This window comes from Delphinapterus leucas, chromosome 1, assembly GCF_059928025.1.
Source record: "Delphinapterus leucas isolate spDelLeu-1000000601 "Yukka" chromosome 1, BTC_Dleu_Yukka2, whole genome shotgun sequence".
Classification (NCBI taxonomy): domain Eukaryota; kingdom Metazoa; phylum Chordata; class Mammalia; order Artiodactyla; family Monodontidae; genus Delphinapterus; species Delphinapterus leucas.
The window spans coordinates 21,807,299-22,384,014 of record NC_143129.1 but is presented as its reverse complement, the minus strand read 5'-3'; the positions used below and the strand labels follow the sequence as shown (position 1 = coordinate 22,384,014).

Genomic DNA, 576,716 nt, shown 5'->3' with positions numbered 1-576,716 from the left:
ACATGAACTGCAAATGAGGGAGTGTTATTGAATTCTGTTTGTGGAAGGAGTAATAGGAAATGAGGAGAATTCGGGCCTTTCTCTTTAGTTCTGAGGATAGGGCATGAACAATAACTAGAAAAGGTGGTGAGCAAAGAGCCGCCACTGGGAAAGCCATAAACAATGCGGAAGTCCTTCAAGGAGAAATGATTAATAGTAACGCTGTGCACCTATTAAAAGAATGTGACATTTTCCATGGTGCCTGGCAAGGCGTATATTTTAAAATTTGCTTGAGTGTGGGTTTGATCTTTCAAGAAGTCTGAAGGAAGATTAACGTTTATTTACTAAATATTTCTTATAGAATTAATTTTTCAATCTCGTTCTTTATATTGCTACAGTCTGCATAACATGATTTAAAATTCTGGTCTCGTGTGGTTAGCTCCAAAGTACAGTTTTGATTAATCAGAGAATTGGTTTAATCATTTGTTGCAAGGAATAATAAATTACTGCAGCTGAAGACTTCTATGGCTGTCTCTTGAACCAGGTCTATTTTGGCCTGCTTCTAAATATTTGACATACTGTACCATGTTATCATGTTCAAATAGGATTGAATTATGCATAAGGTCTAAAATGAAAAATAGAACAATGGTATGGAGATTAGAAACAGGGAAACATATGAATTGCATTAGGTTGTTATTGTCTTGCCTAATGAAAGAAGAATAAAATGCAAAATGGTGGCAAAATGCCCACAGACTGGTTCATGTATGGGTGAAACGAAGAGATTTTAATCAAGTACAAAAGTGAGTTGTAGCAAGTTCACAAGTCATTGGTCTGTAGCTCTTCATTTTCTGAGTTTTTTATCTGTAAATATCCACTATGAAAGATAGAGGCCATTCTCCCATTCTTATCATATTCTGTCCAACAAGGTAGGTTATTAGATGTTTATTGTAGACGTACACCAACCACCATAACTATGGGTAAAGTCTGTGTCACATAGCATCAAACCAGTTAAACAGCAGCACTGAAGTGTTACCTTATAAAAATATTCATGAAACAGGTTTCATTTGTTCTAACTAAGGAAACAGCCATGTAAAACTCACCACAGTTCATGACATGCCTCTCAAGTTTCTGGGAATTCCAAAAGTGATTCAGAATTCCTGAGAAAGTGGAATAAGCAATTTTTATCTTTGAAGGGAGGTTTTACTCAAGTAAATTTCAACTGTCAGATCCTGGTGACATGCAGCAAAAATGAATACCAAACAGATGTTATAGATCATGGACCTTTTTACGAAGAATTTTGTTTCCTGTGATGGGCCAAATTAGTAGAAGGAAAGGACAGGAAATCGATGCCTCGAGGAAGAAATGAAATAAAAGTAGGTTTCATCTTAAGCATGCTGTTTCCTTCCATTTTATCTTGGCATCAATAGATTTTGTTTCTTTCTATTTCATCACTGCAACAATAGACTCCTCCCATTGCCTCTGTGCCCCAGAAATGTCCCAGCCTTGGAGGCTCTCACCAACATTCCAGAAGAATCTCTGGTTCATTTCTTTCTAGACTCACACTGAGTATTGACTAAACCTATGGTTCACATCTAGGATGGGGGTGGGGGCAACCTGCCCCCTTGGGAACGTTTTGGATGTCACAGTGATGGGCGGGAGATGCTACTAGCATGTAGTCATCTAGCTCAAGGAGGTTCGATGTAGTTTACATGGTCTGTTTACATGTTTGTCTTTTGCTTAAGTCCTTGAAATTAAAGACCCTATATTATTCATTTTTGTTCCTCCAGCACCTAGCTCAACGAATGTTCCTTGAATGAATGAGGAAACGAACGAATGAGAGAAACAAGAATTGTGTGTGAATTATAGACGGTGTTTGATGGAACTAAATTTTTTTTAATTTATTCTACTTTGTTAAATAAAAGATTTAAGGGATACTTTTGAATTTAAGATTTAGAGGGGTTACAAAAATGGGAAGGGATAAGGAACAATTTTTTTTTTTCCCAACAACCTCTCAGATTTATCTGCTTCAAGAAACGCGGAATTTTGGACAGTTTTTGTGATGGATAAAAATGGCCAAGGAAATAATTACCTAACAAAAATCAAGAGGCTCTTCAAGCCCCTTTTTAAGAAAATCTGTTTTCTTAAGTGATGACTATCAGAATTTGCTTCCATGACCCGAGACAGGAACATGTTCAGAATTATAAAAGCAACTTAAAAGAAAACCTTTCTGGAAGCCTATTTCTGTCAGAATGTTGTAATTTTCTTTAGAAACTCCAGCTGTTCCACAGCACGCAGTTAAATTAAGTGTAAACGCTGTTAAATAGGAGGTAACCATTAGAATATTAAAAAAAATATGACTAGCATCCAATGTTTTAATCAAATAATTTGCTAATCACTCAGTATGGTGTAGCCTCCCAATCAGCCCCTTGGTTAACTCCATCCTCCCTGCAGCCAGAGACTTGCTTCTGCTTCTCCTCTCCTCCTCTTCTTGCTTCTCCTCCCCTCTGCAGCCCACTGGGCCCTTATTTCTCTTTGCAATGTTCCTGGGAGCCCATTAAGGAGTGCTTTAATCCAAGAGAATGTAGATGATCAAGAAAAATTAAGCTCCTAATAAAAGCAAAATCAGAAGAAATTTGGACAAAATGACTCACCGCATCACAGATTTTGTTTGCTAGTGGGTAATTAATTCTCCACATATGTTGGGAACATCTGTCGCCATGACCTGCCGTCGGATCTGCGAAATGACTGCTGTGCCGTTTCCCCGCAGGTCATTAGCAGAACTCTGAAAGGAACCTCCTTCCCCCTGCTCTCAGCCCGGGCACCTTTTCTCTTGAGCTGGGAGGTTCTCCATGTAAGTTCCTCAGAGTGAGATGCCCTCCGCCACTTTTCCCTCTGTCACCTGGCGGGTATCTCTGGCCACCTCCCGTTTCCCCCGACTAGGTGGAAAGCAATAGGAAAGCAGCTACCTGGTGGTCATGGAGAAAAATAAACTGGTGGCCCAGGGGCTAGAGGAAGGCTTTGTGGGCTGTCAGGCTCCACAGAGGCAAACGTCTTCAAGAAGAGCTGAATGGGAGCCAGCAGAAATCTGGATGTTTCTGACTTGTAACTTCCCAGTCTAATTGGTGAGAAATTGTTCTCAGATTTCTAGGGTACCATTGCCAAGAGACCTTGTCTTAAACTAAAGATGGCAAAGCATGGTTGGGAAGAGGCTTTGGCATCTATTAAGAAATGCTATTCCTTGATTGGCATTCAAGCAATTCAAAGCAAAGGGGAGGGGAGGTTAGTGGGAAAAGGGGAGCACTTGCCCCTGGCAGTGAGGTTCTGATAAAAGGCCAGCTCTCCTCCTGGCAGCTGTAAGAGCCACCAAGTATCCTGGAAAACCAGAGATGAAGAATCACAGATAGAAATTTTAAAGTAAAATGGTGACAGGAGAAGGGACTTTATTGGCCATCGAACAACTATAGGTTATGAAATTTCCACACATTCTATGCTTCCTCAGTGCCCCAGCACTCAGTGCCCCAGACTGAGCGCACTTTCTTTTTTTTTTTTTTGCAGTACGCGGGTCTCTCACTGTTGTGGCCTCTCCCGTTGCGGAGCACAGGCTCAGCAGCCGTGGCTCACGGGCCCAGCTGCTCCGTGACATGTGGGATCTTCCCGGACCGGGGCACGAACTCGTATCCCCTGCATCGGCAGGCGGACTCTCAACCACTGCGCCACCAGGGAAGCCCTGAGCGCACTTTCTTGTTGGTTTACTTGTCTGTCCTTCACCAGTACAGGAAACTTCTTAAATCCTGGGAATCGGCCTTTCTTTTCTAGCATCTTACTACATTCCCTGTTACAGAATTGATATTCAAAAATGGACGATAGATGAAAGGGTGGATGCTATAGTCGTTCCTCATTATAATCCTGCAAAGTAGATATTATTCTTTCCATTCTTCTAATAAAGAGACTGAGGCTCAAAGGGTTCAAGGCGAGCCAGTGTCCCAACTCAGCTATGTCTGCTCCCAGCATCATCCATGAATATAGCTGTTTCCTGGGAAGGTTGGGTGATGTTCTCCCAGAAAAGAGAAAGATTTGCAACTTCTAGCTAAATTACTGAGTTAACCTTATTAAAATACTTTTTTTGAAAGGCACTTATAGTGGTGAAGAGCACAGATCTTGGAGTCACCCCTAGATTTCATTCTTGGTTCTGTTATCATCATGAGAAAGAATGGCTGGGATTTCAGTGAGGAGTATACATACAATGTATGAAAAGCCCTTAGCACAATTGCTTAATTAATTGTGCAAAAAAGAAACCCACTGCTTTCCGTCTTGCTTTTTAAAATGACACTAAACATACATCTTACACAGTTGGCATTTGTTACCTGCTTATGGTGATGGTTCTTATCCATAACTAACCCCCTTCTAGTTACTAGAATCGTGCCTAGTACATTTATAATGATGTGAGTAGTTATTTCTAAGTGTTTGTTCAATACCTGCTTTCTTTTTTAGAGTATGCAGTCCATGATGGCAGGGGCTGTTTTATATGCTGTAGTGCCTACAGTGCCTGGCTGAATTATTAGGCTTGTTGTTGAGTGAAATCAGAAATAAATAAATAAACTCAAACGGGATCTAATTGCCTCTTCAAATAACTGTTTCTTAGAGAGCCTCCTACAGAAGTTCTGCTCAGTACCTAGGACAACTTTTTTCCTAGCCAGCTTTCCAGCTAGTTTTTTGTTTCCAAATGGATATTTTTGAGCAGGGGTAGAATATGAAGTTTGGAGTATAATTTTCACTTACTTGCATGAGAACTAGACAAGAGAAATTTTGGACAGTAGAAGAATCATGAGCTCTGGAAATATAGAAAGTAACAGGGCCCTTCTCTCATACGGGGACCCCATGCTCTCTTTACCTCACTTTTAACAAAATCCAACTAAATTCCACTGCTGTCCATAGTGACTGTGGTCCACGTAGCCACTCTTTGTTAAGAAGCATAAGAAAAATGGGTTACGATGGCCAATATGATATACTTGTGTCAATTTCAGACGAGGTTGAGGGTGCACTGGAGCAATTCTATTATTTAAGGAAGCACAAGTAGATATTTTGGAAAAGTGATAGGAGCAAGGACATCTTTCCTACACAAAAACAAATGAAAAGCAAATGTAGAGTCTCCTTACTGAATAGTAAATGGAGAAGCATATTAGTATAGGTGGAAAGGACTTACTGGTCTTCTCAATTCCACTCCCATAGGCCCATCACTTTCAGAGGGATAGACTGGCTAAGCTCTTCTAATACATAGCACAGTCTGGGAACATTTTTTTTTTTTTAACAACAAATTACATATTACTATTCTCTGCATTCATACACCGCACACTATTTTTTTTTAAATTTCAAGGACATTTCGCCATAAAAAAATAACAAAAATATATTGAAACACATATAGACCCAAATAATCAAACTAACAAGGCAAACATTTATTAATGTGCACATCCTACACACTTGAAGTTCCACATCACTTGAATGTATTGTCATCTATCTTGTATATTATTATAAATTAGAAAACTTAATATGCCTTAATTTTTTTTCAAATTTGAGAACTTTATGGAGGGAATATTATGAAATACTAAGTGTACAACAGAGTGTTTGATTTTTATTGCCAAAATAATCTGTTCACTTGCTTCAAAACTGCCGATTTTCAGCTAAAGATCTTAAGGGAACTCAAGGTTGCTTTTTCTGTTATACTTTTTGTGGGGGGAAACCTTTATTTTTTAATTTTTTTTTTTTTTGCGGTACGCGGGCCTCTCACTGTTGTGGCCTCTCCCGTTGCGGAGCACAGGCTCCGGACGCGCAGGCTCAGCGGCCATGGCTCACGGGCCCAGCCGCTCCGCGGCATGTAGGATCTTCCTGGACCGGGGCACGAACCCGTGTCCCCTGCATAGGCAGGCGGACTCTCAACCACTGCACCACCAAGGAAGCCCGAAACCTTTATTTTTGAAGACGCCTATGGTTATTCCCCCAGTAGTTTGTCTATTTAATGGGTAATTATTTTGAAGACTGCAAGCTGACATTTGTTCATTTTTTTATTTGGAGTTTGTTTGGTGTTTCCTTTTACCACTGTTTTTGAGCCCTAACAACCTCTGATAAATCATTTCAATTTATTCGAATTTAACAAATACTTATCAAGTACCCACTATGTGCCAGGCATTATGCTTAGGGGAAGGGATACACAAACTCATAATACAGTCTCTGCCTTTGAAAAGTTTACCACAAATGTAGACAAAATTAAAATAATATTTTTAAGTTATTTTAAATTAAATAATTTAATTGAATGACTCAGTAAGGGAGGTTCAGAGTGCTGTTAGATCACTGACGAGGGAATTGTAAGTCTAACTCTGATTGATGGAATTGAGATACTCCATCAAAGAGGTGATATTTGAATTGAGTCTTTGAAGGATGAATAGGAGTTCACTGAGGGGCACCATGGTTAGGAGTATGGACTCTGGAGCTGCCTGGGTTCAAATTCCAGTTCTGCATGCTTAGAGCTCTCCTTAGCACACTGTGGTGTTTTAAAAGTGTTAACAAATAAGGAGAGAAAGAATAACCGATGTGAACCAAAGAGTGAAAAACTATGGAGTGTCCAGGAACCAACCACTAGTTCTATTGTGGGCAGAGTATACTTTATTTATTGGCTGATCCTTTCTGGACATCAGCTACGACATACCTAGAAAAATGACTCTCCACTGGCATTTTCTTTCCCGCATGATCTTTCTTTACTCTCACACATTGCTGATTGAGTGTCCTTATGTAGCTGCTCCAGGTGACTCCCCACATGAAGTAGCTGTTGCTTCCTATTCAGTTATACACCTGCCACTTAATCTCATTGTGTATCTTCACAGGCAGCTCAGTCATTTCTGGTGAAATTTTCATTTACTAATGGTCTCATGGGTATCTTTGTCATTCATTTTTACTCTTTTCTGACACTCTTGATTGCAGAATGTTGGGGTCATCCATGCTTGTGGAGAAAGAAGTGACAGATGGGGTTTGGCAGGCTCAGAGCTCTTTGCTCTTGACCTCCCTAACTCCATGTTTTATGCCATCACAGCCAGGGCTCTATGTTCTTCCTTTTATGTAGGGACTTACCTTGTTCTTTCATAGAGGGCAACATACTCTGGCCAAAGCTCAAGTCTTCATGCTCTCTACCACCTAGACTCATCCCCTTGGGTTTCAAACTCCAGGGTCAAACTACGGAGAGCTTTGAATGACAAACTGAGGAATTGAAATTTAATTCAACCAACTATGAAAAGCTGTTAAATATCTTTGTGTAAGAGAGTGATATAATAACCTCAACGACATGTAAGGTTGGAAAAACAGGAGAACGAACTAAGAAAGAAAGGTTTAAAAGACAGGACAAGAATGAATACATCATGGAAGACAGATAAGGAGGAATTTTAAGTGTGAAAGTATAGAAACCAGTACCAACACTATTCTGTGAAGATTACACCTGAGATTTTGAATCATGTGATAAAAGATTCTTCTCTGACCATCTTTTCAATAGAGTAGAAATGGAGGGTAGATTGTGAAGCGTTAAGAAGTTAGTGGGTATTGAGGAAGATCAGACAACACTTACAGGTAATTTGGGGAAGCATGGGGTGAAGATAATTAGACTTACTAGGTGATGGCTTAAAGACATCACCGGATTCAGGGAAAGGGCTTTCTGTCTGAGAGATGTAAGCATACTTATAGGCTGAGAGGAATGTTCTAGTACAAAAGAATGATTTAACAAGGAGGTAAGAGAAGGTATAACAGAAGGGAGATGGTCCAAGAGAAGGAAGGGCTAGTTTTAGGTGTGCAGTGATGAACGTTTCTCATGCAAGAATATGTTTTGGTGACCAAAATATTAGGATATTTAGAGAAAAAGAAAAACAACGATTCAGTCTAATACCCATTCCAATGTGTGTGTGTGGTGGGGGAATTGTCCCCACGCCCACAAGCAATTCTCTGACACGAGCTGGGTATCCTACAATTTAACTCATTTCTGGCACTATCTTCTTAGAGATAGTGTCAGATCCCACAGGTTAAGGGCTCAGTCCTACAAGACTGCCCCTTTCCCCCACCACATCCCCTACTTCAGTTTCCAATCGCAAGACCAAGTTGTCACCTGTGCTTCTGACCAAGTGACTTCAGATGGGGGGGTCCAATGACCCCCTCCTTGGGCTTGATTAATTTTCTACAGCCACTCACAGAACTCAGAGGAACATTTTACTTACTAGATACAACTATTACAGGATACAACTCAGAACAACCAGATGGAAGAGATGCATAGGGCACGTATGGGGAATGGGCACAGAGCTTCCGTGTCCTCACCAGGCACGTCACTTCCACTCTCCCCACATCTTTATGTGTTCACCAATCCAGAGGCTCTCCTGATCCTTTTGAGTTTTTATGGAAGCTTCATTACCTAGGCATGGTTGGTTAAATCATTAGCAATTGGGAATGATTCAACCTCCAGCTCCTCTCCCCTCTCTAGAGGTCAAGGGGTGGGGTTGAAAGTTCTGTCCCTCTGTAAAAAATTAATAGACAGAAACCTCAGTTAAATAGAGTGGGGAGACCGGAAAGGGGAGCTCTCATGCCTTACAATGATAGCCCAACAGGAAGAAGAAAGACTCCTCCCCTTTCCTGATAAATCCCAGCCAATGAAAATCCATAGACTCCTTGTGTGCTACAGACCTCCCGACTTCTTTTTCCCCTCTATAAAAGAGTTCTCCCCTTGTTGTGCCGGGACTTGCACGTGGCTTGCAATGGTTGCAGACCCCAAACTGAAATCCTCAGCTTATCCCAAAATAAACCCATCTTTACTGTAGAAATATCTGGCAGTCTATTTGTTTCAGGTTAAATCACATGGTTAGCTCCCCTGGCAACCAGTACCCATCCTTAAGTGGTTTCCAAAAGTCATCTCACTGACACAGTAAAAGACACCTTTATCACTTTCATCATTTAGGAAATTCCAAGGGTTTTAGGAGCTCTGTGCCAGGAACAGAGATGAAGACTAAATATATATTTCTTATTATAAATCACAATATCACAAAGATACTCTGTCGATTTATCCACAGAGATTAGCATCTTGACTCTTCAAAATACATCTAGAATACAGGTTTAAAGGGATTTTTACTTTTTATAATCCAGCCATTCTCTAGTGCCTATTTTATGCTAGTGTCTATAATTAATATCCAAATGTCTTGATGAATGTATAGAAATTGTTTAATTCACTCTTTTGTAATCATTCAGTCCGTTTTATTCTTATAATTATGAGGGACAAGATTAACTGGAAAATACTCTCCTATCAGGATTCAGCCTGAAGAAAACAAAAACACAAACATCATAGAACTAACTAAGAAGAAGCTATTTTCAGCAACTGTGGTTACTTTTGTAGTGCAAACCAAGCTCTGGAGGGAGACAAACAGTACCGGGAATGCATTGTGTCAAACAGGGTGAGGGCAAAGCCTTCCTAGTAGGAAGAATATTCTCTCTTTAATAAAAGATAAGTAAATGGATGTTTAGCTTATGCTAATTCCTTAGAATGAGTCACTGGTGGGAACGCTGAAAAGGAGTGAAGCACCTGCTGTCTGCTTGTTCCAGGACAGGGAGTCATCCTGACAGGACCCAGTGTCATCACTGCCCAGCAAAGCTAGAGGAGCTCCAATCTGTGGGATAAGGGAAGAGACTTATCCAGTGCTGATGTGCAGACGTGGAGTTCAAGGGTGTGTGACTGTGAACAATGGAAAAGGAGAAGACTGAGGAATTGGGGAGAGGGGGCTGGAAACATCTACTGTGAACCCTCTACTTTCACAATCCTGATGACCAAAGAGCCAGCTAAGTTCAACAGGGAGTCCCAGCTTCCTCTTTGTGCAGACTGAGACTTGTCCTAACCACCTTCCATCAAAGAACTTCAGAAGCCTCTATTAAACAAATGCTTTCAAGTAAAAGAATACAGTTATTATTAGAGCAACTTTGTCAACATTAACCAAAGCGTAGGATTGTGGCTAATCTTGTAGAAATAGACACAAGTTGTCAGAGAAGGTAACTAGTTGTCAATATGATTTTCAAAGGAATAAATATTCCAGATATGCCTCAAAAAAATCCAGGGGTTACACATATGACACACTGAAGAGTATAATGGTTCACGGTGAACTGCCATGTTCAAAACTAATTTTTCTTACCTTTGACAAAAAGTTTGCTCCACCAAAAATCTTATACCCTTTCTAATTAATGGCCATTCTTTTCTCCTAATTGCTCATCCTGACTCCTCTGTTTTTCTCATATTCTTCTTCCAATCAGAGATTCCATCTAACCCTCTTTTCAAAGTATATCCAAACTCCTACCACCACTTTTATTATTTCCTTAGTACAAGCACCAAGTGATCTCTTGCTAGATCTTCGTAATATCCCCCCAACCGATCTTAGTGCACATAAAACATTAGCAAATGTTTTATGTGCACTTGAAAAGGGTGGGCACTCTCTTGTTGTTGAGTGGAGTACTTTGTAACTGCCAGTTAGGTCTAGTTAGTGATAGTGTTGTTGAAGTCTCCTATATATCTAATGGTATTCTATTTCAGGGGTCAGCAAATTATATGACCTGCAAGCTAAAAAAATAGTATTTACAGGTTGAAGCATTATTTAAACTTTTACATACACACACCCACTCACACACACACACACACACAGAAATATACAATAAAGACTGAATGTGGTCTGCAAAGCCTAAAATATTTGGCTTTTTAGAGAAAGTCTGCCAACTCCTATAATCTTTCTTAATCAATTATCAAGAGAAGAATGTTGAAATTTTGAATTATAAATGAATACTTTTCATTCTCCTTTTCCCTTTCTTTCTTTTTTTCTTTCATTCATTCATTCTTTCTTTCTTTTTTTCTTTGTCATCTATTTAGGTGCATACTCATTTAGGAATGCTACTGAATTAACACTTTAGGATTAAGAAATGTTCTTATTAACCATGATAATATTCCTTTCTGGAAGATTACTTTATCTGATATTAATATCTCCACTCCAGCTACACTAATGCTTTTTCTATTCTTTTACTTTTATCCTATCTGTGTCTTTATATTTAAAGTGGGTTTCTTATAGACAACATATAGTTGAATCGTGCTTTTTTTATCTGATTGAAAATAATTGCCTTTTGATTGGAGTGTTTAGATCTTTTATATTTAATACAACATGATTGGGTTTAAGACTATAATTTGTTTTTTATTTGTCTCATATTTTCTTTGCTCTTTATTTTCTCTTTTCCTTGCTTTTTTGGGATTAAATAAGCACTGTATTTTTTTCACCATTATTGTCTCATTAGCTGAAACTCTTTTTTTTTTAATGGTTGCTCCAGGATTTACAGTGTGCATCTTTCTCTTTTCACATATTACTTTCAAATACTATTATCCTACTTAATATTTAATGTAAGAACCTAAAAATAATATAATTCAAGTTCTCTTTTATGTCATGTATGCTATTGTCATACATTATATTTTTATGTATGTTACAAACTCCACAATATATTGTATGATTTTTGTTTTAAATGATCAATTATCTTTTAAAGAAATTTTAAAATGAGAAAATTTATTTTATTATTTTCCACATATTTGCCTTTCTAGATATCTTCATTTCTTTGGTTGATATGAGCTTTCATCTGGTATAATTTCCTTCCTCCTGAAGAACTTGCCTTAATATTTCAGTAGTGCAGGTAGGTCTGTTTGTAATACATTTTCTCTGCTTTTGTTTACCTTATAATGTCTTTATTTTGCCTTCATATTTGAAAGATATTTCACTGGATATAGAATTTCAAGTGGCCCATTTTTATATTTTAGTACTTAAAAAGAATGTTCATTGTTTTCTGGCTGCAGAATAATGCTGTCATTTTTGTTATGTTCCCAATGTTCATTTTTCTCTGGCTGCTTTTATGATTATATCTTTATCACTGATTTTCAGCCATTGACCGTAACATATCTTATTGTAGTTTTATTTATATTTATCCTGCTTGGGGTTCATTCAGTTTTCTTTGACTGTGGATTGATATTTTTCATTAAATGTTGTCCATAATTTTATTTTAAAAATGTTTACCTCTTTCTTTATTATCTTTTTTTAAGCCTCTTTCTGGCACTCTGATTTCACTCATGTTAAAACACCACATATTGTCCCAAAGGTCACTAATGTTTGGGGATTTTTTTTTTTCACTTTTTCTCTCTTTGTCTCAGTTTGGCTAATTTTTATTACTATGTCTTCAAGGTAACTGATTTTATTTTCCTGCAATATCTAGTTTGCTGTTAATCTCAAAATCTTTTTTGATTTTTTAAATTTTTCCGTTCATTTGCTTTATTTTTTTATTTCTAGAAGTTCCTATTTTATCTTCCATTTCTCTCATATGTTCATGTTTTCCTTTAACTCTTCGAACATACATGTAATAGAGGATTTATTTGTCTTGCCTGCTGATTTCATTATTTCATTTCTGGTACATTACTATTGACCAATTTTTCTCCTTATTATGGATCACATAATAATCAATATAGTTTTATATACATATATATCTATTTTTTTAGTCCCTGCATGTCCCTGCTATATTATAAGCTCCACGAAGCAGAAATCTTTGTCTGTTTCATTCAGTGATGTATCCAAAGTACATAGAAAACAATCTAGCACATAGTAGTTACACAATAAATATTTGTGAATAATGAATGAATTTTCTCCATTTGTATTGCTCTTAAATTGCCTTCTATTTTCTTGATGTTTTTCTTTCTTTCCCTAATTCTGTCTTCCTTCCTCTCTTAGTAATCTCAGGGACATTTTTGTACTTGATGTCTTCTCAATGTTGGGCCTTTTTTTTCTCTTTACTTTCCATCACCCAGTCTCATATTCATGCTTCCTTATCTTAGGGAACTATTTTTTTGGTAGGAAATCTGGTGAACTTATTCTTTTTCTCTTAATTTTACAATCTTTGGGGATTTCCCCCAAGAAACACAGACATAGAAAGATAGTGAATTATTTTTTCACTATTATCAGAAACATATATGATGTTGCTCTGATAAATACTATGCAAGAAATTTATCCATAAGTGGGCCTTGCCCTCTAAATTAATAATGCATCTCACCTTTTGTGCTTGCTGTCATTTAATGCTAAAAAGGCAAGTCACCACCTTTCTATGCTTTAGTGGAAGGAAACTTTGTCTTGATGTTTATAACATTTGGGCTTTCCTACAAGTTCTGCTACTAATAAACTCTAGGATATTTAGAAAGTCATCAAGTTGTTTTCATTTCTGCTTCAACTGCAAAATAAAGGCAGTATAAAGGGGACACAGGAAACTATAAACCAATCCCTATGTTATAGCTGTCATGTATTTCTCTTTATTTCTCTTGAACACCACCAATTGAAACAGCACTGACTTAAGACCTGAGGAAGCCCTATATCCTAAAACTATTGCAGTGCTCACCTTTCCTCCTCCACTATACCACTGTGTGTAAGGTTTTGAAAATTCTGAATAACAAAGTAAGTATAATGTAGTTCAATAAAGTTTTCATGTCCTCTGCATTGTTTACTCTGAAATTTAAGTATATTTATATGTTATAGTATAAGCAATTTTCAAGAAATGTTGGTATGTACCCTACTTTGGTGGAGCCCTATGCCAAGCTTGTTTGCTTGAGAGGTTATCCAGAACACTGTGAAGTGGGCATTGCTATACCCAACTGAGATTTAGAGGGGGAAATAACTTTATCAGGGACATGCTTCTGGTGGGTGACAGAGCCTGGGTAGGGAGTCAGGCCTTTCTAATACCAAAATCCATGAATCTGTACTATCCCACTCCACTGAGGATAAAATGAGGTAGCAGGCGGCAGCATTAACTACCAACTCTATTTTGAAATGAGTATTTATGAAAGTCCACAGCATTGGATATCTTGTCACTTTTTGATGAGAGGTCATCATTGTAAATAAATCAGCATTATCAACAGTAATTACCTATGGTATTTCATCAATTCCAATAGGTACTATTTTTTTTAATATGTTAACATATGTGAAATCAAGATGTCTCTTACAATAGTGTCTTACATGTAATGAATTCTAGTAATATGTGTACGTGTGGGTGTTTGTTATGTATCAGACACTATTCTAATTGTTTTGCTTAATACTGTCATTGTTTAATATTCCCATTAACCCTACATGGTGGTGATACTATTAATCCCATTTTGCAGGTGGAGAAGGTGAGGTGTAAAAAGATTAAATAGTGGCTCAAGGTCACTAGAGCTTGTGTTCTTAACCAAAAAAGATGCATTACCACTCATCCCAGGAAAAAGGACAGACTGGGCCAAATCGTGGCTGGAAAAGAGCTGAACTCATAAAGGTTATCAAAGGTTGACTGCATTATGTGGGCATCACTTCCTTCCCTTGTTCTCACACCTTCCTTGCAAACTTCCTCCTAGCACTGTTTTTCCATCTTGGATGTTGGCTTGATTTCTGCAGTGTCAAACACTATGTGAAATAGGAAAAGAGTAGGGACAGGTGTGAGAAGAATGTAGTCCTGGAAAAGTTCTGTGTTTTGCTCCCTGAAGGCAACTTGGCAACTCACCAGTTGACTTGTGGGACATGCTCAGGTCTGACTTCTCTATAAAATAAATAAATAATAAGGACCTACTGTATAGCACAGGGAACTCTACTCAATACTCTGTAATGGCCTATATGAGAAAAGGATCTAAAAAGAGTGGATATATGTATATGTATAACTCAATCACTTTGCTGTACAGCAGAAAGTAACACAGCATTGTAAATCAACTACACTCCAGTAAAAATTTAAAAAATAAAATAAAATTCTTTTCCCTCCCGTGTTTCTCAGTCCTGAATTCAGTGGAAATTTTGTTTTCCATTTTGCACTAAAACCAGGGAAGGAGAACTGAGTAAGAGGAGGAGAGAACTGTGCCAATCATCCAACTATACCTTCCAAACTCTGGTTAAAGTGAACATTAAAAAAAAAAAAAAGCCTACACAGATGTAGTTCATATGATAAATCACTTTTTAATCAGTGATAATTTCACATTAAGTGCTGAATAAATGCCCTTTGTTTCATACTTAAACTGTCAGTGACTAACACAGGGAGGGCAGACTAGTGACTGTCATTAGAACAGAGAAAAATCAATACCATTTTTAATTAAAGGCAGGCAGAGCCAAGCTTTGAGACAAGCAAATCTCCTTGTTAGTTCATCTCCCCTTTCAACTCTTTCAGAAGTTCAGTTCAAAAGTTAAGAGACAGCCAATTGCAGGGATGGAGTGACCCAAATGCTTTGGCAGGGTGGGAATGGGGGGCGTGAGGCTGGGGGGAGGCAAGAAAATAAAGAAAACAGAGGGAAACACTGGGAAATGTATGCGTTTCCCTCAGCCAGTCCCTAAGGGACAATCTTAAGGTGTGATAAAAAGGCGGATACTGACGTACACTACCAAGATGATCTTTTTACTTGCAGACTAAAAGAGAAATAAAGGAGAGCCAGACAATTCTTGTCAGTCATACTTTATCATGGTTTAGAAGCCAGCCCATGACATTTTAAAAATGATCCCTTTTGTATTACACTTTAAGCTTTGGATATTCTCCCTTTGTAGAACAGGAGTCTAGCAAGACAGAACCTTCAGTCTTGTATAATCCAAGATAGAACTGACACTCCATCCCTTTTGCTGTATTCTGTGTGTTAGAAGCAAGTCACCAGGCTAGCCCACACTCAAGAGGGGATTACACAAGGTCGTGAAGAAAAGGAGGGGTCAATGAGGACCCTTCCCGAAAGCTGCCTACCACAGACCCTGATACAAGATGATTGTAATCTATTTGGAGAAAGAATACACATATATTGGAGCAATATGAGAAAAAGAAAAGGTAACATTTAATCAAGTCCCCAAATATGATACAGTCAATGCGTTCTAGGGATGGTCAGGAAAGATAGAAATGACATGGAAAGAATTTAATTCATGAAGGCTGATGGCACTTCGCTAAAAGTACAACGACATCCAGAATCATGTTACCCATTCCCTTCTGGATATGTCAGAATTATTCTATAAGGGACCCTCAGGAGCCTCTCCCTAGTTTCCAGAGTTTTGTTGGCTGCATATCCACTTTCTGGTTATTGCTATTTTATTCTTAGCATGAGAACTCCAGCTTGGTGTTTTTGCAATCAAGTGCTTTTACCAATGAGGGTCTCTATGATTTTAAGTAATAAAACAAATCATCTCAAACTGGATAAAAAAGAATCCAGTGGCAATGCACATAATTCAAAAGTCCAGAGGTAAGTTAAACCTCCGGTTCGGTGTGATCAAGAAACCAGCTCTTGTTTCTGGAATTTTCTGAGTTCTGCCCTCCTTACTGTGTTGGTTTCGTGTTTCGACAGCTTCATCCGGGGTCAAGACGGCTGTTGACAGCAGCCAGAGCAACATAGGTCCTCATTCACATCCAGAAATCCTTGTATTCCCTTCATCCTAACTCAATGTATTGTTTTCACATTTGCCACTAATTTCTGCCCGAATTCTAATGTTTCTGGGAAACCCAACAAAAATCGGCCCTATTTATGGGTTAAATTAACACCTTCATACAGGACAAAATCCATTATGATAACAATAAATCAATGGCGAGTTTTCTAATTGTTGCTGTTAAACCCCTTTTAAAAAGATGGTTACGAATTTCAGGTTTCCTAACTTTAGATCAAGGCAAGGGAGTCCTTGCCCCCATCTAGCCCTCCACAGCCCAACGCTTCCCCGCCCCCATTCTGGAGGCGCTTTCTTGGAAATTTCCAAGGTCTATCTCTCCTGTCTGGGACCAGGCAGGGTGCCCAGAGCCCAGGCAGGGACCCACGTGTTTCTTCTCTCTCTGGGGCGCTCTTTGATGCTCCGCCCGTGAAACTGGGCAGCCAGGATGGCGACAACATGCTGAGTGCAGTGACCCTCACTCACATAGGACAGAAGGAGGAGATAAGGGCTCTCCTCCCTGCTAAAGGACAAAGCGTCCTGTGCACCCTCTGCCTCCGGCAGTCGGGATAGTCACCCACCTCTTTACAAGCTCCGTGCCACATGCCAGGCAGTCCTGGGGTGGTCGCTGCCCAGCCAGTCCAACAGGCTCTCTCAACGGCGTGCCTTCCCGAGGTGATCTTTAAGAGAAACAGAAAACATTCCTCGTGGGCACTGGATCTCTCTTCTCGCAGCGCCCATGGGGTGCAGCAAAGAAGGAGGGCTGTGGTCAACACTGAGGGACCACATTCTAGGAAGGCAGAAATGACAGCCGAAGGTTCAAGGGCAGTCGTGATTAGATCTGTTTATGTGTAAAATTCTGACTGGTAAATTTCACATGACCAGAAAATAAAATGTTATTCACGTTTTCCTGCCCACTCTTATGTCCTGCGACTGCGGTCATCCTCAGAGAAGCATGGTAACAAGCTTTGAGAGTCACTGTTAACCGGCATTCATGGGTGACTCCATGGATGATGTGAAGAGCATTGAATAAATGATATTAGGGAACTGCAGAAGCAAAAATGATCTATATAGTTTCAATACAAACAGGTTCTGAAGAACCATGGCACTATGAGTAATAACAGCATTGCTACATTTTAGATATGAAATTAGCTTGGAATGGAGCATTTGACAATAAAAAACACAAAGTGATGGTTTCTGGGCTTGAACAGGAATTAATGATACCTGTACACTAAGGAGAATCTCCATGAGCCCTGACTGAACAGTAAGCAAATATGTAAGTGCCTCTTCCCTACCCATTATTCTAAATCTTCGTTGATAAACCACTGTATCTCACATGGGTGGCTCATGAATTTTCTAATCAAATTGTTTATATAGTCAGGAGCCCCATAAAAATATTTGTCCCAGGTTCTGCACACTCTAGGGACACCCTGTATATCAGATTGCTCACTCTGGAATGACTAGTTAAATACCATGGAATATAATGTAATATATAGTATAATATAATATAACATAATATAATATAAATTGTAGAATTTCTGAAGCCTTATCACCCAAGTTATTATGTAGCTTACTATATAAATACAGTAAAAAATATATATATATATTCTTTATAAAAAATATATATATACCTGTATATATATTCATGAGATAATTTGTCCTATGAGAAACAAATTTGTCCCAATATGGTTTACGCAGGGCCCAACCACAGAATTCTTAATGGTATTTGATAGATATTTGATAGATCCGCAAATTCTAATTCCCAGTGACTATACAATCATCAAAACTTCTTGGTGGCCTCCGTCGTCTTCCCTCAATACCAGCTTCAACTGCCCCTTCTCACTCTCTTCAAGTCACAATATTCCCTCTTTCTTATGTTATCCCTTCCCCATACCTCTATGCCATACTTTTCCTGAGCTCCCATTTTCCTACCTTATTCAAATCCTATACTCTTCCAGGGCCTGGCTCAAGTTCATCCATTTTCTGTAAAACCTTGAATTGAGAAGTTGCAGTACCCCTGAAGAGTCTAGAAATGGTGATACTGGTTCTACCAGTTCTTGGCAGATGAACCACAAAAGTGTGGCAATTCCTGTTTTGTCTTAGGATTTTCTTTAACTGTGTATGTTCTGTTCTCTTTTGTATTGCTCTTAGCAACTGCACAAAGTTGATTGTCAGTACGTTTCTATTGATCTGTAGATGAATGGATTGCCTGGAATTCCAGATGGGCCTTTGACCCAAGAGGTGATTGGATCAACTACAATTATCTTCAGAGTGGAGTGAAGGGCTGGGGGATAAAGTGATATATGTGTGTGTGAGAGTGAGAAGGGGGAGAGAGAGAAACACATGTGACCGCTGGATAATACTATATGCCATTTATTGGTTTGTGTGAAGGGTATTCCATTAATAGTTACACAGTGAAATATGACCTAAAAACAAACACACAAACCAAAAAAACCTCATCAGTGGATTTTTTTACAACCTTTCTTTTGCAATTAGAGAGTAAAACAACAAAGTAGTTCCAGCTGATGTCAGTGGTAACTAGTCCCTAATTTTTTTAATCTTAAGGTTAATTTCCATAAGTTCAATTTGGAAATACTATAGGGGTTTGATTTTCTGATGAGCACCGACTTTCCTGGGAAAGGGATTTATTGTAGAGTCTCTGGATTATTTCTCACTTGACTGAAAGTTCTTTGAGAGCACAGCCACATTATCTTACCTGTTTGTAAGTCTTTTTAAAATAGACTTTATTTTTTAAAACTGTTTTAGGTTTACAGAAAAGTTGAGAAGATAGTACAGAGCTTTCCTATATACCCAAGCACCGAGTTTCCCCTATTATTAATATCTTACATTAGGATGGTTCATTTGTGACAAATAATGGACCTATATTCATACATTATTAATAACTACAGCCTGCAAACTAAAAATTGGCACTTGCCATCTGCCTCTGCAAGGATTAAGTCACTAGCAACTGACCTTCAGCACAACCTGAAAGGAGTTCAGGGTGGAGATCAGGACGGAGGCACTCTGTGCTCTGGGAAAAACTGGCAGAACAGATCTTTAGATAGATATTTTCAGGAGAAGATTTTATGAGCCCAAATTCTTGCATCTTCTCATATCTAGAAAAGCACCAAAGTCATTAACAGAGACATCTGCCCCTCATGATTAGCAGGAACCTTCACGAGACTAGCAACAGCCTTCTGCCAAAATGTGTGCTGGATTGCATATATCCCGCTTCTCCCAAATCACATATATGTTGACCCACCTCCGCCAACCTCTAGGGAGCAGTTCCTCAGAGCTCTCTGAGATGCTGTCTCCCAGGCTACAGTCCTCATTTTGCCCCAAATAAAACTTAACTCACAACTCTCATGTCGTGCATTTTTTTTCAGTTGATAAGTCTATACCTTATTAGATTTCCTTAAATTTACCTAATGTCTTTTTTCTCTTCCAGGATCCCATCCAGGACACCATGCTTCATTTGGTCATCATGGTTCTTTAAGCTGTGACAGTTTCTCAGACTGCCTTTGTTTCCATTGACCATGACAGTTTCGAGAAGCTGTGGTCAGGAATTTTGCAGGCTGCCCATCTATTGGAATTTACCTGTTTCTCTCATGAAGAGTCTGGGGCTGTGGTTTTTAGGAGAATGATCCCAGAGTTAACGTGCCATTTTCATCACAATACATCAAGGATACATACTGTCAACATGACATCACTGTCAATGTTGACCTAGATCAACTGGCTGAGGAAGTGTTTGTCAGATTTTTCCACAGCGAAATAGGTCTTTATTCCCACTTTCCTACTCTCCTCTTTGGAAGGAAGTCACTTTAAGACCCACACTTCCCAGGTGGAGTTTATTCTCTACTTCCCTGAGGATGGAGTTTCTGCATAAATTATTTGGAATTCTGCTACACAGGATATGTGTCTCTCCTCCCCCATTTATTAATTAATATCAGTATGGACTTGTGGATATCTAGATATTTATTTTATACCTTAGGTTATAATCCTAGAGTATTTTATTTTGTTGCCCAAAGTGTTCCAGCTTTGACCATTGGGAGCTCTTTCACTTGGCTCCTGTATCCTTTTTTACCAAAAGGAAAAAGCCCCCGTTATTTTCTTATTGTTATTGTTGTTTTGTTTTGTTTTGTTGTGAGCATTTCCTTAATTTCTGGTACATGTCATTCACTTTTGCCCACCTCCAACTCCTAGTACCTCAATTAACTACTTGTTAAATAAATATAATATATATTGAATTATGGTGCAGCTTACTTTGCTGTCATAGTTATCTGAAGTTTAATTCATAATACAAAACCAAGAATGTCTCCAGCTGTAGCTTCTCTCTTGTCAAGATACACATGCCACCTATTTTTTGGCCAAATATGTTTACATTTCCCTTGCTGAACATTTCTCCTCCATTCCAGTTATTGGCAAGAAATCTAGAGACATTACAGCAACATTTTCGTGTTTTTACTTAAATAATTCTAAGGGCCTTCTGAAATGTCAAGAGTGTCAAAGCAAAACTCTCAAAGCTCAAATGACTCAAGGGCCAAGTTAGAGGTAGGGATACTGATTTCACTCTTCTCACTTTAGGCCTCGCTGCCCCATCTCCCATGACCAACATGAAACAGGACATCGACCTGGGAGTTGGAAAATCAAAGCAAAGGGCCCAGCACCAGTGTGGGTAGACGTACGAAATTTATGTCTTGGGTCAACACAAGTCATCACTGCCTTCTCCTCCCATTTCTCCTCCGCTCCCCCCCGCCTTGTCTTGCTTCACACAATGAATTTCCAGGGAGGTTTTTTGCCTTTTGAGCTCCTCGCTGATCTAATGCAATTGTCCACTGGCAGAAGCGCTGCGAGGTGCAGAATAAAGTAATGAAGCTAATTTGATTTGCACTCTACCCCACACCCTTAAGATCTGCATGTCTTTATTGTATTAGATTCCTAATGAGATTCTCAGTCTGCACTCCAGCAAGGGCCCCGGAGCACAGTGGCTGTGTGACGGGTTCCTCTCAGGAGATTTTTTTCCCCATTTACATCCCATCTTTAATGGATATGGACCTGCCTGCCCTTGAGTCAGAAGGTGACCATATTTCCCTTGCTGAGCTCTCCTGGGCAGGAAGTGGGCAAGTGGCCACTGCTACAGAGAAGAGTGGGTTTTACCTTTTCAATGCCGGGAGGGAAATCATGGTAAAAGGTTAGTACTGGGCTGAACAGCTCATGGCAAGAGCTCCAAGGAAATTTTCAGTCTCAAATCATGTTTCAGAAAGAGATTTGCTCCTGTGTGGGAAGGTCTCGCTCTTCTATGTTATCACCAGCGCTATAAACAGTGACCAACAAAAACAGCATCTCAAAGGGTCTTCCCCAGGGAACCAAATTCCCTGGACCATTCCAGTTGCCCTTGAGGTGGGTCTATTGATACCAGATGATGTCCTGGCCAAAGTCTGGCTGGCGAGGGACCATTTGAGTGAGACATAAACATGAAGTTTATTCAGGAGAACCCTGTCCCTCCTTCTCCACCAGCCATGATGAGCTTTAAACCATTTCATAAATGTCTATTTCTCTAGCCTCTTTTTGTATACACCAGGATTTTTGCAGTGTCATTGACATTACTCTTTTCCTATTCTCCAGATCCAAAACATTTGATTTACCTGTCCCAAATTATAACCTAAGCCAAGAATATAGTGTGATGTAATTTTGCTTTTTTTTTTTAGTCCAAAGGCTGCATTTGAACTGGCTGGCAACCTTGCTGGAAACTCTGATTTAATTAATAGAGCACACTCAATGATACAGTTTAGTGAATTATTTTAAGAGCCAGGCTTGGGGGACAAAGACTGGTAATTTGTAATATACAAGTTTATTGTTCCAACATAAAAGGGTTTTTGACAGTTTCAGAAAAGTGAGGGAACAAAAAGACACTGCGGTCCTACCCAAAGAATCATTTTATAAAAGCAAACATTGTTCAGTTTGTTTTAGGCCTCTCTCAGATCCCTGATATCACGGGAGGAAAGAAAAAGCAAGGTGATTGGCATCATGATGACTTTTCTTGGGGGAAAAAGGTAGTTATACCTAATCTAAGGTCTTTAAGAGGAATCTATCAGCTTTGGTTTAGCTCTCAGTGGACAGGTGTCTGTATCATAGAAGCACCATACATAATTCACCACCAGAGAGCCCCAGAACTTAGAGAGAAGGCTAAATTACCTGTCACGTCCAGAAAAGGTGTTCCCTTCAGGTCAAGGTTGAAAGCTCTGGTAAACCCGCATGAGGAAAAGCACATCAGTCCGTACTTTAATGTCAGCACCGTTTCTCAGCTGTTGGAAATGCAGGCTGGCTATTTACCCCTGAAATCTGCCTACCTCGTTTGCAGGGCCAATTAACATCTTATTCTGAAATCAGATCGGAAAGAAGGAAGTGAGGTTGCTTATTTTAATGATCAGAAACCACTTTATGTCACATCACTGGATGCTGGAGAACCGTATTCTTTTCACAGAGCGGGTGGGCAAGGGCATCCTGTCGGACGTGTGAGCCTTTACAGTTTACACTGAATACAAAAACATCTCATCATTACCCGCGGATAGAACACCGAGCCTAGTCCCAGGTAGACTCTGACTTCGGAACACAGTTCACGAAAGGCAGGTGCCATCTGGCTGTCATTAGTGGCTGATTGTGCCTCTCTCCTTGAATGACTAGTGAATTGACTCCTTGATTGGCAGGTGATGTGGAGCCGGATGGAGCCTGTATCAGGGAAGACAGGAGAGCTTGTGTTTCACCTCTGTAGTCGGGCGGGGGGAACCTGTTGGAGGTATCACACGTGGATTTCACTTCAGATTTATCACCTGTATTTCAGGAACTTTGTTTTTGTGACAATATAATACAAACAAAAAAGTAAATGAAACAGACCTATCAGACAAACTGGGGGCAGGGGGGAGGATGCTTATTTCCTTTAAGAAATATTTTCTAGGTTTAATTCTGAGGGCAGCGAGAGGAGACTAGTTGTATAGTATTTTTAACTTTTCTGTTGCTTTAAAATTTCTTTATAAAATGAGGCAAATTTGTAGTTTCAATTAAAGAATTGAGTTTTTAAAGTTCATTTCTAATAAGATAAAAATGGTGAATGCTCAAGATTTCTGAGATTTTTTTATATAGAAGAATGTTTTGTTATATTCAAACACCTTAATCAAATTAATAAAAATTGAAATTAAGCATCAACTCGGCAATACCTGAGAAATGTATTTGGTGATACAAAGGTATTGTGTTTGGTAATGCAGGAAGGAGAAAAATCACAGTCACAAAACTTTCTAAAAGCAAGAAGCAAAATGCAAGGCAACTGAATGTTAGAATTATCAGATGTTACTTGATAAATATTTGATTGCTTAATTAACTGAGAACTATTTGCCCCAACTTGGAAGAACCTTTGGTGATTAAATTCAGATGATCTCTTAGCAGAGAAAACTTTCTCAGTAAAAGATAGTGCTTTCAAATTGTGTGGGTGGAAAAAAGTGTCATTTTAATTCGGTAAGCTCAGGATAGGCAGAAATTAAAATCATTAATTAATTCAACAAAGAGTATTTCCCATGTTTTTCAGATTAATACTGAAAATGTTGACACAGATTAATACTCTCTTCAGAATATTATTTTGCGATGATATACATAAAATTAATGATTTTAAAAACTAGTTTTATAAACATACCTAATTTATAAAAATGAATTAAATATAGAAAGCTCTTGTTAACTACTGATTTGGAAGTAAAAGCTCGTTTTTCTCATTTACATATACCATTTGTGTGAATGTACACTTTATACATAGTTACACAGTAAAGATTTTGTTTATATGCCTATTCCAAGCTCTCGCTACATTTTTACTTCTAAATAATCCTATACCTAAGCAAATGAAAATGATTTTAATGAAAAACTGTCTGAAATCAAACATCCCTTCTATATATATATATATATCGCATATAGAAGCTGCAAATTCCTAGGTGACCTCACAATATAGTCACTGCTGGGTATTTGCAACCCTTTGATGCTGTTAATACAGGATATTTGCATAACAGGGATTATTACACAGGGAACATCTCCGGAAGCAGGATATGAAAGGAGAAGAAGAAGCTTCCACTGCTATCATTTCAAGGCTGATTTCTCACTTTCAGGTTAAATGTTTGGAAAAGCTGACTTCATGCTTCTTGTTGAGATTTCTGGGGGGTTGGGGGGAAGTATGTGGGAGCTTAGACCTGTGTTCTGTTTTGCAAGGGTGCCTGCCACTGCTTTGTTTGGGAAAATGATTTGAATGGGTCCCATGACTTAAAATACCATCTATGTATACTGACCACATCCACATTTATATCTCCTCCTTGGATATCTCCCCTGAACTCCAAACTCATATATCAAACTATTTACCAGACATCTCTTGGAAGTCCACATTTCAAATGCAACAAATTCAAGAACAAACTCATGTTTTGAACTCATAATTTTCTCTTCCAAACCTGTTCTTCCTACTGACTTCCCCACTATAGTTAACAGCAAATCCATCAATAGTTAACACATAATATATAACATATAATGTATAGTTAACATCAATCCAACCTTGAGTCGTCCTTGATGTCTCTCTTTTTCTCACACTCTACATCCCTTGTGTGATGAAATTCTGTTACCTTTAATTCCAGATGTATCTTGAATCCAATCACTCTTCATCAACTCTACCACTACCACCTCAGTCCAAAGCCACCCTGTCTCTTCATGGATTGTACTCACCTCCTGATTGGTTTCCCTCTTTTGTTCTACCCACCCATCCCCACCCAAACCATACATTCTATTCTCACAAGCAGCCAGACTGATCTCTTTTTTGTTACTGAGTCCCAAGCTCATACTGCTCACTGCACGACGGGCCAATAAATCAAGAGACGAGTTGTTGAGGAACTCAACAGGAATAATGACTTTATTCAGAAAACCAGCAGACTGAGAAGAAGGTGGACTAGTGTCCCAAAGAATCATCCTCCCCTTGTTAGAATTCAGGCTTCTTTTATACTAAAAGGGGAGGGGCTGTGGTTAGCTGTGGCAAACTTCTTGGTGTCAGAATCCTTTTTTCTCGCAGCTGTCCATGTAGGTCTGGTCATGATGTTCTTGTAAACCTTGTAAACAAGACATACTATTCTCTGTTCTGCAACTTTTTATCTCTATATGAATGGAAACTGTTGTACCTTTACAGGTCAGAGCCTTGAGAATGGGCTCTCGTGTATATTTTAGGCTAAAGGCAACATACTATTTTTTTAAATATTTTTGTCTTTATTGAATTTGTTACAATATTGTGTCTGTTTATTTATGTTTTGGTTTTTTGGCCAGGAGGCATGTGGGATCTTAGCTCCCAACCAGAGATCAAACCTTCACCCCCTGCATTGGAAGGTGAAGTCTTAACCGCTGGACCACCGGGAGGCAACATTCTTAACTTGCAGCAAAAACAATAGAATACAAAGGTTAAATAAAGAAATAGAGCCAACGTGGAGTCAGATTTGTTCTTCCCTATTACAGATTTCAGTGTCAGTTAAGATCATAGTGCCCCTCTACTCGAAAACCTCCGATAGCACTCCTCATGCAGAGTAAAGCCAAATCTTTACATTCGTCTAGAATCCTCACTAGCTCCCCCTTACCCCTCTGACCTCATCTCCCACTGCTCTCCCTCCCAGCCCTTCAAGCCAGCCATCCCGTCTCTCCTTGAATTGCACCAAGCACAACTCTTTCTCGGGACCTTGGGGCACTTCATTGTTGTTCTCCCACATAGCCACACGGTCATCCTCTCACCTCCTCCAAGACTCTGTTCAAATGTTACCCTCTCAGAGACAGCCTCTTCTTGCTTTCTCTTCTCTGCTTCACTTTTCTCTAAAGCACTCACCATGATCCAATAGAAGTTATTTTGCTTACTGTCCTTCCCCACTAGGATACAAGCTCCAGGAATGAAGGTGTTTTGTCTATTCACTGCTCCGCCTTCAGAACCTACCAGTGCCTGCAATACGGTAGCACTCAGTAAATCATCGTTGAATGAATAAATCCGTTTTCTTAAGCAAGTGTAAAGCTGAGACCTGATGACTCCTGTGGTGTATACTCCTCTGAATAATATTTTGAACATTTCTTTTTTAATGCACATAAAGTCAGATCTCTTCTTTACGGTGTGCAGTTTTATGCATTTGGCAAACGCATACAGTCATGTAACCCCTACCTCAATCAAAATACAGAACAATTCTACCATCCCTCAAAAAAATCCCTCATGCTTTCTCTTTCTAGTCAAATCCTTTCCTCATCTTTAACCCCTGGCAACCACTGATCTGCTCTTCATTCTACTGTTTTGCCTTTTCCAGAATGTCATATAAATGCAACTGCACTGCAGGTAGCCTTTTTGGTCTGGCTTTTTTTCAGTTAGCATAATGTATTTGAGCTTCATCCATGTCATTGTGTATATTATTAGTTTGTTCCGTTTTATTGTGAATAGTATTCTATTATGTGAATAAACCAGTTTGAATTTTATGTATTTTCATGAGACCATGAATAAAGAGAATATGCTGTTAAGTCCTGTATCACAAAACCAGGTCTCTGGGAGAAGACACATACTTTTGAAGGATTATGGAACTAAATTTAGTTGTTTGTTTTCAAACTAAGTATGGAAAAAGAGCTGAAGAAAATACACCAAAAGTATTAATAGTGATTGTCTTTGATAACTATCTTCTTTTTTCTATTTTTATTTGTCTAGTTTTTTTAATAAAAGGTACATATTTTTACAACAGAAATTTTGGAAAAGATGATGCATTTATATAGATATTAAAATATCTCGTGGTTATGATTTGTAGAAATGAAAACGTACTTTGTTTCCTTTTAAGTGGTATCAAATAATCTCAGTCAGCTATACTTTTAATGAGGAATGAGAAAAAATTGGGTTCAGCAAAAAGTTAACTTAACCTAAAGGAGGAACATGGATGTTAATTTTAAGATTATAATTTACGACTTTTTCAGTAACGATTTTATACCTTGCAATCAAGAAGCCTGCTGCTTCTTTAAGAAGGGAGGGTCTCCAAACAGTTTATGAAGTAATAGATCATATATAAATAGGTTGTTTGCTCTCGGTACAGATGCCATCATTACTAACTAGTTTCAGGATCTTTGAGAGCTAAATAATTCTGTAATGCATCATTGAACATTTAGTTGCTTCATAGCAGATGGTTTCAGGGGTCCATCTGCTCACAGCAATGTTTTCAACAAGCCCCCTTCACCTTCACCAAAAGGTTCGGAAGCATTAGAATATTCATTCTCCACTACAGGTGCATTTCCTTGGCTCCCCTGTATTAAAGAGAGGAGCCACTGTCTCTTTATTTTCCCCCACCCTGGAAAGGAGATGCTGGTCCGTGTAAGTGTCAGAAGGCTTACCGTGAGTGTCAGGGAAAAAAGTGAAAGAGTATCTTGATTTAAAGAATTTGTAAACTCACCTAAGTTATCGTGTGTGTGTGTGTGTGTGTGAAGTGATTGCTTTCCTGAACTGTGTTAAAAATGGATATTAAGCAGTCAACTTTGTTCCATTATTTCTGCCCCTTAATAAGTTCGGGAGAAGAATCAGCTTCTTTAGAGTTTTCTGGGGGGAAAAGTGCCTTCTTTCTGCCTTTGAGGCCATGGGGGAGTCCCTCAGGCAAGGTCAGGGTGAACCCAGGAAACACATGAAGGAACTACAGCTAAAACCATCTGGATTAGAGCAAACTGAATATAATACCAGAATGCTGAGGAGATCTGGGGATATGGGTTATGGGGACGCAGCTAGTTTTATTCCAGAAATCCCAAATGCCCCATTACCTATGTGATCACTGAAATTTGCAGTCAGACTGCTTGAGAAACAGAATGGTGGCATGTGATGAATAAGACGTGTGTTGTAGCTGCTCCCTAAATATGTAGACTTTTCTTTTCCAAATTGGAAAATAATAAGGAAAGACAAAGTTGGTGATGAGGAAACACAGAACATTAAGTAGAGGACTCTTAAAAGACCACCAGAAACTAACAGTCAACTTATGCCAATTGGGTCAATGGACACCCCCCGACCCAAATACAGAGAACACATGGATTCAACACCGTGAACTGCATAAATATTGAATCACTAGAGAGATGTCACTTTATCACCCATTTGTCAGCAAAGGGGAGAGTGAAGAGCTTGTTATTTCAGAGGACTGTGTAAATGCAGAGAAGCATTCAGAGACGAGAGTACTCTGTGTTGTCTGTTCAAGTGGTTGTATTTTAATGTCTCTTTCTAAAAGGGACAAATGGATTCAGCTTAGGGTATTAGAGAAAATTGCTGAAGCTCTCCAAGTCATATTTCAGAGGGCTGTTTGAAGGCAATTTAATTATCTATCTTCTTTTTTCAAGAATACAAAAATATTAGAAAAGAGTAAGAATCTTTGGCTTACTGAAAATGAATGGTACTTGGTCTGTGCAATTGTCATTGGTGGAGGTTCTAGCCTTCTATTCGTCCATGTATTGTTAACATTTATTAAGTACCTATTAGGTGCCCATAATTAGACAAGGTTTACAGTAGAGACTCTATTTTCAACCCTTTGGATCTTCCTAGTTTCTAAGCTGAAGCTCCTTTATTAAATGCTTTGTGTCAAAGGTGAAGTATTTATTACCAGCCCCAAGTCCAGAGGAGTGGATTGCATTAGAAACCAGAGTGCGAGCACACGGCTGATGTCAACATCCATGTCATCATGATTATCCTGTCAAGAATAGCCAACAAAATTGACTTTACCATCACTCCTACTTTTGCCGTGAAAGCAGAAATACTATAGACATGCTTTCTGTGTTGGTGAGAACTTTAGAATTCAGTTAATTTAATCCAATCTTTTTCAGGCATTCATTGAATACTGAAGCATGGGCAGCTCTATTAGCTCTATAAGGAACTCAAATGAAGAGAAGGACCTGTTCCATGCCCTCTAGTGGTTTATAATCTGATTGGGGAAAGAAGGTAGACCTCCCTGAAACTGGAAGAAACAATTGTAGAAAACATTAAGGACTGAGGGCATTCTAGCCAGGGAAAAGAACAAGAGTGGGGTAAATCAGAGAAGCATCCCTTTCTCATGCGGTCATGGACCCTGTCAAACATTTGACATCTCTAGAGAAGAAAGGGGGCGACAAAGAGGCTTGGGTTCACCTTAAGGAATTTTGGATTGATTTTTATAAAATATGGAAGGAGTTGTTGATCTGTGCGTTTGAACAAAGGCACAGCCCTAAGTGAATATACAAAGATAGGAATAAATGGAGTGAAATCAGTGAATACTTGGGGGTGGGGAGAGGGATTTAGCTGAGGCTAAAGGGCCATGTTTTAAAGTATTGAGAAAGAAGAGTGGTTTGATATATTGGAAACTGAGGGTGGTCGTCCTTATAACAAACCAAACATGGCACAGCTGAACACAGCACAACAGCTTGGTACAATCAAGACTGCCTGAGACTCAGATCTGTCCAGGTAGCAGCCAGAGCACCAGAGGCCCTGGTTATAATGAGTGTTTATTACATAGCTTTATAGCTTAAATAAAGAGCACCGACCAGTAAGGATCTGACATTACACTTCAGAAAACAGACTTGGTTTTAAAATATATAAACATTACTTCAAGCTTGGAAGGAGGGAAATTACCTATCAGAAAGCATTTTTAAGAAAAGGACCATCAAAATGAGCAGCGGGTTCTCAGAGCCAGGAGGTCTTTTTATTTTTCAAATCAGAAAATAAATATCCCAGCAAATGAATTTAATTCATTCAAAAGGTCTGAAGGCAGTCAAACCAGTGATATGATTAGAAGAGGCATTAATTCCTAAGTGTGGGCTTAGATTATGTCCAGACTTTCATCCAGTGACTTTAAGGGATGTTAGGAAATAGTGTGATTGCAAAAAACTACATTTTAATTAATTTTTCGATTGGTCTTTCAGCCTCCATGGCCTCCCCTTAGTTCCCTGCCCTCCACGTCTTTCCAGAAACCCTAACGCCACCCAGCAAGCACACTTGTATTTTCTCTTTATTCTCCTGTGCAATAAAGGATTATATCTTGAATCATCTCTAATAAAATAGTCAGTCCTGTACTATTGTTAGCATACAGTTTATTTGCATAGTACTTAAAAGATACAGCAAAAATGACTTTTTCTTAAGTACTCTGAAATTAATATGTTTTCCTTATAACATTTGTGTAAAACGACCCAGACATATGTATCTTCGGGTCAAAGAGAAAAACAAACATGAAAGGCGTCATTACATTTTTGTTTCTCTAACCCTTTTCATTTTAAGTAGACACAGAAACTATCTCATTAAAGGCCATTGTCTAGAAATCTTAGTGGAAGGCAAGTGTATTCATTTCCTAAGGCTGCTATAACAAAGAACCCACAAACTGGGTGGCTTGAACATCAGAAATTTATTATCTCACAGTTCCGGAAGCTAAAAGTTTGAGATCAAGATGTAAGCAGGGTTGGTTCCTTCTGTGGGCTTTGAAGAGGACTCTGTCCATGCCTCTCCCTTAGCTTCTGGTGGCAATCTTTGGCGTTTCCTTAGCTTGTAGAGGCATCATCCTGATCTCTGCCCTTCATCTTCACGTGGCATTCTCCTACATGTGTTTGTCTCTCTGTTCAAATTTCCCCCTTTTTAAGGATACAAGTCATATGGGATTAGGGCCCACCCTAATGACCTCGTCTTTTATTTAGGATAGTATTATATAAGTTTATTGTAGAATTAACTCCAAATTCGCCTAAACCATTTTAAATGTTTTTTCTTGTAATTCTATAGTATTTTAGGATACCATATATATATATATATATATATAAGTTTTTGCTACATTTTTATTGAAGTATAGTTGTTTTACAATGTTGTATTAGTTTTAAGTATACAGCAAAGTGATTCAGATGTCTGTGCACATATACACACACACACACATATACATAATCTTCTTTTTTAGATTCTTTTCCATTATAGGTTATTCCAAGATATTGAATATAGTGCCCTGTGCTATACGGTAGGTCCTTGTTGTTTATCTATTTTATATACAGTAGTGTGTATCTGTTGATCCCAAACTCCTAATTTATCCCTCCCTGCCCCACCCCTTTTCCCTTTGGTAACCATAAGTTTGTTTTCTATGTCATCTTAACTTGACTACATCTGCAATGACCCAATTTCCAAATGAGATCACATTGACAGATACTGAGGATTTCGACTTCAACGTATTTGGCGGGGGCGGGGGGACACAATTCAACCCATAAGAACAAGTTCTGTCTGTCTTACTGCTGCTCTGAACATGGATCACTATATATCCATATGCAAAGGGAAAGGCAGGTACATAGTCACATCTGGTGGGACTTCCAGTGCCTGATTCAACAACAAATAGAACGTACATGTGTTGCTAAACCAGAAAGCAGCCTCCAAAAAAACCTTTAAGGAGAGATATAATTGACCACAAAGCAGGTTAATATTAGTGGTTCGGTAAAAACAAACAGACAAAAGTACTCTTAGGGACTTTTTGGATGTCTGCATAGAGTCTACCTGATCTCATGACTATTTACATCTACAATTATGGTCTAGCACAAAGGTTATTTTTTAAAAGTCTCTATGTCTTAAGTGGAAAACTTAACGATAATGTCAGGAGTTTTCTACCAACTTCCATCTTTCCAAATACCACCGAGGGGGCTTATCCTCTCTCCTGTTAGCTACATTTGCCCTCCTCTCTGGGTACCACCCCTATCTTGCATCCCTTGATTACTGAGAGAAAACAGTGTGTCAGACACGGGGGCTGTGAACAAGAGTAAGATAAGAGGAAGCCTCATTCAGGGGACAGGCAGGTGAATGGATGATTAAGAAGAAGTGGTTGGGTTTCGCATGGACTCGTCATCTGCCTGAAGAATGCCAGGGGATTATGGAATAACAAGGTATTTAGTGGGTACTTCCCATGAACGTGGCACCATGCCATGTTCACTCTGAGGTGATAGAGAGAGGGATCATTTATTGCGCTGGGTTCAAGACACGTACATGGACTTGTGAGGCAGAAGTATAATGGGATATGAAATTAAAAAGCCCTGACTTCAAATCCTGATTTCGTCACTGAATGATTAGGTCACCATAAGCAAGTCATTCCACGTCTCTGAGTGTCAGTTCATTCTTTATTTGTAAAATGGGTACCATCTTGCTTTCCTCATGTTTGTGAGGGTCATATGGAGTGGTCGCCTCGGTGCCTATCCGGGAGCCTGCTACATTGCAGGGACTGGAAAGTGTTTTAGAAAGCTTGCCTGGGGAACGGAGACAAGTCCATACTGAGAGATACTAAACTAGCAGGAGGAAGCGTGTATTTGAATATACAGTGAGTGATATTTACTTGTTACGGAATCAGGGGAGGGAAGTCACTAGGGCTTCAATGATAAGTGGTGGCCTCACAGGACCTAGATAATGAGCTCATGAGAGAAAATATGGGGACAGCAGTGCTTATTTACCCAGAACATTCAATTAACAAAGATACCCCATGGCACTTACTGGGTTGGCTAACAGATACTGAGTTGGGAAACACTTATAAAAATGAGAAATTTAGGGGACTTCCCTGGTGGTCCAGTGGTAAAGAATCCGCCTTACAATGCAGGGGATGTGGGTTCAATCCCTGGTCAGGGAGCTAAGATCCCACATGCCGCAGGGCACCTAAGCCCACACACCACAACTACTGAGCTCGCGCGCCTCCACTAGAGAAGGGAAAACCTGCATGCCACGACTAGAGACAAACCTGTGTGCCGCAAAGAAGACCCGACGCAGCCAAAAATAAATTAAACAAATAAATAGATAGATAATAAATAAATAAATCTTTTTAAAAAATGAGAAATTTATAGAAACGAGCCCTAGAGAAGGAGGTACAAACTATCACATATAAAATAAGCTATAAGGACATATTGTGCAACAGGGGGAACATAGCCAATATTTTATAACTATAAAGGGAGCATAGACTTTAAACATTGTGAATCGCTATACAATACACCTGTAGCTTATACAACATTGTACAGCTGCTACACTTCAACTTTTTAAAACTTGTGGTGGTGGTGGTAGTATCAGAGGTAATTTTTATGACATAGTCTAGTGATAACATAAGAAAAAGAAAATCTTGGAATGAAGATAACAGATTTTCACAGTTGCCGCAAACACCTAAGTCATTTCTGTTATAACCACCACTTCATTCTCAAGTGCTAATGCAGGTACAGAGTGAGAGGACCTGATCTTAAAATCAGGCTCAGAGAACTCTCTGTAGATGGTTTTCCTCCTGCTGCATATAAGGAGACCTAATTATATATATGTGTCTTGATAATTTTGCACTTCTTTGGAATAAACTGACTGCAAATTTGAAGGTTATTAGTGAAAAAAAAATGCCCTTTAAATAAAAAAACATCTCTGCCAACAAATGGCTGAGCTACATTCACAAAATGACTAAATTACAGTGATTAAATCTGAGGCAATTTAAACATTTTGTTACAATAGGAAATTGAGCTTCTTCCCATGTTTATTTGGTGGTACAAGTTGCTCATTTTAGCTTTTGGCTGGGTCTCTTCTCTCTAAAATTAACAGCCCTTTGTTGTCTTTGAAGAAGAAACGAAAAGGATGCACACAGCTGAATTAAAACATTTTCTTCATTCAGAACAAAGTTTGATCCAATTGGATGTGAAATTCTCAAATTATGAAAGCCTATTGCCTGGCAAACCCACATTGACATCAGGTGGTCACGTTTACCATTTGGAATATTTTATTTGGGTAAGTGGAGTCACTTGTTTCCTATAATTAAGCTTTGGGTCATTCTATAACTTCTTGCAGAGCCACAGTCAAATGAACCTGCCTCTGGACCCTAAAGTAGTATTTAATCTCGGAAAACCTTCTCCCTTCTCCCTGTTGCCTTTCATTTATATATAGTGAATGTCCAATAGGCTCTGACTGATGCCGCTTTCCTTAACATTTCCAGTCTCCCAGTATTAGTGCAGACAGAATCAGAGTCATTTCCTTTTCAGTCTGCAGTGCCCCTGGTGCCAGACCAGCTGGAGAGGGTGACACGGCCGAGGTGCCTGCTAATCTCAATGGCCCTTGGGTCTTTCCTCTAAAAGACATGGCAAGCAAACATGCCAAGTACTATCTAGAAAAAGGCGCAGTGTCATTGTGGCAGAAAAGCACTCATGGTGCCGCATGTCCACCACCATGGTTTTTGAGATCATGTACTACTTGGAAAAGCACCAGTGGCAAGAACATTTGCCACTCTGAATCACAGGTCCCCTTTCTACAATACTATGGGGGAAGGGCTGCTAAAGCTTTTAACTCTCGTCTGCAAATGCGTGCAGACAGAGGTCTGAGTCGGAACCATACAAAATGTATGATCTTAATTATTGTCTAAGTAGAGACAGGCAAGTTCAGGAACAGGAGAAAGTCACTTTGGGGATGAGCGAGGACAAGCTCTCTTTCCAAAAACTGACAAAAATGAATTGTCTTCTTTATGATAAATACAATCCTTAGCTAGGTGAAGTAAATAGAAATCCTATAATTGATATGATAAAACCAAATGTGCTCTGAAAACCTCTGAATGCCATTGGTCTTCAAGGGCTATCTCTATTTTTGTTTTTTTGTTTTTATGATTGTTTCTATGAAATTAGGCTACTTTCGTTATGAAAAGTATGAAAAAGAATAGCTATGTTTTAAATATTAATCACATAGCTGTTGTAGTTATTTAACTATTCTAGGAGCTGTACCGAATCTTGTTTCAAATAAGATAAAAATAGGTGAATTCTGATGTCTCCATCAAATGAAGCATGCAAGTATATTCATGAATAACACTGTCACTCTCTCATCAAAGAATCGCTCATAAAATTGAAAGATTTTCATCTAAATGGCACCTGTTGTACTAAAAGATGGTATGAGTTTCTTTTTGCCTTCCTGGTGTATTCACAAATTATTAAAACTGAAACATCATAAATGAATTTAAAATAAAAAATCATATAAATTAAAATTTATAGTTTGGAACTATAAACTTTAAAAGGGTAATATTAGCTTTACAAAATTTTTTTTAATCTCATACAAAAAATTAACAAAAGAGAAATTGAAAAGATAAAACCTGGTTTGTATTTTTAATCATTCAAATTGTTTTTTAAATATAAAATAGTTCCTTTCTTGGATCACATGATCACTTCTAGAATTCCTGACTGTACTCACAAGAGAAGCATATTAAATTTTACCCTTACTAACTATAGCTAATTGAAATTTTGTACGATTATTTTGTGATAAATTATTATTTTGTGATCATTCAATGTGATATTACAGAACAAGATTACCAACTTCATAAAACAATTTCCTTTTCAACTGGAAATAACATAATTTTGATTTGAATAAAATTTGAAAAATATTTTACAATTAACTTTTATTATTACTGTGCCTTATACTTATTTATACAGAGTAGAATTTCCAAAAAAGGAGATGATAATCCTAAACTACAGTACTATTTCAGTTACTTGAAATATTCAGGATGTTAGCTTTAAAAAAGAGTTAAGATTACTGATGGTTTCAAACACTAAAATGATGTAAGTGTTCTTTTTTTCCTTGAATGAATGCATTTTAAAGTTTAGAATCTTTATAGTAGTAAAGAAAGGATTTATTGCCAAGATACAGATGCCGGCAGCCATTGTGGGGTGGCGGGGGGATGCGGTGGTGGTGAGGACTGAGGGAGCTCTGTTTTCATTTCCTTTTATTGCTTGTGAAATGCTGTTCACCTTTAGTAGCCATCACTTCAGGTCTTAAATAGTTTGGCCCAATAACATCTGAAACCCCATAACCTCAATTTTGAAATGGTGTGCTTCTCTGGCCTAGTTGGGCTGTGACATTATTTCCTCTGCCTTCCAAGTTAAGAAAACTACTTTGAGCAGGTCAGAGTCAAGGCGGGATTATTACATAATTGGAAGAAGCATGTTCCATTTTTCAGGAACTAGACGGTATTATCGGGGTGCGCACGTATGTGTTTTCCTTCCTCTTCCCCCATTTATACAAGTGCCCTGTGTTCCTTCTGGATAAAGGCAAGACTGGTCAGCACCCAGTTCGCCTCCCATTTAATGAAGTTGTTAAAGTAGCAAGACTGACAGGTTAATTATCCTTTATAAAAGGGGGACAAATTGAACTGTGTCTTTCCATCATTTTTTGATATATCAAGAAGCTCAGTGGTGCCCAGATGCGGCTCCGGTGAATAGAACAGCTAATCCACTCTGCAATTCTTCGTTGACCCCGCTCTCCCCACCGGGGCCTCCCTATATTGCAGTTGGTTTTTGTTTCACATTCAACAGATTCCACTTTATTATAAATTCAGAAGGATTTTTTTTTTCCTCCCCTCTCCATATGTTGGCTGACAGCTCCCCTGAAATAACTGATGGCTAAATTTAAACTCTGATGAAAATTAACCCAAGTGTTAAATGCAAACACGAGCTGCTTGGAAGAGAAAAGAGTTATAATGGTAGATGCCAAACAGTGGAAAATGTGTGTAAATTAATCGAGCCTCGCTGGTGACAAGCCGTCAGGCAGTTTGATGGCTCTTGCTAGCACTTTAGTCCCACTGAAGTTGGCCAGAGGGCAGCACGGACAAGTCCTGCTTTTCAAAAAGACCGCGGGAAGCTTGACAGTAACGCTAACTAGATCATCGAAAGTTCATGGTCAAATAAGAGATTTTTTTTTTTCTGCAGAGCTTTGCACTAAACATAGTTTGCAGACAGGAGAGCCAGAAGTGAGATATCAAATTGCAAGTGCAGCAAAATGATCGAAAGAGGAGAAGGAAACCAGGGAGAAATGATTTAAAAAACCAACTGACAAATCTGCCGCTGATTTCCAAGTTAATATGTAAAAATTGGTTTCTTTAACAATAATAAGCATTTGACATGAAGCAGTTTCTGCTTAGAAAGTAATGCTTCACTTACTTCAGGCGTTTTCACAGAAATTACATCTGTATGTCTCAATTTTTCAGATTAAAATATGTAATTTTACTGAAGCTCATTGAAAGGAAAGGGGAATCTAATCAAATAGAACTCTGTTTTGTATTATGATGTAGCTGTGACACTTATAAAAATCTAAGGAAGAAAGTTCAACTAGTCATTCATTTTTTTCCCCATGAATAAGGCAGTATTTTGCTTCTCTAAAAATATAACATTAATAATGTGCTACTTACTACAGCTTACTCTTAGCAGGATACAATGGCTAGGTCACCGAATCATGAAGCAGCAAAACTGCTTTCAGCCCAGGCTCAATATCTTAACAGTCAGTGACCTTGAACTGAGTGAATCTCAGTTTGCTCATCTGTAAAATGGGAGCAATGGTCCTAAGATCAAATGGGATTCGGAAGGTGAAAGCTAACCTTTCACCAAATGAGCCAGAGGACACTTGCATCAACCAAAGGCAACCTTCGGACACCAAGGAAGAATCCTGAGCACAGGAGAATGGAAAGGATGTGAGATTTAGAGTCAGAAAAGTAGTGGCAAGTCTAGGCTCTGTTGCTGATAGGCTGATTGCACTTGGTCAATAGCAGACAGGGATGTCTAGCTCCCTCCCAGATTATTGTGAGAGTTGAGTGTGATCAGAATGCCTTCTTTGTAAACTATAACCTTCCATACAATTTACTGCCCCTCTTTCTAAACCTGCTTATCAAAGGAAGGCAGATCTCAAAGCCCACTTTTCTCACCTCCCAGCTCTCCAAATTCCTTCATTGCGTGTGCTTTTCTTTCCCAGGGCTCAGCAGCCTGGGACTAGAGGGAGAGAATTTAGAAGATTGAAGTTTTGAAGGGTCAGCACATCAGAAAGACAATGAAGTGTGGTAAGTACAAATTCGAGTCCCCACAGCTGCTATGGGACAAGATATATATTTTTTCTATAACTGAATTCAACTAGTGTCTTGAACTCCCTATTCCGCTTTCATGGCAGGAAACCTGATATGATAATTCCAGGTAAACTCAGTCAGATTTGCTCATGTATAGATCACGGTCATTTTTGTATTGAGTATGTGCTACACTTACAGCCAATAATACATACATACTGAAACTATTCAAAAGGGTACATAAAATATTACTTACTGAAGGTTTTACCGTGTACCAGACAACGGACACATCTAACCCTCACAACAATCCTTGGAGGTAAATATTATTAGCGCCATTTTATAGATAAGGAAACTGAGACTCAGAGAAATTAAATAATCCAGTCAAAATCCTAAATGGTAAAACTCATATGCAAACTCAGATAGGCATGATCCTAAAGCCTTTAGCTGCCTTTAGTTAATTGAAAAAAAAAAAAACAAGACTAAATCTCATGTGGCAAAGCCAGCATTGTGTTTCCGTGACAGTCATCTGTGTGTGTACATGTATCTATTTAGCTATCTCCCTACATATACATGTAAATGAATGTGTTTGTGTTATATGTGTGTGTGTATTTAGGAGTTGATAATGTCTCCAAACCTACCCTGCTGCGTCTCCTTAGAAAATTCCTGTCAATCTTATATCAATATATGCTCCTCAAACACTCCAATTCCACTGGCTTTCACCCTGTGAATATTTAATCTGATCTATTTGCTTCTTCATATACTGACCCTCCATTCCAGTTTCGAGGGTTGTCCTAAGCCTCTTGTCCTGCTGTATGTATGTCCTACCCTTTTACTCTCAATAGCATCTCAGGACAACAAACTGTAGCCATTGAAGTTACCTTTCATATTTATAAGTCTACTCAGGGATCTGATGTCCCCGGGTACCTCCATGAGGATCATGTGTAGTTCATTGTGGATGGTGCCCAGCAGGTCACAGTGTGTTAGCACATAATCTGGCTCAGAGCTCCACCGAACTCCCCCGTGCCCCCATTCCCCCCCTGGGGTCGTGTGACTGCCTACACCCAGCTATGCCAAAGCGTCCCCTTGCTTAGGATGTCCACTCTCCAGGCTTCCCTGGTGGCACAGTGGTTGAGAGTCCGCCTGCCAATGCAGGGGACACGGGTTCGTGTCCCGGTCCGGGAGGATCCCACATGCCGTGGAGCGGCTGGGCCCGTGAGCCATGGCCGCTGAGCCTGCGCGTCCGGAGCCTGTGCTCCGCAACAGGAGAGGCCACAACAGTGAGAGGCCCGCGTACCGCAAAAAAAAAAAAAGAATGTCCACTCTCCTCCACCCAACCCACCCAAATTATTCCCATTTTTTTCAGATTCTGTTTCTCCTTGAACCATGTCTGAATGTTCCCAAGAGAACTCTAGCACTTTATCTGAGCGTCTACGTCCTGTTAGCTTTCTGCATGGGCCTTTCAGGATCTGTGCCTGTCTCCACCCGCCCGTGCTTTCAGGATCCACCTGTCCTCACTGCCTGCTCCCCGCTCAGAGCTTCTGTCACAGTCACACCAAACTCTCTGCAGGACTGTGAGCACACTTGGCTGCTTACGGCCCATGTACTTCTGAACACACCCTTCCTGCCCCTGAGAAAAATGTTTCCTCCTCTTCTTCATCTGAGAGAAACCTATCTTCCTTCAAGTTCAGCTCAAGCATCATTTCTCCAGGTAGTCATTTCTGGTCCTCATTTTAAGATGCCCCTTTCCCACACCCCCCCCACCCCCCGCAGCATCCGGCACACCCCGCCTCGTGGTGTACGTGGTTCTGGAATTGCCTAATGCAATTAGGCAATTCTGTCTCACTTTAGACTGTGTGTCCAGTGAGAAGCAGGATTATGGGTTCAGATTTTTAATTTTTCAGTTGCCGTCTCTTGGGCCCAGCGCAGTGCTTCACACGTAACTGTGTTGCTTACTTACTCCCTTGCCTGCTCGCTGCACTGTGAATCCACAATCGGCTCTATAGGTAAGGATGCTCTTTTAAGCCATCGTATCCCAGCACCTGGCATCGTTCCTGCAAATAGCAGATTCTCAATGCTGAATACGCTGAACATGTCATTGAAGGATGAGATCGTATAATCAAAGAATTTCTGTTACATTCAGGGAATATACATGTATTTTCTCCATTACTGCAAGCTTTTTGAGGAAGAGCTTGACTTCTGTGTCTAAAATAGTTCTGTAGACTCGCAGTGCCCAGCGTGGTGTCTTGCACACAGTAAGAAGTCAACACGTAATGGCTGGAAAAAATGATCTGAGTTCAAGTCTGTGTTCTGGTAGTTTCTAGTTGCCTGACTGATGGGAAAGGAACTCACTTGCATGTGGTCTTTTGACCCCTGTGCTGTTGCATAAGAATGTGCCTTGGACACACAACATTTCCTTACAAAGAGATAAAGAGCCCACAGGTCCTGAGCTGGCCACATCTCTTTGTTTGGGGAATATCTTTCCCTGTTCCAGACTCGATGCTCACTTCTGTGTTCTGCTTACTCATGGGTGTCATTTGGCATCTGGTCAACCTCCCTGCTCTATCTGTTCCTGGTGGGGAGGGAACAGGGTCCTCCACCTGCAGCACAAGAGGGATGTCTGCAGACCATTGCCCATGTCGGCTGCAGGGGGAGACCCAATGGCCGTGGGGGAACCAGTGCTCACTGTTGAAGCTGATCTCGCTCTGTCTCTTCTGTGAAGTGTTTTTCCATCCAGCACCTGTGTGAGTCATGTCTTTCTTGGGGACCCCAAGCCCGGCAACCCAGGTGGTGGGTTGATATCCTGGGGCTGGTCTTCCTGGTGGCAGGCATTCTTTGCTGTCCACGCAGTGGGACACCTCCTCTGGAGGAGGTAACAGGTGTCACTTGCCCTACAGTGACCTTTAGTAAGTTGCTTCCCCTTCCCTAGCCTCAGTTTCTTCATCTTTAGAGTGGGAAAATCATGCCTATCTCATATATGATGATGATAATAATAATAACTCAGTCATAAGAAAGAATGAAATAATGCCATTTGCAGCAACACGGATGCAACTAGAGATGGTCATACTGAGTGAGGTAAGTCAGAAAGAGAAAGACAAATACCACATGATATCACTTACATGTGGAATGTAAAATACAACACAAATGAACATATGTACGAAAGAAAAACAGACTCACAGACATAGAGAACAGACTTGCAGTTGCCAAGGGGGGTGGGTGGGGAGGGATGGACTTGGGGTTTGGGGTGAGCAAACTCTGCAGGAAGAAGACCAGAGCCTCCTTGTCGAAGTGTGCAGGGGCTCCGGGATACAGGGGCATGGCCGTGGTATCCCTTCAAGTCCCTCACTGCCTTAAGAGTTTATACTGGCCAGTGTAGGCCAGTGAAGATACAATTTGGCTAAAACCGTGCTACTCCAACACCCCCTTCCCTAGATCTCCACCAAGGAACTTTGGGATCTTCCCTCTTTCAAGAGTCTCCAGCACCGGGCCCTGGCCAAGAGGGCAGAAAGCCCACTTTGAAGTCATCACTGGATCCCAGAGCTCCAGGGATTCCCTGGCTGGTGGGGCTCTTTCAGAGGCTCCTTTGAGTGGGGGAAATGGGGAAAGTGTGAGTCCAATCACAGTATCTGTAATTTCCTAGGGCCGCCATAAACTGAGATGCTTAGACAACAGAAACATATTGTCTCACAGCTCTGGAGGCTAGAAGTGTGAGATCAGGGTCACGCTCCCTCTGAAGGCTCTAGGGAAGGATCTATTCTAGGCTTTTCTCCTTGTTCTGGGAGTTCCTTAGCTTGTGGTAGCATAACTCCAATCTGTACTCGGTGTTCTCCCCGTGTGATTGTTTCTGGGTCCAAATTTCCCCCTTTTCTGACGCTAACAGTCTTATTGGATTAAGAGTCCACCCTACTCCAGGATGTACCCATCTTCACTAATGACATCTGTAATGATCCTATTTCCAAATAAGGTCGCTAAGAGAGGTACTGGGGGTTAAGATTTGAACATATGAATGGGCGGGGGGGCGCATCTGGGGGAACACAGTCCAACTTGTAACAGTATCAGCAGAGGCCTGTGCCCCAAGCTCTGGGTACGGTGACAGCAGCAGGCAAGGGAGGCGGGAGGACCCTTGGGTGTTCGGGCCAGAGAGGGGTCAACTACAGAGACCTGAACATGCGGATCTGACTACTCCTTAAACCAACTGCTCCATTCTCCCAGGGACAGCAGTGTGAAAGAGAGCACAGCGATAACTAAACTTCACAAACCACCCAGGGGTGCAGCGGGGGAGAAGCTGGCGGGTAATTCACGGAACGCGGTCGTCCTTGCAGGCATCGTGGTAACGTCAGTATTGGGAAAGTGAATTAAATGAGGACTAGAATGCTAACACGTAGTTAGCTCACTGTTACAATGCGGGCTGACATTTACTTTAAAACTCCTGTGGAAGTGCTTAACAAATTCTATTACAGCATTTACAGAACTTCATGCAGCTGCTTTTCCCTGAAAGGGAGGCGCAGGGCCACTGAGCGGAGACTGGGCCCTGATGTGAAGTGCTGGCGGCCGGGGACCGTGGCTGAGAGTCCAAGTGACTTAACCTTACAGAACTTCACTGTCCCCACCTTCGAAAAGAGGACGATGGAAATTCAGTAACTCACGGCAACGTGCATTCTAGCCTACAGGGCAAAGAGCTGTGCCAAAAAAGGGGAAAATATTTAAAATCAAAAAGGTATCTAAAGCCAGATTGTTGAATTTGCAAGCTCTGGCTTTTTTCCCCTGAGCCCAGACATCTGTTGTGCCTTGGTTTCTCCTTCCCCCTGAATGTTCTGAGGATTAATAGAGACCAAAGGCCTTTCGTTTGGGGGTGGGAGATCATTTTGCAGAAACTGCGGTGTGCATATAAAGACACCAGCCACCATTTATACTTTATGTATGCTCCGAAAGGATTAAAGTAATGGGGTAATTTCTACATAGTTCTTACAAAAGACAGAATGGAGCTGATGTCTAGCAGCCTGGTCAGTTTCTCAAAGACCAGAGCCATTCAAGGCGTGTTTAGCAGACGGAAAGAACTAAGGGCACCTTAGGACTCAGCATGGATGCAGTACATTCGTGTCCACGGCTCAGGGATTGGTGACCAGGAAGGACTTTCTCACCATTTAAATGCTGGAGAGGGTGTGGAGAAAAGGGAACCCTCCTACAGAGTTGGTAGGAATGTAAATTGATACAGCCACCATGGAGAACAGTATGGAGGTTCCTTAAAAAAACTAAAAATAGAGCTACCATATGATCCTGCAATCCCACTCCTGGGCATATATCTGGAGGAAAACATGGTTCGAAAGGGTACATGCACCCCAATGTTCATTGCAGCGCTGTTCACAATAGCCAAGACGTGGAGGCAACCTAAATGTCTATCGACAGAGGAGTGGATAGAGAAGATGTGGTACATATATACAATGGAATATTACTCAGCCATTAAAAAGAATTCAATAATGCCATTTGCAGCAACATGGATGGACCTGGAGATGATCATACTAAGTGAAGTAAGTCAGACAGAGAAAGACAAATATCACATGATATCACTTATATGCAGAATCTTGGGATCTTCCCTCTTTCAAGAGTCTCCAGCACCAGGCCCTGGCCAAGAGGGCAGAAAGCCCACTTTGAAGTCATCACTGGATCCCAGAACTCCAGGGATTCCCTGGCTGGTGGGGCTCTTTCAGAGGCTCCTTTGAGTGGGAGAAATGGGGAAACTGTGGGTCCAATCATAGTATCTGTAATTTCCTAGGGCCGCTCAACTGAACTTACAAAACAGAAACTGACTCAGACTTAGAGAACGAACTTATGGTTACCAGTGGGGAGGGGTGGGGGGAAGGGATAGATTGGGAGTTTGAGATTAACCTGTGTGCTCTGTTATATTTAAAATAGATAACCAACAAGGCCGTACTGTATAGTGGCAGGGAACCCTGTTCTGTATTCTGTAATAACGTAAATGGGAAAAGAATTTGAAAAAGAATAGATACGTGTATATGTTTAACTGAATCACTTTGCTGTACACCTGAAACTAACACAACATTGTTAATCAACTATACTCCAATATAAGATAAAAATTTTTAAAAATGATCATGCCAACACAATGAGGTTGGTACACACTAACATAATAGGAAGAAAAGAAAATTTGCTGGGCCTCATGGTTTGGGGTGGGAGGGAGGAGACCAGAGAGAGACCAGCCCAGGAATGAGCAGACCCAGGAAGCCCAGCTGAGCCACTAAGGACTGGCCCTGGGCGTTTTCCATTTTATAACACTTTTGTTTTGCTCCTGGCCTTTAAAACAACCCTATTTTACAGAGGTATTGTGCGTACAAAGCAAGATAATCAAAGCAAAAGTGTTACTGTGCTTTGGGAAAGGCTCAGTGCAACGGACAGGAATGATTATGTGTCCCTGCCAAGCCCTCTCCAGGCTTTCTGTAATCAGCAGGATGATTTGAAGGCCATGATTAAATCTATGCATCAAGCCCCTCCTCCCTTTCCCTCTCCCTACTTCCCAACCACGTTGTCCCTACAGTTTGGGCTGCATTCAAGATTTTCAGGATTTTAGGTACCCATCCTGGTATAAGTTGGAGCCCAGGAATCCCATTCTGCTCCCCAGACCAGAGCGTCATTAAAATCCCCCATGAGGCCTGAGGGCCCTCTCAGAGAGTATATGGTACCAGAGACTGTGGGTGAGTAAGGTAGCCTCACCCAACCTAAAACACCCCATTAGCTAACCGTATAGGTCAAGGAGACCTGAATTAGGCTTGGTTCGTGGCCCCCATCTCCATGCCCATCTTTTCTTCTTTTTTTGTATGATAAGTCAATATCTTTGAAATACCAACCACTCTATTTTAGGGATTTTTTTCTTGTTTTCTTTTTTTTTTTTTTTGCGGTACGCGGACCTCTCACTGCTGTGGCCTCTCCCGTTGCGGAGCACAGGCTCCGGACGCGCAGGCTCAGCGGCCATGGCTCACGGGACCGGCCGCTCTGCGGCACGTGGGATCTTCCCGGACCGGGGCACGAACCCGTGTCCCCTGCATCGGCAGGCGAACTCTCAACCACTGCGCCACCAGGGAATCCCTCTTGTTTTCTTTTTTGAGTGCAGGTCTTGCTTGAACATCTGAGCAACTACAGAAGGAGCACAAATTGGGTTTCTGGCCCAGAGTAGGTGAAGATGCGCTAAGGAGACTTAGCAGGAAAGTGAAGGGTGTGTACATATTGGTGGAACCTGCCCCCTGACTTGTGCCCTTGAGGAAAAAAGTCAGGAACGGAATGATCCCTGTGAATGTGAGTGTCAAAAGCCAGAGACAGCCCATGGAGTTTCCCCAGCCTGGCACAGCCCTGGCACACTAGACCGATGGCTGTGTGTGCCAGAAGGTCCTGGGAGAAAGAAGAAGAAATGAAGCAGCCAGTGGAGGCCTCCTCAGCAGCAATCTGTATGGACCTGCGGCCAGGGGCTTAAGGGGACGATGGATGTCTCAACGGAGAGCAATGCGGACACATGACACGAGGACTAATGCCCCTCCCTTGGGACATTCTAAGTCGCCCCATACTTCAGTGAACTCCAGAGTAAGGGAGAATATTGAATGAAATAAAGTTTCCATCATTCCATAAGAGCATGACCAGAAAACAAAACTAAGTTCAGTTATAGAAAAATAAAATGTGGGCGTCTTGCAAACTTGGGTTTGCCGACTGAGATTCACTCAGGGTGAAAGAAATGGGCTTTCACTCCCCTTCCTTCCCCTTTATCTTTATCTCTATCACATTTTTGGGAAAAGGTCAATGTTGAGAACACAGACACAGAAAATGAAACCTAGGCCAAGCCCTAGACCAGAGCAGAGGAATACCGGTTGCCATGGGTACAGGATGCTGTTAGCCTGCACCCTGGGCTCCGTTTGCCCTTAAGTAGGTGGCAGTGTGTAAGGACCGTCCCGTGTGCTCCATCTGACCACCCAGGCAACTGACAAGCCACCTTTTCCCAGCCTCTCCAGCAAGTTGGGCTTCTCCATCCTGCTCCCCTCCTGGCCATCTGTTCCTGCTGTTCCAGCAGCCTCTCTGCTCTCCCCCCGCCGGGGCCTGTCTGAGTAGGAGGGTGTGAGGGCCTCTGACGAGGTGGGCCTCGGCCCCTCCGTCACTCTCAGCTGCGAGGAAAGCACCAGCTGTCTGGCTTCATTTGCATTTTTCTCTCCCAAATAATGAAATTAGCCATGAGTTTCCTGAGGTGATGCAAGACGCAAATTTAGGCGAGATGTGTCAGTGCGTGATGGAGAGGGAAAGAGAAGGTCAGGGAAGCATTTTGATAACAAATTTGCAGCCCTAAAACAGAAGGGGAAAAACGATAACAAATTTCACTGGAGACGTAACTTCAGCTCCTAGGAAAATGGACCTTTTTAGCTCCGAGGAAAGTTTGATGAGGCCTTTAAAAGGTAATTTTCCCCCTTCAGGAAGAAAGGCACAAACATTTTAGGAACAAACAGCAAAAGACGTCAGCCAAGGCTGAAGCGATTCTCAGTTACTGAACATTTCTTTGGCCACATAGAGCATCGTGTTACGATGATAACATTTGCTGAGCTGCACAGGCCCCGAAGCCAGACAGGGCTGCCGAACGCTGGTGAAGCGCAGAGGCTGTAACTGCTCCTCCCCAAACTACCATCTGCACCTTCTGATTGCAAATAAAGCAAGAGTCTCCTCATTGGCCACGAGGGCTTGGTTACCAATCTTCTGAATGATTCTTAACTTTGTCCAACTAATTAACTAGTTGTCATCCCTGAGGAAAAATACACGAATTCTTGGAGATAGGTAGATACACAGGTAGACAGATAGATAGATAGATAGAATAGGTAGATAGATAGATAGATAGATAGAATAGGTAGATAGATAGATAGAGAGATGGGTAGATAGATGGTTAGATAGATAGGTGATAGATAGAGGTAGATAGATAGATAGATAGATAGATGATAGATATAGATAGGGAGATAGATAAAGCAAGTTCACATATGAGAATCTTTTAAGATGCTATCAATAAATTCTCAGAGTTCTTCAAATGACCCTGTTCAGAGGCTGGGAAAACTGGATCACATTAACTCCACAGCTAGGTGGAGAAAGAATGAAATTCGTCACCATGGTTAGATGCCTTCACTCCTCTCACTTGAAGTGAAATTTAAATCCTCTCCAGAGTTTAAAAGCCTCTAGATAATCGGCCCCTGACATCTCTCTAGCATCCTTCTCTACTAGTTCTCTTTCCCTCCTTCCTTCATTCATTTATTCATTCAACAAATATTTTTGAGCGCCTTCTATGTTCTGGGCACCCTACTACGTACATAGGGTGTATCAATGCACAAAATAAAGATGTCGGCACTGATGGAGTTTCCGTTCTAGTGTGCAGAGGGCGGAGGGCGGGGACAGACAGACACCAGACATTATCCACAATAAGTAATTCCATTTTAGAGTACCTTAGAAGATGATGATTGCTTTTGCAGGAAGGCGGGGGTAGAGATAAAGTAGAGTAAGAGAGAAAGGAAGTGTGAAATGTGTGTGTGGGAGGGGGCATGGGGTGTTACTGACAACAGTTGAGGAGGTGACCTCTGAGCAAAGGCTTAAGGGAAATGAAGAAAGGAGCCATGAGGATATCAGACGGGAGAGTCATCTGGGCAAAGGACGCAGCCAATGCAAGAGGCTGGATGAGGCTGGAAGCAGCTAGAAGCGGGAATGGGCCTGACATATCAGAGGAGGAGTACGGAGGCCAGTGTGGCCAGAGCAGAGCGAGAAAGGGGAAATGTAGGAGGAGAGGAAACCAAAGAGGCCCTGGGGCCAGAGTTCGTAGGCTGTGTGGGCTCCTATAAGGACTCTGGCAACAGAGCTCCAATCTCTGCCTCCATCTTCACGTCATCTTTTTCTGTGTCTCTGTGTCCCCTCTTCTCATAAGGTGACCAGTCACTGGATTCAGGGTCCACCCTAATGCCACGCGCTCTCATCTCTATCCTTAACGAATTATATCTACAGAGACCCTATTTCCAAATAAGGTCACATTCTGTGGTTCCCAATGGACATGAATTCGGGGGGAAACACTATTCAGTTCACCATGGGCAGCCAACAGGGTTTCCAGACAGGACGAGTGAGCAATGTGAGAGAAGTAGAGGGATCAAAGATGATTCCCAGTTTTCTAGCCTAAACAACTGGAAGCAGGGAGTTTCCATTTACCGAGGGGGGAGGATTGTGGGAGGAACAGTTTGCAGTGGAGGTGCTGTAGGGTTTCCCTTAGGTCACAATGAGGTTAGACCCTCTAAGGGTCTAATCTTCATGCCAAGTGGAGATGTCAAGTCAGCAAATACATGTAACAGCTAGTCTTGATGCCATCATGGACGTAAGGTTTCGCGTAGAATAGATGTTTTACATTTTAAAGCTCTTATATTCCGGAAAACCAAAAATACAAGATGTCTTTGGAATGCCCTGTAAGTCATGCCAGCCTCCCACATTCACAGACTGCCCAGTTTGCCTGGGCACCTCAGGTCTATCACCCCTGGTCACTTTCAACTTCTGCCATTAACTGGCAAGTTATTAACCTTTGTCTCAGTTTCCATATCCGTAAAATGGGATGAAAAGAATACCTATCTTAGAAGAGTGTTGTAAGAATTGTAACAGATCAAATTATATCAATATGTGTAAAGTGCTAGTGGGCACTACATAAAAGGTTGCCTAGGACTACATTCTCGGACAGTAGGAAAATCTGGGCTTCTGCTGATGCCTGCAATGCTGGAGGGAAGCATGTGGACATTTTTACCTCTAGAACTTACTCCGTGTTGTAGACCTATCTGTGGAAATAGAGTAAATCTGAGGGAGATACAGGGAGGAGATGTAAACACGGAGCCCTGAATAGGCAAGGGACAGATGGTATGCCTGCCCAAGTAAGGATATTTACAAGGAGATTAATCACAGAAGTTTGATGGGTTGTGGGACCACTAGATACTGGGTTAGCCGGAGCAGTACTGTCAGCACCTCTAGTCTCACAAGGATGAGGGAAGAGAGGCGTTACTGGAAGAGTCGTATGGCGATGGTCTCCTTGACAGGAACAGTGACCTTTTGTAGAGATGACTCATGGGGAACCAGGAAAATTCTTATGGTAGCCTCATTCTCCTCCTTCCCTGGCTTCGTTCTAGGACTCTCTGTTGAGGGACACCAACTGGACGCCAAGGGCAATGGAGCCCACTGCTGAGTCCCGAGAGGTCAGAACTGTGGGACAGGAAGCAGGGTGAAGGAGCGGCCATGACTCAGTTCCCTTCTAGTGACCCCCAACCCCCTGTCCCAGGGATCCCGCATCCCCTCTCCCCTTCAAGCCTGCAGATGGTCTGGCCTAGTCGTTGTGCTCCTCCTGCACAGTGTGATTTTGGTCTTTCCTTCCTAGAATATTAACTTTAGAAACAGAGAGCAGAGGACTGAGGATTTGCACAGGTAGAAGCAGGACGCCCCCTCCCTCCTAGCCTGTCTGTCTGCCGGTTGGTCTGAGCTGTTGCTCACAATATGAAGGACCCCTGGGGGCCATGCCAGCTTTGTTCTTTTATATGCGTCTTCTGGAAAGTTCTCCTTCTGGAGAATTTTACAAATAATTTCACGTGTGTGTTCCCAATGTGCACATATCACCAAAGGCTTGAAATAAAGGGGGAAAAGTGCAATGAGCCCTCCTCAACTCCCTCCCCACCATCATCTCCCCCCTCACAGACATGCGTGCACATGCTCACACACACACACACACGCACGCAATGAAGCCTTGGTTGACTCTGCTTCTGTCATTTCCGGGTTGTTTTCATGAGAATCTGCCTCCATGGGCCCTCAGAGTTTGAGTGCCTTGATAGTTGCTTCTACTCTAGTTTCTTGGTCTTTTCAAATAGGGAGCAGATGAAAGGCATGCTAGGGATCGACTATCAGAATACACTCAAGAGATAAAACATGGCAGGGAAAGTAGAAAAGTCCTTGCTAATAACAATTTCCAGAACCCTCCTTTCCAAACCCCAGGCCTCACCTCCATCACTTAAGCTCCTAACTAGTCTTTCTCTCTCCAGGATTATCCTCTGGCAGCCTCCACACTGCCACTGGAAGAATCTCTCTGAAATAAAAACTTGATCATGTCATTCTCCCAATTTATATATTTGAATGGCCCCCTCTTGCCATATGGCAGAACCTAAACTCAAGTCCTCCCCCACGACCCCCAACGTAAAAAACAATTAGTATATGGGCTTCCCTGGTGGCACAGTGGTTGAGAGTCCAATGCAGGGGACGCGGGTTCGTGCCCCGGTCTGGGAGGATCCCACATGCCGCGGAGCGGCTGGGCCCGTGAGCCATGGCCGCTGAGCCTGTGCGTCTGGAACCTGTGCTCTGCAACGGGAGAGGCCACAACAGTGAGGGGCCCGCGTACCACAAAGAAACCCAAAACAATTAGTATCCATATATTAAAAAGCAAGTACACAAGTGTCATTGGGCCAATTACAACACCCTTCTAAGCCACAGTCTCCTCGTCTGTAAAATAGTGATAACAATGCTAATCTCACAGGATTGTGATGAGGACCGAAAGTCAGTGAGAAAGATGGTGAGCACAGGGTCTGGCTGTGGAAGAGACATCTCTGTGGAGGAGAAGTGGCAACAAGCCACTAAGCAGATGACGGTCTGGGTTCGGCTAGCATCATGATTTAACAACTGAAACCTGCTGTCCGTCAGGACACACAGCATCACAGCTCAAAAGTGAAAGGGTGAGCAGTAAAATTACCGTTTGTGGACATGTGAAGGCACCTAAAACCTTGCCAATATTAGTCGAATTAAAATACAGAATAAATGATATTTCAAAAAGAGGGTCCACTGAACAACTTCCTTCTTGGAGAAGCGATACGCCCAAATGCTAAAACAGGAGAAGCACAGACTCTGGTGCTCCTGAACCAGTCTTACATCCCAGTCCATGTTTCTGTTCAAGGCTGCAAATTTTCCTACATGATCACATGGGAAAACTTTGCTTTCAAGTTAATATTTTTCTTAGAGTTATTCTGAAATAGGGAGGTAAAATAATATTATGAGGGTATTCTATTTGACTGAGACAAACCTTAATTTCTTCCAAGTTTCATTCATGGGACGCAGACTTAACTGGATCCTTCCGATCCTTCATCCGGCACAGGTGCTGAATGTCATCATCAGACACGCAGCTGCCTGGGGTGCACCCGGCAGGTGCATCCGGCAAATATGTCGACCAGGGAGTGAGGTCCTTCTCTGGGTTTCCCTTTCTCCCCTCCCCTCTCCTCCTGCCTCACCGTCATTGCTGGCAAAGATGATTTCTTCTTGACAGCTCTTCATGCCAGTCAAAAGTCTAGGTCAGACACTTATCAATTGACCCGGCGTTAAAGGTAGACACTCATCTCAGCACCTGTCAATAGACTCTTTTGATTCACTTAGACCAGAGCCTGCATCCCTGTAGTGATTTATACTGATGCGTGCATGGACTTTTAAAGACAGGGAAACATTTCTAGAACTCTAGGAATCTGCTGGCGTGTGTACCGCTGCTTCTGTTGCTTTCAGGCAAAGAACCCTACGGAGAAGATTAGACCTGGGGAATAATAATACCTAAGACCTGTGTCTGCCTCTGAAGCCGAGCGCTCTCCAAGCCCAACGTCCATTTTTCCAATCTTGTGTGGCCTGTGGTCTAGCACGCATCGGGCTGGGAAGGCCTCTACTAAGTTAGCTGAGTTGATTCCTGAGTGACCAGGCTACAGTCGCATTTCCAAGGGGCAGAGGCCACAGTGAACCTATACACTCCCTTGGAAAGGTGCCCAAAAATAAAGGACAAAGGGGCGGTGGGTCATGTCCCCCCGGGCTAGTCCAGCTTCCTCTTCCCTCCAATCTGGCAAAGCATCAGGAGATCCTTCCCTCTTGAGCTCAGGTGTCTTTTCTCCTCATCACCCGCCCTGGTTCCTAACAGGGATAAGGCACATTTCTCTTTCCCAGGTGTTTGTCACGAAGCTGCCAATCCCTCCCTACTTGGGAGACAGGGAGAGAAATGTGAACATGTAAGAAATTCAGAGGGGCCGAGGAAATGTTCCTGACGTCCTCCTGCTGTGACACCACGGCAGTTGAAGAAGGCCTGTCATTGGGCTGTCAACCTTTAACCTCCCCCAGACGTATTTTGAAATGATGTGAGAAGTATTGCTGTGCTGTACCACCGGCTACTTCCAGCTCTGCACGTCTGTCCTTGATGTCAGTCAAAAGTAGTTAACTGGTACCCCCGGTGCCTTAAAAAAATCCATCCATGAAATATCAATGATGACTTTAGTTAGGAAGACTAGCTCTTGTCAAGTAATGGCTTTCTGACAGAAGGTATTGTTTACCTAGGCAACGTTCTCTTACTTGCATTTTAATGAGCCTAATTAATAATAAGTTAGGAGTCCTCAGCTATTTCTTCACAGCTGGACCATATGCACTAATTACACTGCACATACCAACCTAAAATAATCCATTTGGTCAGAAGAGATAGCTTAAATTTGGAGAAAGTCTTGGTTTATCTCTATTTTTGCTTCAACCCCTTAAGGATGTCGGCTGTGACATCAAAGCAATTTGCAGATAATGAAGGCACATATCACCTTGAAAAATGTAGGTTTTGTTTGTGTTGTGTCGGTGGAAGTTTTCATGGGTAGAAGTTTGGGGAGTTTGCGTGAATTGAGACACTTGCTTGGTGTCTCCTGTGTACACATTCTATGTGCAACAAACCAGAATAATTCTCAAGGGGAAGAATAAACGTCAGCGGTAGTGAATGGTAATCTGTGAGTGGAAATATTTCACTTACAGAAAATAAATAACCTCCAAGGGCCATTTTGGAGCTTAGGAAAGTCTTTTGCGTATTATATAAAGCATGTTTTTTATTGGCTTCCCTTAAATTAAGTTCCTATTTAGCTTTTGCACTTTCCTGCAAAGAATCTTAGGAACTAAAATAAGTATTTGGAATCAGGGCAAGATGACGACTCCAAAGAAGGCAAAATGCCAGGTCACTTAGATTTTCCGAGAATGACAGGACACCTCTGCTCCCCACCTCCACCTGGCTTGCAAAAGAGCAGGGTACCCCGAAGACAGCTTTCCTCGGGAACATGCAAGAAAATCTATTGTCTCAGGGAGAGTTCAGTCCCATTGGCAACCACACGCAGAGCTGTTGAAACTTCTGTGTGACTATCTGGCTCTTTGGGGCACAGTTATTGGGACTGTCACAGGGATACGATGCGCTGAGGTTCAGCTGTTAAAGGAAAGATAGGGCTTCCCTGGTGGCGCAGTGGTTGAGAGTCCGCCTGCCGATGCAGGGGACACGGGTTCGTGCCCCGGTCCGGGAAGATCCCACATGCCGCGGAGCGGCTGAGCCCGTGAGCCATGGCCGCTGAGCCTGCGCGTCCGGAGCCTGTGCTCCGCAACGGGAGAGGCCACAACAATGAGAGGCCCGCGTACCGCAAAAAAAAAAAAAGGAAAGATAAGCTGTGATATATCATTGATCACTTGAGCTCGGAGTCAGTTATTATTTTTTCCCCCAAAATAAATCACGCCTTTTAGCTCTTAGGTTGCAGAAAGATCTTGGAGGAAATGTCATGAGGAATGCTTCAGTGAAGGCGTTGCTCCGAATCCCTACAGAGACTCTTCCAGAAGTCAAACCGACAACCTAAGTACAAAGACCTCTAACTACGTTAAGTGGAAGAGACAGATTCCAGCACCAGGGCTGTATGAGGACGCCTGGTTCTCTTCGAGTGACTTTGTGACTTCACCAGGTCCCCATCCACCCATGTTTTAACAAGACGTAGTTCAAAGCAGTCAGAGACGACTCGAGCTAATTGGTTGATTCAGCAAGAAACCTGGGAAAAGCTGATGCTGAGGTTGGAAGGCATCAGGCTGGCAGGGTTAGCAGAAAGGGCCTTGGAGTGGAGGTGCACCCTGCCATGCACCATATGTGTGACGGACATGACGGTGAGCGCGGATGCCTGAGCGAAGGTGACAGACCGGCTCTCATTTGCACCGAAAGAAACTTCCCTTGGAGTAGACACAAGCGAAATAATGTCCACAAATTGGGGACATTTTTAGGCTGCTGGTCACTTGGCAGAATTTTCCCTGCTGAAACCTCCTCCTTCAAGGAGGAAAAAAAGCCTATGCTCTTCACCATGACAGGGCACCTGTCCCAATCATCCCCTGGGGCTCTCAAAGACGCAGAGGAGGAATTACAGTAAGTCCCTTACATACGAACGAGTTCCATTCTGAGAGCATGTTCATAAGTCCAATTTGTTTGTAAGTTCAGCAAAGTTAGCCTAGGTACCCAATTAACACAATCGGCTATATAGTACTGTACTGTAATAGGTTTATGATACTTTTCACCCAAATAATACATAAAAAACAAAGAAACACAAAAAATAAACATTTTAAATCTTACAGTCCAGTACCTTGAAAAGTACAGTAGTGCAGCACAACAGCTGGCATACGGGGCTGGCATCGAGTGAACAGGCAAGAAGAGTTACTGACTGGAGGAGGGAGAGGAGGTGGGAGATGGTAGAGCTGAAGGATCGTCAGTAATAGGAGACGGAGGGCAAGCTGCAGTTTCACTCACGCCTGACGTGGATGGAACGCACGTCTGCATCTTTGAAAGGTCGCAACCTGAATGTTCGTATGTAGGAGACTTACTGTACAGAATGCAGAGACACAACCACCAGGCACGTTCGCAGAGCACCTGGCAAGCACGCTCACGTGCATTCTCTCCTTGAATCCTCACAGCTTCCCAGTTGAGGTAGAGATGCCTCAGTGGGCAGAACTCAAACTCACATCTTACTGACTCCACAGCCAGTGCTGGTTTCACTCTGCCTCCTGGAGTTTAAGCCAGAGAAACTCGGGAGAACGTCATCACCAAGTGTTATGCTGGAAACTGCTCTTCCTTTCTAATGGGACAGGGGCCATTCTCTGAGGACCTTTGCTGGGTCCCAGGTACCCGCCACCAAGCTGCCCTTCCCCTGACTCTGCTGGAACATCTTTCCATCCCCACTCCTCTTGCCCAGTCTTGTCTTTGAAAATCTACTCTTTGAGACCCTACACACACACACACACACACACACACACTTAGTTCTATCTCATACAAAAGAGAAAATGCTTTAAAATCTGTCCTAGCCTTAGAAAGAAACATGTTATTTGAATGCAGGCAGGTGGATTGCGGGCAGCTATGTGGTTCTGAAGCCTGAACTCACCAAAGCACCTCCAGCAATTTGCTGGACGTGGCTTCCAAGTAGAAACGATTGTTGTCTTATTTAACCTCACCACAATCAGAATACAGTTTTCAAGCTCCTGTGTGACCGTAGAGGCAGCAGGTGGCAGAGAAGTCTCAGGACCCTAGGGGATCTCTGACTTCACATGGGATGAAATAGGCTTGCGTGGGTAGTCAGTTATCAGTCAACGAGGATGTTGCCACTGCGTCATTGTAGGTGACTGGGCATCAGAAGACCTACTGAACAATCATCTCACTGCTTGGCATTGACCTGCTCATCTAAGCTGTCCATCTCATTTAGGCTTACAAATTGCCATCCGTTCACAGATCCAAAGCCACCAACTGATTCTGAACAAGCAGAAAATGATCATTTTATTAGTTTGATTCCCCAGTGTACTTTGCAGGATAACAGAACAGTGAGAAATGAATGGGGGCTGAATATTATTTACTGAGATGAAAGTCTGGAAGTCAGAGCCCAGTTGGTACAAGTTCTAGTTAACATATTTACCAAGCTACACCAGTGCAAATCCTTTGACTTCATTTATTCATTCACTACAACATTTATTGAGCATCGATTATGTGCTATGCTATCAGTCACAGTCAACTGTCACTCCTAGACCCTCGCTGGACTAACTCTTAAAACATACAGTTGATTCTCGTTATTTGTGGTTATTGTGTTCCGACAAGTCACCAGGAGCGCTGAATTGGCAAATATGGACCCTTTGCTTCTAGGGGAAATACAGGGTTAGGCTCCTGAGAGCTTCTGGCCACAACTTTTTCATCGACGGATCAATATATAACCTTGTTTTATGTGTGTTTTGTTTAATATTGTTTAATATTATTAGTTCATGAATATTGAACTCACAGCCAACAGCACTATAGCTCATGGCTGAATGAAGCTTATCTAACACGTGTATTTTCTCCATAAGGCACATCACAGCTTTCTTGTACTTAGGACACTAGACATCAGGGCAGCACTACAATCGGGGTCCATTTTAAACAGCAAAATCATCAACAAAAAGCACAAGAATGTAAAAAAGGTGGCACCAAATGGACCATGAAAAGAACACTTGGTTATATTATATGGAACAAAAAGGCGAGCTGACACTTTGTCCAGCTTTGGGTGACCCAAATTCTTCACCACTCTGTGTGTGTCCTTAAACGATCACCAAACACCACAAGAATTGATTGGGGGGGTCACAAATAAATTTCAGGGGGTAGGTGAATTCACAAATACAGAATCCGCAGATAATGAGGACTGACTGTACTTTATATGAAAAGGTACGTTGAAAAAAAATCGAGAGGCATTGTCATTACAGGTCCTCAGAATGTTAATACTTTTTTCGGAAACAGTGGTAGAAAGCATCATTTGTGTTTATTCAAAAGGAAACTTTTTCAGAGACAGAATTAAATATGCTGGAGATTTGGGTTCAGCAATATTCACTTGGAGATCTGAGGATATTGATTTTTTTTTTTAAATTTTTGGCTGCGTTGGGTCTTTGTTGCTGAGCACGGGTCTTTTTTCTCTAGTTGTGGCGAGCGGGGGCTACTCTTCATGGCGGTACGTGGGTCTCTCACTGCGGCGGCCTCTCTAGTTGTGGAGCACAGGCTCTAGGCACACAGGCCTCAGCAGTTGCAGCGCACAGGCTCAGCAGCTGTGGCTCACGGGCTCTAGAGCGCAGGCTCAGTAGTTGTGGAGCACGGACTTAGTTGCTACGCCGCATATGGGATCTTCCTGGACCAGGGCTCGAACCCGTGCCCCCTGCATTGGCAGGCGGATTCCCAACCACTGCGCCACCAGGAAAGCCCTGAGGCTATTGATTACTTGTCTAATTCGTATCATTTCCCCTGGTTCCTTAGAAAACTTGAGCTGTTTTGCCATCTGATCTGCTCTCAATGATGCATTTTACATTCTCATCCTTTTAACCTTTCCCAATGGACAGAAGTCCCTAAGCTCACTGCAACCTGCCCTAGTTTTCTCGGAGTGGGACTGCTGGAGGAACTTGAACCCTCTGTCTGCCTCCTGCACTGCACCTTGTGGTCCTGACCTGCCTGGAACTCAGTGCTTTCCCAGCATCCGCCATGGGAGACTCATCTCCAGAGGGTGACAAGCTACAGGAGGGGGATGCATTAACCCAGCCGGTGCTGGGTTGGGCTTTTTAAGCACAACGTTAAATGATTCTATTTCTGCATCTATGAAATGAGAGTGATGGTAACCCTCTGCCCTCCTCATGGGGCTGCTCTTATTAGGCTGGGATAGGATAGAGCATATTGGGGGAACTTATAAACTCTAAATAAATATTAAGATTATTATAACTTATCTGGACCCTTTCTTTTCTTCTTCTTTTTGGTCTGTGAGGCTTTTCACCATCAGAAAAAATAGCTACAACTCTAATAACCCCATGACATTTTTTGTGAATGGTTCTAGCAAGATTGAAGTGAATATAAATCTCCTGACTAAGCCAGAGGTTTGGGGATTTTTCCCTTCCTTGTGCCCATAAGTAATGTATATTGGCTGAGTCTCGACTTCGCTTTCCTTATTTGTCAAACAAGCTTTTAGGTCTCATAAGTTAAAAGCAGTGCTCTTTTGGCAGCGACCTCTCATACAGCAACAATTCAAATGAAACATTTGTCACCAATAAGCACTTATTAAACACTGGCAGTGTGCAAGACCTATGCCTTGTGCTGCATCAGATAGAACAGAAATGTTGTCATGATCCATAACTTTGAAGACAACGTGCCAACAAAATATCTTGAGAAGAGTTGGACACACTTCTTAACGGCCAACTAATTTTATTTTTTCAAAAGTGATTTAGGCAAAGGCAGATCATTTAAGCAAAGTTTTTGGTGCCTCAGAGAACTCTTGATAACTTTTCATAGTGCATGTTCGTCAACCAGTGACCCAACAAGCACACAGTATTAGAGTCAGACAGACACGGGTGGAACCCCAAATCTCCCACTTACTTAAGTCTGAGCTCATATTAGTTACTCAACTTCTTTGAGTAACTTCCTCACATATAAGAGTGGGAATAATTATATCTCCTTCAGGAGGTTTTGTGAGAATTAGACATAATCTTGTATGCAAGCCCTCTGAGCCAAGTGACCAGCATGTAGGAGATGACCCAATAAATACAGACTCCATTCCCTCCACGAGCCTCAAATGGAACTACTTAGAGTGACTTTGTTTTCATGGCCACAATCACTCATCATAAATTTTTAGGTAACAGGCTCTCTACTAAGTCTTGGGGATAAAGATAGATTGTCTATACTTTCTGTCCTAAAGGAGTTTGCAACCTAGTGAATTGAATCAAAGGAGAAGTCATGCTATTGCAAATTGAATAAAGTTTTATTCAGAGAGGAAAATGCTTCAAAATGTCAATTTCACAATCCCTTATTTCAGTCTCTTCTCCACGGAGACAAACGGTGATGGTGGAAGTTGTGCAGTAGATTTGTTTTCCCACAGAGATCTTTTTTTAAAAAAAATCTACTGAGTTCTGCCAGAAGAAACTCATGACATGCTGGAAGTTTAATTATGTTCAATTCATTAACACAGTTGGATCTGTGAACAAATTTATTGACACAGCCAAACTCATTCTTATAGGCCTCTAAACTCTGGGAATGAGAAATGGGAAATTCATCTTTAGTTCCCTGGAACAGTTCTAAGAGATCTGACCAGAGGTTGCCACTAATAATTAATGCCAAGAATCGTTCCATTTTTAAGAATGGTTCTTGGGTCCCTTGGAACATAAATTGAATCTCCTTGAAATGCCACTTTTCATTTTAACATAATAAGTGATCCAAACGGGGGAGATTTGATGAATATGGACTTGATGTTAGTTAGCTTAACTGAGCTGGCCTCCCTTACAATCAGGAGATGAAGGCTTGCTCTTGCTTTGCTAGTGAAGGCCAAAGGGATACTGGGGGTTGAGAAGGACCTAACGATCCACCGCCTTTCCTTCTGAATTAATCCTTTCCAGCTAAATTTTTGTCTTTCCGCTGCAGTTGATTTGCACATACAAGTGGTGTAGGAGCTTGACGTACATACACGAAGCAAAATTCATAAAGAAGGATTTTACGACCGAGGATAGTTTTAAGAATTTTCCTCTGGATGAGAGTCAATGTGTCCATCTCCAGGCCAAGAATTTTTAAAGAGGCCTCAGTAAGATACTAAATTGTTGTTATTGTTGTTTACTGATGAGTTAATCAAGGAAAAACTTTTTCTTAAAAATCACGTAAAATCAGAAGTGTTTTCCCACCAGATCCATCTAATTTTCTGAACAACCTTCAGTGGGCATATGGCTGTAGGCAACTTGATGTCAAAGAAAGTTCCACACATATTATTTTTGATAGCCAAGGTTAGGGTAGATACCTCACATATACTCTACCTGGATCTACATGTACTTCCCAACTGTGGGCTTATCTGTGACAATAAAAAATAAATAGATCTACAGGTCATTTAGCCGAGTGCCTGGGTTTGAATCCCAGGCTCTGCCAACTTAGTAACTAACTAGGTGGACTTGAGAATGTTTTTAAGTGTTTCTGTGCTTCAGTTCCTGCATCTGTAAAAATGGCCATAATAATTGTGTCTCTCACCAATATTTGTTTTCAGTTTAAATGAACTATGTGGAAAAAACTTAGAATAGCAGTTGATACCTTATACTCACAAAATGGTAGCAATTATCATCATATACAGCCTCTCATCGACTGCCCCCCCCCATGGTGGGGCTTAAAATTTCAGTTGCCCCTTCCCTGGATCCTGGAACCCAGTGACCTAACAATGAACCCGGGATTCTTGTGTTACTGCCCAGGTATTCTTTGCTACTTATCAGATAAATTCTTTGCATGTACAACTAGCTTATCATCTTTGAAAAATAGGAAAATTTTAATTGCAGAAAAACCTGCATTTTATTCCCCTATTAATGCAGTTTTTAAAATTTCAGCTGACATACTGTGCATTTTCGAAAAGAGATGGGAAGTAGGATTATGGCTGGAAAGTTAGACATGTGGCCTTAGACACTCAGAGAGTCATGACCTGGAAAATGCACTAAACACTCTGTAATGGGAAGCCACATTCATAGCAGAATCTGATTTAGAAAAATACCCCACAGGAGACACCATACATGGGCAAGCAACAAGTTGTTATGTTTCAATTATAATGTTTTTTGAGTCTCACACAATGGTGGGAAGTGGATGTTCTGTGAGACAAAAATCAGCTGGCATCCTCCACATCTATACTATGTGGTACCCAGGCGAAGCTGAATGTGGAATGGGAAAGATGCGTAAAATAGTTCAGGAGCAGATAGGCACCATCTTATTAGAGAAAATTCTACCGAGATCAATAAAAATGATTAAGGGACTCAGAGAATTGATTTTTGAGAAAAGATTAAGAAAAATAAATGCGCAGTTTGACACATAGCCAGGGAGGAGTATGATAACAGAGTCGTCAAATGAAGTGTATAAGATGCTGCTGAGAAGACATTCTCTAGGAATTCCCTGTGGGCTCCAAGGATACAGCCTTCTCCAAGAAGTGGTGAGAAGCGGCGCCACTGGAGGTATGGATCACTCAAGTAGCTGGAAACTTTTTGAAGTTTCTGAATGAAACTTCAGAATAAAGTCTTTTTATTTCAGTGTGATTTTAGTACTTTCTGGGAATAAGAGTACATATGGTGGCAGAATTATAGTTTCAACCAAGCTTCTATTTTCAGGTTGGTGCCATTCAAACTCTCTCAGACCATACAGTTAGAATTAAGAAATGGGGAATTAACGGTTGTCTACAGCTTGCTGTATCTCTGCCTGTAACAGGGATGAACAAATCTGACTCCGTATTAGATCTGTTCCTTTGCCTGTGCTTAGTCATGCTGGCTCTGCACCTTTTGTAAAAGAATGTTGCCTGTAGCCTGAAATAAACAGGAGGGTTTATTCTCGGGGCTCTGACCTTTAAGAGTCCATCCATATAGAGATAAAGAGTTGCAGAACAGAGAATAAGATTTGTTTTATTGGAGGTTTATAGGAACATGGTGACCCACACCCCTCCCTCACCTTGCCTTTAAAAGTGCTCTGCTGAAACCCTTCGAGGAGTTCGGGGTTTTTTGGGGGCATTAGCCACCTGTCTCCTTGCATGGCCCTGCAATAAACTTTTCTCTGCCCCAAACTCTGATGTTTTGGTTTGCTTGGCCTCATTGTGCGTTGGACACACAAACTTGCTTTTGGTAACATGCCCTTAAAACAAATACATACGTACTATATGTGTAGGTATAAACCCATCTGTGGTATAAATATATACACACAGAACAGGCCCATGGCACACACACGCGTATAATTGTAAATACAGCAACTGGAATGTTTGTATTTAGTGAGGTACCATGATTTCCAAATTGAGTTGGATGATGATGGAGCCCCTTAGTGAATTACCTCTGTTCTTTGTTCTGTCAGTTTCCAGAAATGGCTCCCATGCCAAGTATGAATCATCTTTTTCTGGCACTGGAAAAGCTACTTTCAGCAGAGCCACATTGCAGGGTCATTATTCTTAAAGCTGCATTGTAGGGCATCAAAGGAAATGACATAATCCAACTCAATTCGTAAAGAGTAGCAAGTAGAGGCCGCTTAAGGCTACCTCGTACCACCTATACATTCTCCCTGCAAACTTCTTAACACAGTCAACGAGAGAGAAAAATCTCTAACGATAAATGGGGAAATGGCCCGAAAAATGCCCTACTGGTATAAAACTTCCTTCATGGATTTATTATAATAATAAATGTAGGGACTTCCCTGGCGGTCCAGTGGTTAAGACTTCGCCTTCCAATGCAAGGGGTGCGGGTTCGATCCCTGGTCCGGGAGCTAAGATCCCACATGCCTTGGGGCCAAAAAGCCAAAAAACAAACAACAGAAGCAACATTGTAACAAATTCAATAAAGACTTTAAAAACATGGTCCACATCAAAAATATCTTAAAAAATAATAAATGTACATAATAATATACACAAAACAGTATAACATTTATATTCTAAAAAATATTTACTCAATGTTTGGTTGCTATTTTTTTACACTTTCCACATAGTTCATGAGACCTTTAAATAACCAGCATCATAATACAATGGGTAGAGGATAAAATGACTGAAAAAGCACCAAGGAAAAACATTGACCTATGTAATTTTGACGATGGAGGCTCCCATTCACTGTAAGGCATTACTTAGATTTACTTTCCTCATTATTGAAAGGATGCAGGGGGTTAACGTGTCACCTTTTCACTGCTCAAAGACTGAAAGTGAATTTGGTTTTCCTCTCCAGGGAACCGTGTGTCGGCGTCCACCGAAGAGTTCTGCCAGCAGTCCTTTTAGCGTTCTGATGCCCTGAAGAGGGCTTAGCACCACTCAGCCTGGATGAAGAGGGGGCTACGTGGCCGTGTTGTTAGGATGCTTGTGCCAAATGTATTAAAGCCAAACTTTAACTCTGGACACACTTGTGCCGTGTTTCGCAGATTTTTCTATCACATGGCTTTTGCTGTTTCTTCAAGTGATGTTGTCACTGACTTGTTCTGCCCTGAAAAGATCTGAACATTACCGTGTGTAATTAAACAGTAACAAAACAAAAATAGCCATTCCACTCTAAAGTGTCTCGTGGGAGATAAGCATGGCAATTATTCTGTGAATAAACAGAGCTTGGGAGGTAGGTCAATGAGATCCAAAGCACCACTGTCAAAAGTTTAGAGTTCCAGAATTCAAATTTCCAGACAGCTTCTGAGCCACTCATGGTTTTTTTGACTTTCATTATGTCGATTTTTCTGAATCATATTGACATTTGAGCTATTAGGAAGAACTACCCACGGCTTGCACAGTTCTGAAAGTTTTAATTATATTTACATTCTTAATTCTTCTCTCTCTCCTCTGTTCTTCATCTTTCTTTATATTTGCTCCTCTCCTCCCTCTATAAAATCTAAAGTGAAGAACAAGTGAATATAACTAGAATAGAATCTGTAGGTTAGGGAAAACCATCTTGATTCCTTTTCCCTCTGCCTTTAATCCCTTCTGTTGTGCTTGGAAAATGAACTGTTTGTAATATCATATTACATGATTTATCTATCTATGTATGTATGCATTCATTTTAACTATTTATTTTGGAAGAATTTTTAGATTTACAGACAAGCTGCCAAGCTAGTGCAGAAAGTTCCCAAACTACCCAGCTTTCTCGAATGTTAACATCTTACATAATTGTGTGTGTTGGTCAAAACTAAGAAATTAGCACTGAAATAACACCACTGACTAAGCGGCAGACTATCTGGATTTCACCCATTTTTCCTTCCTTCCAATGTCCTTCTTCTGTTCCAGTTCAGGATACCACAGTAGTGCATTCATTTGTCATGTCTCCTTTGTCTCCTCCAGTCTGAGATAGTTTCTTAGTCTTTCTTTCTTCTTTATAACCTTGACAGTTTTAAAGGGTTCTAGTCAGGAATTTTATAGAATGTTCCTCAATTTTATTTTATAATGGGGTTAAAGGCTTGGGGAAACATACCAGTGAGGTAAAGCACACATCATAACAGGGAGTGCATGCAATCCATATAATTATCACAAGTGATGTTAATCTTATTTGGTTAAGGTGGTGCCTGCCAGTTTTCTCCACTGTAAAGTTACTTCTTTTTCCCCTTTTTCCGCTATTCTTTGGAAGTGAGTTATTAAGTCCAGCCAACACAGGGAAAGGGAAAGGGGAATTAAGCTTCATCTCCTAGAGGGGGGAATATCTACCCATATTGTTTCAGATGCTTCTATAAGGAAGATGTGTTTGCTCTTCCCCATTTACGTATTAATATCAGTATGCACTCCTGTGTAAGTATTATATCCCTTAGGTTATAGTCCAATACCATGAACTGGATGATTTTTTCCTCAAATCATTCTAGTTTTGGCACCTAGGGACTCTTTCAGGTTGACTCAAGTTCTTTTGACATGGTCCAAATTTTTTTTTTCCTCAAGCCTAGAATCAGCTATTTCTCCAAGGATACCTGGCTCCTTTTGTTTGAGAGTGGTGTTTAGAAACCAAGATCTGGACACTGGGTGTGGTCATTGCTACTGAGCTATCATTGCTTCTAGGCAGTCTCAAGAGATAGAGCTAGGATATATGTATTCATATTAATCCATGTATAAACACAGATCTCTATTTCTATATTTGTCTATTTGTACAGCTGCTAAATAAATCATACTGATATTTCCAACTCTAAGCCAACACCACAGGCATTATTCTAGTCTTTCCTCCACCTGTTTATTTGTAACTTGTTTCTCTAACATTGAGAAGGTTGGCTTCCATCATCTCCAATTCATTTATTTATTTGTTCAGCCCTCCTATACATATAGATTAGTTTCATAATTAATAATCCATACCCCTATGAGAAAAAAAAAACTTATCAACCAGAGTACCTTGTGTGTACATAGGTTTTTTTTCTTTAGCTTTACAGTGTCCAGTCAAGACACTATTTTCCCAGAGTTCCTTAGATTGGCTCCCCCTCCCCTTTTATTGTGCCATACACTTATAATAAAATTAGGTACAACCTTCAGTCCATACTGGGATTCTCAACATGTTGGTTGATTTTTTTTTTAAATTTGCATACAGAAAGACTTACTCTTTGTTACGTAGAGTTTTACACGTTTAAACAAATCCATAAAGTGATATATCACCAATACAGTACTATACAAAAGAGTTCCATAACCCTAAAAATTCCCCTGTGTGGCTGTATTATATTTAACCCTTCTTCTTCTCCTGGTCCCTGGAAACCATCCCTATATTTTCCCTTTTTTATAATGTCATATAAATGGAATTTGCATTTGGTTCTGCCTTCTTTCACTTAGCAAAATACATTTAAGATTTGTCCATGTTGTTGCGCAAATCAATTACCTTATCTTTTTTCATTGCTGACTAGTATTCCATGTAATGGACGTGCCATTTATTCACCTGTTGAAAGATATCGTGGCTATTTTCAACTCACTTGGGTGAATGTACTTACTTTAAAACAAATTCAATTGACTTGGGAATGGGATTGTTGGGTCATATGTTAAGTGTATGTTTAATTATATAAGAAACTGCTAAACTGACTCCAAGAGCTGCTGGCTGTACCATTTTGCATTCCCACCAGCCATGAATGAGAGTTCCTGTTGCTCTGCATCCTTGTCAGCATTTGCTATTGTCATTTTTGATGGTTTTAATACTTCTAATAGGTGTACAGTGGTATATCAATGTGGTTTTAATTTGCATTTACCTAATGACAAATGATGTTGGGCATCCTTTCATATACTTATTTGCCATCACTGAGTCTTCTATGGGGAAGTGTCAGACCGTATATTTTTGCCTATTTTTTTTTTTTTTTTTTTTGCTGTACGCGGGCCTCTCACTGTTGCGGCCTCTCCCGTTGCGGAGCACAGGCTCCGGACGCGCAGGCTCAGCGGCCATGGCTCACGGGCCCAGCCGCTCCACGGCATGTGGAATCTTCCCGGACCGGGGCACGAACCCGCGTCCCCTGCATCGGCAGGTGGACTCTCAACCACTGCGCCACCAGGGAAGCCCCGTAAAATTAATTTTAATTAATATTTTCAATATGGTGTTTTATGTAAACATTATAAACTTTTGCATATCTCATTCACCAATGGAAGTTATTACAGTCAATTCTTATTTATAGTGGTTACATTCCATAAAGTCATTATGGACAGAGAATTAGCTAATATTGAACCATTGCTCCTAGGGAAAATAATTACATATATATATTAAAGTGTCTTGCTTGAAGCCCTCCACTGACAGGTGCCAGAGTTGGGATTCAAACCTGGCCAACTGGCCCCAGAGCCAGAATTTCTTCTACTGCACCACTCCCTCTAGTCTTCTGTCCATCAGTCAACTCTCAGCATGAGAGATGAACCAAGGCAGAGCTTCACCCGGCTCTACCTCAGCTGGGAAGGTGCAAGTCAAGCGACCCAAACTTTTCACCCTCTGAGCACGTCTACAAATCAGAGTGAGACAGTCAGGAGTAGAAATCAATACTCAAGTCAAAATCATGGGGTTACAAATAAATTTTAGTGAGTAGGTGAATTCACAAATACAGAATTGGTGAATAAGGTGGATAGACTGTACTTGGAAGGGTTTTTGGAAAAGATGCTATAAAAGAGCAGTTTTGACTTAGAGCCTTATCTTGAATAAGGCGTCTAAATGGGGGCAAAAGAGTTAAAAATATATAACAATCCCATTCTTGTCCATCTACTTTGCCACATGGGATTCTACGTATCTTACATTACGAACTTTTTCTACATAATGAAACACTCCAGTTCACTACAATTGCATATTTAATATGAACATGTTAAAGCACTGTTTATCTAACAGGCTTCTGGTTCAATGAATCAAAGTTCACATCTTTGAAGAGTAAAGGCACTCAAAGCATTCCCCACTCCCTGCCTCTGTAATCACAGTCTTATTTTTAAAGGAATTTCCACAGCAGTGCTGCAGCTGCCAGACATACCCCCTTGGCTTTTGGAGCTAGGATGCCCCAGATCTTTTCTTTTTCCTTAAGCACCAGAACTATTAGTAGTGGAGTGACGGGGGATGACTCGAATGCAACAGAAGTTGATTGATGGAGCATGGTGCCTCTCTTAATTGAGCAGAAGCTCCTAATAAAAATGAACTTCCTGGATGATTTGTGGGGTCCCAGCCACACAGCCATATGTGCCTCGCAGCAATAGGAAACAGGAGTGGCACCCAGCTAGTACCAGCTGATAATGGAGGTCGACATTTTGTAGTAAAAGGGGGAAACTTTTGTGGCTCCTTTTGGCTTTGCAGAAGGAAAATTGAGAGCACTTGACATAACAAGTTGTTTATATTATTCGTTATCCTCTAGCCTAAGAGGAGTCGCTTAGTTTCCCTGAAGTCTGGAGAGGGGCAGGGAGAGTAAGGGACAAGAGGGTACCCCTGGTATGCACTTGCTTTGCTGCCTTTTAAAGTCTCAGCTAATGTAGTCCATGGAAAGGGCACTCTGTTTGTCCTGAGAAAATTATTATTCCAGAGAAACTCTCCAATGTGGTTAGATTGCATTAGTCTTCTCTTCTCCAAGGAGCTCCTCCAATCTTTCTTCCTCTCTAGCACCATCATAATTAAGCACCTGCCCGACACAGACACTTGCTCCTTCGACTAACACCCCGGCTGTCACCAGCACACAGTGCCAATGTCTGATGCACCGCCCTGCCCTCTACTGATTGTTCTGACTTTCTCCATTTTCACATTTGTGTGCCTATCCATTCCTAAATCAGAGGTCTTAGGCAGTAGACTCTGGGCATCCACATTTTCAGGCACACCTTCTCTGACACCCTGTGTCAAATTCCAGCCCTTCCCTTCTGCCCCTTCTTACCACTTAGCACCTTCTCACCACTTAGCACCTTCTCACACACTCTACATTTTATTTATTCTTTGTGGTCTCTCTCCCACTAAAATGTAAGCTCTGTGAGATCAGGAATTGGGGTTTACTTTTATCTCTACTCATTCCCCAGCTTATAGAACAGTGTAGTAGGCCCTCAGTACATACTCACTGAATGTAATAAATAAATGATCTTTCCAAAGGTAGAGAATATCTCTCTTTAGCTCACACTACTCAAGCCCTTGCAATAAATGGTCCTTTCATAAATGTCTCAATCCTAAACATGAGGACTTGACTTTCATTTGTAGTGGTTGCTAAATATTTAGAAGAGTAGGTCTGCTGCTCCTGGGGATGTCAGGCTGGAAAGACATTTTGTTTTGTTTCTTCTCTCCAGATCCTTTCTTTGCAGTGAAGTCTTCTGCAAAGTCCTCTATTGACTGTCGGGCAAAAAGGTACATGGAAATCAAAGCCCATCAATTTTTTTTCCAGTCTTGGGATCAGGTTATCATCTGGCTGCCCAGAACATTTGGTGTCTGGAAGAAGTCATGAGCCCGTGTTAATGTCAACATTATTTGGAATAAAACTTTCTTTTCTTTTTTCTTTTTTTTTGTATACTGGTGGCTCACAAACAATACATATTCATAAATGCTGATGAGATGGTAGGTCTGAGCTGACATGGTCTCCAAAGAGCAACGGGACCAGTGTGGGTTGGAGGATGAATGGAAGGACAGCCATGAATACCTGTGTACCTCCAATCAGGGATTACAAGTCCTGCTCTATAGGCCATTTTTTTTTTTTACAAAGGCCACCTATAGGGAAGTGTACCTGTAGTGAAGTTTCAGATATTTCTGGCTTTTGTTGGACTATTTTTACTTTTATTATTAAAAAAAATTTTTTTGCAAAGGGATTATACAACAAATGTTTCTTCAGTGTTTATTCTATAAAGGGCACTGTGTTAGGGGCCAGAAATACAGTCACGCATGTGTCTGCGCTCTCAACCAAGAATCAAGTATTGAATTTTATTTGGGGCCCAGCAAGTATTAAAGAGGGATGCTCCAAGAATACTAGCAAAATATTTAGCTTTGAGGGCCTTGTAGTCTTGGTAGGAAGCTGAGAGTTGCATTCAGGACAAGAGAACAACACAAGAAAAATCCAAATTGACTACTGCAATTGGTAGTGCTATTATTTAAAGTTCAGGGTTTGGAAAAGGAAAAGAAAGGATATACATGACACTACATAAGCAGGGCACTTCAGGAGCTTTTCAAAAGTGTACTGTATGGTCTAAGGTATTCAATACCTTATACTCTAATCTAGAAAATAAGGTGACCTAAATAGTCAAAATACTTTTGCATAATTTACTCTATAATGCAAAAATTATCAAATTACTTTTAATCCTTTTGTTCCCACTTATCTTGAAATCTTAAAAGAAGTAAAAGAAGATAGAGAAGAAAAGGGAAAATGAGTAGTGCTTCTAGACCTGAAAGGTGAGTTTACTTAGGTTACCTGGGTTAATGAGGCTAAGTAAAAAGAAAGAGAGAATAAACAACCATGAGGGAAAGATAATTGGACCAAAGTATTAAGTCAAAGCTTTTCATAGCCAGGCATGCACTTCTAGTCATCCAGACTGACTCGGGCTCTAGTTTCAAAGATGGTGTTTTCCATTTTAAACACCACTCTCTTATTTTCAACTCATTGCCCTGTCAGTTTCTGGAAAGCAGGGTCTAGAATTGACTAATCTACCCCTAGTTCTCTGAATAAGTGATTCTGTTCACAACAATCGGGGACCTACCCTTAAACACAAAGTTGATATCATTAAACTAAATCATTGGAATTTGAAAATAGGGAAGTTAGAAGTGGAACAGGCTCTAATCTCCAGGAACTGGGAAAGTGAGGCCCTGGCCACTGCAGAGGCCCACAGGAGCCTATCTGAGCAGAGGCCCACTGAGCACTGATTCCAGAAACCCTCCAAGTCTCCTTCTGTCCTTAATCTGTTTTCTCAAGTACATCTGCCATCTATTGGTCTGCAGAGCAGAGAGATTTCTCAGTATAGGTTAGGAATTTGACTTTTTGGAATAATTCTATCAAGCATGAGTCTGGGAAACATTAGCTCTGTTTCCCAAGGTGCTATAACCCCTAGATAAGCAGAACGTTGAGACTGCCAACTCCCTATGGGGCAAGTCATGGTGCGGGAGAAAAGGTCACGGTCCTTGGAGTCAGACTGACCTGACTTGAGGTCTGGTTCCACCACTAACTAGATATGGGATCTTGAACAAATTGTTTACTCTTGATCTGCAAAAATCAGTATTATGAAAATTAAAACTAAGAAAGGTAGAAAAAAACCTAATCTAAAAGCCCCTATGTTATCTCAGATAATAAAGGATGGTTTCCTTCCTATCTCAACCAAGCTAGGAAATAATATTCTGGACTTATAGGGATCGGCAAATCTTTTCTGTAAAGGGCCAGATAGTAAATGTTTTAGGCTTTGTGGGCTATACAGTCTCTGTCACAAGTACTCATCTCTGCCATTGTCCTGCAAAAGCAGCCATGGACAAGACATAATCAAAAAAGCGTGACTCGTACTACTTGACTTATAAAAACAGGCAGCTGGCCAGATTTGCAAGCAGTGCTTCTCAGACCTGAATGGGCATGTGAATCCCCCAAGGACCTTGTGAAAATGCAGAATCTGATTCTGTAGGTCTCCATGGGAACCTGATTTTGTTTCCCTAACAGTCTTCCAGGGGCACTGCTGATGCTGCTGTTAATTGGACTCAAGGGAGCACAAGGTAAGGACCACCTGGGAAACTCTTCTGATCCTCAAACCATAATATTTATTTCATTCGACCGGTTAGGTGGTGCACTGTTTTAGTCCCTCCTGGCTGCTATAACAGAAATAACATATATCGGTGACTTAAACAGCAAATATTTACTTCTCATGGTTCTGGAGGTCAAGAAGTCCAAGATCAAGGCACTGGCAGATTTAGTGTCTGCTGAGAGCTTGCTTTCTGGTTCAGAGATGTCTGTCTTCCTGCTGTGTCCTCACATGGTGGAAAGAGTAAGGGAGCTCTCTGGGGTCTCTTTTACAAGGGCACTAATCCCATTCATGAGGGCTTTCCCCTCATGGCCTAATCACCTCCCCCAAAGGCCCCATCTCCAAATACCATCGCACTGAGGAATAGGTTTCAACATATGAATTGAGGGCTGGGGGACACAAACATTCAGTCTGTAGCAGTTGCCAACTTCTCAAAATTAGTCAACTAGCTCATATTAAGAATATATTTACCATTTCTTACTCCATGCATCTTCGACGATCTGTTTGAATCCGGAACTTTAATCTTAGTGAATTTAATGCTAATTTTTACTTAGACCAAAAGCAATTCTTCCCTGGTTAGATTCCGTGTCATTCTCTCTCTTTCTCCTTTTCGTAATAAATGAGCTCTTAACATAATGGGATTGTACTAGAATTACACAAACTGTGAATTGGCCATTGCCTCTCACTTTCCAGGATGATGTTTAGTGATACACTGCCCCAGTCCACTCCCAGAGTAATGATTTCCTGTGATGGCCTCCTACACCATCTATAAAGATGCCACTCTATAAAACCAGCGAAGGAGGTACCAGTGAACAGGGAGATGAGGGCACATAGTGGATGTTAATTGGCCTTGCCCAGTGCAGAATCAAACTTACCTACGCAACCAGGTACTGAGGACCTTGCTCTTTGAGTAGAAAACCTCCTTCTCTGAAGGCATGGCAATCATGGCTTTCAAATTCATTTTGGCTTCCTTGGAACAGAAGCTTGGTCCTGCAGAGAGCTGAAATACCAGCTCAAAACATACTGTACCTCTATGTTTTAGCATTTCTCATCCCAAATAACCTCAATACAATACTCCAAAATTAATCCACCTTCAACCTCAGCTTAAACTGAAATGGGAAATGCCAACAATATGCTCTGTCTACTAAAACATTCTAGTCTGCTTTTGCAGCCTGATCTGCTGAGTTTATTTTGTATGTGGTGTAGCTTCTGAGCTTAGGAGTGTTACAAAAACCCACCCCCGCTCCGCCCTGGCATCTTTGTAAGGTCAGATCTAAACTTGAACTATCCAGAAAATAAAGGAATTCACTTTCTGATTTTTTTCTAGACGAGGAGACCCCATAAACCTTGTTAATTATTTTAGTTTTTCATGTTCTTCTTAGTTAGCAAATTGTCCTTAAATTGAACCTAAATTCTTCTTGCTGCAAAATAAACCCATCTCCCTTTCTCTTCTTATTTTAAACAGCTGCTAAACACTACTTATCCAGCAGCAATTAGCCTGAACTAATCTTCAAAATCTCCTGAGGGGCACTCATTTTCCAGAGATTTGGGTGGGGATTTTAGGCAGGGTGGAAAGGCCAGGAGGGAGTGTGTTTTGAAAAAAACACCACAGGTCTTTACAATCCGAATGCAAAGATAAAGAGAATTATTACCTAATTGTAAGAAACATACCCCCCAAAATGTGTCTTTGCTTTGTACACTGGTGTTTCTTCAACTATTTATTGAATGAGGATAGTCTTTAAAATCTTACTGCACTCGGGGCTTCCCTGGTGGCGCTGTGGTTGAGAGTCCGCCTGCCGATGCAGGGGACACGGGTTCGTGCCCCGGTCCGGGAAGATCCCACATGCCGCTGAGCGGCTGGGCCCATGAGCCACGGCCGCTGAGCCTGCGCGTCCAGAGCCTGTGCTCCGCAACGGGAGAGGCCACAACAGTGAGAGGCCCACATACCACAAAAAAAAAAAAAAGAAAAAGCTTACTGCACTGCTGTGTTGCTTAACTAAAAAATTAAATCCATGTAACCCTTTAGAGCTAGGGATTATCTTGGTCCATCTTTCCTTAGTTTATAAATGAGGGCAACTAGGCAAGGACTGAGGTCAAATGATGAACAGTAAAGGGTTAACTCATGATTGGCCGCACTTTGCACATCTCAGGAAAAGCTCTGGGTCTTTCCAGACTCCTGAGAGGTAACCTATGAGCCCATGGAATGTCCTGCCTGATGAGACTGTCCTTGGCTACTTGGGGGCCTTGGACTGTGACGGATGTGCTATGTGCTAGCATAGCATCACTACGTGAACAATGTGATTTATGTTGGAGACCTTGGACCATGTGGTATCATGTTGACCTCTGGAGGGGCTGGAAGACAGCCACATCTATGAGACTGAACCCCAGTAAAGACCCTGGACACCAAGGCTCAGGTGAGCTTCCCCAGTTGGCAATGCTTCATGCGTGTTCCCACACATCGTCACTGGGAAAAATAATTGTGGTCACCATGACCCACTGGGAAAGGATAACTAGAAGCAGCTCCCTGGTGTCCCCTGGACCCTGACCTGTGATCACTTAGAGGCAATTTCAAACCTGGAGCGTGGGGTTATATCTGTGTTAAGAGATAAGAATGTGAGGAGTTGGGCAGATTCACCAGCATGTTATAAATACAAAAGTTATCACATATATTGAGGATAAAAACGTGAACATTCTCAAATGGCTGGAGGTGGTAACAGAGGGTAAAATTCCCAGTCAGTCGGGTACAAGCATCAGAGAGAACTCCTTCACAGATGAAAAAAACAACACTATCTCAAGTATAGGGGTTGCATTAAAGGATGTGTTCTGCCAGTTAGCAGTTCGTCACCTTTCAGTCTCACCTTCCTTGACCAACCTGTGTGTTCTTAACGTAAACATTCTGCCTTCGTCAGCTGGCAGGATGTTAAATGTTGTCAGTAGAGGGCACTAGAGAGACATCGGGAGGACGGGTCTTCCTTCCTGGTTCTAGGCTCCTGCCGTGCGAGCTGATTCTCCAGCGTGGTGGCTTCTCCAGCAGCTGGCTTCTGCGACCCTCCAGCCTCAGGCTTCCACAGCACGTGACTTCTTCAGTGCCAGACTCCTGTAGTGTAGGTGACATCTTGAGCATCTGGTTCGTGCAGGATGGGCAGCTTGGCTTCAGCACTGTGTGTGTGGCTTTCCTAACGCCCAGCTCTTGCACCACAGTTTTTCCAGCGCCTGACTCTTGCCCTGTGTGGCCCAGCAGCAGCCCCAGGCCCGCCTACCCCATTCTCCCCACCAGGGCAGTTTTGTAGGCAGAGGAGCTCCAGAGAGACACCTCCTGTGAAGAGCTTTGCCCAGCACCCTAAAGGGTAGATTTACAGTGAGTTCTGCTGGTGCAGCACCACAGGAGCCAGAGTCAAGTCCTCCAAAAGTCTCGCAGGCAGGAGCTCTTCCTTAGATGCAGTTTATCAGCCGTAAGGTTAGTGGCTCCTTTTTCTGTTACTCCTATATTCTTTTATTTATTTATTTTTTTTACCATCTTTATTGGAGTATAATTGCTTTACACTGGTGTGCTAGTTTCTGCTTTATAACAAAGTGAATCAGTTATACATATACATATGTTCCCATATCTCTTCCCTCTTGCGTCTCCCTCCCTCCCACCCTCCCTATCCCACCCCTCTAGGTGGTCACAGGGCACCGAGCTGATCTCCCTGTGCTATGCGGCTGCTTCCCACTAGCTATCTATTTTACATTTGGTAGTGTATATATGTCCATGCCACTCTCTCACTTTGTCCCAGCTTACCCTTCCCCCTCCCCACGTCATCAGGTCCATTCTATACGTCTGCATATTTATTCCTGTCCTGCCCCTAGGTTCTTCAGAACCTTTTTTTTGTTTTTAGATTCCATATATATGTGTTAGCATACGGTATTTGTTTTTCTCTTTCTGACTTACTTCACTCTGTATGACAGACTGTTACTCCTATATTCTTTAGAGTTCCCTGCACTTCTTACTAGCCCACCCTTGGCACTCCAATATTATGTTAGAGTTACTAATTCTCTATGTTAAACTTTCCACGTTCAAATTACAACGTGGTTTTGTATCCTGATTGGACCCTGACTGATACATTCTGGTTTCTATGAGTCATTGCAAAGTAATTTATATCAGAGGGATTATTGCTTGCATAATTGCTTTTATTGTTTTTTCTTTCCTATGAAATAAAGTAGCCATGTAATCTGTAAATTTTGTTTCCCTCTCCAAGCCTGTTATTAAAAATGCTAGTCTCAATAATAGGTCAGATTTATTGATGTATTACCACAGAGCTCTATTCAGAAAGCTCCGTCAAATCCATGGCTTTCACCAAAGCCAAAATGACTTCACTGTACCAGCCTCTTTGGAGAGCATTATATCAGAGAGCACATAAAGCTTTGGGAAAGTGACCTCATTCCCTCTCCTTTCTCCTTTTAATCACTCTCATCTCATCAAAGTCTAAAAGAACTTTCAATGCCCTTTTCCATCTTCTGCCTCTGTGAGGCTGTCATCCTGGGCTTTTTTGAGCAAATATAGGGTGAAATAAAGGTGTTTAAATTCAATCTCTCAAAACATGACAGGGAGATCAGACGTTTGAAAAATCTTCAAATTTCCTTGACATCTGTAATAAGGTTTGAAGAAGTGGAAATAGCAGGAATGATGTGGTCACATCCCCCAAAGCATCCTATTAGTGAGCTTATAAGACCTCATGCCTTCGAGACTCACAGAGGCTGAAGTGTAGTTACATCCCAAGTAGGGAAAAACAGATGATCTCTTTCAGACCTTGGGTTAATTGGAAATCTTCTTAAATGGGTTTAAATATTGTTCACTTATAAACTGCTATGTGAATAGATAGCTTGTTTGATCAGATGCTTTCAACTACCTGAAGCCTTTTTCAGTGACGTTTAATGAGGAAAAATTAATGCCAGGTTTTGGATATATCCCATAATTTCCTCCTGTGAATTACTTTGAGCTCAATTTCTTTATTGTTAGAGGGCCCAGTGTGATAGCTAGCTCCCTCTCTTTCAGTGATCTGCATCCATGTTAGCTTAGACTGACAGTATTTCTGGTACCTAACCACGATTTGGCTGCACCTGTAATACTCAATACAGACTTGGTCAGTGCACCTCAAGGGAAACACATGATATTAATGTCCTATTGCTGCGTAACAAATTATCACGAATTTAGGGGTTTAAAAAACACCTATTAATTAGTTTGAAGTTCTGTAGGTTAAAAATCTGGTGCGGTGTGTCTGGGTTCTCTGCTCAGGGAATCACAGGCTGAAATCAAGGCATTGGCCAGGCTGAATTTTATTCTGGAGTCTCTGGAGAGGAATTTGCTTCCAAGATCATTCTTTTTGCTGGCAGGACTTAAGTTTCTTGCAGTTGTAGGACGGGGACCCTAATTTCCTTGCTGGCTGTAAATCTTGGGTCTCTCTCTGTTCCTAGAGGCCATTCACATTCCTCGCCACATGGTTCCCTCCATCTTCAAGCCAGCCACAGTGCATCAAGTTCTTCTCTGAATCTGATTTAGCTCCGTGACTAGCCAGAGAAAGCTCTGTTTGAAGGGCACATGTGATTAGGTGAGGCCAACCTGTATAATCTCCCTACGGTGCCACAGACATTACCTGAATCACCTAATTCACACTCCTGGAGATTATGCAAGGTGTAGACACCAGGGGAGCAGGACACTTTGCAGGCTATCTTAGAATTCTGCCTACCACACACATCTCAGATAGAAAACAGTTGGGCGAAGTAAAAGATTTAGAGTTGCTTCTATGCGAATTGAGGTTTTAAAAACATGGCGGTGGAGAAATATATCTGAATTAAAAAGAAATAAAAGCATGGATGTCTAATCTTATTCTAAATAAGATTAGAATTGTCCACCAAATGCTAGAACAATAGAACCAGATGACACATCCTGAAATTTAGGAAGAAAAATAAGTATAGAATACATTTATACAAGGAAAAAAATTGAAAATTCATTAAAGCAAAAAGTGGTAGAACTTGGACACAATAGGGTCAAATAAAGTAAATCAAATATTTGAATTTCTACTATATGTCAGAGCAGAAATCAACAGAAGATAAAGTAATCATAATAGTTAGCATTTATTGAGTACTTACTACGTGCTAGAGCAGCTAGATCCTATTGCAGCTGATTTACACATGAGGTATTTACATTCAATTGTCAAAACATACCTAGGGACTTTGCTCATCCTTTCTTTGTATTTGTGGAAAGCGAAGCAGAGAGAGGTTGAGTAACTTGCCCGAGATCACCTTATAAGTGGAAGAGTCAAGACTGAACCCAGGAAACTAGGCTCTAGTATATGTTTATATCTCCTGTAAGGAAGGGAATGATGGAAAGGAAAGTTGCATGGAGGAAAGATGGAGAAAGAGATGTCTAAGGGCAAAAGCAAAGGCTACATCGTTCCTATCATTCATAGGAGGAGTACTAGCAGTGTGATAACCAGGTATCGTCTCTTCTGGATAGTTTCTAGATAAGCACCATAAGCCTTTGCCTCTGTGTCTCCATGTGGGAACTAATCTGTTACATGAAGGTTAGATACATGAATACATTAAATTTCATTACAGGGCAGACTTCCTGGCCTAGGAATCATCTACCACCTCTGTATTCATTCACTTATTTATTCATTTACTCAACAAGTATTTATGAGGGCCTAGTATGTGTCAGACATTGTTTGAGGTGCTGAGACTCCATTAGTGATGAGAGACACATCTCAGTTCTTAGGAAGCACACGTTCCAAGGAAAAGCATTCCATAAACAAAGGAACATCACGTAGTAAAAAGAACTATGAGGAAAAAGCAGTGCTGAAGTAATCATGGCTGGAGGGATAGAGACGTTTGGTGATGGGGAAGGTTTATCTGATAAAAATGATATTATTATTATTTTGGGGAAGGGACTACAGGATATTTATTCAAGCCCATGCAATAACAGTGGTATATTTGTAAACTTCATGTCTTTGAAGAGTCATCTTCCCATTCATTCATTCTTGTATGCATTCATTCAGTGATTCATTTGGGTTTTTTTTTTAATATATACATTTTTGATATTTGAAATATTTACATAATGGAGCCATGTCATGGTCCAGTGTTAAGAACGGTGTTTTCAAATGTCCTCTTAAGACATAAAAAACGGGGGCTTCCCTGGTGGCGCAGTGGTTGAGAGTCCACCTGCCGATGCAGGGGACACGGGTTCGTGCCCTGGTCCGGGAAGATCCCACATGCCGCTGAGCGGCTGGGCCCGTGAGCCATGGCTGCTGGGCCTGCGCGTCAGGAGCCTGTGCTCCGCAACGGGTGAGGCCACAACAGTGAAAGACCCTAGTACCGCAAAAAAAAAAAAAAAAAGATGTAAATAAAAAAGCATAACTGAGCTTGAATTACTAAAAATGATATTTAAATTGTGACTTGAATGACTAAGATGAAGCCAGCAGGTAGCTTTGGATATTTCTGTTCTGCTCTGTGTTGGTTTTACAGTTTGTGCTATAGGGACAACATATTTCCTTTCTAATTCTTGTAGGTGAAGCACCTCTCTAAGCTCCTTGTAACACTAAGCATATCATTAGATTTGTCTTTTAAAGTGAATTTTGGATGACGAAACATCAGTGGACTTAAGGGAAGTTTGAGTGTGCTCCAACTTTTCTCTCCCAAAGTAAAAAACGCTCCTGAGACCTAATATAATATATACTATTTTTACTGGATTTATCTGCAGACAGTTTTAGACGGCTGAGGATAAATGCAAGTCACAAGCAAGCAATGATCATTTGGCCAACCACTTGAAAATGTATTAATTATTGGTTCAGTTTTGTTACTCAAAGACTATAGGATATAAATATGCTCCTTATTTTCAGAATGAACTCACTGCTTCAGTTCTTCCACATTGTTGCCTTTAATTAGAGTTTCTAATCAATCATCTCTGTGTATTGTTCCACGTCCAGAAGTCCATGTTAATAACACGTCTGCTTACTTATAAGAATTTGGTGAAAAGTTTAATTTCAGGATGTGGATCCATCTGGCCTTGCCAACTGTAGAACTACAGAGGGTAAGTTGGTGGTAAAGGGAACACCATCTGTTTCTGAGAATTTAGTTGATCTCTGCATGATGAACAGGAACTCAATTGCAAGACTGAAGAGCCAAGATGGAAAACAAAAAAGTGAAGAGTTTATTGGGTCTTCTGTCTTATCATGAGCACAATTTTCACAGGATGAATCAACATCATAACCAACGAGCAAAAGGTTTACATTATTCACCTAGTCACTGGGAAGAAATCACGTTCCACACATTTGCCTTTTCTTTCTTCCTCTTTGCTAACAACCAGTTGTTAAAAGGAGCTGTATTCTTTCTGCCTAAACATATATTTGTTCAAAAGTAATAACCCGTGGATCCATTAGTGTTGAATCAACAACTGACCAGCATTCTCTAAGTCAACAGGACTCTTTATCAAGAGTTCTTACTCACTTCACCACCAAGGCCTTCTTTTAGGCCAACCATCTGCCTGGAGTTTATTTTTAAATATTTTCACTGGAAGATTCACTTCAGTAATAGTTTTTCCATTCTTCTTAAGCTAAGGCATTTGGGCCATCATTCTAAGTAAACAAATAAACTGTTATTACAGTGAATTCTAGCCACAAGCAGAGATAGTTGATGTTTATTTAGTCTGTACCACCAGCATATATAGAATAACTAGGTCAAGTGGGGAGAAATCAAGTGCTTTGTTGTTGTTTGAAGGCAGCTTGACTATTTAAAAAATAATAATCTAACCTAACAAGTTTAATACTGATTTATCACAGATAGGCACTATATTTGCACACCCTAACTTCGTCCCAAAAACTTGTACCCAGAGAAAGAGCCACAAACTCGTCTTAATAATTATTCATCCATAAATTGCAATGGTTTCCTGGTGCTGACAGATGGAGAAATATGTGCTCTGGGTGGCCTCTCTGAAGTTTGGCAGTAGATGAGCATGATCTCATGCAACAAGGATAGAATATTCTCCAGTTCTCTTGGCAGAAGGTGACGATGACTGTAAAGGAGATTAAGCTTCTAAGCAATATTTCCTTCTGAAAACCTTCTTTAGGTATTTTTATAAAGAAATAGCACTCCTAAATGAAACCTGCTGTAAACTGAGAGCATATATTGCTGTCAAACAAGGATATTCTAGATTCTAGGTGTTAGACACAGCTGTGAAATATATGGACCTGAATAAAAATCAATAGAAAATAAGTAATCATTTCTTAAACTAAGCTAAACAAAAGTTCTGACAGAATGTTTACAGATACCACTCAGTCATTCACTTTTATTGCCTTGTTCTCTTAATAATCTAGCACTGAGGATCTTGCCAAATATGGGTATTTTGGTTCCAATGATCTGCTTAGAAACAGTTCTTTTTAATGGAATCTGCATCATCAAGGGCACAGTTGACATCCTATGTAACTCCTTAATTTAATTTGAAGGAAACACTGACATCAACCTTGGACAAGTACCCAAACTAGAGCATGTTCAAATTATTTATTTTATTTTATTTTTTAGCAGTACGCGGGCCTCTCACTGTTGTGGCCTCTCCTGTGCGGAGCACAGGCTCCGGACGCGCAGTCTCAGCGGCCATGGCTCACGGGCCCAGCCGCTCCACGGCATGTGGGATCTTCCCGGACCGGGGCACGAACCCGTGTCCCCTGCATCGGCAGGTGGACTCTCAACCACTGCGCCACCAGGGAAGGCCATGTTCAAATTATTAAAGAGCTTTAATCCACTCCCCGCCTCCATCTTCACTGAACTTTATCATATTGAAACCAAACTCCCAAGGATGGCAAGTGGGTTTCAAACTCACATTTCAATTCAAATTGAATAGTGGCTGCCTGGAGAGCCATGTGAAGGAGGATTCTGAGCTCAGATCAGTAGAAATGAAGATTGTAATTAGTAACATCTGCCTTGAAGAGGGAGTGGTAGAAACAACTAGAGGATGAAGTTCTGGAGCCTAAGGATGTTTAACAGAGAAAAGAAATCTCAGGTGAGTCATGGTCTCTTTTCCAAATGCTTGAAGGGCAGCCATGTGAAAAAGAGACTCAATTCATTCTAAAGCACCAAATCGATAGCAATAAGTGAAATCACAAACTCCATATAACAAAGGAATCTTAAATAATTTTAAAAGCCCAAAATGCAACATACTCTCTTGAGAGGGAGAGTTATTCCCAAGACTTAGGAGTGCTCAAGCAAGGGTATGGATAGCTTAGAAAGAATTCCAGCAGTTGTGAATAAAGTTAGAATAAATAATTTTTAGGGAGTCCTTGCCAAAATGAAACGTATCAAAGGCATTGGTGCCGTATAGTGGAAACCAGTTGGTTGCCCTGAAAGGTTAGTTATATGCTCAGTTAATGTCCCAACAGCAATCAGGATCTTTGCCACAGAGTGAAGGGGATGGGGAGAAAATCACATAAGACAGAGATGAAAGTTGTGTAGTCAGAAGAGAAAAGCCTTCTTGATTATGCTGTGGACTTTCTGAAGTCTTTAATTCTCCCTCTAGCCCATCTTCAAACTGGCATGTGGGACGTACTGTAGATGGATGGCAAAGCTCATCAGGAGAAGCACACACATATATCTTGTGGGTTGATTTTTTTATTTGCCAGCTCAAGAGGAGCAGGGAGATTTATTTGGAAGAATGGTAATGAAGGTGGGGAAGCTCTCGTTAGACTGCAGTTTCTGTTTCCAACATATTATTATCACTTTTTTCTCTTCTTAATGCTGAGTTGCTCTCTTTATTTCTGCTTAATTTTCTTTAAAGAGAGGATATTTGGGTATAATAAGCCAGTGACTTGAGAAAGGATGGTAGTAAAGATGTGGGACCATAGAATTTCTATGTGTAATTTTTGCTGAGATATTTCAAATGTTTTAATTATACTCCACTTTTTAAAATTATACATGCACACATTTATCTATACACAATTACACACCATTTGAAAATAAGTTGATTTCTTTATCCCCAAATGAGATTTCATGTTCCTTTTCTTGCTGTCTTGTTTTTGCTCTGCCTTATAAGAATGAAATCATTCACTAACGATGGAAAAAAAAAATCACTTTCTTCCTTCCTAGCAGTGGCACAAGGAAAAGGGCTTACTTGGCTAGACCCTAAAAAATACAGCAAAAGAGCTCACCATCACCATCCTGATCTGAGCCAAGGAATGGAATTGGTCACTAAAAGGAAGAAGTAGATTGATAAACTCTTGGCTTCCAGAATGGTGTTTCCTGCCAAGGAGACAAAGTCATGGCCTTTGGAGGACTGTTAGCCACCAGCACCAGGACCATCATTCTAATGCAGCAACTAAGAGCCTGAGCTGAAGACTCACACTAGACCTGAGTCCAATCCCAACTTAGAAAATGCTGTTTTCTATATGACATTCATTTATTTACTTATCCTGTCTTAATTTCCTCATCTGAAAATGGAGATAATAAATCCTAGCCTCACATGACTTTGGAGATATTAATTAGAATAATTATGAGCACACCACGCAAATAATGCTTAATTATAGAATATTACTGATTTTCAATGTAAATATTGAGTCAAAGGGCCATACTGATAAGTACATCCAGATGCATTTTGAATGCCGAAAATCAGTTGTAGCTGGTTGAAACTTTGTAGAACAAATTTTTGATTATATAGGTGATCGTTATTCACTTTCTGATTTACCCTTAAGTTTGACATCTCTCTGCCAAGGCTTGTCTTTTATTTTTCTTATTTCTGCAGTAGAATATTATCAAAACAGGATCAGGAATTTTGGAATGTTACTTGTGTTTGTAAAGTTTCAGTTATGAAAGCTATTAATTACCTATAGGTTTTCACTTTATGAGATCACCCTGAACGTTTTGTTTATGTACGAAATTTAAACCTTACTATTGTGGCACAAGAAGTCACATGTCAAAAGACAGGTATGTACCAAATTTTCTTTTACAGGCAGTTTGAAATCATGAATGCATATACCACTGAAAATAACTCTATATTATTTATTGTGGTTTGGTGTCCAGGTCAGTCCACAAAAAGCTATCCAACTCATATCCTACTTTCTCTAAAACAGGAATAACATTTTAGAAATAAAGGGCCACATTTCATAGTATTTCTGTGAGAAAAAAAAAGAGTGTGGAGACTCAGAGTGGGGCAATAGAAATAGATCTTCCAGCTGCCTTACTCCCATTTTCATTCTAAACAAGTGGTGGTGACTTCTGAGGCCTTTAGTAGGATGATAGCAGGAGATTTAAGACAGGAAACCAGTTAGCGGGAGAGAAGGAAGATAGGGGTGACAGGAAAATATGGGCGTGGAAAGCCGTAGCTGTATGTCTTTGTTTCAAGCTGTCACCCTTTTTTCTTTTTAGTTATCCTCAGAGAGTAGTACTCTGGCAATAAAAATAATACTAATAACAATGATCATTTATTGAGAGCTTGCTGAATTAGAGGCATAGTCTTAAGTGATTTTTAACAAGCAGTCGGTCCTCTTAATAACCCGGAGAGGAAAGTGTTATTATTCTAATCCTTATAGATGAGAAAACTGAGGCTTGGGGAGGTTAAGAAATGTTGCCAAGATCATGCACAAAGTTAAGTGACAGAGCCACCTGAAACTGCCATTAGTGACCCAAACTGCCAGCCAAAGGTAGAACCCAGCTCTGGTTGTGCTTTCGATGGTTTTCACAATGTTTTGACAATTGAAATCTTGGCCAACACCTAAAAATAGAGAATTTCAGGGAAATATTTCCAGCTTCTCTTAAAAAGTAGATAGTTTGAAGTCACTGGGTCGGCATTCTCACAGGCAGGTCAGGTGGAGTCGAGGGGTAGCCACCATCCTCAGAGAGAACAGGTGCTCTCCAGGGTTTTGGTTTTGGTTTGCCCCCCATCCCCTTTCACCCTCACTGGGCTAATTGTACACAGAGCAAAACGTACATACAGGAAGGTGCACAGTTCACGAAAAATAAAGTTCATTGAAATTCTCACAAATGAAACATGAATGCATTCATAACCTAAATCAAGAAATAGAACATAACCAGCACCTACCTCTCCAGAAGGCTCCTGTGTTCCCTCACAGTTACTACGACTTCATCCCAAATCACCAGAGATTCACTTTGTCTATTTTTTTACCTTAAATAAACGGACAGATTTATTTGTATGTATGTTGCATGTCTGGTGGGTTTTACTCAACATTGTATTTATGAGATTCTTCTATGTTGTTGAGAGTAGCAGTAGTGTTAATTTTTATATTTTATTTTATGATTATACCTCAATTTATTTATCCTTTGCACTGTTCATAGCCCTTTGGGTTGTTTCCAATTTTTTTGGCTGTTACAAACAGTGCTTTCATTGGTATCTTCTATCTATCTTTTAGTGAGTATATATATAGACATCTCTCTCAGATGTACGTAGGAGAGGAATTACCGGGTCACAGGATAGACATATGTTAAGCTTTTTTTTTTTTTTTTTGGCGGTACGCGGGCCTTTCACTGTTGTGGCCTCTCCCGTTGCGGAGCACAGGCTCTGGACGCGCAGGCTCAGCGGCCATGGCTCACGGGCCCAGCCGCTCCGCGGCATGTGGGATCCTCCCGGACCGGGGCACGAACCCGTGTCCCCTGCATCGGCAGGCGGACCCTCAACCACTGCGCCACCAGGGAAGCCCAATATGTTAAGCTTTTGTAGCCACAGCCCAATAGTTTTCCAAAGATATTGTAACAATTTATATTCCTGCCAACTTACTGGCTGAGAGCTACAGTAGAGTCATATTTTTATTTTTCTCTTTTTAGAGTCATATTTTTTGATTACCATTCTTTTAAAATTTCACTACTATAATGAGTATGTACTGGCATTTCTTTGTGTTTTTTTAAAGCAGTTTCATTGGGCTATAAATAATGTCCCATAAAATTCACTCAGTTAACATGTACAATTCAATGGTTTTGGTATATTTACAGAGCTGTTCAACCATCACCATAATGTAATTTTAGAATATTTAAAAAGAAAATTTATAAAGCAAGTTTCTCCCCAAAGAAACTCACACCCATTAGCAGTCAATCTCCATCCCCCTTCCCACCCCTAGGCAACCACTAATATTTCTGTCTCTATACATTTGCCTATTCTGAACCTTTCATATAAACGGAACCATACAACGTGTGGTCTTTCGTGAATAGCTTATTTCACTTAGTATAATGTTTTTGAGGTTCATCCAAATTGTCACGTGTATCAGTACATTATTCCTTTTTACTGCCAAACAATATTCCATTATATGGACATACCGCAATTTGTTTCTCCACTCATCAGTAGATGGACATTTGACTTGTTTCTAAACTTCAAGGCTGTACTGTGAACATTTTGTATATATCTGTTGGTGAACGTGTGTACACATTTCTTTTAGATATACGTAGGAGAGGAATTGCTGGGTCACAAAATACTCATGTGGTAAGTTTCTAGTGGCTGTATACAAACAGTTTAAGAAAGATATGGTATAAACATATATTTCTACCAATTTACCAGATGAGTTACAGTTGTGTGATATTTTGGTATTGTCATTCTTTTATTTTTTTTATAAAATTATTTTTTTAAGAGAGCAGTTTTAGCAAAATTGCAAGAAAGGTACAGAGATTTCCCGTATGCTCCCTGACCTCACACATGCACAGCCCCTCACATTATCAACTTCCCCCACCAAAGTGGTACATTTGTTATAATTGATGAACCTACATTGACATATCATAATCAACCAAAGTCCACAGTTTACATTAGGGCTCACTCTTTGTTTTGTACATTGTATGGGTTTGAACAAATTTATAATGACATGTATTCATTATTATAATGTCACACAGAGTATTTTCACTGCCCTAAAAATTCTCTGTGCTCTGCCTTTTCATCCCTCCCTCTCAGCCCTATGCTTGGCAATCACTGATTTTTTTACTGTCTCCATAATTTTGCATTTTCCAGAATGTCAAATAGTTGGAATCATATAGTACATATCCTTTTGGCTTCTTTCATTGAGTAATATGTGTTTAAGGTTCTTCACTGTGTTTTCACAGCTTGATAGCTCATTTCTTTTTTTTAGCACTGAATAATTTTCCATTGTCTTGATGTACCACAGTTTATCTCTCCAATCACCTACTGAAGGGCAACTTGGTTGCTTCCAAGTTTGGGCAATTATGAATAAAGCTGTTATAAATATCCGTGTGTAAGGTTTTGTGTAGACATAAGTTTTCAGTTCCTCTGAGTAAATACTAAGGAGCACAGTTGCCGTATTATATGGTGAGAGTATGTTTTGCAGGAAACTGCAAAACTGTCTTTCAAAGTGACTGTACCGCTTTGTATTCCCACCACCAATAAATGAGAATCCTTCTGGCTCAACAACCTCACCAGCATTTGGTGTTGTCAGAGTTTTGAATTTTGGGCATTCTAATAGGTGTGTCGTGGTACCTCATTGTTTTAATTTTTATTTCCCTGATGACATATGTGGTACATTTTTATATGCTTATTTCATATGATTCATATGTTTATTTGCCACCTGGTGAGGTGTTTGTGAAGGTCTTTGACCCATTTTTATAATTAGTTTGTTTGTTGTCTTACTGTTGAGTTTAAAAGAGTTCTTTTTAACAGTTCTTTATCAGAAGTGTCTTTTGCAAATATTTTCTCCCAGTCTGTGGCTTGTCTTCTCATTCTCTTGACATTGTCTTTCACAGGGCAGAAGTTTTAAATTTTAATGAAGTCCATCTTATCAATTATTTTTTTCATGAATTATGTCCTTGATATTGTATTTACAAAGTTATCAACATACAGAAGGTCATCTAGGTTTTCTCCTATGTTATCTTCTAGGAGTTTTATAGTTTTACATTTAGGTCTGTGATCTGTTTTAAGTTAATTTTTATGAAGGGTGTAGGTTTGTGTCTAGATTCTTTTTTTTTTTTTTTGCATGTGGATGTCTAGTTGTTCCAACACCATTTGTTGAAAACACTTTCTTTGTTCCACTGTGCTGCCTTTGTTCCTTTGTCAAAGATCAATTGATTATATTTATCTTGGTCTATTTCTGAGCTCTCTATTCTGTTACATTAATCTATTAATCTATTTTTTCACCAATACTGCACTGACTTGATTATTATAGCTTTATAGTAAGTCTTGAAGTTGGGTAATATCAGTTCTCCAACTTTGTTTTTCTCCTTCAGTATTGAGTTGGCTATTCTGAGTCTTCTGACTCTGCATATAAACTTTAGAATATGTTGATATCCACCAAATAACTTCCTGGGATTTTTTTGGTATTGAATTGAATCATAGTTCAAGTTGGGAAGAATTGACATTGGACAATATTTTCTTCATACATATGAACACAGAATATTGCTCTGCTTACTTTGATCTTTGATTTTATTCATCAGTTTTGTAATTTTCCTCACATAGATCATGTATACATTTTGTTAAATTTATACCTAAGTATTTCATTTTGTGGGGTGCTAAATGGAATTGTGTTTCTAATTTCAAATTCCAGTTGGTCATCGGTGGTTTACAGGAAAGTGATCGACTTTTGAATATTAAGCTTGTATACTACAACCTTGCTGTAATTGATTAGTTCCAGGATGTTTTGTGTTGCTGTTGTTTGCATTTTCAACATAGATAACCATGTCATCTGTGAATAAATACAGCTCTATATCTTCCTTCCAGTCTGTCTACTTTTTATTTTTTTCTTTTCTTATTGCATTAACTAGGACTTCCAGTACTATGTTGAAAAGGAGTGAGCGGGGACATCCTTGTCTTGCTCTTGATTTTAATGGGAAATCTTCTAGCTTCTGATCATTAAGTATGTTAGATGAAAGTTTTTTGTAGATATTCTTTATCAAGTTGAAGAATTTCTCCTCTAATTCTAGTCTACTGAGAGCTTTATCATAAATGGGTGTTGTGTTTTGTCAAATACTTTTTCTGAATCTAATTATATGATCGTGTGATTTTTTTTTTTTGGTCTATTGATGTTATTATGCATTACATTAATTTGTTTTCAAATGTTGAACCACCCTGGTATAACTGGGATAAATTCTACTTGGTGTGATGTATAATTCTTTCTATACATTTTTGGATTTGATTAGTTAATATTTTGTTGAGGATTTTGCATCTATGTTCATGAGAGATATTGGTTTGTAATTTTCTTTTCTTGAAATTTCTTTATTTGATTTTGCTGTTAGTGTAATGCTGGACTCAGAATAAGTTAGGAAGTATACCCTCTGCTTCTATCCTCTGGAAGAGGTTGTAGAGAATTGGTATAATTTCTCTCTTAAATATTTGATAGAATTCACCAGTGAACCCAAGTGGATCTTGTGTTTTCTCTTTCGGAAGGATATTTATTATTGATTCTATTTCTTTAAGGGACAGAGTTCTATTCAGATTATCTGTTTCTTCTTGTGTTAGTTTTGGCAAATTGTGTCATTTGAGGAATTGGTCTATTTCATCTAGGTTATCAAATGTGCAGGCACAGAGTTATTTATAATATTTTGTGATTCTTTTCAAATTGTAGAAATTATAGTATGTACTGCTGCCTTATTGCATTTTTAATTTGCATTTTTAATTGAAGTATAATTGACTTATAATATTACATTAGTTTCAGGTGTACAACACAGTGATTTGATATTTTAATACATTATGAAATGATCACTACTCTAAGTCTAGTTACCATCTGTCACCCTACAAAGTTATTACAGTATTATTGACTATATTCCCTATGCTGTATATATTCCCCCATGACATTTATTTTATAACTGGAAGTTTGTACATCTTAATCCCCTTCATCTGTTTCACTATCCCCCACTCTCTTCTCCTCTGGCAATCACTAGTTTGTTCTCTGTATCTATGAGTCTGTTTCTGTTTTGTTTCGTTTATTCATTTTGTTTTTTAGATTTCACATATAAGTGTTGTCTTTTTGATGATAGCAATTCTGACAGGTATGAGGTGATATCTCATTGTGGTTTTGATTTGCATTTCTCTGATGATTTGCATTTCTGTGATGATTCAGTGATTAATCATCTGAAAGATGATTAGTGATGTTGAACATCTTTTCATGTACCTGTTGGCCATTTGTAAGTCTTCTTGGGAAAAAATGTCTATTCAGCTCCTTTGTGCATTTTTTAATCAGATTGTTTTTTGCTATTGAGTTGTGTGAGTTCTTCATATATCTTGGATATAAACTCCTTATCTGATATATGATTTGCAAATATTTTTTCCCATTATCTTTTCATTTGGTTGATGGTTTTATTTGCTGTGCAGAAACTTTTTTGCTGTAGTACACCTGTTTATGTTTGCTTTTGTTGCCTTTGCTTTTGGAGGCAGATCCAAAACTCATCATCATACTGATGAAAAGAAGCTTACTACCTATGTTTTCTTCTAGAAGTTTTATGGCTTCTGGTCTTACATTCAAGTCATTAGTCCATTTGAGTTAATTTTTGTGTATGATGTAAGATAGTAGTCTAGTTTCATTCTTTTGCATATGGTTGTCCAGTGGTCTCAACACAATTTATTGAAGGATTATCCTTTCTTCATTGTATATTCTTGCCTTTTTTTCATAAATTAATTGTTGAGCTTGGTTTGCAATTTTGGGGAGGATTTTGCATCTATGTTCATCCATGATATTGACCTCTAATTTTCTTTCTTTGTGCTGTGTTTGTCCGGTTTTGGTATCAGGATAATACTGGCTTCATAAAATGAATTTGAAAGAATTCCTTCTTCAATTATTTGGAAGAGTTTGAGAAGGATAAGTATTAAATCTTCTTTGAGTGGTTGGTAGAATTCATCAGTGAAGCTGTCTGGTCTTGGACTTTTGTTTAAGGGGACATTTTTTGTTACTGATTCACTCTCCTAACTACTGTTCAGTCTATTCAGATTGTGTATTTTTCTTCATGGTTCAGTCTTGGAAGATTGTACATTTCTAGGAATTTATTTATTTCTTCTAGGTTTTCCAATTTGTTGTCATTTTCATAGTAGTCTCTTATGATCTTTAGTATTTCTGTAGTGTCAGCTATAACTTCTCTTTAATTTCTGATTTTATTTTTTGAGCTCTCTTTTTTCTTACATATATATATATATATATATATATATATATATATATATGTTTATTTTAAGTTGATAGCAAGTTAAGTTTGAAAATATTCTAAAACTCTACATTTTTCCTCACCCCCAACATTTTGTCTTTGGTGTGACATTTTGTACCGTTTTTGTGTCTGTATCTCTTTAGTAATTGTTATAGTTATTTTTACTACTTTTGTCTCTCAACCTTCATATTAGCTTTATAATTGATTAGTCCACTACCTTTACTATATATTTACCTTTACCAGTGAGATTTTTACTTTCTTATGTTTTCTTGCTACTAATTAGTGCCCCTGTTTTCAGCTTAATGAAGTCCTTTTAACACTTCTTCTAAGGCTGGCTTAGTGGTGGTGAACTCCTTTAATTTTTACTTGTCTGGAAAACTTTTAATCTCTCCTTCAATTCTGAATCATAGCCTTGGAAGTTTCTTGCTTTCAGCACTTTGAATATATCATGTCACTTTCTTCCATCCTGCAAAGCTTCTGCAGAAAAATCTGTTGATGATCTTATGGGGGTTCCCTTGTACATAACAAGTTATTTTTCTCTTGCTGCTTTTAAAATTCTCTATTTTTAACTTCTGATATTTTGATTATAATGTGTCTTGCTGTGGGTCTCTTTGGGTTCATCTTATTTGAACTCTCTGGGCCTCCTGGATATGGATGTCTTTTCCTTGCAGGAAGCCTAGGGAAATTTTCAGCTCTTATCTCTTCAAATAAGTTTTCTGCCTCATTTTCTCTCTCTTCTCCTTCTAGGACCTCTATAATGTGAAAGTTGTTCCACTTGATGTTGTCCCATAGGTCTCTTATCTCCACTTTTTAAAATTCTTTTTTCTTTTTGCTGCTTTATGTTTGTTCCATTGCCCTTCCTTCTAGGTCACTGATTCTTTATCTGTTTCATCTAGTCTGTTGCTGAATTTGTCTAGTATTTTTCAATTCAGTTATTCTGTTCTTTAGTCCTGTGACTTCCGTTTGGTATTTTCTTATCTTTTCTATCCCTTTGTTGACGTTCTCTCTGTGTTCATTCACTCTTTCCCTGAGATTGGTTAGCATCTTTATGACCATTACTTTGAACTCTCTATCAAGTAGATAACTCATCTCCATTTCATTAAGGTTTTTTTCCCCCCTCCTTAGGTTTTAGCTTGTTCATTTGTTTTTCATTGCATATATTCATTGTTTATGAAACATGTAATGGCTCAAGATGCTCTTTGAAAAAATTTACTTTGGCTTCTGGACAATGATTAATGGAAGTGCCAATCACCTTAACCTATTGTGTGATTAAGTTGAAGACAGGTTTCCATCTTTGTGATAATGTTATGGACTAAATGTGCCTCCCACCCCCTTCAATTCATATGCTGAAGCCCTATTCCCCCTCCCAAATGTGACTGTATTTAGAGAAGGAACCTTTAAGGAGGTAATTAAGTTTAAATGAGGTCTTAAAGATGGGGCCCTAAACCAATAGGACTGGTGTTCTTATAAGAAGAGGAAGAGATCAGGAAGTACATGCACAGAGGAAAGGCCACGTAAGGATACAGCAAGAAAGCAGTCATCTGCAAGCCAGGAAAGGATGCCTTACCAGAAACCAACCATGCTGGCCTTTTGATCCTGAACCTCCTGCCTCCAGTACTGTAAGAAGTTAAATTTCTGTTCTTGAAGCCACCCAATCTGTGGAATTCTCTTATGGCTACCTGAGCAAACTAATACAGATAATGTATTTTTTGCCTACTCTTGCACTAGGATAGCACTTCCAAGTTTCATCTGAAAATATGTTTACCAAGAGTCCTCATCCTTGGAAGACCTTGGATGTTGTTTTCTCACATAATATGGAGACTATCAAAAGCTCTGCTTAGTGTCTCAGCTTTTAGACTGCTTTTCACAAATCACAAATGGCTCAAGAAAAAAAGGTCTTGAATGTTGGGTTCATTTCTTTTCACTCTTAATTCTCTTGGATCTTGATCATTCTCAAGCCCTGGCTTCCTACATAGCCCTGAACTCCAATTTATATCTTTCTAGCCCCAGGAGACTGTACAAGGTCAGACTGTACAAGGTCAACTTCACCTCTCAGTCTTTTAGCTGCCATTTTATGCTTGGATTCTTGGTTTCTTGGTCCTGCGGTGTTTAAAAAATCAGAACTGCTCAAATAGGAGAAAGACAAATATTATATGACATCACTTATATGTGGGATCTAAGAAAATACAACAAACTAGTGAATATAACAAAAAAAGAGACAGATTCACAGATCTAGAAAACAAACTAATGGTTACCAACGGGGAGAGGGAAGAGGGGAGGGGCAATATAGGGGCAGAGGATTAAGAGGTACAAACTACTATATATGAAATAAATGCGCTACAAGGATATATTGTACAGCACAGGGAATATAGTCAATATTTTATAATAACTATAAATGGAGTATAATCTTTAAAAGTTGTGAATTGCTAGGCTGTACACCTGTAACATGTAATATTGTATATCAACCATACTTCAATAAAAAAAAAACTCCCTTCTTTAAGTTCAATTCAAATCAAACTATTTTAATCTTCTTTTGCTATTTGTCCAGTTAAGATTTTTAAAAATTTCCTTTGCATACGTCTTGATCATTTCTGTTTCTATGCTTTTGCTTATGTAATTTTCTTTGCCTGATAACCCTCTTGTTCATATTCTCAATTCAGTCAATTCAAGATCCTTATTACTATTAGGTCTTAACATTTGTCCCTTCCAAGAAAGTTTTCTTAACTATTCCCATCTCACTTTAATCCTATTTGCTTACTTTTTAGGCATGCAACAAACTTAAAAAAAAATTCTTATACTAAATAACTTTGTTTTGCTTTTAATTATTCTTCAGATTCTTCATGTCAACTGGACTTAACTCTTTAAGGGAAGTAATTTCATCTTCCATTTACTAAAGTATTTCTCTGGTCACATTACTTTTAATACAGTAATGCTCAAAGATGAAAGATTCTGTATTGAATCCTTGTTGAGCAAGGAATGAGTAAACTATCCAGGTTCCAAAAATCACAAAATGATCTTGTTGTACATATTCCTTTCTCCTAGTCAGTGATGTTATTAATTTACAATATTAAGTATGAATGAAGGACTACTTTTTAAAAACTATTTTTTAATGTTTCATTCAATTGGATTATTTTCACATGAAAAGAGGTACGAAAACTAATTTCTATTAGGTTGTTTGGAATTAAGTATGAATGCCTTGAAAATACACTAAATAGAACAGACTAATTTCCAGCTGGAAAACACGTTGACTATGGAACACTTCAAACCTACTAAATAATCATTATTAGATATCCTCACAGGAGCTTGGGCTTTACTTGCAATTCGTATGGTCTTACAATTCCCCCTACAAGGCAGCAAAGTAACTGTTCAGCTTAGCGGTAAACACACAGTGTATGCTTCCTCTCTATTTGAATCAGTGATTTATCCCTACCAGTATGTGCAATTTTGTCATTTCCTAAAATCAGGATTCTTTAATGTACTGACGTCACTTTGTGGCAAGGATTGTTTAATGCCACAGTGTGCAAATGAACTGCATCCCACATCACGAATAAGAAGCTGAGAACTATACATTGAACTCATTGTACCGATAAGTGGCTGTATCTGTTCACACTGGCCGCAAGGTCATTTCCTCATTAAGGAGTTGGAAGTATTTACAAGTGGAAGAGTGCTTAGCACTATCCTACTGGGCTCTGTGAGGGAGCCTGCTGGGGACACTGAACCCCAAAAGGAGCAAGCAAAGTACAAACCACAGATCAAGTTGGGATTTCACTCCATTCTCACAGGAAAAAGTTTGAGATTATAAAATGGGAGAGCAAGTGTTTCGGCATTGTGGGCTCTCTCGCATCAAAAATCAGTCACGTTCTCAGTCCAAATTAATGTCATTGCTCTCATTTAGAGTCTTTCATTCAGAGTGTTAAGTGAGGGAAGAGTTCATTTACTACAGAAGAGCTAGAAAGTGCATTGCTGAAGATGTAACACAAAGATGTGATGAGTTGTAGTTTTAGATGAACTTAAAGACAGGAGCTAACAGAGTTTAACTCATGGAATACAGACCAACCTAAACAACATTCTCCTGTGCTGTGCATTCATTGACTCCCTCACTCATTTTGCAATACAATTTTATTCTGATTCTTTATGTAGTGGTTTATTATAAACTGGAACTTGGACCAAGTGACTTCTATTGATCCAGCAGTGCTACTGCTTTTCAGGTATCACTATGATCTTACACAAGTTCTACAAAAAATTTTGTGATTTATTTTTTACTGTGCTTTCACTTTGTTCCTAAAGGTTTTGAGCCGCTTTACACCAGAAAAGAAAATAAAATGGAAGAGAAAATCGGGGCAAAATTAAAAGAAGAGTTGGAGGAAAAAAGAAAATGAGACTGAAGACAAGATTAGCACATAAAATGGACACCATATAGCTGTGAGAGGCCGACCATGAATGTGAGGGACCAGAGTAAAAAGGGGATACAATTGGTAACAAAATTCACAATTTCCCTGAGATAAGAATGCAATATTGACTTCACAGTCACAAAAATGTATTACCACAAATAAGGATAACTACTAAAAAATTTACGGATAAAAAAGATTACTTCCCAGAAGAAACACTTTACCCAAGTAGTGATCATAACTTGATCTCAGGATCAGCCAACTTAGTGTATATCTAAACTTATATCCAAAATCACCTATATCATAACTACAAAATAATGGGACTAGTTAGAAAATAACACTCCATAATGTGTGCATTCAAATGAGTGATGGTGTCTTTATAGGCACTTTCTTAGGAAGCTATCTATTATTTTATAGCTTCTATTTCTTGAAACATTTTTGGAACTTTCTTAACAACATTTATCCAACAGGTATTTTATTCGGTGCTTGGTGCTCTGCCTGATGTTAAATAGAGGGCATTTATCAAGAGAGACGGTATTTGCCCTCAAAGAAATTAGAGACCAGCAGAAAAGAAAGGCATTACCTGATTAACTACATGAAAGCTGATGAGTATTTTGATTTCAAAAGTACTGGAGGGTCCAGTTCTGAATACTCTCAAGGTATATGCCTTTAAACATCCACAGTGCTCTTGATGTTTTAATGGTCAATATTCATACAGAATTAGCTCATATTGGGAATGTAGGAAAGAAATTGTATGTAAGTTGATGTAGTTAAGTAGTTTTCAAGAAGCAACAGACTGCTTTCCCCATTATATTCTCTACTAAGAGCCCATATTTCATTCTTCTTTCTCCTCAATGCAAAGGCATTTTTGGCTCATCTGGATACCCTCTATAGTTATCAGGAACTTATGTGTGTGCCGGGGTGGGGGGAGGAGCAGGGAGTGTGGTGGTGAAAAACAAATACATTACACGGATTGGCTACAGAGCACCTGAGTCATGCACGAGTTTGGGTAACAGTGAGAAAGATAAAACTGGCATTCTGAATCATGAAATACTTTGCAGTTCTCAAGAATATATCAAGAGCAGGAATTACTTTTCTTGGGTGTAGTGATATAACATGAGAGAGAGAGAAAGGGAGGAGAGAGAGGAAGGTAGGTCACTACATGTGAACCTTGCAGGCTGGGGTAGGCCAATTCACAATTTTCTGTCACTCACAGTTTTGTTTCTGAACTTCCAGGACAGGTAACTTTGGAGCACTGAGACCATGCAATAGCTCATAATCTAATGCTGAAAGTTATTTTAAACGAATGAATTCCCAAAATATTGTGAGTCCTAGCAGCAGCATTAGAATAAGATTCCAGTCTCCTAAGGTTATTATTAGAAAAGAACAGGAATTATTGATTCCCTTACTATAAAGCAATACATCCTATAAAAGAAGAAAAAAATAATCGGGGAAGAGCGAAACTAGGTTTAGTAGAGTTAGAACCCGTTATAACAAGAGGCCAAGCTATATACTCCCCACTCAGCAAAAACATCATCTTGGGTTTTGTTTTTGTTTTTCATCAGTTGTTTCCAGAGTAAATGAAGTTTGAGAGTTGAACTGTCCATTTTGTCATCTGGTATAGACGCAACGAATAACGTTTCAAAGGACACTGATCTGCTCTAAATCTAGCTACTTCCACTCACCTCCTTACACTTTACAAGATAAAGTAATTCACAACTTTCTTCTGTTATTTTGTATAACATCCAATAATATTTTCCCATTCTATTTCTATTCTCCTATCCCCAAATGGCAGCAAATTCCTCCTTGCAATAAATGTTGTCTTATTTTTTTAAAAAAGTCTTTATTACTTACTTGAATTTTCTACAAACCTATACTTACTATAATTCCCAACATATTCACCAAATTGAATGAATGTTATTGAATGAATGCTCTAAATGAAGGTTAACTGTTTTTTAAAAAATAGCATTAAAGATGTTTTTAAAAATGAATCTTTTCATATAAAGCTTCACAAATCATAACCTCTCACATAATACCTCATTATACCAAAGCGTTTAAAAAATTCTAGCTTAGACTATCATAATGAGAAGGGCAAGGTTACAGACTGAATCACCGACTTGTCATGTAGTTTTGAAGTGGGCAATGTTCAGACTCTTTCTAATTCCAGTAATTGTCTTACAAGTTCATGCTAAGGTCAGAATTAACAAATACTCACCCAGCATCTTCAAAACACCTAATAGATTGTGAATCGTTGTTAAAGCTTCAAAGGGCTAGGAGGCATACTCTAAAATTTCATAATCTAATCAGACACTTGTTTTTCAATCATAAACCACTTACTAAGTGAATACAACGAGCTGGACAGACCCTGCAAGCAGATGACCTCTTTGCAGTAGAGACCTGCAAATGCCTTCTCCGTCTGAGGGTGTCTATGTTTCTGCTGCCACACTCACCGGGGTCTGTGTCTTTGTGTCTCAAGTTCAACATCCTGAGGGGGTTCGAACTGGTCTGATGAGTCACTGTTTCCCTCAGAGCAGAGCTTTCATACCATACCACTTTACCCCATTCATTCTTCAAACCATTCATCACTCATTCTTCATGCTAGCTGCCCTTCACTTGGGCTCCCAACACTGGTGTGACTAGGATGATGGGGTCAGAATATGGCCACTTCAGTGGAACCATCTGTGGCACTTTTGGTCACCAGCGGCCGTGGCTGTGACAGACATTCTCAGAGGTAAAAGACCCACTGTTCATACACACACACACCATATTTACATATATACATATATATATATTTTTTTCATACTGTAATTAATTCATGAGTAGTCAGCTGTAAAATATTAGTTTATTGAATCATAATAAGTACGGTTTAAGTGTATTTTTTGTGGGATCCTCATTTGTATTTTCCTTTTAGAACTGTAGAGTTTTTAATGAACCAGGGATGGTTCCAGTTTCTTCTTTGGACAGAAGGGGGGAGGGGGAGGAGAGAGAGATAGAGAGAGAAGGGAGGAGGGAGAGAGAACGAGAGAGAGAGAGAATAGGAAATACTTCAAATGTTGAGAGACTTGTGGCGAGGTTGTTCAGCAGCCATCAAAGTAGAATCCAGGATTCCAGGCAGTGGGGTCTTCTATTCAACACACTTCACACCATAACCTCATTTTTACATTTTGTCTCATTTTCTAAAATCAAAACCGTAAAATGAAAGGAGAAAAAGAACCCAATAACATGAGTTCTCAAATTCTCTAAATATTCCTCACTTAGAGTTAAGCTCAGTTAAGAGTCTAGGATGCTACACCCCTGATTTGACTCATTTCTATCCCTGCTGGAATTACCCTTTTCTCTGATCTCTGTCTACACTGCTGCAGGTCCTGGTCAACAACATTGCTGGTGTGTGCCACCAGACACACAGAGTGTTCAGCCAGCCTGCCTCAGTCATAAGGGAACACAGCAGAATGTCTTCCTAGAGGCAAGTGGGTTGTTATATCATCTTTAGTCAAAGGATAAAGATACTAAAGATAGGGCTTCCCTGGTGGCGCAGTGGTTGAGAATCCACCTGCCGATGCAGGGGCCACGGGTTCGTGCCCCGGTCTGGGAAGATCCCACGTGCCGCGGAGCGGCTGGGCCCGTGAGCCATGGCCGCTGAGCCTGAGCGTCCGGAGCCTGTGCTCTGCAACGGGAGAGGCCACAACAGTGAGAGGCCCGCGTACCGCAAAAAAAAAAAAAAGAAAAGATACTAAAGATATTTTGCTTTCTGTTTTGTTTCTTGCCAATTCACTACGACTAAACTGAAAAGGGTTATAAATTCACATAGTGCCAAACTGAATAACAAGGTGTAGTAATTTTTCTTGTTGAATTAAAAATGTAACCCTAACAGGCACATATGTAGCTTCTATGCCTGATTATTACTCTCCCCTCATGTATCTTCCTTTTCCTTACACAGCGGCTGAGACCATATTTCCTCTGGAAAAAGACAATGGAATTTTACCCCTTTCCCAATTCAGGTACTAACCAAACTTAATTTTCATTTTTTTTCTCGGCTACTTGAGTCATGCCTATGCCAAATTCCTATGAAAAGGGGAAGCAAGTACATTATTTTTCATGCATAACAAGTAATTCCATTAAAACTAATCATATATGGCCTCAAAACTGAACCACTTTTTAGCAGAATGAGAGCCTGGGCCAAAGCCCATCTCAAAGAAGAATGTGAAAAAAGTGAGAAGCACATAATGCAAGAAAACTCACACTGATGTTGGACTAACCAATGATTTCATCTTATGGCGCTAATTTTTCTCCATTCTAATCTTTAAAGAGACTCTTCTGTCTGGAAAGATGAATGGAGCTGAAAAGATGGCAGCGCAAGCTGACGGGATAGAGCATCCTCTGATTTAAACAAAGGTGTGTTTGGGAAACTGTCGAAGGTTACAAAAGTGAGTAGTTATACAGAAAAATTAAAGAAATTAAAAGGAATCATAGTATCCTAGTCAGGGAGTAGATTTTAAAATATGTGTGTGTTTAAAATCTAATTCACTCTGTACAATTTCAGTGGCTGAAGTCTTAGTGCATTAATCAAAATGGGTAGGTGTGGGCTCTGCTTATCCTAAACTCAGACATGCTAAAGGAAAGAAAGATTAATCTGATAAAGGTATCACTATTTCTAATTGGACTGATGGGCAAGTGTAGTGTGGGTGTATGAGGCAATGTCGGGTGAATTATAGTGAAGTGATGAACTACCTTGAAGGTGAAGCAATCAAATAGATAGCTCTAAAAATTACCACGGCATCTTTATTAAACACTTTGGTGCAAGTGTTCCTGTCTCGGCCTTCTTTACAAAGAGCAGAAGTACTGTGTTGTATTTGGTGAAATTAAATCTTAATAGGAGAGCATCAGCTAAGGCTGCTACCCTTCACTTACCAAAATTAAATGCTAGATATTAATTTACTTTCTAAGAGGAGGAGATGACATTCTGATAATACTTTCAATTCACAAAATAGTTAAACATCCAAGAGAAGAGTTAGCAAACAGTTTTTAAAAATGTCTCTCACATATTTGTATCTGTGCATTGTGCACTCTTTTTAATTAAAAGTAACGTAAAACATTTGTTACTCATCCTTGTCTTTCTTATAAATAATTTAGCAAGTCATTATTTTGTCTTCAGAAAAAAAGATAATTGTCTCTGAATTATTATGATTGAATTGAATAAAGTCAAGATGTTTTTGTAATTGGTAGAGAAGAGCAAGTAGTTCCTATTGTTTAACAAATCTGCTTTTGTCTGATTAGATAAAAATTTCAAAAAGTGAGACCATAAAGAAATATCTCCCCAAAATGTACCCCTAATCTCACTATCAAGAGATAACTACCAGTAACATTTTTGCCTTATATGAATGTATACATACATATGTAATACATAAAGACATACAAGTGTGTTTTTTATACATACATACACATTATATATATGTGTGTACACACACACACATACACACACGCACATATATACATGTTTTTTAATGGAATCAGACTACATAGTTTCCTTTGAATCCAGCTTTCTTTTCTTAGAAATATATTGGAGGCATTTTTTCAAATTAATAATAAAGATCTATGTTAACATTTTTAATGTTTTCATAGTATTGCATTTCATCTGTCTTAGCATTTATTTAACTTAACATATACTAATGAGTATTCAAGTTGTTTTCAACCTTTGGCCATTATGAACAGGATGTATCTTTGAATTAAAATCTGAAATCATACACAAATATGAAAAATTTTATTTAGACTACTTCATGCTGTGAGTCACAAATACTAGATAAATGCTCCAATGGGTAATGGTACTTATTTTATAAACCTTTGAAACTGTAATTCCACTCAGCATTATACGTATGTTTCTCCATTAACTCAGAGTATTTCATATTTCCCCTCATATATTCCTTTGAAGGAGTTAAAAGGTGGTCATTTCTATCTACATTTAACATACTGATTTCCAGTTGGAGCATCCAAAGTTATAAATGTGGGAGAGGCAATACTAACTAAATCTAAGGAACATAGTTGCTTGCATCTACTTTGTGTTCTTTCCAATGGACCAGAGCTTTCCCCTGGTTCTTGGTGTGGGAGGAGCCCTGGGGAATTAACTAGCCTGATTTCTCATTCCTGCCTCTTTTCCTTCAACTGTAGTGATCTTTTCTGTCTTCATCCAATATCTCCTTTAAATTTCGCTGATGTCAGAATACCTCCTATTAGTCTCCCTTTGATTGTAATCACTTCTCTAAAACACCTTAGCAATTAAATACAGCATTCATTGAGAGTTTATTCTGTGATCTTGAATTTTATGTGGGTATCTCTGTTCTTCTCTAGTCTGTAAACTTTGGTCATCAGAGACCCAAGATGCTATTTATTTGGAATCCACTAAAGGCACCTTGTACTTTAAGTAACACACATATTGAATATAGTATTTTAAACTATACTGTATCTATACAGTAATGAGAAATATTTTAGCTTTTGGACACCATCAATACTTTCTCATTATATTACGTAAAACTATTTATTTACTGTATTAATTAATTTAAAGAGAAAGGGTACTTCAGGTAGTTTTCAGTTCGACTTTGAGTTCATTTTGGAGAAGAGATTTGAAACACAAAATCCATGACTTTTGAATGCTGAAAACCATTAGAGTAGAATGAAAGAAATATATGGAGTTGTATTACCTATAAATATTATTATAGCATGTTTTTTTTAAATGCTTGATAGTTAAATCAATCTCATTTGATTTTTTGTTATTTACTGTAGCATTTTTGAAGTACCTTTTAGCAAAAATGCATACCTTTATACAATTTGTCCAGCTTTTGAATACAATTTTCCGTACTTTGAGAAGAGATCAAATGATGGCAATACAGTTTGGAAATCCTAGGAGGAAAAAGATCAACAATTACCAAAGAGGTCATGCTGATTTCTTATGTTATTTTTGTTATAATTTAAATTATATTAAATTGCTAGATGGATATCATTTAACTGCACTTCAAATTTCCCATCATGCCCTCAAATAAAACAAAATTAGCAGGTAAGCTTTATCAGTTGAAAGTCAGATATATGGACACTTTCTTAAACACATAGTTTTTATGAGCTGTGGATGGCCGCCTGGAGAAGCTCTGAGCAACACAATGACATAGCCACCTGTCTTCACAGAGCTCACAATCTACATGTTTCTCCTTGATTTTGATGATGGTGTATTTGGCTCCTTTTCTGACATGATTTTTCTTCTACATTTCCCCTCATTGAATCGTCTCTAGCAACAGCTCTGCTTACTGAACACTCTGCCTCTCAGTCTTTATACTTAGAGGTGCCTCCACCTAGACGGCTTTGTCTCCAGTTATTCCCATGGTTCATTCCTTCCCTTCATCACATCCCTGTTCAAAGAGATCCTCCCTTACTACCTGCACATAAAATAGTACCCCTGAAACTTTCTATCATTTTAAACGGCTCTATTTTCTTCATAGCAATTACCATTCTTTGATACTATATATTCTGTGTCCCACATGAGATGGTAAGCTTCATACAGGTAGGTACCTTGTTTTGTGCAAAATAATATTTGTTGACTAAATGAATGAAAAAGGAAAGGTGTTATACCCAAATAATTATAATAGAAGGCCACCTGTGGTAAGTATCACAGAAGTGATTCAAACAAATGCTGAAGAAGTTCAGAGGAAGAGAGGACAAATCATTTATTGTTGAGTAACCAAAGAAGCAGCATTTGACTGAGGATAGAAACGAATGCTTTTCATGCATGTGAAACAGGCAAAGTCGTTAGAGAGGTAAAGTACTAAATCGACAGTGGATACTGTAAATAAATGGTCAGACTATATAAAAGTATATGTTTCTCCTTTGTAAAGCAGGCTTATCCTCAATGGAAATGATTTTGGACATTTTTATTTTTCTTAAGAAAACCTTGGAAGGAAGGACCTCTGCCCAGGGTCAACCTCTTTAGAAGGTTCCTACCTTACAAACACACAGAAAATAAATGTATTAAAGAACATGCAGGAACCTCTGTCACTAGGGATCTGGCTCTCCACTCCAGTACAACAGAACCCCAACCCTAAATACCTGCTTTTATGAATAAGCCCAGGGCTTAATAATGAGCCTATTCAGGCCCCAGGGAAAAGCCCCACATCTGTTGCTTTGTGTTTATGAAACAAAAGTGACAAAGCCCAAGTGACGTGAAGGACAAGAGGTTGTAACAGACACTGCTTTCGAGTACACAAAGAACTTGTGCGACAAAAATGCTTAGTTAAAAGACAAATTAATTAATTCGAATAAAATCCTTCCTTTTGGATAGTATGAATGCAACAGAACTTTATATAATGAAGTATTATTTTCTTGTGGTGCTGAAATCCATATTCTGGCTTTCTTTTTATTTGAAATTGTGATTCTAGGGGTACTCAGGAATCAACATAGTGTTTGCAAGAGTGGCGCATGACATATCGGGAATATTTTGCAATAGTAAGTAATTCATATTACTCTTAAACTTGAATGTATGAAGTTAGGCGTACGTGAGAAGCATGATAGTGATTTTTTAATGTCGGCACTTGATGAACCTGAAGACTAGAACTATGGATGGTTTATGTTTTATAAATATATAACAATAATCTAGGTTTCAAAAAAGTAAATGAAAAGGTTTGTTTTGTGCAAATGATCTTAAACTTTTGATATTTTTAACTACTTTTTTTATTTTACTATAATAAATCATTTTGGATATTTAAAAAAATTTATTTCTAATTTTTTCTTCCTTTAAAAAATGAAGTATAGTTGATTTACAATATTATATTAGTTTCAGGTGTACAGCATAGTGATTCAGTATTTTTACAGACTATACTCCATTAAAAGTTATTATAAGATAATGGATATAATTCCCTGTGCTATACAATATATCCTTGTTGTTTATCTATTTTATACATAGTGGTTAGTAACTCTTAGTCCCATACCCCTAATTTGCCCCTCCCTTCTTCCCTCTCCCCTTTGGTAACCAGTAGTTTGTTTTCTATATCTGTAAGTCTGTTTCTGTTTTGCGTATACATTTGTTTGTATTATTTTTAGATTCTGCATATAAATGATACAATGTAGCATTTGCCTTTCTCTGTCTGATACACGTTAGAAATTCAGCTCTACATGAAATGAGGAACATTAGAGAAGAAATAAATGAAGGTAAAGATCTTAATTGATCTTACAGATAACAGTCTTGTTCAAAATAATAATAACAACAATATAATCAGTGATTATAGCTTATGGATAAGGTAAATAAATGACAGCAATATTATAAGGGATGGAAGGGAGGAGTTGGGAATAATCTGTTATAAGATAGTTGAACTACACATGAAACAATATAGTGTTATTTGAAAGTGGACTTGGATTAGTCAAAAAACACAAACATTAAAAGTAAGGGCATGGAGAAAGATATACTTATCTAACATTAAGCAAAAGAAAGTTAGAGTAGCTACCTTAATTTCAGATAAAACAGCCTTCAGAGTAAGGAAAATAATCTGGAATAAAGATGGGCATTACATGATAAAGGGGTCAATTCTCAAAGAAGACATAACTGTCCTTAATGTGTATGTACCTAACAACAGAGCACCAAAACACATGAAGTAAAAACTACTAGAACTGCAATGAAAGGTAGACAAATTCACTCTTGTAATTGGAGGCTTCAATACCCCTTTGTAAGTAACTGATAGATCTGGCAGGCAGAATGTCAGTAAGGATACAATTGAACTGAACAGCACTATCACTCAACTGGATCTAATTGACATTTATAGACTACTTCATCCAACAATAACCACACACTCTTCTCAAGCTCACATGGAATATGCACCAAGATAGGTCACATTCTGAGCCATAAAGTATACCTTAACAACTTCAAAAGAGTAGACATCATACAAAGTATGTGTTTAGACCACAATGGAATTAAAACTAAAAAGTAATAGCAAAAAGATAGTTTAAAATTCCTGAAATATTTGGAGATTAAACAATACCCTACTAAATAATACAGAGTCAAAGAAGAAGCATCAAGAAAAAAAATTTTTTCAACTAAATGAAAACTAAAATGCAACTTGGCAAAATTTGTGGGATGCAGCAAAAGCAGTGCCTACAGGGAAATTTATAGCATTGAATGCATATAGTAGAAAAGAAGAAAGATCTACAATCACTAATCTAAGCTTCCACTTTAGGTAACTAGAGAAAGAGCAGATTAAATCCAAAATATGCCAAAGAAAATAAAATCAGAGTAGAAATTGAAAACAGGAAATCAATAGAAAAAAAAAAATCAACAAAACCAAAAGCTGTTTCTTTGAAAAGATCAATAAAATTGATAAACACCTAACCAGACTAAGAAAAAAGAAAGAAGATACACATTACAAATATCAGAAATGAAAGATGGACCATCACTACTGATCCCATGGACATTAAAAGGATAATAAAGGAATTTTTTGAACTCTGTTCATAAATTTGATAACTTAGGTGAAATGGACTAATTTCTTAGAAGTCACAATCTATCAAAACTCAAACAAGGAGAAATAATCTAAATACGCCTATAACTATTTTAAAAATTGAATAAATAATTAGTAACCTTCCAAAACAGGCCCAGATGATTTCACTGGTGAATTATACCAAAAAAGGAAGAAATGATACCAATTCTGTATAATTTATTCCAGAAAACAGATGTACAGGAAGCACTTCCTGACTCATTCTTTTCATCGTCTATAAAATGAAGAAATCTTACAGGGTTGGTGTGAGGATTAAACAGGATAAAACATCTTAGCACTAGCTTTTTCCTCCATCTTTCCTTCAAGGGTAAAAATCTATTCATAGTCTATCCAACATGTGCTTTTAAAAGTTAAATTAAATTCCATTGACACATATGAGAGACTGATTATGGTGCAATAATGTAGTGAAACAGGACTGAAAGGATCTTGATTGTATCCTCCATCAGTAAAAATATTTTAAGCATCCTCAATATATTTTTGGTTATCTGCTTGAAATTCTATATGTGTAATACTGTGATAGTAAAATATAATGTTAAATGATATACAAATGAGGTAAAAATAAATAGAAATTATAATATTTTCTTCCCTCATTCCTTTGGATCTTCTTGTGTACTTAGTTTTGGGCTCCTCTAATATAATGAATGAAGCAACAATTAATTCTGTGTCATACTTTAACCTGTGCATTCCACTAACATTTGAGCATCTACAGTGTGTCAGCACTACGCTAGATAGCTTCCCAACTATCTAGGTAACCAAAACTTAGCTGTGTCTTCCCAGGATCCCTCACAGGCTAGTGGAAGAGTCAGAAAATAGGCATTTATAGTTGTGTAGATAAGCAAGGATTGACTCTTCAAGTACCTATACTCTACATCCCCTGACAGAAAATCTTTCACAAATCCTTTATCACTCTTATTTTATTTAAAAGCCCACTTTCTTACTTGGCCCTAGTCAACCAATAACTGTTACCTCTGGTATAGGAAGAGGTGAACACACCATTAAGACAGCTTTGGTTTTGGAAAAAATCTGATGCTGGTTCCCATTTGTTTATAATATTCCTTGGCCAACATGTTATGGGAAAAAAACAGGCCACCATGTTATGGGAAGATATTTATGAGCTCAAGAAAACCACCTGCACGATACTTGTACATTGTCACTTTTGAAATGGGGGTGGGGGTGGGGGACAGCTTTCCTGAAAAATAACCTCATCAAGAAAAAACACTGGGGATGTAATTCTAAATGCTGCCATAGCCCTTGCGTGCCAGAGCAGACAGCTTTTGCTATTAGCTTTTGACCAGCCAAACACAAATAATCCACTGCCAAAATGAGCTCCTTGGGACAATTTAGGACTCTTTGGAAGTGAATGGCTCTTTGAGCTGGAATGCAGCCCAGGTCCATTTTCAAACCCAAGTCAAAATGACAAAGAGCAAATTTCCTGGGCCACTCACCCCCTAAGTGTAGGATTACTTTAGGTTGGCAGCTGCACTGTTTAACTAGTTATTTAAGGCTTTTCATCAGATACTCATGACCAGCTTCAATGTTGGTAAGCAGGACGGAGCTGATACACTATAATGGACAAATCCTCCAAGATTAGAATGACAAGATGGAAATGAAAGGTTATGCACATATTGTTCAGCTTAAAATATTTTTTATATATTCAGCTCTAAGCTGATTAAATACAGGAAAATATTTCCTGAATGAGACCATAGTTAAGTCTGGCTAGGGCTTGGGATTTTCCATAATCTATAAACAACAGTTCATAGACAGTTTTAAAAGATCACCTGGCATTATTCCTGCGTGATCCAACTTTGCTTTCATTGCATATAGAAAATTCTGTGATGGCAAGATCATCTCCATTGTTTCGACAACAGAACATACATGCAATGGCTAAGAGCTGTAGGAGTTTTTCTCTTCTTTCTGTTCACTATGAGTTTTCAGGAAAACATTCTAAAGCATTCTCTATTATTTGTGTTCTTCTCAATTCTCTAGATTTAGGATTTACTATGTATTTTTTCAGTTAAACTATTTGTATATGTTTCTGAAGAAACAACTTTTAGCTGACATTGAGTTGACAATGCCGTGTCAGTCTGAACCTAGAAAGGAAACCAAGTTCATTTGTATATTAAATTATGTCACAGTCTCACTGAGGGTATTTGCACGGGTGGTTTGAAAACTTTATGATTTCTATTCTGAGGCAGGATGGCTTTGCAGCCAAGCTGACTGGGTGTTTGCTTCCTCTTTGAAAGACAGAGATGAGAGAGACCTTCAAGATGGCAGAGGAATAAGAAGTGGAGATCACCTTACTCCCCACAAATACATCAGAAATACATCTACAGGTGGAACAACTCCTACAGAACACCTACTGAATGCTGGCAGAAGACCTCAGACTTCCCAAAAGGCAAGAAAATCCCCACGTACCTGGGTAGGGCAAAAGAAAAAAGAAAAAACAGAGACAAAAGAATAGGGACAGGATCTGCAGCTCTGGGAGGGAGCTGTGAAGGAGGGAAAGTTTCCACACACTAGGAAGCCCCTTCACTGGCGGAGATGGAGGGTGGGCGGGGGAGAAGCTTCGGAGACATGGAGGAGGACACAGCAACAGGGGTGCGGAGGGCAAAGCGGAGAGATTCCCGCACACAGGATCGGTGCCGACCAGCACTCACCAGCCCGAGAGGCTTGTCTGCTCACCCGCTGGGGCGGGCGGGGCTGGGAGCTGAGGCTCAGGCTTCAGAGGTCAGATCTGAAGGAGAGGACTGGGGTTGGCTGCGTGAACACAGATTGAAGGGGCTAGTGCACCACAGCTGGCTCGGAGGGAGTCCGGGAAAGAGTCTGGACCTGCCTAATAGGCAAGAGACCATTGTTTCTGGGGCGCGAGGAGAGGGGATTCAGAGCACCACCTAAACGAGCTCCAGAGACGGGTGCGAGCCGTGGCTCTCAGTGTGGACACCAGAGATGGGCATGAAGTGCTAAGGCTGCTGCCGCGGCCATCAAGAAGCCTGTGTGCAAGCACAGGTCACTATCCACACCTCCCCTCCTGAGAGGCTGTGCAGCCTGCCACTGCCAGGGTCCTGTGATCCAGGGACAACTCCCCTTGGAGAACACACGGCGGCCTCAGGCTGTTGCAACGTCATGCTGGCCTCTGGTGCTGCAGGCTCACCCTGCATTCCGTCCCCCCCCGCCTGAGTGAGCCAGAGCCCCCGAATCAGCGGCTTCTTTAACCCCGTCCTGTCTGAGAGAAGAACAGATGCCCTCAGAAGACCTACATGCAGAGGTGGGGCCAAATCCAAAGCTGAACCCCAGGAGCTGTGCGAACAAAGAAGAGAAAGGGAAATCTCTCCCAGCAGCCTCAGGAGCAGCGGATTAAATCCCCACAATTAACCTGATGTACCTGCATCTGTGGGATACCTAAATAGAGAATGAATCATCCCAAAACTGAGGTGGTGGACTTTGGGAGCAACTGTAGACTTGGGGTTTGCTGTCTGCAACTGACTAGATTCTGATTTTTATGTTTATCTTAGTATAGTTTTTAGTGCTTGTTATCATTGGTGGATTTGTTTTTGGTTGCTCTCTTCTCTTTTTTTTATTACTTTTTAAATATTTTTATTTTAATAATTAAGAACATTTTTTGCTTTAATGACTTTATTTTATTATTATTTGTTCTTTCTTTCTTTCTTTTCTCCCTTTTCTTCTGAGCCATGTGGCTGACAGGGTCTTGGTGCTCCAGCTGGGTGTCAAGCCCGAGCCTCTGAAGTGGGAGAGCCGAGTTCAGGACATTGGACCACCAGAGACCTCGTGGCCTCAAGTAATATCAATCAGCGAGAGCTCTACCAGAGATGTCTGTCTCAATGCTAAGACCCAGCTCCACTCAATGACCAGCAAGCTCCAGGGCTAGACACCCCATGCCAAACAACTAGCATGACAGGAACACAACCCCACCCATTAGCAGAGAGGCTGCTTAAAATCATAGTAAACTCACAGACACCCAAAAACACACTACAGGACGCAGTCCTGCCCACCAGAAAGACATGATCCAGCTTCATCCACCAGAACACAGGCACCAGTCTCCTCTACCAGAAAGCCTACAAAACCCACTGAACAAACCTTAGCCATTGGGGGCCAATACCAAAAACAACAGGAACTATAAACCTGCAGCCTGCAAAAATGAGACCCCAAACACAGTAAGTAAAGCAAAATGAGAAAAAAGAGAAATACACAGCAGATGAAGGAGCAAAGTAAAACCCACCAGACCAAAGAAATGAAGAAGAAATAGGCAGTCTACCTGAAAAAGAATACAGAGTAATGATAGTAAACATGATCCCAAATCTTGGAAATAGAATGGAGAACATACAAGAAACATTTAAAAAGGACCTAGAAGAAATAAAGAGAAAACAAACAATGATGAACAACACAATAAATGAAATTAAAAATTCTCTAGAAGGAATCAGTAGAAGAATAACTGAGGCAGAAGAACGGATAAGTAACCTGGAAGATAAAATAGTGGAAATAACTACCACAAAGGAGAATAAAGAAAAAAGGATGAAACGAATTGAGGACAGTCTCAGAGACCTCTGGGACAACATTAAACGCACCAACATTCGAATTATAGGGGTCCCAGAAAAGAAGAGAAAAAGAAAGGGACTGAGAAAATATTTGAAGAGATTATAGTTGAAAACTTCCCTAATATGGGCAAGGAAATAGTCAGTCAAGCCCAGGACGTGCCTAGAGTCCCATACAGGATAAATCCAAGGAGAAACACACCAAGACACATATTAATCAAACTATCAAAAATTAAATACAAAGAAAAAATATTAAAGGCAGCAAGGGAAAAGCAACAAATAATATACAAGGGAATCCCCATAAGGTTAACAGCTGATCTGTCAGCAGAAACTCTGCAAGCGAGAAGGGATGGCAGGACATATATAAAGTGATGAAAGGGAAGAACCTACAACCAAGATTACTCTACCTAGTAAGGACCTCATTCAGATTTGAAGGAGAAATTAAAACCTTTACAGACAAGTAAAAGCTAAGAGAATTCAGCACCACCAAACCAGCTCTACAACAAATGCTAAAGGAACTTCTCTAGGCAGGAAACACAAGAGAAGGAAAAGACCTACAATAACAAACCCAAAACAATCAAGAAAATGGTAATAGGAACATACATATCAATAACTACCTTAAATGTACATGAATTAAATGCTCCAACCAAAAGACATAGACTGACTGAATGGATACAAAAACAAGACCCGTAAATATGCTGTCTACAAGAGACCCACTTCAGACCTAGGGACACATACAGACTGAAAGTGAGACAAGGGAAAAAGATATTGCATGCAAACGGAAATTAAAAAAAGCTGGAGTAGCAATTCTCATATCAGAACAAATAGACTTTAAAATAAAGACTATTACAAGAGACAAAGAAGGACACTACATAATGATCAAGGGATCAACCAAGAAGAAGATATAACAACTGTAAATATTTATGCACCCAACATAGGAGCACCTAAATACATGAGGCAAATGCTAATAGCCATAAAAGGGGAAATTGACAGTAACACAATAATAGTAGGGGACTTTAACACTCCACTTTCACCAATGGACAGATCATCCAAAATGAAAATAAGTAAGGAAACACATGCTTTAAATGAGACATTAGACAATTGATATTTATAGGACATTCCATCCAAAAGCAACAGAATACACTCTCTTCTCAAGTGCTCATGGAACATTCTCCAAGATAGATCATATCTCGGGTCACAAAGCAAACCTTGGTAAATTTAAGAAAACTGAAATCGTATCAAGTATGTTTTCCAACCACAACGCTATAAGACTAGACATCAATTACAGGGAAAAAACTGTAAAAATTACAAACACGTGGAGGCTAAACAGTATGCTACTAAATAAACAAGAGATCACTGAAGAAATAAAAGAGGAAATCAGAAAGTACCACGAAATAAATGACAATGAAAAGACAATGACCCAAAACCTACGGGAGGCAGCAAAAGCAGTTCTAAGAGGGAAGTTCATAGCAATACAATCCTACCTCAAGAAAAAAGAAACTTCTCAAATAAACAACCTAACCTTACACATAAAGCAAACAGAGAAAGCAGAACAAAAAAACCCCAAAGTTAGCAAAAGGAAAGAAATCATAAAGATCAGATCAGAAATAAATGAAAAAGAAAAGAAGGAAATGATAGCAAAGATCAATAAAACTAAAAGCTGGTTCTTTGAGAAGATAAGTCAAATTGATAAAACATTAGCCAGACTCATAACAAAAAAAAAGGGAGAAGGCTCAAATCAACATAATTAGAAATGAAAAAGGAGAAGTAATAACTGACACTGCAAAAATTCAAAGGATCATGAGAGATTACTACCAGCTACTATATGCCAATAAAATGGACAACCTGGAAGAAATGGACAAATTCTTAGAAAAGCACACCTTCTGAGATGGAACAAGGAAGAAATAGAAAATATGAACAGACCAATCACAAGCACTGAAATTGAACCTGTGATTAAAAATCTTCCAACAAACAAAAGCCCAGGACCAGATGGCTTCACAGGGAAATTCTATCAAACATTTAGAGAAGAGCTAACACCCATCCTTCTCAAACTCTTCCAAAATATAGCAGAGGGAGGAAAACTCTCAAACTCAGTCTACGAGACCACCATCAGCCTGATAACAAAACCTGACAAAGATGTCACAAAAAAAGAAAACTACAGGCCAATGTCACTGATGAACATAGATACAAAAATCCTCAAAAGACTAGAGAACAGAATCCAACAGCACATTAAAAGGATCATACACCATGATCAAGTGGGGTTTATCCCAGGAATGCAAGGACTCTTCAATATACGTAAATCAATCAGTGTCAAAAACCATATAAATAAATTGAAGGATAAAAACCATATGATAATCTCTATAGATGGAGAAAAAGTTTTTGAAAAATTCAACACTCATTTATGATAAAAACTCTCCAGAAAGTAGCATAGAGGGAACTTACCTCAACATAATAAGGGGCATATATGATAAATCCACAGCCAGTATCTTTCTCAGTGGTGAAAAAGTGAAAGCATTTCCTCTAAGATCAGGAACAAGACTAGGTTGCCCACTCTCACCACTATTCAACATAGTTTTGGAAGTTTTAGCTACAGCAAGCAGAGAAGAAAAAGAAATAAAAGGAATACAAATTGGAAAAGAAGAAGTAAAGCTGTCACTGTCTGCAGATGACATACTATACATAGAGAATCCTAAAGATGCCACCAGAAAACTACTAAAGCTAATCAATGAATTTGGTAAAGTAGTAGGATACAAAATTAATGCACAGAAATCTCTTGTAATTCTATACACTAAGGATGAAAAATCTGAAAGAGAAATAAAGGAAACACTCCCATTTACCATTGCAACAAAAAGAATAAAATACCTAGGAATAAACCTACCTAAGGAGACAAAAGACCTGTATGCAGAAAACTATAAGACACTGAGGAAAGAAATTAAAGATGATACAAAGATGTGCTCTTGGATTGGAAGAATCAACATTGTGAAAATGACTATACTACCCAAAGCAATCCACAGATTCAATGCAATCCCTATCAAACTACCAATGGCATTTTTCACAGAACTAGAACAAAAAATTTCACAATTTTTATGGAAACACAAAAGACCCCGAACAGCCAAAGCAATCTGGAGAAAGAAAAACAGAGCTGGAGGAATCAGGCTCCCGGACTTCAGCCTATACTACAAAGCTACAGTAATGAAGACAGTATGGTACTGGCACAAAAACAGAAATATAGATCAATGGAACAGGATAGAAAGCCCAGAGATAAACCCACGCACCTATGGTCAACTCATCTATGACAAACGAGCCAAGGATATACAATGGAGAAAAGAGAAAAGACAGTCTCTTCAATAAGTGGTGCTGGGAAAACTGGACAGCTACATGTAAAAGAATGAAACTAGAACACTCCCTAACAACATACACAAAAATAAACTCAAAATGGATTAAAGACCTAAATGTAAGTCCAGACACTATAAAACTCTTAGAGGAAAACATAGGCAGAACACTCTATGACATACATCACAGCAAGATCCTTTTTGACCCAGCTCCTAGAGATATAGAAATAAAAACAAAAATAAACAAATGGGACCTAATGAAACTTAAAAGCTTTTGCACAGCAAAGGAAACCATAAACAAGATGAAGAGACAACCCTCAGAATGGGAGAAAATATTTTCAAACGAAGCAACTGACAAAGGATTAATCTCCAAAATATACAAGCAGCTCATGCAGCTCAATATCAAAAAAACAAAGCACCCAATCCAAAAATGGGCAGAAGACCTAAGTAGACATTTCTGCAAAGAAGATATACAGATTGTCAACAAACACTTGAAAGGATGCTCAACATCACTAATTATTAGAGAAATGGAAATCAAAACTACACTGAGGTATCACCTTACACCAGTCAGAATGGCCATCATCAAAAAATCTATAAACAATAAATGCTGGGGAGGGTGTGGAGAAAAGGGAACCCTCTTGCACTGTTGGTGGGAATGTACATTGATACAGCCACTATGGGGAACAGTATGGAGGTTCCTTAAAAAACTAAAAATAGAATTAACACATGACCCAGCAATCCCACTACTGGGCATATATCCCGAGAAAACCATCGTTCAAAAATAGTCATGTACCACAGTGTTCATTGCAGCTCTATTTACAATAGCCAGGACATGGAAGCAACCGAAGTTGCTCAGATGAATGGATAAAGAAGATGTGGCACATATATACAGTGGAATATTACTCAGCCGTAGAAAGAAACGAAATTGAGTTATCTGTAGTGAGGTAGATGGACCTAGAGTCTGTCATACAAAATGAAGTAAGTCAGAAAGAGAAAAACAAATACCGTATGCTAACACATATATATGGAATCTAAAAAAAAAAAATGGTTCTGAAGAACCTAGGGGCAGGACAGGAATAAAGACACAGACGTAGAGAATGGACGTGAGGACATGGGGAGGGGAAAGTGTAAGCTGGGACGAAATAAGAGTGGCATGGACATACATACACTACCAAATATACAATAGATAGCTCGTGGGAAGAAGCTGCATAGCACAGGGAGATCAGGTCAGATCTTTGTGACCACCTAGAGGGGTAGGATAAGGAGGGTGGGAGGGAGACATAAGAGGGAGAGGTTATGGGGATACATGTATACGTACAGCTGATTCACTTTGTTACACAGAAGAAACTAACACAGCATTGTAAAGCAATTATACTCCAATAAATAAATTTAAAAAAAAAGCACCAAGAGGAAAAAAAAAAGAGATAAAATGATATAAAAATAATGACACCCTACTCACAGGTTTGTTAAAAGGATTATATGAGTTCAAACTTATAAAGCAATTAAAACAGTGTCTGGTATATAGCAAGTAGTTAGTGTCAGCTATTTTCAAATAAGAAACTTCAAAAACCCTTTACTTAAAAAAAAATAGTTGTGGATAAATAATCCTAAATAGTTGCTTATTCAAAGGTCATTTATATTTGAGTTCAGTATACATATTCCTATTTTTAGGTAGGTACATCTAAATTCAAAAGTTTTATATTTGAGTTACTATTAATTCTTTTTCCATTTTTATATATCTTTTTTTTTCTTAATAGTTTTTTTTTTTTTTTTTTTTTTTTTTTGCAGTACGCGGGCCTCTCAGTGCTGTGGCCTCTCCCGTTGCAGAGCACAGGCTCCGGACGCGCAGGCTCAGCAGCCATGGCCCACGGGCCCAGCTGCTCCGCAGCATGTGGGATCCTCCCGGACCGGGGCATAAACCCACGTCCCCTGCATTGGCAGGCGGACTCCCAACCACTGTGCCACCAGAGAAGCCCTCTTAATAGTTTTATCTTTTTCTTAGTTTGTGCTCCTCTTCCACTTTTATAGTCTTGATTATAAATGCACAAGTGGGAAATGGCAGGCCAACATGTAAACTGAAGGATGAATAATGGGGTTTCTTGTTTGACCAGTCCATTGTGTTCTGGTGTATATGGATTATGGCCATAGTAAAAGAAATACAAAGATATATAAGAAGTAATAAACCTAGATGCAGAAATATAGATGTACATATAAAATGTGGCCTTAACTGTTTAATTTTAACTAAAAACAATAAGAACGTTATCTAAATAGAAGTCACTGAAATGGAACATCCAACAAGAGACAAATGTTGTAGTTAGAATCATCTGTAGACTGTGAGTTGGTTTGATAACAAAGCTAATGATACCAGGGTAAGAGGTTCCAGTAACATGACTTTCACATACAACGGCAACCCATTTTAAGTAGAGGGAACTGGCATTAAAGGGAAAGTTTGGTCTAGTACTTGGTTAGTGTACTGGAGAATATGCTGCAAAAATGTTCCAAGATAACATCAGAATGGCTGAAGGAGAACCACTTAAGTGGGGAATACAACTGAAGCCAGAATTGTGACATTCTTAAATACTATGAGTTTCTTGTAAGAAAGAAACTGAGTGCCTCTAAGGAAACTCTCAAGAGGGGGGATAACTGCTAAAAGACAGGACACATTGTATCCTGAGTTTAGTCTGGTAAAAAGTAAGCGCTTCAAAAGTATTATTTGTCTGAAGGAATGACTGAAAAATGAATAAATAGACTTGGCCCTGGGGAAACCATAAACCTGTTCAAATTTTGAGCCTTCTGGAATAGCACATCCTTACTCTCTCCTTCAACCCCATCACTCTAGAAACCAAAAGGAGATGGCAGCTGTATGGCCTGGACTCCATCATCACGAGGGTCCTCTCAAAGCCCACTCCACACTCTGAGAACTTTCCTTTTCCAACTGGTAGATGTTATGCCCAGGTACCTCTGTAAATTAAGTAACTTGAATCTAAGTGTATTTGGAGGAGAAATAGAGAAATCAGGAGGGGGGGAGAGAATATAGTAGAGAAAAATTAAGTAACATTTATGTATGAGGTCTATGAGGAATGGAGGGGCTCAGTAAATCTTGATTGAATAGAAATATGTCTTCTTGCTGTGACCCCATTTTTCAAGGATGGTAGTACCTAGATTCATCAGTAAATAGGCTATAAAGGATGTGTTCAATGATGTCTTCTTTATAAGAACACTGTTACCATCTATCTACATTATTCAGATTCCTTATTTGCAAATTCACCTACTGAATAAAATTTATTTGTAACTCCAAAATGCATACTCACAGTGCTTTCAGTCATTCATAGATACAAGCAGAGAGGTGAAGATTTGAGTCACCCAGCACCCACACTCCCAGCCAAAGCCTGTCTTCTCATTTCAGCTCTCACACTATAAACAGGTGTCCTTTCGTGTTTATTTAGTGTCACCTGTTTCACATTTTTTTGGTGATTTCTCTTTTTAAAGTAGACCCCAAGCATACTGCTGAAGTGCTACCTAGCATTCCTAAGCACAAGAAGGTTACTGTGTGCCTTAAGGAGAAAATATGTTTATTAGATAAGCTTCATTCAAGCATAAAGTTATAGTGTTATTGGCCAGGAGTTCAATGTTAATGAATCAACAATATATATTAAATCAGGAGTCTTTCAACAGAAATACACATGAAACAATGTTATGTATTGACTGGGTGACAAAAATGTTGACCAGAGGCTCTGAGGAACCTAACCCTGCACTTCCCTTAGGAGCAATGGCTCAGTATTTGTTGATTCTGTGTTTGTAGTGACTTCACAGAACATAACTATGGCAAGTACAAGAATAGACTGTAACTCTTCAGTACAGCCAAGCTCCATCATGACATACTTACTGCTGCATGTACTTACATATTCTACCAGAATATTACAAATAGCATGCCTCGTAGAACACAAGTAACACTGAACAAACAAATGAATGAATGAGAACATGAATAAAAATATGACCTAATGGATTCAAAATATTGTTTACTATCCTTATGGGGTGGGTTGCAAATAACTCTCCATGAACATTAACCATATATAGATTATAATCTGAAATTTTAGTTTTATAAGAAATGGTTTTCATTTCAGTATAATTTCTCTGAGATTAAACATAAGGTAAAATTATAAATGAAGCTTTAGGGGAGGGCAGGACGAATTGGGAGATTAGGATAGACATATATACACTACCATGCATGAAATAGATAGCTAGTGGGAACATGCTATAAAGCACAGGAAGCTCAGCTTGGTGCTCTGTGATGACCTAGATGGGTGGGATGGGGGGGGTGGGCTGGGAGGGAGGTCCAAGAGGGAGGGGATAGATGTATACATACAGCTGGTTCACTTCATTGTACAGCAGAAACTAACACACCATTGTAAAGCAATTATACTCCAATTAAAAAAAAATTGTCAACTGAAAAAAAAATTATATGATATTCAAATATCAGTGTCCATAAAGATTTATCATAGCGTAAATATATATATATATACACACACACACATAAATGAAGCTTTAATAAACAGAATTCAAATAGCCCTCTACTAAACTTAGATTGTCATATTATCACCAGGCATTATCATGTTTGCTTAATTTCTTTCAAAAAGAATTGGTTTTTAAGCATTCATTTATTCACTCACTCACTCATCTCCTCTCTCTTTCCCTTCCTTCCTTTGTCTTCCTTCCTTCCTTCCTTCCTTTTCTTTCTTTCTTTCTTTCTCTTTCTTTCCCTCTTCCCTCTCTCCCTTCCTTTTCTTTCTTTCTTTTTTTGAAATTTTATTTATTTATTTATTTATTTTTGGCTGCGTTGGGTCTTTGTTGCTGCACTGGGACTTTCTCTAGTTGCGGCGAGCGGGGGCCACTTCATTGCGGTGCACAGGCCTCTCACTGTCGCAGCCTCTCTTGTTGCGGAGCACAGGCTCTAGACGCGCAGGCTCAGTAGTTGTGGCTCACGGGCCCGGTTGCTCTGTGGCATGTGGGATCTTCCCAGACCAGGGCTCAAACCCGTGTCCCCTGCACTGGCAGGCAGATTCTCAACCACTGCGCCACCAGGGAAGCCCCTCTTTCTTTTTCTTTCTTTTTCTTTCTTTCCCTCCCTCCCTCCCTTTACTTTCTTTCTTTCTTCCTTCCTTCTTCTTTCTTTCTTTCTTCCTTTCTTTTTCCCTCCTTCTTCCCTCCCTCCCTCCCTTGTTTCCTTCCTTCCTTCCTTTCTTCCTCAAAAAGTACCAATCAGTGCCTACTTATGCCAAGCGCTGTTCCAGGCAGTGGGGATACAGCAATGCATAAGTCAGGCAAAAACTCCTGTCTCCATGAAACTTAAAGTTCTAGCGGGCGGAGACAGATAACATGCAAATGAGTCAGGTAATAATAAGTGCTGTGAAGAAAAATAAGACGGGGTAGGAGAGAAGGGTGAGGGCATTAGGGACACTGCCTGCAATTCAAATCAGGTGGTGAGAAAGGCTGCTCTGTGGTGACACTTGAGCACTAACTCAAAGGAGGTGAGGATGTTACCATGCAAACGAAGAGCACAACTACAACCCCCAATTTTTTCACTACAACACTAGTGTCATTTCAAGCAACCAAAACCTGCTAAGCTACCTTCAAAAGATAGTTTTACCCGCTCTAAGACTTTTGGAGGAGTTTTTCCAGGGTCTGAACCCTGTTAGTGCAGAATGTAGGAAGCATCAAGCAGTAAAAAAGTACTGCCTTTTCTCTGCAGACAGCAAAAAAGGGGCGCCGTGGCCTTGTATATGAACAGAGCTCCACTAATTCACTTGAACAAGCACTGTCACATCCTAATGTTGTTGTCATACAACGTGAATGGACACCATCCCGGCCCCCAGGGATCAGGTGTGCAAGAGTCACAGTAAATGGGGCCTAGCCCATAATTTCTAATTCCCATTCGTGCATTTATATCCCTTGAGCAGCACTGCCCAAGAGAGACATTTGGAGAGATAAAGAAGACTATTAATAATGATTACCTATTTCTTTCATTGATACCACAAATGGGGTCTAATGTCAAAAAGTAATTAGCCAGGAAAAATGCACATAGAAATAGTACTTGATAACACTGTCTGGGTAAGTGACAGCTGGAGAATTTTTTTTTCAAGATGGGAATAACTAATGTTTGTCAAGGTGGGGTGCTTTTTTCTTTAATGGTGGGCCCCCGTAAGAAAAAAGTGATCCTCCTCCAAGAGAAGTACTAACAGAATATATTTTTCCTCCACTTTTCTTGAAATTGTTCACAACTAAGTTTTTGTGATGGAATTTATTACTATTTCCTGGTTAGCTGGAGGCAGAGACCTCTGCAAAACATGTGTTGTTCATTTCCTAATTACCTCCGGAAAAAGCAAACATCCTGAAACAATAGGATGGATAATTTAAAAGGCATAGCTAACTAAAATGAAGGGCAATTTTCTACGAATTTTAATGGCTTTGAAAGTACAAATCTTACCCTTGAAATCAACTAGTAATCAGATCTTAAAATAAAAAAGTAATATTGCCTTGCCTTCATAAAAGCCAGTTTATCTCCTGTATACCATTTTCATCAAATAATGTTTTCTACTTGTTGGTTTACTCTTTTACTGTGAGAATCTGTATGATAATGTGGGGTATAAAAAATCAAGAAATTAGTCTCACAGCAGGGAGTCTGCTAACCACACCATTTTCATCTTATCCTTCAAGCAGTGGCAGAAAACATATTAATTGCAATTTAATTTATGCAACAAATATTTCATTTTAATTATACTTAATTTTTTGTCAAGCTATAAAAATGTCAAGAGTTCTGATGCAGTTTTTTTCTTACAAGTTTTTTTAAATGAAAGAATTAAAATCAAGTGCTGTTTCTGAAAGAAATTATGAAAGATTTCTAATTACTGCTTATGTTCTTGAAAAATTGCTAATCTACTAGTCCCAAAATAACATCTGGGAACATGTGAACTTGAAGCTTTATTACTCAATATTTATGAGTCTTAATAATATACATGTATCATTAATATGATGAAATTCTCACAGGAAGAATTTTTTTGTAATTATAGGATATATCAATAACTGTCACTGAATGGTGAAATTTTTATGTAGAAATGTTTTTGTTAATACCTCTCAGGAAAACTAAGACGAGAATAAGAGAAATTGATTGCTGCTGATACACTGCATTGAAGTAAAGAATATTTACCATTAACAGAAGTGGAAAGAAAAATGTCACACCACCAGTATTAAAAATGTCCCTATTAATTATATTCAGCAAATATTTATTAAGCTCTTACTAGGTGCAAATCCTACCCAAACATTAAGTCTCATATAAAAATGCTACCTTCTCCTGGAAATCCTTCTCTCTCAAGATGCAAATTACATCTCCAGGCACTGAATGCTTCTGGTGCATAATTATACCTTTCTCATGGCCCTTTTATAGTCTCTGTTCTGTGACAGTAATTCCCCTCCATGTTTCTTCTCCCCACTAGATGATAAGTTTCCTGGGTGTAGGATCCAGGTCTTCTGTGTTTATATCCTCCACATATCACGTTCAAAAATACTTGAAAATGAAAACCTACCAGTATGAATAAAATGTTCTGGGTGTTAGGTTTTGGGAAGTAAAACTATTATTTCAAAAGCCTCTCTATAAAATTTGTATAAACCTGTGTTTTGAAATTATTCATTTAGATGACTTCTAGTTTTAAGATGGCAGAGTACTGAATTTCTTGCCCTATTTTATATTCTCAGAAATGGCACCCCAAACATGGAGAATTATAAAAATCTACAAAACTACATCTTCCGTGAAACCAGGAGACAGCAATGGCCTCAAATTGTAACTTGTGTTGAGAAACAGATAAAGGGTGGCAGCAGACCTAAAAGAACAGAGACACTTCCTGTCTGGAGAGGGAGATATCATTGAAATTCCATCCTATTCTTCCTCCCTAAACCCAGAACCCTCAGGCACTGAAATCTTCAGACATCTCAGAAGGCAAAGGTAAAGCACAGGGCTTGGCTGAAAGTCTCCATACAGAATACTTAACTTTTAAGATCCCTCCCCAGGTTCCTCCTAAGGAACCTCCCTCCCTTTCTCCCCACAGCCCGGTTCAGATTTGTTTTCTGAGGGAAAAAAATTAAAAAACAAAAACTGGAGCATCTAGGCTTAGTAGAAGACAAGGGTCAGGCACTATACTGAGATGTAAGTGAAAGTCTTCACACTGAATGGTGAGAATACCATTCTACTCCCCACCCTGTTCCCAACTCCCAGGATACTAGAGCACTTGGCAGGGGATTAGGGAACTTTTTGTTGGAAAAATTAAATGTCCATATGGAGTGGCCCTTCCACAGGAGGTCACCACTACAGTGAAAGCCACTTTACTGCCTCATTTTAAAAATATGAATGAACAGCCAAAGATCAACAGATGTTTGAAAAAAACCTCCAACCTAAAAGACAGAGTGATATATCAACAACAACAAAAGCAAACAATTTAGATGAACTTGAGACAATGCAAGAAGCAGAACAAAGTATTGTTAAAATCTAAAACAAACATTCTAAAAGACATTAGCAAGGATATTGCATCCACTAAGCAAGTATAGGATGCTGTTTTAACTTTTTAATTAAAAAGCCTGTAGTGAATTAATAATGTGAAAGCAGAAAAAAACAACTTGATAGAAAATATTTCAAATTTAACACCAAGAAACTCTCCCAAAAAGTAAAACAAAAGGACAATAAAATGGAAATAGGAGATACAAGATTATTTTTAAAAAGTTGAGGATCAATGTAGAGAATCTGCTCTCTGACTATAGGAGCTACAATAAAAAGAATCTGAGAAAACTAAGAGAAAATAATTGGAAAAGAATGCAGGAAAAATTCCCCAAAGCAGAATGACAGATAACAATGGCTTAAAATAAAGACACCCTTCAACTTAAAATTCTATATCTAATCAATATCAAGTATGCATGAGATGGAATTTTCAGAAATAAAAGTTATATTGAGAGGCTGTTACAGGGTATGGGTAAACTTGACAAGAGGTGTGAAGAAAATTAAGCAAATGGGGACAAAGGCAATTATTAACTCCAAGAAATACAGAAAGTTGTACAAGAAGCAAACATCATCTTAGAACTTCTTAGTTTAATAGGAAACAATATTTCCATAGTCAAAAAAAAGGTAAAGTTTGAATATCTGCTGACTCAAAACTTACAACTGTATTCCAAGAAAACATGGATATGATAGTATGAAAGAGCTAAATTCTCATCTTCCATAGTTGAAGGTCGGTGGCTATCATCTAAAACTGACAAATCAAGAGATAGTATATTATTTAGCTAGAAGATAAAAGAGTTGAAAGTGGTGATCTCTAGAAAGGAGGACTGGACATGAAGAATGGGAGGAGTGGGTCAGGAGTATGCCAGTTTACATTATAAATCTTCGAACATATTTATTTTATTGAATACTTAAACTATGTACATGTTTTACTTTGATATAAACAAAGTTAAAAATAATTAGTGCCTCAAAGTGTTTACTCTTCTCTTAGAATTAAGTTTCTTTTCTACTTGGACAATTATTTATCAACTACATTCTTCTCAGTAACTGATGCCCTATTTTTTATCATTTATATAAAATACCTAGTTACATTTACCCTAAAAACCTAAATATATGATTTCTCATATGTTATTTTTTTTTTGCCATATTGCCCTTTCTGAGCATTTTTAACAATGCTTCCCATAAGTAAGTCTATATAATAAAACATATTAAAATGCAGATGAGATAGTCAACGGAAATTAATGTATTTTATAATGCCAACTCCCTTTACAAGCTTTGGGAAAATTATATACACATTTACTAGTCTATGTACAATACTTAATGTCTATATTTGAACCAAAATTATTAAAGACAGTGATCTATTTAGCGTCCTTTTCCCCAACCTAATCAAATTAAGAAAGCAATGTGAATTTCCTCACAAGCTATTTCATACTTGGATGCCCTTGAACTTTACTGAGTCTGAACTAAAAAAACATGTGTAGGTAACATACTTTGGTATTCAAAATACCAAGAAATGTTTATTTGCTTTTGCCATACAAAGTACAGTTTATTACAGAACATTTACATATAACTCCTAATTTATAGTTTATAAGTGAAAGGCTTTCATTTATAAAATTACATATGATACATATAAGAATTTAATCTCAATATTTAACATATTTCATTATTTTTAAACAATATAAATTATTTAAAGTTTGAGAAGATATAAAAATGGAACAATTTAAATAACTATGGCCTTTGAAACCTACTGTTGGCCTAATCACACAATATAAGAGAAAAAAATCTCAAATAAAGTTAAATTCAACTGTGTATTATTGTCTTCACTTATAGCACTTCTGCAAATAAGAATTTAACAGAAACAAAGTAAAAATCAAGTATTTCTCCCCATGGCCAATATATAATAACTGTTAATTAGTTGATATCTCTTTTGAAATTGTACTTTTAAAACTAAACCATTAATATAAGTTCTATTCTTAGTAAATGAATTATATGAAGTTGATACTTACAAACACTTGAGAAACTCAGACCTGTTAAGTAGGTAACTACTCTTAAAATGTTGGTTAAATCATTATTCTATTTAACAAACCCTTTTTATAAGAAATATAAAATAGATTCAGTATAAGAAAGAATAAAACAAGTATAAAAGTAGTAAGCATACATAGCATTAAGTTTTAAGTAGTACAGATTTGGCTCTGATGTGAACAGGCTAAGACAGTTTACTGGGGTATTAACATGTTTTGTATCCATTAGCAACTTGAAGGTTAATATGAATTATTAATAGAAAACATCTCTGAATTAAGCTTGAGAGATTAAAAGAGTTCCAAACAAATCAAAATCTTCCAGAGGTAATTCATACTGTCTTTTAAACAAATAATAGGCAGAATGCTCTTGACTTTACTCAATGTTACTAAGTAAAATTTTGACAAGTATATATTCACTTTACTTAGGAAAACAAAGGAACGGCATGTAAGAATTGTTTCATATTGAAAAGCCACATTAAAACTCTACCACAAATGTAATATTAATATGTTAGACTAAAATAATTATGAGTTGTAGATTTCTTTATGCAAATAGTCTTTATTTAGCAAAGTAATTTAGAATATTAACGTATGATACTTTATATATCTTATGTCGATATATGTCTAGCTAATATAGATTATGATATAAATATTAGTCATCATTAATAATATTTCTAGAAACCTATTAGTTTCCAAGAGCTTGAAAATTAATGGTAAAGTATTTTAATTAGTTTTTTCTGCTCTCCAACCATATGGTTCAGGCCTATCCAAATTTTCAAAACTGTTAATATGATTTAGTAGGTGTTAACCTCACAATGTTCCATTAAGTTCTTATCCATCATGGGGGCTAGTTACTTAGCCTAGACAAAAAATTTCCTCTCCCAAGAAATATTATGTTTAGAGCCCTAAGAAAAACCCCTTTCCATCTCTACCATCAATAGCATGTGGAAGAATTGGCTTAGCAAGAAAATTGCAAACAAAAACTATGGTACCAATGTCTATGTTCATGCTTGGAACTGAAAGTCATCACAAAATGATCTGAGGTTCAGACAGATATACCAGCATGTCTGTTGAAGCTTTCAAATATCAGATAAATTCTCAGTCCCAGTAAATTGCTCTTGAGCTCTCCTTACTTACTTTTGACTTTACAAAAGCATTAAAGCTGGATTTCTTTGGGGGTCATTGTTTCATCAAGAGAAATGTTTATCTCTTCAAGAGAGTTCACGATAATGAATGGAGGACACAAAATTGTTGAGCTACAGAAACCAAGCTGTAGGCTAGGCTTTATACGGGTTCTGCAAAGACTCATTGCATGCAGGGCCTCTGTGCTATGTGTAAATAATTAATAAACAGAAACCTAAGTTAAAAAAATCTGAAGACAAGAAAGGGGAGCTCTCATGTCCTGCAACCACAGCTGAGCCCAACAGGAAGAAGAAAGATTCCTCCTCTTTTCTGGCAAGGACTCAGCTAATGAAAGTCATGGACTCTTTGTTTACTACAGCCCTCCCAACTTCCTTTCCCTTCTATAAAAGCGTTCTCCTTCCTGTGCCATGGGTGGACTTGCACGTGGCCCATCATGGCTGTAGACCCCAATCTGCAATTCTCTGCTGATCTCAAGTAAACCCATCTTTGTTGGAAAATATCTGGCAGGCTATTTGTTTCAGGTCAACACATGCAAAGAAGAGTGTAAGAGGCAGTACCAGCTTATAACTATAAATTTTCATCTCTTACATCAATTATTAATGTTGGAAATCTAGGAAATTGGGGCAAGTGAATTGGGATGCCTTCTAACTGAAGCCTGGAAAGAGTCCTTGATTCAAAGAGATAGAAGAACCAAATCCACCGGTTCTTTAAGTCGGTAAACAATGAATGTCTCTAGTGTTCTTCATCTAGGAGAAGGATAGGAGGGAAAAAATTACACAGGCCTATGGAAGAAAAACAAACTCACATGTTAAAGACTTGTATGAAGACCAGGCATCTGAAAGACATCAATTACAGGAACCTGAAGAAAATTTAAGTGTTGGAAAATATTTGCCAACTTCAACCAACTCCTAAAAATACAGATTCTATAAAACAGAGCCAAAGCCCGAAAGGATAAAAGAGGCTAAAATAAGAGGACTAGATACCCATAAAAACAACAAGGTCAGAGACGTTGGTGACTAGAGAAAATAAACTAAGATTACAATAGCAGAAATAAAATTCACTTTAGAGATAACAATTGGCTATTCAAAGTTGAAGGGGTGATAAAGGTTATATTTTAGAATAAAGAAAATAATTCAAAAAAAGCACTCCCTCATGCAGCGCGCTTGCGCGCGCACACACACACACACAATCAGTCTTATCTCAGATACTTCTTTTGTAACAGTAATTGATAGAAGATCACAAACTAACATCTATAGAGTTAAGAGAAAAAGGTTGTGAACCCAGTACTTATATATACACCCTAATTTTCACTTTATATATGAAAGCAATAGAAAGGCATTCTTAGATATTGTATTAATTGGGGTTAGATTCAGCTGCAACTGTTAGAAAGCCCCAATTAACAATGACTTAAACAAGAGAGAGAATTTTCTTTCTCATTTACACAAAAGTCCAGGGTTGGTGTGATACTCCACAGTGAAAGGGACCCAGGATTCCTTAATGTTATTGCTCTATCTTTCTTGGTCCACATTGATCCAAGGATTAAAATATGACTGAAGATGTCAATCAATCTCTAGCTGTCAAAACCTCCATACCAGACATCCAGAAGGAAAAAATGAGAAGAATGACACTTTTCTTTAAAAACACGATGGGAGGCAGTCTGCCATGGGGCTCTTGAGTTGTACAAATCTTGCTGAATGTGTCAAAATCACAAAGTCTTGATAATTCTTTTACCCAGTGTGAGGGTCACTTCTCAGTATTGAGAATATACAACTGCCAACCCTGAGAAGTGATGTAACACCTCACAGTATGCACCGCATAGTCTGGTAAAGCACGTACTCCCTCCGGACACAGCAGGCTTGCTAACTGCTTCCCATGAAGGTGGTGGATTTCACACATCCAGGGTTTTCCTCCTATGACACGCTAGGACGTGCAGGCACCGTGGGGCTCTCTGTATCATCTTGGGACCCGAGGCTCAGGGGACTAGCACAACTATGTTGAAACTCCTTTTCCTGCGTCTGCTGTAAGGAATAGTCTCTCACCTAGGAAGCTTGTGCCTTTTACCAGCATCTGTGGAACTTTATCAGACTAATTTACTAGGTTGCATAGTTCTTCTGATGAGAGTTCTTTTAGCTATCTTCCACACCGTCAGACTTATTTATGTAGGGAAAGTCCTGAAAAATAATTCCTAGAGGCGGAGCTCACACTTTTGCTTACTTTCCATTTTCTAGCATCTAGTGACAGGACTATAATTAGCTTTAAAAGGTGGCTGATAAATGCAGTTTTAATTTCAGGCAGTCATGTACCCAGCTATAAATCAGAGGTTCTACTAGTATAGAACAAAGGTCAGCAAACTACAGCCCACAGGCTAAAGCCAGCCTACTTCCTAATTTTTAAATAAAGTTTTATTGGAACACAGTTATGCCCATCCTTTTATGTATTGTCTATGGTTGTTTTTGTGCCTTCAAAGTCTAAAATATTTATCATCTGGCTCTTAAAGAACGTTTGTTGACCCTAGTACAGAAGAAGAGAAAACTGATATTCAGAGACAATAAACTCTCTGCCATAGATATTCAAGGTCCCAGAAAATGTACTGCCTTGCCCTCTTTTAAATAAAACCTTTGTTGTATATCCCATGAATCAAAGAAATGACTCATTTTAATATCTCAGGGAGAAGAATCAGTAATACTGATATCAGTAGTATCAATATGATCTCAAACAAAAAACATTAAGTAAGGACATAGAAGACTTGAACAATATTTAGAAACTTCAGGAGACTGGTAAATATGTAACATTGTACCCAACAATTGCAGAAAATATATCTCTTTTAATGTACTTGGAACATTTACCGAAACTGACAAGATCTTGGGCCATATAGGAACTCTCAACAAATTTCAGAAGATTAAATTCACAGATGTTTTTTGACCACAGAAAAATTAAACTAGTTAAAAAAAATACAACTAGGAAATCTCCAAATGTTAGATAATTCAAGTATATATTAATAAATAAAACATGAGTCAAAATAGAAAACATTTTGAAATTTATGATGAAAACTTGTGAGATGCCACAAAATCCATGTTTTGAAACACATAGCCTTATATGAATATATTATTTTTTATATATATTTATATATATATTTTATATATATATTTTTCCTCGTATCATTTCAAAGGACATAACCTATGAGAGTAGAACTTAATATCTCTGTTTTATTGAATTGGCTTATAAATCGGGGCAATACTCTGCACATCGTGGGTGCTCAATAGATGCTTTGATGAACTCTCAGCATTAAAAATGAGATTTAATTATTTACAAATTGCAGTCATGCCTGCAAAATAACTGATTCCCTTTTGTAGATAGGGTAAAAACCTTTAAACGAGGTTTTCTGAGTTGAAATTCAGATTTACACACAGTGATTTAACTGGGAATATAGAGATCTTTGGTTTAATGCTTCAAAATGCTTGGCTCAGTGCAAAATGTAGTCACCTTATAAAACAATGTTGGATGATAAATGGAGAGCGACCCTCCCCAACAATAAACTAACATTTACATATTAATTTCATAGAAACTCTTGGTGGAATTTTAGTTACCTAACCACCAACTATGATTTTCCTGTGTTATATTATACATACATTTGGGATAATGATATACATAGATATGATTTATTGCTACCTTCAGCAGGATTGAAACAGTACATCAAATTTTATTTTGGTGGTCCTTTTATTAGCTTCCTACCACTTGATCAGCTGATATCACTAATAATAAATTTTTTTTTATAAACTAGAGTTTGCAAGTCCTGTCCTGAGACTATAATATTTCAAAAAACAGTCTAAGCTTTAGGGAAAAAACCAATTACCGAAACAGCATTAAAAATGCCAAGCACTGGGCAGAAGCAATTCTGGATCAGTTTAAAAAAGTGATTGATGAAACCCTAATCCAAGCTGAAGGAACAGTTTCACGACAAGCTGTGACCATTCCACACACTTCATTAGCTGCCATAATTAGCCTGGTGTTTCAATTTGTTAGAACTGGTGGGGACAATTTTCCTCAGAATGAAACATCAAAATACAGGGTCCCTCAGACTTCAGAAGAGGCTGATGAGAGGCTTTTCTAGTCTCTGTTAACTAAAAGATTAATTATTGCTGATGGGAGGCTGTGCTGTGATTGTCACTCTGTCTATGTGCATTACTTTTAGCATTAGAAGAAAGATACGGTTGACACCGCACCACTCAATCAAGTAGCTTCATATTAGAGCACGAAGTCGGTTTTAATATACAGGGTACTTTTGATTGATTTTTTTTCTTCTTCCTGTTTTCTGGGTCCAAGACACACCCATTTATTTATATCAGAATTTGAAAACAGCCTCTAAAATATTGAGAATTTTGGTTAAGGTACTTTGTCTCAAGTCATGGCTTCCTTCTCTAACCACAGATCAGCTCAAGAGTGGCTTCATGTATTTGTACAGTTGTACAGTGACATCTTTTAAATATGTTTATAAATCTTCTAAGACTACACATGTTTTAAGCAACCCATAAAGCCACGTTAATTTTACCTATATTTATAAATATAGCTCTATAATCTTATCCCTGGATTAAGGAAATACACTCTGATTTCCCACAATATAAATTCATGAAATCTAATTAAGAGGGTAGTAGGAAAGGGACTCCTACTTCATTTCCATAGAACAAAAGTGATTTCTTTTGGTTTTCTGGCCATAGGCAAAGCTGATCCAAAGTCAAGAGTACATACCTACAGACAGTGCCATTAAAAATTTCACCAAAGCCTTAGTTTTTAATGTCTTGGCTTTATTATTATTTAATTATTTGCATTAAGATAATTATTTGTAAGCCCAAAATTTCCACTTCATTTACCTTTTCTAAAAAACTCACTTCTTTAACTGACCTATAATGAGTGAACTGGGAAGGGTGATTTAGTGAAATGTGGAGGAAGCAACCATAGCCAAAGAAACCGGTGGTATTTTCAAATCCACTACACCGTAGTGAAAAAGTTTTAAAGTGGAAAAGCACAATGACATCAGATAAAAATGCTTCCTTGAGTTTCCAGAACAAAATTCTCCACAGGTTCCACTAAAATCAAGTCCTTGTTACCCCAAACATTTGGTTAGCTGTATCATTTAGAGCAGTACAGTCCAACAGAATTACAATGTGGGCCACACATATAATTTTAATTTTCCACTAGCCATATTACAAATAGTAATAAGAAACAGGTGAAATTAATTGTATGGCAAGAAAATATTTAAGCTAATACGTCTAAAGTATTATTGGTGTAACTATGTCATTAATATAAAAATATGAATGTTACCTTTCTTTAGTACTATATCTTTGAAATCCAGGGTCTTTTACACTTACAGCACATCTCAAATTAGAGAAGCTATATTTCAAGTGCTCAGCAGCTGCGTGGCTATCAAATGGAACAACACAAATCTAGAGAATGTGGAGCTTGCTTTCTCAGGGAGTAGTTTTTCTGCTCTTTAGTGAACAGAGCAGTTCTGGAGTCCTGTGGAGTTACATACACAACGAGTACATCTATACGAACAGATGCAATAGCAGCTGAATCAACTCTTTACAGTCAAGAGTAAAAGTCCTTCTAACTTAATAAATGAACACTACTGAAATACATATAGATTATAAGATTCGTAACAATCAGTGAAGATAACGCAAGACTTAAGAAATCAACAGGCCATGCACACCATGGAGACTCAGAATAGCCACACACCAGGCCAGAAAGATAATGCCCATTCCTAGGGCAGTAATGTATGATTCGAACAGGATTCACACTGTAATAAGAGCTGAAATTCAGCCAGCATGCATCAGTATGGGCATATTGGTTATTAACATATTTTAGAAATGCTTTCATTATTTTCATATGTTAGTAAATGGCTACTAACCCAAGTACTACCTCAAACATCCTTCACAATCCAGCAGTTAAATAGTTACTGTGTATCCCAGCAGGGAGTCCCAGGATTATTGTCCATTCTGATTGTTGAGTATCTGTGAAGTATGGCTAGCAAAGAATTTTATTGTTACTCATGCCTACAATACATACATAATCAGCTAGGCATATTGAACACAATTATTTATACAGTAAATCTGTGGTTAATTTAGCCATATTGTTGTTTTTGATCTTCTCATCAAATTGCTTCCTTTTAAAATCTCAGAAAACATGCTCAGAAACAAAATATCTAAATTTAGTAGCTCTAAACAGTCACAAAAGCCATAAGGAAACTAATCTCAATAGAGTCTGCCAAGCCATTTGCTATTCAAAAGCTATTACAGAGATTATTTCTGTTTGGGAATTGCAGTGTGGGGAAGGTTTTAATTCCCTAATTCTACATCTCTACTATTTATCCTTGATTTAATTTTTAAACACTGGAGGATATACCCCAAATAACTCTTGTAGTTCTACATAATATTCAAAATTGTGTTGAATCATTCATCTTAATATGGTAACATAAAGAGAGAGAATCTTGAGGTTTTAGATTATAAAATAGCACAGCAAATAAACAACCTCTAGAGTAGTGAAGATGTCATCATTAAAAACATGAAGTAAATACAGCTGGAACACCTCTGCCATTTGCAAAAGTACTTCAGAGAATGGGGCTCTTTGTCACAAAAAGTGGTTTGATTTGAGAAGGTTGGAAATCAACCAAACTATGATTTGCTCTATCCAAAGACCTTCACCTAGAATCATCTCATAATGCAAACATGAAGCCACATACCACAGGGGAGAAACCATGTGGCAAGAAAATAAATGTTGTTGATTTGTGACTTAGAACATAAGGATAAAATAAAAGAAATACTGCATTCTCTCCCAAATAGTTGATATTTTCTAACATGTCATAGAGTAAACAACAGAGGCAACATTTCCTTTAGCATGACCCAGGATGTATCTGAGAGCAACCAACTGATGAATTTGGTCTGGTATGTTCCCACTGACATCATGACAGAAAAATTTCTATTTTGTGAGCCCCTTTTGGAAAGCATGTCGACTGTTTTCCTGTCTTCAAAATGATTAACATTTCTTTTGTTGAGCATAACTTCATTTGGAAGAAAAATCTGGAAACTTCATGACTAGGTATAGTATCTGCAATCTTTGGAAACACGTCTGGTTTTACTGTTTGATAAAAAAAGTTTCACGTGCCACCTTGATCACTTTCTAAATTAGCATGAGTTACTGCCAAAGATGCTGCCCCAAATCCTTAATGGAGGCATTCATACTCCTTTTCAGTAGTCAACCTCAGAATTTTCATGAGAAAATGTGAGCAGGATATGAAATACAGTGTCTGGAAGATAAGGAGTCAACTTTAAGCAGAAGTTTCAAAGTATCTGAGAGAAATAGGAAGCCATGGTTAGAGCAATAAGATAAGGAGTTCATTCAGACTGGATTACCTAGATAATTTTATTATTATTCAATGCACCACTGTCATAGTATGCATGGTGCTGAAAAGTCATGACTTCTATTGAACAAGCTCTTACTCTGGAAAATAAGATTAGAGGAAGATAATTACACCAACTCTCTAATTCTGAATGAAGTACTTTTGTAGGCTGAAGTGGAAAATGACAATTTGTTTATTTCTGTATAGGGAGAAGTCTCTGAACACCCAGGAACAATACAAATCTCTGTTGAAGTTCACTTCTGCTTCAATGTCCCTAAAATAATACATGGATTCATAACTTTCAGCTGTCACAGAGTATATCAATAAAGAAGACTTCAAAACACATAACCCTCAATGGTTTAAGGACAAAGGAAGCGAAATGATGTGAGTTCAATCTATTTTAGAGATTCTCAGAAAACTTTTATATTCCTTTACTCCAACCTTTGTTCTCTGAGAAAGCAAGTTATTAGTGTTTGGATACCATTTGACACTACGTACCTAAGTAACTTATTTTTAACATTTGTTGCCATTAGAACAAAGAATTGAAATAAATTAATGTCAAAGATAAATGCATTGCCATATTAAAAGTCTTCTCTAACATTTCAACTTTTAACTCAAGTGAAAACACAGTAGTGTTTTCATTGAAATTTACTTTTATACAATTACAGTTCTTAACTTGCAAAATTTGTATTCATTTCCACATTTTTATAAAATAGACATTTGAGAACAACAATTGTAAACAAAACTTTTGTTCTACTTGTTTTGTGAAGGAAATTAGTTTTCAATAAAACAAAATGATGGCATGCAAGTGTTGTGTGCATTGTATATTTGTACTTTTTTCTGGAGAGAAAGTCCATAGCTTCAATTAGATTCTCTAGAGTCAGAGGCCAAAAAAGGTATCAAATTACTAATTTGAAGTCTTTACATTATTTCTGAAGAAAGCAGCAGTCTCCAGAATTAAACTGAAAACTTACTTTGACACTCTATATTTTCTTTATTTAATTTTTACTGAAATACAGTTGATGTGCAGTATTATGTTAATTTCAGGTGTAGTGCATAGTGATTTGACATTTGCACACACTATTAAATAATCACCATGATAAGTCTACTAACCATCTGTCCCCATAATACAAAGTTATTACAATATTATTGACTATATTCCTTATGCTGTACATTACATCCTTGTGGCTCATTTATTTTATGACTGGAAGTTTTTATCTCTTAATCCCCATCACCTATTTCATCCTGGATCATATGGTAGTTCTATTTTTAATTTTTTACATTAAAAAATTTGTCCACAGTGACTGCACAATCTACAGTCCCACCAACAAAGGATGAGGGTCCTCTTTTCTCCACATCCTTGCCAACACTTGTTATTTGTTATCTTTTTGATGACAGCCATTCTGCCAGGTGTGAGGTGGTCTCTCATTGCGATATTAATTTGTATTTCCCTGATGACTGGCGAGCATCCTTTCATGTGCCTGTTGGCCATCTGTACACCCTCTTTGAAAAAATGTCTATTCAGGTCCTCTGCTCATTTAAAAATCAGATTATTTGTTTTTCTGATGTTGAGTTGTATGAGTTCTTTGTATGTTTTGGATATCAACCCCGTGTTGGATATATCATTTGCAAATATCTTCTCTCATTCAGTAGGCTTCCTTTTTATTTGGTTGATAGTTTTCTTCACTGTGCAAAAGCTTTTTTAGTTTTATGTAGCCCCATTTGTTTATCTTTTCATTTGTTTCCTTTGTCTGAGGAAACAGATCCAAAAAATATTGCTAAGACCGTACAAAAAGCATACATTAAAAGGACCATATGCCATGCTCAAGTAGGATTTATCCCAGGGATGTAAGGATGATTCAATATCCACAAATCAATCAGTGTGATGTACCACATCAACAAAGAGAAGAATAAAAATAATATGATTATATTGACAGAAGCACTTTTATTCAACATAGTATCTAGCCACAGCAACCAGAGAAGGAAAAGAAATAAAGGAAACCCAAATTGGAAAGGAAGAAGTAAAACTTTCACTGTTTGCAGATGACATAATACTGTATATAGAAAATTCTGAAAATTCTACCAAAATACTATTACAATTAATAAATGAATTCAGTAAGGTTGCAGGACACAAAATTAATAAACAGAAATCTGTTGCAATTCTATACACTAATAACAAACTATCAGAAAGAGAAATTAAAACAATCACATTTACATTTGCATCAAGAAGAATAAAATATTGAGAATAAATCTAACCAAAATGGTAAAAGACTTGTACTCTGAAAACTATAGGCATTGATGAAAGAAATTGGAGACGACACAAACAAGTGGAAAAATATACTGTGCTCATAGATTGGAAGAATTAATATTGTTAAAATGGCCATACTACCCAAGGCAATCTACAGATTCAATGCAATCTCTATCAAAATACCAAAGGCAGTTTTTACAAAACTAAAATAAATAATTCTAAATTTGTATGGAAACACAAAAGACCCTGAATAGCCAAAGCCATCTTAAGAACAAAGCTGGAGGTATCACACTCCCTGATTTCAAGCTATACTAAAAGCTACAGTAATCAAAACAGTATGTTATTGGCACAAAAGCAGACACACAGATAAATGGAACAGGATAATGAGCTCAGAAATAAACCCATGCCTGTATGGCTAATTAATCTATGACAAAGGAGGAAAGAATATGCAATGGGGAAAAGACAGCCTCCTCAATAAATGGTGTTGGCAAAATTGGACAGCTACCTGCAAAAGAATGAAACTTGTATTTCACACCATATGCAAAAATAAACACAAAATGTATTAAAGATTTAAATGTAAGACCAAAAACCATAAAATGTCACTCTATGTTTTAAATCAAACTTCTCACATAATAGAAGTACAAGAAATGAGATAGGCAAAATAATTTCCAACAAAGGAAAATAAAACCACATGGTTAAGTGGATAAAAGAGTGACTTGATTAGTCATCTGATGAGTACAGGTGGACAGGTCTTGAGCACAAATGGCCAAGCCAACAATCATCTAACATGCACTTGTAATGGATTCTCTGCCTTGCATCACTCTTGTTAACTGTAGAGAAAACCTTCATAGCTAGAACATCACTTCTACGTGTAAGATTCAATGTGAGAGAGATGGTTCTTCAGTTACTCCCCCTTTCCACCCCATCTAATGATGTCTTTCCTGAATGTGGCTGTGTGTTCATAGCTGTGCAGAAAAGGACTAGTGAGATCAAGGGGGCAAAGACAAACCTTGAGTACATGCCACAGACACACTTTAGTTAATGTGTTCTTAAGGTAACTAACTTTTTGACCATAACTTTAAAAATAAATAAATAAATAAAAACAAGTATACTGTCATCCCCTATATATATCTCCCATATATATATAGGAAAGACAGGAAATTTCTGAAAAGGAGCATCTTTCTTTGCTTTGGGATAATAGACTTTACTGGGGCAGTATTTTAAGCTACTCTGTACACTATAGTAGAAAGAAGCTTTCTGGAAAGTGCACTTTATTTTTATGTTAGCATGTCATCAAAAATCAGTCCTTCAATCTACCACTGATTATTTTAATGCTACTAAGATATAACTTTACATGAATACAGTAGCTACATTCAGAGGTGATTTTTCTTCATAGAACATCAAATACTTAACATTTGATATCTGGAAATCTCCCAATCTGATAAATTCATGCAACTTCAGATCCTTTATTATTGTTGGCATTTATATATATTATAGATCAGTAATATGAGAGTTAGAAAGTGGAAGCAAGGGAACTTTTATCAGTAGTGTTTTGGGGTAAAAGGAAAAAGTACATGTGTTAGCTACCAATATATCTAATATAGTTTATCAACTTTTTTCTGGGATATTTTTAGAATTTTTACTGTACTTTGAAATTTAAGTAACACTAGCCGTGAATATGGAAACTTACTTTCAAAACTAAGTATGCTAAAATTTTATGTATAGTATTTTGTACACCCTTAATTACGCTATTAGAACTAGAAAGTATATTCATACTTGCAGATTAGATTGCTTCTACCCTTTGGACATTATGTGTATTAAATATCAAAACATAAATGACAGATGCTCCTGAGTTCATTTAGAAAAACAATACGTAGTGTCTTGAAAATCAAAGCAAAGCTTCCGATTCAAACAAGCATAGTTTGAATTTAGTTTCTTTTATTTCTTTTAAAAATTATAATTCTGAAAAGATATTAAAAAATTTTTAATGGTTTATAGGCTTTAGCAATATAAATGAGTTTCTATGGAAAATGTCGACAAAATGTAAGTCATTTTCTTAAAATAGTACACACATGACATAAAGTGAAGGAAAAAGGTATACGGTTAATGCTATGTGCTCTTCATTATTTCCATAATAAATACCATCCTGATATATGGCATTAGGTTGGTGAGCTACAAGGAAACTTGGACAGACATGTCTGCAGCCCAGTCTGCTCATGACAAATAATTAGATTCATAACAAAAATATATTCAGAAAGAATATATAATAAAAATAATAAAACACTGAATACATAATAAAAATAATAAAACACTGAATACATACACAGGAATTGTATTTTATTTACCATAAGAAAACTTAATTTTGGACTAGGATGTAAGTTTTATATCTTAGTTTGTTTTTTTTGTTTTTTTTTTGGCCACGCCATGCGGCATGTGGAATCTTAGTTCCCCGACCAGGGATCAAACCCATGTCCCCTGCAGTGGAAGCATGCAGTCTTAACCACTGGACCTCCGGGGAAGTCCCATATCATGGTTTAATTTTTAAAATCCTAAACTTGCCATAATTTCACTTGGGAGAGGGGATGCAGTTAGGAAAAGCTCTCCTAAGGAAGAGAGGGAGAAAACTAGTATGTCTCCTCAGTATTTGACATAAGTGAGTGACTGCCTGGATGGAAGGAATTTAAAAGAGACCAGGTGTCAGGGAGAAGATGGAGAGCTCTGCATTGGGCATAATGAGTGTGAGCTCTGTTTGGATAAGCAAAGAAAACTGAAAGAGTAATACAGCAATATTATTTTTTCTCTAATGCTGCTTACAGGCAAGTTACATGATTAAATGAAGAAGGGAGGGAAAGCAAGACATTTATAATACAACAGACAAATGACAATGTATTGCTAGTTAGACAGAATAATAAGTACCATCTAATTTTCTCTTTAAAATCCATTTATTCTTCAAAGCCCTAGATCATCATCAAGGGACCACATTTTCCAACTGAGGAATTACAGAGGAGGAAAATTAGGTTTTTAAAAACATTCCAATTGTTGTGAGCAAACTCCTTGCAAATAGCTCTGGAATCGATTTAGTAAGAAAGTTAAGGTCAATATTTGTATACTTACAACCTCTGTGCGAAATATTTTTACTACTTTTGTACCTTTAGAGTCTTTAATTGATATCCTTAAATTCAGTTGCTGCCCAGATCATCAAGTTATCACTTTTCAGTCATCTGATATTTCACAGTTGTTAAACTTTTAACATGTTAGCAGATTTAAATTTTCCCCTAATAGTTCATAACCTTATAATAGCCACCTAAAAATTAACTTGTAAATTAATCCAGAGTTAATAATGCAATTATTAATCTGGCACTTATATATGTAACAGAAATCACAAACTGTAGCCTTCTCAAAATCAGTCTGGTAGTATGGCTTTCAGCATCTTTTTAGAATGAATGTGAATGTTTAAATAACTCCACGAAGAGAGCCTTTAGGAGAAAATATATTGCACTTAGGCATAATTTGGAAAATATGCAGTTAAGTATGTTAAACTAAATCAAATCCACAACAATAATTTTTGCAATGGAACAATTTCTTCAAGTGAACTCTCAAGCAGGAAATCTAGTCTGTGAAACCCATGAGTAGAGTGCTGAGCACTCCTTAGAGCACATTATATAAAGTGATATAAAGTGATAAGGAAACACACAATTAAGAGAAGTATTTGACTTGTCCCTTTTTTTTATGGTACGTGTTGCTGTAGGTTCCCTTTGCCTTTTCGTAAGACTTTAAAAATATTTTAAGCACCAACTTGGAAGTTTACCAAAAATTTTTTCAAAACACTATTTTTATACTGATACAAAATCAACTGGAAGATACAAAAGGATATAAAATGTGATCTATAAATTAAAATCCAACTTGAGGGCAAGCTTTTTACTTCTTTTGCCTTGGAAGTAACACAAGTTAGATGTTCAATATATTTAAATTTCATTATTCAATTTTTATAATATTAAAACATGAACTATACAGTATGGGACAAAAATTTAAATTAATAAAAAGCAAATTAATCTTTTAATCATCTAGGACTCAGTCAATTTATTAATGTGATTTTACTATTACTTTCTAAATACAAGAGTAACTCGGAGCTATCACAGGTTGGGTTCCAGACCACCACAATAAAGTGAATATTGTAATTGAGTCACACATATTTTTTTGCTCTTCCAGTGCATCTGAAAGCTATGTTTACACTATACTGTAGTCTATTAAGTGTGCAATAGCATTCTGTCTAAAAACAGAATGTAAATAGGAATGACTTCTTTGTAGCATGCAATGCTGCTTGACAGCATTTTACCCACAGTAGCAGAACTTCTTTCAAAATTGGAGTCAATCCCTTCAAACCCTGCCACTGCTTTACCAACTAAGTTTATGTCGTGTTCTACATCCTTTGTCATTTCAACAATCTATATAACATCTTCACCAGGAGCAGTTCCCATCTCAAGAAACCACTTTCTTTGCTCATCCATTAGAAGTAACTCCTTATTCATTCAAGTTTTATCATGAGATGGCAGCAATTCAGTTACATCTTCAGGCTCCACTTCTAATTCTAGTTCTCTTGCTTTCTGAAGTGACTTCCTCCACTGAAGTCTTGAAGGCATCCACGATGGTTGGAATCAATTTCTTCCTGATAATGCTGATATTTTAACCGCTTCCCATGAATTACAAATGTTCCTAATGGCTTCTAGAATGATAAATCCTTTCCAGAAAGTTTTCAATTTACATTGTCTAGATCCATCAGAGGAATCACTATCTCTGGCAACCAGGGAGAGAGTTCATTTTATTATTATTTTTATAAATAATATTCTGGTGTTCTGTATCATCTTGACACATAATCAAGATAAATTTTTTAAATGTACAAACCATTATGTATAAAGTAAGCTATAAGGCTATATTGTACAACAGAGAGAATATAGCCAATATTCTATAATAACTATAAATGGAATATAACCTTTAAAAATTGTGAATCACTATGTTGTATAACTTTAACTTATATAATACTGTACAGAAATTATACTTCAGTTTTTAAGAAAAGCCTTAAAAGCAAAACAATATATATTTAACAGAAAACATATATATATATATATATACAAAAGTTTGGTGCATGAAAGCACAGAGTTAATATAAAACAATAAAGACTATGCAAAAATCCCAAAGCATATAAAAAGGTAACTAAATGAAGTGAATAATAATAGAACCATTCCCCTTTAAAATAATCCCACAAAATTAACAATTTGTTAACTCGCAAAAATATTTCCAATATTTGAGATAAAGTGTCAGTACTTTAATTTCAGCAAACTAGAGGTTTCAAGAAGCCTATCACCTAAAAATTCTAGATAAAAGATGTTAAGATCTTTTTAATGCATAAATGACCTGGGGAAAGATTAAGAGGATTCTTTGGAAGAAAGAATTGACAAGAAAGCGCAACCCAGCAAGGTCTGTAGTCAGCACATGTCCCATGGTATATACACATCCATAGAGTCCTAACGTTTGGGTGTAACATGGCACATGGTCAAGAAAGAGACATCTGGCCCTGGGGTACAATGGGAGGTTAGACCAGAGAACATGGTATAAAACCAGCACTCCTGAAAAGTAACATTTTCAGTAGGTGAACTAGAAAAAGAAAAAGACCCTATTAGGGAGACTGAGCATACACAACCATCTCATCCTTGGATCTGAGTTGAGTGGAGAAAAGGAAAAAATTAAGTTCAGGAATCACACTGGGACTAAAAACTTTCAGAAAGAAAATTATAGAAGCAAGCTATAAAACCTCTAGCTGTCAAACAAAGATTCTGTCCTACACCACAGTGTACAGCTGCACATCTAGGGCAAACATCTTACCTGGGGTAATGTAAATTTTACAGACCTCAGAAGGAAACAGTTGCCACAGTCTCTCTAGAGCTGTACAGTGATTAATAATCTGATGGAGAGATCTCTCAATCTCAGACTTTGTTGCAGTTAGAAAATAAAGGTTTTTTAAAAAATAGGTTACCATGCTTCTTATAAAACTGTGTTCCATTATGTTTGCTCCTCACTCAAATGTAATGCTTTAGACTCAAATGCGAATTGAGCCCTTAGGTTAATAATTATACACTAATATGGTCAGTTCTGATCTACTGAAAATCTTCGATACATCACTGCACATATTATTTTTATTCACAAATTAAAATCCAAATCAGAAACTCTTGTGAACCCGTTTTTAGAACTATAATTGAAAATTACCACACAATGTAACAAACCTATCTGAAACAAAACATTGATTAAAAGCCTCAGGTAATGTAAATTTATACATCTTAACATTACACATCCAAACTATTCTATAGGTTAAACATTATTTTTTAATAAATAGTATAACACAATATTTGGCTCTGTCCTATTTTCTTAAATGCATAATAAACTAGAGTATATGCATAAATGTATACACATACAAATGCAAAATACTTTATAATAAAACATTATATAAACATATACTTTTCCTGAAGGCTACTGACCTCCAGAAGACCGATACAAGGGTAATCAGACGGGAAAACTGAAGAACTTCAGTCCCAGATATATTGTGAGAGAGACAGAAAAAGCACTTAAACTGAATATTTGATTATTGAAGGCCATCCTCATCAGCAAAATATTTTCCCTCAATTACACCTAATTATTTAATTGTTTACATTTACTAATGAAACGAAACAACATAAAACAAACAACTGTTGGGGGCTCTTTTTAGCCGGCACATAATCATCCATCACCATGTACAGAAAGATTCTTAAAATTATATGAAGCTGGTCTATTTAAAGTGAAAGGCATATTTTATCCCAATCAATGCATAAAAGTAAAATTATCCATAACTGAGGCATGTTTCTCTGCTGTACAGTTCAGCTGTAATGATCCCCACACACTGCTCTTGCACATCAATTATGATAATCATAATCACGGTCATTAAGCTGGGTGTTCATTATTATCAGGATGCTGGTGACAGCAGATTCAATCATCGGGTGCCATGGGCAAGCAGTCACAGTCCCACCCAAGTTTCTGCAGACAGCGATGTGCCACATTAAATCTATGATGTGTTCCACATCCCACTCCATTCCAAAAGCCATAGACGGTAAAGGTCAACTTTATGTTCTGTGCAATATGCTTAGGTTTTCTAAATTAATTCTATGGAGTACTAGATATTTTTATGCTTTGTAGCTTATAAAATCCTGTTTAGGACCAAAATGCATGTGAAAATAACAAAGAAGGCCTGCTCTACTGTTGTAATTCACCTATAATAAGGCGGATGAGGAGAGGCTCTGTCAACATGAACCATCTTAAAAGTCTCTGCTTGAATTTTGCAAGTAAGGAAAAACATGAAATGGTTCTATTACAATCAGTTGTCTAAAATGCACATGAAACTCATTCTAATTCAAATAAAGGCCTCAGACTATTATTTCTGCTTCAGTAAATATGAACATATGTGAATGTTTTGACAATCATAAGAATGTTTTTCGTATACGGAATTTTTTCTTTTCCAACTTCAACCTAGCCAGATAGATGAAATTAATGGTGACTGATAGAGTCTCCTTATTTAATTTCATTTCTATTTTAAACATTGAGATCAGCACAACAAAGAATTTATAAATCCAAAGTATTTACCGGAACTTAAAGTTTGACCATTTAAGACACAGACCTACATTCTAACAATTTAACTTGGGGCATTTTACAATTAAATAAAAGAAATATGAGGAAGTTATATGATACGTACATTAGTGCATCATTGATTTCCATACTTTCACAAAATGATATATAATTACAAGAGACAAAGAAGGACACTACATAATGATCAAGGTATCGATCCAAGAAGATATAACAATTGTGAATATTTATGCACCCAACATAGGAGCACCTGAATACATAAGGCAAATGCTAACAGCCGTAAAAGGGGAAATTGACAGTAACACAAACATAGTAGGGGACTATAACACCCCACTTTCACCAATGGACAGATCATCCAAAATGAAAATAAATAAGGAAACACAAGCCTTAAAAGATACATTAAACAAGATGGACTTAATTGATATTTATAGGATATTCCATCCAAAAACAACAGAATACACTTTCTTCTCAAGTGCTCATGAAACATTCTCCAAGGCAGATCATATCTTGGGTCACAAAGCAAGCCTTGGTAACTTTAAGAAAATTGAAATTGTATCAAGTACCTTTTCCAACAACAATGCTATGAGACTAGATATCAATTACAGGAAAAAATCGGAAAAAAATACAAACACATGGAGGCTAAACAATACACTGCTTAATAACCAAGAGATCACTGGAGAAATCAAAGAGGAAATCAAAAAATACCTAGAAAAAAATGACAATGAAAACACGACGACCCAAAACCTATGGAATGCAGCAAAAGCAGTTTTAAGAGGGAAGTTTATAGCAATACAATCCTACCTCAAGAAACATCTCACATAAACAACCTAACCCTATACCTAAAGCAATTAGAGAAAGAAGAACAAAAAAACCCCAAAGTTAGTAGAAGGAAAGAAATCATAAAGACCAGATATGAAATAGAAATGGAGGAAACGACAGCAAACAGCAATAAAACTAAAGGCTGGTTCTTTGAGAAGAAAAACAAAATTGATAAACCATTAGCCAGACTCATAAAGAAAAAAAGGGAGAAGACTCAAATCAATAGAATTCAAAATACAAAAGGAGAAGTAACAACTGACACTGCAAAAATTCAAAGGATCATGAGAGATTACTACAAGCAACTATATGCCAATAAAATGGACAACCTGGAAGAAATGGATAAATTCTTAGAAAAGCACAACCTTCCGAGAATGAACCAGGAAGAAATAGAAAATATAAACAGACCAATCACAAGCGCTGAAATTGAGACTATGATTAAAAATCTTCTAACAAACAAAAGCCCAGGACCAGATGGTTTCACAGGCGAATTCTCTCAAACATTTAGAGAAGAGCTAACACCTATCCTTCTCAAACTCTTCCAGAATATAGCAGAGGGAGGAACACTCCCAAACTCATTCTACAAGGCCACCATCACCCTGATACCAAAACCAGACAAAGATGTCACAAATAAATAAAACTACAGACCAATATCACTGATAAACATAGACGCAAAAATCCTCACCAAAAGACTATCAAACAGAATCCAACAGCACATTAAAAGGATCATACACCATGATCAAGTGGGGTTTATCCCAGGAATGCAAGGATTCTTCAACATATGCAAATCAATCAATGTGATAAGCCATATTAACAAATTGAAGGAGAAAAATCATATGATCATCCCAATATATGCAGAAAAAGCTTTTGACAAAATGCAACACCGTTTATGATAAAAAAAACCCTTCAGAAACTAGGCATAGAGGTAACTTAACATAATAAAGGCCATATATGACAAACCCACAGCCAATATCATTCTCAATGGTGAAAAACTGAAACCATTTCCTCTAAGATCAGAAACAAGACAAGGCTGTCCACTCTCACCACTATTATTCAACACAGTTTTGGAAGTTTTAGGCACAGCAATCACAGAAGAAAAAGAAATAAAAGGAATCCAAATTGGAAAAGTAGAAGTAAAGCTGTCACTGTCTGCAGATAACATGATATTGTACATAGAGAATCCTAAAGATGCCACCAGAAAACTACTAAAGCTAATCAATGAATTTGGTAAAGTAGTAGGATACAAAATTAATGCACAGAAATCTCTTGCATTTCTATACACTAAGGATGAAAAATCTGAAAGAGAAATAAAGGAAACACTCCCATTTACCATTGCAACAAAAAGAATAAAATACCTAGGAATAAACCTACCTAAGGAGACAAAAGACCTGTATGCAGAAAACTATAAGACACTGATGAAAGAAATTAAAGACGATACAAACACATGTTCTTGGATTGGAAGAATCAACATTGTGAAAATGACTATACTACCCAAAGCAATCCACAGATTCAATGCAATCCCTATCAAACTACCAATGGCATTTTTCACAGAACTAGAACAAAAAATTTCACAATTTGTATGAAAACATAAAAGACCCCGAACAGCCAAAGCAATCTGGAGAAAGAAAAACGGAGCTGGAGGAATCAGGCTCCCGGACTTCAGCCTATACTACAAAGCTACAGTAATCAAGACAGTATGGTACTGGCACAAAAACAGAAATATAGATCAATGGAACAGGATAGAAAGCCCAGAGATAAACCCACGCACCTATGGTCAACTCATCTATGACAAACGAGCCAAGGATATACAATGGAGAAAAGAGAAAAGACAGTCTCTTCAATAAGTGGTGCTGAGAAAACTGGACAGCTACATGTAAAAGAATGAAATTAGAACACTCCCTAACACCATACACAAAAATAAACTCAAAATGGATTAGAGACCTAAATGTAAGGCCAGACACTATAAAACTCTTAGAGGAAAACATAGGCGGAATACTCTATGACATACATCACAGCAAGATCCTTTTTGATCCACCTCCTAGAGAAATGGAAATAAAAACAAAAAAGAACAAATGGGACCTAATGAAACTTAAAAGCTTTTGCACAGCAAAGGAAACCATAAACAAGACAAAAAGACAACCCTCAGAATGGGAGAAAATATTTGCAAATGAAGCAACTGACAAAGGATTAATCTCCAAAATATACAAGCAGCTCATGCAGCTCAATATCAAAAAAACAAACAACCCAATACAAAAATGGCAGAAGACCTAAACAGACATTTCCCCAAAGAAGATATACAGATTGCCAACAAACATATTAAAGGATGCTCAACATCACTAATCATTAGAGAAATGCAAATCAAAATTACAGTGAGGTATCACCTCACACCAGTCAGTATGGCCATCATCAAAAAATCTACAAACAATAAATGCTGGGGAGTGTGTGGAGAAAAGGGAACCCTATTGCACTGTTGGTGGGAATGTAAATTGATACAGCCACTATGGAGAACAGTATGGAGGTTCCTTAAAAAACTAAAAACTACCATACAACCTAGCAATCCCACTACTGGGCATATTCCCTGAGAAAACCATAATTCAAAAAGAGTCATGTACCACAGTGTTCAGTGCAGCTCTATTTACAACAGCCAGTACATGGAAGCAACCTAAGTGTCCATCGACAGATGAATGGATTAAGATGATGTGGCACACATATACAATGGAATATTACTCAGCCTTAAGAAGAAACGAAATTGAGTTATCTGTAGTGAGGTGGATGGACCTAGAGACTGTCATACAGAGTGAAGTAAGCCAGAAAGAGAAAAATAAGTACCATATGCTAACACATACATATGGAATCTAAAAAAAAAAAAAAAAAAAATGGTTCTGAAGAACCTAGGGGCAGGACAGGAATAAAGATGCAGATGTAGAGAATGGACTTGAGGACATGGGGAGGGAGAAGGGTAAGCTGGGACGAAGTGAGAGAGTGGCATGGATATATATACACTACCAAATGTAAAATAGATAGCTAGTGGGAAGCAGCTGCCTAGCACAGGGAGATCAGCTCAGTGCTTTGTGACCACCTAGAGGGGTGGGATAGGGAGGGTGGGAGGGAGACGCAAGAGGGAGAAGTTATGGGGATATATGTATACGTATAGCTGATTCACTTTGTTATACAGCAGAAACTAACACACCATTGTAAAGCAATTATACTCCAATAAAGATGTTTAAAAAAATGATATATATATATTATTTTTCATTATTGATTTTCATAATTTTGGGAAAAAGTAATATTTGCTTGCAATCTGCTGACTTTGTGATGTCTTTGTATAGTGTTCTTCATATTAATAAAATTAAAAATAATACAAAATATTAAGTACTATTTGATTATTAATTGATGTAATGTGAATATGGTTAGAGAAAGAAAACATGATTTTTCTCTCAACTGATACCCTTTATCCCAGTTGTGTAGCAAATCATCTGGAAATTATAACCTCCATGCTTAAAGATGACAGAAGAGAAAGAAAATTCTTCAGGCAGACACTCTTAAAACATGATGGAAAGGGTGGAGATCAGGAACCAAATGTATTTAATTGAGCTGTTTCTTGGCTGAAGTGAATCTACTGCATTGAACTAAATCTTATTTGCACTTAAATATTTGTAAATAGTCCATCTTCCAATAGAAGCATAAAACTACACCAGTCTTTTCCTTCTCCAACATTTTGAACTCAACAACTCACTAAAACTATTCTTCATCTACTAATATGAGTAAGTGATGGTCTCACAACTCCAAGGTCAAGAAACAAAGTTTTATATAAAATAAAGAAAAATAAGCCTGCTTTTAGTTATTTATTGGGCACAAGTCTCAACCAAATCGCTTTCAGCAAATCAAAACATAAAATATTTTCATGTAAACAACAGAATGACTACCCTTATATTCTGTAGAATCTATTGGCAACACAGGAATAATTTGTTCATCTAATATGGTTATTTTAAGAGATCGGAAGAAGGGGGAAGAAGGATATGAGGAGGGGAGGGAGAAATTTAAATTTGTATTTAATATTTTTCTATGTGGTTTTGTGCAAGTGGATTAATGATTTATTAAGACATAAAGAATCCCTACACTTTTTCTCTTAGTTTTCAGGGTCTGCAAGAACAATTATTTGTCATTAACTTTTCAAGTATGTGTACTTTCTAAATGTATACAGAGACACACAATGATTCCTCCAAAAGAACAAAATAAACATTTTTTTTTTAGTGAGTATCCGAGAATTTCTGCAAGTTGCTTACTTCAGTTAGATAAATGCATAGTCTTAGAATATGTCAAAATATATGAATGAACCTGTTGCATAAAACCAAAAAGTACTGTATTATTTTAGGAAAGAAACATTGGCACAAGGATTTTTCTTACTCTGAAGTAGCTTGATGTCCTAAGGTAGGTAAGTCATTTAAATTTTAAAGAAATGAGAATTTCCTTGAATTAAATAGGATGGTGAGGGCATAACAGCAAAAAAAAACCCCACAAAACTTTACGTCAAATAGAAAAATGAGAGGTAGATCACATTATGTACATTCAAAATACAAAATTAAATAGTTTAAAAATCATATTAAACCTATATATTGAATGGTTGCATATTAGGTAAAAACAAATGCCTAGAATAGTCTTACCATGGATTTTTATGAAATAATATTGTTATCAACTTTTAGGTTTTTCAATCAGTGGACCAGATTGAACTACTCCTTGTATTTCTTATGCCATGGAATTACTATTTAGTGTTTTAGAAGACCATTTAAAAAAAAATAATAAAAGACTTAGTAGCTGTAAAAGAAAAAGGCACTTTCCAAAGAATCCAAGTTACTCCCCAGCATGAGCTCCCTTTGACATTCCTATATTTTAAATGTCCTTAAAAAAAGAAATTTTCTTAGAATCTGGTAGAGAAAGATCTTGTTTCCCTTAAGGGTCTAATGTATCTTTTCCTCTTGAATAGTGAGGATGCCTCTGCAACTTGTGTTCTCTGCATCTTTGCCACCCACAGGCTCAATTCCTAAGTCACTTCCCACCATACTCAGTCCCCCTTTATTTTGTGTGCACAGCCAGTCTTCTTATCTAAGATTGTTTCCCCTCATTTAAATTTCTAGAATATGACCTGTGCTGTATTTGCCATTTGATAAGGTGCCTTAAATCCTTTTGGTTGGAGACTGTGTGTAAATGAATAAATTCTCATTGACAGACTATTAATAGAAATAGGCCTGGTAGTATATGGAACTCAAGAGCCCTAACCCCCTTCCAGAAAATCACTGCCTACTTCATTTTATCTGTATAATTTTAGCATGAATAAGTTTGAGTTTCTAACTGCTAGACAATAGGTTAAACACATAGTAAGAACTTTCCTCTTTACCTCCTATAGTGTAAGACATGTGAGTGTTTTCGCAATCTAGAAATTTTTATTTAAGTGCTAGCAACTATAATTCTGGAATCAGAAAATAAATATTTATTTGCTTTTTTCTTTTCTATACCATATATATAGATAGGATATCACATATATCTCCCTCCCTCCCTCCCTTCCTTCCTCCTTTCTTTCCTCCCTCCCTCCCTCCCTTCCTTCCTTCCTTCCTTCCTACCTACCTATCTACATACACACAGAGATTGAGAGAAAGCAGGAAAGCACTGATCTCCATGCCTGAGAGTTAGCTTAACTCTATTGCACAGATTCAGACTCTGACCCTAATTGACTTTGCCAAAGCTAATGATCCATGCCATTTGATCACAGGGTAGCTGAACCATAAAACACAAGAACACAACATCAAAAAAGAAAAAACAAAACCCACGAAAAACTTAAATCTCTTATTGACATAGTAAGCAGCACTATCTTCACATAAAATAGCTATAAATAATTTTGTAACCATGGTGTTAGTCGTAATGAGAATATTTATATTTGCTATAATCAGTGTATATTTTTAGCCTTTTAAAAGAAACACTACTTTCTTTTTAATGTTGCATCAACTCACCTTGTCACAGATCCATTTCTTAGGATTTTCATCTCGGAAATGTTGACTTCCATAAGCATCAGGACCATACTTGCTTGATAAATGCATTGTCGGGATGTACTTTTTATTTTTATGGTAGGAAGAAAATGGCAAAAACCTGAAAGAACATTTAGGTAATAGTCTTAATTTTATTTCTAGAGACATTTGATTAAAAAAAATAAGAAGTAGTAAATTACAGTGAAAATAATACATGGCTTGGAATCAGAATACCAGGTTTTCACTTCAATCTCTGCCACTGACTACCTCTGTTACTAACTTCTATGAATCTTCATTTCTTATTCTGCAAGTGGAGGTACTAAAACTTCACAGAATTTTTGTGAGCCTCAAATATTTTCTAAATATAGAAAATGTTAAATAATAAATTTATTAATTAATTATGCCAAATAATTCAAACAATCATGTAAGTAAAAATGCCCTTAACTTTAAGATGGTAGTCCCCAGATGAAAAGGATGGCCAGCACTGGCAACTCTGATTGAAATGGGCTTCTTCAAATCTTAATTTACCCAAAAAATAAAGACAGTTTGGTACAGGTTATAGATAATGACCCTTTTGAGTTAGTTGGATCTATAGTCACATCTTAGCTTTGCCTTGCTACCTGTGTTCCCTCATGCAAGTTGCCTGACCTGTAAAAGATTTTACTTATAGGGAAATTGGAAAGAATGAACAGCTTAATATATACAAAACTTTACATGGAGGCTGAAAACAGTAAGTGTTCAATAAATAATGGGGGTGCTAAAGTAGAAGGAGCTTATTGTTGTAGCTCTCATTATCATCACCATCATCACCACCATCATCGTCATCATCATTATTATTACTTTTAATGTTATTTTGATCAACATAAAAAATGAAAATTTTAAACTCTCACAGAACAACTAAGATTGTGATGTGTCTTTAGTGTAACCTGATGAATTGTTTAATCCCTCACCAAAGCTTTCTGAAATAAAAGTAAAGGAATAAAAAACTTTGTAAACTCACAAGAAAGAGGACAAAAGAGAAAAAATAGAAGATGAAAATGCTAACATTTTGGCAGGTGGAAAGCAGAGAGAAAATTTAAAAACTGAAATCTAAGTTCCAGAAGAGAGAGAGGCCAAAGAGAAATGAAGCCATTAGTCCTGCAGAATCCTGGAAGAGTCTAGAAGTTACTGCAGTGGGTGACAGTGAAGAATAAGGCTGAAGACAGGTGAAAAACCTATGCCATGAATAATTAAATACCCAGGTTCCTCTCTCAATCCAAGTATCCAAAAAAATAGTGTATTCTCAGAAAACTTTATACCGGAGAGCTCTGGTCTCAGGGAAAGCAGGAACCATGGAAGGCCAGAGTGAGGCACCAAATGGAATATATGAATTTTAATTCAAAGACTACTCATTGAAATCTTCCCTTGCTCATCTCGAAGTAACCTGGGAGCTGGACTAACAGATTTCAGAAGAGTAATTATATCATCTCAAAAGATACTGAGAGCGCCCAGAGAAACAACTTCAAATATCAACATTTGGAGATCTCTTAACTAAAAGGTTATATCACAGTGCAACAAAGTTTATCAGTCAAAAAGCCACTCTCACACACAAACTTTTTAAACCGATTTTTAGAGTCTCCTTTTTAATATGAATTTAAGAATAGATTACCAATTGGGGAAACTACCAACATGAAAGAAAGACATATATCTAAACATAAAAGATAACCTAGAGGAAACATATAATATAGGAAACAGGAGCAAACGTCAGAAAATTCTAATTAATATAATCAACGGAGACATGGTGTCAATGAAATTAGAGCTAGATCCCGTTTTAAATACAAGAAACATTTAGAGGGAAACAGCAAGCTCTGGGAAATAAATAGATACAGCTAAATTAAATATTCCGCCAAGAAAAATATTTTGAAATTCAGACTTTGAAACAATAAAGTTGAGGTTCAACAAATTTATTGAGCATATGCTGATATTTTCACATATATTATCTCATTTAATTAAGACAAAGAAGGGGCCTTTTCAAAAATCTCAGTTCAATTGAAAAAGATTTTGCCATTATATTCATAAATTTGTTTAAAAAATAATAAGTTTAGGAAATGTGGTGTTATTTCATCAATTTTCACACCTCTTTACGATTTCTTTTTAATGTTTATTAAGGAACTCCTTTTAAATATTTTTCCTAAGAAAATATTCTCTAAGCCTATTTAAGATAAAAAATAAACAGAATACAGAGCTTTGAATTATACAAAATTACACAGGCATGTATTATATATGCTCTTGAGAAAAGAGCTCTCATTTAAGACAGATTATGGTCCTTCCAGTGCTAATTTGCACATGGGATGGACATCACACATACAAAAAATTAATGTGGCCCCAATGTCCCTGAGTATACAGAGGAGGTGCTGTAAGCTGGCTGCTGTACTTAAACTTTTTACCACTTCTGAATTGCATTTTAATAGTACATTTTTCTTTTGTGTCTGAACAAAATTTGCTTTCTCAAGGGACTGGATGGCTGAGAAGACAAGGCCGAAAGACTAGGTATTTCCCTGCACATGAATTAATATTAATTTCATTGAGCCATAATGTTTCATTAAGGTAACATGTAATGCATATTCTTAAGTGCACACATGTATGTGTATATATGTATATACATTGAAAAATATTTAGATGTTTTATAAATAATATTTTAAAATTTGTCTTCAAATTCAGAAGAAATTATTTAATTCTCAAATAGAATTTGCTCTATAAAAGTATAAACAGCTATGAAAACCCTAGAAATCAATTGAGTTTACAACCAAAGTTTAGATAATGGTCAATTTTACTTTTAAAATGGTATCTTTACCAGTTTTAAATATATATTCAGATGTGCTTTATGCTTGCAGTGTGTACTTTTCAATTAACTGAACATCACATTAGAGAAGATGATATGGGTTTGCCTGTTAATTTTTAAAATCTCATCAGAGATACAGATCTGGCAGAAATTCTTAAATTCAATGTGGAGATACAGTGATATATACAAACAAGTCATTACTTGAATGTCTGCAGAGTTAGAGGAGAATTGGTAGGGGTCTCAGGAAGCAAAAATTAAAATTAACCAATTAGCTTCAGGGAAAATAAGTCCACTGCAAATATAAAGTCTTTATTCTTTGAGTATTAATATACTTAATATTATTTTCCAAATAAGAAGACTAACAAATTACACTTATCTTTGTTTTCTTTATTAACTTTCATCCCCCCCTCCTTTTTGTTTATAGTCCTACTACTGTCACTCATAATTCTAGGTTTTCCTCCAACCTATTTATTTCACTGCCGGATACTTCAAATCTCCAATTATGGAACCCTATTACCTATTGATTTAAACCTATATTCTTCAGCCCAGCAGCCAGGCTTCTTAGAATGCACTGGGTCTCTTCAATCTCCTACCACTCCTTACCTGACGTCTTTTGATGCCATTCTCCTTCCTCCCTCCCTCCCTCCTTCCCTTCCTTCATTCTTTCTCTGTTTCCTTCATTCCTGTCTTTCTATCCCAGCTCTGCCTTTGTCCATCTTTCTCTTCCTGAAATACTGATCCAAGTACTACTTATCTTTCAAAATCTGGCTTAACACCCAGCTTCCTAATCGTCCTACTCCAAACCACACTTATTTCTCTACTCTTTTAATATTTATTCATTAAACAAACATTCAATGAAATGCTTTTATATACTAAACACTTTGAAAAACACTGGGATTTAATGCTGGAAGACACAGTATACCTAAAAGGAATTCACCTTATAACAGGGGGTGGAGAATGAGACAACACAGTAGAATGTGTTGGTTTTGTGATAAATACATGCACAAGAGGCAATTAGGACACAGAGGAAGGTTTATTTATATACGCATATGTGCTTGTAACATGCACATATATATGCATGTGGGGGTGGTTAGTGGCAGGGAGTTGGGGGGCGGGGCATGGAAAAGCTGTCTTCCCAGACCATGTATGTCAGAGCTGCGTACTAGACATGTAGAGTTAGTCAAGTTAAGAAGCTGGTGAAGACTATTTTAGACAGAAGAAACAACATACACAAAGATATGGAGGTGAGTTAGAGCATAAAAAGGGATGCTGAAGAAACGGAAAAGGGTTCAACATAACTAGAAAATTGAGTTCTTTATGAAGGAAGCAAAGGAGATCGTGAACAGCTTTATAGTGAAGATGAGATTGCCCATGGAAACTACGTATAGAAATATATTACCGATCTTCATAAACTGCTAAATATTTTTCTCCATATATATTATATATTGATTGCCCAATAGGGTAGTTATCCAAGCCACAATGAATTCCGACTTAGGTAAATCATTACAAACTGGACATGGAGATAACGATTCATAGATATCGAGATACATAGCTATGGAACAAGTCTCAAATACCTGTTCAGGTTTCAAACATGTCCTAGAACAGCCCTCTCTCTGTTAAAGGGCTTCTAGTGAAATATATGTATTAAGCACAAAACAGGTTATTACAAGTTAGGAATTTTACTCCAGATCACAATAAATTCTCCAATGAGTTATGCAAAGCATGCAAATAAGTCTTTTTGCCTAGGCTAGAGGCAGGAAAAAGAGCAAACTGGAGTGAGTTTGTCCCCAAATTTAAAACAGAGTGTGTAATCTACCCCTTTCAAATGTGGGGACTGCTCTCCGTTTTGCCCTGAGTCTTAACAGCCAGCAAAAATCAAAGGTATGATAAGAGATGAGACAGATGTTCCTCCGGGGAGAAGAGCCTTCCTCTTTAACCACTGGCCACAAAAGGAAAAGGTGGGACGCCTAAGGATTCTCCCCACTGAGAGCAACTCCAGGCCAGCACCTGACTACTAGTCTGAGGAGAGGTCAAGAGAAACTCTGGAGCGAGGTAGACCTCATGGAATGTGGCCCTGCATAGGATGGGTCCCCCCGAGGAGTAGCATGTTCCCTCCTTGAGCTGAAGAGGGAGTGGATGGGGGAGAAGAAGAGAACAGGGGAACCCAAGGGAGATGTCAGCTTCTCCTAGAGGCAGCTCCTTATGATAAGGAAATGTATACTCAGCTCTGGGCCTGTATCAGATAAGCAAATAGTAGGTATATAATAATCACTAGGGGACTTAATTCATAGTTAATTCAATCCACCACATATGTCTTAAATAACTATGCTCAGTAACATTGTGTTTAGACACTGCGGGTATAAAAAAGATGAATAAGCAGAAGCCTCACCCTAAGACCCTTAAAATCTAATGAGGGAAAAAGACAAATAACTACGCCAATATAAAGCAGGGGGTGTCGCAGGGTGGGGAAGCAAAGCTTTCTGATAAGGAAAAAACAAAAGAGTATGGGAACAGAAAGCACTGGGGACAATATCTAACCTGAGTTTTAACAAATGGGTCAGACTTCATTAGGCCGAAATGAAAATTGAGAAGGAAGATGTAAAAGTAGGGGACCGGTATGAGTACAGGCTGAGAGGTAAAAGCTTGGAACCCACATGTGGGGTGTCAGAAGTATGGAGCTCATTGGCCTTGAAAATGGGAAGAATGCTCTTCATAGGGTGCTTATACTGACTCCTATCAGAACAGGTAAAGAAGCTTCAGCAGTCTCAGCTTTCTTAACATCTCTGTGGAATACTATCCTCAGTCACTTTATCCTTTCCTCACAGATACTATTGCCAAACTGTAACATCACTGGGGCTCTGTGTGTCCCCCTCCCTGAGGGTGGACTTGATCATAGCATGACGAAGGCTAATAAACACTGGGGATGGAGGAAGGAGAGCCCATTACCACATTCCTCTCTCTAAAACTCTGTTGCTAAATTGGATGCCTTGTGATCCTTTGATACCAAACATGTCTGACATTTTCCATCTTTTTATTGGAAGAGGTTTCTTTTCTTACTCATGAACTCGAAAATAAATACAGGATTCTTCAACACATTCACTCTTTCCGTTTGGGGAAAAAAGAAACAAAAATAAATACTTGTCCATCATCTCAGACTGCGTATAAAATGATTTCGTCTTCAAGTTTGGAAACCTCCTACACTTCATGGACAATAAAATGTAATGAGATGACAGAAGAACAAATAAAGTCATATGAATTTTACCGTCTTCATATTTGAGTAATTGAATTTCCAATGTTCAAATTGTAGTTTACTTCTACCTTAAGAGTGACTCGAAGATGCTCTTGTTTCTTTTATTTATTTATTTATTTATTTATTTATTTATTTATTTATTTATTTATTTATTTATGGCTGCATTGGGTCTTCATTGCTGCGCGTGGGCTTTCTCTTGTTGCGGAGCACGGGCTCAGTAGTTGTGGCGTACGGGCTTAGTTGCTCCGCAGCATGTGGGATCTTCCCGGACCAGGGCTCGAACCTGTGTCCCCTGCATTGGCAGGCGGACTCCCAACCACTGCGCCACCAGGGAAGCCCCAGAAGATGCTATTGTTTCTTAACTACTGAGGCAATAAATGACCAAAGAATCTCTCCAAAAAATCAATTATCTGTTTTATTGTATATGCTACACAGAATGCAAAACATGCCAATTATTTTTTGTTGTTCTTACAGCAGAACTGTAGAACATGCTGAAGAAATAACAAGCTGCGTTAATAAAGATCTTGGGCTATGAGCAACCTGTCTCGTTCCAATCATTAACAACACTGGGAGGGCAGACACACCTAAACGGGATACAGGAGTCGGTACTGGGATTCACTCCAGGATCTCTGCTGAAAAGGTCTACCTAAAATACTTGCGGGCTTCGCTGGTGGCACAGTGGTTAAGAATCCGCCCGCCAATGCGGGGGACACGGGTTCGAGCCCTGGTCCGGGAAGATCCCACATGCCGTGGAGCAACTAAGTCCGCGAGCCACAACTACTGAAGCCCATGTGCCTAGAGCCCGTGCTCCGCAACAAAAGAAGCCACCACAATGAGAAGCCCGCGCACCGCAACAAAGAGTAGCCCCTGCTCGCCTCAACTAGAGAAAGCCCCGCAGCAACGAACACCCAATGCAGCCAAAAATAAAAATAAATAAGTTTATTAAAAAATAAAATAAAATACTTGCAAAAGGAGCAGCAAGGATTAAGAGCTTTGTAATGCTCAAAATAGAGAAGTTATTTAAATGGGGTATAAAAAAGGAGAATAGGAGGGGAAAAAAATCCACTATGGGCTAATTAAGGGAAAGCAATTCTCTTAATTCCAGAGGCAATTCCCTCTGCTCTACAAAACTTAATTCGACAAGCAAGGACACCTAGGTATAGAAGTTTGAAAAGAGTTGATGAAACAATCAGAAGAGAAAATATGAACAAAGGAAGTTGATTTAATCTACTAATCAACAAAAAATTTTCATGTTATCATAAAAGTACACCTGCTCAAAAAGTACATATTTTATTAGATTCTAATATTTTAATCATTATTATAATATAGAAAATAGTAAATTTAATGTTTTAAGGGCTGAATTAAAACCAGTTCATTTCTAGTCTCATTGTCAGATGACTTAGTTCTCATTAACCAGTTGTAGCATTTCTTTTAAGACAAAACATTTTGAAAAACCACACAACTGGCAATATACAAATTATTTGTGTTAATTATATTTGAAATAGGATGAGATATATTTTAAACTTGTAGTATAATTCATAACGAATACTGACTTAATATAATGAATTAATAATAAATATATACACAGTTCATGACATATATAAGTGAAACCATTGTGCTGGACAGTGCAATATGTCAATTATATCTCAATAAAACTGGAAAAAATAAATATTAAATAATTTTAGCCCTTCTAAAAAAAATCAGGTCAACTGTCCAATTCATTAAAACACGCCATAAAATGTTGAATTTTTTTTCCTTTTTAATACAGAATAATATGTTTTAGAATAAACTTAGCAAATAAAAAGTCTCTTTTTATTACCTTCAATATGAGAAATAAAAGGTGTTTTTGCTATATGTATTAACAATCCAAATTTCCAGATAAATCTAATATACAGCTCATTAATACCAATAGAGGGATTTCAAAACATAGTCTACTCATCTATCAAGACGTTTTATTTGAGTAGAATTTTGGTTGAAGAGATGTTCATAAAATGACAAGAAGTTGAAATGGGAATTAGACTTCATTTATGGATGAAAACAGGTTTCATTGAGATTTTCATATAAACATTGCTATAACTATTCAATATATAAAGTATTTCATACTTAGAGTAGAATTCACAGCAGAAGTTTAAAACTCATAAACTTTTTAAGCAGCAGTATCAATAACACAAACCTCTCCCCTAGGGTGGTGATATAAATATAGTATTTAAATATAAAGAATACCTATGGCAACATAATATTTAAATATTCAGAATGCAAATGACAAGACTATCTGTTCAGCTAGACAGTGAGCTTATATTACAAGCTTCTAAATTTAAATGGAAAGACAAATTTTGCCCTCCTTACATTTTTTTTAGCTTAAGAGGACTAGTATTCCCTGGATATGTTATTATTATTATTATTATTAACAATCTCCAGGCACGCTGATTCAGTAATTTCATTACAGCTGTGCAACAACTTTCCGATACATATCAGAGTTGACCTTACTTTCCTCTAGTTGATTGTGGAAAACTCACCAAAAAAAAATTTCTGCTGAAAGATACTGAATTTAAATGCCCCAGCTAAGTAGCATTCATTCAGGCTCTCCTTTTAGCAGTCCATTTACAACTTTAAATGTTTTAAGCTCAGGTATGTTAAGGACTTGTGTAATTGACATAAAGAACAAAATTAAGGAGAAAAATAAGGCTGTGGGAAACACTTGCACAAATTATTCTTAAGCAGAATGAAATAAGCTGAAACTAAAAAAAAAAAAATTGCTAAGAAAAATCAAATGTAGAGCAGCATATTCCAAACCATGGTCTGTGTGGATAAGGGGATTCCATGGCCAATCGTGCCATTAGCTCTACGATGCCAGGAAACCTTTGCAATGTTGTTCGTTGCTTTGTCCTTAGTACCTAATACAGTGCCTGGCACATATTAGGCTGTAATATTTGTTGAATAAATGAGCTTGCAAAATGCTATACGTTATATGTCCCCTTTTTGAAGGTCACACTAAATAAAAATATATTTAAGACGGAGAAGCCCTGTAAATGCCAAAATAAAAAAAGTTCAAACGTTTCAAATATAATTTTTCCCAAGTTTATTTGACAGAAACTCATTAACATCTTCCAGACTAGAGTTCAAGAGACACAGTTTGGAAAATGCTGTTCTAAGAAAAAGAAAAGAGGAGGTAAAGGCTGCCCTATTACAGGAACTGTTAGTGCGGTGTTAATAGAGATCAAAGATGGGACAAAGCCAGAGAGTGGCATGGACATATATACATTACCAAACGTAAAATAGACAGCTAGTGGGAAGCAGCCGCATAGCACAGGGAGATCAGCTCGGTGCTCTGTGAGCACCTAGAGGGGTGGGATAGGGAGGGTGGGAGGGAGGGAGATGCAAGAGGGAAGAGATATGGGGATATATGTATATGTATAACTGATTCGCTTTGTTATAAAGCAGAAACTAAAACACCACTGTAAAGCAAACTATACTACAATAAAGATGTTAAAAAAAAAGATCAAAGAGAAATCACACTTGAATTCATTTCCTCTTGCTTGATTTCTCTTGCAACAAGAATGATTTTGGTGATCAGATAGATTAAAACAAAACAAACAAAACTATTTCAAGCTCAAGCTCAATATGTAAAAAGAGCTGTTGACCGCTTACTGCTTGTCAAGTATGGTGCTAAGCATACTGCATAAATCCTGGGCTCTTCCTCGAGGAGCTTATCATCTGGAACAAGGGTCTCCAATGTCTGTGTCTGGAAAGGCCAGGCAGGTAACACATATTAAGTCAGATGTAAAAACTAAGAATGCAAGCTTTAATCAGTTTGTTGCCATAGGAGACTGGAGGCCTGCTGTTTCCAGATCTCTTAATTTTTAATATAAGCCAGAAAATCTGGATTTTTAAAAGATATAATTACCATTTTTAATGTTTTAATCAATTTTTAATTTTTCAATCAATTTAATTTTTAGAAAACTAAGGGGTCCAAATATAACATACATGGAAGCTGTATGCAACTCAGAAGCCACTAGTTTGTAACCTCTGGTTTAGAATTTATAAATGAGCGTCTACCCAATGATTTCAAGGTCTCTATAAGATGTACTGTATCTCAAATTAGATCTTTGGATGAGATCACCAAATCATCATTAGTTATTCTTAAGACCTTATGAATGTACCAAATATATACCAAAATGAGTCTAAAAGCAGAAGAATATAGATTCTGTAACATATAGGTGGCTTAATCTGATGTTAATTTCAGCAAGATTCTAAAATGGAATATTAAAATAAAATTAAATTCTAGAAAAGTGGGCCAATATATGTGTGTATATGATACTGGTACTATTTTATTTTAATATGACTATATTTTGATATTTTAAATTTTAAAATTAAATATACATTTTAAATATAAATTAAAATATTTTATATATAAATAAATACATATAAAGAAAAATATATAAACATATATCATCACCACAGGTAAAGTAAAACTTTAAACATTGTATATCTGAAGTTTGGCAAAGAATTTGACAAGCTCTCTTATGATACCCTCAAGAATGTGGGAGAAATAAGAGCTAGGTGATAAAGGAGAAAGCAAAAGCTATGGAGGAATGACTTCCCAACAGCCAAATCTGATGCATTCTTTTCAGTCCTCATTCAACTTGAACGCTGCATCAAGCAGAGTCCAGTCCTTGTAGCGAATTCTCTTCTCCCTTGATTTGCAAAATCCCTCCTGGTACTCTTCCTTGCTTTCTCAGTTTCCTGACTGACTCATCATTTTCTGCCGATACCTTGAATTAATGACTCTTATCTTAACCAGAACTGGGCATTAGAATCACTTAGGCATATACGTCAAACCCATATGCCTACTGAGTCAAAATATGTGTGGTTGAGACTAAGGAGTGCATATGTATATAATTTTAAACCTCAAGGTGATACAGATAAGCGACCTAATTAAGAACCACTGCCCTGACATTAAAGCAACTCCCAGGAATCTGTGCTTAATCTTTTCTCTCTCTAGTTTCTCCCTGGGAGATTTTTCCCCCCACCAAGCTTTTAACTATCACCTCTGATGATTTCTAAATTTTTATCTCTATATACAGTGTTATTCTTTAACTCAAGACCAGTATTTTCAAATGCTCACTAGGAATATCTACCTGGATATACAATAGGTACCTCAAATAGAGCTGCCCCCAAATTAAACTCATATCCCAAACCTCCACCCTATCAAGACAATAGTTCTTACATTTTTTTTTTTATTAAGTAAGGACATCACTATCTGACCAGTCACCTCACTCCGAAGCTGTCAAGGCACTAGAGGAACCCCTGCCTCTGCACTTCTCAATCGGAGGAAATCCTTGCTCGCTCCTGGCTATACTTTCATAAGACACTGTATGTGATATAATGTGACATACCGTCCCCTGACCACAGTTGTGATCCATTCATATGTTAACAGCACATGTCCATTAACTTAACACATATTTGTTAAGTATCAATTGTGTTTCAAGCCTACACCTTGTGTGGGCCAGTTTGATAATATAAATTGAGCAGAACAGATTCTCCTGAACTGAAAAGCAGAATTAGCTGTGGGTTCTAGAGCTGGAAGGTTACACTGAATCAGGCCTGGGGTGGCCAGGATAAGTAAGGGCAGGCTGAAGATTTATGGGCAAGAAACTGTGAGGCAGTAGATAAAGCCAGTCAGTAGAAAGAAAACAGGAAGCAGAAATACAGAGAAGAGTGGAGGTGCCACTAGTGGGAGAAAACCAGGCCTTTTCAGCCCCCAAGAGTCACCTTAGTGAAGTTTTTCTTTGGTTCCTTAGATTTCTATAAGATTCTTCAATGGATCTTTCAAACACACCCTTTACTTGAGTTACCGCGAATGGATCTTTGTTCTTAGCAATTAAGAAAGCCCTAAGATAGTGATCCTAAATGCATCTATGCCCCTGACCACCCATCCACACCACATCATGTTGGCCCCTATTTCTGGTTTAGGGTTTATAGGATTCTACCTATAAAGCAGTTTGTCAACCTTTCTCTTTCCTTCCACTACCACTATCCTTGTTCTATTGCAAGTCCTCTTTATCTCCGAACTGGACTATGGCAGCAGTACCTTAACTGCTGTGACTCCCATTTCTTTACCATGGACATAGCTAGTAGAGTGATATTTCTAAGATAACTGACCCTTTCACTCCAGTGATTAAAACTCAGTGATGGTTTTACACCATGTTTTATATGGTAAAGTCCAAACACTTTATCATGGTACATACACATGGCCCTTTATACTCTTGGGTCCACCTATACTTTCCCTCTCATCTCTGCCACTTTGCATGAGGTACCAAAGCTCTGAACTAAGCTTCGCTAGATACCTCAGAAGGCAAACTGAAACCCACATGAGCTATGCACTCGTTGACAAAGAGGTGGCTTTGTCCAGGCAACATCCTTGGTGTCACCCTCCTTGCTTCGCCTGGCAAACTTCTGTTCAGCCTTCAAGTCTCTTCTGACCCCCAACATACTTTTGAACTCTAAATTGAAACAGCGAAGACTGGGATGTATAAATGCCATACAAATAGAAGAATATGAGTATGGCACAGAATGAGCATCTTTCTTTTACAAAGGAAATTCCACAGGCCTCGTAAATGGACCAAAAGTTAACTGGCAAAACTTTACTTAGAATATGTTAGCCATTGTATTAGGAAGAATTATTAGAAAATGATAAAAGTCTAACTAAAAAGACTAACAATGTGTTTTTATGATTGTCTGATTGCATACACCAAAAGTGTGCGTAATATTTTCACAAAATCAGTAAAAGTATTCCAAGTTATCACCATTATGTCGATGTTATAAGTCTTAAACTTCATCAGACTTAGATGTCTATGAGAACAGAATTCTAGGATTCTGTTATTTAAAAAGCCATCTTTTTCAAGGAAACAGTGGACAAAAAGAGAGCACAGTTCTCACTGTAGAGCCAAAGTAATAAAGGGCTTTTTTGTAGACAAATTCTAGAAATTCTTAATTACACACAGGCTTATTATCTGTATCCCTAGTGTTATAAAGTACCAGAACTTCATTAGAAAAATTAAGCTGGAAAAATGAAGGCAGTACTTTGTAAATTTCCACTGGAAATTAGCTGGGAGAGACAGAGGAATACTGGATCAAAAGAGGGTAATCACGCGTAACTGTGCCCTAGAGCACCCGCATGTATAATACGATTTGCACAGCAACTACCTCTCCTATTACTGCTTGTTTGGAGTATTCTGTGTTAATGGGGTTAGCTAATTTAGTATTTTAACTTAAAAAGTCTCTGCTGATTAATAAATGTTACACACTGTGCTAGTAATTAAAATAAATGGAAGAGTTACAAATAAAAGTTGAATTGTTAAGAAAACATTATCTGAAAATGTATGATAATCCCTACTTATCATAATACAATAACGGTTCAGAAAATATGCAAATTGTAAAGGTCTAAAGTGTTGCAAAATCACACAAGTCCAAAAAGTTTTGAGATGTGTTAAATTTCCTTATCACTGTTCTTAGTGATAAATAATATAACCAGATCTCATCTACATATACCACGGTTTTTAAATGTCGTTTTAAAAAACAGTTTAGTTCAACTACTGTTCACCTCTCTTAATAATGAAGGTGACAAAATACGCCACCCCAAAATAGGCCACTTTGGCCAAGGATTATTTTGAGCTAAAGGCACTTATAAACAACAGGTAGAAGAAAAGCCATCTTAGTTCCCCTTTTTTTCCCCTAAAATCAGGAGATAACACTCCCATGTGAAAGATGCCTTTCCTATACCAGGAAGAAAGAAACATTCCTATCACAAGAGATGGGAAGTCACAGCATAGAGAATTCTGTACCAACAGACCTTGTTAAATAATTTTTATCTTCCTTTGGACTCCGCATATATTTTTGTTATTTTCCATAATTGTTTCTCTTTGCTCAACCCAATATATAAGCACTTAGGGTTTGCCACTTGTTTCGGTTTTCATTTCTTTATGAGGACTATTGTGTGTTGCAAAACTTATACTAAATAAATCTGTATGCTTTTAATCTGTCTTATGCCAATTTAATTCTCAGTCCCAGCTGAAGTCCCTAGGTGGGGAGAAGTAAAGTTTTGCCTCTTCTACAAAAACTATTAGAAAATTAATACCTTTTATTTTTCAAAAAGATGTAGGGATGGCTATTGTGCTGTTTGTACTCAGGTTCTTATGAAAGGCTGTACAAGTTTCAAATATAATACCCTTACAATATGATTAAATTATGAACTTAATTTCATAGGAAAGTTCAAGCCCTGGTTGTATTTTTTTTAATACTCTAAATGTCCACACCCCAAACCTGCAGAAGAATTTTGAATCCTTAGGGATCTAAGGATATCCCTCAACTTTAGCTCAGGTTTGTAATTAATCTAAACACCCAAGTCTGATCTAGCAAGCCAGCTCCTTGGTTTGAAGGACACTTGGATTAGTTTTCTATTTCTACTGTAACAAGTCATCACAGACTTAGTGGCTTCAGGAATATGAATTTACTATCTTAGAGTTCTGAAGGTCAGAAGTCTGAAATGGGTCTCACTAGGCTAAAATCAAGGCACTGGGAGGGCTGCATCCCTTCTGGAGGCTCTAGGGGAGAATCCATTTCTTTACCTTTACCTTTCCCAGCTTCTAGCGACTGCCAGCATTTCTGGGTTGTGGCCTTTCCTCCATCTTCAAAACTAGCAAAGATGAGTTTTCCTTCTCACGTTGCATCACTCTGACCTTTTATGTAAGTCAAATCTCTTTCTGCATCCCTCTTCCACTTTTAAGGACCCTTGTGATTCCATTGGGCCCGTCCAGAATCCAGGATAATCTCTCCATCTTTAAATCCTTAATCACATCTGCAAAGTCCTCTTTATCATACAAGGTGACATATGCACAGGTTCCTGAGATTAGGATGTGTCTTCTCCGCGGGGCTATTATTCTGCCTACCAGTGCAGAGATTAGCACCGACTTCCACTGCAATGTCTTAAACCACTCCATTTTGGATACGGTTACAGTCTGCATAATTACAGTCTCCTGTATTAAGCCAGGATGTTTACAATTAATAGACGGTATTAACATATAGGACCTTAGCCCCTCTCATAAGACTTTGGTGAAGCCAATATCAGCCTATATCACCGGATTTATGATCACTCCGCTCCACCTCTGCCATCTTAGTGGGTAAATTAAACATTTGCTCTGATAGCTCTGGTGCCGTGGCCTTCTGTTTCTTCCATCTCTTAATGATAATGACTTCTTTCCCCACTTCATCTAGGCAACTTGCATGGTCCCATTTTACATCTGAAAATAATTCTTAATATGCTCTCTGAAAAACCCTAAAACAAACATGTGCTGCTCTTTCCATTTTTTTAAATGTAAAGAAACAATCCTTTGTTATTTTTTTAAGTGGATTTGAGCAGAATGAGTAAACAAAGGGAGGTAGGAAACTCCTTAATGGAAGCAGAAGAGGGCATGGATATAAAGAGAAATGATAACAGCCCAGGAGCTCCAGGCGCAGAGTTTCTTAGGGAACCTGGCAGCCTATTAGCTGGAGAAATAAGCCTGGATCAGATCCTGAAGGGCCCTGAGTCTTAAAATAAAGAATTAAGATTTATCCTGTAGTTGATAAAAAGCCATGAAAAAGCATTTGGGCTGAATAACTGCTTGCTGAAATTTCTCTAGTGTGGTCATGGTAAATGCACTGAATGGGCAGACTGGATGGGATTTACAGCAATTAAAAGAAGAAATTATAAGTCCTAAACTAAATCAATAGTAGTAAGGGAAGGGGGTGGCTGAATTTGAGAGATACATGAAAGGTAGAATAGACAGGATTTGGGGGCCAATAGAATTCCAGAGAAGGATAACAGGGTAATTCACAAGTCCCTACTTGGGCAGACAGTTGGTGCTGCAATTCACACTCAAGACAAGAAGAAGCAGGCCAAAGTAGGGTCTACTGAGTTTGGGGCATCTGGCGGAGATGCAAACGAAGATGGCAGCTGAAAATATAAATCGGGAATGTAGGAGAAAGGTCTTAGAGTGGAAATCATTGTCACAGAATTGAAGTCTCTCAAACAGAAGCAATCACTCAGAAAGATTACGTATAGAAAGGAGAAGTAAAGAAAAAGTTGAATATTGAATCTTGCCCTCACCTTAGTTCTATCCCGTTACCTCTCACCGAAAGTACTGCAATATTCTCCTAATGCGTTTCCTTCCCTCCAGCATATTTCTTCTCAAATACAATCAACAAATTCATATTCTGCTTCTAACATCCTCTTACTCAGAAGCCTTAAATAGTTCTCCATTATCTACAGATAAACCCTCAAATCCTTGGCCTTGAAGCCTCCTACCACTTTTCTTTCTATTGCCTCTCACATAAAAATGAGTTTCTGTCAAATTGGTCTCCTCATTGTTCTACCATCATTTTTCCCCATACCATCAACCTATTTTTTATCTACTTTCTCTTCTTTTCTCTGTCAAAATCTTAAACATCTCTTTCCACAGAACTCAATTCAGTTCCTTTGCTGTGAAGAACACCTTCCTAGGTCATCAGAGAGCAGAGCAAACTCTACATTAAAAAAAAATTTTTTTTTCATGGCACTTACTGTCTTTAACACACGCTTGACTAGTTTCAAGTGCTTATCTGCAAATGATGCTTATTCTGAACTTCATTAGGTTTTCTGGTTCAGTTTAAAGCTAGAAGCACAGAAGTTTCATGAGGCCAGAGACTTGTCTATTTTATTCAGTGCTATATTCCGAGAGCGTAGAACTCTTCCTGACATGCAAACATTTGTTGAATCAATAAATACTCCTTTATATTTCTTATAATATCTAGCCGAGAGCTCCTCACATAAAGGTTACTGGACAATTATTTACTAACTGCTTATTTAATTTCTTGGCTTCGTAAAGATTGACATGTGAATAATGAAAATAATTTTCTTCGAGGAGGCATGAGAAAATTGAGTTTCTTTAGGAATAAGAACAGCTTTTAAACGATTTCCAAAAAACCCTCCATACTCTATATGTAAAATGTTACTGTCCCACTTCCTATACTTGTTTTAAAGAATATATTAAAGAATGTGACCTTATTTGGAAATACAGTCATTGTGGGTATTATAAGATGCAGTCATATTGGAGTAGGCTGGGCCCTTAATCTGGTCTGACTGGTGTCCTTATAAAAAGGGGAAATTTGGACAGACACACACATAGGAAGAGTATCTCTGTGAAGATGAAGGCGGAGATAGGGGTGATGCTTCTACAAGCCAAGGACCACCAAAGATTCAGCCATCATCAAAAGCTACGGGAGAGATGGAACAGAAGAAATCACCCCTGCTGAGGCCTTGATCCAGGACTTTAGCCTCCAGAACCATAAGACATTAAATTTCTGTTGTTTAAGCCATCTAGTTTATAGTACTTTGTTATGGCAGCCCTAGCAAACTAACACATTCAGAAAATCTGTCTTTCAGAACCTTAATAAGAAATCTTCTATGAGTGGCCTATGAGAGCTCTGCCTGTGGTCCTCCTTAATTTCTGGTTCCCAGGGCTAGTAGATAAAATACAGCCCACCTGTGGAATCTGTGGTTTCCTACCCACAGTTTGATGTCTTAGATGCAGAATTATTATGCTTGTAGCAGATACTAAACATGATGATAATTATCTTCTATTAAAACTCTGCTATGTTCTTGGTACTTTATACTCATTATCTCATTCAATCCTCATTACAACCTTTAAGGTAACATTCCTCTCCCCATTTTACAGACAGGGAAACAGAGGCTCAGGCTGGCTAAGTTACTTACCCAAGATTATACTGCTGTTGTGTAATGCAGTCTAGATTTGAGCTCGCACAGATCTAGTTCCAAAGCCCAACCTTCTACTATTACCACAGTGCAATTTTCATAAAGGTATGGAAACAAAATAGCTAAATGTGTCATATCCTCAGATATAAGGCCACCCTTTGAATCCTTAAGGTTAGAAATAAAAAGCTCTACCTTCCTGGCTTTAGATAGGGGGTTCCCAGTTAAGGCCCTTGGATGGCAAAGGCACTGCCCTCAATTCCTTACAGGTGAAATTGGTAACGTGGCCAAAAACGATCCTTCTCATTACTAAACCATGTATCTCTGTGACAAAAGTAGACTTTTGGCCTAATTTCTATCACAAAATTATTATCTGAAAGATATAAAACCTAAATTTCTAACATTTCTTTTGCCTCACAAATGTATCTTTGTATCACAAGATACATTTATGTTATCCAGTATATGGAAACCAAAATGGATTCAGAAGAAGCTACAAAATAATAGTTTCAGTTCTCTGAAAACGTGGATTATCCATAGGCTAGCTGTTAAAACCCATTGCTTAGCCTCCTCACTAAAAACATGATAGCTTCAAATCTGTAAGTAATTTCTTTAGCATTCCCAACTTGGTTTGCTCCTGATTGGTTGGTTATCCTAAAAGTGCTTTTCAGTTCAAGGTGAAGGGTCATCAGCAACACTGTAGAGGTTGAAGATATTTACAAGTATTCCACAGAAAGTAAAAGTTGAGCACCTTTCTTTGGGACTAACATTGATATCTGCTCTTTCGGAAAATACTAAGAAAGGATACTTCAGTATCTTTTTTTTTTTTTTTTGCGGTACGCGGGCCTCTCACTGCTGTGGCCTCTCCCGTTGTGGGGCACAGGCTCCGGACGCGCAGGCTCAGCGGCCATGGCTCACGGGCCCAGCCGCCCCGCGGCACGCGGGATCCTCCCGGACCGGGGCACGAACCCGCGTCCCCTGCATCGGCAGGCAGACTCTCAACCACTGCGCCACCAGGGAAGCCCTTCAGTATCTTTTTTTTTTTTCTTTTTTTTTTTTTGTGGTACACAGGCCTCTCACTGTTGTGGCCTCTCCCGTTGCGGAGCACAGGCTCCAGACGCGCAGGCTCAGCGGCCATGGCTCACGGGCCCCGCCACTCCACGGCACGTGGGATCTTCCCAGACCGGGGCACGAACCCGTGTCCCGTGCATCGGCAGGCGGACTCTCAACCACTGTGCCACCAGGGAAGCCCCCCTTCAGTATCTTTTATACACAGTGATTTCTGTAGCAATATCAATGTGGTCAATTATTTGAGAAGTTAATTTTGTTATTTCATAAACCTTGGCATCACTGAAAATAGAAAAATAATTCTGAATAATATAACTCTTTTGATATTCATCACTAAATTGCACATTTTGCTTGACTAAGTTGAGCAGCACTAATCTTCTATAATCTCTTTACTAAAAGAAATCTACCTCCCCAAAATAATTGGAAAAAAATGTTTCTTATTTTCTTATTCATTATGTGTTGGGTAACTCATTCAATTATTGAAAGAATATGCTGAACACTCTATAGCTAATATCTCACTTCAAGTAATTGCTATAAAATGAAAAACTTTATGAAAATTACTTGAGATACTTGCCAATTTTATCTTTCATATGAGTTTGTTCAAAAATTTTTATTTTTCAAGAGTCTCTTCAGAAATGTATGATTAAAATAAAGCATATTATATATCCCTTCTGACTGATAAAACTATCCAAAATCCACCATGCTGGATAAGAGGTAATTCTAGTTTCTTTATATAACAAAACATACTTTGTAATGTATTTTGGAATTATTATTATATAACATATGTAATATGATGATTAGTGCATAGTATATATTATATAAATAAGTAACTGCGGTTTATATGTTGTAGTTGACATATAATTATTTATAATACATAATATATTAAATTATAATAATTTAGATTAGAATAATATAATTGCCTTTTTATTATTTAGTATATATAATAGTAAATAATTATGATATATTACAAAGATAATTACAAGATATCTTATAGAATAATAATAATAATTTTTAAAAGCTTTTCTAGATTTTAAATTGTCTGTTTATAAATTGCATATAACTATTGATGACAAATGCCTGAAGAGAGAGGAAATGCCTTGGAGAAAGATGGATGAATTGAGACCCAAATCAGTGATGCTAATATAATAATTTAAAATTGCATATGCTCTTAGATTGCCCTTTATCTTTCTCAATCATGTTCCTCAGTGGTGAAGAAACTAAACTCTTTCATTGTACCTGATTTATTAAAACTACAATGCCGTATCAATGTATCCAAGTAAAATTTAGTTCACGTTAAGAACAATGTTTTTGTTCTGTTGGATCTTATTATAGAAGCATCAGAAATATGAATACTTTCACTGGATAATTAAGGAAATTATCTTCACAGATGCATGGATGGTGGTCACTTATCCCCATGAAATGCCATTCATTCTTTCCTTTTTCCCTTTGAGTAATATGTATGTATGTGTGTGTGTGTGTGTGTGTGTGTGTGCGTGTGCGTGTGTGTGTGTGTGTGTATAAAATCAATATCATCATCAATATCGACCTTATCTAAAACACTTGCATATTGAAAAATGGTTGCTTCTGAATAGGTCAGGGGTGACCTATTCTCACAAATAAAAGATTCCTTTTCTCACAAATAAAAGATTCTCTACAATACTAGGAAATAGAAAATATTAAAAATACTTCAGGCACCAAACATGGTACAGCTACTTTTTTTAAGCTAAGAACTCACATATTGTCATTCACATTTCGCGTCCATTCCTGTCTCTGGAGCTGTGCTCTGGCCTCATTTAGCCCATCCATCGGTTCAGCCACTCGCAGCGTCGGTTCCAGAGGCTTGTAGCGCTGTTCCCACACTTCAGAGACATCGCGGAAGGGTCCCTGACAAGAAAGGGTGAGGTAGATAGTTTGTGATTTATGACCAAGGCTACTGAATATCTACAAAGAATAACAAGTAGTATTTACTAGGTTATTTTTAAAGAACAACTTATTCTTCTCTGAATTAGAAAACACATGAAGTAAGAGCACCACATCTTCAAGAAACATTCACACAAGTGCAAGTGATTATACTAAAAATGTTTTAAATTAGGCAGAATTTTCCCCACTTACATCAAAAGAGTTTTCATGCTAGAACTAGTTAACTTGTAGTTATAAGAGTTGCTTTGTTTTCTAATTTTAAAAAGCACGTTTCTTATAATTTAAAAAGAATTCACTCCCATTTTGAGTAAGCAAAAATATTAGAAAAGACCCTGGGCACAGTTTTCAAATAGATAGAAATCAGACGGCAAGTTTTTTTTTCATTAAAATAAAGCTTTTAGGTGAACGCCAAATCTTACATTTAACTGGTGGCCTCCTCCAAAATATAGAAGGGCCATATTTTAAATTATTTTAAGTGTTTTTATTTAAATTCTAAATTCTATTGCTTAATAACTCTGATACAATAGCGACCATTTAATGACACAAACATATAGCAAAGTTCATAAGTTGCAATGGTGTGAAGGGGTTTACAACATATTCCACCTTTAAATTAGTAGTTACTTATATTAGTTACTAGTACCCACTGGTTATCTAGTTAGTATCGTATGAAACACAATACAAATCGGAGGTGGCTCGAGATTTTGCTGTGCCATCGATTACATTTTGTTTTTGTCACCTTTATTGTGCAGGAGAGAAGCGATATAAAATAGACAAAGATTTCTAATCATATCCCTTGTCCTTAAAGATCTCTTCTTTAAATAGGTTATCACTAACAAGACGCAGCTGGAGTTACTGCAAGCAGTGAGTGAAGACTGGGGGGCTAATAAAAAGAAATGATTCACGCCTCATTTATGTTCACTTATGTTTTACATTAATAGAAACCAATAATAGGAACCAGTTACCATAAAAGTCATGGACCGTAAATAACACAAATGGCAAATAAGTATCATCTAGTACTTTTCACAGCTGGATAGGAGGATTGCTATATTTGAAAGTAGTTAATGGATTTTTATTGGAACTTTACTTTTTAAAGATACAGTAACATGATTCCAAGTTCAGGATTAAGAAATCAAAAGAGGATATTTTCTATAGATTTTTAATCTTTCACTTTGACAAATTCTGTGGTTTGAAAAATAATATTTGGTCATGTTATTAGGGGCAAATTACTTCTCTAGACCTCTTCTCCTCGTATGTAAGATGGAATAATAACTATCTCACAAAATTGCCCTTAAGATACATAAGACAATATAAGTAACACTCTTAGCATTGTACTTAGAACCTAGTAAATATGCAAAAATTGTACTCCTAGCTTTATTATTATCTTACTACTCTTACTTTTTAGTTTCTAGAGGAGTTTGAAAAAGATTTTGAACAACAGTAGCATCAAGTATATAAACAAAAGACTAAGGCTATGACTTTGAAGGGGCCTGCATTCACAAGGAATAAAGTCTTCTTGGTGGCCAATCTCTGCCGTCTGACCTTTGTTGATGTATCAATATAACACGCACCCATTTGAGGCTTACTCCACTACTTGTTCTGGAACTTGCTATTTCCAACAAGATTAGGAAATGAAAGAGGAAGCCCTACTTAAGCAGCAAAATTTAGAATAAAATAGACCCACTCTTCTTTTTTCATTAACTATAATCTTCATGACCACAATCCTCCTTAAGAATGTCCATTTTTCTATGTGTTTCAGTACCTGATCCATACATTTATATCTTAGACAATTAATGTCTTGCCTTTGAGCTTAACAGATCACCTTCCTAGTCCGCAAACTTGGCCTCTACTGTCAAGGTTCTCTTATGCCAAAGCTTCTGTTGACTTCTATTTCTATGGATAGACTCTTAGATCTCAAGTGATCACTTATACCAATCATACCTGGAATGAGGTAGCATCCCAAATTTCACTCTGCTCATTGTACTCATTTCCAAATACTAATTCCTAGAATGTGTAGACCATTCAGGATTCAACCTGAACCTATGAGACTTCGTAGGCTCTTAGCTACAGTTCTCCAATATTTGACTTTCTTTGCCTTCAATCAAGTCCAATTATGAGTCAAATATACTTATATTCTTCTATATTTTTAATAACCCACATTAGAGTCATCTTGTATTTATAAACTTTTCTCAAAGCTTAAATAATAGTGAAAAAACTTTTAAACTTGCTATTATTGTCTCACACATTTAAGAAATTCACCTCACAAGTGCAGACAGACTGTTAGAGTATAAATAGTATCATTTGGACTGTAGTATATATAATCTCAAATGTCCCCAGTGATGTGGGTACCTTTTTATTATAGATAAGTACAGGAAATGGGGTTCAGTCAAAGAAAACCACATTAAGAGTCCCATTCTGTGAAAACAGGAAAGGAAAGAAAAAAAAAAAAAGCAGGGAAGAAAGGGAGAAAGGAAAAAGTCAAAGATGATAAGAGAGAAGGTGGGAAGAGAAGATGGGAAAGAAGGAAAAATAAGAGAAAGAAGGAAAAGAAGGATGAGAGGATATAATGGGGGTGGGGGAGGACGACCAGGGGTAAGGAGGAAGGAGATGGGGAAAGAAGGAAAGGGAAAGGAAACAATTAGCAGGGATAATTGTTTTGTGGTATGTTAGATAAATGTACCTTACGAGTATGCATGTGGGTATGTGTACCTGTATATATATATGTGTATGTATATACACACATATAAAATCTTCCATACAGATGTGTATTCCCCATACATATGAATGTATACCTTTATATAAATGTATATGTATTTTCCATGTGTCTTTATATTTACACCATTGTGGGTATAATAAGAAATATAGGGCTTCCCTGGTGGCACAGTGGTTGAGAGTCTGCCTGCCGATGCAGGGGACAAGGGTTTGCGCCCCGGTCCGGGAAGAGCCCACATGCCACGGAGCGGCTGGGCCCGTGAGCCATGGCCGCTGGGCCTGTGCATCCGGAGCCTGTGCTCCGCAAGGGGAGAGGCCACAACAGTGAGAAGCCCGCGTACCAAAAAATATATATATATATTTGGTCTTTGTCCCTGGTTCCTGGCACAGAGCTCCTAAAACCTTTGCAATTTCCCAATGCTAGGAGTATCTTTTGTTACTCATAACAAGAATACACCTGAGTTTAAGCTAATAAGGTGACTTAGGCTGGAGTCCCTAGATAGCCTCTGGGTGAGACTGGTCACCAGAAAGACCAAGTGATTAGAAGCTTGGCACTTCCCTCCTCCAGGGAGGGGAGCGCTATAGAGACTGAGGGAGGAGAGACAGAGACAGGGAAACAACCAACCATGTGAGTGACCCTACTAGAGGATCTCCCTACCCTCCTCTCCTTCCTCCACAGCTGAGCTTTTATATGAAATCACGGTCCCGGCTGACACCTTGACAGCAACTTCATGAGATCTCTTGAGTCAGAGGCACTCACCTAAGCTGTACCCACAACGCTGACCCATGGAAACTGTGAGAAAAGAAACGTGTGTTGGTTTAAGCCATCAGGCTTTATACATAAATATAATATAATTTATTATACAGCAGTAGATGCACAGAGGCAAGCCTGTGTAAGAAGCTAAGAGGCAGCAGTTCTGGGGGTGACAGAACTGCTCTCTGGGGGTGACAGAAGTGTTGCTCTCTGGAACTTTTAGGACAGTGACAATCATCACAACCCATCCCACTCCACCCTTTAGCCCTAGGAAGTCATTTGCCAATCATGCTATATTCTAATCCATAGTGAAGATTTTGTCTTTGCTTGAGTTTTGCATTGTTTTGGGCCCTCTTTAATTCTCCAGCTTATACTTTTTAAATGACTCCCATGCAAATTATGTTTACAAATGTATAGAATCATATGAACCATCAGATGAGAGGCTAAATTAAATAAATTTGATAATACATAGGATTTTTCTAGCAACAACAGGTTATAACAAGTACAGTTATTACAGTATTGTTACATAAAAAGGCTACATCCTAGCCAAAAATCCTACATGTTAATTTCACACCCAGAACAATAAAATTCAATGCCAAGGAAATATTTATTTCTTTGATATATATTTTAAATATACTTCATTTTTATTATTTAAAATTAGATTCTTGGGAATTCCCTGGCAGTCCAGTGGTTAGGACTTGGCGCTGTCACTGCCATGGACCAGATTCAATCCCTGGTCAGGGAACTAAGATCCCACAAGCTGCACAGCACAGCCAAAAAAAAAAAAAAAATTAGATTCTGTAAAAAATTAATTTTCTTTTCGTTCCACAAAGACAAAACAATAACTATTTTTAAAAAAAACAGAATACGATCGCTGACACAATTCTTATGTATGTATACATATAGCTGATTCACTTCATTGTACAGCAGAAGCTAACACAACATTGTAAAGCAACTATACTCCAATAAAAAAGAAAAAAGTGAATAATAAAAGTACGAAGACAGAAAAGTTAAACTGAAAAAAAAAAAAAAGACTAATGAGTACCTGACATCGTTTCCTATCAATGGGTGGCAGAATTCCGGACCGAGGAAAGGACCGGGCACTTGTGCAAGCCAGCCAGCTGCTAAGGCTGACGGAGTGCTTCGGCTTCACTTTAGGTCTTCGGTGTGTTAAAGGCTTTGCCTGCTGTAACCGCAACTCCCATGGATCAGGATCTTTTCTGAAAGGTGAGTTGTATATACCTGGAATCTAAAGAAGAACAACATCATTTTGATTTTTTTTTTTTTTTTTTTTGCGGTACGCGGGCCTGGGCCTCTCACTGTCGTGGCCTCTCCCGTTGCGGAGCACAGGCTCCGGATGCGCAGGCTCAGCGGCCGTGGCTCACGGGCCCAGCCGCTCCGCGGCATGTGGGATCTTCCCGGACCGGGGCACGAACCCGTGTCCCCTGCATCGTTAGGCGGACTCTCAACCACTGCCACCAGGGAAGCCCATCATTTTGATTTTTATCCTTCATTTTCACATAGAATAAAGGGAAGATAAAGTTGTACCATACAAATTTTCATATGTTTAAGGACTATGTTAAACTACAACTCTAGTTCTTAATTAGAGGACTTTAGTCTAAGGATATTACAAAATACACTTTGTCCCCAGACCAACAATTTCAGAATGATTCATGGTTGAAGACTAAACATGTTAAAAACAACTAATAGAAACTATAGTTTCTATCTGCTACACATGGCATATTTGATATAATTGTATTTGAGAAAAAAAATAACAGGACCTTAAGGCATTCATTTTGTATTCTAACCATTAACTATGTATAGGTATACTTAACCAGCTCTGTAAGTCATACGTTCACTCACACAAACTCAAATATATAATGCTTGAACCAGTTTCAGGTACAAAGTATGAACTTAATAAATATTTGATTATTTGAAAGATTATTCATTATACAGCCTAATTAATGGCCACCATTTTAAGTTCTTTAAAATAATAAACTGGTATATGTATATATATATATATTATATACAAACATACATGTGTGTATATATATGTATGTGTATACATATGTATACAATCATTCAAAATAACACCCTGTATTTAATGAGTTGCATTCACATGGTTAGGAGCATTATTTCTATATCATCACATTACCCTTGCTGTCTATCACTGACCTTGTCACACACAGCATCAAAATAGTCCAGACTTATTTAACACAGTGACTGCTATGCAATGGAGGTTCAAAAGATGTATGCAGGTTAAATGTTAAATTCAGGTTTAGCACATTCCACTCTCTGAAAATTCAATGATCTTTGAATATACAAACTGCTTAGAACTATATTTTTATTCCTTTCCTATATACAAATGCATATTCATAAAGAAAAGCTATATTTTAAACGATAGGATGACTTGTTTAGTTGCTCTGTAGACATTCTAGACTAATGTAAAGAATGTATCCATTAAACCTCTCTGGTTTTTCCTAAAAATGTGCTTTTCTCTCATGCCACCATCATATCCATAAATATTTCTGGTTGTTATACTTACCTCTTGGAATAAGCAAGTCCAAAGTATTATGACTACCTACGGTAGTTGTCTTTTAAAAACTATGCTAGGAAATTTTATATTTCTAGCCTAACTCCTCAGTAAGTATAAACCTCTAACTAATACCAACTCAGGCTAGACTCCATGTCCTATCCCCAATGCTTCCTTAATAGCCTGGGGACAACTCTATCACACTACTTATTACATTGTTTCAAAATTATCTTTGTGTGTGTCCATCTTCCCTAAGCAAGCCGCTGGAGCACAGGGACTCTATTTTAGGTATTTTTGCATCTCCAGGGCCTAGCAAAGTGCTTAACACATAGCAGACACTCAAAAAATGAATGCTAAATGCTTATGTAGAAAAACAATGCACTGTTCAGAAGGGCCCATAAAGTCTCTATTTTACTCTTACTTTCTTGAGCCGCATAAATATTTTAGTAAAATGTTTGAGTTTATTTCAAAATCTGATTGACTTCCTTCAAAGTTATAGATTAAATCCTTTTCATCTTTCTTAACACTTCAGGTTTAATTTGCTTTTGAATACATTGTGATCTAGAACTAAATTATCACAGACCCACTGAGTCATCTTCAATTCAAATTTTTCCTACGCTAAGGAAAAAGTTAATGTAAATATATTTACCTATTTAAATTTTTTCTTGAATTGGCTCTTCTTTGAGACTTTTTTCCCTATACAATTTACATAAGATAAAAGTATTGGAAACATTATAGGCATTGTATAAGCCATTTTTAATGTCATGTTAACATTCTCTTACTATAATACTAAATACAGAACAAGGTGGACACGTAAACAGATATTTTTAATGATGTTAATGTAAGAAAATTAATACACATATGTATTCAAAATAGCTTTTGGTGAACAGTAATTTTTAAGTGGATGGTAATTTTTAAAATGATTTTTAGGGTGATTTTCTAAGATGAGACTATATCAATTGTAATGAGAGAAAAACAATAAATTTTATACTAAAAAGACTATTCTAACATAAAATAGAACTAAATCTACATAGTCTATGAAAGAGATATAAGAGAATACCATTCTGTTTAGTGATGACCTAATTAACTGAAGTCTGTTAGTTTATCATTACCATAATCTTACAGATTAAAATGGTAAAATGCATACAATATAACTAGATTATAATTTACCATTTTAAAATATCTATCTACCTGAATAACTGCTACCAGCTATTAACTTTACCCCCATTAGAAATCTTCCTTGATCTCCTTCACATTTGCATGCACATGTATACATAGGCTAGATGGGAAATGCAAATAGATCAGTAGACATGATAGCTTTCTTAAATTATATTTTGCAACCTATATGGAGATCTCCTCATGTGTATTCTCTTTGCAATTTAAATCATATATAGATAGAAAATATATTTTAATTGAATGGAAAATGTATCATTTAAAATCTTCAAGGTGTCAGTATTTTAGAAATTAATTTAATACATTTGGCTAACTTTTGTCAATGAAAACGGTCCAGCCCCCTCAATCCCTACAGCAAGCAGAGACCCTATCTACTTACATTAATATAGTATCCATTTAATTATTATTTCTTTAAGTTAACAAAACAACCCGAACTATTGTCTCAATTGCTATATTTCATTAATTTGTAAGCCATTTTGTGAATAATGGTTTGCTATGGATTTTTTAAAAAGTATTACTATGAGTCACAGAAGACAAAGTTAATCCTCGGGGACTATGACATATTTTTCCGTTTTCACATTTTTCACAACTTAGAAGGGCTAATGCCAAGCTAGCTTTGGGGACTTCATTTTCAGCAATAATTTTCTAGAGTGACCAACACTATGGGGAAATCTGTGCTAACTGTTAAAAAAAAAAAAAAAAAAAGAAGAAGCCTACAACTGAGTTATTTGCAGTACTGTCATGCTAACATTCAACTCAATAAGACCCAAGAAATCTCAGGAGAGGACTCTGCTAATAGCTTCTTACTGACCTCCCTGTATCAGGCCCGGCTGCTGACTGGTGGCCCAGTGGTGAATACAGCAAATGAGGTGTGAAAGCACTGATTTTTTTTAAAGGCTATGATTCTGACTCGTCAAAATGAAAGGAAAAAAAAAAGGCAATGAGTTATATAATAGATATATATTTTTCTTGAATTTCCCCCCTTCAGACCTTCCATCATGGGAACTTAAGCATGACCTAGAATATTAATTATGCCAGGTTGAACAGCGAGCAAATGTACCATTTGTTACCCGGTCACCCTTAGCATTACATTAATATTTTGAACCATTCCATATTTCTAACAATCTATCATATCAGTTGGCTCTTTTCTTCTCAGTTTTTATTCTTCTACTGAAGGATTCTAAGGGAAAGTACTTTAAAAAATGCAGTTGACTTGAAAACAAATGGATATACTTGTTATATTTGGAGCATCTACTGCTGTATTTCATGAAGAATGTTTTTATGGTCATTTTCCACTCATACACTGACCTTTATTCTGTAATTGCCTGCGGGAAGCCAAAGTCTAATTTTTTCTCTTCTCTTTGTTATTGAGGTTTACTTTTAAAACGAGTTTCTGTAAAATAAAAAGAATTTGAAACAGGACCGGGTACGCCTATAATTCCCATAGCACGATTACTAGTGCTTCAATTTCAGCTTTTATCAGATTAGAAACAGTAATTTCTCATGATTTCAAAGTAACTGCTTATTCTAGGAATGAAGAACTCTACAGGATACGTGGGAGAATTCAAGTTTTACTTTTGCAAATCACAATTACACAGCAAAAAGTATTTTCTTCAAATACACATTACTATATATTAAATAGGTGAACAACGAGGAACTACTGTATAGCACAGGGAACTATACTCAATTTTTTAAAAAATTTTTTTATTGAAGTATAGGTGATTTACAATGTTGTGTTAGTTTCAGGTGTACAGCAAAGTGATTCAGTTATATATATATTCTTTTTCAGATTATTTTCCCTTATAAGTTATTATAAAATAATGAGTATCTTTCCCTTCAATATCTTATAATAAACTATAATGGAAAATAATATGTATAACTGAATCACTTTGTTGTACACTTGAAACTGACACAACATTGTAAATTTTACTATACTTCAATTAAAAAAAAGATTTTAAAAAAGTATTTTCTTGCCCCATGAACCATGGGGGGCTGTCTAAAATATGTTTGAGTTCTAAGTTTTAGTAAAAAATGCTTTTAAAATATAAGACACTAGGCAAGCACAGAAGAGTAGTAAAGGCCTCTAATAACTAGAAAAGTGGAAGTGGGCCAGGGAACTGCAAATGAAATATTTGCCAGGGTGGGGGCTGCCCTGGCGTTAGGAGACAGAGTGTTAACACACTGTCACAGGCCAGCGTTTAGTAAGATAGTCTACGTTCAATTACTCTTGCTGAGAACTAAAAGGAAACATGGTCATTTCTCAGATACAGACAACAGTCATGTTAACCCTCAGATACAACATCCCAGAAGGAATAATAATTTCATGGAAACATTAGGGATTCACAAAGGATATATTTGGTATGGTTCTTATCTATCTAAGGCAAGAGTGTTTTTTTTTTTTAAACTACAAATGCTTTTTCTCGTCTTTCACTCCATTAAGAAATAATATGTTTAAATGTCTTCAGTCAAATTATAGAGGGAGTACGTTAAATGCAGAGCCCCCAGATATAGCCAGCTTTATTAGGTTAACAAATGATTTTTATAAATCATTCGGATATCCTAATCATTATTATATGTTAAAATATTCTCATGAAATGTTGATTAAAATGAAGAAATTTAAATAAGATACCATTCTCCATATACTAATTTAATTCAATAAATATTGAGCATCTTCTAACTTTGAAACACTTTGCTGGATCTAAGGTGGGTACAGAGATAAATAAAAAGTGATCACTCCCATCAAGCTGTTCTCGGAGGGGGCATGGGGAGAATGATTTTATGACTGACAATAACACAAACAGCCTGTAGTAAGTGTCCTCTAATAACTGTTTAAAAGAAGTATACACCAAAAGTTATGGTAAAGGTATATACCCTTTAGAAAACCGTGTGGAAAAAGTATTTGAATTTGTTCTAAAGATGGGTAGAATTTTGGCAATAATTATCTTGCTCCAGACGCGCAGGCTCAGCGGCCGTGGTTCACAGGACCAGCTGCTCCGCGGCATGTGGGATCCTCCCGGACCAGGGCACGACCCCGTGTCCCCTGCGTCGGCAGGTGGTCTCTCAACCACTGCGCCACCAGGGAAGCCCACATTTTGGCAATAATAAAAGGAAGAAAGGTAGTCCAGGCTAAGGGAAGGGTAAAATCAAAGACATATTTGTGGGAAAACATAGGCCACTGCTCAGTGAACATCACTTTGGCCAGTTTAAGCATGAAGCTATAGTCATAAATGAGCTTGTGAAGATAAATTGAGGCCAAATTCTAGAAGGCTGCAAGATTGCACTTAATTCTACATATGATGTGGATCTGTTGATTTTCACATTCTCCTTTAGAAGGTAAAAGTCTGAAGCAGGCCCTACTAGTGCACAAAGCGTATAGAAACAGACCCAGTGGAAACCTAGGCAAAAAACACAGTTGAAAGAGACAGAGCAAGCATCAGAACTAGATTCTGATATGGCAGGGGTATTGGAATTATCAGACCAGGAATTCAAAATAACAATGATTAATAAGATAAGGCATCTAACAGATAAAGCAGACAGCATGCAAGAATGGGTGGGCAATGACAGCAGAGACATGGAAATTCTAAGTAGAAATCAAAAAGAAATGTCAGAGATCAAAAACATTGTAACAGAAATGAAGAATGTCTTTGATGGATTTATTTGGAGACCAGACATGGCTGAGGAAAGGATATATCAACAGAAATGTCCAAAATGGAAAAGCAAAGCAAAGCAAAAGAAGTCTGACAAAAATGTAACAGAATGTCCTAGAATGGTGGGACAACTACAGAAGGTCTGCCATACACATAATGGGAAAACCAGAAGAGGAAGCAAGAAAGAAAGGAATAGGAGAATTATTTGAAGTAACAATGACTGAGGATTCCCCCCAAATTAATGTCAGGCACCAAATCACAGACGCAAGAAGCTCAGAGAACACCAAGCAGGATAAATGCCAAAAAACAAAACAAAGCAAAACAAAACTAAAAAAACCCCTACACCTAGGCATATCATATTCAAACTTCAAGAAATCAAAGATAAAAAATCTTGTAAGAAGCAGAGGGGATAAACACCTCACTTATAAAGAAGGAAAGATAAGAATTACATCCAACTTTTCCTCAGAAACCATACAAGCAAGATGAGAGTAGGGTGTAATATTTCACCCAGAGTGAACCCTCATATAAACTATGGACTTTGGGTGGTAATGATGTGGGAAGGGTGTAGACAGTACAGTCGTCCCTTGGCATCCTCAGGGGATTGGTTCCAAGATCCCCCCCACCAAACCCGCAGATACCAGCATCCGAGGATGCTCAAATCCCTTATAGAAAATGGCATAGTATTTGCATATAATCTTCACACACACCCCAATACTTTAAATCATCTCTAGATTACCTATAATACCTAACGCAATGTAAATGCTGTGTAAACAGTTGCCTATGCACAGCAAATTCAAGTTTTGCTTTTTCGAACTTTCTGGGGTTTTTTTTCTTTGAATATTTGAATCCATGGTTGGTTGAATCCATGGATGCAGAATCTGAGGATATGCAGGACTGACTTTATATGGCAACTTCCCGCTCAAGTTTGCTGTGAACCTAACATTACTCAGAAAACAGCCTATCTTAAAAAAGTTAAACACATGTTTAACATATAACACAACAATCCCATTCCTGGGAATTGATACAAGAGAGATGAAAATATATGTCTACACAAAGACTTGCATGCAAATGTTTATAGTGGCATTATTCACAGATGCCAAAAATTCGATGTAATCCAAATGTTTATCAACAGGTTAATAAATTAACAGAATGCAGTTACCCATAGAGTGGAACACTATTCAACAATAAAAAGAAATGAAATACTTATATATACTATAACATGGAAGAATCTCAAAAACATTATGCTAAATAAGTTAGATGCAATACCACATATTGCATAATTCCATTTATGTAAACCGTCCAGAAGAGGCAAATCTAGATAAAGAAATGTACAGAGGCATGAGGTACATGGAAATCTCTAGACCTTCCACTCCATTTTGCTGCGAACCTAAAATTACTTATATTTAATGGTCCCCCTCCATCTGCTCTGCTTTGAACCCCTCTTACCCTCTACAGGGAAGCCAGAGTAATAACTACAAATTAAAAAATGGTTTTGGTCCCTAAAAGACTATAAATGGGGACTTCCCTGGCCGTCCGGTGGTTAAGACTTCCCCTTCCAATGCAGGGGGTGTGGGTTCGATCCCTGGTCCGGGGAGATGAGATCCCACATGCCTCACGGCCAAACAACCAATTTGTTACAATGTTACAGCATTGTAACAAATTCAATAAACACTTTAAAATTGGTCCACATCAAAAAACATCTTAAAAAGAAAAAGACTTTAATCGCTTTTCAATGTACCTAAGAAAACCTAACAAGTTCTTAACAAGGTCCTTTGTTCTGTTCCAATCTCATTTAAGCCACTCTAGCCATCCGTCACTACACACCATCCACATTGGCTTTCTTTCATTTCCTCAAAACATGCCAGGCTCTTCCATGACTCAAATTCATCAAAAATGTTTTTTCCATCTGCTTACTTGCCTGGCCAAATTATACGCATCCTTAAAACTTCACATTAAATATCACTCCTTTAGAAAGACCTTTTGCGACCCCATACACATTGTCCTACTATATTATTTCCCCCAAAGTTCCCTGTTCATTTTCTTCATGGCACTTATCACTTTAAGTTATTCACATATATGACTATTTGTTCTTTAATGTCTACCTCCCCAACTAGAATTTAAGCTCCATCAGGGTAAGAATAACACCCATTTTCCTGACGTTTATATACTTAAGTTTGTAGTTCTCAACTCTGGTTACACAGTAAGTTCATTTGGGCAACTTGAAAACTACTATGTCCAAGCTCCACCCTAGATCAACTCAGGTGGAATCTTTGAAGCACCTGTCTAGGCATTAGCTTAGTTTTGTTTTTAAAGAACAGCTGAGAACCCTGACTTATTACCCACCTCAATACCTGGCTCAGAGTAGACAATCAATCCATGTTTATCTGAATAAGTGATATAAGACCAGAAGGCTGTAAAAGGAAGCAAAGCCTGTTTATTCAGAAGTAAGAAGAAAGACCAGTGGAAATAGAAGAATGACATGGAAAGGGAGTATGTTATAGAAACAGAATCAAAAGACATGGATAATAGGTTAATCAAGATATAAGGTACACTACCAGATGTAAAATAGATCGCTAGTGGGAAGCAGCCGCATAGCACAGGGAGATCAGCTTGGTGCTTTGTGACCACCTAGAGGGGTGGGACAGGGAGGGTGGGAGGGAGACACAAGAGGGAGGAGATATGGGGATACATGTATATGTGTAGCTGATTCACTTTGTTATAAAGCAGAAACTAACACACCATTGTAAAGCAATTATACTCCAATAAAGATGTTTAAAAAAAAGAAAAAGACGAATATAAGGGAGTGTGGAGTTACAGAAAATCTTGCCTTTAGAACCCCAGCAAGAGTTCACAAGAAGAGCAGTTATGTGGGAATGTTCATCTCTGTTTGGGGGATGTTAGGACTGAGCTTCCCACAAAGCATTCAGGTTGAAAGGTCCAGTGTGGCGTTGTCGGAGCAGTCTGGAACTTAGGAAAGAGGTCATAGCTAGCAACCGGAGCGTTTTCTGAATAAAAATGGCTGAAGGTGTGAAAATGGATGGAGTCAATGAAGGGGAGACTAGGGACTGAGGGACTTTTTTCTAAGAAGTCTTAGGGATGTGTATATAGGAAGTAAGTGGGAGAAGGGAAGCTCACGAAGTGAAGGTCAATGGAAAGAGCGAACAGCGGGGTGGGGGTGGGGGCAGGACATCAGGGAGAAGGTGGTTTCATGGAGGAGGTCACCGGGGTCAGATGTCAGGGAGGGTGGAACAGCATAAGGACAGACACTGTACACATGGAATGGTAATTAGAGGGTGACAGGTGACCTCTGCAGAAGCAGATTCTGTTCTTGTGGCAGAAATCATGTTGTAATCCATTGAATGTGGGGAAGAAAAAAGAAGTGGAGGCTGGTTTGAGGCTTCCAAAATATAGCAATATCATGATGACTCAAAAAATCTTGGGACTGAAAGAATATTTTGTTGTTTTTCCCCAGTCAGGATTTCCCTTTAACCATATTGCATTTTGAAAGAATTTCTGAGAAAGATTTTATGTAAAAGATTTTCTGGGAAATCTTCCCCATTAAACAATTCCTTTCTCTCTTTATCTGTAAATGTCAGGTCAGTCTTTTACTGATCCCTGCAAGAACTGGATGCAAGTGGCTTGTTTTCCCACTTACGTAATTTCTCTAGACCTTCTCCTTTCCCCAACCTGCAGTAAACCCCATCTACCCACCACCAGTGTGGCTTCCTTTACCTTCTCTTTTGTCTGCTACCTTAGCAGTCTCTCCAGCTTTGGCTTTGCTTTCTGTCTTTCCATTTGAGTCACAGCCTTTATAAATAATTATAAAATACTGAAATTAGTGTTGACATGGAGAGATAGCCATCCTGGGAGTAGAGCATTCTGTGGGCATAAGATGTCTGGTGTTTGAGCCGGATCATGAAAGAGGAGAAGGGATTTGTTTGGTGTGTAAAGTGAGGAAAGACATTCCCAGAAAACAAGACGATGTACAAAGGAACAGAAACTTAAATAACTTTGATATTTAAAAAAACTATATATGCACTCATATGATAGAGTAAACAAGATACACAAGGATTATTGAAGAAAAGTGAGAAGAAATGACCAAAGAGTGGGAGGAAAAGCTGACTATAGTGTCACTAAGGCCAAAGAAGGTTACAAGATCACTGGTGCGCTGAGCAGTGTGCAAACCTCCGAGAGGTCCCATGAATTTATAATTCGGAGATTCCTGGGTGACCCGATCAAGAGTTATTCTCAGTAGAGCAGGGGAAGTGGAAACTCCATTCACAGTGATCTGAAAACTCCCTATTGTGATTCCTCTGATATACAATTTCCATACATTCGGAACCGGCTTATCATACACACAAAGGAAGCCTGCATCCCCTAAGGAAAATAGAAGAAACATAGTGAAGGATGTTTTTATGACCACCATCCCCCTAGAAACCTTCCATTATACACCTTTTTTCTACTCCGTCTGGAAACCTAGTATTTTCCCTTGCTTGGTTCTTCTACAGATGATTTGATATGAAAATGATTCCATAGTTTGGGTTTAAAAGATGACTTCCAAGACAATTAGCTGCTAAAAGAAAAATACTTGGCATTATAGAAACAGGCAAGTAAATGAAAATTTTCTTTTGTTAAAGCAAAGGTACCAGTGGCATGGAGCATTTGTCACACTTTATTCCCAGTGTTCTATGGGGCTCTGCAAAAAACTGCTATCCCACGAGTCTTTGAAGAAGGATTTTTTTAAGCAAACAAGAGAAAGTCATTTTAAATTGTATCGAAGTATAGGACTGACTGCCTCGTGGGCATGGAATGCTATGTTGCCTTAATCTGGTTGGCTACAGTCTTGTGTCCATATCTTAAAGACCACCGCATTTTCAGATCACTGTGCTCTCGCGTAGTTTTGTTCTGAAGACCTGTGGCTTCTCGTATGGAAACTATTAATTAGTACCTATTAGGTACAGATTATACCTGCCACTTTGTGACAACTGAACTGGGTGATTAGGATTTTTTTTACTTTTCTGTATGTTATCTCCAATAAAAATTTTATTATAACTTTTTTAGGTTATCTTTTTTGCTTTCCTATTTTGCTCTGGTCTCCTCGATGGTAGGGAGCCTGGAAAATCCCATCCAATATGCTTTACAACCCTACTATCTTTTATTACTACTTAAACTGTAAGCCCCTCCAGTGGTAACATAATTTGGCCACAAAATAATTAGCAGAAAAGTAATTTTTTCAAAAGAAGTTGGCCAATTAATATTTTGATGAAAAAAACTGATCTGGTCTAAAACGAATAATAGTCTCTAGTCTCTACTTTTATGGGTGTATTACTGGGTTGTTTTACAACTTTGTATGTGATTTTTTTTTCAAGATTTGAGGAAATAGTACTGCCCTTGTACTTTTTAATCCATAATTCACTTCCAGTCTATAATATCACTGTGCTAACTGAAATTAAAACATAAGCACAGCAACTTAAATTTCCCCATAATAGAAGATAGCTGGATCAAGCAACTATTTGTCTATTTGTTTTTTGGTCAAACTGATTATGCCCAAATAAATCTTTGCTATATTAATCACAGCTCTCCTTTACATTTTCTGGTATACTCATCCTCAAAACCCTGTTACTTTTCCCAACACTCCTGATTCCCTTGCCTATAATTCTTTCTGCCTTGCCCTGTGGATCCCGTCTCCGGTCTATGCTAACCCACTTCCCTATGCCCTCAAGCTTTTCAATAAATACATTCTCTACCTTTTTTTATTACAATTGAAGCTGCCTTCTCCTCGAGAGCACCACTTCCTTTGTTGCCTTACTGAGCAAAACATTTCAGTATTTCCCTGTATCACAGTGACCAGGGAGAGATTTGCATCATCTCATTTCTCCAATGTCACTTTCAAACCACTGTCAAATCTACCTTCTTGTGGTCCGAATATCTCTTTTTTCTCCCTCCTTATGTCCCAGACTTGCTGGTCATTCTCCCCATATTCATGATAGCCTTTGGCACCGTGGTTCAGGCTTTCCTTCGACTATGTGCTCTGGCATAATTTTAGGTGATTTCATATACAGATGGGCAACCATTCCAATAGTTTACCTTCACAGTTCTTTGACTCCTTCACCTTCACTGACCTTCACCCTTACACAGTGTTAGCCACACCCTACAAAAACCCATCGTCCAGACCTGCTCTGTGTTAATAATTTAGTAAGCTTAGACACCAATATCTCACCCTCTTAACTTTCTAGTCTACTAGTTCTCACATTCTTATTTTTACTGACCATAAGATTGATCCCCTAAAGATCTCAAGTCCAGGGATCCCACAAGTTTTTCCTAATCTATCGTCTCCTTTTTGCCCTCACTTTTTCTCCTACTAATATGAGTCACATGGTTGATTATTTTAATGACTCAAGTCCCTAACATCCACCATCCTGTCATATCTACATGTCCATGCCCCAAACCAGAATCCATTCAACTGCACAATATAACTTAGTGGTTAATTAGTTAAATCTGAATTCCCAACTCTACCTCTTATTTCCTCTGTGATCTTAGCCTATATTACTTAACCTCACAGCAACATGGGTATGTCCTCTGAAATAACAGAACTATCTCATCAGGTCATGTATAAGTTTAAACACATGAATACAGCTAAAGCACTTTGAACAGTGCCTAATACAAAGAAAGCACTCAATAAATGCTATTTTTTTTAAAAGAGGTAGTATCATGCACTCATTGTGACTATGAGTTCTGGTCTAGACCATCACATACTAACACTGACCTTGGGTCCTTACTGAATCTCTTTGTGCAGCATCAATGAATTGGGGATAATTGTCTGCCTTATAGGGTGGTATATGAGAATGAAGAGAGGTAATTCATGTAAGGGAATCAGAAGAACACTTGGCTCACAGTAAGCCTCCAATGAATGTTAGCTCTTGTTACCATTATTCTGCATGCTTACAAGCTCAGGCTACTGCTAACTGCTGGAATAAATCATATAAACCAGGCGGGCTGGAGATACTACATATTTGTGGACTTCAAATCTACCTAGCCCCTCCGAGCCCCTAAACAGCCCTCTGCCTATGCTTCTTCTCAGGTTTATTTTAGAAGATCAATCAGGACACTGAAGTCCTCAAACAGTAATTACTTCAACTTCCAACCATTGCTATACAAGTATCCATATACAATCCTACACTTGTTTTATTCCTTCCTGACTTATGAGGCAAAATTCTCCTTCTGTCTCTTTCAGCCTACACCTTTATGTTCATCATCACATCCTCTCCCACCTTTTCCAGGTCCACGTTTATTTAGTTATTTCATCTCTCGCGTCTTTTCAAGCTTTCTGCTGCAAGTCGCTCTTCTGTGAACAGGTACAAGTTTCTACTCTTATGAAAACCTTCCTCTAACCCTGCTTCCTCATCAAGCCTATAAATCTAATCTGTGGGAGTACATATTTCCTATTCCTCATGTTTCCATTGCCTCTCTTTGCCCTTCACAAGGAGTGAGCTCTCAGTCTGGCACATCAGGAAAGGAGCTGGTCCAGCCTAGTTTAGCCCCTTCCTCCCATTTCTTGAAAGTCAGCCTGTCTATGGGAAAGCACATATCCTTTACTTCCACTTGCTTTAAGATTCACAAGGATGGACTCTGTTTTCCTGCTTTGCTTATGACGGGGAAGAAGATTTAATTATAAAATTAAGTAGAAGCAAGTTTATTATTGCTTCAGATGCAAACTTCCAATACAGCTCTCATTGCTAATAAAACTAATACTGTTGATCTCCATCTATCTTTCTCTCAACTTGTTCTGAACTCGGGCAGGGAGAAGTGGGTTTAGGTATTGGGCCCTTTATCACCTCTCCCTTCCCAACCAAGTTTCTGCCCTGACTATTCCGTAGCGGTGCTTTGGCAAACATCGTGCCTCACTTTTGCCATTAACTATATTGACATCTCAGATAGTGCTGAACATACCAATAGATAAAGCTTCCGTCTTATCATCTGGGACATAACAAGCCCACTTCTTTCATTGACATGAGCATTCATTAATTGAAAGAAACATTACTAGTTAGATCAAGAGTGAGATGTCAAAGACATTTGTGTTCTTATAGCTATCTCTTGATCTCAAATAATATGATCACAAAACAATGTGTTAACTCCGTGTTGAACAGGATTCTGTTGTTTCAAAATTTCAGCTGATGCCTCACAGGTGAAAATACTTAATAGATGACAAGTACCCAGCCTGACTCCTCTCTTTTCCTAACAAGGCAAACACATTGCCTAAAAGCTGCCCAGAAGTGCCCATGAAGGCTTGCTTGCCTTCCTGTGAGAGGGTCTTGCATTTTAGACTTATGCCTTCTACCTCCTGATGTCTAAAGGAACTGATGAGCTAATTCACACAGGGATTAAAGGCTAATGATGCTGAATATGTTGTCTACTAGATACCTTCAAATAAACAGAGCTTTAAAGATATGATTTCAGCCATCATCCAGGAAAATATTCTTGAGATAGGACCTTTCTCAGGCCCCTTCGAACCATACCATAAAGAGAAAGCATGGTTTCGAAGACAGCCAGATCTGAGTTTGAATTTCAGCTCCACCCTATCTACCTGTATAACCTGGTTTGATTTGGGACATAAGGAGCCTTTAAAATTGTTAGCTTCCCCTATGCCTTGTCATTGTATATAAGATTTTTCCTTTTAAAAACAACATCAAATATATTTTAGCAATATAAAGATCAGTTACTAAAAATTATTATATCTTTAAAAAATTTTTTTAATAGTTTTTTTTAATGCAAAGAACTAGTGAATAATTGAGATTGGAATAAAAGCTTCCTTTCTTATTTTGAATCTAAAATTACTACAAATCAGAATTAGGACGTGTGTATATACCATTCATTTATTAGTCAATTGATATTACTTATGAGCCTACTTTGGTATTAGGGATATTAAAACGACATGATTGCTTTCTTTTATGAATTCACCTACATTAGGCTGAAGTAGATGTAACCATAATACCAATGGTAAATGTTATATTAAAACACAGAGGGAGAAAAAAAGGAACAACTCTGCCTTGGAAGGTCAGGGAAAGCTCAACAATAATTTTCACATTCTGATAATAGTTGACAGAGAAGTTGATTTCGGTATGGCTACATAATTAAGAATACAGGTAAGATAAATTGAATCATTTTAATGGTGTGAGTTCAAGAGTAATACAGATGATCATAAGTTAACTTATGTACATAAATATAAATAATTAATAGGAGTACAACAAAATTATATTATCCTAATGATTAGTTTATTTCAATGAGATATTAGAACTGAAATTATATGCATATGTATATATACATGGTTTAATTTAAAAGTAAATGGAAAATAAAGCCAAATAAATTTAAGAAAAAAAAATTGAAATTCAACTCATTAAGGAGACTAACAAACTAAGCATCTTGAAAACATAATTTTTCTCTAAACTAAGGAAGATTATATCCTTTTGGTGAATCTTTCCTTTCAGTACAATGATAGCTGTTAAGACATGCAGCTTATTTATTTTAGGTCCAAGAGATATTCACAGATTAAGATTTAAACATAAATTCTTTCCCTTTCCTCTCTTCTCCACACCTTCCTTCCATTTTCTCATCCTTTATTTTATTGTCTGTTGTGATACTGTGTGGATAACATAAGTCAGTTTTGACTGAAATACTTCCAACTGTCAAAAGATACAGTAGATAGAAATGGCAATTGACAAGACTATTAGTTACACAGAAAACTTGCCACTTCATACTAAACTACTTAAAATCATGCTTGCCACACCAAAAGGAAACTAATTTTACATATATTTTAAAATTAACAATTGTAATTCCTCTTTGGTTGTTTCTTTTGTGCCTATAATAAATACATAAAATATTGAGGAAAATTTCTATGTCGTTTAAAATATTTATCTAATTTATATTGCATAAAATCTTAAGGTCATAGATGATTTCTTGTGTTGGGACTATACCTTAAATTAAACTCAAAAGTTAGGAAATACTCATGCTCTTAATAGTGGTCTTAATGACCAAATCAGCTACATTAGACAATGATTCAGTATCTTAACCACTGACTTAGTTAAAAGTTCATTTTAAGGAAACATTTGAAAGTATAATTGTTCTCCCTATGTCCCTAGCTTTAATACTAATTGTGTTTGATTATAGGATGCAAGGGTTGGGAAAAGAGGTATAGAGGAAGATTAAAGGAGAAAAGAGAAAGGAAGAAAGGAGATGAATTATACCAAAGCCTGAGATTTTAAAATTTGGCCACCAGTTACTCAGTTGAAAGATTTCTGAAGTTTTCCAATCCAGAAGAGTGAATTAAATATCAAGGATATAGAGAGAGCAGGGCTTATCTATATAAAGTTATTCTTCTCAACTCACAGAAGAGCTAGGTTGAACCATGAGCTGACAAACTCCACCTCTTCATTGGGCATCAGTTATAATAGCATCTAACTTAGAATTGGTCTCAATCTAAAGTATTTCTGAAATGTCCTGAAAATAGAAAAGCAATCATAATAATAGGAATAAATCTTTAAATCTACAAAATATTACAGACCCAATTATTTCATCAGATCTAGTTAGAGCAATGGTATAACTTCCTTGTATTTCTAGGCTTTGGATTTCATTATATTATTAATAAAATTATTGATATCAAAAGGAACCCCTCAAAACTCTGTCTTCTTTAATCAATGAAGAAATTGATAGGATTGATTGCAATTAACTTACAGCAACATTAACGTATACAAAACCAATAGAAATAAGTATGTAGTAGTTAGCTGTTAATTATTTTTTGTGTAAAATGTTTATATACAATGCAATTTAAAATATTTAAATGGAGGAACATTTTACATTGAGGTAGGAAATGGGAACTACTTTTGTTATACATTTTATTCTATTTCTTTTCTGACTTGAGTTTTTTCTATTAAAACTGAATTGAATACCATTTTTAAGTAAAAAAACATATATATGTCTATGTTGTATATATAGTTATCTATAATATATATCTATATATGCATATAAAATTACTGGAAGAACATATACCAAATTTTTAACAGTGGTTATCTTTTGGATGGTCCAATATGAACAAATATTTTCTTCTGTGTTTATCTCTGTATTACCAGTTTTTGGTACTAAATACATTTTATGTTTGTAATTAGAGAATAGTCCCAATAAATATTACTTAAATGTTATTTTTAAAAAACTGTATTGGAAATTTTACACAAGGCTGCATTTGTGTGTTTATATACATACATATACATATAAACACACACATGTACATATGTGTAGGTATATACAGGTTATTTTTTAATACCTAATGAGAACAAACTCTACTCCATATCCTAATACATTAAAAATTTACCCAGTCTACTGTATGGAAGTAAAGACCCTGAGTTTATAAAATAAACTGTAAAAGAAATAAGAGAGAGAGAACTAAAGAAAACCAAGTGCTTCAATTTTAAAGATAGGACTAAAATAGTAAGGTTTATTTAAATGTCTGAATGCTGGATTTGGTATCTGATAAGCCGACGATTATTTAGAGCACATTAAAATAAAAGTCAAAACTTATCTGAGCAAATTTAACCAGAGCAGCAGGGTTTGCACATAGTACAAAAATGTAGTCCAAGAGGGAAGAGATATGGGAACATATGTATATGTATAACTGATTCACTTTGTTATAAAGCAGAAACTAACACACGATTGTAAAGCAATTATACTCCAATAAAGATGTAAATTTAAAAAATGTAGTCCAATCAGAGGTGAAATAACAGTGAAATTGATGAACTGTAACCTTTGGGCCCCTCATTTTGGTAGGCCCTTTCCAAGACACAGGGAGGGACCCTGGCAATGTGCTCACGTGGTTATGTTTTTTTTGTAAAATTTGCAAAAGTAAGATATCACTTAATTCCACTGTTTCTCTATACTCTGCCTTATCCTCTGTCATACCTGGGTTGGGTGGTATGAGAGTGGCTGTGGACATGTTGCAGATCAAGACAGGAAGAAGCAGAGGCAGCTATATATTTAATTTTAGTTGGATATATTTATGTATAGATTTATGTATACATTTATGGATTTTTTCTGGTACTTCCAAGTATACTTAAAATTTGTTAGCAAACTTCCAGGAATATTCCTGCACCCACTGTGCAGACTCACCATGAGTTACAAATAAAGGTGCAGATCTAGAGCCTGCATTGCAATACAAACATCCTAAGGGGTGTGGCTCTGGAAGTATGTGGGTAGTGGAAAAGAAACAGAGTTTGAGAGAGGGTGCAAACTGCCAGAATCTGGACTATGGAAAATCATTCCAAACTTCACACGTGTAAATTATAAATGGAGAATTTGATTCTCATCATTTCCATTACAAAATGGAAGCTCTCCCCTTTCAAAAATGAACTCAATAATACAGCATAAGCAAATAGAAATACATCATTTAACTTCTTATAGTAATGAGAAATTTAGATCAACATTCCCAGAGACAAGAGTGAATAAAATTTTCCTTCTCACTCTAGAAAATATAACAAAATTGTCAAATAAAGAAGCAATCAGAGAGTATGAAGCCAAAATATGGAGAACACGTATTATAGAGCAGTCAGGCAGTCAATAAAACTACCGTTGTATTTTTCTATTTTGAGTTCTGGTATTTTCAGACATTAACATTTGAAATGTGTTTGAAATGATTTTTTTTTATACAGCAGGTTCTTATTAGTTACCTATTTTATACATATTAGTGTATATATGTCAATCCCAATCTTGCAATTCATCCCACCACCACCACTTTCCCCCCTTGGTGTCCATAGGTTTGGTCTCTATATCTGTGTCTCTATTTCTGCCCTGCAAACCGGTTCCTCTGTACCATTTTTCTAGGTTCCACCTATATGCGTTAATATACGATATTTGTTTTTCTCTTTCTGACTTACTTCACTCTGTATGACAGTCTCCAGATCCAACCACGTCTCTACAAATGACCCAATTTCATTCCCTTTTATGGCTGAGTAATATTCCATTGTATATATGTACCACATCTTCTTTATCCATTCATCTGTCGATGGGCATTTAGGTTGCTTCCATGACCTGGCTATTGAAAATAGTGCTGCAATGAACATTGTGGTGCATGTGTCTTTCTGAATTATGGTTTTCTCAGGGTATATGCCCAGTAGTGGGATTGCTGGGTCATATGGTAACTCTGTTTCTAGTTGTTTAAGGAGCCTCCATACTGTTCTCCATAGTGGCTGTATCAATTTACATTCCCACCAACAGTGCAAGAGGCTTCCCTTTTCTCCACACCTTCTCCAGCATTTGTTGTTTGTAGATTTTCTGATGATGCCCAGTCTAACTGGTGTGAGATGATACCTCATTGTAGTTTTGATTTGCATTTCTCTAATAATTAGTGATGTTGAGCAGCTTTTCACATGCTTCTTGGCCATCTGTATGTCTTCTTTGGAGAAATGTCTATTTAGGTCTTCTGCCAATTTTTGGATTGGGTTGTTTGTCTTTCTAATATTGAGCTGCGTGAACTGTTTGTATATTTTGGAGATTAATCCTTTGTCCGTTCATTCGTTTGCAAATATTTTATCCCATTCTGAGGGTTGTCTTTTCGTCTTGTTTGTAGTTTCCTTTGCTTTGCAAAAGCTTTGAAGTTTCATTAGGTCCATTTGTTTATTTATGTTTTTATTTCCGTTTATCTAGGAGGTGGGTCAAAAAGGATCTTGCTGTGATTTATGTCAAAGAGTGTTCTTCCTATGTTTTCCTCTAAGAGTTTTATAGTGTCCGGTCTTACGTTTAGGTCTCTAATCCATTTTGAGTTTATTTTTGTGTATGGTGTTAGGGAGTATTCTAATTTCATTCTTTTACATGTAGCTGTCCAGTTTTCCCAGCACCACTTATTGAAGAGACTGTCTTTTCTCCATTGTATATCCTTGCCTCCTTTGTCATAAAAGAGTGGACCATAGGTGCATGGGTTTATCTCTGGGCATTCTATCCAGTTCCATTGATCTATATTTCTGTTTTTGTGCCAGTACCATATTGTCTTGATTACTGTAGCTTTGTAGTATAGTCTGAAGTCAGGGAGTCTGATTCCTCCAGCTCCATTTTTTTCCCTCAAGACTGCTTTGGCTATTGGGGGTCTTTTGTGTCTCCATATAAATTTTAAGATTTTTTGTTCTAGCTCTGTAAAAACTGCCACTGGTAATCTGATAGGGATTGCATTGAATCTGTAGATTCCTTTGGGTAGTATAGTCATTTTCACAATATTGATTCTTCCAATCCAAGAACATGGTATATCTCTCCATCTGTTTGTGTCATCTTTGATTTCTTTCATCAGTGTCTTATAGTTTTCTGCATACAGGCCTTTTACCTCCTTAGGTACATTTATTCCTAGGTATTTTATTCTTTTTGTTGCAATAGTAAATGGGATTGTTTCCTTAATTTCTGTTTCTGATCTTTCGTTGTTAGTGTATAGGAATGCAAGAGATTTCTGTGCATTAATTTTGTATCCTGCAACTTTACCAAATTCCTTGATTAGCTATAGTAGTTTTCTGGTGGCATCTTTAGGATTCTCTATGTATAGTATCATGTCATCTGCAGTGACAGTTTTACTTCTTCTCTTCCGATTTGTATTCCTTTTATGTCTTTTTCTTCTCTGATTGCCATGGCTAGGACTTCCAAAACTATGTTGAATAATAGTGGCGAGAGTGGACATCCTTGTCTCGTTCCTGATCTTAGAGGAAATGCTTTCAGTTTTTCACCATTGAGAATGATGTTTGCTGTGGGTTTGTCGTATATGGTCTTTATTATGTTGAGGTAGGTTCCCTCTATGCCCACTTTCTGGAGAATTTTTATCATAATGGGTGTTGAATTTTGTCAAAAGCTTTTTCGGCATCTATTGAGATGATCATATGGTTTTTATTCTTCAATTTGTTAATATGGTGTATCACATTGATTGATTTGCGTGTATTGAAGAATTCTTGCATCCCTGGGATAAATCCCACTTGATCATGGTGTATGATCCTTTTAATGTGTTGTTGGATCCTGTTTGCTAGTATTTTGTTGAGGATTTTTGCATCTATATTTATCAGTGATATTGGTCTGCAATATTCTTTTTTTGTAGTATCTTTGTCTGGTTTTGGCATCAGAGTGATGGTGGCCTCATACAATGAGTTTGGCAGTGTTCCTTCCTCTGCAATTTTTTGGAAGAGTTTGAGAAGGATGGGTGTTAGCTCTTCTCTAAATGTTTGATAGAATTCACCTGTGAAGCCATCTGGTCCTGGACTTAATTGTTGGAAAATTTTTAATCACAGTTTCAATTTCAGTGCTTGTGATTGGTCTGTTCATATTTTCTATTTCTTCCTGATCCAGTCTTGGAAGGTTGTGCTTTTCTAAGAATTTGTCCATTTCTTCCAGGTTGTCCATTTTATTTTTCTGGCATAGAATTATTTGTAGTAGTCTTTTATGATGCTTTGTATTTCTGCAGTGTCTGTTGTAACTTCTCCTTTTTCATTTCTAATTTTATTCATTTGAGTCCTCTCCCTCTTTTTCTTGATGAGTCTGGCTAAAGGTTTATCAATTTATCTTCTCAAAGAGCCAGCTTTTAGTTTTATTGATCTTTGCTATTGTTTTCTTTGTTTCTATTTCATTTATTTCTGCTCTGATCTTTATGATTTCTTTCCTTCTAATAACTTTGGGTTTTGTTTGTTCTTCTTCCTCTAATTCCTTTAGGTGTAAGGTTAGATGGTTTCTTTGAGATTTTTCTTGTTTCTTGAAGTAGGCTTGTATTGCTAGAAACTTCCCTCTTAGAACTGCTTTTCCTGCACCCCATAGGTTTTGAATCGTTGTGTTTTCGTTGTCATTTGTCTCTAGGTATGTTTTGATTTCCTCTTTGATTTCTTCAGTTATCTGTTGGTTATTTAGTAACGTATTGTTTAGCCTCCATGTGTTTGTGTTTTTTACAATTTTTTCCCTGTAATTGATTTCTAATCTCATAGCATTGCAGTTGGAAAAGATGCTTGATATGATTTCAATTTTCTTAAGTTTACCAAGGCTTGATTTGTGACCCAGGATGTGATCTATCCTGGAGAATATTTTGTGTGCATGTGAAAAAGAAAGTGTAATCTGCTGTTTTTGGGTGGAGCGTCCTATAAATATCTATTAAATCTGTCTGGTCTATTGTGTCATTTAAAGCTTGTGTTTCCTTAATTTTCTGTCTGGATGATCTGTCCACTGGTGTAAGTGAGGTGTTAAAGTCCCCCACTATTACTGTGTTACTGTCGATTTCCTCTTTTATGGCTGTTAACAGTTGCCTTATGTATTGAGGTGCTCCTATGTTGGGTGCATATATTTATAATTGTTGTATCTTCTTGGATTGATCCTTTGATCATTATGTAGTGTCCTTCCTTGTCTCTTGTAACATTCTTTATTTTAAAGTCTATTTTATCTGATATGAGTACTGCTACTTCAGCTTTCCTTTGTTTTCCATTTGCATGGAATATGTTTTTCCATCCCCTCACTTTCAGTCTATATGTGTTCCTAGGTTTGAAGTGGGTCTCTTGTAGACAGCACATATATGGGTCTTGTTTTTGTATTCATTCAGCAAGCCTGTGTCTTTTTTTTTTTTTGCGGTACGCGGGCCTCTCACTGTTGTGGCCTCTCCTGTTGCGGAGCACAGGCTCCAGATGTGCAGGCTCAGCGGCCATGGCTCATGGGCCCAGCCACTCCGTGGCATGCGGGATCTTCCTGGACCAGGGCACGAACCCGCATCCTCTGAATCAGCAGGCAGACTCCCAACCACTGCGCCACCAGGGAAGCCCGAGCCTGTGTCTTTTGGTTGGAGCATTTAATCTATTCACATTTAAGGTAATTATCGATATGTATGTTCCTATGACCATTTTCTTAATTGTTTTGGGTTTGTTTTTGTAGGTCCTTTTCTTCTCTTGTGTTTCCCACTTAGAGAAGTTCCTTTAGCATTTGTTGTAGAGCTGGTTTGGTGGTGCTGAATTCTCTTAGCTTTTGCTTGTCTGTAAAGCTTTTGATTTCTCCATCCAATCTGAATGAGATCCTTGCTGGGTAGAGTAATCTTGGTTGTAGGTTTTTCCCTTTCATCACTTTAAATATGTCATGCCGCTCCCTTGTGGCTTGTAGAGTCTCTGCTGAGAAATCAGCTCTTAACCTTATGGGAGTTCCCTTGTATGTTATTTGTCATTTTTCCCTTGTTGCTTTCAATAATTTTTCTTTGTCTTTAATTTTTGTCAGTTTGATGACTATGTGTCTTGGCATGTTTTTCCTTGGGTTTATCCTGCCTTAGACTCTCTGCGCTTCCTGGACTTGGGTGGCCATTTCCTTTCCCATGTTAGGGAAGTTTTCAACTATAATCTCTGCAAATATTTTCTCAGGTACTTTCTCTCTCTCTTCTCCTTCTGGGACCCCTATAATGTGAATGTTGTTGCATTTAATGTCCCAGAGGTCTCTTAGGCTGTCTTCATTTCTTTTTATTCTTTTTTCTTTATTCTGTTTGTGGCAGTGAATTCCACCATTCTTTCTTCCAGGTCACTTATCCGTTCTTCTGGCTCAGTTATTCTGCTATTGATTCCTTCTAGTGTAGTTTTCATTTCAGTTATTGTACTGTTCATCTCTGTTTGTTTGTTCTTTAATTCTTCTAGGTGTTTGTTCTGTAATTCTTCTACGTCTTTGTTAAATATTTCTTGCATCTTCTCGATCTTTGCCTCCATTCTTTTTCCGAGGTCCTGGATCATCTTCACTATCATTATTCTGAATTCTTTTTCTGGAAGGTTGCCTATCTCCACTTCATTTAGTTGTTTTTCTGGGGTTTTATCTTGTTCCTTCATCTGGTACATAGTCCTCTACCTTTTCATTTTGTCTGTCTTTCTGTGAATGTGGTTTTCCTTCCACAGCCTGCAGAATTGTAGTTCTTCTTGTTTCTGCTGTCTGCCCTCTCTGAAATGATTTTTGCTCATTATAAAAAATGTTCCTTTTCTTGTACTTGTAACTTTGTATACTATCTTCTTAAAGGTGGATCCCCAAATTGTATAAGCTTCAAGCCCCACAACACATGAATCGGCCCCAGGTCACATGTATAGGAGAGATTTACAGTGTGCTGGCTAAAGAAAAAAAAAATTAAATAACTTTTTAAATTTAGTATATTGAAAAGAAAAATATAAATAAGAAAAGTAGCTAGGCACTTTTCTACTTAAGTGGTCTCTCTTTTAATTAATTTTGATTTTACTTTTGCCTCTGTCTGCATTTTTCCCTCTATTTCTTTGATGCATGATTGTTAAATGATGGCAATGAGAGAAGTGTGGAAAAGGGATTCATTTTGGGGACACAACAAGATATTTTCTTTAACCAGTTCATCTGTCTCTTCAAAGAATACTGATAATGGATAATTTTATCCCTTTCATATATTACAGGATAATAAAAACTATAATGTTAAAGAGGAAAGAAATAAAATGTAAAAGTTAATAGCTAATTCACTCTACATGGTAGTTCAGTCCTTGGCCTTTTCTGAACAGAGACTGCCAATAGTAACAAATTATGTGATGATTATGTGATATGGATAGTTCACTTGGGACCAAGAACAAATGACCAGACTTCAGGACCTGCCTCTTATAAACTACAGATCCAAAGATCATAGGTCAGAACTTTATTCACTACATAATCTTCCTGAAAGAATAAATCTTCCAAGTGTTCAGAGGAAAAATGAGTACCAAACAATAGCATTTTAGTCACCAGAAAGATAACTGCTACTTTATAGAATATTGTGGGGATAAATAAAATAAAAGTGCTTTGTGCTATTCACAGGAACGCACCATAGAAATCTACATTATGTTCTGGCTTGTTTCACTCATTTATATGCAGGCCCTAGTTTTTCTCCATCTTTGTACATGAACTCACTTAGAATCAGTTTCTTATAATACTAAACCATTTCAGAGAAAGCGTAAAAAGAGAGTTCAATGAATTGCAGGTAACTCAAGGAGCAGTGCATAATCAGAATCCTGGTGCTTTCAAGAAGGATAACTGGATGGTGATAAACCGAGAGAGAGAGAGAGAGAGAGAGAGAGATCATCCTAGAAACTAGGAAGGAACAAAATTAATGTTTTGAAGTGAAAGAAGTGGTTTTATAATGATCAAGAGGTCTAAAATGAACCCAAGAGAGTCTTTATAGGGGTATGTTTTAATATCACACTTGAGTTTCCCAACCATTGCTGTGGTACACCATTGCCTAAGGACAATGCCTTATGAGAAGACTCCGCAAAGATACTTTCCAAATACACCATATATACGAAGACACATCACACACACACACAAACACACAGAGGCAGATGCACCCTGAAAGGCTGCAGTTCTGTTACTGCAGCACCTCAAATTAAAAGTGAGCAATCACATATTAAGTACTTAATATATGTAAGGCATAGGAACTTCCCACTTATGATACTGGAAAGATAGAGTTGAAAGCAATAAATGATTTGGAGGACTTACTATACTTCCTAATTTTTGCGTTTTTCCATCTTATAAGATTTATCTTGTAAAGATGTTGTCCATACCAACAGACTACCACTTAATTTTTGGTATATCAAATTTACTTTTTAAAATGAAGGGATTTTCCTTCTGTATACAAATGGGATTTCATATAATTTTCAAAACAAAGTAGCTGAAGCCATTTGTTTCTCTAAAAAATAAAGTAATTAAAAATAAAGTTTTGTCAATATTAATCAGAGTATGGAGCCTTTTTAAAGAATCATAAATAACTGAAAGTTGTTATCTCAGAGTTGATAAGAAAATTTTAACTGCCCACTAAAGGAAAAACATTAAAAATCTATTATATAAAGATGACATGAAAAATATTTCCACAAAATATGTATTTTAATTAACTATATAATTTTTCATTTTAGTTTTAATTTGAATATGTATAAACTATTAAATTCCATAACTAAAATAAAATGTACATAGTTTTAATGTACTGAGTTATAAGTATATCTTATATTTATTTATCCTTTTTATTGACATATTAAAATTTAAAAAAACAGGGTAACATTTTCACTAATCAGGAAACTATTAATGTGTGTAATTTTATATAATAACCTATATTTCTAAATATTAATTTTTCTGAATAGATCTTGAGTTTTACATTTGTATCTGCAACTTTGCTGATCTCCAAAAGGATACTTAAAAATTCTGGCAACATTTCAGAGGCAGTATCTTTTAATGAATCCAACAACAGGCCTTTGCATATATCTGCCAGTAGGTGGAGCAGACAACATAATTTACTACCCAAGAACAAGGACGAGGGAATGAAAGTCTGTTTATTTGGAATAAAACAAATCTGCAAATGAGATTTTCTTCAAAGGGAATATGTCCTATATGTGTTAGATTTAGTTTGACTGGTTACTGAATCAAAATAAATAACTATTAAATAATCAGTCTTCGCAGAAAGATAAATTAAATTTACGAACGGAAGCAGAGTTTGCATTTTACTTATTCAAATCAACTAAAATTAGCTTTGTTTTCACAAAACTTTTACAGGGACAGAGACTTTTTGAAGTGTTCATTTAATAAGGGCGCTAAACCAATCCTGTTTTACAGGTGATGGGGTGCATAACAAATAGTATTTTCTGGGAAATATAATTGACTAATCCTATCATGTCTGTAGCAACAAATTAACCTTATTACTACTAGTAAATGGTGATTGATTATTTATGCAAATAAGTTACCATGTTCAGCTTTCTGACTGAAATAAACATAAACAAAAGGTGCTTTAATATGACTTGAACTTTTTAATTAATAAAACCCTGAGGGGTCTATTAATTCACTCATTGCAATATTAGTTATTTACTTGTGTAATTCCTATTAATGCTAATACATTTGCTTGCATAAAAATGAGATAATTATTATCACTAAAAATTAGTAATAGATTTTAAGATGTACATGAGATTTATACTAAAAAAAGGCTTAAAACTGACTTTAAAACTATGCTGTCAGTATGTCAGCATATCAGCATAATCATCCTAAAATTAATACATTAAAAAACACATGACTTCATTTATTATCTGTATATGAATTCACATATTCACAATTGTAGCTTACAAAAGTCTTCACCTTTTCTTATGCATTTATTTGTCTGAATTAATGTTTTATTTCAACTCATCTAAATTAAGCTATATTAGAACTATGAAAATGTAATATGAAAATTAGTATTCTAGAAACTACATTAACATCATTCCTAAATTATTGAGATCACCAATAAAATAGTGTTTTTCTCCTGTCTAACAATGCTGTTAGAATTATTCCGCTTAAGCAGCTCAAGAAAACTTTTCTCATCCTCATCTACTTCTTATAAAAATTACTTAGGTTTGAATAGTTTTTCAGTAAATTTTAAAATATCTGCACAAATTGAGAGTTAAAACTTACACAAGCCTTTCAATATAAATCAATTCATCTTTTGCATTTATTTTGTACTTAAAGGTGTATTTAATATAATTTGAAAACAAAACTCTAAAAACAAGCAATGCAATTGATCTATAAACATGTGACTTAAGAATATTTTTAAAACTGCAGCTTCATTTCTTCTCAATAGCCAAGTCGTTCTGAAAAAATCATTAACAATACTCGAAATGAAATATGTATCTTTCATTCTCTGACTCTTGCTTAGGTTTGGAAAAGTATTTAAAGATTTTTATTAAAATAAAATAGTAAATGGAATCAGCAAAACCATAAATATAGCTTGTTAATTTCAGTGAGACTGCCTATGTAAGCTGTAACAGAAAGTTGGCAATTTCCTTCCAGCCCCCCCAAAGATTGTCTGGCATCAGACTGAAATTAGATGGAATGCTTCCTGTGGTTAAGGAGCATAATATACATTTGTATGACCTGATCCTAGTCCTAGCACAGTAGCAGAAAGATTGTAGGTACTCAAAAATATGTTATTTGGAGTAATTAACTGATGAATTTTAAAGTTAAGATTTATATTCACTCTATTTAGTAAATATCAGTGTTGCATATTTTTGTGTAGGTGAAGTTGATTTATAATTGTACCTATAATATCAGTTTTAAAATTCGACTTTTTAATTTCATGATGAAAAGCACTAATTTAAAGCTAAGTAAAGCAACTCTGGTGGATATAAGGAACAAAACATTTAAAATTTCCAGTACCATCCTGTTAGTACAAGCAATCCCCTGACCCAAGTAAACAGATGAGACCAGGATGATGCCACTATTCTACTTTATCATGAAAGAAAGAAAAGGAAGGAAGAAGGAAGGAAGGAAGGAAGGAAGGGAGGAAGGATGGAAGGGAGGGAGGGAGGGAGGGAGGGAGGGAGGGAGAAAAGAAAGAAAGGAAAAAGAAAGCCTCCCTCAGGAACAAAAGTGTGCTCATAGTTTCAAAGGGCTGTCCCTTTTATCTCTAGCTAATTGTGATCGAATATTAAAGACCACTGTGACAAAATACACCAACTTGCAAGATTCAAATGAAAACCCCTGACATTTTAATAATATTCCTCTTCAAGGGAGGTGATTTAAAAACATCATTTCCTCTGTATTGCCCTCAGGTCTGTGAAGCCAGGTGTGAAATGTAGGGTAGGCAACACCATTATGAAGATTTCTAACTAATTTTCTTTAATAACTAAAGAAAAGCAAAGAAAGGAAATGAGAAAATGAATGCGTCCAACAGCTAAGACAAATTGAAGAACACGAAAGTGTAGAATCTTAGTTTATCCTTGACAGGTTAAATTCTAATAATATGATTGTTATCATTTACTGAATGTTCTCTAAGGGCCTGGCAATATTTTAAATACATTACATTTAGTCCTCACAATGTTCTCTCAAGGTGCAGAGTGAAACAGAGGCTCAGACAATTCTAGGTAATCTCCTAATACCTTACCCTAAGTGAGAGAGCTTGCATGCCAACTTAGCTCTGACTGATGTAAATGTTCACACTCTTTCTACTGTACCATAGCGCCTCAAAAAAGAAACATTTTATTGGATGCCAGGAAGTTCTGGGGACAAGTGACCACTAAACTAAAATTTATATACACTGATATTACTAGCAGCCAACATGGGATAAACAGGAGAAAAATGAGATACTGCACTGACAGCTTGCATTGTTAATACAAACATACCTAAAACATAACGGTAATATTGCTTGAATATTCGTTAAGGTCCATGAGCCAAGTCACATGGTCAGGTTTGCGAAATAATTTGTTAAACCAGGCACTTAAATGCAAAACTGAAATGAAATCAAAATACTTTAAAAAATAATGCATATAAAATATCTATCATACTCCCTGACACATGGTAAGCACTCCGTGGATATGTGCTATTATTTTTATTAGTGAAACATCCAAGTTTTTATGGTCTTTCTAAATTATTCCACTATACACCCAATAACTAAATAACTCTGGATGAAACAGAATTAACAGATGTTTCAGTTAAATCTGATTTCACCACTTTTAGGGTTGCTTGCTCTATCACAGTACCAACCGTAAGTATAAACCACGCGATTAGAACTCAGGTTAAGTTTCAAAGTATAAAGAGAGTTCAAAGTTATCATAGAAAACACTGTCCCCAAGAATTATTACTAGGTTTAAAGAATTACAGCATATATTTATAGCCCCCCTTAGTTTCATCAAAATTGAAATTACTAGTAACTAAAGTTTGAAAAAAATGTTTTGCTAAAAAGAATCCTTGATCTGTAATTCTATATCTTTAAAATGTAGCCCACTAATCAAAGGACTAAAACATTTACATTGTTATGGATTTTATAATAAAAAGTGAAAATACTTTTACCTTTTATTTTTAAAGCTCTCTTTAAATTATTACCTAAGCATATTTAGAGTTGAAAGACCTCAGTTTGAATACCAGAGCTATTACTAGTAGTTTTGTGCCTATGACCAGTCACATAATTATCTGAGTTTCAGTTTCCCTGCCTGTTAAATAAAGACCATTCAGCTACCCAAATCCAAGTAAATATTACGATAATCATCATTATTGTCATTTCAACTACCAAATAGAAGCTAGAGGTACAGGAGGCCTGTTTTCCAAACTTACATGGCCAGCCCACTACTTAATATGGTTTCAACTTTGGATGCCTCTAAGGAAGACATTCAGTCTCAGCTCTCACCCTCTCCCACTGGGACTTCACTTGCCCCTCCCTGTCGGAAGACATCTGCATATGCGACTCAGCTAGAACTCTAAGACTGGACTTGAAGTCTAGGAGAAAGAATAAAAACCAAGAAATTGCTAGTTTCCAGCCTCAAGCTCAAGTAACAAAACACATCTCATCCCCCAAATTCATGCTTTTTTTTAATCGTATTTCTTTGTGAGCAGAATATTCGACATGCAAGTTTGTTTTTTTCTTAGCAACCATGATGAGATCTGAAGCAGTAAAATCTTCCCACGTATCAGAAAAGAAATTTCTAAGTATTCCAAATCCCACACTTATATTTCTATACGAAGATGCAACTGCTCAAGCAGTATGTTTAAAAGCTATACATGAAAACTTGCCTCGGAATTTATTAGATTAATAGAATAGAAAGGATGCAAGAATGGTTTTAATCTCAACATTCGCTCAATTAACAGAGAAAATATGAAAGTGACCTCAGCTTAATAACTTCTTAGTTCTTGATCAATTCACAACAAAACAATAAGCCACTCAGGCTGGATTTGGAAAGGAAGGTTATGCCCTTCGTGGTGGATCGCAGTGCTGACTTGGACCTTTCTGCCAGCCTCTCCCGGCTGCCTCTATGAAGCTGCTGTCAGACCAGCCGGGGTGCCTGCGTGCACCTACACAGCAGCACGGAATTGAACTCGAAGTAGTGTCTTTGTGATATCTTTTCAACAAGTCATGTCCCATTCAGCCTGCTAGTTTATCTCTGTCAGGCTGGGTGCCCAAGTGGCTTCCGCGAGCTGTCAGGGACAGGTAGACCAACCTGCTTTGTGCTGAGGAGGTAATGCATCTTTCGGGCTTGGTAATCTCTTTTCTTCTCCTCCCTTTCCAGGTCGGCCTTCTTCTCTTCCCTTTCTTTAATCTCTGCAAACTCCTCCAGAGCCTTCCTGCAGGGGTCAGTTTGCGGTTATTCATGATACGAAAAATCTGCTAACCTTTTAATTCTTTCACTGATGAGAATCAAGTAAGTTTTTGAGGGGTAACCATTGTCCACATCCATCAAAATCAGTGGTGGAATCGAGCTTACTGGCACATTCTAGGGGAATCTTTGCAATCTTTAAAAAGCATTTAAGTGATTTTTCAGTGGTGAAATTTTGAAAATCAAGTATCTACATATTATAATCAGTTCAATAGCTGAGGAACTGTATCAAATGCAAAGTAAGCTAATTACTATGCTATCATTTTCTTTGGCTATTTTGGACTTAGTTAAATATCCTAAGAAAACATCTGGGCTATTGATTTCCTTTAAATTTGGTATTTACCAAGTTCTCATTGTTTACTTTACACACTAACAGGCTAATTTAAAAAGTGTGATGGGTTTTTACACATATACTTAATTTATTCTAAGTTTACTTCAGTTAAACAGTTGAAATAATATCAACAAGATTACATATATTATCCTGTACTTGAAAGGTTGACACTTTGTTCAATCATATCAATAATTAGAATAAAAGCCAAATTGGGTGCATAAGTTCACAACTTTCTAAGTATAATAAATTCCATTAAAATAATAAAATTTTCATCACTTATGTATACGTATTTAAAAAATTTAAACAAAAAAATCACCTCTTAAAATATACTTTGTGACAAATACCTGCTAAATAGAATATTATCAAATTATGGAAGAATAAATCCTTTATTTTCATAGAACAAGTTTAACCACTCATGCTAAAATGTTTTGAAATTGTACTTTATGCTTTTAAAAAACAGATATGTAACTTAGTGTCTAGTTCTATACGTAAAATTTTAAGTAAAGCATCTGGGCACATACCTCAAAGATAGCAGGGGAAAGTAGAGGGGAGAATTCCAAAAATTAAAAAAAAAAAAAAAAAAAAAAAGATTCTCATTTCTACTTCAATGACTGGAAATATTTTTGTCGCAATTTTCTGTTAAAGGCTACTAATACAATACTTCATACAAGGTTACTTATGAAACACTCTGACGTTTAAAAATCACCATGCTCTGCTATTGCAGCAGAGCTATTTTTTCCAACATAAGATTAAATTGCAAAATAAATGAATTACTTGGAGTGGCATGGCCCTCATTTTGCCACCCTTCTCTTGAAAATTGCTTATTAATATGAAAAAAGGAGTCAGAAAATAGCCTGTTTTACTTTATGCATAGTATTTTGGGGGCTTCTGCACCCACAGAGCTGGGCTGGCTGCACATTTAGATTGTGCTGGCAGGCTGGTACAATGACCTTTCTGACCTGCATCTCAAGGCTATTATTAATCACTAAGTAACCTGGTAAAGCCAAACAAATTTGTTTCCATTGAAAGGATCTCTATCTGTGTCTGAGAATTTGTTCTGTACCAAACAAACCTCATTAACTGTGTCCATTTTTGACAAAGAACCAGGAGTTACAGGGATTGGTGACCTTTCTTTGTCCTTAGGTACAAATTTCAAGGCAGTTACATATGAACAAATGAGAATTTTTACCAGGAAAAGTAACAATCATATGTTACATAAGGAAGTAAATACGTCATTAATTTTCACCTTTACTTTTGATATTATGCAAAAAATAAATATCTCTTCTCTAATTCCTCTTATAAGTCTTTAAGATAATTTAAAATAACCAATGAACTGCCGCTATAAGGATAATTACTCAGATATGCATGTATCCAATTTTATATTACTCCAGAGATAAGGACAGGAATTTTCCGAGTAATCACAAAAATTAAAAAACACATCTACAAAGAAGTTTGTGTTCTATAAATAATTTAATGAATATGAAGAGATCTTACATAAGAAAGAAAAAAGGCCCAATAAAATTGAACACATACATGAACAGGCAAGGTACAAAGAAGTTAACTAGGACTTGGATACAAAATGAGGGTGGAAATTACTTGAAGCAGTAAAAACCGTCCATCTTCAGGATATGGAAACATAAAATTAAAACAATGTGTACTTGGGGAGCTTGACAAGGAGAGTTAAAACTGAGAGAGGTGTAAAAGAATGTCAGTTTCCAGTACATAAAGAAAACACAGAGTCAGTCTAGAAGGAACTGGGAAGCCCTACAAATAAATCCAAGAAATTTGACAAAACCCTAGAAAAACTAATCTGGGGTAATCTCAAACCACAAAAATAATTAATTTAGTCAATTCATACAATTATTGAAAAAAAATCAATCTAAAGTTCCTAGCTGATTTATTGCCCTACTTGAGAGTATACAGTTATATTGAACACCACAATTATATTTATGTTAAATATTCTTTGTTAAATAACCAAGTAGGAAGAGCTGAATAAATTATTTATCCTTGGTATACAGGTTTTTGTTATAGCAATCTAGATGAAGATATGGCTCAATGTAAAGGATGTAGTAAAAAATTATGATCCCATTAAAGATTAAAAGCTGGAAACCATTGTAACTAGGGTTCCCTGCAAAAATATAAAATTTACCTATATTTTAATCCAGCAATTTTTAAAATGCTTTTTAAACAATTAAAAATTTCTCCAAATAGTTTCAGGTTATGAATATTTTTTTTTAATTTCAGGTGTATTGACTTATTTCTATCTTCAAAAAAAATCCTGTGAAATATATGGGATAGGTATAACTAATTACCCTATTTTACAAATATGAAAACACATAAAGAGATGAAATGACCCATTCTGAATAACAAATCAGTTAATGGCAGAAATGGAATTAGAATCCCTAGATCTGCAGATTCTCTAACCACAGACCTGGCTATAGTCATCCTGATACAAGAAATACTATGCAGAAGCTACTTTTATTGAAGGAACCATGATTATTTTCTTTTATCTTATGATCCTGTTTCCTATTATATAGTTAAAGAAACCAGGATACGTCCCCAGACTTTCTGTACCAGTTTTTATATATACAAAACATTTTGTGATATTAGTTTTAAAATAAAGGCAAAAATTACTGAAACTATGTAAAGCTTTACATATTTGAATATATTTTGCTAATGCTATCTATAATGATAATAAAATATTAACATATTCTAATCGTGATAACAATAATAAAAATAAGAATAGCCACTTGGAGGCAATATAGTGGAGCAGTTAAACAACATAGACTCTGAAATTACACCTGGTTATAAAATCTCTGCTGGGCTACTTACTAGCTGTTTAATCTTTGAGCCTCAATATCCTCATCTGTAAAATGCAAATATATTATCAGTATTTGTATCTTTTTCATCAAGCTATTGTGAGGATCGAACAGATTAGTCTATGTAAAGTGCTCAGAGTAGTGGTTGGCACATGGTAAGGTGCTACATTAGAGAATGTTTCCTGTGAGCTGCGTACTAGGTTACATGCTTTATCTACATAACTGAATAGGAATCTTTTATGCTTTCTTAAATCCCGTCAATGATCTTCTCCTTTCTCTCTCCACACTAGTGTGCACTTTATGGATGACTGCACAAGGCAGAGCAAGGAATCTGGCTTCTAAGAGGCCGGAAGCATGGGGTAAACCTTGACCAGTGGGAAATAGAAGACAGAAGAGATTCATGCAAATGAATTTCCCTTTTTTACTGTCTTTCACATACTGCTTTGAGAGGTCTCCTTGCAGATTGGGAGAAAACCTATGTGGCTAACAAAAGAATGCACACCTGATCCACTAGGTTGAGTCACTCTGGAATGTGATGTGAAGCAGTGGTCCAGGGCTGCAGGAGGTCATCCTATCACATCCTCCCTGTAGGGCCAAAGCACCCAATACAGCTGCCCTGACTGTTGGTGGCTGACAGCTCAAGCTACATCCCACTGGAGAAAAAAAGCTGCCCCACCCCAGGTTTTGTCACCTTCTCCCCCATTCGGCATCCAATGACTGGTGGTTGAAGGGATACACAGGCCCAGAGCCTCTGTGCCAATCTAGCACTACTCTCAGGGCCCATCCAAAGCCCAGAGCTTCCTGAGATTGGCTGAGACTTCCGATGCGGCTCATCACCTCCGTCTGCTTTCCTTTTCCACTCCCTTAGAGACGTTATTCCCCAAATGCTCCCCAATAATACTCACGAACCAAATCACTGTCTCAGAGTCTGTTTCCATCTCTGACACTTCACTCCCCCTTCTCCCTCACCCTCGTTGTCCTGAGCTAGAACCACCCAAATAAAGGATTGGCAGTTTAATCCTTGACTTACGTTTTGTTTCCAAGAGCTTCCTGGCTAAGACATCTCCAATACCTCATTTAATCCTTTCACAGTCCTGTGATGCAGATATTACCCACACCCATTTCACAGAGGTGAGATCTCTGCCCAAACTCTCAAACTAGAAAGTGGCAGAGTTAGAATTTGAATCTAGGTCTGACACCAAAATCCATGCCTTTAAGCATGATACTATACTCATACCATACATTTTGCCCAATCTAATATTTTATTTAGATATCGATAGACCTTTTTTTTCTGTAACTTTGAATATTGTAGTATCCATATTATTTTCCCAAAGTCCTCAAAAGGGAAGAGCTGCTTTGTTTTGGAAAAGTTTAAATGAACTATCGCTACTCTTCTTCATCATCAGATCATAACATTATAACTGGGGATCTACACGTGACCTTGGAATGGACAAACTTTTGCATTTGCAGCCACACATGTCATCTCTTCTTAACACGTTTTCCACTTGCTACTTTTGAGTATATAAAGAATGCTAATGAACATCATAATGTATAAAAAGAGACAGAAACTGACAAGATCCTTAAAAGCCAATTAGCACAACCCAACTAACAAACAATAAAAACCCACAGGCCTTTCAGGATCAGCCCTGTTTATCTCTCCATCTCACTTCATACCACTCCTCCTGTGACTACTGTGCTTTGGTCAGCATGGCTTTATTTATTTCCTAGCAAACAATTTACCCAATGACCCTATTTCCTTTCCTAGAAACGGTTTACCTCAGGACCTTCACTTACACTGTATTTTCTGCCTTGAACTCCCTTCACAGCAAGCTAAGTTTTCTCCCACTGTCATTCTCGCTCATCATACCATAATTCTGTTTTTTCCTCTGTAGAACTTAACATTTATAATTATGTCTCCATGGCTGTATTTGCTTATTTAATGTATGTCTCACCCACTAGATTGCAAATTCTATAAAGACTATGTCTGTTTTATCCATGTTTATTTAAATGAATAAATAAATAGATTTTACAAAGATAGTCCTGGACAGAAGGACCATTACATTGGATATGATTACTGTCATAAAGAATTCACTCTATTGTCTCCATATACATATGGAAGTCTGCGTATATGAATGATGACAGGAACCTGAGAGAAGTGACTACAAAGACAAGTACATGATTCTGCTCAGTTCTGAGCCCAGATGAAAGCTAATGATTACTTGCTATCATGCAATAATCCATGTTTCCTTGCATTGCACAGTTTCTTTCTCTCATCACAATGACTCGTCCTTTTAAATGGTTTCTTGATTTTTGTCCAAGGTCTGAGCCAAAGAAGAAAAATAATGTACCTTCAAAAACTATTTCTTGAAGAAAATAGAGCACTCCACTCAAAACTATTTTCAGAAACAAATAATACTTATAAGATAAAAAACATCCAAATTCATAATTACAATTTGGGAATTATTCTCTTCTATATATTACTGACTAAATTATTCACAGCTCAGTATTCGTTCAGCAGACTCACCTAATACTTTATTTACCATAATAAAAATTATTAAGATGGCCGCCTATGCCATTCAGAAGCGAGCTATATATTTTGCCATTTTGTTTGATTTTCTTATTCATTTCAAAATATAGTACTAAAAAACTTGTGTATAATTTTTATCTTCTAGTGCAGCAGAATGCCAGTAACAACAATAAAGACCAGAAATCTCTACCCTTTCCTCTCAAAGGGCTTCTAGATTCCTTTAAAAAGAATTACTCTCTAGCTGTTCCTACTCTAACAATCCTTTACTCCTACTTTCTATAACAAATGATACCTGTAAACATGCACCACTTCAGCACTCCTCCTACTATGTGCTAAGGTCCTGAAGGTCAGGGTTAAGGTGTGCCCCTCTCAAAATATTTGGCCTAATATCTGGTATAAACTAGGTGCGAGCCTCCTTTTTAACTATTTCTCAGCCGACTAGTAGTGCATTTCATCACTTCTGGTGGTTTGATTAGAAGAGGGAAGAAGCCACATTGAGAAAGCCCCCCTTGGGAAGGGGACGTAGAACCCAGACTCTGGCTCTTTGCCAAGGACAGTGGTTCTCAGAGTGTGGTCCCTGAACAGCAGCATTAGCCTCATTGAGGAACTGCTAGAAACGTTGTATCTCTAACGATTGTCTACTCTCAATCTGTCCATAATAATGTAACCAAATAAGAAGATAATAAAAGGAAAAAGGGAAGGCTAAGTCTAAAATATAATTAAAATTACTAACCACAAATAAAGCAATTACATGCTTGGAGGTGATACGTGACATCCAAAAATATTTTGAGACTGATAAAACCTTAGAACAGAAGATCTGGAAGTCATTAAGATACTCAAAATATTTGTATTTGAAACAAAAGCTTCATGTTACGTCAGTCAAATCATTTAAACCACTAATTTTATCTACCTGGTTACCTAGGCCCTGGAATTGTTGGACAGGTGTTGTAAATTTCATTAGGGCAGCGCTTTCGAAAGGGAAAATACGGTTTTAAAGTAAGCACTCGGTAGTACATAGCCCTTGATACTCAAGCACTCAGGCTGTTCCTGAACATCACACCTTACTCTGAAATCTGGAGTTAAGACTTTCACATTTTGAAAACATTTAGAAAAGGGCTCTCATAAAACACTTTTCAGTAACTCTTGAAAATCCTTTGTTTGTAGTATAGATCAATTTCCCTTCCAAATGTCTAAGCTACTTTTCCAGTTAATATCATGAAGAAAATTAACACACATTTATTTATTCACTCGGGCAGTCATAAGTATGTTTAAAATATTAAAAGAAATAAAGTTGTGTAAAGTCCAGTCCCTGCCTTCAAGTAGCTTGCAAATAAAATAGCTGATAATTAACTAGCTTATAGACAGAATAAGTCTATGAAGAAACACATAAACAGTGCTTAAGTTCAGAGGGCTCCACTCTGATTAGAGGGGTCAGAAAAGGCAATGGAGGTGGGAACAGAACAATGAACAGGCTTTCACTAAAGCGAGCAAGCTGGGATGGAGGGGAGTGGTAATGAAACGAGGATGGATGATTCACAAAAAACTCCAGCTTTCTTTGGTAGACTTGATCTATCAACAGCAAGTTGGGGGCAATGCACTTTAGAGCAGAAGAAAGGCTTCCGGACCAAGGGTGAGTAGTCTCTCGAAGGGTAATGCTAGCAAATTTGTCCGCTATAGACTAGATATTTTGAGAATGAAAAAAGTGAAAAAAGAAGATAATGGTCAATGTCATAAAATTACAGTACCATGACTTCACTCTGATCGTAAAAAGGGAGCATCCAGTTGCTCCATTATTTCACTTGCGTACTTTTCATGGTTTTAAAAAGCAATAAGACCCCATTGAAAGATCATTCATGAAAATCAATTTTTTTCTTCTTCTGGCTCTTCTGAATAGACTCAGTTGAAAAGAATTTTTTGCATAGCATTCTTTCTAAACATATGCACATGTATCACTGTAAAATTATTTTCTTTTTACTACTCTGGACAACTTCTATAACAGAAAGTAAAATTTTATGTAATATATATGATGTCCAATAATTGAGAGTAACACTGAGCTAAGTACAATAATAGGCATAATAATAAAATATATTGACTCCGTGCATCATTTTCAGGGGCTCCAAATGCTTCACAGACATTAGTTCATCCTCACAACATCCCCTTGAGGTTGGTAAGGGGCAGGTATCATTAACAAGGTTCCTGTTCTTCTTTGTGAAATGAAATGACTTTACAGACGGTGACTTTGAGACACAGCATGGGGGCTTTCTTGCAAAAAGGTAGATCAAGGCACATCACATTCTCTCTCCCTTGAGAGTGTATCTTCACAGTAACTCATTCGGCTGTGGAGAATGAGGATCAAGCTACTGAAGTTTTGTTTTGGGTAGAGTTCAGAGTTGAGTAGCTAAAGTTCCCATTTCAAATGAAAAGAATTGTAAGATCTTATTTACTTTGCGTTTACTCCAAAATCACACATCGTCTCTTATTTAAAATGTGTTAACTTCACTTTAAAGCAAAAATAATTGTGGTTGCTTTTTCATGCAATCCACTCAACACAGATCAGGGACCTCTCTAAACTAATCCTGATGCTATCATAAAGCACTGACCTACCATAGGATGATGGCAACTATTTTAGAGCAGTCTATCACATGTAACTTCAATAAATGAGTTTGGGAAAACTATTTATGGACCAATTATTTTATAATTGATCTTAGATATCTCTTTCATATGAATGCTAAACAGAATCGTATCCTATGTATTCTTAGCCAGGATAAGAAAAGACTACAAAATAGTAGTAGAAAGAACAGAGAGAGAGAGAAACTGGGGTGATTTTCTCTCAGTTCTCTTCAATGTCACTCCTGAGAGAGGAAATAGACAGATTAGAAGGGAAACAAGATGGAAAAAGCTTAAAGGCATTACAAAGGGGGAACGAAAAAAGTATTTTTTAAAAAGTGATGCTTTTTAATTCACTGCTTTTGTAGTATGACACCACTGCATACCTTTCCTCTTCATCACAAAATTTCTATTTTATATATATATACACACATCTGTTAATGGTATCTCTCTCTATAAACACACACACACACACACACACACACACACACACACACACACACTCTCTCTCTCTCTCTCTTTAGGAATTCCCATTCTACAATAATATTTTAACTAAGATACCTGTTAACAATTTTTTCTCAACGATCCAAGCTTTTAAGTATTATAACTATTTAAGAATATAATGCATTACTTTGGGTTTGCTTAATTCTTATGCCAAGAAGATGCTCTCAAATATAATCCTCGTGTTTATAGTTTACATATTTCTAGGACCTCTAAGTCACCTTTTACAAGGGAAACCTTAAAAGGAAGGAAATACAACAGATTACATTAATCGGATCTGTATTTTAGAGTCATTCAGGCAGCAGAAGGAAGGACAGCTTGATGAGGAATGAGAACAGAGGGCTAGGAAAAGAAGTGATAGAGCTTGGTCATCAACAGAATGGAGAAAAGCATCTTTAGTGTGAATCCCATGTTTCTGGCTTGGGCACTGAAATGAAAAATGGTCCAATTCACCATAAGAAGAAGAGATTTGGGGAAAAAATTATTATTTCACGTATAAAGATGCTTAATTTGAGGTGTCTGTGGATGTCCAAGTGGCAGTGTTAGCAGGCATTTGAATAAATGTTTATAATAATCAGAACATTCTTGGCTGGAGAATATTCAGATTTATAAATCATCAAAACGTAAGTGGTAACAGAAGTCACTCAAGTGGAGGAGACTGTCCAGAGGATAAAGAATGAAAAGGCAAGTGCATCAAAGAGAGAATACTAATATTCAAGATCAGGCAAATAAAGGCGAGTACACGAAAGAAATGGAGAGGAAACAAGCAGAAAAGTGGAAAGGAAGCCAGGAGAGAGTGCCTTCAGAGAATCTAGGTTACAAGAGAGAGTAGAGAAGAAAGTAATCAACACTGTCATGTGCGTCAAAGAGGTCAAATAAGGCGAAGGGCAAACAGCCAGTTGGATGGTACTTTAAATAATCTTTTAGCAATGGTTACATTTTCTCAATACACTTTCACAGTAACTTAAAACGTAGCTTCAAGTGCGACTGTAAATGTGTATTATTGAGATATCAGGTACCCAAATCTGATTTCCACTACATAAATTTACTCTCAGTGAGCAATATTAAAAACAGCATTACCAATCCTTAACACAGAATTAAATAGGGAAAAAAACCACAAAAAACAACTCCCTTCCATCCACTTCCTATCAGAGGATCAGCTAGGATAAGTGAGAGATAAGAACTTCTAATCCATCCATTCCTCCAAGTTGGACAACCACGAGGCTAAGTCCACAAACCAACATATTTTAGTCCCTTGCTTTCAAATGAGTAACAGTTTATTGCTACGTTCTGGCTCTTTTTTCCCCCCAAATATCACCACAAAAAAGAGAGACTTGAAATTCAGAGAGCTTTTTTCTGTTTAAAAAAAAAAAAAAGTTACAGAAGTCATTGTTCACTACATTACTGTGTCTCCTATTGAGGATTCATATGTGAAATTTCCAGAAATTTCTAGAAAAGCTGTTTCTTGTATGTGCAGTAATGTTTTCTCCATTTTGACAATGGGACATTCTTAACTAATCACATCCCCTGATCAATCACACCATCAGAGTTATCATTCTGTATTTTCCTTTACCATGATCCTTGTTTCTTTTACTCATAAATGTCTTTTGTAAACTTCTTGAAATTCATTGTATAAAGAGTTAAATTTGAAAAAAATTAAATATATATACAGATACATATATAACAAAATTATACTCGATGTAATAAGCTTTTTCCTTCTATTAATTCTATCTCAGGAATGAAGGGATTTTTTCCTTTTTATATACTTGGCTTTAAAAATGTTTTGAAATAGCAAATTGTTAAAGGTAGTGCATTCTTGGTAAAAATAAAAATAACGTAAAAAGGCTGTGATCAAATAGTTGATATCATTCCATGTTTTAAAGTGATTATATGGATTATGTCATTAATTACTAATGATGGATAAACAATAGACTGTTTTTAAAAGAAAGATTACATGCTGTACTTTAAGTTAGACACTCTAGTATGTTTTATCTAAATTCTACTAAATTAATTGCTATAATTATTGTCTCTTCATATATAAAGTGATTCTACAGAAAGAAAGTCATGCGGACAGTTAACACTACAGACTAATTTGATCCTTGAAAACGAAAATGTTATTTTCTTTATGTCTTAGGCTAGCCCTTACGAAAAGAGCCCGTCACCTAGATACAATTCGATAAAGCCAAACTGCTATCATTTAGTTGGCTGAGATCGGAACATTATATTTTTAAAATGTGGTTTATTGAAACATTATCTTTAGGTAATCATATTTATTCTCCTTATTTTCACAATATCTATGCTGCTCCACTTATGTCCTTGAAACAGGGAACAGGGATATCCTAGTATGAAAAAGTAGCCTCGCTGCTGGAGTTCATAAATTTTGTTCAGCTTTGGATGAGTTCAAAGAATTGCCATGTAAGAAAAGCCTTACAGAGGGAATTTATCTGATTATGGCAGTAATAATTACCCAGCTGTTTATTGCAGATAGAGAAATAATTCATGTAGGCAATAGGCCGTGGTGGCAATGACACTCTGCATTTAGTAAATATGCAAACTGTTCACTTCTAATTAACCAAGCTAGAGGATGCCCTTATTAAATGTATAAACTAAAAGTGCCTTCTTGACAAGTGATGAATTGTTACATTGCACAAACTCTTGCCACAGAATTATTGGAGTGAACTTGGGGCTTAACTTCATTAAGAGATCTTGTGGGATAGTTAAATGAGGATGGACAGTATAACAAGGCGTACCTGACAGCCAATGATATGTTAGAGCCGAAAGGAACTGTACCTTTTCTTCTGTCCTACTTAACTGCTCAGATTCATGAGAGATAAACTGTGAAACTGTAGAGTTAATTTGAGTTCAAATAATAAAAATAAATGAAATAACACGACAGCCCATTTATGGAGGCTACCCGACAGTTTACCCAGCAAATGAATCTAGGAAACAGCCACTTTTTATGGGTCAAATCTCTTTCATGTATCAACAACGGAAGATCTACCACTCTTTCTGTTAACCGAAAATAACTTGTTTAATAAAAATAAATAGTTCTATTGACTAGCTTTAAAATAAAATATGTTTCAAAGAGGAAATCGATGGGTTTTATTAAAGAAAAGTAATACAGTATGGAAATTACTCTTAATATTGCTTTGCTCTGAATGGGTTTTATTTAATTTTACCAAATAATTAATTATGAGATAGTTCAGTGTCTATATTCTATGCTTACCCTTACTTTAAGGTAACCATTCTTTAGCAAACATCTATACAGATATGTCCATCCTAATTAAGAATCCTAATTAAGAAAAATAATACTTAGAGGGAAGTCCTAGACATAATGAAGTAAAACTAAAATATTTCTAGCTGAAGTGTACAATAGGTGATAACATCTACCTCACAGGTTTGTTGTGAAAATGGAAGGAGATAATGAGAATCAAGGGTTTAGCACAGCACTTGGTATACCATAAGTGCTCAATATATGTTAGCAATTTATAATGTGCTTGAGTGGCAACAGCTCTATTTGATTGAAAGATTAATCCCTAGTGTTTTCAGTGGGAGGTTCATGCTGAGGTCTGTTAAGACTCTACACTTGCTCTTTCATCTGCATCATACAGCCTCTGAGAATGTAAAATGTGTGAACTGGCATTTCAGATAATATCAGTATATTATTGTAAATGTTTGCTTAATTATATATTTATTGTAAAACATGAAACAATATATAAAAGAAGCATTACATATTTTAAGAGAATCAGACTTTGCCACTATTGAAAGTCTAATGTGGCTCCTCCAGATTTATAATATATAAGTTAACAAATTTTTATGTACTGAGGAAGAATATATGACCCCATCTTTGAAATATATATGCATTCATACAGATATTTTTTTAATGAACACTCTATGTCAAGAACTGCAACAGGAAATAGAAAAATGGTCATTATTACAAAGATAAAACTTTCGTATCTTAATGCGAGAATACTAGTATCAAGGGTTAAAATAAGACTGCTTTAATTAAGAAAGAACCATATATACGAATAATAAAAACAAAGGTTTTATAAATGCATCTATACATGCAAAACAATTTAGTCTCCACACCTTGAAGAAAGAGTAAGATGGAAAAAAGTAAAGGAATGACACTCAAAGAAAGCATAACAATAAAAGCTAATATTGAGTGCTTGTTAAAATAAGTATGTGTGGCTTTGTAGGAAAACAGTAAATGTACGCTTTTTTGCCTTTCTTAAATCAGCCAAGTGAACAAACATAAACAAAAATATATGAAAAAAAACAAGGAACAGTCACAACCCCCATCATAAACTCAAGAGAATTACTAGGAATTGAATAAATGGAGAATATCTGTCATATTCAAGTAAATTTAAAGTACAAGTTCAGGGTATCTTCCTCAATCACAAAGTCAGTGTAGTATGTGGGAAATATCAATATGTGAACAAGGTTGAAGAACCTAGTAAGTACCCTCACCAAGACAGATAAAGACAGGGGCTGACTGGGATGCAGAACTGAGGGAGAGAATTTGAGGCCAAGCAATTCCTCTTTTCATTGATCAGAACTGCTGACTGAGTTGAGACTTGATGGCAAACCTGGGCTGGAGGAGAACAGGGAAAAGTAGCCTGAGAGCCGCTGAATAAAGTGAACTGGAGAAAGAAAAGACAGCCCATAAGCTGTGGAGCTTCACACTGATCGTGCTTCATGAAATCAATTTCCACAGTGACAGGAGGTCATCAGACTTGGGAGGACAGCGGCAAGAGCACAGCTGCCCATGGCCCCAGCTCACTCTCTACCCCTGGTTAGATAGCTGAATGAATGAACGAGAAAACAAACCACCAATATCTAGCTTAAGTACTAAAAAGAAGTACAAGAATTTGAGACCCAATTAGAAATTTTAGTAAGGTATAAAATTACTCTGCCAAAAGATATTGCTTTCCTATATGTAAAAAAAGAAATAGTTAGAAAATGAAAGAAAATATACCATTAGCAAATATAATAGAAAAATATGAAATTCTTAGAAATAAAATTAGCAAGAAATAGGTAGACCCTGTATAACAAAATTTTATTAATGGACATTTTTAAAAAATCCACACAAATGAAGATATATGCCTCATTGTTTGGCAGGAAAACTCAAATTATCAAAATATCATTTTTCCCTATACTATTTACAAATTTAATTTAAACCCATTTAAAATCCCAATTTGCTATTTTTTGAAACATGCCAAAATGACTTAATATTTAGTTGGATAAAAATTAAGCAAAAAGAGCCACAGCTGAAAAATAAAAGTAATTTATAGCTACTTAAGCCAGGCAATAAATACTATACACGATTACAAAGAAAGAGAGAAATCAGATGGCATCAATAGTCAAGAAACAGGCCCAAGTACATGTGAAGACTCTTAATATGTGGTAAGATGGCACTTAACAGGGAGAGATAAGTGAATTATTGAATAAATGCTATTGGAATAACTTGTTAGCCATTTTAAAAAATCTTAAGCTGGATTTCAAATTTACTGCTTATATCAAATAGATTCCAGATGGTTTCAATATTAAAAGTTACAAAAGAAACCCTAAAATATCAAAAGAAATATGGACGACTACTTTTAAAGTCATGCAAAGAAGAAATCAAAAAAGAAGTTACTGAAAAATATAACCAGAAAAAATTGAAAGGTCAGCATATGTCAAAATCTCCATAAATATGTTGGAAAGACAAGAGCAAACAAGGGCAGATAATTGCATCACTGATGCCAAAGGGTTTGTATCCCTAGCATACACAAGGATTTTTTTACAAATCCATGTGAATAATAATTATAATAAAATGAAATAGGCAAATTGAACTAGGCAAGTCACTAAAGAATACAAATGGCCAATATAAGATATTCAAATTCCTAAAAATAAAATTAGATAAAATTTAGATGGAATTGTTCACTTTATTAAATTGGCAGTGATAAAAGTCAAAATCCAGTATTGGCAAAAGGAAACAGAAACTCCTATGCATTGTTGGTAGAAGTATAAATTGACTTTTTTAATGGAGAATTAGCTAATATGCATCGAACTATAAAATATGTTTAAACTTTTATGTAAAAGCCTTATAGAACTATGCAGAAAAAAGATAACAGTACAAATGCAAAAAGAAGTAAGCAGAGGAATGTTCTAGTAAATGTCCATCAATAAAGAAAAGATTTTCCTAAAGAAATTATGGTATAAATAGCATATACATACACACACACAATAGGCATTGGACATTTTGACACAAATTTATACCTATTGACATAGATGTTACTTGTAGTGACAGAATACTTCCCCCTCTCTTGTTTCCTTCATGAGGAGGGATGTTTGATCTGATTAGAGGATAACCCAGCCCTCCGGGAGAGCAGGTCCTACCTTAGAATGAGGAAAAAATGAGCTGCGGGGAAGGCTGGAAGAAGGGAGAGTGGCAAGTCTGTCCCTTCCAACCCCAGGGGACTGTGGAAGGAAGAAGGGCCTGTAGGAGAGAGTTCAGAATGTAGTGACCTATGCCCTGACCACTGAACTCCAGGCCAAAGTCTTGGAGGCAGAGAGGAAGGTTTGGTAGATTGAGAGGGATGCCAAAAAACAAGTATTGTTTTCCTACCTCCTGTTTGAGATCCTGGGAGGATCCCACCTGTGCAAGGCAGCCCAAGACAATATGGGATGGCTCCAGGCCAGCAAAGAGGTTCAAATAGTGTGGTCAGGTAGGAAGGGTTTGCTTAGCACCGGTAAGTCTTCCTTGGCTCCTATATTGTATACCAGGACCAGGAAGTTCATGTATATCATTTTAGGGACAAGCAAGATCTACGCTGAGAGCTAGGGGTCAAGTCACGAGGACCACAAGGGCAAAAATACAGACGACCTTGAATCAGAGTCTGCAGGGTAGCTAGCCTTGGCCAAGGCATCATTTGAAGCATATGGAAGATCTCAGAGAGACTGACAGAGACAGAAAGAGATGATGCAGGGTCTGGTCAGCTAAGCAAAACCACCAGACCTAAATCAAGCTGCAACTGGTTACATCAAATGGTGGGTTTTAGCTGCAGATGCCAGCAGAACTCCTAGTGACAAGACTGATAACCACAGAGCTGCAGACACCAGCCACTTTTTTTACCTAAATATAAGTCAGGGGTCCCTCTTAACCCCTAGGGCCACAAGGTAACGCAAGCTCCTTGTACATCCATAAAACACGTTGGAGAAGACAAGGGGGAACTCAAGGAATTATGAAAAACTGACATATTAAAAGATTCTTTAAATTACTCTATCGGGCCAAATTGGACTAATATTTATTAGTTTCTTGCCCTCTGCCATCCAAATGCTGGAAGGATGGAATGGAGTCAAAGAACTCATAGAGAATATTAAAGTTACAGGAATAAAAAGTTGTTATATATCATGATACATCTGAGTGTGATTCCATGTAAAATAAACAGTGGGTAAACTCACAATTCAAAGCATATTCGTTTATATAAATGAATTTTGCTAATCTAGATACAAATGTCTTTTTAGTAACACTTATACTCTTACATAGACTCAGTGACTATCACCAAGAGCGTTCTTTTATAATATACACATTTTAAAGCTAGATATAAATATATATACATCTAACGATGTTGATGTGTGATCATCGTAGCCTTTTCCTATCACTGGTAAGATGGGTGTTGCAGCCTCAGTCATTTTGTGCACATTCCAGGGTAAAGGGGAAAAAAATGGAAGGAGAACTAGCATATCTCATCACCCAGAACTAAGTCATCTTTCCACTCTTAGCTGAAAGAAGTTTAGAAAAGCCTAAACAATAACAGAAGTTAAGTTGCCAATGTTGGAGTGCAAAATGTTGGAGTGATCAATCTATGGAATTTTCCACAGGCCACCTCATTGCAAAGTCAACATTTGTCAGTTATCGATTTTTTGCCTCTCAGCTTGAAGTCTACAATTCTTTGCTTGTTTTGTAAAATTGGCTCTGGACCCATAAACATTTTCCCTTTGCTGGCTAGCACAGCATTAGTCTGAAAATAGAGGGTACTGGAGGGCTATTTCAAGGAAGAGCAAAGGCAGGAGTTTCTCTTCCTGGTTCCAATACGCCTGCTTCATTGTCTCCACGGCATGGCTGTCAGCTATATGCAGGGGATCCAGTGGTTGCCAACCTCTAGTGAGCTTTGCTGTCACCCCAACAGGTAAGCTATCTGTCCCTGTCCACCAGCACCCCGGTGGGCAGTTTCCTGCTCATCTCGGCTGGCACCCTGGCTGCAAAACGGCTCTGGTCCGTGACATCTCAGAAAACTCCACAATCCAGTAGGGTGCTGCCACATCCCCGCCAATGAGGTCTGAGTCTCATCGTTAATGGGTGCGGAGAGGCTCTTCCAAAAACTTTCCTTCGGGGACTTCCCTGACAGTCCAGTGGTTCAGACTCTGTGCTTCCACTGCAGGGGGTGAAGGTTCGATCCCTGGTCAGGGAATTAAGATCCCACAAGCCACGTGGTGCAGACACACAAAAAGACAAAAAACAAAACCTTTCCTCCTTTCAGTACTCTTCTTTAGGCCTAGAGGTGGTCACTTCTCTCGATATTTACTATTTCCGTATTCTTTAGAGTGCTATATTACCTCTGTTAAAGTTACTCATCTTTTATTAGTTAATAAGTCTTCATATTAAAATTATCTACTTACAACACAGCCAGCACTCAGTGGTGGAGGAGGAAGGAAATAAACACAATAGAAACTCCCCATTAGGGAAAAAAATGGGAAAGAAACAGCAGTTGCTGGTCCATAGCGAATATCAAATATGCTACACAGCTCCTGTTCGAGGTGGTTTCTTGCGGAGACAAACAGAGTACTCCTGGTCCGTCATCTTCCACGACCACGTATGAGATGTGCCTTGGACGGGATGATCTTTCTGTGCAAATTCAGGAGCCTTATGATTACCTGAGGGTAGCTACGCTGCAGCTGGCCAGGCTGGGATTTCTTTCACAACAAATACCCTTGTCAGTATAGTAGGGGTTTGGGTTTTTCACTTCTGGTCGGTTCCATGAGCAAGTAACCACAATCAAGGATCTTATCTAGACATAGTTTTCAAGCCTAGGGACATACGGTCTTAGATACCAGCTTCTATGCTCTGCTACTCAATCTTTCAACACAGTGCTTCCAGTCAGCCAAAACAATAGATTTGTGTGGGAAGATGGCAGTTCGCTAAACTGTCAAATTTTTCTAGCTTGGATTTTATTCTTTAAACATTTAGTTTGGCTGGTTTATAGTCTGGCCCTGGTAATTCTGATATATTAAGGCTTTGTGATTCTGTTTCCACTATCCTTTTTTGTTTTGTTTCGCTGCTTCTCACTCATGGTGTCTTGCTTTCCTAAATCCCTGGTACTTTCACTGTGCATGATGTTGCATTTGAAAAATGATTTGTAAGAATAATTTTAGGCCTAGAATTATGGCATCTTCTCTCTGAGAGGCTCTTCATATGCTTCTGTCAGGTTCCTGGGACACTATTAGTCTAGGAGCTCTTAAGTTCAAGTGCAAGACTTGAGGTTCCCTGAATCACTCAGATAAATGGCAGTTTGACTTCAAATTCTTGCTAGTTTATTTCCATTGTTACTTACTTCTTTTAGGGTTATAGCTTTTGGGGATTCTGGATGAAAGAACAGGGGGAAGTTAAGCAGAATTCCTACTCTTGGTGGCTCTGACTTAGAATTTGGTTTCCTCCTGATACTGCAAGACTGCCAAAAGCACAGTTCTTTTGCAGTCAGGTAGATGTTCTTTCCAATAGGCAGATGCCTTTAAGGCAAGAGCAGCTTTGAGTGCAGACTTACATCTCTGAGTTCTCATCTTCTACTATATTTTGGCCAGTAAATTATTTACCATGTTGATAGTTCTTTGATGCTTAGATGTCATCATGAGGATGGTTGGTCTGAATTAAGTTAGCCATTATCAGGCAAGATAACATCCCCAATCTGACCTTTGTCTTGGGCTCACATACTTGCCAAGGTCTGGGCTTGTCTCCAGCTAAGGCCCTAAACTTCATAGCCACTGCTTATAAACACTTCAGTTTGAGGTACAGAAGCAATTGGGTTTTTCAATACCACAAGTTTCCAAATTATAAAATTCTCATCAAATACAGACTGTACACAGAGAGCACTTCCCTTAGCAAAGCAGTATTACCTTCCATCTCTGCTTGTAGGTTGGCTACTATTAGTCCAAGTTCACCTATTTTTTTCATAGGAATTTGCTGAAAGAGGCACAGAGGGGGCACATACACCAATATTCTGAAATGTACCTACTATTTCAATTAATGTCAAAGACTCGATTGCTAATGATCTGTATCACATGGTAGAGTAGATGGGATCTGAAAAAATCTCTTACACCACATACTAATGGTTTCTAATCTGACATCAAATGGCCTCCAATAGTCAAATTCCCATTTTAAGTGGTTACTTTTAATATTTTACTTCATTGACCCTGACCAAGTCACGTGGTACCTCCACCGCAAGGAAGTCTAATAAAGTGAGTGTTTAGTTTTCTAGGCCCAACAGCAAAGAAGGCGATTTACAAGAAATTCAGAATGGGTTTTAAGTGAGCCTCCTTATGCCATATGTCACAGTTGAAATATAATTGATACAACTTGCAATAATTCAAAAGTACAAAGAGGCAGTGTATTTTGATTTAAAAAAAGGAAGACTGATTTCAAATCTCCAGACCCACCACTACTTAGGTGTGTGAACTTACCCAAGTTACTGAAACCCTGATTTTAGTTTTTCATGTTTAAAATACAATAACATATATCCCCAAAGGGGATCTGTGTGATAGATAACATATAAAACCTCACATGTACAACAGGTGCTTAGAAAACATGAGTTACTGTGATTGCAGTCTACTGAGCTGGTCATTGCTTACAATGTCTAAATTTGTCCATATAAAATTTTAGCTTTTTCATTAATTATTAGTTTTCTGATTACTACATACTGATCTTTCTCTTATTGTTATTTACTAAAAACACATAGATATGATATACGAACAGCCAGAAATCTTTGATAAATCTGTATAAAGTGTTCCTTTTGTTTATGTTTGCACCATGTAAGCAACTACTCAGTTATGATTTTTGTCCACGCTGTACCTGCGTCTAAAGAGGAAGCTATTATTATCAAGCGTGTGTTGAATATTGATGGAGTAGATATACTCCAGATTCTTAGTGTTTCCATTAGTATTTTCCCACTTAATATTAATTCTGACTTAAAAATGAAGTTGATGAAAGTTCTGGAGAATCCATATGGGACAGCAAAAGGGGGGCAAATACCAACACTACTGACTGATTTTTTCACTCTAGTGGCTCCAGCTTTGCTTTTGCGGGGCTGCGCACGCTACCAGTCTGAAAAGACATGCTGATTTCCTTCATGTTTCTATTTCTTTGTTAATTAAAGCACAATTGGAAATGTGCTGCCTAGCAAGCTTTATGTATTAAAAAGTCTTCAACTCCAAGGAAGTAGAAACCTAGTGCTGTGCTTCCCTGATGCAGAATGTTAAGCAATCTCAATGGTCTTCAATTGTGTCATCAGCCTGATGCATTTGTTGACTCTGCACGATTTCCTGCCAGAGCAAGATTACTTAAAGACAATAAGGGTGGCCATATGGAGTCTCCCAGATAACCATTATAAGGATGAGAGACTATGCTCAAATCTTCAGTTTCCTAAAAACTAGATGCGTATTTATAGAAATGACTCAAGGTTTTGTTTTTTGGCTTTATCCTTGAAAACAAATGCAAATTAGCAGGTTACGAAGACAGCATTTAACACAAATATTGAAATAAATATTTTGAAACAGCAGGCTGCTAGTTCTGGATTGCGACTATCGTCACTGGGAATAAACACTGACAGTTTAACAGGAAATACTGAGAGAGGAACTGTAAATTTTAAGACCTAAGAGAATTTCTCATAGTTGAACTGGAAGTTGTTCACACAAAAATAATAGCAAAGGACAAAGGACAGAAAGTCAGAGTTTGATATGCTCAGTTAAGCACATGGGTACATGGATTCCAGAATAACCAAGGAGACCCAAGCATGCAGCCCAGTTCATGCCAATATGGGAGAGCTGCCTAGGGCTCTTAGAAGGACTGGAGGTTGTTTGCATAAATGTGTTGCTTCGTCAGCCCTATCCAGATCAGAAAGAGCTGAAAATGCAGTTAATAGACTTTGACTTCTCCCATTGGGCATTCTGGTAAGCATGTCGATGAATACAAGGCCTCTTAAATATAATATTAAAATTGTAATAATGGTCATATTAATGATAAATACATTAGTCATCCTCCAATACTAGTGATTTGTCGGGGTGCTGCCACTCTGAGATAACCTTTTCTAACTATGGGAATACAAAACCACCTTTATGCATCAGGAGTATATACAAGGGATTTCAAAAATATCTTTTAGTATTACAAATTGTTTTTTAATGTCATAATAGTTAAATTTAGAGCACTTTTAACTTTAGATTAGATTTTTAAATACATAATTATAATGTGTATATATAAAATATTTACATGTATTATCATATCTGTCTTGGTCATGGTAAATGATATTTTAACACCATATACTTATGGAATATATATAAGGAATATGGAATATTCCTTATTCCTTATAAGATTAGTCTTCTTTAAATTTTCCTAGCGCCTTTATGGAATTCAAAGTGCTTTGAGTTTTGCGGCAAATAAATATAAAGATTTGTTTTCTTTTAAATATATTTATTACCATATGAAGCAAATGATCTCTGATTTAAAGAGAATTGGGAATCTCCTAGCTTGTCATCAAATGCAGAAATTCTTTCTACACAAAGGTCTACCTGACACTTCAGATGAATCCTTCTGTTGGAATATTTTGTAGCTCACAAGTCAGCCTATCACTGAGTAGTACTGAATTATTGGAAATATATTTTTCATGTTGAACGCAAATCTACCCATTTGCCTTAATTTTTTCCCTTTTTATAAATGTAGTGTGTGACAGTTCTTTAAAATTTGAAGACTGACATCATGCCTTCATTTAGGCTGCTGTTTTCCAGTCTCAGAATTCCAACTCTTCATGATTTCTAAGTCCCTTAAATTCCTGGTCATTTTCTGTTGGATGCAGATTTTTGAGTCAATATTCATCATAAATAGTGATATCCAGAATTTAACACTATGCATCAAACATAGTCCAACTGAGAAACTTTTATTTCCTATGATCTTTCTACCATTTCATTCATTTTGAAATGAATTAAGATAGTATTAAAAGAGTATAATATACTGGAAAGAGCACCATGTATGAGGTCATAAGATCTAGAATTCCATCTCAGTTCTGCCACAATTTAGCAATTTAACCTTGGGCTACACAGCTACAATGGCCGCACACTTTTGTGTGTTTCTTTAACACATACGTGCAGAGAATGGCGGCATCCAGGTTTTGATCACTTAGGTGAGGGGATCAAAGGTGCGTTCTCTGAAGGAACTGAGAGAAAAGGAATAGGACCCAGAGTGGAAATTTGTAGGTGTGAAGCACAATTCCCTTTTTTCACCATTCACCCAAATGCAGCTACAGCATCTTCTCCCTCAACAGAGTATCAGAAATTTCTTCTTTGGAGAAACTAAATAGCCTATAAGAAAGACTTCCACATACCGGCATTTGGGCATCCCCCCAGTGAAAGGGGCCAGCTCCCTTGTCCAATCACTTTAAAAGGAATCGAAGCCTGCCAATCAACAAAACTTGCTTATGTACATACACACCCAAACTGGCATTTCAGTTCCTCATGTGCATGTGTAAACAAACAGCTGAAGATCACCAGCTGCGTGAGGAAAGGCTCCAACTTAAAAGGGAAGGTGATAATAACCAATTGAAAAAAAAAAAAATAAAAACACCACCCTGGAGGATATCGGTATCACAGAGACTAAATGAAAGTTATCCTCTGAACTTGAATTATTATCAGTGCTGATTATTTTTCATTTGCCACACCTCCAATCCATTCTACACACTTGCACTGGGATCAAGCCCTACAAATTGTTTTACAGCTGGGTTTGGTCTAAAACAGAGCACTAGCATTCAGGAGGAAGAAGTTGGGCGTATTTCCTCCTCATTCCTCTCTCTTCTTTGATGCCACACACCTCTGGCAATAACTGAATGCCTCTACAAGTGTAGGTCACAGCCAGGGGTCAGGGGCTCTCACTTCTCCTTGGTTCTCACTATAGCCATTAATGTTATTCCTTCCCCTTAACTCTTCTACCCTAGAAATAGCAACATCGCACTGTTGCTGGTCTCTGGATGCCAAAACCTCTCTTGCTGAGCCCTTAACCCTGTGCACATCTCTGCAATTACCCTTTCATTTAACTCTCTTTATTTGAGGAATAAATCCTGAGGTGGATTCTGCTTCCTGCCAAGACCCTTTCTGCTCCAGTATTTTAGAGAAATATGAGATATTTTATTAATAGAACAGAAGGATACAAAAAAGAAATGATCAAAAGAGTAGAAATATTTCATGAAAGTTAAAAATTATTGCTAAAATAAAAATTTCAGTAGAAGGGTAGGAAGGAAGTCTCTCACAAAAGTAGAATGGGAGGATAAAGGCCCAGGATAAGGAAAGGGGCAGAAAAGTATAAGAGACTCCCCACGTAACTTCTGGAGGTCCATCATCCAGCCAATAAAAGAACAAAGAAAAGGGCTTCCCTGGTGGCGCAGTGGTTAAGAGTCCGCCTGCTGATGCAGGGGACACGGGTTCGTGCCCTGGTCCAGGAGGATCCCACATGCCACAGAGCGGCTGGGCCCGTGAGCCATGGCCGCTGAGCCTGCGTGTCCAGTGCCTGTGCTCCACAACGGGAGAGGCCACAACAGAGAGAGGCCCGCATACAGCAAAAAAAAAAAGAATAAAGAAAATAGAAACAAGGAAATTATCACAGAAATAATATAAGAAAGTACTGAAGAACTAAAGTATCCACTGATGCTCAGAACAATGGAAGCAAATAGAAGTCATAAAATTGAGAAATTTCAAAAACGTCAGGAAAAAAATTCAAAGCATCCTTTAATGACCTACAAATGTACCACTGGATCCTCCAACATGTTCATACCAAGGTCACACCTTCTCCAGGTCACTTCCAGCCAATGACTGAGAACGATGGGGTACTAAGGCAGGATCATTCTGGCAAGACAGCAGACTCCTCCAAAGGGTAACTTTGGCTTGAGGACAAGCCATCAGCCTTTCTTGAAAACGTGCTGCAATCCCAGTCTTTCCCCAATTTTTCTTCCTTCTCTCTCTTCATAGGTGTCAGACTTGTGCTACAGACTGAAGGTTTTCCCCACTTCGTCCTGCTTCTTCCCCCCAATAAACTTCTTGCACATCTAATTCCATCTTAGCATCTGTTTCTTGGTGAACTTGAATTAACACACATTGAAAAAGGAAAAAAATAGATCACTTTCAAAGAGAGGAGAAACGGAATAGTGAGTATTTAGCAATTTTGAATGTTAAAAATAAGGGAGCAACTCCTTCAAAATTCTAAGGAAAAATAATTTGCAACCTAGAATGTTATATGCAGCCAAGCTACTAATCAAATTTCAGGATAGAATAAGACATTTAAAATAAGCAAAGACTCCAAAAATTGCCTTCCATGATCATTATTATAGCAGTTGCTCCAGGAAAAACAAGGAAATAAATCGTGAAAAGGTAACACAGATCCACAGAATAGCGAGTCCAGCCCAGGAGAAAGGAAGTTAAGAAATGTCTTCTCAAGAAGACATCTTTATTGTGTCTAGAGAAAATTCAGTTTGTTTGGAGCAGGACGAAGGGGAGGCCAAACAGGGCATGCTCCAGAGGAATTAATTGGATTTCCTACTAAGATAGAATAACTGGAAAATAATTAATGGCATATATAATTTGCATATAAAAGGAAAAAATAAGGAAGATAGAAATTAACCAAAAAAGGAATAAAGTAAATATACTCATCCTACATTAATTGCTTTTGTAAAGAACCCTACTTCCATAATCACACAAATGTAAATACTGATATAGATTCATCTAAAAAGAGCAAGTGGAGGTGAGAAGTATAAGAGAGTTAAATCCTCCTCTACCATATTACATACAACTGATTTAAAAGATCTGTGGTGTAAAATCAGGCAATATCAGATCAGCATATAGTTTAGAAACATTCAGTGAGTACAAGAAGAAATAGCAGGACTTCCCTGGTGGTGCAGTGGTTAAGAATCTGCCTGCCAATGCAGAGGACACGGGTTCGAGCCCTGGTCCGGGAAAATCCCACATGCTGCAAAGCAACTAAGCCTGTGCATCACAACTACTGAGCCTGCATTCTACAGCCCGTGAGCCACAACTACTGAGCTCACATGCCTCAACTACTGAAGCCCATGAGCCTAGAGCCCGTGCTCTGCAACAAGAGAATAAGTCACCGCAATGAGAAGCCTGCACACCGCAACAAAGAGTAGCCCCCGCTCGCCACAACTAGAGAAAGCCCACATGCAGCCCAATGAAGGCCTAATACAGCCAAAAATAAATAAATTTATAAAAAAATAAAAGAAGAAGAAGAAATAGCTAAGAGAAGAAAGTGATAACCATTAGGGACTGGGTAAAATAATGTGGTAAGGCGATTCTTTTATCTAATATAAAACATTTGTTAATAGGTAATATATTTAACAATATGCATGTGTTATGTTGATATATATTCTTTACCATAAAATGGTAAAAAGAATTCTAAATTAAAAAAGAAAACTCTAATTTTCATTGATTCCCAACTTTTGTACTATGTTCTATTCTTTGCTTTTCCTTCGAGCTCTCTGAAAGACAGCTTTTAGACATGGTTTAATGTCACAAAATACTGACGACTTATATTGTACTTGGCGATTAATGTTTCTATAAACTAAAAACATATATATATACAACCTAATTCATGAAATTTTATATCTGTTTGCTTACTTTGAATTAAAAATAGCCTCATATAAAACTGAATGTTAATTCTGTAATATCACAGGGAGGTATATATTTACAAATATTGGCTCCCTTTTTCTCTATCTTGTCCTTGATAATAATAGCTGCTATTTGAAGAATGTCAATTATATGCTCAATGTTTCCTATACTGCATGCCTCACAAAAATTCTGCAAAATAAATACTGCTGCTCCAAAGTGTACAGATGAAGAACCCTAATTTCTGAAAGATTAAGTAACTATTTCAAGGTTACAAAACTAGAGAGTGGCAGAACCATGATCTTAATCCCCGTTGATCTGAGTCCAAAGTTAGTGCTCTTGACCACTCATTCTTGAATTTGTTAGCTTAAAGCTTTCATGATGTAACCAAGAGAAATAAAAACATAAGGCCACACAAAAACTTGTCCATGAGTGTTCATAGCACCATCATTCATAATAGTCAAAAAGCAGAAACAACTCAAATGTTCATCAACTGGTAAATGGATAAATAACATGCGGCTTATCCATAAAATGGAATATTAGTTGGTAGGAAAAAGGAATATAGTACTAATATATGCTACAAAATGGATAAACCTTGAAAACATCGGGCTAGGGGAAAGAAATCAGTCACAAAAGATCACATATGATAAGATTCAATTTATTTGCAACGTCCAGAATAGGCAAATCTACAGAGACAGAAAGTAGATTAGGGGTTGCCTAGGACTGGGCAGGAATGGGAAGAATGGTAGGGGTGGGGGAGTGACTGGAAAGGGTATAGGATTTCTTTTTATGATGATGAAACTGTTTTAAATTGATTGTGGCGATGGTTGTACAACTTTGTGAATATATCAATGCTAACCTCCACAGAACTGTACATTTTAAATGGATAAACTGTATGGTATGTGAATTACATCTCAATAAAGCTGTTACAGAAAAAACAAAATAAACAAATACATCCTTTAAAAAAACCTTTGCTGATGTATGCAAAGACAGGTAAAGAATTATACCCATAAAAATCTTTCTAGCCAAACCAGGGCTACACAAAATCAACATGCTGAAAAACTAATTTGCTTTGATGAATGACAAATTTACACTCAAAACAGACCTATTGTTATGCACTATTAACAACCAACAACTACACTGAAGCATTAAACTTGGGGGAATATATTACTTTTAGCTTGAATTTCTGTCCAAAAAAAAAGTCAGTTTTCTGCACTTCAAGCTAATAATGTTTTATTAAAGCTACTAATCTGTAACTCTGTAGCTATTTTTTAATTTCATTATATAATTTTCTCATTCATAACCTGGAGCAATTTTTGCATATCAAGCTAGATATTACAAAGAAACTTGTCTACCAAATGCAGACTCAGCCTTAAATTAATCAATTCCATTTAGCTTTGTCATAAGTCCACTCTTGGTTAAAGAATATATCCTTGTGTGCGTATATGTATATATATATATACATATATATATATAGTTTTTTACTATTAACTATAGAATAGATAAACTATTTCTATTAATGAAAGAGCAGATAAGCTAAAGTTAAGCCCAGTGTTGTCTGGCCTTGAATTGTGCAACACAATTCTAGTGCAAAACGTATTCTGATATAAAATATATTTTACTAATTTATTTTCTGTAAATGATTTTATCCTGTCCAAAGACAGAGGAATGCACTAGATCTTTCATATGTTCTTTGAAATCCAGAAACTACACATTTTAATGCTTGCTGGTAGAAGTAATTAGGATACATCATAATTGCTTGGATACAATATTAAAGTTTGAAACATAATCTTGAAAAGACATCACATAAAAATATTGCCTTTCTCTACATCTGCGTCTTTATGCCTGTCCTGCCCCTAGGTTCTTCAGAACCATTTTTTTTTTTTGAGGACACGGGGAGGGGGAAGGGTAAGCTGGGACGAAGTGAGAGAGTGGCATGGGGTTATAAATACTACCAAATGTAAAACAGATAGCTAGTGGGAAGCAGCCGCATAGCACAGGGAGATCAGCTCGGTGCTTAGTGACCACCTAGAGGGGTGGGATACGGAGGGTGGGAGGGAGACGCAAGAGGGAGGAGATATGGGGATATAAGTATACGTATAGCTGATTCACTTTGTTATACAGCAGAAACTAACACACCATTGTAAAGCAATCATACTCCAATAAAGATGTTAAAAAAAATTGCCTTAAGTTAATGTAAAGTAACTTTTGTCCTAGGCAAATGCTGAAAATCAACGTGCTTATTGAACAAATACTATATGCAAGTCACTGTACATGGAAAGTATCCTCTAAGGTGGCCTCCAACGATCCCCACTCCAGAAGTCATCCCCTTGTGTGATCCTCCCCTTTGAGTGTGGGATGAACCTAGTCTCTTGCTTTAAATGAATAGGATACAGCAAAAGTGATAAGATGTCACTTCTGATATTAGGTTACCAAAAGGATATGGCTTCCATCTTGGATGTTTTCTCCTGTTCTCTGGTTCAGTTGCTCTGAAGGAAGCCAATTTCCATGTTATAAGCTGTCCTATGGAGAGGTCCACGTGACAAGAAACTGAGGTATGCCAGTGGCCAATGGCCGGAGGAACTGAGGCCGATGTGAGTGAGCTTAGAAGTGGATCTTCCCCCAGTCGAGCCTCCATATGAGACGGCAGCTCTGGCTGAGAGCCAGATGGCAACCTCATGAGAGACCTTGGCCCAGGCACAGAGCAAAGCCCTCCCAGATTCCTGATAGATAAAATGATGAGATAATAAGCATGTATTGTTTTAAGCTGCTTTGGGTGGAATTTGTTATGAAGGAAAAGGTAACTAGAGTCCTGATTCCAATGATTTTCAATGGAAAATAGGATAAAGAAACATGAAGAAACAATCCAAACAGATGTGTTGCATATTCTGCCATGAGAAAGAAGAAAACACTTTATTTCAGTAAAATTAATACCCTAATAGATATTTTTTTAATGTACCAGACTATTTAAATATGACTATTATGAAAAATGCAATTGAACATGCATGCCAAAACATAGGTGTAATCATGTTGCTGCTCTCCTTAAAAAGGAAGTCCACTGCAAGCTTTAATATGGCCTAAAATGCCCTGGTATGTTATGGTCCCTGCAGGATTTATCCCTAGCCAATCCTTCCATCATGTTCCATGCACCATGTTCCTACCACCCCCAGAGCACAGCCCTAGCCCTTCCCCAACACTGTCGTTTTACAATACCCCATTCCAAGATAAAAATAACAACAATGATAATAAGAGCAAAGGAACTACAAACAGTCTAGGAATAAATACAAGAACAAAGAGGGGGTAAACAATTAGGAAATTAATCACTGATGGAGAATATACACCTGAAAAATATATGACCTCTAAGAGAGGTAGAAGTAAAAAGAATAAGTCTGTAATATGATAAAGAATACCAGGCTAAACCAAATTGTCAGCACAGATACACCAGACTCTCTAGTGGCTAGACATATTCCCAGTAAAATCAGGAACAAAACAAGGATAAATGGAAATATCTGTTGAACAGAAGAAACAGGCCTTTCTAAAACCACCTTCCACGTGTTTGTCTCTTTGAGAACCTTCTCCTATTCAGGCATAGGACTTGGATGAAGCAAGTGAGGCCTCTAAAATGTAAAATTTAAGGATACACTCTCAAGGCTGGGAAAGTGCAGGGTCGGCAGCTGCATGACCCTGGCAGTGAGCGCCTCCTTAACTTCTGTGCCTTAAGAGTCTCCCTTGCCTCACACTAGGCCCAGTCCTACTCAAATTCTCCCTCTTGCATCTTCCACTAACTCTTTCCTCCTGACAAGCTCAAGCCTGCCATTTACAGCCAGCCAGCCCATCAAGAGAACTTTGGATTTCTTAGGAAGAAAGTAAATAGCAGCCCCTGTGGCCCACATGTTTCTGAGTGTTCCAACTTTTCTCATTAACTAAATCCTATTCCAGCTTCCCCAAGTCTTCATTGCCATTTCCAAGGAAATCAACTTTACAAATTCCCCATACTCAATCTCCAAAGACCAGACTCTTTTATACACACAACATATGCGAGAAAGTTAAAAGTGGGGAAGTCAGTTTTTAGACATTTCTTATGATATATATATATATAATTTTAGGGTCTCAGACAACACCTTTGTCTTAACAACTTAATGTCGATTGTTCTCTCTAGTTCAAAAAACGTTAAGAGTAAAACGAGATAATGTATGTGAAAACTGAAAGTAAAACTATTATGTAAATGTCAACTATGATTCGTCACTATTTCCTTTTTATTGAAATCTATTATAAGCATACGTCACTTATATGTTATTGGAATGGGGCAATATTACAAGAGGAGAAGACTAGCTTTTTTTTTTTTTTTTTTTTTTTTTGCGGTACGCGGGCCTCTCACTGTTGCGGCCTCTCCCGTTGCGGAGCACAGGCTCCGGACGTGCAGGCTCAGCGGCCATGGCTCACGGTCCCAGCCGCTCCGCGGCATGTGGGATCTTCCCGGACCGGGGCACGAACCCGTGTCCCCTGCATCGGTAGGCAGACCCTCAACCACTGTGCCACCAGGGAAGCCCAAGACTAGCGATTTTTGAAGTAATATGAAAACTTAGTACATAGAGCTTTGGTAAAGCTGAATGAATAGTGCTGCAATAACTTTAAATCTACAGAAGACATCGCCCTAAGGCCTAAATCCGGGTGTTATCTTTCTATGTGTTTACAGAAATAAAAACCGACAGTAAAACAGTCCATTTTAATGTGTTCCATAATGTTTTCTTCTTTGAGAGGCAAGTTCTTGCCGATGAACATGTTCTGAGGATTGTCATACTTAAGCCTTCATCTATGTAATCCTTTTACAGATAAATCCATCTCAAAATGAGGCAATTTTACTGAAACTAAGCTATTTGCATAGTGTCAAGGTAGGCCTACTACACACATGAATAATCTAATTTACAGTCAAGAGTACAAGACATTTAAAAATACAACAGCCTCAAATTGTTAAAGAGAATCAGATATCTCTATCTTATCAATAAATTTCTGCCTAAAATATCACTTCGTTTTAGAGAGTATTCCTAAGTCTGATAATGATCAACATCTATGGAGTAACCTTTATAAAACTGTGACAAGTAGGCTAGTGACTATACTACTCACCTAACTGCATCATTGGTCTCTGAAACAGCTTTCAGGTACTCCTTCAAATAAAAATAATTAAAGCAGTATTTCCGAATCTTATAGCCTCGCCATCGCCTCTGAATCTATTGAATTAAATAAAAAGATGAAATATGCCAGTGAACATTTTTAGTGAAAACATTAATAATTCTTCAAAATCAAGGTAATGATGATGACTCCTATCAAATAAAGTCTTAGGCTTTTCCGCTAATGTAACAGTTGCAAATATAGGTTGTACTCATAGATTTATTATAAAATATTATAAAGACAAGAACATACTCTAGGTTACTATAATTTTTTATAATATTTATCATTGTTTTACAAATACTAAATGTGAAATTAACTATTGAAAGATCAAAAATTTGCTCTACCAATTCCTAACTCTTCTGCTTCCTGACCAAACAAATTTTTTGTTTTTCATAACCAACGGGCTTGAAGATTGTATTTCATCTCATTGAAATCAATGTTTTTAATGGACTTTTTTTTTTTGGCCACACCATGTGGCTTACAGGATCTTAGTTCCCTGACCAGGGATTGAACCCGGGGCCATGGCAGAGAAACCACCGAGTCCTAACCACTGGACTGCTAAGGAACTCCCTTTAATGGGCTTTTAAAATTCAGTGCTATCAAAATCTTTAAACAAAATGTTGTCTTGTACCTTCATCATGACATTTTAATACTTCTTTAATAATAACAGTAGGTAACATTTATTGAGCTCTTATTATGTGTGAGGCACTATTCTAAGGGTTTTGTTTGTATGTACGCATTTAATCATTAGAACATTTCTATGAGATATTTACAGATGAGAAAACTGCTGAAAAGAGAAGTTATTCAATTTTCCCGTAATTACTCAGCTATTAGTGATGGATTCAGGAATCAAATTAGGACTCAGGGGGCCCATTCTCTAAACCATTGCAATATAGAACTGTGAACAAAGTGAACTGCAATTTTCAATGAACAAATATTTCTGTTGAAAGTATCTTTTTTTCTCTTTTGAGATGAGAGGAGTGTTGGTGTCTAAGAAAACATACTTAAGTGGGCTACTAGATGCCTTAAAAGCCCCAGTAATCATAAGAAGAATCAATCTCTTTAAGCTCTATTTTTGCTAATACAACCTCTATTAGAAAAACTCAAAACAAAAATTATAATGTATAGATCCTAATTTTGTGGAAAACCAAAAAAAACTCGACTTCTTTAAAGGAGTAGAAGAAGAAGAAATAGAAAAAATAGAAAAAAATGGTAACTTAGCCTTGTATAAAGACTTCACTTCATTCTCTAAAATTTTCCAGCAGTTTCCATATATTTATGAATTATTCACATACTATGAACGATTCTTTTTCTGGATATGAAGTCCTTCCAATGTTTTGCAAAGTTAGCTAGGCTAGGAACACACATCTTTAAAATTTATTTTTTCACAGGAAAAAGTAATTAATAAGAGAATGAGCCTCAGTCCATTGGGTTTTATCCCAAAAGCCTATGATTTTTTTTACTAAATATGCTGAGTTTAGAATTTTTATAACCTTGAATGCTGGATCTATAAGAATAAACAGGAAAAATATTTTACTTGAATTATGAGCCCTTATTTTTCTCTGTTGTAAAATATGGCCATTTAAAAGGTATTTTACAATCTAAAATATTAAATGTGAAGACTTTGAAGAAATGTTTCAGTCAACCTCCCAATATGAGAATGACTAAAATAACTGAAGTTATGCAAAACCACTTATCTTACTGTTCTTATTATAAGAAAAATTAAATCAGAGAAATTAATTCTGCAAAGTAAAACTAAGTAGAATAACAAGCTAGTGTAACGATGTTATAGAATGTGTCTTTCTAAATATTTTTCAAATGATCTTAATTTAGAGCTTAATTATTTAAATAAAGAAAAATTAATTTTTCTAAAGTTCTATACTCAGTTTAGAAACTACCTCCCTCTAATTTGACCAAAACTGTATTATGGCTGGCAAAGAGAGAGGAGGAATTGATACAAAAACCATTTTCCTAATGAAAAAGAATAACCAATTGTACTATGTGTATATATATATATATATATATAAATTATACATGTGAATAATGACTATTTTCCTGGCTTATTTAATTTAATCATTACAGTATCATTCTGAAGTAGAGGTTATTATTAGCCTTCTTTGATAAAAGAGGAAATTGACACTTAGAGAGCTTAAATAAATGCCTTGGGTCATACAGCTGGTTGGGTGGCTTCACATGAATTTCAGCTTACTTTTATTGCGTATACAGTATTAATTGTATTAAAGACAGGGACAGTTGTAAACAAAACTACTGATAGAAAATCCATCATCGGCAATAGAAGTGACTCAGGAAGCATGGGAAAATATTAGGATATCAAATACTGTTAAGGGATGGACTACCTATTACCTGAAAACACCACTGAATTTTAAATAAAATAAGATTAAATGTGCCAGAAAACGTAAAAGATGCATGCTGAAGTACTGAGAAGGAAAGACGGAGGATGGTGGTTTATGATTAGGTCATGGCAGAGTAGTGGAGATGCCCACTTGGAGAAAAGAAGTTGAAAGGGCAAACTCTGAAACTGGCTGAAAAATCTGTGCCAGTAGGAAGGGAACTGACAGAGGCCAATGGCATGGGCTCCCTCCCACTCCACACTGAGCAACTGAAGAAACAGCACTAACCACACCCTCAGAGTCCACCATTAAGCTCTCAGACAGTCTTCTAATGCACCAACTCCTTAAACATCTACCCCAAAGCATGCTACGATTCCGTTCCAAGACAAATCCTGGTATTCACAACTGGGTATTAAAGCTCATAACAGGTTAAGGGATGGTTAAGATAACAAATTAAAACTCATCCACACTGAAGTATAACAATCAACGTTTCAATGCCTTTGTTAGAGGGGAGTGAGTGAAAACAGCTGGAAGAAGCTGCGCGTGTGAGTGGGTGAAGATGCCACCATCCAGTGAAGTAAAGAATCTAAAATTTACTGAACTCCATGAACGTGCCGGGTATTAGGCTAACTGCTTTAATCCTCATGGTAACCTTGTGAAGAGGGCATGATCTCCATGTTAACAATGAAGAAACTGAGGTTAATAACTTGATTAAGGTCACAGCAATACAAGTAAAAGAGTAAATGACAGAGCCAGGACACAAACCCAGCTCTGTCTTATTCCAAAGCCCAGGCTTTTCCCACTAAAACATCTGAGGGATGCACTGTATAAAGAGAAAGAGTGTGTGCAATGCTCTTTAATATAAAACACACGATTTTCTTACATTATAGGGAGCCCAGTTTAACCAGTATCTAATTGATATAAGATACAAATAGCTGAGATTCTACCATACTTCCTGTTATAGGAACAAACGACATCTTAAATTTTGCCTGTTTCCTGTTGATATCCCAGTACTAGTGAATAAACTTAATTTTTTTTTAGAACAAAGTACTTTCAAGAGGCAAAATGACTTTTGATAACAAAATGACTTTTGATAACTTCAAGGTGAGTGGGTTACGACTTCCAAAAAACGGGCTAGTATTCATGTCCTTCAAAGTAATTAGCAACTTTCAGAAGTGATTGGTATAAAACAATTATTGTCATTGATCAGCTCTGAATAGATAATTTTAAACAAAGTCATTGCGTGCTCAGCAGATTACAGCTTGTTAACGGGCAAGTTCTAAATGACCTCTTAAGCTAGTCAAATCAATGATGCATATTCCTCATTAAGTAACATCAAAATGTAAGCGGTCTTATAAATAATGTTTACTTTAAGCACTAAAATAAATGGCAAAACCTTGATATATCAAAAGCCATCTGTTCATAGAAAAGATTTTCTCTCCATTGGGTTTATTATTATTCCTCAAAATTCATAGTAATCTTAATGTTATCAAAAGAGAGAAAAAATGTTTTGGTACCTAAAATTAAAATTAAAACATGAAAGACAAATTCACTGATGATACCCTTCCCAGGACTAATGCTCTAAATGTATATGAGAGCATATAAATAGGACACATCATAATTATACTTTTACTTATTAGAATGTTCAACATTCTAGAAGACTATGCAGTGAGCACAGAAAAGTGGGTTTACTAAATTTTCAAAGATAGGGTGTTTAAAACTAGTAATATCAAAGTTTTCATTCTCAATGCCACTACATTATCATGTCAAAAACATACCTATATATGTTATATATGTTATATATATATATATATATTTATATGTTACTCTAGTGGTCCTCTTGTTATTGTAGTCCTTTTTTTCCTTTAAGTGAGGATTTCTATCTGAACTAAAATGTCTTAGGGCACTAATTTCAAGTTAAATCATTTAAAATAACTGCAACAATAAAGGATCAGTTGAGACACCCATGAATACCATTGAGAAAGTACATGTGATTAATCAATAACATGGACAAGGTTTCCAGGGTAAAAGAAATTCTACCTTAAACAATTAATTACATCTGCAGTTCTTTAAAACTCTCTAAGTTTTAGATTATTACCATTTTTCATTCCTCATAGCTCTTTGCAAATGAAAAGAAAAAGTCTGTTGGAACATATTTTTGAAGAGAGATCTCCAAGATACTACACGTTAGCACTTCTTGAAATCTGCATTCATATGACATTGTTCCAGTTAGGATTCTAGATGTGTGAGATGACCCAAAGGAGGCTTTTCAAAGGAATTGCAAGGAATCAGTAATGCTTAGAGAGTTTACCTTTGTTAACTTCCAAAGTCTGTGCCAGACTATATATCCTCATTAGGTTAACTTTATTGAAGACCAGTATATTCTAAGAGTTAATTTATAAAGGGAGAGATCCGCAGTTGAAAAACAGCAGTCCTAGTAACTATTTGGTGGGGCTTCTAAACTTTTAACAAAGTTAAAGTCCTCTTTTCTTTCTACTAATTTTTCAGGGTCCAAAACAGGTATGGCGGAGGTTCAAATACAACCAAATTCAAATTTTTGGATCACAAAAATCTATGTGATCTGCACCTTATACTCCATACAGGAAAGAAATGACAGATTCTCTTTCATCGTTTGCTACATCCTGTACAAAAATCCATTTAAAATTGTAGCAAGAATGGTGTTTTACCTGAGGTTATGATAGATGACAAATCCGTATGCTAACAATAGCAATATGTGAAGACCACAGCTCAAACATTCATTTATAAGGTGACGTTTTTTATCCTAAGCCCCATCCAATTCTGCCTACAAGGGAAAGCACGTGACACTGAATTGGGATGTCTCAATTTGGTTTTCAACGAATTATTACTAAATTTAGAATTCCCTGAGTGAAATGTACTACCAGTAAGAACGCTCATGAATTACCCGGGTCATGGGGTCAGGCAACCAAGAAAACCAGAGTGTAAGCAATAAAATTTCCCTAACAGGTCAGTTGAGGGTTCATATAGTTGCTCTCATCCAGATTTCTGAAGAAAGGAGAAGAAGACTAGAAGTAAAGGCAAGTCTATACATGACCAGAAATAACAGGAATGTGGGTACCAGACCTAACACTGTCACTAACACTGTCACTTACTAGCTATGTGACCTTGGGCAAGATACCTTTCTGCGATTCCATTTTCTCATCTTTCAAATTGGAATCATTATGATACCTACCTCAGAGAGTTGCTCACGTCAGACAATAGTTAAAATATTTAAAATACTTAGAATGGTGCCTGGAGAGTGGTAACTGCTATGCAATTGCTAACTGTTGTCATTATTATTTACCAACGTTCCTGACTTACCAAGATTTGGAGTTACGTGGTATTTCAATCTTGTTCTTGCATATATGCCTCAGAGACATATAGCTCTCACTGGCGGTCGGTTTGACTAAGGTATACTCAGGTATCTACCAGCTATATCCATTCAGGCTTGGGTAGTAAATATGAGAATCTGGAACCATTCTATTGGGGAAATGGGGGCCTCAAAGACACAGCTGAGGCTGAATGGACGTATCCCTAGAAATGGAAGAATTAGATATAAGACATGTGCCACTCCATACAATAGGCTTCATCCTGGATGTGGTCAGCCAGTAAACAAAAGCCATAACGAAAAAAAAATCCTAAATGTCGAGAACCATGAATCCAAGTACTGGAGAAAAGGAACAAGTAAAAGACCTTAGGATGGATGAAATAATTCCACTAAACTGCACTTTTTTTTGCTACCTGTGGATATTTATAAATGGGCTTTCTACCCATAAAGTAATTTTGCGTTTCGTCTTTATAGTATTAGAAAACTGATTCTCCAAGCCCTGTGTTTGGAGGGTCTGAAGTGACACCCAAGTGCTTAAGTAGATGCTCAGTAGCATCAGAAATGGAGGGTCAGTTCTGCGCCAGCCTGTAAAAAGATACACAATCGTACATCTAGATGGAACAGGGAGAGAAAGAAGTTGAGTAGATGAATCAACTCATGACATTTGTATAAGATACTAAAAGCTGTTCAAAGAGTGAGAACTGCAAAAAAAAACTGGGGGTCAAATTTAAACGAGATCCACAGAGCAGCAGCCAAGATGCTGGAGGAAAAGCAGAACCTAACCTGGAGTAAATTCAAATTAAAGACCAAAAAGGCAATAATGTGTCTGTCACACGGAGAAACGGGAGGAATAGGGCCCCAGGAGCTAAGATAAAAATTTACTGAGCAATTTATTGCTGTATTAATTGACTGTCACTGGCCTAGCTGCAAATGAGTTGCAGGGGTTTTGTACAGGCACACTGTGGGTTCTGACAGCAGCTGGTATCATCGCAAGCCTCCTTCAAGCTTGTACCTGTTATAGCATTTTGGCAACGTCACAAAGCTCATGAGGTCTTCCATTCACATATGAACTGCGCTGACCAAATATTACCTTCCCATGTCCAGTTTATCCACACCACCTAGCCTAGTCGGGCACTCAAAAAAGCCTTAAAGATCTACCAGCAAAGGCTTAAATAATTTCCATCAAGGCCGCCAAGGGACCTAAACAAAGAATATTTAAAACAAACAACTTTTTTACTCCTTGTTTAAAAAAGCATGAGCCAATGCTCATTGATTTATTCAGGGACATTTATTTAACAACCTAGTATAAGCCAGGAACTGTAGATACAAAGACTAAGAAGATAGGATCCGGGCCCCAAGAGACTTACAGTGTTTGGGGTGTGGGGGAGGGTGGACACAGGCATGTAAATTAGTAAGGATAATAAATTGTTACAGGTTCTACAACAGAAGTATGTTGATGGTAAAATAGGGACATTAAAAAAAGGAGAGTGATCAATTCTACACAGGTAGGAGGATGGTAAAATCTTTAGAGAAAAGGTGACCTTTTAAAAAATAAAGGCAGCAAGTCAAGATATGAGTATCTATGACATTAAATAATCACATACATATAATTTATTCTTCATTATAAAAAAAGTGACATCTATTTAGGAATGTAGCTACAAATGAAAATTTTAAATTCCTTCTCTTTTCAGAAATGCTCCACTAGCCTCTTTGACAATTGAATATAACTTGTCATGCTAGGAGTCAATAGTCAAATACATAATTTGCAAGTGACTCAGTATATGAGGCAGAGTAAGACAAAAGTTTTTTATTTTCTCCTGTATGATTTAGGTGCATATATAAAAATATATCTGTCTGAATATTAGTGGCCATATAGATTTCTGGTAGTTATCTCCTAGAAATTCTTCCACCTGTACACTCACTGCCACCCACATTTTAATCACTTAAAGGGTAGCTCTTCTTTTGAGCAAAGGGTAGCTCTTTTGAGCAAAGTTAAGCTCTTTTGAGCAAAGTTAAGCTCTTTTGAGCAAAGTTAAGCTCTTTTGAGAAAAGTTACTTCATAGCTTAAAAACTGAAAAGGCAGAGTTGTGGCTAGTAGAAGTAAAACTTCAGCTGCTGGTATCAAGCTGGGGTTGTAATCTTCAGATGTGTATGCCATGAAGGTATGTGGACCACACATTGGTCTCTTCAGCCTCTCATTCCCGCAGACAAATTTTCAGAGCACCATCTTGCAAAAAAATCCACTTACAAATAGATTTGTCCAAGTCCATTACAAATAAGTTCAGTTCCAGTCATGTGATCACTCAATGCTAAAAATTAATCTTTGTTAGGTAATCGCATCAGCCTCTGTGCCAGCAAGCCTCATTCCTGATTCCTCATTACCAAGTTACCAAATTAACTCATCCAAACCTCTGAAGGAAGTCTTTGAACATCTTTGTAGAGAAGGGTTTCTATTATAAATTTCCCACAGTAGTATTTACATCTCCACAGAGCCTCGCAAAAACTCCTGAGTGCCTTTAGGGGATCATTTCAACCTCTATGTAATGCTCAAGTCTTCCTCCCCTTTGCTTTAATGACCACTGCATTCCCACCTCTACTGTTCTCTTCTGGAATGTGTCAAATAAAAAGCAGATATGGGGCTTCCCTGGTGGCACAGTGGTTAAGAATCTGCCTGCCAATGCAGGGGACACAGGTTCCAGCCCTGGTCCAGGAAGATCCCACATGCCGCGGAGCAACTAAGCCCGTGCGCCACAACTAGTGAGCCTGCGCTCTAGAGCCCACAAGCCACAACTACTGAGCCCGCGTGCCACAGCTACTAAAGCCCGTGCTCCGCTACAAGAGAAGCCACTGCAATGAGAAGCCCGCGCACCGCAACAAGGAGTAGCCCCCGCTCGCCGCAACTAGAGAAAGCCCACGCGCAGCAACAAAGGCCCAATACAGCCATAAATAAATAAATAAATTTATTTAAAAAAAAATAATAAAAGGAAAGAAAACAAATCTGGACCTAACAAGGAGAGACTTGATTTGAAAGAATTACTGCAAGAAAGAGGGGGTGAGTGATTCCTGCAGCGATGGAGGAAGACTATTGCGATAAGGAGAATCTTTGACCATAAGATTTGCAAACATGGCGAAACTTAGGCAAAAAGAGTTTTCCTTTTAATAGGAAGGTGTGAACAAGGCTGGAAAGAACCTGATGTGGGGAAGTGGGATAAAAGGGTGGCATAATCATATAGGAGATCTGAGAATGCTTTTACCCTGAAGCCCATTCTCAAGAGGAGGTACTAAGGAGATGCCGTATGCTGGCTAAAGTTCAGGGACCTAGGGGAAGGAGAGAAGCTTAAGCACAGTTTGGTTAATAAACATGTTTTTTCCAGTTGACCAATGGAGACAATCAGTTCAGCTAATCATTTGTGAGGTTAAAGAAATGGGAATTTGGGGGACTGTGTCTGGCCTTGTCATAGGTAAACAAGGGGCCATCCACAGCTAAGTCATATGGGGAAGGGTGGGTTTCTTTGCAGTAAGCTGTTTCCAAAACACAAAAGAGTTGGGGGGGAGGGGTTTAAACTTTGCTGTTTTCTAGGATCACAGGTCTTAGGGAGAGTTCAACATTGTCCGCTGATTTTAAGCAAAGATGAGGTAACCCTGGGCAATACTATTAGGTGTGACCGAGCAGGACCCTATGGGGCCTTCCCAGAACTGACCCACACCCCGCATCCTCCATCTGCCTCTTGTCTGTAGAGAAGTTTTAGCCTCCTAGGCCTTCCCCAAGTTCCAAAGAGTAAATTTAATCAGAGAAATGAGAAAATGCAGAAAGAAAGGAAAAGAGCCAAGCAAGGCAAAATAATAATAGTTTAGCCATTAAACAAAGTTAAGGACCTTTAGTTCCTCCTCAAGGACTGTAGGTAATATTCTGAGCCGTATCCTTGAGCGGTTTTGCAGATACTGAAACCACCACCAAGCAGAAGAAGGTAACTGCATGCTGCCCGCAAGCACGGAGACCCCAGGCCGGTTGGAACCGGAAGGTTGATGATGTTGACTCCTGATGACCTCACCACCAACCAATCGGAAGAATGTTTACTAGCCGATCACACACCCCACAATGCCCCTCCCTCACCCTGTCTTTAAAAACCTTTCCCTGAAAGCCTTCAGGGAGTTCGGGCCTTTTAAGCACTAGCTACCGGAAGCCCTTGCTTGGTGCCTGAAATAAATGCTCCACTTTCCTTCACCACAACCCGGTGTCAGTAGATTGGCTTTACTGTGTATGGGCAAGAGGACCCAAGGTTGGTTCAGTAACGTTAGGAAATGTAGCTTTTAGTATGATGTTAGAATAAGTCAAAAACACTGCCTTCTCAATGGCTTGGTTTGATATGAGTTTCTTAGATATGCCCGGTCAAGGTAAAAGGAATCTTAATGATTCAAGCCAGATCAGAGTTCAATACAAAATTGGGGGCTAAATAATAAACAAGAAAATGCATTTTTCTAACCCTGACTCCTGAGCCTCTGTCTCCCTTGGTGACCTACGGTGATCTATGGGGATGTCTAAGCCTCCTGCCATCAACTGCTTTAGGGCCTCCGTCATCTATTGTTTTTTACTTTGCAGATGTATCTGACAAAGGGCATGCAGAAAAGAAAAAAAATCTAACACTGTTTTAGGCTCAGAGGTTAAGTCTTTGGCAGAGCTGTACAGAGAATCAGAATCTCCTAAATTCCCAGACTCAAGCATTCCCGTTAAAAGAGGAAAGCCACATTATTTTCTTATATTACTGAATTTCTAAGAAAGGTAAATATAGACCAGTGCATCTGGAGTATCTGCCTCTGGAAAAGAAGCAAAAAAGATCTACTTCTTTCTCTTCTTTTTTCCCCTTACACTACAGAACCACCGAGAGGCGGACAGATGCTAGAGATCTGCCCTGGGCTGGGCTCCAACACACTCACATCTGCATAGGAAGGTCCCTTCCCAAAGCAGTGTAAGTCAGCAAAATAATGTTAATTCAACTTGCCTTAGTTCAACACAGGACTTTCAGAAGGTATTTTACTATCTTTCTTCACCCAAAATAAAATCCGTTATTAGCAGAAGCAAGAATTAATAGACTAATGAGAGAGAATATAATAGGGTAACATTAAAACACAGGTTTTAAGGACGTTAATGAAATTCACTTAAGTAATTTCCCCATTTATAATAGCTTCACAATTAAGCTAAAATCATATTGTCTGATACTAAAGAAATTATACTTTTGTCGTGGCTCTTCCCCAAATCTCAGCAGAAACCAAGGAAGCCTCATAATCGCTAAATTCAGCTTCCTATTAGGCAAATAACACATAAAAGTGAACACAGAAATGATAGAAATAAAACTTCTAAGCTGGAAACTGACTTTATTACTGTGAAATCATATGAATAATTTCTAATTGATTTGTATTGGGCAGGAATCTTATATTCCAGAACCATGCTCATCTATTTATCACAATATTTTATATGACATATGGAAACTAATCCATTGCTTCATTAATATTTAGTCTTTCTCTAGTCATGGCTCAGAGATATTTAACATTCTAAAACATAAGCATTGATAATTACATGTTTTACATTTGACTCTAATTTTTAACACTGCCAAAACTATTTAGTACAACTAACTTTTTAACTATGTACTCTTTTCTCTCTTTACCATTAGCATATCAATCAAATTTGCATTATACTGGTTTGCTCATTTTATTAAAAGCGAATTCAGGGCACAATTGACTTTTCATTTGTTTAACAAGTGAAGAAATATTTACCCTGACAGCCATTGCATTGTAGAGATTCATCTTCATAGTGTAATATGCTAACTGTGAATCGAGAAAAAAAAAAAGATGGCATATATTTTAGTTTTACACAAAGACAGTGCAGCCTATTTTTACATATAAAAGATAAGAATCTTTATACATAATACATAATAAGAGTTCTATGCTTAGAAAAATGAAATCAAACTTTGTATTGAAGAGATAGGCTTCCTAATACATAATGCAGGCTTAACCAGAAAAATCTATGGTAGTCAAACTAGGAGCTAATGGAGATATATGACCATAAAATGCTCTCCGCTGAGTTTGATAATCAATGGTGCTCTACTGAGAATAAAATAACAAAGCAGAAATATTCACAAGTGCTGGTGACACGTAGTATTGTATGATTTATTCACTGGGGTTCTTTTAGCCAAAACTCACAGAAACATAAAAGGAATTCATATTTCAAGACGTCTGGTTTAATGAAAAATTCAAAGAAATGCTGTCTTCAGTCGAAATCGTTCAAGGATATGGATGCAGTGATGGAGCAAAATTGTGCCTTCCAACCATCTGTACAAAATGTTATGTACTTAGCTGCCTCCTGAGTAATCCTTGGGAATTTTGTTTCATTTAATATTCATTTTAACACCATAAAATCATAAATACAATGATATCATGTTACAGCAAATCCCCTGACATAATGAAGACTTCCTAAAGACTTGGCTTCTTTCTAGTAGAGACACATTTGTCTTTTAATGCACGAATCTCGGTGACAGTAAATAATCATTTAGCAACATAGCTTATTTCAGTGAAAATATTGCTTTAAATAAAACTTCCACATCTGCTCTTTCAATTAAAAAGACACAATTAACATAATTCATAACAATTCATGACAGTACAATAAACATTGAAATACATATTTTTTCCACACAAAATACACCTTTATCCATTTTATTCAGTCAAAACTCATCAGACTAATATAAACTTGAACTTAGGTAATAGGTGTTATGTTTCAGCAAAAATCAGAGATAAGTGCCTTAGCCTTTTATATAGGGGTTTTCTTCCTCCCTGCAACAAACAGGAATTCATATAAAAGGGTTTCACTGTAATTAGTATTGTTTGAATTGCCTGATCTGATCCACAGCAAATTGTCTGTGGAGAGCAGCAGGGCTAGATTAGTTATCAACAGTCTGAGCAGTTAGTAAACAGTTGGCTGCAATGTGTTATTTACAAATGAACACAATGATGTTACTTCATTTTAAATTCTCTTTCTTCGTTATGGCAAGCAAGGCATAATTCTTGGTGTTTGAGGTCAACTTAAAATATTTACTTAGAGTATTTCTTCAAGGCAAATATAACCAGTAAATATTTTTACACAGAAGAAACATATTGGAAATTATATATTTGAGAAAGTTGGGTTCAGAAAAAGATACTGTTTCTTATCTTTTTTCATATTGCTGTTCAGTCAGCAGCAGTGAGCATTAGCGAGCTTTCAAGCCACAGACCTGAGTTCAGGTCCTGACGTTGCTCTTATCAGCTGTGCGGCTTGAACAAGTTACTTGAAGTCTCCCAGTCTTGACTTCTAGCCTTACAAAATGGGATATCACATACTCCATGGAGTTCTTGTGAAGAATAAAATGAGATCAGGTATTTAAGGTGCTTGGGACATAGCTGATGGTCATTAGGAAAGGGATTATCACTGTTACACATTTTGCGGCTAAAAGTATGTGATTTAACTATAAGTAAAATTCCAAACGGTATAAGAGGTTAAAATTTATTCTGAACAAAGAAGAGATATAGGTTTGAGCCTAAGAATTTTGAATTTTATAGTTAAAAGGTGGGAAAGCACTTTGATTCCAGGTTATCATTCTCATGTGGAGCACAGACAGATGTTACATTGACTCTCAATTCTATAGCCCAGATCCGAAAGTACCACAGAAACATCTGAGAAAACAATGTATGATCCACTTATATGAGGTACCTGGATTAGTCGAATTCACAGAGACAAAAAGTAGAATAGTAGTTACCAGGCACTGGGGGAAAAGGAGGAGCTAGTGTTTAGTGGGTACAGAGTTTCCCTTTAAGATGATGGAAACGTTTTGGAGATTGTTAGTGGTGATACTTGCATAACAATGTGAATGTACTTAATGTCACTGAACAGTACAGTTAAAAATAGTCAAAATGATCAATTTTATGCTATATATATTTTACCACAATTTTTAAAACCACTAAAAAATAATTTGTGAATGTGAATCATGCATTTCCATAAGCTATCTATGAGACACATTAGATGCTTTGAGATTTTGTAAAATACTGTCTCTATATTTCTATTCTGAGCAATGATGATTATTTGTTATACTAATATTTGTTCTTTTGGTTACATGAGTAGTTAAATTATAATTCATACTAAAACCCTTGTTCTTAATATTATTTTCCAGGATTCTGTCCTAAAAGTTTTTTTTTTTCTTCCATTCCATGGAGTTGGATAAGCAAATATATCACAGCTACTAAATATTGATAACATATCCAAAAATGACAGACGATAGTAATTCATCAGCAGAGAAAAATCCCCAAATTTTCCTTACTATATATTAATTTCCTATTTTATCATTAAGGTACCAAGTCTATTTTAAAGAGGAAGACTAAAGATCTGGGGTGAAAATCAAGCATAAAAGATGATAGTTTCAATGTAATGAAAACATGATGTTCAATTATAGATGTTTCCCAACTATTTGTTGACTAAATGAAGGAAGGGGAAAAGAGAGGGAGGGGGAGAAAGAAAAGAGGGAGAGAAAGATAAACAGAATTGATATGTTGCATTTAGAACAGATAGAGTAGGAAGAATTACTGGGATGAAAATCGCATTTGAACACTAAATAAACCACTTGTTGGCCATATGGCCCTTGTCATGTCACCTAGCTCAATTTTCAGAAGGCTTCTGAAATTTTTTCTGGAAGTTGTATTCCTTTTAAAATCGATTTTCTCAGTGGTCAGCATCCATGTGGACCTTTTGGACAGGGCTGCTATTCAATGGGATTGAACCGTGATATCGATGGGAGCATGTCTTGTGTGTGAGTTTCCGTTTTTTCTACCAGGTGAATTACAGTGCAGGGGCAGGGGTGGGGATAGGTTAGAACCATTCTCTTAGAGGTCAAGTGATATTCAAAGCTCACTGCACCAGGTCCCAATTTTGTTCTCCGATCATCTCCCACCACGCTGCTCCTTTAAACCTCAATCTGATCAAATTATTATCTTTTCTTCTTCATGTCCGTGCTCCTACTACTCGCCTTGCCTAAAACGTCTTATCATCCTTTTCTAGCTGTCCAAATCCTCTGTGTCCTGCTGTTCTCACAAACATTTATAGGAGAAACCACCTTTTCTCCCCCAGTCTAAGCACCAGCAACTGGAAGAAGCTGCTGGCATTCTCTCAGCTCCAGTGGATACTTTCAAACCATTTCAAACCAGTAGGAAGTACTCCTTTAGAAGCAACAACAACTACCACGACAAAAACCCAAAGAACAAAAAACCTCACTGTTTACTCTCAAGCTTTTCACATTTATCACTCTCTCTCCCTTTGGTGTTGTCACCCGTCCTCAGGTCTCTAGGTACACTCTCCTTTCCCCTCCTCGCCTCCCCTGACCTACTCCAATAATATGCTCTAAGCGTTTTGGCACCAAGCTAAAGGTCTTATTCTTCACCACAGCTCCTGCCGTATCTTAAGGCTTTCCAAATTCGCATATACAACACACTCAATTACCTGCTCTCACTATTGCCTGCCTTTCCCAGTCGCGATGACATCCACTTCCCATAGCCATGTTCCAGACGCTGTGAACTATTTTCTCCTCTTAAGTCTTAAACTCAGATTGCAAATTCTTCTCCTTAAATCCCTGATAGCTTAATTTCTATTAAGGGCTTTTCCACCTAGTAGACAGATCTAGTACAGGTATGTCCTTCTCCTCAGTTTCAAGTCCTTCTTCACATATGTTTATATACAATGGCTACATTGATAGTTTGCTAATGAACATATCATAAATTAACTAATCTTTCCATTATTGTTGAGCATTTAGGTTGGAAACCAAGAAAACCTGAGTTTCAAACGGTCAATCATTTTCAAAAACAGAACATTTAAAGTAATACATATTTATAATAAATTTGAGTAATACATCTATATGAACTTGACCAGATCAACTGGCTTTATTTGCTAGACTGGGCAATACAGAGGAAATATTTGCATTAAAGTGATGACTCTGGAAACTCGAGAAGCCAGGCACATATGGATAACAGATCTGGGGAGCCTGTGCCTTTGTTATTTTCCACATCAGTGCCATCCTCATTTCATAATTTTGAGTATGATCATTAAAATGATTTAGTATCAAATAATCATGAGTATTTTGTGCATATGCTTTGCCTTGTTCGCTGGCAACTGATACCAATCTGGTCGTTATCAACAGCTGATTGTTAAAATAACCTTCCGTCTTCTACACACACACAAAATTAAAAGCCAATTACATTATTTTTCACCGTTATTATTAATGTAATCTTTAAAAGCAAGTAAACTAATTCTAAATCATATTATTATAATGAAAATGTTAGCAAAGTTTTAAATTTATATTAGAAAAGTCAGAGTCTTAAGTTATCCAGCCTTTGGTATTTATTTAAAATGTCAGATCCTGAGGGGAAAAAATAGATTATGTTTCAGTTTTCTGCTCTAACACTGAAGAGTGATAAATGTTGCCTCATTAACATATAACTGAATTGGAAGCCTTATAAAGAGATTTATAAAAAGAGTTGGGCTCATAGAAGGAACATTCATTTATCTAATGAAGAGAAATAAAAATGTCCGTACAAGCAACCATGACAATCTCATCAGTTTTAAAAATAATGACTGAAATTTTATGTATTTTTACTATCCATTCAAAGACAAACCTGCTGATATTTATCATGACAACGCAAAATGGGATTTGATAGCAGATGAGATCCTTTGTTCCACTTAAAGTTAATAGGATCTCTTTCCATTGTTACTCTTTCAAATACTAATCAAATACGAAAACTTTGTGAGAAGAGCAGTAAAATGATAAGCAGTATATAAGTACTGTGAGCCTTTTCAGCAATAAATTATTTTTATAATTTGAAGAATAACCTATTTTTAATGAATATTATCTTTATAAATTAATCAGTTCTACCAGAGGCTATTAATATACTTTAACAAAAAGTTTTAACCAAGTTCTGTTAATGTGGTGCCATATATATGTTATTCACCAAATGATCTCAATTTAAAAACATAACACTGAGCCGTTCAGAACTACAGTTACATATATTTTTTCACAATAATGCATATAGAATTAATCACATATATCAGGGTAGCTGCTCTCAGAGTGTGGTGACTAAAAATAGTGTACTTGATATTAAACATCATATAAACTATATAATGGGGAAATTGAAAAGGATAACAAGATGCATACAGCTGTCCTATTAGGTTATATTGATGAATTCACTCAGGTAACGCTCAAAGTGTTAGTTTTCCGAAAGAGGGAGATGAAATATTTGAACACTTTTCTGGTACTATTGCCTACAGAAATAACTATTTTCACTACACCATTTATGAAATAAAGCAAAAAGTGTAAGGACAAGCTATATAGAACATTATACAGTTGAAAACAAGAAGGGGACCAAAACAGTAGGACCATTTGAGTATCCAATGGGAAGCGCAGGTTTCAGTAAAATCATAGCAGGAATTCAGCAGGTCTGGGATGCACGTGCACTGAACACACACACCAGGTGACTAGAAATCCACTGTTAATAAAAAAGAAGAATCAGAGCACATCCTCACTAACAGGGAAAAGTTTTTGAGGTTGTGAATCAACAGTCCTCGGTCCCTACGACGGACAAATTTGGGTTATGTTGCCAGATACGGCAGCATTAAAGTCAGCAGGAAGACCTGAATGGATACTGAAAGTTAAAATAAACAAAAACAATAGTCATCCAGGAAGCAGAAAAGAATCAAATCAGAAAAGAAAACCGGAATGGCTCTGTTATCGTGGGTTAGTGAGGGCACCATAGTGGAGAACGCATAACACTATAGGACTGGATAAGTTGACTGGTGTTGCTGTGAGAATTATTTAAAAGCTGGATAGAAATATTCTGGTATAGTAGAATTTTGAGGGAGGCTGTCTAAAAATACAGAACTTATCTAAAGAGATCCTAGGACTTCTGACTTTCCACAGTTCCCTTTGTTTGACCTTTGCCACATGTGAGACTGTTGATAACTCCAAGTTTTCTAACAGTTTTCTCCTCTGCTTCCTGTGATACTGTGTCTCTGTTTTTCTGCTTATTATCTACCTATAACTCCCTTCCTCTGCCTAAATCCTACTAATGCATTCCACAAGCCTCAATCCTTGGCCCTCTGCTCTACTGTTCAGATACTTTTCCATCAGGTAGAAAATCCTGCCATCTTATAATGATGGCTCTAAAACCTTTATCTCTAGCTCTGACTCTTCATCTAAAAGTCCTCTTTAATAAGCTTTTGTTCAGTGCTAATTATAACGTGCCAGACACTCTTCCGAGAGATAGCAAAATCGCCGTACAAGACACCACCACATGGAGGTGTCCTAACATCATCACAAACTCAAAATCTCACAACATCTTTTTGTAAAAGCTTCACTGAGTGTCCCATTCAGAATGTTTTCTTATCAACATCCATGCTTTTGTTGTCATTACAACCATTAATCAGCTTTGCTGAGATAAAAATGCAGCTATCTTACTAGCTTATAAGACAAAAAGTTTATTTCTTACTCACATTACACGTGGGCTAAGTTTCCCTGTGGCTATGGCCCACAACACATGGCTTAGCCCAAAATCAATGAGATGGGGAGGAATCATTATTTTATGAGGAGGCGGGTAGGGAAGAGTTTTTGGCACATGTGGATACCAATCTACCAGCTAGGTTGACCATAGAGAAGTCTTCTAACTTATATCCCGGTGAGTTATTAATTTATCCAGTTAGCAAAAAATTCTACAGGCTTTCTATGTGACATTTACTGTGATCGTTTGAGATATAATAAATAGAATAGTCATTGCATCTCAGGAGCTCCCAAATAAGAGATGTAAATAAACAAATGGGTCACAGCGACACAAACACCTACAGGAGTAAAGCATGAGGAAGGCACACCTAATATCTGCAGTCTCCTACCATTCTATACTCAGCCTCAGGAGATCCGGAAGGTTAATCCGTAAGTAAAGTCTTGAAGGATGAATAGGGATTCAGACCAATGGGAGGCAGGTCAGAGTGAAGAATGGCATTCCAGGCAGAGTAAAGAGCATTTGCAAAAAACCTGTAGGGCATGGCGTATCTTGATATAGCATGGAAAGTGGTTTAACGTGTCCAGAGTATGTTTATACAGGTTTAGCAAGAAGTGAGGTTAGATAAGCAATCATGAGACTATGAAAACATGACATGTCATGTTGAAGAGTATGAATTTTGTGCTGTATGCTACAGTGAGGACGGTGGGCATGGGAGTGAAACTATCAAGTTTAGGTTGGAGTCAAGAGATTTTCTGAGGGACAATGCAAAGTATTTGATGACTGATAAGAGAGAGGGGGTGGGGAAAAGAAGGTGGTGGGGAGTCAGGGATGACTGTGGGTTTCCAGCTGAACGGTTGTACCATTTACCTGAATAAAGGAATAGAGAAGGAGGAACAGATTGGGGCTATCTGAGGGACCTCCAGAGAAGACTTTTAGTATGTACTTAGCATATGGATCTGCAGGGATCAGGAACTGAGGCCCATCATCTAATCACCCTGAGCCTCCATGTCTCCGCCTATAAAATGAAGATACAACACCTGCACGTTCGACTTGACAGACTGTTACTGTAAAATATGAAACAATGAATGTAAAACATGTGTTTAAACAAGAAAGTCCTTTAGGGCTTCCCTGGTGGTGCAGTGGTTGAGAGTCCGCCTGCCGATGCAGGGGACACGGGTTCGTGCCCTGGTCCGGGAGGATCCCACATGCCGCAGAGCGGCTGCACCCATGAGCCATGGCCGCTGAGCCTGCGCGTCTGGAGCCTGTGCTCCGCAACGGGAGAGGCCCCAACAGTGAGAGGCCCGCGTACCGCGCGCACAAAAAAAAAAAGGAAGTCCTTTAAAAATGTAGGAAGTTATTTTATTAAAGTCACATTCAGCTCCTTACCAACCTGCCGCTGCGCCTCAAATACTCTGAGCCATCTAGATCAACATCCTCACCATTTCCTGTTACACCACGCTCATTCCCAGTTTCAGACCTTCATTCACGCAGTTCCTAACCGAAATGGCCTTCCCTCTCCCCAGGCTATAGTCTACTGATGCCCTGAGGTTCAGTGCAAGTCTCACCTCTTAGACTTTTGGAGGTAACATTAACTTCTCACCTGAGCGCTTATTACTTGCCTGTGTGTGTTTGGTGGGGGTAGTGCCTTTTAAATTGACTTTCCTTTTTAGTTAATTTATTTAATAGATAATATATTCACAGTGTTTAAAATTCAAAAGCTACCAAAGAGTTTACAGTAAAAAGTCTACTTCCTACGCTTATTCCTCAAGTTCTCTTCCCCCAGGCAGTTAATAACATCAGTTTTTGGTGATCCTTCCCCAGACAAGCAAATTAAAATCAGTGGCTTTCAGATTATGCTCTGGTGGCTCAGATGACAACAGAGGCCACAGGGAAAGAGACCAAGCAGTTCTGTTTCTTCTGATTCCAAAATAGCTGCACTGTTTGTACTTATTTTACATACAGGGCTAAAAATTTTGCTATATTTTAGTAACAGCAACTGTTACTAAAGTTTTAAAATTGCTAACTATACCATTCATTTTGTAGCCTAATATATACTATATGGCATTATTATTGTATTCATATACAGCTGTTAGGCAAAAACAAAAATTTATGCAGAATAAATTTGGAAATGGTGGTTTAAATAATTGCTATAGGACTATGTGTTCTCAGCCCTAAAATCTGAGCTCTGAGAAATTACACTGAGGGTGTGTGGGGATGATAAGAGGAGAGGTGTAAGCAGAAAAAGAGAAAAAACAGAGTAAATATTCCACATGCCTGGGAAAGAGCAGGGCGTTAGCTTTTGTAATAAGAAAATACGACACTGGGCATTCTTATTGCTCCTGGGAGGTGGCTAAAACTCTAGGGATAAGCTTGGTGGCAGCTGTGGAAGAGACAGGATTCTAAGCACTAGGGAAGATATCAGCTTTGGCAAAAATTCCCTTTCCCTTTATGTGGCCCAGTAGCCATGGAATCCTCCAAGGATGAATCCTGAAGGATCAAACACACACATAAGCTCGGACAATAGACATCTTACGAATGAAGCCCCGACAAAATCTCTGCTATGTTGGCACTACTTAAGTCTCACAGGACTTCTGTATAAACCAGAGAGGGGAAATCTCCAATAATGACTGAGATTGAACTGCCTATCAAACCTATATATAAGGGTTTCGGAATCAAACCAAATTGGGTTTGAACTTTTCTCCACTTATCACTAACCGTGTATCCTTGGGGAAGTAACTATCTCTGAGCCTAAAATTCGTCATCTATTAAATGGTGATAGTATTCACAGGACCGGTATAAGACTTTAGTTGGTATATACATTAAGTATACAAAATGCTTAGTACAATATTTCACTAGTCAACCAGTAAATGTCAGCTATTTTAAACTCATTCAATAATTATGTACTGAGATCAGATTATGTTATTTATTGAATCCTTATGTGCATTCAATGGCAAAAACAGATAAATAAATAAAACAGACCTGTTCTGAAATACCTTACAGATTAATAGATTTAAAAACCATCAAGAACCAATCTAACTGAGGAAAATCTCCATTTTTAATTGTTTTCAAGAGCCCAAAGATAATCAGATGCAAATCTGGAGAATAACTTGGCGATGATGCTGAGCAATACTCTTTTTGATCAAACCTAGTTGAGACACTAAAGTAACAAACAATTTTCTTGGGTGGCTCATTACTTGAACTTTTAAAGATATTTTTTCAGCAACTCCAACACCATTAGAACAAATATAGATTCCAAAGTTGAATATTTTGACAATAGTCACTGAAATGTATACACTTTAGTATGTTTGATTAAAAGGAGGTGTCAATTCATAACCATCTGAATGGTGGCCGTGAGCAGAAATAGCAGCAATGAAAGTTAAGTCATAATGTTCATGGAATGACATATACATAAGTATACGCTCCTGTCTTGTCTACACAAAGATATAGATCTCCAACCACTAATGAATAATAATAAACAATAGGGCTAAAAATGCTCATTACTCCATAGAAAACAGCTTAATTTTTGATCATCCTATTTAATTAATCTGATTCTATTAAAAACTGACTTGAAGGAGCTCCTACTGACCAAATCTAGGAAAATTTTAGCACCAAATCAATTAGTGATAATTTATTATAACCCATTAAATAAAGTAGGAATTTATGAGTTAAAACTGATGAAAGAAAGAAAGAAAGAAAGAAAGAAAGAGAAAGGAAGGAGGAAAGAAAGGAAGGAAGAGGAAGAAAGGTTCTTTCTTATGCTAAAGTGCTAACAAGTATAAACAGAAGAAATGACAAAATTAGAAAATCACTATTTGACAAATATGATAATAATTGATTCTGGTAAGATCCATCATTAGATGCTAAACCTAGGGTAAAAATTTTTGATGAGGAAGAAGGTATATACCCAGTCTTAAAACATTGCCTCACAAGATAAAAATAGCAAGTCTACAGTGTAAGTGTGTTAAATTATCAAATTTAGCGTTAACTGCCATGCAACAAACTGACAGTATATGGTTCCTAACATGATGTATTGAGATGTATTTCTAGAAAAAAGGCATAACCTCAATCTAACAATGACGAAACATAACCAAACCAAAACTGAGAAATAATCTGAAAAATAGTCTATATTCTTCAAAAATATCAAGGTCATGAAAAGCAAAGACAGACCAAACATATTAAAGGTGACTAAAGAAAAACAACAGCTAGGTACAACGTGAAATCCTGGTTTTTACCCTGGAAAAGATGTTTTTGCTATAAATGACATTATTGGGAAAATCAGTGAAACGTGAATAGCGTCTAAAGATTAGATAATAGTATCGTACAGATGTCAGTTTCCTGATTCTGATCATTTTAATATGGTTATGTAGAAAATATCCACTGATGAATTGAGAGGAAAGAGGCACCACTTCTGCAACTTTGTCTTAAATAATTCAAAATAACCATAGAAAAAAGACCAAAAATATGTATAGAGGGGTAAAAGAAAATGATAAAGTAAATTTGTTCACTTTAGTGAAGAAATCTGCATAAAGAATATAGGGGAATTCTTTGTACTATTTTTGCAACTTTTCTGTAAATCTGAAATTATTTCGAAACTTAAAAATTACTTTTTAAGTAGTCTGAAATGTCAATGATGTAAGAGATTTGTGTTCTAGACAAGAAACCCCATGCTAACAATTAACAAAATTAATGAAAGATACTTTAAGTTTGTTGCAGACATGTAAGTGGGCTATTCAGCCAGTTAAATTAAAAGAATAAACTTTTCTTTGGTTTTGGTGGATTTTTAAAATCTTAAGTAACATATTAATTAAGTGGGAACGTATAGTATTAAAATAGGAGCTTAACTTGAGAGAATCATGTTATTTAGAGAAGTTATCACTAAAATGGGTTCCCCTGTAGGGACATCAAATCTGCTTTATAAGAGCATCACAGTGATTTTAAACCTAACTGTAAGATCCAATACTTGTAAAAAGTTTGGGCCAGCATTTTTTAAAAAATACTTTATTTATTTCATTAAATCTAAAGTATTAGGCTCTTACTCCAAGCAGTCCCTGTATTTTATTAACATGTTTTAAACTTTTCTTGCCAAAGGTGAACTCTCATCATTTAGTTGTCTACTTATATTTTTTCTTTTCCCTCTCTATATCTTTTAATTTCACTTAGATGCCTCTAATAAAGAATAAATTAAGAACAAATTTAAAGTATTATAGTAGAAAATAGTAACAAATCAGAAAACTTGTGAAGTAGGCAAAGGATTATAAACCTCCTCATTTTGTATCAAAAAATTATTTTTTTCTTAATTTCTGAAATAATTAAACTGAAGTATAAGTTGGCATGTTATCTCATACTTCTGCAAGTCTATCAGTGGATATAGATGATTGTGTTATGCTATATTTATTAAGGCAATCTTCAAAAATCCCAAGAGTCAATTATAGGAAATGGTAAGTAGCACAGAGAGAAATTATCTTACACTTTTATTTTGTAGAATTAATTTGGGGCACTTCAACCAATGTTTATTGACAGTGCAATGGGCCAGGGATTGGTCTAAATGTTGGTGGACCAAAGATGAACAAGCTACAGTGATTACTCTGAAAGAGCTCACCGTCTAGAAAATAGAGACTCTTCAACAAATAATACATACAAATGCATATGCTGTGAACGGTACTTTAACAAAAATAAAATATCTAGTATAGTTTGGGTATAAAGAAATGAGTCATCAATTCTCCATGGAAAAATCAGCAAAGGCTTCTGAGAAGAATTCTCATTCTAAAAATTAAACCCAATTTTGTTCTCACATAAATATTATCAATAACTTCAAAACTACATGTAAATGTGACTAAAGTGAATTAGTTACAACAAATTTAATAATTCAAGTGCCAACATATATAAATTTTATATTTACCTTCACAATTAGTTGATAATGTTGTCTGCCTAAGTAACCTCTCCATCGTTTCTGAATAATTGTTGCTACTCTGTGTAAGTACCTGGGTGAAAAATATGCTTATTAGTATGCTTTCACTGAAACAATGATATATCTTCAATTTTTGCTTAGAATATTCCTTTTCACAATTCAAGAAATCAAATTCAAAGCCGAGTTTACATGTACTTTTAAAGACAGTATGAAGGTTCCCAAAAAACCTAAAAATATGACCTAACTAAAAAAACTAAAAACTACTATATGATCCAGCAATCCATTCCTGGGTATATATATCCAAATAAAACAAAAACATTAATTTGAAAAGATATATGTACCCCAATATCCAATAGCAGCATTCTTTATAATTACCAAGATATGGAAGCAGCCTATATGTCCATCAACAGATGAATGGATAAAGAAGATATTTTTATATATACATATATATACACACACACATATATATATGTATATATGTATGTATACACACACACAAACACACACACAATGGGATACTGCTCAGCTACAAAAAAGAATGAAATTTTGCTATTTTCAACAACACGGGGTATTATGCCTAGGGAAATTAGTCAGACAGAGAAAGCCAAATACTATATGTTATCACTTATATGTGGAATCTAAAAAATAAAACAAACTAGTGAATATAACAAAAAAGAAGCAGACACTCAGATATAGAGAATGAACTAGTAGTTACCAGTGGGGTGATGGAAGAGGAAGGGAATAGATAGAGGTAGGGTATTAAGAGATACTACTCTGTAAAAAATAAATAAGCTAAAAGGATATATTGTACAGCACAGGGAATATAGCCAATGTTTTGTAACTATAAATGTAATATAATCTATAAAAATTTTGAATCGCTATTAATATGAAACTAATATTGTAAATTACTTCAATAAAAATAAATAAGAGAAAATTAAAAAGAAAGAAGAATGCAATGAAATATTGAAATATATTTTTTAAAAGACTATGTAAAACAGGTCATAGTGACATGTTAAGAAATAAGCCAGGCACTATTGATATGAATCGCTATAAGTACTTTGAAATAATTTGTGAGGTCAAGAAACACTTCCCTTTTTCATTCTCATATTACTCGGTCTATCTTAGCTAAAGTCATTTTAGTCTGCTGAATTAAAAAATACTCTCTGCTCCCATGTTCCTATTTGGTATAGTGGCCAAATGAGAACCGTCATCTTCATGCTTTTATTTGCATGTCTGGCTCCTACTAGTAAATATAAGGAATTATACAGTATAACCCCTAGCTGACCATCTGAGTTAATTACGGATTAGTCATATTCTTCCAGGGCAATATTTTTCAGAATTGATGAGAAACTGAGGGAAATTTGAGCACTGAAGAAAAAGTGGAAACAGTTAAGATAGGGATCAACTGCAGTCTCTGTAATCAGAATGACATCATTTTGGTGTCATTTGCCTTTATTTACCAACACGTTGGAGAGGACTGGAATAGCTTCTTTTTGTTTTGTTTTGTTTTTCTTTCTTACCAGTCAATAAGTTCATTGCTATAAAAATACAAGTCCAATAATTTGTCACATCCTATGGAACTTGAAGAAAATAATCTGATCAAGTATATTTATGACATTGAGAATTTTTAAAAGAGATATGGTCAACATCATTTGGTTTCTTTATATGTGAGAAAATATGACCAAAAAGAGTTATGTCTTTAAAGGACATCATATAATTTATTAACTTCATTACAAGTAAAATAAAAAATTATTTGCAATAAGAACCACATGAATAAATTACATTTTCTAAGGAGTATATTTTTATGATATATCTGAGGTTCCATGACAAAATCAATATACCTGATATATGCTCGAACTTGACATCCTCGAAACCAGCTCTGGATTTTAACTGCTGCATCATTCTCCTTTTTTCGAAATACATCCACAACGCTAAAAAGAAATTTTTTAAAGCATTTCATTAGTGACTAATATAATTCTAAAGCAAATCAACCTGTTAAACTTAATTTTTAATTTCTTTGAAAATGATAATTATAATTCAAATGTCATTTTACATAAAATTAAAATACTAAAGAAACTATTCCAGAAATTATAAGCTATGCTTCAAAAATTAACCTTTCTCTAAGAGGCCATGTGCTTTCAACAGCTTTACTTTTTTTAAATTTTATAATCACCTATTTGCAACTAATTAATTCACCAGTGGTTTTTATAAGGAAATTTAAAAAGCAATGTGCCATTTTGTCATTATTTTAAAAACATAATCATTTGAATTTACTGTTTAAATGCCACTACACATATTATGAAAGATTAAAATCGTTGCATATTTCACTTACTTTATCAGTTAAATGAATTGCCTCTAAGTAAAATGCATCCATCATTTTACCTGTTCTAGATAGAGTTCTTAGAACATGTATTTCAGTTAAAGGAGGCAGGGGCCAGGGCCATAGGCCTTATAAAGAGGTAAGAAATTCAGTCTTTAGATTTTACTGACTTATAGGAAGAAAAGGTTTAGTCAGGACAGATCTCCATCTTAATTTTTTCAGTCATTACAAGTCTCCCTCTCCATCCCCATCTGATAAAGTCATGTTGCTTAGGGCAATTACTGTAGACCACAGAGTAATTTCTCTCCTAGAAGGCTGGCTGGCATTTAGCACTTTATGTTTGCTGAATGAATAAAGAATTGCTAGTCACTTATTTTTTACTTTTTAAAAAATTCTCTCAAGAATTGTGTTTTCTTAGGCTATTTTTTTGTTTTCATTGTACGTTAAATATATAGATTTCATTAAATTTATATAATTAGAACAAAAATAGAATGGGAAAAATATTTCAAACAATATTATGAAGTTGGCTGAGAAAGCAAACAGGATTAGCAATTAAACTGTCAGTGACAAATAGTTAAAGAAGTAAATAGACAGATTATCTACTAGATAAGCAGGAAAGAGTTAGTTACCTAGAAAGCCTGACTGAAAAGGACCTACAAAAGCAGAGAGAGGAACAAAAATTATGCATCAAGTCAGTGACCCAGATGTGAAAAAGAGTAGTGGTGAGAAATCGCACAGATCAGTAAGGTTGCATAAAGGGTAGCAGAAGTGAAGAACAAACTGTAAAAACTACACAAGAGAATTGTCACTCACTTTACCAGATAATGGAAGGCACCATGATAAGATTATCGTATGATGCAATAAAATTAGCTGGAAATAACTGTGTGAGGACACAGTAGACAATTAGAAGAAAAGAAAGTTTCGTTATTGCTGTATGTTTGCCCTTCAGGTACAAAATAATAGCAGAAACATGTATAAACTGTATTCTTGGCTCAAATTATTAGACTGCACGTGGGAGAGACAACAGCTTAAAGTACTTTCCTCCATGGAGCCTTCCTTGAATCCCCAGAATCCATGAGGCCTTTCCATTACACACGCTCATAGCTCTTCATAACATTTAACACAATCATATGTAATTGTTTAATGAGGGTCTTTCCACTAAACATTAAGATGCAAAAGGCAGTCATCTTGTCTATTTTGTCCCACATGACTCTCTCAGTGGGTCCAGAGAGATAATGGATGTTATGCCTAACACTCAACCTTTGTCCTCCCAGAGCTGCTTCCTCTGGGGGACTGCATGTCACCTGCCACATTTAATCTCTGTGAAGAATGCCATTTGCAAGCTCCCTCACTACACCTTTCACTGCATGGACATCTCTCCCCATTTTAGGATGACAGAGTTGTTGAGAACCCAACAGGAACCCCCATGCTCTTAGTAACTTGAGTCCTGGGGTGATTATGGGTAATAGACAGGCAGATCTCTGAATGAACCTGTTGAAAGAAGTAGAGAAAAGAATAATAATATCTTAAACAAATTAATACCTTATGTGCTAGCACTGTTCCTAGCATTTACATACCACTGAGTTAACTCACATATAATCCTTTCACATCTCGATGAAGTAAATAAATATGCCCATTTGACAGCAGAAGATACTGAGGCAGACGGAAGTGTAGCTATATGCCCAAGGTCACACATTGGTGGGTGTCAGAGCGGAGATTTGATTCTAGGTAGTCTACCTCTCAAGGCTGCATTCCTAACCATCACTTCCCCCGAAGGGGAAGAGGAAGGATGAGAACAGAAGGGAGGGAAGTAAAAGGGAAGAAAAAGCAGGTAAAAAGGGCAAGAGGAAAAATGCACGTAAGCCATTTCCAAATATAATATTGAAATTGTGTGGCATAAAATAGCACCAATCTCCTAATAACAATAAATAAAGATGAAGATGTGGAAAAACATCAACATCTATAGCAAAAAACAAAAATTTCTCACTACACCGAGTACTGTGAGAATGCAGTACAATAGGCACTCGTGTATATGGCCAGAAGGAAACAATTTGGTCTTTGAACACATACAGAAAACCTTCATTTATAAGAGTTTCAAAAGTCACACAACTTCAGGAATGTTCATTAGAAGTGCATACACATGGTAGTAAAGCTATAATGGGAATGATAAAACACAAATTTCAGGACAGACGTGCAGTAAATTTCTAAGAGCTGTCATGTCTTCATAAACTAGGAATGCCATAAACGGGAAAACCAAAGACTTTGTGCTGTGGTCACTATATTTGAGGGAAAGAAAAGAAACTTTGAAAAAATTAAACAACCCAGTTGAAAAGCAGCAAAACACAGGCAATTTACAGAAAAGAAAATACAAGCAATTTACACTTCTAAAAGCCTCTGACCTGGGTTCTGGGTATATTTGCACTTTTGAGATCTATAGCAAACCATCTTGTGAGTGCCGATGTGTATTTCAGGAAAAATGACACTGAAACAAACAAGGTCCTTAAAATTTCAGAAAACAAGGCCCTTTAGTCAAGAAGCTGAAGTTAGGGATTGATGAATGGTTACCAATGTTAAATTTTACTGTCAAATGTCATCACTGTTCCAAAAAAGGTAAGCACATTTAGAATTTCGTTCTGAACAGTTAACTGATAGATGTTACTTCCACAAAATATGTGAATTTGCTGCTTCTGCAAGGCAATGTGAAAGAGGAAGTATTACCATTATGTATTCAATACATTTATTTATGGAATTTTGGTACAATGTACATTGAAAAACATGTGAAATACTGAAGAGACTAACAAATGGCATTAAAGTGTTTTTAATAAAAGATCTTTTATAAAATGTTGTTTTAAAAAAGCACCAAAAGACACTCAAGATGAGTCAGGAATTTTTTAATGATGTATCATTGTACTATTAAAGTAACAGAAACAACCTAAATAAGCAAGAGATGGACTACAGTACATCCATAAAATGGAAAACTATTTTGTCCTTACAAAAAATTAAGTGGATCAATGTCTTCACATAGACAAAACATGTTGTAATGGGAAAAAAAAGGAAGATACAGTACAATACATGATCCCATATTTATAAAAAACAATTTTAACTACATGAGTATGTGAATATAGGCACAGAAAAAGTCTTGCTTTGTACAAATAAGGTTATTAAAAGTGGTTGCCTTTAGGAAATAAAATTTGAAAGGAGAAATTTACTTTATTAACTTCTGAATTTGGCAAATTATTTTATAAGAGCTGTGTAATACGTTGTAATTAATTTTTTTAAAATTTGTAATGAATAAACTAACACAATCCCTTAGAAAAATAGAAACACATTTTCAAGTTTAAGGGAAATATTAGACTTATCTAGGCATTAAACCCTAAGGAATTTGACCATTTAATATAACATGAACTATGGCCTAACCTAGTTAAAATATTAGGATAGTGGTCAGCACTTTTGCTTTGTGGAAAGACCTTAGCTCAAATTCTAACTGTGTCACTTACTGGTTGGGTTACCTTAAGCAAGTTTTTTAATCCAAAATTCAGTTTCTTCTGTAAAATTTCAACAACAGTGTATCATGGGTATGTTTGTTGGCATATCACAAAGAAACTGGAAGACTGGTAAGTAATATGTTTTCAATAAATGATAATGATAATTACTACATTTTTACATAATGATGGGCATCTATGTAGATTGCAGGAAGAAAAAAATACCAGTCTGTCAACATCTTATTCATTAATTCAAAAAGATTTATTATATGTAAACTATGTGTTAGTACAGCATTTAATTATTATTGAATAAATCTGACATGTAACACTTTGTTAAGCTTAAGGTATACAGCTTATTACAAAGATACATTTACATATTGTAATATGATTGACAATACAGTGATATTTATCATATTACATAATTATAATACAATATTATTGTCTATATTTATTATATGAATTAGATCTCTATGGCTTATTTACTACTTATTACACATTTGTGCCCTTAAACACCATCATTCTTAGCCACCCCCCTCCTCTGGTAACCACCATTTACTCTGTTTTTTATGGGTTTAATTTTTTCAGATTCCACATATAAACGATCTAATATAGCACTTGTCTTTCTGTCTGACTTACCTCACTTAACATAATGTACTCAAGGTCCATCCATGTTGTCACAAATGGGAAGATATCTTCCTTTCTTACGGCTGAATAATATTCCATTGTGCATATGTACCACATCTTTTTTACCCATTCATCCATTTATGGGCATTTGGGTTGTTTCCAAATCTTGGCTATCATAAATAATGCTGCAGTAAATGTGGAGTGCATATATCTTGTCAAAATCCTGTACTCATTTCTTTTGGGTATATACCCAAAAGTGGAATAGCTGGATCATATGGTAGATCTATTTTTAATTTTTTGAGGCATCTTCACATTGTTTGCCATACTGGTTGGAATAATTTACATTCCCACCAACAACATACAGAGGTTCTCTTTTCACTACATCCTTGACAGAACCTGTTGTCTCTTGTCTTCTTGATGACAGCCATTTTAACAGATGGGAGATGATATCTCATGGTGGTTTTTGTTTGCATTTCCCTTATGATTAGTCATGTTGAGCATCTTTTCAATATAGTCCTTGCATCCCAGGGATAAATCCCACTTGGACATAGTGTCTAATCCTTTCAATGTGTTCTTGAATTCAGTTTACTAATATTTTGTTGAGAATTTTTCCATCTATATTCATGAGGGATATTGGTCTACAGTTTTCCTTTCTTGTATCCTTATCTAGTCTTGGTATCAAAATAATGCTGGGCTTTGTGGAATGAGTTTGGAAGTGTTCCTCAACATTTTGGAAAAATTTGAGGAGGACTGGTGTTCATACTTCTTTAAATGTTAGGTAGAATTCTCAAGTGAAACCATCTGGTCCTGGAATTTTCTGTGTTAGAAGTTTTAAAATTACCAATTCAATCTCTTTACTTGTCATTGTCTGTTCATATTTGCTATTTTTTTCTGATTTAATCTTGGCAAGTTGTTAGCTTCTAGAAATGTATCTGTTTCTTCTACGTTATATAATTTTTTGGCATAGAATTGTTCAACAGTAGTCTCTTGATTCTATGTAGTTCTGTAGCATCAGTTGTAGTATCTCCTCTTTCATTTCTAATTTTATTTATTTGAGTCGTCTTTTTGTCTTAGGCTAGCCAAAGGTTTTTCAATTTTGCTTATCTTTTCGAAGAACCAGCTCTTAGTTCTGTTGATCCTTTCTATGCTTTTGTGGTCTCTATTTCATTTATTTCCATTCTGATCCTTGTTATTTCCTTCTTTCTGCTAACTTTGAGCTTAATTTGTTCTTCTTCTAGTTCCTTGAGGAGTAAAGTTAGGTTGTTCATTTGAGATGCAATTTCTTAATAAATATATTTATTGCTGTAAACTTTCCTCTCAGAACTGCTTTTGCTGCATCCTGCAATATTTGATATGTGTTATTTTCATTTTCATTTGTTGAGACTTTTTATTTCCCTTTGATTTCTCTTTTGATCCAATGGTTGTCTAGAAATGTGTTGTTTTCACATATTTGTAGACCTTCTCTCACTTTTCCCTTATTGATTTCTAGCTTCACACGATTGTTGTCAGAGAAAATTGATAGGATTTCAATCTTTTAAATTTGCTAAGATCTTTTTTTGTGGCCTATCATACAATCTGTTCTGGAGAATGTTCTATGTGTACTTGAGAAGAATGTGCATTCTACTGCTGTTGGATGGAATGTTCTGTATATGTCTCATAAATTCTTTCCTTATAAAGTGTTGTTCAATTCCAACGTTGTTGCCTTGTTGATTTTCTGTCTGGACAATCTATCCATTACTAATAGTGGAGTATTAAATGCTCTTACATTTTTAGTGTTATTGTCTATTGCATTGCCTTTCTGAGTTTTCTTGCAGCTCACTGAATTCCCTCACAACACCTGTTTTATATTCTTTATTATTTAGATTGCAATATTCCATGTCTTTGGGTTTGACTGCTGGAAAATTGTCATTTTCTTTTTGTACTACCATATTACCATGACTGTTCATGGTGTCTGATGAAAAGTACCTCTGTTGCTGCTTTTTTTTTTTTTTTTTTGGCTGTATTTGAAGTAGCAAATGCCTTTCTTATTTGGTAAGGCTTAATTTACTTTGATTCTAACAATTCTACAGATTGATAATTAGGAGTCTTCCTTTTGTTTTCCAGAAGGTGGCGCTACAAATACAGGTTTTGTGTTCCTCTTCCTGGAGCTGACTTGCCCCTAAGGTTGGGAGCACACACACAAAAATAAAGCAAAAGTAGTGGCAAAGCCTGGAGAGGTGTGTACTTACTACTTGGGACTTTGAGTGTGTCTACAGCTTGGTAGAAAGGTTCTTAATTGGGGTGGGGGTGAGGGGCGGGGGTGTCCCAGATGTCCATGGGCAGTCCTGTTGCCTCCTGGGGCAGACAGAAGATGACTTCCTTTAGTTCTTGTGGTCTGCCTACTTCCCTGTCCTTCATCTCCCTCAGTCACTGAGTGTCCTCAGAGAGAGCAACTGGTCCCTCGAGTTGCAACACGTGTGGCTGGGCAGACCCTCACTCACCGCCTTCATCCTCCACCTCCTCTTCCAGAAAGGTTGTGCCAGCTCACTGACAGGCTGGCCTCTGCCTTCTCTGCCATCACTCTTCTGCTGCCACCATATCTGACGCCACTTCCCTCGTTCTGCTGCCTCCTCTGCCATCTAATCCATCCACTTTCAGGTGCACAAATGGATGGATATCCCAGGTGTCCTCGTATGCTGTACAGAGGTGCTTTCTTTCTTTCTTTCTCTTTCTTTCTTTCTTCCTTTCTTTCTTTCTTTTTTTTTTCTGGTTATGGATGTCTGGTTAGTTTTAAATCAAAGTGGAGAGAAAAAAGGAACAATTTATGCTGCCACGATGCTACCATCACTTTTAGCATGCCATTTAAGCCAAAGATGTATACGTGACATATTCTGTGCTCTCAAGCTTACAAACTATTGGGTGGGCCAAAATGTGCCTTCAGTTTTTTAGGTAAAAATAAAAGACACATTTTTCATTTTCACCAAGAACTTTACTGAACAACGTAGTCACCCTTTTGTTCCACTACCTTCTGCCATTTTTCAGGCAACTTCATAACTCCATCTTCCCAAAACTTTTTATCTTTTTGAGCAAAGAACTGTTCCAGGTGCCTTTTAGAGTCTTCCAGGGAATTGAAATTTTTTCCATTAAGAGAATTTTGTAAAGACCAAAATAAATGGAAATCCGAAGGTGCAATGTCTGGTGAATACGGTGGATGAGTCAGAACTTCCCAGCCAAGCTGTAACAGTTTTTGCCTGGTCATCAAAGAAACATGTGGTCTTACGTTATCCTAATGGAAGATTATGTGTTTTCTGTCGACTCATTCTGGAAGCTTTTCGTCGAGTGCCGCTCTCAGTTGGTCTAATTGGGAGCAGTACTTGTTGGAATTAATCGTTTGGCTTTCTGGAAGGAGCTCATAATAGAGGACTCCCTTCTAATCCCACCATATACACCACAACCCCATCTTTGGATGAAGACCAGCCTTTGGTGTGGTTGGTGGTGGTTCATTTTGCTTGCACCACGATCTCTTCCATTCCACAGTACTGTGTCCACTTTTCATCACCCGTCACAAATTGTTTAAAAAACGGAACGCTTTCATTACATTTCAGTAAAGAATCACGTGCGGAAATATGGTCAAGAAGGTTTTTTCACTTAACTTATGTGGAACCCAAACATCAAAGCAATTCACACAACCAAGCTGGCGCAAAAGATTTTCAACGCTTGATTTGGATATTTTGAGTATGTTGGCCATCTCCTGTGTGACATAACATTGATTGTTCTCAATTATTGTTTCAATTTGATCACTATCAACTTCAACTGTCCTACCTGACTGTGGAGCATCGTCCAGCGAGAAATCTCCAGCATGAAACTTTGCAAACCACTTTTGACACATTCGATCAGTCACAGCACCTTCTCCATACACTGCACAAATCTTTTTTTGCATTTCAGTTGCATTTTACCTTTCTTGAAATAATAAAGCATAATATACTGAAAATGTTGCTTTTTTTCTTCCATCTTCAATAATAAAATGGCTGCACAAAAATTCACCAATTTTGATGTATTTTTTTTTAAATGCATGCTGATATGACAGCTGTCACATACAATCTAACAGAATTGTTTCGAATGAAGTTAAAGACAACTAAGCGCTACTACAGCCATCTTATGGAAAAAATGAAAGAACCTTTTGGTCCACCCAATAATAAAACTGAAAAATAATAGCAACAGTAAATAAAATTATGCAAAAAGTGAAATACCGTATGAGAAAAGTAAAATACCATGTCAGAAGGAAAGATCTGGAAAATTCAGAAGTAGAAAAGTTTTTTTTCATTTGTTTTTTTAGGAAATAATGAGTAGGGAAAGATGGGAGTCAAAGGAAGCATTCTGAGTAGGTTCTCAGAGGATGGGCAACTCTCCTGATCTGTATATCTAAAACATCTTAATGCCTGTGCTGGGATATTCCTCAGGCACTTCAAATTCAACATATCTAAAATAACTCCTCTCATCCCTCATCCACACACACCCATCTTCTATTCTTCTCTCTTAGAACAGCTCTTTTCTGCAAGCCATTTCTCATGAAAAACAATATGATTCACCCAACTGCTCATATCCAAGTCTTTGCATTAGTTCATGTCTTCATATTTTTAAGATTAGTTACTTGCAAAAGCATTGTTTCCTAGACACTAGTCTTTTATTCTACTCTATCCTTCAAGCTATTGTTTGAATGGTCTTTCTAAAACAAGAATCTATCAAGTCCATTTTTTCCTAAAATCACTTCATGGCAACCCCACAAAACACCCCAAGTCTTCTGAATGAAGTCTAAAGCCCTTGAGATTTCAAAGTCCTCCCAGCTCTGGCTCAGACTTAATCTCCCATGTCTTCTTTTACCACTTCAATCCTATGATAGAGCCGTTCTACCCCTACAGTTCACAGAACAGGCCCTGTGCTCTCTTGCCCTCAAACTATCACAAAACTACGCCCTCTTCTTGAACTGACTTTAGCAACTTCCAGAGAGATGTATCTTTAGAGTACCCTGAAATTTCTTCTATATACTAATTATAACATTTATCTTCTTGAGAGGCTCACCTTTTATTCATATCTGTATCCCAACATGTACTAAAGTATCTGATACATAGGAGGAGCTAAACTAATGTTCGTGGAAGGATGGAAGAAAGAATGAAAAGAAGAAGGAAGAAAGGAAGAAAAGAAGGAAGATATGATAAGTAATAGCTGAAGCCAAGGCAGAAGGTAAAGTTCTTAACGTTTCTCAGAATTTTGTGTATAATATTAAGGAATATTAGACTCCCTGAATATCATCATTGTGGCACTGGCACCACACATCTCCAAAGTTTAACAGACTCTGGGTCAAAAAAATTTATAGTGAAAGGTGTTAAATATGGGGGGAAAAAAAAACAAAAAAAAAGGCCCAAGTATAAGAGACAAGTATTTTGCAGCTCATTAGACGTTAATGGAAAGGCATCAGGAAAGGGAGATCATGATTAAACAGTGTCAAATGCCATGAAAAAGTCATGAAAACAAGGCCACTGTTTCAAGGGGTTACAGGGTTAGAAGGAATCTTTCATTTTTCTTTTAACATTTTATCCTAGCCAATAATAAGATATTCTAATGCAGGATATAAAATGTCACTTAGGGCAAAAACAGAAAAGATAAAGCAAGGCAATGTCTAGTAGAGCAGGCAATTCAAAGAAGATAGAGTATAAAGAAGATAAGGAAAGAAACATTTATTGAAAGAGGTTGATGTAAAGTCAAATTCATGATAATGGGATAAAATGGTTTCTCATGGTTATTTAACCCTTTTTATCATTAACATTTAATATAACTATAGTAGACCTGTTTTTCAGTTTTAAATATACAGTTGACCCTTGAATAATGTGGGTGTTACGGGATTTTTACAGTCAAAAATCCATGTATAATTTTACAGTCAACCCCCATATCTGCAGTTCCACATCCATGGATTCAACCAACTGGGGATTGTGTAGCACTGCAGAATGTATTTGTTGAAAACAATCTGAGTATAAGTGGACTCAGCCAGTTTAAACCCATGTTGTTCAAGGGTCAACTATGCTCTATTTAAATTACTGAAAACATTCTTCTGTCCTTCACCAGGAGCAATCAACAGCTGACTATCTTTGCAAAGGAGGGAGAAAAAATATAGAGTATACAGATGTGCCTACTACTTCTTTTCAACTAGCGTATTAGTTTGAACTTACGCCTTACTTATAATTGTCATAAGAAATACAGAAGATAAGCAATCAAATTACCTGTCCTGAGTTTATGTTTTTTTTAACTCTCCTGGTAATAATGCTAACATATAATACCTAGTCAAAAGGAAGATTAAATAATTTCTTTTTGGAGTTATTAAAAATCTCTGGGATTTTTTTAACAGTTATATAAATAAAAGCATACTATGACACTGATAAGAACCATACATTAAATTAAAGGGACATACTTTAAAATAACTAGTAGTTAACTTACTGCTAAGTTTTAAGTTATGTGCTGAAATTTGACATCTATAAACATTTTTCTGTTGCCATTTTTTTAACTGCTTAAAAATGAAATTACAGACACTTGGGTTGCCACTGGGATGCTGCATACTCATACAATATGTCATGAACTGCTAGACATTTTATGTTTAAAATGAAAAATGTGGGTAACACTTTATTTTAATGATATATTAATTAGTTCCAAATTACAATGAAAATCCTATAGCAGTAAATAAAACATGACATCTACATGAATTTAAAATAAATTTATTATGATCAGCATTAACACAATGAATACTAAGTGAATTAATAATGATGAAAGACCAAAAGTATTACCAGGAATGTAATAAAACATCAAGAAAAAGCTGGAAGTTTCTAGTCATTTCATCATCAGCTAGAAGTATTATAACCCTGGGTAACAGTATGTGCACATATGCAATTAGTGGCCAGAAAATAACTGACAATAAATAAAAATGAAAAAATGTGTGGTTAAGTATTTTTCCAGTAATATGCAAAAAATATGCATTTTACACATCAAAATACTATGCTTAGTCTGACCTTAGCTACTAAATAAATACTAGATTAAAAACCCAATACGCTTTCCTTTTCATTATCATATAGCTTGTAGCTGTTTTAGACACTAGGAATAAAATTCCGATAGTAGCTGTCCTGTGTTATAAGACATATTGATGTGTAAAATGATTACTTTTTTCCATATCATTTCACTATTGGTCTTAAAGGATTTCAAGCTCCTTAAAGGCAGGAATTATGCTTATTTTCTACTTTGGGCTCTGATCATCACCCATGTTACTAATAAGAGGTCAATAACTACTTGATGATGAGAAATACGACATTTTAGAAGGTAGAAGCCATGCTTTGTTTTCCATTAATAGCTCTCGTTATTATTATTACTTCACAGTTCAATGAATCATGGGTTGCCAATACATAAGCATTAGGTCATAAAGTAGGGATTATCATAGTTTGTCATGTAGATTTATACTGTTAGTGTACTTTTAAAATATTTCCTATTTGCTTTCCTTCATCTTCCTTCTCACTTCTCTTCACTTCATTTCCTGAACAAGTAAGTCCTAAAGAAATCAGCAGTGGGCAAGAAAAGCAAAGATCTGTGATGGGGGGTGGGAGGATGGCAAGGACCCCATGGCTCAGCACAGGGTATAACGGCCTGTGTGGGGTAAGGTGGGCATCCACATGGCGGGGGAAAGCCCTGGGGCAGGTTGTCCCAGTCTGAGTAAGGAGAGTATTCCCATGGAGAGGCCTGGCTTTAGGGTGTTGAGGAAAGGTAAAGGAAAGGTACACATGGGAGGGCAGCCAGACAGGGAATCAGAGCCCAAGAGTGATGAAAAGAGTACCCAAGTTGGCTGGGAGGTGACAGTTCAGCACAGAGAGGAAGACCTCACACAGGATGGAAAGTGGTATACCTAAAAGAAAAAGCAGCTGTGGTGACAGGAGTTTGATTACATACAGAGGGATTGGTCAAATAAGTGAATATATCAAAAATAAAAGAAAAGGGAAAATAACTAGAATGAACTCTGTAGTGCTGGATTTGAAATAGAGTTGTCAATGTAAACTCATGGATTTCAACATCTACATGGACGGATGAATGGATAGATACATAGATAAAGTATAGATGTAAACTCTGTGCAAATGCATATATACACATATTTCCTAGCTCTGTCCACTTCAGAGGGCTTGAGAACAGCAACACCCAATGGCACAGGCAACTACTAAAAGAAACAAGAGGTCCTTGAAGAAATGGATAACTCCAGGGCTGGGGCAGAAAGAGTAAAGGCTTAGCCTCAACTTTTTTGTGTCAGAAAGCAGGAGAGTATTACCATGATCAGGATGCAGAAGGAAGCTTTTAGTGGCTTCCATTAGACAAATCTGGGACAATGCTAGCATGAAGATAAGTAAGAGCAATGGATTTTAACCCATTGACTAAAACAGGAACATATGAGTCCATAACGATATAAATAAGAAAATATTTAAATAAATTGAAAATTAGAAGAGGGACAACTTCAAACTACTTGCTTTTAAAAAACACCTGTTAGTTACAAAGGAAAAAAGAACATCACAGCGAAGAAGCCTAGCAGACATAACCTTAATGACATTATCCAAATGAACCCCACCAGTAATTGGACAAATCAAAATAATGCAGTACCTGGTAGATGTATTGAAAAGATCAGAGCATTACTTCTGTGATATTTCTGCCATAGATACATACCTTGAATCTAATAGAGGAAAAATCAGACAAACTTAAACTGAGGGAAATTCCACAAAATAACTGATCTGTGTTCTTCAAAGGAGTCAAGGTCATGAAAATTGAAGAAAATTTGAGAAAATGCTCTATATTAAAAATAACTAAAGAGACAAAACAAACAGCATTTTTTGCTATAAATAACATTATTGGTACAATTGGCAAAGGTTGGAGTCTGAAGATTAGATGGTGGAAATGTACAAATATTAATTTCTTGATTTTGATTGTTGAATTGTGGTTACGTAGAAAATGTTCTTATATGGAAAAGGAATTTGCAAGGCATCAGACTGCAACCCATCCCCATTTGGTTTTTGAAAGAAATCTCTCTGTACTGTATTGCAACTTTTATGTAAATTTGAGATTGTATACACACACACACACACACACACACACAAGAAAGAATGGCATCTCAATATTGTTTTAAATTCTTCAAACACTTTTCATAGCTTAAAATATATTATTTAAAGTAGACTTAAGAGTAAGGGAAATTATCATGCACAAAGAAAACCATCTTACAATGATAAAAATGTTAATTTATCACATCTGTTAAGCAGATATGATCATTTTAAAGGCATATGCACCTAATAATAAAGCTTCAAAATACATGAAGCAAAACCTGACAAAACTAAAAAGGAGAAATAGACAAGTCCACTATTATAGTTGGGAATTGCAACATGTCTCCCCGAATAATTGATAGGACAACTGTACAGGAAATCCATAACAATATAGAAAATGTGAATATTTATCAACCAACTTGATATAATTGATATTTATAGAACACTCTACCCAATAATATATATTTGGTATGTCTTCAAATTAATTGATCTTTTATTTGCAATATTTTAGTCTGATGTTTAGTCCATCTAGTGAATTATTTCTTTCAGATGCTGTGTTTTTTTTGTTTTGTTTTGTTTTGTTTTTTGAGGTACGCGGGCCTCTCACTGTTGTGGCCTCTCCCGTTGTGAAGCACAGGCTCCGGACGCGCAGGCTCAGAGGCCATGGCTCATGGGCCCAGCCGCTCCGTGGCATGTGGGATCTTCCTGGACCAGGGCATGAACCCGTGTCCCCTGCATCGGCAGGCGGACTCTCAACCACTGCGCCACCAGGGAAGCCCTGCTGTGTTTTTTTAATCTCTGAAAGTTTCATTTGCTTCTTCTTTATATTCCATTTAACTTCTCATTATGCTCATATTTTCCTTTAAGTCTTTAAATTCTGAGTCACTATTTAAAAATCCTTGTCTGCTAATTTTATTATCTTTGTATTTCTGGTCTGTTTCTATTAACTGATTTTTCTCCTCCTTGTTATAGGTCTTAGTTTGCTACATTTTTGTCCTACTAATAATTTAGGAACAGATCCTGGATACTATGAAGGTTATGCTGTTGAGAATTTGGATTTTGTTCAGAAATTACCTCCAGGAATAAAGAGAGGTAATTGTCTGGATAATGTAATTTGTTTCCTTTCTTTTAGAGATCCTAATCCTGCACTGTCTGTTGCATCAATGTCTAGAAATAAGTTTTCATATATTTTGTTCAGTCTTCTAATTTTTCATGGTGGGAGGGCAAGTTTTGTACCAGTTACATCTTCATGGACACTTATTTTATATATTTAATTTTACTTTTTCAAAACAAAATTTGGGGGAATTCCCTGGCAGTCCAGTGGTTAAGACTCAGTGCTTTCACTGTTGAGGGCCTGGGTTCAATCCCTGGTCGGGGAACTAAGATCCCACAAGCTGGATGTTGCAGCCAAAAGAATTAAAATTAAAATAAAAAAAAAAAAAATTTTTTGTCTTAGAACAAATTTTTACCTATTTATTTACTGTTTATTTCACAAATAATACATGAACATCCAAAGCTTAATCTAAAAATTTAAACCATATAGAAAAATAGAGAAAAAAATGATTCCATTTCAACCTACCTTATCCTCCAATTTTCAAAATCTAATCATTATTAACAGCTTGTTATATGATTCCAGATCCATATTTTTGTGTCTCTATGTATTTATACATAAAAATTTCATGCTAAATGTATTACATGCTTTCTATGACCTCTTTTTTTTACTTTGTCTCAGAGATTTTTATGTTATTATGTATAAAATTTTTCACTCTTTTAAACTGCTACTTAATATTCCATCATGTGAATATGCCTTTATTTATTTAGCCAGATTAGTTACAAATACATATAAGTCTCTTCTGTGTTTTTCCTATTAGAAATAATGCTTTAATGAATGCCTTTATACATAACACTATATATAAAATACTCTGTGCACAAATTGTGTACATATTTCTATAGGGTAAGTAGATACAGTCATATGCATTTTGATGCTATTGTAAATTATATTATTTTTGTAGTTTTGAATTATAATAGCCCACTGCTATTATATTAAAAAAATGATTTTTGTGTATTGTATCCTGCAATCTTGCTAAATTCACTTTTTATTTCTAAATCATTTTGTTTTTAGGTGGTTTAGAGTTATATATGCATAAAATTGTGTTTTCAGTGAATAAAGACAATTCTATGGAGGTTCCTCAGAAAACTAAACATAGAATTACCATATGATCCAGAAATCCCACTTCTGGGAATATACCTGGACAAAACTATAATTCATAAAGATACATGCACCCCTATGTTCATAGCTGCACTGTTCACAATAGCCAAAAAATGGAAACAACCTAAATGTTCATCAACAGATGAATGGATAAAGAAGATGTGGTACATATATACAATGGAATACTACTTGGCCATAAAAAAAGAATGAAACAATGCCATTTGCAGCAACATGGATGGACCTAGAGATTATCATACTAGGTGAAGTAAGTCAGAAAGAGAAAGACAAATACCATATAATAACACTTACATGTGGAATCTAAAATATGACACAAATGAACGTAACTACAAAACAGAAACAGGCTCATAGACCTAGAGAACAGACTTATGGTTACCAAGGGGGAGGGGGGAGGGGGAGGAATGGACTGGGAGTTTGGGATTGGTAGATGGAAACTATTACATTTAGAATGGATAAACAACAAGGTCCTAATGCACAGCACAGAGAACTAAATTCAATATCCTGTGATAAAACAAAATAGAAAAGAATATTAAAAAAAGAATGTCTATATGTGTGTAACTGAGTCACTTTGCTGTACAGCAGACTCCCAACATTGTAAACCAACTCTACTTCAATTAAAAAAAAGACAATTGTAGTTCTTCCTGTGCAATTTTAACCCCTTTTATTTATTTATCATGCAAAATTTAAAATTACTAAGGAAAGTGTGGATAGTTCAATAAATGGTGTTGAGACAACTGTATGTCTACAGAAAAAAATTAAGTTATTATCTCACACAATACATGCACAGAAATATAACTGCATAAAGAGTGAAGGAAAAATGTAATAAAACTTTAATATTATCAGTAAATACAGAAAATTTTCTCATAGTCATGGGCTGGAAAAGACTCTTCAAAAATAGGCTAAAATTCCCCAAAGCCAGAGAAATAGATTGACTAATTTGACTACATAGAAAACTGAAAGATAGTATGGTAGACATTACCATAAACCTAAAATATATGTATTGGCTTTGGGAGTAGGTGATGGGGGAGCCAGTGGAGGAGTTCTTAAGGCCACTAAAGAGACAATTTAGTCTAGAAGAGTGGAGAGGTAACAGATTAGAAGCTAGATAAAGAAATACCCGCATTATGTATTAGTGATACAATTAGCAGGACTGTTGCCTGTAACTGCTTGTTGACTGAAAATGTACTAACGACTTTTTGAGCCTGCACAAAGATGTCTAGGAAGAATACTGAAAGTGCCAACTGGATTCCTTTAACTGCGTAGAATAAGGGGTATCTCATAAATCTCAGCATCACAATGCTTATCTAAATTTAACCATAAATACTACATACAAGTATAATTGCTCATCATTGTTTCTGTTACTTCTTTTGTTCTTCCCCTATCCTCAAATCCTTGTTATGATTTAATTTTAATTTGATTACACAGAGTACTTTCTAGAGAACATTTCCTCAGGTTGGGTACATGGATGATGTAACTCTGAGTCTTTACACGTCTAAAAATATCTCATCAAAAGAATGAATAAGATCTTTGCTAGGTTTAGGATTTTTACTTGTTACCCTGAATAATCGATAATTATTGTCCTTTTCTAGGTCTCTGTGTTGCATATGAGCCATCCAATGCTGGACTCTTTCCTTAGCAAATCATTTTTCTCTTTTCTATCTATATTAGAAGCTTGTAAAAATTTTTCTGTATCCTTGGATAGATAATATCCAAGAAGTATGTCTTCCAAAAGAAAATCCTGTCTAGGACTCAGACAGTCCTTTCAATTCAAAGCCATACTCATTCTTCAGTTTAGGAACATTTTCTTCTAGTATTTCTTTATTATTAAACTATCTCCTTCCCATTCCTACTCCATATTCTGCAGTGACTATTATTCATATACTAAGTCCCATAGATATGTCTACCACATTGCTTTCCTGAAACATTTATATTTCAGTTATGACTATCCTATTTTTTAATTGACTTCTTACATTTTTAAGCTGAAAAGAATTTTAATTGGTTCCAGTAATTTTTTTCTCTCTAATTTTATTTCTGTAAAAGTTCTCATTATATTTTTACTAAAGTTTACATCTGTGTCCTCCATTAGTTCTAACTCCACAGTAGCCACCTATTCTGGCTTCTTAGCTTAATCTCCTTCCTCCAAACTAAAGTTCCCTTGTATGGCTTATGAATTTTCTCTGCCTATTTATGTTGATAGATATTCAATTGCTTGATATCTAGGCAGGACTGCCTGCTCAGGTCACTAGGGCAGTAGCGTACTGACAGGCAGTAAAAGTTACTGTAAAAACGTTCTCTGTTCAATGAGCCAGCAGTGAACATGTTGGGGAACTGAGATCTCTCTTTCGGTGCCTGAGGCATAGGTATTCGTTAGACCAGTTCCAGGTCAGGAGGATTCCAGAGCTTCCATGGTCAAAGAAAAGAAGCTATTCATTCTCAGAAGTGATTCTTCAAGCTTTTGGTAGCCGATTTTGGAGACATACCAGAGGTCCTATAGTATCTGCATCATCTGTGGACTCTACCAGATGCAGGCTTCTTTCTAAGCAGTGGGGTTCTTGGTCCTTATAGCTGTGTTTCCCTTATTTTGAAAACTGAGTTGTCTAAACACAGATGTGCAAGGGAGAAAAGAATAAGAGCTGCTGGCTTAGACTCCCATCTCTCCTTCTTCCTACTGAATTTTTGTTTTCTAGAAATTCTTCGAAATTACTGGTCTACTAATTGCATGCTTTTTTGTTCTTAAAATTTTGTACATTTAGTCTTTAAACATTTTTTTACACTTAACTGTATTTTGAATGGAATCAAAGGAGAAGTACACATAAATGCTTAGTATGTCTTCTGATCTATTCCTCATCTAGTTATTGCTGGTACCAAGAAGAGCTACTGATTTTTCTAAATTTACCTTGTAATCAGACACTTTATCAAATTCATTTTATTTCTAAGAGTTTTTAAGTAGATTATCTTGCATTTTCTCAGCTTTATAATTTCATGATCTGTAACCAACCTTTACTTCTTCCCTTCTAATATTTACTAATAAATATTTATTTTATTACAGTATTGGCTACAATTTCCAGAAAAAGATTCCAAATAGTAGAATTAATGTGTATTTTTCTCTTGTTTTTGAATTAAATGGAACTATCGATTTTGTACTTCATCAATACACATGATGTTGGCTATTGGTTTTAGAAACATATTCTTTATTATAAGCACATTTCCCTTTATTTCTCATATATAAAGATTTTTTTAACTTGAGAATTTTATCTGAATGATGGTTACGCGGGTATACACATACGTAAAAATTATTAAGCTGTACACTTATAGTTTATGTACTTCATTAAATGTACATAATATATCAAAATTTTTAAAACTTTTATAAAGAAAAGAAAAATACTCATAAATAAATAAATTTATCAACTGCCTTTCTTATATCCGATGAGTTGATCATATGCATTTTATTCTTTGCCCTCCTGTTGTGATTTCAATATTATGATTTTACTGGGTGCTAACTAACGTGACAAAAATCATTTAATTTTCTTAGCTGACATCTCAATAGGCATTATTGCCTCGCTTACAGATGAGAAAGCTGATATTTAAAGTGTTTAACTAAGGTAAGAGTATAAATTTAAGAGCTTAAGTTTAAGCCTAAAGTAACACAGAATTAGGCTTTCAACTGTTCCTGCACTCTGGCATAAATCATCATTGTATGCTTGGCAGAAGCCTTGCTAAATTTTACTGGTCAGAATTGAGTCCCACTGAACAGAAAAATCAGCAACTAATTAGAATCAGAGGAAGAGACTCGTGTCTATCCGACTAAGGGCTATTTACAATCTTTAGGCTACTAGGACCAAGATGATTGTCCAAAGTCAAGGACATCAAACCAACTAATTAAACTAAGAATACAGTCAGGAACCTTTGACTATGTTGGAGTTAGAAACAAATTAATTATGTTTATGGGAATAATGGATTCCAGAATCAGGCCAACTTAAGGAACATTATACTTTAGGTTGACAAAAGGTAATGAAGTCCAGGTAAATCGCTGGTCTTGTACTGGAGAGTACTTGCCATACCAAGTGTGTCCCTTTCCTCAACTTGACCTTAGAAAGGCAGGTTAGACCTTATGTATTTGATGTACCTAATTCCATGCAGGGACTTGATTTAAAGTCCCCATACTCCAAGCATAAGGTTTGGACTGAGATGAATCAAACTTCATTAGATCTTTGATATTTTTGAACAAGTACCTTACACTTTTAAGATCTCATTTTCCTCCATTGTAAAGTAGGAATAATAAAAACCACTTCATATGATTACTGTGAAAGTCAAAATAAAATAATATTTGTGAAAGCACTTAACAGAGTTCTCAGCACATACCAGATATTCAATTGCATTTATTTCTCTTTCTACTCCTTTCTCTCTATCCTCACGCACTCCCCATGCCCCGTTTCAGAGGGTAAGGGATCTGGAAATTTGAGTTAGCCACTTGGTCTCTACAGTGTCTCTGTAGAACTTCTAGCCCTCTTCCTGAGCAACCGCTTTCTCAATATTCCCCTACATATACCCTTCAGCTAAGTTAATTAGAAGAGATTTTGACATATATTAGGTTAATTTCTGCTTATATACCTTTAGAAAACTATATATGGTTTAAAATGATTTCAAATCTTATTTATTTTTCTCATAAAGCCAAATTTGACTTTAATTTTCTTAACAAGCAAAACAGGCCACAAAGAGTTAAACTAATAAACGATGGAATTGGAGGAGGAAAGCAGAAAAAAGAAAACAAAATCAAAATGCTCTACCAATTTCAAAATAAGTTCGGAGTTTTCTTCATTATTTATTTTTAAAGACAGAAGTCAGATCAAGTCACTCCTCTATTGAAAATCCCCTATGACTTCCTATCTTAATCAGAGTAGAATCCAATATCTTTACTATGGCTTAAAAGCTCCAAATGATCTGGCTTCCAACCCTGTCCTGCAACACATTCATGCAGGCTTCTGACAACAGGGCCATAGCACTTGATGTTACAGCTCCTGAAGGCTCATCCCTGAGATCCCTATCTAGTAGGCCTACTCATCCACTTTTATTAGGTCTCTGTTTAAATATTACCTGATCAGAGGAGCATCCTCAGACCACTCTATTTAAAACAGGATGTTTGTTCACGCTTTGCTCACCCTACCTTGCTTTATTCTTTTTGGTTACAATCACCTCAAGACAAAATATTATATGTAAGTTTATTTAAGTTCTGTCTCCCTCATGACTCTTTTGTTCACTGCTGTATCCTCAATACCTAGAACAGTCCTTAGCACATAATAGGTGCTCCATTCATATTTAATTAATCAGTGAATATTTAATTCATAAATATAGTATTGAGAATCTAAGTAGAGTGCATTAAGTTCTCATAAGAAATGTTAGAAATAAGTTCTCTTCTGAATAATATTAAAATCTAAAACAAAAAAATAAAACACAGCTTCTACATGAGAAGTCATGACAGAGAGGGACAAGAATTAAAAAGTAGCTTAACATAGGGTGAACATGTAAAATGCCTATATATCAATATGTATATGTAGAAATGAATCACTTTGCTGTACACCTGAAACTACACAACATTGTAAATCAACTCTACTCCAATATAAAATAAAAATTAAATTAAAAAAAAAGAAATGAACTTAACCCATCACAAATTTCCTGGGTTCTAATTATTTAAAACCCTAAAATGTGCTATTTGTGAAGAGAAATATACAAAAATTATATGATTAACTCAGATCAGATAAAAGAGGATCAATATTAATATTACAAGTTATATGTTACTGCATTAAATCTGTTTAAAGAAATAATAAAAACAATTTTAAAAAACTGCAAGTAGTATTCAAAGGTGAAACATTTTGCACATTCAAAAAAGACCAATATATAGCCAATAATGAAGAGACACACACCAGTACACATATATAAGCTAAATAACATGACATAAAACGATACCACACAGTGGAAACTCAGTGGAATTAAGTGGAAGACGGACATTTTGAACTCATTCCTATTAGCATTTGACAGATCAACTAGATGAAATTTAAATAAGGATATGGGGAAAATGAACAATATGATTAATGAACATATACCAAATTCTTCTTTCCACAAATAGGATAGCATAAATGACCAATAAGTCACAAAGAAATCTCAGTAATTCAGAAGAATAGAAATGAAACTAGGAAGTAATAGTGAAAGTTTAAAAAAAAAAAAAAGGCCAATACTTAGTCAAATAACAACTGTGTATTATCTTTGTGCCACCCTGTAACATCCTAGACACAATATTCAGTCTCTTTGATGAGCAGACCACCAAACATGAGTGCCCACCAAACATTTCTTGTGGGAGCAACTTCCCAAAGGGCTTGGACAGGTTTGATAATGCACAACTCTACCTATGCCCCTAGCTTTCTTATCACATCAGCTACCACCATATTTGCTCTTCACTTCTTGGAATTCCAAATCTTTCCCCTATGTTAGGCAGAGAAGCTTCTCTCTTCCTGGGTGGACACCCAGGCCCTGGAGGATTCAGGTGCTAATCTAAGCACTTAGTCATAGTATATTTTTCCCAGCAAAGTCATGTTTCAACTTCAGAGGCAATCTGGTGCCAGCTGTTAGGTAGAAACATTTTTGCCACTGTGTTGTTACCAACATAGAAGACAATAAAACAAATCAGGAAGAATTAAAATTGTTTCTTCCAACTCTGGTGCCTACATGCTAATGGAGTTGAAACAGTATGCTCATGCCATTTGGATTTCTGGATCTTGGTGCTTCCTGTCAGTTAATTCATCAAAACCAGTGTAGTGGGAAGAAAATCTTGTCTAGTATGGTAGTGAAGAGCATAAGCCTTAGAGTTGGGTTTTTTGGTTTTGAGACTTAGTAGCTGTATGACCTCATACAAATTATCAATCCATCTGAACCTTATTTTCTTTGCCTCATGTAAAGAAGGAATAAATATATAACTTGTACGGACGTTTACAAATTAAACGATAGGCCCATACACCATTTTTTTTTTCTTACAAAGTCTCCCTTTTTATGCAAAATGGGGCCTGACAGGAACTCTTGTGAGAAATGCAGATTTGCTGGCCATAACTGAGACCCACTGAATCAGAATCTGCATTTTACCAAGACCCTCAGGTGATTCTCATGTACACTGAAGTTTGCAAAAGAACTAATCTAGTCAATAACAGATGAGAAATGACAACAATTTCTTAAGGAAATTGCCCGTTTAATTTTTCATATACTAACATTTTATATGGTTTTTGCTCCTATGCTAATCAATACCCTTTTTTTTTTTTAAACTAGGCAAACGTGGAAGTTTTGATTCCTTCGTGATCTTTAGAGACTTTCCTTCATACTGAAAATATTAATAATAAATGAAATGGAAGGAATGCCAGCCTATTCTCATCATGGCCTTTGTATGGCCCTAGTTTTTTCTCCAGACCACCTCCAGCTTTGGGAAAATGTGCCCATTGTCAAAAGTCAGGAGATGGAGACAAAGATTAACACTGAAATCTTTAGAAAAAAATTATGTCTGTTTGCAGTTGCATGACACTTCACCAAGCTTTTCTAGAACACTGTTCTCAAGCTCTAAAAATATAGATTAATACATTCACTTGTAAAGTTTTGAAAACCAAATGAACACTGTATGGAAAAGTTCCTAATGCAATGCCCAGCATATAATCAGTGCTCAAGAAATGTTAGTCATTTCCCTTCCTGTTCATGCTTGCTCTGTTGTAATTATCTTTTAAATGCCTATATTCCATATTAGGCTGTGAACATCAGAGGGATGGAATTTATTTCTTTTAGATATCTAAGTCATAAATACAGGACCTTCCACATAATTTATCTATAATTATAGATAATACATAATTTCTGTCTTTAGCTATTTTTCATACATTTATGTAAACCAGGACCAATGACTGATTGAAAGATTCATTTATGGAATTATTAGACAAGTAATTATTGTGCAGCTAAGAGGGATGATACTTATATATCTCATATATTATCTCACAACAGAATGTAAAATTAAATTGTGATCAAGTGCTGTAAAAGGTACACGGTGCTCTAAGAATGTAGTAGGTGAGAAAACTGTTAGAATAAGAACAGCTCAGCAAGATTCTGTCTTCTTGGCATGTTTTCCATTGGTCTAGCATGTCACTATCTTCTACTATGGTCTGATTTACTTTTTTTGGATTTTTTCTTAAGTTGGAAAATCTTCTGAGGCACTGCTTCCAGAAGGCCAGTGTTCAAATGAACCACTAGTGAGAAGATTAGGTGCAGAGAGATGGATAAGGCCGCTAGTGTCTTCCTTAGCCCTCTTCTATTAATTAACATATTGGTACTGATTATCCTGTCAGAATAGTTTAGAGGGCTTCCCTTGTGGCGCAGTGGTTGAGAGTCCGCCTGCCGAGGCAGGGGACACGGGTTCGTGCCCCGGTCCGGGAAGATCCCACATGCCGCGGAGCGGCTGGGCCCGTGAGCCATGGCCGCTGAGCCTGCGCGTCCAGAGCCTGTGCTCCGCAACGGGAGAGGCCCCAACAGTGAGAGGCCCGCGTACAAAAAAAGAATAGTTTAGATACTGTCACTTCGGGAAGACAATTGAGTCACAGAACAGTTGAGTTCAATGATATTTGTGACATAAAGGAGGTTCAAATCCCCAGGTAGATGGGGGATACTCTGAGCTCACCCAGCTAAGGAACCTGGGCGACCCCAGTCAGGCCATTAATCCTTCCACAAGGAGGACACAGGTTTCATCACATTGCTGAGTGATTATGTCAAAAGAAAACACTTCATTTTACAATTTTAATTATACTGAAATTTTTAAAATTATCTCCAGCTGATAACCATGGCTTCCTGCATCTATAATCCCCCTGTATGCTAACACTACTTTTAAATTTGCGATTCTGTTTGCAGCCCACAAATGACGAAGAGAAGTGGGTGGTACTCAGCGAGTTAGGGAATTTGCTCATAGGAAGCTCCTGTTGAGGAATAACGGACTGGGGATGAAGCCAGGCCTTTTCGCGCTCCCCCAGTTGATGCCCTACCTGTTCCTGTAGTAGTACTGATGTGCTACAGTCGTCGACCGAGCTTGCAACCGGGCTAACGTGGCCATAGCCTCAGCGCGCCAGCTGCACCGCTGGAGTTACTCTGGGTCTCCTAGGCAACCGGGCTAAACCATTCCGCTGGTCCCGGGGGTTCAACTTTTCGTTGACTTTACATTTTCTCCCTCACACTGTTTCAGTTTCCGGAAGACTAGAAAGAAAAATTAAGAAATTTTTCTTATGAAAAATTTCAAATTATTGGCTTCTATATCTTCTGCGAGCAAAAGGAGGAGACCCTCGGAGAAGGAAGCTGGGGTGGGGGCGGGGAGGAGAACTAATGGTTGCTCCCGGCATCCGGTTTCCGCCTCCAGTCGGCTTCCGGAAGCTCAGCTCAAAATGCTGAACTGCTCCTGGGAAGCCGCTGGTGCTGTGGCAGTTGGAGTCTGTTCTCGGGCCTGAGGCTCGAGGCCAGGCTCCTGGGTGTCGTTAATGTTCGGGGCCGCCGGGCGCCAACCGATCGGAGCTCCAGCCGCCGGGAACAGCTGGTGAGGCTGGCGGCCCAGGGGATGGGAGATCTGGAAAGGGTGTGATGGCCGGAGGCCGCTGGACCTGGAATGGAAGGGGGAGGGAGTTGCGATGGATGATCTGAAGACCTTTAGGCCTTGCTCTCTCACTCGTGCCTGGGATGGACGCAATTTGAGGAAGGCGTTGAGGTGTGTGCTAAAGATTTGCGAAGGAATACAGTTAATGCTTGCTGATGGCTTGTCTACCACGCCACGATAATTTAGGCGTGAACCTTTCTGTACTCCAGGAGCAATTCATTTCCTCATTGATTGTTGACAAGACGAGGGTACAGAAGAATGTATCTTAATATAGGCCTTATTTCCTCATTTGCCTTTTTAAATTTACTAGATTATCCCAGGTGTTTTGGAAGATCAAATCCCAGAAATCTAGACTCCTGGAAGTTCAGTAGTGGAGGAGACTTCGCCCTCCTACCCCGGGTTTTTGGAGTAGGAGTAACCTACCAGTTTCTGCCCCTTGAACGTTCCATTCTAGTTCAGATAAGATGTGCATGGGGTGTCCCTTGAGCACATGTAAATATCAGGATTAAATTTGGAGTTCGACTACAGTATCATAGCACCAACGCCACTTTAGAATAATAAACTGCTTTGACTTGTCAGGGTGCTTTCACAAATACACACACTTTACCTTTATGACAGCCCTATGCTAGGAGATGATCAGAGGCACAGAATAGTTAAGTGACTTGTCCAGTGTTGCCATGCATCCTTTAGTCCTAGAGCTAGAAGCTGGGTTTTGGATTTCTAGTTGAAAGCTCTGTAATTCCGGTCTTGTTTTTCTCCCAAACCCTTTTCCTCCAAGCCTACCTAAGACTAACAGTGAAAGAAGCAAAATTTCCACTGACTGGCCTCAAACATAAAGTGTTGAACAACAGGTGAAATGCAGCTGTAATATGTCTGTCCATTCCTAGATCTGCAGCAAATGAGAATATGGGGGATTCTAGTAGCCTGTGATCTGAAGAATTTCTTTTGCATCACCTATCACTGAAAAGTTAAAAGAATATCTTGCCTAAAATGTTTTGAATGAGATCATATCATCCTGTAGTTCATTTTATAATGAATATAGACTTGTTTATGCTCCTTTTTAAAAAATTGTCTTAGTTGAAATATAGTTGATGTACAATATTGTATTAGTTTCAGGTGTCCAGCATTGTGATTCAGTATTTTTACAGATTATACTCCATTGAAAGTTATTACAAGATAATGCGGAGGGGCAAATTAGGGGCATGGGCTGAAGACATACAAACAACTATGTATAAAATAGATTAGCAACAAGGATATACTGTATAGCACAGGGAACTATAGCCATTATCTTGGTTATGCTCCTTTTAAATGCTCACATTATCCTGTGAGAAAAATAGCACTTTTTTTTTTAAATGAGCCTTTTTTTTTAAAATAGTGAAGCAATTAGCATAAAATAAAACACATAGTTCTTAAGTGTTTAGTATTTTTAGTTTTGACAGTTGTATACACTGTGTAACCACAACACAAAACAAGATATGGGACATTTCCATCACCTCGGGGTTCCCTCTCCAGGGTACCTTTCTTAATGTTTCACCATTAAGCATCTATTTAAGAGGGGGGGGAAGACAAAATGTGCTCTGTAGACTGGTCTGCTCTTGTTATAGTGATACTGATTTGTGTGATAAGTGACTATTTAATTTAAAAGTATGACTCTTTCAACTCCTTTCTCACCCTTCCACCTTCCACCCAATTCATGGTTAGGTACCTCTTTATAATATAGAGGTACTATGCCTGTGTGTTTTATGCCAGTGACGAAATATCAGTGCCACTAGGGATGCTACTACTAAGCAGTTATTTGGTGCCGGGTTTTAAGTACATGTATCATCTCTTGTAAGTTTTTTGAGGTAGGTCCTATTATTTTTTGCATTTTAGAGGTGGTGAGACAGGAGCAAATGTAGTTTAAATATACACCCAAGTATCATATTTGCAGTATGATTCCAGTATATCTAAAAAAAAAAAATTCTTAACTCTCCTAGCATACTGCCTATGTGTCCGAATGAGATTCCATATCACAAGGAGTATATAAACCGGAAAGTATATGCCCAGATTTGTTAACCAGGCTAGAATTCCTGATGTATCTAACTCCCATCTTGAGTTCAACTTTTTCTCCAATGTCCGGGATGGTTTTTCAATTTTCAGGCACCACATGGGTAAATGTAGATGATTCCTTTCTTTCTTAATAGTTTGTTAAAAGGTAGAACTGATATATTATTTTATAATTTAAAAGCCTAAGGAAGAAAAGTTTTATACAATTAAATAATAAAAATTCTATGTTTTTTGTGTGTCAGGAAATATGTTTTTTGTGCAAGTTATTATATAACTTTAGTTATTTAGTTAACTAGTTAGTATATAACTAGTTATTATATAATATAGTTCATATTATATTTTTATAAAATCTTTATAGCTGGGAATGTCTATCTTCTCTTCCTGCCACCTCATTCACATACAATTTTGAAAGTAGGGTCCAAAAAGTATCTATTTTGGTACTTAAAATGTTAACCTGCCTTTTAAAATTTGAGTCATTTAATGGACAAATCACATTTAGAATTTTGACACACTTTATTACTTTTTACTTTATTAGTGCTTTATATTTAAAGTCAATTTCTGAGGGTTTTTTCGGGGGGGGAAGATTTTGAAGGTTGAACTGAACAGATTTTTAAAATTATTTCTTGATAATGAAACTATTGAATCATTATTGATCTACTGAGCTATAGTATCTATTTATTTCACTTTATGTGGCTTTGCTTTAAAAGAAAGCCCATTACAAATAAACTATTGATTCTGGACCTTTTCTTCTACCATTTCATTTCTATTTGCTATTTTGATTTTATTTAGGTCTGGAAAACTGCATAGTGAATATGTGCTTTTTAAATAACTTTTTTTTTTTGTTTTTTGGCCTTTTGTCTTGAACTCAGTTTCATACTGTCAGGTTTGTCTGAGTCAGGTTTCTGTAATTTGAAATCTGGATTGTTCAAATTTTCAGTCAAGTCATATATTTCCTTTGTTGTTTGTTCATTCATTGTCATTGATTGGTTTGTTCATCCAGCAGACTTTTTTAAAACATCTGTTATGTGCCAAGCATTATGCTAGGTACTTGTAATTAATATTCAGTTGCCTTCATTCTCATTCCTATTCTAGGAATTCAGAATATATTCAAAAATATTGAGTAGTCACCATGTGTGAGCAATGCGTGAGACTCATTTCCTAAATATTAGAAGGTTGCCTAGATGCACTTTAATATTTGCTTGTTAACAAGAATTGTTCTGAATTATTTTTTAGGCTTTACATTATTTGTTTTAGACTTTGACTTTATTTCCTTAGACAGTTTTTTATTCAATAGTTTACTTTTAGAAAGTGTTTACAGTATAAGGAAAGAAGTTTGAATGACTCTTGAAGTTGTTAAATGAAAAAAAAATCAAAAGAATGATCTTCACATTTAAATAATGAATGAGCTGCCTTATTTGGAAAACAGAAATAGAAAATCACTGTTTGGAAAGTAGAATTAGATTTTTTTTTTGGTAAAGCCATGTATGAACTGCTTTTTGTCACATTGCTAGGGTAAGGAGGAAAGAAAGCTTTCTGGGGGTTCCCGTGGTGACAGAAGTGACAAAGTAGTGGCTGCCAGCAACACCTCTAGTTGAGTGCAAGTCAGTAGAACTTTTGCTCCCATCATGGGAAATGAGTTTATCTGTTTGGGGGCGAACGTTGTGGCTCTTAACTTGGAAGGATGATATCCTTTCATCTTTTTTTTTCTTATATCTGTATATTAATTATTAGGATAGGAGTAGGTCAAATACACAGCATTAATTTTTTTTTAACCTGAGATTTTTGGGTTTGTTTGTTTTTTAATCGATAAAAGTCTTTAAGGAAGTGCTTAAATTTCTTGAAATTCTATGAAAGATTTTTACAAATGTCTGTTTACTCCTCTCTCACCGTAATTCAGAGAGGTTCAAGAACTCAGAAAAGTTGATGGTCTTAGCTTTTATTATGACATACTCAGGATTCATAGTATACTTTGTACCTTAAAAGAAGAATGATTTGATATTTCAATAACAGTTTCCTCTTATTTGTGTGTAGAGGTTGTTGAAAGGTGAAATAACTGCTCTCACACATAAGTACCCATTCTTATCCTCACAGAATCCCTACAAGATAGTCATACACATTTTTATGATGAAGAAACAGAATCAAAAGATAAGTAATTTGTCCAAGGTCCTCTGGCTGATGACTATAGTATAATTTAGCTTCCAAATTCTTGCTTTGACTCTTAAAGCTCATGTTCCCTAGTTTCCTCCCAGCCTTTCTTTCCCCCTAGTGAATTCTATTCCATATTTATTGCCTAGTGTCAATGTAAAGTTATAATTAATCATTTGCATGTTTCAGAATAAGATAGGTTCCCCAACCCCCATGCTACTTTTTTAAAAGAGAGAGAAGATTACTTACAGTTAATGGTTTATATTGATATGTCAAGGAATTTCTAAACTAGCCCAAGTGTTACCATTTAATGTTAGAGTTATTCTTAATTTCCTATGATCTGTCCCAAAATACATAAATAGAGAAAATTGAAGATGTAATCTCTTAATAGGTTACTAGACTGAGATAAAGACTTGTTTGAACAAATAATATTACCATTAAGGAAGGAAATCTGTAAATTCCTATGAGCAGCAGAAATCTTAATCAAACTTTAGAACATTCTTATGAATCATATTTTGTTAAATTAGTCATAAAATTTAGCCCTTGATGTGGCATCTTTAAGGCTCATCATTTGCCTGTTTAGTCTCCCACGGTCATGGTCTACAGTATTATGTGTTCATTTTAATCTGTTTGGCTATTTGCTATATACTTTTAGGACCAACCAACGTTTCCTATCTTAAGTAAAAGCTAACATGAATATCAAGGCATGCTAATTCCAAAACTATTTTCTTCTTAAGCTTGTGGTAGTAATAGTATATATTCATCAGCATAGTCCTTGACTATGTACTGTTGGTTCAGTGTTTTAGCACTCACTGAATTTTTATTCATACAGAGTCTAACACGTAAATCGTTATTCCCTTAAATTTTTGAAGCCAATTGAACAGTTGTATTTATTAATAGGTACCTTTTAGCACTCCACTCCTAAAATTACTTAACTTTGTAGAAGATGTAATCTTTTACAGAGATGAAGATGTGAATTTTACCATGTACGAGGTGGTAAAGAGTTTAATTTTTTTTTCCTCAGCTAGATATGTGAAAGCTGTAGTCAATTACCCTTAAGGTATATCTGGAAGATTTTTGTTTTATAATGAACTTGGTGGGTTTATTCAGTAGACACATATGTGCATCCTCTTGTTACAGTTATTTTATCGGTATCCAGAAAAAGAAATTATTCCCTAATTTTCCTATATATGCTATATTTTTCCCTTCTAGGAATAGTAGTTATTGCCAATACGGGCTTCAAAAAAGTAATAATCATTGACAAAATGGTTAGTTGTTGGTTATTGGGAGGGAATTTGTTTTCTGGGCTTTCTTGGACTTTAACTCCTGCTATGCCTGCCTCTACATTGTTGACTCCCTTTGAGGCCCTTGGTTCTTTGGTCAACTTGTCAGTTCTCATTTAGGGCTTATTTAGGAAAATATCTTTAGGATAAAATGTTTCCGGGCAATGGTCTTCAGTAACTGCCAAGGCAAAGGAAATAAATGAGCTATTGATCATGTGATGGTCTGTTACAATGACTATTTCTGTGAAGCTTGTTGACGCCAGTTTTACCTGAAGGTGTAAGTGAAGCAGCTTGACTAGCTGTAATAGTACTGGCTCATTTACAGGGGTTTTGGTTGAGATTGACTTGCAGGACTCTGGTGAGTTGAAACTAAAGGGGAAAAAGTGATTTGAACTCTGAATGTCACTTAAATGTATTTTTTCTGTGTTTTTATAGGGATTTTTTTGAAAAGCCTTTTAAAGTAGTTTTTTTGTTGATTCATGTTTGAATCACATCATGGAATAAATTAGATTCTTCTAGTTAAAATACTTTTTATTTTCTCTTAAGAAAATCAATATAAAATCAGATAAGGCTGGCACAATTTTAATAATGTTATAAAGAAATTTTGCTTTCATTTTTAGTAATAGTATTGGTTATATTTGGTTAAACTGCATTAGTCACAGCAGTATAATGAATTAATTTAAATGAAATTAATGAATAGTATCAAATTTCAGTAGATTAAATCTGATGTGCTAAGCTTCTTCTAATGTTAGGACCATTACATTTTCTCTTCTAAAGTAAAGCACTAAAGTTTAACTTCCAAAATAACCTGCAATTTTAGTTGGAGATTATATTCATGCATTGAGTTAATTAATTTCATATTACTATTTAGAACCAGTCATTCACCCATTGATAAGAAAACTATTTCTTCAAAAAGTAAATTCCTCCAGAACCAGGTGATACTGAGTCTTCCTTTAGACAAAGGATCTTTATTGTAGTACATGTTAAACTGGCTTCCAGTGAATTTTTTTAAAGGTACAGTATTGTTTTCAGAGATAATAATTCTCAGACTACGTTTCCTCCAAAGAAGTAGTGTTAAAGGAAAAAAACAAAATATTCACTGCAATAAACGGAAAACAAAAAAGGCAAGAGATAATAATTCTCAGACTACGTTTCCTCCAAAGAAGTAGTGTTAAAGGAAAAAAACAAAATATTCACTGCAATAAACGGAAAACAAAAAAGGCAGTTATTAACATTTAGGTATTGAAATAAGATTCATTTGGCTTATCAATGTAGTTGGAATTGTAGCCCTTGTATTGGCTTAATGCTAATTCCTATGTGATGCATATTTCTCTTCATCAAATTCAGTGTTCTGAAACCCAAGTAACCTTTTAAAGGCAAAAAAAAAATTTTAGCGGCCCTCCAGAGTTCATTTATAATATATATATTTGAATCACCATGTTTTTGAAAAATGTTTGTCTATGTAGACTTTTTGTTTATTCATTCAGAATGTCTAAGGAGATAGATCTGGAAAATACAAACCCACATTAACTGAAAGACAATGTCCTATTACTTAATTGCTCACAGTGTGCATTTTACTGAGGACTACATCACTGGTTCTTTTCGACTCACTTTCACCACCCAGCTGCCCAGTGCCTTATGTTGATTCAGGTCTCCCATCCCTTTTTTCTGTTCAGAAGAATACAATGCTTAACTGTGAGTCATCAGCTTTACATAGATGCGTATTAAATCTGTCTCAACAATAAATAGTATCCCCTGCTGCTAAATCAATCATAAATAAAAATGCAAACCGGATACTGGACTTGTGTAGCTGTTCTTGGCTATAGTTGGGTGAGCATTCAGGCTCGGGAACCAGATTGCCACAGTTTGAATCCTGATTCTACCACTTCCTACATGTGTCACTTTGGGCAAGCCTACCTTAACACTCTGTTTCTGTGTATTTCTGCTACCACCTTATAGGGTTATTATGTGAAAATGAAATGAGGTAATGCATATGAAACACTTAGAAATGAGCCTGGCACATAATAAATACTCAAGTGTTGGAAGCCTTATGTGTGTTTTGTATTGTAAGTGTTAAATCCAGTTGAATCACACGTGTGTTTGTTTTCAAGTTATCATTAAAATGAAAAGATCAAGTTGAAAGTCGTTAAAGGGAACTTGTGAACACCTGAAATTATAGACTATAAAGATTGTATGTAGACCAGGGGTCAGCAAACTATGGCTGGCCATCACTTGATTTTGTAAATAAAATTTTATTAGAACATAGCCATATCCATTCATTTCCGTATTTCTTATGATTATCTTGGCTTTACCATGGGAAAAGTTGAGTAGTTGTGACAGACATCTAATGGCCTGTGGAGCCTACAATATTTTCTACTTGGTCCTTTATAGAAAATTTGCCTACCCCTGCTATAGACTCTAGAAACTATACAGTCCTTTATAATCGAGAATATTTTTATCCTAGGTGCTTCTAGAACTCAGTTTAAGAAATGATTGTTCATGATCTTCATAAGAACGGTGCATATTTGAATTACCTGTAATGTTTAAAAAATAAAATCATGTGTCTGGGCCCTGTTGGGTTTGGAAAGGACCCATATAATTTACAAAGGTTCCCAAAGAACACTAATGTTTATCCCTGCTGACTAGTGGATGATTTTCTCACATAGTTCAGTTTTTTGCTTTTTGTTTTTGTAAGGCCTAAGAGACTGCTTCAGAGTAATGGTAAGAAAAATGATGGGCCATTTTAGATCAGTGGGGCTCCAGGTTGAATACGAACAGAGTTTCCTCTGCACTCGGTTGCGAGATTAGTGTGGTCTCAATATATGCCTAGCGTTTGGTTAAATTTTCTTTTCACATATATTACAAACCTTGAATGTAGCTGCCTATCTTTCTGTCTGCCTCGCGTGTCATGGCAGTGACTGGGTAGAGCATGTGGTGAGAAAAAGTTTGTATGTTTCCTTGTTTCCTTAGAAATTAGTGTGTGTGTGTGTGTGTGTGTGTGTGTGTGTGTGGTGGAGGGGGACTGAGAAAGTTCTCTTTACTCTGTACACCTGCTCTGAAAACTGGCTTTAGGAAAAGGACAGGAGTAGACTAAGGTATGGTGATTTAAGCAGAAATAACTTTTCCATAATTAGACAGTAAAAATATAAAATCCCTGGGCTCTTTCATTGCTGATATTATGCTTACTCTATCTTGAAGTAATTCCTGTGTTTAATAAAAGCACTTATACAAGAGAAAACTTAAAAGTGAGTCAGAATATTTGGAACTGTAATATCTTAGATAGGAAAATTAAGCAGCTTTTACACAGTTCTTTATAATAACTATTCATTCTAGTCAGATTTAGAATGAGTTGTCTGCTGCAATAAACCAGGTTAATACGGTTGACCCTGACTATTTAAATTTTTTTTTCTTTCTTTAAAAAAATGTAGGCATTTCAGTCGAACCATGGAAGAACTGGTTCATGATCTTGTCTCAGCCCTGGAGGAGAGCTCGGAGCAAGCTCGAGGTGGATTTGCCGAAACTGGAGACCATTCTCGAAGTATCTCTTGCCCTCTGAAACGCCAGGCCAGGAAACGGAGAGGGAGAAAACGGAGGTCGTATAATGTTCATCACCCGTGGGAGACCGGTCACTGCTTAAGTGAAGGCTCTGATTCTAGTTTAGAAGAACCAAGCAAGGACTATAGAGAGAATCACAATAATAATAAAAAAGATCACAGTGACTCTGACGACCAAATGTTAGTGGCAAAGCGCAGGCCATCGTCGAACTTAAATAATAACGTTCGAGGGAAAAGACCTCTCTGGCATGAGTCTGATTTTGCCGTGGACAGCCTTGGGAACAGAACTCTGCGCAGGAGGAGGAAGGTCAAGCGCATGGCAGTGGACCTCCCGCAGGACAGCGCTAACAAGCGGACGGTGACCCAGCCCCTCGAAGGCTGTAGAGATCAGGACATGGACCATGACAACAGAGCTTACCAATGTCACGAGTTTACCAAGAGCAAGGTCAAGAAGAGGAAATTGAAAATAGTTAGACAAGGACCCAAAATCCAAGACGAAGGAGTAGTCTTAGAAAGTGAGGAAACGAGCCAGACCAATAAGGACAAAATGGGATACGAAGAGCAAAAAGTCTCAGACGAACTCATGAGTGAAAGGTGACTTTCCTATTCTCTAAATATAAAAATATGTCTCCACTGTTTGCCGTTGAATGTGTTTCGGATTTTAATTCTATTTTAAAATAATCATAAGTTATAATAATGGTAGTGATATTACCGTTTAACCGTGGTTATATTTACTTATAATTTATGATGTTTAGCACAAAGCAAAATTGCTTATCTGATCTATGAACAGTCTTTTTGATTGTGTTATAATGACTTAATTTTCAGCTACAAAGAGAAAAGGAAATGGATTTTCAATGGGAAAGAATGCTTTTGAATAACAGCGCATTTATAACTGTTAGAATTGCATTTATAATTATTTACTTGTTTAATTATAGAGCTCTAGCCGCCGGTGCTTTTTAGTGTCACAGTTCATCAGTTTATTCTGATTCCTGAGAATAAAAGTGTATACCACTTCACTGTGAGTGGCTAGATATTTTAAGAAGTCTGTAGACTGCTAGGAATTCTGATCACTTATGAATTGTAAAACCCAATTTATAGTCTAGAAGCTCCTGATCTTGTCATTAGACAAATGGGAGAAGCAGTAATCCTTTGGCAGTTAGTCTAATCTGTCCATTCTAGAAAAGAGGTATACCACAATGATAGCTGTTAAGGACTGTTTTGACACTTTCAAAAGGTAAGTGATCACTTTTCTTTTACACAGAACTAATGTTACCTGCAGGAATGAGAAAACGTTGACACTGTTCATCCTTTTAAGCATGTCGTTGAAATCAAATGCACAACTATGGTCAAGAAAAAAATATTCTTTAAAAATGGTCTGGGAAAGAGTATTTGATTTTTAATTGGTAAGATTGGCAACATTTTAATCATGTGGATTGTGAGCTATGGATCTCATAAGCGTATATATATATATTTTTGTCTTTCCCCTTGTAAATGTGGTTACAGGTATGCGTAGGACCTGGTATAAGTTTATAGAATGGACCTTTTATTAGAGGTGGTTTGCTATTTATGTAATTTTCCTAAAGAACTAAAATTTACATAAATGTTTCAGGGAGGTTTTGAGAAGTTTATGGTACCTGCTTTTCTTCCAAGAAAGTTGTCATTTTTATACTGGAATGAGAATTATTTGTATGCAGGTATTGGGCCATTGTGACTGAGGACCATCCAGCTTGACTTGAAAGTAATTATCTTGCTTAGTTGCTGGGAGGGAGGGTGTGTGGCAGCTGAGATAGATCCTCAATTCTGTATTATTCACAGATTACCTGCTTTCTGGATTGATTGTGTAAGCCCCTTCTCTTATTGATGTCTTCCTTTTATTGACAGACTGGACTAGAAATGAGATAAAACTCTCTTCATTTCTATTCATTGTAAAAATATTTGAGTATTAGGTGCCATCAGGCTACCCAGCAGTCAACAGGCTAAGTACAAATTTTCAAAAAGGATGTTTTCACTCTTGAATAAATTAAATTTATTTCCTCATATTTTAAACTTACCTATACAGCTATTCTTTGTGGTCACTTAAGAGTTAGGTGCATATTCCCTCTGTGGGAAGATTGCTAAATATTTAAAGTATCTTCCCAACAAGAATAAGCATTTTTTGAGACCACTTCCAAAGCTTTCCTACTATAAAAAGCTATATATTGCCTTGGAACTGATTTATAGATAAGAACGGAACTACTTCACTCTGTGTGTGTGATTTAACACACATCTGAATAACTGCTGTTTACTGTTCACCACTCATGGTCCCAAGACAAATAAGACAGCCCCGGTTCTCTTCAGCCTCATAACCTGGAATAGCCAAACAAGCAAATGATGAAAAAGAAATGTGCTGAGTGGAAGGTACTGGTGAGGGAAAACTTCCTAAAGAACTGTGACTGAAAGCCTTGTTCAGATATCGAGGAGTTAAGGCGGATCATCCCAGGTAGAGGGAATAAGTTATGCAGAGACATGGTTGTGAAGCAAGTGCTATGTATGTGGGAAAGTATAGGTAATGTAACTGCATTACATAAAGTGGGAGCGGAGGCTACAGCAATAATTGTGTTTTGAAGGCCTGTGTGCAATGGTAGTTTGGATTTCATCATATAAGTAATGGGAAGTCAGTGAAGAATTTTTAGTCAGTTAGATTTATATTTTATCAAGATACCTGACCTTGACAACAGTGGCTCGTCTAGTTTTGGCTGACCTCCAGTCCATCCTTAAGAGGGAGGTGAATTACGGCAGCAGTAGTAGAGGACAAAAAAATATATAGGAGCAGTTTTAAGAGTTGGAATAAGTGGAAGGTTGGCTGCCTATATTTTTGGGAGGATGAATGAGAAAGAGGAATCTCAGATGATGCACAGGTATCAAGAATAGAAAATATAGGAAATGAACAGATTGGGGCAGGGGATTGGGATTGGTATCCATGCATTAATTCAACAAGCATTCATGGAATATATTCTCCTCTAAATACTGTGCTATAAAAGTCATACTAAAAAACAGTGGGAAGAGGTGTCCTTGAAGATAAGCCATAATGACCCTCAGCTCCTGAAAATGGAAAGCCTTGCTTCTGTTTAAGTTCTTGTTCTGATTTATTGTACCCACTAACAACTACATGATATACTTGGAGCAACTAGCTAGATGTCAATTAGATGAAATGTAAATAAGGAAGCATGTTGTTTAAAACACGTGTAAAAACATCTCAAAGTAGGCCAAGGATCGTTAAGGGCTAAGAGCTGATCTTAGAGAGGGAATTCTGATTTTCTTGTATCTTTAAGAAGAACAGCAGAGAAGAGAGAGGAGATAGGGATACCTCTTGGAGAAAGGACATAAACAAAAGGACCAGAGATGGGGATGGGAAGAATTTAAGTGGGAGCCCATCCATGGAAAGCCTTGATGACTAAATTTAAGCCTATAAATCTGAGGAAATAATTTAAGAATATTTTTTGAATTTAATTTTTTTATACAGCAGATTCTTATTAGTTACCTATATTATACAAAAAGAATTTTAATAGACTTTTTTTTTTTTTACACACAGACATATATGCACCTGTGTGTTTTATAAACTTTCTTTTAGAATAGTTCTAGATTTACGGAAAGCTTGCAAAGATAGCACAGTTTCTGTATACCCTGTTTCCATACATCCTACACCCAGCTTCTCCTATTAGTAATATCATCCGTTTACTATGGTACATTTGTCAGAACTAATGGGCCAATGTTGACACATTAACAGAAGTCAATACTTGATTAGAATTTCTTTTGTTTTTATTTACTGTCCTTTTTGTGGTCCAGGATACCATAATATTTTTAGTCAACCAGTTATGTTTTGAAAAGATGAAGCTGGCTATGTGTAGAATAGATTAAAGGGGGTAAATCTGAACTCAGAGAGATTGGAAGACCATTGAAAAAAATAAATAAATAAAGGCACATAGATTCACAGCCCTTTATCTGCAAATCTGAATCCTGAAAGCTGTGAAAAACTAATTAATTTGTGGCCAGACCTAACTTGACCTGTATTTAACATGGATATTCCTTCATTTAATTGAAAAAATATATTAATATGTTTGATTATGAAGTGCTACCCCAGACTCCTCTTAGGCATTTTAGAATGTACCTTTCTAAAGTGTAAAAATGTATGAATTTTAAATAATTTTGCCTCGAGGGTTTCAGAAAAAGAATTTAACCCAAGGTGTGTATGTTAAGGCCCTTTATTAGAGTTGTGTTGATGAGGGCGGACCAGAAAGCACTACTCAGTCACAGAGAAAAAAAAAAATCCATAGTAGTTTGGTCAGCTAAATAGCAGAAAGATTCTGAAATGTTTTTAATAGTCTAACACCACTATGTATAGAAGAGCATACCTGTTTGTAAATAAGAAAATATGTATTGATATGATGCTTTTAAAAACTATTGTTTTCTTTCCTTAACATATGTGCAGGATAGTTTCGTACATTCACTTAATTTGAAGAAAGTTAAAGAAAAAGGTACTAATTCAGTTTCTTGGGAGAATGTGCCACCTAAATTTTTATACTTTTTGTTTATATTTATTTTTTAAAAATCAAACAATCTGAAATGATATTTTGTATTCAGAAAAAGTATGTGGATTTAGAATTTCATCTAGAATTTTAATGCTGAACTCCCAATTGAAATATTTTAAAACAGATTAGGATGCTTTTTTTTTTTTTTAAACTAAGATTACAGAATTCTCCCTGTTGATGGAAAAGTATTATAACTTAAAAATCACCTGGGGCGATTTCCTGATTGGTTAGAATTAAGAATTACAGTAAAAAGAAAGTACATGAGAATTTTTAAGAACATCACTCAATATTGTTTAAAAACTAAACCCCTTATTATCTGACCTTGTCCTTATGGTTTTTTTAACTAACTAGACTCTCATATAAGCATCGCTTCTGATAAAACTAAGTGACAGTTTAATTCATGTCAGTTGAATATTTACTATTTATTTTCATTTATATGTTAAGTTTGACTCTGTATCATACTCTCCAACTTCTGTGGAAATAATAAGAACCTGTTATTTTTGTATACTTCCTCCTTAATAATTGGTGATATTCATTTTCTGCTCAGAGAGACCTTAGCTTTGATTTAATGGATTGTTACCATTGTAAACTTCTTTCCTCCTTGCCAAATAATAGAGTTGTTGGGAATTCTTAAGTAATGTCTCTTCTGGAATATTTGCAAATATGGTTATGAAAAGTAATTCTATCCCAGGCCCTTGTATTTATTTCATGTGCTGAAGAAAGGCTGAGCCTGCTTTTGATTGGGACTTTCCCCATTTTATTGCGCAGTGGTGTTCAGGGCTCAAGCTGAATTGCCTGGAATAAGAAAGGAGCAGTAAGCATTTGATGAAAGCAGATAATAAAGTGCATCAATTGTGTCAGCACCTCGTTGCAGTCACATCTGGCTTGCTGTCAGAGTCCCATTAGATTCCTGTGGTTTTATGTGCCAAAAATAATATGCTCTGTAGTTAATGGAACCGAGATATTTGCAGTTTGATTAAAAAAAATCATCTTATTTTCTTTCAGATCTTTGTCAGGCTTAAGTTCCATCTCTGAGCTGCCATGTCTCTTTAAAATTCGACAACTGAGAGATCAATTGTTCTTTTGATCTGTTTTTTTTTTCTTTTCCCTTATTTTAGTGAATCCAGCAGTCTCAGCAGCACTGATGCTGGTTTGTTTACCAATGATGAGGGAAGACAAGGTACTGAGATGCTATTTTTTTATCTCTTTGCGAAAAATGCCTTCATTTTTAAGTTGTGCTTATTACTAGTTGTTTCATAAATTGATGACTGCAATCCATTTACCTTAGTGCAATCCACACACTGCTTAGTGGGCTGGGGTTTAATTATCTCCAAAAGCTAGTCTGTGGAGCTAATAATGTTAAGGAAGGATTATCTTCCTTGAGAAAGCTTTACATACCTCAAGTCTTTTCAATTTTGTCTCTTTTAGCAAGTTCACAAGACCCTGGTTCTCATTCTCCACCTGGTTCCAAATGTATTTAATTCTGTTTAAGCATTAATAAAGGTGGATTTGCAAGTCATTTGTCATTTTTATTCAGCTGTGACATTTATTCATCCTATCCAGTTTGTAAGTAATTAGACCATTTTCCTGAATTCAATATTGTACACTGTTAAACAGTAATGTCTTTCAACTTACATCTTTCCCATCTTTGAAATTTCCTGAAGCTTTTCACACTTTAATGTGGCATTATTTTGAAACTACCTGTCCCAGTAGAAAATATGAAAACCTTACTAAGGGGGCAGGATACATACATATGAATACTTATCATAAGTGTTTTCTTCCTTTCTTGAGACCTTTAGAGGAAAGCAGTAATTTCTAAGGGAAAAAAAAACCCACAAAAATTTTTTTTAATTATAAATAGTTTAATGATGTTATGAAAAAAGGATAAAATAATAGCTGCGCCACATTTTTTTCTTAGTCTATTCCTCCTCTTGGCAGTACAAATTAAGTAAATTAAATTATTATTCCTTTTTGCTTACTTGTAAACCATCTGTCCCTGATAAATAGATACATAATTGTTTTGAAGACCGTAGACTTCACTGAAATATGTTAGAACCTCAGGGCTAAGAGTAAGCTTGACTACCTTGATAATATACCTAAATTCTTGTTAAAACACCTATGTCTACCCAAAGTTATGTTATAAACATTGCCTTTGATAATGAAATGAAATGAAAACACTTTTTAAAAAAATAACGTTTTGACAAGCCTATCCATCTTTGAGAAGCACTGGATGGCTTAGAATAATCTGCTAGCATTTATTGTGAGCCTATCATGTTTCATATTGCTAATTGCTTTTTTACATTTAACTTACTTTAAGTTCTTGTTTGATTCTTAATACAGCCCTATGAGATCTCCCCCTCTTTTTTTTTCCAGATGATGAAACCCAGACTAATAAAGTTGAAGTAACTTCCCCAGTGTTACAAAACAGTAGAAATCTAATTGTTCTGTCTGACTTTAGAGCCCAAGTTCTTAATCTGTAGCTATTTGATTTCTGTATTAAGAATAAAGTTGTATATCACATCAAAAATAAAATAACCCCATTTTTCTATTATAATGTTGTCTAACTGGAATTAAGATCTAGGGTAGTCAGTTTCAAGTGACTCCCTTTCTTTTCTTATGCTTATACCTGACCTGTGAACTTCTACTATAACTCTCAATGAAAGTACTAATATATTTGTGCTTTGAATTCTTGTTGTTTTAAAAAAATAATTTTTATTAAATCCTCAATTGAAATAAACAGGTGACTTTGGTTTTCCAAATGGTTTAAATTTTTAACTCCCTCATAATTCTAAATACAGCCATTTCCCATAAAATCATTTTCAATGGAAGTTTAAGGGTTTTTTTAGTTTGTGTTTAAAAACATTTGTAGTAAGAGATTTTGGAAACGAAAAATCTTCTGTAAAGGGAAAAAGTTTACAGCAGTTGTGACGACCCTCTTAGAAGCTAGTAGTTTTTCTAAGAATCTTGAAGAAGACTAATGAATCTCAGATCATATTCAAAATGTTATTTGTCTCTTATTTTTAAAACCATCTGCTTTTCTGTTTTTGCTTTTTTTGAGGTTTTTTTTGTTTTGTTTTTTTGTCCCCATATACATCTCTTTATTATTCCTTTTTTAAAAAAATACAAAATACTGTTGATTTGGGGGCTTCCCTGGTGGCGCAGTGGTTGAGAGTCCACCTGCCGATGCAGGGGACGCGGGTTTGGGCCCCGGTCCGGGAAGATCCCACATGCCGCGGAGCGGCTGGGCCCGTGGGCCACGGCCTCTGAGCCTGCGCATCTGGAGCCTGTGCTCCGCAATGGGAGAGGCCACAACAGTGAGAAGCCCACGTACCGCAAAAAAAAACAACAAAAAAACAAAAATACTGTTGATTCACACCAAGGGCACATTTCAAACTGAATTTTAAATTGATTGTTACTTCATGGTTACACTCAAGGATGGTCCTAGAAGTCAGACTTACTATGAATAGGATTCTATTTTAAAAATACCTTGCTTGTAGAGGTTCAGTGTAGTTTCTCTGTAAACTCTGTAGTGTTGTCACTTTTCATTTAAAATCAACTTTTTCACAACTATTTCTTAATGAACTTAATCAGATTAATTTCATTTAGCCACATCTGTTCATGATTGTTTCCCCTTTTGCACTCCATAGAAATCATGAAATTAAGCTAATTATATACCATTATCAGCTGCAAAGAACGAGTTCTATAATTTTATACCATTTAATTCCTGGCAGGAGATTTATTTTTCCTTAATATGGAAAGGGTAGTAACTTAACTGGATTTCCCTACAGTTTTTGCCAAAGGATTAACCAGTATATTATTGGTTTTCACATTTTTAAATTGGTTCTGAAACATAACATTTTATGTTATTGTTGATGGAAGTTCTTGTTATAGTATTAAAAAAAATTTCTTAAGTGAAACCATGGTGTAGAATAAAAAGTTTTCTTTATAGATTATATAGATGATTGCCAGATAAAATACAGGATCCCCAATTAAATTTGAATTTTAGACAAATAATTATTTTTTAGTACATGTAGGACCCATTTCGTATTTGGACGTATACTAAAAATTTTGTACAAATACTATATATTTATATTAAAAATGAATCATCTAAAATTCAGATTTAATTACCATCTTGTATTTTTTAAATCTGAATCTGACAACTCGGTTTATTTGGATGTTAAAACTGAATCTCTGGGGGATTTCTTGTATTTGCACAGGTGATGATGAGCAGAGCGACTGGTTTTATGAAAAGGAATCAGGGGGAGCTTGTGGCATCACTGGAGTCATTCCCTGGTGGGAAAAGGAAGATCCTACTGATCTGGACAAAAATTTACCAGATCCTGTCTTTGAAAGTATCCTAACTGGTTCTTTCCCCCTTATGTCACATCCGGGAAGAAGAGGTCAGTAGCACTGCCTGACTGATGGATACAGGGGACATAGAGTCAGTCTAGGAATAGTCGTTGAAAGAGGAGGCGCTAAATGGAAATGAAAGACTCTAGACGCAAGATGCTATGAGGAAACATGGTGACCAGCAATTCAGCTCCCACTGAATTCTCATGCTTTCAATTTATTAGGAAGGTTGACTTGCTTTCTTGCTAGGCCCATGGTAAAAATGTTGAAATGATAGAAAGGTAAATTGGGAGGAAAGAAAAACCCTGGATAATCCTCTAATGCTTAAACAATTGGTTGTCATGTGCTGGCTGCATTAAAACCCTACTAGGCATTGGTTCGGATCTTTTAAGTGTGAATTTTGCCTCTTCCCCACTACTGTTCAATACATTTCCCCCTCCAACTGACTTTGAATTCTGAATTGATAGAATCTTATTCCATGCTCCAATGATCATAAACCCTCCTTCAAGTGAGGACTTTGATTTTCCAGGTTTCCAAGCCAGACTCAGTCGCCTTCATGGAATGCCTTCCAAGAATATTAAAAAATCGGGAGGGACCCCAACTTCAATGGTAGGCATGCTTTCTTATTTACTTCTCATGTTTGGAAATGTATCCATTTCTATGGAATAAAAAGCCACATCCTCATCCTTTATTCATATTCTAATGTTATACTTAAAAATAATCCATTTTTTTGTAGGCTACAAACTGGACCAGTGAGATTCCCCTATAAACCAAATCTTCTAATGCTAATAAATTAGTTACGTTTTGAACATCTGGGGAATGACATTCGAGGGAACCTGGCTCCTGTCCTCTTCCCCTGGAGGAATATCACTGAAGTGAGAGCCTCTTTGATGAAAAGATGGGGCTGTTTTTGCTGGAGGACTGGTATTCTTCCTTTAGTCAGAAGTGAATCTGATGGGGGAGGCTTTTAGGGATCTAGGTTGGCCCAGGGTGGATAGAAACTACTGTAAATCTTATATATTTTTCTCTTTTATGATTTTTTTTTTACATTGAAACCATTTATGTATCACTTGCTTTGCCAAAATGCTAACAAAAGCTAGAGAATTAAAAACTTCCAGATCTCACATCAGTATTCCTTAATGTTTATATTGTGACTGGATAAGAACTCATTTTTACATATCTGACTGTTGTAAATTTAAAAACATGATGCATTGACATTTATGGTTCATTTTTAGAGAAATCTTATATAGCCAACATTATTTAAAATATTTGCATTTTACTCAGGGTATTTTAACAAGGGCTAAGATGAGTAATAGGTAAGGTTGATAATCTGCTAGAGTTTGTATTTTGTTCAAGTTTGCTTTCTACTTGGATAATCTGCTCTGTATTGCAAACCCATTGTATTTTATAGTACAGTTTTTATTGTACTTGGAAAAATCTTAGTTTTAAACTAGTCACGGTGATAACTAGTCTGTGCTAGTGGAATCATTTACTCTTACCTTTTAAATTATCTTCTCTGTCTGATACCTGAAACCGTCAAAATGATCATTCTTGCTTAGAGCGTATTGAACTCATGTGAAAGCTGGTATTTCAACAAATACTGTATGACTGAATCATATTGTCATGTTTAAAAGTGAGAGCTGCTTACACATCCTTAGAATGGCAAATGTGTGTGTCACTGTGAGTGTCAAAAATACTTGCATGAGCTCATTTTCACCAAGCAGAAGGGAAAATGTAACATTTCTATTGATGGTATAATTTAGATACTATACTACATTCAGCCCAGTTCTTCAAAATGGTTATATTAAAATGATTAATATTTTTATTAAGTTCTTATAATCGATGAAAATTGTGATTTAATACATGTATTTTTATATTATTGTATGGATTAATTGTTAATTCAGCATTTAATGGCTAATTTAAATATGATGATTGGAAAAGAAACTTAAAGTTGACATTTTCTTTACCTAAAGTTACAATCTGAAAGATTCCAGCAAATGTATTAAGTAAGAATGTGTGACATCTTTTAGATTGCTTGTCTAAACTGGAGAGATTAAAAGTGATAAAGTGCAACTTTGAGTCTCTTTACCTTTGCATATTTAAAGTGATATTTTAGAGGGACATTAATATGGTATTCGGTCATTGTAAGTAAGCTTTTTTTGTGCTATGTCCTTTGGAGTGAAACTTCGTGATTTTTTTCCTGAATTTACATAAATGTTTTTATTTTGTATAACGACTGTCTTTTAGATCTGAATAAGTCACTTTAAAACCTTGGCCTATGAACTTTGCCTTACCAATCGTGAAGCTAGATGAATGCTATCTAGCTCTTGGTTCAGTTTTACCGATTTTTATTTTTGGTTCACTGCTTGCTTGAGCATAGCTGGGATTTGTAGCCCATTTTCTAGGCTTATTGCAATCTCACTGTGGTATTTTATAGAAGCTATTACAACTGATAGGCTAGCTTCATGGTATTGATGATACATGGCTTAACCATAGTAAAAGCTGCCTTCCCTCTCTCAATTGTAAAAAGGTGATTAAGTTTCACTTGATGGAGATATACTATATATGGTGTTTGTCATGGAACTAGTGCGTTAGGCCACAAACTGTTTTCCTGGTCCATGTTTTTTGTATTCAAAATTTTGCTGAAGACAATGGGCTCCTTCAGGTTTTCTTTCTTTCAATTCTGAATTGTCCTTGTTTGGAGTTTTAAGTACTGTAATCTTTTTTTTTTTTTTCCAATAAAATATCTGACTTGGGCAAGAAAGGTAAGAGTTCCAATTTGTGCTGATATTTTTAAATTCCTATGCTAAGTTTTTTGTTGTTGTTGTTGCTTGTACTGTCCCTATTACATGTAACCATCTAGTCTTAAAAATCGTAATCTCATGAAACAGTCATCTTTAAACAGTATCTCTGACATCCGGTAGTAAGAAATGAAACTTAATTCCTTAGACTTTCACATTGGAAAGCCAGATTGCTTTTAAGAGAGATGAGTTTCCTGAGCAAAGTCAGACACATGTAGCTGCAACCCATTAAATGGAATGACAGCATAGGGTTTCTTTTTCTTAAACAGATGGGTGATGACTACAAAAAATAATGATGTTCTTTGAAGGAAATGACAGAAGGAGAATCTTTTACTGAAATATTAATGTAAACATTTTTGGAGAAAAACTTTCAATCAGAGTTTTCATTATTCACCATAGTAATGTTCTATAAAGTTGCTGGCAACACTGAATTAGAGAATGCTGAACCATTGCTCCTGAGAGAAACGCAGGGTTATGTTCCTGTGAGCCTTTGGTCGTGACATTTTCATCATTCGATCAATGCATAGCCTTGTTTTATGTATGTTTTCGTTTAAAAACACCTTATTTAACATATATTGTGGATCCATTCACATTGAACTCATGACCAACAGCGTTATAGCTTGTGCCCGAACAAAGCTTATCTAATACGTGTGTTTTCTCCGTGAGGCACAGCACAGCATTCTTTGTGCTTTAGCGGCAGCAAACAGCACTGCAACCTTATGCCTGGGGACCATTTAACACAGCGAATCACCAAAGAAAGCGCGAAAAGGTGGAAAACATGGCACTAAATAAACCACAAAAAGGACACTTGTTTACGGTATTAAGAGCTGAAAACAAGAAAGCAGTGTTGCCTTGTTTGACTTCAGTAGTGCATGCACATGTGCCTCAGGTGACTCAAGTTTTTCATTGCTTTTCTCACGTCTGTGAATGACCGTGAAAGCACTATGAGTATTGATTTGGGGGTTACAAATAAATTTTAGTGGATATGCAAATTTGCATATGTAGGACCTACAAGTTGGAGTGAGGATCGACTCCAGTTAGTTTTGTAGAAGAGCAAAGTGATATTGTAGAAAATTTACAGATTTTGAAGTCAGACGTTGGTGAATCCCCACTCTGATTCTTCTTTTTACTTGTAATTACAATTTGAACCTCATTTTCTCTTTCTGGTAAATGGGGACAGTGATTACTTTGCAGAAGTGTTGTCAGGATTAAATGAGATTGTGTTTCCATAATGGGTCCAGCACCATCTTTATCACATAGTGTATATTAAATAAATGATAGTCACACATATTATTAGATATATTAAACACAGAAGCTCATGTTGCAAAGAATAGTTGGATCATGGGTCAAAGCGCAGAATTTTAGACTTTAAAACTTATCTGTTCATATTTTATATATAATATCCCTTCATGTTTAATATTTAAAGTGCTTTTGATTGCAGCCTTTTGTGTTTCTTTTGTACCTCATTCATATTTGAGCCGGCCCTTGTGTTTAATATGGTCTGTGAAGAATAATTTTGAATGAATTTTAAACTGACAGACACTGCATCGAATCTCAAAACTTAACTGCAAACTAAAAAACCTGTTCTAAATTTCTCCTCTCCACCCCACCTACCCCAATCGCCGCAATTATTAAGCTGTTTATTTGTAGAAAGACCGGCACTGTTTAGGAGGTTTTGGTCCAGAGTTATCTGATTCTTAAAAGTAATTTTGTCCATGTACATGAAGGGAGAATCCAGATAAATTCCTGAGAATTTAATGTTAAGAGGAATTAACTATTGCTGTCCTTCTGTTAGAATAAGGCGCTAGGTTATTGGAGCCCAACTAATCAGCCTCTTATATTCACCTCTTTTAGGAGAATTAAGGAAATAATAATTATGGGGCCATTATCCAGGAGATTCAGCCTGAATCTCTTGTATTTCCAGAATTTGTGCATCAGGTACAATTCAGAATGATAATCTTCAGAATAATGAACCGTCCCAGAATCAGTTTTGGGATACTGTACTGGCAAAGTGAATCCGATTAACCTGACTTAAGCATAGCATTTAAGTTAGCTGAGATGTGCTACCCCTAAGCATCCTAATTAATCAGTGTGTTCTGTGGATGAGAGATCTTGATCTTCTTTTCTTGAAATGGATGGTCTTTCCACAGTGTTACATTTATCTAAATTAGCATTCAAATTGAGTAGTCTGTTGAAAGATCAGGAAATAAATGGCTCCATTTAAAATATAGTACCTGAAATCCAACATAAATATTACATAAAGAATTGTACATAAGGGTTATAGGGTTCTGTCTTGAGATTTTATAATTGTTTCAGTCCAGTTTTTTTGTATGGTTGGAATGAGAAAAAGTATAATGGTGATGGTGGTGGTGGTTATTCTAGCAAAGAAAATGAATCTGATTTTATTGACTATTTAATACATGTTTATCAAATTTAAATATTTGAAAAAAAATGGAACATCAATCCTTAATCTAAATTGTCATGCTATACAATAAGCATATTGTTTGTATTCAACAATGCAGTAACATATCTGTTCAGACTCGAGTCAATTCTGTAAGAGAAAGGAATATTATAATATTTTTCCCTTTTATGAAGTCATAGAAGACAGGATATCATGAGTGGCATATTGATAATGATACTATAGTGATTTACTCTGTATGTCTTACTCAACTGTTGTTTTATTGTTTCTTAGGATACTAGAGTAGAAATATTTAGTCCGATTTATAGCCTTTTACAACAGGAGGCCCATTTTAAGTGGATTTGGTTTAAATAAGGGAACTACATAAACTTTTCTTTTAGCCTAGTCTAAGATAAAGGAGAAATTTTATAACAGAAAACAGACCTAAAATGATTTTTTAATATATTCCCAGCATATGTCTTCAACTGTAATTTGACCATGTGTTAACTAGTTATCTAATATTTTTCAATGGAATTCAATAACTAAATGCTTAATTATAATCTCTGTGAATTGATATTCATTTGTATCCTTTAAGCATTTTTGGATACTTTGCAGAATACAAAAAGAATACATGTTTAGAATTTTTTATATTCTAAATATACATTGTATCATGTATATTCTAATCTGTTACTATGTATGTTAATAATTTAGTTCTTAATCTTATCTCAAAGTCAACATGAGCTCCACATTTCACACTAGAAACTTATATTTTTTTCTTAGAGTTTATTTTGAGATAAAGTAGATATTATGTCATTGAAAAGTACTGCTTAATAGATTTATAATAAATATTTCTTTTACAGAAGACATTTTAACAGTTTCTCTTCTTTGAGTTAAAATTCTCTATTTCAATGTGATTATTCACAACTTTATATTTCATGTCATATAAATTTAATATCCATACTTGATATTTGAAAATATGAATCTAACAATTTTGTATTCTGTCCCATTAAAAATAGTATCTGTATTAATAATGATATTTAGTTTTATTATATTACACTTTACTAAAAGTAGAATATTTGTATAATATTTGTGTTATATTACAATAATATATATATATTTGTATATAATGCAAATATAATATTTGTATTATATTACACTTTACTAAAAGTAGAATATTTGTATAATATATACAAATTCAAATAGTACAGATATATAATAATACATTCATTCATTCAGCAGGTATTTGAATGCTTATTCTGTTCTCCATATTTAGTCTTAAAAATCCTTTAGGAAAAATTATATAAACATATGTTCAATCTTGGTATTTTAATACCGTCAAATTTGGCCACATATACTTTTTCCTCCATCTGTTTAAACTACTTATGCTTGCTTCCCTGATAACTTAGTACTAGAATTGCTTTGGCTTCATATATTGTTCTTCGGTTTGTGATGTTTCAGAAATCTGGAACCTGGCAAAGCGAATGTTAGCAATGAATGCAAGCACTTATTACAATGCTTACTATATGTCAGATACTTTTCTAAGTGCTATTTATATACTCTGATTCATTTAATCCTAAGAACATCCCTGTAATGTAGGTTAATGTTTACAACTTACACATTTAACTTTTCCTTTACCATTAGTAAACCAGAATTAATGCAGTCTGGACATTTATTCTTTTGTCATGCTACTGATAAATAAAAAATAATTTCTCTTCATAAAAAACTCTTCCTTCCTACAAAATGCTGTTGGAAGTATGAGTTCTTCTGAAATCCTTGCAGCATTCTTTGCTGTCTTGAATAGTGAGCAGTCAAGGTGTGTGCCACAATAAAAATAATCATTAAAATGTTTTACTGCTTCCATCAGGTTAACCACTGTGCACCCACATCCAACTTTCTAACCCTTTTCTTTGTTTCTCAGGTAGTTTTTGATCCCTTCTTCTTGATCTCTAGCATTAGCCGGCTCAGGCCTGCTTCCTTGCTCTCTGTTTCATCTTGTTCTCCCTGCTTTGCCCTCCGTGGTTCTTCATTATCCCTCCAATCTTGTGTAACATGCCTGGCCTCTGTCACACTTCTACTTCAGTTCAACTGTGATTGTATCCTCTGTATTTCTCTTATTCCTTTCCTCCCCTTTCTAATGGAACTTGGCAAAATTCTGGGTAGACTTCACACAGGAGGAAGATCTTTTAGCTGGGACTGCAAGTATGAGTTGGAGCTCACTAACTCATTGGGAATGGAGTTGGCAGACAGAAAAACATGAACGGGCAAGTCTAAGTTTGAAACAGCGTGGAATATTCGGGAAACTGAATCCAGTGTTGCTGAAATATAAGGTATGCTTGTGTTGAGTATACGGTAGACAGGGTTTGGTTGGCAAGGTAGGCAGGAGTTATATCATTTCAGACTTTTGCGGTCCGCGGGAATGCATGTGAACTGATGTAATATCTGGGGGGTTAAATGGATCAGATTTGTCTTTTGAAAGATCACATGGACAGTTGTATACAGCGTACATTGGGTGGTTACAAGTTAAGACTATATCAGGAGTCTAAAGCTCTCTAGCTGTTCCCCTAGGAGGTGGGATCCACAGTCGACTGAACCCTTTATTTTACCAGATCTGATTTTCTGATCAACCTTTGGGTAGCATCCATTCATTCAACAAGTATTTATTGAGCCTCTACTATGTGCTAGATACTGTTCTAGGTCTCAGGGATTACAATGGTGAATAAAGCAGACAAGGTTCCCTGGAGCTTATATTTTAGTAAGTAAAAATAAACTTGGTTGGGGAGGAGGGTGAGTACGTAAAAATGGCCACGGAGAAAATTAAACAGGGTAATGTAATAGTGAACTACAGGATATGAAGGTGATTGGAGAGAACATGATTTGCAGGCTGGAATAATGTTCAGCCTTGGTCGATCTAGTGCCTTTTCCTCTCATTGCTTTTATTAACAACATGGGGAAAGAAACAAGAGTGTGCATTACTCACACCTGTTCATTCAGGAAGTTGGGTTATACAAGAGTGTGCATTACTCACACCTGTTCATTCAGGAAGTTGGGTTATGTCCTAGACATCTCTCCTGATTCTAGACCAGGTTGACCACAGCTTTTAAATGTCCACAAAACGTGCGCCTGCAAATGGCAAAAGGACACTTTTATTTGTAAAGTACAGTATTACTTCTGGTGCTTTTGAATGTTTTGTTTTGTTTTTTATTTAAAGAAAGTTTGCAGGTGCCAAATATTTATATACTATTCTGGTTTTCCCCTTTAGATTAAATCATAATGTATGTTCAGAAATGTAATATTTTAATATTCTAATAGTTTTTCTCATGCTTTAATGGCTACTTAAATGTTATGCAGGGCAACCAGTCTTTTGATTACATTTTTAAAGATCATGAAATGCCGTGCTTTCTTTTCATTTTTTTCACATTGGTACTTGCATACAAATTCTTAGGTCATTCACTTTATTAGTAAAAAAATGGCTTGTTTTAAGATTGATTTTTTTTTCTTTTTTTTTGAAGAAATTATCTATGGACTTTTTAATGAATCTCCTTAAAAACATTGGATTGCAAACATTTGCGGTTTTAAAAAATACTTCTTATAAAGATTATGATGCTTATCATTTAAATATTTTTCTTCTCTGTCGTATCCTAAGAAACATTTGCAGGGAACGTGCGGGTTCAGTCCCTGGTCTGGGAACTAAGATCCTGAAAGCCACACAGCACGATCAAAAAATAAAAAAGAAAAAAGAAACCTTTGCAATATGTTCTAAAACGCTCTTTTTAGAAATTAAGACTGCTGGTTGGTAACTATTTGACTCCATAAATGTAGACTGAAGACCCATTTCCTTGTTGCCTTTTTTTTTTTTTTTGATGTATGGCATGATTTTTATTGAGAAATATCTTGTACAAAGATAGGTGCATAGGTGATATAAATGTATAGTTTACAGAATAACAGAAAAACAAATACCCGTATTGTCATCACCCACCTTCAGAAACAGAAGATTCTAATTCCTCTGTGTATCTCAGCCCTCTGACATTAAAAATTACCACATGCATATGTATTCCTAAATCCTGTTTTGGTTCTTTATGTAAGTAGAATCACATTGATTGTCCTTTTGTGAGATATATTTTTTTTATTGAAGTATAGTTGATTTACAATATTGTGTTAGTTTCAGATGTATAGCAAAGTGATTCAGTTATGAATGTTCATTTTTTCATATTATTTTCCATTATAGGTTATTACAAGATATTGAATATAGTTCCCTGTGCAACAGTAAATCCTTGTGGCTTATCTATTTTATGTATAGTAGTTTATATCTGTTAATTCCATACTCCTAATTTATCTTTTCCCCTTGGTAACCATAAGTTTGTTTTCTATGTCTCCGAGCCTGTTTTTGTTTTGTATGTAGATTCATTTGTGTTATTTTTAAGATTCCATTCCTTGTTGCTCTTTAAAATTATGGTGACATTGCCAGAGTTCCCAATATTTTTCTTGGTTTCTTTTTTTTAATCAAAATCAGGGAAACAGAAATGCTGCAAACACTTCACTTTCTTCAAAGCTTTCACTCTGGTTTTCTGTCTTTTATGTTGTTGATAGAATTATTCTGATGGTCTATAAAACTCAGTTTTCTAATTTGCCTTCAGATATGTCAGGTATCTAATATCAGAAAAGTTCAGAATCAATGATGGGTAGAACACTTCCAAATAATATTTAACAGGTACTTTCTATATTGAAGTCACCTGCAAATCCTCCAACTGAAGGTCAATTTGAACAACTGAGAATTCACAAAGAAGTCTTATAAATAAAAGGGGTTTCCTGTACTGTAGTCTAATAATGCTTCTTTAAAAACTACATAATCCTGAAAATAAAGTTAATACTTAGATTTCATCTCATGCCATTTCATTTACATATATCTTTGATAGATTCTTTTAATTTTCTGATCCACAAATATGTTTTAAAGGAGTATTTTATATCATTTGTTGGATGAATAAATAAGTATATGTGACCTCTGACTCAGAAACTTGATGTCTTGCTTAATTGTGTTTTCAGCCATAGATTTCTTGGTTCAGCTGTATGCACATGTAATGGTGGCTTGTGATCTTTTCATTGTGGGAAGTGAGATATGTCTTTGTCCCCCAGCACCTTGCAGTTTGGCTAGTAAAAATTAATTGGGAAAGGGAGAGAGAGAGAGAGAAGAGACCTAGTGTTTGCTAAGGGACGCACTGATCCTAACTAGTTTTTCATTCTTCATTTAAAGTTTTAGTTTTATGTGTTATCTCTATCTTCCTCCACTCTTTCCACACCTAGACACGTCTGAATCTCATTTCTTTCCTTGTTTGTCATATTAACCCTTTCTTTCCAAATTTCATCTATCACTGCCCTAGTGTAGTTACTCCTAACCTTACATTTTGATAGTACATTAGTCTCCTCCCTGGTCTCTCTTCCTTCCGGTTTTCCTCCCTCTAATCCGTATCACATGTAACTCCAAGGAAACATTTTTAAAACATGCTTATACCCTAGTCAAAAAATAGTTTTCACGCCTTTATCATCAAATTCAGGTTTGTTCCTTCTGACCTTCACTGCTTACCTGTGACCTATATACAATACTTCACTCCTTTCCAGATGGTCTTAGGTTCACAGCGTCCCCACCCCTCCATCAACCTTCCCTTACTCGGTCATATTCATTCCTTCTCTACATTTGCTCACAACAGTGCACCCCTCTTCTTACTGGTAGATTCATATCCTTCAAGGAACAGTTCAGGCTCCATACCTTTTTGTCAAAAGCTTCCCCAACTCCTCACACTTCAGAGATCACTGCATCATCTGAAATGCCATTGCATCTGCTGTCTCTGCCATTCTTTCATTCATTAATGGGTGACCTTTCCATTTTATACTCTTACTCGTCTTCTTATGTTTGCATTGTGTCCCCAAGTACGTGTAGCACCCGAGTGACAGGGGTCCAGCTCCTAGCCCATAGTATGTGTTTAAAAATTTTTTAAATGTTGATAGGGATTTACTGGGTATTACCTTATGCTTTTAGGGAGTTTTCCACCACTAGTTACATGGCCAGTACAACCTTAAGTAACATCCTTTCCTACCAATATTAGTATCTAAGTTCTTCATTGTTTTTAATTTTTATTTTTTTTAATTTTTTGGCCATGCCGCATGGCTTGTGGGATCTTAGTTCTCTGACCAGGGATTGAACCCAGGCCCTCGGCAGTGAAAGCACGGAGTTCTAACCGCTGGACCACCACAGAATTCCCTCTTCGTTGTTTTTAATTTGTCCTTTTATGTACTTAGTGATGTGATGCAGATAAGGTTCCATTTGAGAGAGCACTAAAAAGCTGCTTGGATGCCCAGTGTACAGATGCTCACCTTTTGGTTGGGTAATTCTTAAATGTTGCTATCCATAGGGATTTTCCTTCGAAATAACCCCCTAATAAGTAATCTCCTGCCTCAAGGCGTGTGGAGTGGGGGAGTGGACTAGTGTTTTGACTCCACTGACCAACATTCTGATTGCAAAGTAGAGGGCAGGGAGCCCTCAGTCTGCAGACTTTCACTGAATTCTCTTAATTTTAGTAAAGGTATATCATGTGGCCCATAGGTATAGCCCCTTTCTAGTTTAACAGTGTCTTATACACTGTTTGTGCTTCTGCTAGGATATAGGGAAGGGGTGGTAACACTGTATGACTGTGTGGCCAAGGATTGGGATTAGGGATCAATTTAAAAAATTAAATTTTCCAGCAATTCCCTGTTGAAGAGGTGTCTGGTGCCTCCAATTTCTGAACCTTTCTGGAGTCTGCTGCTTCAGTCAACTTACTTTTTATCGCCCCCTCTCCCTACCCCTTTGCTAGAGAAAGCTGAGCTGCCAGCCACACATCCATTTCATTTTCTTCTGTGATTTTGTTGACTCTGCTTGTCTGGTGGTATCTTCTTTCCTATCCGCTTTGTCCTTGTGGAGTTATACCTTGTTATTCTTTACTGTCATTTTAGTGGGGTTTTGAGAGGGAGCTGCATTGTGTGATTAGTGGGTTATGTTTACCGGGAAGTGCTAGCTAGTGTTCTTTTCTTTTGTTTTCTTTCTTTCTTTCTTCTTTTTTAAGTAATAGATTCACAGGTTTTAAGAGGACAAAAGGACAAGAGGATAAATAGGACAAAAGGTATCCAGTGGAAAGTCTTTGTCCCACATCCAGTTCTTCCCATACCCATCTGTGCACATACAGCATCGATTAATCTGAACCTTGGTTTTTAAACTTTAAAAAAAAGTCTGAGAGATTATAAATTATACCTATTTTTTATTCATTTGTTTGGCTGCATAATATTTCATTTTAGTATATTATTAAATAATTCGATCAGCTTTTATTTTATGTAGCTAATATTTAAGGACAGAAATATTTGGTTACTATTAATTATATTAGCTAACATTATTGAGTTATTATTTGCCAGGTGGTGTTCTAATCTCTCTATGTATGTTAATTCATTTAATGTTCAAAAAAAGGCTACTGAGATAAATATTATTCTCCTCTCCATTTTATAAGCCAGGAACAGGGGCAAATGGCTTAAATGACTTATTCAAGTTCACAGCTTGTAATCAGTAGTGTCAGGATTTAAACTCTGGCCCTATGACCCACTCCCCAAAGTCTTAGCCTTCAAGCTATACTACTTCCCCTTCAAGGGTAAAAATATTTCCAATGAATTTTTAATTTGTAAAAAGTTGATAGGCCTAGTGGCCTGCTGAAATAAAATACATCTTAGTTATATAGTTTGGTTGATTTAATGAATATATTGGGTAAATAATTACTCTGTGTTTGATCAAGTTAAATCTACTGAATTGGATACATGTTTTATTTTTCAGTGTAATAGTTTTTCATCATTACATTACATTGTAAATATGCTGTCCATCCCTCCTGTCAGCTCTTCTGTTTTCACCTCACATATGTTTTCTCTCCTTTCCTGTATTATCTGTTGATTTAACTTATTAGGTCCTCGCTGATATTTAAATCTTTTCTTTCTCAAATTTATTAAAAGGTAAATTTTTTTGTTACCTATCAGTTAGGTTTCTCCATATCCAAAAAGGTTAGTGACAGCAATAAATATTAAAATAGCATTAAATGTTTTGTAAAGGACATCTTTATAGACTCCACCATCCTGTGGTATAAGTATTACTGTAATTTCCATTGTGTGGACTCAGTGATTTTCAAAGAGTTAGCTTCATTATGAACAATCAGAGCCAGGTCTTCTGAACTCCAGTCCTTTTGCATACGAAAATTTTCAGAAGTTATTCTCTTTTCTGTATTTTAGCTGGAGCTATAATGATTTAGCTTTTTAGAATGTTAGCTTTTGAAAATACCGTGAGACTTGACATTTAAATTTCTTGTCAACTTGTGAAAGTGGTCCATTTCAAAATTTGATTGGGTTCTCATTTTGAGGAAAGGTTTACGAATTTTTATCGTCGAATTCTTAAGTTGCTGCAAATTGTATTGAAGTAAATAATTCATGCTATGAATTTGGCATTAGCTTTCTTCATATTTATTAACATCACAACTTTTCCCTAATCCTACTTCCTCATTTAGCCTCTTAAAGCACTAGTACAGGCCCAATCTTTGGAATTGTCTGTTTATAGGAAAAACCAATTAAACTAACTCTTTCCTTGATTGAACATAATCTCAGAGTCATCCTGCTTCCTCAGCAAATTGTTGTATGTGTCGTATATATTACTAACACATTTTTAACACATTATTGTGTATGTTGATCATATGATTGTTCTTGAAATGCCTTTACTTTCCATTGTGATGTTACTTAGAGGTGCTGGCTGTCTAGCTGACTGGATGAATTTTCTTTCCTCCTATTTTTCCCAATGTGTAACTCCCAGCTCTGCAGTGTAGCACTATGAAGCCAGGAAGGGCAAGGCAGACACTTTATATATGAAAAAAGGGCCTTTACAAACACACACATACACATATTTTGTTTTTACATTCTCTTATTTCTGGTAGGTGGTTTCATTTAGACACTTTGATTTCATTTAGACACTTTGAGGACATACACTTATTTTCATAACAATCATAATCATGAACTGTTAAAAGTGAATTAAGACATGAATATGCATGAAGAAGTTAGATGTTCCTACTATGAATGTATGGCATCAATGTGTCTTGAGTGAATTACAGACTTTACTCATTTCTGGGCCATTTGTTTTATATATAGATTAAATATAGATAATTACTCATTGGACAAGTTACTTTATTACTTTGATGTATCTCAGAGTACCACATGCAGTTATAGTGTGATTATTGTAATAATTTGGATTCATTAATAAGCAAAATTAACATTTCATATAAATGAAAATTTAAAAATTGGAATTTGATTTTGTTTAAAGTCAGTGTTACTTCCAGTGGTTATTTTGATTTCATAGCAGAATTGTATTTTTTTACTGAAGTTTTTAATTCTTTTTAAGCTCACATGTTAAATGTAAAGGTGTTTTGTTACTATTCTAAATTATATTTAGAAATATTAACTTCTGTAGGTTAAGCATTTCATTTTTGTCTTGTGCCTCACTTGTTTGAAAAACTTATGGATTCAGTTTTATTTGTTGGGGGCAAATGTGCACCATATGATGTACTAAACTTAAAGTTTATTTTTACATTTATAGAGCACTTAGCCAAATACCTAGCACAACTAGATGTTTAATAACTGTTTTCCTATCTATCTCTAACACTTTGTCTTTCAATAGTGTGTGGTTTAGATGGATATTAAATGGTTAAACTGCCTAGAAATTATTTGCACACTCATTAAGATTCATTACCCAAGGGAATAAAATGAAAACATTCTAATCAAGTATCATGTTTTAATCCATATTTTTTTATTTTACTTTGTTTTGTTTTTTTAAGAGGGATTCATGTTGCTGGTTCAAAGTGATCTTTACCTGCTCTTTTGGGTTAACACAGTTCTTTAGAAAAGCAGATCTATTCTGGCTATGTAATGCATTTTATTTAATTTTATAATTTTTATGATATCATATATTACAGATTGCTAAAAATATAGAAAAATTTTAGAGAACATTTTTGGATTTGATGGATTACCACTCCTGAAAGGGAAACAAAACACTAAATATTTCTAATCCCGCATTATTTACCGCATGGGTGGTTAAATGCTACTTTAAGCCTCATAAAATTAAAAGGGAGAAATCTGCCAACTGTAGCAGGAATTGGTTTTAGGAAGAGTGGTACAGAGCCAAAATATTGCTACAGAATTAAATGTCAAAAATCTTCTTTAATAGTAGATATATAGGTCACAGTGCCTGGTTATGATTAATACATTTAATCTAAATCACTGAAAGCTGCAGTCTCCTTTTCCATAAAATACAGTAGGAAACAAATCAGTTTTACTGTAGATGGATAACAATTGGAAAATAATGCATCTTCCCGCCCAATAAATTGTCAGTTATACCTTTTAACTAAAATCAATTCATCTTTCCAAAATTTATTGCAATTTCTAATAATAAATCTCCTCAAATGTTTATTCATTTGGTTTTTGATACATTTGTGCCACTTTTGCTATGGTCTATTGTTTTCTCTTTTGATTCATTGTAAATTAGAAAATCTATATTGAGTCAGTTTTCTAGTCAAGAAGTTAAAATCTATAACCGAGCACCTTTTTCACTCTCCATTGTACATTTTAATACCCTTGAACTTGAACTTAAATGCAATCCAGTAAATTCTTTTCAGAAGGAGATTAAAAGACTTTTCAGTCTAACTTCTTGAGCAAGGGCCAAATTCATAAAACAAGCACTTAGGAGGTCATTAGATGATCGTTGTCATAGATCCATTTTTGAATCAAAAAGTGGGGAGAAAGAGATACACAGAGTAGCACCATGATTTCATGTAAGTATCTGGTACAAAGAAGAGTAGGATCACATTGGGAGCCTGCTTTTTTTTTCCGTTGATAGCAGTAACCCAAAAGGAAACACAATAATCAGCTATGTTCTATCTATGTCTGACACAGAGGTTTTCCCCTTATTAATCTCCAGATACACTTTTTGAATCTCTGTGTATACATTTTCAGATTGTTCTTTTTTTAATGTATCCTAAGTGTGAAAAGTGTGAAATCAGATTGGTTTTTCACACACTATGTTTTAGAATGTAGTCGTTATTGATTTTTAATTCAATACATGACGCATGAGCGTTTCCCATTCTTTATACTCTTAATATTATCATTAGACTTAAATTAGATGTTGAAATACTGGATGGTGAACACTGACTTTGTCATTTTAATTTTATACCTTTCTTTACCTATTTCACAGTGAGGTCAGATTGGTATATGGGTTTTTTTGTTTTTGTTTTTCCACCTACACCTCTACTGTACTATTACCTAAAATTTTAAAAAGAAAGTGAGAATCAGTTTTTTCTTTCCCACAAATTTAACAAAAATGTGTTTGCAATCAGCATGTTCTGAGGCTTGGTATTAAGTCAACACTTTTTATATCAACTAAAATTCTAGAATACATTTTCGGAAGGGATACTATTAGAGATGAAAGTGACATTAATTTGAATCAAACCTATAGCTCATTGACAAACTTGTGTCATCGCTAATATATAAGATGCTATATGATTAATTTAGCAGTTAAAAAAGGTAATTTGTATAGCCACAATAGCTGAAATAGAATTCATTAATTGAGCTAACTATACAGTGGGGAAAACATGTTTTCTAAGGCAAAGACCTGACATGAATTACAGGTCTTACTTGTTCATCTAAAAATAGCGCTGCTTTCTTTAAAGCTGCGAACTTACTGATTTTTTTGATATATGGATTCTTTAATATAAAGTGTGTTACTCATTGGTACTTACCAGATTAATTTCTGTATTAACAAATTAGAGGTTTTAATAAATTTAGCTAGCTGTGAAAACCTTAAAAGTAATCTCTGACTTATGTGTACCTCCTAATTTGATTTTCATATCACATTAGATATGAAAGTAAATCAAATCATGCTCTTTTAAATAAAAATGATCAACTGAAATGCTTATGCCTTCCTTTTAAAATACCAATAATAGATTTTAGTGGTATTCCTCTAGTGGTTTTATAAACATTGGTTAATGATACAGAGTCAATGTATTACTTAAGTGTTAATAGTTTTTCTCTATTACTGTCAGTAATGAAGATGATAACGATAGCTACAAGATCACAGTTATCACCTTTGCATGGTAGCGTTCAGTTTTGCAAGGGATAACAGGGTTCTCCTTTCAAAAGAGGAAGTTAAGGTTCTGAGAAGATAAGTAAGTAACTGACATAACCAATAAGGTGTAGAGCAGGGTCAGTTGTCTGATTCTTGGTCCAGCATCCTTTTCTATTTTCCCCCACCTGCCTCTCGCTAACCTTTTCAGTTGAATGTACATTCGTCCTAGAGACTGCAATTTTGTTAACATTTTTAACCGTAGTTTTAGGAATTGCCAGGTGAACTTTACCATTTTCAAGCAAAGTGAATGTTTTTAAGGAGGTCAATTAGTAATCTGTTTTTCTCCAATTCTCTAGTTCAGTGTCTTGACCATTGACATAGCCTAACTAGTCTCCTTGGTTAGCCTTTCCTTCTCTACTCTCTTTCCCGCTGTTATCCACTCTCTTCAAATTCTAACATGATCTTTGTGACCCATTTGACTTCTAACTTAAACCTATTAGTGTCTTCCCTTGGTTTAACCAACACAATGTAAATTCCTTTCTTCCTGTTATAGGTCTTTGCCATTAGGACTTCCACTTATCTTTCCATCATCTTCACGTCCTGATTCCCCCCAGTTGATGCATTCTAAATGAGTCTTGCACTTTCCAGTGTCTGTCATTTGGCTCCTACCATTGTTACGTTTGAAACATCACAGTTTTCATGTCAGTCTGGAGAAATCTTGCCCGTTCATCAAAATACGTTTCAGTCAAAACCTTATCTGGAAACTTCCATGCCAGGAGGCATCTCTCCTATCATTCAGAGTCTCCACTGCCATCACTTTATCACTCACAGAACCACGTTTTAACCACTACTGGTGTAGTGCAAGCAAAAAGCGTGGAACCAGAAATCAGAATAACTTCTCGCAGATCCATGATTTACTGGCTATGTGACCTATAGGAGAAATCACTTTTTGAGCTTCACTTTCCTCATCCTTAAAATAGGGCTAATAAAAGGTAAGCTGAAATAAGGTATGTAGTAGGACTTGGATTTAGGAACTGTAAAGGCACTATTATTACTTATTAACTTCAGGAGTCCAAAGCTCAAATGCCTTCAGGGGCCAGGCAGATAATCTGGGAAGTAGCTTAGGGAGGTAGCCACACACTAGTAAGGGCATTCCCTAGCTCAAGGTATTCAAATTCAGAACATTTTAAGATCTGATAGCCAACAAGTGAAAAAAACACTGCATGTGGTACTGGCCATGGGACTACCACAAAGAACCAAACACTTAGTATTTATTCTTGTCTCTTTTAAAGCATGCCCAAATCTTTCATCAAAGAAGATATAGTTTATATAAATGAATAGTACTTATTGTGACCATATTTAAAATTAAAATCATTACTGAGTTGAAGAGCAAAAAGGTATTGAGATTTACTATGTACCAGGTCCCAGAAATCGAAAGTAATGAATGACACACGTCCCTACTCTCAAGGGTCCTATGGGCATTTGGTATGTACAGACTAATGCACAGCAGAGAAAAGTGTAAGTGCCACAGTAGAGGCTTAAACCAGTTGCACTACTGAGATGAGAAAAAAGAGAATAATCACTTCTACTAGCGGGTATTGAAAAGGCATTTGAGCTGTGCCTTTGACTGGTTAGGTCTTTCCACAAAAAAATAGGAAGGGTAGTGTTATATAGTAGAAAGATCAGGAGATTTGAAGTTAGAAGGAGCTCTGTTTGATTCACCACTGTTACACAGTCTTAGGCAAAGTTACTTTGATCTCTTATTTCCCTCCATCTTTTAATTACCTTCCTTCATATGATCTTCTCTCTTTCCTTTTTTTTTTTTTTTGCGGTACGCGGGCCTCTCACTGTTGTGGCCTCTCCCGTTGCAGAGCACAGGCTCCAGACGCGCAGGCTCAGCGGCCATGGCTCACGGGCCCAGCCGCTCCGCGGCATGTGGGATATTCCCGGACCAGGGCACGAACCCGTGTCCGCTGCATCGGCAGGCGGACTCTCAACCACTGCGCCACCAGGGAAGCCCTCTCTTTCCTTTATAGCACCTACCATAATCTGAAGTTATTTTTTTTCTTGTCTAGTGTCTCCAGCCACTGGAATGTACTCTTCTTCAAGGTCCGTCTTGTTGGCCTCTCTCTTTAGTATCTAGAACCGTGCTTGACACATCCTAGGAACTCAGTATATTAGTGAGGCTGTTGAATGAATGAATGTGGAGTTCCTGTGAAGATCAACATAGATCCCTTTTGCGAGCAAACATGGGTCATCCAATTCTAAGTCTCGTGCTTCAGTTCAGCATAACTGAAGATAAAGACCTGTAAAAATGCCTGGCTGGTTTAAGAAGTATTAAGTTCTCAGCTGTGTGTTAAATTTAAGGTATGTGGATAATAATGTCAGGACTTCTGACAATACAGGGACTTTAGAACATCAATTAGATCATACTTCTTCAAACTTAAACATTCTCTTGCTGTACAATTTTTTAGTTTTATAAACCCATGGATTAGACATTAGTATTAATACATAGTTTATTTAGCTTTGAAAGACATAGCAGATTCTTACCATATCATCTTTTTTTAATTTTTTTAAATAAATTTATTTATTCATTTTTGGCTGCATTGGGTCTTCGTTGCTGCCCACAGGCTTTCTCTAGATGTGGCGAGCGTGGGGGTACTCTTCGTTGCAGTGCACGGGCTTCTCATTGCAGTGGCTTCTCTCATTGCGGAGCACGGGCTCCAGGCGCATGTGCTACAGTAGTTGTGGCACGCGGGCTCAGTAGTTGTGGCTCACGGGCTTAGTTGCTCTGCGGCATGCGGGATCTTCCCGGACCAGGGCTCGAACCTGTGTCCTCTGCATTGGCAGGCGGATTCTTAACCACTGCACCACTAGGGAAGCCCTTACCATTTCATCTTAAATGTCATATTTTCCTTGTAAGATCCTTTTCTTCAAGTATGTTCTTAGAAGGTGTTTTAGTGAAGTTCTAAAACTGATAAATTTGTTGTTTTGAATCTGGAACTGGATTCATTTCACTCCTGTTCACAAAAAAATGTTTTTTTGCATATATAATTCCGGGTTAAATAATTTTTCTCAGCTTTTGGAAGATACTCTATTACTCTCTTCCGGCATTCATTGTTGCTGTTGAGAAATCTGTTGTCAGACTGATAATAGATATCGCGGGTTATTCCCCACCTCTGGCTGATTTTCTTTTTTGGTCTTTGATATTCATAGTTTCACAGCATTATGTATAGATGTGAATTTATTTACTCTGCTTTTATGTTGTCTTTCCTATGTCTGGTAATTCCTATCTTTAACCAGTTCAAAAAAATTTCAGCCCTTATCTAAATATGGCTTTTTGTTCATTATTAATCTTCTATCTCTTTAGGATTCCAGACAGAGATATGTTGCACTTTCTCATTTTATTCTCGGTATCTCTTAACCCTTTTCTCCTAGTCCCCATTTCATTGTCTTTCTGTCCTGTACTGTGATTTCTTCAGCCTTGTCTTCCAGTTAACTGTGTCTATTCTGCTGTTTAATTCATCTAATCTGTTAATGGGAGCAATCTAAATACTTGCCGTAATTATTTATGAGATGTTAGTAATCTTTAATTTACTCATGTTTTACTGAATTCTACCCAAATAGGAGTTTATAGACTCAAAAATTCTAATTTTTAACACTTTTATAATAAAGTTATCCACATATGTTTTTCTTAACAATGAATGGTATATTTCAGTAGTTTTATTTCTGTTTTAGTATAAACTCTGCAACCTCTAGGTGCTCCTATTAATTACAGTTAACTATATTTTATACTCAAATGTTAGTTGAGAGTAAAGCTGAATAAGTAACCAACCCAGTTATTTAAATTATTGATGTTCTCTCTGTTTAATGTCTTGTTGGCTGGTTATACTGTGAATTGCTTACATACCTGTCACCTTCTTCTGGTCTTTGATAAGACATGATATAATCCGTTGTTTTTAACTCCACAATATTTCCACGTGAAGCATTCACGCTTTACAATTTTTTTAAATCAATTTTAATACTGGGCATTTTGCTTTTTTAAAAGTAAATTGTGGTGTTGCCTTTTCTATTATTTTTTGGGTTTATTGCCCAAATATTTCTTCTCTTTTTACAACTGTTCATAATATGTTATTAATCGAGAAAATGTAAACAGATTTACCATGTCCAGAGAATACTCTTATATGGAGTCAATCTTTATATTCACTGTCACTTTCAAAAGCATTTTGACATTATGGTATTATGATAGCTTTAGGAAAATTTTTATGAAAATGCTTTATAAAAATACTTGGTACAAAGTTTAAAATACTATAGAATTGTAAGTTATGATATGTAACAATTTGCATAGTGCTTTTCTCCCCAAGAGTGTCAAGTTTCGTATAAATAACTTTTCAACTTTGTCTTTTCTGTGGCACTCGCTAACAGGAAAAGGAGCAAGGGCAATGGAACAGGAAGAGGGTGAGAAAGAGAAAGAGGAATATAAAAGACAAAAGAAGTAGGGGAAAATGAATAGTGACCAACTCAAGTAATAATACCCAAGCCAGTTAAGGCTGTTTACGGCTATGTTTTCAACATACCTCACGGAACCTTTACTCATTACCTCCTGATTCCCACCTCTGTTTTGACAGAAGCGAAGATGATCAAAGACTGTAGAAAAGGAAATTTGGCCTTAAGCTGAACAAATAGATGCTATGTTTATAAAACTTGAATTTTTATACTTTCAGTGGTTAAAACTGTTGCTCTGCAAGGCACTCCAGAGCTAGGCAAGCGTGAGTGTTCACTCGTGTGCACACACACCCAGGCACAAGAGGCATACTCTCCCACACATCCCAGTGAGGAATGAGGAAGGCTGGAATCTCTCCGAAACTCTGGTCCTGTCTTGCTAGTAGCCTCATGTACAGGACGGAGCATTGGACGTTGGAATCAGCATGAGACATACAGTGTTGTTTTAGGCCTGCAACTAAGTAACCGTGTGAACTTCTGTAAGACCTTTATCTCTTTTAGCTTCAGTTTCTCCTCTTGCCTTTGTCTTAGAACTTGACATTTATCAGGGCCTTTTTAGGCAAGGTTCTTGTGCTAGATATTAATACATATTTCTAGTGTGCCTATCTGTAACGTGAAAGTTTGAAATCAGTGGTTTCTAAGATGCTTTCTAACCTTGTTAACCTGAAGACCAGTAAAGAGATGTACAGGATGAAGACAAAAGAAACAGACTGTGAAGGTGGAAATCCTTTCCAGTAAGCCTAAAGCGATGCTTAAATTTAGTCTCCAGACAAATCTTGGAGGATGGTGGGGGGTGGATCTTGTTAAAATGTAGATTCTGATTCAGTAAGTCTTGGGTGGGTCTTGAGATTTTGCATTTCTAAGGAGCTCCTAGATAACAATGCTGCTTCTGGTCTGAGGACCACTCTTTTAAGTAACTGAGAGGATAATTGGGGAAGGGAAAGATTTTAAAGGAGAAGGATGATAAGAGTAAAAGAATGATTACTAAAGGCAAAGTTATATACTAACTATAAAGAGAAATTACAGGCAAGATGTGAGAAGCAGATCTCTTTGCTGTGATTTTGAGATAGTTGGGAAATTTTGGCTATCATCATATATACTTTAGTAGATATGAACACTTCTTAACTCTTTGTTTGAAACAGACTGATTTTAGAATATAACATTTCCCTACTAACTTTCAAATTTGTGAGTTGAAAGGTCATTTTACCAGTGATCAGAATTATGATTATTAGTTTTCATTTTTTATAATATCTGACAGGCAGTATGTGGAAGATAGGGAATCCCAATCTAAAGATCATTTCGATTTATGTTGCGATTGACCAAATTAAACTTGTGCACATATAATAAATTTATTTAAGGAGATAGAGAAACTATATTTTGGGGCTTGTCTAGGTCTGGCTTTCTTAGGTAATACATTCCTAAGGAAACCCATGATTATTTCTGGTTTTGTACTCTGAAAATGTGTGTATGTACTAGTAAAATTATTTTAGCAAAAATGAGAATGACATATTTTACATTTTTTGTACTCAAAATCTGTTGTGTATTTCATATTTTAACACATCTTAATTTAATAGCCACATATTATGTCTGAGGGCTACCATATTGAATAGCAGTTAAAGCTTTTGACTGCATAGAAAATCACTGAGATTAGGGGGTACTTTCATTTCTTTTATTGGTCTCATTTCATTTGGAAAATTCACAATAGCTTGCTAGTTATATATAAAAATAGGACTTTTTCTAAACAGCAGATAGGTGGTGCCCTGGTTGCAGGCTTTGATGGATTCTCAATGAAATTCTTTCTGTTGCTTATAAATATATTTCAGTAAATTTTGTAAAGATTGCCTTATTTGTGTCATAAAAAGTAAAAATTTTAATGGTAAAAATGTAGTATTTGGCATTCACCTTTAGGTGTTGGTTAATCCCAATACTATACCTCAACATTTAAACTCTTGATGATTTTTGTGTGCTAAGTGCATAGATTTACTGCTGCAGTCTGAGCATTTTTAAATTAAAATATATCTTTCATTCTGAATGTATTGATTTACACATCTCTGTGTCAATATTAAGTCAAGCGAATTTTCCAATAAGTTGAAAAGATCTGGCAGGGCAAGTTAAATTTATTAGATTTGCTAGAGGTTTTTTTCTTGTCTGTGTTTAGGCATCTCTCTGCATTTTTATTCTTGACTAGAATTTTATTTTTAAACTAGAAACTAAAATTTTAGTAACACACTTTCATGCCTCTTAGCATTTTTTGTGATTTTTCTCTTGAGTGAATTGCCATTGGAAACCTTGATATTCCTTACTACGTTCTTGGCATTCTTTGCTACTGTTTCTTTAAACAATATATTTTTAGTTTTTTTATATTATTGTAAAATTATTGTTGTTTGAATTTTATTTGAATTACAAAACTAAGTCATATTCCCTTATATACTCTTTTGTGAACTTTAAGATTAGGAGAACTTACACCTTTTAAAAACTCAGACTGAAATGAAGTTACCTCAGTTCATGAAAAACAAGAAAAGTTTCATGAGAGTTTAAAACTTATAGGCACAATCCACCCTAATTTCTAAGTGTGGGTATGAATAAAGTTACTTTTTGATATTATAAGTGAAAAATTTGTTTACATATTTTGACTAACTCAGAATATCAGTCATTGTAGACTTAGAATGGATGAGAGGATCACTCATCTATATTCACACATTAAGAAAACAGAAACTGGTAGCATCAAGTGATAAATCCAAGTTCATTGATATATTCATCTGATTACAGTTTGCATAGATATTTTGGACTGGCATAAATATACTCATCTCTGTTATATACCATCTAAAGTTGACTTTAAAGAACAAATGCTATAATGAATATATTTAATATCAAAATATGTGAATTGTGTAGTAAGGGGAAGGTGGCAGTGTTATTCAATCAGTAGAATCAGTATAAATGGATAAAAACTTAGACAGAAGAAGAAACTGGCAAAAATTGGTACCCGGAACTTTAACCAGAATTTAGTGAACTAATCAAACTGTGGAGGAAATAATTCTCTTTATAGCACCAAAACTGTTTTTTGGGTCTTGATGGTATTATTCGCAGTTTAGGCTGGTAATTCTTCTCCCACCATTAAATCAAATCTGCCCAATGCTTTGTGAATTTTTTTTTTTTTTGCAGAGTAGGGGTAGTGGTACCAAGTAAAACTTTACAGTCTCTATTGTAGTACCTTGGCATTGATAACCAATACTTTTATGATTCCCTTGACTTTGACCACTTAGCAACTGAGGAATTCCAAATCATCATGTAACAAAACTGAATTTTTCTGTAGACAAACTGGCTGAGTTCAATAGAGCTACAGCTCTAACTTTTTATGATAGCAGAAGTTAACAATAATTGAATGCTACGCCAAGTTTTTTAGACAAGCACAGTCATTTAATCCTCACAAGCCACATGACGCGGGTGTTATACCTCACTTTTACAGGGCGGAAAAGTAAGACAGACGTTAAGTCATCTCCTCAAGGTCATATAGCAAAGGGCAGAGCCCAGACTTGAAGCTAGGCCTCTCTAAAGTCAAAGATCACACTCCTAAGTATTATACTATACTGCCTCCTCATGCAATAGAAGTGTTTTGTTTTTATAATCAGTTGAGTTGTATTATCCTTACTTTTTAAAAGAAGATACAATTTTCAAAATGCAATTGGGGAATTTTCTACCTTAAATTATTAGCAAATTTTAAAAAATCTTTTGTTTAATCTTTCCCGGGGTCCTTTATTTATAGACAGGTGCAGATTTCTAGTAAATCTGTGCTAAGCTGTTGAATATATACTTGTATAAAATAGTACCTTATGTCAAAATATTTGTGCATTATCCAGTTAGCAAATATGATTTGTATTTTGTCAGGCATGATATTAGCAGTAGTTAATCTACTTTGCACATTCCTATTTTAGAATTTTTTTTTAAAACTTTGTGCAGCAAAAACAAAACAGTGCTAAAAATCCGAACTGTGATCACCTCTGCTTGCTATATATTCAGTCATCTGCTTAATCCTTATCCCCTTCGCATTGTCAATACCCATCTAATTCCACTTTAACAACAGTAATTGGCTGATGGAGTAGAAGATATAGATTTGTTTTCTTGATGACTCCTTGACTTTTTTCCTCTGGTAATACTAATAGAATTCCAAATCCGTACTGGTGTGATCATGTCATGAGTAGGTCACCAGTCATGTCAAGGTCCTATTGGAAACCTCATAGCCAACATCTTAATTTAGACTTAGCTATCTTTTTCACTTGTATGTGCAATTGTAAGCAATTTTTTCAAGTCTCAACTCTCCATTATAACAGAATTCATTTAGTTCAGAGGGGGATAGTTCTGCATGTGAATTATGTGGCCGGCTACAATTGAGTACATAGAATATATAAAAATCTGGGAGCCTCATTAGCACGGATGTGTACATGTGATTCTTTTATAAAGTCACATAGGTTGAACAAAAGTCGGAAAAGTCTTACCCATTTTCTTTTTGCAATCAGTATTTTATAATATTATATAATTTGCAGTAATGAAACAAACGATTTAGCAATATTAAGTTCTAGGAACGTATAGTTTCACTTTAAATAGATTATTGAATTATTACCAGTCAGTTTGTCGTCACTGTTCCAATTATTTCATTTCACGTGACAGGAACAATATGTATTTATAACAAGAAAATGCATTTTTAAATTATTATCCTAATTTGATTTCGGGGCACGATAGAAGTATATAATCCAAGCAAAAGCATTCCAAATATTGATGTATACGTATGTGTGTATGTGTACATACGCGTGTATATATTCATCTGTGTGAAGGTATATGCCTTTCATATATTTCTGTTCTCTCTGCTCATAACATTGATTATTAAACATATTTCTGTCAGCTATACTATTTTCTGTATGTAAAAGGACCCACTGTATTTACTGTGTTTTGGATAGTAATAGAGGATAATAACCTGACGCTAGGTTTGGATTTTTAAAAATTGGAATTCTGAAAAAAACATGAACTAAAATAGGAACAATAGGTTAAAAGATAAGAAACCATTAGCTTTTAAGGCACATAGAAATGGACTTCTGTAAGGACTTAAAGGGAAGGCAACCTGATTATTCTAAAATTGAAGGAAATCTGATTATTCTAAAATTCTTTAAAATTTTACATTTTATAATTAGTTCAAATATTCTTTTATTGAAATTTAGAGCAGATCTTTACACTGATTTTTGTTTGTTTGTTTGCTATCCTCCAAGCATAGAGATTGTACACATCCAGGAGCGAGGCTTTATTATCATACTAATAGGTTTCTGGTACTTCCATGTATTTGTTTGGAAGGCCAAAGCAATCAAATTGGAAGCACATAAAGAATCAGTAACAGTTTTCTCGTGTCATGATGCATTGATTTTTTTACATCAATTGTATTTTAAATCTCAGCCACCTGGAATTTTGACCTACGAATCCAAACTTTATTTTGGTGAAGTAAGCTTACCTAGTTGTGTCTTTCTTAATACCATTTGATTATTTTTTAAAACAAAACAGACATAAACCCAGGTGATTGGTTTTCTTTTTAAGGCGATGACTGAATATGCTAGTTTTTTTTTTTTTACATCTTTATTGGAGTATAATTGCTTTACAGTGTTGTGCTAGTAGTTTCTGCCACACAACACAGTGAATCAGCCACATGTGAATATGCTAATTTTTGAGAGGATTTTTATGACATTTTCATGGTTGTATCATATACTTATGATAACTAACAGTTACAACCTATCCCAGAGCTGGGGGAAAAACAAAACAAAACACAGCAAACAAAGAAAAGCAAAAACAAAAAAAATCCCAGGACTTTGTAACTGAAAGAAGCGTAGACCATGGGTCAGATCTGAGGTCTAATCCCAGCTTTGCAAAAATCAAGTGCTGTGACTTTGAGCAAGACATTTAAGCATTTTATGTCTTTGTTTCCTCTTGTATAAGAATCGGGAAGCCTTAAGACTTTCCTTTTTTGTTGTTGTTTAACCTATAAATGTTATGATTCTAAGTGCAAATGTCACCAGAGGCCCAGTCACTCCTCAGACCTCTAAAAAAACATAAGTATCAGACTCACAAACCCGTGTGTAAATTAATCAGGAATTAAAGGGGAAAAAATGATCTTTTACATTTCAAGTATGTATATATGAGATTGAATTTTATATTTGTCTTATCTCTGAATTTGATCTTGAGTTTTGCTTTTCTTTGTACATTACTAGATAAAAGCAAGCTCTTTGCAGCCAAAAAGACCTGGACTCAAATTCTGGTTGGACCTGCCACATATTGACTGAATGATTTGGGACAATTTACTTAACCTTTCTGCTTTTGCAAATGGGAATAATAATGTATACCTTATACTGTTTATGGGAGAAGAGAGGTTGAATGAATATATCATATGTAAAGTACCTAGCAGCATGACTGACCCATGGTAGGTGCTCAGAAATGTTCATTTTTTTCCCCCTTTTCTCTTTTAAGGTCTGTGACTACTCCATTTATTGTTTCGTTTCTCTCTCATAAGTTACATGCTAGCGCTCCACAGGCAAATAAACCATCCAGAAACTAAATGCAGTCACTGAATGTCATTGTACAACTCAGGCATCAGTAGAAGAGCACTTCCTGGACTTAGACTAGTCTTGGAGCTCTGGGGAATTCCAAGTCAACTCTTTCAGCTCCAGGCTCTCCCTGGGGCAGTTAATGTGTTTCTTGGTTTCAGTCTAAATTTCCATGGTAGCTTCTAGGGCACTGTCTGGGATGGGGCTTATGGAAATATGGACCATTGAGAAAATAAGACCATTGTAATTGAATATATAAAAATGTTTAAAAGGTTCACTTTGTATCACTACCCTTCAAAAGATTTTTTTCTTGGTCACTGTATTTCTCTTATTTGTCTATTTCTCAATATTTGAGAAACCTTCTAATCTAATAAATAATATTTCAGCGATGCGCATACTTCTAAAAATAATCAGGATTTGTCTTAATATCCCAGCAGTGGTTCCTATCATGTATCTATTTCCAGCCTGCACATATTTCCTATCTTTTTAAAAATCATCTCCAAGTATCATTTTGGCAAAAAGCAAATCATTTTCATGTTCTCAGCAAAATAATTAAGTAAACATATTTAGCTAAATCATTAATTGAGCTTTACCTGTAGCTTGTTCTGTGAGCGTTAGAATCAGGCCATTAACATTATTTGAACATATTTCTGTAATATAATTAACAGCCAGGATAGGTTGATTCTGAAAAGGACATCTAGCACTTTTGACACTGAGAATTAATTATAAGAGAGAAGACAAGATTTGTGCTGCAGCTAGAATTAACTAGCAGTACAAAACATAAGCAGTCACCTTGGGCTCTTAAGACAAAAAAATGACACTCCTTTCCTTAATATCTAGCTTGTAAAGTTTGTTTAGACAACTCATCTGCGTGTCAGCTCTTTTTCTGTTTAATTAAATTTAGAAAATAGTTCTTGCTTTGCTTTGCCACGTCAAACTTCATGTTTGTTGAATTAAAAAAAATACATTTTATGTGTGTTTTTGTTTAAATGGTTCAGATACTTATCAGAGGTCATTCATTCTAGGAGGAAGGGGATGACATTCAACTTAACATTTCTTCCCAATTTTAAAGAATACCTCTTTAATTAAAGAGCTTGAAAACTGTATTAGTTGTTTGCAAGGAATGGCTCACATAAAATGCTGGCACTGTATTTTGCTGATTTTTTTTTTTTTCTCCAAGTGACCACAATTATTTTAATGCTGTTAATGCAACTTTTCTCATTTTACGACAACAAAGACCCTCTTCAAATATCTTACATTGGTTAATCCAAGAAACACTGTGATAGTGGGGTTAATTTTGAGTGCACAAAGAGCTATTGGAGGGTACAGAGAGGGCATCTATTGGATAAGCTTTCAATATGATGAGAATGATAACAGATCTGCCACTTGTGCAAAAGACAAGTAATCTTTTACAGGATTTGACTTTAAAATGTGTCATTTTATGTGTTTAAAAAGCATATTTCAGATGAGTGGGTCCTGCACTTTAGTGTCAGACTGCCTTTCTTCTTGCACTTCTAATATTTTGGATCTCAGGATATCTGGATCTTGTTTGAATATATCTTAAGTGGGTACAAAATTGCACTGGAATTTTATTTTTGTGAAGTTGCTTGAACACTCTATTTGCTATTCTCTTCTCACTTTTCATGGTTACCCCTCCTCTCCCCCTCAGAAAAGTAGCTTTTCTCTCCTATATGTGTGGCCATGTCTGTACCCAGTTGTTGGGAAACCATATCCACATCTCGACAACTGACTTCATCTAAGACCAATTAAATCGGAACTTCTGGTATTTTTTCAAAAAGCATTAGGTGATTTTACTGTGTGGCCCGGGTAAGAGAACTATAGGAGAAAGAATGAGGAAGACCTGTGGTTTTCATTTATTCACTTTTTATTTATCCACTTTTAATGTGTTCACTTTGAGACCTTGGGCACGTTATTTTAGTGTTTAGTAGGATTCTGTTGTTTCCTTGGGGCTGTTGGACAGATTAAGGGATTATGGAACACCTTGCATGATGGCTGTTCAGCTTCCACCAGGTGGCCGTGAAGTCTGCAAACATCTATGTGACATGTTTTTACAGATTGAAGTTGTTTTTGATAACATTATGTAGGTTTGCCTTCGTGTCCAGACTTCATGGAAACCCTGTACATGATGAGACTGGTTTTGTTTTTATTTCTAACTTAGAGTGACCCAAAATCTGGCTTCATAATATAATTGGTTCTACTTTCATCTTCTGGGACTACACAGCATAAGGTCATAAAACCTAAATTTAAGTTCCAGTCCTTCTACTGGCTTATCTGTATAACCTCTCTAAGCCTCAGTTTTTTCACCTGTGAGATGGGTGTAAAGAACTTAGAGTTGCCACCTGATAGTCCCACAAATCCTTGGGACAATCTTATGTCTTATCTTTTTCATTCTAGATCACCAGTTATTTTTCGCGTTTTCCCAAACCCTTTCACCTTTCTGATTGTTCTCTTTTACGTGTGCTTGTATGTTAATGCCCTTCAAATATGGTACCTGGAAGTAAAATACCATTGGGTCCATGGGATATTTTTCTTCTTTTGCTCTGGGAACCGGAACACAAATTACTTTAAAACAGCCTAAAAATGCTTCATTTGGGGGCGCAGGTGGGCAAGAGGTTTGCCACATCACATTTAGGCTAACATTTCATTGAGCATATCTTTGAATTTGCAACTAAAACCTCTAATTTATACAAACTTCTGTCAAGGTAGAAGTGTTACATTTTCTCTAGAGCAGTGTGTGTGTGTTTGTGTGTGCGTGTGTGCGTGTGCGTGTGTGTGTGTTAAGATAAATGCACATCATAATGTCCCCATTACTTTTCTTCTGTCACCTAATGTGGTCTTGTACCATTAAGTTTAAGAAACAAGCTTTCTGTGTTTTCAGTTAATATTCTTTATGTAACTTAGTTATACATGCATCACATTGCCCTATCTTGTCCTACATTGTAAGACACTTTGTCTAAAGTTACACTGACATTAAATTACTTCTAAAGTAAAATTTCTATCCACTGGCCAGGTAACCCTATAAACAAATAGAAAATAGGAAAGAATGTAAAAATGGAATGTTCTTAGTAAGCCTTGCTTAATTCTTTTTTTTGTTTGTTTGGTTTTTTTTTGCGGTACGCGGGCCTTTCACTGTTGTGGCCTCTCCCGTTGCGGAGCACAGGCTCCGGATGCGCAGGCTCAGTGGCCATGGCTCACGGGCCCAGCCGGTCCACGGCATGTGGGATCTTCCCGGACCGGGGCACGAACCCGTGTCCCCTGCATCGGCAGGCAGACTCTCAACCACTGCGCCACCAGGGAAGCCCTTAATTTTTTTTTTTTTTTATTTTTGAAGTATAGTTGATTTACACGGTTGTGTTAGTTTCTGGTGTACAGCAAAGTGATTCAGTTATACATATATATACATATTCTTTTTCACATTCTTTTCCATTATGGTCTATTAAAGGATATTGAATATAGTTCCCTGTGCTATACAGTAGGAACTTGTTGTTTATCTATTTTACATATAGTAGTTTGTATCTGCTAATCCCAGATTCCTAATTTATCCCTGCCCCTGCCCCTTCCCCTTTGTTAACCATATGTTTGTTTTCTGTGTCTGTGAGTCTGTTTCTGTTTCATAAATAAGTTCATTTGTGTCATATTTTAGATTCCACGTATAGGTGATTGTCATATGATGTTTTTCTTTCTGACCTACTTCACTTAGTATGATAATCTCTAGGTCCATCCATGTTGCTGCAAATGGCATTATTTCATTCTTTTTTATGGCTGAGTAGTATTCCGTTGTGTATATACACCACATCTTCTTTATCCATTCATTTGTCAGTGGACATTTAGGTTGCTTCCATGTCTTGGCTGTTGTAAGCAGTGCTGCCTGAACATTGGGGGGCATGTATCTTTTTGACTCTTTTGTTGATTTTTATTGATTGCCTTTTTCTGTCAGCCATACAGAGAAGGAAAGCAGGAGGAGAATATTTCCTAACCGCACAAATAATCAACTTTACATTTTATTCTAGACTTTTGCTAGTTGATTTGACATTAACTCTTTTGGTCTATTGTGTGCCAACTGTATTTTTTTTACTCCCCACTTTTGAACCTCAACCTAGTTAGACAATTCTACTTCTCTAACACCATTTTTCCTCTTGCTGATTTGGAAAAGATTTTCTCAATTTATTTCTGAAATTATATCCAAAAATGTGTTTAATACCATACAGTTTAATTTCTGCAAGCCTAGAATTTTGACTTATTAAAAAAATTAAGTGCTCCCTTTTCATATCTCTTGTCTCTCGGACTTTAGTTCTCTCTTAGCAGTAGGTCTCCTAACCTTCTTAATTTGAAGACCATTTTTCCTTTGGAGAAGATACAAAGGATACGAAGTAAAATTCTACCTTCTTTTTGTCATCCATACCAACTCCCCAAGCAGTGATTCTCTTTTCTGTTTATTTTTCTTGCTTCAGACGTTGCCAAAAATAAATTAGACTCCTATTCTTTTTTGCCTTCAGCATTTTTCACCAGCCCCTATTTATTCCGAGCTCTTGTTGTCCTTGTGGTATTGTAATGAGTTTGTGCTAGTGTTTTATGTTCATCTTTGGTTTCATTCCATATAGTGCACATATTCTTTTAAAGTCTGAGCTCATTTGATCCATTATCTTAAATATCGGCTTTATAAAATTCACTCCCTCCCCCACCTTGCTTACATATTGAAGTCATTCATCATTTTTTATTCAGAACTTTGACTACAGTAATGTATTTTTTTTCAGATATAGTTTCATCTAGGATTTTTATCAGAACCAAACCTGTTACTTAACTAATTATAAACATGTGTTTTAAATTTTCTGACTAGCCTTCTATTAAATTTTGACCACTGTTCTTCCTGTAGTTTTTTTTCTTAAAACAGTGCATGCCAGTGCTCTCTTTTTAGTTATTCATACCACAAACCTTGGTGTCATCCTTGAGTCCTCTTTTTCTCTCATAATATTCTCAATCTGTTAGTAAGTCTAATACATCTTCAGAAGTCTTCAGAATCGGATCCCTTCTTATCACCTTATTTTTCCTCCTTATTCTAACACCACTTCATCTCATTTCTTTTTTTTTTTTTTTTTTTGTAACAATTAGACATTGGATTTGATTGATTGATTTTGGCTGCACCACACAGCATGCTGAATCCTAGTTCCCCGACCAGGGTTCGAACCCATCCCCCGGCAGTGGAAGCACGGAGTCTTCCACCAGGGAACTCCCTCTTTTTTTTTTTTTTTTTTTAACTGAAGTATAGTTAATTTGCAATGTTGTGGTAGTTTCAAATGTACAGCAAAGTAAGTCAGTTATGCATATATATGTATGTGTATATATATATATATATATATATATATATATTCTTTATCAGATTCTTTTCCATAATAGGTTGTTGTAAGATGTTGAGTATTGTTCCCTGTGCTGTACAGTAGGCCCTTGTTTATCTATTTTATATATAGGAGGGTGTATATATTCATCCCAAACGCCCACTTTATCCCCACCCGCACCCTGCTATCCCCTTTGGTAACCGTAAGTTTGTTCTCTATGTCTGTGAGTCTGTTTCTGTTTTGTAATTAAGTTCATTTGTATCATTTGTTTAGATTCCACATATAAGTGATATCATATGATATTTGTCTTTTTCTGTCTGACTTTCCTCCCATTTCTGAAGTAAAAGCTGCTGTCCTTTGCCTTTGCTCTCCCACAGTCTGTCCTCAAAGCAGCAGCTGGTGACGGTTTGATGGAAGTCCCATCATGTCACGCCTCTTCTCAGAAGCCTCTACTGGCCTTCTCTCTCACTAGAATAGAAGCAGAAGTCCCATGGTAGCTTACAAGACAAGACCCTACATCAGCACAGCCCCCTCCCTGCCCGCACTTTCCCCCCAAACCTCGCTGACCTCCTCCTACTTATCTCTTTGCTCACTTCTTTCCAGCAACACTGGCCTTCTTGCCTTCCTGCTCCCAACCTAGGCGTTCCTGCTTTCTGTAATGTTCTTCCATTGGGTACACCCCTGGCACACCGCCTCACCTGTTTGAGGCATGCTGCATTTAAAAACAACAACCCTCCTGTCCCAGCACTCTATCTCACTTATCCGAACTACCATCTGTATTTGTTTATTGTATATCTCCTCTCGTGAGAATATATACTCCATGAGGGTAGAGATTCTTGTCTGTTTTGTTCATTGCTATGTGCCCATGGCCTGAATCAGTGTCTGACATGTAGCAGACATGCAGTGAATGTTTGAGTGAGCTAAGAAATAAATGAATGAATGAATGCACACTGTACATGTAGTTTTCAAGCATGCGTTCTGACTTAATATATAAGCATGCACTCATAACCATAGATTTTAATGGTTGCATAATATTCCATCCTGTAGATATAAAGTATTTCCTATGTTTAAGTTCTCATTTTAAACTGTTACAGATAATACCTTGATGAACATCTTTGTACATGAAGGATTCTCCCTTCCAAGACACACACCCATAGGCATACAGACACACATGATTACTTCCTTAGAATAAGTTACTTCAATAGAATTACTTTGTTGAAGACTGTAGATATTCTAAAATATTTAAAGCCAAAAGGCTTTATCCATAGTGTCTAAATAAATCCGTTTCATCAGTTACTCCTCAGCGTTGCCCAGGGGCATTTCTCCTGCATTATGTTTGCATAAAACACAAAGCAAATTGGTTATCACAGAATATTACTTGAATTGAACCAGCTAAGGTAAGGTGCTTGCACCCCATACATCACAATTGCTTTGTTTTAGCATCTTTGTGCTTCATCAGAGATGATTTTTTTAAAAAATGTATAAAGCACCACGTTAATGACAGTGCTGATCATGAACTGGTAAAGAAAGGCCAATACTCTGATGCAAAAGCTAGATATAATAATTAAGAGCTGTATTTGCTGAGTGATGGTTAAATGTTACAGCTCTACACTCATAGCCATAAAAAACCTTTTAATCTATTTAACTATTTGCCTGAAAATAACTATGTTATTGTGTCTCAAAGTAATCCTCCAACCACATTTCCCAGTGAAACAATTGTTTTAATTACTTTTTAAAAGTTGTGAAGTTTCTTAGGAGCAAAACTCCTACACTAGCAAAACAGTCTATTTCATATTTTAACTGTCTACTTTGTGTTAAATGCAGTTATAGTATATCAGTGTTTTTGTTGCATATTTTAATTGCATACTTTAAAGATAATTCATATTCATCCTTTAAGTACTAATTTAAATATCACTTTTGGAAAAATGCCTGCCTGGATCTTTTCCAAAGTGATCAAACTAGTTAAATGAGTAATGAAACAGAAGAATGAGTATTTCCTCGTATCTTTCATTAATAATTGGATTGGTGAATTAATTTTCCATATACTGGATGTGATATCCATTCATATTCTTTGCCCAAGTATTAATTTGTGTTCACTGTATATAACAAATATAAAATTCCTTATCTTTCACATATGTGTGGAATTTATTATTTCAGTACACAAAATAGAGGCCCGTAGTGGTAATACACACCCAGTTTTAGAGCTAATGATTGGAGAACATGTGCAGATTAAGCATTTTACCCTCCTCAGCAATTGGATGACTGTGTGATTGGCAAGGCCAAGAGAGTGCAAAAAGAAAATTTAACTTTAACTTTCCATTGTCTTTATTTCGTATCTTTTTCTCTGTATTAGAATTGTTGGAGCCAAGGCTGGATGACTGTTAGTCAAGTATATAAAAAATTTTTCTGTATTGAGAAGAAATCTTCACTCCTAGAATGCTTTCGTAAGAACTAGCAAAATATTGGTTCTTTTATCTTCTTTCACTTACCATCACTTTGACTAGAAATGTGAGACTGGTTAGACCATACAGTAAAGCATAGAACTTTGTTTTTGATACATCTTGCCTATATGTTAACTTTCAAGTCTTAAATCTATTCCTTAGAACAGTTAGTTACTTGAGAGTGTGGAGATATTGGTGAATTGTTTTAATTAAAGATAATTAAAAGAAAAAAAAAAAAAAGAGGGCTTCCCTGGTGGCGCAGTGGTTTAGAGTCCGCCTGCCGATGCAGGGAACACGGGTTCGTGCCCCAGTCCGGGAAGATCCCACATGCCGCAGAGCAGCTGGGCCCGTGAGCCATGGCCGCTGAGCCTGCGCGTCCGGAGCCTGTGCTCCGCAACGGGAGAGGCCACAACAGTGAGAGACCCGTGTACCGCAAAAAAAAAAAAGAAAAAAGAAAAAAGAAAGAAAACTAATATATCATGGACACTTACTTGCTAGTTTATAATGTTAAAGTAACCATTTAGCAATGAAACTTTGTATGAAGTGTACGTATATGTATCTTTCGTTCCTAATTCTTGAGAGTATAAAATAATGTAGTTTTCCACAGATATTTTTGCTAATCACTGTTGTGATAAATGAAACAAAACTCTTGAAAGTATTGTTTTTCTCCTCGGGAATTTCCTTAAATTTCATGCAGAATAGTGACTATTTATTCTTAAAAATTGAAATTCCTGATTTCAAAATATTTATATATTCACTTATAACACAGAGGTAAATTTTCTTCTTTTTCCTACTAACATAACATTAGTTATAAATAAATGTACTTGACTTTATATATTTGAATGTTTGAAGCTCAACATTTCATTGTATAGGTTTATCTTCTTGAAAAAAAGCAATTCTAGGGGACTTGAGTGTTCTTAGAACTTTTAGGGCCTCTTGTATGGTCAACAGTGAACTATTCAGTGTGTAAAATCTCAAATAATAAATCAGTAGTCAAATTAGCATTACCTTTTAGAATTGAACATAAAATTTAATGACAGGCCCTTTCATGACAGTACTGTTCTTGCTTTCTGTGCTCATGACCCTTTAAACGTTACACTCCTTTTTCAGAATTTTCCTCAATTGTGCCTAGTTTTAGGGGTGCAGAATAGCTTTTAAATTCAAGCTCAGGAAAACTTTTAATGTAAAATGTGGAAAGGAAAATAAAAGAGATGACAGAGTTATCTGTTTAGGCTGTTATATATAAAGACTTAACATGTACAGCCAGCACATTTTTAAAAAAGGTTTCTTTCCTAAAATGTCTCCTGAAAATATATTAAAAACTTAATATATGAGGGTACCTAGGTAAGAGCTTGGCTGTATTTATCTTTTTCTTGATTTTTCTTTCTGAAAAGAGAAAAATGCCTCTGAAACTGATTGTAGGCATAGGGAATTTCATGTCCCTGATGGTTGAATACAGATACACCTACTGTATTATTTGGCCATAAACCGGAGAAAAGTGGTAGCTGAAATGGAATCACGGGACATCCTATCGCATTTTGAATATGCCTTCAAAGAGTTGCTGGAAGGTAAGCATTGACGCAATGATGTAATGTGTGGAGTCAAGCTGAGTATTTGCTGTGCTAGAGGAAACTAATGGAAACATTCACTTGGGGTAAGACAAATGGTATTAAATGAGAAAACACACCATGAATTGCAAATGGGGCTGAGTTAATTTGTTGCTACAGCAGTGTTGCCCTACTGTTAAATGAAGTCTGGGTAATTATCTTGCTGGCAGAGATAATGTCAAAACCTCATTTCTCCTTACATGCCTCGTTTTTACATGAGGGCTAATTGAGCTGCAAGGTGACGACCGATTATATATGGCTATCATCGGGTCCTCTGGCTCAATTTGCAGATACTGTTACCCTTTTTTGAAGTGAGGATGTTTATCAGACTTCAGGGAAGGTATTAAAGAAACTTTTTGAACTGTGTGAGTAATTTGCAACATGCTTTTCTATCTGTAAATTATTCTGGAATAAATTATCCTTTTTACATATCCTCCTTTAAAACTTCACTCTTCTGATGTGTATACACTGTAGTTAAAGAAGATAGCAATACTAATTTACTTTTTATTTTGGAGAACATTATAGTTAGGTTCAGTCAAAATGTATTTGTTTTCTATTTCTATAATTTCTGGAAATTTAGGCTTTTTTAGGTATTGAAAATTGAAGGTCGGAAGTTCAAATAATAGAGAAAAAGTACTTTGTTCAGTCAATTGAATTAAAGTCGTTTTTTTTTTTTTTTGGATAGTAAGACTGTACTCATTAGCCTGTATTTTCTGTCTCACTACCACGGTAGGTCTTAGTAGAAAGAAAGATGTTTGTTCACCTTAGAACCAGTCTTATTAACTGTGACTCAGTCCACGAGGCAGCATTTTATACAGTAAGATTTTCTATTTGTTAAAAATCTGAAAGGTTGAACAATGTCACTGGTTTTCATGGTTGTTGATGTTCCTGAATATATACTAGACACAATTGATTATCTCAAAGAAAAGGCTAAGTGCCCATATAGCTGTAGTTCAAATAAATGGACAAACTGTTGCTCTATTAGAGAACCTCCTGGCTTAGTGTGAAATTCTACAAAAGAATTCCAGCTGAGATTATTAAACAAAAGGAGTAGGAAGAGGAATATCCCTTACTTGTGGGATAGCTTACATTTGACAATAAAGATCAGACACATGGGTACTCTTTGGAATCTAAGCATAGACTGGAACTCAGTGGAAATCCCATAACAACTTAGCAACTGGACCAGCGTCATTTTCAAAAACAGTAATTAAAAACAAAAGGTTCGGGCTTCCCTGGTGGCACAGTGGCTGAGAGTCCACCTGCCGGTGCAGGGGACACGGGTTCGTGCCCCGGTCCGGGAGGATCCCACATGCCACGGAGCAGCTGGGCGCATGAGCCATGGCCGCTGAGCCTGCACGTCCGGAGCCTGTGCTCCGCAACGGGAGAGGCCACAACAGTGAGAGGCCCACGTACCGCAAAAAAAAACACAAAAGGTTCATAATATAACAAAAGTAGTATGTTGCAAAATATTTTATAGGCTTCAAAGTTTACTGCTAGAAAACAGTAGGAGGAATAGCTGATCTTTACTGTTTCCTTATATGCCAAGTATCTCAGTTAATCTTTACGATAATCATGTGAGGTAGGTAATGTCATCCATTTTTAACAGATGAAGAAACTGGAGTACAGAGAGGTTAAGTAGCTTATTCAGGCTCTCACTGCTAGTAAGGGACTCAGTTGATACTAATGAGACCCTGCGGTTTGGGCAGATATGTCTATGTAGTTCATTGATGAGAAAAATGGAAGGTCAGTGGGTTGAATGACTCAGTTCAGACGAGACAGCTAGTAAATGCAGAGCTGTGGTTCACATACCAGTCATTTGGCTCTAAGTCTGTGGTTGTTGCTCTTGACCTTGTTATATTCCATTCATGTTCTGAAGACCAGGCCTTATGTTTTCTTGATCAGTGTTTTTCTGTCCTAGTAGTTTTCCAACTGTGTTCCATGTAGCGCTTGAGTCCCCTACGTTGCCTCAGGCCTGGCGAAGGTGCCAGGAAGTGGTTAAGAGGATAAGAATCCAGCTTGCCATCAGTCATAGTAACTCATTCAGCCTGAGGCTTCTGAGCAAGCATTTATTAGGAAAATTTCCACTGCCTGAAAATTTATAAGATAAGCTCTACTCCATGTAGCATTATTGCTGGAACTCTGTTTGTACCTGCTGATGAGGTATAAAATGCATATATATTTATTTATTTTTTAAGAGGCATCCTTGGGTGCCACTTTGCAGTGTTATTTCCAAACCTTTTGTCCCCTCTCTCAACACTGGAGCGTTCTTCAGTCCTTGCGAATCTCTAGAGTTGAGCTTGACTCCTGGGGCACTAGTGTGGCTGTCGTTTTCCTGTACCCTGGCGCCTGGTGGTAAAGAGGGGAATAGGTATATGCACAGGGTGGGTCAAAACTCAGCATGCCTGAGAGAAGAGGTATATTCTTTTTTTGAAATTGCAGTATACCTGCTTGGAGAAACCCAAACCAGAAACAATTCTCAGAGAGAGAAATATTCTCTCCTTAAGGGCTTGGCACTGCCCAGAAAAGATCCTCTGGGTCAGTTCAAAAACAAAGCAAAGATGTAGCCATACCCTGCAGAGGGGGGGGGGTATCTCTGAGCTGGGCACCCCATGTCGCTCTGCGTTATCTCCTGCACTTGTCAGGGACTGGGAATGAAGATCCAGTTGATGGGTGCTTAGTCTGTAGATGAGGCATTTAGTCTTTCAGTGAGACTTCTAGATCACTACAGTCATCTCAAAAAAAAGTGGGGGAAAAGGCCATTGGCAGAAGAGGGAATAAGTACCAATCTGTGAAGATCCAGTTTTGAAAATGAACTTGGAACAGATCAAGATGTGAAAAGAGTAATGGGATTATCTTATGCAATTAAAAAAAAAAAAAGAAAAGAGAAGGAGCGTCAGCTGAATATGGTGGGCTTGCATGAAATACATTCAATACAAACACACACACACACACACACCAGTGACAAATGTCATCATAAATCTTCCCGCTGCTTGAAGTGCCACAGATTTTTCAGTTTTTTACTCTCCAAATTTAATTTTATCACGGTGACTGCTCTGCATATGTTTTCAGATAAAACTTTTTCTTCGGTTCTAATGGCATCAGAGCTCCTCCTGTCAGCAAAGCAGTGGTGTCTGTGATTATTTTATTAAGTGTGGTAGCAGATGCAGTTACTTACCCCCATGTTGAGTTGTAATTTTAAATGTCTGGTTTGATTCTTCCTACAAGGAAAAAATCAAGTGTATTGCAGAAATGACTTTGAAAACTACAGCTATCCCAAAAGATGTCAATAATGGGCACATGGTATCTTTTTTCTTTTTTGTCCAAAAGTGAATGGAATTACTCATGTTATCAAAACTTCTTTTTTTTGTTTTTCTTTTTTTTTTCTTGAGACAAAATGGACATATAACATTGCATTAGTCGTAGGTATATATTATAAAATGATTACCACAATAAATTTAGTTAACATCCATCAACACACATAGTTAAACAGTTAAAGCTTTCCTTTCAGACTTCTGGGATTCCCTCAGCTTTTGAAATGAAATTGGGCTAATTGAGCTTTTTTTCCCCCTACCCTGTCAAATAACCCATAGCACAGTCCATGTCAAGTTTAAGTTTAGAATCTTAAAATGGAGCTATCCTATAGAGAGAGAAAGTATAAAGTGATACTTTAACTCATTAGTACCTGAAGAAAATGAAAATTACTTTAAGTCAGTGGTTCTTAAGCGTAAGCAATTTTGATCTGTATAAGAGACCAGACAGTTGTGGTTGTCTAAACAAGGAGGGGGTTGGTGCTACAGGCATCCAGTGGGGAGAGGCCAGGGATGCTGCCTAACATCCTGCAGGGCGCAGGACAGTCTCCACAGCAAAGAGTTATCCGTCCCCAAATGACATATGGTAGCACAGGGGTTGAAAACCTCTGCTGTAAATGAAACACATGCAAAAGCCATGGTTCGTAACTGCTGGGCCGTTATATTTAGAATGTTTGAGTTATATAATCATTTATTTATTTATTTATTCTTTGGCGGTGCAGCGTGGCATGCGGGATCTTAAGTTTCCCAACCAGAGATCAAACCCATGCCCCCTGCAGTGAAGTGCAGAGTCCTAATCACTGAACCACCAGGGAATTCCCTCATTTAATGTTTTATTTTATAACATTCGATCTTTTTTAAATTAATTCATTTTTATTGGAGTATAGTTGATTTACAATGTTGTGTTAGTTTCAGGTGTACAGCAAAGTGATTCAGTTGCACATACATATATAACTTTTTTCAGATTCTTTTCCCTTATAGGTTATTACAAAATATTGAGTATAGTTCCCTGTGCTACAGATAACATTCAATCTTGATTAAAGAAAAAATACATTTGAGAAAGTGTGTGTGTGTGTGTGTGTGTGTGTTATAGCTGAGATTAAGACAGTGTGCTTCTACATTATATTTGGAAAACGTTCGTCGGAGAAATTGAAATACTGGAGTTTTTCGCTCATTCAGCATTTACTGAACCCCACTATATGCAAGACGCTGATGATTAAAGATGGAAAAAAAATACTCGTAAGGGTTTGAATTTGAATGATGAAGAAAGTCATAGGGGGACTTCCAAAGCCCTCTGCTGAGTGCTGTGCTAGCAGTAAGGACAGGATCTTGCGGGGTGCAGAGCTGCAGGGCAGGGGTCTACCCTCTGGGGTTGGGCTGGGGGAGACTCGGCAGCAGAAGGTGTCTGAGCTGAGCCCTGGAAGACAAGTCGGTTGTAACCAGGAACGGGAGGTAGGGAGGAAGAAGAGAAGGCAAGCCAGGCACAGGACTGCCCTGTGAGGGACCAGGAAGCCTGTACAGCTCTCCCTGTCTCTGGATTTTTGTGTCTGTCGATCTGGCTCTCTTGGGTGTGCTCACAGCTTCCTAACTCTCTGGCTCTCGGGGCTCCTGCGCGATGTCTGGTTTCTCTCTGTGGCCAAGCGCGATCTCTAGTTTGTCCTTGAACCTCCGGATGGTGCCCGCTTGCTGTCTCACCCTTTCACTCACATCCAAGCTTGGGCTCTCTTGGGCCCACACTCCCTCCTGCTTTCATCCTGCCTGGTTGTCAGACTTTTTTTTTTTTTTTTAACCTCCCTTTTTTCCATTTCCTTAATCCAGTTTATATGCTTATAATGTGTTAAGATAAAGGTAAAGAGAGTCCTTTGTTGAGGACAGAGAGAAGAGTATAAAGTGGGTGATAATGAGAAATAAGACTCCGGGAAGACAGTGGCCAGCTTTCAATCAAGCATTAGAAAAAGGAGTTTGATTTTTCATGTCATAGGTAGAGAGGAGCCATTGAGGGCTCTGGATTCAAAATATACCTGGAAGCAATCAGTTCTCTCCACTTTGTGAAGGGTTTTTAGCAGGGAGGTAATAGAAGCTTACAGTTTAGAATAATAGCTCATGGTATAGTGGTGTTGCTTGTGGGGTGTGTTTTGGCACTAGCTGGTCTGATTAGCATTCTAGGGCTCGAATATACCTAAAGCTCTGTGATCCGTCATGTCATTTAACCTCTTCCTGCCTCTGTGTTCTCAGCTCTAAAGTAATTGTATTGTTTTCCTAGGCTTTTGTTGTAACTTTCAAGATTTGGAGCAGTTTTTAATTCATTGTTTAATGATTTCTTTAAATTAATATGATTATACATATTACTGTGGCAGCATGGGGCCAGCTGGAGGTCAGGGGCGGAGACATTTGCTTGAGAGAGATTTAGTGGGTTTGATGAACAAGATTTGATTCCCAGCAAGTATAGTTGGATGAAGTGAAAGGAAGCTAGGCTTTTGCAAATTGTGTTGATTACTTGTGGTCTTCTACTTTGTTTTCTTTTAATGTTAACCCGGAACTTCTTTGGGGTTTGATGGGGTGCTGTATGTGAACTCTAAACAGGCAGATATCAGAGTTTAATTTTTTTAAAAAGAGATGGTGAAGAATGTGAATTATACGGCATGATGGCTGGTGGAGCTCTTAGGTTGGTTCTTGACTTTTTAATAGTCAGTGGAATGCATTTATTCAGCCCAAGGGCTCTTACAGTGCATGTAAGTACAACAGCAGATCATTAAGTTTGTACATTTGATGTCTGATTTTATTGTTATTTAATGTTACTGTAGATGAGACCTTATTAGTAAAAGATACCAGATTCACGTGTATTCAATGTTAAAACTATATAATTTATTTAGAGCTTACTATATGTCAAGCACAGTGCTACATGTTTAAATATATTACCTCCTACATTCAGAAGCCCTTTAAAGATAGTAGTGATTTACACTGTACAGATCAAGTGAGTTTCAGCCTCAGAAAGGTAGATGACTTGTCCAAGATTATGCACCCAGTCTTCATAGAGCCCTGTTTCTAATCGTTTTTTTGGTGTGACTCTAAAGCCTGTGCTTTTTCCGCAATAATCTTGAGACATTATATATAATCAGTATCATTTTTAAGTTCAAGATGGTGAGATAACATGAGAATGCTTTGAAAAAGTCAGTGGATTAGAAAATCATCAGTTGGAGAATCGTAAGATGTGGATCGTGATTCAGAAGCATTTTACAGATTAACTTGTGTCTTCAGCTTATTAACTTGTTAAATGGTAATAAAGTTTGACTTCTGCTTATTTTACTGCATGAACAGCGTGTACGGAAAATTTTTAGAGTTCAAAATAATGTCTTCGGTACAGGAATGGACAGTTTGGTATTGTGGCAGGAATAGAAAAATCAACAAATGAAACACAACAGGGAACAACAAATGAAACAAATCACACAAACAGTGTCATTGGACATAGGACGAAGGTGATATTATGGATCAGTAGGGATAGGATGGACTTATTATTCAGTGCTGAGGGACATGAGTTATTCATATGGGGGAAATGGAATTGGAGTTCCCTACCTCATGGTACATACAAAAATCAATTCCAAGTGGATTAAACACATAAATGGCAAGGCAGAGCTGTAACACTTTTAGAACAAATATTGGCAAACAACTTCCTCAAAGCAGAAGAATTTTTAAAGCAAGACCAGAAATAAAATGTAAACCATAAAGGAAAAGATGGATGCAACCTTATTAAAATTATGAACTCGACATATGTAAAAGAGAGTGAAAACATACACACATGCACATGCACGCCCCATGGCTCAGACTGAAAGAAGCTTTTAGGGATGCAATTAAGCTTTTAGGGACGCATCAAAGTGTAGAATCTAAAGTATATAAAGAATATAAATCAGTCAGTGAAAAAGAGACACCTGAGAGAAAGATGGGCAAACAAGAAGAATAGGTATTTCACAAAAGAGGAAGCGTAAATGGCCTATAATGTTCAGCTTCATTAGAAATTAGGGAAATGTCTTTGAAATCACAGTGAAATATGAATTCTTGCTCATCAGATTGGCAGAACTTGAAAACAGACAATATAAGTTGTTAGCAAGGTAAGGATTAATGGGGTCCCAGAAACATTGCCTCTGAGGATACGCTGTTATAACTATTTTGGAAAAAGGCAATAGCCTGTAAAGAGTGCATATCTCATAAATTTGCAATTGCCCACAAGGTGGATACCCTAGAGAAACGTTTGCATTTTGTGTTAGAAGTGATGTCCAAAAATATCCATAGTAACAGTCTTTTTAAATGAAAACTGGACCAAAAACCCATAAATGTGTATTAGCAGGAGAGTGAATGAATGGTGGTAAATTCATTGAGTAGAATACTATATCAATAGTAAAAATGAGTGAACTACAGCTATATGCATCAGCTTTAATAAATCTCAAAATATAATACGGGAAGAAAAAAGTAAGTTGCAGAGTAATACATACAGTATAATTCCATTTATATGAACTTCAAAGATTGGCAAAGCTAAACCATATTGTTTAGGGATACATAAACTGGTAGTAAAACTAATGAATAGGGACTTCCCTGGTGGCACAGTGGTTAAGAATCCACCTGCCAATGCAGGGGACACGGGTTCGAGCCCTGGCCTGGGAACATCCTATATGCCGCGGAGCAGCTAAGCCCGTGTGCCACAACTACTGAGCCTGCGCTCTAGAGCCCGTGCTCCGCAACAAGAGAAGCCACCACAGTGAGAAGCCTTCGCACCACAAGGAAGAGTAGCCCCCACTCGCCACAACTAGAGAAAGCTCACGCCCAGCAACGAAGACCCAATGCAGCCAAAAAATAATCAATTAATTAATTAAAAACTAATGAATAAAAATGAATGATTAAATCAGAATTCAGGGTAGTGGTTACCCCAGGAGAAGAGGGAAGATGTAAATGTTGACATTGTGGACCAAGGCATCTGGAATTTGTTAACATTCTAGTTCTTGGCCTGGATTATTGTTCCTTAAACTGATCATGTGTTTTTATACACTGTTAACTATGTAAGGTGTATTTCACAGCTTTTGTAAAAGGATCAAAACATTTTATGGTATTCTGTATTTTTGTTTCTGTTCCATTAGTAGTTTAGATTCGTGTTCTAGTAAGCTTTCTTGGAGAAAAAATAAAGTTATAAATTTATTCACTGCATAGTCTCAAAAATCTCTTCAGTTTTAGGAAGGAAAGAGCAGTTGAGAGTTTTTTCAGATTGAATGACTTTTGTTCTGTCTGTGGTGTAGTATAAAGTAAAAGATTTGGAGTAAGATCTGTGATCAAGATCTAGCTCTACGACTTAGCCAGTTGTGTAGCTTTGGAAAAATCCCCACACTGGGCCTTAGTCTCTCCATCTGTAAAATGGGTATCATATTAATTCCTACCTTACAAGACCGTTATGGGATAATATATGTAAAAGGAGTTCATAAACGTTAAGGTGAAGGGCAGGTGTTAGTTAAAAACGTATGTGTGTATGAGATCAGAATTCCAGTCATGCTTCTTTGTTGCTGAGCACCCTAGCTGACACCTAACCAAAACGTAAGTTTTACTTGCTGGATCTGATTTGAAAATCGGAAGTGTCTCTCTTTTGAACCATAAGGATTCCCTAAATGGGGTGGATAGCAATGGACCTTCCTAATTTGTTGTTCTGTTAGTCATCACTCTTGTAGAAATATCTTAGCGTGTGAACTTTTCCTCGGTCGGCTGGCTTTTTCTCAATCAACTGTTACTGCAGGTAGTTAGTGGCCCCTATACTCCTTCTGAGCTGGTCAACAGAGTGGAAAACTGAAGGGGAGAAGGGCTTTCAGCAGTTCTCTGCAGGCTTCCAGCACGTGACAACCCAGGACAGCTAAATGAGGTGCTCGCTTATGTTAGTTATGTCATCGTTATGGTTTTAGAGAAAACAGTTTAAGAAGTATCACGAGCATTTTCACTTCTTGCATTACAGTGTTCCTGAGGCGAGTCTAGGTGAGACTCAAAATGGGACCAAACCTCTGATAGTGAAAAATAGCATCGTAACATCCAAACCTTCATACCCTAATATAGAATCAGGAACCAAATGGGAAATACGTCCTCTCAAGCTGGCCTTATAGTCAGTGTGGCAGTAAGCTACAGTATATATGAAACCATGTATGGAACCACTTATAAAAGAATTTGCAGACAGAAACTTCCCACTTAGAACTTTGATTCCTCTAAAACCTTATAAAATGAAATCATTGAATATCACTAGACTCTGGGGAATGACATAAGATATAAACAATCTTTATAAATAGTTGGGGTTTTATTTTAAATTATGAAGCTAGCTCACCTTTTTTTCTGCATTACTTGCCATGTGGATTTTTGAAAGAGGACCTGAAACGAAAAAATACCTATCTCAGTAAATCTTGGTCTTAGAAATCCATTAACATTGAGGATGTAGAAACCAAGCAATGGCATCATACCAAGTACGAAAAGATTCAGGCATCATAAATTTTCAAGCCATCTGTACACTGATGAGTGAATCATACACTCTAGAAGAATGGAAATCATGTAAGTTCCTACTCTTTGCAGCACTGGCTGTAAAACCTTGAATGCTCAGTAGTACAGGCAAAAACTCTCAGAAAGTTTTCCAACCACTTTGGAGGGAAATTTTTTTAAAGTTTATATCTTAAAAAAAAAAAAAACTAATAACTATAGGGAAAAAGCTTTAATTTAAAAATAAAAAGGGTTACTTTTATTATTGCCTCTTTTTTCTGAGTCAAACTCATTTAACATATTGGTATAGTAACATTCAAATCCCAAATGTATGAAGACTTTTTAAAATATCTTGAATAGAAGAAATATGATGTCTTTTTGTGTGATTTTAGCTATCCTACCAATTCTACAAAAGTGCTGGGTTTTTTAAAAAGTTACATAGGATTTATATTCCACCTGCTTCCAAAACAGATTTGCAGTTAGACTAGTTTGATTTCTGAAGATGAGAAGACTGTATCAGATTAAATAAAAGAAATGTGCCCTGTTGATGGGTTTGTATATTCCTGAGTCAAACACATGGTAACTGCAGCATTTACAATAATAACAATAATGCTCAGATTGCAGCATCTCTAATAGTTTCATTATTTCTTTCCTGTAGCTGTAACCTTTTAGTGTTTGCCATAGAGCAGGCTGTGCTACAGATACGATTTAATCAGTTGCCAGGCAATGTAGCGTTATTAATGTGATCCCAAGAGATGCTCAAGTGAAGACAGGGCCTGAGTATTTTATCCCACAGGCTGCTGTGACTTTTGGGGCTCAGTGAAGACTGGGCTGCCCTAGCTAGTGACCTCGTAATTTCCAGAAGCAGGTGGAGGTGGCAATTATAGCTTCGGCCACTATCTTGAACTTTCTGTAGTAGGTGATGAATTGCAAATGGCTAGACCCTGTGCGCAACAATAAACTCAAATAAATCTTCAATGTGTAATAATGACAAGACCGAAAGACTGGCAGCTATAACAAGGCTTCTGTTGTCACCCACTTTACTATAGCCTTGATATTCATCGTTATCAGCTGGAGCTAGTTCAGGAGCTGGACAAGAAGGTCCGAAGAAGGATGAGTTGTTTGCGCTGAAGCGTCCAGTTGGTCCCATCTGGATGAGAGTAAATGGGATTTTTTTTGCCTGTTCACTAGGCCAGAGCTGTCCATCATTTTAGGCAGGTATCTGATCACTTCATGCTGTGGGACAATATGGCTTTACACTGCTTGGTTCTCTCTTGGTAGCGCAATGTAACATTTTTACTCTGTTTGAAAGCTTTTGGTTACTTTTCAGTTACGTTAAAAATGCCATTCTGTTTCACAAAACTGAGCTAATATTCTCCATTGTGAGCAAATGGCTTCTCAAATGAGAACACAATTTTAATACAGTCTGAATCACAACTGAAATCTGTGTCCTGAATCCGATGAGGTTATGTTGAATAACGTAGTTATATTTCCTTCAGCATTTTATAACTTGATACTTTTAATTTTAAAAACAGTAATATAGAAAATACCAAAAACTTTTTGGAACTTTAAAGTTATTTTTTAAAGTGTGACTTAATAGCCCCTAAACACTTTACTATTGTCGATATATGTAGTATGCATATTCTTAATAATGTGCCCGGGGCATTTCTGTCAGAATTGACAACTGAATACTGTTTGATTTCAAATGAAGCCATAGTCACTTTGATCCTTCAACATTTTACCTCTGTGATAAGATTAATCAATATAATATTATTCTCGGATTGATTGTTCTACCCCCTAGAGGCATATCCGTGTTTTTTAAAATATAGTCTGTTCAGCATTCATTTATGGAGACCATATAATTATGTGTTTCGTATGTTGTCTTTCTTGTGACTATGATGTTCTTAAAGTGAAAATTTGCAAATTTAGGTGATTGATTTCCCTTTTTATTAAGCACAGCCATCTTTAATAAACACTATGAGCATCCTCTTAGTGTGTTTTTACCTTTTTTTTTTCTGTTTATTTTCCACCTTTTCAGGGAAAAGATCATATAACTAATTCTTAACATTTTAGATTTGGTGTTGGCCTTTAAGAAAAATGAACTCCTTAGTAATAAACAGTGGAATCCTTTGAGCGCCTTTGCTTTTGATTTATGAAATTCCTGTTCCTGTCACTTAAATGTATATTTTTAGATAAACCAATAATTACATAATTCACATTCACTTTAACTCCTGGAGATGATGCAAAGGTAAGGCTTCTGAGGTTTCCATTTCTCCTCAATGCAGGTTCACTCCCTGGGTTCAGGCCAACTGACATGCCATCGTTCATTTTGTCTTGCCTTCCTAATACATCTGTAAGCCTTGAGGCGCCAGACTCATGCAGATTTCTTTGCATTTGAATGTCTTGATGGAATAACACCTTGCAATTTCAAAACCAAAGCATATTGTATTTCATCTCTGTAGACCTCGCTTCACCCAGTCGTGGCCACATGAAAATATATGTCAAGAACACTGTTTTCTCATATTGGAATTTAGGCAATTTGTTTTCGGGCTGCGAGCAGCTTCAACCTATTTTTGGAACCCCTCTGTGGCCTGACCATTCGTTCTAACATAATTTATGGTGGCACTGTAACATATGGACTTTTCATCACCGTCCAGCTGAAATTCTCTGTTGAACGTAGACTCTTCTCCCTGTGCCCTCTGGTGACTCCTTTCCCTACCTTGGCTGCCTCTGGAACGGGTCCACCATTAAGGAATTTGTACTGAGCCGCATATGCCTTCCACTAGATAAGTTACTAAATTAAAAGTTAAGAATGCACTTTGAATAGCTTAAGTATGGATATGGATATGTCATATGAACCTGCTTAAGAATCTAACAGATAGCAGTATATTTAAGTGTCTCCCATCTATGTAAAGGGGGTACTTGAGTTCAGGTTGTTTCAGTCACTAGAAAAAGTATATGAAGTTTCATTCATATACATCAGGGTGGGCTGTGGGTGTGGCAGTCAGTATTTTCTCTAGGTATTTCCCATCTAGATGTAATGCTCGTAGTTATGTTCGAATGAGATATTACTTAAGAATTGATCTTAATTTCTTAAGAAAGCTCTTGGCATTTAATGCTGAGAAATATTACCAATGTCATCTAAGACTGTGGTAACTGAAGACTAAATAATTTAAGTGAAAGTGGATGATATTCAATGACTGTAGTTATTTTGTGATCTTCCAGCATGCTACTTTATTTACTAGCCATTTGACCGTATACAGGATACATAACTTCTCTAACTAAATGCTAGTTCTCCCCTTGTAAACTGGGTTACTAATCGGACTTCCCTCCTAGCATTTTATTGTGTTAATGGATATGAACTGTTTCACGTGATTTCTGGCGTAACATTTTCAAAAATTATCGGACATGATTGTTCAGAACACAACATAGAATTACATTTCTGTGCTCCCGTTTCTCAGTGTACGGCTCAGATGGCTAAAACTCCTTGGCAGAGGGAACTCTGGGGACGCTGCTCTCAAGGTTAAAACAGAAAGGAAGAGCAGTCTTGATTCTTTGACTGCGTAACCCGGGAGCCCTGTACTCACTTGTCTGTACATCAGAATCCCCTGGAGGGCTGGTTAAACCAGAGGGTGCTGGGCCCCAACCCCCAGGGTTTCTCATTCAGCGGGTCTGGGTTAGGGTCTGAGAATATGCATTTCTAGCAAGTTCCCAGGTGATGCTAATGCTTCCAGGAACACTGATCGAGAGAGACCCTTTCCTTCACTGACACTGAGACGGAAACGGACTAATTTATGAGACCCTGTATTTGCTGTTTGGTAACACTGGCACCAAGTAGGACACCCGTGCAGCCTACAGAGAGCAGACTTTGTTTCCTGACCAAACATCTTTTTCTGTACTTTGTACTTCTGACTGGTCCAGGCTTCTCTCTCTCTGCTCTGTTAATTATTAATGAAAAATTCTTCTTTTATTTTCTTAAGAAGTTGGGGATTCTATAATGATTTACATTGAAATACAATATTATTTCAAATTATGAATCTTTTTAGAGATTTATAATATAACATAGAAGCATGTGAAAAATTATCTGTCCATGTAAGCAAAAATTCTCCATAGCATCTCTGATTGTATGCTATGTAATTGCACTTACTAATCATGTAATTGCATATTTTAATTAACACGTCTTACTTGCCTTCCTACATGTATTTAAATAATTATATTAGTATAATATATAATTATAAAAATACAGTTCAGTATCACATTTTATTGCTCATAGTGAAAATACTTGTTCATTGAGATTTAAGCAGACAGTCATTTCTGACTGGCCAATAGAAGTAAAAAATGGTTTTAAAATCACATTTTTAAAATTAGTTTATTTCCAGTGCAAAGTAAGCTCTCCTTTATTTTTGAAAATAAATTTTATTTTGTGGGTTTCTGTTTCTGAAGCAAGTATTAAACACATTTTATTTATCAATAGATTTTTGTTAGGTCATTTTTTTTTTTTTTTTTTTTTTGCCGTACACGGACCTCTCACTGCTGTGGCCTCTCCCGTTGCGGAGCACAGGCTCCGGACGCGCAGGCTCAGCGGCCATGGCTCACGGGCCCAGCCGCTCTGCGGCATGTGGGATCTTCCCGGACCGGGGCACGAACCCGCGTCCCCTGCATCGTCAGGCGGACTCCCAACCACTGTACCACCAGGGAAGCCCTGTTAGGTCATTTTTTAAACCAAGAAAGTTTGACTCCCAGTTGTAGATGAATATCCTTCACTAAAAAGAATTAAAATTAATGATGGTAGCATAATCAGTTTGTATTTAACACTATCTTAGATGGTTTTATTCTTTTCCTGTGATTATAGTTGATCTCCCTTCATGGGAATCACAACTTTGAGGGCAGTGACTATCTACTTTGATCACCACTGTGTCCCTACGATCAAGTCACTACCCAGTGCTGAGCAGGTATCCATAAATGTTTGGTGTATAAATGAAATACTAGGAATTATTATTATTGCCTTTTATTGAACATCCACTATATGGGAAGTCTTTTGCTAGGTAATTACATATGCCTTCAATCGTAATCACAGCCTATAAAAATAGATATTAACCATTGAGGAACCCTAGGCTTGGAGAGATTAAAAACCTACCCCGTGTCACAGCTAACAAATGGTGGGTCCTTGTCTTTCTGCTATAGAACCTAGGTTTTTGCCACTAAACTCTGCTGCCTCAAAGTCTCATACTCTGGGGGGTAAAATAGGAACATGTCGAGTATTCAGGGAGAGAAGAAAGGGGCACTTTTGAGATGGGCATTTAGGAGCTAGGAAACTGACTGGGAATAGACAGTTATTCCTTGCAGAGCTTTCCCATTAAAGAACTAATCAGAAGGAAATGAGGTTTGATTTTGTTTGCAGGTAATTTAAAGCAATTGGCATTCAACTACAGCATGATTGTTTTGCACCCAACTAACCTGTGAACCTAAAGGCAGTGAAAGTTTTCAGTCATTAAACTTTTCCTTTTTTCTAACTCCTCTAAATTTGCATAGGACTAGTTAGTTTTTAGATTCTCTTGCTGATGAAGAAATTCTCCCGTGTTTTGTATATATTCCTTACCTCAGTGACTTATCTAAATGGACTCTTTCCTTGTTTATTCTCATACATAGCTGTGAGTAGATTTATCTTACCAAGGGATATAAGTGACCAGTAAATGCTTGTTGAATGATGAATGAATAAACAAATTAGTGAATGAATGACAAGAGGCCATAAGCATTTCATTCTTTCTCTTGGAACTGTCTTGTATGAGCTGTAATTCGGATGGGTTGGAGCCACTCATTTGTATCATAAGGTCAAAGATGGAAAAGGAAGATATCAAATCAAGTAAATTTTTCTCAGGGGATCCTGATCTTTCTATACACGGTAGCAAGAATATCTTAACTGCTTCTGGAGCATTTTCATCCCAGAGCAGCATTTACCATCTTCATTTCCCAAATGTTAGATATGACTGACAGTCCTGAAATACATATTCTAATATTTGAAGAAAGATATCTAGGGGAAGAAAGTCTCTACCCTGAAGGGAGACATAAATTTATAATTAAATTGAAAAAAACCTTAGCATATCTATCTGAGTTGTCAGTTGTTATTTGGTCATTAATTGAGATTAATTAATATCTCACATGTTGCCTAGCCCATAATAGGTGCTCAGTAAATGGTTCTGTCATTGAACATCTAAGACTGTGGCCTTAGATCAGAGCTATTTGAAGAGACCTGGAGAGATTAAACCAAAATTTAAATATTTTGAAAGAAGGTCATTTAGATACTATTAGACAAAGCTTGGGTAGAAGGAGAAAAAGAACAGGCAGTTGTATACAAAGATAAATGCTTATTTGTGCCTGGCAGCTAAATCTCCTCAGGTGTTAACTCTTAGAGTGATTTTGTTGTTGCTGTTTTTTAAAAAGAATGGAGCAACATCTCCAAACTGCGATCTCTCCTAATCTAGGCGCAAAAAAAAAAAAAAAAAGTTTCATAAAAAAATTGAATTAAATGAATAAGTTCTTGAATCCATTTTATAAAGCCTGTAAATATTCAAAGTATTCTTCTTACAACTGTTATTTCTTATTTTGCATAGATACAGAGAAGCAGGTGTCTCTTAGTGTTTCTGCAGCACGCGTAATCATTCACTGTCCTTTGTCATGTAAAACCTCACTGGTAAGAGAATCTTTATTTCACAAGTAAGGCCATAAGAGTTGGCATGTATTCAGACCCACCATTCATTTCACCCATTTGTCTAGCTCTTTAACCAGAGAAAGTTATTGAAATGGCATCGTTGGCTTTGTAAGATAACAAATGTCTGTTAACGTTTATCCATGAACTCGGAAAATATATATTACAATCTAGTGTAAAGTAGTTTTATATTTTTCTGATGCGTCACAGTTTATAAAACTTTCTATGTACTTTACATAGTTTAGGCATACATCAGGGCCCCTCAGAATTCTAGTTTGGCCTCGTGATTCTCTGGCTTCTTCTTATAACTAATTGTGCTTGGTGCTATAGGCTACACAGAGAAAAATGGTAAACAGCCTGCTTCCAAGAAGCCTAAAATCAAGAGTGAGGTCTTAGACAACTAGCTATTAAATCAAGTTACTCTTTGGTAAGTGTTTAGCTATTCAGAGAAGGACAGATCGTTTCCAATTGGGAAAATCCTTTTCCTTTGTTTTGCCTTTCTGCAGGAAGCACATAGTAGAGACGCATGTTTATGCTGCTGGACTCTGGGTGTTGCCCCAGGGCCCTGTATGACCAGGACTGCAGAGGCTGGGACCTCTCCCTAAACTCTCACCAGCCAGTCCTCTTCCCAAGGTCTCACGCGTGCCCCTGGCACTGTCGCCATTGGTGGCACTCCTGCTGTGACTAAACAACGCCTCGGTGTTGCTCTCCAGTCACATTTCTGAATTGGAGGGTCCCCCAGAATCCCTGACTGCTGGGCCATCTCAGCCAGATTTAAGGTTTTTAGTCACCTGTGAGAAAGTGGAGACGTGAGTTGACGGCTCTTTCAGGAAGTTGGGCTTGAAAGGGGAAGAAAGAGAAGGAAAGTTGCACTGTCCAGAGTTAGGGTTGTTTTTCATAAAGGAGTGCCGGGGGTATGTTGAAATGCCGGTTGGGAAGGCTCCAGTGAGGAAGAAAGGTTGAGAAAACCCAACAGAGAGGGGCTGTTGAACTGAGTGAGGCTCCTAATTCTGTGAAAGTTGACAGAAGCACGAGCCCAGATGAGCAATTGTCCTTACGGAGGAGGAAAGACATTTCTTCCATTTGACTGGGAGGAACAGAGGGGCGGGTGGGTACATGAAAGTTTACAATTTCAGGGCAGGAAGTGAGAAAGTGTTCAGATTTCTATTTTACTGTAAAATAGAAGCCAAGTTTGTTTGCTAAGACGGAGTAGAGGGCAGGGAAGTGGTTGAAGAGACTTGCCAACGTTTGAAATGCCTTCTGTGAAGAATTAGAGGGAGAGCTAATTCGAGACTGTTGGGATTGCCCACCTGAGCATACATTTCTAGTTCCCCTTATCCCAGTTGTTGTGGTTTTCTCCAAGAGCAGTTACCAGCCTGGATGTGGTTGGTCGGCAGATAATGTACAGGTGTGTGGAGAAGTCTTGATTTGCTCACCGTTAAGAGCTTAGCTAGGTGGGTGTGTGGAAAGGAGAGGTGAGAAAGGGAACTGAACTTTTTTGCAGAAGAATTTTGACCTCTGATTTAGACAGGAAAGAAAGTGGAGCGAGGGAAACCTAATAATTCGGAAAAAGTAGAAGGGTCAGTACACCAATTGTTCTTATCTGGTGAAAGGATAAGAATAACTGAGTGGAAAGGAATAGAATTTTGGGCAGAGTGAAATGTATGTAACTTAAACACAATTGCATTTTCATTGTATGAAGCATACGCAGAGGCCATGAAAGCCTAGACATTAGGGTGTTCTTAGCCCCTCTGTTGCTTGTAGGCAAGAGAGTTTTGATTTGCAGTCTCATATCTCAGTTCAAATTTCTAATATAAGAATACCTGGAGTTTATTTTTCAGAACTTCATAAAGATGTTTACTCAAGTGTTAACTATACATACACAATACCAATACGATATATTAACATCCTGAGTATTAACTTCAGCCTGTTTGCATTACAGAACCAGTGCAGTCTTAGCCACATGAAGCTAAGAGAATCATCCTCGATCTGGTTTCTTGCCTTTCGTTATAATTGTGGCCCTCCTTGACTTCTCTGGCCTGTTCTTGTCCCATGAAACTGTGCGCTGAACTGGTCATTTCCTCGTGTCAGTTCATTTTGTAGAATGTTTCCATTTCTGTTTACCATGGCTCAGTTTCAGGCTTTGCTGTTAGCAGCACACAATGGAAAACATGTGATGTTACACTATTCCTATAAGTCAGAGTAAAGTACCTTTTCCATCACAAATGAGGAAACTGAGCCATGGAGGGGATTAAAAACACTCACACAATCACGCTTTGCAGGGGTGTTGCCTCTGATGACTCAGAATGGACACACTCAGCCATCACTCTGTCCTGAATTTTGATCAGTTGTATTCTCTGACCAGCTATTTCTTAGTCTTTAAGATGTGTCTTTCTCCTTCACAAAACTACACGGATAGGACATAAGGTTACGGAAACTGAGGTAAATAAAGCAAGCAGAACAGTGTGTGGCCCACGGCAGGCACTCGGCCATATTAGTTCCCTTTCCTGTCCCCAAATGCCACCTGCACCAGCGTTGTTTTTATAAAGCTCAGGAATGGCATTACGCTTTTAGTGAGGTGTGCAGGTGGCTGCTTCTCTCAGACGTCACTGCCCTCTTCTGCCCTGTGCCGCCAGTGAGAAAGTAGAGAAAAAACTTGAGGATTAAAGAAAAGTGGAAACGCCTGCAGAAGAAAAGAACATGTTGGCAAGTCTAGGGACAGGTACTAAACCATAGGCACCATCAGAAGTTTCCACTTCAGGAAGTTAGTATTGATCCTTAGGGCTTTTTGGTTGCAAGAAACCGAAACCCAATTCAGCCTGCCTTATGCAATTGAAAAAAGAGCAATTTATCGGCTCAGAGAACTACAGTGTTGGATGCACAAGCTTACCATGGCATTGGGACCAAATCTTGCTCCTTCCATCTCTGGCTCTGCTTCATACACTGCCCCCCTCCAACCCCCCACCCTGGGTTGACTCCATTCTCAGGCAGGCCCTCATGGAGGCAAAATGGCTGTAGGCACTGGAAGCTTGTAGCTTACATCTGTTATCCCACCCTTTCTCCTCGAAAAGAGGAATCTTCTCTTTCCAATAGTTCCAAAAGTATCCTAGAATTGATTCTTAATGACTTTGACTAGGTCGTGTTCACAGCTTTGAACCAAATACAGTGGACGTGGGATGGAAGTTGTGAATGTCCAGGCGTGGGCTTGGAAAATGGACACAGCTTCACTACACCTCATACTCTAAGAATGGGAGAAGGGTATTCTCATGTGAAAAAAAAAAAAAAGAGTACTATTAGAAGAAGGAATAAATGGTTTTACCCAACCAGTAGGCTTAAAACCAGCAAGTATTCCTTAAGAAACAAAGCTTATATGTATAATCAAAACCCTCTTGACCTCATAATATGTAGCTCACCTTAGAATGTTTTACCGAAAAGAAAGTTTTTACATCATTTTTGAGCATGAATGATGTAGTTGGACCATAGGACATATTAAATAAGAAAATCAGAAGGTTTGGTCTTCATAAGGGAAAAGGCTTCTCTCTGCCCAGATGGAAATACCTAAAGTATTACTTACGAAAGAGGTTTTAACATGTTATTCAAATGAAACTTGGATCTTCTTAGCTTCCACTGCATCATTTTACCTGAAAGGTTTGTGTAGTGAACTTGCAGATCGGATTATTATGTGATGTAATGAGTCATTCAACCCATTGTCCTGCACATGGTAGTGATAAGTAAACATCGGCGTGGATTAAGAAGAGAATTGCAGTTTCTCCATATGTGTGCATCTAACTATTACCAGTTTTTCAGGTACTTACGAGGTTGAACAAAATATGGAAGCTTAAATTTTCTGCTTTTGTTTGCTTGTTTTCTGAATATAGGCTACCTTGTAGAAACTTGCCGAAACAGTGGAATGATCCCTTTTCTCAGATCAAGGACTTTTGGTTCTATCAGGCTTTGAGAGGCTCAACTTGTCAGACCCCTAGTGACTCACAAGACTGTACTTTTTAACTGCTATGACAGGACATCTGTACACTGTAAATTTGAAACTGCAGGGGTAAAAAACAAGAGCCTTGATGATTTGTCTTAGGAAGTACAAAAACCCAATCATTTCTTATTGCTGGATTGTCTTGAGTTCAGTGGAATCAGAGTTTTATGAAGCATGTAAGGTTTATTGGGGAAATAAAGTCACAATTTAGAAGAAATTGACAGGATTTTCCTAAGTCATGTTTTTCTTCTCTGTCTTAAAATATCAAACCTTAGAATGATAGAAAGTTAGGTCAGTATAGTAGTGTTGCAAAAGTTGCTAGTGGATCTAAATCAAATTTGCTTATGAAGGAAAGAACTTATTGCAAAAGCTACAGATGAATATATTTGTCCCAGATTTCTATAAGTTCTGGCTGTGTAGCCAAACCCTGTGCAGTGTTTAGATCAGATGGAATCATAACTGTCGTGCCCCAAGGACACAAGACAATTTTGTCTCTTAGATACTGGTATTTTCATTGAGTCTCCAAAAAACCAAATTACAATAAATCTTTGTGGGAGGCCCCTATTTCAACCTCATTGTTAGAATCACCAACAAGAGTAGATTTAGGGGTAATTACCTCTGAGGTAGACCTGAAGAGAGAGATTGTGGAAGCACAGATAGAAGATGACACTTGGAGGCTTTTTTTTTTTTTTTTTTTTTAATTTTCACCTTCAGCTCCATAGTCCTTGAGGACACCTGCTTCATATTTTGTAGACAGTGGGTCCCTCACTGCTAGAAATCAGAATGCTTTTTCATATTATTCATTTCATTAAAGGCTTATCTTGAATGTTAAGTCAACTAAAATATCAATACTTTTAACCACCAGAATGTTTCAAAGTATTCTCATGAACTAGAATCAGAATTGATCAAAGACTAGCTCTATTGTGCAAGCACTGAGAGCTTTGGTGTAATAATGTTGACAAAATGGGTTTACTGTTTAGAGAGGAGTAATCACTGCTATATGACCAGAAAAATTTTTTTTTATTAATTAAAAAAAATTAACAGGCTATTATTTATCATTGCTATCAATATAAAACTTAATGTTATTCCACCCATAATTATATAGTGTTTTGTAATGCTTTCGGATAAATTGTTATCAGAAGGTTCTAAGACACTTAAAGGGAAGCAGGCAGCCTGAAGCCATATACCCAATGACACCCAATAGCTTAGCTACAGAGGTGGCACTTAGCTTCAGGCCTTTCTGCTTGCTTTCTGTTTCCTTCTGCTTTTCTTTCCCTTCCCCTCTTCCTTCCACCCTCCTTCCTTACTTCCTTAAATTTCCATTTAAAAAGCACCCGAACCCCTTTCTGGTTGTACTCTCCTTTTCAGTCATACAATTGAAGTATACTATTTAATTTTAAATAGCTTAACCTCCCCCCAAATTTTAATGTCAAAAAACAAACCCAAAGAAATGTAATTCTAATTTAAATATTGAAAGTTTTTAGGTGGAACCTGATATGCTAATTTTTCTCCTAAGCAATTTCTATGTTCAACATTTTAACTCGCAACTGGGTGCTTGTAATAAAAGTGGTGACTATTTCAAAAATACAGTAAACATAGATGTGCATTCATTAAGTTTTTATATAAATACATATATAAATAAATTGTAGAAACAATCAAGAAATCAAGCCTTTCAGGGTTATCTATTGCCATTGTTTCTTATGCATTGAAGCTCTCACCATAGCCATTACTATAAAACGTTCCCTAAGTACATAAAGGCTCTGATCGTTAAGATTTTTATTGCCAGCCACACATACAGAGCTGCAAATTGCCTTGTTTCAGATTTATTATGTATTACTCCAGAAATTCTATAAAGATCAAAAGAACTGATTACAATGTTGACCTTTGCATTAACTCATCTGAATTTAAATTCAAGTGTTTGATTTGGGAAAATAAGTCCATTTATCATAGGTCTGCTACTGAGGGGATTGTGCAGCCCTGATTGGGAGCGCTGAGACCAAATTTATTTATTGAGCGTGGGCTTGAAAATTGTTTGTAGGACAAGAGGAACAAAAGTTTGACCTGCCATTGTTACAGTACGAGGGGAACAATGTGGACATTGCCCTTTTCAAATTTCAAATAGTCAGTCTGTTTCAATCTTGTTGATAGAATCTCCATGTATTAAATTGAGCAAATATATACTGTTTTAAAAATATAAACCATTCTCTGATTTAAAATTAATGATCATTCTTTTACTGAGAGAAATAACCATTTCTTCAACATAGAGGTTACATTTTGGAGGAATATTGAGATGCTTCTTATTCTGAAATTGGCCTTTATATTATACTTGAACTCTCACTTGTCAATTTTTTGTTTTCTGAATTACTAAGAAAAAAACTGTTTGTAGTAATGTCTTCCTATGTAGAATTATGGATTTAATTAACTTTCACCTATTGAACTATTCAATTTTCACCACACAAAAATTCTAAATTTTAACCCATTCACTCACTATACCCACATTCACTGCCCAAACTGCCTATGTTGCCCACATTGATAAACCTTCTGATCTGCCTTTAGATGGGCAGAGAGTTCTAGAAAGTGATTTGATAAAGGAAGGGGTGATGGCATTCAGCACAAGGCATGGGCTTGAATCTGTCCCTATACCCATGCTTTTTGATAGCATAGCTTCATAACAATGTGAAAAATTAGGGTCCAGCACTGTTAAGTATAGTGATGATGGACATGACTTGGCCCATAGTGACCTAAAGAGCCAACTGGTAAATGCATACGATGTGGGTTAGGATTTATGCCCAGCTTAACGCTTAAGGTTCAGCTCTTCTGCTCTTCGTGGTGATTAACCCTCCAACCCAAGTCACTGTCAGAACGGAGAGGCCAGGGTATTATTACCCATTTGCTAGGTTTCAGTGGGCAGACTGGAAACAATTACAGTAGACCCTTGATATCTGCAGGAGATTTGTCCTGAGACATTTGTGTACTGCAGATGGAAAAATGTGACATAGCATATTATGTTCCCTATAAAATCCATTCCAGTAAAGTAAAACTAAAAATATTAAGTATCTCTTAGGCCATTAATGATTCTGTAAACACAAAACCAAAGTATAAAACTATTAAAGTAAAATTTGCCACCAAAATAAATTTCATACCACATAAAAATATTATTTAATAACATTAACCCCAAATTTATAGAATCTGCAAGTCATAAAGGGTATTGGTGTAATGACATTTAGAGATAACACTGAGACACGAATTCTCAGCTTTCTTGCTGTGAACTTGCTCCATGCATGTGACTCACATTAGAACTGCAGCAGAATCATGAATGACTATCACGTGCCTTTTGGGACTCTAGAATAAATTATCTTGCAAAACTTCTTTAGTTCAATTTTTTTTAAAGGATGTAGACTTTTCAGTTATTGATACCTACACGAATCCATCTAAGGCAGAATCAACCTGTTTTATGATGAAAAGGTAGGGCTAAGATAATGCTTTTGTACTTATTTCATCTTTATACAGTCTGAAATTCGAGGGTCCTGGTAAGGGAGAGGTAAAGTCTTTTTGAGTATAATCCAGTGTTTGTCTGAAAGAAATAAATCTGTAAAGTATTTAGGTATTATAATCTGATTTTTGGGGGGTTTTTAAGTTTTCAAATTTTTTTAAATTTTTGAAATTAAAAATAAATTTCAAGGTGACATTTTTTTTTTGAAGACAAGTTTTATTTGGGAAGACTTTCTAATTAGGGTGAAATTCTTGAAGAATGAAATTCCTATGTCATTGTTGACTTGAAATTATACAAATTATTAAATTAGTGGGAAAGTTGTATTTACCAAATTAAGCATTTCTTTTTTTTCTTGTTTAATTTAAGTGGACGTTTAAGTCCTAAATGATTTAATTGTACTTTGCTGAATTTGACCGTTCTGTTTGATGTAGTTTCATGTATGGTGGTGATGATTATTTTATTTCCTATATTTTAGTATTTTGAGTAATGGCAAGATATTATAGCAGTGAGAAGGTAGTGTGGAGGCAATGAACAGGGTTTTTTAGAGAGAGTACTTGTGTTCAGTACAAAGCAAATAGCCTTATACATTCTTTGCCCATCTCAAACCTCTTAATTAATTTCAAGTTAGCAAATATATATTGAATGCCTACTATGTGCCAGATACTGTCTTCAGTAACCCCAGGTACAAAGATTAATTGAAACAAGCCCTACTGTCAAGGGATTTGCTATCTATCAGGGTAGGCATGTACTTAAATCTAATGTGGCCAGGTAAGTGCTTTATTAATGGAATGAACAAAGGGCTGAGGAAATTCAGAGAGAAAGAAAATGCCAAAAAGGACTCCTTTTCTTTTCTTTCTAATCTCTATGAAAATGATCTAAGAACTCAACTTAGCATGACAGAATGCTTTTGATGTAAAGGATTTTAGAGAAAATACTGAATTTTTTTTTTAACAGATTAGAAAATTGAGGGCCAGGGACATAAAGTGACTTATCAAAGCTCATACATCTGGTTTTTTGTTTTTGTTTTTTTTAAGAGTAGTCATTGATTAAGGATTTACTGTACTCATAGAGGCTACCATTTAGGCTAATAAACCTTCCTAATGACTAGAGAGCAAATAAGTTCAAAATTGTATACTTTTATATGCTTCCATAATTGCAATATGATTTGAAAGAAAGAAGAGAAAGACGTAGGCTGATATAAATGAAGAATACACTAATTGAGCCTTATGTGTAGGTAAGGTTTGGATAGGTGGAGAGTATAAGAGGCACAGTGCAGATAAAAGAAAATTGAAGTAAGAGGCTGGGATGAATTTGAAGTATGAGTGACAATTCCTGGCACGAAGTCTTAAATATTCAGTGTGTGTGTGTGTGTGTGTGTGTGTGTGTGTGTGTGCGCACGCGCGCGCACGCCTGGTCTGTGCCAGAGTGTTGTGCTTCCTGTTTCCCTATGTTTTCTGTCTCTTTAATCCTTACAGATAACCTGTGAGATCAGCATTAGGCCCAATTTATGGATGAGACTAATTGAGGCACAGAGGAATTAACTTACTTAGCTAGGTTACATAGTTAATATATGGGAGAGCCAAGATTACTTTATCTTGCTGCCAAGTACTCATTCTTTCTTTCTTCCATACCATGATGTTAGTTAGATGATTCCCAAATGTTCTCATGTGTGAGACTAGAAAAATGCTGTTACTGCCCAGTAGCCAAAAACAAATAATAAAAAATAAATAAAAATTGAACTTCATAAAGATAAGCTGATCTAAGAGGGATGATAATGAATTTTTTTGGATATAATAAGTCTAAGGTGATTCTAACATTTCCAAAAAGAGACATCTAAAGGGTTCCTGGAAGAAGGGGATTAGTTGTTGGAAGTGTGGAACATTAGATGAGGAAAGGCTGTATATGTGTGATCAGTCAATAAAAAGATGATGATAGAAGCTAGGAGAGTTGATGCACTTTTCCAGAAAGAAAGTATGTAGAGAAAAGAAAGGCAAAAGATATGACTCTGGAAAATTGGAAGAGAGTTTCAGTTGGAAGAGATAGGTGTATAGGTATGATGGTTTTGTCTTAATGTTTGGCAGGGTTTTCTTTGCTTTTGGGTTTTTGTTTAATACTGATGCATCATTGTTATGAACCACCAAATTTTATTATACTTTAATTATGTCTACCTTCCTCTGTAGTCCAGAAAGTTTTTCATGCCTGATGACACACATGTGGGTTTGAAATTCAGCTAATTGTATAAGGAGTCATAGTGATTAACCATACAAACAGAAGGTGCTGCAGGGTTTGCACTAAACCATACAAAGAAAGAAGAAAGGGGGTAAACAGTAAAAAGTAAGTAATTTGGGGAAGGAAAAGAGGTGGGTAAAGGGATAAGGAATAAAAATTTTGTAGGGCTTCTCTGGTGGCGCAGTGGTTGAGAGTCCGCCTGCCGATGCAGGGGACACAGGTTCATGTCCCGGTCCGGGAAGATCCCACATGCCGCGGAGCGGCTGGGCCCGTGAACCATGGCCGCTGGGCCTGTGCATCCGGAGCCTGTGCTCCGCAACGGGAGAGGCCACAACAGTGAGAGGCCCGCATACCGCAAAAAAAAAAAAATATATATATATATATATATGTAATTCTCTTAAGAGACCTGTGAGGCTGTTATTACTGCTGCCCTTTTACACAGAAGTAAAAAGAAGTGAAGTGACTTGCATAGCTAGAAAGTGACAAAGCATGCATTTGAACAATAGTATGACTTTCAAATCCACACTAACTTCCAATTGTTGAAAGCCAAGCTGAGCTAGTAACTGAGGCAGGTGTCTGTAATATCCTAAGCTGAGTGCAGTTAGTACCTTTACAGCTGGTGTTACAATAAATACTGTGCCCCAGCCAACCGCGTGGTCATGTGACATCTGGTCACCCCGTAAGGACTGTGGGAGAACCAATACGGCCCAGATTTAAAGAGGACAATTAATTGTTGCTTAGTGCAGGTGGTGGTGGGCACAGAGGGTACCAGTTGTGAGCTCTTATTTTCTTTAGATATCCTGAATTTTTTTCACAGATTATCAATAGTTTAAGAAGCAGAAGAAGCAGTTTAAAGGAGAATTTCATTCTGAGTATGAAATGTGGCCTTGTTTCATATGGACCATTGAGGTCCTGATCACTAGAAAGGACATGAGTAGTTTTCAGTTATAAAGCTAAGAATCTGCCCAGTTAATAATCTTTTTAACTTGCAGTCTGAGGTTTCTGATTTGAGAATTGAGTAATGCTTGTTCATGTTTTTATGGCTGCTCCTACATTTTCAAAATGCAAGTGGTGTAGATTTTTTTTTTTTAATATGGCGAGAGGAAAATCCACTGTAAGATCTGTAAGAATCTTTTTGATAGATCTTACTTTGTATTCATTGAAATATTTCCATATATAGTTAAAAGAGCACGTTGAGTTTTCCCACTAATTATGTTTTATTCCCATTGTCGTTTACAAAAGACGTATATCTGTATTCAATAAGCAAGAGCTTACTGAAAACATGTGTACATAGGATTCTGTTATATGTGATTCAAAGCAATTAAAATATCAGCCGTGGCCTTTGTTTGAGATTTTCATGTAGGTGTCCAGGTAAAACATAAATACTTAAATCAATAAGTTAATACTGTTTCATTTTTTATCTACCATGTACCAGACATTATGCAGTGGGGGGGAGAAACAAAGTTGAATAAGACATGATTCCTAGTCCCTAGATGTTTATAGTCTGTGGGAGGGTTAGATAAGTAAGCAGCTAATTAAAACACAATGTAATAAATGATGTAAGTACAGTGCTTAGGGTATAGAGAGGTTGCTGGGAGCCCAAAGGGTAATCCTTATGTCATTATGGACACAAGTACATAATAATAATATTGGACTTATGTAAGATACAATGAAAGGAACCAAGGTACGTAGTGTCAGTTTTTAAATGAATTCATTAAGATATTAATATGCGTCACCAAACTCATTCCTTTGCACTGCTAAACAAGGCTTGCCAAGTTATGTGACGTTATTCTCTTTTAAGAAGAAGTATTTGTGAGAACTGAGATATGAGTCAATAAAAAGTAGCTTTTTCTCTTCATAAATATATTGTCTTGGTCAGCACCTTTGATACTGTTTATTATCTGTGGGCATCCGTATGCCCAAGACCGACATTTCCACGCTAGCCCTTTTGGCGTTATCCACCCACGAAGATTGACATTTGGATTTGCTGCCATACATATTTGCAGAATCAGTCAGGGTTTCCAGTTTGGCCTTTTCCATTTCCACTCAGTCTGATGCCTTTATTCAGAAAGAAACTACCCTTCTATTGATTCTCTAACTTGCCGCAGGGTTTTTAATTTTTTCTTTTCCTGCATTTGGTTTCAAGCTTTTCATTTATGCTTATGACAACCAAATTTTGCATGCTGTGAAAGCATTTCTTACGACCTCCCCACCGGTGTTTTTCCCCTGTTGCCCTGCCTCCTTCAGTAAGGTATAGCACAGTGGTCCTCAAACCTCAGTGAGCATCAGAATCACTAGCAGGGCTTGATAAGACCCAGATGGTGGGGCTCCACCTCCCACACGTTCTCAGGCGGTAAGTTTGAGGCTTGAAGCCTGAGAATTTGCATTTCTGACGGGTTCCCAGGTGATGTTGATACAGTGGGCCTGGGGACCACCCTTGGACAACCATGGCAGACAGCATTGCTTTTCAAAGTGTGGTCTGGGGACCCATGGGAATCCCCAGGACTCCTTCAAGGGGTCCACAAGGGCAAAACTGTTTTCATAATAATACTAAGATACTATTTGACTTTTTTCACTTCATTTTCTCAGGGGTATATTGTGGTATTTTCCGCAGTCTCCAAGCAGTGAGTTATAGATTCTTGGATTTAAAAATTAAGGCAGTTTCAATTCCAGTACAGCAGATATCCATAAAACAAAGGCTCTGTGGAGTCCTCAATCATTTTCAAGAATATAGAGGCTGAGAACTGCTGGCCTAAACAAATGAGCACAACGTCTTAGAATTAAGGTCACGAAGACACAGTGTGTTCTAGCTCCTTTCTGCTCTCCCATCTCCACCAGACCATCTGTCCTTGGACACACCGACCTCTGTTCTACTCCTTGAACATCTCTTCCCTGCTTCCGGGCCTCCATATGTGCTCTTTCCTTTGACTGGGGATGTTCCCACCTCTCCTCCCCTTGGCTTCACTGCTCCATCTCGCCCCTCAGGACTCAGCTCAGCTGGGGTTCCACTTCCCCACCACCTTCTCCTTCTTTATTTCCTTCTTAGAATTTACCAGCAATCTATCGCATTCTTGTATATATATATTTTTTCCATCTTTATTGGAGTATAATTGCTTTACAATGGTGTGTTAGTTTCCGCTTTATAACAAAGTGAATCAGTTATACATATACATATGTTCCCATATCGCTTCCCTATTGCGCCTCCCTCCCTCCCACCCTCCCTATCCCACCCCTCCAGGCGGTCACAGAGCATTTGACTGCATTCTTGTATATTTGTTTGTTTTCAGTTCAGTGTGTCTTTCCATGCCATCAATACCCGGTCCTCCTCAGCTTTGTTCACCAGTATATCTCCTCTTCCTCAACCCAAGACACACTGAAAAGGCTCAATATTTTCTTTCTTTCTCTTTCATATTTTAATTTTATTGGAGTAGAGTTGATTTACAACCTTGTGTTCTTTTCGGGTGTACAGCAAAATGATTTAGTTATACATATATCCATTCTTTTTCAGATTCTTTTCTCATATAGGTTATCACAGGATAACCTGTGCTGTACAGTAGGTCCTTGTTAGTTAGTTGTTCGTTATATATAAATATCTAGTTCCTTTACTCAGCAGGAAAATAATGTAAAGGCTCAATATTTTCTTATTGAGTAAAGGAACCAGACATTTTTGGACTAAAATACTGTCTCTGCTATGTGTGAAGCAGGTGGTCTTAGGTGGTTTCTTTTCATCTCTCTAAGCCTCATTCATGAGCCTGAGATATTAATTAGAATCTTGCAGCATTGTGAGCATTAGAAATACTGTCTAGGCAACTTCTGAGAGTTCGGGCCACCTAGAAAGTGCTCAATCAATGTTTGGTGATATCAATCACAATGGATACTATTTACATAGTACATACGGGGTTCATCACAGAGAAAGAAAAAAAAACAATAAAAGAAAAGACAAAAGAAAAGAATAAAACAAGTGCAAGTATCCCTGCATTTGGAGGTGTTCACATTTCAATGGAGTGTGCTGCTACTCGGCAGGCATTCTAATTGTGTAGCCAGTTCCGCAGAGTTGGGTTGTAGTGACATTATGTCGGTGTTTCACAAACTCCCCGTGTGAGAAGATATTGTTTCAGATTCCATGGTGTGGTTTAATGTCTATAGAGCTCATAGTTAATACCATGGGGCAACTCAAGAAGTTAGTTGTATCTAGTCTCTTAGTTATATTGATGCTTAGATGCCACCATTACTTTATGGATAGCTTCCTTCTAGAGTGAGTTTAAGAGCATATCCTGCCGTACTCTTGGAATATATGCTAATACTTGACAGCCTCCTTTCTGTCTATGAATTCTTTTAATAGTGTGCTACCCCAGGAAGGTAATTGAAGATAACTTCTTTTTTCTGGAATTCTTTTTTCTTTGTTCCTTTTGACCAACTTGAGTAAAAGTGTTCTAGGAATTCATTAAAGGTAGTAATAGCATCTCTTTCATTTTCTGTATTTTAAAACTTGTGAACTATTCTTTATGCAAAACACCTAGTAAATTATATTCATTTTTCAGTTGATTCTCTGTATACTTCCTACCAAGTTTTGGTTTTTGTACTATTTAATTTTATGAAATGGTATTAGAATGGTTTTAGTTATAGAGATGGCAACATGGCTTATAAGACAAACTATTCAGGTGTTTGAAAGATTATAGTATTTAACCTGTTTGTGAATTCTTCCGAATATATACCAAGTTGTTTTATAACTATCATAAAATGCTAATCAGCTGTAGTGAACAATACTTATGCTTTTGACTAATTCAACACATGGGTCAGTAGAGACAAATATTCCAAGTTCTGTTGGTGACTGACACAATGGTAAATTAGACAGTAGCCACTGCTTTCCAGAAATGTATTTTCTTGTAGAGGAGATAAACATATAAATTTTAACATGAGGCAGTCTGTTAAGTGATATAAGAAAGATGCAAAGAAACAAGGAATTCCAAGTAGAGAGAGAAATTACTTCTGTTGTATGTGGATCGAAGAATCCTAGTGTGTGTGTGTGTGTGTGTGTGTGTGTATGTGTGTTTCTGTGTGTGTGTGTTTGTGTGTGTGTGTGTGTGTGTGTGTGTGTGTGTGTGCTTTAATTGGAGCATGGGAAGAGATGCATTCCCTTTATTACTTTAATAGCATGAGTTCAAATGGTTTGCCGGTTGCCAGTTCGGGTTTCCTTCAGGCCCTTAGAATCGGCCAAAAACAGCAAATCAGCTATAAAACATTCAATTTATGGACCATTATTATAGATAAGATATTTAACTCTATTTAAACTCATGACCTTTCCGCTAGTTGAAAAGCATCAGAAAAGCACCAGCTTATGTAGTCACTAATAATGTCTTTGTGGAAATTACTGAATTAAATTTTGTGATTTAGACTGGCTACCTTGTGGTTTTCACTTAATTTGTAAAGTAACTCTTCTTTATAATTTGATGTGCTTTGTATATTAAATATGTATCGGCATTTCCTATATGCTCGTGAGAAACAATTGCTCTGTTGTTTCAAGTAATTCACTGAAAAGAGTGATTGATGCTGCCAATAATAAACATCTTCAGTTGCACCATCCCCCTGCATGCACACCCTGCATGCACACCCTCCTTGCTCCCAACTCCCAGCAATCCTACAAAAGCTCCTTATTCTTGCTTACGTCTATTGTAATATTTATTGTGTCATCTTATTATTGAGATTGTATCTTGCATTAGACCTTGAGACAATTAATACAAATGATGATAGTTATGAGATACTGATGTATGTGTTTTAAAGATTATCTCATTTAATTCTCGTAATAGCTCTATAAAATGGGTACTACTTTCATACCCATTTTACAGATGAGGAAGTTAAAGCAGTCATAGAGCTGAAACATGGAGGAATCAGGCTTTAGACCCAGGCCATCTGGCTTCATACCCCATACTTTTAATCATTATGACGTTCTGCTCCTAAGAACTACTCTATACTGGAGAAAAAGAGAAAATTGATGAAATCCATAAATTCTAGTTTATTATTTTAAAACCTTGTGGATGATATATCCCATTGTGACCAGTGCATCGGACAGCAAGAATTACTGATAAGACTTCATATTGCTTTGTTTTCTAATCTTATTATAAAAGTGATGTTTTGGCCACAATTGATTTTGTAACCTGCAGACTGAAAAATATAATACGTTACGTGGAATTTTGCTATAAAATAGTGAGAAAGCTTAAACTAGTCAAGTACTTAATGCTTTATTACTTGCTTATGGATCACACAGAAAGATTTTCATCTATTCTAGTGTAAGGATAATTCTTCTATTCATGAGTATATTTAAAGGGTTGATGTCAGTTTGTAAGTCTAGTGGGGCAAAAGTTTAATACTTGGGCCAAAGAAAATGGAGCATCTTTATTTACTCCATTTGATATTTCTCGTGAGTTTCCACTTATTAGTACTGGGTGTGGGGAAGGAGCATGTGGGTGGGGATGCAGGAGTCAGGAAGTGAAACGGATTTGCCCATTACTGTATCTCAGTATCAAGTCTGTTTCTAACAAATGCTTGGTCTTGCACTTCTTTTCCCCCTCCCATCTGCTTCTCTCCAAGAGGCAGTAAGGAGTTTATGTGCCCTTGGGGTCATGGAGAAGATTACCTTTGGTCCATGCATCGTCCTCCTGTCCATGCAGTACACTTTGGTCCTTGCTGATGTCTGTCTAGCTGTTGTGATCTGAACACAGGCACCTCATTCACTTGTATAAGTCTGGTCCTGTTTGGCGTTTGGAGGTACCATGGTGGTACCCATTACCAAAGCCCATGCATTCCAGCCATTTGTCTCTGATCTCCAAGTCTCTGTGCTTCTTTAGGTCCCAAGACTGCTCATCCACTGGTCCCGCCCCCCCCCATTAGTTTACCAAAACTCCTGGATCACCTGTCTAGCACACTCAGTCCGTGGGGAACCAGTAGCCTTCTCTCAGGCTATCCATCTAGCTCCCTCCTTCCACCAATGCAGCTTTCTACTTCTGTGCCAGTTCGGGCAGAGTGCCAACTCAAATGTGGGACTCTGCTGGAGACTTGCCTCCTTACCAGCTGTGCCGGAGCTAAGCAGATATTCCTCAGTTCCCCCGTGCTTGTCTGCTCTTACCCCTCACTTTACCCTACATGAGTGGGGGCAGTTCGAACCGTGGTTTCCGTCTCACCCCCTACTTCAGCCTCAGTTCTCCTTTCCATGCTCTGCAAGAGTGGGAAGGCAGGAGCCTCAAGGCCCAGCCATCACTGGCAGAAGGGCTTGCGTCTTCATGCTGCAGGTAGAGGAAACCGTTCTTGCAGCTCACAGGCTCTTGATCCTAGGAACCCAGAAGCAACAGGGATTGGGATTTACTGAAGGTGAAAATACAGCGACTTAAAATATGAAAGTACCTCCTCTTTTGTTTCTTTTTATTATTTTGATTTGAGGCACCCTTTTCTTTTTTGGTTGTATCATTTATTTATTTATTTATTTTTATTGAAGTATAGTTGATTTACAGTGCTGTATTAATTTCCACTGTATAGCAAAGTGATTCAGTTATATGGATAGATACATTCTTTTTTTTTATATTCTTTTCCATTATGGTTTACCATAGGATATTGAATATAGTTCTCTGTGCTGTACAGTAGGACCTTGTTTATCCATCCTATGTATAATAGCTTAACATCTGCTAACCCCATGAGGCACCCTTTTCTTACTGGACTCCGACAATATCAGCTAGTCAGGATGTTCTAGCTCCATCTGTGGAGACTCGAACATAGACTATTTTACGGAATGAACCAAATTCCTAGACTTCTGAAACTTTATTACCTATCCAGCTTTTATTTCCGTCAGACTTCTGCTCTAGCTGGGCTTCTTCATTTTCAGTCTAAATACTCTTTTGATCCACACCTCGTATCCGTGTTTAGCATATAATTTCCCTCCTTCCATCAGCTTAAATTCTTCCCATTTCTAGCACTCACCTTAAGTCTCTCTGCCAAAAAACTCATGTGCTAAGTCGGGCTTCAACAATTTCTCTTTTTCGAACTGCTATTGCAGTTATAACTAAATGCACACAGTTTAGTGGTTGTTTCATCTTTATTGGTTTATATATTTTGAGTTTGTAACATATTAGCTAGCAGGGTTCGTATTATGCAGTCCTTTAGTATCTTCTGTAGCACTTAGCAGAGTACTGGGCGTGTAGAATAGATATTCAATAGCTCTTCTCTTGTGGATTCCTGACCCACTGAACGGCATGTATTTTTTGTTTGATTTGTTTTGTTTTGTTTTAAGAATAAAGGTAGCATTTAATGAATACAATCAGCAGTATTACTTTTATTATTATTAATTAGGGATTGGGCTCGGTGCATGTAACAAAATGCCCAAATAATGGTGTCTTGAGCGAAAGAGTGTTTTGCTTTGTTCCTTCTTCCTGTCATGAGAAGACATTTGATGGCTTTGTTATCCAGATAAAGGATGGCAGGGTGGAAACCTTTGATTCTTTTGATCTTTCACTCCTAGTCAAAAAAATGGGTGTTGTTGCCTGCATCCCGGGCAACCTGAAGTACAAAGAAGGGCACAAAGTACATGGCAGCTAGTAAATCCCATTGAAAGAATTTTCCTTAGAAGCTCCACCCAGTGATTGACATACTTCTTATTGGCCAGACCTTACCTCACATGACCATCTCTGGCTGTCTGATTGATTTTATGATGCAACCAGAGTTAAGCTAGGTATTTACTTCTTTCAACTTAGAGCTAATTCTACTAACAAATGTCCCCTAGATATGAGGGTCTGACTATGTGATTTTTTTACTCGAAATATATATTGGCCAGAGGATATTGAAGGTTACAGGTTATTATTTGTGATTTGTGTAGCCATTCATTGAGAAAGATAGTATGTAAGATACTGAGATATTCTGTTATCTTTAACTAATATTTGATTTGTTTTTAATTAATTCATTCACTCATTTATATATACCTTAAAGACTAGTTTACATATGCTTGTAGTTGTGATCTTTTTTCTTCTCCTCTCAAGTCACAGTTACGCGGTTTTGTTTTTTAAGTTATAGACATGTTTTAGTGCAATTAACAGTATAATAATCAGAACTGCATTACACGAGACTGGGTGGTTGCCTGCATCTTTGCTTAAGGAGAACAGCTTGTAGAATATTATATCTTAGGTGTTTTATTTGCTAAATATAAACCATATTAAGGTAATCAGTTTTTAAATGTGGAGACTATCAGCGTTTTTCTTATAAATTACTATCAGTGTATCTTTGCCATTCTTAGAGGCAATCTTTTAAATATCAAAACCAGCTGTAATTTTTCTCTTTTGATATAAATTAAAATTCCATACAACATCACTGTCAGCTTAAGGTAGGAAGAAATAAGCTAGTTTATAAAAACAATTTGAAAAACTAAAAAAAACACACAATTCAAAAGGGCATATGCACCACTGATAATGGTGTGATAAATTATCAAATAATTAATGTGGAAAGAAAGTAATTTTAGCTCCTGAAATGTTGATCATGTCTTCCAGTATCAGAATAATTTAAGTAATTTATAACTAAGCACTGAAAAGTTTTCCTAGTCTGCTTATATTCCTAAAGTAAGTTTTTTAATGTATGTGGTAGGATTTTTGATCAAAAAGCTATCTTAATGATTTTTTACTTTATCAGTCGTGTTTGCTGATTATCATAATCACCTTCACTGCCATGTTACCCCCGACCTCTTATACTACCAAAAAAAAAAAAAAAAAAATATTTTTACATGTACCAAGCTTTTCAAGTGTGTTATAATTCTCATTAGGAATGGGAATTATTAAGCATCTTTTTTGTTTTTTAAGTCTCTTCTTTATATAATAGACTCTATATATGTAAGCTTCAAGAAGGAAACACTTTCTAGTTTCTATTTTCTGTATATGTGACTCGCCTTTTTAAGCTTCTGCAGAATTGCAAGAGATGGGAGGATAGGCTTCAAAACATCCATTAGAATTTTTATTTGTTGTTTGAAATTTGTTTAAATAGTTGAACATTATTTTTAAAGGTGTTATGAATGTCCGGGGAGATAAAGGGATTTTTATAAACAAATTCCCTGGCAGGAGCTGCATTACGTGCTATATATTTCAGGCTAATAATAAGGGCTTACAGTGGGTCAGTGTGTCATATCCCAGCGGTGTCTGGTGAGATAGAGGGTTATCTAATATGTGAGCTAGCTAACCCTGTGAACAATTTTTTGAGCAGGCAAGATAATGGGACTGAATTCTGAAATGAGGGTTGAAATATACTGGAGTATTGTCACATGTGAGAACAATAACTTTTTAAAGTAAATGTAGTCACCTTTTGACGGCATTAGGCATATTTGATAATGGGGTATATTTTAAGTGGATAGATTGGGTAGAGTATGAAGAGAATCATATATAATGGTATGTTTAAATAGATAAATTTAAAAATCACAAATTCTATAATGCACAGGAGGTTTTTATTAATAGAAAGCTGCTGAGGAAAAAAATGGAAACTTTTTTTCTTCTCTATTATGATTACTAAATTAACATAACCTAATACTAGTAAGGTTTCACCTTCCTAATTGCAATTTTGAGTTTTGAATATAAAGTTACTTCTACCCAAACAGGGGTACAATAATCTAGAAATCTTTCAAATTGTTTTGCTTTACTGTGTTTCCGGCTAGTATCTTCGTAAACCATCATATAAAATGTTAATGCCTTTTTTAATGACTAATTGTTTAAAAGGTTTTTATTTCAGTCTTTCTTTGCATTCCCCTGCATTATACACTTAATTTTGAGAAAAGGTTTGTGTGTAGGTGTGTAAAATGAACCTCAAGAAAATGCTTATTTTTAAATGTAGATGTGAATTGCTTGATGTGAATTGAATAAGATAATCTACATTCATACTCTTATGGCTTATAAATTCAAATTTTAGAAGATGTATAGATTTGGAGTATAATCTAAGTATGTTGCAGTGGGATGAGATTATAAAGTTTTTTACACCATCTTGTGCACATTTTATTTATTACTTTGGCATTTACTCTTATAAAAGGCAGATCTTTATGCACAATGGATTTTGTGTAAACACCTGTGGACCTATCCTTATTTTCTTGAAGCCTATGGTATTGCAAGCATCATGAATGAGTGATTTAAGAAGGCTTTGGTCAGCCAGCAGAGGCCACTCACAGCTTGCTACTAAAACTGGATGGCAAAGTGAAACTCTTTCTTTAATCACTATTGGCCATCATTCCGAGCTGGTTAGTTTTTAGTTCCTTACTCAAAAAAAAGAAAAGAAAAATTACCGTGGAGTCGTGAGAAAAAAAAATTTTGCTGTATTTGTATTTTAATTATGTAGTGATTAATCTTTCTATTAAAACATTTAGATCATTCATTATTTTGTAGGCCAGAAATGAGAATTTATGCACTTAATAATTAGAAGTATTATTATTCTAATAGGCCAATAATTCTAAGTTATTAATTATTAATGCTGACTTATTTTAACTAGGAAAAAACTGTTAAAAGAGAAGATTTAAAACAATTACGTTGTTTAGTTTTAGAATGAAAACAGAAGAATTGCTAATGTTGTCTCATATATACACATATGTATGTGTGTGTATTTCCACACCTCTATCTGCTTAGTATAATTCGCATTTTGAGAATTCTTTTAAAGAGGTATATGTGCTGCTATTACTTGAAAATGTACTAAGATTACTTCCAGATTACCTGAAGTCTGTCTTCAGTCACTACTTCATGTGATACTGGCAGCTAAAAGGTTAGCATCTTCCGTTTGACACATACGCTTCCTGCCAGAAAGGGTAATCCTCAGTTGAAAGGATAGCCTTGTGCTTCTCTGTGCTTTATTTCCTGTGATTTTTTGATTCTTTATAAAACCTTTCTGGTTTGAAGGTGTAATCTCACATTTACATTGTTATCTGCTTTTGAAGGAAAAAAATAGTCCAAGCTCTCAAATTTTCCAAGTTTCTTCACATATTCTCATCATGAAATGTTTACTCCTCTCTAGTGCGATTTTTAAATTTCTTTTACTACTTTGCCTGTAATGACTAGCGGTGGAGCCATTTGTTATTCTTGTTAGCCTCTCCATAACATGGGCTGACAACCCTGTTTAAGCTGCCATGCTCACTCTTGCCTATATTTAAAATAGCCCTGTAGGTTACCCTGAAGTTACAAGTAAAGACCAGAATGTCCTTGAATGTATATTTCTAGGCTGAAGATTTTCCAAGAGTGTATTCTAGATTCAAGCCAGCATCTCCTGTGGCAAATCCCCAAATACAAAAAACACTTGTTTTGATGTATTGTCTCCTTTGTGTGGTCCCCTGTAGGGGAAACTTAGTAAATTGTGGATAGAACAACGTAGGTTCAAATCTAGCTCTGTTTTTAGTCTTTGTAATCTGGGTGTGATGTGCCCCCACCTCAGTGGGTGTTAGTTTCTTCATCTAGTGTTTGAGGATAATGATGTCGATTCACTTTAGCCATCTTGCCTGTGAAAACTTACCTTATAAGCAGGAAAGACTGATAAAGAATAGGAGTGTCATCATTAATCACAAAAATATTTCTACAAATTGTATTAATTCTTGATGTGTCATGGGTAGTCATTATCACACTTTTATTGTTGGGCTGTTCATGCTTACATCCTTCCAAGAAGGGTTAAAAATTGCATAGTAAAAGTATAATGGAACAATGTGGAATCTTTAACCTTGACACCCAGGTAAAAGTCATCAGATTCACTCACTGTCTTACATCTACTACAATATAATTTAGATAACGTGAAGGCTATGAATAGTAGATGCTGCATAGATCCTAAAAAGAGGTTTTTTTCCCCTAAAATCTTACCAGGGTGAGCTCTGCTGATAAGAGCAAGAATGTTTATGAATATTGGTATACTTAAAGGTATGAATAATGATGAGAACCTAGTACATCTTTCTGTAATGTTATTAGATTTTATAAAATCCCAAACATTAGCACATGAATTATTTACTTATCTTTCTTTCTTTAAAACAAACAAACAAACAAAAAAAAACACCTTGGAATTAGAGGGGTCCCTTAACACAGAACTTTATCATTATATAAAAAAGATTAGTAATATTTGTAACAATATAACTAAATCAATGTAACGATCAACGTAACGATACAACTAAAGTCACCCAACTGAATGGGAACCATATACCACTCATTATATAGTAAATTTAAGCATGATTTTATATACACAATAGGTAACTAGTAAATATTTGTTGAATTGTATCAAGCAGAGCAGTTTGGGGTTTAGAACAAGGAACAATCAACTACTGTATCAGGAGCTGGAGAGAAGGATCACAGTGGAAAGCAGGGATGAGATTAGAGAGGGCTTCAAATGCATTTCTCATTAGTTTTAATTTTGCTTTCAGTGTGGAGCTATGGATGGCTCTGGAATGAGAAAATCGACATGTTGAAAAGCATGAAAAGTAATTTCTACTTTTTTGTATGTTGTTTTAGAAGTAATTCTAATGTTATTTTCTTGAATGCTTTCCATCCCCAAATAAATTGTGCCTTTTGTGAATCGTGACCATTCTGTAATATTATATATGAGGATAGGTGACACAATGAAATATTTTATTCATTCTCCCAACTATCTTGTACCAAATTTTTAGAACACTTATGTAAACTCAGGTGCCCTCATTTGAAATACTTCTGGAGAATCTTTCTTCATTCTTCTGTATGTGATTAAAAGATAGACATTATACACGTTCATTTAACAACTATTAATTAAAATCAACTATTGCAAAACATTTAGAATATGATTTTCTTGGGCTTGTTTTTAAATGAAGATAATGTATAGACTAGCAACTATAGTTAAGTTAGTTTCCTTCCACCTCTTTGCTTTCCTTTCCTTACTTCTTACCCCCAGGGTTTAAAGTCCTATTTTTAAGCCTCTTGCTGTTGAGTTGTTTTCCTTAGTATCTGCCACATATATTTGACTGACACATTTATTGAATGTACCGGGGGTGGGGGGCCTTCATGCAGAGCCTTCTAAACTTTAAAGGCTTGTTTCTTTCTTCAGAGAAGTTGAGTCAAATTAATAATGGTCCTTAGAGAAGCAGGAAGCTTCTGGGTCTTGACAAACTGGCAGGGAGGCTCAGACAATGTCTCGCTGTAGCCTGGAGGCCGGGTGGATTTGATTGACCAGTTCTCACAAAACTGAAAGGCCTTCTTTTGAATGGCAGCCTGCCACCCTAAGTGTTTGTCAGTGTAGGCACTGAAGCAGAATAGCATTTGGAAAGCAAAATATAATTGTAAGTGAGAGAAAAGTTGGAGGACAATGGCTCTACTAGAGGCAGAGAAGAAAGGATGATGGTTTCTTGTGCTTCTATGGAGACATAACATCTCCTGAATTTATAGAAGGAATCTTATTCATTGAGAACATAAGTAGGATATCATTCATGTTGAACAAACTCATTATTAATCTCATAAGACCGTTGTGTCTCAGGTAAGTTTACCTGATATGCGAAGTAGTTCATTCAGCCATCTAATTATAGAAGAATGGGATGAGATGCAGTGGGTTTGGTAATAATAACAAAGTGAAAATGAGGTATAAAACCAGCTGTTCTGTCTATCTTTGAAGGAAAGTCATAAAATCAGTGTTGATAAGTCAGTGATAGAAAAAATAAGAAATTTCTTTTAATGTATCTAATAAAACTGCTAAAGATATTTTGTCATTGAAATCATTTGGCTCAATTTCCCTTATATTGGTACTTATTGACCTTATGAATTTTGATAGTGGTACTTGTACAGCTGTTATTAAGTTTTCGTCTAGTAACTACTACATTTCTGATTTTCTAAGGTTGATAACTTGATTGTAAGTAACAACAGTAAAAACTGAGATCCATGTGATCTTTTAGCATTATAGTTTATTTCACAATCTAGTAAGGCCAGAAGTTGACATAAACACTATGCTATCCAGAGACCATTCATTCCTATCTAACTTTGACTTTATTTTTTTAATTTAATAATTTGCATAATAAACATAGATACTGAAAAGAAATATGCCTACTTTATTTAGGATTGTAGTCACTATTGACCTAGTAATATTTAACAAATGAATCATAAAAATTCAGGGCATATAGTGTGATGTTTAAGATTCTTATCAGTAAATATTGGCTAATTATATAAAAGATTGTTTCCAGAGTTTTAACAAATAACAGGAATTGGATTGTGGAGATACTATTTCTCATGAAGAACAGAATACCTGTTTCTTATCTGACCTTTTGAAATAAAATCTACTTTTTCTAACAAATAACTTTTACAACATGAATATCTTATGGGATATTTAAAGAGTTATGATTTTTTTTTAATTTGTGATTTCTTTCTAAGACATTTCTGTAATACCTGGAAGGCATATTTTTTGGAGAATAAAATAATCACCATACTTAATCATTTACTAGAAATTAATACTTTGACCTGATATTTTAAGTTGCTTCATTTTATTTTTAGAAAGATTAACCCCAAATTATAAATTTTTAGGAAGAATTCTGTAAGAATGTTTCTTGACATTTTATAATTCTTTGAAGTATCTACTAATAATCAATCATATTAAATACATGTTTTCAAGTTTAAAAAACACTGAAACTCCAGTATAGCCCTGATTTCCATAAGCTGAATTCTATACTAAGATCTTACCCTCAGATTTTTGGTAAGCATGTCTAGTCACTAAAGTTGCAAAAGATTCCTGTTGTTAGAATAGCTTACTCCTGAGGCAGGCCAGTGTCATTGACCCTAAGATCATCATGGATGGATCTCAGTGTTTCTTTATTTCATTTAAAAAGTTCTAAATTATGCCTCTTTACATATCTTTAAAAGTAAAACCAAAATTGACTTGAAATAACAGTGAAGGATATTCACCTCTTTTTTTTTTTAAAAAGGGCCATGTACTAGGTAAATATGTAGAGTCATTTAAATAGCTACATTTGATATTGTAAATCTTTTGTGAGTTATTTACAGCAATTGAATTGAGCTTATAGTTTCTATATATGATTTCTGAGAAATACATAGTATGATTATTTCTGACTAGATTGAAAGCTTACATTTGTATTGTGGTATATATTAGTTATAAATTCTGTTTTGTTGTATTCAGTTGCATTGTTTTCATCAGGCAATTTATCACATGGGTATATGTGAAATTTCTTCATTTATTAAATTTCAGATTACGTATTTCAAGCCAGAGGAAGACTTAAACATTTTTCCATAAGTATAGCTGCAGGTAAACAAGCAATTTTAGCCCTGAAAATAGCTTCTGCTTCTGTCAACACTTTGTTTATTCTTTCTCTGAGATAAAAAGTTCAGTTTTCTGATATTTGTACCAAGATAAAGTCAGTAAACAAGATTAATATAGTGTGGAAAAGGTTGTCAGCAGCCCTGGCAAAGGAAATAAGTTGCCTGTACATAGAACATACTGTAAACTGAATAAAAGTGTCAGGTCCACCATGAGATAATGTGATCATGAACCTCTAACAAAGCATGACATAGGCGCAGTCGGCTTTTCTCATAGCCACTGTGTAGAAAATGGATTACTATATTCCAGGGTTACCCACTGGAATAGCATGAAAACCTCATTTTGAGATGAATGCAGGATGTAGTCCTGGAGTTGAGCCACATGTTTACCTGTGGTGCTCAAACCATAGGGTTATTAATGTCATCATCTGTGCACATTTGCAGTATTTGCATTTCTTAGAGTTTCAGTGTGTGCTGGCATCCACGTTACCCAATTGATACAGGACAAAATAACATTTTTGAAAATGTTCGTTTCTTCTGAGGGGTATTTGTTGCCTCATCATGCCTTTTTGGATTCTGTACGTTAAGTGGCACTTCTATAATTACAGAGGGATTTTTTTTTTTTAATACAGCGGACCATAATGTAAAGCCTTTTGCTGTCAGTTTATGTTTCATCATTTGTGATGGTGGATTCGTGCTGTTTTTATGTTCCCGTTGAGAACCCGCTATAGGATAGGAAAGTTGTGACATTTTCTTTAAAAATGGGAATAGCTTGCAATATCAAAAAAGTTGAACCTTGAATTCTTTCTCAGCTTTTTAATTTGATTTAGAAATAAAGGAATAAAATTTTTTCCCTTAAGTGAAATTACATTTTGTTCTATGTAAATACACAAATAATTCCTAACTTTATGGGAAAACTATAAAAAGGACTACTCACTACTTCCTTGACTTAAGTCTTTGAATGCAATTTTTCTGAAGCACAGTTGATTTACAATGTTGTGTTAGTTTCAGATATACAGCAAAGTGATTCAGTTATACATATATATATGTATATATTCTTTTTCAGATTCTTTTTCATTCTAGGTTATTACAAGGTAATGAATATAGTGCCCTGTGCTGTACAGCAGGTCCTTGTTGCTTATCTATTTTATATACAGCAGTGAGTATAGTTTAATCCCAAACCCCTAATTTGTATGCATTTAAAACGTGTGCATTATAATACATGTTATTTACATTTAGGAGTTAACTACAAACACGTTGGTCCTAGGAAATATCACCTTCTCAACACTAATCTAATTAAGTAAACCTTTTTTTATATACATTTAAATATATTTGCAGTTGTACAGTATTTGGAAATGAGAGTCAGTGGTCTAGTTCTTAAGAAAGATTTTTTTTTTTTCTGTTATGAAGGTACTTTTTAAATAGTCTTAAAATTCTAGCTGAGGAACTATGCTAGACTAAAACAAATAGCACATTGTTACCAGGAATTAAAGTATCTTTTGGTCCATGCAGTTGTGTCTTAGGTTTTGAGAATCGTTATATTCTCCATTTCAGAGTGGATGTCCTCAAATGAAAACATCCCTGTTATTCACTGCCTTTTTACACACTCAACGGTGACCTGTTTTTGGTTTTAAATCTCCTTTCAGGTGACCACTCCTGGCCCAGTCAGTAACAAGAGAATGGTTCATTTTTCTCCAGATTCTCATCACCATGAGTGAGTATGCATGGTATTTGTATAATCTTGTTGGGCTATTCTGTATCTTCCTTTTGGGAAATTGGTAGCTATTGTTAGTAAAGGTGGTTCAATTTAAATCTGTCTTATAAAAGAGTAAACATCATATACCAAGGACAGTAGTCCAAGAACAATTTAAATGAAACCCATGACAGAAATATAAAGAAAAGTTTTTAAGTAATCATTCTTTTATTTTACTTGCAATAGAATTTGAAATTCACGTGTTACTGAAAGTCATATATAAGATTATCTCAAAGCGTTTAAATTTTCATTACATTAAGTAGCATCAAGCTCTCCTTCGACTCATCCATCCTCACTTCCTTCCTTCTACAACCCTTTCTAAGGTACTGAAATGAAGAGTGAGTCTTTTCCTCATGAATTCTCTACCCTCTTCTCCTGTCCAGCATGAGCTGTGATGGGACCAGAAAGTACTTGCATTTAGCAACAAAAGGAAGAGACTAATTTACTAGATAACTCCAAAAAAGTAAAGCTGTGGCTTGGCGAGTTATGGGGTGAATTTCTAGGTGCTAATTCTATTTCTAAATACATCTTTGTTGGAAAACCTGAAATAAGTTGTGTATTTTGGCTCAATACCATGTGCCTCCTATGAAGCTGGTTGCACTTGAGAAAGACCATTAAAGTATGGAACGATATGAATTAATTATTGAATGAATTTTTTCTGGAAAACAATTATATTAGGACCCATTAGGTTCTATTTTTTAAATCTACTTTTTATCAAATATAAAGCAGAAATTATTGTTCAGATGTAGCTTAATTTATAAATATTAATATAGTATAATTTATATGATATAAAATATCTATATAGATTATTTTTATATATTTACTTTTATAGCTTATGATATCACAATCTTCCCTCTTAATAGCTTATCTTACTCATTGTTTCATTATCCCATAAAAGACCTTCTCTCTTTTTTCACTCAAACAGAAAAAAAATAAAAATAAAAATGGATAAAGCATTTTTTATCTCATAAGGACCACCAGAAGATTTGTATGTTTCCGTCTCGATTTTCTGTTCTGATAGAAAACAAATACTCAAGAAAGTAGATTTAGAGCTATATTTAAGCCAAAACTCGCATTTGGTAAAGATTGTAAATGCCCTGAGGGCAAACAATCTCTATCACCATCGTAATCCAGTGCCAGTTGTTGAGTGAGTGAAGACATAAAAGTTTGTATTTAAAATAGGACAAATGCAATAATGTCAGTTGAGTATTGCTTCTGAAATTAGCCGGTATGACCCTCATTGTAATATCCCAACAACCCTTCCACACCCATCTCCCCATAAATAAGAGTTTCTGGGGATGGAACTTAGATGCCACTGTTTTTAGAGTTTCCCAAGTCATACCAATGTGTTTGATTACAATTCTCTCAACACTCGGGACTAAAACGGTCATTTTACTACCTCGCGCCCTACCTGCTACGCCCACTTTTTTTAGTATCTCATCCTGACCTCCTCTTTTCCACATCCTCCTCCATTATTTTAATTGCAGCTCTGTTATCTTTTATATGGATCTTTCTGTCTCTACTCTCTCACTATTTCAGTACATACTACTTACTTCTACTATTCAAGTTCAGTTCTGATCCTTTTATTTTCCTATTAAAACTTCCAGTATTGATTGCCTCTTGACAGTAGACAAACCTTAGCATATTGTTAAACACCTTCCACAACCTGGCTCCAGTTACATTTCCACTTTGTTATCCGTTATCTCTTCCTCCTAACACCAGTGGTCCAGCTGTCTACCTCTGTGCCCTGAATAGAACCTCTGCTGCACTGGCCCCTTTAGCCAGTGACTTTGCTCATTCATCTCCTCCTATCCATATCTGTCAAAACCCTATTTATTATTCAAGACTGATTGAAAAGTCATCTGTTATATTTTTCAAGTAACAGAGTATGAAACTAATGCTAGCTCAGACCAAAAGGTTTGGTTTTTATTTTCCTCACACGCGAAGTTAGAAGGAAGGTGGCTCTAGGGCTTGCTACTAAGCTTAAGGATATTATCAAGGGCCAGACTATTTCTCTTTTTCTGCTTCATCACCTGTATTCATGTCCTAGAGCTACAGTAACAAAGTGTCACAAACTGGGTGACTTAAACAACAAATGTATTGTCTCATAGCTCTTTTCTTTTTCCATACTTTTTCTTTTATTTCATTGCAGAATAAAATTCCTCTTGCATTCTTGCACTCTCCCTTTAACTTTCTATATTCTTAAAATACTTTTTATTGAAGTATAGGTAACATACAATATTATATTAGTTTCATTTATTGAAGAAGCTGTCTTTTCCCCATTGTCTGTTCTTGCCCCCTTTGTCATAGATTAATCGCCCGTATAAGTGTGGGTTTTTTTCTGGGCTCTCTATTCTGTTCCCTTGGTCTGTGTATCTTTTTTTGTGCCAGTACTGTACTGTTTTGATTACTATAGCTTTGTAGTATAGTTTGAAACCAGGGAGCATGACACCTCCAAGGTTTGCTCTTCTTCCTTAAGAGTGCTTTGGGTGTCGCACATTTCTGAAGCCTGGAAGTCCAAGATCAGGGTATCAGCAGGGTTGGTTACTTCCGAGGGCCCTGAGGGAGAATCTGTTCCTTGCCCCCTTCCTCACTTGTGGTTTGATGGCAATCCTTGCTGTTCCTTGATTTCTGCTACATCACCCCAGTCTCTGCCTTCATCTTCCCATTGCCTTTGCCCTGTGTCTGTATCTGTGTCCCAACTTTCTGCTTTTTATAATGACACAGATACAGATATATAATAGCATTTTATAAGGTCAAATTGAATTAGGGCCCACCCTAGTGACCTCATTTTAACTTGATTACCTCTGTAAAGACCCTATTTCAAAATAAGGTCACATTTTACAGTACTAGGGGTTAGGACTCCAACATATCTTTGGATGGGGTGGGGGGGGACACATTTCAACACATAGCATCTTCCTGGTCTTTTTTTCTTATATGTCTTCACATTTACTGCCTCATAGTCTCAAGATGGCGCCTATGGTTCCACATATCATGTCTGCATTCAAGGCAGGAAGAAGAGGGGAGGACAGTACAGCAGCTTTCCTCAAGAAACAAAATTATTTTCAAAAATCACTCACCCACCTTCCCTTAATTCTCATTGACCAGAACTGGGTTACTTGGTCACCCATAGTTGCAAGCGAGTTTAGGAAAGTAGGTGTCTAGCAAAGGTTTAGATCAGTCATGATAGGTTTCTTGAGTCTGGCACATAGTGGCCCCTAACAAAATAAGGATAAGAAGAGGATACTCTCCATTGAGTAGCTGCTAACAAAATTTGTCGTACTCAGCTCACTGACTTTTCAACATTCATACACACTCTTCACTCCATACATACATACTGTGTGAAATACCTTTCCTGCCTTTCCCAAAGAAGACCACTTCAAAGTCTCATCCAGTTACATTATCTGTCTCAAAATCTCATCCGGGACCTCTGAGTGACATGAAGCTTTAATCAGATCTGGCTATGGCTCCTTGTAGTATGTTGTATGTAGCATAAATTAAAGGTGACTGCATATAAAATATAGAATTGTGGAGAATGCAGCCTATTTCAACAAAAGCTCCTATTTGGTAAAGGAAGCACTTGATATACGTCCAATTTGGCAAGCAGTCCTTTTCTGCTTTCTTGGAGGACCTTTCTTGTTATTTATCTGTAAGATCACAGCTGATATGTTCATTACCTCAGATGCCCTTCCAGGGTGCTGCACAGTTTTTGCAACTCATTTCTTTTTTTTTTTTTCCCTTCAGCTTTATTGAGATATAATTGACAAATAAAAACTTGTAGAATATTTAAAGTGTGCAACATGATTTTATGTATATTTATATACATATACATACACACATTGTAAAAAGATTCCCACCATCGAATTAACACATTCATCAGCTCACATATTTACTTTTTTTTTTTTTTTGGTGAGAACATTTAAGATCTACTCTCTTAACTTTAAAGCATACAGTACAATATTGTTAATTACAGTTGTGATTAATGTGCATTAGATCCTCAGGCTTTATTCATCTTATAACTGAAAGTTGGTGCCCTTTTATCAGCCTCTCCCCAGCTCCTCCACCCAACTCCCCACCTCAGCTCCTGTCAACCACGATTCTACTCTGTTTCTAGAAGTTCAACTTTTTGTTTTTTTTTTTAAGATTCCACATATAAATGATTTCAGCCCTATTTATCTTTTTCTGTCTGGCTTATTTCACCTAGCATAATGCCCTCCAGGTTCATCCATGTTGTCACAAATGGCAGGATTTCCTTCCTTTTAAGGCTGAATAAATACTCCATTGTATGTGTGTATATTAATTGACCATATATGCATGGGTTTATTTTGGGGCTCTCTATATTGTTCCATTGATCTATGTGTCTGTTTTTAACCAATACCATACTTTTTTGATTGCTATAATATAATATACATATATTTAGTATGTATTTTTTGAAGATAGTTTGAAATCAGGAAGTGTGATAGCTCCAGATTTGCTCTTCTTTATCAAGGTTGCTTTGGCTATTTAGGGTTTTTTATGGCTCCATACAAATTTTAGGATTTGTTTTCTATTTCTGTGAAAAATGACATTGGAATTTTTATGATTCCCTTCGTTCTGTGGATATCTGTGCATAGTATAGATATTTTAGCAATATTAATTATTCCTATTCATGAATACAAAATCTCTTTCCATTTATTTGTGTCTTCTTCCATCAGTGTTTTATAGTTTTCGGTGTATAGATGTTTCACCTCTTTGGTTAAATCTATTCCTAAATATTTTATTATTTTTGATGCTATTGTATATCGGATTGTTTTCATAACTTCTCTTTGTGATATTTTGTTGTTAGTGTATCCAAACACAGCCGACTTATGTATAGTGATTTTGTGTCCTAAAGCTTTACTGAACTTGTTCATTTGTTCTAATAGCTTTTTGGTGGAGTCTTTAGGATTTTCTATGTGTACTATCAGGTCGTCTGCAAATAGAGACAATTTTACTTCTTCCTTTCTGGTATGGATGTTTTCACTCTCTTTTTCTTGCCTAATTTCTCTGGCTAGGACCTCCAATATCTGTTGAATAGAAGTGGCAAGAGTAGTAGCCATCCTCGTCCTTTTCCTAATCTAAGAGGAAAAGCTTTCAGCTTTTTACCATTGACTATGATGTTAGCTGTGGGGTTGTCATATATGGCCTTTACCATGTTGAGGTACATTCATTCCTTCTATTTGTTGAGAGTTTTTATCATGAAAAGATGTTGAATTTTATCATTTGCTTTTTATGCATCTATTAAGATGATCATAAGACTTTTATCCTTCATTTGGCTAATTTGATGTATCACATTTATTAATTAGCAGTTGTTGAACTATCCTTGCATCCCTGGAATAAATCCCACTTGATCATTGTGTATGACCCTGTTGAATTTGTTTTGCTAATACTTCATTGAAGATTTTTCTATGTTCATTGGGAATATTGGCCTGTAATTTTCTTTTCTTGTAGAATCCTTCTCTGGCTTTGGTATCAGGATATAATGCTGGCCTCGTAAAATGAGTTTGAAAGTGTTCCCTCCTCTTTGATTTTTTGGAAGACTTTGAGAAGGATTAGTATTAATTTTTCTTTAAATATTTCATGGAATTCACCAGTGAAGTGATCTGGTCCTGGACTTTTTTTGGGGGGGATAGTTTTTGATTACTGGTTCAATCTGCTTCCTAGTAATTGGTCTTTTTAGATTTTCTGTTTCTTCGTGATTTCAGTTTTGGTAAATTTTATGTTTCTAGGAATTTATTCATTTCTTCTAGGTTATCTGATTTGTTGGCAAATAATTGCTTATAGTAGTTTCTTGTGATCCTTAGTATTTTTATGTGATCATTTGTAACAGCTGGGAAAGTAGGTAGTTAAGACCCTTCCAGGGAGAACAAAGATGGGTGTTTGCCTGCTCCCTCTACACTGAGCTTAGGTGTATTGCCATGAGGGGACATTGTTCCTGTGTCTGTTTAAAAACTGCTTCTTTGTTTGCTGTAGTCCTATAAGACTAGTGAATGCAAGCTCCACTTGTCAGAGCCAGGAGATCCAGGGCCTGTCCCTCAGGAGGCAGCTGCAAAAGCTGGGGCACCAGACATGTGTACAAGCTAGCAGCCTGGTTTTGTTTTTCCAGCAAGCAGGAGTGAGGAGGCAGGGGAAGTGACCCCAGGCCCCTGGACTCTGAGGAGGATGGCAGCCAGCCCCTAGATGCATCCTCAGTTAGACTCTAGAACCTCAGGCGGCAGCTTGTAAGGTTTGCCATCAAACCTTTGCCTTCCAGGAGGAGACTGGGAGATGGACATTTTTAGGCAAACATCCGGCTCCCTCTGGGCTGAACCTTGAGGGACAGCCACAGAGAGCTCTCACGTGCCCATTAAGAACTGCTTCTTTCTTTGCAGTCCTTTGAGTCTCAGAGCTGGGTGCTTCAGGGACCCTACCCTCAGGCGGGAGTCTTAAAATTGCCTTTCTTCCACTTTAGAAAAAAAAGATGCCCTCTCAGTTCTGATCTTATCTTGGCACATTTCCCTGTAGTGTAAAATCCTCTTGGGTTCCAAACAGGGGGTCATTCATATTGTACTGATAATGATGTTGACAGATTAAATCAAATGACTAAGTCACAAAGCTTTATGCAATTTAGGTAGTTACTAATTCTTTGTTTTCAGCATCTGGTAGATTATTAAAAATACCGCTTAATCTTGAAATCATTGTGTGTGATATTTTTTGGCGTAAAACTCTGAAGGAGTTCAATAATCAAGTGTTGGTTCTAACCAAATTCCTTTTATTTCCATTTGTCAATTTGTGTGAACAAGGTTTCTGAGCACTCAAATTGTTAAAAATATCAGTAGAATTGATGCTAATGGTAATATTCATCAATGGATATGTGAACTAATTTGGGGGGGAAACGTGTTAATGATAGCTTTCTAATAAAATTTTATTTTTATTTTTATGTTTAGTATTCTCAAAATGTATTTATGTTGGTTTAGTTGAGTACTAATGAAAACTATTTCAGACCTTAAGTAACTGATGGTTATCAACTAACAATTATTATTAGCATTGACTAACTTGTAAACTTTTCAATATAATTTTTACTCTAGTTTTATAGTCACAGATCCTTAAGGAAATGTTATATGTGTATTTATATACATGTGTATGTATGTTATATAGATATACACACACATTTTTGTTGCAGAAGACTGTAATAGGATAACTAATAAAAGACTTTCAAGGGCTTCCCTGGTGGCGCAGTGGTTGTGAGTCTGCCTGCCGATGCAGGGAACACGAGTTCGTGCCCCGGTCCGGGAAGATCCCACATGCCGCGAAGCGGCTGGGCCCGTGAGCCATGGCCGCTGAGCCTGCGCGTCCGGAGCCTGTGCTCCTCGACGGGAGAGACCACAACAGTGAGAGGTCCGCGTACCGCACACACACAAAAAAAAAGGCTTTATACTTTATATATATATAAGGCTTTATACTTTGTGTACTGCCCATTTCACCACGAATAATTTTCTTAAGTTGAGATTTAATAAAAAATGTTTACTGCTATGTCAAGAATATTCTTAACTGAAACTGGCTTTTTTGTTTTCCCCCTGCAAGTTCATGGCAGTGAGGAATACAGTGACTACTAGTTCAGTATTCCAGGGACGTCCTCACTCCCGCCCAGGGCTGCATAGAATACACTTTGAAGACAACACTTTGAGAACCACAGGCAGAGATAGGACCAAGAATACCAAAATTCACGTATCATCCTAGGTCCTGAAGGTCGTGTGGAGCTCCCTGTCAATGTCCTCTACATTGACACATGTACCTTAGCCTTTTGGCATCCTCAGTTGTAGTTGCTGCCAAGATCTAGTTCTCACCTAGCATATGGCTTCTTCTTAATACGCTCTCCTCTCACCTTAATTTTTATTCCCATGTCTTGATCCATGAAACCCTATTATAGAATATTGAGTTAGGAGTTTAACAGACATTTCTACTTCCCCATTCCTCAACCCACCCCCTTTCTGTTGTACACTTCTTCATACTTACAAATCTCTTCAATAAGGCAGTTATGGTTCACAAGGAAGATGTTCAGTGTAGAAGATTATATTCCATTTCCAAAGTTGATTCGAATTTTCAGTGATAATCTGTAAACTAGCGGTGTCCGATAGAACTTTTCACAGTAATGGAAATGTTCTGTATCTGCACTGCTGATGATGGTAGCTGCTAACCATGTATGTCTAGGGCACTTGAAATGTGGCTAATGCAACTGAGGAACTTAATTTTTAATATTCATTTAAATAGCCATAGGTGACTAGTAGCTACCATATTAGAGAGCACAAGTTTAGACCATTATGTGCACAGGACACACTAAGTTAATATAAAATTATGCTTCTGAGTCAAAAAATAGAAACTCTATAAAAAATAGAAACTCTAAAAACCAAAATCTGTATTATAAACTGCTGTGGCTCTTTCTTTTTGGAAAGTACTTCTTTAGGAGACATCAGTTAAGAATTTTGAGGTTGGCTTTGTCCTTTTGCATAGCTGTAACATCATTTGACTTCTCATGAAATCCTGTACATTTCTGCTACTTGTAATTCAGCACTGTGGGTGAGGGCAAGGGATTAAGGAACAGTGAGAAGGAATCAGTGTGGAGCTCTGAGTCTGCAGAGATTTTAGTTCAAAAAACCTTGTTCCCTAAAGCTTTATTATCTACTTCTTACTTAAAAGGAAAACAAAAAACTCCTTTCTACTCCAGTTACCGACCACATTGCTCTGCTAAAAAGAACGCGATAGCGAGGGCTCCATAGGTGATGGCTAGTCCCATTATCAACAGGGCAGGTGAGGATTAAATGAAATAATGTGTGTCAGGCTCAGTTCTTAGACATCCCCAAACTGCATCTGTATCCTAGAGGGAGAAGTGAGCCCAGAAACCACATGCAGCCCCTCGGAATCTTGAGAACAGACAGGCCATCCAGCTCTGTCTCTAGGTCTAGCCATCCCGGGCAATTGATCAATTTCAGACTCTTCTGCGTCCCCTCCTCCCAGGTGTGCGTTTCACTGTTAGCCCCTCCCTCATAAGTCCCCTTGGGAATCTTGGCTCCAGTGTAAATAAATGCCTCTACAACTTCATCCTCTTTCACGGCCTTTTTTCCTCCGCTGTCTTTACATAAATTTGACTCTTTGGATTTCAAGGACACTACTTTCTCTAGATTTCCTGATTTGTTCATGTTTTCACTAAAAAGTTATTAAGTAACCTTTACATTCCATGAGTCCATTAAAAAAGAGAAAAAAAGAAAACGGAGCAAAAGGGAAAAACTCCCCTCCCCCAAATTACCATAACTGAAGGCAATGAAAGAGAATGGTGGTTAAGAACCCAGGGTGTGGAATCAGACAGCCTCGGTCCCAGTCTTGACACCAGTGCCTGCTAGCTTTGTGACCTTGAACAGCAATAGCACTCTTCCGTAAGGTGTGAGGTTTGAATGAGGTAATCTACATATGACCCTTGCCACGGTTCCCAGTAGGTATCAAACATTTACTGAGATACTGAGTTGTGGGAGTGTTTTTACTGCTACTTCTATTATTACTACCACTACATTTCCTTCCAACTACTATTACTGTTCTGTTACTACAATTATCATCAGTATCTCTTTCTTAAGGACCTCCAATTTTTTTTATCAGGATAAATAAACAACTACAATATATGAATATAACTGCTTTAATGGAGACATGTGCAAAGGTATTGAAAGCTTAGACAAGGAAACATCTAAACCTAACTGGGTGAGTTAGACAGGCACCTGTGCCAGTCTTTTTTTCTGCCTCAACTTCTGCTACCCTAACTGGTGACAATATGTATAATAGTTAAAAGGAACATGAGCTTTGGAATTGAATATATAGGTTTGAATTCCAGCTCTGCTACTTTGTTATGAAATCTCTGGCAAATCACTCAACCTCCCTGAGCCTGTTTCTTCACTTGCAAAACGGGGGTAGTACCTATCTTGTGGGATTCTTTAAAGATTAAACGAGAACACTGCCTGCCTTTCAGTAAAGCTCAATAAATGTTGGGTTCTCCAGTTGAAACTCTCATACTTTGAATCTCTTTCACCAGGAAGAGTTCAGTCCCTTCAAAGAATCACCCGCTTAGCTTAAGCCCACCAAGAATAATCTCCCCTTCTTAAAGCCAGTTGTGCCATAAAACACAACCTAATTGTAGGGGTGACTATCCCATCATATTCACAGGTCGTTCCTACGTTCAAAGAGAGCAAGTTGTGCAAGGGTGTGGATCACTGGGGGTCCTCTTAGAATCCTGCCTACCATCCTGTTCCATAAACTCCTAACCTTGGATCAGTCTGTGCAGCTACCTACATCCACTGCTCTTCTGCTGAGCACTGGTGAATAAGATCATACAGAGTGAAGTAAGTCAGAAAGAGAAAGACAAATACCGTATGCTAACACATATATATGGAATCTAAAAAAAAAAAATGACAGGAATAAAGACACAGACCTACTAGAGAATGGACTTGAGGACATGGGGAAGGGGAAGGGTAAGCTGGGACGAAGTGAGAGAGTGGCATGGACATATATACACTACCAAACGTAAAATAGATCGCTAGTGGGAAGCAGCCGCATAGCACAGGGAGATCAGCTCGGTGCTTTGTGACCACCTAGAGGGGTGGGATAGGGAGGGTGGGAGGGAGACGCAAGAGGGAAGAGATATGGGGACATAAGTATACGTATAGCTGATTCACTTTGTTATACAGCAGAAACTAACACAACATTGTAAAGCAATCATACTCCAATAAAGATGTTAAAAAAATTAAAAATAAAATTTAAAAAAAGATTATATGATTTGTTGCTACACAGATATATAATCTTGAACTTCAGTAGATCTTTCAGCAATGCTTTAGCATGACCTTCCGTAACATTTTATGTGTCCCCCAAAGCTATTCTATGTCTTGTCACCAAGCCCCTGTTATAACCTGCCCATCTCCCCACTACCCCCAAGAATTTGACCTTTTCTTCAACTTTCCAAAGTAAGGCTGTTAGTCACAAATTTGGATGAACTTATCCAAATATACCTTCTTTCACTTTCCTTTGTCTTAGTATTAGAGGAAATGATTTTTCTTCTGTCCAAGGCTGATTCCAGCACCTGTGTCTGTGATTGGAAAGAACATTTTTTTCTTCCAAAAACTTCTTTCATTATATACGACATTTTTAAACCTCTTCTTTTCCATTTTTTTCTGTTCTCTCTCCCTCTCATACTTTGAAAGCCTAACTTGTAGAAAGAGTGGATTATACTATACCCACTTAACTTCCTCACATCCCACTTCTTCTGTACCCACCTATGACACTATAATCCAGATTCTTCCCACACCACTTCCTGGACACTTCTCTGGAAAAGGTCACCAGTACCTAGAAATAATAGCAAAGGAAGAAAAACAAATTAACTGTCAACTTTAGGAGAAACAAAAAGAAAAATTCAGCAGCACAAAGTATTCATGTAGTCATAGTATCTGTAATTCACAACTGATTAAAAATGGTGTTATAACTGGAAATAGGGGTTTGAGAGTTATAAAAGAGCTAAATTTACAATAATAGGAAGTCAATTATTAATGGCTAAAATCAATCACAAAATATCAGTATAACCATATTCTGTAGAAATACATCATTAAATACCAAAAGAAAAGGCAGAAAGAGTTGACAGTGGTTTCTCTGACCAGAGGCTTAGGGGTCAGGATAGATGAAACAAACACTTTTTGTTTATTTGTTTTGTTTTAACTGTGTGTATGCATTTGATTTTCTAAAAAATAGTTTTCTTTAAAGAAAAAGGGTACAATCCATAGCAGAGGGGAAATTTATCAGTCAGGTTGTCGGGGAAATGCAGTAAATAGTTGCTAGTTGGTGATTAATCCACATGTCATTTACAAATAGCTGTAAGTGTCCATTCCCACAGCAAAAATGGAATCTGACCTGCCAAAGAGCATTACTGTCTATGAGCTTGAGAAATGTTCCGGGAAGAGCATAGACAAAATAAGAGCATATTAATATAGAGGCTGTTTATTCCCAGGTTCTAGTACCACAAAGGAGAATACATAGAAGTGTTGGAGGGAACCAGGAAATGTGCCCTTTCCACGTGAGCCCTTTGTCCTTTGTGGTATGGTGCGCTGAGCACCTTGGGCAAATAACCTAACATCTGAGCCTCAGTCATTCCTGCAGCTGGAACATGAGAATAACCTTGTAAGGTTTTTGTGAGGATGGGAAATAATACATACATGTCATGTGTCTAAACAGTGCTTGGCACATACCTGTACTCAATATGATGAAAAACTAGATAGCATTAATATTCATGAAAAGATAGATAGCATTAATAATAACATTAGTATCGTTCCCTATGATTGTGGGCTTTTACTGGCTTATTTCCCACAATGTCTCTCTCGATTTCCTCGATGTTTACGGTTAGTTTTTAAGCAGAATACTGGCCAGATGACTGGGCACACAGCTAATGATAACTCCTGTTGAAAAGGTATCACCAGATAGACTATTAGAAGCCCGAGTTGCAGCTGGAACAGTATGGGGTGGGCCAGGCAGGGTGAGGCACAGTGCAAGAACGGAACGTTTCAACTGTGCCATGACTTATATGTCTCCAGTGTTGTTGTTGAATTTGCTCTCAGCCAGAATCCAGAATCCCATGGAAGGAATGGGATCAAGAGACCTTCAGCTGATGCTTTAGAATTCACATCAAGGGCCTTGTGTGATTGTTGCTCGGGACACAGCCAGAGGATATAATATTCTTGTATTTTTAATGTTTTTTAAAACTCCAACAATCAAAAGGTCATCATTTGTTGTAATGGTGCTGTAATTAAGTTGTGGTGAGTGATAGCATTTGTAGATTTTATAACCAGAATCGATTCATAAAATGAATACAGTCCCAGCAGTTTATGTTAACATAATTAAATGGAAATGTAATTCTAACTGAGTTTGTAATTCTAACTGAGTATGAGCACTTTTACATTTCTGTCAAAATTGGTGTAAGTCTAGGATTACATGAAATATCCATTAAAATACAACATATTTTAAGGCTCTGTTGCTGGTGGCATATACATTTCTTACAGCACTTGCAGACTGATCACGTGAGAGCATGTGCTTTTAGTGAGTTTCCTGCTAACTCCTTTTCTCTTTCCTCTGCAGCCATTGGTTTAGCCCTGGGGCTAGGACAGAGCATGGCCAGGTAAGGAACATTCTAATCCAAAAGGAAGTTACTCAGTCTTTCAAATATTTAACTATCTCCCTTCAAGGTAGTAGATCAGTTTTATGAGAAAGGATAAAGTCCCAGGTTATTTTAAAAGGAGTTCATTGTGCCGGTGCTGATACATCACTAGTTTGTAGGACTTCACCGCTCACATATGTTTTTCGCAAAGTTAAGGTACCAAAATAGTACATATGCTTGAAAAAATTGCTTTGTATTAAACAAGATCAGCCAGCAAGAGAATATTTTTATTTTTGAAGTTTAGAAGGTGATAATGTTTTCTTACAAGCGTATGTTATATTTCTAAGTGAGTTTTTTTTTTAATTTTTTATTAGTTTCATGGCAGCACAGTGATGAGTTGACTTAGCAAGAACTTGACATTCATTTTGGTTAACTTTACATATAAAATAAGTAGTCTATCTTCTTCGTTGAATGTGTTAGTTCTCTCTCTGCAGCGTGATAAGGTAATTTAGGGCTTAAAATTTTGATAAGTTGTAAAGCATATATGTTTTGGGCTTTGCATCCTTGTTAAGCCTTTTTTTTTCATTATGGATTCTAAGAGTTATTTTTTAAGTGGGTCAATAGTATGATATGTAAGAAATACCTTTAAATATATGCGAATGAAAAGCCTCAAATTCACAGGGATCATTTCTTCTGAGGGGTAGGTAGGTAGGTCGGTAAAGAGGAGATTGTGCTTAGTAATGGTAATTGGTAACATTATTTCATGTATTGGTGATGTCTTATCTCTTAAGCTGGGCAGCAGGTCCAGAGCTGGTTGCACATACCATAGTTCCCTTTCCTTATAACAGCAAAGTGCCAAATACTTCATTATAAGCTTTACTATATTTCTTAACACACATGAATCTAATTAAAGAAAAATATGTGAATTCAGTTTAATGATTTTTGGTAAACTTGGCCTTTTTCCATGAGAGCAATTTGCACCTTTAAATGTATTTCTCACAATAATAGAATATATACCGTTATTTCTAAAGTTTTGGAAATTAACTAGGCTACGTTGCATCCGCAGTGTGTGTGTTCAGAATGTAAAACTTAGACTTTCTGCTTTCCCAAATGGTTCCCACCCTCTGTGTAAAATGATTACAGTAAGACTCTGCTTCTAGTAGTAAGTCGCATCAGGATATAGTTTATCCCCAAATACGATTTTGTAAAGATCATTTTCCACCTTCTAGAGTTTGAGAAATACTAAAGTAATGTTATAAATCTGTGCTTTATACTGTAACTGGCTGCTTCCAGCCAGACTTTTTTTCTGTAATTAAAAATTAACAAATAGCTAAGAACATACAGAGAAGAAAGGTGACCGATCTTCTTTTTGTTTAATTTTTAAATATTTTAGACAAATTTTTGATTCACCCTTTGGCTTAAACTCTGATATACCATTTCAGATTTTTATCTTGACTAGATAGGTTATTAGTTAATGAACACAGTTGATTCTTGTTGTTTGTAGTAGCTATGTTCTGTGAGGTTGATAAGAATACTGATGAACGTAGCAAATACTGAAAAATCGCTCCCAGGAAAAATACAAGGTTAGGTTCCTGAGAATCTCTGGTCACAACATTTTCATTAACTAATCAATACATATCCTTATTTGATGTGTGTTTCTGTTTAAAGACACCTCATTTAATACATATTATTGATTCATTAACACTGAACTCATGGCCAGCAGCACTATAACTAATTCCTGAAGGGAGCTTGTCTAATGCACATATTTTCTCTATAAAGCCCATCACAACCTTCGTGCACTGGGGAACACTAGACAGCAGTTCAGCACGATACTAGGAGGCTACTTTAAACAATGAAGATAAGAACAAGAAAAAAATGCAAAAAAACATAGCACTGAACGGACCTCGAAAAAGACACTTGTTTATAGTATGAAAGCTGAAACAAGAAGACAGACATCACCTTGTCAGACCTCGGCTGAGAACATGCGCTACAGGGGACTCAAATTTCTGTCACTCTGTGCATGTCTGCCAATGACTGCTAAAGCACCAGAAGTATTGATTTTGGTGTTACAAATAAATTTTAGCAAATAGGTGAATTTGCAAGTACAGAATCCATGAATAATGAGTAGCAGTTGCACATATACGTGTGTATACAAATACACATGCAAACTACTCATGTTTTGAGGGATAAAATTTTCTTATTCAACTTAGACCTAACTTTAGCACAGTAAACTATTGGCTAAACCCAGGTCCAAGGTAGGACCTAAATAAAATGCAAGATAAAATGCAAGACCATGAAAAAGTATAAAATCCTTCAATATATTGTTGAATGAATGACTATTAGCATGCATGAACACCTTTTATTTTTCCCATACCAACTTACCAACATAAAGAAATGATAATATTAACCCCACTTTTGAAATCCCACCCCTCACTGCTTTCCCCACCTTATGATTCCCCTTTCTGTTCTTTAGTGCAAAGTCCCATTTCCATTTACATCATGCATACTCAGCGTTTCTTTATCACACATTCAGTAAATCACTGTTGTCCATCAGCCGTTATCTCTCAGGTACTCTTTATTTCTACAAAAAGAGGTATTTATATAGACAACATAGCTTTTCCTCTGAGGTGGGTAAAATCTGGGGCAGGAAAGCAGTAACTACAGGATGTTGGTAAATGTTTGAGAAAACCACAGAGAGGGCACCACAGAGGCCACAAAAGAAAAAAGTGAAAGGTGGCTCAGTAGTAGAAGTAAGGAGACAGAAGCAGCTGCAGGAAGCCTCATTTTGTGTGTGTGTCTTTTTTAATTCTGAGGATTTTCCTCCTTGAATATCTAATGATGTGACATTTTTGACTGAGTTTACTAGTATCTTAAGGAGCCACAGGTCATTGTTTAGAGATTACTTAGTTCTCCTTTTAAGGTGAGGACCCTGTGAAAGGCCAAGTGTGGAGAGACTTGAAATTCTTTTGTAGACATTTGAGGAGTTACCTGAAAAGTGGCAGCTAATCAGAAACAGTCTTGAGCTTGAATGCCTTCTGAACATCAGGTGGTAAAGAAAGGATTGCCGTGGAATAAGAATTCTGCTCTTTGCTTTTTCCTCTTGTGCTAGGAACGTGACACGCACAAAATAATCTTTTAAAAGTAGCATGAATAGCCACAGAAATTCTCAGCTCCCTTTCTGTCACAGGAGCAACCATGATCCACTTGGAACATTTCTCTTCCTGGTTTCATTCAGCAGATTTTAAAATTGCGTACCTTTTGTAAACCTCACATTGTACTAGGTTTTGCGTTTATGAATGTTCATGTCATTCTTATGTGAGTCATTTTTTAATATACATCTGCAGGTCACTCACTAATAAGGGAATTGTCTCTCCGTTTGGCCTAAGTCCAGCAATCTGAGAGTCAGAAGGTAAGAAGCACTTCGCACCATATTCAGAAGTTCTGTTATTAATCGGAGTTGATGGTGTTGAGTCAGAGCCCTGAAAACTGACCTCACTTGTGACACTGATAGGAGTCCAAGGAAACAGGAAAAGTTAGCAGTAAGAGAAGTGAAGAATCTTTCAAAACCTGATGAGCTACTCTTGCTTATCAGAGCAGAGCTCCAGGACTCTTGTGTCTTTTATCATGAATTCCTGATCTGATGCTCCTCCTACCCCCTGCCACCCTTTTTTTTGTTCGTTGGGGCAGAGCAGACACGTGTTGGGAAACTTTCAAATACAAATGTATGTTTTCTATTCAAATAACACTCTGGATTAACTTTTTCATTTTCGCCCCTTAAAAGATCTAGGTTCCCATATTAACCTGTTAAATTCATGACCCAGAGATCTGAGTCTGTATTTTTCTCTCTGAGCTTGATTTTAAATTTGCAAAGATACACCCAGACTTATAATTTTAATGATAAAATGAGATAATTTTGTGATGACTTTTTAATATAGATGCATTATATTAAATAATTCCAATATTTGTCTCTTTTTATATACAAAGCCCATCAAAACTATAAATTTGAGGAAGAAAAGAAATTCTCATGTGAATCTAATAGAAGGAGCTCTAACCTTAGAGTTAACAGAAGTTGCTATCTCATTTTAGTTCATCCAGATGGTGGCCTCCCTGAGAACTAAGCAGACCTAGTAGGTATAGCCTAATATTTATTTTGGTTATTATAGTTGCATTTTTAAAAAACTAAACTGTAGAATTCTTTTCTTATTTAAGAACATATGTTTGGGATTTTTTGAGTTCTTTGTTTAAACTGTTTTAACACAAATATCAGGAATAGTGTTCACGTATCCGTCTTATCTAACAATTAGAAAAGTTAGTTAACTACTACTATTATTTGAAGGTGGAGGTAGAGATTTTATCATGTCACCTCTAGCTATCTGTGTCACAAATGTTGGTTTGTATATGTTTCTTTACAAAGGCACTAGAATTAGAAATGCCAAAGTAATTAATTTTTTTTTCAGAAGCAAATTAGCTTTCATGGTACGAAGTGTTTCTACATTGAAACACTTTCAGATTAATGGACTTAAAGATAAATTGTTGCTATTTTCTATAAGTAGTAATAATTAGGTATGGCTTCATCTACATATCAGATACTATATCTCATTCCCTATTTCTTTATCTCATTCATTCATTCACTCATTCATTCAACAAATATTTATTGAACACTAAAAATGTTCCAGGCACTGTGCTGGACCTTGGAGATGCAGGCAGATTGAATAACTAAATCAAAGGGCCAAGGTGAGCAAGAATATGGTACACGCTCCAAACTGAAAAGTTCAGAATGGCTGGGATTTACCATTTAGAAATAAGGAGCTTAGGGCTTCCCTGGTGGCGCGGTGGTTGAGAGTCCGCCTGCCGATGCAGGGGACACGGGTTCGTGCCCCGGTCCGGGAAGATCCCACGTGCCGCGGAGAGGCTAGGCCCATGAGCCATGGCCGCTGAGCCTGCGCGTCCGGAGCCTGTGCTCCGCAACAGGAGAGGCCACAACAGTGAGGGGCCCGTGTACCACAAAAAAAAAAAAAAAAAAAGAAAAGAAATAAGGAGCTTAGGTTGGGGGGTAGGAGGAAGCATAATAAATTATGAGTTTAGAAATATAATCAAATTATGAAGGGCCATGAGAGCCTTGTACAAGATTTGGGGGTTTATCTGAAGAGAATAATGTAATCAGATCTAGTTTTAGAATTATTGGCTGCAGTGTGGAGAATGGATTAAATGGGAGTGAGGCTGGAGGCAGGGAGGCCTTTGGAGAGGCTGTTGTAGGTGAGGGAAAATGATGGCCTGGACTGGGATGTTGGTGGTGGGGATGGAAAGAAGCAGATATTTAAGAGAAATATAAAGTAGTCTTATTTAGTTAAGACATTCCTGAAATAATGTTCTTTGTGATCTAATTAAGTTATTTTCCTTCTCAAGGATGGCCAAATATGGCTAGTAATTGACTCTAAATGATGTCATTAAATAGTTCAAAGCAGTTATGTCATTAGAAGTGACTGATATTGGTCAGACAATAACCACCGACAACCAGGCTCATTAATTATAATTGTAGCATTTGAACCATTTACTCAGCACTTTTTATACTCTGGTCATAGTGCTAAGCCTTTGACATGATTTATCTTATTTAACACTCACAGCACCCTTACAGGTAGATATTATTGTTATCTCAATTTTCCAGGTGGAAACTGAGACTTAGAGACGTTACACAGCTTATAAATGGTAGACCTGTTTTTAAAACCTAGTGACTTGTTAGTTACTGGTATAGCTGGGATTCGAACCCAGATCTTTCCTGCACTATTACTCCTAAGATTTCTATTTTTATTAAGGTTAATTTCTAATATGCTGTACAACTTCTTATTAGCCCAGTCTTGCATATAATCACATTTCTGCATAAATAAGATAAGCTACAGTTTGAGAGTACACACAGCAAAAAGTATTGACTACTTGGGTTTTTTTCTTTCCAATTAGTTAGGCTAAAGCAAGTGTGAAGGGAAGTGTATGGTGAGGCATTTTGAGGAGGCAGTCAAATCTGTATTTTTTTTCTAATTATATATTTCCAAGCCAATAATTTCTTTGAAAAAGAATGTTTTAAATGTTTCTTTACATGTTAGGCCAGTAAATACAGAGAAAGTAAGATTAGATCTTTTATGTCATCGTAGGTGACAAAGCCTTGAAATATTCGTAGCTGAATGCACTGGTAGAAGCATTGGTAAGAGAGGTTGCATTACTTTTACCAGGACCACTCCAGAGAACCAGAATTAGAAGTGAGTCCTAGACCTCCAGCTCTAGGCTGTATATTAAGTGACTATAAGAGCAGTGTAAGCTGTCAGGCAAGCACTGGCAACTCTTAGCAACATTTTTATAAGTGTGTCAGTGGCATCTCTAGCAAAAGTAGTTGTCTTCGTTTTAAGAAAAACCAGTAAAAAAAACAAAAAGAAAAAAAAGTAATGCAAGTGAACAAATAGTGTCCCTCTGAATGAGAAGAATACTTTTCTACTTACAAAATAATATAATGGAAATATTTTTGTTTCTACAACTTTGTTTTAACACTTTGGACAGCATCAGCTTCTGAGAGATAACCGAGCTGAAAGAGGACACAAGAAAAACTGTTCTGTGAAAACAGCCAGCAGGTAAGCAATTTAAAATCACTTTTAACTCTGATCATTAAATCATGTGATTTTTTTTTTTCCATACCAATACGAATATGGTGAGTTATAGTTGGGATGCCTTTGGCTCTGAAGTGCCAGCTTAAAATATTTTATGTATTGTTTATTAGAATCTATTTCAGAATTACTAGTAATGAATAGAAAGATACCGTTCTATTTGTACTTTTTTAAGCTGATGAAAAACAAAGAGTACCTTTTTTTTTTTAACATCTTTATTGGAGTATAATTGCTTTACAATGGTATGTTAGTTTCTGCTGTATAACAAAGTGAATCAGCTATACATACATCCCCATATCCCCTCCCTCTTGTGTCTCCCTCCCACCATCCCTATCCCACCCCTCTAAGTGGACACAAAGCACTGAGCTGATCTCCCTTGTGCTATGCGGCTGCTTCCCACTAGCCCTCTATTTTACATTTGGTAGTGGATATATGTCCGTGCCACTCTCTCACTTCGTCCCAGCTTACCCTTCCCCCTCCCTGTGTCCTCAAGTCCATTCTCTATATAAGAGTGCATTTTTAGAAGAAAAGAAAATCTCTGCCACCCATAACTAATGAATTTTAGATCAAGATTTAGAATAATTAGTTTATTTTTTAATTTTGAAAAAGAGAATTAATCTTTTCCCCAAAACTTAAATGGTACTTAGGCTTTATGAGAGAGCAACATGTATATTTATCTCTAATAAAATATAAATAAGTATATAGAAAATATACTCTTTTTTAAAAGTGCTTCTGTGTTCTTACTCATTTTATATTGCTGAGTCAATGTTATATTTTTTCTTTAATAAATAAAATTTGCCCCAGTTTATTTTTTTAGACAGCGTATTTCCAAATTTTGCATGTGGTGTTTCTGAAGACCTCATTTTTACTTAGGTGAAAATGGCTATCAGAATATTGATCAGAACTACTGCCCTGTGATTTACACTTGCTCAGTTTTTAACAAGATAACCGACCTCGGCATCTGCCTTTGCATCTCCTGGCCTCCCGTAGTTAGTGTGCTGGCCACTGTGTTTAACACTCCCAAGCAAGCAATGTAGCTTCCAAGTACCATGTTGTACAGACTAACCCCAACTGAGAACCCATTAGGCATCTGCAGAAGCTAACATAAATCCTATATAGCATGTCTAATTTAGACAATCAAAAATTGTCAAACATAATAAGTTGACCGTCAGTGATAGTCAACATAAAACTAATATAGCTACCCCTAAGGATGTCAGATCCTGAAATTATAAAGTATGGATTATATAAATTTTGTACAGGTTATAAATAATTACAAATGGCACGTTTATAGAAATAAAATAAGCAGGCAACAGATCGCTATTAGAATTGTTCAAGCAGAATTGAATCAAAAGCATATAATTGTTAAAAATGAGAAGCGTGATTGTGAAATGGAGGTACAGCTAAAGAAGTAGGCCAGAATGCAGCATAAAAATACAAGGAGATGGAAAAATGAAAGAGTGGTTAAGAGACCCAGGAAAGATCTAAGATATATTTAAGCTCAGAGGCTTTGATGGAGGGTATAGAAAGGCTGAAAAAAACATGATGCTGAAGAGATGTTGGCTAAGGATTCCCTAAATGGGTGAAAGTTATAAATCTATAGATACAGGTACAGAAAGCACAGTGAATACCAACTAGAATAAATAGAAAGAAATCCATACCTAGTAGTACACCAAAAACAAAGAGAAGATCTTAAAAGAATCCAGAAATAAAGGATGAATTACTACAAAGGAATGACAGCGGTACATCATCAGATTTCTGAGTACTGACGGTGAAACCAGAAAACAGTGGACAAGTCTTCAGAGTACTGGGTGAAAATACATTGTCAGCATAGAACTATGTGCCTAGAAAAACATCTTTCATATATGAAGATGAAGTAAAAACAGTTTAAGATTTTCAAAAACTAAGGAAGTTTACTACCAACAGACCTTTGCTAGAAGACTTTCTAAGGATGTATTTCAAGAAAAGGATCTCCCCAGGAAAGTCTAAGATGAAAAAATGAATACTAAGCCAATAAGCTGTTAAAGATTTCAGTAAGTTTAAACAACTATTGTTTATATAAGTTGACAGTTATAATGTGTAATTCATGGGACTTTTCAAAAGACAATCTAAGATAGTGGAAAATAACAGCATGTTAAATTTGGCAGTGTTGATTACAGTTCAAGTCCAATCTAAGGTCCTTGAATTGTTTGGGGTGTTTACTTCATTGGTCAGTTAAGAGATTGATACTTGATAAGACTGTATTAAGTATTCATGGTAAAATATCAAAAATAACTACTAAGTCAAAAGAAATAGAGTATGTAAATTCCAAGCCAGTTGGCGGGCGTGGGGTTGAATGGAATAAATTACCTCAAAAAATCCATTTAGAAAGTCAATAAAGGGGGGAAAAAGGCATAGACAAAATGGAACACAGAAAAAAATAAGTTAGATGATTGCGTCAAGTCCATGTATCAGTAATTACAATAAATATTTATGGATTAAATTTGTCAGTTCAAAGCAAAACTAAGCAGATTTAGTTTTTCTTTTAAAATCTAACTATATGTTCTTTATAAGAGACATACCTGAAATAATGTGACAAAGAAAGGTGGAAAACTAAAGGATGGAACAGCATATACCAGATATACTATAAGAGAGACTCTCATACCAGACAAACTGACTTAAGAACAAAAGCCTTAACAAGCTTAAGAAACACATAATTTAATGATAAAAGATTCAACTTACCAAAAAGTTAATAATTTTATTATTGTGTACATTCATTAAAATAGACTCAGAAAAATATATAAAGCAAATATTAATAGCAGTGAATGGAGAAACTCACTAACCCACTATCATGGTGCTCCCACTTCAATACAGCATTCATATTATTGATAGTTTAAGCCATCATAAAATTTGCATAACAGAAAATTAACAAACTTAATGATATTATATAAACCTTTTCACCCAAACTATTAACAGAAACACATTCTTCTCAAAGACACATGTAATATTTACAAAAATTGACCACTTACTAGGCCAAAGCTACTATCAACAAATTTTAATGAATATGTATCAAAAAGATCATATCCTTTAATTTGAATGTGATTAAGAGAAATCATTGACAAAAATAATTTTTTTAAAGTTTGGAGTTAAAAATACATTTTAAAATAACTCGTGTCCAAAAAAATCATAGTGATAATATCTAAACTTGTGAGTTGCAGTTAGATGGCAATTAAGAAAACTGTACTACTTGAAAGTTGTATATTAGAAATTTGGTCTCAGTTGCTGTTGTGGTCAAGATTCTGAACTATAAGATTACTGATTCTAAACTATAAGAAGACGGCTTCTCTCCTCCAGGGTCAACCCAGGAGGAATTTAGAAAGAGAAAATAAGCAGAAAACTACAAGAAGTCCCCAGTATTAAGGGAAGGGGTGTGCTATTTTGAACTTGTGCTTGTGAGATGGGGGCACACAGGTGTGCTTGTGTGCTTTGACCTGAAGCAAGAGGCAATTCAGCCTGGGTAAGGGAGAATGAGATGTGAGGAGAACCTTTGGAGTTCTTTTCTATACTAGCTTGTCACTGGCCATGGCCTTGGGACAAATGACATCTGCCCCTTACAGAAAGACTCAGATCTCTGGTCCAAGTGTTTTTAAGGATAAAGTCAGGGCAGCTCGCAGTGCTGTATTTGTGAGGAGCTGGGAAAGCTTGATGGGACTGGATGACAAATTATCTGGTCTTCACCTGCCCCCTACAAACCACAGAGCTGGAGGATTACAGTTCACCTTTTCCTGAGAGTGAGGAAAGGGAGTGTTTTTCTGACAGAGGAGTTATTTTATAGAGAGGGGTGTGATGATTGTGGTTTTCTGGTGGCCAGGCCTCTATACTCTTAAGTCAGGTTCATTCACCTCCAATTGCTGAACTGCTTTGGGCAGACAGAGAAGACTGGCCTTTCCCCATAGCATTGCCTGGTAGAATCAGATAATAAGGCATTTGAGGAGAACAGCCTTTTCAAAAAATATATATATATCAATACATATAGGACTTCCATGGTGGTGTAGTGGTTAAGAATCCACCTACCAACGCAGGGGACACGGGTTCAATCCCTGGTCCGGGAAGATCCCACATGCCGCGGAGCGACTACCCATGTGCCACAACTACTGAAGCCCACATGCCTAGAGCCCGTCCTCCACAACAAGAGAAGCCACCGCAGTGAGAAGCCTGTGCACCGCGACGAAGAGTAGCCCCTGCTCGCCGCAACTAGAGAAAGCCTGTGTGCAGCAACGAAGACCCAACATGGCCATAAATAAATAAATAAATAAATAAATAATTTACTTTTAAAAATATATATATATTGGATTACAGACTCCAACAGAAGCAGAAATGTTAGAACAAACAAGTCAAAAGAATTTGATTAGCATAATAAGTATTAACTAAAAGAAGTACAGGACGATAACAATATAAAGCAAGAAATAACAACACAATACATAATTAAGAACCAAATATTTAAGTCTTTTTCAATTTTTCTCAGCGGTGTTTTTTTCATTGTATAGGTCTTACACATATTTTATCAGATTTATCCCTAAGCATTTCACCATATTTTTTGGTGTATGAAAATGTTGCTGAGAGAAATTAAAGATCTGTGTAACTGGAGAGATATACCTTGTTCATGGATCAGGAGACTCAATATTCTTAAGATGTCAGTTCTCCCAAAATTTAGCTCCAGATTCAGTACAATCCAAACAAAAATCCCATGAGACTATTTTGTAGAAATTGACAAATAAATGCTAAAATTCATATGAAAATGCAAAGGACTTAAATAGCCAAACTTTAACACTACCTGATTTCAGGACCTAATTTCAAAGCTGTAGTAATCAGGAAAGTGTGGTATTGGTGCAAAGATAGAAAAACAGATGAAAGAAATATACCCACATATATACAGAGAATTGACTTTTGACAAAGTACAAAGGTACCTCAGTGGGAAAAAAATAGTATTTTCAACAAATGGTAGTGGAACAACTGAATATCCATTTGCAAAAAAAAATTTAACTCATCTATACTTCATACCATACAGCAAAGTAATTTATAGTGACCGGAAGCAGATCAGCTGTTGCATTGGCATGGGATGAGGGCCAGGGAGGTACTAGAGGGAAAGATTACAAAGAGGCATTAAGAAACTGTTGGGGTGATGGGTATCTGCATTATCTTGATTATGTTGATGGTTTCACACGTGTATACATATGTGAAAACTTATGAAATTGTACACTTTAAAAGTGGTGAGGGAATTCCCTGGCCGTCCAGTGGTTAGGACTCCGAGCTTCCACGGCAGGGGGCATGGGTTCAATCCCTGGTCGGGGAACTAAGATCTCACATGCCACGTGGTGCAACCAAAAAAAAAAAAACGGTGCATTTTGCTTATGCCAACTACACCTCAATAAAGATATAGGTATAGATATAGATTTTTTTTTTTTTAAGTAAACTCTTAAGTGGCTTTCTACTTCATTCCAAGTAAAAGCCAAGTCTTTATCTTGGCCAACAAGGCCATATGTATTCTGACCCTGCCCTTCTTTGTTTCCTCCTTGACCTCATCTTCTCCCACTTGAACTGTGTTATTCACCTACTCCAGGTACAGTGGTTTCTTTCCCGTTTCTCCAACATATCAACCCCACTCGTGTCTGAAGTCTGTGCTCAATGTAAGAAAGGCCCACTCTCCACCAGCTCTGCTTTTTGTGTCTTCCTTCTTGTCTCCATTACCCCTTACTCTCTATTACCTTTAAGCTTCATGAGGGCAAAATCTTTGCTTTACTCACTGGTGTATCCCCAGTACCAAAAACGATGCCTGATACATAGGAAATATTTGCTGCATAAAATATTTGTCAGACGAACATGACATTGATTCTGTGGCAGTAGAGTGCACTGACTGAGTCCTTATCTTGGTCTCTGTGTCCAGCCTCTGCGGTTAGAGTGCCTGACTTCTGATCCCAGTTTCACCACTTACTAGCTGGGTGACCCTGAGCGAAATACGTAACCTCTCTATCCCTCAGTTTACTTATCTGTGAAATAAAGAAAATAGTTGTACTTATCTAAGAACATTGTTATAAGGAATGTATGAGTTCATGCCTGTAAAGCACTTAAAATGTAAGAGTTCTTACGGCAGCTGTTAGGAAAAGTCTGGTATTGTTATTTCCATCTGTGTGCTTCCTAAGCACTTGTTAAGTTTTATTTTTTGTCCTATTTTTCTTGTACATAATTTAGAATGTCAAATCATTCTATAAGACCTAACAAAGTACAGCAGACCCCAGCCTTGTTTTTCCTCATTCTCTAATTTCACACTCCAAAAAAATCCACTTTCAACTCTTAGGTATTTCTTCCAGTATTGACCTAAATTACATGCTTATATTACTATTTCTTGAAGCTTTTAGTTTAGTATTACCTATTGACTTCCTGCTGTGTGCCACACACACACACACACACACACACACACCCCATAACTGCTTTTCTTCCCCTCTTTCTTCCTAATGGTTATATCATAATATTCAGAGCAAGTAAATATTTATTGTGTGTATTACTATGATCATATATGTAGATATTAGGTATAGATGTATAACTTTTGTGTTGTTGTTGTAGAGATAATTGTCTTGTTTTTCATTTGCTTTGTTTTCTATGCGCCTAGCCCAGTTCATCAGACACCTCTACACAGAAGTGTAACTCCCCTCAATTCTCTGTCCTGGTGGCATCCTTCTTGGAGCCCTCCATTTTTCAGGTCTATTCTGGACTGTTTGCTGTCTGGACCAGCTGCACCTCTGCTGTCCTAGGACCTCTCTTCACTTCTCATCCTGGGGGTTTCCTCATCTCTCTCCTATGTGGAATTTCCTTTTCCCTGGATCCCATGCCATTATTTTTCCTGAGCTTTCTGAGAAAGAGAACAGGTGTGGTTACATTTGTGAGACTCTGCATCTCTCAAAATGTCTTTATTCTAGTCTCACATTGATTGATTTAGCTGGGAATTGAATTCTACTTTGGAAACCATTTTGCCTCAGAATTTTGAAGACATTTCTCCAGTAATTTCCAGTGGTTGCCATTTCCTCTGTTCTCCTATTATTTGGATGTTGGAGCACCCTCAAATGATCCTCCAGTTTTTTTTTTTAACTTCTCTATATTGTTGTCCTCAAAGATCCCTGGGCAGTTTTATTAATGGTTCCGTCCCAAATGTTTTGTGGATTTAAAAAATTCTCTACTACATCGCATTTCCAAGAGCTCACCTTGTTTCTTTGAACATTCCTTTTCTACATACTCTTTGTCCTGTTTGGTGGATGTGGTGTATTTTCTTGTCTCTCTGAGGGTATCAGTTGTGTTAGGCATGAGGCAACCTGTAAAGGTGAAATAAACACAAGGAAAGACTCAAGCTTAAATTTCGTTACAACGTTGAGTGCAGGATGAAAATTCTTCATCTTCATTTGTGTGCATTTTTCTGTGTTCCTCCCTTGAAGCCATTTTTCTTCCTTAGTATTTTTAATATTGGCTTGACTTTCCCTACCCCTTTTGGATGAGTGACTGCACTTCCCTTTTTCAACTTGTAGAAAAATATAAAGGTTAGAGAAGAGAACTGTAATTCATTGAATCAGTCAATTTTAGGACCATTTACTCCCCAAATATACCAGGCAGGTAAGAAAAGATAAGTGTACAAGTGGTCTGCTGTTAATGACTCAAAGCTGAGATTTTGAAGTGCATGACTACAGCACAGTCTTAAGGTGGGCATTCCTCACTGAAGCTCTGAATGAATAAAGGGCACTGCAGTTATGGCTTTAACCTCTTGAATGTAGTACTTCTTACCCTCGGCTCCCTGGCGGCATTTTCAAGATCTTCATAGAAGGGTTTTAGGGACGTATTTACCGATGCCACTGACTGTCGTGCAGTTTGACAGTTTCCTGGGTGTCCGATTTATGGCATTTCTCCTTTTTTGCCACATCTACTTTAATGTTCATCTAGGCTCTTTAAATCAACGACGGGTGCAGGAGAATTGTCTCTTTTCCGACTCTTAGACTGATTTATGTCTAACAGTACCAAGGAGGTAACAACCTGAAGTTCTCCTTTCAACACATAACCCACTTCAATAATTTCAGTCAACTCCCTCAGGAAGTTCCCATCAGTAAGAGACTTTGTCTTTCAAGGTTTCCTATGCTTCCGCCTCCTGAAAGGGCGTCGTCCCTTTGGATTTCCTCCCGTGCTTCTCATTCTGCAGACATCTCCTGCGAAGCTTCGCTCGCCGTCAGCGGTGCTCGTCGTCCCGTGCCATTCCATCGCAGGCAGATAATTATCCTGACGTGTTCATGCACTGTATTTGCTCATATGCTTATTCTGAACATAATTAACATTCTCGTACTTTCATGATCTGATACTTCATGGGCCCTATAATCAAACTTTTGACTGATTCAAAAAGGTAAAAAAGAAAGCCTTAAAAAACAAGGTAAAAAAATGATAGGTATAATGTAAACGAATTTAAACAAATACTGATTATTAACCAAGGTATAATTTGATCTGACTGGTTCTAGTGATGCTGGTCTTATACATCTTTCTTTTGGTTTGTTGCTTCATTTTTATCCTCTGTGGGGAGAGTCCATATCATAGACTAGGTGTGTCAGATATTGAGTGGTGGGAACATTTTTCATCAAGACACTAGCCTCACATATTCATTTGATGTGTTCTCCCAAGATTTTACATTGCGGTGGTGCTTGAAGTTACATGTTTCCTGTCTTACATTCCTGTGTTGTTTATAATCTTATTGGTTATTCCCATCTGATAATTCTTTCTGATTAGTCTGCAGGGTTTTATTTTCCAATCATTCTTCCATTTCTTCAGTGTTCTCTATCCATTTTCCTATTATGAAGTTTCATCTTAGTTTTACTGTGTACTATCTCTCCCCTAATATGTAATGCATGTCTAGAGTTTGTTCATGCCATTCTCTCATTTTTACATACCTTTAAACCTTTGAAAGCATAAATAAACTCAGGAAAACACAAAGGTCTTTCAATGTATAAATGCATGAAAGCATGTACATTTTTTTATTTTTAAAAACCACTACGGGGCTTCCCTGGTGGCGCAGTGGTTGAGAGTCCGCCTGCCGATGCAGGGGACACGGGTTCGTGCCCCGGTCTGGGAGGATCCCATGTGCCGCGGAGCGGCTGGGCCCGTGAGCCACGGCCGCTGAGGCTTGCGCGTCCGGAGCCTGTGCTCCGCAATGGGAGAGGCCACAGCAGTGAGAGGCCCGCGTACCGCAAAAAAAAAAAAAAAAAAAAACCACTACGTATTACCTGTCACTGTCAATATTTAATAATTAACAGGCACGGTTTTTGAGTGATCGTTGCATGCAATAGATTATTAGCCAAAGTGGAACATACATACATACACACACACACACACACACACACACACACACACTCAGCTAAACATTGAGACGATGCACCTAAGTGTTTTATAGAAATACTAGTGACATCTAGAGTTATTCTTTAACCTGTATCTTTCTCTTAAATTCCAGACTTGCTATTCAAACCCTTTAGTTTTTATTTCAATATTCAGATTTTATACTTCTCAAAATTAGAAAAATCTTTTTCTCTCCCTTCACCTCATTTAAAATTACAATTAAATAATTTTACATTGTTTCTCATATCATAACCTTTGATTAGTACCAGAAAGTTCAATATAGCCTTCCCAATTGAAAGTAAGTAAAACATGCATGAAGCAGTACCTGACACTGAGTGATGTACTGTTCTTGAAAAGATCCTGCTTTTTTAAACACATTTTTATGTTAATGATTAGTCTTTATCGTTCTAAGAATCCATACAAAAAGACTGATAGTAGATCATGTCAGATCTGGCATCTTCTTTTTTTTTTTTAATTTGCCGTGCTTCCTTACTTACATGATTTTTGCCATTTACATTTACTCTTGTGAAGCACCAAGGCTAAATTATCTGGCACTCTGATATGTAATTTGCAATCGAGTAAAAACATTTTATTGCTGATATTATTAAATTTGACTTACTATTTTAAAATATCTTTCAGAAACATACATTAATTCACTTTTACTTAGTTCTTACAAGCACTACATTTTTCATCTACTAGTGTCAAATGACTTGAAAATCCCTGGATGCTGTGTGCTCTAATTTCTTGTGTGATCAATTAATAAATAATAAGGAGGGAAAAATAAACTTTTTTTTCCTTTGCTGTCACTTTCTTGCCTGATTAGTAGTAAAAAGAATCTTCTAAAATGAAAAAAATGGCAATAGATTTAATCAGAGAAACAAAACAAATCCCATCACATTCACACACACACACACACACACACACACACATTCATGTCAACCTTCTTCCGTCAGGTTAGAAAGAACATTCCTATTTACATTAATACAGAGCATATTTGTTTTCACGTGACGATACAAGTCACTGTATTTTGTTGCAGATGTAACAAATAGAATTACAGCTGTTCTTTATTTGATCTTCTAAAGATCCAAAGATGTTCAAGGATTCAGTTTGCTCAGTCTTCCCCATAGTGTCATCCGTTATTTGGGAAGGAGACCTAATTTGCAACAGATACAAAACTATTTGTCATTTTGCGAGTTTGCCAAAAATAAATGAAACTATTAATTACTACATTTTTGAGCAGCTGTTAATAAATTGGGATAACTGTTCATTAGAGTACTGGTTAATGACATGGACTGTATTTGGCTAGTGTTGCTTTTCACAGAAATGTATCAACAAAATTAAGTGCATCAGCAAAAGTAAGTCATGCTTTATTTTAATTATTTAAAATGAGACTTACTTATCCTACATTAGTAAAGATTTAATTTAAAACAAATTCCCTTTTGTCATATTAAGACTAATTATTCGGGGTTTCCCTGGTGGCGCAGTGGTTGAGAGTCCGCCTGCCGATGCAGGGGACACAGGTTCGTGCCCCCGTCCGGGAAGATCCCACATGCCGTGGAGCGGCTGCGCCCGTGAGCCATGGCCGCTGAGCCTGCGCGTCCGGAGCCTGTGCTCCGCAATGGGAGAGGCCACAACAGTGAGAGGCCCGCATACCGCAAAAAAAAAAAAAAAAAAAAAACAACTAATGATTCAACACCATATTTTAAAGCAAGTTATATCACTCAGCATTTTATATTCTGCATACTTTATATTCCAAAATGATGGCTTGAAACTGCTTTTAAAATACTAATTTTCGAGATAAAATTTCTAGTCCTTTATTATTTTTCTTTTTCCAAATCTAAAATTAGCATTAAATTTTATTGTTCTAAAAACATTTACTCAATCCTCCAGATAGAAAAGTATCTTTTAGATTATTTTAATTCATTCTTCTGTATGTGTGAATGAACAATTAGGAAGTATTCACACATTCCCTTTAATTAGAATGTATGCATTCCATATTTATTTAACTGGAATACATTTAATTGCACATGTGTTATAATTTTTTAAAAATTTGAATAGCTTCTAGGTATAGATGTATTTAGAGTAGAATAATTGGAAACATACCACATATGCAACATAAGTACTTTCCAAGGAATTTAATTAATCTGTTGTACTCTATATAACCAAATTATTGTATTTTAAAAAGGCACTGTTCTCAGAAAGTCAATTCTGCCTCCTGTCCTTTTGGCATCCTGAAATTCTAAGCTTCCTTGCCAAAATTTTAAACTAATGATTATAGAGAGTTATTTTAAATTGTGATCACACTAAATAAAAGTAATTATCAGCCAGTTAGAATTTTGAGAGATTGCTTTTCAGTTTAATGTGAATAACCCACACAGAAAAGAAAAAAGGGGGATTTGCCATTTGAAATATATAATATGTCCAATGTGTAGTAAGTAAAAAAGCAATCAAGTACTCCGTGGTGAAACATTCATTACTGTTTCCCCTTTTTCTTGAAATCTGATAGATGAACTAGGTATTTTCAAATGACTAAAAGTATGCACAGCCTCTCACCTCTGGAACAGCAGTTGAATTTGGCCATGGTCACTAATAATAAAGAATAGTTAGCATATGAAAACTGTTCCAATGACCTATAGCTGAAATAAATTTGTCTTCTGAAGTCCACTTCCTTACAGACTGGAGTCTGTTTCACAGTTGGCACTCCCCAAATTGGTCCTGTGATTAAATGGGCATGGACACGGAACTAACCTTTAACTCCCAGAGATGGTTCCCCTAGGAAATGGTGACAGCACACCTGCAGGGCCACATCACAACAGCTTGTATTGCTACTGCTGCCTGCATTAGAATTTCATTACAGGGGCATTCAGGGACCTGTTCATGCAATGTGTATATGCGCCAGAATACTTCCCAAAACAACAAGCATCCCTAACTTATTAGTAAAAGAATTGATATAAAAATTAATATTTTAAATCAGCAATACAATAAACAAGGCCACTACTTGATAATTTGTACCTTCCAGTCCCCAGAATAAACCTAATAAATCCATCTGCCACATGGAAAACACTTTCAGTTTAAAATACTCTTTTATGTCTATAGCACAGAAGTTACATCAGCTCTTAAATTTTGAGGTATGTAACTGTTTATAACATAACAGGAATCACCTGCAATCTAAAAAATTTAATGAGTACATAAGTAATTAGAATGTTTTAATGTTTCACTTAATAATTTATAAATATATTCAAATATTAAGCTATTAACTATCACTTGTTTTAGCTAATTTTAATTATCTTTCACTTCTGAGCCAATTTAAAAATAAGTTCAAATATCACAAAATAATGTCCCATACAGTTAGAGCTATGTATTTAAAAGAATCCATTTCTTCATAATCAGTATTTTTCCTTGCCCTTTCTCTTTAGAAATATTTTTTCATCACCCCATAGTGACTTGTTTGTGTACTAAGATATTGTTGGGAATTTATCTTTTGTTTGTTTCATATACTTCTGATCAATTCCAACTCATGCCCAATTATATTACACTAAATTAACATAATTCAACAGATGTTGATATTTAAATGTTTTCTGGCATTCAAATCTTGGACAGCTGTCTTCGAGCTTGGGGAAAAGGCAAACATTTAGAATTAAATGCTGAGCATATGCTTAAATTACTAATTAGAAAGATGGAATAAAAACTATGCATTATCCTTTCTAAGGACAATAAACCTCAGATAGGGATTTCTGTAATCTTTTTATATCAGGTTATAGTCCAAGGATGTATACAGACTAGATGACATGGACTTCATGGATAACTTCATTTAATTTCAGATTTGATCACTTTAAAATTATGGAGAGTCTCACTAAAATATGAAAAAACCTATAATGGCTTCATACTGGCAGCCTTAAGAGTTGAAAAGATGCCTTTTCACTTGCAATGTCAGGATGGTAAAAGCAGTTTTTAACAATATTTTATTATGGAAAATGTCATCATAACCAGAAATACAGAGAAAACTATAAGCTCAAAACTGCAGCTGTCAAAACTGTCTTAGGTAATTACATGTGGCCAACCTTGTTTCATATATATCTCATTTGGATTGAAATATATCAGTATGTTTCTCTAAAAAATAACAGTCTCTTAAGGAAAAAAAAAAACCACCATACCATTATCACATCTATTAAAAAAGCAATAATTCTTTAATATATATGAATGTATATGTATATGTGTGTTTAATTACAGCTGATACTCAGATGTCTCCAATTATTTCATAATCTTTTGTCTTATACGTTATTTAAATTGGGATCCAAATGAGATCTATCTGTTAAAATTGGTTGACATATATATATCTCAAGTTCCCACTGATTTATAGGCCCTCCTCCCCCTTTGTTTTTCCCTTGAAATTTTTTGTTTGAAGAAGTTAGATTAGCAGGTTCGATTCCTGGTCAGGAAACTAAGATACCGCACACCATGTGGTGTGGCAAAAAACAAAAAAAACAAGAAGAAAAATATGTCAGATTGTTTGTCCTATAAAGTTTCCCACATCTGAGGAATGTTGCTGATTTTATCCACGCGGTGTCATTTAACCTATTCCTCTGTCCCTTGAGTTTTCTGCAGTGGGTATTTCGAGCTAGAGAATTGATTTGATTCAGGTTCAGTTTTGTTGTCTTGTTTTGGCAAAACTGTTCCAGAGGTGGTGGCCTAGACTTCTCTCCCTTCCACATCTCTTTCTGTGATTTATTAGCCATAAAGATGGTTACCCCAATTCATTCACTAAGGGTCACGGAACGGTGATATGTTAATTCTGTCCTCTCACTTTGGTTCATTAATTGGATTACTTCTGTTTCAAACTTAGCCCCTTCCAATACTTGATTACTCTGAGCTACAGATCATGTAGGTAAAGCAAGATAAATACTTGCTCCTTTTCCTTTAGCCATCAGTTTTCAAAATTAATTGATTCCTTACACTTTCTGGAGGTGACTGGTGAAATTTTGTTCTATTTTTTTTTAACTCATTGATTTAAACAGATCCCATGTGTTTCAGTCCATTTGTTATCATCCTAACTGATGTTAAAATTGTCCCATCTTTGGGCAATGGGAGACTATTTAAATGGGTTCCTGAGTCTGTTTCCTTGCTACGAGACTTTGCTTTCTTCCTTGCTTTCTGGTATGTTTATATTTCCAAGGCTACCTTGGACCTTTCCTGACCTAGACCAAGAATCAGCCATTTCTTTAAGAAGTGCTGATGCGTTTACTGGGAAATAATTTTAGAACCCACAATCCGCGTTTTAGGGGTGTCATTATTTCGAGGCCTTTTTAGTGAAATACTTAAACTTTTTTTCTTTTAACAAATTAGCTCATACTGATAGTTCCAGTTCAAATTCAAGACTTCATTGTTTTTGTATTTTCCATCATTGGCTTTAATCTATCTTTTTTCAACATAAAAAATATTACCTCTGGTGACAGCATAATAATTGTTCATTTTATTGATCCCGCCATACATACACAGTATTTTCAGAATCACCATACCATCATGACCACTGATAAAATAATTACTGAAAATAGTTTAAGTTTTTCCCTTTTTCTAGTCTTTTTGTACTTTGTCTATATTTCACTAGGAATGCACAAATTCCTGTGTTTTAAAGTCACTTGAAATAGTTTCTAAGTATAGATATACTAATCCATAGTTAGGTTCATTAGTTTCATTTTAGTTTTCAGAGACTGCTTTTTAAAATTTTTTTTGTTTTATAATAATATAAAAATAGTTACAGGTTCCACAATCAAATCTCCTCAAGAAGTTACTGTCAAAGAAGTCCAACTTCTATTCAGTCCTCACCACTTGTTCCCCTCCCCCCGTCATATAGGTAGCTATTGCTTTGTTTTCTTTTGTTTATGGTTAACCCTTCCATTGGCTTTTTTTTTTCTATTTTTAAGATAAGCAGACATATCTTTCTCTCCCTATTTTTCCATTCCCTTTTCTCTCACTCTCACTCTAGTATACCGTTTGATTTTTAGGAGGGCTTATTTTTTGTAATAATTATCTTTATTTTAATACTTTTATGTAACAGCCTTTGTCCCCTTCCCCTTTTGAGGGTGGGGGGCTATTTGCAGTTGGTTCTCTGCTCTGAGCAGGATTGAAATAAGCTAGGAACCTCTTTGCCCTTCTCATTCCTCTCCCACACATTTGTTTTGAAGTTATTTCTCTGCTAATACCTACAGGATGGTCAGCAAATTTATTCTATTTTTCCTATATAGCTTTCATTTCTTTCCATTTTTAGGTAGTTGTACTATACGTATGTGTGTAGCATACATATAGTCTGAAGCATATAGCTATTCAATACTACACTGTAGTATTACAGTCTGAATCATATAGCCATTCAATACTATACAGTCTCCTTAGTTTCAGTTCTAGTTGTAGTTTTAATTCAGTTCATTTAGTTTTAATTCTATGAATAAATATGTTTTTAATGATCCCTATCTTATCTGAAGTCAGTGCATCTCTGCTCTTTCTGTTGTCTGAGGTTTATTCTCTGGTTGATTCCTCCGGCAGGTCTCATGGGAACAATATTCCCTGAGTCCCTGCATATTGTTAATGGTTTGTCCAGACCCTGTATATTTAAAGGTCACTTTGGGCAGATATACAACCCATGGCTCATATTTTCTTTCCTTAACTGTTTCAAATATATTAGTCCATTGTCTATGTAAAATGTTGTTTTCAGTGTGTGATACAGTCTGATTTTTATCTCACATATAAGTGACTTGGTGTTGCCCAGATGCTCAGTATATGTTTTTCTTTTCTTTAAAACCCAAGGGTTTGACTAGACTCTATGCTAATGTTGGTCATTCTATGTGTTTTTCCTAAGGATGAAGTAGGCTCTTTCAGTGGTAGTTTTATTACTTTTAAAATAAATTTCAAGATTTTCTCCAATTATAATTTTTCATATTTATTTTGTTTCATTGCTTTGGTTTTGTTTCAAAATTTTCTATTATACATATATTGGATCTCCTTGCCTATCTTCAGTAGCTATCACTTTCTCTCAAATCTTTTTTTATTTTTAACGTTTTTATCCTTTGCATTTTCCATTCTTCATTATGTTATCTTTTACTTCTTCATCATATTTATTTACTCTTGTGTCCTAGTTCAGTTTCATTTCTGAAGTGATTTTATTTTTTTGCCTTTTATTTCTGTTGTTTTCTGAATGCTGTCATCTCTCTGGCTAGTTATTGTTGTCCAAGCGTTTTGGGTTATCCTACATGTTATTATGTGGATTCAAAAACCACAGTGTCACTGCCACCATATTCTCAGAATACTCTAGTTATGACTTTTTTTTAGAATTACAGGAATCCAGGACTTCTACATAACATGCCTATATTTAAGTGGCAAAATAAGTGATTAGAGTAAGTGGTCAGGTTTACATTTCTCTACTGATACAATAGCATGTCATGGTTTTCTAGTCTTTTAGTATGATATTGCTTATGTTTCTTTTGAAAAATGATGTTCGGGGACTTCCCTGGTGGTCCAGTGGGTAAGACTCCGTGCTCCCAATGCAGGGGGTCCAGGTTCGATCCCTGGTCAGAGAACTAGATCCCACATGCATGCCGCAACTAAGAGTTCATACTGCAACTAAGAAGGCTGCATGCCACAACTAAAAGATCCCTCATGCCACAACTAAGACCTGGCACAGCCAAAATAAATAATAAATAAATAAATATTAAGAAAAAAATGATGTTCGTGCTCAATTTCCACACAACTTTAAGGACTTTTTGTGCCAAGTGAATAAAAGGCACTGGGCCAGGTGATACGTGTGGAACCAGGACTTGATATCCTGGTCAGGAAACCCTAGGCACTATCCTTTACTCCTTTCAGTCTCTCACTCGTGTCCCCTTCATTCATTCCCCACAGCCCAGCCAGAATGGCATTTGGAAATCCCATATGTATTTGAGTGTTCTTAAACATTCTTAATGGCTTCCCATTGCCCTTAGGATCAAGTCCTAAACATGGTTTGTAAGGCCTTTCTTGGTCTTACAGTTCTTACTATTCCAGCATCATCTCCAATTACTCTTTGCCTTGAACACTATATACCAGTTCATATAATAGTTCATATAGGGCTTCCCTGGTGGCACAGTGGTTGAGAGTCCGCCTGCCGATGCAGGGGACACGGGTTCGTGCCCCGGTCCGGGAGCATCCCACATGCCGCGGAGCGGCTGGGCCTGTGAGCCATGGCCGCTGAGCCTGCGCGTCCGGAGCCTGTGCTCTGCAGCGGGAGAGGCCACAACGGTGAGAGGCCCACGTACCACAAAAAAAAAAAATAAAAATAGTTCATATAATAGTTAGTACCATAAAATTTACTGTGTTAATGATGTATAGTAGTACCTCAATATCCACAGGGGATTGGTTCTAAGACCCCCCTCCCCCATGAATACCAAAATCCACAAATGCTCAATTCCCATATATAAAATGGCATATTCCCATATATAAAATGGTATAGTATTTGTAAATAACCTACACATATCCCCCCTTATACTTTAAATCATCTGTAGATTTCTTATAATACCCAATACAATGTAAATGCTATGTAAATAGTTGCTGGCACACAGAAAATTCAAGTTTTGCTTTTGGGGACTTTCTAGAATTTTTTTTTTCCAAATATTTTTGATCCTAGATTGGTTGAATCCGCAGATGCAGAAATTGTGGATACTGAGGGAAAACTGTATTTTATTTTAACTCATTTAATTTCCAAAATTATCCTATGAGGTAGAGATTCTTATTATCCTCGTTTTACATATGAGGAAACAGAGAGAGGAGTTAAATAACTTTCCCAGCTCAAATGGTAGATAATATGTACAGCAGTGTCCTTTTTATTTGCCAAGTCTTACTTCTAAGGTGTATAAAAATTAACTTGACTGTTTTCTCAAATCTAGTAACGAAAAACCATTAACTCTTCTGAAGTAGTAATTTTTAAACATTATTTAGATCACTTATACATTGCTTAGCAAAAATAAAGTGACATTTTGACTGATCACAGCTAATATGATTTTTATTTGATCATTTGGCATTTGTTTTCTGAAAACTAAAAAATGTAGAGGCTTCCATGGTTTTCCAAAGAAATTCATTATGTAAATGAAAAAAGAGGAAAGAGTTTATATTTGACATTTAATTGCTGTATACTGTTTCTTCATGGACATGTAAAGGCAATAGACCTCCCAGATACAGAGAGTAATAGACCTGGTTTACCAAAATTATAAAGGATGCTTGGTTCTAAGATCTTGATGGCAAAACTAATCCTGAATATAAGCGAAGGCACTCCAACTTTGCAAGTGTTTCAATTGAATTGAGTGAGGAGAATCCCGAAGTGCTCTTCCTCCTAGTTATTGAACATTAGTGTTCCTGTAGTCATCACAAGCTTCCTGTTACCTTACCTAGCTAATGCTGTATATATTTCACAGTCTAGCAAACGTTTGCTAACAAGTCTGCAGAAATTTTATGTACGTAAATGTTCATTCATCTGCCAAAAGCTATCATGGAAGTGTGGAGTAACTGAAGGCATTCCTTTCACAAAGTTACACTTAGTGAAATGCAAAATTATGTAGAAAGGGAAACGCTTTACCATCAAGGTACCTGCATATACTTTAAAAGCTGGTTTACATGTAAAAGCTTGATTTTGCAGATATTTGTATCCCGAAGCCCAAGATATGAACCAAATAAGTTTTGTGGTTTTCTATTTCCATAAGTAAACATTTCTTTATATAGCAATGGGAACCTCAATAAAAATACTGATTATCATAAAGACAAGTTACTCTAAAAACTCTGGCATGCCTTGTTAAATTTCATTCAACAACTATTCAATAAGTACCTGAATTGGCAAGGCTTGTAAGAGACAAGGGAAATTTACTTTAAAAAATAAAACAGATATGGACCCCATTGCCTTCAAGGAATATACAGTCTGGTTAGAGGATTAGTTCATGTACATATATAGCCTTAGTTGAAGGCAGAAAACATTGTTTTCTCCAAGGAGTGAGAAATTATTCTGGCAATGGCAATCAGAAGAGGCTGCATAAAGGAGGTGGCATTTTAACTGGGTCATAGCATCCCAATTGAATTCCATCAATAAGCAATAATTTAACCTAAATTCAAGTAAGTTTATATTAAATGGTAATGCTGTCTGACATATTCTAAAGTAGAAATAACTCCTGACATCTTTCAGAAGTTTAAGACATTCTGGCCCGTTATTAAAATAACCAGTTTTTATTACTGGTTATGGAGATAAAAGTGGCAACCCTATTTTCCTTTGCTTTTCAGTATTCTTACTCAGCAGATGCCCATTACAGCATATAGAATTATGACATCACTTTAAGTCCCCTCTCAACAAGCAAAGTCACGGACACTTTACACAAGTCAAAGCTGAGCTCAGTCTTAAGCCTGTATCTGCCAACTCAATCATGCGAGTGAATTGTAGACTCTCTTGAATGAGCAAAACCTCTCAACTTCAAGATCTGCCTTGGAAATGTATCTACGTTTGATTCCATCTCTTCATTAGAGCAGTAAATTTCTGACTACAGCTGCAATAAAATCCAGAATTATATCTACAAAACAATATGGTCAGGCATTTTTCCACTGAATTTAATCATCAGTGTAGTTGACAAACTGGCTAATTCAGTCAAACAGGCAGCTTCATTCTTCTTTTTCTAGAGAATTTAAAGTAATTATGAATGGACAGATTTGTTGAATTTCTTAACACTTGATGCTACAAGGGGATGTCCTCTCCTCCCACTCCTTTATAGGGTCCAGCTCCCACCATATTGAATTGCTTACAGAGCCCCAGATACAGCACGTCATGTGTGCACCTCAGGGCATTTGTGCCTCTTCAGATGTGTTCTCTCAGCTAAGGGCCTAGAATGCCTTACATGCCTGCTTGGAATTCTCTTTGAATATGGAGTTGAAATCATTTTCCCCCATGACTTTAACCCCTAGCAGATGAAAGCCATATCTTTTTTATTTCTCGATCCTGTTTTATGGCATGGCGAGCATTACATTTTCAGTAGATGTTTATTAAATGGAGTATAATAACTGAGTTGAATGAGGTACTATGGTATAGGGGAAAAAATGATTCTTTCGAGGCAAGTGTTCCTTGGTTCAAATATGAGAACTTTATATTCTGTTTATGTGATCTATGACAAGTATCAGTTTCTCTGGACCTCAGGTTCCTCAGACCTGGGTTTTTGTGAGGATTAAACAAGACAGTATGTGAAAATGTTTAGCCTAATACCCCATATATAGCTGACAGTCAATAAGCTTGGATGTTCCTGGTAATTTAGATAATAAATTCTAAGACTTCAGAAACCAACATGTATTCAAAATAATTTTTTAAGATAATAAAATATATTCTCTGTCCTGCCCTTTTAACCCCATTATTCCCTGAAGCTGGTAAAGGAAAGAAACTCAGCACTTTTGTTCCAAAATGCTACTGAATTTAAAGCTGTGTTCAGAGTCAGAAATGATCAAATAGGACAATAAGTAAAAAGTCAATTCGACAAATATATTCAAATATTATATACTGCACTGAATGAAGTGGATATGAAAATGAATAATGCATGGACTTCACTTTAAAAAGTTAAGAATATGAGGAATACCATAATTTTATTAATAGTTATAAAATGGCAACAATACCAAATGCCATCCTGGGAAACATTTCATAGTGTCTGATCAGAGAGAGAATGTGGGATTATATCTGCGTCTGTAGTCTGATCTGATGGTTCTTTTATGTAAGATGCAAGATGTTATCAGGACCAACATCCCAATTTTTTAAATATAGACACATATCTTCTTGCATTTAATGGAGATATCCAAAAGAATCATTTATTTTGAGTAATTTTTTATCTCTCCTAAGAGTCAATACTAGCTTTATCATTTTTTAAGGAAATTAGAATAAACTTATTGTTGAAACTCTATGCTGAATGTCAATGATAATCAGATTCCAGAAATGTATAGTTATAGCTAGAAATCAAGTAAATTAAGTCAATATCAGTTTACTAAGTGCCTATTTTTCCTAGGTACTATGGTGTGAAGAATAAAAGAATACTCCAAGATGCCTCAAATATCTTAGATTCTGCCTGGAGAGACAATATCAAAATTTGAACTCAGGCGAAATGACTTTTTCTCCATTTCCACAAAGTGGTGGCCTGCTGCTATAACTGTGTGGATTTATTACATCGTATAGTAATTTCTTATTCATGTGTGTCTCCTGCATTAGGCCATGAGCCCCTCAATGGTAGGAGCTCTTATCCTCCTTTGTGTTTCGTTTAGCGTCTAGTAAAATACATGATTCATAGTCAAGTTTTGTTAATTGTTAAATGAGTATTTTTGAGTGAATTTAAATAACAGTTCAAGAAAGTGTTATCCTAAAAAATGCATGATCGATTGCCAAGTGGAACGTGGAGGCAACAGTTGTTACTGAAGTTTGATTTGTTTTAGTTCAATAAATATTTACTGTTTTGCTCATAGATGAGAGGCACAACTAGCTTCTGTGAATTAGACATGGTGCTTGGCCTAAAATTGTTTCCAGCGTATACTTAACTGACGATCCACTCTAATCCGAAAGCAACTTGAGGACATACAGTAGGACAAGTTTAATGACAGAGATATGCACAGATAGGTAAGAAAGCAACTTGAGGACATACAGTAGGACAAGTTTAATGACAGAGATATGCACAGATAGGTAAGAAATGTAAAGAAAAGGCACTTGGAAAGATAACGAGCTTTTAGTAAAGTTTGAAGAAGTGAAAGAACATTTAGATTTAAATGCCCTGGGAGAACTTCGAAGGGAGAAAGGGCAGGCTCTCAAAGACGGCGGAATTAGGAAACATGGCAAGGAAGTTTTTTCTAGTGGGTAGAACACACTGCTCGTGTGTTAGCACGTATGCATGGACTTGGTGACTGACAATTCCTTAAAGCAAAATCAGAAGGAATTAAACAAATATGGGAAGCATGATGGCGGTACCAGGGAAGCTAAAATGTAACAGCGGTTCTCCCATAGAGAGTTTTTGAAACCTTCCTGAATAATTTGCTCTCTGAAAAGATTAACTTTCCTCCCGATGTGAGAAGGTCCTCATTCACATACACTCAGAACGTTCTAATATCTACCCGAATTGCATAAAACAACCTCCACCACTTTCAGGTACCATTTGTTTAGAATAATGAAGAGCTACAAAAAGAAGAAGCATTTAAATGAGCCGCTTAGGGATATAGACGTGTGTGTTTATTAACCCACACAATGAGTGATATCACCAGAATCACAGACCCTCGGGGCTTTAGATGAAGCATGGAACACACCGGTGGAGAAGCAAGTCAGCTTTGAAGTGGAAGTACCGAGTGGTGGCCAAGAGAAAAATCTGTGGCAGTGGGCTGACCTGAGAAAGTCAGTGGGTTTCAGACTCACAGGAGGCTTGTGGGTTTTTAATGAGTTTTTGAAATGAAAATGAGTGCTTTATTCTTACATGCTATGACACTTTTAAAGCCAGCAGAATCAAACGTTAAGGAAGGATTTAATTTTCCTATTAACTACCCAAAAATTCCTACTTGTTATTTAGAAATGACCCTAATTTATATCCTTATTATAGCATATTGATAGTGTTGAGATGTGATGAGTTTATACCGTCATGTGTTTATTTCGTGGCTGTTTCCTGACACTCTACACTAGGCATTCTTCTGGTTGTCTTATACCATTGTGTCCCCTGTACTGTGTGATCCTGGGTAAATTATTTCACTTCTCTGTGCCCTGGGCTTCTTATCTGTAAAGTGGAGATGGTAATAATAGTAAATTTATTAGATAACAGTTGCTTAGTGTGGGCAGGCACTGTACCAAATGTTTCACACCAGTGATCTTTAAATAAAATCTTCAAAAAACCTTTGAGGTAAATACTAATCTAATCCCAATTCTTGAAGGTAAGGAAATTGAGGCAAAGGGAGTTTAAGTAACCTGCCAAAGATTGGTTAAAATCCTTCTCAAACACTGACAAATATGGTGTAAGTTGGCCTTTTCGGAGAACTAGTTGGGAAAACAGAAACGGCAGCGTCAGAGGAAAGAAGTTCTGTCGGAGGCTCAGGCAGATCAGGCCAACAGAACCTAAAGCTTCATCTAACAAACACCTCAGTTTCCACGGTGGGAAAAGTTCCACCATGCCGTTGACAAAGAAAGACCCCCCAGCTGCAAAAAACGCTTACATTTATTAACCCTCTTGTTTGCTGTTTTCTAATTCATCTCATTATAATTTGTTTGTTTGTCCCATGCTCATGGTAAAAATAAAGTCCAATATTAAGGAGAGGCATAAAGAAGAAACTTCCCACCAGATGCCATCACAGTGGAGCTAATCGTCACCAGTCTTCTGTTGCATAGTTTCCATACCTTTCAACAAATACATATGCATGGTCTATAATTTGGAAATATTAGTTTAGTTACTATGAAGAAAAGTAAAGCAGGGTGAGGAGACAGAAATGAAGGGGGTCGCTTTTTAGGTAGAACATAGGATAAGTGTAGATATTTGGATGAGGCTTTTTTTTTTTAACTTACATTATTAAATTCTATTGTTTGTGATACTGTAAAGAGAAAAGGTGGTCTATGTGTATAGCATATTTTAAATATTCCATAGAAATTTTAAGGTAGGTATTTTAGATTATGAATACTAGTTTGGTATCCATCTATAATGTTTGGTGTTAATGTCTCTGTTAATGGTTCAGAATCAGAGAGGAATCATGGACCTTCTTGCTCAAAAAGTATGCATATGCACATTTTGCACATGATTTCATAAGGTTCCCGGACCACCTGAAGCCTCCCACCGTATCACCCCTTGTCACCCCCTTGCTCACTACAGTTCAGCCAAGTGGCTCTGCTCTGAGGACCCTGGAGAGTCCTTGGCTGCTGGGGCAGTGACTGGTCCCTGAGCTCCCCGGGAGCCTCCTGACACACAGCTGTCCCTCGCACTCGCTGGGAGCTCCATGGGGGACGTCCGTATTGGCATATAACCTGGCACAGAGGAAGCACACACATGTACCAGGATAAAGCAGATCGGGAAGAAGTACGTCTGGACTTGAACTCTCAGACGAGGTGGAAGAAGCACTAACAGGACAGACCCTTCTGAAGCTGTTGAGGGGAACTGCACCCTGGCAGGCAGATCACGGTATCCAAGGGGTGGAGCCTCAGACAACAGGTAATCGGAGGTTATTGAACCGCAGAGTAAAGAACCGCCCGAGCAGGTAGGCAGTGACAGGAACGGGGGCCAGGAGCAGCTGACGCTTGGAGAAGGTCAGCCTGCAGCGTTAGAGACAGATCCAGTCACCAGGTGCATTTTAACATCTGGGCAAGTCCAGGCAATGACCTAAATCTAAAAGAACTAAGATAGGGGCTTCTCTGGTGGCGCAGTGGTTGAGAGTCCGCCTGCCGATGCAGGGAACACGGGTTCGTGCCCCGGTCCGGGAAGCTCCCACATGCCGCGGAGCGGCTGGGCCTGTGAGCCATGGCCGCTGAGCCTGCGCGTCCGGAGCCTGTGCTCCGCTACGGGAGAGGCCACAGCAGTGAGAGGCCCGCGTACCGCAAGAAATAATAATAATAATAATAATAAAATAAAAAATAATAAAAGAACTAAGATATCAGAAGGTTTATAACGAAATAGGATATGTCCAAAGTAAAGCAAGGGTCCAAATCCTGGGACACAAGTACTGCATCAGTGCAGAGTTATAACTTAAACTACCCCTCGCTGATATCAGGATTGTTCCCAAGCGAGGGGAAATGGGCTTGAGACAGAACGTGACGCCACATGACCAAAGCCACAGAGACAGAAGGCGCCAGAACCAACAATTGATCAGGGTGTGAACATACAATACCAAATGCAAAAGGTTTATCGTGCACAAGAAGGGGCTTTGAAAGAAAACCTCATTAAAAACAAGGATTTAGGGCTTCCCTGGTGGCACAGTGGATAAGAATCCACCTGCCAATGCAGGGGACATGGGTTCGAGCCCTGGTCCGGGAAGATCCCACATGCCGCGGAACAGCTAAGCCCGTGTGCCACGACTACTGAGCCTGCGTGCCACAACTACTGAAGCCCGCGCACCTAGAGCCCGTGCTCCGCAACAAGAGAAGCCACCACAATGAGAAGCCCACGCACCACAAAGAAGAGTAGTGTCCTGCTCGCCGCAACTAGAGAAAGCCCGCACATAGCAACGAAGACCCAACGCAGCCAAAAATAAATAAATATAATAAATGTTAAAAAAAAAAAAAGCAAGGATTTAATGCGATCCTGGTAGTTAAGAAATATTTATGCTCAACAGTACTTGATATGTGCATATTGGCACAGAAGGAAAAGTGCTAGATACTGATGTTTACTCGTTCAGTTAATATGTTGAGACATATTGACACTGAATAAAGCGGAAGAGGGGGTGATTTGGATCTAGAAGGGAAAGTTCACGTAGGGCTGGATTTGCACCGATTGCTCCTCCAGTGACACCACAGACCCGCTTCATTTCTGTGCAGCTGATACCCTGTCCAGGCTTATATTTTTCTAACTGACAGTGAGTGGTCTTGCCAAATGCCAGGGCCCATAGTCACATCTGTTTGTCTCTCCTCTGCAGCTTGTCCGAGGCTGCTTGGGAACACATCTTATCCAGGGGGCAGCTTTCACTAGGCCTAATTCTCTGAAAAGCCAAATGCGCGTACAACGAAGAGACAAGTTCCTCTTGTCTTCTCTTTAATATTATTGTGTTTGACACCGCCTGCTTCAGCCCTTGTCAGCCCTTGTCAAAAGACAGGTTCTCAGGCAAGGTGGTCCTCCCTAGTATTTTTTTTGTCTCTGCTTTGTGAGGTTTTTTTAGATTTTTTATAGCTTTGTTTTTTACTTTTTTTTTTCCTCTGGATGAAATGCCCACTTTCCCGCCACAACCCCATTTAAAAGGATGACGGGATACCAAGTGAAGTCTGGCTCAAAAGCAGAACAAAACGAAGATTTCCCTTTGAGCTCTGCTTTCTAATATTTAATAGGAAATTTTTCATAATGAGTACAATGGGAAACAGTGTTTCAAATCATAGCTGACACTGCTTATTAAATCCGTAACAAAAAAGCATTATTTCTTTAGCCTTTCCACTTAAAGATATGTGTGTGTTTACCCCTAGTATTTTAAGGTGTTAGTAGTTACAAAGTTACCAGGTTCTGCCTTTTTCCCCTCTTTCCACCCAAGCAAAGGCTCTCACTGACACAAATACACTGATACTAGGGCTGATGGGTAATTTCCTAACAGTGCCTTACAAAAGGACCTTAACATTTTTTAACAAATTTGGGTCTGTTCATAGGACAACGTATGGCCATTCTTCAAAACACCACAGCAAAAACAAACAAACAAAAACCAAAAATTGCCAACCATCACCTTGAATAATAATCCACGTGTTCTGCTTTGCAAAGACAAATGACTCATTTAGGCTGAAGTAACTAGGCTGCCTTTGAGATGTTCATTGATTTTAAATAAAAAAAAAAACTGCTCTGTTTTGCATTAAGAATGACAACTAAATAACGGAGTAGACCTTGCTTAGTGTTATTTGTAGCAACTCCGTTGCACCTGTCTGAAGGAAAGCGGGGAGGCCAGGCTTAAATGAGTAATCTTACTGATCAATAATCCCGATCTCTCAATGTGCTGTAGCAGGTAGTCAATTCTTGATAGAATTACTGAAATACAGCTCGCTGTTTTTCTTATGGCTCAGGTCTTTGGGTTCAGTGTACTGACTTTATTAACTTTAACTTTATTCTCCTTGAATGTTTGTCTCTTTTCCTTTATGTAGCTACCTTGGGGGTGGGGGAGGGGAGTTGAAGGAAAATGTGCTGTTTCACTTGTTCTGTACAGATACCCAAAAGGGAATTTGGGGTCCAGCAGATGAGAAAAAGGCTTAGAAGAGGGAGTTGTTCTTGGAATTTGTTTTTCACCCTCTTTGTAAACAGGCATTCCTAATAAATTTGAACAGTGTAAGAAAAATAATAAAGTTTTAAAGGCGATATGGACTTGGGAGAATGGTTTTTCAAGCAATTAGAAGACTCCGGTTACATACAACTAGTGCAAGAACAATGTAAGTAGAAACTAGCCATCTTAATAGTCACAATGAACAGCTACTGTGTATTCTAATGATCTCTAAAAAGGTATTTCTTCAGAAGAAGTTTCATTGTGTGGCATGGTATTATTCTTAATTATAACAGAGACTGATAACCTGGAAGGAACTTTGTGTCTGGACTACTCACAAACCCGGTTACTCTCCCAACCCCAGCTCGTCAGCATCCCATGAATCTGGCCAGCTTGCTTCTGCTAAATGATCTTTAATGACCCCACAGCAGCTATAAAATCCAAACACCTTCACGGGGCAAATGTGGCACGTATGGCCCATGGTCGAGCCCCAGCGTTCTTCTTCCGTCCTATTATATAGTTCCTTCTGTAAACACTGCTACCCACACATCCTGAACTACTCAAAATTCTCTGAACGGAACAAACTCTTTATCATTTAAAAATGCTTTCAGCAACAGGTATAGAAAACCTGACCAGCAGTGGCTTATTCTAAGAATATTTATTATGTTTTAACAAGAGTATAAGAAGTAGATAGTCCATGGGTTGGTTTTCACAGCTCCATAACAGAAGGGCCACACTCCAGAATTCGGGTTCCCACTTTGTTCCCACTTTCAGAATGTTACTTTCCCCTCCTCAGCTAGTCCTGTTAGCCGCGCCTGTCTGGTACATGCTCTGCGGAAGGTGAACTACTCCAGTCTTTTTTCTAGGGGAGAGGTTTCAAGAGGGATCGGAGATGTGTGAGGATAATGTTGTACAAATAGGTAAAATCATGTCTCTTTTACAGATATAAAATGAATATGCATTTGAGATTTTAACTCATTGATTAATGAGGGAACCAGGCAGATGTTATAATGGGTTCAAAGGAGAAATGAAAGAGGCACAAATGTATATGGAGTAAGGAAGATTGAATGAATGTACCGATGGGTGCAAACTGGCTTTTCCATGGCGGGGAGGATTGTCCTTCCTCAGGACAGAACTCATTTGCATTACTGCAGACAAGAGTTATTTTCCATTGCTTTCAGTTATCTATAACTTAGAGTTGTAAAATAGCTCCCATAGAATCAGAATCAGGTGAGTAGAAGGGTGTACTCTATAGTTTTCCATTGAAGCACCGATTTTTCCCTACAGAGAAAAAAGGTATATTCAGTAAACGCTTAGAATTGTTTTAAGGACTAAATATCATAATCTCTAGTAATATTAAGAAAGTTCATTGTGCCTGCCACTAATTATTTCATATATTTTGACTTAATCTCCCCACTCAGACTTAAAACTCTTCCAATAATAAGAACTGAACTTTCCATTTCGTTGGTATCTTCCACTTCCTTTTTTCTCATTTTCACCATCACTATGGAGTCTTATGCTAACTCAGCAGTAGATACTAATAATTGCTTGCTGAATAAGTGAATGCATTAATTTTTTATAAAAAGGATGTGATACTGGGCTTCCCTGGTGGCACAGTGGTTGAGAGTCCACCTGCCGATGCAGGGGACACGGCTTCGTGCCCCGGTCCGGGAAGATCCCACATGCCGCGGAGCAGCTGGGCCCGTGAGCCATGGCTGCTGAGCCTGTGCGTCCGGAGCCTGTGCTCCACAACAGGAGAGGCCACAACAGTGAAAGGCCCGCGTATCGCAAAAAAAAACACAAAGGGATGTGACTTTTTAATTTTTTTAATTTCGTTATAGCTTTAAAAATAGATAAATATATATAAATATAAATATGTTTATAAAATAAATATATATTATATATAATATATAAAATAAAATATAAAATAAATATAGCCATTTATTTTTTCTTGGTATTATGAGCCAAAACCACACTTCAAAATCCAATAAAAATGTTATAGTTATACACACTAGTAAACATTTTGACATGTGTGTGTATGTATTTCTGCAAAGTTAATCATTAATTGAATGAACTAATTTTTAAAAATATTTTAATAATTATAAATATTTATAAAAGAGAATCATTATGCACTCAGTACAAAGGGAAGAGAAAACTAGATAAATACCCGTTTGCTTCTACCTATATTGATAGATTTTCACAGTATGCTTCTTTGGTTGTGTATACCCCTTGGGTTAGCCAGCTCATTGACTGTACTTTACTTTGTACGTTATAGATAGAATCTGTATTTAAAGTAATTTTACTCCCCAACTCCAATTTTTCATTATATTTAGACACCTGGGTATAAGTGTGGAAGTATATATTTTGAGTTTTACCTGAATTAGTTTCTTCCTTTTACATTTTTCTTTAATAATCTGGTTGTTTTCTAATTGGGCCCTATAAAACTTCAGTATACTACCACATATCTCTCTGAATTACTAAAAAGTCGTGTTTTCTAGTAAACATGCTTTATTTATTTCTGCTTCATGATCCCCAGGTACTATCCCAACCCCATGTCGGGGATTATAATCCAGGACATGAACATAAGAGTCCTCTATAGCTTGAAAATCTTGAAGACTTTTTACAGCTTTTCCATCTTATTAGTTTGTCTTGATTTCCAATTGAGCCATTTCTAATTTTTCCAAAACTCGTAAATTTAGGAGTCCATGTTAGACAGACAGTCTAATTCTGACTAGTTCCAAGAGTAGCAGAAGGTCTGCTTCTTAGTTCTTATACATCACGTCTTTACAAAGGTAATCCAATATCACGTTAGCTTGTCTAGTATCAATATCAGGATTAATGCATTCAAATTGTTTCCTCACCTAGCTGATAAATAATTAAAGAATTCTAATCTGTGAATTGTCAGGAAGAACATCACTATTTCCTTCTATTTAAAATGTTTTAAGAGAATTCACTGCCACATAATATCCTAAAAGAAATTGATCATACTTTTCCTGTAATAAATGTTGTTCTGACAGTAAAGCATTAGTAACCAATTGATAACCTAGCAACAATATTGTGCTCTCTTTAGATAATTAATCTTAGCTATTTTCCTGTCAGAAGCAACAGTGCTTGATTTTATGTTGAGCCAGAAAGATTGCCAGTTTTGAAAATTAAAAAGCATTCCTTTTATATTATTCATTCCAGTAACAATTTATGATGGCGCATTTAGCTGCTGAACGCTTGTCAACAAACGTAATTATGTTTCGATATAAACAAGATTGGTGGTTTTTACTAGGCTGCTCCATCTTTGTTGAGAATGTTTTGATTTAGGTTCAGATTACACAAGCTGTGTATTTATGTGTCATTTTTTTCCCTCCTTTGTTAATAGTTTTTTCTGATAATTACTTGTAGGCAAACAAGCATGCATTTAGGATCCCTATGCACTGGAGACATCAAACGGAGAAGAAAAGCTGCACCTTTGCCTGGACCTACTACAGCAGGTAAAAGAAAAAGGGCTTGGGGCAAAACACACATACAAAGTTCATAAATCATCAAGAGTAAAATACAGATAACCCTTAATCACTAGCACTGAGGAAGAAGCACAGTTACAAGAAATCAGTAAAGCAAATCATTTGCCTTTGGTGTCAGGATGTATTGTGTGTTCCTTGTGTAGGTTCTTCAGGCCGCCGATCACTAAAGTATTTCCTACACACCTGCAAAACTGTGTGAGGTATTACAGGATACAGATACTTCAAAGGCTGTGTCTTTGGCCTCAAGAAAGTTACAGACTTGTTGGGAAAACAAGGCATAAATTGATGAAAAGGTAAATAACCCCAGAGGAAATTAATAGTAATGAATTCACAAGTACTGAAGCAGCCTCAAAACACAAGGCCCATGTGGTAGTAGATGCCAGCCTGGTCATGAATGTGGCAGCCTGGTTTCTACACCCAGCTCTGCAGAGATCTTTGATTTCGTCTTTCCTTACTTAGACAAGTTAGCATTAGAATAAAAGATCTCTCATCATTTCCACCTCAAACACCATGTCATTCTAATGAGTGTATTATAGGGAGAACCACAGGTTTTGAGCTGAGAGAAGTCACTAGACCAAAGGGGACAGGAAGCCTTCCTGGAAAGGCAAAGACCTGAGCTTGGTAGGGAAGGATAAGAATAAGATTAATATGTATTGCAAGATCTCGTGCAATATACCCTGAGAAAACCATAATTCAAAAAGTGTCATGTACCACAGTGTTCATTGCAGCTCTATTTACAATAGCCAGGACGTGGAAGCAACCTAAGTGTCCATCGACAGATGAATGGATAAAGAAGATGTGGCACATACATACAATGGAATATTAGCCATAAAAAGAAACGAAATTGAGTTATTTCTAGTGAGGTGGATGGACCTAGAGTCTTTCATACAGGGTAAAGTAAGTCAGAAAGAGAAAAACAAATACTGTGTGCTAACACATACATATGGAATCTCAAAAAACAAAAATGGTTCTGAAGAACCTAGGGGGAGGACAGGAATAAAGACGTAGATGTAGAGAATGGACTTGAGGACACAGGGAGGGGGAAGGGTAAGCTGGGACGAAGTGAGAGAGTGGCACTGACGTATATACACTACCAAAGGTAAAATAGATAGCTAGTGGGAAGCAGCTGCATAGCACAGGGAGATCAGCTCGGTGCTTTGTGACCACCTGGAGGGGTGGGGTAGGGAGGGTGGGAGGGAGGGAGACACAAGAGGGAGGGGATATGGGGATATATGTATATGTAGAGCTGATTCACTTTGTTATACAGCAGAAACTAACACAACATTGTAAAGCAATTATACTCCAATAAAGATGTTAAATAGAAAAAAAAAAGATCTCGTGCAAGAGCAGTGGTGCGGGAAGCAGAGATAAAAACCTGTGATAAGGGAGCCGACTAGGCCTTAAATGTGGACACGCGCACAGGAACAAACAATTGACTGTATGGGTTTGTAATTCAGCAAACTGACTATGAGAAAATGCTTTCCATGTAGATCCTTGATCAATTACAAAGTTATTATTATAGTAGTGGCCTCTTGCTTGGGGTCCTTAACCATTCATATTTATAAACTGTCTCTCAGCTTCATTTAGGAATTATTTTATAGGAAGAGTTATGTTCTCCAAGATTAATTACAGAATATGAAAATAAGACTCAGATTCAACAGGAGAGTAAGCAGTGAGAAGGGGAAAATACAGATATAGATAACAGATATGAATAGACAGATATCTTGACATGATGATTTCAAAGGAAGTAAAAGAGGTGAAGCTTAAATTCTGTATTCAGTAGACCTATCCCATAGTTCAGCACTAAAACATTAAAGAATAACTTAAAATTAGAGCGCCCACATACAGTTGTTTCATCCACATAAAGGGCTAAATTATGAACTGTAGTTACAAGTATAGTTACAAGTGTGATATCTGATCTTCATCCTCTAACTTTGTTGAATTTTCAGAATTTGGAAGTAGGAAATACCTGTGTGCAGAATGTGTTTGTGTTCATGTAGAATAATATTTACTACTTACTGGGTGCCTACTATATACCAAAACCTTATTTTATCTTTGCAACAACTTGATGACTTAGGTGTTATTATCATTCACTTTACACCATAAAATGAAGATTCAGACATGTGTTAGGGTCTTCTTAGCTACCTAAGAAGGCAGAATGATTGAAGGGCAAAGGGAGGATTCAAGCCAATGTCTGCATGACTCCTAAACTCATGATCTTTTCATAACATACATATGGCCTTTCTGTAAGAATATGTGTATAAAGACCGTCTTATTCCATGTTTCTTGTGCAATTTTATATATATATATATATATATCTTTATATATAAATAGACTATTATATAATTTATTTATATTTATATAGACTATTATGTATCTTAAGTGCCATAAAAGATTTATCTAAATTTGCTGTATAGAAATACAGAACTTTCATTACAACACTTCTAATATATCTCTTTATACAGGAACATACAGCCACTTTTAGATCAAATACATGTCATAAGTTCCTCAAATCTTTCATAAGGCAGGTATAGCGTTCTTTAATATTCCCATTCCAGTTGAATGGACCCCTGAATTCTCTTACCTTTCAATGATTCAAACACTGGTGGCAGAAATAGTACAAGAACAATCTTAGGAATGTGACTAAAGCACCTCAGAGCCAGCAATAAGGAAGAGAGACTATCAGGGTCAGGTCCTAACACTCTGAACATATGTGAAGTGAGAAGGAAAATGCATAATGGTTGGGGAGAGCGTAATGTGATTATTTCTACAGGGTGATTTTGATGTTACAACTCAGTAGCGTCAGAGGAAATCATTTTTACAGCGTATAGGTATAAACATTAAACTTCAGCCTAAAACATTCATAAGCCTACACCAGCATACTCCAGTGTTAGTTATATTTCAAAACTTTAATGATTCTCTTAAGACTCAAGATTTTGATTCTATTACTAGATTATTTACCTAAAAGAACATAACTTATAGAAATTTAAGGCATTTTTGTAATTAATCCAATAGTATTGGAGTAGGAGAATTAGGTTACTCATTTTCGATGCATTTTTACAATCCATGCATAACCGTTCCTCTCAAAGAGGAAGAGAATGAGGTTACTTAAAAATCCTTAGTTTTGGGCTTCCCTGGTGGCGCAGTGGTTGAGAGTCCGCCTGCCGGTGCAGGAGACACGGGTTCGTGCCCCGGTCCGGGAAGATCCCACACGCCGCGGAGTGGTTGGGCCCGTGAGCCATGGCCGCTGAGCCTGCGCGTCCGGAGCCTGTGCTCCGCAACGGGAGGGGCCACAACAGTGAGAGGCCCGCGTACTGCAAAAAAAAAAAAAAAAAAAATCCTTAGTTTTAAAAAGAATATCTTCCAATACAAATGAATCAACTCTAAGGTGAAGATTATTCTCCAAATTCAAGTAAGAAATGCTTTTGCATAAATGCACTTTGATAATAAGGTTATGAATCCTAGATCATCTTGTCTCCAAAAATTATAGTTTTCAAATTCTGGAATATAGTTAATCACATAACAAAGAATCTTATCTTTATAAGCTTCCAAAGTTGAGTTAGCATGTAGAGTTATTTTCAAGAAACTATTCTTGCCATTTTGTAGGCCCTTATAGACCTCCCAGAAAACACATTGAATTGTGTTTTCACAGTTCCTTCTACCTTTAGTCAACATTCAATCAAAGCTGGAAAAAGACAGGTGAAGGTAACACTTTCTGATTTGAAATCAGGAATGGGAGTTAAAAGGCTGACAGTCTGAATATTGTTTGATGATCCTCTCTGATTTATATATGACATGTCATCAAATAGCAGATTTAGAAAAGATTTAGCCAAAGTTTATCAGAAGACTATAATTAGGCACTTTATAATCCCAAACTGTGCTTATACAACAATTTAAGATGCTAAACAGTTATATACTGTATCCATAATAAATAATATTTTTAAAGATTTAAAGTTCCCTATGAAATGAATAACCCCAAATCTGATCATCTCTACCTGCTAGTGTATTGAACATTTTACCCACCCTGTTGTAACAATAACACTGAAGCATAATTTAAGTAAGGCTGTAGACTAGCCAGTAGTGTTATCGGTTGAACATTTATTAATTGTGACAGGAACACCGAATTTATTTCAGTGCTTTAGCTTATTTACTGCTCTTTCACCTTCGTATTTTGTATTGACAAAGTAAAATGAATATTGATAAGGTTAGGTATTGATTTTTAAATGTATGGCTTGTTCTCTGCCTCATTCAAAGTCACATGCCAAAAGATAGTGGATGTCTCAGTAGCAAAGAATGTAGATTTACTATTATAAAACTGAGAACTGTTGAAGCAAGAAGGTTTGCCAGCAGAATGCATTTTATAGTTTGAAAAATGTCATCTGTAAAGGTAAAGAAAAGCAGTGAGCAAAATAGGAATGTTATTAACACGTTTTTAAAAGGCCGTCAGCAATGTTGGTTATGGTCTTGTGTTTTTGGTAGAAGTCACAGCTTACTGAGGATTTGATACTAAAAAGACTTAAGTATGTTTATTGAGCTACTGTGGCTACCACATTTTTTTTTTTTTGCGGTACGTGGGCCTCTCACTGTTGTGGCCTCTCCCGTTGCGGAGCACAGGCTCCAGATGCGCAGGCTCAGCGGCCATGGCTCACGGGCCCAGCCGCTCCGCGGCGTGTGGGATCTTCCCGGACCGGGGCACGAACCCGTGTCCCCTGCATCGGCAGGCGGACTCTCAACCACTGCGCCACCGGGGAAGCCCTACCACATTTTTTAAAAAATGTTTTGTCCACTATGTATTACTAAATTCATTGTTATCCACAATTAGTATTTGCTACTATTTTGCTTTCTATTGAAATATTATCATAGGGAAAGTATTTATCATAAGTAGTAGACTTTCTTCTCTACATTTTAAATTAGAAGTTCGATATCTCAGTGTAGATACTGCTCCAGCATAACTGTGTCTTTGTGGGCATGCAGGTTCTTAGCAAGGGGTTACATCACAGCTTTTTGTGACTTCTCCTCTGCATCCTACCGATATTTCAATAATAAAATAATCTTTATGAAGACTGAAGGCAATAAAGGCAGATTGTAAACCATAATGGGTGAAGGTTTCTAAAAGGTGTGCTTTTAAGTCATACTGAACATAATCAGGAAATGTTTGATGTAACCAAGCTCCTTTGTCTCTTCAGTTGTCCAAATTTATCTTATCAATAATTATATATTTTAAATTTACCACGTTAACCTCTTTCTTTTTTTTTCGGCCGTGCTGGCTCTTCGTTGCTGTGCGCGTGCTTCTCGTTGCGGTGGCTTCTCTTGCTGCGGAGCACAGGCTCTAAGCACACGGGCTTCAGTAGTTGTGGCGCATAGGCTCAGTAGTTGTGGCTCGCGGGCTCTAGAGCACAGGCTTTGTAGTTGTGGCGCATGGGCTTAGTTGCTCCGTGGCATGTGAGATCTTCCCGGACCAGGAATCGAACCCGTGTCCCCTGCCTTGGCAGGTGGATTCTTAACCGCTGTGCCACCAGGGAAGTCCCCTATTTTTTTTATTTTTATTTTCTTTTGTCACTGGATCTGTATGACCACTGTAGATTATCTTATCTCTTCCAGGATTTTAAAACAGGCAGACTTTAGTGGGGGAGGGGGGCAGGGGGCGGGGAATTGTTGTTATTCATTTTGAAACCAAACTATATCTAAACATATTGCAAAAGCCTAGGAAGTATGTAACTCTCTCCCTCTTGGATATATGAACCACCTTTCAGTCATGTGTCTCAGTAGAGTCTTAAACAGCTCTCCATTGTCATATGATACAAGAAACACTTAAGAAGGTAAGCACACATGTTAGATAGAAAATAATTGCTGTTCCTGACAGTATGAAAGACTAAATAATGAGAAAGTGCTCAAACCACAGAATACCTGGACATGCTGAATAATATGTGAAACCATCTCCTTTAGATGCATAGCTGAGACTGCAGGAAAGAAAGAGAGAAATGGTCCCAAGCACCCCCATGCCTATGCCAGTCTCAGAAGCCTTGAGGTTTGTTGGTTAGTGCCCTCGTGGAAAGAGAGGCAAGCCGGGGAGCTTGTGTAAGGCTCCTTATCAAGCCAGAACGTCTGATAAGCTCTATCCTCAGGACAAGGCAGACTAGAAACAAAACTCACCCACAAGCACAGGAAAATTAAGAATCTGGTTTCCACCGAGGCTCCAAGTAGAAAACTCTCTGAAGATTTGTAACCAAGAGCCTACCTTCACATATGAGTTTCTAGTTGAAAATGACACCAAGCCAAAAATTAGCATAAAAACTGGTCTTTGAAGCAAGTGCAAAACCACTCTAGAGGTACACACCTTCAACCCCATGTCTCAAGAACCACCACAAATGAGAACCTATGAAGATGACCTCACAAACCAAAACTAAAAGAATCCGTTATTAAAACATTCAGAACAAAGGGGAATAACTGAAAAAAGAAAAGACAGATGTGATAAAGAACCAAGTAGAAATTTGAGATTATTTTATTTATTATGAAAATATCTTGAGAATTATAAACTCACTGGATGAGTTGAACAGCACATTAGATACAGCTGAAAAAAAAAAAAAAACAGTGAGTTTTAAGAGCAATCTGAAGAAACTACCTAAAAGAAGCACAGAGGGATAAAAATATGGAAAATATGAAAGAATAGCCAGAGAACTTGAAGGAGCATGCAGTTCAATATATGTCTAATACAACAGAACTTCCAGAAAAAGTAGAAAGAATAGGGAAGTGCACTATTCCAGGAGAATGTTGAAAGAATTCAATGAAAATGCCAGAATTTTTAAAAATGAAGAAAACTTGAATCTTCATGTTCAAAAAGTACAAGTCTATCGAGAAGTTGTAAATATAAATAAGGTCATACCTAGACACACTGTAATAAATCTTTAGAACACCAAAGACAAAGAGAAGAACTTAAGGGCAACCAAGGCGAAAAGATATAACCTACGTAGGAAAGAAATTACACTGGCAACAAACTTAGAAAGAACGGTGCAATGCAGAAAATTAGAGAATATTTTCAAAGTGTGAGATGAAATAACTGAATCATCATAGAGTTTTCTGTCCAGTTAAATTACTTCCCAAGAGTGAGGATGAAATTAAGACATTTTCAGGTAAAGACCCATCATTACTAAATTCAATAACTCATATAGAAGAAAATGGAATCCATGAAAAAAGAAAAAGAATAAAAATCAAGAAGGAGTTGGGAGCAAAGAAATTGTTAAACGTGCATAAAGCTAAACTTACATTGAATGTATAAAAGTAATAATGATGATGGTGACAATGACCATAAAGAGGATTAATCTGGGTGTATAAAAGTAAGATAGAGCTAAAACTCTGGACAACAATAATATGTAAAATGTGAGGGAATAATAAGTCAGGTATGCGTGTTAACATTTAAAAGTAATCATTAAAAGAATAGAAATATAATATGTAATTTTCAAGCTGTATAAGCAAGCAATGGATGCCAGAAAGGAGGAAACAAAAATGTATAGAAAAGGCAAGGTAAATAGCATTAAGTAATAGTGTAAAAATAATCCAAACATATCAGTAATCACAATAAATGTAAATGGAGTAAATGCATCAATTAAATTCAAGGATTATCATAATGAATAAAAGAACAAAATTCAGTATATGCTGTTTACAATAAATACAACTAAAACATAAATTGTCATTTAAATCTCAGCCAAAGAAAGCTAGAGTAGCTGGGTTAATAACAGACAAAGGGAATTTTGAGGTATTTCAGGAAAGTTGAAACACTCTTCAAACAGACTTGCTATGCTAGTTTAGCAGTTTTTTTCCAGGAGTTTGAAATTTACGGATATATTAAAATCTCAGTCATTTGGGGAAATGTGGCAGAAGAAATGACATAATACAAACTAATGGTGATAGAATATTTTAAGATCAATGTTCAGTGAAAGGGTAACATTAAGACTCAGATGTCCTAAATTCAAGTTCTAACTGGGGCACTTTCTGACTAGTTGACTTTGGGCAGGTGCATTTCCTCTTTAAACCTCAGTTTCTTCTGTAAGTGGAGTCAATAATAACCTTTCCGGTTGCAACAGAAGATCAAAAGAAATGATGGCTACAGAAGCACTGGTAATCTCGAAGAGCTGCACCGTTATATTTTAAGTTATCCAAGTATGTCAGTGTGTGTACTACGCTGAATACTGTCCAAATGCAAATTGAGAGAAGTTAATATTGCAATTAATATGTAACCCAATTAATTGTTTTTAATGGTTTGGAGCATCATCTCCGCTAAAATTGTTTATTTGCCATTAATTCTCATAGGGAGGTAGTGTAGGTAATGGCAAGTGTGTAGGCTTTAAGAGTAAGCTTAACCAAAGTTTTTATCTTAGCTTAGGATGTGGTAATGGTCAAGTACTTCATCTCTCTGAGGCCCATTATAATTCCCCCCTGCACCACTGTTATGAGGAATGGAGATAACGAATGTTACATGCCTAGCAATTAAACCACTTGCCAGGTACGTAGTAGGTAGACCATAAATGGTCCTGATCATATTATAGCATCAAACATCCCTGTGTGCCTTCAGTGTTTTAATAAAAACATTCCCCGGGCTTCCCTGGTGGCGCAGTGGTTGAGAGTCCGCCTGCCGATGCAGGGAACACGGTTTCGTGTCCCGGTCCGGGGGGATCCCGCATGCCGCGGAGCGGCTGGGCCCGTGAGCCATGGCCGCTGAGCCTGCTCGTCCGGAGCCTGTGCTCCGCAACGGGAGACTCCACAACAGTGAGAGGCCCGCGTATTGCAAAAAAAAAAAAACAAACAAACAAAACACTCCCTTCTCCAGACATGTCAATACTGACCATGTTTTTCACTCCCTACTATGCAAAGTTTTCATCATTTAAGAAAAAAAAAAAAAAAAAACAAACAACGGCTTCCCTGGTGGCGCAGTGGTTAAGAATCTGCCAGCCAATGCAGGGGACACGGATTCGATCCCTGGTCCGGGAAGATCCCACATGCCGCGGAGCAACTAAGCCCGTGCGCCACAGCTACTGAGCCTGTGCTCTAGAGCCCGCGAGCCACAACTACAGAGCCCGCGAGCCACAGCTACTGAAGCCCACTCTCCTAGAGCCCGTGCTCCGCAGAAGGCACCGCAATGAGAAGCCCACACACCACAAAGAGTAACCCCCGCTCACTGCAACTAGAGAAGGCCCGCCTGCAGCAAGGAAGACCCAACACAGCCAATTAATTAATTAAAAAAAAAACCAAAAAACTAGTTTTACATTTCATTTTCTAAAAAGTGGCTTGTATTTTTAAGCAGTTATCTATTTGAACTGATTTTATTTAACAAAATTCCCATGAAAAATGTCTGAAATATTGCAGATAAAATGTGGAATGGTCTGAATTAGGCTTTTCTATATTAAGAAATAATTAAAACATTTGACAAAAAGTAGTAACAGCTACCACTTTCTCACATCCCAAACTGTGCTCAATGCTGTTTCTTAACAGCAATCAGAAACCCATGTCCCTAAATTAGTTACTGAGAACAGAGGACAGTATTATAAATTGCAATTCTAATAACGTCACATATAATAATAACAATAATCCTGCCCTTCAGCTGGCTAGTAAAGTAATGGGGAAAGAGGATGGATGGGAAGAAAGAATGAACATAAACCATTAAAAGCCTTCTGAATACAGGGTCGGGACTGAAGCAATGCACTAGCTGTTATGTGGGAAGCAGCATGTGTCACCTCCCCTTCCACTGGCTGTTTATCCAACATCAATACAACACTTTAGGAGCCAAATGACTAAACAAGGTGCCAATTAGGCTTGCAGTCGGCTGGATAGATTAGCAGCTAAAAGAGACCGATACAAGATTTTCATCTCTTGAGCCAATTACACCAGTGAACTACCATCCACAATACACTTTGGAAGATTTGAAGGGAAAGGACCGACTCAGCTGTAATAGATGTAAGAGATCCAGCAGAAAGGGGGCTGGGAGCAGGGCTTGCGGAAGGGTTAGGAGGCTCTGTGTTGCTAAAATTGCCCAAGCAGGAGGAGATCCTCCCAGGAAAGGACTTAAAGGATTTAGCACTGCTAGGAACAAAAGAAAAGGAAATGATGTTTGTCGGATGCTGTGCTGAGACTGAGCTGTTCCACTCCCATGTCTTAATCTCATAAAAGGATGAGCGACCAATAGTAGATGTCACTCTAGAATCATTTCCCATGAAAAGTGAAGTATCTGTTGTTGTTGTTTTTTAAGTTGTATAGAAAAGCCATTGTTTTTTGTTTGTTTATGGCATCTTTGTTTCAGTGTGGAAAGATTTAACATTTGAGAAATTAAATATTCTTTTTTTTTACTGTAAAGATAACGCTTTATTTTTTGTTACGAAGAAAAATGAAACCAGCATTAAAAAGAGAGAGAATGGATTCTTTTCTGCCTGTATAAAAACCAAGCATGAACTTATGGTTACCAAAGGGGAAATGGGATAGGGGGTTGGGATAAAATAGGAATTTGGGATTAGCAGATACACACAACTATTTATAAAATAGATAAACAAGGTCCTACTGTATAGTGCAGGGAACTATATTCATTATCCTGTAATAAACCATAATGGAAAAGAATATTTAATATATATACATATATGTGTATACATATATGTATATATATGTATGTATTACTGAATCACTTTGCTGTATGCCGGAAACTAACACAACCTTGTAAATCAACTATACTTCAATTAAAAATATAGACAAAAAAGCATGGGAGGAATAGGGTGGCCACTGCTAGGCCACCATGCTTGAAACACCAACATTTTAAAATTACAAGAGTGAATCCGTTATTTACTATTCACTTCGAACTGAGAATTGACCGCAATTTAGCAATTTGTGCAGAGACGTTTTAAACTGACCTCATGTTTTTTCTTAAATATTAAAATTTAAACCTGAACCTTTGAAAGCTCTTGTATTGAAAATATGATTAAATAGATTTGTAACCTAAAGCAGCATTAGCCCTCTGATCTGATCTTAGCTTATAGATGGAATTAAATTAATTCATGGTGATCACTAAAAAATTAGGGATATAAGACAAAATGCTAGTACACCATTTAATCTGACACACCTGAGCAGCAGCTGTTCGGAAAACAGTTAGATGCCTTGGTGGTCTGTCTTTGTTGTCACCATTATCATAATTACAAAGTAAAAACTTTAAAAAAAACTTTATTGCCTTTTTGTTATTATATTAAACAAGAGGTCTGACAAAACGCTTCTCTTGGTTTTTTTGGTAAGTAAGAGTTCCATTTTTTATATTTTATATGTATTTATATGTATATTTTTATGTAGTTTAAATGTATACATAAAATCTCTGTGTATGTATATTTTGCCTTTGTCAAGCAGTAAATAACTTTAGTCCAGAATTTTTCTTTGGTACCAGTCTTTGGCCATTCGAGCTGTTTGCAGTTGAAGGTTTTCTCTCTTTTTTTTTTCTTTTTTTTTAATAAATTTATTTATTTACTTGTTTGGTTTTTGGCTGCGTTGGGTCTTCGTTGCTGTGCGTGGGCTTTAGTTGCGGCGAGCGGGGGCTACTCTTTGTTGCGGTGCACGGGCTTCTCATTGTCGTGGCTTCTCTTGTTGCAGAGCATGGGCTGTAGGTGCGCGGGCTTCAGTAGTTGTGGCACGATGGCTCAGTAGTTGTGGCTCGTGGGGTCTAGAGCGCAGGCTCAGTCGTCGTGGTGCATGGGCTGAGTTGCTCTGCGGCGTGTGGGATCTTCCCGGACCGGGGCTCAAACCTGTGCCCCTTGCATTGGCAGGCAGATTCTTAACCACTGCGCCACCAGGGAAGCCCGTTTTTTTCTATTACATATTAAGATACTTGTTTCAATGAGCTAAGAACCAATTTGACAAATCCAAAACCAACTCATTATTGTGGTAGCCCAGTTCTCACTCCCTGTAATGAAGTCAGCAAATGGCAACAGTGTATTCTATGCTCAGTCAGAAAATGTACTGAAGATTGAGAATATCAAAATGTTTGGTAAAGGCCTTGCAAAAGTCAATTGATGATTATAGTTTCAGTTATAAAACTCATCAGTTTCGGTTATAAAACTCATCTCTATTTGCAATTTCCTTCTGTAAGTTTGAATCACAAGGAAAAACCCACTCGCTATTCCCCGGAAAGCCAGATACAAATTACCAGATTAAATATACTGTTAGTTCAACCCTGACATTTCTTTTCTTTATTATTTTATTTTTTTACTGTGAGATACATATACCAGAGAATATATCGAAATGTGTAGATACAGTTTTAAAACACAATAATAAATTGGCCATTAGTGTAGCCACCACCCAGGTCAAGAAATAGAACTCTATATGCTGCGGTCCCGTAGATAATATTTTTTGTTATTGTTACTGGTGCTTAAGGAGCCTTCTGTGCCTTGTATCACCATCCTAAACACAATCTTAGAGAAGTAGGACAGAGAATCCCAAATTTGGCGGGGTGAGGTGAGGTAGAAGGTGCTGTCATAATCCCAAATCAGGGAGGAAAGATGGATGATGATGGGAAAGGGGTGCAGGGAGCACGTGGTTTGGTACCAAAGAGACATCTGACTCACAAGCCTTGGAGAGTAGTGAGTGATTTTGTCAAAAACTGCTCATTTCAACCCTCAGACTGTCTAGGAAAACAGAGCCCACATTTCAGAGCAGAAACATGCTGGACCCAGGACTGAGCTGGTATGCCGCAGGCATCCTGCAGACCTTTGGGTCCTTATCCCTGGAGCCCTCAGGACGGAATGGTGGACAAATACTATATCCTTCAAAGTTCTACAACAGACTTCTGGGGAAGCCCCGTTACAGGAGACCGTACTGAATATGTTCTCACTAAAAGGTGGTTTTAAAATACTTTCACCCCTTTTCTTCCTGCACAGTCTCTAATGTTAGTTGCTTGATGATCACTTCTTTAATTGTCAAGGAAGAGTAACCACAAGATATGACCTGGTAGTTGAGTTTTGATGGCTTTGTGTTATGCCTGTTTTACAGATGAGAAGTCAGACGCCCCAAAGAGTTAAGTAACTTAATCAGCTACTAAGTGGTAGAGCTGAAACTAACCAAGGCCCTTTTTTCATTGATCCCTCTACTACAGCAATCTCCTTATCCAAAGGTGAATCAACAACCCTCCCGGGTACCTGGTTGAAAGAAAAACTTAGGAACATGTGGTTTTCTTAGCCTAAGAGGCTCTTCACTTGTGTTCATAAATAACAGTGGTTTGGGGGGTTGTTTTTTTTTTTTGTCATTTTCTAATTTCAGGATTTGTAGGAGAAAACGCCCAGCCAATCCTAGAAAACAACATTGGAAATCGAATGCTCCAGAATATGGGCTGGACACCTGGGTCAGGTCTCGGACGAGATGGCAAGGGGATCGCTGAGCCGATTCAAGCCATGCAGAGGCCAAAAGGATTAGGACTTGGATTTCCTCTACCAAAAAGCATCCCCACAGCCACTGCCTCCAATTCAGGAAAATCCGCCTAAGAAGAAAAGCAAAGAAGAGATGTTTTACCAGTTGCATTTGCGCTATGTATCCCATTGTTCTAAAATTACAACATAGCTTCTATTTTTGAAGCCGAAATCTAACATCAAAGCCTCAAACTTGTCACTCTAGCTTCCTAGCTGCGTACGGTTCTGCCACAATGATAGAAATGGGATTTCATCACAATTCATGGTGCTAAACACCTTTACCTTTTAAAAATGTTCAGCAATTTACATTCTAGGTGTAAAGAACAGCTCAATTTGTCTTATTTATTTTGATCTTGTATGTCAGTAATTTCTAATGCTTTAGCTTGATTCATTCATGTGTGTGCTCCATGCCCTGGCAACTGAGCACGCCCACATGTTTCTAAAATGGGATTAGCCGGAAAGGGTTGTGTTTCACATCAGCCCTGTCTGTTGTAACCGAAAACACCTATCATCACATCAGGGAAGTCCTAAGCACATCTTTGTTTGAAAGGCTGGCCAATTTCATATTCCTTGAATATGGCTTTTTTGTTAGGATTCTCTAACAGGGTGACACCCATTGTCTATCCTTGGACAGTGTAGTATGAAGTTCACAGTTGACAAACAGCAATTAATGTTTCCCTCTGACATGTCGACAAAAATAAACCTCATCGTTGTGATCACCAGAGTGCCCTCAACATGACTTTAATGCAGATTTTATAAATTTTACCTCATTTAGAACATAAAATAATTATGGAAAGGAAAATATTTTTTAAATTCACCACGACTGAACTGTAAATTCCATTAATCTAGACTTCCTTCTACCTCTTTCTTCCCAAAGGTTGATATTTTTTTAAGATCAACTCAACTGTAGTAAACTGATTTTAAATTTTAACCATCAGAGTAAGTTAGAATATCGACTCAATTTATTCGAAGATTTAAGTGGCTCTCCCAAGAATTCAGATTTCTGGCAATGGTCCAACCCATATACAAGGTGAACAAAAAATGAATGGTACTGATTTGCCCTTTCTAACATCTAAGCAGTTACCTTCAAACCAAGCAAAACAAGTCATTTTTACTTTGTGCCTCGTATTGTTATAGCTGAATCATCTGCGTCCTAACGTCAGAGATTCTAAATTGCTCTTAGTTTAGATGTTGACTAGTTATCTTCATTATTAAGGACTTCATTATAATGGCCTTTGTTGGTTGAGTGAAGGCCAAGATAACTCACGTGACTCACCCTTCTAATGTTATTTTTTTAACCCTTTATTTTTCTAGAGTAGTTTTAGGTTCACAGCAAAATTATGGGGAAGGTACAGAGATTTCTCATAAATCCCCTGCTCCCACGCATGCACAGCCTCCCCTGTTACCACCTTCCCTCACCAGAGTGGGACGCTGTTAAAATTGATGAACCTACGCTGACACATCAAAATCACCCGAAGTCCACAGTTAGTATTACAGTTCACTTTTGGTATTGAACACTCTATGGGCTTGGACAAACGTATAATGACATGTCTGCACCATTATGGTCTCATACAGAGTAGTTTTACTGTGATAAAAATTCCTCTGGGCTCCTGTCTAATAGGTTTTTGGAAATTTGTCAATCCCCCAAGAGTTTTTTAAAGGGGGGAGAGGAGGTTTGTGCATGTAATAGACCTGTCCCAGGTGGTCCCCTAAAGAAAATACTGCCAGTTAGGGAGAGGAAGTTCAGCCTGCTATTGGAAAGGCCTCATGGCTTGCCAGATTTCCTTTTAAGGACGCGTTCCTTTTAAGAATTATCTTCTTCCCTAGGAGTATCGTGGTAAAAGGACAAGTTGGTTAGAGGACTATAGACTACCAGGTGAGTTGCTCTTATGCTCTTCTTAGGCTATCAGGTGAGCATTCTTATTGGATAAAGTAACCTTGTTGTATGATTCTTTTCTACAAGTTTGTTACCTGGAAATTCGCCATTTTTCAAAAAAGGTTTTTGTTGACTACTCATTCTATCTATGTAAGGGGTAAAATTGTCTATATTCCAGTTTAAAACTTCTTTATGGTAGTATACAGTGCTCTAGGATCTGTTCAGAAGTTTCTTTTCATTTGTTTGTTTGTTTGTTTAATTCCATTGCCCGAAGATCTTCTAAAATCCTAGAATTTTGAAAAGCCAAATGTGGAGCCACTGATAACACACAATGAGATTATTGTGAGACTGACTGATCCTAAATTCCTAAGGACTTGACCGTTCTTTTTCACTTTACCAAGTTCTAACCCTCACGGTGAAGAAGGACAGACCATATATACCAGCTGGCACGGGGCAACTCCTTAACTAAATATTGCAGCTGTATCAAAACTTTTTCTTGTCCTCCTGGACAGGTACCAACCTTCTGAAGCAAACCTTCTCTAAGATATCACTGAGCTTGGGTGCTCTCTAACTCAGCCCCCCAAAACAATTCATCTTTATATTTTCCCCTGATAGAAGAAAGGTCTCCATCTTGACATCTAGTGCCCTCTCTGTGACTCACAGAGGATTTCAAACATCTCTTATCCTATGGAAGTGTTTAACTATACAGAATATGTGAATCAGTACTCAAAGCAGAGAGGTGGCAACATCCCAAGCATCCCCCCTGCTCTCACACAGACATGTACCAGGAGCACATACATCCCTTCACCTTTCAGTGAAATTTAAGAAAAATCAATGCACACATGAAGTTCTGCTTGGACCTGAACTGAATCGGAGAAATAAACCCAATTGAAAAATGCAATTTGTAATGTAAGTCGAATACCTTTTAAGATATGAAGTTCACTAATTTATGTTTTATAGAGAGTTATAGTTAATTTTTACCGGTTCCTATGCCCATAGAACCCAAAGCATGCAAAGGAATTCATCCTTTAGAATGTATCAATCATATCTCCTTAAAAAGGTGGTTAGATTTTTCCCTTCTTCATAAAGCCAACTCTTCTACAGTATCTAAAGCTTCATATCAAATTAATTGCTTGTACTAAAAATTTTACAGAGTACATTGGTCTCTTCCACTACTATCCAAATTATCCAGTCCCAGCAGTAGCCGAGAGAGGGTGAGTGTGGCTACATTAGCACTTCAACTTTTTGCCTTTATATAGGTGTTATACTTGATATTAATCAGATTGTGTGTTGGGGTCATTTCCTTCCTTCCTTCCTTCCTTCCTTCCTTCCTTCCTTCCTTCCCTCCTTCCTTCCTTCCCTCCCTCCTTCCTCCTTTTTTCCTTCTTTCTCCCCAAATACAATTTTTAAGGCTATGTTCCCCCCTCAAATTTATTTGCTTTTATTTTTTAATTATATGGTACCCCTTTAAAAGAAAATCCATTGCTAACTAAAATTTACCAATTAATTGGTCTCAGCATTTTAAAACATAGATTTTATAACACACACTGTTGCTATCAAACAGAAGTTAAGACAAGTAGGGTTAAAGATATGCCTAATGTATACATATAGGTATGTTTACAGGGCACATATGTGTGCCATATACAGACATGATGGCAAAATAATTGCATTTTATTAATATTCTTATTTTAGCATTGTGAATTGATATTCTTGCAATTAATTGAACTGACAATTGCTTCTCTTCAATATATTTTCATTTTGAGCAGATATTTCATGAAAGAGAAAAATCACTGTTGACATGCCTTTTAAAACCATGTCCTCCTGTACTGTCTTTCTAAAAAAAAAAAAAAGTGACCTAAATTGGTATTGTAAAATTAAGTTGTTTAGCAAAGAATATTTTGGATTCTTTTTTCTTTTAGTAGAAAGGTATATTAATAGTACAACAAAGAATGAAAGAATAAACACAATGTTTGAGAATGTTATTTATAAGCAGTCATTGTCTTTGTGCTTTAAATGTTTCCTTCTAAAAGTAATAAAAAAATAGAGTTGAAAGGACTTTAATTTTTTTTTTAATTACTACCCATTGACAACATCAAACAGTGCAGTTAAATTCATTGTTAATCTTTAAGCCCTGGAAAATGTCAACATTTTCCAAAAAATTTTAGAGAAAAAAAATTGGTAAATATATTTGATTTCATTTATTCACAGCTGGTTGTGACCTGTTCTACTACGTTTCCCTGGCTTTGTTTGTTTCCTCTGAAACTGGGCTAGACTAACCGGCTTAGGGTCTCTTTCCACTCAGAGATTCTGATTCTAAAGTAGCGAGTGCAAATTCTCTGTGACACTTGAAATATCCATCAGGACCATATGTGTTACAGTCCCTCCATTTCCTTCTGGGAAATTGCACCTCTCAGAAACCTGCCTGGATTTTTAAAATATTTTATAATACTCATTAAAACGTTGAGTTCCGTTGGCTGTAGGAAAGCATCTCACTATGTTGATAAAATTTTCTTTTCTCCCAAAAAACTGAGTTGTGAGTTGCTAGAGTATGTGGATTTCTTTTTAATCCAATAGGTATTAAATACTCATTTATTTAACAGGCTTGCAGTAATATATATACTCAACTGACAAGTGGACCATGAAGCCTCCTTCTGTTGGGTTCCTACTAGGCGAAGACTTATTACTTTACACACCTGACATTTTAAGTAGATCCATATTTGTCTCTAGCGAGTCAATGCCATTAACTACCGGAGTATGATCTACTATCGCCACTTTGGGTTTTATCTGTACATTAGAGTCGTCTTCTGTCTTTGAATTGTCAGAGAGTTTAAATCATTCTCAGATTCACCGACCTCATTCCTGTTGCAGTATCAGAATGCCCCGTGTTTACTCTTTAATCTTTCGAGGATGAAGTTAGGTAACAATTGAAGGCAATTTTTGTGTTTCTTTAGTTGTTTTTTTTTCTTAGTTTGAATACTCAAAATAAATTACTAGCATTTTAAATCTGTGTATAATACTTGATGTTTCAGCTCTAAGATGGTAAAGACAAGACTGTATTATGATAGCATCCCAAGCAAAAAGAACAATCAAACCTATTTTCTACCTGTTTTCATCTTCCTATTAAATTTCAAGGAAATGTTTATTTCTTCCTAAAGGCAGCATTCTTTAATAAAAGCAGAAAGGATGAGAAATAATATACAAGCTCATTATGTACTTAAAGTAGTATGTGAGTTCATTATATATTTAATACATATATTTTTATATATATAAGTATGTATATATATATATATACTTATATATACAAATTCTTATATCGCTATTGAAGTGAATTTCTTCAAACGCCAGAATTTTATAGTTTTGATGAGCAAATGAGTTGGGGAGGTGGGCGTGGAATTAAGGTTCCATTAGATACCTGTGTGGCTAATCTAATTCTAAAGTTCTTTGTTGATGGCTATAATTGATTATGGAAACTATAGATAATCCACGTTGCAGGTAGGAGGTACAGAGTTTACAAAACAATTGTTTAAGTGCACGTGAAGCACTTTACAGCGCACATTAAAATTGTGAAATTTCAACTACAAAACCACAATACTTGTAAAACAACGACCATCGTGTCTGTAGGCTCTCAACAGTCAGCAGTGTGGTCCGGAATCTGTAAGGCTTTGGTTCGTGCCCCTCCCGCATCTTTATACACCTCACCTTTAATTGCATCACTCCTGATTTCTTTCCACACATGTTTGTCTACTTCCCCCATTTTAATATCACGGGACAGCCTTCCAAAACGAGGCAACAATCGCGAGCACACAGGAAACCCGCGTGATCTGACTCCTGTCCCGTTGTGTTTCTCCATTATGTCCCTTAACAACTCAGCTAGAAACAAGCAGCAGATTCTTCCCCCCGCCCCGGCTCACTGAGTAATTGTGTGCGCTGTGTGCGCGCCGCAGTGACAGATGTGCAATATAGCAGCTTCTTCAGGAAAAAATTAACAGTTTGTCCAGCATGTCAGCTCGCTCTTTTTAGTGCTTGGGAGGTCTTGGCCCCATTATGGATGATTTAGAAATTGAGGCAAGCAAAAACCAGCTGCCTGCGCTGAAAGCCTTGGTTAGTCGCCCTCATCTGCATTCCAGGACTCACTTACATCTAGAAATTGGTGGAGCCCCTCTGGCCACGCGAAGAGGATGGGCTGACAATGCCTTGATTTGTTGAGAGAGAGAATAAATGGGTTTTTCAGAAGATGAAATATCGCCATTACTGGCCAATTTACAGCATTTTATCTGTTCTTCAAACATGTCACTTTTGTTATTGTTGCATGGTAATTACATAGTGAAACGGAAAGAAAACAAATTCAGGTTACATATTCAGATGGATTGCAAAATCAAATAATCCTGATAAATGCCCATTTATGATACACATGGATGAAAGGTTCGTTTTAATTTTGAATGGCTGGCTCAGCCATAAATAGGATATAGGATTAAATTCCAGAGAATCTGATTATATAAAAGCAAATAGTCTTTCTCTTCACTTTTTTCAGATCCAGGAAATCCAGGTTGATACCGTGAGGCATATTCACAGACAGGATTGTCCTGAGACAATACAAAAAGTAAATTCAGCATTGCATTCTGAAAAGGATGCGTACTGGAGAGTTATCTTGTTCTAGAGATTTGTCAGTCCTGAAGTCTTCTCAGGAAGCAAGTGGGCCTAGGCTGAAAATATTTCCAGTTTGGAGGAAGAGCCTTACAGTTTGAACTTTACTTTAGGTACTAGAAATCCAATGCTTTATTCCTGCATTCCTCTTTCTAAGGCTATTTCTCCCCCCATCCCCAGACCCTTTTATTATAAAGGAATGTTGCCTGTAGAAGTTTAGCTGAGCGCACCGATAATGAAGTTCGTGGAGAGGAAAAGGAACAAGGGGCCGCACCCCAGGGCTGCTACTTAAAATGTCAGGTATACAAAGTAATGGGTCTTCACTTAGTAGAATCTCAGCAGAAGCAGACTTCATGGTCCACTTATCACGTGAGTATATATTACCGTAAATCTGTTAAATAAGTGTTGAATATCTACTGGCTCCTAAGTTTGCTGTGGCAGGGACAGAGAGATAGAAGAAGCACACCAGCACTTAACTGCTTTGGCCTGGGGTGAGACGTGTCACTGTTCAGGATCCACTGGCCAGATTTGGTCACACGGGCCCAACTGGATTTCAGGGAAGCTGCTGGAAGTAGGGAAGCATGTGGATGTTTGCGAGCACTAGTTCTGCCATAGTTATTTATGCTATGGTTATACTATTTTTACATAACCTCAATATGACACGTCCAGACCGTTAAATATCAAAGCAACATCTACCACATTTCATTGAGTCTAAGATGCCATCAAGTTTAAGAGGTACCTTAATTTTATGTATCATTAAGAAAGAAGAAAAAAAGCACTGGCAAACTATGGTCCTCTACCCCTGGCAAGATGCCTCCATCCCAATTTCAGAAATACTAGAATGTGAAAAAAATGATAAAAATATGTTTATAAGTATTAAATGACTTGTGCCAAGAAAAAAACTCTAAGGAATGCCAGGGAAGGGCTGCATGAAGTGGTGGGATTGGGGCTGCTCCTTGAAGAATGACAGGGTTTGACTAGAAACAAGGAGGGTTCATTTTTACCCATAGCTTCTTCTGTTATGTTGACATTATATGACATAAAAGGCTCAGGCATTGGAATTATTCCAAACTAGATTCAGTGCCCAGCCCTAATGCCTTCTGTATTTTTTGAGACTAATCTCACAAGTTTCACCCTTTTTTGCTGAAGTAAGAAATAATAATAGTTACCTCATTGAGTTATGAGGGTTAAATGTAATAATGCACACAATACACCCTAGCAGTGTCTGGCAAATAGTAGGTGCTCTAAATTAGGTACCATTTCTTTTCTAGTTTCTAATAAAGTGATAAATTTTCCTTGTTTGTTCGCTCTTCTGGTTGAGGGGAGAAGGTCAGAAGTGTTATTGTATTTTTACTTTGCTAACAGTTCCCAATAAAGACAAGTGATATTAAACAATCTTCCTAATTTCATAACCATTGATGGGCATACCCTTAAGAATAAACTTCTGCTATGACTCCAAATAATACGTTTTTTAAAAATCCATTCGACTAGAACCTATAAACAATAAAAATACAGAATTTAGCCACCACCTGCACTCAATAATTTCTTACCAGCTGACTGAAAATCTTCCAGGAACCACTGGCCATGCCCATCAAGGCCTTTGGAACCTCCCACGGCTCTAGTATATGCTACTGATCTCACAGAACTGGGAGATACAGAACCCAGTGAGACGGACGTTGGCCCGGGAGTAATACTAATGCTATGACAAATGCCTTAGACCTCTTGCTTGAGATGCTTAATTTAAAATTCTGTCTTTTCACAGAAACTTTTCAAGACTATATTCTGTAACAGTGCCAAACTTCAGAGTGCATAGGAATCACCAGGAAAGGACTTTAAAAAGTTGAGATTCTCAAACTCCACTGTCATAAAGACACCTGAGGGTGAGTACGCAGTTGAGAAAGACTGTCCTAGAAGAACCAGATTAGGTCATCTCCAAACCTTGGCCCGCATCCAAGCCCAGCCTTCTATGGTGGACCCTACTGGCCCATCTGCCCCAGCTGTCTTCTCCTGGTAAATGTTCTCAATATCACCACCCTCCCACCCTCTCCCTAAGACAATTCCCAGGGATTTGGAATTCGAACTAATAGATTTCATTCTGGACTTGGTATAACTGGTCTCTTGAATGGAGAAGCCATTGGTCTGGGCAGCAGAGGAAGTCAGTATGTAAATGAGGTAAAGAATGAGGTAAAGAAAAATGTCTAGGTTTCCCACAGCCCTGGATCCTGGTTTGAGCTTGCTAGATGCTCTCTCCAGAAAAGACCAGAGGACCATTCCTGGGGAGGTGGAGAAAGCAACACTTTTCTATAGGAGAATGTGACATCTCTTTGCATGGAACAAGCCTCTTACGTTATTGGGCAGGGTGCTTACCACGTGGGCCTAAACATCTTATGAGCAAACATACAAATCAGAGGGCGAATCATTCACATTACACAAAGCTTTTTCATGTTGTAAAAGAGCACAGGGTCCCTTTAGGTAGCGTTTTCTCAAGTGCTTATTTACAGATCATTAAATACTTAACAGCGGGAAAAAGTAAAAGCTGAAGTGCTTAAGCCAGTGTTTATTAAATAGCCATCACAGATTCAGATAAAGCAAATCTAAAATCATAATGACAGTTAATTGTCCAGTTTTTAGATTTTTGTATTAGGAGACAGGAGCTAAAATAACAGCCTGTCCAGGTTAATACAGGACCCCTGTGCATTCGACCATGGTTGTAATTCTTTTCTGTGGGCTTATCTCCAGTCCCATAAGACACTCCTTTATCTTATAATAAACATTCTCTTTTTGTACAAGTTAAGCTTTCTGTTATTTCCAAATAGTACTAATTTTCTGCAGGATGTTGGCTAAAATGTAAATGTATTATAAAACACTGAAGAGTACTACCATAACTTGACCAACTGAATTTTCTCTGATTGTGCAATTATCTAAAAATGTATAGTTTTAGAGGAACTATTATACCTTATAATGCTTTAATAAAGTTCCTTCTTGTGGCAGTGGAGTATTCTAAATGACTTGACCTCATTTTTCTTTTTGAGCCCAACTCTACCAAATTCTAACCCAGTAATTCCTAGCAATAAAGGAGGCCCATTACTTCAAGGGACTCTCATAAGACTGGAGAAGAATTCTGAATATTACTTTACTTTTCAAATATGTTAATGAATATATAACATATGATATTTCTCTTCGAGCTCTTTTACAATTTCTATGTGTCACAGAGTAGAGGAGAGCATGGCAAATCCATGAATTATGATGTCACTTCCTTCAGTCTTTGTATCCCATCTTACAGCTGCTTGCTTATCACACTCTCAGGCTACCGAGTTCTGCTGTTGGTTCTTGGGAGGACATGGCTGTCACTGCTAAGATGGTTCCCTTGGAATCAGCAGCTGTCCTGTTCTAGGCTATCAGACCGGAGTTCCAGACCCTCCTCTATAGGAAGGAAGCAACTAAAAAAAAAAAAAAAACAAAAAAACAGGAAAAAGGCAGAGAACAGAGAGCAACACTTTAGTCCTGGTGGTTTGCTTGCCTTTTATATCTGGGACACAGAAGCAGGGCATACAGCAGAAGCAGCGCTGGACCAGGAGTTAGAAGACTTGGATTCAGATTTGGTCCATCCATTACTGGTTCAAGACACTCACCTAACTGCTCTGGATTTTGTATCCAGATTTATAAAAAGAAGTGGTTATTCGGGAAAAGGAGTTGATGTTTCCGAGTGCCTACTCTGTGCTGGGGATTTCTCACGAAGTTTTCCTGAGAACTTCACAGAAAGGTATCAATACCTCCGTTGGCCCTTCTCAGTTAAAAAGATTAGATGACAATCAACTTCGAGAATGCATACTAATGGGGGAAAAAATCACCCCTAAACCAGCAGCAAGTCCAAATTAGCTAATACTTAAGGACATGCAATGTTATTGCTTATAGGCAAATTACAATTTAAGTTAACATTGAATAAAATTTTACCTAAAAGAATTAATATTCAAACCAGCATTTACATGCAAACAGTGTGTGTATTGTATCAAGTTTTGAAATCTTTTATTTTCCTTAAGTACTTTATTTTCCCTTTAACTTCTTTCTGCTGTTAATTTACTTGATAAAAGTATCATAATAATGCACAGGCATACTTGCCCACCCTAAGTCTCAATAACCACAAAGTCAAATTCTGCATGGTCCATATAAGTAACATTTCACAACATCTCCTGGTACGTGTCTTATGACATGTCAGGCTCCTAATCATAGATACAGGATAACACTAACTTGACCACATGACCCTGGACAACAGATGATGCATGATTTCCCAGAACAATGAAAAAGAAAGGGATTTTTTTTCTTTTAAAGAACTGGGGTTCAGTGTAGTGACCTTAACTCCATATACAGTTTGAAGAATTGGAACAGGTTCAGAAAAATTCGAGACAAATGATTAAAGGCTGAAGGGACTGACTTTAAGAAAAATATAGACAAGGAATAATGGAGAGTTTGCTAAATAATGACCACAGAGGGGGGGTCTAATCATCTCAAAAATATTCTAAAGACACAAACATCCAGAAGAAATAGAATGATTTCAAGAATTACCCTGTAGTTCTAGAATGGGAAAAGTATGGTTTGGTTGGTTTTGAATTTTTTTAAAAAGGAAAATGGTACTTGAGTAAAAGGAAACAGAAAGGCATCTGTTTTAATGGAAAACAGTAAGCTAATCAAAGGAAGAACTCTTAGGAAATCTCAGTCTGAGTTAATTGAAGCCCTTTGTGAATCTGTCAAAGACTATAACTCAGTCTAGCTTGTGGGTGATGGGCAGTAATATTCTAACACACCTGAGAATCTAATTGCTCTCCACTTTCAAACCACGTTGACAGTAGGTGGGACCAGGACAGGGTTTTGGTGCATCTTCACACTGGACACTGGCCTTGTGTCCGCTCTTTCGTTGATGAATGGCACAGGGTTGGGCTGTGACCATTTCTGGGTCTATTCTTTTTGTTTTGGGGTTTTGTTTTTGTTTTTGTTTTTGTTTTGCGGTATGCGGGCCTCTCACTGTTGTGGCCTCTCCCGTTGCGGAGCACAGGCTCCGGACGCACAGGCTCAGCGGCCATGGCTCACGGGCCCAGCCGCTCCACGGCATGTGGGATCTTCCCAGACCGGGGCACGAACCCGTATCCCCTGCATCGGCAGGCGGACTCTCAACCAGTGCGCCACCAGGGAAGCTCTCTGGGTCTATTCTTTAATCTGACTTTTGCAGCTGTGAAAATAACCAGAGTACCTCACAGGTCATTAGGCTAGGTAAACTACTCGTTACAGAGCGAAATGAGACCAATGACAGTCATATTCTGCCAAGGCAGACTGTGTCTACTTCCTACTATCTAATTATACGCCACTTGCTAAGTATTTATGGAGCATCTACCATACGCTTATCACTGAGCTGGGTACTGTGAAGATTCATAAGAATTTCATAGTGTACTCACCAGCCCCAAGGGACTTGTAATCTTTTTGGAGAAATCCAACAAATATTCAGAAATTAAATATTTCATAATAAGACTGGCACAGGCACTGGACAATGAGAGTAGATACCCCTCTGATCTGAATAGATGCCAGCTATAAATATCGTTATAGCGTAATAGTGCATGTTGGTAAATACCAGCCCTACTTACATATGTTTGTTTTTTTTTAAGTTGGAGGGAAAAAACCCACTATGTCTAAAACGCTGTATTGGGATGTGGAGAAAAGGAAACCCTCCTACACTGTTGGTGGGAACGTAAATTGGTGCAGCCACTATGGAGAACAGTATGGAGGTTCCTTCAAAAACTAAAAATAGAATTACCATACGACCCAGCAATCCCACTCCTGGACATATATCAGAGAAAACTCTAATTTGAAAAGACACATGCACCCCAATGTTCACAGCAGCACTATTTACAATAGCCAAGACATGGAAGCAACCTAAATATCCATCGACAGACGAATGGATAAAGAAGATGTTATATATATATGTATATATATGTATATATATAATATAGAGAGAGAGACACACAATGGAATATTACTCAGTCATAATAAAGAATGAAATGCCATTTGCAGCAACACAGATGCAACTAGAGATTATCATACTAAGTGAAGTAAGTCAGACAAAGACAAATATATGATACCACTTATATGTGGTACCTAAAAAAAAAGGTACAAATGAACTTATTTACAAAACAGAAATAGACTCACAGACATAGAGAACAAAATTATGGTTACAAAAGGGGAAAGGAGAGGAGGGATAAATTGGGAATTTGGGATTAACAGATACACACTACTGTATATAAAATGTAAACAACAAGGACCTACTGTATAGCACAGGGAACTATACTCAATATCTTATAAAAACCTATAAGGGAAAAGAATAGATGTGTGTGTGTGTGTGTGTGTGTGTGTGTGTGTGTAAAACTGAATCACTTTGCTGTACACCAGAATCATTGTAAATCAACTATACTTCAAATGAAAAACAAATTATATTGAATACAATCAAATGCCAATGTATATAATGGAACATAAATGCTGTATGTGCTGCCTTTCCCTGTCCATGGCAGACATCATCAATCCATAACTGTGCTCTTTCATGATGAAACCAGGTGCAGAGTCCTTGGCAGTGAAAGGCCATGAAAGTTAACTCTTGTACTGAAATCCATTTACAATTCCTTATAGACACCATATGTGTTGGTCACAGAAGGGGGATAATATCAAGATACCCAATTACACAGATCTCTCCAATGATACTTTCTTGATTCTTTTCAGGAATCTCTTCTTGCTTATCTCTCTCTTTTTTTTTAATTTATTTATTTCAAGTATTTTATTTTTGGCTGCATTGGGTGTTTGTTGTGGTGCGCGGGCTTCTCATTGCGGTGGCTTCTCTTGTTGCGGAGCACAGGCTCTAGGTGTGCGGGCTGCAGTAGTTGTGGCATGTTGTGGCTCGCGGGCTCTAGAGCGCAGGCTCAGTAGTTGTGGCACATGGGCTCAGTAGTTGTGGCTCACGGGGTCTAGAGTGCAGGCTCAGTAGTTGTGGCGCACGGGCTTAGTTGCTCCACGGCATGTGGGATCTTCCCGGATCAGGGCTCGAACCCGTGTCCCCTGCATTGGCAGGCAGATTCTTAACCACTGCACCGCCAGGCAAGCCCTCTTCTTGCTTATCTCTTAATCAAATGAATCTTCCTTCTTTCAAATGTTCACATACCAGTTTTTCCCACTCCCATTCCTTTGCTTATGGCCTTCCTTTTGTCTGGCTAAAAAGATTCCCCAGTAATCTGTGTCCATTTAGAATCAGGTTAAATTTCATCTCCTTCCATCAGTCTTACCCTTATGACATTTTTAGGCACCTTTTCTAAGCACTCGATACCTATCCTGGCAGGGGATATTTTTAACTAATATTTTAAACTTTCTTTACGTAGGAATCACTTTTTAATCATTCTCCCATCGTTTTCTCTATATCTGTCTTAGCTCCCTATTTTTATTTGAAGCTCCTCAGTACAAAGCTATATATCCACCACTAGTTACACCACATACAATGATAACTGATCCATATTTGAAATTTGACTGAGTAAATAAATGAATAAATGAAAAAAAGAAAGTCTACAGGCCCAAAGGCTATATGCAAAAGTTAGGGATGTTTAAAATTGCTTCAAATTTTTGAGAATGCCAAAATCAGAATAGCTGTTTGCCCAGTTTTACTTAAAGGAAAATACCTTTTCAAGCAAATGCAGGAGAAATGACTGTCCATATTTCACACAGGACTGCCTCCGGCCAATTTTCTTAACCACGAGGTTAAGAAATCTGTACGGAAAATGTCTGCCAGAGGTGACAAGAAAGCATTAACTTACATTCCCTCCAGTGAGTGTAATCTCTCAGGCCAGCTGGTATTTTACAAACGTTTCCCTGGTGTCAAGCCTGCTGGTAACTGTGTTATTCTGATTTAGAAAGAGAGGATTGACTCAGAGGTGTCTATGAAATCATTCTGCAGGATGGTCAATCCCAAGTTTAACACCGGAATAAGAGGTGAACCGTTAGCTCCGCTGCCGTTCGGACCTGTGCTTAACTAGATCTTCGGGCTGTCGGTGTGGCCTCTGGAAGAGGGTACCCGGCAGCAGACTCGCTGTCTGCTTGATGCCCGGGGAGGATGCCCCGATCAGGGGCCCTGTGTGAATCAACGGTCCTTAAGTCCACAAAGTGGTGTTTGAAATCTGAATAAGAGCTCAGCTCTCATCTCCAAAACTGTGGCTCGATGAGCAGAAATTATGAAGAGATCCTGTTTTCCACTTTGTTTTATTGGCAAGCATCCTTAGTGAAACTGGCTGTTTCCATAATAAGCTGTCATCAGGTACAGTTGTTTTGGAATACGGTCTCCACGTTTGATTGCGGGGTCTGCCGGCTTCAGGCAGTAGGAATGCAATGCTTAAGCTTCTTCACTTATTGCCTGCTGGTGGACAAATACAGGATTTGGTAATTTCACCTAAAGCCTTAGTCTCTCCCGCTGTGTACACCCGCTCTGGGAGGTACTGAGTATCCAACTTTCCCCAGGCTCTGAGACAATAAGAAGAGGCCCATAAAGCTGAAAGCAGAGCCAAGGTGAGGGCCTGCCTCATGCATAATCAACCCACAAAATACAGTCTGATGGACCCCTTGCTACAGTTGAACTCTGGACTCCCCACCACCGAAATAAAAATAAATGAAAACAGCCAAATCCTCATCAATGCTGAAAAGAAGCAGCTGGTAGCCAGAAGACCACTTTAATAATAGGAATAAAAATAAAACAAAGCTGAGTACAAAAAGGCTTATATCGCTTTGGGAAAAAAAAAAAAAAGAATTAACGTAAGAAAGAGGATCAAAGCCACTTCCGTATCACTCTTCCCTGTAGCAGAGGAAGGCAGGAGAAAGGAGGAAATTTCAGAATCAGAAACGCTTCTGACACTCCCCAGATATTAGCGCATAATGTATTTTAAAAGTCCCTCTGTTAACATACTCTGCTGGGATAGGTATCGAGTTATTCCAATTTCCTCTGGCAGTAGAAGAATCTCTATCTAACAAAAATGTTGACGGAACAGAGTTCTTTTTATGGGGGCATCCGTACTGACCCCACTTAGCAGCTGAATCCTCAGTGAATTTTGTTACCAAAAAAGCTTTGCTTTGCTATTAACTGCATTCCCAGGTCCTTTATAATTTAGCAACCTGTCTATTTAGTGAGGCTAGGGTCACTTTATGCAATTTTGATTAACTATGACAGGATTTGAACACATGCGTGATGTAAACAATGATTGATAAAATTTGGTATGCTTATAACTCTGTGTGTGCAACATTTGGGAACATATGCATCAGTGTAAAACCTGCCAGTGTTTGGAAATTTTCATAGAAGTCAGATAACTTTGTTTTCTTTCTGCCCTCACATGACGTTCAACCTTATAAGAAAAGATAAGAGCAAGATTTTGAGATGCAGCATGATATACTAGGGAAATCAGCCATTCATGGCCAGAGTCCTGGCCTCAGCACACACTGGGTTGTCTTGGGAAGCCTGAATCTTTTGAAGCTTCGATTTTCTTTTTTCTGGTCCCACTTTCCCAGTGGATTGTAAGGAAGATCAAATGAAATAACATCACCTAAAAACATAATGCTATGTAACTCTACAGAAGAGTTTATGCCAAGTACCCCAAAATTTTATATAAAGCTATAGATGTTCAAAAATTAAAGATGCATGCTTACCAAGGTGTTGAAAGCAGGTTAGTATTTCTGCTGAACCTGAAAGAAAATTAAGCCTTCCATACACAGAGATGGAAATAGATAGTGTAGGTGGAGGGAACAGAGGGTAAATAGAGATGGGAAACTGTGTGTATGACTTGTTCAAAATCCAGAAAGTGGTCTCACTTGTAGAGAGCATGGGATATACAGTATAAAGAAAATTGTTGTTTTGGGTGTCTATATTTTAAATGGCAAAATTTCCTATCCTTTCATTTCAACTGTTAGTTACAGCAATAGCAACAACTCATATACCACATGGCACATCTAAATGGGTAAATATTTACAGCTCTATCTGTATTTTGGCTTTTTTACACAATAGTCCCCTCTGTAAATTGTGTTAACACCGACCATAAAAAATTCAAAATAGTTCCCCAATTTCCTTTCCTGTTCTTTGCTATAATGGCTGATTTTTTTTATGTTAATGTTTCTATTGTTTTAATATTCTTGCTTTTCTCATTCATGTTCTAAGAGGTTATTGTTGGTGCCAACTCATTTGATTTATCATTTAGAGAAAGCACTTGTTCAAAAAGTCAGCACTAAAAAAAAAAAAAAAAATTCAGCACTATGGATATTAAATGATGATCGCCTGCAATGAATTCCTTCTCAACGTCTGCAAAAACAGTCTCGCCTTTTCTTCTTCCACTTAACTCTAAATGAGAGATCTTAAATGTACATAAACAGGCTGCATATCGGCTTCTTAAAATCGAGGATGTTAAAGATAAAGTTTCTAGTGCTTATTTTTCTGGTTAATGTAAAATACGCACATGTGTACCAAGATAACATTGAAGTATTCACTATGATACGTATAATCTTTCCCTGAAATGCTAGCTAATACTGTACAATTAAAATGTTTCTCTTCCTTTTCATATTATTTTTATTTTTATAGTTATTGAGAGCTTTATAGTTTATCCACTGCTGTTAATTTCAGAGAATATTTATTTCTTCTTGAACACTGAATCATGAAAATACAAGCAGGAAAGAGTGAAGTTGCTAATTTTTTTTAACTTTTTATCTTATATAGGACCATAGTTGATTAACAATGTTGTGATAGTTTCAGGTGTACAGCAAAGTGATTCAGTTGCACATGTATATGTATCTATTTTTTTCCAATTCTTTTCACATTTAGGTTGTTACATAATATCAAGCAGAGTTCCGGGACTTCCCTGGTGGTACAGTGGTTAAGAAGCTGCCTGCCAATGCAGGGGACAAAGGTTCAAACCCTGGTCCAGGAAGATCCCACATGCCACGGAGCAACTAAGCCTGTGCACCACAACAACAGAGCCCGAATACCACAACTACTGAAGCCCACGCACCTAGAACCTATGCTCCACAACAGGAGAAGCCACCACAATGAGAAGCCCGTGCACCACAAGGAAGAGTAGCCCCAGCTCACTGCAACTAGAGGAAGCCTGTGCTCAGCAACGACGACCCAACACAGCCAATAATAAATAGATAAATTTATTTTTAAAAATATGTATATATACTGAGCAGAGTTCCCTGTGCTATACAGTAGGTCTTGTGGGTTATCCATTTTAAATACAGCAGTGTGTATATGTCAGTCCCAAACTCCATAACTATCACTTCCCTCCTGGTAACAATAAGTTCTTTCTCTAAGTCTGTGAGTGTGTTTCTGTTTTGTAGATAAGTTCATTTGTGAAGTTGTTATTTTAAAATAAACTTTTAAGTTTGTTAAGCCCTCCTCCAAGTGGAAATGATTACATTAGATATACTCTGTGAGGGGGAGACCTTCAAGATGGTGGAGGAGTAAGATGTGGAGATCACCTTCCTCCCCACAAATACATCAGAAATACTTCTAAATGTGGAACAACTCCTACAGGACATCTACTGAACGTTGGCAGAAGACCTCAGACCTCCCCAAAGGCAAGAAACTCCCCACGTACCTGGCCGTGTGGCTGACAAGGTCTTGGTGCTCTGGCCGGTTTTCAAGCCTGAGCCTCTGAGGTGGGAGAGCCGAGTTCAGGACATTGCTCCACCAGAGACATCCCAGCTCCACGTAATAGCAAACGGCGAAAGCTCTCCCAGAGATCTCCATCTCAATGCTAAGACCCAGCTCCACTCAACGACCAGCAAGCTACAGTGCTGGATGCCCTATGCCAAACAACTAGCAAGACAGGAACACAATCCCACCCATTAGCAGAGAGGCTGCCTAAAATCATATAAGGTCACAGACACCCCAAAACACACCACCAGACGTGAACCTGCCCACTAGAGAGACAAGATCCAGCCTCATCCACCAGACACAGGCACCAGTCCCCTCCACCAGAGAACCTACACAAACCACTGAACCAACCTTAGCCACTGGGAGCAGACACTAAAAACAACGGGAACTACAAACCCGCAGCCTGCGAAAAGGAGACCCCAAACACAGTAAGTTAAACAAAATGAGAAGACAGAGAAACACACAGCAGATGAAGGAGCAAGGTAAAAAACCCACCAAACCAAACAAATGGAGAGGAAATAGGCAGTCTGCCTGAAAAAGAATTCAGAGTAATGATAGTAAAGATGATCCACAATCTTGGAAATAGAATGAAGAAAATACAAGAAACGTTTAACAAGGACCTAGAACAACTAAAGAGCAAACAAACAACGATGAACAACACAATAAATGAAATTTAAAATTCTCCTGAAGGAATCAATAGCAGAATAACTGAGGCAGAAGAACAGATAAGTGACGTGGAAGATAAAATAGTGGAAATAGCTACCACAGAGCAGAATAAAGAAAAAATTATGAAAAGAATTGAGGACAGTCTTACAGAACTCTGGGACAAGATTAAATGCAGCAACATTTGAATTATAGGGGTCCCAGAAGAAGAAGAGAAAAAGAAAGGGACTGAGAAAATATTTGAAGAGATTATAGTTGAAAACTCCCCTAATATGGGAAAGGAAATATTCAATCAAGTCCAGGAAGTGCAGAGAGTCCCATACAGGATAAATCCAAGGAGAAACATGCCAAGACACATATTAATCAAACTATCAAAAATTAAATACAAAGAAAAAATGTTAAAAGCGTCAAGAGAAAAAAAACAAATAACACACAAGGGAATCCCCATAAGGTTAACAGCTGATCTTTCAGCAGAAACTCTGCAAGCCAGAAGGGAGTGGCAGGACATATTTAAGGTGATGAAATGGAAAAACCTACAATCAAGATTACTCTAACTAGCAAGGATCACATTCAGATTCGACAGAGAAATTAAAACCTTTACAGACAAGCAAAAGCTAACAGAATTCAGCACCACCAAACCAGCTCTACAACAAATGCTAAAGGAACTTCTCTGAGTGGGAAACACAAGAGAAGAAAAGGACCTACAAAACCAAATCCTTAACAATTAAGAAAATGGTAATAGGACATACATATAGATAATTACCTTAAACATGAATGGATTGAATGCTCCAACCTAAACACATAGACTGGCCGAAAGGATACAAACAAACACAAGACCCGTATATATGCTGTCTACCAGAGACCCACTTCAGACGTAGGGACACATACAGACTGAAAGTGAGGGGATGGAAAAAGATATTCCATGCAAATGGAAATCAAAAGAAAGCTGGAGTAGCAATTCTCATATCAGACCAAATAGACTTTAAAATAAAGGTTATTACAAGAGACAAAGAAGGACACTACATAATGATCAAGGGATCAATCCAAGAAGAAGATATAACAATTGTAAATATTTATGCACCCAACAGAGGAGCACCTCAATACATAAGGCAAATGCTAACAGCCATACAAGGGGAAATCAACAGTAATAACCATGGTAGGGGAATTTAACACCCCACTTTCACCAGTGGACAGATCATCCAAAATGAGAATAAATAAGGAAACACAAGCTTTAAATGATACATTAAACAAGATGGATTTAATTGATATTTACAGGACATTCCATCCAAAAACAACAGAATACACTTTCTTCTCAAGTGCTCATGGAACATTCTCCTGGATAGACATATCGTGGGTCACAAATCAAGCCTTGGTAAATTTAAGAAAATTGAAATTGTATCAAGCATCTTCTCTGACCACAACGTTATGAGACTATATATCAATTACAGGAAAAAAATCTATAAAAAATACAAACACATGGAGGCTAAACAATACACTACTAAATAACCAAGAGATCACTGAAGAAATCAGAGGAAATCAAAATATTTCTAGAAACAAATGACAATGAAAACACGACGAACCAGGGCTTCCCTGGTGGCGCAGTGGTTGAGAGTCGGCCTGCCGATGCAGGGGACACGGGTTCGTGCCCCGGTCCAGGAAGATCCCACATGCCGCGGAGCGGCTGGGCCCGTGAGCCATGGCCGCTGGGCCTGCACGTCCGGAGCCTGTGCTCAGCAACGGGAGAGGCCACAACAGTGAGAGGCCTGCATACCGCAAACAAACAAACAAACAAACAAAAAACACGACGACCCAAAACCTACAGCAAAAGCAGTTCTAAGAGGGAACTTTATAGCAATACAAATCTACCTCAAGGAACAAGAAACATCTCAAATAAACAGCTAACCTTACACCGAAAGCAATTAGAGAAAGAACAAAAACAGCCCAAAGTTAACGGAAGGAAAGAAATCATAAAGATCAGAGCAGAAATAAATGAAAAAGAAATGAAGAAAACAATAGCAAATATCAATAAAACTAAAAGCTAGTTCTTTGAGAAGATAAACAAAATTGATAAACCATTAGCCAGACTCATCAAGAAAAAAAGGAGAAGACTCAAACCAATAGAATTAGAAAGGTAAAAGGAGAAGTGACAACTGACACTGCAGAAATACAAAGGATCATGAGAGATTACTACAAGCAGTTATATGCCAATAAAATGGACAACCTGGAAGAAATGGGCAAATTCTTAGAAAAGCACAACCTTCCGAGACTGAACCAGGAAGAAACAGAAAATATAAACAGACCAGTCACAAGCACTGAAATTGAGACTGTGATTAAAAATCTTCCAACAAACAAAAACCCAGGACCATATGGCTTCACAGGTGAATACTATCATACATTTACAGAAGAGCTAACACCTATCCTTCTCAAACTCTTCCAAAATATAGCAGAGGAAGGAACACTCCAAAACTCATTCTATGAGGCCACCATCACCCTGATACCAAAACCAGACAAAGATGTCACAAAAAAAAACTACAGGCCAATATCACTGATGAACATAGATGCAAAAATCCTCAACAAAATACTAGCAAACAGAATCCAACAGCACTTTAAAAGGATCATACACCATGATCAAGTGGGGTTTATCCCAGGAATACAAGGATTCTTCAATATATTCAAATCAATCAATGTGATAAACCATATTAAGAAATTGAAGGAGAAGAACCTATGATCATCTCAATAGATGCAGAAAAAGCTTTCGACAAAACTCAATACCCATTTATGATAAAAACCCTCCAGAAAGTAGGCATAGAGGGAACTTTCCTCAACATAATAAAGGCCATATATGACAAACCCAGAGCCAACATCATTCTCAATGGTGAAAAACTGAAACTGCTTCCTCTAAGATCAGGAACAACACAAGGTTGTCCACTCTCACCACTATTATTCAACATAGTTTTCGAAGTTTTAGTCACAGCAATCAGAGAAGAAAAATAAATAAAAGGAATCCAAATCCGAAAAGAAGTAAAGCTGTGACTGTTTGCAGATGACATGATACTATACGTAGAGAATCCTAAAGATGCTACCAGAAAACTACTAGAGCTAATCAATGAATTTGGTAAAGTAGCAGGATACAAAATTGATGCACAGAAAACTCTTGCATTCCTATACACTAAGGATGAAAAATCTGAAAGAGAAATTAAGGAAACTCTCTCATTTACCATTGCAACAAAAAGAATAAAATACCTAGGAATAAACCTCCCTAAGGAGACAAAAGACCTGTATGCAGAAAACTATAAGACACTGAGGAAAGAAATTAAAGATGATACAAACAGATGGAGAGATATACCATGTTCTTGGATTGGAAGAGTCAACATTGTGAAAATGACTCTACTACCCAAAGTAATCTACAGATTCCATGCAATCCCTATCAAACTACCACTGGCATTTTTCACAGAACTAGAACAAAAAAATTCACAATTTGTATGGAAACACAAAAGACCCCGAATAGCCAAAGCAATCTTGAGAATGAAAACCGGAGCTGGAGGAATCAGGCTCCCTGACTTCAGACTATACTACAAAGCTACAGTAATCAAGACAGTATGGTACTGGCAGGAAAACAGAAAGATCAATGGAACAGGATAGAAAGCCCAGAGATAAACCCACGCACATATGGTCACCTTATCTTTGATAAAGGAGGCAGGAATGTACAGTGGAGAAAGGACAGCCTCTTCAATAAGTGGTGCTGGGAAAACCGGACAGCTACATGTAAAAGAATGAAGTTAGAACACTCCCTAACACCATACACAAAAAAAACTCCAAATGGTTTAGAGACCTAAGTGTAAGACCGGACACTATAAAACCCTTAGAGGAAAACGTAGGAAGAACACTCTTTGACATAAATCACAGCAAGATCTTTTTTGATCCACCTCCTAGAGTAATGGAAATAAAAACAAAAATAAACAAATGGGAACTAATGAAACTTAAATGCTTTTGCAAAGCAAAGGAAACTACATACAAGACGAAAAGACAGCCCTCAGAATGGGAGAAAATATTTGCAAATGAATCAATGGACAAAGGATTAATTTCCAAAATATATAAACAGCTCATGCAGCTCAATATTAAAAAAACAAACAACCCAATCCAAAAATGGGCAGAAGACCTAAATAGACATTTCTCCAAAGAAGACATACAGATTGCCAACAAACACATGAAAGAATGCTTAACATCACTAATCATTAGAGAAATGCACATCAAAACTACAACAAGATATCACCTCACACAAGTCAGAATGGCCATCATCAAAAAATCTACAAACAAAAAATGCTAGAGAGGGTGTAGAGAAAAGGGAACCCTCTTTCACTGTTGGTGGGAATGTAAATTGATACAGCCACTATGGAGAACAGTATGGAGGTTCCTTTTAAAAACTAAAAATAGAACTACCATACGACCCAGCAATCCCACTACTGGGCATATACCCTGAGAAAACCATAATTCAAAACGAGTCATGTACCACAATATTCATTGCAGCTCTATTTACAATAACCAGGACATGAAAACACCCTAAGTGTCCACTGACAGATGAATGGATAAAGAAGATGTGGTACATATATACAATGGAATATTACTCAGCCATAAAAAGAAATGAAATTGATTTATTTGCAGTAAGGTGGATGGAGTTAGAGTCTGTCATACAGAGTGAAGTCAGAAAGAGAAAAAAAAAACGCATGCTTACACATATATATGGAATCTAAAATATATATATATATATATATATATATATATATATATATATATATGTTTCTGAAGAACCTAGGGGCAGGACAGGAATAAAGACACAGACGTAGAGAATGGACTTGAGGACATGGGGAGTGGCAAGGGTAAGCTGGGATGAAGTGACAGAGTGGTATGGACACATATACACTACCAAATGTAAAATAGATAGCTAGTGGGAAGCAGCTGCATAGCACAGGGAGGTCAGCTCTGTGCTTTGTGACCACCTAGAGGGGTGGGATAGAGAGGGTGAGTGGGAGATGCAAATGGCAGGAGATATGGGGATATATGTATATGTATAGCTGCTTCACTTTTTTTATAAAGCAGAAACTAACACACCATTGCAAAGCAATTATACTCCAATAAAGATGCTAAAAATTAAAAAATACTATGTGATGGGAATTTCCTGGCAGTCCAGTGATTAAGACTCAGTGCCTTCACTGCACATGCACCCAGGTTAGATCCCTGGTTGGGGAACGAAGATCCCACAAGCTGAGCAGTGCGTCCAAAAGAAAAAAAAGAAAGAAATGCTATATGACAATTCCAACTGTATTTTTAATGTGCATATTGCAGGGTTAATTCCTACCAGCTGGCTGGGATTTCGTAACACTGAAGTTTTGACAAATAGGATAATCCTAAATTAAAATGACATCTCAAAAGAAAATGTGGCATAAACAAAAAATAATTATTTTATTTTGTCTTTAGAAATGACATTATTATAGACAGCAAACAATTCAAAATGTTAATTTCATTGTTTGGGGCCACCTTATGATAATATCTGTTATTTTATTGGATGCCAACAAAACATTGATTCATCCACTCGATAAACATTTGTTGAGACTAGGTTCACATTAAACTTAATTTGCTAGGAGTTCCAAGGGGAGAGAATTGAGGCAATGGAAGGGTGAGAAAATCCAAGAAATAAGAGAAAGAAAATTCACCTGAACTGAAAAACAATAAATTAACAATCTAAATCTTCACATAGAGAGAATTCACTGAGCGTCAAGCAAGACAAATACAGAAGAAAACTCTTTTTGAAGGGGTGAGGGAGGTATACGAGTGGAACATATTGTCTACAAAGGAACATAAATCAAAGAGACATCAGACTTTTCATAAGAGGTAATGAATGCTAGGAAACACTAGGGTAGTGTTTTCAATGTTATTAGAGGAAAAGTTTTGAACCGAAAGTTCTTCCAGCGAATAAAACCATCAGGCAAAAGTAAAAGCAAAAGAAAGACATTTTCAAACATGCCAGAGTTCAGAAAGCACACCACCTGTGAACCTGAAATGAACAGAACTCTTCTGAACCCTAAAGGAAAAAAATTTACTTGAGTAAGTTGTCCTGTAGGTTGAAAAAGAATCTATGAAAGGATACATCATGGGATATGAAAATATGGAAGGGAGGGATGGAGTCAGAAAGATTAAAATAGAATCTACACTGAAAGATTTGCCTTAGTGAAGTTTACATGAGGTAGGGCTGCATGATTTCATCTCTTCTAAATGGTTCCATCTATACCAATTGATTCTAAAATTCAAAACATTCATATAACTACAGTATTTTAAAAGCTGCTTCTTGTTTTCAATTTTAAATCAACCTGCAGACAAAACTTAGAAGGTCTAATAATTACTGAAGAAAAAATAAACGTTATAAATCTTGACAATGAAAATAGTAATAATAAGAAAACAACACTTGGGGAGTAGAAAAATGTTAATTTCCTCACTTTCCTCATGGCTAGTTAGTAGATACTATCTAAGTTGATAAACTGGGAGATAAGCAATGAATATACCACTAGTTAAAATAGCATAATGATAAAACATGGGCCATGGAAATGAGATGGAATTGTAGGAGATTGGGCTAATTACTGTGGATATACACGAGATAAGTTTGGGATATTGTTGCTACCTTTTGGTTTTTTTTTTAATTTACATACAGTTGATTTACAATGTTGTGTTAGTTTCTGGTGTACAGAAAAGGGCTTAATTTCCAAAATATACAAACAGCTCATATAACTCAGTAACAAAAATAAACAAACAAAACAAAACACAACAACAACCCAATCAAGACATGGACAGAAGACCTAAGTAGACATTTCTCCAAAGAAGATATACAGGTGGCCAGTGGGCACATGGAAAGATGCTCAACATCACTAATTACTAGAGAAATGCAAAACAAAACTACAGTGAGGTGTCACTTCCAATGGTCAGAATGGCCATCATCAAAAAGTCTACAAATAACAAAAGCTTGAGACAGTGTGAAGAAAAAAACCCACTGTGGGTGGGAATGTAAACTGGTGCAGCCACTATGGAAAACAGTATGGAGATTCCTTAAAAAAAACTAAAAATAGAGCTACTGTATGGCCAAGCAATTCCACTCCCAGAATCCAGAGAAAACTGTAATTCAAAAAGATACATGCACCCCAGTGGGAAGTTTTAATGTGACTGAAGAGACTAATATAAATAAAGGACAGCTCCACCTCCTGTGTTGTCACATGGCTGCCTCTTTCTCATTCATCAGTTTTAACATCTTCCTTAGAAGATCTTCCCAGACTATACCATCGAATGGCCTGTTATTCTACAAATCCCTAATCTTAGATAAACAGATTTATGACACCTCTTACAGAAATCAGATTTCCAGAGAAAATGGCATGGTGATATGATTACATAAGTTAAAGTAGATGTTGCCTGGTTTGATAATTCTCCAAGAGCAATGAATGAAGTGAAGCTACATTGTGGGTCCATTTTATTCAACTGAGTTTTCACATCGATGGCCAAAGAAACTTACTTCCATAAATCTGAGAAAATTTTCTAGGTGGTGAGTGTCTTCTAAACTCCTTATAATCATTGTTATTTAGGGACTGCTATATACCCAAGATAGCTCAGGAAACACACATAGAAGCAGACACGTAAGATAACGTTACTCCCTGTCTAAAGAATTACATATTGGAATTAACCTTATGAAGATAGGTTACACATTCTAACATACAAACACATAGAAAAAATACACCATTAGGTACCAGGCTGTAAATTTATAGTACTCATAACCCATAAGAATCATACTGGAAAAAAATAGAAATGAATCCAAACATTAGTAAATGGCAATGCCAGAAACAGTTATTAAAAGAAACTGGGATATACTTTAAGGATTCAGCTGAGTAGGGACATCAGTCAATGTTTTACAGAGAATATGCAGAGGCTTGGTTAATCTGGAAAGTCAGCTATGAGAGCTTTAACTATATATGTATATTATTCTCTCTATATAAACTACATTATATATTTTTATTTCACTATATATACTAGATATTTTACTGCATATAATCTATAAACGTATAATGATTTCAAAGAGGACAAGCATCGCTCAATCCCTTGAAGCCACCATTGACAAATAGACTGCAAACTGAATATTTCTGTCTCAGTTTTTGTTTTGTTTTATTTCTTTATTGGAGTATAATTGCTTTACAATGGTGTGTTAGTTTCTGCTTTACAACAAAGTGAACCAGCTACATATACAGATGTATCCCCATATCTCTTCCCTCTTGCGTCTCCCTCCCTCCCACCCTCCCTATCCCACCCTTCTAGGTGGTCACAAAGCACCGAGCTGATCTCCCTGTGCTATGAGGCTGCTTCCCACTAGCTATCTACCTTACGTTTGGTAGTGTATATATGTCCATGCCACTCTCTCACTTTGTCCCAGCTTACCCTTCCCCCTCCCCGTGTCCTCAAGTCCATTCCCTAGTATGTCTGTGTCTTTATTTCTGTCTTGCCCCTGGATCTTCATGACCATATATTTTTTAGATTCCATATATATGTGTTAGCATACGGTATTTGTTTTTCTCTTTCTGACATCCACCTCACTACAAATAACTCAATTTCATTTCTTTTTATGGCTGAGTAATATTCCATTGTATATATGTACCACACCTTCTTTATCCATTCACCTGTCAATGGACACTTAGGTTGCTTCCATGTCCTGGCTATTGTAAATAGAGCTGCAATGAACATTGTGGTACATGACTCTTATTGAAGCATGGTTTTCTCAGGGTACATGCCCAGTAGTGGGATTGCTGGGTCATATGGTAGTTCTACTTTTAGTTTTTTAAGGAACCTCCATACTGTTCTCCATAGTGGCTGTATCAACTTACATTCCCACAAACAGTCCAAGAGGCTTTCTTTTTCTCCACACCCTCTCCAGGATTTATTGTTTGTAGTTTTTGATGATGGTAATTCTGACTAGTGTGAGATGATATCTCATGTAGTTTTTATTTGCATTTCTCTAATGATTAATGATGTTGAGCATTCTTTCATGTGTTTGTTGGCAATCTGTATATCGTCTTTGGAGAAATGTCTGTTTAGGTCTTCTGCCCATTTTTGTATTGGGTTGTTTGTGTTTTTGATATTAAGCTGCATGAGCTGCTTCTAAATTTTGGATATTTCCAAAATTTCCTCTGGCTTGTATGTTATTTGTCATTTTTCCCTTGTTGCTTTCAACAATTTTCTTTGCCTTTAATTTTTGTCAATTTGATTGTTATGTGTCTCAATGTGTTTCTCCTTGGGTTTATCCTGCCTGGGACTCTGTGCTTCCTGGACTTGGGTGGCTATTTCCTTTCCCATGTTAGGGAATTGTCGACTATAATCTCTTCAAATATTTTCTCGGGTCCTTTCTCTCTCTCTTCTTCTGGGACCCCTCTAATGTGAATGTTTTTGCGTTAAATGTTGTCCCAGAGGTCTCTTAGGCTGTCTTCATTTCTTTTCATTCTTTTTTCTTTATTCTGTTCTGTGGCAGTGAATTCCACCATTCTGTCTTCCAGATCAGTTATCCGTTCTTCTGTCTCAGTTATTATGCTATTGATTCCTTCCAGTGTATTTTTCATTTCAGTTATTGTATTGTTCATCTTTGTTTGTTCTTTAATTCTTCTAGATGTTTGTTCTTTAATTCTTCTAGGCCTTTGTTAAACATTTCTTGCATCTTCTCGATCTTTGCCTCCATTCTTTTTCCTAGGTCCTGGATCATCTTCACTATCATTATTCTGAATTCTTTTTCTGGAAGGTTGCCTATCTCCACTTCATTTAGTTGTTTTTCTGGGGTTGTATCTTTTTCCTTCATCTGGTACAAAGTCCTGTGCCTTTTCATTTTGTCTGTCTTTCTGTGAATGTGGTTTTCCTTCCACAGGCTGTAGAATTGTAGTTCTTCTTCCTTCTGCTGTCTGCTCTCTGGTGGATGAGGCTATCTAAGATGCTTGTGCAAGCTTCCTGATGGGAGGGACTTGTGGTGGGTAGAGCTGGGTGTTGGTCTGGTGGGCTGAGCTCAGTAAAACTTTAATCTGCTTGTCTGCTGATGGGTGGGGCTGGGTTCCTTCCCTGTTGGTTGTTTGGCACGAGGCGACCCAGCACTGGAGCCTACCTGGCTGTTTGGTGGGGCTAATGCTGGACTCTAGGAGGGCTCATGCCAAGGAATGCTTGCCAGAACTTCTTCTACCAGTGTCCTTGTCCCCATGGTGAGCCACAGCCACCCCCTGCCTCTGCAGGAGACCCTCCAATACTAACAGGTAGGTCAGGTTAAATCTCTTATGGGGTCACTGCTCTTTCCCCTGGGTCCCAATTTGCACACTACTTTGTGTGTGCCTTCCAAGAGTGGAGTCTTCTGTTTCCTCCAGTCCTGTTGAAGTCCTGCAAGCAAATCCCACTAGACTTCAATGTCTAATTCTCTAGGAATTCTTCCTCCTGTTGCCGGACCCCCAGGATGGGAAGCATGATGTGTGGCTCAGAACCTTCACTCCAGTGAGTGGACTTATAAGTGTTCTCCAGTTTGTGAGTCACCCACCCAGCAGTTATGGGATTTGATTTTATTTTGACTGCACCCCTCCCACCATTTCACTGTGGCTTCTCCTTTGTCTTTGGATGTGGGGTATCTTTTTTGGTGGATTCCAGTGTCTTCCTGTTGATGATTGTTCAGCAGTTAGCTTTGATTCTGGTCCTTTCGCAAGAGGGAGTGAGCACACGTTCTTCTACTCCACCATCTTGAACCAATCTCTATAGTTTTTAAATTACAATTAATTTGATGGTTTAAAGGAAAAAACTTGGAGGATTGAAATGGGATCAAAAAAAAAAAAACATGTCCTCACAGACCTACTAGAGAATGGACTTGAGGATATGGGGAGGGGGAAGGGTAAGCTGTGACAAAGTGAGAGAGAGGCATGGACATATATACACTACCAAACGTAAGGTAGACAGCTAGTGGGAAAAAGCCGCATAGCACAGGGAGATCAGCTCGGTGCTTTGTGACCGCCTGGAGGGGTGGGATAGGGAGGGTGGGAGGGAGGGAGACAGACGCAAGAGGGAAGAGATATGGGAACATATGTATATGTATAACTGATTCATTTTGTTGTAAAGCACAAGCTAGCACACCATTGTAAAGCAATTATACTCCAATAAAGATGTTAAAAAAAAAAAAACCGGTCCTAACATAATTATCAAAATTGATCTTTAGTAATATATCTGGAGTCCTTATGAAAATATTTATATATTATAAAATAAATAACAAAAATAAAAGGCAATTTTAGGCTTTTAATTTGTGATGTTTCATGTTATAAAGTTTAATAGCATTACATTATGCCTATCACAAATATCTAACAGGAAATAAAAAAGAGTAGCAATTCCATCATTTAAATGTGAACCTCTACTGTTGACAGATTTTTATTTTTATTTTTAGTTTTTTAAATTACAACTTGAGTGTTCTCTGTCTTTCTCCTACCCTGTACACTCTCCGCTTCTCTTTTATTTAATTTATTTATTTATTTTTGTCTGTGTTGGGTCTTCGTTTCTGTGCGAGGGCTTTCTCCAGTTGCGGCAAGCGGGGGCCCCTCTTCATCACGGTGCGCGGGCCTCTCACTGTCGTGGCCTCTCTTGTTGTGGAGCACAAGCTCCAGATGTGCAGGCTCAGTAGTTGTGGCTCACGGGCCTAGTTGCTCCACGGCATGTGGGATCTTCCCAGACCAGGGCTCGAAACCGTGTCCCCTGCATTGGCAGGCAGATTCTCAACCACTGCACCACCAGAGAAGCCCGACAGCTTTTTATTTTAATAGCATGTTCCCCCTAATAGAAAAGGCACTACATTGTCACAGAGAAAAATTTCAGAAATACAGAAAAACACAAAGAAAAACCCAAAAATCTCCTACATCTTACTTTCTACATCCATTTTCTTTTTTAGTGTAGTATGTATCCTTCTAGGCACCCATCCATCCATATCTATATATCTGTATCTATCTATCTATCTAATTAATAGTTCATAATTTTTTAAACCATCACAACTTCCCTTATAGCTTTGTAAGCTGCTTTTTTTCACTTGAGAATATCAGGAACATCTTCCTACGTCTCCTAAAATGCCATTTTTAGAGGCCACAGAGCACTCCTTTGCAAAGATGTACAATAATTTATTCAACTAGTCACATATAACTAAATATTTGGGCTAAGTTTTAGCAGAAAATAAAATATGTACAGCACTTCTACCTGAATGTTTATGAATGCTTTCTAACATAGCTTGTATTACTACTTTTTTTTTTTTGTGAACATAAATAAATTTTCTTAGTCAAATTAAAGATTGTGTTTGGTAAGGGTGCCTCAAACTTAAAAGGATGTTGGCATCTCCTGAGTCTTACACATGGCAAAACAAATGAATATGATGGGAGGTAGGACCTGGGCCTCCAGGGATGCTGAAGGGCAAAGCCACTGGAAACTTACCAAGACCTACACCACCATATGGTGACCCAAGGAAAGGATGCCAGAAGACCCCACAGCCAGTTCTTCACTTCGCAGTGGACTTGAGTGAAATGATAATTATTGATCCAACAGACTATAATAGCCTTCTCTAAGACCTTGGGGACTGTTGCGCAAATGTGTCTTTAGGGACTCTTAAATACTGCTTATTAATGGCTTGACAGTCCTAACAGCTCCGAAGGAACCATTAGAGACTATGGCATAAGTCCTGTTGGGTTCTCACTTTTTAGACACAAAGTATTGGAGACAGCCACGCCAGTACTGTGGCACTTCATCAAAGCAGTTAAGTGGTGCTCTAATTTCTGAACAATACATCCGTAGTATCCAGAGCAAATTGGCAATTTTCTCTGCAATTCATTGCTTCTCCTACTTTTCTCCCTTTAACATAATGTATTTCATTCCTTCTCTTAGACATAAAAATAATGTGTACAATTCCTTAGTAACTTTCTTTCTAATTTTTCTGATCCATTTCTGTAGATTTTAGAACTATAGTAAACATTTTTGTACACTTAATAGTCTTTACAATGACTAATAGAAAGTCTAGTAAATATATTTCTAGAATTTTTACATTCTTAAATATTTCATTACTGACTGTCCATCGTATCAACATGGTTTGACCAGTCAGTGAGAACTTTTAATCCTCATGACTAACTTTGGGGGCTTTATGGGCTATAAGGTAGATTTTCACTGACACACTTTCAACTACCCCCCAGATATTGCACAAGCAGGAACCAGAGGAGACTTTCAATTCAGCCTCACTCAGTGCCTGGCGTTTTTTTCTTTCACGACGAAGTGTCCGCTGAGGCTAAATTACGATGTTTTGCCAGCATGGGTCTCATTTTGAGTTCTCTTCTTTGTTTTACAAACCTAATCTGGAGGATTTAGCTTCCCAGGCCTGTGCTGTGTTGCCTGAGGGGCACACAGGGGTTTAGATTGCATATTTTCAATGCGTTCCGGCACTGCTGCCTGAAGCCAATACTGGTTTTTTAACTGGCAACCTGCCTCCCACGCCGGGAGGAAGCAGATTGCCTCTTTGCTGAATACTTAGACAAGGTACTGATATAACAGCAGTGGACAAGCAGCTGGGAGCGGGGCTGTCAGCCTGTCACACACTGACAAATCTGTTGTTCATATTCAGGCAGGATGTCTGTGTTCAGTCGCCGTCAGTATCATCCATCTCGCGCGGGCAGTGCGAGGTGGCCTCTCCCCTGCGCGCCCATGGACCCACGCTGTCATTACATCCTTCTGAAGAAGCTCAGCTACACAACTCCTTTGCTTCTCTATGACGGGGCCTGGCAAAGGAGACACGTAAAAAAGCCTGTTCCTCTTTCTTCCTTCAACGCACCAAGACAGACTGTGTTGCCATTACACGTCACACACAGAAAATCAGAACTCTAAATGGCTCCCAACTGCTTTTCTGAAAATCAACAATGTGGAAGGAAATGCAAGTATGAGAAATATGAAATTAAAGTGTTGTGTCTGAGAGGAAGAAAAATCATTTGAACACAATGTGGGTTGAGGTTGTGCTTTTGTTTTTGTTTTGGCAGGGGGAGGAGTCTTTTATCTTTCAGTCAGGGCTGACTTTCAGAATGATCTCCAGCAAATTTCCCCTAGAGCCACTGCATTTGTAGCACTCAGACTCTCTCTGCAGATTCATTTCAGGCTGAATGTGGAGCCCACCTGAGACTAAATTTACAATTCCCAGACCAAACTATATCTAAATTTATAGGGGCCCTTGTAAATCAGTGAAATAAATATATTTTCTTTTTTAAATGTAGGCATTTGGAGGAATTTAAAGGTGATTAAGGCAATATCCCAGAGTTTCTGATATGATGCCATTTACCGTTTGTTGGTCCTTACCTGGAAAATTTAAAAACACAATTTGGGCTGTGAATTATTGATTTGCATTAGTTAAACATTGTGTGTGTGTGTGTGTGTGTGTGTGTGTGTGTGTGTGTATATATATATATATATGCCGTTGTCTTTTTCCTTTTCTAACCACTGCTCACTCTGTTGCACTGGAAAAAAGAGACTAAACCTGTCAGAATGAAGATTGCAGTGTAGTGTTTGGTGGACTGTTTTGTGGTTTTGATTCTCAAATTTGATTATTGATTTTTTTTTTTTCTATTCCCACGGTCAGCCTAAGAGCTCTTTCTTCTGAGGAGATAACTTTTGCAACATTTCAGGTAGGCCGTTCCATAAAGACCCACTAACGTGCGCGCTAACTCAAAGAGGCAAAATGACATTGTAAAGACGAGTCAAATAATGCTGAAATGCCTTATGACATTTTAGAATTAAAAAATTTCATCTTCCCGATGTTATCAGCAATACATTGTTGCAGTTTGTAATTCAATTAAACACAGCTTTTTTAGGTTAAAGATACTTTTTGTCAGTAAAAAATAGTTAAAACTATTGTAATCATATTTAGTATTTATTAAGTTCTAACTGTGTATTAGACTGGGGGGGGGTTGGCCGTATTGATATTTGCTAGGAGAAAAAATCTATTAATTTTGTATTTGGTAAAGTCGTAGGTAGAGGGAAACTGCTAACAGTCTAAATAAAAAAGCCCCCAAAGGATAGTTTTCATCTTCTGTTCACTATCTACACTGCATGTTACACTGATATAATTATTCTTGTATAAACAGATAAATTAAGTAATGATATTTACTACCAATTTTCCTAAAATTCCTTAAATGACTTTCAAGTATTGTCAAGGAAGCAGTATCAAATATCATTGCAGTAAAACTTTTAACGGTAATAAATTAAAATTAATTATATATACATATGATGAAAACAAAAAATATATATAATGGTCTGTCATTTAGGAAATTAGCTTCTGGGTCTGTAGCATAATGTGAATGTACTTTTAACTGGGGTAATATCTTTGATTCCTAGAAATATTATTATCCCCTCTATTTACCTTGGTTTAAGGTATCAATAGAACATAGCTTTAAGCAAGTATTTTACTCTATTACAATATGTTTCTCACATTTTTATGGGTCTGAATGAGAAGAAAAGTGAAAATACGCTAGGTTTAGGTCAGTAGTGCAGAAAAAATATGAAGGATTGATACTTTGGAAATAAATTTGTCCTAATAGAAAAGGAGCCATAAATATTCAAGAGAGCCAGATGACTCTTGTCAACTTTAGAAATATCCACATTAATTCCTCCAAATACTCTCACATTTTAAGATCGTGCTTATTTTTTAATACAATAATGAGGTAAATTCTCCATTCTTTTAAAATTTCTGGGTGCTCTTTATTCTGCCCTGAGACTCTAATGATTTTTGATTGACAGAAAGATTACCTAATAAACCTTCACTACAAACTAATTAATCACTTTGAATACAACACTAAATTGGCAGGCATAAAAAAGCAAATGAGATGGGTGTTGAAGACCATTTTCAAATGACCTTAGTTAAAAGCCAAGTACAGACTTAATTCTTCTTTCCCAGTGCCTTCTTCATGTCACAGAACAGGTTCAAGTGTACCTTTGCATCCCCGTCCCCGCAAACCTGCCTGCCACTTCCTAACAAACATTTAGCTTCTATGAATCAAATGGTCCCAAGAATCAACCAGTATTTGCCTAGCTCCGGAATAAGAATACAACAGTGTTGCCAGTTGCAGTATGAAATGTCAAGGTCTCATGTAGCATCCTAGACCTCCCACCTACCCCAGCTTCTACAGCACTCTGCCCATATTACTGTAACAGCGCAATGACTTTCTCTAGGTCTGCGGGTTCCTCGCAGAAACATCTTTTATTCATTTCTGTAGCCTCTGCACGTGGCATGATATTTGGGCACTCAATAGTTGTGTAATAAATGCATGCCTTCTAGAACAAAAGCTGGTGGTTTTCAGTCATTCTTTTGACTTGAAATAACCATTTCAAGTTGAAAGGTGTACTGTCAATTTTGGCCTAGAAAGACAATATTCCTTAACAGAATCCAGATCCCTTGTCCATAGTTTAAAAAAAGGAAAAAGAAAGAATTAAACAAGAAAGAAATATCTTGGTTAGCCCTGACCATGTTTATACACGTGATCCAGCCAGCTGACTGGAGTTTGAGAGAGTTCATTACACATGTCAATTTCATTTGTGTGCTGATTTGGTGACACAGGATCTTCTCGGGCTTTTTCCCCTACTGTACACGCATCACCACAAACGTATTGCATCACTTAGGTCCCACCAATCTCTGGGATTAACAGCTCTGTTAAAGGGGGAAAGATTTTTGTGTATAAAGCAAGAGTTTTCTTAAATCCATTCAAGGTACCTATTTCACCAAGTCCCTGGTCCTCTTTCCTTTGCTGTTTATCTCAAAAGGACCAGACACAGTCCTCCAGAAATCTGCCGTATTTTCCACCATCCTCCACTTCCAGCTCACTCCAATACACGAAGAATGCTTCCATCTTCTGTGCGACATGTGTTCTGTGATAGAAATACTAAAGGTGGTGGTATAAGGCCCTTTAGGAACAACAACAAAAAACATTTTATAGCCTCTCTCTGTTCCCGCTTGCAACAAGTAGCCTCTCAAGGTTTATCTGATATTCATCTTCTAACCGCAAGCCTAAAAATAAATGAGGACAAAAAATAAACACAGGATAAGCTGAAGAAACACAGCACTGGTAATTTATTACTTCTGAAGGGCTCTACCCAGCCTGGCTCTAGCCTGAGCTGGCCTCTCTCTGACTCCCAGGATTGCCTGGGGTAGCTTTTGTCTGCTGTCCTCGTTCATGGCTGGCTGCCTGTGCTGGATGAGTGGGTCCCAGGATCTGTCTGTTGAACTCCAAACACAGATATCCCTCCTACCAGACAAGCTGTGGCTTCCTGGGGTGCTAATGAGCCCCCAGCTATTTACTGGGTCTCTCGTCCCCCATCCCCCCCTTCTCCGCCTCTTGCCTCTCTTCTTGCCCCCGCCCCCAGCCCAGCCCTGATCTCCCTGCTTCTATCCAAGCCTCTCAGAGACAGAGAGGGAGAGAGGAATTATTTATTGTGCGTCTGTTTAAAATGAAAGGCTTTTACATTTTAATGAGCGCTAAATAGGTGCGGGGAAATATTGTTCATTAGCTGTAATCTGCGGAATTGCTTGAGTGAACTTCCTTTGGAGGCTGCTTTAAACAGTTCACTCAAGTAGAGCAGTTTGTATGGTAATTAAGGGAGCATTTTTCTGTCAACATCTGTGCTGCTATTTATAACAGGGGAGATAGCTGGCAGCTCCACCGGAAGAGCAGGAAGGGGTAGGTGCTGAAAGATGCAGGTGGGGAGGTTCCATACTTTGGTTGATGATGGCAGAACTATTTCTTCTTGGCACTTTTACAACCGCGACAAGCTCCTTTTTCTCGCTTTCCTTCCACTCAACCTCTAATAATTCTAAAAAAAAAAAAAAAAAAAATCCTTTCCCACTCTTCCTGGCTAGGAAGAGTTATCTCCTTGACATCTCTTCATTAATCACATCCTTCACTTGGCAGCCCAGGCAGGAAGATTCAAGCTGCTTTGGAGAAGCAAGTGGTCTTCAGCTTTGTCACATGGTTTCTTTCTGTCTGCCATCCATTTTCCCCTAGATCTCTCTTCTACACGCTTACAGTAGCAACAAGATACCAGGATCAGAACCAGGGAATTTGGCAACTAAACTGGATACTTCAAATTCCTGCTCTTGTGGGGAACTAGTCATCTCTCCATAACATATGAGGTACAGAGCGGTACCGCCAACAAGCCTGATTTGATGTTTCTCTCGACTGATCTATAGGACTGTTTGCATTTTCTCCAACTAAAGGAAGGCCTGGCCCCTGCACACCCTCAGACCAGAGAGACTCAGGACAGGGTGCTGATCGGGAAAGTCTCAGCGACAGGCAATGAGGGCAAAGGCAGTTCATTAGAAAAGTAGCCTTGGGCTTCCCTGGTGGCGCAGTGGTTGAGAGTCCGCCTGCCAATGCAGGGGACACGGGTTCGTGCCCCGGTCCGGGAATATCCCACATGCCGCGGAGCGGCTGGGCCCGTGAGCCATGGCCGCTGAGCCTGCGCGTCCGGAGCCTGTGCTCCGCAACGGGAGAGGCCACAACAGTGAGAGGCCCGCGTACCGCAAAAAAAAAAAAAAAGTAAGAAAGGTAGCCTGGCTATGTTGAAGCCAGGACTAGGAAAAAGAAGAGCAGACAATCACTTGTAGGAGGGCTGGCCATGAGATCTGGTGATCCTGTAGTCAGGACCGGGATTGGGCAATGTTCCATCACTTGGAGGGACTACAGAGAGACAAGTGGGAGCCATAACTCTGGGTGAAATGGGAATTAGTGAACATAGGGATGAAAGCAGGAATTTTTTTGTATGGAGAATAAGACAAGGACTGAGTTCCTGGGTCCAGCGAGTATAAGATCTGAGCAAAACCAGCAGCCATCTCCACTGGATATGTTACCCTTGCACAACTAGTGGGTCTTATAAAATTTTCTCCAATTAAAGGCGGAACCAGTCCAAAATTCTTGAAAGGAGCAGTTATTTTCCCTAGCTGTGAAGCTTATAGCTACACGGAGACAAGGAGCAGATCGTAACTACTGAAGGAAGACTAAAGATCATTTGCCAAGTAGACGGGAACGCTTCAATGCAAAGAAAATATTTTATTCATTTTTCTGTGTTCTTTCTTTTCTTTGAGTAGGTACTCAAAGTAAGTCTTCTGAATGAAAGAATATAAGATTGAGGATTCTGTCAATAATGGGAATGACATAATGTGGAATCACTGAATTAAAGTGAGAGTGATAATTGCCAGCTTTCCTCCTCCTGGGGAATTTTTTGTTTAATCGGTGAATTAGTAAAGAATCATCAGCCTTAAAACTGAATACTCTTCGTTCATCCCATTCAAAATCTTGATTTGGAAAATACACTAAGAAACTCACATCAAGTACCCACTGAAAGGGATTGTATAGTACACACCGAAGCTCTACTTACTTCTGACAAATTTCATCGTATCTCTGAGTTTCACGAACTCTATTAAATATCGTCTTCACTGACAGAACTTACTATTAGGCACAGTATTTTTTCTCCATGCTATTTTGTCTTGGCTGTATTTGTATTTGATTATTAGTTGACGCTTGGATTCTGTATCTTGTCCCAAGGCAATTTCACTAAGTGACTAATTTTAAAGAGTCAAATAGAGACATAAACAAATGTAGTCAACTTCCAACGACTAAAGAGAATTCACACTTGGAGATAATGTGAATAACCCAAATCTACAAGTGACCCCCAAATTACTGTCAGTTTAAAATAACTGCCTTGCCACACTCCGTCAGTATAATTAGGCTGGGAAACCCTCTCATCTGAAAGCCGTTCTTTTCCTACACGATAGTTTCTCTTCTAAGAGAAAGATTGTAGTAAAATCCTGAAGAGGAAGCAACAGAGGACAGAAGAAGAAAAGGAATTTGCATTGACTCATTTTTTAAGTGTTACTGAAGTATCTTTAAAGTATTTTTTAAGTGTTACTAAACCATTATATATGATACTGTATACCTTTGTAGAGTACGATACAAGAGCTAAACTGCTGAGCTAGTGGAATCAGAGTGCCATCTCTAAGAATTTTGATTTTTCCACAAGACACACTACCGGCCTGCAGATTTTATGTTAAGCCTGATTCCAGACCTCAAGGGGCTTTAAGTGTAGCCACGGGGACAGATTTTATATAAGTAAGTATGGTGGTGTCGTCCGTATCCCATCACAGGTGTGTGTATTTGATGGAGTGAGGGCATAATGAGATAACTGTCAATACTATCTGGGAGCAAGGGGCATCAGGAAAGTTTATAGAGTGAAGATGGGTGGATGAGCTGTCAGGATCAAGGCCAAGAGTCATGTAGGTGTTCTGAGGGATTTCACTCTCATTATAATTTGTAGACAATGGAGAATCACTGAAAACTTTAAACAGAAACAAACACGATCTCATTGGAATTTTCGACCCCTCGGGCTGCAGCAGAGATGGGATTAGAAGAGTAGAAGTCTTGAGCTAAGGGAAACCAACTGGGAGTCTAATTTTAATGAAATTATTTTTAGTTTCATAATATTACAAATTTGGAGAAAAGTACATAGAGAAAATTAGGATAGCAATCCAGGAAGAGAGGACAAGATCCAGATAGCACAATGATGATGAAGAGAAAAAGTCAGATTTTCTGCAGATAGGGTGTCTATAGAGCTTGGTGACTGACTAAATGGGGAGGGTGAAGAAAAGAGAGTCAGTGCGGCATGAATTTTAAGCTTTATTCATTCAAAAAGAGTTACTGATTGTCCGTTATTACTATTTGGACTGTATTATTATTATTGTTATTGTCATTAGGCATAGAACTAGGCCCTAGGAACACAATGAAGCAACAGACTTGGTACCCACCCTAAGATTTCAGCACAAGTATTTCATGGTGTATTATGTCATTTCCCATTATTGACAGAAATCTCAATCTTTTCTTTCATTCAGAAGATACTTATTTTGAGTACCTACTCAAAGAAAAGAAAGAAAGAGCACAGAAAAATGAATAGGATATTTTCTTTGCATTGAAGCATCCCAGTCTAGTTGCTAAATGATCTTTAGTCTTCCTTCAGTAGTTACGATCTGCTTGAATCCTTGTCTCTATTTAGCTACAACCTTCACAGCTGGGGAAAATAACCGCTCCTTTCAAGAATATAACAGGGAGGTTTGACATAGAAGCAGATTGGGTTATATTTTTTCTTTTTTATGACTGAGATGTATTTCATATACCATAAAATCCATTTTTTAAAATCTGCAGTTCAGTGCCTTTTTGATAGTCACAAAGTTGCACAACCGTCACTACTAATTCCAGAATATTTTCATCACCCCCAAAAGAAACCCTTTACCCATTAGTAGTCACTCCTCTTTCTTCTGTCCTGGTGAACCTAATATCTTAAACTGAACTTGCTTTAAGAATATTAATTAGAGATATCTGTGGGGTATCCAAGTGGAGCCATCTATGAGCTGATTGGATCTGGAGCTCAGCTGAGAAGTCTGTATTGAAAATGGAGATTTGAGAATCATCGGCAAACAGAGGCTAGTGGAAACCCTGGGAGCAAAGGAGATTGCAAAGGATACGCAAGGATGAGCACTGAATAATACTAACATCCAAGGTTTGAGCAGACCAACGGCAGCGTGGTTTGAGTGGTCCTAACTCTTTCCACCAGTACAAAATCTGGCCATTGACACATATGTGGAACTTGCCATCTATAGAAAGATAGATGTCTGTGATCATTGTTTTTCCAGACTGATAAAATGAACCCATCCAGAGGGTAGTCACTATTCATGCTCTTCAGGGAATTGTTTTCTGCAAATTAGCTGCTATACTCACTTGAGGAAATTCTAAAAATATAAAATCTTTACATTTTTCCTACAAATGAGATTCTAAGTTCCTTGAGGAGACAGACCAGGTCCCACATTTCATTCTGTTCTCAACGACACAGTGCTTATGTAGAGGGAGTGAAAAATAAATGCCTATTGCTAAGAAAATAAATGATCCTGTGGGCACTTATGACTAATAAGACATTTAATCTTCATAGTCTGCCATCTAATCATTTATTCACTCAACAGATATTTACTGAGTGCCTACTATGTACTGCTACAATATATGGATTAGGTTAAAATGTAAAAAATTTCTTGGATATTTTCTAATTTTACATTTATATTTTATATTCACATTTCCATTCTGGTTATTAATAAAGCAAAGACAGTTGTTGAATTAATTATTAGAATCAATTTTTAAAGACAAGTATGTTGATTTTTAATGAAACCAGTCAGATATCGTCTTTTAAAATGAGTTTTCATCACTCTTGGCTTATGTGGTTTTTTTTTTTTCTGTATATTTTTAGCCCACTTGGGTAAGATTGAGTCAAAAATATTTTAAAGTAATCTCTCCAAAATGAAGAGATGGAACTTTCTTTCACAGGCTTTGTGTTCAATTGGGTTATTTAGTATTTAGTAGGGAGGCATTAGACGATGGGTGCTCTCAGACCATTTTAAACTTGAGCCAGTTTTTGTTACTATATATGACAAAACAGATTTTCACAATGGAATTTGACATATGTAATCAACAAACTGCAATGTTTTGCAAACTTTGGCTTCTAACCTAATTTACATGTCATTTCACACATCATCACCCTAAAATTCAGCATCAGGACCCAACAGGGCATGTTCTGGGGCTCCATTAACATTTATCTTGGCATGAAAACCTGCCGCATACAACCACGTGCTGCAGATATTAATAGAGTCCTAAAACGTGCCCCAGAGTGACTTTTAATACACGCAGAGAATGGTTCTTTAGCTTTCCAGTTAATTTTAATCCTTCCCCCAAATATTTTTTAAAAAATGCTTTTCTCAGCCTAAAACACACTTTTAAAAAAATTCACAACTGGAGTGTAATAGACAATTAGAATACATTCATTAGGCTGACTTTCTCTACTGTTTGTAAAACATTTAAATGAATATGTAACTGGAGAAATAAAAACCCACCACCAGATAGAAATAGAGAAGTTAACTTTTAATCCTGAGTTAGAAAAGGTGACTTGCAAACACATATATTTTCTTTTCTTTTTTTTTTTTTTACATCTTTATTGGAGTATAATTGCTTTACAGTGGTGTGCTAGTTTCTGCTTTACAACAAAGTGAATCAGTTATACATATACCTATGTTCCCATATCTCTTCCCTCTTGTGTCTCCCTCCCTCCCACCCTCCCTATCCCACCCCTCTAGGTGGTCACAAAGCACCGAGCTGATCCCCCTGTGCTATGCGGCTGCTTCCCACTAGCTATCTATTTTACGTTTGGTAGCGTGTATATGTCCATGCCACTCTCTCGCTTTGTCACAGCTTACCCTTCCCCTTCCCCATATCCTCAAGTCCATTCTCTAGTAGGTCTGTGTCTTTATTCCTGTCTTACCCTAATGCTGGAGAGGGTGTGGAGAAAAGGGAACACATATATTTTCAACGCTTCATCCAACACCTACTCTGTGAAATGTTGAGTCGAATCGGGAATAGGAGCTGAAAAGAGCTAAATCACTTTGCATAAGTGGCAAATAGGGGGATTAAAAAAGAGGGAGGGTCTGAGAAAGGAGGAAAAGAATGAGAATATATGAGAGAATACCAAGCATTGCAACAAGATCACCTAGAGGCTATTCATAGTAGGGATTTGTGATATTCAAGTTCTAGTTGGTTGTTTTGCTGGGAGAGAAATCCCTTCATGTCTTCAAACTTCTGTGGAGTCTGAATGTCCCGTGGTACTACTGTGTTGAATTGAGGCTACTTTCTTTAATTTCTTTAATTTTATATTGGAGTTGATGTGATCTGGGAGAGGCACATCCATGTGGGACTGCAACTCGATACACACAACTGTGCTTGGAGCCAGTGGTGATCAGGGAAAAAGAGAGAAGTTCCTAAGAGAACTCTGACTATGAAGCACAGCACCCTCAGTTGCTAACCTGCTAATCTTCAGGGAACCACTTACCTGTTTTATTTATACCCTGTCCCGATCCACAAAAGATTTTAGCTAAGGTGAATTGTTGCATCTCTCATAACCTCAGTTTTCTCATTGGCAAAATGGCAGTAAGAATACCCAGACCAAAGTATTGTTTTGAGAAGTGGTTTTCAAAACTCATTACCCTTTTCATTTGATCTCCCAAAATAGAGGGGATCTGAATCCACCAATTTTACGTATGTTATTTAGAAATACTCCAATACTTGATTTTGAATTAGGCTGGACTGTGGGGAATTATCAGATTTCTGAACCCTTGGATATGGCTCTATGGCTGTAACTCAGTTATTCCTAATATCACCATTGCTTCTCTTATTTAATATTTTTATGCATTGTTCCCTGGAAGTGTTCTTTAATTCAAAAGCCGCTTAGTATACTATTTTTAATTCAGGCTCTATTATTTACTGCGTATTAGCTGTGTGAGGTTATTCAACCAGCCTGTGCTTTAGTTTCCTCATAAGGTTGATATAAGGGTTAAATAAATCACCAGATCTATAAAGTCTGTAAAATAGTAAATATTCTGTTCATATTAGCTTTGGGGGGATCCTTTTTAAAAAAATATTAGTAGGCTTTATTTTTTTAGAGTAGTTTTAGGTTCTCGGCAAAATTGAGTTGAAAATACAGCGCTCCTACCCCTTCTCCTCAACCCGCCAATCCCCTGCCACAGCCTTCCCTAATGATCCTGTGTCAGTGTGACACATCTGTAACAATGGACAAATCAACATCAGTATATCATTGTCAGCCAAAGCACACAGCTTACGCTAGGGTTCACTCTCAGTGTTGTACATTCTATGGGTTTTGACAAACGTATAATGATGTATCTACCACTATACTATCATACAGAATAGTTTCCCTGCCCTACAAACCTTCTGTTCTCCACCATTCATTTTTCCCTTCTCCCACGCCGCTAGCACCCATTGAGCTTTTCACTGTCTCCATAATTTTGTCAACATATTAGCTTTTATTGATAATAATAACAAGTCAGCATTGCACCCTAGTAGGAAGTAGGCATTTTGTATAAATTACTGTATTTAATCCTAATCACGGGTTTACAGTGTAGGGATTATTATTCTCATTTTACAGAAGACAAAGTAAGGCTCAGAATTTAAATTCCTATATCTTCCACGTTTTTGTTTATTTACTTATTTAATTTATTTTTGGCTGCGTTGGGTCTTCATTGCTGCGCACGGGCTTTCTCTTGTTGTGGCGAGCGGGGGCTACTCTTCGTTGCGGTGCATGGGCTTCTCATTGCGGTGGCTTCTCTTGTTGTGGAGCACGGGCTCTAGGAGCATGGGCTTCAGTAGCTGTGGCCCGTGGGCTCCGTAGCTGTGGCTCACGGGCTCTAGAGCGCAGGCTCAGCAGTTGTGGCGCACGGGCTTAGTTGCTCTGAAGCACGTGGGATCTTCCTGGACCAGGGCTCGAAGCCGTGTCCCCTGCATTGGCAGGCAGACCCTTAACCCCTGCGCCACCAGGGAGGCCACTTCCATGTGTTTTTAATGCATTAAAATTGTTGAATTAAAAATGGTTTGGATTTTGGTTTATAAAATTATTTGAGATATTGCATTAGCTACTCCAGAATATTTTATATATCCTGCTTTCAATTTTAAAAATCTGTATACTAAAAGAGTATTCACTATCATTATTATGTTGAATTACAGTGTCATTATAAACCAGTAGCTTTTGATAACATATAGGTATTAGTTCAAGATTTTAGGGTATGCTTACCTGTAGTATTCATGTTAATGTATAAAGTGAAGTAATTCCTTACAGAGAGTTTGTCAAGTATATTCTAAGATACTGTATTGATAGAAACAAATGAATAAAACCCCTCTTGTATTTGTACCTTTGTCTGAATTTTTTGATCAAAAGTTTTCATGGTATATTTAGGTATTAAAGTATATAATGGTAATCCTATATCGAATTCCTGGATGAATTTACTTCTTTGCCTTATTCAAATTGTTTTATTAGTTCTAATTTTTGATATATTAGCAGGATCACATACTTTGTTTTGTACTTTGGCCGCTAATCCCATCATTACTACCTGTTTGAAGCCATCATAAACTGTGAATGGATTACAAGTAGAAATACTTTGAGATAGTCTCAATGCAGCCCCGTACTTGACATCCAAACTGCATTATGAGTAAGTAAACTCACTTCTAGGGTCTGCTAAAGAGATACATCAAAAAAATTTATCCATGAACCTAGTGAGTTAGTAAAAATATCTGAGTACACATACTCTACCAACACGCTTCTAAAAGGGGTCACAGCAACCGCTTTTGGGGAAAATGAGCAAACATCAGATGCTGTGCTTTCAGAATTTTCTAGATGTTTGGACTTTTGGTATACAGAAAACAGGGTCAAGCATTTCTAATTCCTACCTCTGACTCATAAAGCACAAAAATCAAACATTGAGGAAAATTTTTTATAACATTCTTGTACACAGCAAAGCAGTAGATATATGAAAGATGTATAGGAAAAGCATATAACTGCTGCTTGCAAAGAACCTACAATATACTTGAGAAGAAATATATACACACAGAGCCCACACGGGAAAGATTATGGAGCAACATGGGTGTCCCTCTGTCCTTTTTCTCCACCAGTTCAATTTCTGCTCATCCTTCAACTCTTTTCTCAACACTGAAGGTCATAGAATCCTCACAATAATCTCTTTATTCAGAATTCCTTACGCACTTAAAGAGAAAGTCCACAACACACTACATTTTAGCTGCTTACATTACTTTCCAAATATTGCATTTAAATTCCGTTAAGAAACAGAACAAGTTGCAAGTCCTAAGAGAATACACATGACTCCTTCTCCCTGGAATGCTCTTCCATGTCGCTTTCTCTGGTTATTCCATATCCTTCCTTTTGCTCTAGCCTTCTTGCCTTCCCACGCTCCCATGGGAAACAGTTAGGTAAGATGCTTCTCTGTGCAACACACTTTCCCCTCACTGAAATGTAATGGATTGTTCGTCTCTTCCGGTAAGACTTAACAGTTATTGAGGGCTGGGACTTTGGTTTATTTTCTAATTTACACCCAAGGGTTAGTAGACTACTGAATACAAAGTTTGTGCTCCATAAATATGTGTTAAATTAACAAATAGAATTTGTGGCCGCATTTTATCAAAGGTTGGATTGAGATGGTTGATAAAGAAATGATGGTCAACTATTTTTTTAGAAGTCTTCATTCGATTCCTTTCTTTTTCTCACACCCCATATTTGATCTTTTCTAAATGCTATTTACTCTGCCTTGTATCAAGAATCTCTTTCTATAGAGTTGCATGGTTTATTTTCTCTGCTTCTTTTCGTTTATCTGTATCATTATTTTCTCCACTAATTTCTCCTGCAGGGCTTCGGTTTCTGTGTACTTGACCTGCCATGCTCTCGTTTGCTGTGGCTTCACTGGCAGACTCAACTCTAAATGACATTTTCTTTCCAGTTTCTATGTATCTTACTGGGAGAGAGGGAAAGAGAAGGGAGTGAGAAAGAAAACAAACAGCAAAATCCTATTGGCTCAACTCCAGCTAGATCTTGGTTACCCTCAGGGTCATGTATCTACTCCGAGTCCAATCATCTGAGGCCAGAGAAAAGCATAATCAGGGCCACCTAAGCCCACCCATAAGGGCTATAGGTTGGGAAGGAATTTCAAAGAAGGCAGCTGCAGGCAATGTTAATCGTTTCTACTATGTCTCTTTAGGTCACTTGATAGAGTCCCCTTATGCATTGTGGATGACGAGTCTTAAAGAAGATGAAACAGGGAAATCTCTCTCTCTCTCTCTCTCTCTCATGCATGCACACACATACCAAGGCAATGGTTTTAAACAACCTTCTGTCTCCTTTTTCTGTTTTCCATAGATTTCACCTTGCCTTAATAATATCATCCCATATGCTTCTAGTTTTATGGTAATGATGAGGAAAAAGAAGGAGAAAAAGGAGGTATGAATTCAGATCGTTTTTACAGTCGAATGTTGGAAAAGCAGCTGGCAACTTATAATTTACTGCTGTTCATTAATCGGGTACTGCTTGGATCTCAAATATAAGATTTCCTACATGCATGTCCTTGTACGAGGTTAGGAGATGAGCATTATGAAGGTAAACATTCAGTGATGATATAACGTTTTGCATCGTCTGGTAAATTAATTTGTGAATATGCTTTAAAACCTCAGAGCTTTTTTTGTTTCTTTCTGTGTAGAGCTTTTATTATAAATTTGTGTGTATACCGTGAAAGGCAACCAAATACCGTAAAAGAAATAATGTTTTGATCTCATCCACCTTGGAGAGTGGATGCAGGGAAAGAGGTTTGGATGTGGGGAGCCTGAAGTAAGAAATAGAGTGATTGCATAAAAGCTGGCACAGGGATATCTTAGGCTCAGGGAGGGACGCCAGTGATCAGAGGAGAATCAGGCATCTAGAATCTGGTTACAGAGCACAGCTGGGCGAGTAGCGATGCTGAGGGTTAGTACCTGCAAGTGGGAGCTTGGCAAGCGTTTTCTGCTTGAAGATGGGACACCTACTCAGATCACATGCAAGTCATGGGTCTGGATGACAGGCAGAAGTGTAGCAGAGACCCTGAAATCTAGTCAAAGTGGGACTGAATAGAGAGGGATTGGGGGACCCAAGCGAAGAGTCTAGCCAGCAAGTAGAGGGCACTAGTGCAAAGGAAAGAATTTCTGGAAAGAGGATTTCTGAACAATGGCCGTAACTGCTCTTGGCATGGGGAATAAGAAACCCAGGGAGGGTGAGGATTCCTGGGATAGGGGTGTGGGGGGAGAGATAAATCCAACACCTGTTTATTAGAAAAGACTTAATCTTGTTTATATCCTGGCATAGATGCTGCAGAAATAGCTAGGAATATAATCTGCCCTCTGATCCCAACAGACTATTACACATGATACAAGAAATATTCAAGAGACAACATATATAGTAATAATTTTATAGAATTATTATCTTTGACTGTAATATATTTTATGGCATCAACTTTGGCAAACATCTTGTTCACTTGAGGAAAGTTATGTAAAAGCTTGTTCAAGTTACAGTGTGAACGTTCTTGAGCACAGACTTTCTTCCTTCATATATTCAGAAGTTCGATTAACTTGTGTTAAAATATTGCTCTCTATTTTGCTACTAAGACGTATTTCCTGCCCTCAAAACGATTAGAACTTAATAAGTTCATCTGATTTCACTTAATATTAAATTATTAATATACATTTTTACTTAATGGTGAAATTCAATTAAAAATTTCGTATTTTAATTTGAGGAAGAATATTCTCTGGGGAAGAGAAATCTTTAGAATTTACCAAGCCATATACTACGGCTCTTACTAGATCAGATAAATGCCTACAGTTTAAACATGGTTAAACATCATGTTCTAGTATACTAAATATAAATAAATAATTATACTAATATAAAATATGTTATAAATATATGGATATATTAATTTTAAAGTAATGTCAATGCAATGTTTATATTCTTGGAGTTATAACAAAGATAGTTTTTGAAGGCAAAGTATTTTTTTAAACGTTAACAACTTTATGATAATAGAATGAATGCGTCCTCATTAACAAGCGCCATAAGCAACCTGTTTATTTTGCTTATGTGTAGGACCATTTGGATTTAAAACATTCAAAACACCTTAACAGGGTGATAAAATATCTTCATTTTACAGAAGGTTGATTGAGTTCCCTCCTCAAACCGCTAAATGCTTATCATCATATCTTGCAAAGGAATTTCATTTTGTTAAAAAAGCACTAGTAAAAGTGAGTTTAGGCTATGGAATTAAAAAAAACATTGGATTGTAATACGGTGTTTACTGAACAATATATACAATATGCTTTTACAATGGGCACGCTCGAAGCCAGAGAGATTGCGATACAAAACAGATATGAAAGAGATAAAACCTAAAGGCAGTGCAATCATTGTGCCTGTTCTAAAGCTCTTTTCAAACATGGTTGCATTGAGAATTATACTGTTAGCATTAACTACTCTGCTGAATGTAATTTCAGAGCAGCTTGGCTATGCTGGGACCAGTAACGTTTCAGCAGATGTTAACAGTGAGGGAATTTAAAGATTACAGAGTTTCATGGGTGTAGTAAAGCTGCAGTGGGAAAAGAAATATTACCGGAGCTGTTATGTTCTGAGTGCATCGCATTTACTGACAAGTAATACATGAATGATAGTGAGGACCAAGGGAATGGAACTTTATACTTACTGGTCAGCAGCATATAAATTCCATAAATTCAACAAAGTTTTATGTAGTCTTCATTTCTTTTCAGACTGATCTTCCTCAGAGGGCCTTTGTTTCATGTTAATTCCATCATCAAAGCTTTGTTCAACCATACTGTTCTCTTTGGGAATGTATATCCTCATCCAGGGTTTGCTTCCACACATGCACTACTTTTAAATCTTGGAGTGATGTCCAAGGGAACTTCAGGTAACCTCAATATTTGTTATCATGGGCTCTATCAGCCTACCTCTCCTTATATAAGTCTCATCCTTGTTCATTTTAAAGAGATAATGTTCAACTTACTTCTCTTAATGGTCTAAAAGGAACAATACTGTGATCTCTGAATGGGGGAAAACTTGGTTAAGGGTGTTATCTTCTCTTACTTATAATCTGGGGATGGGGCAGTAAAAGAGGGAGGAAGTTTCACTCTATTTACCTGGGAACAAGTGGAGAATGGGCACAATAGTTCATACATCCCCTGGTGTGACCTCCAGCCTCTTTAACGGAACCAGATAATCAGCCAGTAGACAACAAAAAGTTCTTGATGGGCTGAACTTATTGGATCCCAGTAACCCCCTTGGATGGCAGGACAAAGCCAAAGTTAGATTATAAGATGGCGAGAAGCAAGAGTGAAATTAGACGTTTATAATACAACCAAGTCAGCAATAGTTTTCAAAAATTTATATTGTATTAATGTCAGAAGTTATGAGTTGAACTAATAGTGCTTGGTGACTTCCAATAGACATAAAATTAGCCATGGCCAAATCCATTTTTTCTAGACACAAAGAAATAACTTCATATATCTTAGCTTTCACCTCACCTCACTGACCAGACACTAGAGTGGAGTTTTCAGGTAATATGTTCCATATGGATTTTTCCACTTAAAATCCTGAGGCCAGCCATGCCCAAGTTAAACCCTCACCTGGCACTTCTACCCTCTTTTTTCTCCTTCACTCATTTGACTCATGTGTGTGTATGTCTTTCTTGATACCAGTCAGCTAGATTGAGAGCATGGATTGTTTTATTTCTTGCTCTTAAACAGTGCTTTGCAATGCTTACTATTGAAACAAATAATAGAAAGAAAGAAAAGAAGACATTGTCAAAGATCTTAGCCTTAGCTAACTAGAAAGTACATACATTTCAGAAAATTGTGTTAAAAGTATTCTTGAGTTATATATTGCTATGTAAACTTGTATTTCTAAATGTTTATGTACAGTATCTGTTGGTGTTTCTATTGACCATAAATATTTCTTAATATTTAAGTAAACCTGTGAGATGAAGAGCTGGAAGGGACATTAATTGGTCACCTGACCATTTAGTTCATCTCGGGTTTTTTTGGGGTTTTTTGTCAGAAAATTTTTTCTTAGAGATTCAAGAAAAGTTTCCTCCATAACCCTCCCTAACGATGGAAACTACTACTTTCTCATTGGTTATGGCCAAAGGAAAATTGTACGTTCTTAGATATGGAAACGTAGGGAATAGTGACGTATTATTGTAGGTGCTAGTCTCCTTTTTATTTGAAAGAGTAGACAAATGGCTTTTCTAAGTCCACATTACTTTTACAAACTGTGAGGGGTCTGAGATTTTCCCTACTTGAACGCTGAGAAGTTAGCCTGCTCCTGGGTGCTAGCGGAAGATACAGGCTCCTAGGTCGGAGGCAAAGGGTTGTATTACCTATTGCAAAAGCAATAACAGAGTATCAGCATAACTGCTCCAGTTTCCCAAGCCCCAGTTCTCACAAGGCAATATGAAGAGGGCATGTGGCCCCTGTACACACAGTGGGTTATGATATGGGAGAAGGATCCTGAGCTGCAAACCTGCCTTTTGCTTTTGAGGGAGACCCCATCTCTCTCTACCAAAGCCGTTTGCTGTACAGACAACGTGAAAAGACAGTCTGGAGCAAAAGCAGAGAGCGCCTCTGCTTTCAAGATGTATAGACATGTGAAAACTCATGGAGAAGTGTCTCCCAACAGCGATCGTCTAGAAGTGCCAAGTTGTTAACCTAGGAAGCAGCTTCACTGAAACATCACTTTCAGACTCACGTGGGTAGGTCCCTTGTAGCACTGGGCTGTGTGCAAGGTAAGATGGCAGCCCAGTTCTCTGGGGCTTCATCACCCTTGCATGGACACTAAGACAGATCTTCTATCAAACAAATTCTTAGTCCATCGCGGGATGTATAAAGGGTAGAAGTTATGCGCTATTGAAATCTAAGTGGTGAAAGCAGTTTTAATTTTCTTGCTGGCGCTATTACCTTTTAAGCCCTAATAATCTCTCTCATGCACAGGCCTTGAGCTTATAAATCTGTACAAGTTCAATTAGCAATGCAGTAGAACTTTTCCTCGACAGTGCAAGGCGCTGATAAAAGCAAACAATACAATTCTGGCATGCCGCTTATTAAGAAGGAAGACACCCACACAGCCGACGACAGGCTGAAAGCCTTTTTATTTTGACGGTACTATTTCACTGTCTACCATAAACTTAGCGAAGCAGGCTTTCTCTATCCTGCTCTCCTTTTATTGGATATAAATCACCTCTGACAGGAAGTTTTATGCCTAAATCCGTTTACTGTCCTTGTTGGTAGTCTTTAAATTAATATTTATAAGGTGAAAGAGGCCTAAAAGGATGTAACAGGAAAATAGCTAAATGCTTCAGTTGGGCTTGAAGTGACTTCCATCCTTGACCATTGACATTTTTTAATTACTCCTGACCCAGGCAGCCATTGTCAATGCCGTCCCTATATACCTACAAATCACTGGCTTTGGTGGAATTGTGGTGGACAAACTAGGAGTTCAGAAGGGTTTCGGCACTGGGCTACCTGTGATTTTTGAAAAGCTTTAGGAGGCAAGGATAGAGAGAGAAGAAAAGAAAAAGAAGAGTACAGATGAGTTAAGCAGTGGCTAAAAAACCATGGCTTAGTAAGAATTGTTCAAATTGAAATTGTGTAATGATGCCTCTTTTAAAATCCCATAAAAATGCATAGCTTATCCTAAAGTTACCTCCAGATCAAACATCAAGCTCAATTAATTATGGAATTTTAATGTACAGCACTAGCCTCACACCATGGAGCAGACAATGTTGATTCTACGACTCTTCTTCATGGCTGCTTTGTGTTAGCTGCTCCTACTATACTATCTCATTGTGTCCACCACTGTTTTGTTCAAGGGTCTACACTACTCTTCCTTTGCCTTGCTGTGTGCTGCAGGCAGGCTGGCCCCAGCCCCATGGGGTGACTCTTAAATGGTTTGAGTCAAGCATGGTGCAGGCGTGGCAATGTGACACAATTCTGGTCGATGTGACAAGAGGGAAAGTTGAGTAGGAGCTTCTGGAAAATGTATCTTCACTTTCAAGAAACAGAATGAAGAATAGCCCTTTATTATTCTTGTCACATCTGGAACTAATATGGCCTTCCTGTGACTCTGACGAGAACCAACTGGATGTCAGATCCAACACATAGAGGAGGACAGATCCAATGGATCCAAAGCAGAGATGAAGCCCTGACTCGCCACTTCTGAATATTGCCCTGTCTATGGACTTCTTGCTCCTAAGGTAATATAATCCGATATTCTTTAAGCTATGGTATTACCTAGGATACTGAGATCTTTAGGAAGTTTAAAAACAAAGCATTAGGGACTTCCCTGGTGGCACAGTGCTTAAGAATCCACCTGCCCATGCTGGGGACACGGGTTCAAGCCCTGGTCCGGGAAGATCCCACATGCCGCGGAGCAACTAAGCCCGTGTGCCACAACTACTGAGCCCACGTGCTGCAACTACTGAAGCCTGCGTGCCTAGAGCCTGTGCTCCGCAACAAGAGAAGCCACTGCAATGAGAAGCCCACGCACCGCATCAAAGAGTAGCCCCCGCTCGCCACAACTAGAGAAAGCCCGCGTGCAGCAATGAAGACCCACTGCAGCCAAAAAAAACCAACCAACAAACAAAAAAACACAAAGCATTAAAACAAGATAAGCATATTCAGCTCCCGTGAGTCGTTACTTTTTCTTCCCTAAAATAATTTTCTATGAGTTGCAACTCTCTAGGAGGGCTTATATCTTAGAATTCTGCCCTTCCTCCTCTATAATCCCCTTTGCAGGATTACATCTATCCTTGTGAATGTTGTTACATATGCACGTTTTTTCCAAGTGTCCCTGTTCAGCTCTGTGTCTTGCTACTTTGCAGTCCTCTTTTCCCAGCTGCTCAAAGGGCATTGAACTCAGGGCTCAAACATACCAAGGTATTATCTTTTCCCAAACAAATCTTGTGTCTTTATTTTTCCCATCTCTGCCGACGGCACTAATCATCCATTTCATACTTCCCCTAGGAGCTGTCCTTGCTGTCTCCCATCTAGTTACCTAATGCAACCAATTCTTCCTTTATGGTATCTCCCTTGTATCAGTCAGGAATTTGGGCTGCAAGCAAGAGAAGAGAAATCTGGCAATATCTTTCAAAGTGGGAATCAGTTGAAAGGATATCGGTGGCTCCAAGAACCAATAGGTGGTTTACAGAGTAAGCAAGAGGCAAGGCGGCTGGGAGCCTATGCACAGGAAGGGTCAGGTCTCTTCTCCTTCACTCTACTTCCATTGCAATGCTCTCGCCTTCAACTCGCTCCCCATTCAAGATGCAGAGTCCCAGGAGAGAATGTCACATTTGTCAGACTGAAGTCTCATGCCCCTCCTGCCTTCCCACTCCTCCCATCCAGTGGAAAAAGGGAGAACCTGACCCCTTTTGATTTCACCGTGGGAGATGGAGAGATGGACGTTGGCTCACCAAAACCTCATAAAATAGGTGATTCCCCCAAAAGGGGGATCAAAAACCCATAGAAGGGAGTGAGCACAAAGGGATAAATTCTCAACAGCCAAAGCCCAACTAATGTCTACTAACCATAAGTTTTATCTTTCTCTCAATTTTCCCAACTCAGCTCTAATCCAGATCCCTGCCACTTGTGTCTTTGTTGCTGAGTTAGACATGTATCTGGTCTTTCCATTGAATAGAACTGTCCACTCTCCATGCCCATTTTAATCATGTTCAGCTTCTAGAATTAGCGGCCTCAAATACGGCCCCTATTTGGAGATTTTCCTGCTCAAGGACTTCTCTTTCTGAGTCTGAATAGTGCATCACCACTTCTCAAGTCCTCCTTGTTTTATCTTCCACGTGACCCTGCACAATTTTCCCAATTTTTCTTATTGCTTCCATGTCTGTATTATTTACTCTCAGTCCATTTTGCTTATGACTTCTTTTGCTCCTGCACTTTCTTTTTCTCTTAAACACATGCAAAAGCATCCGTAATCCATTTGAAGTAACATGGATGGACCTAGAGATTGTCATACTGAGTGAAGTAAGTCAGACAGAGAAAGAGAAATATCATATGATATCCCTTATATGTGGAGTCTAAAAAGAAATGATACAAATGAACTCATTTACAAAACAGAAACACACTCATAGACTTACACAACAAACTTATGGTTACCAAGGGCAAAGGGTGGGGGAAAGGGAGAGTTAGGGAGTTGGGGATCGACATGTACACACTGCTATATTTAAGATGGATAACCAACAAGGACGTACTGTATAGCACAGGGAACTCTGCTCCATGTTATGTGGCAGCCTGGATGGGAGGACAGTCTTGGGAGAGAGTGGATACATGTATATGTATGGCTGAGTCACTTTGCTGTACACCTGAAACTATCACAACATTGTTTTTTGTTTGTTTTCAAAAGCTTTTTAAAATTATTTTATTTATTTATTTATTTTTGGCTGCGTTGGGTCTTCGTTGCTGCCAACGGGCTTTCTCTAGTTGTGGCGAGCTAGGGCTGCTCTTTGTTGCGGTGTGCAGGCTTCTCATTGCGGTGGCTTCTCTTGCTGCAGAGCACGGGCTCTAGGCATGTGGGCTTCGGTAGTTATCACAACGTTGTTAATCGGCTATACCCCAATATAAAATACAAAGTTTAACAAAAATATTCCTTAATCAATCAATCAATCAATCAATCAATCAATCAATAACTGCTTTCAGGATTGTTTCTTACCATCTATGTGGGACTTTCTCATACCCAATATCCCTTAATGCTTATGTATGAAGTTGATTGGCGAGCAGATCAGTGAACTACGCAACGTGATTTAGACAGAAAACTGTGCAAGAGCAGGAATTGTGCCGGACTTCTTGTTGAAGGCCAAGCATGTGGCAGGATCTGGCAGACAGAAGACGTTCAATAAATGTTTGTTATCCTATTTATCTTCACTCCAAGTGCCTGCCTCTTTTGAGGCAACCATGTTCATTTTGGTCACCAAGCAAAAGGGAGCTGGGGTCTCCATGTTCAGCATATTTTCAATGAATGACCCATTTTTAGCAAGGACTTCCATCTTTGCTTTGTGGAATGGTGTTCCAACATGCAGAGTCTCTCTGGGTGGGGATTTTAGAGTCTTCTTCTCGGGTTGGGGAAGGATTGTTGCCTGTCTGGGGGAAGGGATCTGCGGGTTGAATTGCTCCTTAGGGAAATTTTCAACAAATTCTCTTTTTATTGCCCCCATCTAGCGCTCCTGACTCTGAGTTACTTGTTGCCTCTAATTCTTGGGGTAGGGTTTTCAGGTAAAATCAGACATCGTCTTAGCTGTCCTTATGACAGGCTCAGGCTTCAGCTTTCTGGGGTCTGAGAAGCCAATGGCCACTTCTCCATCCATTTTCCAGTTTCCAAAATATTGATTCCCGTTTCCTCCTCAAGTTTCTCTCTCATTTTCTTTGTGCAGATTTATGCCTTTTTTCTTTCTTCATTGTCACTTTGGTATAGTTTCAGAAGGAAGCTAAAATAAACAGGTGTGTTTATATAACAGACCTTCTTTTATTTCATATTTGACTTGGAAAACATAGGAACTAAATCTGCTAAGTAATATGCATCATCCTTCCGGGTAATGTTGTTTTTCGTCAAATGCAAACTGTGATGTGAAATAATGAGATTGGCTTTCTGATGTGGTTCATAATCCACCTCCAAAGGTGATTTTTAAAAAGTCAGTGTCAGAATATTTTGAGCAGTAGCTGCCTGCTTAGGATAAGCGTATAACCTCCAAGGGGACTGCTTTGTAGGGGACAACACTCCTCTAGATATTTTAATTCTGGTTTTGTCTAAAAGTCCATTTTTTCCCTTGCTCAGGAGCCCAGGGGTGAGTTCCTCAGTGGTACGGTTCACCCGTCGGAGGTCGGACCCTAGCAAGAAGCTCTTGCAGGTCCTGAAAGTTGACTCAAGACAATTTGGCTGGACAATTCTGGGGTCTTCAGTACCTGGAGCATGGTCTAGGGGGAGGGACGTGGATACCTCACCTGGGGCAGGGGGTGGCCAGAGCAGGAAGGAAGGAGCCTTTCACCTAAATCCTTGGTTGGCTCTGCCCCTCCATGCCTGGAGCAGCGTGTGACAGTACTAAGCATTTCACTGGATGCGATAAAAATGAGATTCAATCTGATTTCTCTTGCAACATGATTTCAAAGCCTTGGAGTATGATCCTTAGTGAGGCACGTATTGTTTTAATCTTTATATAGAGAGAAACACAGAAAGACAGAAAGACCACGGGCTGGCTCCAGCTCATACAGGCATGTCACTAGGCAAACTCCCTGGCTCTTTGGACCTTTATTTAGCATGCCGAGGCAGCCAGATAGCTCAGGATGCTCTGAAAAACAGTTTAGGGCTTCCCTGGTGGCGCAGTGGTTAAGAATCCGCCTGCCAATGTAGGGGACACGGGTTCAAGCCCTGGTCCAAGAGGATCCCACATGCCGCAGAGCAACTAAGCCCATGCGCCACAACTACTGAGCCTGCACTCTAGAGCCCGCGAGCCACAACTACTGAGTCCGCGAGCCACAACTACTGAAGCCCGCGTGCCTAGAGCCTGTGCTCCGCAACAAGAGAAGCCACTGCAGTGAGAAGCCCGCGCACCGCAACGAAGAGTAGCCCTCACTCGCCGCAACTAGAGAAAGCCCGCACGCAGCAACAAAGACCCAATGCAGCCAAAAATAAATTAATTAATTAATTAAAAAAAAAAAAAACCAAAAACAGTTTAGACTCAGATTCCTGAGAAAGGCCCTGCATGACTTGAACCTGTGTGGAAAAATTCTGACAGTAAACACACCTATAAGTCCTGATGAATGTGGATTGGTTTCAGGACACCCAGCCTCTGTAAGAACTTGGCAGCTTTTTCCAGACTCAATTCAGCTTATTTTACATTTCTGCAGCATATAAGTTCCAGCCAGAGGCAGCATTAAGAGAGTCTTGCCTCCTGAGGAAAGAAGGATTAGAAGAGTCTGCTCAGTCCAGGGCTCTAGCTGAAGGACTGTATTACCTGGCTTCGGAGTGAGTACAGATAAACTCCTGCCTGGTGGTGGCCTGCCGGCTACTCGGTCAACAGCCATAAGACTGTCCCTGGGGGCCCTGGGTGGTGGCACGCTCAAGGGAAATGAAAGGCTTTTTGTTATTCTCTAACTCAACTCCTGGAGAGGGTCCCCCTCATTGATGTCAGCTCACTTCACATCTAAGTTTTATTCTCAGCTGCAATCCTTCCCCACACATTTCTCTAGGTGTTAGTCTAGGCACAGCTTGGGAGAAGAGGATCCAAAACAGCAACAATGAAACACCTCTGCAGAGCAACACAGAGACAAGACAGCATGGACACAGGGTCACTGCCCTGGAGAAAGGGTACCGTATTCTAGGACTGGGTACTTACTCCGAGACCAGGCATTACATGTCGGGCTTCCTGACGGAAGCCACTTGGGTGCATTATTTAGGGCTTTGGCATCACATTGACTGCGATTCCATCCTGAGTCTTCCCCTCACTAGCTGATGCCTTTGGGAAAAATACCTAAACTCCCGAAGCTTCTGTCTCCTCTTCTGTAAAATGCCAAGTATAGATACCTTCATAGCAGCATCCTCTTTTTTTTTTTTTCAATTTCTTAAATTTATTAGTAGTAGTATTTTTGGCCATGCTGCGTGGCTCACGGAATCTTAGTTCCCTGAGCAGAGATCGAACTGGCGTCCTCGGCAGTGAAACTGTGGAGTCCTAACCACTAGACGGTTGAGCACACAACAAGATAATAAATGAATTCCCTAAGAGGAGGGCATTTCACCTGTTTGTTTACTGCTTATAATCTCAACACTTAGAACAGTGACTGGTACATAGCAAGTGCTCAATAAGTATTTATTCAATAAATGAACATAGAAGAGTAACTAGCAGTCATTGGTAAATAATAAAAAAGTGCTTTATCTGACTTTTATTTGAAGTTTATGATGCCACTATTGTGTGTGTTTATATAATCCTCATAGATCAGTACCTTGAATATTTTGAGAATTCAGTCATTCCTCTTTCCTGCAAATGATGACATCAAGGTTCAAGATAGTTGAAAGTCCAGTTGAATTTTAATATAGCACAATTTTCATTTGCACTGTGATTTTTAGGTCTGTCGCAGATATCACGGAGAGTTTTTGAGCAATTTCATCAGCATTGCCTGTCACTTGTATATTGCAGTAACTGAAAGACGGCGAATTACATTACAGTCCACTTCGTGGTGCGATGGAAAGAGCATGCGCTTTAGTCTCTGATGACTGGATCCCACTGGCTGTATCACATGGCACCCGTGCGATGTTAGGAAGTCACTTAACCTCTCTCTGAGTCTCACTTTTTAAACGTGTAAAATGAGAATAATAGTACTCATCTTGCATAGCTCCCAGAATCACTGGGAAGAAAGAATGAAATACGTGGAATGTAAGCTAATATTCTTATCGTCTCTCCTACTGGGTAGGAGAGGTGTAAAGTGTAGATGAAGGTCAGTGCGATCTACAGCTGGGGAAGGGAGAACACTGAAGACCCTTTTGATAAGGAAGCCTGGTGACCGGTGTTGAGAGGTGGCTTTAGTGCAAGGACCTTGTAAGCAGTTGTCAAAAAAGGAGGCAAGGTCTGAGGCTGTCCATAAGGCAGAAAAGCAAATTATCGATGACACACTATGGAAACAGCTGCAAATAAGGCCTTTGCCGTGTGGGGTGACCAGGACTCCCTGGTTGTGTTCCCCCAGTCCTCATGCCAGTGACTTCACATCATCACCTCTGGACAGCCTCCTCTCCGTGTTGTCACTACAAGGCTTGACATTTATTTAGCACCTACTGGTAGCAGGTGCTGTATTAGATTGCTGGGGCTGCAGTAGCAAAGTACCACAGACAGGGTGGCTGAAACAACAGAAATTTATTTTCTCACAATCCTGGACCCTAGAAGTTGAGGTCAAGGATTTGGCAGGTCTCGTTCTTCTCTCTGTCTTCACATGGTCTTTCCTTTGCAAGTGTCTGTACCCTAATTTCCTCTGCTTATAAGGACACTATTTGTCTTGGATGAGGGCCCACCCAAATGAACTCAGATCAACTTAACTACCTCTTTAAAAAACCTTATCTCCAAATACAGTCACATTCTGAGGTGTCAGGGGCTAGAACTTCAACATATGAGTTTGGTGAGTGGGCAACAATTCAGCCTGTAATACTGTGATTTAGATAAGAAATATGCATTTGGGCTTTACCCCTGTTTCTGGGACAGAGCTCCTAAAACACTGGGAATTTCCTAAAGGATGAGAACAATTTAAATATCTTTTGTCATGTTAATGAGGTGACTAGTGCAATGCCCCTAGGTCACCTAAGGATAGGGGCTGGTCACCAGAGGAACCAACCATGTGATTAGAAGGTTGGAACTTTCAGTCCTCCCTCCACCTTCCCTCCCACCCCCAGGGAAGGGAAAGGCTCTGGAGATTCAGTTCAATCCCCTTTGGCTGATGATTTAATCAGTCATGCCTATGTAATGGAGCCTCCCTAAAAACCCCAAAGAACGGGGTTCAGAGAGCCTCCGGGCTGGTGAATACTTGGAGATGTAGGGAAGAGTGGTGTGCTCAGAGATGGCACGGAAACTCCCCACCCTTTCCCATACCTTGCCCTATGCATCTCTTCCATCCGGCTGTTCCCGAGTTATATCCTTTTAAAATAAACTGGTGATCTAGTAAGTAAAATGTTTCTCTGAGTTCTGTGAGGCATTCCGGCAAATTAATCAAACCCCAAGGAGGGGGTAGTTGGGACCTCTTGTCTCTAACCTATGGGTCAGAAGCACAGGTGATAACGTGCGTGGGCTTTGTAACTGGCCTCTAAAGAAGGAGCAGTGGGGAGGGGCTCTGAGCCTTTACCCTGTGGAATCTGATGCCATCTCTGGGTAAAAAGTGTTAGAATTGAGTTGAATTGTTGGATACCCAGCTGGTGTCCAAGATTTGCTTGGTGGTACGGTGCGAGGGAAACACCCCAAAACACACCTTCCCACACGCTGGAACTGGTGACCAGAACTTTTACAGCCCATATCGAGTGCTTTACCCAATGTTCCAAGATCAACTTTCTTTATCTCAATTAAAAAATTTAGGAACGGGAGGATGAATCAGTTGCCCAAAGTTGCACACAGTTTCTAAATGCTGAATTTAAATTCAAGTTGCATGGACTCCACTGCTTCACGCTGGTAATCAACTAAGAGAGTCTCCATTGCATTCAAGGCACTGACTGTATAGATTGAAGACCGCTATATATAAATAATGACTCCTTAGACTTCCTATTTGCATTCTCAAGCAACTGCTCTGATTTCTGAGCTAGGCAGGATTAGAATCTTGTCACCAATATCTTTTCCTGCAAATCTCTGCGCTGCTCATGGATATGGTTACTCTATCTTAACCTCTTCTCTGGCCCCGTCCTTCACCCCAAATTTCCCATTATCTTAGCAAAGACAACTTGGAATCTTTTTTATGGTAAGTGTTTTTAAGGAACGTATTCCATTTCTCTCTCGTATGAATCCATTTTTCTCTTGTATGAACCCATTTCTATTCCTGTTCTTCCTTTATTTTAAGGGACATGGAAACTGTATTGCTCACAACGTCCTGTCTTCTGGCGCAAGTTTGATAATTTTCTTTCATTATCATTTATATACTGTACTTAGCAGAGCCAAAAATACACAAAGACCAAGGCCAGACTTGTAACACCCATTAACATGAATACTAACATTGGACAAATAAGAGGCAGTAAATGAATGTCAGTGAGCTATAAAATACATGATAGTGAAACAGTCCTTTCAGCTACCTTTTATAGACAGAAGCTGGCCACCAGAAGACGGATAGGCCTAATAAATCGATGGGAAGGAATTTCAAATGGATAAATCAATACTTAAGCAGTCAGAGAATCCTACAGGTGTATGACAATGACCCATTGGGATCTTTAAACCTCAGCCAGAAGGTTTAGTCAAGATAGTCTATAATGATAGATTAACTGAAATGATAAATACCTCTGTGGAGGAAGCTTGTATTGTTTGCATTTTTCTCCAAACCACCCTTTACATAATGGCAATATAAAGTGAGTTTTTAAAATATGAAAGAATGGTTTCCTAAGAGAGTACAGTTGTAAATCCATACACCTGGGGTGGGTCGCCAAGGAAAAAGGTCATTTGCATAAGTACTTTCAGGTGTGACTAGTTCTCTACAAAATTAGGCCAGTTAGCATTTGCATTTTACAGATGCGCAATCATGTACTGGCCGCGGCTGAGAACGAATACTAATCCCTTCTTTCTGGAATATACCATGGCAACATATGTAAAAATACTAATAGCATTTCACTGGCTATTTTATCTCTAGGAAGCTAACCTAAGAAAGCAATGTGATGTTGATAAAGATGTTCACTTCATTGTTATTTATAATGTAAAGAATCAGAATATCTTCCTAAATGTCCATCGTCGGTAAGAGAGTACTTAACAATGATACATCCATAAAAAAATATTAATATGCATACAGTAAAGAGATATTGTCAAGTAAATTTAATAATATGAGAAAATGCTTACAATTTAAAGAATTAAAAACAGGCTATGAGACTATATTTTATACATGATATGATCATGATTATGTTTTTAAATTATTAGAAGATACATCAATTAAAATATAATCCTGAGTTGTCTGTCTTCATATTTTCCTATATTTTTCCAAGTTTTCTATAAGAACCTGAATTATTTTTATAATCAGAAAAAACCCTTATTTTAGTTCTTTTCCATTGATCTCTTAATTCCACTTCAGAGACTCTATCTTAAAGATATACTCCAAAATATTTTTTAAAAACCATTAAATCAAAAAACATGATTGCCAATGTGAAAAAATAAAAACTTCCTAAATGTCTGACAGTAGGTTGAGTAGAAAGATTATAATATAGTTACATGATAAGATATTAGAAAGCCACTAAAATTACAATTTTGTAAGCTTTTGACAATAAAAAACATATATATTAATGTTAAGTAAACAATTACTACATAATATTGTATATATGGTATAAATAGTCATAATTGTAATAACAAATGTTCCAAAATGCTAACTGTGGTTTAACCTTTGAATGGTAAAACTATCAAGGTATATTTATTTTTATTACTTTATTTTTCAAATGTTCAAACACAAACGTATCTAACATTTATAACTGGATACTAATAAATGAACTTTTATCATTTAAAAACCTTCCTTTGGGTATTAGTCCACTGTTTGGCATTGTCTTTCCTGCATAAATCACACCGGTAATGTACTCTCCAAGACTTACATTTCATTGAAAATGATAAAAACTTAAAGACAATTGTGATGCAGTCTGATTGTAGAAAACTTTTAGATTTTCATAATTTTCCCCACTCTTTTAATGTTATCTTTCCTCCTTTTTAATCTACGTTTTTTGTGACTTGCCTTCATTAAGTCTTCTAAAGAATTAACTTAGTTTTTTTTAAGAAAGAACTCTTTCTGTCACTAATATTTAATCCATTTTCATAATACTTAATTACTTTCTGTTGATAACGTCAAGTTCAACTTGTATAACACAGGTTTGGGAACAGACACAACTAACTCTTGGTAAGCATCCGACTCAGCCGGGAAGTGAAGGCGCCGTGGCATATCAGAGAGTAGCTCAAGCCTTTATGGAGATCAGGTGCAGCGGGCAGCAGCATGTTTACAGGGAAGCAGGAAGCATGAATTAAATTGGCCACTGAAGTGACAAGCTCATTGAATGTTTAGTCCCAGTGCTAGATACTATATGATAGGATACTATACGATAGTATACTATGTATTAATACTATAGATACTATAAAGATGGCTAAGACTCATGCACTGTTTAGTTAGCATCCCCATTGACACCTGAGGTCAGGCTGAAGCCCCTTCATTTGCTCACTCCCTATGATTGAGCAACATATGTGAGCCTCCTCTGAGACTATTTTAAATTTAAGAATGAAATTGGAAATAAATGTAGAGATGCTCACCTAATTAGTCATTAGAGAAATACAAATTAAAACCCAGTGAGATACCACTACCCACCTGTTAAGATAATTACATTTTTTAAAAACCTGACAATATCAAATTCTGGTGAGGATGTGTAAGTACTGGAATTTTCATACATTGCTAGTGGGAATGCAAATGGTACAGCTGCTTTGGAAAACAGTTGGCAGTTTTATACAAAATTAAACATATACTTACTATATGACTCAGCAAGTCCACTCCTAGGTATTTTATGAAGAGAAATAGAAATGTAAGTTTATATGAAAATATGTATTTAAATGTTTGAAGTGACTTTATTCATAGCAGTCCCAAATCAATGCAATTATCCATCATCTGTGAGTGGATAAACAAGCTGTGGTATATCCATACAACAGACTACTACTCTGATCTTAAAAGGAAAGAATTACTGATACATGAATATCAAATGAATTATACTAAGTGAAGGAAGCCAGACTCGAGTAAGGGCCGACTTATGTGACATTCTAGAAGAGGTGAACCATCAGAACATTGATCTGGTTTCCTGGGGTTTCAATGGGAGATGTTAGAAGAGGCAGACAGAGACAGAGACAGAGAGACAGAGAAGGAGAGGGAGAGAGATCTGAATTGGTATCCCATTAATTGCAGCAATTTTTCTACTTCAGATTCATCTATCAATAAAATTATGCTTAAGTCTAAACTCTACATTCCTTTTAGAGTCCTAAATGAGTCTCAAGGGAATATGGGAAGCATACTTGTTTTACAACCAGGGAGGCTGAGTTACACTTCATCCAAGAAGCTACGTAGGATGTAGCTTTAATCTCTTTCTTAGGGGAGAAATTAATGGCCTAGTCTTTTAGAGCGTGAATAACTAAGAAGGTTTTGAATTTATAGGCTCTTTGGAGGGTTGGGTCTGATAGGTTAAATACTGACTAGTAAAAGTTACAGAGTTACTAATAGCCTGATTAAAGTCTCCATGGTTACTAAATAAATTTAATTTTGCCAGGTGAATTTTAGACATATATTTTATTACTAGATAAGTAACTAATACTAGTATTTTAACTTGTTTTAAAAACTTAAAAAGTGTAATTACTAAAGTCATCCTGAATGTATTCTCATTGTAAAAAAAATCTAAAGATGTAGAGATCATCTTCTCGACCTCATCCCACCAACTGAGTCTGGTTTGCAGAGGCTACCACTGTTAGCAGGTGATCGTGTATCGTTCTAGGTTGCCCTTTGCGTTTTCAAATACATGTCTGTATTTGTGAGTGCATTATTTAATATTTATGTACCCTTTTACTTCTTTTTACGTAAATGTACACATTTATACAAATACATATGTAAGTCTGTTTTGTTTATGTCTCTTAAAATTGACGATATTGAGCAGAGGACGCATTGTTACCCAGCACACTTGTAACCGTTGACAATGTGCTGTGGATGTATTTCTGTCACTGTACATAGATTTCTCCCATTCTTTTAAACTATGTATAGTTTTTTATACTGTGGTTATATTATAATTTTTATTTGTAAGTTACTAGTTTTATCTGAAAAATTAGTATGTGAACATGATAAAACAAATTTCAAACAGTACAAAATGTAAGTGATGGAAAGGGGGTCTTCCTCTGACTCCAGACCCTGATAGATTTATAGTTTTCTTATCAGATCCCTGTGTAAACATGCAAAGGCATCACATGAATATATAATAATATATATACACACACACACATAAACGTATACATATATACACACATATATGGATGTGATATGCTTCATATATAGCATTGTATCCGCGGTATATTTCCTTTTCTGTGAAAAATACTTGTGTGTGTACATGTATGTGTAGTGTGTAGGGTATCACATGTATTATATAAATATATAGTTTATTGTATAAATATAACAAAGATTATATATAATCCTTTTGAGAACTAGAGTATACACTATACCCTCTGAACTTTGCTTTCATTAGTAATGTATCTTGCAACTTGTTTGATATTAGCACACATAGATACACTCATTCTTTCATAGAACTACATAATATTTTCATAGAGATATATCAACATTTATTCTATTCTCTTCCAATGAATGGACATATGTGGTGTTCCCCATCTTCTTCTATAACATATAACATTCTAGTGATTTTTTTGAAATTACAATGTTGCATATGTGAATAAAAATTCCTAGAGGGGCCATAATTTATGCACCCATTCTCCTGCTGACATTTCGTTAATTCCAATATTTTATTATAAAAGTGCTCCAGCATACATCCCTCCACATAGTTCTTAGTGTACATGTATGACTGTTGTTTTAGGGAAAATATCAGAGTTGGAATTGTGGAAGCGTCATTAAAATTTAATTTAAATAGATACTTTCAATTTGTCCTCCAAAAAAACTCTATAGCTCCCACGAACAGGAAATGAACAAGTTTTACCCATACACTTGCCATCACATAAAATATTTTTTGATAACTTGATGAATGGAAAAAAATGATCTTTAATGATAGTTTTCATTTTAAACTTCCTAACTTCTGATGCGTTTGAACATGTTTTCATTTGTTTATGTTATTTGGAATTTTATTTTCTGTAAGTCATTTGTTCCTGCACTTAGACCTAGTTTTACTGAGTTGTTTGCTTTTTGTTGCTACATAGAAATTCTTCACATATTTTGGATATTGTTACTCTGTATTCTATGTACATTGTAAATATGTTTTCCCAGCTCTGCTATGATTTCTTTTAACACAGAGGTTTTAAACTTTTGATTTCGTCAAATTCACCCACTTTTTCCTATATAGATTTTTATTTTGTCTTGTTTAAGAATGTCTTCTGTACATTCTCCTCCTTTATTTACTTCTAACACTTTTCTTTTTAACTGTTACTGCTTTAATCCATCTGTAACTTATTTTTGTGGGTCATGTGAGGTAGTGATCTAACTTTTTTTAAATGGATGGCTAATCTTCCAACACAATTTTTTGATATACACTTTCCACATTGACCTAAAATTCTACCACTATTATATATTTCCACACATACATGTGTCTGTTTCTGAATTCCCTCTGCTCTTTCATTGATCTATATTCTCCTGAACCAATACCAATGGTGTTGTAATTACTAAGCTTTTAAAAAATATTCTGAAATCGGCTGCATTTCTTTACACTAACAATAAAATATCAGAAAAGGAATGTAAAAATAAAACCTTTTAAAATTGCACCCCCAAAAATAAAATATTTAGGAATAAACCTGACCAAGGAGGTGAAAACCTTGTACACTGAGAACTATAAAATGTTAATAAAGGAAATTGAAGATGATTCAAAGAAATGGAAAGATATACCATGCTCTTGGATTGGAAGAATTAATATTGTTAAAATGGCCATACTACCCAAAGCAATCTACAGATTCAGTGTGACCCCTATCAAATTACCTGTGGCATTTTCCACAGAACTGGAACAAATAATCCTAAAATTTATATGGAACCATAAAAGACCCAGACTTGCAAAAGCAATCCTGAAGAAAAAGAACAAAGCAGTAGGCATAACAATCCCAGACTTCAGACAATACTACAAAGTTACAGTAATCATAACAGCATGGTATTGGCACAAAAGCAGACATATGGATGAAGGGAACAGAATAGACAGCCCAGAAATAAACCCATACACCTACAGTCAATTAATCGTTGACAAAGGAGGCAAGAATATACAATGGCAAAAAGACAGTCTCTTCAGCCAGTGGTGTTGGGAAAGTTGGATAGCTGCATGTAAATCAATGAAGTTAGGACACACCCTCACACCATACAGAAAAATAAACTCAAAATAGCTTAAAGACTTAAACATAAGACATGACACCATAAAACTCCTGGAAGAGATCACAGGCAAAACATTCTCCGACATAAATCGTACCAATGTTTTCTTAGGTCAGTCTCCCAAGGCAATAGAAATAAACACAAAAATAAACAAATGAAACCTAATCAAACTTACAAGCTTTTGCACAGAAAAGGAAACCATAAACAAAACAAAAAGACAACCTACAGACTGGGAGAAAATATTTGCAAGTGATGCGACCAACAAGGGCTTAATTTCCAAAATATACAAACAGCTCATACAACTCAACAACAAAAAAATGAACAACCCAATTGAAACATGGGCAGAAGACCTAAATAGACATTTCTCCAGAGAAGAAATACAAATGGCCAATAGGCACATGAAAAGATGCTTAACATTGCTAATTATTAGAGAAATATAAATCAAAACTACAATGAGGTACCACCACATACTGGTCAGAATGGCCATCATTAAAATGTCTACAAATAATAAATGCTGGAGAGGGTCTGGAGAAAAAAGGAATCCTCTTACACTGTTGGTGGGAATGTAAATTGATACAGCCATTATGGAGAACAGTATGGAGGTTCCTCAGAAAACTAAAAATAGAATTACCATATGATCCAGCAATCCCACTTCTGGGCATATATCCAGAGAAAACTATAATTCAAAAGGACACATGTACCCCAATGTTCATTGCAGCACTCTTTACAATATCCAAGACATGGAAGCAATCTAAATGTCCATCGACAGATGAATGGATAACGAAGATGTGGTACATATATACAATGGAATACTACGCAGCCATAAAAAAGAAGGAAATAATGCCACTTGCAGCAACATGGATGCAACTCGAGATTATCATACTAAGAGAAGTAAGTCAGGCAGAGAAAGACAAATACCATATGATTTCACTTATATGTGGATTGTAAAATATGACACAAATGAACCTATCTATGAAGCAGAAACAGACTCAGGGAGATAGAGAACAGACTAGTGGTTGCCAATGGGGAGAGAGTTGGGGATGGATGGAGTGGGAGGTTGGGGTCAGCAGACGTAAGCTATTATATACAGAATGGATAAACAACGAGGTCCTACTGTATAGCACAGGGAACTATATTCAGTATCCTATGATAAACCATAATGGAAAAGAATATAAAAAAAAAGAATCTATCGCTTTGCTGTACAGCAGACATTAACACAACATTGTAAATCAACTATACTTCAATAAAAAATTTAATAAAAAATATTCTGAGATCAGGGAAAAGAAGTTGCTGCCCTTTCCCTCCAAAATATCCTACTTAAAAAATTATTGGTTTTCCTTTTGCATTTTCTCTCTTTCATATGAATTACAGAGTTAACCTATCAAATATCATTTAACAAACCCTATTGGTATATTAATTGGAGTTGCCTTGGATTTAAGGAATAATTACAGAGAGTACTTTCAGCATTTAAACAGCAAATTATTCCACATAATCATAATTTTTAAGAATGTGGGTAAAGAATTTCCATATTAGTTGAGGAAAAATATATGATCAGGTTTATACTTGTATTCATTCATTTTGTACTCCATCTTTCAGTAAACTTCAACACAGTCCTACATGCTTCTCACCCATAATATCCACTGAGTAGGAATCAATTATAATGCAACTTTATTTTCAACTAGAAATGAGTCTGGGAAAAGAGACATTTGTAACTACCAGTTCAAAACTGGTCTACTTTTCCTTGTTGCTCCAGTGCTTAACAAAATATCTGTATTATCAGTTTACTGGGAGTTGAACTCAAAGACATATGTTTTCCCAGCCTTGTACTGGAAAAACATATTAATCTAGACTTCACTATTTTAGATTTGGTGGTAATTCAGCTTTAGCTGGACAGATGATTCATTTTTGCCCTACTTCAAAAGAAAGGTTTACTTAGCAAATTAATAGTGTAAATAGACAGTGAGCATGTTTAAGCTACTTGGAACACTGTTTTTAAGGGCTTTAGCAAATTAATTTTATGCAAATAGTGTTGTTAATGCTATTGCTGCTAATCTGTTCATTAAAGCCAGAGGGAGCCAACTTTATTTTGGCAATTAGTTGAAGTTACTCTATGTATTAAAAAGCACTAAACGCATTTCTCTTAAAATGTACTATAAATTTAGACTTTTCATGAATTTAGACTTTCCCCCATGACGTAAGTATGAAATGATGAACTCGGAATTTTGTCTTTGGCGGTTGGGGGGAGCTGGCACTGCTGGGAACTATTAACATAAAGTATCACAAGTCCTTTGACTTCAGGAAAAATATATTTGGTCAGCTCATACCTGTAATTCAAAGACTCACCTGGCGGGAAGAGTATTGTTGTCCCTCTGACCGAAAGAAGCAAGGAGACTGCATTGGTCTCTCTTTCAAAGACAGAGAAGAATCGCCATGACTTAATCAGACAAGGATGCGCCCTGATTCATTATCAAATGTCAGGCTGCTGTTGCAGTCAACTTCTTTCCCTTCTCCAGAAGTGCCATGTTGTCTGATAGTGTTTGGGATGAGAGACATAGCAGGTGGCAACTATCGATGTGACCTTTTGGGTTATCTACAGGACACTGAGTGCATTTAAAGCGATAAAGTTGACATTTGTGGTTATGATCATTCATAGTCTTGTCATCTGTCCATTGATCTAAGACACTGGTCACATCAATGTCTAGAAGCCCAGTGATAAATGTGACATCTGACTGATTGGCCAAAGCTCCAGTGAATTTTGCCATTTATTATTATAATTATTGTTGAGTCAATTTTTCTTTCCCCATTTATGGGGGTGTAGGGTAGTGAGCTGTCAAAAAGAAAGACACAGCTGCCTAATGTCACGGCAAGCTATAGGCAATATTTTTATGTAGAAAAAGGTTGTCTTTCAGCACCCATACCTGCTTCCTTTTCTGTTTCCTCCATAACACAATTTTTCAAATGATTAAAATTATGATATTTTTTCCAGATGCTTTATATACTTTATTTTTATTACCAGGTGTATTTGTTTCCTATTGCTGTGTAACAAATTATCCCCAGTTTAGTGGCTTTAAACAACAAACATTTATTATTAACCAGTGTCTGTGGTCAGGAATCCTGATGCAGCTGACTGGACACCTCTGCCAGGATTCCTCAAAAGACTGCAGTCAAGATGTCAGCCCAGAAGCTCTGACAAGGCTCTACTCCAGGGGACAGCTTGGGGCAGATCTGCTTCCAAACTCACTCACATGGCTGTTGGCAGCCTCTGCTCCTTCCTGACTGTTGGCTGGAGACATCGGTTCCTCACCACATGGGCCTCTCCACAGGGTGGCTCACAACAAGACAGCTGGCTTCCCTTACAGCAGTGAGCTAGCAAGAGAATGCGAGTTCAAGTTGGAGAGGGAAGCCACAGTCTCTGTAACCTAAACTCAGGAGTGACAATCCCTAACTTTGTGAATCACTAGGTCCAGCCCACACTCAAGAGAAGGGATCATGTAAAATTGAATACCATGAGGCAAGGCTCATTCAGGACCATTTTAGAGGCTGCCTTCAACACTAGGGTAAATGGATAAGGTAGGTATCACATAGATGTTTTAGAGATAAGGCATCTGAGATTTCCAGCTACTTGTGTAAGAACACACAGCTAATATTCTGGAACAGAGATTTGAATCAGATCATTCTGCTGCTCTCCATGTCTTTAATCACTTTGTAATACCGCCTCTCCAGATTAGGGACATCCTCAGGTGTGCCAGAAAACAAGTCCTGCTTGTCTCAGGAAAAAGGTAAAATAAACACATTCTGGCTGCTAAGACTTACTCCCAGGACCAAAGTACTAAAGTTTTAAAATCAAACCTTCAGGAGTTTGGGGTTAACATATATACACTAGTATATGTAAAATAGATAAACAAAGAAAGAACTACTGTAGAGCACAGGGAACTCTACTCAATATTCTGTCATAACCTAAATGGGAAAAGAATCTGAAAAAGAATGGATATATGTATATGTAATATAACTGAAACACTTTTCTGTACACCTGAAACTAACACAACATTGTAAATCAACTATACCCCAATATAAAATAAAAATTAAATTTAAAAAAATTTAAAAATTAAATCAAATCAAACCCTCAGAGTTTAACATAACTGACTTTGCTCCACCACTGGCTTTATCACTCACTAGCTCTGTGATTTTTATTCATGATTCTTAATATCTCTGATCTTCATTTTTTTCTAATATACCAAACTAAAATAAAATCACCTATTTCATAGAACTCTTTAAGATCAAAGGAGATAATATGTGTAAATGATACCTAACCTATACCTAATATAGATACATTAATATATATATATATGCCTAGTGTATAATTGGTGCTCAAATAGTTTCCTTGTTCCCTATACCCCACCCTACTGCAATCATTCAACAGACGGAAACATTAGTATTTTCTTTAAACAAAGGAGCTTTTCTTGAGCTATAAAAATCACTTAGATGGCTACCATTGCCTATGCATACCATCAAACATTTAAAGACATTCCATTCCATTGGTGAGAATTTTAAAATTCTTTACCGAAAACCTTCACTCACAGTTGGAGACATATGCTAAGGCACCAGGATGGGAGAGAGTTGGGGACTGTACTAGGATCAGCTGGGTCATATATAAGGGTTGGTGCCTATGGAGGGGAAAGGTGTTCTAGATGAGAAATTAATCTTAATTTTAGTGTTGTTTTTGTCTCCCTCTCCCCCATGTATCTCTGAATTGAATCCCATGAATTGAACACCCCTGCAGTTAAGACAGAAACACATGTCCTACCCCATCCCATACGTTTCTCGTATCTACCCCAGTCTACTGTTATACTGAATTCTTCTGATTCTTACTGAACCCATAAAATCCAGTTCTTTGTGATACAACTCTGCTGTCCCCAATGTCACAAATCATTCCAAAGGCCAGACTCACAAAACACCAAAGGTGTGGAAGTGAATGAATACAGAGGAGCAATTTCTGTTTCCTCTCTGCATATACTTTTTGTGAGCACAGACATTTCTTGCAGACATTTTGTTACCAAACATTTGATAAAGTGTATTTCGTTCTGCAGCTTATCTGAAAATGAGAATGTTGTTGGTGCTGGATGATTTCACACACCTAAGTGTTAGGAGATTAGCTGCAATGTATCCTCGGACAGCTTATGATCATTGATTTTTTTCTTAAGCTGGTTTTTCAGGAGAAATGGTGGTCGGCTCCATTGTCCCCACCGACTTATGGACAACAGACACCCTGTGCGTTTTTAAAAGGGAATTGGGTACTAACTCATGTCTTCTTCAAACTGTCATGAATGCAACACTAATTAACTCAGATTAACTGACATTTATAAAGCAACTACTATGTGAAAAGCTCTGGGCTAAATATTTTCATCTGTATTATTTAATACTCACATCAACCCTATGAATTACTATTATCATTATCATTTTTTAAATTCAGTGGATAAACTTAAGGAGATTAGATAATTTTCCCTAGGTTATGTGGATAGTAACTTACAGAGCCAAGATTAGAACTTAAATCTTCTGACTCCAAGTAAAATGCTCTTTCTATTCTATGTCAAACTTGGAAAGTGTGGCCCCATTTTTAATGTTTCCCGTTAATTACATAGGAAAAGTATATTTCAGATGACATTGATTCTTCATTCATATTCCAAGGAAGTCCTTTTAAAAGTCTTATTGTTTTGCAGGAGAGCAATAGGAACTTCTATTTTAAATTTCAAGTACTCTGCCAATTTCCTTACCCAAATTGCCTGCCATTAGAACCACAAGATTAGCATTCAAGGGTGAGGTGTTCTCTAGGATTGGAACCAGTCATGGCTGGGAAAAAGAAAACATAGCCAACTCTTGACTAACTAAGATAAGAGGGGATATGGATTGTGTGCATAAGTGAAGCCTGTAATGAATCCTAATTTTTTTTTTTTTTTTTGTAGTACATGGGCCTCTCACTGTTGTGGCCTCTCCCGTTGCGGAGCACAGGCTCTGGACGCGCAGGCTCAGCGGCCATGGCTCACGGGCCCAGCCGCTCCGCGGCATGTGGGATCTTCCCGGACCGGGGCACGAACCCGCGTCCCCTGCATCAGCAGGCGGACTCTCAACCACTGCGCCACCAGGGAAGCCCTCCATTATTATTTTTTTTAATGCCCTCATTATCCCCAAACAAATCCTTCTTCCTTTCTTCATCAGTGTTTCTTTCCTGCTCCAACCGCTTTTTTTTTCCCCTCACTGACAATACTCTGACCACCACAGAAACTAGCAGTAATAGAATATCTGATTGAATATAAACATTCAATACTTAACACTTACTAGTTTTTCTTGTCTTGGCTCAGTAGTGCCTATGTGACATTTTATCTCCCTGGGCTTCGGTTAACGCAACTGTAAAATGAACGTGCTTGGGCTACATCGTTCCTATGATCTCTTCCAGTCCAGGAAAAGTCAAGGATCCTGTGGCTCTACTGGCATAGGATCTGATAAAAATGTTGTCAGGAAATCCCATTCTTCTAACCTCAAAGTAGTGAACAGATATGTCTATTCCTAAAAGTGACACAGAGGCTCCACCTGCCCTCTGCCAACTGCTAATGGAAACCCAATTGTCTAGCCACCTTGCGGCCCTAAAGGGTGAAAAGAAATTGCTCCACGGTTGGACTTACACATAATCAATTCTCAATTAGCTGAACCAGGAAGGTATAATGGCATGGATAAATACGGAATACATTTAATTAAAACTCACTCGTATTTAGTTTCGGCTGTGTTGCACATTTTGTGGAGCACTGATTTCTGCATAATTTCATATTCTTCTGTCAAAAACTCACACATCTGTATATTCTGATGCATTCAGAAAAGAACTCAAGCTGGAAGAAACTAGCCAAGAAATGGTGGTAATTAATCCTCAGGCAGATAACTGAGAACGTAACTTCATCTACCATATTCTATCGAAAAGGACTTGGAGCGGTTGACCGAACTATATATGACACCATGTATTTAAGAATTTATCTTATTCTGTTTAAACAAAACCTCGTGCCAGGGCAACTGACACATTCAGTGAGGTTTATTTGTCTTTGGGAAGTTTGCAACTAGTCAAGATGGACCCTTAGTATGTGCAAAACTTTTACAAATAAGGATAATAACAGCTCCCCTGCTGTATCAATAAATCACCACAGTTCCTATGTGAGGGACTGACAGCAGCTGTCAGTTCAGAGTTTCTTTGAAATGCCTTATAAATACCATCAAAAGAGCCAGATTGTTCTTTAACTGCCTTGTTATCCTAATGAAATCACTCTGCTTGCTAATCTTTGCTCCAGACACCACCAAGGTTGGGCCAAGGAAGCCCCATCTCCCCAAATGACTCTAAACACCAAGTTTGGATGACAGATTCATGATTGGATCTGCCTCCCCATTAATTTATTTGCAGGAGACACCTGTGCCAGTAACCTCGTTAGGGCTTGGAGCTTGTCCCTAGAAAGGCATGCCTTTCCTCTCACTGAACCCGCTTCCCATAATTCTTAATTACTCTCTATTGCCTGGTGGGGAAAAGGCACATGACATGGAAAATTTTATAGGGTCTAATCATTAACCAGCTCTGTTCTTGTGTGGAGTTCGAGTATTAGAGAAAAATGGCCTGTCTCAATCCCCCTAGCTACTTTCAAAAGCATTGGCCAAAGGAATTTTCCACGTGCATTTTCTGCTTGAGAGCCGTTCCCTCAAAGATAACAGCAGACGCTTTCAGAGCCCTTAACTTTGTGTCAGGTGCCGCTCGAAGCCCTTTACGTAGAATTCATTTGATTCCCCAGCAGCTCCATGAGGGAAAATATTGTTATTATTCTAATTTTACAGATAAGAAAACTGAGTCACAGGGAAGCGTCACTTGGCCAGGTGGTAGAGCCAGGATTCACAGCCAAGGGGTCTGGCTCTTATACTCATGCCCTTCCTCCATTAGTAAAGAGACTTCATGAAGGAGAAAAACAACTTGTGAACATAGCCTTCTTGGTTTTTGAACATTTACCCGAGCCATATTGGGGATAAAGGGAGCTCTGAGATATCCCTCCAGCATCACAAAACCAAACTGATCAGCAGTAAATATTCCAACTTAATTCCAGCACACAAAAAATCTGTTTTATGTATTAGCTCTTGCCCTCCAGTCCTGTGGTTCCCAAACTTGGTTGCACAGTGGAATCACCTGGAAAGCTTTAAAGAATCCTGAACCCCAGCCCTCCATCACCCACTCTCCTGTCTACCTCTAGCTCTATTTATGCGTCTCTACCACCTACCTCTAGCTCTGTCTGTCTCTATTATCTATCTCTATGCATTATTCATCTATCTGTCTACCTGTCTATTATGTATCATGACACACCGTCAGACCATAGTAATGCTATGAACCAAACTGAAAACAGGAAGAGGAATAGGGCTTGATGGAGGGAGGTGTCATTTTAAAGAGGGTGTTGCTTATGAGGGGGTGACGTTTGAGCAGAACCTTAATTGAAGTGAGGCAGCGAGCCTTGCCGGTATCTGGCAGAGTTAATGTTCCAGGCAGAAGAACAAGTGCAAAGGCCCTGAGATGGGATGATACAAGCTTACTTTGTAGAAGAGCCAGGAGCTCAGGGAGGTTCGAGTGCACGTGGGTGAGGTGGAGACTGGGAGAGAGGATGAGATTGAAGGGGTGGCCAGACACCAGATCATGGGAGGCCTTGCAGATCATGGTGGAGAGCCTGGATTTTATTCTGAGTGTATAAGAGCCCTTGGACTTTATCGAGCAGGAGAGTAGCATGACCTTCCTTACATTATAGAAAGATCACTCTGGCCGTGTGTGTGCGAGATGAACTGTGGGGGGGGGAGCAAATATAGAAGATGGGGACTAATGAGGACGTGTATGTAGTGGTCCATGAGGAAGAGCCTATTGACTTAGGTGGGGCGGGGTGAGAGGTGAAGGAGGGAGAAAGGATACAGGACTTGTGACAGATTGGACACGGGGCGAGAGGGAAAATGGGGGGTTAAAGATGGCTCCTAGGGCATATGCCTGGAAAACTGAATAACATTTACAGAGGTTAAAAAAAAAAAAGAGGACTGGAGAGAGGATGATGATGGAGTGGGACCGGCCTTTTAGACATCCAAGTGGGACTGTCAAGTGGAGAGTTTACTAATCGCGTCTGGAGCTCACGAAAGAAGTGAAGCATGGAGATAGAAATCTGGAATTCATCAGCATACAAATAGGTGATTTCTGAATGCTTTACAAGCCTCCTAAATCACATTTTAAAAAATATATTCACTGCTGAACTATTTTGCTAATGCATATTTCTAAGTGCTTTAATCAAACTTAAATGTGACCCAAAACATTATGAATCATTTGTAGGCACCTAGATTCTCCTAGTTCCATCCCAACTTTGAAGTAAATATATTTCCCATTCAAGTTCCAACCCATTTTTTTCCATGTCAACTTCAAATTCTTTCCTTATCTCCTCTTACCTTTTTTTTGTGTGTGTGGTACGTGGGCCTCTCACTGTTGTGGCCTCTCCCGCTGCGGAGCACAGGCTCCGGACGCGCAGGCTCAGCGGCCATGGCTCATAGGCCTAGCTGCCCCGCGGCATGTGGGATCTTCCCGGACCGGGGCACGAACCTGTGTCCCCTGCATCGGTAGGCGGACTCTCAACCACTGCGCCACCAGGGAAGCCCCTCTCCTCTTATCTTTACTAGACTATTCCCGCTCCTTCCAAGTGGAATGATTTCAGAAGGGGATTTTCTTTTACAAAGCAACTAAAATCCTTCTGTGTGAGTTGAGCTATGAATGCCTGGGGATCGGGGTGGTTCAGTGAACTAATAACTGCCTCCTCACCTCTGGGATCCACGTTCTAATATAGCCTTTGATTAAAGTGGCTCTAAATCATCCTGATTATCATTGCCCTTATTATAAAGTGCGCACCACTCTAATTTGTGTCAAGATACTTTAAGAAGTTTTTTATCATTCATGCAACTGCCTGCCCATGAAATGCTCATTAGATTTGCTCTCTTACATCTTCTACATCTGAGTGCATATGTGTGAATGGCCCGATGAGAGACAGGGATTTGGCTGCCCTTCGTTTAATGTACAGCCTGTAAGTGGAAATGCACCAACTCCTCAAAATAGTCAAGGACTATCTCTTTTGACTATCTCCTCCTTCTCTTTTTCTTTTTTTTCTGCGTGAGGTATATTAAGTTGCTCTATGCTTTTTGCTAAAAAGGAATCTCAAGAAACAGAAACTGACAACGACCTACCATTACAATTCATTTTTAGACTATTTTCAAATTTGACCCAATCTTTGAGAGGAAGCAAAGATGTTGATGACAGATGAAAGACTGAAATTAATTCTAACTGAACTGAAAAATTATAGATATAGAGGTAAAGTCTTACACTGAGATTCAAAGATCAATGACATGAATGGAGCAAATAGGTGGAGTCTTGCTTGATAACTCTGAAAATATTTGGTGGGGGACATTCATTGGCCCAAGCACTAAATGGGCTAATAGCATTAGAAAGCAGCTAGATAGCACCAAGAAACAAGCTTCATTAAGGAAAGCACAGTGTTCAGATCAAGGGATGCAAATGTCCATTTGGCCAAACTATGTCTGGATTTGATTGGTACCACAAAACACTGACAAAATAGGGTCACTGAATGAAAAATGTGATAGTACTGAAAATCACATCATGTAAAAGTGGATGTCTTCAGCCTGTGGATGAAGTAGCAGTAGGAGTGGGGGACTTTGGGGAAGTTAGAGTGTGACAGTTGTCTTTAAGTATTTGAAGGACTATGAACAAAAGATGGATTTGCCTCTGTTTAATCTAATTGTAGAGGACAGACCTAGAAACAATAAGAAGTTGTACGACTGTGGTTCTTACCCCAGCTTAGCTGCCCCTCAGAATCATCTGTAGAGTTTTTAAGATTAAGATTCCTAGACCTGGTTCTGAAGAACCTAGGGGCAGGACAGGAATAAAGATGCACACGTAGAGAATGGACTTGAGGACATGGGGTGGGGGAAGGGTAAGCTGGGACGAAGTGAGAGAGTGGCGTGGACATGTATACACTACCAAATGTAAAATAGATAGCTAGTGGGAAGCAGCCGCATAGCACAGGGAGATCAGCTCAGTGCCCTGTGACCACCTAGAGGGGTGGGATAGGGAGGGTGGGAGGGAGGGAGATGCAAGAGGGAGGAGATATGGAGACATATGTATACGTATAGCTGATTCACTTTGTTATACAGCAGAAACTAACACACCACTGTAAAGCAATGATACTCCAATAAAGATGTTAAAAAAAGATTCCTGGGCCTGGGACTTCCCTGGCGGTCCCGTGGTTAAGACTTTGCCTTCCAGTGCAGGGGGTGAGGGTGCTATCCGTGTTTGGGGAGCTAAGATCCCACATGCCTCGTGGCCAAGAAACCAAAACATAAAACAGAAGCAATATTGTAACAAATTCAGTAAAGACTTTAAAAATGGTCCACATCAAAAAAAAATCTTCAAAAAAAAAAAAAAAGATTCCTGGGCCTGATCCTTATTGATTCTGATTCAATGGCTCTTGGGTGGTGCCTGGTAATCTGTAGTTTTGAAAGCGTTTTATGGAGAATGGTGCTCACCATGGTTTGAGAACAACCCTAAGGAGGCAAAGGTCACTTTAATATAAGAACTAATTTTCTAATAATTTCTGCTATTCCAACACATTCACTGAAGTCAGTTTGCTCTGCGGAGGAATTAAGCCCCTTATTATTAGAAATGTCCAAGTAGTCACTAAATAGTGAAGGGAAGATTTATCCTTTAAGAGCAGGTTGTGTTCAGTGACCTCAGAAGCCACCAGACACTTTAAGGCCCTGTGAGCTCTGTGAGGGCAGGAATGGTATGTGGATGCATTTCTCCCCAGGGTTTGGGACATTGTAGGTGTTCAAATGCCTGCTAAGTATTAAATGAATGAATGCATGCAAGTACCCTTCAGCCAGCAAGTTACAGGGAAAACTAGTTTTTTTTGATACTTATCATGTGGTTTGTTTGTATGTATTTATGTATTTATTTTGGCTGCGCTGGGTCTTCATTGCTGCGCACGGGCTTTCTCTAATTGCGGTGAGCAGGGGCTACTCTTTGTTATGGTGTGCAGTCTTCTCATTGCAGTGGCTTCTCTTGTTGTGGAGCATGGGCTCTAGGCACGCGGGCTCCAGTTGTGGCTGGGGGGCTCTAGACCGCAGGCTTAGTAGTTGTGGCACATGGGCTTAGTTGCCCTGCGGCATGTGGGATCTTCCTGGACCAGGGCTCAAACCCCTGTCCCCTGCATTGGCAGGCAGATTCTTAACCACTGCACCACCAGGGAAGTGGTCGGAATCTGATTAATGGAATCTGATAATGGAAAGTTCCAATATATAGATCCAATGTCAAAATCAGCTAAAACATAAATTATGACATTATGACATGACAATACAACATGAAAATGGTTTTCCGAGACAGAAAATAAAACACAAAGTAATACAGACAACTGGTACCATTTTGTAGCAGTATCTATGCCTATCACATTCCCCAGGCTCACAGCTAGCTTCAACCTCCACCCTCCCACATCTGCTCTAAGCCAGACTCCAGCTTTAATTTCTCTATTAGCCTGCTCTTCTGAGTTTCCAAGATTCTTAGTATCTGTTCCCTTCAGAAAAGGACTATACAGGGCTTTAAAATTTTTTTAAGCTCAAGATTCCTTGATTCTAGCTGGAAGAAACCACAACACGTTTTAGAACCAGAAAGATTTTCTCACCATCCACTATACCCACCATGTTTATTTCAACTTCTGTGATTTGTAATGGTTCTTTATCCTTTCCACAAATCCAAATGTCACCCGTCTTTTAAGATTCAACTCAAACTACACCTTCCTCATGGAATTTTCCTGGACAACTCCAGAATTTGCTCATCTCTCCTGTCTCTGAACTCCTATAATATTTGTATTCTAATCTCACCATTTGTAGCTTAACCAACTCCTTTCTTGAAATGTTGCCTAATAGCGTTGGAGAACCTTGGCTATATTATATTTATTGTTATTTTCTGGTGTTTGACCAGGACTGCACACAGCATATTTCCTCAGAAAATGCATGCTTGTTGATTTCATGTAAAATTAAGTGCATCAATCTGGTTATGTTGAAAAAGCATCAAACACTGGATTTTTTTTTGGTAATTTCTACATGAAGAGAACAAAAATCCAACTTTCTGAATTATACACAGTCTCAGAGAGCTCTGTGTGTGTGTGTGTGTGCGTGTGTGTGTGGGGGGGTATGTGTTTACATGTGCTGTGGTTATGCCCAGACTCCCCTGCCTTCCAGAAAGTTCCATGTCTAATTCTGACTCATCTCCATTCTCACCACAGGCCTCACTCTCACCCAGGGCTGCAGAAGACGATGAAGTCCAGCTTGTCAGGATTTGTTATTTGCTAGCGAACTATTCACACCTTGGACAGAGCTGTCAGATTTTTGTCTCCAAACCAAATGAGCTGATTTTCCTCCCTCCAGACTGGAGGGCAGTGCCTTAAATCAACTCTCAGAAGTAGTTCAGGTAAGTGACTATGTACCAACAAAAGCGAAAGGAGGGTAACTCTTCATCCATACTTTATCAGACTCCTAACAAAAGGGTCAGCACATGTTAAAAAGTAATTTCATGTCCTTCCCTAAAGGGGAGCAATGGAGATGGTAAAGGGAAGCTGGAGGTCAGACCTAATATGCTAAAGAAATACCCTCAGAGACTTACAGAGCCCAATTTATAAAAGAACAAATAAGAAAATATTAGTAGTAGTTAATATTTATACAGTTAAAATATACCATAAATAAGACAATATGATGTGAAAATAATAAACAGTACAAGATATATGAAAGTAAGTGGTAAAGAGGTAGAGGAAAGTGGATTCCCAAGTAAATACAGGCTCAGATGGAGGCTTCTAATCTTTAAAACATCATATAAAACATTACTTGCAATGATTTTTATTACTAATAGCTACAAGGTAAGCAGTAACTGGAAAATCTCATTTCATTTAAGAAAGATTTTATATAATGCTGCTCCTTAGGAATCTACTGTAGCTTCATCTGGACTGATGGTAGAGTATTTGTTGTAGCACCTTCAGGGGCTAGGACAAGAAGTCAAGGGGGGACACATATCATAGTTTATTATATATAAATGTTAAAGTCAAAAGTCAAGCTGACATGTTGCTGGGGGAAGGTATCCTCTCTCTCTCTTTCTCTCTTTCTCTTTGAATTGAAGTGCATAAATATTTGAGTTTAAATATTTCACACGTCTTGTAATTTTGCCTCCACTCAGAGTATTATTTTTAATAAATAATTTTATAAAATAAAAATATCCAATAAGGGAACTCTTTAAAAAAAAAAGAGAAAGATTTGATGTGGGTAATTGTGGGAATAGAATCCTCCATATGTCCACCCTCCCTGGCCATCTTTAAGCCAGAAAAACATTACTCTTGAGCTGGTAGCTCTCTGTGTTCCTAGACCAGCAGGGCCTGGAGGGTGGAGAGAGCTGGTGCAAGACTTTTTTCCTAGGTAATATTTGGCCTGTAGAACATGAACAAGAGAGAAGGGCAATGCTGGGTTGCATAAGCATTCTTGTAAGAGACACTGAGGAGTTGTGAACAAGTAGATTGATTCCTACCAACCCCCAAAACCGGGAGAGCACACACTTTTGAAATGGAAGAAATTTGGAACCATTTCTCAAGAAGGAATCGGCCACTTGCCCTCTAGTATATCACTGACTCACAGGGCAGTGGCTGCTGTTTCTCCAACCTATATGGAATTTCTAATGCTTAAACTACCCCAGAAGCAAGAGCTAAGCCTCAGGATGAATTCAACCATGACAACTCATTGGAGAAGATCAATAACCAGAGGGGAAAATTAAGCAGAATGCCCAGAACACGAACTAGAACTTTCAGGGGAGACAGAGGGCAACGAGGCTAGCTACTTAAGTGTATGAATAAAAACATATAAAAAGACTTAATTACGGCATAAAATTCTTTCTGGAAAAAAGATTTACCAGAATTGTAAAAGTCAGTAGATCCAGGAGCTCTAATATACAAATAACAGGAGTTCCAAAAGGAGTAGATGACAGAGAAGGAAAAATTAAGCACATGGAAGGAAAAAAGACTTTGGTCTGCATACTGAAAGTGTTCGTGAAGCTCTAGGCAGGCTTGATGATACAGGCACACATTTAGTGTATGGTAAAATTCCTGAACCCCAAGATGAACTTCTAAGTATTTTAGGCTGAATAAGACAAGTTGCTTATAAAGAAGAAGAAGAAGAAGGAGAAGAAGAAGGAGAAGGAGAAGGAGAAGGAGAAGGAGAAGGAGAAGGAGAAGGAGAAGGAGAAGGAGAAGGAGAAGGAGAAGAAGGAGAAGGAGAAGGAGAAGGAGAAGAAGGAGAAGGAGAAGGAGAAGAAGGAGAAGAAGGAGAAGGAGAAGAAGAAGGAGAAGAAGACGGGAAGCAAAAGACCTCTCAGCTGCAGCACTGAAAACTAGAAGATTTTTGGAATAATAGCTATGGACTACTGGGTGTAAAGACTGTGACCCAAGAAAGTTATTCCCTGCTAAGATAATATTTACTTATCAGTATAAAAAGTAAATTTGTAGATATGCAAGAGCTCAGAGAACTTTTCTTCCATGCACTTTATCTGAAGAAAGTACTCACAAAAAGGCTCTAGTGAAATAGCAAATGAGATAGACCAGACATTTTAAGATGGAAGATAAAGAAAAGACGCAAGTGATGAACAATAACACTGCAATATATAGTTAAATCTAAACGATTAATGATAGAGTAACTAGCAACGTGTGATACAAATGCTAAATAATGATTTCTAAAATAGAAATGGGGCTTCCCTGGTGGCGCAGTGGTTGGGAGTCCGCCTGCCGATGTAGGGGACACGGGTTCGTGCCCCGGTCCGGGAAGATCCCATGTGCCGCGGAGCGGCTGGGCCTGTGAGCCATGGCCGCTGAGCCTGCGCGTCCGGAGCCTGTGCTCCGCAACGGGAGAGGCCACAGCAGTGAGAGGCCCGCGTACCGCAAAAAAATAAATAAATAAATAAATAAATAAGAGCGCTAGGGAGCCACAGAAGGGTTTCTACAGGGTGCATGACCAGACTGGGTTACCGGCAGGTGAGGGAAGCCTGAATTTCCAGCAGAATTCTCTCATGTTGGAGGGCTGAGGCAGTCTCTGAGGAAAAGGAAATGGGTGTGGTGCGCAGCAAGTCACTCTCTGGCACGGATACATTACAAGCTATCTTGGTTTCTTGTGAATAATGCAGCTGTGAACACGGGAGTGCCGATTTCTCTTTGAGATCCTGATTTCACTTCCTCTGGACATCCAGTTGACCCTTGAACCTCACGGATTTGAACTGCGAGGGTCCACTTATACGCGAATGTTTTTGTTCAATGGTAAATACTACAGCACTTCGTAATCTGCTGTTGGCTGAATCTGAGGATTTGGAACCGCAGATATAGAGGGAGCGAGGCTAGGGAGGGCCGACTATAAGTTATAGGTTGATTTTCCACTGCATGGAGGGTTGCCCGTCCTGCCCCCACAGCTCGTGTTGCTTGAGTCACCTGTATACCCAGAAGTGGGGTTGCTGGTTCATATCTTATTAATGATCGTTATCACGGGATTGTGAAATTTCAGGTGATTTTGACTTTCTTCTCTTTCCTTTTATTGATTGGTTGGCTTTAAAAAATTTTTTCACAATGAACAAGTGTTTACATAATCAGAAAAAAAGGTGAAACTAGTTTTATTGTGGAGAAAAGAGCCTTTATGATAATGAAACGTATTTCTTTGCTCCCATCCTTTGTTTTTAGTTCTTGATGAGAAAATAGTAAGGTATTTACACAGTTCATGTCAAATTGCCAATCAACAAAAACTGTATTCCTGCCGTGGATGATTTACTTTTCAGTACCATAAACTTATTTCTAAATTTTTGTTCTTGGATATGTGCTTGGAGCTGGGAGTTATTACCATTTATTGAATATTTACTGTATGTCAGATCTCTTAGACACATCACCTCAACTGTTTCTCAGGTAAGAATAATTATCTCCATTTTTAAGATGAGAAAATTAACACACAAGTTAAAATAAATTTAAAAAAAAATTAACACACAAATAAACAGCTAGTTAGTAACACAGTCAGTCTTCAAATCAGTCCTGACTAGTTTCAGAGCTTGTGCCATTTACCATTAAGCTCTATCAGTAAGTTTACAAAAATAAATAGGTACAAATCCTTGTCCTTGGGTGCCTGCATTTTGTCTATTTATTGGCAGAGGAAGCTCATAAGTAGACATCAGCTCATTTAATCCTCAGAGCATCCCCATGAGGTAGAAATGTCTATTTTTAGAGATGAGGCAATTAAAACCCAGAGAGAAGTTAAGCTCTCCCCAACACTTCATGGGGTGTAGACAAGTGACCGGCCTTCTGTGGAAAGTTGTTCCTAATCTCAGCTGCACCCTTTATTCTGCCTGAAACTTTTGCATTTTGAGCTTTCTCACAGATACATGCCTTAATGCAGTCCCTCTAGGGGTCTTCAACTCCAGAGAAGTTCTCGACTCATCCCACACTAAAAATGAATAATTAGGCAGCAGTAGGATTGATGAACTCCTTCCAAATTATCAATGCCACACTAGACTTCATAAACCATCATTTCCCCCAAGAGCTTGGGGGTTTTTCTTGTCATCGGAATCAATAAAAACATGATGTTGCCTCTTATGCAGACAGAAAGAAGTTTAAGAGTACTGAGTCGACGAAAAGCCATAATGCCCTTTGCTATTCAAATGCAGCTCACATTTCTCCATCCAGCATCAAGCATGTGCTGAAACAGAATCGATCAAACAGGAGATTCACAATTGGCCAGTTGACATACCTCAGGTCACAGATGTCCTACCCATCTGCATAGGGTGTCCTAGATTTGTTTTCCTTGAGAGAAAACAAATCTACCGGATACTTGAGGAAAGGAAGTAAGGCTGGAAGCTGGTTATAATGTTTTTATTTCTAAAGACCTCTGTTTAGCTATGGGTTATTTGCATCCAAGGCGCTTTGTGTCTATGAGGGGTTTCTCCAGCTTCCCCCACCCCCAGCTCTGGCCCAGACCCCGTGTCGCAGGGTCTGAGGACCATGTTCATCACCTGGAGTGAAGGCTGACAGCAATGAGCACAGGCAGGGAGCAGCCAGACCCACACACATCGTCATGCATGACCGGCCAGCAGCCATCAACGGCAATTAAACTCGGAGAGCTCGGGATCTTTTTGGACAGGTTCAAGTTCCCTGGCACTGCTGTGATTAGATGTTTTGCACTGTTTCCCTGGAGTCAGGATGTGACATATTCCCTTCCTCTTGCTCTTTTCTCATCTCTTTTGTGCTGTCCTGGTGCTGCCTGATTGCCCAGCACAGACATTTCGATAACTTCATTTCAACAAGTTTGGTTGAAGCAGATGTAAGAGGAACAAAATCAGATGTGGTTCTAATTCAAGGGAAATCAATTTTGCTTTTTTTAATGTTATATTATTTTTTTAATGTTATATATTTTTTAATGTTATATTATTTTCCAGATGCGTGAATTTTAGCTTAGTAGGTATAACCTGACCATGGAGAACTCCTGCCGCTATTTCCTTTTCTTTGGTGGTAATTTACATCCTGAATTGGATTCTGCAATTTGCCTTCTATAGAATGCTGCTGTTTTTAAGGGAACTAAAAGAATTGCTTAGCTGTGCTTTTTAAGTGGCTTTGGTCACTTAATTCTCACAAAGATTGAGATAGTCTGCTATGGTTCTTAAAATGGCTTTGTTATCGACCAGGGTTCTTGGACTCCTTAATCAAAAGAAATTGATAAGAGGCCAGATGAGAAATTCAGACAAGACTTTATTGGGACTCGAGCTGCAGCATGAGGGAGCAAAAACAATAACAGGTTCCCTTGCTTGTTCCCTGCGCGGGGGGCGAGCTGGTCCCTGAAATGGGGTGAGGGTAGGAGCGGGTCCAGTGGTCCAGCCCGAGGGGTGGGGCTGTGTGCAGGGATCGGGTACGGTAACCTGCTTTGCTCCCCACACCCCCGAAGTGGCAGTTGCGATATGGTCTTTTTGTATCTTGTTCATAATTTGCCCCAACTGCTCATGCACACAGTTATTTTTGGTCCCTTATAGTTTCTTTGTTGTCCAAGGAGATTTTGTCCAGGTGCAAGCACTGCAGCAAAGGGTCCCGGGTCCCAGATCCCAGCCTGTTTCAGCTGGTATGTAAGTTAGCAGAATTATATTTATGAAATTGGCCTTGTAGGGAAAAGAAACTGGCTTATTTTAACAAGGTTAGATATCGAGTTTGGAGTATTGGGGGAAAGGAATTGATGAAGCAGAGGAACCCTGTCTTTTTAAAAATAAATAAAAATGGAGGAAGGGAATTGTCATTGATCTCCTGCCCCTAAGAGCTTCTTACAATCATGATGAACTTCCCTTACCTTGATCATTCCCATTGTCCCTCCATTAATTAATTCACAATATTTAGAGAATTCCCTCTATGTGCAGAGTAGGAGGTGTGTAGAGTTGGGATACAAAAAGGTATAATGCAATGTGACACTATAAGCCCCTACATGTGTCAGGAACTGTCTTAGGCACTGGGATACAATGGAAACTAAAGTCAGGTGCTAGCTGTCAAGGAGAGGACATGGCCAGGTCTACACATAAGTGCAAATGGAAGGCTCCAGGAAGTGAGATGCTAAAATCACAAAATTATAAAGGCCTGTGGATATGGAGCAGATAAAAAACAAATACCTGTTAGATGCAACGAAGTAAACTGATTTTATAAGCCTGTAACTGAGGGCAAAGGGAGATACTAAAATGGAGCTAGCCGGTAAGAGATGATCCATTAAATAAAATTAAAAGCACAGTGTCCATTTTTACTACTTTAAGAAGTGTAAAATGTCACTAACAGAGATGAGTGTGCTGTGCATTGGTCTCTTACTGGGAACATAAAAAGTATTTATAAAGGCTGTTCATTGCTTCAAGGCTGACCTCTCTTATGTTTTTAAATATTGAGGTCTCCTTTGAGGATTTTTTAAGGAATTTAATTCAGAAGTTTGGGAAGGTCTTATTTTACTTTATCCGGCTCTGAGTTAGAAAAAAAATGCGTCTAGTTCACGGCTTAATGTATTCCCTTCTGCCTCCTCAAAACTTGAGTTGAAAAGTAAATGCTGTGGACAAATAGGAGGCTTTTCTAGGGGTATTCCAAGGATAACTAACAGACTTAAGCTGTTTGAAAGTGAAATCACTCACATTTTGATACATGACAGAGACTCTGCTTTCTTGCTAAGGAAGAGTCCCTGCAGGTATCCTTGGATGTGGGGCTCATGATCTGCATCCTTAATATGTGGAAGGAAACAGGGATTGCATGGCAGTCAATCCAAGGGAGGAAAAGCCTAGACGAGAAAGGTCATAGGCTAACCCTGGCTTGGATTTCAGTTCTCTGCCTTTCTAGCTGTGTGGTTTGGGGCTAGTTTCTTAACTTTTCCAGGCCTTAGTTTCTTATTCTGTAGAAGGTAAATGTAACTATTAGTTGGTTTATTGTGGCATCAGAGATATGGATGTGAAAAGTGCCTAACATTTAAAGATGATCAATAAATACTATTGATAATTATTGTGCTGATTATTGTGTGGGTTCTAGTGACTCTGGCCTTGAAACAGCCTAGATTTTTTGTGCATGGTTGATAGCTGCTGGTTGGAAAGTCAGAGGTAAACAAACAAAACTGGATACTGGCTTTATTAACTTTATAAGCCCTATTTAAGCTCAGGCTTATAGTTTTGGAGTCCAGCTCTCAGGCGCTGTCTGCACATCCTTAACTTTCTAATTCCTTTCTGAACATTATTAGTGGCTGTGACCTTGAAAAATGTCTAAGGAGGATTTATCTCTAATGCATGCGATCTGAAGAAGTAAGCCTGTCAGGGCATCAATACTAGAAAAGCCTCTTGGCATTGACTTTTCCTCTCTGTGAAATGGGGATAAGTGGATCATCCACTAATGAAGTACACCTGTGAAGCAGCAAATAAAGATGACTAGAAAGCAATGCGGGAAGCATAGTGAGTATATCAGTTGGCTTTTGCTGTGTAACAAAACATCCCAGAACTGTTTAAAACAACAGTCATTTGTTAGCTCACAATTCTGTGGGTTGGCAAGTTGTGCTGGGTTCATTTGGGCAATTCCTTTGATATTATCACCTGAGCTCACTCATAGGTCTGCAGTCAGTTGGCACATAGACTGAGAGCTAGGGGGGGGGGTCTAGGATGGTCCCACTCACATGTCTACCGTTTGGAAGGTAGCCAGTCAAGGTGCTCAGGTTTTTCTTTATGTGGCCTTTCCAGAAGGCTAGTGTGTGCTTTTTCATATGGTGGCCTCAGGATTCCAACTGCAGCAAGAGAAGGCAAACCCTAACGTCACAAGCATTTTTTGAGCCTCTGTTTGAAACATGTTTGTCAATATCCCATTGGCCAAAGCAAGTCAAATGGCTAAGCCCAGATTCCCACCTCTTAATGGGAGGAGCTGCAAAATAGTGTGGCCCTTTTTTTCAATCTACCTCAGTGAGGAAATTTCATTGAAAAACGAGTCCCAGATCTACCATCTAGGCAGGAGAGCAGGGATAGAAAGAGCTAATCAGGGACTTCCCTGGCAGTCCAGTGGTTAAGACTCTGTGCTTCCACTGCAGGGGTCATGGGTCCCATCTCTGGTCAGGGAACTAAGATGGCGCATGCCATGTGGCACAGCCAAAAAGAAAAAAAAAAAAAAGATAAAAGAAAGAAAAGAAAAAAGAAAGAGCTAAACAATTTACAGAGCACCTGATAAGACTAGAGTTGATTGGGCTTACTCAAGTAAAACTTGAAAAAGATAAGATCTTTTGAGCAGGACTTCAGTGAATAGAGGTGAATGGGAGGAGACTCTGCTTCATACAGTAGAGACAGCTGGGATTTGCTATTGCTGCTGTCAATAAAAAAGCTATGCATTGTTGGTTTTGTTGGCTGGAGTGGAGAGTTTGGGGAAGTTGGGCAACCTAGTCTATAAGTGCCAGTGGGAAGAGGATCTTTTTTTTTTTTTTTTTTTTTTTTCCTGCGATACGCGGGCCTCTCACTGTTGTGGCCTCTCCCGTTGCGGAGCACAGGCTCTGGACGCGCAGGCTCAGCGGCCATGGCCCACGGGCCCGGCCGCTCCGCGGCATGTGGGATCTTCCCGGACCGGGGCACGAACCCGTGTCCCCTGCATCGGCAGGCGGACTCTCAACCACTGCGCCACCAGGGAAGCCCCGAGGATCTTTAATTGATGCTTACTCCTCTGGACATCAAAAGACTTAGCTTCTACTCCTGGCTTTTTCACTAAAGAATAAAACCTTGTACAAATTATTTCACTTCTTTGAACACTTACCTACAAAATGAAAATTATGGAATAAATAATCTCAATTTTATTTGCACTCTAAAAATTGATTTTCCCTTTAATAACAATTTCACTCAGTTAATATATTTAGACCCTGCCTGCTTAGAGCTTACAGAATAATGTAGAAATAGACCATTCATTCCTCCAACGCATAGTTACTGGATGGACCCTGTGCCAGGAACTGGGAAATATCAGTGAAGAAGACGGACAAGATCCAAGGCATAGTGGGTGGATAGGGTGTGGGTGGGAGAGAGAGAGAACACATGGGGAAACAAATCAGTCAACATGATAGTTACCGATCATGTTCAATGTCATGAGAGTAATAAATAGGGTGATGAGAACAAGTAAGTGTGCGGGTAGGTGGATGGGTGTGTATATATCAAAGGCTACTTTAATTATTATAACCATGAAGTTCCTTTCTGAGGGTATAACTTTAAAATGAAGACCTAACGATGAGAAAGAGACTATTATGCAAAGAACAGACATGAAAGACTGTTCCAGGCAGAGAGAACAGAAAGTTTAAAAGTCTTAAGGGATAAACAGGTAGTGAAAACAGGGAATTATGGTGGAAAGTTCAGAGCGCTACTATGAAATTTTGTAATATCAAAGAAGAGACAGGGATAGACAGGGATTTTCCATGAGCCAACCTCTTAAGCACCTAATAGTCCTATGAACAAAAACTAAAAGGAATCCTAAAAGTCACTCAAGGTACTTGAGAGACACTGTGAAATTAAATTCTACCTTAATTACATGCAATGCCAATTACCAAAAGAAGTGTTGGGAGATTAGTCTACAGAAACCAATATAACCAACTAGATAAAGCACACTCTGATGGACTCAAATATAAAATGCAAAAAGATAGGCCTAGGAAGACTGAGCCCAACAACGGGTCAAGCTCATGAAACTGGAGAGAACAATAAAAGAAAAATCTAACTATATTTGGAGACAGCAGGACAAAGACAGAAGATGCGTATTTTGGGATGTTTGGCATAATATTTAGCAGGTAGGTTATAGAAAGCAAGCCAAGTTATTCAACTCCCATTTGGCCGCTATCATTTTCATCAAGTAGAATGATACTCAGAAACGAAATAGGTAGAACAGGAGTGTTGAAAAAGACATTGAAATCTAGGATAGGGAACAGGGATGGAGATCCTGGTGCAGATGAAGCAGACATGGGAAAAGAATAAGCCTAAGTGCTGGGATAGACCTGACGTCACAGTGACAGTTATTTTCTGGCGATATATTCTTGTCTGTGTTATGAGCCACACATGTTACTGTGGTTTGGGTTTTGTCTGAAAATCAAGGGCAAATAAATATATTCTGTTTTACAGAATATTTAATGGCACTATGGAATCACTTCTATTATGATAAATGTTTACATTCTCATGGAACTTCTTTCTCAAAAACTGTCTTTCCGTTTCTCCCACCATTTATCACAAAGCTTGGTCATTGCCTTTAAGACGGACTAGGGTAATTGCTTTGAGCTAATAATTCATCATCATAACCACCACCACCATCTTAAACCTTTACAGACGGTATAGTGCTCTGGCGCATTTCATCTTATATGAGCTTTACATCTACTCTATGAGGCAGGCGGAGCAAGCGCGCTTTTACCCCCTTTTGCAGATGAGAAAAAGGAGGCTCAGTAAGTCTGAGCAATACGTCCTGATAAGAGAGCTAGGGAGTTGCTCATACGTACTCAAAATCAAATGTTCACATTCTATGTCCAGTGATCTTTCTACTTAACCATCTTACGTTCATTAATGTAAATGCATCTCACTCCTCCCCCCCAAAATGTGGAAGAAATAATTCACAAGTTTTCACTTATGAATATATTATTTGTGTACAGAGGATTGGTCTAGGTTATGTTTGAATTGCAACATAAACAAGCTGATGTCCCTGATTTTTCTCATTCTTGTGCTCTTAACATATACGCTGTTCCTCTGATGAAGATATTTCTCAGGTCTGGTTTTGCCTCAGAGACGAAAGGCTCACTGGGGTCCAACACACTGAGTTATTAGGATCCTGTGACCATGTGCTTTGTGATGCTGTGTGGTTGGGAGGCTTGCTTCAGCCAGTGACTATGGGTGCTGGCGCACAGGGCTGGAGCTAGGAGGTCCTTCTGAAGATAAGCATCTTAATAGAACAGGTATGGAAGACCTCTATTATCACTCCAGAGGACCCAACTCTGCTTTTGGTGAGATTCACCAAATCCCCCTCTAAAACACAACGCTGTTCTCATACCACCAGATAATCTGTAGGGGGAAAACTTACAATTAAAAAAGAGAAACAGAGGAGAGCCTGGCATTTCTTGTTAATTTGAGTTATGTCTTAAGCAAACAACTCACAGGCACTTGAAATGAGTTATTTATTTTGTCTCCGAATGCCCTCCGTCTCAGAACAAAAGCAAATGTCCTGTTAATTCTCATGTGCAACACTAGCTTGATTCTGATTTCCATCTCAATTTACTTTTATGCTTTGTGGTGGTGTGGATGTGTGTTTAGGATCTAGAGATGTTACAATAGAAAGACTGGATTGTATTAGAACAAATGCTTCTAGCCAGCCAGTTTGGGGCTGTTTGTTGATATCTTACAATACAAAATATTTGTGCTATAAAACAAAACAAAACAAAATTTAGAACCACACACAAAAAAATAATGCTTCTCAGGCTTTTTGTTTTGTTTTTAGAATTTACCTGTCTTTTGGTAAGTTTCCCACAATCTGTAATATATCACTAATTTGGTGATACCTATTCTTTTGAAAAGTGACCCCCTCTCTCACTCTCTTCTTTTTAAAGAACCTCTGAATGTTCCATTAACTGCTAGATTGGTTCCACAATGTCTTTGTAATGGCTTTTTGCCCCTTGGGAGATTTCTCTGTCTCATATCCTTAATTAATGAGTTCTTTACCAATTGCCACGCAATAATAGAGTATTCTTTTAAGTTTAGCAAATGTGTTGGTGCTTGTTAACTCATTCTAGGTCTCTATCCTGGAAAGTCTGTGTTGATACCATGGGTGGAATTTCTGTGCACATCACCGTTGATGTTCTAGTCCTAAGAGACAAGGATGACACAACTGATTCCCCAGCCTTCAGATGAGCTTAGGCAGGTAACCACTTGTGGATGGGGAAGGCTCAGGAGCAGATAACAGCAATAGCTCTAGGAGAACAAAAGTTTAGAAAATCATTTAGATTCTTAAGAGTTCTCAAGGAGAGAAGAGAAAAAAATCAAAAGATGATGTTACCAGTCTCCTGTCACAATGCATCTGACCAGAACTTTCCGGTGGCCAGAAAGATATAATCCAAGGGATGTCTCCCCATCATCAACTCATTTACTCATTCATTCATTCATCCCTCCTATTTTTGAGCAGCTATTCTATGTCAGGCTTGGATTGGCAAACGGGAATAAGACACAATTCTTACTCATAAGAAAAAGGCCTATGTCAGGGGTCTCCCTAGAAGACCCAATGAATAAGAGAAAAGGAGAGGGAAGAAATTACCAGTTGAGTATCTTCAGATGGAGTAGGGAACACTACTCCACCCTGTGCCCTAAGGATCTATATGCTGTACTTGAATGAAACGTTAGCCTGAAATTTTTCAGAGGACTAAGGGCGTCCAAAGTAAGAAGGTGAAATGCCACCACAAACTGAGGCGGAGGAGGGGTGGGGGGGCGGTGAGGAAGAGAGACCTTTCTAATTCATTGAAAGGTTGATAAGATTAGAGAATTCTAAAATACTAGAAATTAATGGGGCTGAAGGAATAGTTCAGGTCTCTCATTCCGTAGATGAGGAAACAGGCAGAGAGGCTCTAAGTACACTGTCTAAGGTGAAATCGCCCACTAGTGGTAATACGACTCTTGGCTTACCCTTTCCCATTCATTCCAGTGAGGTCCTACCAACTATGTCTCGACTCAAGTGTCAAATTCATGTCCTTCCTTCACATCCCCCCCGCCCCCGTTTCAGTACCTCATTGTCTGCCATCCAGACACCACAAATAGCCACCTTCATGGTTTTCTTCTCCCAGTGTTTTTCGCTCTATCCCTTCCTTACACAGCCCCCACCCAGGACTGTCTTTCTTATTAAGAGCTCCCAATCCAAAATCTTTCGTGGATCCCATGCCCTGGTGAATACAGACAATTTGGTACTGCATTCAAAGGCATCCTAGATCTGCCTCTAAACTTTCTTGGCTCTTTCTACATTTTCTTATGAATCCTGCACCCCAGTTCCCCCAGTCATGCCTTTTACAGACCAACTCTAAGCGTTTGCTCATGCTTTCCCCTTTGCTCCTATTCAACTAAGATCTGCTAAGTACCATCCTAGGTGTTGGGGATACAAAGTTGACCAAGATGGCCAAGGTCTCTGTTCTCTTGGGGATCATGTCCTTATGTAGAGCCTTTGACCAGTGTCCTGTATAAATATTATTATTTTCTTCATGTGCTATGATCCAAAAAAGACTGGGAAACACCGTCCCAGTAAGTGATTTTGAGGGCCTTTCGCTTCCTTCACCATCTTTCAAAATCATACCTACTCTTCAAAGACTGAATTCAATCAAAGAATCCAATCAAAGATCAAATGCAAACTTCTCTATGAATCTGTCCTCAATTCCCCTCATTGGTAATTTCCCTTCTGTATGTTTGTGTTTAAGTCCTTTATACATTCATCCTATTAACAAACACTTCTTGGCCTCCCACTATAAATGCCAGGCATGGATCTAGGTATTAGGGTGACAACAGCGAAGAAGAATATATGACTCCTTCATTACATTATAAACATACTGAGGCAGGACCATTGCTTAGTCATCTTGGCATCCTCATTTTATTTAAGAGATTTTTGGAGTATTTCATTATCTTCTAGATCAGCGATCCCCAACCTTTTTGGAACCAGGGACAGGTTTCGTGGAAGACAATTTTTCCACGGAACTGGGGGTGGGATGGGGGGCAGGGGGGCATGGTTCAGGCGGTAATGTGAGTGATGGGGAGCGGTGGGGAGCGGTAGATGAAACTTCGCTCGCTCACCCGCCGCTCGCCTCCTGCTGTGTGGCCCAGGGTTCCGAACAGGCCTGGGGGTTCGGGAACCCTGTTCTAGATCGGTTCCACAATATGTTTGCTTAATACAATGTCTTATAATAATACTAACGCTAGTAATACTACTAATAATAGTATAATAATAATGGTTTTCCCTGCACTCCCATTTAATCGTCACAAGCTTATGATGTAGTTACTCTTATCACCCTCAATTGACAAGTAAGAAAACCAAAGCACGCAACTGTTAGCTAACGTCCTTGAGGCGACTCCGGTGGAAGGCAAGGGGACACAGTTATTCAATAAATGCTTCATGAGTCCAAGTGTATCACGTAACTGATCACAGCTGAGGACCAGGTGATATTTAAAACTATAATTGCTGAGAAGTTGCTGCCATGCGTTAGTGATTTGGGGATCCAAATAACCCCAAATGCCTACAACCCCTTCAGCCCAAAGGAAGATCTAGATCGTAACGCCGGGGAACTGAACAACAGACCATTCGTCAATCGAACATGAGAAACAGAGGGTGGATTGGCAACACCCAGGTGGTAGGGGTCCCATTTAGGGATAAGTTCGAGTCACTTGCCAAAAGAGTGATAAAACTGGCTGTCTCACTACAGAGGTTGTGGAGGCTTTATACTGAGGAGTCAGTGAATAGCATCAGAGGTTTCATCACATGCCTACCTGAGGGAGGAGTCCCACCAGGGCATCTCCTGAGGCCTCTCAATCTCCAGGGTTCTGCTCTGCTCAGCATGGCTCCACCACCGCCTTTCCTTAGCCCTACAATTCTGAAGGTAATGCACAGGGTCAATGGGCCCACCCTCTCTACCCTCTCACTGAAAGGCAAAATGTCTTCAGCAAAATGCTGCGTGTCAAGAACAAAACACAAAAACTAAAAAAATCACACGAAGACACACGAAAGGACTAAATTTGCCAGGGGGATTTGGGTAAGGGAGAATGTAATTACCTGAGTTGGAACGTAGCCAGTATTACGAGGATTAATGCAGAAACAGGAACACTTCCATTCAGTGAAAGTTCCAAGCAAGCCTTTGGGACCAGAGGTGGTCAGGGCCTGCGTTTTATGTTTCACTTGATTTCTGTCATCCCTGGGAACACAGTGGTCCTTTGCTGAAATATTTGTTCCATACTGACTGGAATAACAGCATTGCTTACTAAAGCATCAGCATTATCAATTACTTGGGACAGTCTAGGAAGCAAAAGGGGTTTAAGTGTTGGCAGGATTATGAAAGGCAGCCCAGGGGAGACAGGAAGGGAGGCCGTGCTGTTTCAGAAGCACGGACAGGTTGTACTTAGAAACTCCCTAGTGGCTCTCAAATCTTGTCCTTCCCTTCCCTTTCCAAATCCACCAACAGTTGGAGCTTTTTGCCTGCTAGTTTTGCCTGTATTGTTGCAATGCGGGGCACTAAACTCTAGGGGAAGCTCACGCTTCCCCGGTGGGTTCTATGCTCTACACTGAGAGGAGAAACTCTTGACACACCTTCAAAATGCAGTTAATGAGCCTTGTGGCAAAACCCAAAAAACTGATGGCTGTCCCTCTGTCAGGGGTCCCTCTGTCCAGAGCTGTCTGATGGATAGTTCCATCTACTGCGTGCTGTGGCAAAGCACCCTGGGACTTCTCCATGAAAGGCAAAGAGTTCAACAATTGAAAACAAAGGTCAGGTTGCCAGGGACAGGGGGAGTTACTGTTTCATGGGCTCAGAGTTTCAGGTTGGGGTGATGACCAAGTTCTGGAGATGGATAGTGGTGATGGTTGCACAACAATGTAAATGTACTTAATGCCGCCCACTGTACACTTAGAAATGGTTAAAATGGTAAGTTCTAGGTTATGTGTATTTTACCACAATTTAAAAAATATTTTATCATGGATTTGGTTGGATTCAAAGATTTCAACTTCTGGTGTACTGTAATGTTGGCATCTTTAAACAAAGCTATGATATCGCTCTTTAAAACAAGCAAACAAATGGCATTGGAGGCATATAGAGCCTTTCAGGTAAATCACCCTCCAAATTCATCCTCTTCATGGGAGACGTGCTCAGAAAAAGGCAGTTTGGGAGACTTCCCTCTCATCTTGCAGAGGCAGAAACGGGCACCAATGCAATCGCTCTAAGTCTCAGCTTACTTGTCCCATAGTCCTGAAATCTTTATCTGCACCCAGATGCTGTTCTCCATCTTCATACTTTGTTCAGGCTGCTCCCCAGGCTCTGACCTCCTATACTGCTCTGTGTGGCTAGTCTGTCCCCTCAAGATTCAACTCAGGAGTCACCCATCCTGATGGAATGGATTAGATACCTCTTCTCCATGCTCACCTGTGTTTATTGCCTTTCTCACTAAATTAGACAGTAAACATCTAGTGTGTAAGGGCTGTCCTTACATCCTCAATACATAAGGCAGCATTTGGTACATAGTAGGTGCTCCACTAATTTGTTGAACTGAATTTCACATCAGATGAATCCTCTAAACACACCCCATTCCCCAATCCCTGCAAAGACACCAGAACGAGCTTAGAAGATGACCCATCCTGTGCAAGGAGAACTCAAATTCCTATGCAAGGAGGTCCCTGGAGAAATACACAGGTGAGAGAACAAGGGTGTAGAGCAGAACCAAAGCTGAACCCTAAATATAATGCTAAACAGGAAGCCTGCTTCACGGAATGACAATCCTCTACCACAGGACCGAGTTCACACGGCTGTTTCATTCACTCCTCCATCCACTTGATGTCACTCTCACTGCCCTGTAGAACTCCGTGTCAAAGGCCTTCAGTTACAGAGCTCTTACATGAACAGCCTTTGCCAAAGCGCGGCTGAACCAGGTTTGGGAAGAGGTGGGATTCCCTGGTGACAGAGAAGTGCCCGCAATGTGTTGTCCTGCCTGGACTCTCTCCTCCTTCCCCAAGATACCCTCACCCTGTTTCAAGTTTTTGTCCTGAAGACAACCCAGACAGAGATCTATTACTCGTGGTGCTTGGCACTGAGCCAGGCATGCCAGGGCAAATGCCGCTGCTTGTCTGAGCCAGGAATTGTGGGCTGGGGATTGAATTCAGAAGCTTTTCTTCCGGTTTTCTATAGGGACTTTTTTTTTTGGTCGTGACTACAAATTCTTCCGTTTATGAATTGACCAAGTCAATCTTTCCCCACGAGAGAAGTTTACTGTAGGCTAATTTGGAATTCCTGAGAATGCAAAAATAAAATAAAAAACCTAGCCTGGTCCATTACGAAGGGTAAAAGAGTTGGATGATCTGGGTTCTCTTCTCGGTCCTGGTATTCACTTGCTAGGTGACCTTGAATGCGTCAGTTAAGCAGCCTGTGCGCTTTTTAAAAAATAGATCTTTACTGGAGTATAATAGCTTCACAATACTGTGTTAGTTTCTGTTGCACAACAAAGCGAATCAGCCAGATGCATACATATGTCCCCATATCCCCTCCCTTCCACCCTCTCTATCCCACCCCTCTAGGTCATCGCAAAGCTCTCCCTGTGCTATGCTACTGCTTCCCATTAGGTATTTTACATTCGGTGGTGTATATATGTTGATGCTACTCTCACTTTGCCCCAGCTTCCCCCTCCCACCCCGCGTCCTCAAGTCCATTCTCTTTGTCTACCTCTTTATTCCTGCCCTGCAACTAGGGTCATCAGTACCTTTTTTTTAGATTCCGTATATATACATTAGCATACAGTACTTTATTTTCTCTTTCTCACTTCCTTCACTCTGTATGACAGACTCTACGTCCATCCACCTCACTACAAATAACTCAATTTCGTTTCTTTTTATGGCTGAGTAACAGCCTGTGTTTTTTAAACCAGATAAGCTATGTGGATCGTTCTAGGGTCATGATGAGAAAAATGCGGCAATCTTTCTAAAGATGCACAATAGAAAGCCTGGCTGGCATTAGTCTCCATTCTGAACCTGATCAGTAACCTACAACTTTGGAAATTCACAACCCTACGTAGGCGGGAGCTGAAATCACCATGAAATTTCCACTCTTGTCTCTTTCACCCTGTAGCAGTCTCATCAAAGCCACCTGAGGGAGGATGAAGACCTTAGCTTCTTTAAGCCTGGATATAAACAACTGCTCACAGCGAAACCCAGCTCTCCCTGGTGAGCCATTTATTGCCAAGCCCACAGGCTGGGATGCAGTGCTTTAGGGAGAGATGTCCGCTGCTCTGAGCGGTGATCTTCCCACTGCTGTCTGCTTGCAGCCAGAGCAGCCAACACTTGCTGGGTACACAGTTATCTCTTGGTGTCAGGGTCCAATCAGATCTGATGCTGCTGCAGAATCGTGGTCCTTGTTCCCCTCCAGCCTAGGGGTGACTGCTTTCTTTTTCTTTGCTGCTCCTTCCTGATCATCAGGGGTCTTGGACTCTCAGATGGCTCTGAAGAGGGTCTAAGAAGCCCTATGACAAACAGTGCTGCACGACTCCGCAATGCCTCCTGTTTTCTTGGGGGGGGGTGGCCCTCGGGGATACCCAGACAAATGTCATCCAGAACATAATCAAAAAGATGCAGTTTTCAGGGAATTATATTCAATATCCTGTGATAAACCATAATGGAAAAGAATATGAAAAGGAACGTATCCATATGTATAACTGAATCGCTTTGCTGTACAGCATAAATTAACACAGCATTGTAAATCAACTATACTTCAATAAAATAAACTCTAAAAAGATGCAGTTTTGTTAACCACAAATGTAAATGATCAAGAGATAGACAAGTTCAAACTACTTAAGTAAATGAAACGTTTTTCAAAAATTTTCCTTCAAAGCAGTTACCCTCGGTAATACGTAATTATGCATTTCGTTTGTTTAAAACTGTTTCCCACGTAGCCGGTGAATTCCACAAGAGCAGGAACCATGCATATTTTATCCTCCTTGAACTCCAGAGTGGAGGATGTTCATGGTGGTTCTCACCAAAATAACGTTTGGTGAAAAAAAGAAATCAAGAAATCTTCGGAAATCTTTTTTATTTCGTAAGGAGTTAAAGCTGGCAGGAGAGCTTTGGTGATTCTCTTCTTCAACTTCCCTCTTTTACAGATCAAGAAATTGAGTCCAAACGAGTGAAGTAACTTACCTAAGGTTACCTAGTATATTGATAGCAGAGAAGTCCGCTTCAAGAAGTTCATTCTCATCAATTTTATTTTATTCCCTCTGCGTCCGCAGGACTCAAATAGTCCCTGGTACGCGGTAGGTGTCAAGATGTGGTTCCAGGGAACGCAGTTTGGGATCAACGGGTCTCACGACACCACACTTCTTGTGTTTAGCTGAGACATCCTATATTCGACCAAAACAACATTTGGTACTTGCTCCGCCTTCACCCCTCCACGGCTTTCAGTGTCACCCGCTGTACACACATATGCGGCAGCTCTTACCATTTTAGAATGAGACCCGTTCTGCCTGCTGGCGTCCCCCAGCTGACCCCTTTCCACAAGCTCCTTGAGGAGAGGCATCCTAGCCCTAATCTCACGATCAGCCTAGCTCCGTGCCTGGCATGGAACAGCAGCTCGATTGATGTGTATCAGAGGGAGAAGAATTGGAGACAGTTGTGAATAGTCACTGCACACGTTCCTTCAGACACGTGTGCCAAAGGTGTAGTTTCTTCACACCCTGGTCTTCCAGACTCCTCAGACACCAGAGAACAGTTAAGGATAATGAACCTCACGAGGAATGTTCGCCAGAACGTTTGTACCACGTTACTCGAAACACACATCCTGTGTGTTCAATGACGGAAGGAACAAGGCGTGAAAGTACCGGACGAACAGGAGATGCGTGTCCAGAGGAGGAAGGACTAAGATAAATGAGATGATTTTTTTGGCCTGGAGCACCTACTCTCCGCGTGCTCTTGTTGTTTACTGTGAATAGTGAATACGTCAGGCCCATTATCCAATTTTCAAAATGAGTAATTTAGGGCTTCCCTGGTGGCGCAGTGGTTGAGAGTCTGCCTGCCGATGCAGGGGACACGGGTTCGTGCCCCGGTCCGGGAAGATCCCACATGCCGCGGAGCGGCTGGGCCCGTGAGCCATGGCCGCTGAGCCTGCGCGTCCGGAGCCTGTGCTCCGCAACGGGAGAGGCCACAACAGTGAGAGGCCCGCGTACCGCAAAAAAAAAAAAAAAAAAAAAAAAAAGAATCATACCCTAGCCTCTGATTTGGGGCTGGTCAGTGCAGAACCTCTAGGCAAGACTGCGAATATTTCAGAGATCAGGAGTCCAGGCCAGGGCACGGACTTTGAAGGCAGAGCCCACTTCAAATCCTACCTCTGCTACTTTCGGACTATGTGACCAGAGCAAGTTGCTTACCCTTTGAGTTTGAGTTCCTTCACCAGTGATACAGAGCTAAGATCGTGGCCTTCTGAGGATCAGGTGAGGTAATGGATACAAAGTGCACAGCACAGGGTAAGGCATGTGGTAGATGGTGAATAAGCGACAGCTACTATTATTCCACAGGCAACTCCATAATCCTCCATAAAATCACAGGGATTTTTTTTTTTTTTTTTACATACATCAATTTTTTTTCTTTTGCGGTACGTGGGCCTCTCACTGTTGTGGCCTCTCCCGCTGCGGAACACAGGCTCTGGACGCGCAGGCTCAGCGGCCATGGCTCACGGGCCCAGCCGCTCCGCGGCATGTGGGATCTTCCCGGACCGGGGCACGAACCCGTGTCCCCTGCATCGGCAGGCAGACTCTCAACCACTGCGCCACCAGGGAAGCCCATACATCAAATTTTTAACAAAAAAATTAGAGGGGCCTCAGTCAAATGATCAAAACACAATGCCACCTTCCCATGGCAGGAACAATGCCACCAGTCCTCGAGGAAAGCTCCAGTACATATATTTGGATGTCATTATTTTGTCAATACGAGAGTGACAACTGTCCCTCAAGATAAATCCAAAATGAAAGTAGAAATTGAAAAAGACCATGTTATTATTATTACTAATAGCTCTCATCTAATCAGGGCCTAATATGTGGCAACAACTGTGCTAAGAGCTGTAGAACTATAATTTCCATGAACTCTCCCCAAGAATTATGAGGGACTTTTATTATGAGGTTGGTTCTTTGAAGTTGGTACTGTTATGATTCTATGCAGTAGGGGTCATGATCACCCCCATTTTAGAGATGAGAAAGCTGAGGCTTGGAAACAAGAGGTTCAAGGATTAGCCCAGAGATGAACACAGGTGACAAAAGCAACTCACCAAGGTCACACGGCAAAGAGTGCTTGGGGCCAGGACTCAATCCCAGGTCAGCCTGACTCATAAACTCATGGCCTTCCCCACAACCCTGTACGGCTTCCCATATATATAATGTGGAATAATTCCATCATACCTAAAGTCCTGAGTCCTAGTTTCTTAAATCGCTAAGCTTTGTTGATTTCACTGACCAGTTTAAGGAACATTGAATGAGAATGATACTGTGTCCAAAGCTCTGTGCTAGCTGCAGTGGAGAATGTAATTATGGCAGGTCCTAATTTTGTCTTCAAAGCAATTGACAAATAACAAAAGGTATAAAAAGAAATCAAAACTGGGTACAAAGTGAGGCGTGGGCAAGAAGCCGAAGTGCTGAGGAAGAATGCAGCAGCCTCTAGCTTCCAAACTGGAACTTTTTTGCTCTAGACTGGGCCTCTTTTAACTCCCGTTTGAGTGGCACAGTTCAAGACAGGCTTTTACCAAGGTCTGGGGCAGACAGGCTGGAGGGACTGCTTTTAAATCCACAAACTCCCCCAAGTCTAGCCCATTAAAATCCAGAATGCTGTTTCTTCCCAAGATAACTCAGACACAGCTATCTTGGCAACGACGTTGCATATCTAAGTTGAAATCATAGGTTCAACTCTGTCGCTATCTTCCTGGCAGGCTGGCTTCTCACCTTTTCCCCTCTCTGTCTTTTAAAAATGTCAGTCTCTCATCTTGGCTGTTAACAGAGTGTCTTAGGAAACTCTTCTCACACTACCTACACTTCCTCGGGGTTTCTGACTTTAGGGCGCCCTGGGCTAAGGCTGGCTTGTTAGAAGTGAACCTGGATCAGACTGATTTGCAAAGTTCCTTCAATGCATTTTTAACACACCTGCTGTTTATGTAAGAATTGAACTCGCTAATTTTGTGTTGTTGCTCTCAGAAACTAGTATATGATTGACTTTTTTGTGTCTGACTTTATTTTTACTCAAACACTGGTTTCACTTAGAAATGAAGGCAAAAATTTCATTTCAGTGAAATGAACGAAGGTCGTGATATAAATATCACAAGGCCTGGATATGAATATGTATAGAATATCACAGCACATCTTTTGCCCAGTAGCTGTGGTCCATGAGCGTGGAACAGTGTGAAATACGGGAAGCAAACCCATAGGATAAGAAACATGCAAGGGAAGTTTCAATGTTCTTGGGGGGATCTGGACAATATCAAGACAAGAAGGTAATGAGTAGTGCTGGGACTGCTTGTGGGGGCCAGTAAAAAATCGATGGAAGCAAGGGAATGAAAAAGAAACAGACCCACCTGGACAGGAGGAGAAGGGAGTAATGCTTGGGAGCAGGAGGATGCCAGAGACAAATTCCTGTTTAACCACTTTCCTTAGGTCAAGAAACGTTAGAGTTGTAACAACAACCACACACCATCACCGTCATCATCGCCATCATCACCGTCATCGTCATCGTCGTCATCATCACCATCATCACCGTCATCGTCACCATCGTCATCATCACCATCATCACCATCACCATCATCACCATCATCACCGTCATCACCATCATCACCATCATCACCACCATCACCGTCACCATCATCGTCATCACCGTCATCACTGCAATAGTACAAGTAATAAAGTAGTTGTTGTTTATTAAATGTTGTTTATCCTGTGCCAAGAATTGCACTAGATGCCTCCCCAGCACTTTCTAGATTCCTTATAACCACCCTGTAATATAAGGATAAACTATACTCCCCTGCAGAAACTGAGGCCCAGAGCCAAAATTCAAACCCAATTCTCTGAACTCAGAATGCCCACGAGACACCTTGAGAGCCAGGGGAGGGAGCCAGCAGCACCCATTGTGCATCTGGTGGTGAGCGCAGGGATGCTGCCCCTTCCAGACCCCACTCATGATGCAGTACACAGAGTCCGGAGCAAAGGACCACCAGGCTGGAATGGGATTTGAGAGTCTTCTGGTCCTCTAGTTCAGTCTTGTAGACTCAGAGAGAGGAAGGACTCAGGTTTCCAGACTGCTGGTCCTAAGCTTTTTATACTTGCAGCTAGAGGTGGTCATGTGATTCAGCCAGAAGTCTGCTGGGAAATATTTCTGGGAAAGTTTCTGTTTCATTCATAAAAAGAGACAGACATGACTAGCTTGGATCCTTCCTCCTAGTTGCCTTCATCCTACCTTGGATGCTGACACATGGCTGGGCCCAAAGAAGCCATCTTGGAACACAGAGAAAAGACAAGGGAATTGCAGAGATATGAGCCCCAACATGATTGAGCTGCTGAACCAATGCCAGAAACCACTTACTTCTTGACTTTCTTTCATTTATTTATTTATATTTTTGATTTGTAGTCTTTTTTACTTTTTATTTTATTTTATTATTATTATTATTTTGTGGTACATGGGCCTCTCACTGCTGTGGCCTCTCCCGCTGCAGAGCACAGGCTCCGGACGCACAGGCTCAGCGGCCATGGCTCACGGACCCAGCCGCTCCGCAGCATGTGGGATCTTCCTGGACTGGGGCACGAACCCGTGTCCCCTGCATCGGCAGGCAGACTCTCAACCACTGTGCCACCAGGGAAGCCCCTATTTTATTTTTTAATTAATTTTTATTGGAGTACAGTTGCTTTACAATGTTGTGTTAGCTTCTACTGCACAGCAAAATGAATCAGCTGTACATATACATATATCCCCTCCCTTTTGGCTTTCCCTCCCATTTAGGACACCACAGGGCATTAAGTAGAGTTCCCTATGCTATACAGTATGTTCCCCTCTGTTGTCTATTTTATACATAGGTATCAAATTTTTTTGATTTCTTTGTTTTAATTGAATATAGTTGATTTACAATTTTGTGTTAGTTTCAGGTATACAGCAAAGTGATTTTATATATATATATATTATATATATATACACACATATATATATGTGTGTATATATATATATAGTCTTTTCCATTATGGTTTATCATAGGATACTGAATATAGTTCTCTGTGCTGTACAGTAGGACCTTGTTGTTTATATATATAATAGCTTACATCTCTTAACCCCAACCTCCCACTCCATCCTTCCTCCAACCCCCTCCCCCTTGGCAACCACCAGTCTGTTCTCTATGTCCGTGGTCTGTTTGTGTTTTGTAGAGAGGTTCATTTGTGTCGTACTTTAGATTCCACATATAAGTGATATCACATGGTATTTGTTTTTCTCTTTCTGACTTACTTCACTTAGTATGATAATCTCTAGTTGCATCCATGTTGCTGCAAATGGCATTATTTTGTTCTTTCTTATGGCTAAGTAGTATTCCATTGTATATATGTATCACGTCTTCTTTATCCATTCCTATGTCGATGGACATTTAGGTTGTTTCCATGTCTTGGCTATTGTGAAGAGTGCTGCTATGAACATAGGGGTGCATGTATCTTTTTGGATTAGAGTTTTGTCTGGATACACATTACATTCTATTTTTTATCTTAATCCCAGATAGAATGTGCTTCAGTCCAACCAAGAAATTCAAACTTTTGGAAGCAGAAGCAATTGGATGACATTCAGAGGCATTTGAGTTTGCAGCTCTGCTCTTCTGCTGCTGCGTGTAGGGAATGGTGGGGCCTTCCATTCTGTTCTAACTTGATCTGTGCTCTGTGGTCCTAAACTCAGTGAAGGCTGGGAATGCAACTGACTTCCCCAGTTTTCACATCGAGGGCTGTGCCTTCACAGAAGAAAACGAACAAACAAACAAACAACCTCCTCCTTTTCAGTTTCTGGAATTCTTTATAAAGGACATTTTCTTTCTTAAAAATTATAAAATGTGGATTTGAGAACAGCCTTGGGAGTCATTCAGTTCAATCCCTGATATCAAATAAATCAAAATGAAAGTCAGATTACCTTTACAAAAACGTTTCTTGAGGAGACCGATAGCACAGTCATCTTTGGCAGTATTTGAACTGTCAAGCATTTCTTCCTTTGGCCTAATTGAATCTCCTTTCTTCAACTAAAAATGTAAAAAAAGAAAAAAAAAGAGAAAAAACCCAGAATATGACTTATTCTCAAAATAAGATTTTATAGATTGCCAATTAGTACTAACTTGCCTATCTTTCTTCTGTTTCCAGGATGGATCAAGTCCAAATAAGAATCTTGTTAGAATCTTTCCATTTCTTCCACCATGAAATAGAATGAAATAATGCCATTTGCAGCAACATGAATGGACCAAGAGATTATCAAGTAAGTCAGAAAGAGAAAGACAAATACCATATGATATCACTTATATGTGGAATCTAAACTACGACACAAATGAACTTATCTATGAAAGAGAAACAGACTCACAGACATAGAGAACAGATTTGTGGTTGCCAAGGGGGGTGTAGTGGAGGAGGGATGGACCGGGAGTTTGGGATTAGCAGAGGCAAACTATTATGTATAGGATGGATAAACAACAACGTCCTGCTCTATAGCACAGGGAACTATGTTCAATATTCTGTGATAAACCATAATGGAAAAAGAATATGAAGAAGAATATTTACGTATAACTGAGTCACTTTGCTGTATAGCAGACATTACCACAACATGGTAAATCAACTCTACTTCAACCACAACAACAGCAAAAAGAACCTTTTCATTTCCATCTTTCCATTTGCATCTTTCAGAATAAGGTTCAGGTTATGCTGTGATATTGGCATGTGAAGGCCACACAGCCATATGCCCACCTCCCAACTCCTTTTCCATGTCCGTGTCTCCTGCTCTTCAGCCCTCATCCTTCCTTCCTCCCAAACACACCCACACACACATCTCCCATGGACTTGGGGATTCCCCCGGGTCCCCCTGCACTTGAATGGAGAGGGAATGTACTTCTCTGAGACTCTCCACATATTCCCCATGGGCCTCCACACACTGAGCCTTCAACCAGTTTGACTGTTTTCCTCTGATGCTTTCCTTTGCTCTTCTGCTCACCACCTCCGGAATAACCAGAAAAAGTGCTATTTTTTTAACACAGTAATTCAAACCAGACATGGGGCTGAGCCCTCAAAAGGATGCAAGCCCGGTGATTTCCTGTCTTTCCCTGTTTTTAGATAATTGGTTTCCATCCCCTTTTTATGTGTGAGTAAATGCATTCGACCACCGCCCAAGTGGCCCCATCCATCAGGCTCAGTCTAGTCCGGGCAGGAGAAAGAGAGTCTAAAAGTAGGGCTCATTTCCAAACTAAGTGCAGGGTGAGCCAGTGTTATCGACAGAAACTCTCTCCCTCGTGGTTGGTCTGCAGATACACTCAGAGACTTGGAAGGGCTCAGGCTTTGAAGAGGAGCCACGAGGTAAAGCCATGTCCAGGCCCATCAAGCTGTCACTCTCTGAGTGATGGGTTGACATGACCATCCTCTGTCAGCACTATTGTTGCTGTCATCCCCAGGGACCAAAGCAAGCACAAAAGCTAAGAAAACCATGGACTCAAAAGTAAATGGATGAGATCAGGCACGTTCAGGGTGGAATGCCCGTAGACAAAAATCAAATATCACTCATCTGTGTAATCTAATTTTTTTAACAAAATGAAACAAATGAACTTATTTACAAAACAGAAACAGACTTACAGATATCGAAAGCAAACCTATGGTCACCAAAGGGGAACTGTGGGAGGGAGGGATAAATCAAGAGCTTGGGATGAACATACACACACTACTATATATAAGATAACCAACAAGAACCTACTGTAGAGCACTGGAAACTCTACTCAGTGTTCTGGGATAACTTATATGAGAAAGGAATCTGAAAAAGAATGAACATATGTGTATGTATAACTGAATCACTTTGCTGTACACCTGAAACTAACACAACATTGTAACTCAACTCTACTCCAATAAAATTAAAATTAAAAAAAGAAAAAAGCAAATGGATTCACTCTCAAGGTGGCATAGTGGATTCCTCCTCAGAATGGCTGATTTTCCTTTGTATCTCAGCCCACAAGAGGAGGTCCCAACTGCCTGTCTCTAAAGAATATTATCTACTTTCTAAGGTTATACACTCCCAAACCTGTCTTTTTCCTGGAGAAAAACATTTCTCTTCTCTTTATTTACTTTTCCCCCAAATAGAAAACATACACTGAATTGCAGCAAAGGCCACGACATAGATCTCTGGTTTTTATTGTCTCTGTCTTTTCCCCTTTTCTGGTGCTACTTTATCACAGTATCCATGAGGATTTCCACAATCTTATTAATATTTAACATTTATTGTTAGTCTCTTGAGCCACCACAGAGACATATATTATCTCTTTGCAAGACTTAATGTCACCCTTAGTGATTCATATTCTCCGTGGTATGCTTTCTACTTAGAAAACAAAAATCTTCTTCATCTCCAAATTAAAGCATTCTGTGCCCAGCTGAAGTTCCAATGCTTGGGCAGAAGGAATGGGTGGTAGACAATGAGGTTATTTATACTTTGTCTACCAGGGATCAGAAGTTTTTTACAGAAACTTTTGGAGTTATTCAGCTCACATCCTGTACTTATATTTCTTTTGAAGTGCCTTAAAATATAGACTTTAAATTAAAAACTTAGGTCAGACTTATTTAACTTTGCATTATCTTACAAGCAAAGTTTGCTCAGCAAGCAAATGCCTACTGTAAACTCAATATCATGGGATTGATTTACCTATCAATGGGAACAAATTATTTTTTAATATCTTAGCAGAAGAGTGTGCCGTAAGTATATAATTAGGAAAACAATGACAATACATTCATGGGCAGTTTTGGAGAATAAACTTATATTGGCATTTTTCTACCTTCTGAATTTTGTTCTTAATAAGCAACATATGAGAAAATTAATGGACAGTATCTCCTAATTATGAGCTCTGCATGAGAACTGAAAAGTACATGTAAGCAAACTAGGTGAAAAATCAGTATGTTCTCTGTGTTTTTAAATGTCAAAGTTTATGTCAGTGTTAATTTGGTTACAACACAGTGATCATAAATGATGAAATTTAATGAATATTTTCTCTAACATGAAAAAAACATATACCAACAATTAATGTGCTAAATGAAAATGATTTTTCTCTATTCTGTCGGCAGATCTCACTTGGAAATAGGTTGTTGGCTTACTTTGAGTAATGGGAATTCCAAAGACATAAGACAGATTTATTTTTAAAAAATATACTCCAGTGATGATTCCTATATTCCAAATTAGTCATTTGCCTAACTAGTATTTTTGACTCCAACCCCACAATAAGAATTTGAATTTGCTGTATAGTATATGTATGCAGTTCAAAACCTCTAGGTTTAGACGACAGGCAGACCTTGTTCTAATATTGACCCCGTATTTTACTTGCTGTGTGACAAGCATTTAATCTTTTAAAAAATATTAATTAGCATAATACCTAGAATAACTATTGTACTTATTGAACTATAAGTTTTAGTAACTCTCAATGAGGTGTCAGTCAGTCATTTCTGATGGATGGGAAAGTTCACCCATAAAATGAGTCAGGTGACCTTGGCCACATCCTTGAGCTCGTCACAAAGCCACATTCTGTTACAGTGTTGCAGCAGTCTCTCCCATCTCCTAGAGACCAGATGCAAAGCTTCGTGTGTTTAATAAAGGATCAGGACTTGAGGACACAGGGAGGCGGAAGGGTAAGCTGGGACGAAGTGAGAGAGTGGCACTGACGTATATACACTACCAAGTGTAAAACAGATCGCTAGTGGGAAGCAGCTGCATAGCACAGGGAGATCAGCTCCGTGCTTTGTGACCACCTAGAGGGGTGGGATAGGGAGGGTGGGAGGGAGGGAGACACAAGAGGGAAGAGATATGGGGACATATGTATAACTGATTCACTTTGTTATAAAGCAGAAACTAACACACCATTGTAAAGCAATTATACTCCAATAAAGATGTAAAAAAAAAAAAAGCATCAGTGAGTTCCTTGTGGTCCAAGGTAAGTGTTTTATTACTTTAGGTGGGGATGTCATTATCATTGGTTTTCAAGAAAACTACAATGAGGTACCACCTCACACAGTCAGGAAGGCCATCCTTAAAAGTCTACAAATAAGAAAGGCTGGAGAGGGTGTGGAAGAAAAAGGAACCCTCCTACATTGTTGGTGGTAATGTAAATTGCTGCAGCTACTATGGAAAACTGTGTGGAGGTTCCTTAAAAATTAAAAATACAGTTACCCTATGATCCAGCAATCCCACTCCTGGGCATATATCTGGAGAAAACTCTAATTCGAAAAGATACATGCACCCCAATGTTCATAGCAGCACTATTTACAATAGCCAATACATGGAAGCAACCTAAGTGTCCATCAACAGATGAATGAATAAAGAAGATATGGTGTATATATACAATGGAATATTGTATATATTCCATAAAAAAGAATGAAATAATGCCATTTGCAGCAACATGGATGGACTTAGCCAGAGATTATCATACTAAGTGAAGTAAGCCAGACAGAGAAAGACAAATACCATATGATAGCACTTATTTGTGGAATCTAAAAAAAGAAAAGGTACAAATGAACTTATCTGCAAAACAGAAATAGACTCATGGACATAGAAAACAAACTTATGGTTACCAAAAGGGAGAGTGGGGGGAAGGGATGGAGAGATAAATTAGGAGTTTGGGATTAACATATACACACTATTCTATATAAAATAGGTACACAACAAGGACCTGCTGTAGAGCACGGGGATCTACACTCAATATCTTGTAATAACCTATAATGGAAAAGAATCTGAAAAAGAATCTTCAGATATATATATGCCTGAATCACTTTGCTGTACACCTGAAACTAACACAACATTGTAAATTAACTACACTTCAATTAAAATAAAAGAAGCACCTTCTCTTTCTGCAGATGATCCTAAACAGGGAGGGCATTTCACCTCCAAATATTCAGCCTGTGATTTAGGAGTATCTCCATAATGTCTTCCTTTCCATTCACTTAGTGCTCCCCTTTCATCTGTTTGAATCGGCTGTGGCATTTGCTCCTCCTTTTGAAGATCTTTAAGATAAACTGCCCAACCTCAAGAATTAGCCAGACAGCTCTCCTCTGTCGTTTGAACAGTAAGGTCGGGAGCATAAGAGAAAAATCTACTTTTCTGGGTATTTTCTTTGTTTTCATAACTGATGCTTATAAAGTGCTTACTAATATTATTATTCCCATTTTACAGATGAAGAAACTGAAGCCCCCAGAGGTTGAATTATTTGTCCAAGCTCACACAGCTTGTGAGGGACAGAGCCGAGATTCACCCAGGACACATTGCCTCTTGAGCTGGAATTTGAAAACTCTGGCCCATCTTGTCACCTGCTCCAATTAAAAAAAAACCTCACTTTAGCCCCTCTTGGCTTATTTTCTCACTTGAGATTCTGTCTCTCCCTCTTCAATATACCCCATGAGAACAAATTAATATGTTTCTGCCAATCTGTCCCACTTTTCTCCCATAAGCATCATTTAGGTTCCCCTCAATATAGGTTACTCATGAACGGGCAAAGAACTGTACCTTCTCCAAACACCTCCTTCATGGAATCATCAGGGTTCTTTGTTTGTGGGGGAAGATTGCATAAATAACACATTTCTTGTTTTTCTAAGTTAATAACCAGTTGTCACATGGATACAGGAGACAGACAGATACAGATTCTAGTTGAGTTGTTTGTTTTTATTGTTAAGTTTTTTTTTGTTTTTTTTTTTTTGCGGTACGCAAGCATGTGGGATCTTCTTGGACCGGGGCACGAACCCGTGTCCCCCGCATCGGCAGGCGGACTCTCAATCACTGCGCCACCAGGGAAGCCCTATTGTTAAGTTTTAAGAGTGCTTTGTAATTTGGGATATCAGTCATTTATCAGATGTTGTTTTACAAATATTTTCTCCCACTCTGTGGCTTTTTTCCTCATTTTCTTAACAGTGTTTTCTTCACAGGGCAGAAGTTTTTAATTTTAATGAAGTCCAACTTGTCAAATTTTTCTTCCATGGGTCATGCTTTTGATGTTGTACCAAAAAAGTCATTACCAACCCCAAGGTCACGTAGATTTTCTCCTGTGTTATCTCCTAGGAGTTTTATAGTTCTGCATTTTACATTTACTATGATCCAATTTGAGTCAATTTTTGTGAAAAGTGTACGGTCTGGGTCTAGATTCTTTATTATTATTATTATTGCATGTGGAGGATCAATTCAGTGGTTCTAGCAACATTTGTTGGAGACACTGTCTTTGCTCTATTTAACTGCCTTTGCTCCTTTGCCAAAGATCAGTTGACTGTATTTAAGTAGGTCTATTTCTGGGCTCTCTGTTCTATTCCATTGATCTATTTGTCTTTTCTTTCTCCAATACCACACTCTCTTGATGACCGTAATTTTATAGTAAGTTTTGAAGTCAGGTGGTATCAGTTCTCTGACTTTGTTCTTCTCCTTCAATATCATGTTGGCGATTCTGTGTCTTTTGCCTTTCCATACAAACTTTAAAATCAGTTTGTCAATATCCACAAAATAACTTGCTGAGGATTCTGATTGGGATTGTGGTGAATCTATAGATCAAGTTGGGGAGAACTGACATCTTGACAATATTGACTCTTCTTATCCACATACATGGACTATCTCTCCACTTGTTTAGATCTTCTTTGATTGCTTTTTATCAGAATTTTACAGTCTTTTTCATATAGAGTTGGCCATATTTTATTAGATTTATACCTAACGCATCTCTCTGGTTTTAGTGCTCATACAAATGGTGTTGTGGTTTTTAATGTCAAATTCCAATTGTTTATTGGTGGCATATAAGAAAGCAATGACTTCTGTACACTAGAAATAGATCTCAAAGATCAGATTTATTACTGAGTAATGCTGGATTTGAGGATATGGACACAACTGAGACTTTAAAGCCATGTAGTGGATTAGATCATCTTGTCTCTCCACTTTGGACACAGTTCAACAGCCCCAGGTAACTACCAGACTGCTCCAAGGAGATCACAACAGAGAGGAGATGAGAATGCACCCCAAGGACAGGACCTGGTGCACGCGCGTGCACACGCGCGCATACACACACACACACACACACACACACACACACACAAGAGCCTGGGAGGGGCAGGGCCAGCCTTACTCTCAGATAAGTCACTCCTATCAGGGGCAGGAATGGGCCAGGGACTGAGAGCCAAGGAACATGACTTTGGCAGGAGCTGCCCATCAGGGAAACATGAGACTACAGGCTAGAAATTCCCTCCAAAATTCCACACTAGCCCCTCCCACTTGAAAAGATTTTAAAAAATCAAGACAGAAAGAAAATCTAAAAGTCACCTCAAAAAAGGGATTTGCTGTGTGTTTGTGTGTGTGTTTGTACATCTCATATATTATGTATATCAAACCTCCACAAAATTAGTCCTATTTAAAATACTGTCTCCGAAGGTCCAGGCTTCTTACATACATGTCACCTCACCAAAAATTCTGCTTTTTTTCTTTTTAAGTAATGTGCCACTTAATAATAAGTTATTAAGCATAACATGGGGACCCAAGAAGCACACATAAAAATATAAAAGCTACTTGTTATGTCACCACTCAGAGTCCAGTATTTCCTCTTATGCACATTTATATACATATAAACATATATTTTAAAAGATTGTAATAGGTATATATTTATATAACCTGCTTTTTTAAACTCATATATCTCGAAAATTCCTACATCACTAAATAGTCTTCTACAAGATGGCTTTAATATCTGGGTAGTATTCCATTATATGGATATGTGTATGTACTATAATTTATTGTCAACCCTACTACTATACTATTAGGTTGTTCATAGCTTTTTCTCTATCTTGAACAATCCAGTATGAACATCTATGTTCATAAATCTTTGCACAATTATCTAATTATTTCCTACAGTTACTCCCTAAAAATAAACTTCCTGCATCACTAGATATGCCCATTTTTTAGTCTTTCAAAACATTTTTGTCCAACTCTGCTCTCACCTTAATGATTTGATTTCCCAGTTTCCCACTTATTCTCTGGTAGTAAATTTGTGACCTTTGGAAATGTTTTACAGCCATTTGGGTCATGTTTAGACCATGGACACAAGGATTTATTGAAATCATTCTTAAAAATAATTGAATTAATGTAGATTCTAAATTTAGGAGGTAGCTGAGATACAGAGCTAGCCGGCTGAATACCCCGGTACATGTGGGGTTGTGCTTTTCTCCAACTTCTTAACTTCTCAGAGGAATTGAGACTGCTTCTTTGGATAAAATGCTGTATGGAGAGAAACTCCTTAAGCTCTGAAATACCTTTTTGCCTAGATCCTGATAGACAGCAAAATCTGTGGTATGACAAATGGCATCTGACATCCAGGAAGGAACACATCCTGAAAAATAAATCCATATCTCTCATCCATCTCTAATTTCAGGGGACAGGCTCTCATGCGAGATCCATATCTGCCTCTGCCTTCCACAAACACTGCATTTTCACTTCCTGGCCCTGTAATCAACTTGGCTGAAACACAGCTACTGCCCAATCTGAGTTAAACTTTGCTCCCAGAAAGAGACAAGATACACTGCTTGCTGAAAATTGATTTCTAAGGAGAAAAATATAAGTAAGTAAGCCATCATTTAAAGTACACATATTTTTGCTGGTTTTTAAAAATGGGGTTAAAGAATCTGTATTTTTTGCATTCATGTACAGAGCCAATATTTTAATAGACATTAGGTACCTAGGACCGCTCTTGTGAGTAATTCAAAGCACAGTACTCTTAAAAAATTAAATATATACTCATTCTGTTTATAAAAATTACTGGCTTCCTACTATGTGCCAGTTTGTATTTGGTACTGGAGATAGTTAAATAAATAATATTTTGACCCCAAACTTAAGAATCTCCCCTTCTAGGTGAAACAATGCTCGACATCATTAGCCATGTTGAGGGACCCATCATTAGTCGGGGAAAGCAGGTCAAAACCACAATAAAGTAGCACTTCATACTCACTAGGATGACTATGGGAAAAAAAAGGATGGACCATAACAAGTGCTGCCAAGAATGCAGAGAAATTAGAACCGTCATGAGTTGCCGGCGGGACCATAAAATGGTGCAACCACTTTGGCAGATCCTCAAAATGTTAAGCATAGATTTATCATATGACCCAGGGATTCCACTCTTAGATATATACCCAAGAGAACTGATAACATATGGACACACCAAATTTGTACATGATTGTTTGTGGAAGAATTATTCATAGTAGCCAAAAAGTGGAAACAACCCAAATTACCATCAACTGAAGAATGAATAAACAAATGTGGTGTATCTGTACAGTGGAGCCTTATGTGGCAATGGAAAGGAACGACATACTATAACATGGAAGACCCTTTAAAAACTTTATGCTAAGTGAAAGAAGCCAGGAGCAAAAGGCCACATATTGTGGTTCCATTATATGAAATGTACAGAGTAGGCAAATCCATAGAGACAGAAAGTGATTCAGGGGTTGCCAGGAATTGGGGAGTTGGGGGAGAGGGGGTGAAGAGCGAGTGATAAAGGTGTAGGGCTTGTTTTGGGGGAGTTGATGAAAATGGGAATTAGTGGTGATCAGTGCACAACCTTGTAAATATATGAAATACCACTGAATTGTAATCTTAAAAAGGATGAAGTTTATGATATGTGAATTATATCTCAATAAACATGTTATTAAGAAAAAGAATTCCCAGGATAATGTGATTCATTCCACTACTAAGGTAGGTTAAAAAAGGGTGGGGAAAGCCTTCATGAAGGCACTAATATCTGCCCTAAGTATTCAGGGATGAGTAGGAAGAAAGTTGATGCAGGGAGTAGAAAAGGACATCTAGGTAAAGGGATTATACAAGCACCTAGTAGGTACTAAATAAATGTGTTTTGAATGAATTCATGATTTCGGAGAATTACTTGATTTGAAAATGTCATGAGAGCCGCCTCTCCAGCTGCCAAGATAATTGAGGACATGCCAAACCATACGACCAAACTGGGTTGGGACCACTTTGGCAGGTTACACAATGGCAAAGTTATGATCTTACTAGTTTCCTCTGATATAAAACACCTATAAATTTCTCTTTATCTCTCTTACTGGACAGATCATTGATGAACTCTTAGAAGAGATCACTGCTATTCCTTTTATCCTAGACTGTGTCTACTAGTACAGACATAAAGTCTGGTGAAATATTAAGCAAATGCTAATCATCTCACATCACATGTATAGGAAGAATTAAGTTGAATATTTTCTTTTCTTAACTTTCAACCAGCTTCTTTTGAATAGAGGACTGTAGACTCATGTCTATAAATCCTATACATTTTCTAAATTATGAGTAATGTTATAGAATCCACCCGTAATCTCTTCTATTCCTAGATCTCAAGAACATTAAACAACTGAAATGTTCAAGATATATGGAAACGAAATTCAAAAAACACAATCTGAATACCAGTAAGATTTCAGCTATGGAAAAATTTAGATAAACCAGCGAAGGTAGGAAATGGCAATTAAATGGAGTTGGGTGCTACATAATTTAACTTGAAGAAAAACGTAACTGACCTGCATATGATTCTATACAATTGATTATTTTTGTAAAGAAGATTTGTGGCTGGGATGATAACAAGAACCATCCTGGGGGGCTTCCCTGGTGGCGCAGCGGTTGAGGGTCCGCCTGCCGATGCAGGGGACACGGGTTCGTGCCCCGGTCCGGGAAGATCCCAAGGGCCGCGGAGCGGCTGGGCCCGTCAGCCATGGCTGCTGAGCCTGCGCGTCCGGAGCCTGTGCTCCTCAACGGGAGAGGCCACAGCAGTGAGAGGACCGCGTACCGCAAAACCAAACCAAACAAAACAAAAAGAACCAACCTGGGTAAGAAACATTTTACCTACAAGAAACTGTCAGCGGTTTGCAAACACGAAGAGAAGAGATGTCTGAAAGGTGGGTTTGAAGGTAATAGGATTTTGCCCTACTGTGGAAACTTAAGCTTCAGATCAGAAAGCTTTTATGTGATATCACCTTTTGAGTGACAACTGTCAATAGGAGTTGAACAGTGGTGAGGCCAGTATGGATTTTTTTCCAGGTCTCTCTGCTGCCATTGCCTGTCATGAGACATTGCATGTTATTTTCAAATCACTTACGTACGTTCAGCTATTTTCCTCCATCAGTGTGTAGCAAAAACATTGGGGTAGTAATAACTATTTTAAAATTTCTTCATCTCAATGCATGTCCGGTTAGGAAATGCTCTGAATGCCATTTAAAACTTCTTGCCTTAAAAATAGGTTAATAACCTGCAAGTAATTGTTTTTCAAAGATTTGGATAATTCAACCTTATAGTGTATTTTATGTTTCCTTTAATGAACAGAAAATTACTTTTGTTTAAAAGACTTTCATTTACTGTGTTGTATGTTTTTCATCTGATGTAGAGAAAAATCAATTATTTTAAGAATTAAGTCCTTTCTGGCAGTTCGTATAAGTAAATCCTACTAAGTTAAATGACTGTCAGTATTTTTTCCTTATTTATCAACTCCAAGAAAAGTGCTATAATGTACATAAGTGGAATATAATTTGCTGTTGAGGAAATAGCATTGATTTTCCTGTCGGTTAAAGATTGCTAGTTGGAAAGCAAGAATAATATGTTAACTTCTACTTAACAAAATTTACTTGAAAGAATTATTCTAGAATTGGAAAAGGAGGTGGCTGTTCTTAGATCCTATATAACCAGCTTATGCCTGATGTAATAAATGCTCAGGTGAGAATATCTGAGAAAAAATGAACAAACAAAGGGTGTCAAGTTTGGAATAATTATGACCAAAATAATAGCTTACTATTTATATGTACATAATGTTTTGAAATATTTAAAACACTTTTACATACATGACACAATTTACTGACACAGGAATTTTATGTAGTCAGGCAATTGGATGGTTAAAAGGAAAGACTGCTTTCATACTGTAAATTAAATTATATAATACATCCTAGGGCTTGTCTGCCTTTGATAAAAACACATAATATACCAGTACCTGTTTCATTTCATGTGGTACCTTTGATTAGGTGTCCACAAAACTGTCAAAATATATAAACTATAAAAATATAAAAGCTAGCAAAACATATAAACTTCTCAAGGGTGGAGAGCTTATCTTTTTATTTGTTGATTTTTCTTTACTTGTCCAGATATTGAAGTGACATGATCAGTAACTAGTCTGTGTACTATTCCTCTCGCCCTTCCAAAGACATCCAATCATGAGGATGTATTTGTTGGAAATATAGGGGGCTCCCAAATAGCTGCCCTCTCTTCTAGCTGGATTCAGAACCAACTGAGACATAGACCAGGAGCGAGACAGAAGGAGCTCTGGGAGAATGTGGCCAGTTGTGCAGCAACGATGGGCTTCCTGAAACTCTCATCCAGCCTCTGGGAAACTAAAGGACTCGGATCTCTTTCACAGGGACAGAGTCTGCTGCGGTAAAAACAATGCCATAAGGAGCAGAGATGAAGGACACTGGGTAGTGGGATGAGTTAGGCTATCAAGTCTAGTTTCTCCTCACAAACTCTGTAATCTGATATTTTGGAGGTATGAGTGAGCTGGCAGAGAGAAGCCCAAGGAACTCCAATGGGTGTCCCACCACACTGAAGTCTCTCCACTTGAAAACCTGAGGCATGGACACTATGGAAAGCAGTATGGAGGTTCCTCAAAAAACTAAAACTAGAGCTACCATATGATCCAGCAACCCCACTCCTGGGCATATGTCCAGACAACACTATAATTCAAAAGGATACTTGCACCCCTATGTTCATAGCAGCCATGTTCACAATAGCCAAGACATGGAAAGAACCTAAATGTTCATCGACAGATGAATGGATAAAGAAGATGTGGTATATATACACAATGGAATACTACTCAGCCATAAAAAAGAATGAAAGAATGCCATTTGCAGCAACATGGATGGACCTAGAGATTATCATACTAAGTGAAGTAAGTCAGAAAGAGAAAGATAAATACCACATTATATCACTTATATGTGGAATCTAAAATATGACACAAATGAACCTATCTACAAAACAGAAACAGACTCACAGACATAGAGAACAGACTTGTGATTGCCAAGGGGGAGAGAGGTGGGGGAGGGATGCACTGGGAGTTTGGGATTAGCAGATGCAAACTATTGTACATAGAATAGATAAACAAAGTCCTGGTGTATGGCACAGGGAACTATATTCAATACTCTGTGATAAGCTATAACAGAAAAGAATGTGAAAAAGAATGTGTGTGTGTGTATATATATATATATATATATAATTCAGAGTATTGAATCACTTTGCTGTACACCTGAAACTAACACATCATTGTAAATCAACTACACTTCAATAAAATAAATTTAAGAAAATGACCTAAGGCATGCAGAGGGGAGGGTACCTCTAACTACTACCATTAATAGCAGAAAATAAAACACAACTATACTATTTCTTTAATATATATCGTTGCATTATAAGACATGTCTTGAAAAATAATTTCATTAGCGTGATCTTGGTGAATATTCATAAATACGTGATTAAGCAAAACTATAAAAATAAAAAAGCGATTCTATTAAGAATTCATCATCTTAAATACCAAAACTATTTAAGAGAAACACCCTTCTGCTTATTTCTTGCTCTGTGAATTGTCTCAAGTCATGAGAGGTTTAAAATACTTTGAAAATGTGTATTCAAGTGTTCATAGGAGAGCCTAAATCTACAATACTGGCAGTAAGTTTATGATTTAGAAGTTGTAATCTTTAAAATATACATCACATGGCATATAATAATAATAGTAGTAGTCAAATAACATGACCCATATTTACTGAGTATATGCTATGTTCCAGGTATTGTATTAAGCATTATATATGCACGGTCTCATTAATATTTCACTACTGCCTTATTAGGTTAAGACACGTGTACTTGACTTGAAAATTCCATACAGCAATGTCTGAATTAGACTTTATGGTGTCTTCCCTTTAATTAATGGGAGAGGCAAACATAAGCCCTTTTCTCTAGAGTGATAAACAGAATCAACATCAGTTTTCCACATACTGGTTCTTAAAATTATTCTAGTCAGGGGTATGAAAGCTATTATATGCCTATCAAGATGTAGGCATCGACATAAAAGCAACAGGTTACTTTAGGGATTGTGAGTAAGAAAATAATCAGGAAGTCCTGAGTTCGAGTCTCAACAGCATCCTTTTCTAGTGTGAATGAAAAACGTTGCCTGCCGTATCAGTAAACAAAGGATGTTGCAGCCATCAGACCATCACATTTCAGCATCCCCGATGGTAAGCTCTAAGGGAACTCAGGGTGCAACATGATGCCCACCACCCAGCAGTCAACTACCCAAGTCAGCCCCAACAGTACACCCTGAGGAGACTCAGGATGAGAAAACACAGGATCCTGGCCCCAGATAGCTGAGATGCTTATCAAAGGAATGATTTCAATGAGCCCAGACTCTGCATCTTCTCATAGGTAGAAAAGAGCTAAATTCCTTACCTTCAGATCTGGTTTTCTTTCATTAAGAGTAATCCTTTGATGTTCCAACTACCTGGTCTGTGTTGCAAAAACTCCTATTTATCCCAGCTCCTCCCTGACCTCTTTGGAGCCATCCCTCGGAGTGATGAGTCCTGTCTCCTGGGCTTGAAGTCCTCAGAAAATCTGTGGAATAAAACATAACTCTCAACTTCTAAGTTGTGCGGTTTTTTGTTTTTTGTTTTTGTCAACACTAGTATGTGCCTTAATCTCTTGAAAACTTGGTTTTATCATCTCAGAAAATGGGAATAATAAATGCTAGTCACCTCACAGGGTTGTTTTGAAAATCAAAGATATTAAATGAAAGAAGTAGCCTAAAATGAGTTGCATATACAGATGCAGTTTTTGGTTCCCTCTCTTCACCCCTTTTCAGCTCACCCTCTGTGCTGTCTTGCCCAGTCCTTCTTGAAGTTTGCTCACTCCTTGGAAAGGGTGCTGAGCTAAGCCCTTACACACGCCGTGGGAGTTGCCATTTCCACCATCACCTGGTTGCCTCATGTCACTCATGGGTTTCTGTCTGCAGCTTAACTACACAACACTTATTTTTGTTATAGTAAACACACATACAAACAAAAAAGCTGAAAAACGCCTATTCAATTTTGGGACCAGGTTTAGAAAAAACACTTTTTTCTTTTCTTCTTTTTTCTTCTTCTTCTTTTTTTTTTTAACATCTTTATTGGAGTATAATTGCTTTACAATGGCGTGTTAGTGTCTGCTTTATAACAAAGTGAATCAGCTATACATATACATATATCCCCATATCCCCTTCCTCTTGAGTCTCCCTCCCTCCCTCCCTATCCCACCCCTCTAGGTGGACACAAAGCACCGAGCTGATCTCCCTGTGCTAGTGGCATGGACGTATACACACTACCAAATGTAAAATAGATAGCCAGTGGGAAGCAGCCACAAAAACACTTTTTTCTTGCAAAAGTCAAAAGCCTTGGAAAAGACATCTTTTATCAAAATGAGATGACTTCCCTTAGAAACATTTTTTTTTAACTAAAATATACATGTTAAATAAAGGCCACGACATCAAGATGCTATAAGACAAGAGCCTTTAGATCTTATTTTTGTAATGTCTTCTGAGGTACTCATTTGATCACGCTTTCTTGGAACCAGTTCCTATCCTTTTAGGTAGTCTTTGAATTTTATTTGGAAATGAAACAATAAGCCAACACTGATAATTGGAGACTGCCGGCTGAAGACCAGACATGACCTGGAACTAACTCCTATCAGGTTACTCATGCAGGTGTTGCCATGGTGTCTGTCCTCTATCCTCTTTGACTTGTAAAGTGCTGAAGTTGAAGGAACCCTAGAGATTAGATAGCTCAGAGGTTCCCCTCCACCATCAGAATATCAGAACCTCTTGAGAGATTTTAAAACAAACATATTACTTGGCCCTAGAACAGATGAACCAGTGGGAGAAGCAGATACTAATTTCTAGACCTGAAGGTCTGGAATAAAGTTGGGAGACCAATTATGTTGCACAAAATACAAATCCTCAGGACTTCCCAGGTGGTCCAGTGGTTAGGGCTCCGTGCTCCCAATGCAGGGGGCACGGGTTTGATCCCTGGTCGGGAAACTTAAGGTCCCACATGCTGCATGGCGCGGCCAAAACAAAACAAAAACAACAAAAAAAACAAATCCTGTGCAGAAAGTTTTAGCCTGTTTATCCCTGCAGGTGGGCTTGAAAAATTTTTCCATTAGGGTTGAGTGTGCTGGTTTTTCCTGTTCCTTCCAGGACAGTTCATCTCTTCCTCTCTGATGTCAATGCTCCCCTAACTCACTTCATTGTAGCAAGATGAATCTCAGTGCCCAACGTACACAAAGACAGGCAACTTTCTCTACAACTGAACTTAATCTTTATTTCAAGCTTCCATTCTACCAGGCAATGGAAACCCAATCTCAGGACAACTCAGAAATACTTCAGGGGCCTTTTGAAACACCAAGACATCAGAGTGGGGATGAGCATAGAATCCTGACTCGACAGCACCTGCCCTGTTGGCATTTTTCATTCCTGTGGCCTATGGGCACACCCGCCTCTGCCCACCGTGGGCCACTTCTCTAGCTTTGGCTAAGGTCACCAATGCTCTCCATATTACTAAATTCAAGAGACATTTTTTTCATTCTCATCATACTAAGACACCCATCAGCTGTTGACCTAGTTGACTGTTTCTCCTTAAACCACTCCTTTCTCTTGGCTTCCATACACCACTCCCACCCAGCTTTCTTCTGATCTTTCTTGCCATTTTTTAAAAGCCTAGCTCCATATCCTTCAGGAGTGCTTCTGTTTTGCAGGTCTTCTCTCTCTCCACTCTCTCCCTAGATGATGTCTTTATTTCCATTGTTGCCAATACAATCAAGGTCTGATGACTTGGAATTTATATCTTCAGGCCAGCAAGAGCATCTCAACTCTATAGCTGTATATTTGATGACAAACGTTACATCTCTACTTAGATGTCGTAAAGACACTTCTGAAAACAAATCCAAAAGCAAATTCAGGGTCATTGCCTCCACAAAACATGTTCCTCTGTTAGTTTTTCCAAGCAAATATATTCTTGACATCTGTCCACTTCACTCCTTCCTCTAGACATCAAGTCCTATGACCCCTTTCCCCTAAATGTATCTTAAATCCATTCACATCTCTAACTCCACTACCATGATCTTGACTCTATGCCACCACTGTTTCCTTCTTGGACCACTGCAATGCCTTCCACATGGTGACCTACACCCATTCTTGCCTTCCTCCAACTCCTTCTCTATAGAATAATCAGAGTGATGTCTTAAAAAGGACTTGAATCACTTTATACCCTTCCAAAGCTTCTTCACAAGACTTGTGATTGCACTTAGAATAATGTCTCTGATATTTGACAGAACCTACAAGGACCTGTCTGACGTCATCCCTGACTGCATCTCCTGCATTACCTTGTGTCACTGATCTACCAGTCACTATGTTCCAGATACACTTTCACAACCAAGCTCCTACATGTCTCAAGAGTGTTGAATTTTTTCTTAGAGTTTTTGGCTTTCTTCTACTGTAATGGTCTCTATCATCTTCCCTGTTTACCTGGACAATAATGCATAGCTTGATAACCCTACCCATTGTTTGCCTCATTTGGGGCAAAGTTTTCCCCACACCCTCAAACTACACCTCTTACTTTACACTCTCACAGCGCTATAAGTACTGCATTTGTTTAATGTCTCTCTTATTTATTACTGTACACCTAGTACTTAGCATAGTACCTGGAAAATAGTAGGTACTCAGTAAATATTTATTGGATACACAAATATGCAGCCTGTATTAGTTCCTTGTGGATGTCATAATAAATTTCAAGAAACTTGGTGGCTTAAAACTGTAGAAATTTATTCTCTCACAATCTGGAGTCCAGAAGTTTGAAATCAATGTGTCAGCAGGAACCCCTCTGAAGGCTCTAGAGAAGAATCCTTCTTTGCCTCTTCCAACTTCTGGTGACCCAGGCATCCTTGGCTTGTGGCTGCATCACTCCAACCTTTGCCTCTATCTTCACATGGCTGTCTTCTCCTGTGTTTCTCTGTGTCCTCTTCTCTTCTTATAAAGCATCAGTTACTGGATTTAAGGCCCACACTAAATCCAGATAATTTCATCTAGAGATCCTTGATTGATTACATCTGAAAAGACCCCATTTCCAAATAAGGTCATATTCTGAGGTTCCAGATGGACATGAATTTTGGGGGTCACTGTTCTGCTCATTGCACAGCCTACCCCTAATCCATCTTGCTGTTCTACTTCCCTTCCTCCTGCCCCCTCATCAGCTGGAATTCATTAGAAAAGCTGGCTCCATCGTTAATATTTACAGCAGGATCTTTCTCAGCTGCTCAATTAGAGCTTAATTCCTGAAATCAAAATAACACCTTAGGGGGGAAAAGTCCCCTGTGATTATTCTTATTGGTGAAACAGGGAATATCTTTGGAAAATAGATATACTCTGGAGAAGGGAGAGAATTATTTAGCTTTCTAAGAGGCTGAGCATAAAAATGCCACATGATACCCTTATTTTATGTGCCTCATTTCCAAACAACAAGTGAACTTAATTTTGATTTCAGGTGTATGTGTGAATGTGAAAAAAAGAAGTGTACACTTTTTGAAATCCACAGCCGTGGAATCAGCTGTGAATAATGAAGGAGAGAAACACTCTCATGTGGTCTAAAAGCAAGCATTAGCAGGCCAACTTTCCACTTTGCAAATATGTCTTGGAACAAACCCTCTATGACAAGGATCTTCCCATTCATAAACATACCTGGTCAGAAGCACTCAGGGTACCAAATTCATTAAGGAACCCCAACGCTCTGTCCCCAGCTTACTACCTGAGAAATATAAGGTAATGGTTTTCATGTTTCTAATATGTGCTTATATTTTCCAGAATATTCCATGTCCGTATAGCCCCTGGCCGTTGCTCTGCCAGACTTCCACCACTGATGGTCATGTATAACCCTCACAAGATGCTCATGCCTAAGGCAGGTGAGTAGATGGAGGGGCTCTTCCGCTCTCTTGTTCTGGCGGCAGCAGAAAAGAACACGAATCACTTTTAAAGCGATTTCAGGATATATACTTTTAAAATATAAAATTCGTGATTTATGCCTTCCAAATTGAAGAGATGTAGAAACATTTACTGAATATGGGCCAGGCTTGGTGCTAGGCAGGAGGTGAACAGA

The 576,716-nt window shown here is 37.6% G+C and overlaps 2 protein-coding genes across 10 annotated transcripts; one reads left to right on the top strand and one right to left on the bottom strand.

Annotated features, from left to right (window-relative positions):
- Positions 1 to 96,979: 96,979 nt before the first annotated feature.
- On the bottom strand, positions 96,980 to 287,175 carry SPATA17 (spermatogenesis associated 17). The gene is made up of 12 exons (XM_089906876.1): positions 287,009 to 287,175; positions 262,058 to 262,147; positions 260,208 to 260,289; positions 247,523 to 247,573; positions 236,009 to 236,112; positions 227,027 to 227,046; positions 211,609 to 211,622; positions 205,036 to 205,167; positions 173,796 to 173,999; positions 169,103 to 169,251; positions 148,429 to 148,564; positions 96,980 to 101,093 (listed from the first exon to the last, which is right to left on the bottom strand). The coding sequence occupies exons 1-12, from the start codon at positions 287,074 to 287,076 to the stop codon at positions 101,013 to 101,015; spliced, it is 1,131 nt and encodes a 376-aa protein (XP_089763002.1). The 5' UTR covers positions 287,077 to 287,175; the 3' UTR covers positions 96,980 to 101,012.
- A 192-nt stretch (positions 287,176 to 287,367) lies between these two features.
- GPATCH2 (G-patch domain containing 2) lies at positions 287,368 to 475,358 on the top strand. Of its 9 annotated transcripts, XR_002645345.3 has the most exons (12): positions 287,570 to 287,718; positions 296,510 to 297,229; positions 302,322 to 302,383; positions 305,421 to 305,603; positions 306,083 to 306,162; positions 387,502 to 387,569; positions 400,761 to 400,800; positions 407,326 to 407,396; positions 438,132 to 438,220; positions 451,526 to 453,547; positions 454,701 to 454,761; positions 459,954 to 469,058. XR_002645345.3 is itself a non-coding variant. In XM_022579237.3 (10 exons), the coding sequence occupies exons 1-10, from the start codon at positions 287,495 to 287,497 to the stop codon at positions 451,744 to 451,746; spliced, it is 1,590 nt and encodes a 529-aa protein (XP_022434945.1). In that variant the 5' UTR covers positions 287,368 to 287,494; the 3' UTR covers positions 451,747 to 469,058. The 9 variants fall into 9 exon arrangements, 5 of the variants coding, with proteins under 5 accessions (XP_022434945.1, XP_022434947.1, XP_089762986.1 ...); XR_016392013.1 differs by adding an exon at positions 469,065 to 475,358 and having other exon boundaries at positions 451,526 to 460,071; XR_016392015.1 differs by having other exon boundaries at positions 454,701 to 469,058.
- Positions 475,359 to 576,716: the final 101,358 nt, after the last annotated feature.

Excerpts from the sequence above, each read along its gene's own strand:
- SPATA17 (XM_089906876.1), bottom strand. The coding sequence starts at position 287,076 with ATGGCCACGTTAGCCCGGTTGCAAGCTCGGTCGACGACTGTAGCACAT. Across the intron at positions 262,148-287,008 it reads CAGTACTACTACAGGAACAG|CGTTGTGGATGTATTTCGAA; the intron begins GTAGGGCATCAA and ends ATTTCTTTTTAG. Across the intron at positions 174,000-205,035 it reads ACCTCCTCAGCACAAAGCAG|ATTCCAGGTATATACAACTC; the intron begins GTTGGTCTACCT and ends GTTCTTCTTTAG.
- GPATCH2 (XM_022579236.2), top strand. The coding sequence starts at position 287,642 with ATGGATGATCTGAAGACCTTTAGGCCTTGCTCTCTCACTCGTGCCTGG. Across the intron at positions 400,801-407,325 it reads CTAGGACAGAGCATGGCCAG|CATCAGCTTCTGAGAGATAA; the intron begins GTAAGGAACATT and ends CACTTTGGACAG. Across the intron at positions 407,397-438,131 it reads TCTGTGAAAACAGCCAGCAG|GCAAACAAGCATGCATTTAG; the intron begins GTAAGCAATTTA and ends AATTACTTGTAG.